This window comes from Arvicanthis niloticus, chromosome 2, assembly GCF_011762505.2.
Source record: "Arvicanthis niloticus isolate mArvNil1 chromosome 2, mArvNil1.pat.X, whole genome shotgun sequence".
In the NCBI taxonomy this organism is placed as follows: Eukaryota; Metazoa; Chordata; class Mammalia; order Rodentia; family Muridae; genus Arvicanthis; species Arvicanthis niloticus.
Genome location: NC_047659.1, coordinates 112,623,124 through 113,199,839, shown reverse-complemented (window position 1 = coordinate 113,199,839; position 576,716 = coordinate 112,623,124). Strand labels below are relative to the sequence as shown.

The following is a 576,716-nucleotide window of genomic DNA, read 5'->3' as shown; positions in this document are numbered from 1 at the left end:
GGCTGGGTAAGACTGGTGATCACGTTTCTTCTCTGGTAGTATACATAGCACCTTCCAACACTATGAAGGCAAGCAAGTAGGGAACTTCCAAATAAGCACCAAATTGATTTAGCCATGTCCTATAATTCAAGAGTGTGGTGTCTTTGGCAATAAGATCTTTACATTAAGTTCTGAAGGGTAAATGAGAACATTAGCAATAGACTGTAGTGTTTGAAGGTCTTTGAGACCTCACTACCCAAATACACCTAAATAAGTAACCCATTATTGAGATTTGTTAGACTGGTGCCTAATAAGGGCACTGTTGCCCATGCCTGACATCTTACTCATATATTTTCTTTCACTATATCAAATTGCCTCTAAATTTACATCTATAAGCTGGGTCTTGTTTCATCCATTTGTGACCAAAAGTATCAGTAACAAAAATGCCATTTATATATTTATTTATTTAGGCAAGGTTCCACTGTCCAGCTCATGTCCAGCTCATGCTAATATTGAACACAAGTTCCTTCTGCTTTCATTTCCCAAATTGCAGAGTTATAGGCACATATCGTCAGGCACACACACAAAAAAAAGTCTCCTAAAAGGTAGACAATTCGTCTAAAAGTCACCATAAAGTCCTATAATATTTTTAGCATTAGAAGTCCCAGTGGACAATAGTCAAGACATGGGAGCCAGTCATCAGCACAACTGGCCACCACTAGTGAACTGATCATTCCTGTGGTAGGGGACATGTTCCCTACTGAAGTTCCTTTTGAGGCATTCATTAATCCCTGATAAATAGCTTGGTTTATACTTCCACAGAAGTGAGGTAGGATAGAAAACCAGAAAGAATTATGGGACATGAAAGGGGAAAGGAGTCCTGTACTTTTATCTGATTGAATCCTCTCACCAAATGAATAATAGGTATTTTAATACAATTAATGACATTTGCTGTCAAGGTTGATAACATAGAAATGATAGTCTTCCCACATATAGATACTTTGTTAAGACAAACAATGAACTAGCATCATGGCCTATCTATATGTGGCCTCAAGTAGGTATTCTTTTCTTTTCCCACACATACCTTGGACATCTCAACCTATTTACATTGATTACAATGAAGACATTCCACCTTCCTACATCCCTGAGCTCTTATGTGTTTTACAATCCTGTCTGGTCCCCAAGAACCACTTTATGATCTCATTTAGGTTCTTAGCAACCCATGGGAACACGGTAGCCATTAAATCACTGAATGGTATACTTGACTCTTGTAAAGGCAATAAAAGGTGACTATAAGACCATACACACACTCTGGTGTGTCTTACTTTCTTCCTTAGTCTTCTTCCTTCTCTTAACTCTCTTCAAATCCATACTAAAATATCTTCATTAAACTCCAGCCCTCCTTCATACTTGCTACTCTGAAATTCTTTTCTGACTGGAAGCCAAGAATTTTGATTTGGCCTGAGGTAAGATTGTTAATGGATTAGATGGCCTTCTCAGGCTACTGTAGAGGACAGAGTAAAGCTATCCCCCTGCCTCCATCACTTTATTGCTGACAGGGGAACACCTTCTGTGCAGTCCATTTTGAAGTCTGCAGCTAAATTAAGAGATTTGGTCTTCCCAGGACGGAGCTGCCACACAAAGTCCCCTTCATGTTCACCATGCTTTGTTACCCAGCATCATTATCCTTGACATCCGATGGCCCAGGCCAGCCTTCCTTTTTGTCTACTTGCCCCTTTGTGGGTGGCTCACAAATTACATGTCCCTCCTGCGGTTCCTCCCTCCTTCACCTTCAGCCTTTTCTCTCAAACCTTTGCTGAGCTGCTTGCCCCTCTCCCTGGCTGGCCTGATCCCAGACTTGCCTTTGTTTCCACTCCTCTCAAAAGGAACAAGTTTCCTCTTCCTCAGTCCCACAAAACATGCATGAAGCTAAAACAAACCTCTGCATAGAAAAGAGGCATTCGCTTTCAGAAGCAGCCAGAGAGACTCTGCTTGATCTTTTATGTTTTGTTTTTTAAATGTACCTACTGGCTCTAGTAGACAGAGAAAGAGATTTCATTGGCTGCTCTGATTCCCTCAGGCAAATGATTGATATTTCTCTCTTCTCTGATGTCTGTGACTAGGATGCTTTAAATATGAATCGAGTGTCATAACACTGGGTCTTTGATATGCTTGCCAAGGGCCGTGTTTTGTGTTTACTTATTTCACACAGAAACCTATTGAAACAAGATTTATTATTCCTGTTTCATAGCTAAAGAAATAACCTGAGTGGGATTAAAGCCACCTGTCTGCAGTGTCTTGTTCCAAGTCTTGTTTTTTTATCAGGTCATGAAAGAATGTCCAAAGTAAATTCATAACAAATTCATAACACCAAGCTGCAGGCCCTGGGCCTTCTCTTCCTGCAGTCACTCTCCAGCCTGGCAGCCTAGTTTGGAAATATCCCAGCGCAAGCATCCTCATTAATGATTCACATTCAGATGGGTCTCAAACTATAACTTCTCTTGCATATTAAAAGGGAAATTTGAATAGTCAAGTGGAATACAAATGAAGAAGACAGCCTTCTAGTGATCAGATGGAAGCTTTTATAATACATTTTCTAAGGTTTTTAATTATGAAAGATTTCAAGCAAGCAGACTTTCTGCTCTGTGAACACACATGCAACACACAAACACACACACATCACTATCATTAGATATAACTATTGTCAGGGAAGTAGTACTTTCCATGCACCTGGTTATATGCTTTCTCACATACATATACATGCAACATGCACATATAAAAGTACAGGTCTTTACACTGATAAGTGTGCACAGTGTATCATATTTATTTATACATGCTTACATTTATTTGTGTAGACATAAACAGAATATCATATTTTTCTTAGTAATATATATTTATAGGTATATATATCTGCATTTGCATATACAACATAAAAATCTGTGTTTTTAAATTTGATTTCTTAGATAATATTTATGCTAGTATAACTGTCCTTTTTGCTTTTTCCATACACTGCCTTTGAGATTTATTACAGATATAGACGTACCTATTCATTCATCTTGTTTTTGCATGGCAACAAAATTGCCATAATGTATTAGGTGCTTTTGGAGTGTTGGACACTATTTCAGCATTCTATGCATATTTTTCATTTAGTCCTCAGTACTGAGTAGGAAGTACTGCTGGCACTTCCTCTTTTCACGCTGCCCATTTTCAAGGCAGGCATCCCCAAACCAATAGAGTCTAGCTTGAAAAGCACCAAGAGAGTAGTGGTTTCATGATCCTTCTGAGGTCATGGAGCTAGTAAATGGTTTCTTGGAAGTCTAACCTCAGAGCCATACTTCTCCTCTCTACAGGTCACCTGTACACCACCCCTCCCTATGCGGATGCCTTGGCTGCTTACATGGGATGTCAGAGGAAGAAGGACGATGTGATTACTGAGCAGTTACCTGTTATCACTGCTGCCTCATACATCCAACACTGACTCCCCCTGGATGAAAAGGCACAAACCCAGCTCAAACTTTAAAGCATGGCCAAAAGATAGCTCCTGCAATCATCTTATTTTTTCTTTTATTTTTCCATTTATTTCTTTATTCGGTGTTTATATGTATGGGGGTACTCGTGCCATGCTATCAATCAGAAGGCATCTTGTGGGAATCCTTTCCTTCTACCATGTGGATCCTGATGATAAACCCAGGTTGTTAGTCTTGGTGGAGGTCCCTTCTCTGCTGTGCCATCTTTTATTCTCTTTAAATCTGGAGTTATGTGCAAGGTGATCTTGGGTCAGGAGATCTGACAATTATTATTACAGATAAGATTCTATGCCTCATCTTGATCTTAGGGTTGCACGAAGAAGAAGGGTTTGCTGGGCACCAGTTGCCTCCCTTCGAAAGGGAAACATGAAGACATGAAAATCAGAGCTTGTTCACTATTCTTCCATGTCAGACTCCACCTCTGCTACCTTGATGACTTTGCTGAAATGCGAGCTGCTTTTGAGGTCTGGAGCTAAGTCTATGTCTATTCATTTTATTTCTTCACATCCTAGCCAGCCATAAAATTAATATATGTGTAGTCAGTAGCATTGTGCTATGAATACAGAAAATACTCAATCTATATTTGCTCTTATGCTTGCCATGATTACTAGCTAAAATTGTAACAATTATTATCATGATTGTTGACTCTTTTCAGGTATTATATATTTTATATTTATATAAATGTCTATCTCTGTTCCCTGGCATCTGCCTAGAGGAGCAATCATCCCGAGAAAAAAAGAGAAAGACTATTTGATTAATCTGTCAAAATAAAAATCATCTCATGGAAATATTTTGATTGTCCAGCCTAGGTGCCTACTTATAGACCAAATCAACTGATGTTTGGGGGACAGAGCCAGTGTTACACAAGATGGCTGCTTCCCACTAGCTGTGATGAAAGAAAGAGGAGACACCCCATTCACACCTGTCCATTCACACCCCATTCACGCCACACAATGCTGTCCACTTCAGTTCATGGGTTACCCCCTCTGTCTTCCATATTAGAACCTGACCATTTATTTGCACTGGCCACCTTAGGATTAGCAATGTTCTCAAAATGCCGATAATACCAACAATAACTAGCAATGACCCTGAGTTAATTGTAAAATTATTATATATGATTTGGCAACAGAAAGGAGTGATGAGAAATAACTAAAAATTTAGACTGTAATAAGATTGCCCCCTGAGAACAGCCCGAAGCTACTTTGCCATCCAGATCTCAGTGAACCTATTCCCTACATCCATCAGCTCTCTAAGCTCTGTCCTATGATAAGATAAGGTGAAAATAAGAGAGGAAGTGAATATGGTTCTACCTAAGAACAGAAAGGTAGGGTGCAGGATACCTTGGTAGTAGGATTGCACTGTCCCTAAGGGACTCCTCCACAGTCCCTATATTGTTTAGCATGCCTTGTCGATTTTCCCACAGGTGAAATCCCTTGGGTTTCTAGATAGAAAATCTTCAAAGAAGATTAACAGAAGTTTTCTGGCTTCTACTTTCTTTAATTATTTGTCCATTGATTTGGAAGTAGGAGAGTGTTGTCTTCAAATGCATCTTGTTTTTCACTGGGAAGTTTTAAATCCTTCCATTTATCCCCATAGTTCAAGGAAAGGGACCTTGGGATCTACATTTCTCAAGAGCTTTCAGGTGGCTCCAATTAGCAGTGGTCGTCAGGCATGCTCCTAGACTAAGACTCTCCCACCTCTTTTTAGTTTCTCCAAACTCTTCTTCTTTAAGTTAGAAATGAGAAACATGTAAGATCTCTCTAGAGCCAGTAAATAATCTGACCCATATGCAGTTCTTTCAGCAGGAGAATCCTACCTTGCCTAATGATCCCAAATGCATTATAACAGAGCTGGATACTAAAATAAGAGTATGGATACTAAATTTAGTGTGATCAAAATGGATATTCAGTGATGAGATCTTCAGAAGCTAGAGTTGACATTAATGCACCAAAATAATATGCTGCCCATCAGTGTCTGAACCCCAGATCTTAACTTCTTAGTGTTAGTCCTGAAGGTACATTAAGACTCGGTATTTATTTTGGGGTTTCCTTTTTTTGACTGTAGTGGGTTGGTCTGATGCTACTTGTATTCAAATGTTAAATTCGTTACCCCAAGATCTGGTTACTCCAAGACGAGCAGATCCTCAAATATATCAGCTTTTGTTGTATAAACCTTGTCCTGCAAGTTATCCACAATTGGATAAAAAAGATGCTTACAGCCTGTAGCATGGCAGAAGAGAGGTAAGCAGAACTTTGGTTCCTGGGCTTGGGGTCTGAGGCAGGGGTCATGAGGAGGGAGAATAAAGAGAACAAAGAGACAAGACATCACCATGGAATAGGTGGATTGTGAAGGTGTGGCCAAAAGGGCCAGCCTGTTGGAGAAGGAGCAGCCCTGGGGGAACCTGACAAGTGATATCTTGGGGTTATTGACAGGGAAGTAGACAAAATAGTATAGAGGACTGATCTCTGTCCAGCTCTAGTGCTTTAAGGCTTGTTATAAATGTAAAGATTTTGTGTCTTTTATTTGAGAACTAAATGATCTAAAATAGGATTAACACTCCCCTAAATGATATTTACCTCAGCACTTGACTAGTTTCTTTTTTCTTACTCTGCTGAGAGGACTTGTTTAGCTTGCGTCAGGTTGTACATTTGTTTGTTGATAGTTAAAAGCCCTTTTCCCATTTTAGCAGGTTCTATTTAGTCTCATTACTGCAGTCTTGTTTCCTGTCGTCCTTCCCCTTAGACATTCTAGGGTCTTGATTTACTCTTCATATATGTTCTTATGAATGTATGTTCTTTTGTCTTTGCATAAGTAGAAATGGAATTGTACTAACACATGTTCTCATGCACCACATTGAAATGTTAAGCTCACCTGGGTTGCTGTGAATCACTTCAGATATTTGCTCCCAGAAATAGCATTTGTCCTGTTTTCATGCATCCCTCAGTGACAGGCACCTGGACTGTATGACCCTCTCTCACCATACAACAGACCATCCCTCTTGTTTCTTGTGTACCATGAGGATAGTTATAACCCATTGCAAAACTGCTGAGTAACAGGATATAACCGTGCTTACATTTTCCCTTAATACTGACAGAGTGTCCTTCCCCAGTCCTGTCTTCATGATATATGCTAAGGTGTCTGTCCTCTCTAAAAATACCCCTCCCACCCCAGTAAAACCATGCCATCCTGCTCATAGCAATCTCTGTAAGTCTCAAAATCTTTAGGCTTTCAAGGGTTCCTCTAGTGAAATGGAAACATTTCTCCGTAAGAAATACAGGACATATTTTTCTTCTCTTTGGGTTTCTATAAAGATCACATATAAATAACTCATCAAAAATGCCAAGCCCAAGTGTCTGGCACATTCATGGCTGATCAATACATTTTGATTTCTTTCTCTGAATTCAGAATCTGTCAAGAAATCACTAATTAACAACACCTGGGAGGTGAGCACAACAACGCAGAGTGGGTGAGAAAACCAGTTACCTTCACAGCTGAGCTGCCTGCTCTAAGTAGGAGCCAGGGAAAGAGAAGTCATCTTCATCCTTAGGTTCTCCATGTTCCCTCAAGTTCAGCTCCTTCCAATTGCTCCTCCAGTGACCACAGTCATCCACCCAGTGTGCTAAGCATCCCTTGGCGTGGTTGACAACAACAGAAGGCTAGCCTATATTGCTCAGAGTTCCTAATTTAGGAACTCTGTGTGGAACCAGAGAATCTGCATTTCCAAAGGAGTCTCCTTTTTCTTCTCCTGCTGCTGCTGCTGCTTAGGGACCACACCACACTGAATGATTCTCCTTCACATAATTCAAAGACCCCGTTTAAGGTCTCTGCATTTTTCTTAGAAATGGCCCACAGATAGGACCAACAGAAGATATCTAAATGAGTAAGAGGCTGGTGGATTCTCAGACCCTGAACAGCACCCCCTGTACTCCAGGATATGGAAATGTAGGTTTGGGGGACTTCATCCTCTCAGACTAATACATGTTTGCTCTTACCATGCTGAGGTTGAACTGAACCACTTTTTTTTTTTCTCCACTGGCATTTTTCACACTCATTTGACAAACTGCTTTGGGCAATCCCTCAGATCTTTGGCTCTTCTGGTATCACCCCCGCAGCAGGTAGATCTGTATAGAACCCCAGGCCTGTTTCCTCTGAGTATGAATATGAATTCTATAGTCCAAGCATTGAAAAAGAATCCAGATGAAAGTCTAAAAAGCTTGTGACTAAAGGGCTAGGAAGACCTGAGTTTGAATACAAATTTCTGCTTTTTTCCCATAGAATACACATCAAGATGCTCAATAGCAATAAAGAAATGAAGTATTATCTTTTGTGACATTTTGGATGAACTTGGAATACATAATTAAATGCAATAAGCCAGACAGAAAATCAACACCTGGTCTCATGTAGGATCTAAGAAAATGATCGAAAGTAGAAAGAGAAACCATGGACAGAGGGACTCAGAAGACAGCAGAAATGAGGTGGAGGGGAAGAAATTAGCTAATGGTACAAGTTACAGCCAGATTGGAAGAATAAGCTCTGGGGTGTTATCACAGATAACAGCAGTGCCTGATAGGATTCAGATGAGCCAGGAGGGAGAATTTTGAGTATTCATACTACAAAGAAAAGCCATAGGTATATGTTTGAGAGGATGAAGTGGTTGAATTTTCTGATTTAATCATTACCCTCTGTATGAATATTTCTAAATATCATGGAGTTCTCTACAAATATGTACAAATACTATGTGCCAAGTAAAAATGACACCCAAACCTAACAAAATACCATTTGAATAAAAAGGAGAGACTTATTTGAGGGGCTAATTCTTAGGGAGAGGGCCTCTTGCAACGGGGAGTTCACATGACTGTGAGTCATGTGTGGCAGGTGTTAGGCAAAGAACGAGTCATTTCTTTTTTGTTGATTATATGGGTTCACTGGGACTCAGAGTGATATTTACATAAAGCTATACAGCAAGGATTGACAAAAACACAGCCTCTACTCCCTACTAACACCACATAACCTCTATTAATTACTGTTCTACATTGAGATCAATGCTTTTTAGCTTCTACCATGACAGATAATTGTAGAAATTGTAGTTTAGTGTTGGGCTCACTGTATTTAACATAATGTCCTCCACTATCATCCCATCAGCAGCAAATGATAGGATTTCATTCTTCATTATGAAAGAATAACTATATAGTATATAGTTATAATATATGTATACATACATGAACAATATATACATTCATACACATATACATTGTCTATACTATGTTAGCTCACTTACAATGCGTATTATTTTTAAAAAGACAAGTGACAGATGTTGGTGAAGATGGGCAGAGCAGGCTTGCTTATGTAGTAGATTCTTGCTCCCCAGCTGATAGTGCTGTTTGGAAAGGCTTTGTCCTTTTCCAGAGGTAGAAATCAGTGCTGTGGGGAGGAAGAGGTCACTAGCGATAGTTACAACCCAGCTTTTAGTTCAGGTCATTGTTGGTCCATGATGGTCCATCCTGGTCAATGGTGATGTGAATAGCCAGTTCCAGGTGCTTCCACAAACCATTAACTGAGCTATTCAACTGTGTCTCCTCATCATGATGAACTCAAACCATGATTCTCAATAAACATCCACTTCTTTAAGTTGTTTCTGCCAGTATTGGAGTCACAGTGACAACAATACAGTGGGAACATGAATTTTCATACATGTACAAGGAAATACCATAGAAGTTCTTCAAGAAACTAAAACTAGATCCACCATATGGCTAGCTGCCCCATTTCTAAGCAGAGATACCTGCAGGTCTGTGCTTATTGAATACACACTGAAACAAATCCACAAAACCACCTGCACACCTACCCCCTTACCCCCCCCCACACACACACACACCAGAGTAGATAACTCAGTGTTGGGAAGTAGGGTGTGGCAAGTTTTAGACTTTATAGACCACAGAGTTTAATCTGACACCAATTTTCTCAGCAGCATTCTTTTTTTTTAATTGGATATTTTATTTATTTACATTTTAGATGTCATTCCCTTTCCCCATCCCCCCATTAGCCCCCATCCCATCCCTCCTCCTCCTCCTTTTTGCCTCTTATACATCTAAATTACATGCAAATATTAAGGTCAGTTCTAGGTTGAGAAACTAGCAATGCAATAGATGCAAATAGTCAAGGAACAAGCAAGGCAATAAATACAAATAGTCAAAGAACAAACAAGGCAATAAACAAAATTCCGTGAACATTCCCACAATCACTGTTTCTAAGGGCTTACCAGGATGACCAAAATACCTGAGCCAACTTCCCTGTCCTATTCCAAAATCATTTTTATGTCTGAAGCTTACTTTCTTGTTTTACCCTAAGATTTAGATTCCTTCCTGAAATTACTTCTTTGTTCTAGCCTAAAGTCAGATTCCTGCCTGAAGCCCTCTTCCCTGTCCTTGGCCAATATCATATTCCTGCCAAGCAGCCCCAAAAGCTCTCTGCCTCTCCCCCTTTTCTATTTCATAAACAAGACTGAGCCTGTCTTGGGTTGTTCTACCAAGAATGCCTTCCTTACCCATCAAAGAATATGCATTATCAAAAGCAATACACTTCTGTCTTAGGTTGGTAAGGCTCTGTGCAGAATCTTACCCATCCTTGGCTTGCCAGCCTATTAAATTAATAACTCTGTCTGGGGGGTCCATTTTCAGTTTTAAGTCATGTACTTTGGCTGCCAACATGTTGATGTTGTTAGAGATAAGCTTTAACATGATGGGCAGGAATAAAAGTATTCCCAGGACAAAAAGGGCTAGCATGATCAAGCTATATATGCCATTACTGAGGTTTAACCAAAATAAAGATACTGACCTCAAGTCATGGATAATTTTATCAGCATTATCTGCAGCATCAAAGCTCAGCAGAGCAGCATTCTTTAAATTCATAATCTCTCTATACAGAGTTAAAGCATCCAGAGAGGTGTTAGAATTATGCCAAATACCTAGCATTCTTAAGGAAGGACTGTGTGCTCCCAACTGAGGCTGAGAATGGGCCAAATCTAAGAGTTTAATGGCACTAACCCCAATTGTCAACTTGATAGAACCTAGAATCATCTGGAAGAGTGGCCTTTTGGCATGCCTAAAAGAGATTATTTTGATTAGGTTAATTGATATGATGAAAAGACATGACCACTGTGGTGATGACATTCCTTGGGGGTGGTGTCCTACAAAGTATAAAAAAGAGAAGCTGAGCTGAACATACTCATCAATCTCCATTTCTAGACTGAAGATAGATGTGACTTTCTTCCAGCTCCTGGTGCCTTGATTTCCCTGCTGAGATGCTACCCTGGAAGTATGAGCCAACATGAACAGTTCTTCCTTAAGCTGCTTTTGCCTAGCATTTTATATTATCACTAACTAGCTAATACAGAAGAAAACAATACCAAGTGGGCCATTGCTTTGATAAACCTGACTGTGTAGTTCTAAAGCCTTTGGTTTGTTGACAGAATATGAAGATTTAGTATTTTTTAGCTACAACATTTCTAGCATGTTGGAAATAGATTTCAGAAGAAAGAATGTCGAGAGAAATATGTATGGTGGTGGCACAATTCATGTTGCTTCTAAGGAGAACAAAAATGGTCAGAAACTGGGCTGTGGATCATTTGTATAATATTTTAGCCACAAATATGGCTTCATTTTGCCTGTATCCTGAGAATTTGAATGAGGTATAATTTAAAGGCAATAAACTAATTTGTTTGGTTAAGGATATTATAAGGCGGAAGTGTTCTGGCTGCATCTTGGGCATTATTACCTGTACACAGTCAGGTCTCCAGCAAGAAAAAGTGCAAAAAGCTGGGCATAAAAATATGTATTTAAAAATGTGCAGTTTGTTAAGGAATAAAGGAGCTCGGGCATACTAAAAGTTGTACCCAAGCACAGGCTCAAGCAGAGGCTTAATTATCAAATAAAAATATTCTGATCTTTTCTGGAAATCAAGGTAAGACCTCCACCCATCAAAGACTCCAATTTATGGGATTGCAGAATTATTTAAGGGGACAGAGCATGAACTGAGAGTGCTTGGAGGGGATTTCCTGCTTCTAAAATCTACCCACCCAGCTAAGTGTTTTCTCAGGATCCACACACAGAAGCTGCTGTACGTGTGGACCAAAGGGTCCAGGAAAAACCACTAGCTGACAGAACTTTGCAGAAACAGCCACATGCTCTTGGTTCTTAGGTATGAAAGATGCAAGGTTAAGTGTGTCATGGGGTCTTGCATCAATATCTTAGAGGGCAGTGGAGGTTCCCGTCACCCACAATGGATGGCTCACAGCCAACTGTAATTCTGGTTCCAGGGAGTCCAAAGCTTTCTTCTGGCCTCCACAGGTACCTGTACATATATGGTGCACATACATATAATCATACACATAAAATTAAAAACAAGAATCTCATACCTGCACCTGTTTCTTCCCAACTATTATGTTCTATGATTGTCTAGTGGAAATCATATAGTAAATTCTGAACCTTGTTCAGGTATGGTTAAAGAATAAATACACAACATCAAATTCCATGTTTTCCAGGTAGATTCTCTGAAATGTTTGTGCTTTACAGGAGTCAGAGCAAGAACAATAGCTTGCAACCCCAATGCAGAGATTGCCTGCCCTATTTAGTTTCAAAGTTCAGAGTCCCCAGCTGTTTCTGAGCCCCACAGCACATGTCCTCATAGCCCACCGAACCCTATACTCTGTCTATATCATTTTTCTTCCAGTTTCTTGTTTTCTCTAACTTCTTCACAAAAATTCTCAATGGAAACTAAAGTATTCTGTCCTCAGTTACTGGTAGCTGAGCAGTAACAAGACTTAACACTAACATAAACAAGTATAGTATATTTATTACATCCCTGCACTTAAAGACTGAGATATATACCTCTCAGGTTTTTGGGTTGAGTCTACTTCTATTTCTTATTAATTCCCCTGGAGTTGTTTCTTTTTTTTCTCTCATAAAATTTTCTCTCATAAAACCTTGAGGCTGTACTTAATGTGTGTTGTCCCTTCCTGCAGTTTTTCTGTGTGAATACCATTCATGTTCACCATAGTGATCATATCCCCAGGTAAGGCAAAAAGAAACAAAAATAAATAAATTAATTAAAACTCACCATTTCATTTCACTCCACGGCCTACTCTTACTGAAATGGGTCCCTGTTGAAATAACATACTTGGACAAGCAAGTGATAGTAAGTGGGGGTATTTTCCTCCTTCCCACCCCCTTAATCAAAAGGAATTTCCTGCAGCATGAACTTGCAACAACACAATGAGACACATCTTAGAGAAGCACTTAATCCAGGTAGCATTGTGGGATGCTCTCAGATTCACATCCTAGGGCCATGTCAACTTCCAGTGGCCCAGCTAGAATTCTTAAGAGTTTGGTAAATGGTCTCAAGATAGCTAGAGCTCCAGGAGGAAAGATAAGATGACCTTCTTTAAAGGTCACAGGTCAAGTCAGAGAGACTGGAGTGTGTAGAGTGTGGGGGCAGTTTGGGGAGCAAGTGAATCCATGCTGTCAGCATATCATACTCTCATTTTGTTTAGCTTTACTTTTGGGGACACACTCTTAGCTTTTAGTTCAGCTAGACTCAAACTTAATTGAACCTCTCTCTGCCTTAGCCTCCAAAGTTCTGGGCTCACAGGCATGAGCCATTATACCTGCTCCCTCAAGTCATTTTTAACAGAGAATAGGAAATGGGTATAACTCTATTGTTTAGCTGGATACTGAAAGTATGGTGTGATGTCTCTTGTCTTAGTTATCAACTTGACTACACCTGGAATTGTAAGAATTTAGTGGAAAATTGGGGAAACACTGCCAAAGTATTACAAAGGGAATGTGGAGACCCCAAACTGGTGTTTAGATTTGGCTCCTCTGCAAAGGAAAGTCAGTTGGTCCTTCATGTCATACCTGATCCAGAGTAGATTCTTAATGGGTCAAAGACCATTACAAAGATACAAATTTCCTAGAAGAGACTTTGGGATAGTTTTTAGAATTGTTTCATTTCAATCCAAAAGCGAAGCCAAAGATTAAGAACAACAATTAGCTGATTTGGCAAAAACATTTTTAGTTGAGTCCCTTTCTTTCAAAATCAAAAGAAATTTAAGGCAAATGGCAACCTGGAAAATATTATAGGAAATTATGCACACCAATAATTGTATAAAGAATATATTTTATTACATAACACATAACCATGCACATTTAATGATAAAAAGCTAACAGATTTATCTTAAGTGAGCAAAATTAGGAACAGGTAATTTTTCAGAAGACATATGTAGCCAAAAGTACATATAAAAATAAACTGTAATTTAGAGAAACAAAAAAAAAACCTCAGCCTAGGCTATTATTATCTACCTATGAACAGTTAAAGATAAAACATAAATTATAGTACAGAACACTGAGGTTTGAAGCATGGGTTCCATTCTCACATGGAAAGAGATGTAAATGAACACAATGTAAATGAATGCTCTCTTCTGTGGAGAGCAATTTGGCACCATGAACCAGAGCTTTAAAATACACATTTCTGTGTAACAAATATTTACCGAACAGCTGCTTCTTGAGAACTTTCAAGGACCCAGGAAAAGAGCACATTTTAAAATATAAAATAAATATTTTATATTAAATTTTTAATATCAAATAAAAGAATATATAAAAATATGTCATATCCTCTGGGCAGATAATGATCAGTACAGAAAAGACTGATGTAAAATTCATTCATCAGTCTAGTATGCATAATATCAAGGCAGTAGTGATAGCTTATGTATCTAATGAGAAGAGAGCTGGTTCAGTGAAACAGTAGCACTACAGAAAGCATGTTTCAGGCTTCAACTGCTATGCTAGCATTTGAAAGTTTGATGGAACAAAGAAATACTTGTGCCACAGCTATGAAGCTAAGAAAAGTACAATGCAAACTACTTAATGGATATCATATCTGGTAGCAATTACCAGATATTTGTATAATTAAAAGTTTTTAATTTGTATTTTTCAGATTGTGTACATTTGTTTTTCAGAACCAGCATTGCTATTCTTAAACATGAAAGCTAAATTTAGGCAACAATTTTCTGAAATGTATATATAAATGTTTGGTATGAATGTATGTGCATGTGTGTTTGTGTGCATGTGTACATGATGTGTATATGGTTTACATAACACAGATGTAACCACTTGTCTAATACATAACCCATGGGAATATTTGTATAGATACTGAAGATAGATTTCAGTCTTGTGCTTCTATCTGTCAACTGAGTTCTAAAGATCAGGACAGATTCTAAAACAAACTACCAAAACTACAGGTTAGACTAAGCCTTAAGTAGGTCTTATCACCTCCATTATAAATGCCTGTAACTATACTACAGTGTATATTTCATCAAACATTACCTGGGGGTACAGGAAACTTCTGTGTGCTATTTAACAGTGACTGGGCATTCTATATACTCAGAAATAAAAGGGTGTATTAAATCAGATATTTTAAATACTGGATCCTCTCTATCACTACATTTTGTGCTATAGGAAGTGAGATTTAAGCATCCCAGGAATGCAAGAGAACAAAAGGTATTCTTGAGTCAATCATCTCCATGTTCAGACAATGGAGTCAAGATTTATTTGTAATTGCATTCTGCATCTATATTCAATGTTGTGCCTCAGTAATGAATTTAACTTTCCGGGCACTTTGTGTTAGTGGTTTATAGGAGTCTTCTTTCAGAAGTGATGGGTGGAATATTTGGAAGCTTCCCTTCCCTTAATCATGGGAAATTGCCAAGGTTGAACAAAGTAAGAAGGTTTCTTGGCAAAATGATTTAGAAGACCTGCCTCACTTTCTGGGTCCTTCTATATATAAAAATAAAAGGCATCAAGTGTCCCCATTGACCTCACATTTGGAAACCCAAGAAATGGCCAGTATGCATTCCAGGAAATATAACAAAATAATTTCTGATTTCCACAGGAGCAATCCCACGATGGTGCTAGGAGTGTGGACAGACAGGTGCTCTCTTTGAGAGATAAAACAATTGTGTCTTAATTAAGGCCTCTATTGCTGTGATAAAACACCATTGTCAAAGCAAATTGTAGAGAAATGGGTTTATTTTACCTACACTTCCAGGTTACAATATGTCACTGAGAGAACTCAGGTCAGGAACTCAAACAGGACAGGGGGGATCTGGAGGCAGGAGCAGATTCAGGGTAATGGAGGAGAGCTGCTTACTGATTTTCTCTCCACAGTGGACTCAGTCTGCTTTCTTATCCAAGACCACTAGCCTAGTCATATCACTACTCACAATAGACTGGAACCTTCCACATCAATCATTAATGAAGAAAGTGCTGCGCAGGCATATCTGCTGCCGAATCTTGTGGAGATATTTTCTCAATTGAGGTTCTTTCTCCTCTGACAATTCTAGCTTGTGTCAAGCGGATATAATACCACTCAGCACAAATTCCTTTGGGTCAAGATTGTCTTTAGCAAGTGTATTACTTAGTCTCTGTTTCTGTGAAAAAAATGCTATGACCAAGACAACTTATGGAAGAATTGGTTTATTTTGCCTTATGGTTCTAGGGAGTTAGAGTGTATGATAGCAGGGAGCCATGGCGACAAGCAGTAAATGGCAGCTGACATAGAAAGTTGAAAGCTTAACTCTTGGGACCACACCAAGAAACTGAAAGCAAGTGACATGCTATCTTTAAACTCTCAAATGCCACCCACCTCCAGAGATATACTTCCTCCAACAAGGCTACACCTCTTAAACCTTCCCAAACAGCTCCACCATCTGGGGCACAGGTGTTCAGATATATGAACCTATGGAGAACATTCTTGTTCAAACCACCACAGCAAGGAATCTGTAGCAGTATATCCCCCCCCCCCTGCTACATTTTACAATAAACTTGGTAATTTGGGAGGAGCTAATGTGAGAGGAGTAAGGAGAAGAAGAGGAGGAGGTAAGAGGAAGAAGAGATTTAGGAGCAATGGAGGACCACACATGTATCGAGAGCAGTCCTGGGTAACAACTTATATCTAGGTTAGTTAATTGGGTAACACTTCCAATTGTGTGAGCATCTTGTTAATTGAGCATTGCCAACTATATAAAGCCTTTGGATAATCTTTAAGATTTAGAGTCTCATTTCTACTGGGTACCACATGAATTGCAAGATGGTCTGGGCTCAACCAAGCATTATGGAGACAACGTGGTAGACTGGCAGAGCCATCTTCCACGCTGGCAGTGGGTGACAGGGCCAGTGCTTTTGGCCAGCATGTGCGGTGGGAGCACACCACTGCTCGTGGCCTCAGGCCTTGCCTAGTCGGGAACATGGTGGCCCTGTAACAACAAGCCAGATTGGGTGCTGCCATTTTTAAAATATAACTGCAACAGGAACCCTTTGTTAATTTGCTTAAATTTTGTAATACTAGACACAGGTGGAGAGGTTCTTTCTATTTGGCTTATCCTATTTGGTTTATGAAAGGGAGAATCAAAATTCTAGTGCATTAGTCAAAAAAGAAGGTCAAAGGAAAATAACCAGAGCTAAGCAGAATGATGGAGCACATCAGTCACCAGAACCACGAATGCAAATGTCCTCATGCTTCAGTGACACAAAGGTGCTTCTACTCCTAACTTCAGGTGGTATGTTCTATTGATACTTGTTTTTTAGCTGCACACTGACACATGAAAATGCAATTGTGCCAAGAGTTAGACCTTATGGCACTGACACATAGTGGAACCAAACCATCAAGTCTCCCTTTGTTCATCTCTTCATTCTCATCTCCTCTCAGAAGACAAATGTTGCCAATATTTTTATAAGCAAACAAATGTAATAATGGAGATAAGCATCTTGTTCCCTTGAAGAGTAGCATGTGATTTTAAATATGGCTTACAGCACAATTTATTTAGCCATTATCCCAGTGATAACTGTTGTTTTCAACATTTTCATCACCGTGAACAACAAAGCAAAGAATATTAGCATACAAAACAAAGAGTTATTTTGTTTTAAATTATACCTATTTTCATTATATAAACAAAAGATGAATGTGATGTTTATGTTTGGTTGTCAACTTGACTACAGATAGAATTAGCTAAAACCCAAGCTGCTGGGTACCTGTGAAAGGGTTTTTTTTTGTTTGTTTTTTTTTTTTTTTTTTTTTTGATCCTTTGTGGTGGGAAGACCCACCTTAAATTGGAGCCACACCTATATAAAGGGCAAGGAAAAAGAAAGCTTTTGCTTTATGCCCACTTGCTTTCACTATTACTGGCAAGTTTATTCCTTCCCTGTAATTAGAGGCTACTTCTTTGGGACTTCAGATTATCCTGAAGACCACCTGAGACATCCAACCTTATGGACCAAACAACTATTGGATTCTTAGGCTTTCCATTAAGAGAGAGCCATTGTTGAAATAGTAAGACCACAGCTTTAAAGCGCTATAATAAAATCTGTTATATAGATGATTGTAGTGGGAGCTATTGGAAAAGCTGCCTGGCTGCCAGCTCTAAGTTCCCGAACCAGCCTCTGGCACAGGCTTTCCACCTCTTTGGCACCAGCATGGGGCCCATGAGACGTTGGCATGGCTGCTGCCTCCACTGTCCAGCCCCAAGGCCTCGACAGCTCTAGGCATTATTTCTGGGCCAACTCTGCCACCCCTACAGACAATAACTGTTATCCTCAAGGTAGATATCACAATACCAAGTACCCAGTAGAAATAAGACTCTTAATGCTTAAAGTTGACTAATGGATTTATATATCAGCAAATACTCAAGTGACAAGGTGCCCACACAATTTAGAAGGTTATCCCAATATTCCTAACCTTTAGATTTCATATCTACCAGTTTACTTGATGCCACTCATGTCCACATCGCAGCCATTTCACCTCCCTCGCTCTCCCTCACTCTCTCTCTGTCTCTTCCTTTCTCTGTCTCCCTTAGCTCTGCCTCCCTTTTTCCTGTCCAATTATAGGCCTCCTGCTGCAAATAAATTGTTTGGGGAAATTTTTGCCACATTTCACCCTTTCTGTTAGAATTTTTTTAAAAAGATAAACAACTTTTTCTCAAAAATATAAGTTGAGCACGGATATTAGCATTTTTATAATTGTAAGGTGGAAGATAGACCTTATACTCAGTCCAATAATATTATTGTCAATAAAAAGACTATTGTCATATATCCTAACTTAAAAGACTATGGTGCTGCACCTGGCTAATGTCCTGGCTTTAGAATGAATATCTGAAAGCCATCCTCTCAAATCTGTTCTCTCAGTAAATAGTCTGGGTTGGCTATGAGACTGTAAGTCTTCAACCCCATCAGAAATCCAGAATGACTTAATTAACTGCAAATATGGGAAGCACAAAGTATAGCTTCCAAAACTTAGTCAATTTATGGAGACCGCTGATCACATGGACAGTCCCTTATATTTCAAAATGTTAGCCAATCTTCAGCCTTCTGGCCCAGGATCATTTGACAGAACTTAGACAAACAGGAATTATTAAGAACAAGCCTATACTGTCTAGGCAGAACTAAGCTGTCCTAACCAGTAATTTGTGTCCTTTTTTCTAAACAGTATTTAGTCTGTAGATGAAATGAGGTAATTCTTGCCTAGTGGCTGTCTCTCCACTACTGGAGTAACTATACATGCTCAGTTTCTTCTTAGAATCCAAGAAAGGGAAGCTGTCAGGAGCAGACAGGTCTCTAGTCAAATGATCCATAATAAAGAAATGTCTATAACATCATATTTTGTGGACTTCTGATGTTGTTGAAAACAATCTATCTATGTAAAGTAATATGGACTGTTGTCATTAATTATTTTCAGCTATTTCTAACTGAAATCTAGAAAACATCCTCACAATAAACTCAGAGTAGTGAATTTTCTATTAGGCCCTTAACTCACAGGCTAAACATCTCAGATCAGTTTAGGAAAAAAGTTAAAAAAGACTGCGTCTAAGCCTTGTACTTACAAAATTTTGTATCAATAGAAGAAATTTATACCAATGAAATTCTTGATTTTGCATCAAAATAAATTCTGTACCAAAATAAGAAATTATGACTTCAGTTTAGTAACAATTATAAAGATTTCTACCAGAAGATTATGGCTATGTAATCAATTCTAACCATTCCTCCATGTTCCAATAAAGACCATTTCTAAATTCCCTAGAAAGACAGTCAGGCAGTGGCCATCCTTTTTTAATATTTCCCCCGCTACTGATGATAGGTGAAAGATTCAACCTTTCAATTCTCATTCTCTAGGGATCCCTGACTAATAGGAAAAAAAAGAAGTATTAGCATTCTTTGTACATGTAAGTGTACAAAGTACACTTTTTTTTTATTTTACACTTACTTATTCATGTTCCAACCCAATATCAGCCCTTCTTCTCTTCATGTAATTCCCCTTAGAAGGGGAAGTGCCCCCTGGGTGTCAACACTTCTATATGATATTCCAATGGGTCCTGTTATGAACAAGAAACATAAGCTATTACTTTTGAACACATGGTTGTTAACACTGGGGCAAAGGTTGTGGGACATAAAGCCAACAGAGAGCCTAGATAGGCATCTAGAAGAGAAATGTGGGAACAGGGATGGACACAGGAACTTATTCTCTTTCTTCCATAACTGGGATGCCCATGTTCTCCAGTCCTTGAAATGAAATCTTTTCCAGCACTTACACAAACAGCCCTTCGACTTCTTAAACAAGTGGACTCGGTCTCGCCAGCCCTCCAGCTTGCCAACAGCCTATCGTGGGGCTTTCAGTCTTTACACTTGCACAAAACTGGTTCTCTAATAAATCTATCTCTATTTATAGATCTATCGTTGAACCTATTGATTTGTTTCTCTGATGAACTCTTAATACAGAAGAAATACCATTTCAAATATATTTGAATACTTATCAGTATAGTTGTCTTTAAGCATTTTCAAAACATCCAGATTTTTTATTTTTGCACAAATTTTGACTGACTCGAGTGTTTGTATTTAGCCTACATAATGTACTGTTCCACATTTTAAATTAGCATTCAAAGGAAGGTTGGCTTACAAAACAATACTTTAGCAGTCATTTCTGAGAGAAGGTAAGTCTTTTGAATATAACGGAGACACTTGATGGGAAGGAAAGCAAATTTTAGTCTGGTGTGTTTCACATCATAAACACCATAAATATAGAATTGTTATAATGATATAAATAGAGACGGAAGGCTGATAAACTGTGTAAACATATTTTGTTTTGCAAAGGACTAACATCTATAACACCTAAAGACTTCACATAAATATGAGACTCCTTCTAGTACATTTGTTAGAAAAATAACAAAAAGGATATAAATGAGCAATCAAGACAAGAGAAATTATAACAACCAATAAACATATTTTAAAATATGTAACATTTCTATACATGGGGAAAAGGCAACATAAAATAAGATATTAATGTCTATCAGCAAAGATGAAAAAGAATAATAATAATAACTAAAGACAAAATATCCATTCTCTTAACAGTTGGCAGTTCACATCAAAACTCTGTCATAATTTTAACAATGTATGCATTTATATAATAATTATAAATTTAATATTTTAATGTCATAATTTATCCAAGAGAAATTGGTGAGGATGATTTATATTTTCAATATAAATTGGATTTATAAATTCCAATATTATTATCAAGAGTAAAGAAGTGACTGAGCAAGCAAGCATAATGGTAGACACCTATCATATCAGCACTATGGGGTGCTGAGGAGGGAGAAGCCAGAGTTCAAGAGTACTCTAGGCCATAACAAGAGTCAGCCTCAACAGCAAGATGGAGGCCTTAGAGAAGTGGTTAGATGGATCATGACATGTCTATGAAAATGGAACCCTGTGGCTACAGCCATGAGAACTTGCAGAAGCATTAAGACGTGCATGGAAATATGCCCTTGTCCCCTGCTCCACCACCACCACTTGGACTCCTTACTCTAGATAAAGCCCTGTTCACTAGACCCTGTCTCAGGTTCTCACCGGGGGAAGCTGCTGTAACATGGGTGTCATTTCCATGCTGAAATATAAGTTCAGCATTTCTCTGTGTTCTCTTGTCAGCCTCAAGTCACAAACTAAAGAACTCCTGATGATAATTTTATAGGTAAAATACTAAGCTTTGAAAGACACTATCTAAACTTTGAGCCTCATTCTGGAGCCTGGTGATGGTGAGTAGCTTTATTTCAGGGTATCATCCCTCCTAAACTGGGTATGATACTTATTTCTAAGCAACTGTTCACATGGTGTTGGTCCATCTTATCCTCACTGCAGACCTCATTGTCATTCCACATGACATCTAGTACTTTCTTAAATGCATAGACACTCAATAACCTCTGTGGCTAATTGGGCCTATTAGCTAAAGCCAGCAGGCAAAGAAACAGAAAGGCTTTTATGTCCTATGCAAGTGGGAAGTCTTTCAGAAAAATAATACACTGTGACCCATGAGAGGAGGAATTTGTCAAGCTCAAGCATAAAACATCTCTTTTCCTATTCATAGAGGAGCAGTGAAGCCCTGAAGGCATTAGAAGTCTCTCTAATGAGGCCATTTTCAGAGTAATATAAAGGGCATGGAGGCAGAATATTGTTTTCCTTAGCTGCTCTCCCAGGAGACTGCAGTTGCTAATCCAATGTCTGCAGAACCTGAGCCCTACTTTCTCTGTTATGGTAATGGCTGGCTGGCTCTCTTGTCAGTAGCACTTAATATTTTATAGCCTATTATTCTTTAATTATTAGTGTTACAGCAATATTTACAAATATATATTGTGCTGGATAGTTTTATGTCAACTTGACACAAGGTAATGAAGTCATTTGAGAGGAAGGAACCGCAATTAAGAAAATGCTTCTGTGGCTGGAGAGACGTCTCAGCAGTTTAGGAGAGCATTGGCTGTTCTTCCAGAGGTCTTGAGTTTAATTCCCAGCACCCACATGCTGGCTCCTAACCATTTATATAGGGATCTGGTGCCCTCTACTGGCATGCAGGTTTAGTACTCATACATTAAATTAATTAATTAGTTAATTAATTAATTAAACTAAAAATGATTTAAAAAAAGAAATAAAGAAGAAAAGTACAGGCTTCCATATGATTGGGCAGCAGGCAAGGCCATAGAGCATTTTCTTAATTAGTGATTGATGGGGAACGGCCCAGACTATCGTGGGTACTGTCATCTCTGGGCTGATGGTACTGGGTTCTATAAGAAAGTTAGGGTTAGGGTTAGGGTTAGGGTTAGGGTTAGGGTTAGGGTTAGGGTTAGTGTTAGGGTTAGGAGCAAACCAGTAAGCAGCACTCCTCCATGACCTCTGAATTGGTTCCTGTCTCCAAGTTCCTATGCTCCTTGAGTTTCTATCCTGACTTCCTTCGATGATGCATAGTGATATGGATGTTAAGCCAAATAAACACCACCTCCCCCTAACTTGCTTTGGTCACAGTGTTTTTTCATGGGAGAACTGGCCCAGATCTTCCCCAGAGCTTGCACTGCTCCCCTCAGTTGATGGCTTCTGGCATGGATGATGGAGAAAATCTCGTCCTCCCTGGGAGTAGGACCTGGCCACTAGCAATTTGATCATGCTTCTCCATAAATGACATGGACTTGCTTTTTCATTTTTGTTCAGGAGGGAAGTCACAGGGGATTGGAAACAGACATGAGAAAACTGGGAGGTGAGTGTCATCAGGGTGCATAATGTGAGTTTTCATAATAACCAGTCAATCAATAAATAATTTTAAAAAGAAAAATAATTGAGCGTTAAGAGCTCAAAGAGCTTTTCTGTAGGAGCTTGAAAAATAAGAGTGTTGGGAGCAACGCAAACGATGGAGGTTTGGCTTCTAAAGTTTCAGAGGAAAGTTTAAAGATTACTGGGGCCATTTGTCAGTTTGAATTAAGATGCTGTGGTTCTGTTAGCTAGAGCTGAAGAATTAGCCATAATTAACAAGAGACCACATTGAAGTAAAACATTTGCTTTACTGAGACATGTGATGCTGATTAGCAGGAGCTGAGGAATCAGTGATGAAAGAAGAGACCCGCGTCGTTGATATGAAATCTGGGCAGTGTTTCCTGGGACTCAGCACACTGTGTTTCAGAGGTGGCCAGAGTTGTACCTCAGGCTGAGATTCAAAGTTGGTAGTCTAAGAGTCACCGAGGTGGAACGGTTTTGAGGGCATGAAGGGGTTATGGAGAGCAACTGAAGCTCGGCACTGTGAGAGGTCAGAAGAGGCCATTGGTGAAGATACTGCTACTCAGTAGCAGCTGAAGTAGAGCAGAACTGAAGGAATCTTGCAGAGAAGTTGAGGCTAGACATCATGAAGCGAGCCTGTGAGAGGCCATTGATGATGCAGAAGAACTCAGCATTTTGGAGATGCCAGTACCATGGGATGACCACCAAGAGCAGCAGCAGCAGTGGTGTGGAGTCTGCTCAAATGTAGACAGGTGGCGTGTATGCTGCAGAAGGAGGATCTGGAGAAGGGACCCCAGGTTGTGAATAGACCCCAGATACTTGAATGAACATTGTGCTACTTATACTGTTAGAGGAGTTTTGTTTTGTTTTGATCAGATTGTGACTTCGTTCTGGTTCTTCCTTCTTAAAATAAAAAAAAAAGTATTTAACTTAATTTTGATTTTTTTGTAGGAGCCCACATTGAAAGATTTTGAATTTCTAAGAGAGATTTCTACATTTCTTTTTGAAAGAGTTTGATATGAACTTTCAATGTGTTTAAATTTGTAAAGACTGTGGGACTTTTAAAGTTAATGTTTTTCATGTAAGATTTGGAGGATGAATTAGAAAAGAATAGTTGTGACTTACTGGTGATGTGCTTGTGTGTCCAGTTGACAAGGGGTCAATTGTGATGGGTAGTTTCATTTCAGCTTGACACAAGCTAATAAAATCATTTAAGAGGAAATAACCTCAATTAAGAAAATACCTCCATGTTGCAGGAAACCCTATAGGGGAATATTATTAATTAGTGACTGATGGAGGAGGACGCAGCCCATTATGGATGGTGAGATCCTTGGGCTGGTGGTCCTGAGTTCTATAAGAAAGCAGACTGAATAAGCCATAGGGGGCAAGCCAGTAAGAAGAACTCCTCCATGGCCTCTGCATCAGCTTTGCCTCCAAGCTCATGCCCTGATTGAGTTCCTGTCTTGACTTGCTTTGATTATAAATAGTGATATGGAAGTATAGGATTTAAAAGAAATGTTTTCTTTTCCAAGTTTCTTTGGCCATGATAATGTTTCATCACAGCAACAGAAAAAAAAAATATATATATATATATATCCCTACACACACACACACATGCACACACGCACGTGCGCACGTAACCACATTGTGGAGATTTTATAGATGCAGATTCCTTATTATATATAGAAAATACTAACTCCCAGAAGACATCCTGACAGCCACCAGGAATTAAGATGTAGTTTATGATCTTTGTATGTTATCCAGACATCACAAAGAGCTCCAAGTTTGTCTCCTTATTTCTACTTTCTTCATTGTGTCTATCATTCTGCTTCTAAATCACTTAATCTGATCCAGAACTTCAATGTCTCCCACATGATTTCAAGAGGAAGCCAAGTTATACCTAAATTAGATGATCTCCTTTCTCAGCTCCTGCCAGGTGACATCCATAAATTCTTCTCCCCACACTTGACAATAAATTAGCCAACATTTCTCAGAAAGATGGAGTGCTTTTGCTGTCTCTCTGAGAATGGTTTTTTTCTAGGAAACAGACTCTGAGGTGACTTGCCACTGGGAGATTCTCCCAAGAGTTTGTTGAAGATAACATTGATAAAAGAATGCATTAACTATCTACTGTTAAGTAAAATTCTGCCTTAAAAGCCTTTATCTTAAAGCAATAAGTATTCGTTATTTCACACAGATTCTGAGGATAAGTGTGTGCAGCTTAGCCATGTGGTTCTGCCTCATAAGGATGCAGCGAAGCTGTCAAACACAGGAGGATCCACATTCAAGATTACTACATGGGTGTCAGCCACACTCAGCCTTCACCACACAGGCCTTTTAATAACACCCACTTGACAAGCGTCTGCCTTTCCTTAGAATGAACGTCAGAAAGAGGGAAGGAGAGGGGGTAGGAAGATTAATGTCGCAGTCTTTCTACAAACCAATTTAAAAGGTGACATCTTCTAGCACTTGCTGTAATCTACTCACAAGAATGAGTCCTAAGTATATCTCACATAAGTAGAAGACATAATCTCTATCTCTGGTGAGACAGAGTGCCAAAGAACTTGTGTATGTGTCTTTAAAGCTACAGCAGAGAGTAAAGAAAATGGCAATAGACAGAGGGAAAAGCTGAAGAGTGGTCCTCTCTCATATCTGACCTAGGGCAGCCCTGGACCTTGGGTGGGGCTTTGGAAACAACCTCAGTTGAGGCAAGAGGACCATGACTACTTCTCTTGCCATGGAAGGAGATGGGTCCCTTAGGGTCAGATGTGACTTTCCAGTGGGCACTCTTCAGCATTTTTAAAGCAGCCCGACTGGGAGGTGGAGCAGCCAGCACCCCCAGCAAACACAGGCGCCTTGACTCCAAAGGGAGATTTGAAGCCACATTTACATCACCCTTAAATTCACTTTCTGGCTTTTTAAAATTGGTTTGCCTTAACGTCTGTATGAAAGAAGAGGCAGAAAGATGGAGGAGCCAAAGACACTGAGTTACCTCAAGGAAATAGTGCTTTCCAGACACAGTGGGGCAGAGGCATGTATATATACTCAGAGACTGACAACACATACATGACCTTCACAAACTCAAGCCAGACAGAAGGCCAGAGTGGGGCTGGGGGAGGAGGCATAAAGTCTCACCCCCAGTCAAGAAGCTATTTGCAATTGATAGCTACTGGGAAAGGGGAAAACTTTTGTCTTCAGTGGAATGACACAGGGTATATCAACCATATTCCAGGGCAGGTCCCATGTTCATGAATAGCTGGTCAGAACAAAACAGACTCCACAGAGATTTCATCATTTTATCATTTTACTTAGTGTGTGTGTGTGTGTGTGTGTGTGTGTGTGTGTGTGTGTGTGTGTGTGTTCATGGTGGGCTTTGTTTTTGGTGTTTTTAGGAGAGAAATTGAGTAGATACAGAGGTGGGGGAGGATCTGGGAGGAGTTGTGGGAATGGAAAGAATTATAATCAAGTATAATGTATAAAATCTCAAAAATTAAATAAAATCATGGAAAAAATTAAAATTAAGCTAGCTTTATCTGGGAATGGCTCCACCAGAATTCTGATTAATTCATTTTCTTGGGAAAAATTACAAAACTTGGCTTAATTCTGCTCTCAGGGCCACAACTCTTTCTCATCATTTTCCTGTATTTTCTTTCAAATTCTTCCTAGCTGCAAGCCAATCAACAGGCAGATGGTCATTTACCTGAAAGAGTTCCCGCAGACTACCATCCCAGGAGAGTATGAGCCCCTCTGCATCATGCTCTTCTGAGGCTAGAATCACTATTTTTCCATTTCTAGTGACAATCAGGCAGAGCAGACATAAAGACATCTCCTGAGTCCCTTGGGTGCCAAACAACTCTCTGTCTCAAGTGACAGAAGCTTTATCTCCTAGAGTGATCAAGTTCACTTCAGCCAATTAGTAACTACTTTCCTTGCCTGTTGTTTGACACACACACACACACACACACACACACACAATCAGAAGTGATCAGACGGAAAGATAAAGGGATTCTTACCGTCTCTTGGTAGAAGCATTACAAGGCTGAAAGCCCGAATCCCAAAACATGCAGAAGTTAGAGTTATAGGACCAGAAAGCACACATTGGTTCCTAACACAGGTCATCCAGAGTGGTAACACGTGAGGAAAGTCCTGTATCTGCCCCACAGTTTGTAACATGTGAACTATACCTGTGATGGACATCCCAGCTGAGGTTGTGTGTTTTATCTTGCTCCATGGAGGCAACTTTCTCCAGTGTCTCCTCCAGAAGTCTAAATGAGGCTACCAGAGTGATGCTCTCCTTGGCAGCACCAGTGGACCCCTGATGCCTGACCCTCCACTCGGTTCTTTCACAGCTAATGAGCTGGCCTGTAGGATTCCGTGCTCTGAGTCCATCTATTTTCTTCTTCCTTGGTGTTTCCACACATGTGCCCATCATGTCAGCAGTGAAATAGTCAATGTCACACAAAGGGCCAAAGTGACCCAAGTCATTCTGTCTGCTTGGTTGTGGGATCAGAGGTTTGAAAACAACAACAATAACAAAAGCAAACAAAAACCAGTCATGCCTATGCGGGGCTAACTAAATTAGAACATCAGAATAATGGGCAGGTGGAATGTTCCAGATCCAAAGACAAATTATTATGGATTTTTTTAGTTTCTTTAATAACCATTCATTATCACTTCTGTGTCTGGTGTAGCATCCTTTCAACTATCAGGTAAACTGTTGAAATATATTAACTTAATAGACTACTACCATCCACAAATCCATAAAGCTATAAATGAATACCCAAAACATATAGCAGAAATTTTGGTACTTTTCTGTAAACCCAGCTACCTGGTCTTTTCACTTGTGTATTTGGCAAATGCTCTGATTAATGGAATTATTTGGCTCTGTGATTGTAAACTTGGAATAGCGGCTTCCCCTTTGAAGCATGTCATTAAGAGCAAGCTGAATCTGTGTTCCAGGCCCAAGGTCACTCATATTTGGCCCTGGATACATGACCCCTTATTCTCTTTGAGGTGTGAGCTGGTCTGCAGTGACACTTGTTTTGTGATTGTGCTATAGAAGGTGGTTTCTCTGCAAGACAGAAAACAACACAGCATGCATATTCTGTCAGTCCATGACACTGGTTGACCCTTCTCATACTTAAGTCCTTGTCATCTCAGACCTCTGACCAATTTAGTAGAACTCCATTTGCTGATGAATAGTGTTTGTGTGTGTGTGTACATGTGTGTACATAGTGTCAGTTTGTATGTGCATGCATGTGTGTGTGTGTGTGGTGTCAGTTTGTATGTGTGTGTAGTGTGCGTATATGTGTGTGTATGGTGTCAGTGTCAATGTGTGCATGTGAATAGTGTCAATCTGTGTGTATGTGTGGTGTGTGTATGGTATGTGTGGTATGTTGTGTCAGTATCAGTATGTATGTGTGTATCATTGTATGTGCTATCAATGTATGTGTATGTGTTTTCAGTGTCAGTATGTATGTGGGGGGAGACAGGAGTGATGTTCATGGGTATGTCTCTTTCTACAAAAAGCAAGTGATCAGAATCACTACCCAAATGTGTGACCATTTGATTTCATTCTGTGGGGCTATTAGATCCATTCTTTTTTCTTTTGTTTGCTAGCCGTGTATGGTCTGCCCATGTGAATGTGCTGTCACCATAGGTGGGAGCTGAAGGAAAGGATTTATTGCCAGGACATCAGTCATGTGCTCAGTTCCTTTTGCCCCTACTTACAATTAGACATATGTCTAATTGCACTTAGGAGGCTTCTGTCCTACAGAAGCTATGCTGGACCTACCTAGCCTGGTCATTTGGGAGTGTAACAAACCCACATCATGATAAGCACATGTGGTCCCATGGTTATGTTAAATTCCATTGTCAGGTCTTATTTCCTTCCAAGAAGGGAGGAGTGTAGAAGATATTGTTTCTCATAGTGTGCACATCTCTGTGTTAATATAGACTATTGAAAATGAAGGCTTTCTGGTGAAGAAGGCAGGCTTTGTTCAGACTTCTATAGGTAGATGTTAATTTTCTTAGTAGAGATGGTAGGGTTCTCCTGGAATAATTTGCCCTTAGATGTTTCTCTAATGCTTAAAGGTTGGAAGGAACATATGGGCCAAGCAGCTGGGTTTTTAGTCTGCATCCTGAATCTGCTGTGGTCCATTAAATTAGAATCCACTTGGAACTGGCATCCTTCCCTGTCATCTAGTATGTGAGGTTGAGAGCTCTGAGGACTGTTGGACAAGCTTGTAGAATTTCACAATGTCCTGCCAGGGACTGGGCTCCTTTCCAAATGAACAAAGGTGAGGACTCTATGCTTAAGAATATCCCACGGGTACACAAATCACAAAGTTCCCCAAATTTTAGATAGGGGAATTTCTGGAATCTTTGTTGAATTTCCCCTTCCTCAGAAACACACAACCCCCTTGTTCTTGTTTTGTTAGCCCAACTAGCATAACATCTTCAAATGGTAGATGGACCTGGTGTTGCTGCATGCTGTCCAGGTAGCTGATAACTCACCCACATCTTGAGATTTATGCTATCCTTTAAGGGAAGACTTGGGCCTGTTCCTGAGATTTCTATTGTTCTTTTACACAATGGCAAAAAAGGGCCCCTGACTTTCACATCTTTCCATACACTGATGACTAATCTCTCTTGACCTTTTATTGAATTTCTCCATGCATCATTTTTATGTAGCAAGTGACATCCAATTCCATAGTCATTATAATTACTACTTCCCCTGTGCCTTTCAAAGGTTTGACATGTTACACCTGCCAGAGTGTTCTGTTCTACAAGAACCATACCCCAGGTCACCAATTGCAAAAACTTAATCATTTCACTGTTACTCTGGAATGCACTGAGGACTCTCATCCCTGTCCCCATATGGAGCAATGGAGTTACTATTGCCAGCCAGGTTATAGATGGCCAAGATCCAAAATCCCATTTGGAGTTCTGCCTCCTTAAGCCACTTCTGGCACTGACTCACTTAGATCAGAAAGCATACTCTTATTTTGACTTTGCCTATCTTAACACAGAGTTCTATGAAACTATTAAAGACTAAGGAATGTGACATGCATTGAAACTCTTTCAAACCACTGATAAAGAAAGTCTAAATTCTATTTACAAATAACAGCTATGTCAAAACTTGATGCCCACATCTAAATAAATCATTACCAAAAATCATCCAGGAATGCTCCAAAGAGCACTGGCGTGTGGCTGAGTTTCACTTAATCTGGGAGTTCAGAGTTGCTTCAATGTTGAAAGCATTGTCAATGTTCAGTTGTCAGATTGGAACATATTAATAGGCAAAAGAATAACATGACTTCTCTGATACTAAAAGGCATTTAATAAAATACACTGATCATCTTTATCAACAAGCAAACACCCTCCTAATTACATAAGAAAACCACATCCTTACTAGTATTAGCTATCTCAGATGAAAGGGTAAGCTTCCTGTATAATGGAGAAATCATAAAAATCATGACAAGACAAGCATGTCTGCAGGTCCTACTGTTATCTGTCACCATTCCGTCAGTCCCAGCCATTGCGTTTAAGCTGAAGAAGAATGAGGGATAATTTTAAATTGGACAAAAATACTGAGATTATGATGGCTCCAATAGAAGATTCTCTGTCTATTTGGAAATCTTAAAATAATACACTGGAAAGTAAATCCAGAACCAGAATTCAGCAAGCATTGTGGGTGTACTAACACAAAAGCCCAGAGTCTGCTTCTAAACAAATAGCACAAACTAAAATAGTGATATATTGAGAGCAGAAAGGAAACCTATATAGGATAGAAAAAATGTCATCTTCAGGTTATATTATATTCACATGCTACACAAGAATATGAAGATATATTTTCTACTTGGAGATAGAGATTTGCAACACATTTTAACTCATGAAAAATAGATAGCTAAAAGAGTTTCTGAAGAATGAATCATGAATTATTTAAAGCTTATTTTAAAATTCAAATAAAAATAAGAAAATAAATACCCAGAATATGAATTATGAGAAGCTATTCCAACCAGATATTAAGGCATATTTCATGGCATCATCCATCCCCCAAACACAAGACACCCTGAGACAGAAGAGCTAGAAAATAAATCCAGATATTGCTGAGAACTGGTATACAAGAAGAATTCTGCATGCAAGCAGGAGAAGATCAATTACCTATTGACTGAAGGATCAATTAAGAAACCTCTGGTTGAATGTGTGTGTGTGTGTGTGTGTGTGTGTGTGTGTGTGTGTGTGTGTGTTGATTTTAACCTATACTAAATAAAAATCACATTGTTTACAAAGCCAAAATCCAAATGATTTATGAACAAAATGGCAGTAATTTCCTTAATCTGAAAGCCAGTGGTTGCAGTTCCCATAATATATAAAGAGACCTGATGAATCAGGTTGATAACGCTGTGATGAAAACCACAGGAAATGACAGAGAGGGGACATGAACAGAAGGTTATGAAACAGTTATATGAAACAATGTTCTGCCTCTTCACAGTAATGGAAATACAAATTAACCTACGATGAAAGTCTGGTTCTTCATATTGCTATTGGTAACAAGTTTAAAGGAAGTCAGGAAAAGCAATCCACCGAGAGACATGAAAGTGGGGTGGCACTAATATAATGGCATGCTGAGTCTAAATTAAAGTTAACAATACCCATGGTCACTGGCTCAGAAAAGCAATGCTAAAATTCATCTTTAATGATGGTAGATACGCAAAATGACATGGATGTAAACACATGAACTGCTTACGATAAACACTATGAATATTGATTGAGTGATGAGGGCTGATTCCATAAATGAGAATTTATCTGCAAACAGAAAACTATACCAGCACTCCAAAGGAACCATTGTTTATGCTGATGCTGTTGAAGAGGAAGCCTGGTACTTCTGGTTTCTGCCTCAAGTTTCAGTCTGAGTTCTTGTACTCCTCTCTCCTGCAAAGGGACGAATTCACATGAGACTGAGTCCTAGGTCAGTCAGTTAGTTAGAGCAAGCAAGAAATACTCTTCAGGAAAAAAGAAAGAAAGAAAGAAAAAGACAAGGCTGAGCAGCAGGGTCAAATTCTAGCACAAGAGGCTTACAGACAGTTCTCCTCTCTCTGTCGATACTCCCTGTTTTTATCCCTAGAATTTGGATACCCTAGATAAGAATGTGTTCTTCTTAGAAGCCCATTTTACCCAGAATTTAGTATGTTACATGGAGATGTGAAAGATGCAAGAAGAAAGAACACGAAGTTGGCTGGGTAGAGAGTTGGGAAGGATCTTGAAGGAGTTGGGAGGGAAAAGAATATGATTAAAATATACTGTCTACAATTTTTAAAATTAAAATAAATAAACAAAAATTCTTCTTAAAACAGAAAAAACAACAGAAAGGAGTATGTATAAGGGTTTAAGCACCTCAAAATTGAAAAGTCTACTTTGAAATTCAGGGAAGTCCCTGAAGCTACTTCGAACTGACCTCCGTACCTCATTAGCTATCACTACTCCAATCTGAATATTGATCACTAGCCAACCAGCACAATTATCTTTATATAGTTTCAGGGCCCAAAGTAGGCCTACCCATTGGTCTTCATGTCCTATTAGGAAAGGGTCTGCTGGTAAAGCCCTCCCAAAGCTAATAATAGGATCTCCAATTTAGTCAAGATGTATGGTGATATATGTCATTTGGATAAAATAGGAATTTAAAACTTAGTTGCAGGTCATTGAGACAGCTCAGAAGGTAAAGAGTCCTTGAGAGCAAGCACAAGGACCTGGGTTCATTGCTCAGAACCCACATGGGAAGGAGTGAACAATCATCTGTAGATTTTCCTCTGACCTCTATGCATGTATAGTGGCACATGTACACACACACAGACACACACACACAGACACACACACACACAGACACACACAGACACACACACACACTAAATATTGGATCTTTTTTTTCCAGTTAACTGAAAGAATACACATGAAGTCAGTAAGAGTGATGATCTCTGGGAAAGGAAGCCTGACCAATGGTAAGTTGGGGGGAATTGGTCTTTATTTTTAAATTTTCTTTCATACAATGTAGTACATTCTTAGAATGTTTTTATTAAAAATAAATATTAAATTGAAGCTGTTGGACTCTGATTTTCTTCTAAGTAGCAAAGCGGGAGGCTGGAGTCAAGTAGAAAGCAGAAGATGAGAGGAAGTTAAGCCTGTTGTTCTCCAGGTTAGATGCGCATTTCCAAAGACAACACACTTTAGGCTGAAAAGCCCCTTTTGTTTGCTTGCTCCCAAATAGAAAATAATGCCTTTGACTATCACTCCAACTGTAAACACCATCAGCTGCTCTCAAAATATTTTCTGAGTAAATGCCACTTGTACCTTGTGGCAGCGAGGCAGGACATTTTCAAAGCAGCTGGGAACCCAGTTAGCACATCTCTGGATTAGTAAATGATGGCAAAGCAAGCGGGGCTTGGGTTCTGGAGACAATGCACAGGAGAAGAGAGCAACTAACAGGAGAAACTGCAAGAAGTCCTTTCCCAAGGCCAGCAAAGCCTTTAGACAGAGGCAAGAGCTCTGCCCTGTTTCAGCAGGCTCAGTGACATACCTGAGGCTTCTTGTCTTCAAGGAATAAGGACAGAAGAAATAAAATATGGAGTAAAAGATAATTGTATAAGAATTTTAAATATAACAACCATTTTGAAGAGCAAAGATTTAAAACAAGTAAGTGAGCCCCGAGAGTAGACCCATCAAAAGTAAGTCTTATACTGAAACTATTTTGTGCAGGAAAAAATATAATACATCAAAACAGAGTAGTTAGCCAAGAGCTAACCAGAATGTCTCCAGGAGAGAAACAGATATTAAGCTGACATTCTCAGTCCTTTCTTTCAACAGAATGAAATAAACAATGTGCACACGTCAACATTATAAACTCCTTCTCACCTTAAATATCAGCCATCCTGAGTCTGGGGAGGCAGAGTTTAATTGTGCTTTTCCTGTAAGAATGAGGACTTGAATTCAAACCTCTAGCACCCATGTAAAGAAAAGTAAATAAACAAACAAAAATCCAAAACAAAGAAACAACAAAGGTGTGCTATCCGAGTACTGGAGGATGGAGGTGAGTCAGTTCGATCCTGAAAGATCACTGATCTTTAAATCACTGAATTGACCATCCAACCAGTCAATCCAAAAAATGGGAGAGCTTCCAAATTCAGTGAGAGCCTGCCTCAAGAGACTAAGGCAGGGTATGATAGAGGAAGGTATCTGAAGTCCCACTCTAGTATTCACGTATATGGACCACACTTGTATACAACACACACACACACACACACACACACACACACACACACCAATTTCAAGTAATGCTTCATTGGATCCAGATGCCAGTTAGATTTTGTTTTACCAATAAACCCTTTTTCTACTGCTCTAAGCTGATTTCTCCTTCTGTTTATATGCACGAAGAGTCACATTCTAGGTTTTTTGTATGAATTATCATCTTTTAGATTATAAAGTGCTAAGTGAAACAGATTAATCTATGCTTCAATTTAGTAGAATGGTGAATGAATAATTAAATTCAACTACAATTTATTAAGAACCTAATAAAAAAACTGAACCTCTGAAGTAGCTGGAATCAATAGAGACATGATTTTTCCAAGTTTTAGTTGACAAACTCATCAATCAGCATTTGATATACATGCGGAACATTTCACATGGGCTCTTCTGATCACTAAAGAGAAATGATATGATCTTGTGTGCCTGAAGCACCAGGCTTTCTGGCATTGAATTGTTTCATTTTCAAGATTCTCTTGAAGATGGTTTTGTAGTTCTACTAATCTGAAGCTTGAGAGTTTTCATTATCATGTAAACATTTGTCTTTTTTTTCCCCCTGTCCATAAGTTTGGAAAAGTCCCTGTAAGAGTGACTTCCAATGGAGGGTTGACTCTACCATCACAGACTGAGAAGACAGTGACCTAGGATGGTCTCTGAAAGAACATAACTTACCTCAATCTAAAAACCATCTGACCAAGCCCAGAGACTCCAATGGAAGAACAAGCGGAAAGACTGAAGGAGCTGAAGGGGATTGCAACACCATAGGAAGAACAATATTAACTAACCAGACCCCGCAGAGCTCCCAGAGACTAAACCACCAGCCAAAAAGTATTCACGGAGGGATCCATGGCTCCAGATACATATTTAGCAGAGGATGGCCTTATCTGGCATCAGTGGGAAGGGAGGCCCTTGATCCTGTGGAGGTTTGATGCCCCAGCATAGGAGGATGTTAGAGTGGTGAGGTGGGAGTGGATGAGTGGGTATAGGAGCACCCTCATAGAGACAAAGGGGAGGGAGAAGGGGTGCAAGGATGAGGTGTTGTGGAGGGGTAACCAGGAAGGGTGCTATCATTTGAAATGTAAACAAATAAAATAATTAATAAAAAAAGAAAAAAGAAAACAATTAAAATTAATTATTATTCTCAATGGCCACAATTACTTCACAATGGCATGGGTGTCTTCTTAGACTGGACACAATGTCTTCACCCCCAGAATCAGACTGGGCAACACCCCTCCCCTTTGCCTTTTGTGTATTGAATTTCATGCAGTGGTCGCTTCTTAGTTTCCAAGATGGAAGATTTTCTTTTTGAAATCTGTACAGCCATCAAAAGTAGTGCTGCTCCATCTAATGTTGAAACTATTAACTGCCTTAAGCTGATAATAATCAACAGTGTTGGCTAACAGTTTGTGATGTGTACAGAGACTGTCCCTGCACTCCCCCATGACTTTTAAAATATCCTTCTGCACTAGGACAAGTTGGATTTGGTACCCCCAGGACACCTAAAATACATCTTGGAAGCCATGGATTTAGGGGATAAGTATCTAGTCAGAGGGACTTGTGGTTCAAATTCCCTGAGGAGAAAGCATTTCCCCTAGATGGGCTGCCTTGTCTGGTCTCAGTGGTCAAGGATGTGTTTAGTCCTGATGGGACCCGAGGTACCAGGTGTGTTGATATGGGGGCTCCCTTTCTCTGGGGAGAAGGGGAAGGGAAAATGGGAAAGGGGGTAGTAGGGTGGGACTGAAAGGAGAGGAGAGAGGGGTTTATATAAGGATGTAAGTGAATAAATAAACAAATTAATGGAAAAGGGAAAAGGAGAAGAAGGAGAAGGAGGAAGAGAAGGAGAAAGAGGAAGAAGAGAAGAGGAGGAGGAAGAAGAGGAGGAAGAGGAAGAGAAAGAAGAAGGAAGGAAGGAAGAAGAAGGAGAAGGAGAAGGAGAAGGAGAAGGAGAAGGAGAAGGAGAAGGAGAAGGAGAAGGAGAAGGAGAAGGAGAAGAAGAAGAAGAAGAAGAAGAAGAAGAAGAAGAAGAAGAAGAAGAAGAAGAAGAAGAAGAAGAAGAAGAAGAAGAAGAAGAAGAAAGGAAGAAGCCTGAGGTACCCAAGTAGTGACAGGTAGAGATGAATCTAGTCACAGCAAAGCCATTGGTCTTAATCTAAGAGGGGGAAAAGGCTGTAGCAGGAACAGTGAGGCTACCTCTATGTAAACAGCCAGCATCTTTTGCAGGGACCTAATTGAGGACTGCCTGAGAGACCAAGGATTGCTGGGGCAGACAATAACAGCCAATCAGGAACTGCTGTTTAGAAGAGATGCTTTCTTGGGACCAGTAGGACATGGGTGGTGGTGGGGTATTAAAAGAGCTTGCAGCAGTATTCAGATGAACATGCTGCATGTTTCTCAGCTGCCACTGGAGTCTGTGTTGTTGACTCTGCACCACCTCACCTCCAACCCCCAAAGGCAGGCAGTGCTAGGCCTTGAGTAGTCCAAGGCATAGGCAGCAAAACACTTTGGGTGTGTTTCACTTATTTTTATTATTTTAACAAATGATGATGTACTTTAGCTATTTTAAAGATGTTATTTTTACAGTTGTAGGTTCATAGCAAACCTGAGAAGGTAAATAAATATCATATAAACTCTTAGCATCCAACTTTGCATAATCTCCCGTTTAGCACCCCCCACCACCACCAAAGTAGTAATGTTATGCTCAGTGAGCCCGTGTGCCAACTCATAGAATGTCCACCACACAAAAGGACGACATGTGGGTGTTCATTCATTAATTGCAATGGGTATTCAACTCAGTTATTTTCACTTAACATATAAAGCCCTTTACTCTTGTGTATAATTTCACAAGTTTTGACATACTGTCTTGCAGCCACTGCCACAATGAAAGCATTCAACAGTTCCACCATTACCCATAACTTTCCTCTCTCTCATTGAAGATAACTCCTTTCCCATGTTTCTAAATCTCTACAATCACTGATGTGTTGTCAGTCTTTTTAGTTTTTCCTTTTTAAAAACAAGAAATAAATGTATGATAACACAAAGCCTTGAGATCCTGACTTCCTTCACTTACTTGACACTTTTAAGAGAGTTTCTACCACTGCATGTAACAACAATAAGGAATGTTTTATGTCTAGTGTATGAATATGCCATAATGTATGTCTCCATTCACCCGAGGAAAGAAATTAAGTTATTTTTATTAATAACCAACAGCAATAAAGATACCTACAAATTACATAACTCACATACTTCAGAAATTTAAATGTAAAGTCACAAACTGTAAAACTTCTAGGAAAAATCTTTATGTGGGTTGGACATTTCCTAGCATAACAAACACACGCACACACACACACACACACACACCACAAAACAAATAGATTTAACTTCATCAAAAAAAAAGCCTTCTATATCATGAACAGCAAGAAGGATTGATCAATACACAGATTGAGACGTTATTTGTAAATAATATAACTGACAAAATCTAAGTCTAGAGATTAAAAATCATTGTAATAACTCAATAACAAATAGTCAAAGAACTTACCTACATACTAGGAAATATACAACAGCAGATAAGCTTGTGGGAAGAGGGCCAAGGCCATTCGATATAAGATATAGAACAGAAAACCACAAGGTCTTCTTGCTCTGCAATCAGCACCCTTACCAGACCGAAAGTTTAAACAAACAAGATGATTCCTGAAAATCCATGAGAAAGCATGAGGAAGAGAATGAAGAGAATGAGACTCTAAGACTCTCAAATAGAAGTTTAACAAATAAAAAAACATATGTCCATCTAGGAAACAATTTTTTCATTTTCTTATAATATTAAACACATGATTATCATGTGACCCAGAGATCTAATTCCCACCTATTTAATCAAGTTAAATATAAATTATGTTCCCACACAAACTTTTGGTTTATACTTTTCATGATCCACTTGGCTGCTGTTTTAGGATCAGGAGGCCCCTGGGTACAATAACCCCGGTGAGAGACGATGGATGGTGGGTGATTCACATCAGAGTGTGAAGAGATGTGGGACTCAGCACTTTTTTAGTGGCAGACCTTTCTGATGGATTAGGAGTGTGACATGAAAGAAAGTGGAGTAAGAGAAGATGGAGTGATCCTTCACTGAAATGAGAATCATCCATTACAGAGCAAGGCTGGATGGAAAAATGGTAATTTCTGGATCCTCTTCCTCCCTCCTCCCTCCTCCCTCCTCTCTCCCTCCTTTCCTCTCTCCTTCCCTCCCTCTCTCCCTCCCTCCCTCCCTCCTCCCTCCTCCCTCCTCTCTCCCTCCTTTCCTCTCTCCTTCCCTCCCTCTCTCCCTCCCTCCCTCCCTCCTTCCTCCCTCCCTCCCTCCTTCCTCCTTCCCTTCCTCCCTCCCTCCCTCCCTCCCTCCTTCCCTTCCTCCCCTCTGAGGCGCTTGGTTCACAGGAAGACATGCACCACTGTAGCCATCACACAGTTTAACTCAGAAGAAAAGGATGCTCTGGCTGAGCTGGTGGAAGCTATTAGGACCAATCACAGTGACAGGATGAGATCCACAGCTACTCGGGAGGCAATGTCCTGGGTCCTAAGTCTGTGGCTTTCATTGCCAAGCTGGAAAAGGGAAAGGCTAAAGAACTTGCCACTAAACTGGGTTAAATGTACACTGCTAAGTTTTCTGTACATAAATATAAGTACAAAAATTAAAAAAAAAAAAGATTGAAGTAAAAAATAATAGAAGGATGAATGCAAGCCAATCTGGTGGAGAGGATGTTTAAAGCAACTAGTCAAAATGAATTTTAAAGGTATTGAATACAGATGATGGCTTTAAGACAACTAGTGGCTGAGCTTGGAATCCTACAGCACCATTGACACAACAGCCATGGCACCTATATTCTTACTTGTAAATGTCTAAATTTAACAGTAAATTTTCTCAAATAAATGTTTGCCATTGCACTAGTGTTTTCGTAACAGGCTAAAGTCACTTTATAAGATTTAGCACAAATGTACTAATTTGCCTCTAATTGTCTTAGAGGTAAAGCTACTGTCTCGAAGATACCATTCGACTTAAAAGAAAGTCACATAAAATATCTGCTTTGGGGCATTTCACTTTGCAGTAATGCTGGGATTTCCAGCTCTGTGGATCTCGTATTTCTCTTCTAATTCTGTAGCCTAATTACTTGCTTATTTTCCAAGTGGTCGAAGATGTGAAGAGGGAAAAGAAAGAAACTCTACTTTGTGGTTAAAATAATTGAAATGTGACTTGGAATGCTGGCTCTCTCTCTCTCTCTCTCTCTCTCTCTCTCTCTGTATAAAGCAGCTCTAGTTCTCATAAAAGTCCTAACAGAAAATCCTGAGAAAGAAAAGGTGGCCCCTGAGCAGGGTTCCCCAACTTCTTCGGGCTATTAAAGATCAGTGACAGTCACTTTTTAAATCTCCATGATAATACACAGAAAAGATACCTCCTTTGTTTGTGTTCCTTTCACATCTAGAGAAAAGAACTAGGCAAGCAACATAGAATCAAGAGAACAAGTACTTTGGGCATAGTTGGCAAATGCAAATGATACATCAAGAGCCTTTGTCTTCTGCTGGCTGTGAGGGTGAAACACAGGTGGGTTTGGCCAGTGCTGATGAGTCTATCCTGCCCACTTTGCCCTGCTTCCGAAGGAAGGAGGACTTTCCACTTAGTAACTTAGATGCTGTTGAAATGTTTGAGATCTTAGGGTGATGAATGGTATTTAGATTTGTTAAACAAAACAAACAAAACCATCCAACCTGGGAAGCACTTCCCTTCCTCTCATGGATAAGAATTTAGTCAGAAAACTACTATAGTTAGAAGCTCATTAAGAAGGGCAGAAATATCTAATCAGCCTTGGGCTGGTGTGTGTGTGTGTGTGTGTATGTGTGTGTGTGTGTGGTGTGTAAAAATAATCCAAAAAATAAAATAAATCATGACACATTTAAATAAAAGTAAGTCTTTTAAATCACACTTTCCAAGTAGGGTCCCACTGCTCCCTCCAGAGGGAATGAACACAGACTGAGACAGGGCCACTGAGCCTGACCTTCATTTTCTTATGTAGAATTTAATTGAACTGAGTATTAGAACAGGCTTGAAGGCCACAACGTATCCTTTTGTAATGTTCACTGCACTTCAGAAGGCTGACCTCTGTAAGGCCTCTTCCACAGCACACAAATATTTTCTGTAAATGTCTGAACTCCACCTGTTAATACCAATTAAACATTTAAATTTGTTTTTTCTTTCTTTGCAGTGATTTATCCAGCAGCACAGTATAAAGCATGAGTAAACAACCAGGATGATGTCAGGACACAGAATCAGACACGTGTACACCAAACAGGCAGAAAAGCGCAGATGATCACATACAAGAACACAAATATTAACTCTGAGGTTGAAGTATGACTAGATACAAGCAAAGGCAACAAAGAGTGGTGCTCAGTGGATTACTCCTCCTGGCTTGCTCAGACATTTTATAACGTCCAGGACCACTAGCCCAGAAACGGCACCAACCACAGTGAGCTAAGCCCCCACACATCAATCAGTATTCAAGAAAACACACACAGGCCAATCTGGTGGAGGTACTTTCTCAACTAAAGGTTTCCTCTTCCAGAATGACTCTAGCTTGTGTCAAGTTGACATAGAATCAGCTGACACAGACCATGTGGGGAATTTTAAGCAATACCAAAGATACAATATTCCTCCATGAAATATACTACTTGTGCTCTAAATTCTAAACAACTGTGGTTATGGTTGTGTTTGGGGTGATATATGTGGTTTTTTTTAATTGGATATTTTATTTACATTTCATATACCATCCCCTTTCCCCATTTCCCCTCCCTAGAAAACCCCTATCCCATTCCCCCTTCTCCTTTTTGCTTTTATACATTTTTTAAATGTTAAGCAAAGGCTTTATAAGGTTGATAATGTTCAATAACAAGATACCCATACAATCAGAAGTGTAACAGACACATGAACATCTGCCCCCTTCTCTGTTTTCTCTCTCTCTCTCTCTCTCTCTCTCTCTCTCTCTCTCTCTCTCTCTCTCTCTCATCACCTAGCTCCTCCTCTCCTTACTCCTCCTCTTTGACTAACCAGAACCTCTGTCATCTGGGGTGATATATGTGAATAACTTTAAAGGGTACATTCTTTGTTACTTATACCTTATTGAACACCAATAACCTATGTGGAAGTCAACCCAAAGGAGCTGCAGTTGTACCTTCTGACATGATCACACAGATTTCTGCTGAATGCTGTAGCTGGAGAGAAAGTTCACAAAGCAGAGATCCTTACTGGGATTCTGGCTGTGCCAGATAAGCATAGTTTAAACAAAAGATCCAGAAGTAAACAAGCAGGGAAGGGAGAGATGGGGTGGAAAGGAGGAAGGACAGAGGAAGGAAGGGAAAGAGAGAGGGAAGGATGGAGGGAGAGAAAGAGGGAGAGAGGGGTGTATGATTGTTTGGACCACAGTCAGGTTATTGCTGTGGACAGCTAGGGTTCTATTGTGCCTGAGACCTCTGAGCAATCCTAACACTACATTTTATAGCTGCCCCTTCTGATGTGCAAAGAGGTAGATATTTATCATCCATCTCTGTCATGATTTTTTTATCAGAAATATATGTGTGTGTACCTTCCTAAAGTATAGTATATTGAATAATAATAAATTCACAGGGTGCATCAGTTTGGCTAACTGAAATTTTCCAAGTACTCCTGATTCCCTTGACAGCAGGAAAATATGATTTCTTCTCCTCCTCCTCCTCCTCCTCCTCTTCTTCCTCCTCCTTCTCTTTCTCCTCTTCCTCCTCCTCCTCCTCCTTCTTCTTCCAGTGTTAACTACTAATATTAACTCTTAGCTCACATATTACATACCATATAGCAAACATCTGTCTTTCGTGTCTGTCCATCTGCCTGCCTGCCTGTCTATCTATCTATCTATCTATCTATCTATCTATCTATCTATCTATCTATCTATCTATCTATCTTAGGAAGTGGCTAGATAGGGTTAGAGATGCACAGCAGAGTTCAAGCCACAGGATCAGACTCTAGCTTCAGAAGGGAGGTAAAAGACTATGGGAAATGTAGAGACAAAGGTCAGGATCCTATCCCAACAGATGAGTGGGGAAACACATGCAGCGGCAATCTGAACAGGATGTGTTAACTCTTGGGACTAGTTGAGCTGGAGCCCTTCAGGACAGCAGGAAGTTCTTTGCCTGTAGGCTTCTTGATAGACACACTGGGTGGTCAGATGGCAGACTGGTAGGGGGTATCATTATAGCAGTGTTAGAACCCCACCTCTTTATGGGGTTTAGGTAAGGGTGCTATACCCTTTCCTAGGTTTGGTGTGTTTTGTACATTCTCTGGCTTGGCTTCCTCATAGGATTTTGATACACCCACATGCTCATAAGGTTCCAACTTACTTTGACAAATGTATATGGTTGTAGGTTTTTTTTTTTCTTTTTAGGAATAAGTTATTAATCAGTCTGTGTCTCATGGGTAGCTTTAGACAGATGTTATTGTTTATGCATCCAATAAAGAACAGGGCCATCCTACCTGAGTTTTCACTCAAAATGAAGTCAAGGATGTTTGTAAGACTGAGTTCCTCAAGGCAAGGCACAGCCTAAAAGCCACCATGTTATATAATACATATAGCATATCATAACCTTAGCGTTCTACCCAGAATTAACTGAGAGCTGCTTAAGCAAGCATAAAGATTTTCTACTTAGCTTCATGTAAATTGAAGCAAACAAACAAAACTATGGCTAAAGAAAGCACAGGTAGAGAATTTGGAGAATTATAGGTATTATCCATGAGCCATCATAGTCTATAGAAACGTGTCTATCTGGAGCTAAATGATAGCATCTTGTAGAAATTGAGTTGTAACTGACTATACCACTTATCACATAGACAAAAGTCTGTATAATAGAAATGTCTATAAATTTTTTATTACTCCTCCGATGATGATATCAAAACTCATTCTTCTCTCTTAATCCAGGATGGCCTTAGTGACAATCTTGATGAGTAGAATTTAGTGGAGCTGATATTCCAAGACTTGCAATATAGTCATAAAAAGCCTTGTGGTATCTTTCATTCATCCTGTCAGAGAGCTTGTTTTCAGAAGCCCAAACTTTGTGGAAAAACCCCAACAACCTAGAATAGGATGGTGTGTGGTTACTTGATCCTATAGCTTAGACCAGGCTCAGTCATCTAGCCACCCCAGTAAAGATGCCAGATGCTTTGATGATGCCATCTTGAGCCCTCCAGGTCAGTTCTTTTGACTAGATAAATACTAGCATGTGACTTCAGCCATCACACACCCTAGGCACCTGATTAATCAATCTTGCCTAAGCTCCTAACCTGAGAATACAGAAGACACTGAAAGTTTGATTTAAGACACCAGGATAAATTGATTCTTACATGGTGGTAAAGAACATCAGAATTAAATCTGATGGGATGCCGGGCTCCACTGTGTGGGATTTCTGAACATTGTTTGACTCATTCAGAGTCAACCAACTTCAGAAAGCTTCCTTTCCAACTCTAGTTCCATTCTTTATTACATAGGAATAAGGTTATGATAATTTACCTCTCTTCTGAAAAGTATCTGTTAGCTTCAACTGGACCATTGAGTCCTCCTTTTGAAAAGTGATGTTTGTGGGGTCTTTTTGTTTGTTTGTTTGTTTGTTTGTTTGTTTGTTTTTCCACGTTACAAAGTTTTTAGGTTGCGTATATATACTTAACAGACTGGACTCTGAGAAACTGGTTCCTATTTCCCTTCTGTGACTCATTTAATTAAAAACTAAGAGGTACCCAGGAAGAAGCAGCCTGTCTCACAGCTGCTCTTCCTACTGGTGGTTGCTTCCTGAGTTGACTCATTTACCTTAACATACAAATAAAATAGGACTTTTTGTTAGCCAGTGCCAGGTGTAAGCAAAAGAACCCTCCCCACTTCCCCAACCATTTAACAGGAATATAGAGATTTATTTTTCCACTTTCTCAGGCTGCTGGTATTTTCAATTTCTAAACAAAGTCCATCCTTGGAAATAGATGATTCTCTTCCAGCTTATCTTCACCCTCTTGCTATAATCTGAAATTGAAGAAACAAACAATAGCAACAAGAACAAAATCAAGAGTGATTAGCTGTGAGAAAGAGACTCATGTCCATCTAAACCCCATATGGAGAATGTTGTTCTACCCACAGGGCAGAGCTGAGTTTTCAGAAGTTTTTTGTTAGTTTGTGTTTTGTTTTGTTTTTAAGTTATTTTATTTATTTACTTTCCAGTTGTTGCCCCATCCCTCCTGAGCCCCTATCCCATAGTTCCTCATGCCATTCCTCCTCCACTGTGCCTCTGAGAGGGTGCTCTCTCTGCCAAGGCCTACTCCTTCCCTGGGTCCTCAAATCTCTGAAGGATTAAGTGCTTCTTCTCCCACTGAGACCAGACCAGGCAGACCTCTGCTATATATGTGCCAGGGCCCTTGACTGGCCAGTAAATGCTCCTGGTTGGTGGCTCAGTCTCTGAGAGCTTCCTGTGGTCCGGGTTAGTTAAGACTGCTGGTCTTCCTATGGGGTCAGCCTCCCCTTCAGCATCTTTAATCCCTCTCCTAATTCAACTGTAAGGGTCTCCGACTTCAGTCCAATGGTTGGGTGTAAGTATCTGTGTCTGTCTCAGTCAACAGCCGGTAGGACCTCTCAGAGGACAGCCATGCCAGGCTCCTCTCTGTAAGCACATCATAGCATCAATAATAGTGTCCAGCTTTGGTGCCCTCACCCCATAAGATGGATCCTAAGTTGAGCCACTCATTGGACTACCTCTCTTTTAGTCTCTTCTCAGTTTTTGTCCCTGCAATTCTTTTAGACAGGAATTCTGGGTCAGGAATTTATACTGTGGGTTAGTAACCCTGTCCCTCCACTTGAGGCCCTGTCTATCCACTGGAAGTGGACTCTTGGAGTTTCCTCTCCCCTGTGTTGGGCATTTGGCTAAGGTCACCCCACTGAGTCCTGAGAGTCTCTTACCTCCTGGGTCTCTGGTACTTTCTAGAGGGCCCCCCACCTCCCACCCCTCGAGGCTGCTTATTTCCATTCATTCTCCTGGCCCTCTGGGCTTCTCTCCTGTGTCCCCCCAATATCTGATCCTTTTCCCCTTTTCCCCTCCTGTTCCCCTCCCCCACACAGGTCCCTCTGCCTCCCATGATTATTTTCTTTTCCCTTCTAAGTGGGATTGAAGTGTCCTCACTTGGGTCTTTCTGCTTGTTCTACTTCTTACTGTCTTTTGAATTGTATGATAGCTATTCTGTACTTTTTGGCTAGCAACCACTTATCAGTGAATATATACCACGCATGTCCTTTTGTGTCTGAGTTACCTCATCCAGGATGATATTTTCTAGTTCCATCCATTTGCCTACAAAATACATGATATCCTCATTTTAATAACCAAATAGTATTCCATTGTGTGAATGAACCACGTATTTTGTACCCATTCTTTATTTGAGGGACGTCTGGGTTGTTTCCAGATTCTGGCTATTACAAATAAGGCTGCTATGAACATAGTGTCCTTGTGGTATGGCGGGGCATCTTTTGGGTATATGCCCAAGAATGTTATAGCTGGGTCCTCAGGTAGAACTATTTCCAAGTTTCAGAGGAACCAGCAGATTTATTTCCAGAGTGGTTGTACCAGTTTGCAATCCCACCAGAAGTTTTAAAAACTCAGCCAGTTAATGACTAACAAAGCACAGATCTCCAGCTAGTATCTGAGATTTTGTCACTACTCTTTGATATATCCCAAACCATTGACAAAAATACTGAGCATTAAGATTTAAGTGTGTGTGTGTGTGTGTGTGTGTGTGTGTGTGTGTGTGTGTTACTAGCCTATGAATAATGGTTTTTACAATGATTTTCAGATGAAGCTCAAAACACATAGCTGTGTCTTCTCTAGATGGATAGTTAAATGAATGCATAGGAGAGAATTCTGCCCACATGTATCCCAGTGGTAAAATTTATTATATTGTGTGGTCAATCTATTCTGCTCCTGTGTCTGTCCCCTTAGGCTTTTAGAAGCATCTCATCAATTTGTTGTTACCTTAAGTATTCTATCAGCAGCACATGACCTTTGAAAGTTAGGAATGTGAATGTAGAAATCCATCAATAAGCCTTTATTCTCCAGGGCCTCAGCTGGTGGAAAAGATACAGGTCATCAGAGCTCAGTATCCTAGAAAAGGGTATCATGTATACCTCTCCATCATGAAAATCATAACTTCTGCAACTCCAGGAAAAAGTTGATCTATTATCATTCAATCTTATGTTTAAATATTGGCACCTGCTCTACACTAGACTTTCATGATTATATAAAGAAGAATATTCAGGGTCGCATCCCTGAGCTGCTAAAGGCTGGCACTCTTCCTGCCCTACCTCTCTAGGGACTTCTAAATGCTTTCTTTCATCTAATCCACAATGTTCTACATGGTCTCAAATATATGTTCCTCATATGGGCCCTTTTCACTCAATTATTGAATTTTATTCAAGTACCTGTTTAGTTTACTCAGGTTACCATAACTGAATACTATAGGCTGGTAACTGACAGACAACAGAAATGTAGTGCTCATAGTTCTAGATCACATTAAAGATCAAGTTGGTGATAGATTTGGTCTCAGGGAACAATCCATTTCCTAGTTCACAGAAGGTACTAATTTCCGTGCTCTTATATGGTAGAACAGGCAAACCTTCTTGGACCTTCCCTAAGGGCACTAGCACCACTTATAAATGCTTCATTCTTATGACCAAAGCATTTCCTAAAGGACTCACCTCCTAATATTGCCACCTCAGAAGTTAAGATTTCTACAAGATGATAGGAGGAGGGTCAAGGCCAAACACTAAGTCTGATGCAGTTGTCATAGGGAATACTTAACAGCTTCAATAGGAGCAGGACAGATTATTTCCTGATTGAAGTGTGTGTGTGTGGGGGGGGGTGAATATAAAAAAGTGATTGCAGAGGAGAAAACAGAATATTGACAGCAACATTATGCAAGGCAGGCAAAGAGAGTAGATAGTGCCCAGGAGCAGAGAATCGCGGGGTTAAATGAAGTAAACTGGGTAGGAACCCGTGAATGCAAAAAAAAAAAAAAAAAAAAAAAAAAAAAAAAAAAAAAAAAGGAAGTTCTGGGGCATGATGGGATATATACCTAAAGAGGGAAGTGGAGACAGAACATTAGGAACAGAGCCCAGAGTTCCTCTTGTAGGCAATCCAAACCCACCATGTATTCTTTATCAAGAAGACAGGGTTGTTATATAGGGTTTGAGTAAGTTACCTCTCCTGTCAGTCCCAACCTTACGAATCCCATCCTCCATTACCCCCTCCCATTTTCCTCAGAGAAAGGGAAGTCCTTCCCCCCTGGGTACCACCTCACCCTGGAACACCCAGTCCCAGAAGGACTAAGCATTTTGCATTGAGGCACAAACAGGCAGTCCAGCAAGGGGAAGGGAATCCAATGGCAGGCAAAAGAGTCAGAGACAGACCCTGCTCTAATTGTTAGGGGATCCACATCAAGACCAAACTGCACATCTGCTATAAACACATAGGGGGCCTAGGTCCAGCCCCTGCATGATCCTTGATTGGTAGTTCAGTCTCTGTGAACTCCATGTGCCCAGATTAGTTGACTCTGTAAGTCTTGTTGTGGTGTTCTTGACCCCTCCAGCTCACTCAACACATATCCCTACTCTTCCACAAGACTACCAGGGCTCTGCCTGATGTTTGGCAGTGGATCTCTGCATCTGTTTTCATTCACTACTGGGTGAAGACTCTCTAGAGAGACAGTTATGCGAGGCTCCTGTCTGAAAGCATAACAGTATCGTTAATAGTGTCAGCTGCTTCTAACTGATGAGCTTTAGTGGCTGGGGCTGCAGCAACACCACTACAAAAGACATCCTAGCAAGGTATCTGCAGAGGCTGTTTTACCTTCTTGCTTTTCCTTCCCTTGGGAATAAAGTTGTCATGTATATCTTAATATAGACTATAGCAGAGAAATCTTAAAATAGAGTCTCTGTTGTGCCCTCACACACATAGTTATAAAATTATAGCATTGCATAACCTTCTAAAATTTCAAATCTTGCTCCCAAGTACGTGATCTACTTCTAGAGCCTAGAGCATGGGCCTCTTTAAAATGAGTTCTGGGTCTGACCCACTGGTCCTATATTTCTTTTGTCTCTTCTAAGTTTGTGTCTGGGTTTGTCCAATCAATCTGGTCCACTTTAACTGATTCCAACCTTGAATTTGTGGAAGCAACTTCTCTTTTGTGAACTCTGCTTGCCTGCCAATCAGGCAAATTTTCTTCAGGTATTTGTTTGTTTGGTTGGTTGGTTGGTTGTTTTGTTAGGAAAAATGCAATCCTTCTACAATAATTAATAAATTCTTTATAAACTTTATTAAAAATAAAAATAGCACATGACTTTTCTAGCTATGTAGTAAGGAATAGCAGGAAAAAAAAGCATGACTGCATTTCAGGGTGCTGACACAGATTGATTTTGAAATCTCAGGAGCTCTCTAAGAAGCAGCGTGACAGGTTTCACTCAGCAGAAAGATGTGAAGTATGCTAGGCTAGGCTTGTATATATCCTACCGGAGTGGTAATGACCTCTGGAAACATCCTTGCCACCATCAGAAGCAACTTTCCTCAGAGCCTTTGCTATCCAACAATGACTTAACTTTGAATATGAATCTTCTAGTCTCCAAGGCATCCTGTGTCATCCACTATCCAATCTTCCTGTGGAAGATACACAAGCATCACTGCATTGTTAGGTGAGGCAGAGCAGGCTGGATACAGCCCTCTAGAGACTTATGGATGCAGTCGGTTCTCAGTACAGGAGGGGATGACTACAAAGCATTGGAAAGAAATAAACTATTCTCATGACCTCTGTTACCATTCAAATGGGTAGGGATGCCAAGAAGTTTTCTTAATCTTATTGCTAATAAATGTCAAAGCCTTTTCTATTTCATCACAGCACATCACAATCCCTATTGTGGTATCTTTGTTTCTGTGGTTTTAGCATCTAACGCTCATCTTATCCCAATGTGAGATTCAGTAAAACCAGAACATCTGAACAAGAAAATGACAGAAAATCTCATGCTCTATTACTTACATACGTCGTCTTGCTGAGTGAATGAAAAGCAAAACAAGAATGAGATCCAAGAACGGTTTTAAGTAAATTCCATCAATTGCACCAAGCATATCTCATAAAACTTTAAATATAATGATGGCATGGGAGGAAGAATAACAGGTGATGTGATAACCTGAGGTCTTAAGTGAATTCCAATGCCCCAAGCTCCCCTGAGCTTCTAGTTCATCACCCAGGTAATCATTACACTTTACAGATTATTAATCTTAAAGGTTGAAGGCATCCATTTCTAGAACTCAAAAACATTCCATGTGCAAATTAATGATGGAACATGTTCTCAAAAAATAAATGAATGAATAAGTAAGTAAATAAATAAATTAAATAAATAAAATTAAATAAATAAATAAATAGACGCAACAGTAACCAGTCCCATTGTGAGGGCATAATAGATTAACTTCACACAAACCTACATGGTACGACTCACTACATACCTGGGCCACACAGCATATACAATCAGTGTCACCCATTGTTCCAAGGGACACAAAGAACAAAACAGCACAAGATTAAGCCAAGTAGAAGAGAAAGTGGTGCTTTCGAGAGACAGTAAGCACAAGACATATGGTTGTTATAAGCATAACACAGCACAGGGTGTGACAGTAGAAAGAGCACATATCAAGGTAATGGTAAAAGTGTGGTACAGTGAATGTGAAGTGAATGCTTAAGCCAGCATTGTCAGCATAAGCGCTACATGCTGGACATGATTGCATACACCATGCTTTTATATAAGCGGACCCCTTGCTATGTTCAGATTCACATCACAAAGCATGCAAGTGATGTGTTGTACTTTGATGTCATAAAAATAGTAGGTTTAATTTTTTTTCATTATAATCTTATAAGGCTACTGTTAAATATGGGGTCACATATTTAACCAAACCATTGTTGTGGAAAGCATGGCTATATTCACATCTGGAATTTTGTTAAGGCCTTCCTGGAACAGGTCCCACAAGTCCCATCTTTCACCACGCTGAGGCCAGTTTCCTTGTGTTTGGGCTACCCTGATTGTCACAGGGCTCAGAATAAATTCAGGTGAGTTGGCAAGGCACATTTCCAAAAGTATGGGCTTCAGTAAGATGGGATCCATGTGACAAAGAGTCTGTGGCCTGTCACGTCTCAATGATACAAATATCTCACGCACGTTGTGGGAAACAAACAGGAAACCAGAATAAATAAAGATCAATATTTTTAAAATCAGCACCAAGATACACGACATAAAATATTTCATAAAACATCCTAACATGCAACTTCTATAATCTAATAATATTAGTAGCAAATATTAGAAAATTCAATGAACTTAAACATTTTCACTTAAGTGTAAGTTAAGACCTTTTTTTAATTTTTAAAGTTGTATTTTTTTAATAGACTTTATGTCTAGAAAGGCACTTAGGGACCAGTGCTTCTATTCTGATTTCTCTGCAATCTAGTTAACAGAAAGCATGTGTTTTAGACACAACAGGCTGATGACATTGTGATCAGAGATAAAGGACCCTAAACACAACTACCTGGCTAGTGGTATCTTCAATAGTCCACTAAGGGGTCTACTAATACTTTGGGAGATTATTAAAATGCAGAGTATATTTTTTCATCAATATCTATAATAGTATGAATACAAAATGACCCAAATTTCAAAAAGAAAAGAATGCACAATGCATCCTATGATGTGCCATTGATCAATACACATCACCATCATCTATGGAAAGGAGGCTATGACACAGGCTAACTGAAGAGGTAGGGTATAAGACATTTGGCAAGCAAAAGAGTTTTACTTCCATTAAATATAAATTCTCCATACACGGTATACATTAGGACTCCATAGAAGCAAAGCAATATAAAAATAATAGATACCTGATACATAATGATAGACAAACAGAAAGACAGACAGATTCTTCCTTTGTTCCTTTGTGTTACCAAACTATCGACATTATTTATATAACTGGAAAAAAAGTAAAGCTAAACGCAGGTGCTCACAGCTACCTCCAGTGTTTGGAGCTGTGATTGGAGTCAGCAAAGGGCAGTTGCAGTTGGGGACTTAGAAATTGCATACCTGTGTAGTCGAAGGGAGGCTAGACATGGATGCTGGCAAAGCATCCTCTCCGTATTTAGCAAAACTTTACTCTGCTCCTTTCCTGCTTACTACAGACAAAAACTGGCTAAGGAAACTACAATGCCAAAAACCCTCACAAAACAGCACCAACAAAAGGACAAAGTAGGCAAACAAATAAATAAAAAAATATGTATTTGTTGAACTTGATTGCATTTTTATGAAAATTTCGCAGAGCACACACAGTCCCTGAGAGGTACCCTTCTGGCTGGCTGAGTCCTGCACAGCAAACTGCCAGCCTCCTCATTATTTTCTGATATGTTTCTCAGACTAACAGAACAGTAAATTCAAAGCCAGCAGCTGCTAATGTCCTTCCAGCCTAACAAATTATCTAAGAAAAACGGGACGTAAGGAAATCTGCCCGGTGTTTTGTATCTTTTCTGCCAGGATGGGGCTATTGGAGCTGCTGTTTCCACAGTGCAAGGGTAGGGCAGTCTGGGAAACAGCGGCCTTATTATTGTCAGGTCCTGTCTGTGGTTGATGCTTTTCTTGCATAGTCTACAGACTGGCTCTTGTTTTTATTTCCATTGCAGGGTGAATGAAGTTATGCCCAGCTCTTCTGTTGTCCACACAAACAGGCACCATGGAGGAGTCTTCGTGTTCCATTTTAAATCTGCTCAGAGTAAGGAAGTCATTACTACTTCAGGTTTCCTCATATCAAAAAAGAACTGGCTCTTCCAAAGCATTTTTTTTTATTTGGCATTTTATTTGCTTTCTAGAAAGGGAGGTTGTCCTTTCTAGGAAAGGCCACTGCCGTGAAGAGGCTGCTGTGGTGACTTGTCCTTAGAATAATGGAGATGGTGACGGAATGGGGATTGCGGTACACTGATCTAGCCTCCACTCAAACCTCAAAATGCTTTTCATGTTGTTCATATGGTGGTGGGGGGCGGAGATTCCTACGTATTAAGAATATTTTAGATTTTAAACTGGTGGAAATCCTTAACACTTTCTTCACTCTATGTGACCAGGAACCCTGGTTTAGTATTCATAATCAGGTTTGGAAAATAGTTTGCTTAGGAAGAATTCCAAGTTAGAAACTGTTAGAACCAAGCTGGGAAGTGGGAGAGTCTTCTCCTCAACAGTAAAACAAATGAAGGGTCTCAGCTGGGGAACACCTGTCAATCAACACTTAACCTCTGCCGATCTGGGTGATGGGAACTTTATTGCCTTTTATGGTCTGCTGGGCCTTTGATCAGCACTGACTGCTGGATATGTTCTTTTTCCCTTTTCACATTATTATCCTTATTACACAAATGCTAAAAAAATCAGATGAGTAAAAAGAAAGGGAAAGTTTTCTTTTTCTGTGTCATCTCGTAGGCTGTCAGCTGTGTCAAGAGCAAGCTATCTCCTTCCCAGCCTCAGGCTGTCAGAAACTCACTGCTGTGAATGATGAACACGAGCTCTGTACGTTCTATGAGAAACACATGGCCACGGATGTAGCTGCTGATGCTTCAGTGAAGAATGGAAGGATCATGTGGTCTGAATCAGTGGTGGGAATCACAAGGTTTTCCCATGAAGCAAACTGTCTTGATGCTTGGCAGAGTGTGCCTGCTGTAAGGGCATTCTTGTTATAACTCTTGTTATGGAGTAAGGGGCATTCTTGTTATAACTCTTGTTATGGACCCAGGAGAAGAAGAGAGAAAGTGCAAGTCTGTTTGGGATGCATTGAGTGTTCTCAACCTGATTGTTATTTTAAAAAAAAAAAAGAAAAAAGGATGTTTCTGGATTACAGATACTGCCATGTTTTGACAGCTGGGGCCCAATGAGCTAGCAGAATCTAAAAGCTCTTCAATCTCTCTACAGATGATGTCCATCAACGTGTCAGAAAACCCTTAAACAATGAGGGTACGAAGCCCAGGATCAAAGCCCCCAAGATCCACTATGTCCTGCAAAACAAACATTGCCTTGCTCTGAAGAAAGAATGCATTAAGAAAATTGGGAGGAGGCTGCAGGATACGTTACATTTTTGGATGAGAGAATGACAGAAGGCAAAGGAAAACTCAAAGAACAAATTGCCAAGAGACAGAGTGGGTCCTTTCTGGGAGCTTCCGAGTCTGAGTCCAGTCACATAGGTCTTTAAGAGGAACAAATACATGATCAGACATTGGTAATAAATAAATAAATAAATAAATAAATAAATAAATAAATAAATAAGGAAAGTGCACCATTGCTGTCTTAAATCTGGCCGTATCAAATTTTCTTATCCATATCCATACTTTTTCCCTTTTTTAAAGAAATAATATTATACTGTAAAGACACAGATGGGCAATGTATATACTTGATATGTTGTGACAAAAACAGCCACATCTGTTTTTAAAACGATGTTTTAAGTCTATCTCTTGTAATAAGTAATTTCCACTTAATAGTTTAAGGTATCTTCTAAATAACAAAATTAACTTGCTTGTTCCCCACCCCTCCCTCCCAATTTTAAGACATTTTCGAGGTTTTTATTTAGGACTTCTGGTACAAGATTCTAAGTGAAGTGTTGCACCACCGGGTGACTGATTAGGTTAAGCATGTATGTCTATACATGTATTTGTTTAGTGTACATACACTTGAATATTTTTTCTTTGTTTCTTAGAGACAGTTATAACTACATAGACTAGGCCTGCCTTAGATTTATGATATTCTCACCTTCCTGAGTGTTGTGATCACCAATGTGTTCTAGTATAATGTTTTTCAATTTTCTTTCTAATGATTAGTTTAGCATTCTATAAGACAAAAGCATATTTTACTTATATTAATTAAGGGCAATGGAATTATTCAATTTATACATATTTGTGTTATGAAAGTGACTTCTCATATTGTACAGAAAATTAACAAACATAGGATGAACTTCAAAGAGCTTTCTCAACTAAAATCATTTGTATGTTGAAAGCCAAAGATTTAAGGTGGCAAAGACAACATCTCAAACATCACAAATATCTGTGCCTTGATTGATTCTATAGGGATATTCAAAACCTGTCAGAAACTATAGAGATGATAAAATATAAGATGTACATCTTGACCTTGCCAAAAGTAAATGAGTGGATGCTAGTTTCAAACTATGGAAGATACACAAAAGGGAAATACCTAGAGAAAAGAATTTCCCATAGAAATAGGCCATGCTTAGATCCGATTCTGTTGCTGTTAGAAACAGGAAGTGGAAAGTATTCTGAAGACCAAGCATGTGGTCAACGGCTCCAGCACAAGCTAAGCCCTGATTATTCCCGCCTTTTAAGTGCTGTGGTGCCCAATCATCCCCACCTTTTAAGTGCTGTGGTGCCCAGGCATGACCATTAATGCTTCATTGGATAAGGTGTGCTGGTTTAGTTACTGCAATTAGTTATTCCCTGGGAATGTACTTCAGGCTCATGCTTGCATTTCTCCCAGCTCTGATGTGTCAAGTCCTATCCAGGCTCACTTTGAACTTCCCTCCCATGAGAGGCACACCAAAAAACAAGGATACTCAATTGTATTCTTCCCAATGGTATGTCAGGCAAGGAGTTATTAAGAATGAGGTTCGAACAACTTATCCTGGAGGCATATATACCTTTAACAAGGGTAACAAATATTTTTCCAGAATATGTCTTCCATTTTCCAGGCTGCCAACAACACAGACAGTGAATTTCCACTGGAAGCAGCAGCCAGTCCGTGAAGCTGAAGATCATAGCAAGGCAAATACAATTACACCAACTCTATAGAATACCTTTGAAAAATCAATTCAATGAAAGTCCAGGGCCTTTATTTCAATCATTATAACGGGTATCTGTGGCTCACAACACTGAGGTGAATGAATTATCCCACTTCTTTGTTTCTTTAAAACAAATTAAACTTGGATCTTGGTTTTCACTCAGTAAGCCCAAGACAGCACCCAAAATTCATCCCCATTCCCCAGTCCTGGTTAGACCATATAATATGAAGGAATTTAAAAAAATATGGCATAAGGAAAATAAAAAAGGCACCTAGGGATTGTTCATCATAAATGTCTTTCCACTGGCCAGAGGATGTGCCACAGTGCCTACACCTCTACCTTCAAAGGCATCTGTGTAGCTATCTCCTCTGTTGGTCAATCCCACTGCCCAAGAAGAGTTTGAGGGGTCAGGTCTTCTGTGTGGTCTAGATTACTGCCTTCCCACCATGGAGGTAAGAAGGCCATCTGTCTGAGAAAAATGAAATGATCTGGGAGGTCTTCTTGTTTCCTGGTCCTCATTGAAAAGGCTTGAACAAGATGCAAAGAAAGATTCAGCATGTGAAATGATTATGATGGAGATAGACAAAAATACAGCACTTAGAAATATGAATATGAATTTTCATGATGTTGATGGCCCCAATTTTGTACAAGCTTTATGCATATAACTAACTGTATTTGCAATAACTTTAAAAATGCAAGGGCTATGTCATGTCCAGAAGAACATTTAGTTGCATAGCTCCTTATCTTTGGTTCTTTCATTCTTTCTGTCCCCTCTTCTGAGATGTCATAGCTGTCCCCGGTGGGACCTAATGGGTGTGAAGCTATCACAAGTGGGGTTGAGAACTCCACTATCACTTAGTCTCAGCATTTTTCTCTCAACTGCTGCCTGCTGCAGTAAGAAGTTTCTCATATGAAGGCTAAATGTAGCACTAATTTACCGATTTAATATTAATATCTAGAAGACAGTTGAACAACATCACTGCTTAGCATGTTCATATGATCTCCCAGATAAGGGGTCTTGACCATAGTTACAGAGCCGGGCACAAATTGTTTCCTGTGACAAGAGCCTCAAATCCAATCGGAAGAGGTTAGTTACTCATATAACATCCATGCCCCTATTACACCAAAGGACATCTTGCCTTCTAGGTCATTATGAACTTAAAGACATGTATGCTTGGGGGGGGGGGGATGAGGTGTCACTTTACTCAGTGTTATAACCAAAGACAAGTTGCTACAGCTCCACTGAGAAACTTCCCACCCAGTTTCACACAAATAACTCTAATTAAGCTCAGTGGGTCACACATAGAAAGAAGACATCAAAGTAGGAAAGGACTCGTTGAAAAGGAAGATGCTAGTGGGATGGATAGGAGGGGGGGTCAGGGGTGAAAATGACCAAAATACACTATGTAAATATATAAAGCCATCAAACAATAAAAACGGAAAATATAAATACAAGAAAACTTCTAAAGAGATTTTTCAGAGTAGAAATTCTTCACAATAGCCAAAAATCTTGTGAATAACTTAAGACATTTAATTTCTTGCATATGTGTGCATTTACAAACACACCATGTATACCAAAACACTGTCCAATGTAAATGTTAACATTAACCTCTTACGTAAGAACTTCCGAGGCCTCTGGAGTATTGTACAAAAATGACGTATCAGATAGGGATGCTGGACACAAATACCCTTAGTCACCAGCATGAAGGAAACATTACCATGATCAATCAAAGGGAAATTAATTCACCAGAGTTTCCAAGCTTTTAATCATCTGCATTTCAAATTCTATTTATTCATTTTAAATGATCTCCCTGATCCGTCGCCATCTCCATGGCTCTGCCAGGAGCCAGGAAGACAAACCCACTGTGCTCTGCAGCCTTGCTCGCTGACACACAGTTGAGTGATGGAATGTCTGACAAAGCTCACATCAGAGCCCACAACCCCAGACTTTAGTTTTCTCAAAAGGATTCTCTTCTTCAAATTAGAATACGTAAGCAAATGTCTTTTTAAATCATGTTGAATTGACAAGACAGTGGTTTCATACTCTAAATGTATCTTTGTTTGGGTTTCTCTGTTGCTTGGTATTTTCTTCACATTCTTTCTAGTTCTCTGTTCTGTGCTCCAGGTGGATCTGCGCACAGCAGCAGTGTGTGGAGATTCTTTCACAGAGACAGCCCATCCAAAGCACACCTGCCATGAATGCAAAGCACAGGGGCAGCCCCTTGTGACTTGCCCTCTTCATCAGCATCTCTTGACTTTTGTTCACAGTCTGTTTCAGCATTTTATTATCTGCCAAAAAAGGCAGGGAGGTAGGCTGGGCACAGAATTCTAAAATTAATTAAATTTCTGTCTTCCTCTTCTGTCAACACATTAATGCTCATCAATGATTTGTGTTCTTGGAGGGAACATCTGGTATCTCACGAATATTTCTTCTTCAAAATTATCCCCAAAATTTTATATATATATATATATATATATATATATATATATATATATATATATGAGAGAGAGAGAGAGAGAGAGAGAGAGAGAGAGAGAGAAGCAAAGAAACGTTGTCAGATAATCGATGAAGTGGCCCTCTCAAACCAAAACAAAGAGCAACATAAAATATGCCCTATCAACAAAATTGTTTCAGATGGACCTTGTTAAAACACAGAAAAGAATCGAGCTCCCCTGGCCATCAGGAATCTCTTGTCCACAATTCCAACTCTCCAAGAGAGAGCAAAGTTCTGGGTGTGGAGGGTGGAGAGAGACATTGATGATTGATGGACCCACTCACGTGTGCCCCACTGCAGTTGCAGCAAATGTCACCTGCATGTGTTACAGAGCAAATTATTCTTTCCTCTGTCATCTTCCTACTTTTTCAAAGAAGGAGGAAGGGATGGAGGAAACAGAACATCATAGTTTAGATCTGTAATGTCTCCTAATAGTACGTATGCTGAAGGTGTGGCCCTTACTTGGTGAAAAACTTTATAGGTGAGGCTTAGTGGGAGGCTTTTATCATTGTTTTGTTGAGAGTATGCTTCTTTAAAAGGTATGGGGCTCTGATTTGTTCCCTGGCTATGAGTTCTTGTCTTAGGGCTTTTATTGCTGTGAAAGGATACATGACCACAGCAATTCTTATAAAAGAAAGCTCCTAATACTGCCACTTCCTAAGGGTCTGCGGGAGCCATTTTCATTCAAACCACCATAGTTGCTCAGCCATGCATGCTCACCATGATATGCTGCCTTGTCCAAAGCAAGAGAGATATCACCCACAATGTACTGATGTCTCTGAAATTGCACCAAAGTAAACCTTTTCTCTTCATAAGCTGATCATGTTAGGTGTTTGTTATAGTAATGGAAAGCTGAAGAAAGTGCCCATGCTGCAACTCAGGCAACATCTTGGGGTCCATCTTCAGTGTTATCTCTTATAACCCCCTGCATCATACCCATCATCCTAATAACCCTTAGGGACAATTGTTTTGTTCTAGTGCACCCATGTGGAAATGGACTTCAGAGGTTCAAACCATGCCAGGGTAACTCAGACAATAAGGAACAGGCTAAGAATAGGACATATATTAAACTTGTTTTCCTGAAGTGGGAATCTCTGAAGAAAGTGGGAAGAGGAGGAGGTTTTATTTAGAGGGTGATTCCAAGAAATGGAGAGAAGGCAGCAAGAATTAAAAAAAAAAAAAAAAAAAAAAAAAAAAAAAAAAAAAAAAAAAAAAAAGGGAGGGGGAGGGCGTGGCACAGGTTTCTAGGTACAGATGAAAGTTCCTGCAATGTGGCACTTGTCAAGACTCCGGGATTTGCCCACTGACAAACTTAGATGACCCACCCCTGTGGTCAAGGGGTAGGCCATTGGACAGGTTGTCATTTCCAGGCTCTGTGTCCACACCCTCTTCCACAAGGGATTACACACTGGGAGCTACACACAGCTCAGCTTGCTACATCAAACTCTTTATCCAAAACATGCACTTGCTGAGTTCAAGTCAGAATGTCAGAGGGTCAAACCAAACTCAAGGAGTGAAGCCCCTGGCCCAGGTTTAAGCTAGCCCTCCAGAGGACTCTAATGGACCTTGGAGGTTGAGAACTAACAGAAGTGGTATTGGAAACGCACACCAACAACAGGAAACCTGGGAACCTGTATGACAATCAAAGATATTTGTAATATGAAGGACAAAAGAAGAAAAACATGGAGGGAAGGAGCTCATTGGACTAAATTAGAGGAAAGTCATTAGCCTGAAAATGTGACCAGCAGATCAATAGTGGGTAGGAGGAGTACAGGCTGCTCTTACAGAGGACCTACGTTCAGCTCCCAGCATCCATGCTGGGCAGCTCCCAATCACCTGTAACTCCTGCTTCAAAGAGAATTTATGCTTTTGGACTTGAAACATCCATGCATATGATAATGTAAAAAAGGGAGGTAAATCTTTAGGACTGTTGCACCCATGAGCTTACAGTTGCTGTGGGTGTCTGCAAAAGATACACAGGATCAAACCACAAGGCCAACATTCTAACACAGAGAAGAGAGGGGCTCATGACCACAACGGAAGGGCTATTGACAGCTGATGGCTGCTGAGGGAAGGCATAGTCAGTTTTCATTAAGGATGTGTCTCCTGGCAGGTTAACCACAGTTCACAAGATAGCTCCACACCCATGAATATTTGGAAAGCATAAATTGTACTCAGTCAGTTATATTTTTAAAAGGCAAAGAGGATATGAAGTTAGAAGAGGGTTGGATCTCCACCAGTCAAAGATAGTTGATATATCTAGGTTGGGTATTGGGTTACACTTCTGATTGAGCATTACCAAACTTATAAAGCCTTTGATTAACATTTTTTTTAAAAAATGTATAAAAGCAAAAAGGAAAAGGGGGCATGGGATAGGGGTTTTCTAGGGAGGGGAAATGGGGAAAGGGGATGGCATCTGAAATGTAAATAAAATATAAATAAATTAATAAATAAATAAATAAAAAAGAAAAGGGTTGGAAAGTATGGGGTGCATATGAAGGAAGAAAGAGGAGTAAGGTTAGTATGATTGAAATATGTTGTATGTATATATGAAATTCAGAAAAACAATTAATTTTTAAAAAGTGTCTCATTTTGATGTATTTTTCTAAAACAGAAGTAGTTCAGTGAGGGCACCTTGTCTTCACCGCCACTGGGACATCTGGACAGAATAAAGAGGAGTCAGTGGGTTGAGGAAGTGTCATAGTTAATAAAGTGCTTGCCACACAAACATGAGAACCTGAATTCAACGTCTGCTACCACACAAAAGCTGGGCATAGCAGTGTGTATCTGTACGCCCAGCACTGTAGAGGTAGAGACAGGAGCATCTCTGGGGCCTGATACCTAGTTTAATAGAACCAGCAAGCCTCAGAGTCAGTGAGATATCCTGCCTCAAAAAATAGAGAGATTGAAAAAGATTTCTGACATAGACTTCTGTCCCCCAAAGGAGTGCACACACATGTCTGCTCATACACATACATGTGTACACAGTCATACACACACATACAAGGGATTCATATATGTATATGGAAATAGATTACTTCTTTATCATCACTAAACTACTGAAGGAAACCTCTTGTTTGGTTATGCTTGTCGGTTGATACATCAAAGTATCAGACTGTGTCTATGGCTTTGTGGCCAATAAGATCCAATGTGTGCAGGTTACTTTGAAGTACTTGCCAAATTACTTTAGTCTTCTCATTTCAGATATATATATATATATACATATACATATATACATATATATGGAAAACAGAGGAGACAAAGTGGGAGGAAAGAAAGGGAAGAGGGCAGAAAGGGGGAGGGAAAGGGTGGAAAGTTAAAGCATGAAAGAGCTAGCTAAGCTGTCCCTTTACATTTAAGGGTTAGAGAGAGCCTAGGGTGGGGTGTGGCAATGCAGGACTGTAATGCCAGCAATCTGGAGGCAGAGAGGACAGTCTTGAGTTCAAGGCTAGTCTAGACAACATAGTAGAAGGGAGGGAGGGAAGGAAGGAGGAAAGAGGAGAGAGAAAAAGAGAGAAGAAAAGGAGGAGGAGGAGGAAAAAGGAGGAGGAGGAAGAGGAGGAGGAGGAGGCATGTAAAGGAAAAAGAATCAGGAAAAAATGAGAGAAGGAGGCGGTGATGAAGTAGAGAGAGGAGTCAAGCCAGTGAAAAGAGTTCATAGAGAATCTGTTCACATTATCACATAGTTTCTCAATAATGTGAACCATTACTGAACACATGCAGAAATGCATTCCCCTCCATCAGCAATTGTATGGTATGCCTGCTTAGGCCCAGACAGGCTGTGGAGCAAAGGCAAGAAAGTGATAAAAATGAACTTTTTCCCAAACTCACTTCCAGTTCATCGAATACACAATTATAAGCCCTTTCTCCACATGCAAGCACTGCCATTAATTATCCAACTAAAGATGGGGTCCTAAGACACAAAGCAGGACACAAAGTGTATCAGTCGGTCTGGCTATCAAACAGTTAAATGATGATGGGGGTGGGGGAGTCTGGAGGGGGGGGGAACATATCAAGTTCCCTTCCAAAGTGGCAGGAACCTATGCTGCAGGGCTCCAGGAGGGAGGCTCTTTCCCTGCCTGGGGAACTGAACCTGTAGCTGCAGTAAGGTGTTAAGCTTGGAACCTTTGTAATGCACACTGACTAAAACAGAGAGTGTGCAGGACATGGAGTGCTCCCTCAGGACATGGAGTGCTCCCTCAGAAGAGTTTAACCCAGATTGGTTTCAACTTTTAAAAAGATGCATATTCCTTCTAAGAGGGAGTATCAATACAGACTCAGAAACCATAAATGTTTCCAATCCTCACTTATGCCAAATACTGGATGGTTTTGCAAGGAAAAAAAAAATGCCAGCAGCTGTCAAGCCCTTCACTCTTCAATCCTTTATGCTCTCTTGTTTTCACCCAGGGCATCTGATTATGTGGGAGGAGGAAAATCGTTTCAGAAAGCCTGCATGATGATCTACTTATATGCAAATATAATTCTTTAGTCAGTGACCAGCCTGGGGTGCCCCCTAGAGTAAAACGTGTTTATTACAAATCCAATGGTTTTCCAATGCAGGCTGCAGAGAAGAATCACCTAAAGAGAGTCAACACCTACTGCAGTCAGAACAAGCATGTGCAGAAGGAGAGTTAATTGGTGTTTAATTGGTGCTCTCCCTCTGTTTATTTGTTCTTCCCTAAATGCTTTTACTGTTCTAAGGCTTTTGTATTCCCATATAATTTTACATACTTTTAAAATCACATTTAATTTGTGTGCGTGTGCATCTGCATGTGGTGTGTGTGTGTGTGTGTGTGTGTGTGTGTGTGCGCGTGCGCGCGCGTGCGTGCGTGTGGTGTGTATGTGGAGCTGAAAAGAAAATCTGCAGGAGTCTAAGATCAATTGGCTAGGCAGAAAATGCATTTTTCCATTTATTCATGCTAGCCTCCCACGTATGATTCTAGAAGCAATTTAGTAACTTATTTTTAAAAAAAAAATTCTGTGATTTTGACTGTAAACCAGTTTGGGGGAGAATTATCAAGTTAACATTATTGATTCTCTGATCCATAAAATGGTACCTGTCTCCTCTGGTTTAGCTCTTCAGTTTCTCCCAGCAATACTTTGCATTTCTCAATGTTTAGACCTTGGAAAAACTAGCCTCCCCTCCCACACAGGCTAATAAACATATTTTCAAAAAAGTATAGCTTTGGGAGAACAAAGCAGCTTCTTAAACAATCAGATATGTATCTGAACATGATCCAGTCACAGGCTCCTAGAGCAATGGTTCTCAACCTGTGGGCCAAGACCCCTTTGGCAAACTTCTATCTCCAAAAATATTTAGATTATGATTCATAGCGAAATTACAGTTATGAAGTAGCAACAAAAAACTTTATGATTAGGAGTCACTACAACGTGAGGAACTGTGTTAAAGGGTCATAATTTTAGGAAGGTTGAGAACCACTGTCCTAGACTGACCTAGAGTATCTTAGTTGGGGTTCCCATTGCTGTGATAGAGCACCATGACCAAAAGCAAGTTGGGGAGGAAAGGGTTTATTTGGCTTACACTTCTACATCACGGGCTATCACAGACAGATGTCAGGGCAGGATCCCAAACAGGGAAGGGTCTTAGAGGCAGGAGTTAATGCAGAGGCTGTGGAAGAGTGCTGTTTAGGGGCTTGTTCTCTCTCCAAGGTTTGCTCAGCCTGCCATCTTATAGAACCCAGGACCACTAACTCAGCCGGTATCCCCACCCATAATGGACTGGGCCCTCCCACATCAATCAAGAATTTAGTAAATACCCTACTGGCCTGCCTGCAGCCCAGCCTTCTGGAGGCATTTTCTCAATTGAGGGTCACTCCTCTCAGCTGACTATAGCTTGTGTCAGGTTGACATAAATCCTGCCAGCACATAGAGAAATAAAAGCCTGTCTGCCGTCAGAGCTGAGAAGCATTCGGGCGATCTCTGGAACCTTTGTTGTCTCTCTGCCCTCTGTCATCACCCCAGGAACACATCAGCCCTGTGAAAATACTTGACTTTGATAGTCAGGAAACCAAATTTAAGAGAAACTGCAATTCTAAAATATAAAGGAAAATCTGGTTTTGCTGTGGGTAGTGGTGACAGCCAGCATGCAAGAGTGTAAGGCTGTACTGTGAGTTTGCGACCAGCCTGCGCTGCATATAAACTCTATGGAGGAGGAGATGGGGAAGGGCTAGTCATTATTTGTTGGGCTAAGAGGTTTTTGTGCAATTTTTTTCTTTTTCTTTTTGAGTAATAGCACAATATCACTGACTGGATGCATGTTCCTTGACTATCTGCATCTGTTGTATTGCTAGTTCCTCAACCTAGAACTGACCTTAATACTTGCACGTAATTAAAATGGTATAAAAGCAAAAAGGAGGAGGGAGGATGGGATAGGGGGTTTCTAGGGAGGGAAATGGGGAAAGGGGATGGCATTTGAAATGTAAATAAATAAAATATTCAATAAAAAAGAAGAAAAAGAGGAAAAAATAAAGAAAAGAGGATTTTAGCTCTCAGTCCTAGGGGTATTGGTGGTGATCTTCCTGTTAGCAAAGTCTCAGGGTGGTACAGCGGCCAGAGAAAGAGAATGTGTGTACATATGTCTCTCCTGGTCTCTGTGTGTGTGTGTGTGTGTGTGTGTGTGTGTGTGCTTTTAAAGCTGCCTGCATTCCATCATGGAAATGCTATTGAGGTCACTGTATCTGGTCATAATCTCCTGCCAAAGACCTCTTCTATACACACCACTGTCAGGTGCTGCTTCCACACTCTTCTTCACTCACAGTGAAGATTAATGGAGACTTGGGTGCACTCAATGCACACAGAGAGATCATAGCATCTTAACTTTAAAAAGCAACTTGGCATGCACTAGGAGAGATGGTGTGGGGGCCTCTGTACTGCAGAAGGGATGGCAGAAAAAAGTTTCTTCTCAAAAAAGAAGGGATGAGGGGTTGGAAGAAGAAGCAACAAGAATCATGGGAAGGTGAAGGCTAGAGAAAGTGTCATGGAAGGTAAACAGGATCAAAGAGAAATGGTATTCCTGTGACTCCGCTGAAGTACCGACTCTACCTCTGTAGACCTCTGGATATCCCCAAAACCTCCCATGGACAAAGCACATTGCTCACCCATGCAGGGGTCAATCAGCTTCTGGTGAAAGTAAAACAAACAAACAAATAAAACAAAACAAAAAAAACCCCAAAACAGAAAAACAAACAAACAAACATACAAAACAAACAAACAAAAAAACAAAACAAAACCAGGTGGGTCTCAGGCTTTCTTGGACAGAGCTGAGAGTAGGAGGATGTCACTGCAGAACCTCAGAGACAATCTGTCGGAGCAAATCTTGGAACCTAAAGCTCTCTGATCAAGTTAGTTTACTGAATGCCTGGAAAGTGGGGTGGGATGGGAGACACTGCAGTGTAGTGGCCATGTTAGGCCATTACATTTCCCTGTCCCTCTGACATTCCACAGAGACAGTTTCACATCTGCCAGTGGGTAGAAAAGGGGTATGAATCATTTGGAGCCAGAGTGAGATACTAAGTCAGCCAGCACGAGACATGGGGATTCCCTCCAGAAAAGCAGAGAAACTAAAATCTGGAGGGAAAAATAGCAAGCTTGAGTCAACACAGCAAAAGGGATTTGTATGCAAAACAGGAACTAATGAAGGTCAGAAGAAGCAGGTCCGCTCCAGAATTAGATCTCCATATGGAAATGACATTACCTTCCACAGTGCACAGAGAGAGGGAATCAAGGTGGACAAGTTACACTGTCATTAATACACAGAAGAGAAAGACACCTTTTAGAGATTGCAAGGCTCATTAGGAAAGAGGACTCTGTAAACTCAGCCTACAGTGATCTGTGATGTGACAGCAGGATAGGCACATGTATATGGAATAATGTGGTTTCTTACAACACATTCCCCATGGAGTAAACTCTTGGTTTCTATCATACAGCTCTCTGTGATGATAGGGAACTGAGATGTCTGGCTGTACAGCATGGCTACCATGCAGTGAAACATTGCTCTGAGATACAGTCTATGGATTTGGCCAAGGAGATAGTTTGTGGGTGGTAGGGTGAGTATGATTAGTGAGGCATCCCTGCCCACTCTCAGAGTAATTTGCAGGCCACTTAAGGCAGTTTCCTTTTCACATAAAGAGCAACCAAAGTCAGGGAAGAATCTCCTTTGGGGAAAGCCAGATCTCATTTGCAGCTGATGTATGCAAATCTCTTACGTTTCCACAGAACTGAAGCCTCAAGTTTAGGTTTTATGTGTTCATGGCGCCATCTGCTGGTAAAATGTAGATTTCATCTTATGAGCTCTCAAATTCTCCAACTCTGCTCTTTTTACACTGAAAAATTATTAAGGACTCTGAATACCTTTTGCATGGAGCATATATATCAATATCAGTGGTACTGTAATTAGTAACTTGGAAAATGTTATTTGTTTATGTGTGAGAGTAACAATAAATTAATTCCATATGAATGTAAATAATTTAAATAAGAATATTATAAAATATATAAATTATAAATTTTAGTATACAAATTATAAAAATTAGTATGTGGCTTGAGGATATATATCATTATATATAACTACATAGTTATATATAGTTATATATAGTTATATACTTAATATATTGAATTAATAATTCCATGAATTGAATAAATACACACACACACACACACACACACACACACACACACACACACATATATATATATATATATATATATATATATATATATATATATATATATATTTCCTGCATTGTGACCTTCACTAAATACAATTTTCTCTCCAGTCCCTTGTTTGTAAACAGAAATAGCACAATGTGTACATGAAAAAGACCTTGGAATCTATAGATAGATAGAGAGTCCACTACATACATTTCTGGTAGCTGTGGAGATCAAAGGTATACATCCAAGCCTCTAGAACTGAAGTTATGGATGACTGTAAACTGCCATGTGGATGCTGGGAACCAAACATTGATTCTTTGCAATAGCAATGAGGGCTCTTGACTCCCAAGCCGTCACTTCAACCATTCAGTTGCCTTAATCAAAATATATGAAGAAAATCTAAGCTTTTCAGGTAACAGGGAGTATTTTTATTGTATTTGAAATCTGACAAGATGAATTTCAGGAGTTTAGGTAAACTATAAATCTGCAAACATACCACTAAACTTCCACTTATCTGTTAGGTTAAAGTCTTTAGGCTTAGAAGGGATTTACATCAGTGTGTGATTTTGTGGCATTGTCTCTCCATGGATATTTTTAAGGGGTGTGGATAGGATGAGAATGAACTTCTCACCCTGTCCTGAATTGCGTAGACCCCCATATTTTAGCATACCAGCTTACATCACACACTGGGAAAATTTCCCACATTGTGACTTTCACTAAATACAGTTTCTTCTTCAGTCCCTTGTTTACAGACAGAAATAGCACAAAATGTACAGGAAGAGAGCCTTGGCATCTCCCTGATGATCCAGTCACACAAACAACACCCTGATTGACAGAATCCAAGTGTCACTAAAAGCTTTTATAGCAAAGAAGCTGAAAATGATGAGTTGGGCTCCTTGACCTCTCAGACAGATTTTTGCTGCTTCTAGGTACTGCAGAATTTTGTTCCTGAAAGATTGCCCTAACAATGGTCAGATTATTTCCTGCCTTTTCTCCAAAACACAGATGATGTTCCTGGGCAACACAGTGAGAGATTCAAGTCAACCATGACAACGGCCTTCTGTAAAGCCAGACAGAATGGCAGGGATGGTGGGAGTCAGGGAGTGTTTACACTCAGCAAACCTGATGGCAATCCGGAAACTTCCTCTGGGGGTCCCTAGCATGGCACAGGAGGGACACCAATTATCCTCCAGCACTGTTCCTAAGACCTCACCTTCTAGCCTTCTTGACAGTGCTTCTGTGAGCCAGTGTCCTAGTTAAAGTTACAATGGCTGTGATGAAACACCATGACCAAAAGCAAACTGGGAAGGAACGGATGTGTTTGGTCTACACTTCCATAGTGTAGTCCATCACTGAAGGAAGCCAGGACAGGAACCCAAACAGGAAAGGAACCTTGAGGCAGGAGCTGATGCAGAGGCCATGGAAGGTGCTGCTTACTGGCTTGCTTTCTATGGCTGTTCAACCTGCTTTCTTAGAGAACCCAGAACAACCATCCTAGGAATCCACCTACAATAAGCTGGGCCCTCCCCCATCAATCACTAATTGAGAAAACACTCTGTGTCCACATCGTATGGAAGCATTTTCTTAATTAAGGTTTCCTCCTCTTAGATGATTTTAGCTTATGTAAAGTTGACATAAAACTATCCAACAGAGCCAATAATTCTCAAGATTACTCTTGCATTAAAAACATGGGTTAAAACATTTAAGTCTGAGATATATTTTGATTTTGCACATCTAACACAGAGATCTTCATTCAGTATGTTTAGGATAAACTCTGTGGTGGTTTTAGATTGTATATTTTGGGGAAATTTGCTCCACTTACTTTACCCTGAGAGATTCTAAAGCAATTGGTCAATTACTAATTCCAGTGTGACAAGTGCTATTTTAAGCCATCAGATTTCAATCCCACAGTTCAGACATGCCTAGAAGGCAATTTCTAAGGTGAACATCTGCTCTCTGTGCCTAATTTATAACTGTCCCCTGGCACGAGCAGACAGAGAGGGATTGTAATGTCTTCCAAAACTTCGAAGCAAAAGGAAACATTGTACTCCTAGTGACAGAAAAATTCATCCCTGCTTCTCTAGTTAGTGGTTAAATTATTACCACTTTGTTGCAACCGGTTCCTTCCTGTTGGCTGGATGCAATTTGCATACATAAAGAGGAGCAAGAATCCCATCTTTCTCTATGATTCTTTTAGGCTGCTGGTGTTACATTTTGAGCATCTGAGTTTTTGAAGGTCTCTGGTGTTATTATTGATCTAGTGTTATCTACTGGTCGCTGCTGTTATATAGGACTCATTCCTGTTATTGATCTGCTTGTTACATTTTCAGCCAGAGCAACTTGATTTTAAGGTTTATCATCCTTCAATGTATTTTTACATTAGTAAAAACATGTTTTATTGCTGTTTATCTTAAGATACTTTCTGGGTATTTCTATTGATTCTGTTTCTTCTAGATGAACTTGAAGATTAAATCAATATTGACTTGTCTTTTTGCTTTAGACTGGGCTATGCAGGTTTTTTTTTTAAAAAATATTTATTCATTTTCACTTTATGGGCCTGGGTGTTTTGCCTCAAAGTATTTCTATGCACCATGTGCATATGCTGTGACCTCAGAAGCCAGAATTCCCTGGAACTGGAGTTCTCTAGTTCCAAGAGAGTTCTGGATTATGAACCTACGTCCTCTGGAAGAGAAGCAGCGTTCTTTAACTTCTGAGATGTCTATCCAGCCCTGCCAAACAGACTTTTCAGTCTGCTGGTTGCTTCTTGTTATTTGGCACCCTTTCCTTCTGTACCCTAATCTTGCTGGAACTATTCATGACAAACTAATAAGTCTACTTCTTTGTCATCCAGACTGCCTGTCAGTCTTTTTTTTTTTTTTTTTTTTTTTTTTTTCTCTCCAAAGGGACAGACTTTCTTGCCTGGTTCTCAGTCCTCTGTTTTCTCTATCATTTAATCTTGGTTGTCAACATGACCAGCTTGAGAAATGCCCAGAAAAGCAGTGAATCACAATTGGAGTATGTTCATGAGGAAGTTTCCATAGTGTTAGTAGTGGGGAAGGGCCAATCACTGAGTGGGAAAAACCCACCCTGGGTGTGGGCAGCACCAGGCAATAGGCTGGGACCCCAGACTGAGCAGAAAGATGGAGTATGTGCAAAGCTTGTGTGTGTACAAGCATGCAATACTTATTGAGTGGATGCCTTTTGGCCAGAAGCTGTTGGTTTGCTGTTGCTGTTGTCTACAGACATCCAATCCAAGATTCTTCAGCTTTGACTATGGTTGGGGATAGCATCTAGCCTGGGCCAGGGACACTGGGTAAGGGGAGCTCCCGCTTGTTCCAGAGGTTATTGTTTTGGCTTGGTGGTGGCTGTGACTGGGAGCACAGAGGGGTCTTCTACTAAGAATTAAGCTGAGGCTCTGTAGTTGAATTCCTTCTCCGTGGCTTCCCACAGCAGATCTTGATGCCATGGTTCTAAACAGTTTATTGATTGTTCATGGCGGAAAACGGATGCATAAAGTACCATACCCACTTCTCAGAGTAGACCTGAGGTTAAATACCTTTTTGTTGAGGCCCAAGCTGGAGTCCCTGTTCGGGTGCCAAAAAAATGTTGGGACCTAGGCTGCCCCACTTTGGGTGGCCAAAAATATTGCGGCCCTCTCCACTCCAAGCTTGGCGGCCACTGTTTCCCGGCCCAAGCTGCCGCTCCAGTTCATGGGACAGGGTTCAGCAAGAGAGAGAGGGAGGACGGACTCGAAGAATGGAGACCAGACAGAGTGTGATTCAATCCCGTTTATTCTTCAGTCTCTCTTCCCAGTCCAAGTCCCAAGTCTAGCTGTACTCTCTAAAGAGTCTCTCTAAAGAGTATATCTAAAGAGTCTGATTCTCTACAATCTGTCTCTGCCTTTTATATGTCTCACTTGTAAGCCATGCCTCTAAGTCACACCTTTAATCATGCCCTTAGGTCTTGTCTCTAAATCTGATCTCTACACTTCTAAATCACACTCTTAAGTTACACACCTTTAATCTCACACACCTTTAATCTCACACACCCAAGGTATCTAAACCAAGATTATTGGAGTGTGCTCAGCTGTTGTAGGCTATTGTAATCCAAGTCTCATGTCACGGTATATGGCTCAAGATGGCTGCAAAGCTGATAGCCGCTTTCTGCTAAAAGTCGGCCCCCAACACCTTTTGCAGGGAGGAATGTCTGGGAAGGAAAGCTTATTGGCTAAGCCCTCTGGGCCTCTAGGTATCTCATTAGCAAAAAGAACTGTTTTGGACCTATGTGACCAAAGCACATTTCCTTTTATGAGGAGCATGGCACACGTTCCAGGTCAGGAATCTATCAGGGAGCAGGGAGCAGGGAGTCACCTAAGTCTCAGGTGTGTGCCCTGCATGTCTCCAGGTCTCTACCTGCTCTACCTTCAGGTCTCAACCTGCTCTACCTTAACAAGTTTCCTGGCATGGTTTTACATCCAACAGTTTCCTCTTGTAATTACATAGATAGATGGATAAATAAATAGATGATAGATAGATAGATAGATAGATAGATAGATAGATAGACCAACAAGAGATAGGTAGGTAGGTAAGTAGATAGATAGATAGATAGATAGATAGATAGATAGATAGATAGATAATATTCTGGTCAACCCTAATTCTCTCTTTAGTCTTTAAATAAGGGCATTGAAAACACTTTAACATTTGCAAGTTTTTTTAAAATCAGTTTTGGAAAACTCTATGCATGACTTTATCCTATAAAACAAGGTATCTAAATTGTTTCAGTACAATCCTATAAGATAATATGGCATTGATAATGCGGTCTAGACTCGGCCTTTCTGAGCCCACATTGACACTTCTTAAGTATTCAAGTAGAACTTTGCATGCTGCCACCATCAATCAGCAGATACTTTTTTAACGCTGTGTCTAGGAAAATAAATATAACTAGAGGTGTCAGGGCAAGGTGTTACCTACCTTCACTATCAGCTTCACATGGTTGTTTAGCAAAACAACAACAGAAGACATCCCATTACTACTCCTAGTGCCTACCATTCCTGTGGAACAGACCACATACACAATCAGAAGCCTGTCGGTTACTTGCATACCTAGCATGTCTTTATTGCACTGGTGGCCACATCTTGCCAGGCACATTACTGTTGTAGCATGGACCAGGACTGAGTGGATCATTAATGACCTTGCTGCATCTAACGTTGAACCTTCTGGCACTGTATAAGGTAGCCTGAAGAACATTTCCTGGTCAGTCAAAGTTTATTTCCATATGTTCTGAATCCAAAGTAAATGGTGTCTTCAGCAGTACGGTCTTACTACCTATCTGTAGTAGAGCAAGAGCAATGTCAGTAGTCTGTGTTGTTGTTCTGGGTGTCCTGGGCCTCCCTACTCAACAACTTGAAGAATACTATCCTGTGCCTGGAACTGAGATTTCCATCTGATACCTGTCTTCTGGGGACAACATTGTCTACCCCTACAGGACTTAGACTTCCTTTTAAATGCATATTTTAATTAGTATTAAATTAAGTAGTTTGTAAAAACTAGTAGACCTCCAAAAAGCTACTTTGCCTATTCTTAGTCTTGGAATAATCCAATTTTTACTCTTTTATGTCTCCAATCTTTAATTTTCTATTTAGTTTTTGTTGTTGTTGTTCTAAATATTTTTCCTACAATTTCTAAAACAATGTTTAACTTTTTTTTTTAACATTTGTAGCATTTATTTGGGTTTGGGGTTGAATTTTGAGTTTAGATTACCTAGTTAATCATCTTTTCAAATGCATTATGAAGACAAAAATAAAATTTTTTGTTTTCAGTTTACAGTATTTCAACTCTGTTAAGAGACCAAATGAATGTATCACTTATTTATTACATGATCATGTGAATTAAGCTTCTTGGTCTTGGATATTTTGAAATTAAAATAAATAAGTTAATAAATAAATAAATAAATACAAATAAATGCCACATCTATCTTTAAATAGTACTTCCTCTTAAAACTACAATAAGTTAATTTTTTTAAAGAAATGAAACTTTTTTATTTGGCATTATAAAATAATCTTCAACTAAAGCAATTTATTTTATATTTTAGTGTGTTTTATAGTATTTTATAGTTACATTAAAAAGTATGAAAGTCAGTACATCTATCTCCCTAGTTACTTCTTGTTTTTAGTCCCTCACTTACTGTTGGACAGCCAGGTTTTCTGCGTTATGGCTATTGTGAACAACGCTACAATGATCACGATCATACAGCTACTTAATAAAGATTCTGATTACCATTCTTTTGGATCTAGATGTCCTGTGCCCAAATCGTATGACAAGTCTGGTTTAAAGTTATAGAGAGTTCCCATACTGTTTTCTATAGTAGTTGGGCCATTTTACATTTCTGCCAACACTGTGATCAAGTTGCACAGCCTTGTCGGTGCTTACTAACTTCTTCTGTTTGATAATGTTCATCTTAATGAGTGCAAAATGACATCTCACTGAAATCTTATTTTTCATTTGCCTGGTGGCTAATGATGGTGAGATTTTATATATCTCATGGTGGTTTGAATAGGTATGGCCCACATAGACTCATGTGTTTGAGTGTTTGTCCATAGGGAGTGACATGATTAGGAGGTGTGGCCTTACTGGAGTAGACGTAGCCTTGTTGGAGGTAGTATGTCACTGTGGAGGCAGGCTTTGAGATCTTACATGTGTTCAAGCTATACCCAATGTGGCACACAGTCTCCTTCTGTTGCCTGTGGATCAAGATGTAAAACTCTCAGTTTCTTCTCCAGCACTATGTCTGCCTACATACCACCATGCTTTTCATCATGATGATACTAAACTAAACCCCATAAACTGTAAGCCAGCCTCAACTAAACATTTTTTTATGAGTTGCCCTGCTCACAGTATCTCTTTACAGCATTAAAACCTTAACTAAGACACACCTGTTCTTTGGTAAAATCTCTATTAATGTTCTTTGACATTTTTTGTCAGGAGCCATAATGGGACAAACTAATAATGAGCAGATGATCATCCTGAAATGCTTGCCTCGGATTATTATATAATCTGCGACAAGTGTGCCCCATTAGCAAGGCTGTGGTGGATGTAATTTTAGGAAAGATTCCTGCTATTAATATGCTTTTCCTATTATTATTATTATTATTATTATTATTATTATTATTATACATATGCAACTATCACTGAGCTATAGCACACCCCTTTGTAGCAGATCTCTGCAGATCCACAAAGATGTACTGTCTTGTAGTGATACTGTATAGGCAAATAGATGACTTCTTAAGTCTTAATGATGACCCTATAAGAATTCCTAAAATTATATCAATGATTATTAAGCTCTTTTATAACAGCACTGCTATTAAGTCCCTCAGGCATAATCAAAACTGCAATGAGAACTCTGCCAGTCTCCTGAGTGTTATCAGTTAATTGCCCCAAGAGAGATAGTAACCAGACCTTCTCCTGCTTAGAGCACATTCCAAGAGGTCATAAAACTATTAACCTAGGTCACTATAGGAAATCCATGTTTTATTATAGGTATCAGGACAGAAGAGAAAATATTGGCTGGGGTTATCTATACAAAACTTTACTAATTTATAGTTTCAAACTTTCTTCGAACCTGTGGAGCTAGACAGGTGGTGAATGTCTAGCTAGATAATTACTCCTAATGGGTATTCATGTAAACATTCTGTGTTGTAAACTTCTATTTCAATTTATGACTTGAATTTTGGTGTGAACTTGTGATGAACTTTGTAACATGTGATCATGTACACTGAATGGTGTATAAATACTGAAGACAAAGACTAAGGGTTGGTTAGAATAGAGTTAGAATAGAGAGTTAGAATAGAAGATAGAAATAGAGATAGAATAAGAAATTTTTCTTTTCCCAAATAGAAAAGAAGTTTTCCTTTTTCCCACTCAGGACCTTTCTGCTTTTCCCCTCAGATAGCCTTCATAGGATACTTTTTACACTTAATAAACTCTATAGCAACTTTTCTAAGTGTCTTTTCTTCCTTCGACCCAGCGGCAAGTTAGAGCCCAGCAGTTCCTGCTGAGATAGAACAAAGGCCACATTGCCTAATCCTCTGCTGTTAGGTTACAGGTTAATCACCCTAGCCTGTAGTCTCTTACCCTCAGAAGTTTTTAGGATAGTACAAGGCTATTTACTTAACTCCTTGCTGGTCTTAGGGCTAGGATGCAAGTGCCAGTTTCTGGTCACAGGATCGCTGACTGCAGGTCAGCTACAGTAGCATAGGGGCTACCTCAAGAAGAACCAGACGGATGGAGGAGGAAAAGAAAAAAGAAGAAGCTGCATTTCTCTCCCTGTCACACCCAAGCCGAGGCTGGCCCCTGGCAATTTTTAACCCTGATATTTGGAGATTTTGTTGCTAATGTGTTCCCTACTTGTTGTCTATACTAACCCTACCCCAGAAATGTAGTTTGTAAATATTTCCTACAGTATTTAGACTTCTTTTAACTCTGACGATTGGTCATTTTTCTGCATAGAAGGTTTTAGTCTGATGTCAACCCACTTGTTTAGGTTTTATTTTGTTGCCTGGACTTTTACTGTCATATCCAAGAAATCATTGGCAAGACTGATGCTACCAAGTGCTGTGAGTTTTATAATTTCAGCATTTAATTAATATACTTATTTCAATTTTGTTCATGATATAAGGCTAGCCCAATTTTATTGTTTTGAGTACAGATATCAATGTTTCCTCATGCCATCTGTTGGAGAAAATCCCTTTCCCAATATTATCTTAGTATCACCTTTATTTGACCATATAGTCATGAGTAGAATTCCAGGCTCTCTGTTCCTTTATGATATGGTTATTGACCTGTAGTCTCTATACCAGGTCTTCTGTCTGCTGACACAGTCCACTTGCCCCACATCTTCCCACATCAATTAATGCAATCAAGACAATTGTCTATAGGCATTCCACATGAGAATCTAGATTCTGACAAATTGACTATTAATACTAACCATCACACAGGTCTTTTAAGATATCCTGGTTTTTCAGTATTTGGCATTAGTAGTTTTTATGTTTTCAAAATATTATCTGCTTTTTCTGGATAGTCCAATTCATTGGTATTGGTTGGTTCAATGTTCTCTTGACATTTTTATTTCCATAATCAGTTGTATATTCTCTCACCTTTGAGTGTATGGACTTGAGTCTTCTCTCTTACTCTCTTAGTCTAGATAAGAATTTAGCATTTTTTCAAAGGAAACTTTATTTTATTGATTTTTCTATTATCTTTTTATTTTCTAGTTTGTATATTTCTGTTACAAACCTGACTTTCCTTCTCTTTTCAACTTGGGGCTTATTTTATTCTTCTTATAACTTCCTGAAGTAAAATTTAGGTTGGTGACTTAAGATTTTTCTTCTCTAACATAGGCAATTACCACTTCGTACCTGCTAACATTTCTCAAATTTCTTCAGATTTATGTTATGACCTAACATGACCCATTCTGAAAAATATCCTGTGTGCACAAAAGAATGTGTATTCTGTTGCTAATGGTTGTTCTGTGTATTTCTGTGATGGACATTTCTGAGTAGTCCAAACTAGAAATAGAAAGTAAGTATTGGCTTTTGTTTCTAAATCCTGACTGGCTTTGTGCAACTTTGTCTGCAGCATTTTAAAATATCTATGTTTTCTTTTTATTTTATTATGGGGAGTGTATGGTATGTGCGTGTAACTGCAGGTGGTGGAACTATCTAGGTCTGAAGTTAAAGTTGGTTGTGAAACTCCCAACATGGGTGCTGGGAATCAAACTCTGAATTTTCGGAAGAGAAGTATGTGCTCTTAACTGCTGAGCCATTTTTATATGCTTTTTTCTTTTTCTTCTCCTTCCTTCCTTTCTCCTTTCTTTTCTTCCTTCCTTCCTTTGTTCCTTCTTTTTAAAATTTTCATGAGCTAGAGAGATTGCTCTGCACTTAAAAGTGATTGCTACCTTTGCAAAGGACCCAGGTTCTGCTCCCAAGATGCTCACTGGGCAGTTATAACAGCATGTAACTCTACTTCTAGGGGATTAGATTCCCTCTTCTGGCCTCCACAAGCATTGTATGCATATCCTGCACATACAGACAAGCAGGCACACACATAAACAAGGGTATAGAAATAAACAACTGCTTAAAGTTTTGCTCTCCAACTTATTTTCAAGAGTGAAAGTTCTACCCAATTACAGTTTCCTGCTGAATTTTATACATGAAGAGGTTAAGGTTTTTCAGTGTCTGACTGACTGGGTATGTAAAAGTGTGAGCCACCAGGCAGGAAAAGAGGAAGCCATCTTTACTTTCTAGGTGTGGCCCTTTACACAGGCATTATTACAATTATGCAAGTTGGTGCAACAAGTAGAGCCCAGCAAGAGGCTTCTGATCCTTTGACTCTTCAAGACCCATACTGATTACATCAGTCTTCTTCCTCCCCAACTTTGGGTCACTACCTGTGTCCACATCACCATAAACCTCATGAGGTTAGACTCAAAAGAACCACTGGACGAACTACACATTATCTATTGTCTCCTCAGCCTTCTCATGTAGCTGCCGTGAGGATATTCTGAGTAGATTCTAGGCAGAATCCCTGCCTTTGTCTTCAAACCATTTATCCTTTATTGTGTCTAGGGGAAGGAGTGCTCTTTCTCCAACTGTTCTTTATTTGTTGCCAAGTTTAAGAAAATATTAATAATACTTAATACTTTATTAAAATACACAAACAGTATGTTTGTGTTTATTGTTATCTATAGTGCTCTTTTCTATCAATTTACATGTATTTCCTCACTTGACAGTCACAGTCATTTCTACCATTGTTATTATCATAATCACCATATTTCCCTTACTAATAAGGAAACTGTACCATATAAAGCTTAAGTCATTATCCTATATGGCTGGTAAGTGGGGATCCAGAATCAATCCTAGGTACTGCGATGCCTGCTGCACTGTGTGTTGAGATTCAGGCTCATAGAGACTCTCTGAGGAACCTTATGGAGCATCGTTCACTATTACTCCACCCAAGGAAGGAACGGTTGAGACATTCATTCATTCAACTGCCAATCATCTGACATAGACTAAGTATTGGCCCCAGGGAAGTTACCTCTGCCTGTCTAGATCATGTTGCCTGTAGCTTGTTTCCTACAGCTTCAAAGAAGACAGAACAGTGGGACTATACACACTTGATGCACGGACACTCTAGATCCTTTACTGTATGGAGCTTTGAGAACAGCCGGGAAGTGGCATAGAGCATCACAGACTTGTGTGACATCTTCAGTGGTCAGTGACCTGCTAAGATGCAGAAACTTACTACCAGCAGAAGATAGAAAACGTCAGAAATAGAATCAGTTGGTGGTCTCTGTAAAATGCTCTTCCATCTTTATCTTTAATTTTTTTCTCAAGGAAGTTGGTAATAGGGGCTCTAAAGTCAGTATGATTTAAAACTTAGGGCCAGGGCTACACACAATATTTCTGCTAGTTGTGTCTACAAGAAAAAGACTTCACACCAGCCAGAAACCTGTTAAACTACAGTTTAGATAAACTGTCACATTAACACTTTGACCAGAGATGCAGTTGATAGACCATGTGTCTCTTCTAGTCCCTTCTAGTTCCTTCTAGTCTATTCTAGTCTATTTTATGAATAAAGTGCTGTTTGTTAAGTGCTGTCCTCAAAAGGGAGAAAGGAAAGTTAGTTTTGCATAAGAAAAAACACTCATAAACTTTTTTTTTTTCTGAAGAGGGAAGAGTTTATTGCAGGTTGGGGATACCTGGAGAAGGCAAAACCTAACAGTGAGAGTAAACTGTGGGGCCCACCCATTTCAAAGACAAGCAAGTTAAACAAATACAGTTATATACAATTATTAAAAAGAGTGGGGTGGTGGAAAACAGGAAAAACTGCCAGCAACCTTCTAGAAGGTTGATCACAGGACATTCAAGGAGCACCATGCACCCCAGTCCCCGCTGGGTCTCAGCAGATCTGCCATGGCTTTCTGCCTGCTCTTGACAAAGAGCAGAGGTGAGAGGAGACCCTGGTGATGACACAGAGCTGACCCTGCTCTGCCAAGAGCTGCTGCACATTCCACTGAAAACCCCGCGGGCCAACTTCATAAGCATTTCCTAAAACACACATAGGGAAAGTTGAGGGAAACCGAGGGTGTCTCTCCTAGATCTGCGAGCCCTGCACCCCAGCCGGAGGGGATCTGCTTCTTGGGTCATCAGAATGCACTTCCCAAAGTCAGACATCCCGGCAGTAGTTTACAGTGATATTTTGCAATGAACTTGCAAATTGGCAGTTGCTGCTGGGACTGATGATCTTTGTTCCACCAAGCATCCATGAACAAGAAAAAGGCAAAGCATTGACTTTTCTATAGTCTCCCTGGATCATGTAGCTGCTGCTGCTGCTGCTGCTGCTGCTGCTGCTGCTGCTGCTGCTGCTGCTGCTCCTGCTGCTGTTCCTGCTGCTGCTGCTGCTCCTGCTGCTGCTCCTGCTGCTGCTCCTGCTCCTGCTGCTCCTGATGCTACTGAAGATATTACTGAAGGTGCTCAAAACTGACAATCAACTGGGAGGTCAATGAGACCAGAAGCCAGAAAACTGATCTTTCTATGTGTCTTGGGACTTTCTATGTGTCCCCAGGTCAGTGGTCCCACAAGATCCAGGTGGGGTTGTGGGACCACTGATGTTATAATGGATAATCCTACCACAATCCACAACTGTGGATCAGAACTTCAAGATCACCCTCAGGCACATAAGAAATTCAAGACCATCCTAGGCTACATGAGAATCTGTCTCAAAAGAAAATAAAGAGAAGCTGGAGAAATGGCTCAGAGGTTAAGAGCACTATGATCTTCCAGAGGTGTGCCCTCCCCCCCGCCGTCCGCCCCAGCCTTGAGCAGGCCTAAGAGACCTTATTTACCACAACAGACCAAGTGATAGGATCTAGGTTGAGTTACCCACCTTGGCTACACAGAACACAGAAGCAGAACTGCCCCTGGGCTTGCCTTGAGACATCTCTGACCATGACCTAGAACGGATTATGGATTATCCCACCCATCTCCGGCTGAAACCAGGAGGGGTTGTGGGTTGGGCCTTCCCCTTTAAATTGAAAGCTGATCATTAAAGCTTTGAGCCTTGATCAGAGAATTTTGTCTTGGCTTCATCTCTTCTCACCCTCTGCCCCCTTTCATTCCCAGCCCCCTTTCAGGTGAACCCAGTTGACTTGTGGCCGTGGGCGGCTACACAGAAGTCCTGAGTTCAATCTCCAGCAACCACATGGTGGGTCACAAGCATCTGTAATGGGATTTGACTCCCTTTTCTGGTACATGGGAGGAGAGAGCATTCATATACATAACATAAATATATAAATATCTTAAAAAGAGACAGTCTTGTTTTTAAAAAAAGACTGTGTACTTTGATGTAACTCTGTTTAGATAATGCAATTTGTCATAGAGACCAAGGGTATGAGATTTATATATTCTTTCTCTTTCTCACTTTCTCCTCCTCCTCCTCCTCCTCCTCCTCCTCCTCCTCCTCCTCCTCCTCCTCCTCCTCCTCCTCCTCCTCCTCTTCTTCTTCTTCTTCTTCTTCTTCTTCTTCTTCTTCTTCTTCTTCTTCTTCTTCTTCTTCTTCTTCTTCCTCCTCCTCCTCTTCTTCTTTCTCTTCTTCCTCTTCTTCCTCTTCTTCTTCTTTTCCTCCTCCTCCTCCTCCTCCTCCTCCTCCTCCTCCTCCTCCTCCTCCTCCTCCTCCTCTTCTTCTTCTTCTTCTTCTTCTTCTTCTTCTTCTTCTTCTTCCTCTTCTTCTTTCTCTTCTTCCTCTTCTTCCTCTTCTTCCTCTTCCTCTTCTTCTTCTTTTCCTCCTTCTCCTCCTCCTCTTCCTCCTCCCCCTCCCCCTCTCTTCTATCATTGATTGTGTTTCTCATTTAACCTACTTGAATCTACACACTCCCTGCTGCCTAAAGTCTGACCTTGACAAAGACCGCTTATCTCTCCATATCCCAAGCCAGCTATGGGACACCTTGGGAGGTGTCTGGCTTTATTTAGTGCTTTTTAATGAAGTCTTCAGAGCTCTGGGAGCTATAAATCATGTACTGAAAGGTTGGGCTTTGCACTTAATGGTCAGGCTAAGACAAAATGCTTTCCTCTTGGGTTCCAGCAAGTTATTAGCTAACACCAGAGATTTCACTACTCAGCAGTTTCCAAAGTTTTCCCTCTAATAACTCTTACATTCTGTTAGTAAACTTTATGACATCTTCCCTGCCCTGCCATGTCTCAAAATAAAGAGATCTACAGTATCCTGCTCTGATTACTTTGAAGTAATCAATTTTTTAAAGAGTGTGCTCATTAAGATGTTTTTCCTTTAATGACAGCAATCTGCACAGTGTCTGTCACTTTAGACCGCCTGTCTTAGGTGTTAATCTGTTCACTGAGTATGAATCTCATATATGATGTGGGCCTAGCAACAGCAGATACTCTAGTTACTTCTCCTATGGGTGTGACAAAAACAACTTAAAGGAGCAGAGATTTTTATTTCAGTTCACAGTTAGAGAAGACGTAATCCACATTTTGGGAGGACAGCATGGTGGTGCTCAGATCCATAATAATGAGAGTGTGTGGCACTGCTTGCTTGAGTTGAAGGTAAATCCAGCTATAATTTTGGAGGCATGCCCTCTAGGGACCCACATGTTTCAACAATGTCCTGCCTTCTAAAAGTTTTACAGCCTTCCAAAAGAATGCTGTCAGTTAATAGCATGTGTTCCACCACAAGTGTATAGGGAACATTTCACTTATAAGCCAAAGCATCCTACTTCTAATCTTTATAGGCTCATGGCCATCTCCTAATGTAAAATGCATTTGTTTCACACATTCTGCCTTCAAAGGCCATCATAGTTTTAGTATTTTTCAACACTATTCAAAAGTCAAAAATGTCCTATGAAACTAGTAAGACTTTTAGCTGTGAGTGCCTGTAAAGTCAGAAAGAAAGTCACAAACTTTAATATCTAATAGCGCAGAACAATCATGCCATATGGTCTCCTGGGGTCTCGGAGGAGGAGAAGGATTCTGCCAGGAATTAAATTAGAATCTGTTCCTGTTATATGCCAGCAAAGGATCTGCGTGCATTCTGTCCATGTCTTGAGATTTAACTAGGGATGGATTTGAAAGTAATAGTCTAAGTTATTTAGTGGAGACAGTGCAGAATACACGCTGTGGCCCAGTTGTAGCCGAGACATAATTGTAGCGAGAGTGCTGAATTGAAATAAAAAGATGTAGAGATGATTTAAGTGAGTTTAAGGTTAGAGTCGGAGGTAGAAAAACAGCAATGAGAACTAGACCAAAACACAAAACATAGCAGGGCAAACAGCAAATACCAAAGGTCCATATGTGACATGTGTGGCTTATGATGATGTCACTGATGGCATCATCTGTACTCCAGCACACTGGAATAGCTTTGCCCTCTAGCATTAGTATCTCCTTGTTGGGCTGGGTTCACTCAGTAGTGTAACTTTCTAAATTCAGCAGGCATCCCACGTTCCTGGCATCTCCAAGATCTTGGCTGTCTTCTACAACTTAGATTTTATCTTCCCAGCTTCACTCAAGGACTCCATCCATGTAAGGAATCTGATGCTGCTATACATTGGTTGCATCACCTGACCTTTGTGCATACTTCCACACTACCTACACTTTTGCACCCTGCATCCCTGCAGAGCACCAATAAAAACGACACCAAGTCCTGCTGCCAGTTTGAATACAACCTGGCCCCCATTCATCACAACTTCTGTACCCTCAGTATTTGTAGGCATTTAAACCTGGGGAAACACATCCCTTGGACGTTGTTCCTAAGCAGGGAATGCTTGCGTTTGCACTCTCTGTTCAAGCTCCTTCCTTTCTTGTTTACTGCCATATGTTTTTCAGTGGATGGGGTCCTCAGGGCACTTTCTTATTGTCCTAGTACAGATTACAAGGTTTCTCTTTAATTTCACTAATCTAATAGTCAACATTCCATTGTCTGTGGCCACTTTGTCCCCAGCTTTAAATTCACCTACATTTCTTTTCTTACCAAACTTCACAGTCCTCACATCTTTCAGACCTACTTTCTACTTTCTTTCACCGTGAATATGGCTGAGAGCAGAAGTAGTAAGCACGTCATAGCCTGAATGCTAGGATGTCTCACAATTCCCTCTGAGAAGCAAACAAGTGTGTTATTTTGTACTATTCCCCACCCAAAATTTCAGGAAGTGGGTAGGATGCAGCGAGATCCACTGAACATCAGTGGCCTCCAATCCAGACCCCAGGGGAATACTTGTCCTCTGAAACCTCACAAGCAGTCTTTACTTTCCTCATTTCCCCCTATTAAAGTCTCTTTACAGCACCCCAGAGCCTCTCTGCCCTAAGCTCTAAATTTGTTTCACATTCCTTCCACAAACCAGTGCCAGATGCTTAGGAACCACAGTCAGATGTATCACAGCAAAGGAAGGATAACAGTAGCGATTTTCTGTATTAATCTCTCTCTCTCTCTCTCTCTCTCTCTCTCTCTCTCTCTCTCTCTCTCTCTCTCTCACACACACACACACACACACACACACACACACACACACACTTCATTTTTGTGTCAAAACACCTGACAGAGAAACTTACAAAATGGAGGATTTATTTCAGCTCATTCCTTAAGGTGACATTGGCATTGAGCTTATAGATGTCCACCATACTGTCTATATGGTAGGGGGAAGAGTCTCGGGTGGTAGTTCCATGGTAGCAAGGGTGTTTTGGCAGCTTGAATGAGAATAGCTCCGTAAGCACATGCATTTGAATGTTTCCCCCGTTGGTGGACTGTTTCAGAAGGATTAGCCTTGTTGGAGGAGGTGTGTCACCAGGGGTAGACTTTGAGGTTTTAATGGCCCATGTCAGGCTCATTCTCACTCCCTCCCTCCTTTCTTCCTTCCCTCCCTCCCACCCTCCCTCCCTCCCTCCCTTCCTCTCTCCTCTCTCCCTCTTTTCCTCTCTCCATCTCTCCTTCTCTCCCTCTCTGCTGTATGCTTGTGGAGCAGATGTAAGCTCAGTTACTAGTCCAGCTCCATATCTTCCTGCCCACTACCCTGCTTCTCACCATGATGGTCATGGACTCACTCACTGAAACTGTAAGCAAACCTCTCCAATTAAATGCTTTCTTTTATAAGTTTGATAGGGTTTATCTTCACAGTCATAAAAGAGCAAGTAATATAAGTATGTAGCACTGCTTGCTTACATCCTGCCAGACCAGTAAACAGAGAGTAAAGCACAGGCTGGAGTCAAAGACATACTGAAATCCCAAAGGTCTGATGCTCACCAAGGACCCACTTCCCCCATTTCTTAATGGTTCCAAAATGTCCTAAAATAGTCCCACCTACTGCAGATTAATGAGCTCTAGGCAACAATCACCCATCCAAACACAGAGCAAGCTTATTAGTTAGAATCAAATGGCTGCAAGTACCAGTGTCTCAGCAACACCTGCCATAAATCTCAGAGAAGAAGGCCATCCATCAAACCTACCTGTCCTTGTGTTATTTTAATGCCACATAGCAAATTCAAACAAGTCCCTGACACAGTTGTATTAAATCAAGTGAGAATGAGAAACAGAGATGGCTCTTGGAGGGTATAACCAAGGGCTTGAGAAACATCAGGCAACATACCCATCTCCTCATTTGTGTGGTCACAGAACAGGTGGGTAATGTCTAGAACCAGCTCAAAGTATGGGTGCCTTCCCATATATGGGACTTTGGGAATAGTGAAAGGCTTTCTCAAATCTGAGTACTGCCCTCACTTCTCCCTGGGCTTTGCAACTCCTTCCTTTGTCAGAAAGGCAGTGTGCAATGGGCACCTCTGAAATGCATTCTCTAGATCAAGAACCACAACTCTAGTGCCCTCCGCTTCTGCTCCTAGAATGGGATCCAAGTGGAAAATCTTAGCAGCTATCACTATATGGATACAGAGCTGCTCAGAGGAAGCTGGTGCCGCTAAAGAGCAGAGCATTTGCTTGAGTCTTGCTGGAGATGAGGAGACTTTTACAGCTGTATAACCTTCTTCATGGTTAAACCAGAGCCTGCACCTAGGGGTAATTTAATGTCTCCCTCAATTGCAAGTATATATTTGTATTTAAGATCAACTGTTTCAAAAAAACAATAAGAAACTTCTTGTTGTTTTTGTTTTGTCTTCAGATCTGTGTACCCCAAGTGTACTCCAAGCTCGCCTTGAATTTGTAAACTTCTTGCTTGCATCTCTAGGGTGCCGGGTGTGCACCACCACATCTGGCCTTCAACTTTGAAGAAAGAAGCAAATATTCACCTGGAACCAGTTTCTCTTAAAAAAAAAAAAAAAATCCCAATTTCAAGTCTGTCTTATCCTTCCTGTTATATTTGGGCTTGACCTTTAAGTAAAGACCCTGCTTAACCTGGATACCATTTTCTTCAGCTTCTTGACTTGAGAAAATGTTCTCTTTCTGTTGAATTCTAAGGCATTAAGCAAATGTTTGCCTAACCTTTACTTCAAGCGTAAGCTTGCCTTTTAATAAAGTACACCCAAAAGGCAGCACTACAAGTCTGCCCTAGCTCTGAGCAGTGTTCCTACCAGGCAGCGGAGGAATTAAAGAACTGTCTTGTTTGAATAGTAAGTCCTGTGTGATGAGCCTGGTAGTGAGAGCAGGCTGAAACTGGCAAAAAGCTATGAATATAAACTAGAGATGAGTCCTGGTCCATCTTGATGTGTCACTGACTTGGCATGCTTGCTACTTCCATGGGAATAGCCTGGGCTAAAGCTGAGTCTCTGGAAAAAAATGTAGAGCTTTGCTTTTATCTTATTTGACAGAGGTAGAATAATACGAAGTGGGAACTTGAGGGGGAATTACCACCTCCTTGCTATTGTACCATCTAGGATCTTTTCCCAGATGAGGAACAATTACAAGAATTATTGATCAGTCTGAAGCACCCATTGACAAGATTCTACAAATAGATGATTCAGAGCCTGGAAGACATCCAGCTGTGTTACCACTTGCACCCCTGAATGTTAAGCTTTCTGCAGGCTCAGACCCCTGTGGTGGGCCTGCTTGTTAGAGGTTGGGAAATCATGCTGTTAGTCTTTGTTTTCTCAATAAATAGGCCCTGACAATTAAAAAATAAACGATCAGAGAACAAAAACTTCCTTTAGTGAGTGAGTGTAGAGAGACCATCAGTAGGAGAGCAGGTAAGCAAGGCAGAGGGGATGGAGGATGGGCCTGACAACAAGATGGCTATCATGTGTTCAGCCTCAATTAAGGACATCTAAGAGACAGTGGGAACTACTACGCAAGCAAGCTAGCTAGCCCCTTCCAGGGTGGGCATGACCCTGTGTTATATGCCCACTCACGCCACTCATCATTGGCTACTTACTTACTCCCTAGTGGTGTTTAATCCCTGGCATTTCCAGGCTGCCTTGAAAAGGTAAACTTGAATGGCCTGGTAGACCACTAGTTACACACACAGTGGTGTGAACTGGGTATCCATAGCAACTACTATTCTCTCTATCCTTTTAAATTTTCCATACAACATCAAGAGGATCAGTCACTGATCTTCATGGCTAGTTGAATTCTGTTCTATAGATCAAGTGACCTAGATTCAGGCCATTAGGACCTGGGAAATCCCATCTCAGACTAAGCCAAGTTCTGTAGCCTACCCTTCTCTACAGAAGCCCTGGATTGAGGGATGAAGGCTTTTGGGTGTTTACCTAATTGCCAAGGTGCTACTTTACAACCCACTTTATTCTTTCACTGGATGGATGTCTTCTTTATCTGCCTCACTCTTCAAGTCTCAGGACAGAAGTCAGTAAATGTAGGACATACAGAGCCCTAACCCAACTTCCAACTTTTAATATGCTCTATAGCCATGCTCCACAGCCCCTATTTCTCAGGGTTCATTCTGGAAAACAATACAATGTTACATGAGGACATGAGGCATTAATTTGTTAAAATTTAAATTCAACAGTGAATTTAAAGTATTATGCAAACTTTATTCAAGCTATGAACAGTAACAACCTAGAGGAAAGCTTGAGTCAGTTATATCCGGCCTTTATCCTATATGCTTTGAGTATAGGATTTCAAAATAGACATTAGGTCTCTCTCCCTCTCCCTCTCCCTCTCCCTCTCCCTCTCCCTCTCCCTCTCCCTCTCCCTCTCCCTCTCCCTCTCCCTCTCCCTCTCCCTCTCCCTCTCCCTCTCCCTCTCCCTCTCCCTCTCCCTCTCCCTCCCCTTCTCCTTCTTCCCTCCTCCCCCTTCCCCTCCCTATCTTTGTCTTTGAAGGTATCTTTCTGTGTAGTCCAGGCTGTCTCGAGTTCAAGCTCCTCCTACCTCACCTCCCTAGTGACAAGACCACAGGTGTACAGCTACAGATCTCTTTTGAATCTGCACTCCTCATATATGAGAACTGGTTGATACATTTCTTCCTTTCCCAGAACTGAAGCCTGTGCTGCAGAGTATATTACATGGTTTATACTAATATTTAAATAATTTCTCTCTCTAAGCAAAAAGCAGTGTCAACATTGAACCGTTGTGCAATGTTTAAATTTTAATCGTGTCCACAAACGCAAAGACCCTCTAAATATAATGGTGTGCATAGGAAGATCTTCAGAGAAAGGTTAGACAGGATGACAATAGCAAAGAAAGGGGTATAAAGGAAAACAGAGATACAAACCTGCAAGAGACAGCTGGTGCTATTGAAGACGACATTGCACACATTACAGAGGGGCAAGGATGTGCTATTTTTATTTGAAAAATAAGAAGACATTGCAATCATTTTCAGGAAGAAGCCGTAAAGCAAAGAGGACATGATAGCTGTTTGAAAGGCAATTAGGCTATCTCCTGGAGGAGATGGGAAACAGATTCCAAAGAAATACAAGGAGCCCTTTTGACCCCATCATGTGTCGGCACTTCACTAGCCAGGAGCCCTTGTGGAGCTGATGTGTTAGGGATGGTGCCGGGAGAGATGTCAAACCGGGAGCAAAGCAGCAAGGGGAAGGTGTTGGGAACAATAGAGAAAAGGGTTTGTGGGTGTTCTTCCATATGCTGCTGATGGCAGGTGGCAGTTCTGCCTGTGTCGCAAGCTGTGTGTATGATAAGCGTGCTACAGTGAATTTGCAGACTCCTGTTTTTCATGTTTCGGCTCTACCTAATGACTCGTTACAAAAGAAGGACTTACAAAACAAATACCTACCTGGGTAATTGGTTGAGCCTGCCTGACATTTGTCATTCTTTCTGAATTCACCCACTGATTATTAATGTCACCTTTTAGCATAGGTTACTTCCACCTCAGTGATGCTCACACAGGGGTTCCGAGTCACCACTGATGGGATGCTCTCTTTAGTACCACCAACTATAGAGATTTAGCAGCGTTCCTGGCTGTTGCTCCTCAGTGCCAGTAGTCCCCTCAAGCCATGCTTGAAAGTTTCCAAATGCTGCTGCAGTGATGAGCCAGAATAACCCTTGATTAAGGACTATGTTGTTCTCTGAAGTAAAAAACAAACAAACAAAAATCCCAAAGGGATGGTTTTCACTAACCATATTCCAGCAGTGTCAAGAGTAAGCTTATAGACAGTCACAAAGCTGGTCATCTGGCTTCAGTTCTCAGCCTCCCACCCCCACTTTATGACTCAAATGACAGGGGACACAATGTTGTCTTGTGGAGCCACCCCACAGTGCCATCCAAGACTCCAGGAGTTGTGTTAATTGTTCTCCAGACAAGCTTCCACTCTGAGCACAAGGTGTTACTGCTGCTTTCTAGAAATGAATTAAACCAGCTAAAACAAATTATAAACTCTGCAGGGCTCCATATCAAAAAGAAACAGGCAAGATGGGTTTGAAAGAGAACCGTTAGCTTTCCCTTAATGTGGATTTTCAAATCTGTCAAATTTATTTTAAGATCAGCAGCAAAGGCATGTTAATTCCCTCTTATCTGTGCCAGGTGTCAAGCAGATTTGAATATCGTGCATTGATAGGAAGAGAAGCAATGGAGGCTCCATGAGTAACTATTCTGGATGCTTCCATGACGACCATACCTGGTCTCCTTTGGAAATGTCGCTCTGTGTGCTGAATCCAAACTAACCACTAGAGGTCACCCTAGCCTTATCACAAAGTTTCGAGGTCTACAGAAATGTATCAAAGAGAGACTCCAAGGCTAGGTCAGAGCTGCTGAAGCTCCAGGGGGCGCAAGAGGACTTTCTGAATATTCTGAAATCCAGATCCCGGGAGGATGAAGATGAAGCAAAGTGAAGCTGGTCCCTCTCGGGCAGCTGCAGCAGATGAGGACAGTGTGGTGGGCAGATGCCTCCACTTATGAGTTTTCCGGGTTCTACTGTTTGTTTCCAATCTCTAGCATCCACAACCTACTGGAACCATCTTTGCCTAACTGCAGAACTGAGCGGTAATGCTGCTTACCGACTACAACCCTTAGCCTATGGCTGCCACCATAACAAAGTACTGGAGACTGGGTTGTTCATGAAGAACGGTTACTTGGCTCACTGCTTCAAAGGTAGAAAGTTTAAGAGCACGTTGCTGGCATCTGGTGAGAACTTTTCTTGCTCTGTGGTGACTTGGTAAAAGGGGATGAGGCAAGACAGAATAAGCATGTGCTACAGAGCTTGCCTTCACAATAGAGCCACTCCTGAGCCGACCCATTAATGAGCAGAGCCCTCACGACTCAATGTTCTCCCAGCGGCAAACATCTTAACTGTCCTTGCCATGAGACAGTGTGCATTATGTTTCCAACACATTAAATCAGGAAATTTGTTCAGATCATACCAAAGAGTGACAGGCAACAAAGACAGCCCAATTTTCTTGCCTGAGAGCTGGGTGGCTCTGTGGTGATTTAGCATACTCGAGCATAAGAGTCCTTTGTGGGGTCAGGCCAAAGCCAGCCACCAAGACTATACCTGAGGTGGCATTCTGGCTGAGTTCCTTCCTTTGCGTGCCCTTCTGCCCCATGCTATCCACTTCCCCTGAAGGCTATTCTTTGATAAATCACTAAGCATAAGTCTCCATCTTTGGGTCTACTTCTGAACAAGCTAACCCAACACATCAGTATATCATCAGTGCTCATACATGTTAATTCTGTTACCCCTGGTCATCACCCTAGCTGCTGTGGCACTGGGTTTGTAAATTTATCCCTTTAGAGTGGTTCCATAATCCCTGTGGCATTTTTCTGCAGAACTGGTAAATGTCTACTCCTGTGTTCCAGCAGGTCCAACTGATGCCTCTTCTGTCTCTTGTCCAAAGAGTATGTGAGGCCATTCTTGTGGTTACCTTGTGGATTCTTCTTTCTTCTACCCTTTCAACCCCCTAACACTAGATAGGAGAGAACAAAGGGACAGAGGGGAAAGCAGGTGACATTATTGTTACACTACTTCCAGCTGACTTCTGAGCATCAAGTTCCTTGGTGCAAGTTTGACCATCATCATCAGTATATATAATTTCTTCTTATTATTATTATTTCTTCTTTGTGCATGACTACTTAACAAATCACAACCAACTAACAACCAACCAACAACCAACAGCAACCTACCCAGCTTCTCAGGCCCTGCCATTCATATGTCCTCTGAAAAGTGCCCAGAATTCTAAACATCACACAATTGGAGATGCTATCTGCCACTGGCAAAATCCTGCCCCTGCTACAGCACAAGGCAAATCAGAGTTAGTTGCTGTGGACAATCTGAAGTATCCCTAAATCCCATACCTAGGATTAAAATGAAAGCATATTCTTATACTTTTTTTTTGTCTGTTCTTTAAAGAAACCTAAATTCTCACTACAAATGCAGGTTGATGCTCCTTCCCAGGAGCCAAAGGCCTGTGTAATGCGTCCACCTGTAGGGGGCGCTAACAGTAAGATTTAAAGACCAGAGATGAATTGGGAGTATAGCTCAGAGGGAGGACACTTGACTACCATCCATGAGACCCTGGCTTGATATTTAGCACAATAATAATACTATCCAGGGAAATATTTAGAAGTTAAGTCTTAAAAAGTCCCTTAAATCATTTTGGAGTGAGGGAAGACAAAGGAGAGAATGTTCAAAGAGAGCAAATCACAAGTGGTCAAAGACCCAATGATGTGGATACCCATGGGCCATAACTTGGATATTTTGCCTTCAGTGGATAAAAATCAAAACACGAGTATTGGCACTGATTTTCCCAGATCAACTTAGCATTGAAAGAAAAAAAAAAAACACACAAAAAAACTTAACATTCCAATCTCGACTGATTCTCTTGGCTGGAATAAATTCACAAGCTGAAGCAAAAGGGAAGGAGGGAGGAAAGGCAAGAAGTGGGAGGTGGCGAGGCACCTAACTGCAACCTCTCACCTCTCCCTCCTCGCTCCTCAAACGTGCTGACTTTAGCATGGCACACACACACTTGAGAAAAATGATTAAAACGATTGCTCGCGTGTGACAGAAAAGTAATTTCCATTTAGAAAAATATTTAAATCAGGAGTTGGGAGCCTTCTCTGTCTTAGTTAATAACGGGCTGGATTACATGGAGAGTAGATTATATAAAGCCTATGGATCAATATACCATTTTCCTGATTAAATTGCTGGTGTACTGTGGGATTTGTAGGGGATGCAGCTGGGGAGGTGTCTGGAGACCTGAAATTGCATTTCAAGGGTAAATAAGGAGTAGTGTGAGCCGGGTAATTTCTTTTTACCTTTCTCCCCCCAGATTTTTAGATAGATGAGGTAGACTGCTGGAGTTTCTTCATGGCGCTCACTCCTTCTCTATCCCCATATAGAGCAGCCATGCTCCCTCCTCCTGAGCTTTGCGTAAATACTACACGAGCACACTTATGTCTCTGTCTCCCTGTGTTGAATTTGGTCCACGAGGGTAAAGCCAGTAAGCATGAGCAGCAGCGACAGGCCACATTCATCTAAGTCAGGAGTGGGTGATGCTTACAGCTATCTTTCTCTTACACTTATGAAATATGCTGGAGCTTAAAACTTAACTGCTCAGAAAGGCCGCTTCTGAGTGTAATCACATTTTTCCTTGTGAACAATGAACTAAGTCAGAAAGAACGTCTTCCTAGCTGCAGTCTGAGTAGTGGGTGGGATGAAGGCACCTGCCGTCACTTCAGCATTTTCAGTAAAAGATTATTTCCAAGGGTGAATTTTAAAAGAAAGAGGGGGGGGGGTGTCACATACTATACTTGAGGGTGGACAAAAACTCACTGTGTAGCTTAGGTTGCTCTTGAACTCATGGCAATCCTCCTGCCTCAGCCTCCCTCTTAAGGTTGCCATGCTCAGCTAAAAGTCAGCATTTGTTGACTCTGATAGTTAATTCAGGTAGTCATTTGCCACACCACACAGGCGGTGTGGTCTCATGAATTCATGATCAGAAAGTTAAGGATAAGCTTCTGATTTTAACATCTGATGGGCATTCTGATCCTTGATTTACTTCAGGCAGGGGTTTTTTATTAATTATTTTATTTATTTACATCCCGATGTTGCTCCCCCACCCTGCAGAATTTTCCCCCTCCTCACTCCCCTTTACCTCTGAGAGACCTGTGCTTCCCTCCTTCCTGGGACATCAAGTCTCTACAGGTTTATGCCCATCCTCTCCCACTGAGGCCAGACAAGGCAGTCCTCTGCTACATGGTGCTGGGGACCTCAGACCAGCCCGTGTATGGTCTTTTGTTGATGGCTTAGTCGAATTTCCAGGGGTCCAGGTTAGTTGACACTGTTCTTCCTATGGGGTTGTCATACTCTTTCAGTTTCTTCAGTTCTTCCCCTAACTCTTCCAGAGGGGTCCTTAACCTCAGTCCAATGCTTGGCTCTGAGTATCTGCATCCATCTCAGACAGTTGCTGGTAGAACATCTCAGAGAATAAGCATGCTAGGATCCTGTCTGTATGCACAACATAACATCAGTAATAGTGTCAGGGTTTGGTGCCTGCCCATGAGATGGATCACTGTTCATCCATTCCATCTGTCTCTGCTCCATTTTTGTTTCTGCTTTTCTTTTAGACAGGAAAGATTCTGGGTTAAAAATTTTGAAGGTAGGTTAGTGACTGCATCTCTCCACTGGGGACCCTGTCTCTTTAAGTTCCATCTCCGTACTGTTGGGCATTTCAGCTAAGGCCATCGCATTAAGTCCTGGGAGCCTTTTACATTCCAGGTCTCTGGGACTTTCTAGAGGTTCCCCCAACCCACACTCCCTGCAGCTGCATATTTCCATTCATTCTCCTGCCCCTCTAGGCTTCTCTCCTGTCTGCTCCCATACCTAATCCTGCCCACCCTTTCCCTTCCCCTTCCCCTTTCCTACCCAGCTCCCTCCTTCCTGCTGCCTCTGGTGATTATTTTGTTCCCCTTCGAAGTGGGATTGAAGTATCCTTACTTGGGCCTTTCCTCTTGTTAAACTTCTTAGGGTCTTTGGTGTGTATCATGGGCATTATGTATTTTTTGGCTAATATCTACTTATCAGTGAGTACATATCATGCATGTCCTTCTGGGACTAGGTCACCTCACTCAGGATGATATTTTCTAGTTCCATTCATTTGCCTGCAAAACCTATGATGTCCTTGTTTTTAATGTCTGAATAGTATTCCATTGTGTAAATTAACCACATTTTCTGGGTCCATTATTCGGTTTGTACCTCAAACAGTTTTACAGGATACAAAGGCAGGCAACCCACCACTGGTCATCAAAGCAGGCAATAATATTTACAGCCAGTTCTCAACCTTGCATGCATGAATGAGGTTCAAACTCTTTTTTTTTTTTTTTTTTTTTTTTTTGGTTGTTTGTTTTTTTTTTTTTTTTTTTTTTTTTTTTTTTTTTTTTGGTTTTTTTGGTTTTTTTGGTTTTTGAGACAGGGTTTCTCCGTGTAGCCCTGGCTGTCCTGGAACTCACTCTGTAGACCAGGCCGGCCTTGAACTCAGAAATCCACCTGCCTCTGCCTCCCAAGTGCTGGGATTAAAGGCGTGCGCCACCACCGCTCAGCGACGTTCAAACTCTTTTCAACCTCTGGCTTCTTGACTTCACATAGATTAGCAGCGTCTGGTGTGTGTGTGTGTGTGTGTGTGTGTGTGTGTGTGCGCGCGCGCACTTCTCACTCAGCTAATTTTGAAATCAAGGCTTTATATAAGCTAAACATGAGCCCTGCAGCACCAAGAAGGATAACATCTACAAAAAAGACACACTATTATAGTGGAAATATGCTGCCAAGTGTATAAGTATGAACCTGGCATGGCATGCTTTTAGAAAAAAAAAAACTATCTTATTTAGGATTTTATCTCTCTGAAGAGACACCATGACCGCAACAACTCTCATAAAGGAAAATATTTATTTGGTGCTGTCTTACATTTCAGAGGTTTAGTCCGTTTTTAGCATGCAGGAAGCATGGCAGCATGCAGGCAGACATGGTGCTGGGGAAGGAGCTGAGTTCTATATCTTGATCTGAAGGCAGCAGGGGGAGACTGGGCGAAGCTTGAGCATAGGAGACCTCAAAGTCTAACTCCACAGTGAGACTTTCTCCAACAAGATCACACCGACGCCAACAAGGCCACACCTCCTAAAACTACCACTGTCTGTGAGCCAAGCATCCAAACACATGAGCCTGTGGGGGCCATTTCTGTTGAAACTACCACACTGTCTTAAATTGAATTTTTAAAAAATTGCTGAATGCTTGTTACCAGGAAGTAGCCGAAGAAGTGTTCGAGAATGAGAATTGGGATTGTTTATCCACAGACTCACTAATTATGTTCATGTTATTACTTTTTTTATTTTTTCTCTGGGATCATACAACTGGTGTTCAGAAGGACCCTTGGCTACTTATTTACACACCACCCTTATGACCAGCACTCAGTGGAAATGCAAAGGTAAAGTGACAGCTCTGATGACTTAGGTATCAGGGAGGGGTAGGAGGGCTTGCTTGCTTGTTTGTTTCTGTTCGCAGCTTTATTTGACAACTCAGGAATAGGCACACTGGCTTTTTACTACATCTTACCTCCCTAATATATTTTCTCTACACACACACACACACAAAACCAAGTTTGTCAGACATTAAGGATAACATTTGTGAAGCTTGAATGTAAGTGTGCACACTGTGCTACGTGTTTGCAACATTCCTGACAGACAACTTCAGAAAAATTTAAACAGCTTGAGTGTCTGGAAAGAAAAGATGTTCACGATTAATTCACTCAAAAAAAAAAAAAAAAAAAAAAAAAAAAAAAACAAGAACACTGGCTCCTCAAATGTTTCACAGATGTTTTAAAACCCTCTAACTTTAAATGTAATTTCACTGCTATTTATTTATATCTATTATGTATCGCATATTACACGGAGTGGTTTTGTACAGAATGTCTCATCTACCTCAATCTTCATAATTAGGCCCAAAGTTAATTATGATTGCCCCCAAAGCATTGCTTTTCCCACTTTGAGGATGAATGAACTGGGAAGCAAGACAATTGTCACGCCAACAATTGAAGCCAAAACACCACCCCTCACTTAAAGGCTCTCCTGTGTCTGTATTATAGACAAGCTATAGTTAGTTCTTGCTACAGCCCAGTCATGGAGACGCTGCTAATCTATGTGAAGTCAAGAAGCCAGAGGTTGAAAAGAGTTTGAACCTCATTCATGCACGCGAGGCGGAGAACTGTCAGCAAATATTATTAACCACTTCTATAGACCACCAAACTTCCTGACAACTTTGTATGCAAGTAGGCACTGGGTGCTTGTGTACATGTAGGCATTTGCATGCAGAGGGTAGAGGTCAACTTCAAATGTCAAGCTTGTTGTTTGAGACAGAGTCTCACTGGGACTTAGGGCTCTTTGATTAGGCTAGGCTAGGTAGCCTGTGAACCTCAAGAATCCGTCTGTCTCTACCTCTCCAGCTCTCAGATTCCAAGTGTGTTCCATCATTCTGTATTTTGTTTTGTCTTGTTTGTTTTACACGTGGGTGCTGGGGATGGAACTCAGGTCCTCAGGAACAATTAAGCTATCCCACTACCCCTCCCCCAGAATTCTGTTAAGAAATTTATTTTATTGCCTATTTACTGTGCTGCGTGTCAATTCCTCTTGCCTTTCATCGGTTTCTGTAACTTCACTGTATCTGTTTTCAGTCAGGATTTAAGATGGATTTTTTTTTCACACTCACAACCATTCTGTGTCCAAGAAGCTTTCACAAAATCTTGATTATCCACATATATAAATCAGATATACAAATCAAACAATAAGAGATAAATCATTAAAAACTTGCATTAAAACAATTCTTTGGTGTTATAAAAGGCTCCCATTTATTAAAGACAAAATTCATATTTATCAAAATATGCTTTGATTGAGGTAGCTGTGTTTATTTTTTTGCATAAGGAAATCCTCTCCTGGGCCGGTGACAAGGCACAGTGTGTAAAGGCATTGGCATGTATGCTTGATGACCTTGATTCTATTCTGAGATCCCACTAGGGAGCAGGAAGAACTGAGTCCCCCGTGTTGTCCTCTGACCTTCACAGATTTACCTTTGCACTCTCCCTTTCTCTCTCACACACAATAAAATAAGTAAGAACATAAATAGTTTAAGGAAAGCTTGCCTGGATATTTGGCAGTATAGGAAGCAAAGCATTGTCGCTATCATTCACAGGTGATCAATATTTCTATTTTACATTGGTTAATGCTGAGAGTTCCACTTCACATAAATATGGAGTGTAAAATGGCACAGGCGTGTTTAGGGCCATTTCAGAAATTGCTTCAAATTCTGTTCTAATCCAAAACCAAAATTAATCAACAAGACTTTATGAAACTTGGGTCAGCAGCTCCAACAGCATTCCTTAAAGTCATATGCTCTAACACAATGCAACCCAGAGAGACACTAATGTGATACATGCCAAGGACTGATGGTAGGCAATACCGAACATCTGCTTCCCAGAATTAAGACACTGCCTTTCTGTAAGAGCAGGCAGCTTCCTGTGCTGCCTGTGTGATATAATTGGCAACCACTTTTTAGTGCCTTTTTTTAATTTGAGAATTACAAACTTCCCACCCTTTCCAATTTCTTTCATGTTCTCTGAAAAAAAATCCCTCTTGTATTTATGACCTCTTTTTCTACATTAATTTATATGTTTGTGTGTGTACATGTCTCTATATACAATGAACTGTCTCATTAATGTTGCCTGTATTTTTGTGTGTTTAGTGCTGACCACTTAGGATTGAGGGTCTCATTTCTTAAAGAAAAAAGATAGGGGAAAGAGAGAGAGAGAGAGAGAGAGAGAGAGAGAGAGAGAGAGAGAGAGAGACTCCCTCTGTCAGTAGTCATTGACTGCCTGTAGCTCTTCACCTACGGGTGGGGTTTTGTGAAATTTTTCTTCATCCCTGTTGCCATGACAATTGGTGTAGTCTTTTCAGGCCTTGTGCAGGCAGCTGTATTGCTGACAGTTCATGGGAACATCATCCCTGTCCTGACAAGAAGCCACCATTACACATCAGAATTTACAACCTGTTAAAGATGCTAAAATACCATTGCTCTTAATGAGGAAAGAATGCACCAACAGGAAGGGGGACCAGAATGACTCATTGCCCACAAGCTCCTGCCCCCATCCATTCTCTAAAGACTGGTGTGGTATGTACAGGAAGGAGTGAGGAGGAAAGCATCAAGGATGTTGAAATCCTTTGAACATTAGGAGAGTCGTGCTGTTACTCATATTCAGTAGCTTTTTGAACAGTGCTTTATAAGATGAGGGGAAGGCACAAAAACAAGACTCTCATTCATGCCCAGAAGCTAGAAATCATGATTCTGATATAGAAGGTTTCCAGGGCTCTGAGATCTGTCCTGTTATCAGAGGGCAGAAAGGATCACCATGCCCTGCATGGTCCCCCAGAAGGTTTAAACCAAACATGATTTTCCCAACTCTTGAATGAGGTCAGTCCTGGGGATAAGAGCTTACTAGCACACAAGGGAATTCTGCTACAAAAGCCGTCAACTTGAGAGCGAAGCTAGAACCCTGACACCAAACAGATGGTATAAGAGGTGTGATAAGGTCTGGGATAAGGAAGCCATAAATCAAGAGGAATCCACGCTGGGAATGATGGCCCACACCTTTAGTCTCAGCAGTCAGGAAGCAGAAGCAGATAGATCTCTGAGTTCAAGGCCAGCTTGATCTACAAAGAGAGTTCTAAGACATTCAGGGCTACACAGAGAAACCTTGTATTGGAAAAACAAAATAAACACAACAGGAAAAAAAAAAAGAAAAAAGAGGAATTACAGAATGGGTAAGTGGAAAAATTATCAAAACCTTTGCAAGCCCTAGATGCTACCTGGATCATTGCCTTTCATGACATATAATGAGCTAGAATAAACCACAGAGTTCTTTTGATACTATTTAACTTATGTGAGTTCTATAAAAATGTGTTAGAATAATATTCATCCAAAGTCACAGTGGTGACAGCAGAATAAAGATCCAAGTCTCTAACTTCCTAAGAATTCTCTCTACTTCCTTAGTCATATTTACAGGATGACCAGACCACAGAAAACTGGATGGGCAATCCCATGCCAAGTCCCCAATACTATCTCTACCCAAAGATCAAGATAAAAGAAAGAAAAGGAGGAAGGCAGGCAGATAGAGAGAAAGAACTTAGAAACTAGGAAAGATTTCCTTTGGCAGGAGTATATCCTAAACATTTTTAAATTATGAATGAACAGATAGAAATTCATGAGAACATAAAAAAGTACATTAGTTATACACAGTCAATGCAGATTTATAATTAAACAGAAAATCTGTGGACAGCTTCCTGCCAGGTAGTGAGGCAGGCATAGCAGATTTGGAAGTCATTGAGTCTTGCACCCACAATCGTTTCAATCCCACTTCCCATTTTCACTGGTAACACTCTAACTTTAAGAAAGGAGAAACATCACAGCATGCATCCTTAGAATTTAAAATACCATGAGAAAGGAGAGAAGTATCACATTTGTTTGGGTGGAGATATTAAGGCAAGGCTACAACTCACTAAGGGAAAACCACTTCTTCCTGGTAAAGTGTGGTTATAGTTTTCTTTAATTCTCTTTAATCTACCTTTACATAATTTTAATATAATATTTTATTTTTAATATAATATTTTACTTATCTTTGAGAATTTCACACTGTATGTTTTGGTCAATTTCACTTTCTAACTCCTTCCAGATATACCTCGACATCCCCCTTTGTACTTCACAACTCTCCTCTTTTAAAATAACCCAATGAATCCAATTAGTACTACCCATACCCTAGTGGGTGTGGAGTTGTGCACTAGAACATGGTCAACCTTTCAGGGACCACATCCATAGAGTAAACTGACTCTCTCCGACCTAGTACCATCAGTTGTTAATAGCTCCTCAGTTATGGATAGCCCCTCCCTGACTCCATGCTGTAATGTTGGCTGGCCTGATCTTGTGCAGGTCTGTGCAGGCAACCACAGCTGCTACGGTCTCATGGGTGCAAAGCTCCAGCTCCAGTTACATGACTTTCTATCAAAAGAAGGATATTTGAAATGCATCTCTGATTCCAGGGAGAAAATGGCATCTAACTGCCCAAAAGATTTTAAGATTACAAAAACAAGACTATAGCTATAGCCTAGTAGGCCTTCCATGCTGCTGCTGCTGCTCCACATACACACAGTTATATATATATACAAATTTATAAGAAAAACATGCTATTCCATTCTCCCTTAAGTGTTAATCTAAATAGAACTGTCAATCAGTTGAAGAGGATACCACCACTCAAGAAAACTGTTTTATGTGAAGACACATTAAAGAGTGTGGAAGGGAAAGTATCCCCCTACTGGGCTATATACCCCAAAGTCCTTCTCTCTGTGCACGTGCTTCTACATGTTCACTGCTAAGCCTGCTATCTAAGTTCTAACTCAAAAAGTATGATTTTTCCTTCCTCTACATTCTGTCTCTTTTTCAACGACTAGTCCAAATCTTAAGCCCACCTGCTTTGGCATGCTGGGCATATCTATTCTCTAACGAGCGAGCACCCTGCTTCTCTGCAGCTGCAGACAAGAGATCTCTACCTAGGAAAGTGTGGCTTCCTTTCTTCCTCTTACCCACCTCCCTCCTTCCAGCAGCTGCCAGGAATTTTCTTCTGGGTCTGTTTCAGGTTGGTTGTTTTTTTGTTTTTTGTTTTCTGTTTTTGTTTTTTTAATCTATGAGACTGAGAACCTGCAACTCTGGTAGGAAAAGATAGAGACATGCTCATATTTCATAGCAACATGTAGGGTACTTCCTGTAAAAAGGATGTGTGTCCAGCCTGGAAATAGCCCGATACACATATGTTCTACCTGAACACATGATCTAGGTGGTGCCTCTGTGCAGGCTCAGTGGCTTGGGGCACAGAAGCACTGCTACTTCTGTACCATAGATGATAATGGGTGGGAATATAGGGGAATCTCTGAGGCAAGGCTGACCACCAAACCAGAGAGGTGAGACTAAATTTACAAAGGCTCACAGTTGGCTAGAGCTGTAGATGGGAAAGGAGGGCAGATTTGGGGACCTTGACTCTGTCTTCCAAGATTTCTGTCTCTGAATAAAATGCAGCTTAGAGTCGGTTCCTGTTTCTGCTCTCTGGATTTTGCTGTGACGGGCATCGGGAATTTCAGTTTGTCACTTGTAAAACGGGACCCCTGACTCCACAGTAGCATTCCAAGGAAACTTTGTAATGCATTACATTTGTTCAGAGGAATTTGTATGGAAAGAAGAAAAACAGAAGCAGAGGAAACAGTCTTCAGACTTGATTTTTGGATGTCCCCTTTGATGACTTAAAACTTGAAAAAGAGCCAGATAGGTAATAGTGTAAAAGAAAACATTTCCAAGGATTGCCCCCCTCCCCAGACTCCACCAGCCACAGCACACACACAGACTTATTTAAATTTGAGGAAACATGAACTGGCTGTTTGTAATGTAAAGTTTTCCCCACTGAAATAACATATGGAATATTTTTAAAAGAAAAAAGAATCCAGAGACATAGTCCAAATGCTTATGAGTACAAAAACTCTTTTTATACCTAACATTTTTATATCCAAGGGTACCAAATATAAAATGTAACAATACTAAACTATCATGACAAATACAATATTAAGACTTCAAATGACCAGAGAGAAAAATAACAGAAAACACATCCAAAAGCCAGACTTCTGACTCATCAAGCTTATGTACATGGAGTCAGGGCTGGGGAGAATGACCATTTAGAAATAACTACAGATAAAACACCTTGTATGTGCATCACTGAGTAAATGAAGATTCTCCTCACTGAAAGCTAAGTATTGGGTTATAAATGACCTATATGATTCACACAGCACATGGTGGCAGTCTGTGGAAGGACCAGGGCAAGAGAAAACAAAACCGAGTTGACAATTTCCATATATTAGCTCCTTCTAGATCCAACCTTCTGTCACCAAATAAAGCCAGAAAGGTACAGATACACAGTTTTGGTTATTTCCACGTCTCTTCTTCATCATTGGTGTTTCTGTTTTGCCTGCGGTTTTAATTAATTTCTTATTCACAGAAGAAGTCAATATCCTGAAAGTGGGGAAAAAGATCAAAATTTCAGGCTGGTTCCCAAAAGGCAGGTGTAGAGTTTTAATTTAAAAATAAGATTTAATTTTGGATTTGGGATAAGTCCAGGTTGAAAACCTAAAGTTTTGAGATAATTATCACTATAAAGTCCAATACTGTTTAAGATGAAGGTCTTTCAATACACCTCTATTTTGTAGTTTTTTCACAGACAGAGCACAATGCCATGCAGCGATGTTAGGTGGGCTGTGGCTGTTGGGCTGGGCTATGTTTGAAGCATAGCTGTCAGCTTGGGAAATGCACTTCAAAATGAACATCTTGCAAAGGAGCTCAGAAAGGATCTTTATTTCTGCCACAGTTTACACGGCCCCAGAACAGTGGGAAGACCTCCATTTTATTTCATGCAAAAGTGGAGTCTATCTGCCACACAGATAAGACTCAAAATTTTTTTCTGGACTATTTTGATCTTCTCAAAAACAGGTGGTAAGTTTCTTCCTTCAATTTACATTTCATCATTTCATAAATAACCATATCTTTCATAAAACTATTGGGGAAAACAGCTTAGTAATTTTTTTTAGTCCCTTTCTGTATGACACAGATGCCTTCCATTAAAATAGAAGGAGTGTTGTTTTATATACTTGAAACATGCTGCCAGTCCCCATTCACACACACACACACACACACACACACACACGCAGTAGAAGGAGAGTTAAGTATATGAGGTAGCAGGTATGAGTTGTGAATCAGCCTAGTGGGGTTATCATTTTGATCACTTTATATATGTGTATACATCAAAATTTCAAGTTGAACATCTTCAATATACAATTTTACTGGTTAATTATATTCCTGATAAAGATAAAATACAGCTTTCAAAAGTTGAGACATTTAAAATAATAAATTCAGAGTGATTGTGGTGTGTGAAGAAAGTGTGCCAGCTCATAAGGCTGATAGCCAATATGTCCATTCTACATGTCACCAATTCATAAAAGTCACTGTTGACCCCTGTTTTGTGCAACATATACTGGAAATTGAAGGACATATTTTTTTCTTAGAATAAGTCTACACTACCCCAAGGCTTGAGTCGTCCTCCCGTCACCACTGAGATGCTTACCGTCGTTGGGATCTCCTTAGTGGCCTCCTGGTATACTCGTTGCTCTTTAACCAAGTTGCTGGGGAAATAACCCACAATTCCCATCTCATCCTGGTGGTCACCATAAACCTGTGTGCCCAAAGCAGCAGCAGTCAGGGAGAAGCTGATGTCAGGGGTTTTGAGAAACTCCTGTCCTCATAATGACAATTACATGAGCCAGTGAGCCAGCGCTTCCCTTTAGCTGCACATTCCAGGGAATTCAGAGCAAATGTGAAATTCACTGGCAGCATCAGGGATTGCCAGTCTGATCTTTTGGAGATCTGACTTGTCTCAGTACCTTAACGTTACTCCTCTTTCTGCACTCCCATTCTTTGCCTGAAATCATCTGGAATCTATAGAAAACTAAGGACAGTAAAAAATTTAAAGCAAACAGACTACCATTTTACAATATATATATATATATATATATATATATATATATATATATATATATATATATCCACTGTTTTAGCATTTAAAAGTGACATATAGTACATCCTGATGACTGCTTCATCAGTTTCAGATGTATTTCTGGGATGACATCAACCATGCTTCATCCCTCACTGGGCTCTGCTTTGGACTGTGGGTACATTTTAGCTCAAGCAAGAAGCTCCTGCAAAATCGAAGAGGGCTCTAAGCTTTCCTAAAAGAATTTTCTCCTTTAGACTGACCAGTCACATACGACCCTTGGCAAATCCTCTGAGACAATTTTTGAAGGAGGTTCAACATCTATGCAATGTGGAAACCTCAGCACGCATGTTTTTTCCCTGATTAAAACATCATTTAGAATTTCATCATTGTGAAATCACCCTTTTTAAAGTGCAATAGCAGAAAATGAATCTGAGTTTTTGTGTTTCCACTTACAGTTCCCACACTGTCTTTACAGCTACTCTTAGACATTAAATGGTTTGAAGCCAGGAAAGCCAGGAAAAGTTAAGAACAACACAATTAAGATATATATATATATATATATATAACATATATATATATATATATATATATATATATATATATATATATATATATAAAACAATCTCATCTTACACTGCCAGCCCAAAATTCTCCAGCTCCATTTTCTGTTACCAGCTTAGAATAAACATAGATCTGCTGCCCTTTCTTGACATTGATGAACCTACAGTCTGGGGCATTGTAATCTTCCTGTGCTCTTGCCAGAGAAATGGTATCTGAAAGGAAATAAAAAGTGAAGTGACTAGATGTCCTATGAGCAAAAAGGCAAAGTTTGTAAGAGAGGTAGGAAAGGAGCGTGCAGCTGGGTTTCAAACAGAAGAGAGAGGAGAGAGACCAAGGACTTAGGCAAGTGAATTCTCCGAAGTTAGACCCCAAACACAGAACTTGAGACAGTGCTGGGAACAATGAGCGCATTTAGGATTCACTACAAAGTACAACCTGGCTTTATGCCAGACAGATTTCCCATTATATGATAGAAAGGTAATGAAAACCAAACCGTTAACAGCGCCTTACAGACACACTCCTCATCTGCACACAGCTTCTTAGAAGAAAGTTTATCCATAAAAATGCCATGCCCGGTACATAGAGACACAAGGCCCCCAAGCAAAAGAATCAGTATTTTTGCCATCTTCCTTCTTGCTGTTTTGACTAGCACTCTTTGCCTGATTCAGTGGTTCTTTTATTTGAAAGCCAACTCTCTGGGTAAATACCCAGCCAATAGGAAGGGGCCACCCCCCTCACCCCTCCACCCCCTCCCCTGTAATTTCATAGTGTGTGCTCGTGGATTCCAGAGGCTTTTTAGCGTTTCATTTTCCAGAGAGAGTCAAACTCCATGTGTCTGTGTTCCACACGAATGGTGTGCCATGCTTAAAGCTGTATCTGCCATGGCTTGTGGTGTCCACCAGCAGACCATTACTGAGAGTCCTGTGAGACTATCAACCATTGTTTATTCTTCTCTTTTGTCCTCCTATCCTTTCAGTTTATGAGAAAACTTGTAGAAATCTATTCAAGATGTAACATGGAGGCTGGGGAGACAGGTCAGTGGATAAGGCACTTGTTATGCAAGTGTGAAGAATAAAACCCCAGAACCCACACAAGAACTAGACAGTCGTTGTGGCAGAGACAGACACAAGGCATCCTGGAGGCAAGCTTGATAACTAGAGAAACTGAAATCAGCAAGCTCTGGGTTCAGCAAGAACATCAATAAATAAAATAAAGAGAAACTGAGGAAGACACCCAATGTTAACATCAGGCTTCTCGGAAACACATAAGGCATGCATCCACACACATGTAAACACAGACACACACAGTGCCTCACACATACACATTTTAAAAAGTCAAAGTGTCTTGGGTGCAAAATTTATTTTACTAAGCCTAATAAAATTCTAGATTTACATAATATATGTAAATATATTTACATAATATAGCTTGTGTTGTTTGTTTATGTAAATATATATTTACATGATGTAAAGAACTCTTCTACAAATATTTTGTGATAGTAATATTTTGTGGCTCATGTTTGGCCTGAGCCACTGGTGGATTATATAACATATTTGCTAACATCACAACCAGACCCTACCAATGTGGAAGCAAGAGATACGTGGGGGAATAATGGGGGCCAATCCTTCTTTATTCCAGTGTACGTAATACATAAGCTTATGACACATGCCTGAGACAATCAGTTTATAAAGAAAAAGTTTATTTGTGTGGGTTACAGGTCTGGAAGTTTCAGTTCATGATCACTGGCCCATTGATCTGGGTCTGTGGCAGATCCTGGTGGAAACCAGTAGCTTAGAACACCACTTAGGGCTGGGAAACAGAAGATATAAAAAGACCAGCCAGCAGGACCCTGCAATCACCTTTGCGTCACTCCCAATGACATATGTACCTCTCAGTAGGCCTCACTCCTCAAAAGTTCTACCTCCTCCCAACTGCACCAATCTGGGGAGTACACGTTTTTACATGAAGTTAGTGTTTTAGAGACATTCAAGATCAAAACTGTAGCACTTGCTCTAAGGATCTATCTATCTATCTATCTATCTATCTATCTATCTATCTATCTATCTATCTATCATCCATCTATCTATCATCCATCTAATCTATCTTTCTTGCTGTGTTCTTTAGGATCTAGCTCCATTGGAGGCCTTCAGGGAGAATTCCCAGGATAAGCCAGCAGTTTGATCTACTGCTAGTATTCTGGCTGCTGCTCATTGCTTATCTGCTCACCCTTAGTGAGACCCTGCCTCAAAAACAGAAACAGAGAACTGGCTGGAATATAACCCAGTGTCTGGTTTTTTACTTAGCATGCACAGAGCCCTGGGATCAGTCTTCATTACAATAAATCAATAGTTAATAAAATGTCAAATCTCAGGGACTGTACCCCAGGCTCAGTCTCATCATAGGGAATAGGGTGGAGTACAAGGTCAATAAATTGAAATATCCTTGATGGAAGGATGCCCCATCCAAAGTACTATGACTCAGGAAAACTAAGGGACACCTTTTACCTCATCTCACACTTTCCATCTTGCTCTCTCAGATGGGGACTCAATCAGTCAGGCTCACCCCTTGTTTACAGCATGTGTCTATATATACACATTGCATTTACAGTGAAAAAATATATATGCAAAAAATATATCCCCACATGTGTGAATGTGTATATGTAGATGTGTGTTTGTGTGTGTGATTTGACCCCCTAAATCCCAAGTTAAGAAAAAAAAAATCTTGGTCTTCCTTGATAATATAGCTTGGCCACAACCCGACCTGGTTTTCTTATTTGAGAATTTGGGTTTAACACCACGTTCCAGTTGGATCTCCCCATGTTCTGAATTCATGGCCTTAAGGTAAAGCACCAGTCTTTGTAAAATCTGTAAATTGGATCCTAATTCAAATGATATAATCCCATGGGTGAGTCTGCTTTACTAACCATATACTAATCATTAACTTAAAATTCAGTGGGACTAAAACTAAAGTACAATCTGTTATTGTAAAAAGGACAGTGTGGCCATTTAAAAAAAGTCCGTGGTGGTCCTTCACAACTAAGCTCCCATTCCCCACAGTTTTTTCTTGTTTCTTTGGGAAGGAACATCACTCAAAGTGGGACTAGGTGCTCTGGGGGACAGTTAGATACTAGGTTTAGGTGCTTCCAGGAAAGGCCTGGTCACTGGGACCACAGATACTGCTGAGTTGATTTTGTGATATCCAGATCCACAGGTTCCTGGGTTCCCAGGTTACTTCTAGGTAGCTCTCCAGCAAAAAAAGACTGTAAGGAATTCTCTGGGTCTGTCGTGCCTTTACTGGACCTAATAGTGAGTCTCCCAGCCATCCTGAGCCATGCGTTCTCTTCATGCCTAGCCCTCCAAGAGAACATAACCATAGGCTATGTCTACCAGTTCTTCGGGGCAGAATAACCTTTTCTATCCTAAGCTACAGTAAGAAGGCAGAATATCCCTTTCTAAGCTGACATGGAATATGTATACAAATTTTAGCTGTGCATTTTTTTTTTCTTACCTTTTAATTGGTTATACTAAGTTTTCTGTTCAGGATCTGTTATCCTACCCAAATCTTGCTGGAATGTTTTGTTATTCACAGACTTTGTTATTCATGCTATTAAAGATGAGAATATACAAAAAAAGGCTTAAAAAATTAAGGTAACAGGAAACATGGAACATATTCTACAGACTTAGAACTGCCAGTTACTGAGCTGTCTGAACTCTGTACAAGAGTTCTATGTACTATTTCTGTAATTTTCACATAAAATGATTAGATTATCATCCTTTTGTTCAAAATCTAACAGACATGTGTGAACATATCTACCTGCATTTTCAGTCGTTTTATTCCTAATACCCAAATTCTTATCCATTGATGTTACAAACTGGTACATACAACACAATATGCTTACAGTAATATCTGCTTATTTTACTGTTCCATCTGTAAGTTTGGGCAATTGTATACACTCATGTAATAATCATAAATGACTTCCATTCCCTCATCCCTAAGCAACCACTTATCTGTCATAATAGTTTTGCTGTTTGGATAAATTTTACTTTATTTGGAAAAAAATAAGTCTTTGATATAGTAGTTTAGGTAACTCTTACCTCCTCTTAATACATTTACGAGTAATAAAGTCTCTATCTAAATCTAAAACTGACCCTTTTTTGTAGGCCCACAAGAAAAACAGTAAATTCTAAGGGAGTTTTAAGAAAATGCTCAAACAAGAGTATCAAGAAATAGCATTTGTCACTATGTGCTATGTGTGAAAATAAAGCCAGTTGCTAAAGACAGTTTCATTAGTAGGGAGAAGTCAAGTCATAAGTATAAGCAAAGCTAAAGAAAGAGTTTTTGGAAATCTGTAGCTGTTTAATAATTACAAAGAACTTGCAGTAGGGCATGTAATCTCAACCCCTGCATGAGTTTGGGGCCAGACTGGAATACATTTGCAAAATCTTGCCTCTAAACAATGGACAGGGGACATCAAGCTCAGTGGTAGACTGCATGCCTAACATCTAACCTGTGTCGACCAGTGTCACAAAGGAAGAGCTAACATCTAACCTGTGTCGACCAGTGTCACAAAGGAAGAGTAGCTGTTTTAGGAAACAGAGATTATGTAATATTCCTCTAGAGGAGATCTGGTACTTTTTTTTTTTTTTAATCTATTTGACAGAGGGTCTCATGAACAGCTAACATTGGTCTTGAACTTGCAGTAATCCTCCTGCCTCTGCCTCCATAATGCTGGAATTATACGCAGGTAGTACCAAGCCTGGGACCCTTCCTTGAAAGTCATCCAGTATTGAAACTAGATAGTAATCTTCTTTAAGAAGGAAAAAAGTAAATGTCACATTGCAGGCAGCAGTCCCATTTCTTGTTTTTTTAGACAACAGTAAGCAGCTGCTATCACATGGCCACTAATGCTGTATGATTCTTACCCCAACAAAGCACTGTACCCTGGCAGAAGGAAGCAAATGCCCTGCTTACTCACAGCAGGATCATTTTACTATTAACGTGCTGCTCACTGGTTGCTGCAATCTGCTCCCTTCAACTTCCGTTTCATTAGCTGCTCCAGAAGAACCTAACCCCATTATGGAGGTTTATACACTTTCAGATGTGCACAAAAATAAGTGTTGGATGGTAGGACAATAGACCAGTAAACAGAATACAAATACAAGTTTATTGTACAAAATTAAGGCTCCATATTTCATAGTTTAACAAAACGAAAAAAAAATTAGGTAACTCTTTCCCCAAAACTTCCTCTTCACTTCCAACCATTTAAAATGCCTTGATCAAATGTGATCAAAACAAACACTATAAATAATAACCAAGTCCTTGAACACTGGCATCCCACGTGTTATTTTTTGGCATAGGTAATCTTCATGGCATGGGACGGTGTGATCTTAAACCCTTGCAGAGCGTCTCTGGCAGCTCCAGCCTGCCCATCATTTTCAAATTCTACAAACGCTATGTCATGTCTCCCCGGTACCAAGCGAACTTCCTTGAAACCAGGGAACCTAGGAAAAACAGAAGCAGTAAATACAGGTAAATGTATACATAAATGTGTTAAGTAACTTCCCACTACTGGTCTAGAAAAAAATAATCACATCCAACCAAGAATCCCAAGTAGGATAAAGGCATTTGACATAAAGTTTACCATGAAGGGACTCCAAGAGTCTAGGCTGCTAATTCCACAAATTCCATTTGTCATTACGTCAGAGGTTGTTTCCTGTTTTATCCATTAGAATAACTCCAGCAGAGGACATCTACATTACATCTTTAGCTTGTAAGCCTGAGCCTGGCTTCAATTCATGATTCATCCCAGACTAAATCAATGACCCTGCAGAAAATGACTGCTGTGGAGTGACAAATGACCTCAGTGGATACAAGTGCTATCTGTCCTGTTAGGAGGCTCCTACAAACAGATCTGTTTAGTTGAAAACAACTTACTGGTTGAACAACATGGATAACATCATCTCATTCGTCTCCTCTGGTAAGTTATTAAGGAACAGAATATAGTTTGGAGGGTAATCAGGGACCTATTAAAACAAAAGACAAAGTTAACTTGTGAATATAAACTGCACTGCAAGATACTTGATTGTAAGAAACATGGAAACCTCATCTGCAGAGAGCTCCACTGCAGCTCACGTGGGCCTGGGAAACCTGACACACCAAAAGAAAGCTGAGAACAATGGCACAGAGACACAGCTAGAAACCCAACAACAGGGAAACCAGCACCCAAGTCAGGACACCTCATATCTAGAAGGTTATGATTCTGGGAAAACAGTATTTATAGATGAAACACCTGTAGGTCAGTCATGACTGCAGAATTCTGTCACCTGGAATACAGAATTGAAAAACTAGAAAAGGCAGCGACATCAGTCTCCTCAGCTGCTCACTCTACTTAGCTTACACCCCAGCAGTGACTCCTGGTGCATCACTGCTTATGATCAGAACAGGAGACATTTACAACTAAAGTGTTACTACTGAGAACCACAACCTGCTGACATTTACCCTTTGTGTGTGTGTATGTATGTGTGTGTGTGAGTTAGTTTGTGCGCACAAATGCATATAGTGAATGGTAAGTGTTGCATCTACTTAACTAAAACAAGCAGAATACTAGATATCAAGTCATGTCCTCAGTACCCTATCCTGAGACTACAGGGAATATCTATCTATCTATCTATCTATCTATCTATCTATCTATCTATCTATCTATCTATCTATATATCTATCTATCTATTTATCTATATATCTATCTATCTAAGAAGACACTCTGGCTACTTACTAGTACATGGAGAGATAAGATCAAGTATAAAAAGCAATTAATAAACAATGTAAGACAGAGAATCAAATGCTGGTATTTGTGAACTGACTAAAAGCTCTGAAAGAGTTCAAAGAATAGAAAGATGGTAAGAAAATGCAAAGGGTCAGGTATAGTGATAGTATCTGTTATCCCAGCACTCGGGAAGTTGAGACACGAGGATTGAGAATTTTGAGAGTATCATCAAGACTATCTCAGTGGGACTGAAGGGTGCTGGGCAGCTCAGTGATACAGCACTTGTCTAGTCAAGGCCCGGGGTTCAATCTCCAGCAACAAAGACGGAAAAGAAAAATCAAAAGCACATAACTCTAATATTCTAACTTTCTTAGTGATACAGAGGTGTGAGTCATGTCAGACTCTATAATTTAGAGTATATTCAAAGCAGGAAATGTAAAAACTGAGGCTGAACCAGGAAAGAAGAAGCAAGGCTAAACTGCAAGCACTGCTGCCCACCATGAATCTGAGAAAGACAGGGCAGTGCGTCAGCCTGGATGGAAACAGGTCTCAGCAGTATTCTGACTGTTTGTCTGAAGCCCTGACATGTGCCTTCGTTCAGCCCTCACACTTTCTGCCTTGTCACCGACTCATGGGAAACAAGTAGTCAGGCCAGGCTTTGTTTTCTTGTCTTAGGGAAAGTTACATGTTTTAAAAAGTGAGTTTCTTTAAATGACAGGCAATTATGTCTTGCAAATGGCATTACTTGTTTTTGAAGACAAGTATACTATTTTATATTGCAATAATTTTTATGATCTTAAAGCAAGCTGTAGCAGCATATTTTCCCCAAAAGTTGGGAGGAGCTGAGGTGGGAGGAGTAAGGAAAGAGGAGGAGGAAAAGAAGAAAAGGAAGAGGAGGAGCTAGGGAGGAGAGATGTAGGAGGATGAAGAACCACGCATGTATCAAGAGCAGTCCTGGGTAATAATTTATACCTACGTTAGTTAATTGGTTTACACTTCCTATTGTTTGGGCATCTTGTTAATTAAGCTTTAGCAAACATATAAAGCCTTTGGCTAATCTTTAAATATTAGAGTCTCATTTCTACAGGGTACCGTGTGTATGGCCGGATGGTCTGGGCTCAGCCCAGCCTTGTGGAGATTGGCAGAGCCATATCCCATGCTAGCGTCTCCTGGGTGGCAGGGCCAGTGTCTATGGCCACTTGAGTCAGTGGCCTGATAGGCCTTGTCTAGTCAGGAAGATGGCGGTTGATTAAGAACAAGCCAGATTGAGTACCGATGATTTACATATCTCCCGCAACACAAGCAGTCCATGGAGGAAAACATTACCTGAGGATTCGGCGCTGCACTTCCTTGGGTATTAGCTGAATTTGGTGTGCCCTACAAAAACAGCAAATAAGCATTAGAGAGTCAAATTGATTTAAATCATTTTTAATCTTTTTTTATAATTTCACTTTTTTTAGAGATTTCAAATGTTTACTCTTTAATTGTTCAAAGAAGCTCTGAGTAGGACACTCATGATGAAGAGATTATGTACAATTTATAGGCAGATTTTAAGAAAAATGTCAGTAGGTATGTCTAGTAGGAAGATGTCATAAAACTGTATGCAAATCAGAATAAAACCATTTACTGCAAATCTCTGATATTCTAATTTGTTGCTTAGATATAAGCACTAGAATTTTACGAATTTAATTATCCCAGGCTCTTAAAACTCCTTTCTAAACACACACATGTGCAATAAATACAATCCCCAAAGACTATGCCTCATGTAAGTGAACACACACACACACACACACACACACGGACACGGACAGGGACAGGGACAGGGACACAGACACACATATCTGCATGTGCACTGCTCTGTCTCACCTGACCAGGCTTCTTGTTTGCAGCTGCTGCAGCCTGTTCCATGGTCTTAGCTTTCTTCTTTTCTTTTTTCTTTTCCTTGTCAGCGAAAGTACCACGCATTTTAGATATTATATCGGAATCTGTTTTTGCATATTGAATTCTCTGTTTTAATTATAGGAAAACAATTTACTTTGTTGAAGGATGTTTACACTAGTTGTTAACCTTTTAAATCCCAGTATATAAATACATTGCAAACCAATTTTAAACACAACTCTAAAGAAATAGCTGAAATAAATTAATAAAAATAAGTTGTGGCCTACGATTCATAATATGGCAAAGTACACCCATCTGTCTTTATTAAAGGACAAGGCTGGCCTGGGTGGCTCTGATCTATAACCTAAGCACTCAAGAGGCCAAGTCAAGAATATCATACATAAGAGGCCAGCCTGGGCTACAGAGCAATTTTGAAGTCAGCCTTAAAAACTCATTAGAATTTATTTCAAAATAAAAGGTAAGGAGATACAGCTGAATAGGAGAGTAAAGTCCTATCATGTATAAAGCCCCAAGTTCAAGTCTTGCCACTATCACAAAAACAAACAACCGAAAGCAACTAGACCAGACTTCATGTGGTAAGAACAAGGCTAAAAAAGCTATATTACGCCGGGCGGTGGTGGCGCACGCCTTTAATCCCAGCACTTGGGAGGCAGAGGCAGGCAGATTTCTGAGTTCGAGGCCAGCCTGGTCTACAGAGTGAGTTCCAGGACAGCCAGGGCTATACAGAGAAACCCTGTCTCGAAAAGCCAAAAAAAAATAAAAAAAGCTATATTACTGCTTCTTCTGTCTTAATAACTATGAAAATGTATCAGTGAGTCACAAAAGGATCAATATGTGTCAATCAGCTGTGGAATGTATCATGGTATTTGTTACTTCCAGTGACTAAAATCCTGAGTCTGTTAATAACTTTCCTTTGAACCTATCATTTTCCAAAAATGAATTCAGTAACTTAAATGTTAAAGTGGCTTGAAAGGAAATAGAGAGATACAGGCTGCTATGACTGGGCTTAGTCTTCCTATACCAGACAGGCAGCAAGATAGTAGGCACCTGAGACCAGCGAGCACTCAAACACACTGGCCTACGCTAATGCTTTATCAAGTATATTGCACAATCCACCAGCTCAGTGAGTATCTAAGCGTGCAGAGTCTGACACAGTAGTGTAGGTAAGGCTGCAGACTCTGCTTTTAGCAAGCACAACGGGAATGATGGCTAGCTTTGAGGAATGGGCCTTAGACAGACTAATAAATTTGCCACATGGCTAAATTCACCACTGATGAAATGGCCAAATATTTCTGACAATAAACTGAAGTTACCTACAGTATAGCTGTCTGCAAGCTGTAATTTCAACTCAATCAAACACATCTCTGGAGCTCAAAGAGTCGACATTTCTCTGATGACATCAAAACACAACAATCCCATAAAGTATTTCTATTCCAACACTACTGATCTTGGTCTGAAGAGAAGGAAAAGCATTTTCATGTAGTGTAAATAGAAGGCAAGGATTTCTTAAAATCAAAAGGGATTCTTTTTTTCCCCTCCTTCAACTAGCAAAGAATATACCAGGGAAAGAAGAGGAAAGCAGGCACTCCTCAGAACTCCTGGTCTTCTACTGCAGCAAACTCCACACAGCTCTGCTAACCTTCCTTTTACTCTAACAGACAAGACTGCTCAGAATTCAGTTCTGTTAGGTCTTCAATCTTGTCCCTGACCTGAACAGATCTTGGGTACCAGATTTGTCTGACTTCATAACACAGTTACCTAAGAAAGTATCTGAGAGCTCTTACCAGGACATAATGCAGCCTGTCCAGAGACAACTGGCACTATCTAAAGACACTGCTAGCTGAGGTGCTTTTAGCTTCTAGTGGGTAGAGGCCATGGATTCTACTAAACACCTTGGTGAATAGCAAAAATTCCCAAAGTGCTATTACTAATAAACTCTGTTCCAAATGTCCATGTAAAATAAAATGTAATTCATCCCTTGAAGATAGCAAAGAACAAGATTTACATTTATCCCAAAAGGCTCATGACAGAAGCCTAAGGACAGTAGTTATACTTCACTGAGGTAATTTTGTTTTGAGTTAGAAATGAAAGCAAATTCTGCTTCCTTCTGATCTAATGTAAAAGTACCTAAATACAAGTAAGGCAGCTCAAAGAATCTTATTCATCCTGTCCAGAAGCTGCAGATCTGGCAGCTCCTGCTAACTTTCCTCAAGGCAGACAGAGAACAGATCTCTAATATACCTTCAATAGAAAATTAGACCAATAGACATTTCCTATTCATTTTAAAAAGTAAGTTGGCAGGGTAAGGCTAGTGCCAAACACAGCAAACATTTCCTCCTTTCTTATATCCAGTTAACCAGGTACATATCAACTTGCTATTCCAATTCAACCAAATTACCTAAAGAAGTCTCATGCTCTAAGCGCATGATCTAAACAATGTAAATTAAGTAGTATTAGCTGATTTCAGGAAGTTCACCTTACTGAAACCCAGGAACAGTATGGTACAGCACAAGGGCTCCAGACTGCTGCTGACAGTCACACTGTAGGGCTGGCTGGAGCACACCACGCCCGTTCTCTCGTGTATGCACTGTTTTTCCTGATTTCCTTGCTACCTAAGAGAAGAGCTACAACAGAAGCGCATCTGGCGATATTACTACCTGACCATATCAGAAAGTATGTTCCCTCCTAGCATATAAAAAACCATGATAGTTCTAGAGGTTTACGATTAGTGTCCAAGTGCTGATGCTGCCACTGGCTACAGGAACACACCCTGAATGAACAAGATTAGCCTCATGCCCAGTCTTTCTCCACGACATGCAAGGGCTACACCAGATCCATATTACGGCCTGTTTTTGTACAATCTGCAAGTTAACCATTATTTTTAACACAATTTTAAAAGGTTAAAAACACACAAACAAAGCAATAAGTAACAGAAACTTTATGTGGTCAACAAAGCTTAGAGTGTCTATTCTAGTCCTTTGGAGTTTCTGTTGATCCCCAGTTTAAGCAAAGATTTAATATACTCATATTGTAGTGGCGGTGGGAGTGGAATAGAGGAACAGAATCTGCCAGTGGCAGAACCAGAATGAGGATTCAAATCCTCTAAACCATGGGCTTGGCTCTCCGAGACCTCATACATAATTTTTCCAATCCCAGCAGAAAGGCAATGTGAAACCATAATCAAGGTACAACGTATGTACTCACACTTACGACATGTTCAACTCATTCTAATCCTCTGTCAGCGAGTCTCACACCCAGTGACCTCATGCTCTCTGACTGCCCCTCCCACTTTATTCTTTGGAACAAAGTCTTATGTACTCTGGGATCTCTTGAACTTCTGATCTTCCTTCCTTTCCTCCCAAGAGCTGAGAATCCATGCATGTGCCACCATGCCTACCTTAATTTCTCTTGTTTTACAATAATTTTGTGTTGTCACCTTATGCTTCAATGATATAAATCATGTTTTAGCTTTGCTCATTTAAACGAGAATAAATTAATAGTCAATTCAGTTCTAGCAGTGTATTTTTATAACAATATTTATATAAGCCTTGTGTGATAGTGCACACCTATCATGCCAGCACTTGGGGTGATAAAAACTTGGGAGTTTTAAGCCCTGGTTATATAACAAGTTAAAGGCTAGCCTAGGATACCAGAGACCCTGTCTCAAAAGAAACAAAATACCTATATAATACCCCCAAAATTTCTCTAAACAAACAAAACCAACCAACCAAACAAAACCAAACAAATCAAAAGAAATAGCTTAGTATTAACTCCTCACTTAAAGAAAAAAATCTACTGTACCACTCAATAATGATTAAAGCAGAAATAACAGGTTTAGCTCACCATTGGTTTACCATAAAATGGAAATCCTTGTAACTGTCTTAAAGCATTTGTGGATGAACCCAGTTCCTTAAATATAACAAAAGCCTGTCCCCTCATCTTCATGGTCTTTAAAGCCACAATATCTACTACGTGTCCAAACTGAGAAAACAGGGCATACAGCGATCTCTTCAATTCTGAATAGAAAAGAAAATATTTTGTGAAGCAAACATTGATTAAATTCTTCATAAAATAAAAAAGTACAACAACTACCTCTACCATTCATTTCTTTACAGTCATTTAGCAAAAACACCACACTACTCCCACTGGCTAACCAATTTAAATAGTTACTTAAAACCATTTGTGAGTTAAAATAATTCAAAGCACTTCAATCCCTGCATGTTCTTATATTTAAAAAATCTTAAAGTTGGGGGCTGGAGAGATGGCTCAGTGGTTAAGAGCACTGACTGCTCTTCCAGAGGTCCTGAGTTCCATTCCCAGCAACCACAAAGTAGCTCACAACCATCTATAATGGGATCCAATGCCCTCTTCTGGTGTGTCTGAAGACATCGATCCTGTATTCACGTACATAAAATAAATAAATAAGTCTTTAAAAAAATCTTAAAGTTGTTTAAAAATGGGATTAACCCACTGTTGAACACTAAGATGACTAGAGGAGACATTGAGACCATTCCTAAGACACAAATGAATAATCACATTTTAGTTGTGAAAAGTGTTTTTAAAAGAACAAACCTTCTTTTTTAATTTTGTCATTCATGTTGTTGATATAAATCGTGTGATTTGGTCTGATATCCATGTTTGGATAAAACCCTTCAAATAGCCTAAAAGAAAAAACAAATAATCTGTTATTAGCAAAGAGGTTATATCATGCAGGTGTATGGCATGCCCGAAACCAGCAACAATTAGCTGTTTTATTATTTTTCCACAGCAGATGTCAGAAAACACTAGCTGGAAGTAAACAACCATCCCTCCCTAGTTCCCACATCCATCTCTTTTAGACAAATGGAAAATAGTTCTCAAGATCAAACTCCAGTAGAACAATACCAAAATTCTACAAATTGGTAGAATCTGTCAATACATCGGCAGATTTAGAAACATATTATTCAAGGATGTAGTTTTTTTTAGCTCCCACTTAAATGATACTGTTCTTTCATCTACATAATGAAGTAAATTTTGTAAGTATATTTACTAATTATTTGAGAATACATGTCATACCATGTACTTTGATCATATACACTAGAAAAGCTTTTTTCCCCAGTAAAATGATTTAAACATTTTGTTAAAAAAAAATCAGTAAACACACACCTAGTTTTTAAAAAAAATCATTGTAATAGAACAATTAAACAAACGTATTTATTTAACCGTTTAATGCTATGTGTTTGTTTACCAGTGCCATCATATAGAGTGAGGTCAGAGAACCACCTTTCAGGGACTTTCAACTCTGTCTCTTCTTCCACTATGTGGGTCTCAAGAGCCGAACTCAAAAGTGGTCAAAGCTAGCAAAAGGTGCTTTTACCTGCTGAACCATCTGGATAACTCTCAAATCTACTTATAAATTCAAGGGTGTGTGTATGTACACATCTGACAGATTTAAGTTGTCTATGCTTTTACAACCTGCTTTACCGTGGGGCAAGTTCCTTAATGTCCCAGGTCCTCAGCTACAAATGGTGGAAAGTAACAGCGCCTATAAATTGGAGCCAGTAAGATTATATGAGACAGATTATGTGGCAGTCTGCGTCAGTAAGCATCTAAAGTTACTATTTTTTTTATCGATGGCTATTACACGTTAAAGGACACAAGTGTCTTAAGGCCACACAAAAAGCTGTACTGTACACTACAGAGTGTTTGTTACAGGAAGGGCCTGTACGATGTAGGTAACGGATAATAGGTAATCAAAGGCTTGCCTCCCCAAATGGGACAAAAGCATTGGCATTAGCTCTTGCGAGCTGAAACGGTGCAAGGGCACCTGGAACCCAAAAGGCTGCCGGGGGCGGAGTGGCGGGAAGAGGCCGAAAATGCACAGTGTATACCCCCCCAACCCCGCCTCAAGCAAGCAGTGGGTCATTATTTTTCCCTGGGCTAATTCCTATATGTCAGCTTGAGCCTCTTTAACACCAGCCAATCTACCCCAACACTAGGGTCCTCGGACGTTAAAACCCCAACCATCCGGCAGAAAACAGAATGTGACGCCGGGCCTCAACCCGCCAGCCCTAAGGTCGCCGTCCCTTCCTCCCATACGTCCGCGGAGCGGGGAATCACGCAACCGACGACACCTTCGCCGTCGCCGGCTCAGTTCCAACGGGGCGGATCCTGCCAAAGGCCAAGACCAGGGACAGCAAGGAAGACACCGACAGACCCACCTGAAACCCGTGAGGTCCGCGGGAAGGCAAAGCCGGAAGAGCCTCCCGGCGCCGGAAGAGAGCGGACAGACTCCTCAATCGAACTCAGATAAGTCGAAGAGCCGAGCACAGATTCAATCGATGTCTCCTCTCCGAGGCCGCGGGAGGCAGAATCTTTCTGCGCACGCGCATCCCCCTTGCCTGGAAAGTTACTGTGGAAAGGGAAGAACTGGAAATCTTGGATCCAGGGGCCAAGCTGTGAAGGCAGAGAAGGGAAGGGTAGGGGATCATTTTCCTTACTGCGACTTTGAAGCTTCCCAATTTTATGATATGATGCGATTTTACAGGAGCCTGTCCCCAGCGGCATGTTAGTCTAGCCTTTCTATGGGTTCTGGCCAACTTGGCTTAACACCAACTTTAGAATGGCTATTGTCAGTCCCTGAAGTCAATCTCTGGGAGTCGGAAAGAACATTCCAGCACTGTACATATTGCAGCCCAATCTTCGACCCAAGAGCAAAGAGAATTCGTGAGTCTTTGCTGGTACTCTCACCAGGCTTCAGGAGTGAGCAAAGTAAAAGATCATATGCCTAAACTCACTTAGAAATCGTTAACTCCCGCCCACTCTCCCACTCTCCCACTCTCTCCTTTCCTCACGAAACGCCTGGATCTTTTTCTAGGCTAAAAATTGGGGCAGGGACCAAATTGGTTGATTTTATCAGCTTGAGATTTCTAATTTTTGAAAGTCACATGAAGTTGCAGGATGGAAATAGTGTTTTGAGAGTAGTAATTTTATCCACTTTGTTGACTGAAATAATTAGGAGGAAGACTTATACTCGGTAAATATGCATCAGATGAATGAATGAAGTTTCATGAAAATTAGGCCATAATAAAACACATGTGATGGCCAATGAAAATCCTGTAAATATAGGAAGTAATGTTAAGCACAGATAAGTGTTCTTTAATTAAGTGGATATAGAAACCAGTCTGGTTTTTATAAAAAGAATATTGAGTACATTCTTAGCAAAATAGCATCAAGTAAATATAAAATAATTTCTAAGCAACAAGATCTGAGCAGTTGATTAACTGTGCTTGGTGATAATGAGAGCTCTGGAATGAGCTATAACCTGCCTGTGTTGTATAGATTGATCTGGCCGAGAGTTCATAGCTATTCTCAAATAGAAAATGTATAAACATGCAAAGACACGACACCTGGGAAGAAAATAAAGAGATTTAAAGAAACTCCACACCTGTTCTACCAAAGCTTGAATCACGGCTACTATACCTCTTACACAGCAAGTAGGGAATTGTCCAATGACAGCTTGGTGTCAGCGGTTTCTGTGCTCTTTTCCAGGTTCACCTATAAAGAATAAGCACATTTTCATATCCATGAGTAATCACTCCAAGCTTTCCTGAATGGGTCTTCAACAGTTTCCTGAATGAATGGGAAACTAAGAATTGAAATAGGGTCTGGTAAGGAATGAAGAGGAAGGGGCTTTCCTGGTTGTTGCAGGATATTTGATCACACAGTGAACCCAGAGATTGTGTTATTTACTGAAAAAAAGCTGTTTCTAGTTTGGCGTGGCTCAGTTGTAGCACACACCTTTAATCCCAAAGTGATGTCTAATTGAGTGGCAGACAAAGTGGCGAAGATTTGGCAGAATAGGATATACCCAACTCTCACGAGAAGAGAGAGGAAAGGAAAGCTATTTAAGAGGGCAGTGCAGGGGGGGGGAGGGAGGAGGAGAGAGAGAGGGAGGAAGGAAGGAAGGAAGGAAGGAAGGAAGGAAGGAAGGAAGGAAGGAGAGAAAGAGGCAGTATTTTACCAGGAGAGTTTTACAGAGACAGGTTGAAGAGAACAAGCTAGACACAGGTAAAGTCAGAATGAGCCAGAGAATGGGAAGGAGCCTGAAGGTTAGAACAGATTGCTAGAGTTAGTTTGTGGTCAAGCAGAGCAATTCAGGAGAGGGAAGAAGGGAGGAAGAGAGGGAAGGAGCAAGGGAGGGAGGTAGAAGCCAGATTGAGGCAATAAGCCTCAGAGACAATTACAACAAGCAAATAAAAGATTCTTTTATACCTGGTTCTTTGGGAAACCTTGTAACCACCCGATTCTGTATCTAAATTATTAGGGGGACAATAGCACACAAACTGTAATCACATATACATGTAGTATAAAGAAAACTGGATGTATTATAAACTAATCTTCTGTACACTTTGACCTCTTGCTGGTCAAACGAGGAATTAGATGTCAAAACTCACATTTTAAAAACTAATAGAAGAGAACATATGTTTCCCTGGAGTTCTGCTTGGTTTAGACTCATATTTTTGTTAGGCAACGAGATTTACTTTCCAGTGAAACAGGTTTTTTATCAAACTAAACCCAGAGGCAGCATTAAAACCATCATATACAAGCTTCACGCATCTACTGACGATAAAATTTGCTTATTTTCAGGGCATCAGAAAAATTACTACAACCAGTTGGGAATAAAACTGTGTCAAGACACGTAAATTACAAAGATGATGACTGCACTGTCTCTTAGTGGCTCTCAATACACATATATTTTCCGTACTTTATCTGCACATGTTTTATGTTTCTCATTAAATGTTTTCCAGTATCTTGCAGCAGTGACTTTGGGAAAGGAACATGCTTAAAGGAAAAGGTACCATAAAACTATACTGGATATATTTTGTCTTATTTATGCTATATTGGGCCAGAAGATGTACAGCAACCTGTTTGCATCTTTTTTTTCTCCCTACAGGTGGTAATTACACTAAAAAATTATATAGAATGAATTATTTTCACAACAAGCATTAAGCAAGTCTAACTATTATTATTGAGCACCACATCAAGTTCACATTTCCTCAGCTAGCCGAAATTACGTTCAGTTAAATTTTTACTAAAAAGCAACCCTCTCTTTCCATTCTGGAAGGAAATAAATTTGTACAATTAATTTCCTTTCATTGCATTTCAGTGTTACTTTTTAAATTCTTTAAATTCTTCATAAGCACACTCTTATTTTTAGAGACAAATGAATAAACAAATGAATGACAGGATAACTATTGTATGTAATGAGTATTACATATATCATGCATGATATTGTATGTAATGCCATGAGCTATACGCTACACTGCAGTGTCATTCACCTGTCTCAGAATGATACCCTCTCCCTGGATTGGGTGGGACCTTAGGTAGGCTATGCATTCCAGGTTCTGTTTTGTTTTAAATTTGGAAATCTGAAAGTCAGCCAGTGAAAGACAAGGAGAAAATCAGGACAATCTTTGCATAGTATACTGTCAGGTAAAGTAACATCACACAGTTCCCTTGGAGACTGCCAGTCCAACAGACCTAGGTGACAATCTAAATAATGTTTGGATACAAACTTTAAGTAGTGGTGCATGCCTTTAAGCCAAGTATTCTGGAAGTAGAAGCAGGAGGAAATCCATAAGTTCAAGGTCAGTCTGGTTTGCATAGCAAGTTCCATGCCAGCCAGGCTAGAGTGAGCCTTGTCTCACATACAGGAAAAAACTTGTAAGTGTAGTTAGTCATGTTTCTCCTATGATTCATCACTGTAAATTATTTGGGGTTCTTAGGTCCTATAACTATTTGAAATCTAAGTTTAAAAAAAATCCATTTTTTAAATGTTGATTGATCCCCAACTGTCTAATTTGAAGCATGATGTATTACTGATATCATGGGCACAGTACAGATGTCCAAATCTATTGCTTCTCAAATGCTAACAAGTACACAGTTTACTCAAAGTTCTGGTAAAAAAAAATCTGATTAGGTGAGATTAGAATAGCCATGAGAAGTTCTCACAATCAGTGGCTAGGTGATGCTGATGTTTCTAGTCCTGTACTACGTTTTAGGTACTGAGATGAGAGTTATCATTTTAAAATACATAGTAGGTTATCAATATATATAATATATATAACACTTTATATTTATAGTTAAGTATAAAGTGTCAGAAATAACGTCAAATACAGAATACTAGTGTCTTACCACGTAGCCTGCTGTTATAACAAAATTACCTAAACGTAGGTAGTTTATAAAAATAGAAATTTACTTAGCTCACTATTCCAGAGGCAGGGAGTCCATAGCGTGACATGAGCATTTGGTTAGTATCTGATGAGGGCTTTCTTGCTACATCACAACATGGCAGAGGGTAACACGCAGTGAAGCAGAACATGTATGCCTGAGAATTCCTGTGATAGCGAAGCCACTCCCAAGAAGGCCTATTTAACCAGTGATTTGAATGAGAAAAGTCCCCATAGGCTCGTGTGTTTGAGTACTTCTTCCCCAGTTGGTAAGATTGTCTGAGAAGGTTTGGGTTGTGTGGTGGTGTCAGAAGAGGTGTCTCACTGAGGGTAGGCTTTGAGGATTCAAAAGACTTATGTTGTAGAGAGAATGGTGCAATGTATGGAGGCATCACCTGTCAATAAAATGCTATTGGCCTATTAGCTTAGGCAGGAAATAGGGAGGTGGGAATTCCAATACAGAGTGAGAATTTCAGGGATAGAGTCGGGTACAGGAAGATTCATCCTGAATTCTGAGAAAGACTGTCTCATGAAACTGAAGGAGAGGTAACTAGCCACTTGATATAACTTAGACTAGTTTAAATGAGATAATTGAGTTATGAGATAGTGAAAACAAGCCAATAGGCATTTATTCATATCTAAGAAGTCTCAGAGTTGTTATTTCAGGGAAAGCTAGCTGTTGTGCTTGTCATTCTCAGCACATTGTCTTTCTGTCTTTCTGTCTCTATCTCTATCATTTTTCTCTCTGCTTCCTACTTATAGATAAAAGTTAAGCTCTTTGCCATTACACCAGCACTATGCCAGCTTGCCTACTGTCATGCTCTCTCTCTACCATGATTGTCATGTACTCCAACCCTGTGAAACCATCAACCCCAAAGAAACTCTTCTATAAATTTACTTGGTCATGGTTTCTTATTACAGCAATAGATAAGTAACTAAGATACCCATTAATTCATTAATAAATTAACCCAAAGCGCCCATGACACAGTCTATTCCCAAAGGCCCTAATTCTCAATACTGCTGCACTGAGAACCAAGTTTCTACATGAGACTGGAGGTGACAAACCATAGCAGCCACCTTCTTACATAAACATATAACAGCTATTCATTTTAAACACTGTGCTAGTTATCTTGTTTCCTCTATTTAAATACCTTCCAGTGGACAATTGAAAATAAATATTAACCAGAAGAAGTCTAGAATTTTTGATCCATTTCAACAAGTGATTGTGGCCAAGAGTTCCTGTTATTTTCCAAATTACAGTGGTTATTGACATCGTCCAAAGAAAAACCGAACCCTTTTCTTACACCAGGGTCATAGAAGGCATGTGCTATACTCTGCACTTTGAAAAGCTGGCACTGCTATGTACTTTCTTCAGATAAATATAAGAATCTGAAGATGCAGTAGTAACAGAGCAGTATATCTGGAACACAGATGGTAAGGGAGAAGGCAGAAGCACCATAAGCCAGTACAGAGTTTGCCAACTGCTCTGTTTTTCATCTTTGTTGTCTTGGAAACATATCCCAAAATGGAACCTTTGTCTATCTTAGGCCTCTGAGTAACTTTAATAATTGGAGATCATCTTCTCCCCTCTACTCTTCCTCACCAGTTCAAACTGACTATGTAACATATGCCAGACATAATTCATTGTCATTTGGGAGATATTTGTTAATGCAGCTGTAGCCTAACTCATCATGATTTGCAATAGTAGAGTCTGTAATAAATAACTTTAACAATATATATTATATAACCCAAAGAAGTTTTTTTTTTTTTACAAGCTATTGTTATAATGGGGACCATTCTCATCCAAACTGCTACAGTGGGTTAATGGCTATCTTGAAAGTGGATTAGCTATAACAAGTACATTTTTTGGCATACATGATATGCTTAACTGTCCTCTGCCATGTTGTGATATAGCAACATCACCAGATTCTTATCAGATGCTCATAGCATGTTCTGGACTCCTTGCCTCGGAAATAGTGAGCTGAAAAAAAATTTATTCTTTCTATTCTACTCAATTTTGGGTATTTTGTTATAGAAAGTGGATATGTGCCAAGACACTAGTATTCTGCATTTGATGTTATTCTTGTGCTATATCAATAGTGCTATTCTTGTATTTGATATTACTGGTGCATCATTAGAGCTAACTATATATTCTTATAGGTACTACACTGCTTTTGAGTACACAACAAATGAAATATATAGATCCAAGATAACTATAAATTTTGGAAGTAGAAATCCAAGTATCTGATAACTAAAAGAGCCAATTTTAGTGTTTTTATTTTGAAATTTGGTCTCTTATTTATTCAATACCTATATTTCTAGTTATGGTGGTGAATGTATTGAAAATTGAAATATTGAGTCAAAAATTAATTTAATGCATATAATCCACTGAACATAATAGATTAGATTAGACTAACTTAAATGGGCTTTAAACACCCTATAGTAAAGCAAGATCACAATGAAATGTTAATTATCACATGTAACTTATTGAATACAACGGTAAGAAGCAGAATAGTTGTATAAAAAATTGAAGCATTGTTGAAAAATGAACTAAATCTGAATCAGTATAAGTGAGGAACCATCAGCATAAGATGCCCTTATATAAAATATTGTCATATTATAATTATATTTTGTTATATTTTGGACAAAGTTAGAAGAGAATTGATGGTGTGTAGAACCTTCAGAGATGGAGTCTAAAGAAATAAATTACTACCATACCATTTTACTATTCTAATTTTAGACTGGCCAGAATCATCTTGCAACAAAAGACCCAGTGTGTGTATAAAACATGCCAGGTATGATTTAACCTCCAGAGACAGGTTGGATTGTGATCACAAAGGAGTTGTGTGAGGACATTCTGAAGCCCCTACTTTGAATTGCAGATTGTGTTCAGACAAGACAACCCTGAAAATTATTTCTATCTGGGGAATCCAAAACAATTATGGAAATGAGGCTGATAGTTCCAGTTCTATTTTGTTTCAGGTGAATGTGAGGGTAGTTTAACTGCTTAAAATGTTTCTAATATTCTCTGTCAGAAATATCATCACATGGGTTAATGAGTTTATTAAAGCTGATGGCAGAAAACAAGAACTGGCCTTGTATCTTACTGAGATTGGACAGCCTTCCTTTAGTCATGGTAGGTTTCTTTTGGCTCTAATATGAAGCTTCTTTCTAACCTTTAATGTTACCAAATTACTTCAGCTCCCAACAGATATTAATAGAACTTATAATACATTTTGTCATCTCAGCAGAGGACTCTGAATAAGAGTGGTCAGCTTGGAAAGCCTGAAAGGAATTTGTTCTAAGTTATTTCATTGTGACTGAAATTGTAAATGACAGATTCTATTATGAGTGGCCACTACTGGAAGAGCTCATCCCTCCCTTCCTTCAGCATAGGGTATCCCAGAAGTCCTTGTGGCTTTTTAAGCTTTAAGTATTTTACCATATCACAACTTTTGGGCCTCTTCTTTTCGTCTTGGTTTTATTGAGAATTGAGCCCAAACCCTCAACTCATGCTGGACAAGTGCTTCTATTAAACAGTGTCTTCAGCCCAGGACATTCTTGGTTTTATTGAGTACCTACAGAATAGTAAATCATACATTATCTGCTGGAAGTGAGCTAGAAAGACAGACAAAATACATGCCTACACAAAACTTAGCCCAGGGATGTCAGGCCAACTCATATATGTTTGTGAGTGTTGGATAACTACTATGGAGATGTTCCAACAGCTAAAGTTTCATGAGTAACTAACCCCAAACTTAACAGTGTGAAACAGCATTGGCTGGATTATCTCCAGTGGACTTGTGGATCAGGAATTCAGTCAGAGAGTGACAGGGTGGGAGTTTTGATTATTGTGGAAAGACTGAAGGCTACCCAATGAAACTCAGCTAAGGAAAAGGCTGGCTTACAAAATATAAACATTTTCACCCACACATTTGGTGATAAGACTAAGAGATAGAGTTCAAAGGTGCTAACTCAAATGGCATCTCTAACCTGTGTCTCAGGCTGATTGAATTAGTTATATAATAGCCAAATTCTCCTAAGAAAATTAAGTGGATATTGCGTATGGATTGAATTTCTGATGTCATACAACAGAACTTTCAGGAAAGTATTTGTTTACAAGTATATGGTGATGTTAGCCTGCATTAGATGGGAGAGAAATTGAATTCCAGTTCTTGAGAAGAGAGTGGCAAATTCACACCATAGACATCTACTAGAGGTACATACTATCAAGATGGAAGGGAAGAATTTATAGAGCCACAGGTATAAATAAACTGGTTGGTATGGAAGTAGTAACTAGGTGGAAAGAAGCAGGACATTCTCTAGGCAGTTAAATCTTCCAAATGATGGGAGATAGAAAGTGTAGTGGTTTGAGTAGGTATGGCCCCCGTAGACCTATGCATTTGTATGCCTGGATGACAGGGAGTGACACTGTTAGGAGGTATGCTCTTGTTAGAATAGGTGTAGCCTTGTTGAAGGAAATGTGTCACTGTGGAGGTGGGCTTCTAGGGCTCCCAGAGCTCAATCTCCACTCAGTCCTGCTGTCTTCCGATCAAGATTCAGAACTCTCAGCTCCTCCAGCAGCACATCTGCCTGAGCGCTGCCATGCTTCCCTCCTGGATGAATAGACTGAGCCTCTGAAACTGCAAACCAGCCTCAATTAAATGTTGTCCTTTATAAGAGTTGTCTTGGTCATGGTATCTCTTCATAGCAATAAAACACTAAGAAATTAATGTGTTGAATTGAGGACCTGGAAGAAGAAGGAATAAAGAGAAGAAAGAAAATGAAGAGACCTGAGACACACAAAGTAGCCCAAGCTTAAAGTGGGGATTGTTTCAGAAGTCAGGCAAGTTCAGACAAGTGATGGCAATTAGCATTGCTATGGATAATAAAAATGAGACTCAAACAGGGAGTAACACAATCTGACGTTTTACATGTATCTTTCTGGATGGACTGGTTAGGTCAGGTGACCTAGATTGATGGCAGCCATGAATTGGATAGAGTACTTTCTTTTTTGAAACCATAATGTCTTTTTTGGAGAGCTGAACATAGGAAGGTATGAGAGTTGTGGAATATGTTAAATTCCAGGATTACTATAACGGAATATCTTAAAACAGAAATTTATTCTATCACAGTTCTAGAGATCAGAGGATGAGACCACTGAGCCAGTTGATGGGCTACAACATCTTTGAAAGCCATAGGGGAGAAAAATCTGAACCAGGCCCTTCTCACTTCTGGTGGTTGGTGGAAAGAAATTCTTAGCACCCCTAACTTATAGACACATGACTCCAGTCTCTGACATTACTGACATTATCTTTTTATGTGTCTCATAATTCTAGTGAATATCCAACTTTATATCTTGATATTTTTCTTTTATCTTCTACTACATTACAGCCTGCTAAAGACTTCTCTACAGGAAAGCTTTTGGCTTTATAACCTTCCTTTTACTCTGGAGAGTAGCTTCATGAAGGAATTATTGACATCTTCCTTGCCAGCAGTAATCAATACTTAGCATTTGGAGAAGCAGAAGTTCACAAGATGATGGCAAGAAAGATGCAGTCTATAGCTGAGAACTTACTTGTAGAGGTGGGAACTGAATTGATTCAAATGGATCTTGAGAGCTGAGTTAAGATCCAAAAGCAGACATCACAGGGGATCCATAGACGTTCTGCTTTAAGGGCTGATTGAAAGAAACATCTAGACTTTATTTTAGTTTGCTTTCTGTGGCTGTTATAAAACATTCCTACCAAAAGCAAATTAGGGGAGAAAGCATTTATTTCAGCCCAGGGTTGGAGAGCCTGCTTATAAGTTACAGGACTACATTGAAAGAAGTAAGGGCAGGAACTCAAGTGAAGACTTGGAGAAGAGATCATGGAAGAAATGCTGCTTGGTGGCTTGACTGTAGCCTCATACTTTGAGAACTTTCTTATACATCCAAGAATAATCTGCCCAAAGAATAGAGTCACCTGCAGTGAGCGGGGCCTGTGTATATGAATTAACAATCAAGAAGCCCTTCACTGACATGCTCACAGGTTAATCTGATCTAGGAAATCCCTCAATTAAGACTCCTTTCTCAGATGAATAGAGGCTGTGTCAAGTTGACAGTTAAAGCAAACTCTGATGACACTGTTTCAGGGGTAATAAGGCCCATCACTGGATGAAATAGGAAGGACCCTTTTCCAGAGACACTTGTGCTTATCTAAACAATGAATGTGGACTATCTTAGAGCTTAGATCTTCAGCCTGTTGGCATGATCATGATCTGTTTGTTTGTTTGTTTGTTTTGTTGTAAGCTGTAGTTTTTTACGAGCTCAGTGCCTTACCTTAAACCCAAACCACAGTCGTTGTATTATTGTGTCCCTGTTGTGAGGTGCTGTCAGGGGTTAGGATAAATGCTGTCTTCATTTCTGTCTGGCGTTTAGACTGGCAGATCTCAAACAGCTATAGGTCTGAGGTGTGTCCATTCTAAAGTATCTCTGGGTCCATGTACTCCTCCAGCATGGTGACCTTGACATAGCAGACTTATAAGATGATAACACAGAGCTGGGCACATACATGTTCCTAGCTGGAGCACCAGGCAAAAGTTGTGTAGCTTTGTATGACCAGGTCTTGAAAATCATGTAGTATATTTTTTTCAGTTATCTTTATTATTGAGACAACCCAGAGGCCTGCCCAGATTTAGAAGGGAGTTTTCATGTTTGGTTAGGGAAGTGCACATTATTTGGAAGCCACCATGAAACCAGGGACAGTGGGAAGTGATTGAGTTAATTTTCCAATGCCCTCTTCTCCCCTGCCGCCATGTGTACATACAACGGCATATGTATCTACATACATATATGCATACACCACACACTCAGACACACAAATATATGCATATGACAATGAAGAGCACAGTCTGAGGCCACTCCTCAAATCACTCAAAGACAAAGTTACTTCGTTTTTTTCTCTTACATCTTCTTGCTCTTCTGCTCTCATTCATAAAGTCAAAGTGGCTGAGATGGTTCCTGGAATTTCAGTCATGTTCCAGACCACAAGAAAGAGGAATGCACTAAACCACTAAAGTACCACCTCTCTTTCTTTCTTTCTCTCTTTCTCTCTTTCTCTCTTTCTTTCTTTCTTTCTTTCTTTCTTTCTTTCTTTCTTCTTCTTTGCCATACCTATGTTGCTTGGGCTCAGCAAGTTTCAATCAAACACTGCCAAGATAATGCAACTCCTAGTACCATAGCCCAGTGTTTTATTTTCTAAAGACAAAAACTCAAAGTCATATTTACAGTCAAGGTCTCCTGTGGCAAGAAGTTTCCACTGAAAAGATTTGTTTTGAAGATAGCCACTGAGATGGCTGATGTCAATTTCCAGCCATTTCTAATCTTCATTTCTAAATCTTGACCTGCTTTAGAATCACTTCAGAGACACACTGGGCAGGTCCATGAGAGTGCTTCCACTTAAAGGGGTAAGATATCCTTAAAGTGGACAACGTGCTACAGCAGGCAACCTGAATACAAAGAGGGACAAGGAAAAGACCTTGTGCACTTGCCTGTTTTAGCTTCTTCTTGATGATACAGAGCATCTGTGGCTGCTGCTACCACGACCACCACTACTGCCTCTGTGCTCAGCAGGTCTCAGCATCTTCAGCTTTCCAACATGGAGTTAACTGCTTCCTAGTGACTCAAGGAAGCCCTACATCTTCAATGCAGATTGGGAATATTAAGGCATCTAGCTCCATGGACTGAGCAGCTTCCTGTTTTCATTCTCTCCATGGTTCAGATGACCAATGTTAGACTACTCAGCCCAGATCATATAAACTAATCTAATACAGCTCCATATGGTTTATAATTGCATGCATGCATATGCACATGTGTAAACACACACACACACACTCACACACACACACATACACACTTTGTTGATTCTGTTCCTCTGTTGAACCTCTCCTGAAATACTCATTATGTTAAATGGGGCATAAAGTCCTTTCTAGTGATATATAACTGTGTATTATATTTTCTTTCCACTTCTCTATAAGAAATGAGAGATTTATTTCAATGATTTGCAGTCGTAGGAAGTAGAGAAATTTTATGTAATTTACTTTCCACTCTCCAAACAACTAATAGACAACAACATTCAAACCAGTCCACAAATTCACATTCTATTCTTTTGGTCGAAACAACCAGAGACACACTGACTGCAAGAGATAAGAAAGTGTGCTGCAAATTCAATCAGTGACGCCCACTCTCCAAAAGACCTGTTCTCTGTACCTTGTGGTTTTGCTCTTTAGTGACACACCTGACAATTATGGTCATTATCAATATCAAAGCATATTCTTAGTGTTGTCTTCTGTAAGTGTGGATGGCATGAAACGCTATAGAATTCACCACCTTCAATTATCTTGCTCTCACAGGCCCAGCTGAAGGACAGTGTCTTTCCTAAAGTGTACTGGTGTTTCCTCTTTGTGCACTCAGGCGACACTGAGTTCATGTTTACACTCAACAGTTAGGACCAACATTTACCAAACATTGAGCCAACATTTAACATTATTTGTAAATGTCTCCGTACCTGTGACCTGCTCAAGTCACATGCAGAATTCTTGCCTTTCTAAACTGAGTGTGGACTCCCTGAGGCTAAGTCATTGCTTTATATTTATTTCTTATCATTTGGCTTTAGACATTCAATATATCTAGACTGATAAAGTCCTAATGAAACAGTCCGACAGCAAGATGAGACACAAGAGGAGCATGTACCAAACTTCTCACTAAATTTTAGGAAAATATTACTCAGCTACCTTTTTTGTCTCAAAAGTAAATTATAGTATGTCTGAAAGACTGGCTAAAATGGTGGAGACAATTGTTGATAAATATATGGATTTGCATAAGAATGTTTAAACTTAATGACTAAAGCTGCAGTTAAAATATCTCATGAATTTTTTTTATATTTTTAAGAAATATCATCCATGAGCATTGCATTTACATCATTTCCACCTTACCCTCCCTGTCCCCCAAATCTTCTCATCTTCCCCAACTCCCTTGCTAATTTTTGGCTTCTTTATTATTGACATATGTATTTTAATAACATTCAATGGACTCAGCAGAAAGAAACCTAAATTTTATACTCAACAAAAAGTGCATGCTCATATTTAAAAAAATATTCCCTAGAATTCTCAAGACACCGTGTATGATCACCTCAAAGTGAGACCTTATGTCTACCAATAGTACAATACATAAAGTTTAGCATATCTATGCAAGTGAATGTCATGTGATGACAGCAACAGAAATGAACAGAACATTTCTACATGCAGACAAAACTAATGTATCTTATATCCGTGGTGCTGAGTGCCAGGGGCACAGCATTCAATACCTCTTGCTGTATGGCTTCACTTACATAAATTTCAAGAGCAGGTGAAATTGGAGTCCAGACAGTGGTTACTCTTGTCTTTTTCATTTGAGCCATTCTTGTAGGTGTGACCTAAGGGTGCACAATGGACAATTTGGGTGGTTAATGGAACATTTTATTTTCAAGCTGAGTTCAATGTATGTACTTTGTACTTTGAAAACTAAGCCACACATTTATGATCAATGTGCATTTGTCTAAGGATGCTGTACTTTAATGAAAATCTTACTCAAACACAAATGCAGAAATGGCAAATTTACATTCCTGTGTACAACTGGGCGCAGTAAAATAGTGAGTTTAGATTTCTAGGAAAATCTCCAAATTACATATCTAATTGCCTATGGATGTTAGACCATTATAAAAAAAAAAAACAAAAAAACAAAAAAACAATTGCTTTTGTCAGAGAGATGGGGTTGGGTGACATAGAAGCTGAAATCACCTGTGTGCTTATTTTGTTCTGGGGCAGTCATGTGACCAAGTATGCTAGTGTTAGTTTCAGAGTAGGAGGTAAAGAAGCTGGGCTTACAGTTGCATCATCCAGATCTCTTCTTTATTTTTTATTCCACCGTTCTCCTTGTCTCTTCCCTTGTCAGTGGTTTTACAAGCAGATGCTCCTTCCTTGCAGGGCTGAGACTTGGCTGGGAAAAGTGCCCATGATTTTCTTCCCTTGCTGACATCTGCCTTTACTCTCTCCCTGTAGGCTGCTGCTGTGTGACACGTTCCTCACTTCCCTTGTACCTGAACCTGTTCCGTTTGCTATTTCTGGTGGTGCATGATGCTTCAAAATTAAAAATTTAAACCAGTTTCACCCTCTGCTCTTCTGAGTGGCACAGGTGTCAATTTTCTGGTCTCAGAATGAAATAATCAAGGGAAGAAAATCAAGAAGAATCACAGATGGGAGGACGGCTGAAAAGTAGAAGTGAACCTGTGACCAGTTTTTGTTCTGAGTGAGTTTTCACTCAGAGGCTACAGGAATCGTGGTAGATATCAGAGAAGCTCTCTACAAGCTTCTGACTTCCAGGGGCTGCAGGGTGTGGGCAAACGGATACAGAATCAACAGTCGGAAAACTCAGTAATCCTGCAGTGAGGAAATGGAAGAGACATCAGGGACACCAAAGGGCCATGGGCCCCTCCGAGAGTGCCAGTTTCATAAACAACGCCTTGAGGAAGGCAGATGGGTTAAAATTGGAAACACTTCCAGCACTGGCTAAATGTGAAGCTGGTTTGAGAGATTAATGGTGCATGCAGCAGACTGACTCCACAGTCATGAAATATAGAATGCACCGAAGTTGGCTCTCGGCCCTGCGCTTGAGGGCTTACAGCATGCAGAATTATTGCTGAAGGATAGGAAATAACTAGTGGTGATCTCATGAAGCTAAGGAAAGTCTTAAACAGAGAAAAGTAAAATCTGACCCATGTTGGCATAATGGTTAAACAAAATTTGCAAATCCTCTCTTGCTCATTGCACGTAAGGCCGTAAGAACTCGGCTTTGTTCCTTCCTACCGCTCAGATAACTGTCCTAGCTAGATTTTTGCATACTTTGATCAATTCATACCTACCATCTTTCATACCCACGCCATTTTAAAACAATGACCAATCATAAAATAATCCAACCCTACGGGTACAGGATTAGCCAGATGTAATGTGTCCATTCCGTCTACTTATAATGCATGTGATTATTCTGATGTGAAAATCATTTAAGTATACTAGCAAAAGAAAACCAGACCAGGTTTTACTGGAACTGTATAAAATAAAATACTGACGGTGTTTGAGAACGTGTCTCACTCGCTAGTTTAAGATCATTGCTATAAAAATTGGGCAAACAATCATGAAGATTCATGGCAGAATCCACAAAGACAAACACTTGAATGATCATTACTACCTGCCACATGCTATGGTTTTTGCTGGCCTCTCAGCTGCAGCTCTGTGATAACTGTACTTATTTTAGGAAATAAGAAAACGGTCACAGAGAACAGGCATTCATTCACTCCACTGAGGTTTTGAACTCCTACTGCAGGAACATAGAAATCTGTTCAGTTCCAGGAGTGTGCTGAACAGCAGGCCGGTTCAAGAGCTGGTGTGTGCATTTAAGGACAGTACAGCCAAACAACAAGGGCTATATGGATGACTTGAAACATAGGAATATATTTGCTTATGGTTCTGGAGTTTAGAAGCTCAACGTCTCCTCTAGGAATTGGCAGGTTGTCTTGCTGAGGTTTCTCTTTGGCTTGCAGGTAGCTCTTTTCTCAATGTGTCCCCACAGGTTTTCCTCTGTGTGCTTGCATCCCTGGTCTCCCTTCCTCTGTGTGTCCTAATTGCCTCTTCTTATAAGTCACTCATCAAATTGGATCAGAGCCTAACAGGCTTCTTTTCATTTCATTGCCGGTTTAAATCTCCTATCTCCAATGAGAGTCACACTGTAGGAGCAGTGCTCCTGCAAATGAATTTGGGGAGAACACAATTCAACTCATTACAGCTGGGAAGACAATTTGACTCTTCCATCAATGTTGTGGGACTTGAACTTCACCTCTCTAAGCCGGTGCTAAAAGCTTTCTTTTCCCAAGCAGCACACGTATTCACAGAAAGGGGAAGCTTTTAAGAATGCACCCCTGAATCTCTGTGCAGAGCCCCGAGGAGCAACACTGAGGCAGGCTGCTCATGTGTCTTCCAGAACACAATACAACAAATGCCTGTGTGGGCCAACTGTAGTTTCTGCGTCCAATCACCCAGAGTCTGTTCAAAGCGGAAATGGAGGCATCCCCTCAGCAGCCATACACATATGCACACATATACTTTTCCTTTCTGTCTTGTGAATGGCTCAAAAGAAAATAACTGGATTTCAGCAACCCTTCTGCACAAAGCTGAATCCATGGCTTAGAGGTTGCTTCTGCACTGGTCACGTTCATCCCTGCTCTGAGGCACTTCAAATGCTGTTGATTTATTCTTCCATGAATTTGAATGAGGATAACTCAGAGGAGCCGTGTTGTTCCTGCTCTTCAGATGGGATTTCACGCTCTAGCTGCTGGCTTTTTTAAGAGCACCTACTCCTTCTACCTTTTGAAATTTATTCTGAATGTATTTTCTCTTAGTCTTCTTAATCTTGGAATAAAGGGCTTTAGGACCCAGTAGTATATTATATTCACCAAAACATTCATTTAGTTTAGTCCCTCAAGACAGTTTAGGAAAAACATTGTAAAACGCTTGAAAAGAGTGCCTTGGAATGTAGCTGTGCACTCACAATGCATTGCCTGGATAATGCTTTGAAATTGTGTTTCCAACCTTGAATTTCCTGATTTCCCGGGAGGCACAGAAATGAATAGTTCAGAAACAGACTATCCTAAGAAGATAAAAATCATTGTATGAATATATATGGTATATATGAAATGAATACACACACAGAGAGAGAATATAGAGAAAGAAAATCTATAGATATTGATGATAGATATATAGAGATGATAGATAGATGGACAGACAGACAGACAGATAATAGATAACCATTGTTCTCCTCTTTTTCCAAAACCTTCCTAAATTTTAAAGATTTGGAAATCAGGGTATTAGGTGGCTATGTAGATGCTCGTCTTTAACATCAGGAGATAATTCAATGCATAGTCAAACTTCTTCCTGTTTTGAGTTGGAAGTTGATGACTTTGAGCACCAAGAGGCAATATTTTTCCCTGTTCTTTGTAGATAGAAGTTAAAATTAACTGCATTGAAGTAGAACAGTGATTACAAGTCTGGGAAGGGAGGTTAGAAGGGACAGAGATAGAACAAAGATGGTTATAGGTTCAAAGGTGCAGTTGAGAAGGAGAAATAACTTTAAAAGTTCCATAACACAGTAGGGTTACTGCTTGGCAATGATTAATAGTATATCAAAACAGTTAGTATTGAGGACTTTAGAGGTAATTCACATGACAATTACTCTGATATGATCATTATACATTGTATACAAGCATTGAAGTGTCACACTGAGCCCCATAAATATTTCCCGAGTGCACTGAAAATGGATAAGCATTAAAAGGCAGACCGTGATAGAAAGCAAAGAACAGGCACCCGGTGGTTTGTGGGAAGCCTCTCTGTGCATGGCAGAGAAAGCTTCACTGCTTTCTGCACTGGGTCTTCAGTTCCAGCATTGATCCCCCTGCAACTCAAGGGGTCATTTCACAGCCTATTGCCTCATGTTCCTTCTCATTAAGATCACAGCAGCTTCACCAGGTCCTTCTGTCACAGGAGCAGTATGTGGAACAATTAAGGGTTAATTAATTAATTGGGGAACAGCCACAAGAGAGAGATAATGAAGATTTTTGTATTTTAATGGCTTTGGGTAAGGGCAATTCTAAATCAATTTTAATCAGAATCTTAGGACTTCAATTTTTCATATCTAGCTACCCTTTGAGGTTTAAAATGAACATGAATCTCCTGAATTTATTTTTTCCTATGTCAGATATTTTTGCCCTGCAAGACTGATTTTTAATACCTATTCCCCTGAGTTGATCAATAAAATATCTTGCATCAAATTTAGTACTTTTACTGTGGATCATTGTAACAAGGACATTTTTCTTGGCTATTTAAATATTATGCTGTTATAGATAGTGCTTATTTACATTAAGTGGAAGAAAAAAATCCCACAGGAGGCTAGTACGGATTTGCTCTTTTCCTCCTCCTCCTCCTCCTCTTCCTCCTCCTCCCCCTTCTTGTCTATCATTTTCTTTTTTTCTTTCTTCTTCTTTTTTTTTTTTTTTTTTTTTTTTTTTTTTTTTTTTTTTTTTTTTTTTGGTTTCTCTGTGTAGCCCTGGCTGTCCTGGAACTCACTCTGTAGACCAGGCTGGCCTCGAACTCAAAAATCCGCCTGCCTCTGCTTCCCAAGTGCTGGGATTAAAGGCGTGCGCCACCACCGCCCGGCTTCTGCGTATGTGTCTTCATCCTTTGTTCCAACTTCTTCTTCTTCCCGATGGCCCTTCAAGTTAATTGTTGAGCAAATTGATTTGGTGTAAGATGGTAAACTACCCAACCCAGTTTCACGTCATTTTGAATAAAAAAAAAAAGTTATATAATCTCTATAATTTACCCATTTCTAGTTTGTGGTTTTTAATGTGCATGCATAGATTACGTTCACAGAATTGATTAAAATACAGCTTGACTGATTGCTGAATGGTCACAAAGTCTTTCTTTCCTTGACTTTTGAATATATTTTTCATTTCATGAATGACTTTGACTCATGAAATAATAGCTGTCATAATGTGTGTGGGCTCTTTCTTGTCTGTGGTCATGCTATGGGCTTTCACCTCCCTTTGTCATCACAGCCCAGTTAAAAAATGAGGAGCCAAAAGTTTGAAACAACAAAGATTCAACTACCAGACGACACGAAGCTCATGAAGAAGAAAGAACAAGTGAGGATGCCTAGGTCTTTCTTAGAAGGAGTAACTAAATAACCAAGGGAGCAAATATGGAGACAAAGTGTGGGTCAGAATCTGAAGGGGGGTTGTAGGGAGACCATTGTGTCTGGGTATTCATTCCATAGGCAGTCACCAAAAATAGACGCTGATAGGGATGTCAGGATGGGAAAGCTGACAGCAGCCTGATAAGGCTGTCTCCTTAGAGGTCTCTCAGAGTCGGACATACCCAGAGACAGATACCCACAGCTATCCATTAATCTGATCAAAGTTCCCAATGGAGGAGTTAGAGAGTAAATTGAAGGAACCGTGAACCATAAGGGCTGGTGGCCCTGTGAGGAGAGCAAGAATACCAACCAGCCAGAGCTCCCCAGGGTCTAAACCACCAGCCCAGGAGCACATAGGGAGAGACACATGACTCCAGCTGTATATGTAGGGGAGGATGGCCCTGTTGGGCATAGGTGGGAGACAAGATCATTGGTACCCTGAAGGCTGAGCACTGAGGGGGGGGAATCTGAGGGTGGGGAGGGAGGCTGGGAGTAGGTGGGTAAACACCTTCATAGAGGCAGGAGGAGGGGGGATGGGATAAGGGTTTCCTGGGTGGTGGGGGAAATATGGTAAGGGGATAAAATTTGAAATGTAAATATTATATCCAATAAAAGAGGGGAAAAATAGAAAAGCGGTTAGAACCAACATTCTTAATAAAATGTCAGCCCTCTTTAAAAAAAAAAAACTATCTTGATACTAAAATTTGTTTTGAGAATTGTATATTGCAGAATGATCAGCCTTGGTGTATCTACTCAACAAGCAAGCTGGGCAGACCTGCTCAAACCTCTGAGGTCCGGGAATTCCATCTGGAGGCAGCGAAGACACAGCATCAGAGGATTGTCAACTTGCTCTCCCCCCCCCCCCCCACTCCTCTTCTAATATCTCAACACCCATAATCAGCTTGAAGAAGCTAATGATGAGTCAGCGCCCCTATTCCCTGGGCATGGGGACTAAGGTGGTAAATGTTGGGCTGTCTCCCTAGGGAAAAGTAGTGGTTTTGTCGGAATAGAGAGGATTAGCTAGGGTTTATTGCATAGCCATAACCTATTAGTAGAAATCTGTATAATTAATATCAAGATGAAGATATAGATTCTTAAATGGCACCAATTTACTTTGTTTACAAATTTTAAGGTTTTCATTGGCATGAGCTTCTTAGTGATATAAGAGTGAGATGAATATTGTTACTCTCATAGGCATTGTACCAGTATAACACACTTAGGAATACAAAGCTTAGACCCAGTCCTTCTTTAACTTTTTTAACTGATTTGAGATGGTCAGCCTGTGAGTTAAGGGACTATAGCAAATTCATGACTTGGAGTTTATTATAAGGGTGTTCTCTATGTTTTATTTAGAAATAGCTGAGTGGAGTTAACAGGCAACAGTCCAGATTACCTTACATGGATAGCTGGTTTTCAAAACATCAGAAATCCTTAGAATTGACATGACAAACATTTCAGTATTAATGTTCATTTTCATTAGAGACCTGTCTGCTCCGGACAGCTTCCTATGTTAAATTCTAAGAAGAAATTGAGCATCCTTGGAGTTACTCCAGTTGTGGTGAGACAGCCACTAGGCAAGAATTGCCACTTTCCTTCTACAGACAAATTACTGTCCAGAAAAGGACACACTTGCAGAATAGTCGACTGATTATATCTGCCTAGACAGAGTAATCAGCCCTTAATAATTCTGCAGCACTAAGGTCTGTCAGATGATCCTGGGCCAGAAGGCAGAAGAACAGATGCTCCAACGTTTTGAAGTAGAGCGAGTGTCCAGGTGTTCAGAGGTCTCTATAAATTGGCTAAGTTTTAGAAGCTATGCTTTGTGCTTCCCACAATTATAGTCAACTCAGTCATTCTGGATTTCTGATGGGGTTGAAAACTTATAGCTATTTACTTTGAGAGAAAAGATCTGAGTGTATGGTCATCAGCTGACATTCATCCTAAAGCCAAGGAAAAAGCCAGGTTCAGAACTAAGTGTTTTAGTTAGGATAGATGACAGAGGTGCTGGTTAGTCAACAAAAGGATGGACTGGGTATTAGGACTATCTTGTACCTCACTGGTACAAATTGGCATAATTATGCTCTAATTGTATTTTGAGAGAAAAGTTTCCTTTTAACAGGAAGGGTGATGTGTAGGAGGAGCTAAGGTGGGAGGAGTACTGAGAGGAAGAAAAGGAGTAAGAAGAGGAGAAGAAGAAGGAGAGGAGAAGCTAGGTGATGAAAGAGAGATAGAGGGGGGAGACAAGGAAGCAGATGTTCATGTATCTCCACCAGTCAAAGATAGATGATATATCTAGGTTGGGTAGTGGGTTACACCTCTGATTGAACAATACCAAACTTAAAAAGCCTATGATTAACATTTCTTAAAAAAATGTATAAATGCAAAAAGGAAAAGGGGGCATGGGATAGGGGTTTTCTAAGGGGGGGGGGAATGGGGAAACGGGATGGTATCTGAAGTGTAAATGAAAGATCTAATAAAAAAAAAAAAGGAAAAAAAAAAAAAGAGGAGCCCAGGAGAATTCAGTGGATGGTGAGAGACACATACCCCAGGTAACCAAACATCCCTCTTACTTGGATCCCCTGAGATTAGACTTAAAGATGGTTATGGGTTGTCATATATGTGGGTGCTAGAAATATAACTCAGGGTCTCTGAAAGAGCAACTAGTGTGTTTAACCAATGAACTATCTCTCTAGCTCCCCATTACACACAGACACACACAGAGACACACACACAATCTATTATCTATCTATCTATTTCTATCTCAGAGTTGAAATTGAATAAAAAAGCTTTCTACTCTTTTTCATAGTGGCTTTTTGGAAACATAAATTCTCTGTGTAGCACAGAACAGCGTCAGTGCTGAATTTGCTCTTTTTTGAAAGGAAAAGCAGAGTTACAGTTTCTACTTCTTACTTTTCTAGGAGAATCTTCCCCACGGGGTAGATAGAGGTTCTTACTGCACTCATTTCCTAATTTTATTTCAAGTCTTAGCCATTTGTTGAGCACATGAAGTTGCACACCGGCACACACAATGTGCCCATCTGAATGCAGGGCTGGACCTCTTCTCGTAGGGGTGTCTGCCCAGAAGGCTACTGCTGTTTAATGTGGGGTTTTGCCAAGATAACCTTTGGCACCCTTCAAAGACTTCTTCTAACAAGACAGTATCTATAATGCAACATGCTTTCAAGGATTGAAATACAACCCCAACAGAATATAAAGATAACCCTTTTTTATAAATAAATGCAACACTATTTCCTGCACTTTGAGGGAAACAAAACTTCAAACATTTTTCAAGTGTATTTGCAAAGTGCCCCTGTAGTTTTTCTTCCTTATTGTAAAATTTTAGAAATTGTGAAACACACACACACACACACACACCACACATAAATGAAACACACATATGCCACAAAAGGGTGTTCTGGTTAGGAATACACTGCACATGTTACAACAGTATCCTAAGACTATTGTAGAGTTACAAATGTCACATCATCCATGGTGTGATAGCTGTTGTAATATTGAAGCACAGCTTGTTACTTTTGTCTTTATGGTTATGCTGGTGTAAAACTGCACATGGCCAGTTATGAAAAAGTACACACATCGCATACCATCCATTTGGTATATGTTATTTGAGGATGAGTATAAATGAATATGTTATCACTTCATAAATCATGCTATACTGTGCTTATCATCATTTTAGGATTATATTCATTCCAGTTACTAAAATTTTTACAATAAAATAATGTGCCTTGTTATACATACAACAAACCCAGCTATTGTTTAATGGATCTCTTGACTGCATCCTTGCTCCTTGTGCTAGAACTGGCCTTGAGTTGCTATGTTCATTCTGGCCCAGGAGCCATAGAGTGTACCATGTATCTACCTACTTGGTATCTGGGAGTGTAATTGGTTTACCTCAGTATATTCTGGGATTTCATTGTGATAAAATCACATAATACTACATTTCCCAGAATATGTTGCTAAGTGACATACAATTGTTAATTTAAAAAGCCATGAAAGTTAAAACAACAAGAAGGGGTGGCTTGAATGTCCCCTCTAGAACTTATATCTAAGTTCCAATTGTCATTGTGATTTATTAGGAAGTAGGACTTGCAGGAAATCATCAAAAGATGGAGACAGAGCACTTGCCTACTGTGTAATGGGTCCTGGTTCCTTTCCCACACAAAGACAAAGGAGGCAGCTACTTCAAGGAGGACTCTTTCCTCATAGATGAGTTGTTACTATTTTCAGAAAAGGAATCTAGTTAATGATGTTTCTGACAAGAAGGATAAACTAAGGTCTGGTCTGTTTTGTCTTTCTCCGGAGTGCTCATACTTGCCTGTCTACTGTGCTATAATGCAACAAGGAATATCTTAACTAGATGCTAAGCCACAGTCTTGAACTTCCCAGCATTTAGAATTAAGGGCCAAATAAACTTCTGTTGTTTCAAACTATCTGCCTCTAAAATGAATCAGAAAAGACAACAACTGAAAGGAAAATGGGATTATGCCAAAGAAGTGAAAAACCTATAATTACTAGATTATCTAGAAGAACAGACCCAATAGAATGAATACATAGACACAGACACACAGACACACACACACACACACACACCACACGCACACAAACATACTCGCCCATACAATATAGGATTTATAAGATTGGCTTACAGAATAAAGGCTAAGTAGGCCAGCAATTGTCTTCTGCACACTAGAATGGGTAATAACATTGGAACACCAAAGAAGCTGGGTTCCAGGATCAGCAAAAGATGGCAGCCCAGCATCAGAGGCAACAATTCCCATAGTGTAGATTCACTCACCAGCAAGAAATGAAACTGAGCAAGCAAGCAGTATTTCTTTAGCTAGAGACTGCTTGATGTCTAGGCCTTCTCTGAAAGATGCTGGCCACACAATAGGAGAGTCTTCTGACCTGTTAAGCCTTTTTTGAAATGCCCTCACAGACCTCCCCAGAAATTTGTCTCTATAGGTTGTCTTACTTAGGATTTTATTGTGGTGAAGGGACACCATGACCATTACAACACTTATTTTAAAAAATTAATTGGGACTGGCTTACAGTTTAAGAAGTTTAGTTCATTATCATTATGATAGGAAGCATGGCAGCATCCGTGGGGAGCTGACAGAAGGCGGCTATCATCCTTGCAGCCATCTTGAGCCATATACCCTGACAAGAGATTTGTTTACAACAGCCTACAACAGCTGAGCACACTCTGATAACATCTTGTTTTAGATATCCAGGATCTTCCCTTGGGTGTGTGAGACTTAAAGGTGTGAGACTTAAAGGCGTGACCTAAAGGTGTGATTTAGAGACAAGATTTAAAGGCATGACTTAAGGGTGTGACTTAAAAGCATGACTTAGAAGTGAGACATATAAAAGGCGAAAGGCAGACAGGAGAGGAACTTGAGACAAGAAACTTGGAAAGAGAAACTTGGAACTGAGACAGAGACTAGCAGCTGGAACAGGATAAGGACTTGAGACTTATTACAGCTGGAACTAGGAACTAGACACTTGGACTAGAGAACTGGGATTAGGACTTGGTGCCGAAACCCAGGACTTGAGACTTGGAGGCACTAAGGACTAGGAACTAGGGACTAGGAACTTGAGACTTGGGACTTGAACTAGGAACGAGATTTGGAGAGAAGAAGAGAGACTGAAGAATAAACAGGATTGAATCACAGTCTGTCTGGTCTCCATTCTTTGTGTCTGTCCTCACTCTCTCTCTCGCTGAACCCTGACCTGCAGACGTGAGCAGGTTGGGGCAGTGTGGGCTCTAACAATTTAACCCCCAAGGCTTTTGGCAGTTCAGGTTCCAACATTGACAGAGCGGTCCACGATGAGCATCCAAGCAGACATAGTGATAGAGAAGAAGCTGAGAGTTCTGCATCTTAATCCACAGGCAGCAGAAGATAATGCTGGGCCACATTAGATGTAAAGCTGGCTACCACGGTGACACACTTCCTCCAATAAGGCCATCTAACAGTGCCTATGGGCTAAGAATTCAAACACATGAGTCTATTGGGGCCATTCCTAGTCAAACTGTCACATTGATTCCAGATTCAATTGAGTTGATAATTGAGTTTAATCATCATACCTATGGAGACATGAGCTGCTTGAAAATGTGCTCAGCTGTTGTAGGCTGTTGTAAACAAGTCTCTTGTCAGGGTATATGGCTCAAGATGGCTGCAAGGATGATAGCCGCCTTCTGTCAGCTCCTCGAGTCCTTCTATCCCTAAGTGGGCAACAGTGGGATTGGGGATGTCTAGACAACAAGTTGGGACACAGCCAATAAGATGATCTTCCTTTCCATCTCTCTAAAGGGCTAGATGGTACCTAAGCTGTTTTAGTCAGATCAGCAGAACTGAATTTGGTATCTGAGTAGAGGAGGCGGGACAATATTTTAGAGGAGATGAGCAAAAGGAGTAGTAGACACTTTTCTTCCAATCAGAAAATAGCGTGTCTTACTATCCAAGAGGACACGGTCATCCTTCTATCTCAGTAATAAATGCCTGAGATAATCAACTTCCCGAGGATAAGGTTTTCTTTGGTCAATTGTTTTTTCAGTCTTCAGTCCTGATCCCTATCATTCAGGGATATGAGACAGCAGGAACATATGGAAGCGCAAAACCTGTTACCTCTTCATGGCCAAGCACCAAAAAAGACAATGAGGGTGGGTCCGGTATCCCATAGTCCCCATCTGGAACACAACCCGGACAACTTAAAAGAAATAACACTAAGCTTGGCGTCTTAAAGGTTCCATACCCTCCTAAGAGTGCCGCTGTGACCAAGCATTTAACTCATAGACTTTGAGAAATCATTTAAGATCCAAACTAGCACCAGATTAAGTCCTGTTTTTTACAATTTAGACATTTTGAAATGTCCAAGCTGGTTAGTCCATAGTCTGGGTTTATCTGTTGTTCTTCCCATGATAAGAGTGATTAAGAGCTATAGCCAGCATACCAAAGAAGTGAGCATTGGTCCCAGAGAAATGGCCTGTCAAATAAGCTGCTACTGGGGTTTAAGCTGTAAAATGCTGAGTCACCTCACACTCCCTCAGAAAAGCAAGGGCTATCTCTGTGTGGGCTGTGTGTTCAGTTGCTTGTACACCCAGTGTAGAATGTAAGTCCCCTGGGCCAGGTGTTGTCACAGTTCCCTCACTATATTTTTCACCATAACCTCATGACAGAATAGCATTAATTTTTCTGAAGAAATCAAAAGAGTATACTTGAAAATTTCCATTATATTTAGCAATAAAAATTTTTAAAAACCTTAATTTTAAAATATAATCAGTTCTCTTTGGAAATACACTCTTTGAAGAATTCCGAGTTTTGAGAATTCTGAGCTTCCATCAAAAGGAAGGCTGTCCATTCCTTACCATTTAAATAGATACAGTAAGGCAAGCATATCACCCTTACCTTGGTGACACCCATCTGAACTGTTCAGCCTGTCTCCACCATGTTAAACCTTTTGTTCATTGAACAGATCTCTTCCCTCACCTCAGGGCCTTTGCACCTGCCAATGACTCTCTCTCTGAATTTTCCTGCTTTTTGTTTTGTTTTGTTTTGTTTGTGTTTGTTTGTTTGTTTGGTTGGTTGGTTGGTTTTGGCTTGATCCATGGTTACTTTTTGTCACTGGGTCTTAACTCCAGTATCACTTCCTTTAAGATACTTTCTGTGGTTACATCCCTAAAATAACTTCCACCCCACTCAGTTACAACCTTTCTTATCTTCTTCTGTTAGAGTTTCCTTCTGGGTTTATCCTGTTGTGTGTGAGTGTTTGTAATTTTGTCATGTGTCTTCACTATACAATAGCTAGAAAGGAACAAGAATCTTTTTGCATTGTTATGTGCAAAACCTTCAAGCCTAGAAGGATTTCCGGCATTAATTATATAATTCTATAATTATGTGTTGGCATGAACAATGATGAATTTCAGGTAACAACTAACCAATGCTCCCCCAAAGTCAATTTACCTGATCTTGGAGCAAATGCCAATACCCCTTGTCACCCAAATTTACCTCTAAAAGTTTTAGCTAATTTCTGGTAAAATTCTAGCAATCAAAGAAATATAATAGAAATAAAGGTTGAAATAAAAACTAATAAATACATAAAAAGAAGAATTCCCCAAAAATGATATAATTTGAGAATACTGTTAATCTACTAGATCTTAGGACAGATTGTAAATAAACTGTAAATGTTGAACTTTAAGAAGTATATAATCTTGAGGACTTGAAATCCCACTCCATAAGACAATACTGTAAACTGGGTCAAAAATTCCTGGAGGTGCTAGAGGATAACCTATTACTGTTATTGGGTCCTGTCGGATCCAACACAACTCAAACAGCACGTCAATTCAGAAAGAACGTTGTTGTAATCAAGCTGCTACTGATCAATCAGGAATGCAGCGCACGCTCAGGAGCTGAACTGAGACCCCTAGTCAGAATGCTATAGAGCTTTTAAACACAAAACCACCAAAGCCACAATCATCTGTGCTAAGTTTCAGTCACATTTCCTACCCAATCAAGATTCAGGGGTGCAGACTTTCCTAGGAACATTTCTTAGTGGTACGCTCATCCTGTTCTCATTGGTTGGTTTGCTCAACTGTGCTAGGACGACTTGCCTAGCATTCATATCTCAACTTGCCAACCAGGATATTGCTCATCCAGGGAGGTTTTGGGAACTTCAATTTTGTTTAACCCCTATTCAAAATGGAAGTTTTATTCTAAATAGCTTCAGTTTGGTTCTGTCTTAGGGTTTTTATTGCTGTGAAGAGAAATCATAGTCAAGACAACTCTTATAAAGGAAAACATTTAATTGGGGCTGGCTTACAGATCAAAGGTTCAGTCTATTATCATCATGGTAGGAAGCATGGCAGCATGCAGGCAGACATGGTGCTGGAGGAGCCAAGAATTCTACTTCTTCATCAAATGGAAGCTAGGAGCAGACTGGTTCTTCTGTCCTGAGCAGAACTTAAGCATAGGACCTCAAGGCCCACCCCAACAGTGACACATTCACCTCCTAATAGTGTCATTCCCTGTGGACCAAGTATTCAAACATATGAGTCTATGGGGGCCAAACTTACTCAAACCACTGCAACTTCCTTTTTATACTACTGTGATTCTGCTCAATGAATATAATATTAAATTTCCCCATAAATTCTTATCTTTATTACCTATGAATTAGTGCATTTCTCAACTGTCATCAGAGAACTTCTTTTGGCAGTAGATGGTGATTAATACAGAGACCCATGACTAGTCAAAGTGCAGAGAATTAAGAGGTTGGGGCATGTTCATTACTGAACGGGACATGTGTATTACATCTCTTCTGCTCAAGTCTCAGGGATCTCAGGGAAAAGGGGTTGGAAAGATTTTGAGAGCCAGAAGGAGTGGGTGTTTGCCTAAGAAAACAGTATTTACCAAACATGACAAGATTACTGTGCACATGAACTCACAGTGACCTTAGCTACTGCCCAAGACCAATGCAAGCCAAACCCCAGCATGGATGGGGGAAGGGCCCATGAAATCCCATCCCTTGCTTGGCAACTATTGGCAACTGGTGCCTGCTGGGGAAGGGAGAATCAGTTATTTCAGGGACTTAACCCCTGAGAGCCTGTCCATATTCCAGTAGGTCCTACAAACCTACTGGCAGCGCTAAGTGAATTTGATGAGTTTTTTAAAAGAGCACATAAAGTTGAAAGGGAAAACTGGTGGGAGGGATGGAGGAGGAACTGAAGTAGGTGAAAGGAAGGTATATTTGATTATATGGTTGATGGAATATTAGTCAGTCAAAACAAGGTAAAGTCCTGTAATTTATTGAGTCATGGATATAATGAGGACATTATATTAACTAACCCAGAAGTTAAAACTTTGGTGTCAAAGAGGTAAAGAGTGGAAAAGAATTCACCAGATCTTAGAAAGGATAGGAGTGGAGTAGAGGTGGGTACCAAAATGCTATTGGGGAGTTAAGGATGTGGTGTCCTCTAGCACACCACAGTGCCATAATCTTTAAAAGTAGCTACGTATTTCAAAATAACTGAGTAAAGATTTGAAGATTCTCATCACATGGAAATGATAACTCTTGAGGACCTAGAACTGCTAGTTACTTGGGCCTCATCATTACATCATGTGCCTACTATTGAATTATCCTCAAAGTGTACCCCACAGTAAATACAACAAAATGGTAAATGCCAACAAAATAAAAAAAAAAAGTTAAGTAAAATATATTCATGCTTTAATAGATGGTACCACTTTGTCCTGGTCTCACATACTACGGTCTGTCTCCTGTTAGGCTCAAACACTGCCTTCCTTCTCCTATCTACAAATGTGGGCATTCTCCAATCTGGGTATATAGGTAGCTTTTTTTCTGCATATGGCTTGTATCTCGGAGTGATCATATACTTCTACAGTCTTCAACACCACTTCTTGTTGGCCTTGAGAAACCCCAGTGTCATCATCTGCATAATGGGGGTGGCAATGGAACCTACTGTATAGCACTTGTCAGTACAAGAAATAACTTTTTGAAACTGTAGATTAAAAAAAAAAGCTGAAAAACCATAAAGGCCTTAAAGAATGTTAAAGAGATTTTTCAAAAAGCACTTGGAGGTGCACAGGTGGGTGATAAAACTCTGAAGTGTTTGTTATGAAAATCAGGATGGACATTTTTATGCTCACATTTTCTCAAATAGTTACTAGATGAAAGCACCCACGTGTCCATGGACAGATAAATGGACAAGCAAAGTGTGAGAATGTGTTTTAGAGGACTATTATTCAGCCTTATTAAGGAAATTCTGGCGTATGTTAGAACATGGATGAACCTTATAGTCATTACTTTAAGTGAATAGGACAGCCACAAAAGGAGAAATGTGAATGATTCCATTTGTAATCGCTACCTAGAGACAGAAAGAGGAATGAAGGCTGTCAGAGGCCGGCGGGAGGACTTTGAGCTTAGAACAATGCACTTCTGGAGATGGGCAGGCGTGATGATTGCTCAGAGTATGGATGAACATAATCTAGTAAACTTTACAATCAGCAGTCGATACTATACACACTTTATGACTATAATAAAAACAAAATAAGCCAGCACGGTGGCAAGTGTCTATACCCCCAGCTATTGTGGGGCCTGAGGCAAGTAGATTGCATGAGCCAAGGCATTTGGAGAAAAACTGAGTAATATAGCAAAAAGCATCCCGTCCCGTCCCTTCCCCCACCCCCACCCCCAAGTCAAAATAATAGTTTGGGAGAAAACAAGGGAAGTAGGAGGCCCAGAAAAGGAACATAAAGAATGTTCTAGAGTGGCTAATGAGGACATATCTCTTGCTAGTGTTTACAAGAGCCTTTGTCTTATGCTAATTCATGATTCAGTATTTTATACCTTTAAAGTAATAACGTTTAAAAGTAAAGAAATATAAAACACATAGAATTGTGCTTAGCATACAGAAAGCCCTCGCCGATAGTTATTGTCAGTATAATTGCATACTGACCTGCAACTACTCACCCATTTCCATCACCTCTGCCAACTAACATAATGCTCACTCACTGGATGTGATGGTGATGATGAACCCAGAAAGGCTGTTGCTGAGACTCTAAGGGCACCTGGTATAAAAGAGGCAAAAACACTAGGTTTGATGTATATGCCTGGAGCTAAATATGATCATTGCTGTACTGGGACTATGTTTTCCTTTCTGGGGAGTCAGGGTGAGCCCAGGCCTATCCTAACAGAGGGCTCAGGTTCATCCTTAGACTATGCCCATCCCTGCTATAGAGACCCTGTGCAGATGACACTTGGTAATCCTATGAGATGTGCAACTGATTATCTGGTGGCTAGAATCATACTTGCTGTAGGCATTCAGGGTAAAAGGACATAGTATTGAGATATGACTATGTTTAGGAGGGCAAAGGGAAGACATAAAGGAAATTTTCTTTGAAAGGCCAGGAGGCAGAGGTTTGGCCTACCTTCCATGACATAGTTGAGACAGACCAGAGCCAATGAGACTCACGGAGTGGAAAATGGCTTGGACAGGATTCTGAAAGCCAGGTGCAAGATGTCCTTGGAGGCAGACAGAGACATGCACATTTGTGATGATGGGGAACAGAGCACAATTGTTGAGCAGAGGCAATGAAAGATTTATTCCTTCAGTCACAGCAAGGACGATGGATAGAGGCTGCTGCAGCAAAACTGCCCTCATCGCAGGAGACTGGCTGACACTCTGAGGCTTAAGGGAGATTTGATTGAAGGGAGAATCCACAGGACTTGTCCCCTGCCTGGCTGTGGGGAATGAGAGACAAAACAGCTTTAGCCTGAAGTAAGGAAGAGGGTGTGATGTCTTTTACAAAGATGGCAGTTTGCATTTCCCCCTGGGTTCCAGGTTGTCTCAACCCTGTCACTGACTTATTATAGTGCAGATAATTCCATCGTGGAGTGGAGGCAATTTTGCATTTTTAACAAGTTCTTATGTGGTCTTAAAGCTGCTGACCCCTGGATTCAAGCCTTTTGAATAAGGAGATTCTGAAATAGAGATTTCCAGCTTGCTCATTGATGAGAGTTTATTAAAAAACAAAATAAAACAAAACAAAAAAAAAACCGACATAACCCTGGCAATATAAATCATATGCTCTGGGATGGGACAGGGGCACTGGGATTTATTAAAACAATGTGGTTGCATATTAGCCTCAAATACTCAGTTCAGAGTTCTGAAACAAGAAAATATATTTCAGTCTTCAAAAGTTTCTAAGGAAAAATGCCTTCCTCAAAATTTATTTATTTTTTTTTATAGCCTTACAAGATTTAGCCTTTCATAAACCTGTGTGTACCCAATTACTAACATCAAAATCAAATTGTTTCTTAAGGTGCAAGGTAACTGAGCAAAACAACGCAGTGGATCCTTTATGCTACTGCAGGGAGGCCATTTTTTTTTTTAAGATGCATAGAGGGAAATGTCTTGCAGCACTGTGAATCCTGTTGATTTATGAGGATGAATGCACTGTGCAGAAGCTGCTGACTTGCCTCAGCTCATCAAAGAAACTTCTCCAGAGTTATTTTGAAGACCTCCTGCTGTGTCTTCAGTTCCTATTTCTGTAAATCTTTCTTTAAACGGGGAGGGCTTCTGCTCCGCCTGCTTTGCACACCCCCTCCAGCACCCCCCTCCCAAGGTGCCTGGATTCAGCCTCCTGCTCCTTGTTAATCTTTGCCATGCTAGAAAAACACACAGGCAAATCCTGCACTGAGTAGCAATTAAAGTATTTTACTGCAGACTGCAAATTGTGGTTGTAAAAAGAGCCATTCCTCCCAGGCTCTTCCCCAGTGCCTACAATTTATAGCCCCCCAGCCTTCATTCTATTGAGTATTAGAATTCCACAATGCCTGGGCTAGGCAGAGAAATTTAGGAGGCAGGGTGTACAACTTTACCCTCTCACCAGCTTTTTCTAATCTGGCTCCTGGGAAGCTTGGCCAATTGATTCACACAGGTGTGGCCTTTCTCTATCTGTCCATGGGAAGGGGTGTTTCTATCATGGAAAGAACCAGGAGTCAAGGGTTCAGTTTACTACGGGAGTCTCCACTGTGGGTTGTGAGTTTCCTGGTTTAGGAACCCATGTGATGGGGATTTGATTACAAATGTTTAGCAAGTAGCTCGGGGAATAACATGACACAGCTAAACAGTATTGTACTGTTTGTCCATTTCCATGGTGTTAGTTCTCATACCATGGACCATTTCAAACTGTCAACCTGACATTACCAGTCCAGGAGCTAGGACAGATCACAGTCCCACATTACCATGAAGCATTTTGACCACAGAATACAGCAAACAGCATCAATCTAAAGAAAGCTGTCATTATTAAAGTAACCAGGAGCCAATGTGCTTGTAGTATTTATTACATTTCTTTTTGGAGATAATTTATTTTTCACAGATATAGCCTAATTTTTAGAACAGTTGTTTGTATAAACCAGCTCACAAGTTTTCTAAAACTAGGAATTGGCTATCATAACTCAGAAGCTGGTTCTCACACACGTCTGCTTGTGATCCTCTGAAGAAATAGCATGATGGCTCAGCTGGTAAAGGCACTTGAGGCCAAGCCTGATGACCTGAGTTTGGTCCTTTGAGAACCTGAATTCAATCCTTGAAACCCATATAGTACAGGGAAAGACCCCCCCCCACCATTTGCTCTCTGACTTTCATATATGCATCCTGGTATTTCATATGTCCCCCATACACAAATGAATAAGTAAATATCATCAAAGCAAAGAAAGAACTGACATCAGTGTGCACAATCACTATACATTTGCATGTTTCCATTATAATAAACTGCCAGACTGGCTAACTTAGAGAAGACTTTTTTCCTTATAATTTTGGAGGACACAAGTTCACAATCAGGGTGTTGGAAAGGCTGTGATCTCTGCAGCTTTTCTCCTTGACATTTAGAGGGCCATCTTCTTGCTGTGTGCATAGGCATCTGGGTAATTCTTGTCTATAGCAGTTGAGCATTAAAAGGTGGAATAGTAATTAAAACAAACAAATTTAGTTGTTGAGTTGTTGGAATGCTTGGTCATTCTTTAGTAGTCAAGAGTCCTTGGTTGTTTTCTTTTTTAATATTTAAATGATCCTCCTGCAGTGTGCCTGTATTACTGTTATTTATAGACTACAAGCATTACTTATCTCAATTGGGGTGATTATAGTCCTTCCTTTCTCATGGATGTCTTAAGAGATCACTTCTCCTCATGACCACTTAGCCATTATAATGATTATTAAACTGGAAGCTACTTAATACATGAGCAAAGACGCACATATATTGGGCCAGTGACATAGCTCAGTGAACAAAAGTGTTTTCCAGGCAGTTCTGGCAACCATGTAAACATGGAGAGAGAGAACCGACTCCATAAAGCTGTTCTCTGGCCTTGATACATGCCACATGACACACACATGCATCTTCCAAAAATATAATAAATAAAAATTACAAAATAAAGAATGTCTGGCAATTCAACTACTTGGTTCTATAGATATTGAAGCTACAGCTTAGCGGGTGAAAATGACCTTCTGGAGATTAAATTGTAAGTCAGTGTCAAAGAAAAAACCATAACTATATTCTTCTCCTTCCTAGGAGTCAGTAGAGAAAAGGGAAAGAGTTAAAAGTAGAGACAAGGGAAAGAGTTAAAAGATCAGAAAATATAGAGGTTGAAATACCAGCATTTGCTGAGATATAATGCTCTCTTAACTGGAACCCCTTAAAACTAAGCTTGAGGTAAGACTTCCTTCTACCATTCTGCCAATTATTCCAACCCCATGCAGCAGGAAGAAGGGAAAAGGAAACTGAAATCAAGGAGAAAGAAAAGTCCTATGGTAACTATATCTCCTCCAAAAATTCATGTTTAAAAATAAAATTGTTGTCATGATAGTATTAATATGTATACCTTGAATGGTAATTATGCCTCAGGGCTCTGGCCTGTTGAATGAACTAATGTGGCTATCACAGAGGTGACTTTTTCATTGCAAGAGCTCCTGGTAGGATAATTTTGGCCCTTATCTTTTTTCTCTCTCCGACATTTGCTTGTCCATCAGTATTCTGCCATGGTATGATGTAGCTCAAGCCTTCAGCAGACACCAAGACTGATAGGTTCCAAAATTGTAAGAACAATTTTTTCTTTACAAGTTACCAAGCAGCAGCAGATAGACTGAAATAGCAAATGCAAGGCAGTGGGTTACTGAGCTGACCACAAGTGAACACAGACAAGTGTTGGATCACAGAGACTATAGAGGAGCAACAAGGAGGCCTCATCACAAGAGTGACAGGGATGCTGTGTCTCGAGTCCACAGCCTGGAATTTATTATCTTCACATCCCTGACTGGGGCATTAATAAATCTGTTAAAAAACATATTTGTGGAATAGCAAGAGATAGGTTAACAACAATGAGGGCAGGAATCTCCATGAAGATGCATTTGAAATACAACTCATTTACATACACATAATTGTCCACCAATCAGAATGTAAATATCTATTTAGTGCCATTGTTGTGAAGATAAGCAATAAGGCATTAAGTATAGAAGCAAATTCCATGCTTGATGGCAGCCACTTCTCCAGCCCCTGGCACTGTCCCTGCTGTGCTGTAGAGTTTGACTTTAAAACTCAGAATGAAGTCTTTTAATGAAGGTTGGTTCTCAGACTCACCCGTACATTTAGAACCACCTGGAAAATTAAACTTTGCTGCTCTCTGGGACTCACCCTAGTGACTATGGTGTGTAGCTAGGGAATAACTGACTTCAAAGAGCAGCTTAAGTCACAATTCCAACTATTTAAATGTCAAAAGTTCATTATCCAGTTCAATGCTACAGTCTTTGCATTCATTTTGTATGAAAATTTCACTTTGACTGCCTTCAGCATGGCCCAGGCCGAGGATGACTCAACTATCTCTTCATCATCCTTCTTATCTTCATATCTATGTTCAGAGACGCCAGTGGTCGGTTAAAAGGACCCAGAAATCAAATTTTGCCTCTCCTAGATCCATGGTGGGCAATGCAGAAAGCTGTTTCTTTCTTTGTTACAGCTATTTATCTTCATGCCCGAGGAACGCAGAGTAATTGTGGTCCTTTGAAAGCATGGCTGTGGGGATAACTCTACATGAGGGCTCATATTTTACAGGACTTTGCTAATTGAAAATTATTCAGGAATAAAATGAAAAATGTCTAAAGTTATTTGTTGGTAAATATACAATGCGCTAAGACCTGAATTTCCAGAATATGAGCTAGTAAACAATAGGAGTCGCGTGGATTGTCTTTCTCTACTTGGCATGATGTCCTTCTACATCCCCCTAGTAGATTTATAGGCATTCGATTTGTGGAAGTTAGGTTAACCCCTGGCTTTTCAAAATAAGCAGCCACTGGGCAACATGTTGTCAACTTGAGGGTGTTGTGATGCTCACCAGGTGATGGTGATGAAGAGCACCGTGAAGCTGCCAGCTGTGTGAGAAATGCTCAAGACATTGCTATTCCAAATACAGATGCAGACAGATTGTTATTCTAGAGGTGTGTAGAAGGCTACCTTATTACTATTCAAAAAGCACTTTCTCATTTGAAGAAGTTGAGAAAATCAATATGCTGTAGTGACTGAAGCATTCAAAGGCTCAAGACGCAATAAAGAATGAGTCTCCCTCCCCTGACCAAATCCACAGATCAAAATCAAAAGCTCCAGCCCCACTTGTAAAAGAAGAAGCTAGAAAATACCTTTGAGAGCTTAGCCACATTCCCCAGAAAGAATAGATACCATGATTGTTTCAGGGAGTGAGGAGTCCATCAGAAAGTTTGAAAACGAGTATTTGGACTTTAGAATACTGTCTAAAGTCCATGGGTGCTTTTGAGAATGGAACAACATTTAAATCTGTGGAGAGGGCCCAGGGGAGTCTACATGTTTATGTGTATGTGATATTAATAGAACCTGCTACACCCAAAATCATAATTGGCTACACATAATTGTAATGGTCTTTTGGCTTTGAAATAACATTTAAACTGTATGTAGAGATATAAAAAGATGTGCTGGTATCAGGCAGTTCCTTAAAAATCTACTTACTTACTTTATTTGGGCAGAAGAATACATATATATATATATTTACTACCCTTTATTTTTAGCATGAAGTTAAGTTTTTTTTTTTTTTTTTTTTAGTGCCTACCATTCTCAGGTTCCTGCATCAAGGGCTGTGAGTGAAGTATATCTTTACTACTTTGATATCCAATTCAGTTCAATCCATGAAGCAGCCATGTGCTAGGTACCTAGGTAACTAATTATAGCAGTTTTTTCCTGGATTGTCCTGGTTAGAGCATTAGACATCTTCAGTTAGAGAAACCTTTCCACTTGGCACTGAAGAAAGTACCAAGGAAAGAAAAGTTCACAAGAAACTTATGATTTAATTGCATCAAAAAGGAAATCTATGCATAAAATTGACAGAGTCATGAAAGAATGCAGTAAATAACTCAAACTTACTCTGTGACGAACTGACATAACACTAAAAGCAAGTGCTATGGAGATCTTATTTAAAAAGATAAGTAATTCTAAGGCAAGAAACATCTGTTTGCTTCAATGTTTGTGGAATTTTCAAGTATTGGTTCAAATTTTTATTAAGAGATAAGCAAAGTTCTGAACAGGGTATATGATGCCTGGAACTTGATTTCTATTTTCCATACCTCTAAACACTTATTCCCAAATAATGTATTACATATATCTAAAATGGATATTGCAGTATGAACTTGTTTGTCTATTCCATGGGGCTATTGGAAGAAACATATGAGACTGGTAGTATGGATAAACTGAATTTGAAAACTATAGAATTCAACACAAGTGTAATGGGATACACGACATCCTTAATGCTGTTGAATAAAGATAAATCCAGTATTACTTCAGTAGTCTTGACCTGTTGGCTAATATGATCGTTATTGCTGACTATTTACATGTAAATGAACTAAGTAAAATTACATTTCTTTAAAGCTCCTTGGTTCTCCTAGCCATATTTTAAGCACTCAGTGACTACCACTGATAGAGACTAGCTGGTGACTACCAGTGAAGAGACTAGCTGGTGGCTAACACAATGGATAATACATAAAACATTCCTATTACTACACCAGGGTTTCTTGAATAGTCCTCACTTTGAACATTTTAACAAAATGTGAGGGCATTTCTATAGAAAAAAAAAAAAGAGGCATAATAAAGATTCCAAGATGCACAGCATTAACCCAGGTTGTGGTAGTTACTATTCCAGCTCATTTTTATATCCTGGTTCTTTTTCTTCTGGGCATGTGCTAACATTACATTCTCTAGCATTTTCCTGGTTGGTGGAGAACACGGGGTCAATACTGGTCCATAAGGTAAGAGCACAAATGATTTATGTCACTTCAAGGCTGAACATTTCATCACTGATGGGAAGCCATCCAAGACTCTCTTCATCTTTCTATAGTTAATGGAAACATACAAGGAAATGGCCATTGATCAACTGAGATCCTGTAGGGAGAAATACACAGACACAGTTTGGTTCCCAGATGACCCTGATGCACACACTGAAGAAGCAAGAAATCAGCCTTTCTTGGTATAAGTAATATAAAATTTGAGCTATTTAGGGTAGTGTTTGTATGTTTGTTTGTTTATTTTTGGCAGTGTCAGGTCAAGCTATTAACATTAAAGTAAAGGCAAAAAAAAATGTGTGACAAGGTAAGTGTGTAATCCTAGTTATTTTCCTACATGGCTCATTCTCCAAAGGCACATATACAAAGCCCCACATGCACACACAGTACATCCAGGAGAGAACAAAATAGATACTGAATCTCCCACTGCAGTGCATTAACCGTGTTCCCCAAATTTCGTGTGTTGGAAGTTCAGCTGACAGACATGTAACCATAGTCTTTGAGAAGTTGGAAGTGATTGGACCAAAGATATCTTTTCTTATGAATGGATTGGTCCATTGGCTATTAGTAGGTTGCTTGGTCATAGAAATGAAGTCTCTTTAGTTAGCTTGCTCTGTGTCCGCATGGGATATCCTGAAGCACTTCAGGACTCTAAAGAGAACACCTATGAGCAAGAAAGTCTTCAGAAGATAAAAACACTTGGCCTTGAATTCCAAACCTCCAGTAAATATTTATCCCTTTGAAAATTATCCAGTTTGCGTCATCTAGGCATTGAAACATAAAACAGACTAAAAACTCTTTCTACCTATTCAGTCTCATTCAAGAGACTCTGACTAGTTTCTTGGCATGAGATTATCCAAAACCATGTGCAACTCACTTAATAGACTCCAGTTTTAAACAAAGTACAACACTTTCTTTCATTAAGGCCTGAACAGTAACATTTCAGAAGGAACAGAGTTAGTGAAACTGGTACCAGGACTTTACCAGAAGGAATTCAGACATTATTTACTATCACGTGCTTCCACTCTTGGTCTCTCCAACTATAACCTGAGAGAAACTAAAAAAGGAAGAAAAGCCATCTCAGACCTGAATGGCATGCTTTCTTCTCCCAAAGGAAAATCTGGAATATATTGAGCTAATAACTGAACATATTTAGGTTTTGAAGAATGCAAGGAGATTGGAGGAAGCAAATTGTTCATATTCTACTTAGTATTCCAAACCCAGCATTTTAATTTAAAACAGCAGGGAGCAACTTTGCTTTTGAAACACACTGAAGTTTTTGGTTGGGGGAGCTTTAGAAATCTTACACTTATATGTGGATATGTCTCAGCAACGTGTAAACAGTACTGCACCTAATGTTTTGTAATCGCTATTAATCAACATTGTTGGTCCTGAGTGTAGAGTCTACCTACTACTCACTGGCCTTTCCCATCACCCAATCCTCTAAACAGAGCGTGTCTGATGAGTGTCTGCTGTCATAACCATAGCATGTCTATATGGATAAAAATATAACACACATACCATGCTGATAAAATTATAAACACACACACAGAGTAGGGTGAAGGTGGGGGGATTGTTGAGACAGACAGACAGACAGAGAGAGAGAGAGAGAGAGAGAGAGAGAGAACTGTATATTGGGAATCTTCCTTTCGCCTTCTTCAGAGCACTGACAAGTAGAAGCTTGCCCTTCTTTTTCTCTGAAGAAAACAAAGCTTGGAGACATCAGCCGACCTGTTTGTGACCGGCTCACCGTTGATGGGCATCCATTTTCTGTAGAGTTGTCATTTATTTACAGGCTGCACTCGCTGCCTCCCCATCTTGGCTAGGCTTCTTACCCTTCCCTGCCTCACTTCGTACTCCCAAGGCAGTGCTTTCTAGAATTGCCTCTGCATAAACTGCTCTGAAAAATTATCTGCACTGGCTTCAGAAAAAAACTCAGCATAAAACCATGTTATTAAGCCCATACTGTAATGTAATTAACAAATCCAGGCGGTCCCCTTAACTAGATTTTAGTTCCCAATGTTTCAGTTGCATGTGGATAATCACAGTTTAAAAACACCAAGATGTCTTGACTCTTCCCAGGGAGAAGCCATAGTCACATATACCTTATCACAGAATATTTATATAACTCTTCTGTTCATTACTAGTGATTGTTATCAAGCTCACATTGTAATTGGTTGTTAATTTTGATTGCCAACTCGGTTAGCTAAGATAGCTTCTGACATTGCTGAAGCACACTGTTGAGTATATCTGTAAGCATGTATCCAAAAAGAATTGACTGTAGGGAAAAAAACCTGCTCTGTAGGTAGACAGTACTGTCCATGGGTTGTAGTCTTGGAATGAATAAAAACAGTTTTGTTGATTTGTTTGTTTGTTTGTTTGTTTGTTTTAAAGGAAGCTAGTTGAATGTCCTTAAGCCCCATCTGCTGCTTCCTGGGTCAAATTTGAGGAGTCGAAAACCAGCTCAGGTTCCCATTTCGATGAACTCTGTCATGTCCTCCACACCACCAAGGCCTTCATCCCCTCCAACCGTAGACTAAAAGAGTTTCTCCTGCAGGTTGGTTCTTGTCATATATTTGGCCACAGTCATGAGAAAAGTTGCTAATGTGCTGGCCTGCTTTACAGATTAGGCTTCTGGCAAGTACATAAAGAAGCATAACAGAGCATGCACGGGGCTGAGGACAGCCTGGGGTTCTAGGCATCCTGGGAGAGTTTGGGAATGTGCTTCCTGAAGACAAAGAGGAGGTACAGGATTAAAATTTGTTGGACTTGGGTTTCTATAGAAGTTTTCAACTGTCTCGTACCCCGACTCAGCACCCCAGAGCTGAGAAGACTGGAGCAGGGAAATGCTGTGCTCCTCTCCGTGTCCTTGTAGCAGCCATCTAGTAACTGTGCTTCAGGATGCACTTCCCTATCATTATCCAAGAGAGTGGGTGCCCTTCAAAGAAGGAGAGGTCCCCTTCAAAGAAGTCCAAAAAGAAGAGTTTGGCGGGGAACTTACCATAAACTCAAATCATGAGGCATCAGAATTCAGCCTGAGATAGCACGTTTATAAATAGCCTGCAATTCTGGGGATGAGATTCTACGTGGCTGTTATCACTTTAGTCATAATTATAACCTGACCAACAAGGCCATGAGTAATCACATCTCCATTTGCCCACTCTGGTCAGGACCCAATTACTGTGTGGGAAACACTCCTTCACAGTTCAAAGTTCCGTATGTATCAGTCACATCAAGCCACTTCCAGGAAACTTTACCCAAACTGTGAAAGACTGATTACCCTCACTATAGCTTTTACTGTTGACACTTTGCCTGGTTTAAGCTGACCTGACACCTCAATTTGAATGCTACAGTTCACTTGAGAACGCCTTTCCCAACACTACCACATCAGAAAATGAGAGTCAGCTGTCTGGCCTCTATAGAGAAGTGAGCTCTGCCCTGCACAGCGTGGGGCTCTGATAAGAACTTCACAAACAAAGATAAGAAAAATTGAGCCATGGATTTTCTTTTATAAAAAAAAGAAAGATCGAAAGAAGGGTGGGTGACACAGTTTTGAAATAAGAGATATTGAAACGAGATGAGAAGAAACAGGCAAAGGAATTTTAGCTCCCCCCAAAATGAAGGAACCTAAGTGCTTGACCTGCTCAGTCTCCTACCTTTTCATCCTTACACTTTCTTTCTATTATCCAATGGGCCCCTGAGTTTAAAGATTCTCTCTTGGGCCAGAGATGGGACAATGTGAGCATTGTCAATAAAGATAATAGCCATAAAGACTAAAAATGCAATAAATAGATTAAATACGTGAGCTCATAATAATTTTAATAAGTTTAATACACAAGTTCATAGTGTTGTTAGAATCCATTGGATGGTGTGTGTGAACAAACCTATCATTTTGAAAAATTTCTAATAAATGGAATAAGCCAATGAAACAGGTATTTAAAAAAAAAAAAAGCCCAGGCCCATTCTCTAGGCTAACAGTGGTTCACACCTTGAGCAGTGATGAGAGGTATTCCTTCCAACAGGGTGTATTTGCTTTTCCTTCCCCAGTGGTGCTCCTCCTGCCTCCCACACCACCCTTTCCTTCCTTATCACTTCAGCGTATGCCAGGTGCAGCCTGTTTCTTCTTTTATCCCCCAAATACCATTTGGAAACATTTAACCAAACTCTTAGGTGTGGCAGAAAGAAGCACAGAAATTAAGTGCACGTTTAATAATAGCTTTCTCTGTTTTGAAAGCTTTCTTTCCCTGACCTACTCTCCTTGGGGAGATGTCCTCATTTCTTCAGAGTCTCCCCACCACCATACATGTAGCCTGGTTCTCCCCTCCTTTTACTTTCCTTCAAAAATTTTTCTCCCATAAAACCCTGCCAGCCTCCCTGAGATTTTCCTATCTTATCCTGAAAGCTTCCTATCATTTTAACAAATAATTGAGCCTCTCCTGGATCAAATCTCTCTATTCTCCAGACCTTTCTGAAAGAACTGATATATCCAATGGAAGATGCCCCTTTAAGTTTCAGTTCTTAAACAAACGAGACATCTTTCATTAATTGGAATTCTGGTTTTATGTTGACTCATCTGACCTAACCTCCAATCAGATTTTTTTTATCTTCCCATAATAATAAAAACCCTTTACAATTTTTTGCAGACTTAATTTCAAGTATTCGTCAGGGCTATTAATCAAAGATGTATTATGTATACATTTCAAACAAACTCTATTAATCAGCTTGCCAATTATTTTTCATTTTGTGGGGTCTGTTTTCCCCACAGGCATTTGTCATAGGCATTTCTCATGAAAGGTTCCGGTTTTTCAGCCTTGGTCACTGTGGTATTAGTCTGTGACCTTCGAAAGCAGACTATTGCTTTGTTTGGGAGTAAAAAAAAAATCTAATTACAGTAGTTAAATGAACTGGAATTAATTAACTTGTGGATACTTGACATTTATAGCTAATTGGTCATATCTATCATAAAAAGAGAACTTGGGCCTTTCATCTCTGTTTTATCAACCATGCTGAAAATCAATAGAGACTCTCAAATAGCAAGGCAGCTGAGGCTCTCAGCGGCATACTTGATCCAGAAGAAATCACAAGATGTCATTAAGTTATAGATAGAAATTTCTCAGCCTTCTGAGATAATTTTATGAAAAAATAAATTCCTAGCCACTGCATTATCAGACAGAGACTGTGGAGATATTCTAACATGAGGGCCTCTAAAGAGAAAACCCACTAAATGAAGAAAAGGGGCTTTCCCAGTGCTGATTTATGGGTCTCCAGTCATTCTTCAACTTTGTCGCACTTGGGATTTACTAACAGTCATGAAGCAAGGGTCTAAGCCTTTAGAGTCTAAGGGCTCGGAGAGAGCTGGTGTGCAAGCTACACGAAGCCCTTGATTCTTCAGCCTCTATGATTCACTCCCAGTGATGGACTGGATCATCCAAGAGGGATGACTTCATACAGCTGTGTTCACGTGACAGAAGGAGAAAGAAATACGGAAAGGATGAGAAATGTTGTCTTTTATTTTTGTGAGCCCATAAATAGCTTCAAGCTGCCTTCTTGGAAGCTGGTTCATGTTGTATTTCTATCAACAATTCATGGGATTTTGCCTTTTCATAAGATTTAGATTGTTGGTATGGCTGCTTTAGTTTTTTTTCTACTAGTTTTCCAATGTGATCGGTACAGTGGCTTATTGTTAGGTTACTTTGCATTTCCCCCAGTGACTAGTGTATTTAATGTCTTTTCATATATCTGCTAATCATTTGATGGCTTCCAGTAAAATATAAAGTGTGTGTGTGTGTGTGTATGAGAGAGAGAGAGAGAGACAGAGACAGAGAGAGACAGAGAGAGAGAGAAAGAGAGAGAAAGGGAAGGAGAGATAAAGAGGGGGAGGGAGAGAGAGAAAGGATAGCTACGTATCAGACTAGTCTTGACCTTGTGTCTCATCTGCCAAAGCATCCTAAGTGTTAGGATTACACCATGCCCAGCTCTAAAATATATTCTAAAACAACTTTGTATTACATTTATTTACTTGTGTGTACATGTGTGAATTCTCACATCCCACAGCATGTGAGTAGAAGTTAGAGAACAATTTATGGGAATGTATTTTCTCTTTTTACCATGCGGGTCCCAGGGATGGAACTCAAGTCATTAGACTTAGCAGCAAACACCTTTACCTGCTGACCTATATTTCCAGCTAATTATATAAGACATACACATACATGCACACACACACACACACACACACATCCCCAAAATATATGCTATATAAATAAGTCCATGACATATAAACTTACAGGTATAACAGGGCTGTTCATAGCTAAAACCTAGATACAAAATCAATTACCATTAACAGAGAAATGGTTTGCTAAATTATGATATACCCCTATTATATTAGATTTTTTCACAGAAATAGGACCAATAGAATAGATGCATAGATTAGATAGATAGATAGATAGTAATAGATAAATTATTAGAAAGATAGGTGCTAGATAGATAGATAGATAGATAGATAGATTATAGGAATTGGCTCATGCAATTATGAAGACAAACAAATCTCTCAACCTGCCATCTGCAAGCTGGAGACCTAGGAACCCAGTAGCATCATCCCAGTTTGAGTATTAAGGCCTGAGTAGCAGAAAACCAATGTATAAAATCCCCAGTCTAAATCTGAAGGCTTGGAAATGAGGAGGGTAGACAATGTAGGACTCAGTCTAAGGTAGGCAAAAATCAGTGTCCCACTCAAGGATACTCCTAAGCTATTAGGGAACAGGAGCAGGGACAGAAGCAAACAAGCAACTACAATAGGGATGGCAATGATAGAAGTATTTTCATATATTTTGTATTTTGTGTTGGACCAGGTGTCAAACCTATCAGTCACTTCTCCAAAGAGAAGGCCAACAGACAGTGCCCAGACTTCCATGTAGACCTTCCTGGAGCCATAGGCACAGCACCACTGTAGACAGAGAAAAACAGAACTGTGACACCAGAACATCCTACAAAATGCCCCAGAAAGTCAGCTAAGCCTGAATGCACCTTTACCAAGACCAGTTATATAAATCAGGACCCATAGAAGGATCATTCCATTAGTGACATGCAAGTCTCCCTGATATAAGGTACAGATTCATCTCTCTAGATAACAAACCCACTTGCCAATGATCTGTGAGATGTAATTATAGGTGGATATATGGACAAAGCAGTTCCTGAATAAAGATAATAGTATAGATTTGGGGCAAGAACAGGGAAATTAAGATTAAAATACTGCTGCCAGATTCAATTGTGATGAGATAATTTTCTGCTTGAATTTATTTTGCACCATAAAGAGTCCATTAAAATTTTATGGGAAAAGATATTTTTATATCCTATATTATGTTCAGATGCTTTCAATGTTTATTTGGGCTTTCAGATGCTTAAGCTACTTCAAATGATCGCATAACAGTAAACTGTTTCCATAGGAATAGACTTTTTATTTGAATTATTTTTTCCAAGCTTCTTTTTTAAGTCCGTATTCAGTGCAGTAGTGAACCAGATAAAAGTTTCCCAGCTTTATCTGAACCTATCTATATTCTTTGGCAGCTCCTGCTACTGTGTGCTGCTATTGTCTATAGTGGTGCTGTGCTTACAGCTCATGTTCCACCATGTAAATAAAAGTCTAGGATGTGGGAGAAGAGAGGGTGCCTTGACTCTTTTGATCCAAGTTTAAATATCACTAGCCAATTCCTTCTTATTTTAAATAGAGAAACAAAGTCTGAAAGAAGGTAAGCCTGCTCGAGATGACAGTGCTAAGCTGTAATCAGAGCCAAGGGCTCCCAACACCGTGTCTGCCACCCAATGCCACACTGTCCTTATCCTTAAGGACCCTAATGCTCTGGAACCGTAAGCCCCGAATAAGCCCTTTCTTCTATAAGTTGCCATTTTTATCACAGTGAAAGAAAAGCAACTAATACATGTTCTAGGTCACCTGATCTGTAGAAGACCCTGTTTAAAAACGTTAAAATCCTAACAAGAGTTAACTCTTAGAAGTAAAGAATGGAGAGTCATTATTTAAAGTATTTAAACCAATAGGGCACAAATATCTTCACAGCACTGACTCTGTTTTATTCACACACAGGAATACTCAACACTATTTGTGGTGGTCACTTGACTTTCTCTCTTGCTATCACAAGGTTCCATACTATCCACACTGTCCGTGCTGTTCATATTATCTATACTTATACTGTCTATATTGCCCATACTGTCTATGCTGTCCATACTGTCCATGTTGTCCATACTGTCCATATTATTCATACTCTCCATTCTGTCTATAGTATCTATAGTGTCCATATATTCATGCTGTCCATATTATCTATACTGCCCATGCTGTCCATATTATCCATATTGTATACCCTGTACATACTATCTATGCTATCCATACTGTCTTTGTTGCCCATGCTGTCCCTGCTGCCCATACTGTCCATATTAATCATATTTTCCATACTGTCTATACTGCACATACTGTCTATACTGTACATACTGTCCTTACTTTCCATACTACTCCATACTGTCCTGTCCATGCTCTCCATACTGTCTATATTATCCATACTGTGTATGCTGTCCATACTGTCCATACTGCCTATGCTGTCCATGATCTCCAAACTGTCCATATTATCCATACTGTCCATACAATCTATGCTGTCCATACTGTCCATGATGTTCATGGTGTCCATATTATTCTACTGTCCATAACTATCCATACTGTCCGTGCTGCCTACACCTGACTTCAGGTTCAATAGGCTGCCCAGACCTCCTGCTTCCATGTCCGACCAACTCTGTTGTTGCATCTGTATCCTAGAGTCCCCAACCCTTAACTAGAACAAAACCCTACCTTTGCTCTTATTTTCCATCTTATTCTGCTCCACTGAATTCTTATATCATAAGAACATTGTGTTCATCAAATCTCCTTCACAGAAAGCCCCACCCCAAACTCTCTTTCAAAGTTCCCTTGAAAGATTATTTGTTTAACACTTACTAAAATCTTAGACCCCAAGAAACCCAGACATGGGCCCAGATTGTTGTCTAACCTCAGCATCCTCTTCCTAACATAGAAGAAGACATGTAGATTAGGAGACTGCTGCATTCTACACTGCTCCTCTGAGATGGGCCAGATTAGAGATCCTGCAACTTCGGTTGTAACGAATGCATCCTGAGCAAACCTACAGTCCTGGGACATTTCATTAGCTCCTAGCCCCAGCCCTTCTGATTTGCTTTTCATGTTTCATTTTCTTCCTCCTTTAGTGGGCCATACTACAGATAAAAAATTATAAATATAGATACTATAGATACAACAATTAAGTTAGAAAAAGACTGTTTCGGGGATTTTTTTTTTTTTTTTTTTTTTTTTTTTTTTTTTTTTGGCTGTATCACCCTGTACTTCCAGTGAATTGTATGTGTGCGTGCACCTGCCCAGGAGTATCTTGGATCTGCAAATGGAGAAACACACACACACACACACACACACACACACACACACACACACACACACGACTATGTCTTCTAGATATGACCAGGAGGCTTCACCTATGGTATGGCTGCCTAAAAAAAGACCTGAACAATAACAATGCCAGTTGACATCCCAATGTGGACAGAGAAAATGCCACGGGTCTCTATTTCTAGATGAAGTGTTAGAGAGAGGGAGACTGAGTCTCCTTAAGCATAAGAACCCTAAGTAGTTATCTAATATTGAGTGGTCATCCTAAAAACTTATATCCTAGCAATGCTAAACAGACTCAGTAGGTTGTATTTATATCTCTCTGTGTGTGTGTGTGTGTGTGTGTGTGTGTGTGTGTAAAAGAGTAATCGTTAAAGAAAAAGAGGTTATGAATTTGAGAGGGAGCTGGTAAGTATGGGTATAAGAGGGATTGAAGGGAGGAAAGGGATGCAAAATATTTTTTTAAATAAAATTTATAAAACAAATAAAGATTAAGCATTATATAGCTCAAGATAGAAAATGGAATTTTAAATATGTCCACTATAAAGAAATGCTAAAACGTTAAGATGGTAGGTATGACAATTATGATTTGCTCACTACTCAACACATACAAGAATCAAAACTTCACACTGTGCCTCGTAAACATTAAAAATATTATGCTTCAATTACACGCCAAAACTAAATGGCAAATAAGTTATATATACATACAAATAAGAACTATTTATGATAGTCTGTTAATGCTCTAGACTTTGTTTTCATCTGCATGTCTCCACTCCTCATTATATGCTAAAGAACCCGAATTGTTTGCCCGTGTAAAGATTGCCATTGCCTGAATTTTATTGATCTTGTTCCTGTATATAACTTACTTTGGTCTGTTGCATTTTGAACTAGAGGCTTGATCAGGTTTTATTTCTGGCAGGAACACTTCGCATTGTGTTGGTTCTTCCGTCAGGAGACACACTACATCTGGTTGACTTTAAACAGCATCAGGATGTACTGCAAGATTTATCCATCCCTTAGCAGCTCAAAACTGATATTCAAGTTATAAATGTTTTCTTGACTTACCGGCTGGAAGTTGCCCTAAAAGAGAAAGTTACTTTCATCTTCAAGTTATAATCAAACAAGGATATCCACCATTGTCACCTGCCCATCAGCAATTGAGATTTAGTGGTGAATAAGCGTCTGGGGGCTGTGTGGCCTGAAAGCCATGTTTCCTGTTAAGGTGGAATGGTACTTGTCACTAGGAGTGTCAGATGTACAGTAGGAATTAAGAACAAACTATGCACAATGCTTGAGTCTTTGTAGAAAGGTGTGTGCATGTAAGACTGAGTGCACTCACCAAATGTGTTCAGTTGAGCTTTATAAGCATAATATAAATATGAGGTACCCAGATATAGGGGGTTGTATTATTAGTCCTTTCTGTATATTATATCCATCTCTCCTTATTTAATAAATACACTAATGTAATCTCAATCAACCTTAAGATCCTCAACATAATTGGGCTGGAGAGATGGCTCAACAGTTAAGAGTACTGACTGCTCTTCCAGAGGTCCTGAGTTCAATTCCCAGCAACCACATGATGGTTCACAACCATCTGTAATGGAGATCTGATGCCCTCTTCTAGTGTGTCTGAAGACTGCGACAGTGTATTCACATACATGAAATAAATAAATAAATCTTAAAAAAAATAAATAAAAAGATTCTCCACATGAAGATTTACAAAGAACCTGTCCAAATTCCCTTTTCTTACCTACCTATCTGTCTAACAGACTTTCAAAACAACAGAGGGAAGAGAGATCTGGCTCCAACTCCCAGAGACTTACTCTCAAATATACAGTATTGTTAGCATATTTGAAGACCAGGACTTTGAAGCCAATAGATCATCAGACAAATGAGAAGGCTCAGAGTTCCCAAGAGGAAGAGACACAGCATGCCATGAGGAGCACACTCAAGAAAACAACAAATTTGAACATGGAGACTTTTATTTAAGACAGCCCACCAAATTTGACCAAGATAATGAATTTGGATGGGTTATTAAGGTCCAGATAATCTACAGTTTTTCCCTTCTAATACATGGAAGAGTTGTCTGATTCTGACCGCTAAACTAAGTAGGGCTGTCAATGAGAGAACTTACTCACAGCCTTGAGCTACAACTTGGGACCAGGACCTGCACGTCACCAACAGCATGGCCACTAAGTTCTGAGAATGAGTGTCCCACAGGCAGATGTATACAGGAAACAGAAAATTCCAATCCTAGAATCCACACAATATCCCTATGTTATACTCTACTGAGTAAGTAGATATTGTACCAGCCCAGAGTCCAAGGAAAGGAGGATATGTTCTCCTCTCAATGATGAGTATAAACACTGCCGTCATCATTAACCTGCCATGCAACATGAAGCCGGATACAAGAGAAGCCGGGTCCTCTTTCAGATCTGGAAAGTATAGGAAACAGAAGCAGGCCTGTGAGCAATACAATGTCACAGCTTGATGCTAATAATATCTTTTTCTCTGTTTGGAAAAGGGATTTTGACTGTTTACTCTTAATCCACGCTTTAATCAGGATGGGCTAATGGGTGTGTTGCTTTTCATTAGTCATGTTGGGAATACTGTGAATGCTTTTATCAGTACACCAAGCCTTTTGTGAAACAAGCCAAGTTTCAGTGATGAGTGTAATTAACTTCCTTCCATCTGTCCCACCTTCTCCCATCTGGAGTGCCTACCTGTCTCACTTAGGCCTCACATCTGGCCTCTGAACCTTTTTTTTTTCTTTGCCATTTCCGTTTCTGTGATATTCTTTCTGTTCTAAAAGAGTTTCACTTTGGACTACATTTCTTCAGCCACTAATTGAGTAGCTGGCAGTGACCCATCTTTATTTATTTAAGTGCAAGTGGAGGAATCACACATAACGTGTTAAATCTTTAAGTTTAAAAGAGACCCTACCTATAATGTATTTGGGTGAGTGCACACTTGTGTATGTATAAACATGTACATAGGCTTCATGACAAGTTAGCAGGTCAGCATCTTTGCTTTTGTGGGTATTAGGTCATATCTTTTAAATCCAATTACAGCTTCTCAACATGCCTTTACTACGATTAACATTTGCGATTGATATTTTCATATAAATTGTGGTGTCTTAAAGATATATCAGGTAAGAACAAAGCTAATATTTTCCCACATAATCAATATTATATGCAATCCTCAAAAGGTAACATTTTAATCGAAATGTAAATATGAAAACAGATATGATTTACAAATTATCCAACATGTGCTGTGGAGATTAACTCCCTGTAGGTTTCTCACACTGAGATTCTACCTGTAATGATTCATCTGAACAAATGGCCTGTCTTATTTCTTGAATTATAGGACTATAAAGAGAAGGAGGGGTTGGCCTAGAAACTGACTTCAAAAGTTTTTATTCTGGTATACTAAGAAGTTTAATTCTGTAAAACTATGTTTAAAATTACCCTTATGGTAGAGAACAGAAAGGAGCCACAGCCTTCTTTGCTTGGTCTTCCACTATCTATCTTTGTCCTCTTCTTCATCTTCCAACCTCCAACTCATGCTTGCCCTTCATCCTTTGATCCCTACTGCAACTCCTACTACCAAAGAAAAGTGAGATGAGGAAGGTGAGTCTTAGAAGGGAGGGGTCTTACTTCCAACATCCTTGTTATCTGTCTTGGTTAGGTTTCCAAGCCACCTCAAACTCTGGAGAGAGCTTCCATGGTTTGTAGGAGGCTTCCCAGTGGACACACCAGATGCCCTCTGTATTTAGAGCAAGCTTCCCACCACCTGGCTTCCCAGGAAGCCCTCCCCAGCTGCTACATCCTAAGACACACCTTAAACTACTTCTATCTGAAGATGCTATATTTCATGGAAGGCTACTGACCCCAAGGCGACTGTTACTCAGGACAGTCATCATTTCTGTGAGTATACTCTGTCCACTGGAAAAGTTGGCTTTAGTTCTGTTTGTTTGTTGGTTTCCTGACATGGCCACTGGAGTAATTTACAACCAAGCCGAAAGCTACAACTTCCGTCTTCAGCCTTTATATTCACACACACACACACACACACACACACACACACACACACACACAAACATGGCTTCTCAGTAACAGCTGTGGGGGTAAAGATCTATAGTACAACTACTGAGCTGTCATAAAGCTATCAGCTTTGACACAGTGAATGGAAACTTGTCAGGAGTAGTGACATTATAGCATTTTCAGTATATTAAAGACTACGTATATTAGTCTACATAGGTTGAGTCTTCCCTATTAACCTATATACATGCATGTCTGCTGAAACCACATTGACCTCATATTTGAGAGGTCTATGGATGCCCATCAGTATCTTGGTAAGTATAGATGCTTGCTTTCTTCTTGGTGCCTCCAAGGCCATCATGATGGGTGATATTTGTAGATGACCCTCATACAAATCATATACACAGCATCTTCTCATTTTTCTCCTGCTTCTTTAACTTATGTGTTCAAAGTCTATTGTTTGCTCATTTTAAATCTAAGACAATGGAAAGATGCCTTAGCAACGAACAGCACTTACTTGCTCCTCTTGTACCTACTTCAGGCAATTCAAAACTACCTGTAATTCTATTCTAGGGGATCTGACACTCTCCTCTGGCCCCCATGGACACCTCAGATGACAGGCAAGCCTCTGCAGGTCTGTCCCTGTTGTCTACAGCCCTCCACCCAGCTTGTGGCAGAGGCTGTAGTTGCAGAGACATTTGAGAGAAGGGGTTGCTCTGATGGTCTAAAGTGTGACAAATAGACAGGAAGAATGGCCCTGAAATGATGCACAGCTTCTCTGCAGCAGCCTAGTGTCTAGCATTAGGAAGTGGGGTGTAAACACACTCAGCCCTGTTGCAAATACAAGTGTCATGGAATTATGAAGACTCATGGATATTATTCTCCACGATGAGAATTTCTTGGCATTTGATTCTTCCAACTGTTTTGTTTCTGACAGGTTTTCTGTGGTTGATTATCCAAATTAGCTTTCCATGACATATGTTGATTCTAGATATGATTGCTACATATATTAACTCCGATGCTCACATTTCAAAACTATTTGTAACTTTTGTGGATTTTATAAACTAGGAAACCCTAAAGGTAAGTGACAATGATGTACAGGGAATATGCTGCTCTCATACATTGTCAGAGAGATGTGCCAGAAGCAGGGCTTAAATTCACAGTTCTTATGTTTATAACCCTTCAAATGTCACATATCAGATCTCGAGTTCTCAGAGAATCTCCTCAGTACTATTCCCGCTAGGCTAAAGATGGAAGAAAGTGGCCCATTCCCTTTTCTGCAAGGTGTTGTTGAAAGATAAAGAAGAAAAATATTGCTAAATCCTCTTTACAGCTCAGAGGTGGACATTTGCTGTATCATCAAGTAGTTGCTTTGCATGGATAATTCAGGAACTCACTATGGAACTGGAAAAAGTACAGTGTCTGTTGTTTTGGTTAGTCTTGTTGGAAATTTGATACAAACTCTTAATTTATAGCTGTTTTGGCCAATTAAGAAGACACAATTTGTGAAAAGAAAATCTATTCATATTACATTTGCAAAATCAATAAATAAAAAACACTAGATATAATCCAAAATTATAGAGAATATCTATAATGTTGAAGACATAGAGGCTCAACTGCACTGTTGTTAACAAGGGTCATGACTAGCATTGTTTTAATAAGCTGGTGTTGCTTGTAGTCATTTGGGAAGAGGTTAAAAAAAAGAAAATTGTCTTTCACTGTCTTTGCTGCCGAAATTACTACAATAACGAGGAAAAATAAAGTTTAGAGTCAAAAAGATTTTTTTAAATTTTAAGTGAAATAGCTCATCTTCTCAAGTAACGTCTTCTCATCTTGCTGAATCTATAGATTTGAATGTCTAACTGGTTCTTGGTACCCGACTTTAAGTATGATTGATAGCAGCAGATTGACCTTGGATGTCTTATTCTCCATTAATTACTGATTGGAGATATGCCACCTGCCTCTGTTGCATCTTTATCACCTAGAGTAGCAGCAGTCAATAATTCCATCACATGCAGTAATTGCTCACAAGTGTGTTTCCTCTACTTCTAATGATATAAGTGATATTTGATTTGGTGATGCTAGACACTTGAAATATTTGTACCTGGAATATTTGCACCTGGAAGGTGGCTTAACTTCAACAATATAGCATAGGGCATTTTACTTATTTTTAGCTCCATTTTGAATTAACATTTAAAAAATTTATCAATAACACAGTAAAAAAAAATCTCAGCATGGATTTTTTTTCTCTCAACGAATCATTTGCTTATTGAAAACCACAGTAATTAAAAGTGTATACATCTGTCTCAGAGCATGGTGAAACAGAAACTCTAATAGAAGTATGATAAAATTAGAATTTCCCATAGACTTGAGAAAGTCAAAATAATTTTAGGACACTTATTAAAATGTAACTTCTTAAACCATTTGACCTGGTCTTACAAAAATAGATTCTGCAGCACAAGAATGTTTTAAGTCAATTTGCCCTATTTTTGTACAGTCACATAAAGAGGCTTTACAAGAGGAGACTGGGCAGTAATATGAGTGTGGGACTGAGAAATTACATGGAACATACTTTGTGGTCTATCAAGTCTCAAGAGAAGTAGCTTTCATCCTAGAAATATTAATGTTGTGTTGTCCAAACCATTTGCTTCCATGGAATGTTATGACTTAAAATAGCCTTTACTCAGTATCATTCTCTATTTATCACATAGGAAGTTTTTTGAGGTAAGTGCCTCTCTCCAGTCTCTGATTATGCCATTTGATTTCCCAGTTATCCCTTCTCAAGGATTCTGGGGAAATGGGTGACATGGAATTTGAAGAAAGAAATGAAAATAAAAAACAAATATCTTTGTGTCATATGAGAACTTTCTTTAAATATGTCTTTGTGTGGATGCATGGCATTTTTGTTAAAACAAGGTGCATAAATAAATGAGTTTTCTATTCTTACTTTTGCTTGCAATTCTAGCAATTTACCACTAGGGGTGAGCTGAAACCTGAGCCACTAAATGGAAAATGGAAAATGCATTTTTTCTGTAATATATATCACACACACACACGTGTGTGTGTGTGTTATTTACATCAGCCTCTGTACGCTTCTCTTTGCCTAATATCTTTTAATAATAAGCTTTAATATATATTATATATATTATATATAATATATATATTATATATACATTATATATTATATATTATATATATATATATATAATATATATATATATTTCCATAGCACACTTTTAGGTGTTGGAGTAGAGAGGAAACCAAAAATAACCACAATGGCGGTCTTGCTCTTAAAAGCAAATTTTACATAAATCATACTTCCCAGAGAAGAAAATCCAAGGGTGAGGAAAATAGTTCAACCTTGGAAGTATCTCAGTGCCATGGATTCAATCTTCAGTACTGAAAAAAAAAAAAACCCTATCAAACAACAGGAAATAAACAGAAAACCAGTCCAACAACAGCAGCAATAACAACGATAACAAACCCCAAAGATTAAGGGCAAATGTCCCTGTATCGAAAGAAATGAAAAGTAGTTGAGAGGCCAAGATAAAAAGGCCAATTGTGAGCCCTCTGAAATATGCCAGTGTAATTTTTGAGCAGAGCCAACTAGAATAGTGTATGAGAGAAAAGTTGTCATCCATCATGCCTATAAGAATGGTCCCTTCCACTGCTGCAGGTCATTACCATATACTGTGGTCTGCACCAAAATGGATCTGCACAGACAAAACTACAAATGCGATTCTTGTTTTGTTTTGTTTTTTGAGACAAGATCTCAAGTAGTTCAAGTGGCCTCAAATTCACTATACAGCCAAGGATGGCCTTGAACTCCCCTTCTTCTTCTTCCCAAGTTCTAGATTTATGGGCATATGCCATAGTGACAAGTTCTCCCATTTCTATTTACTGTCCTACTTGACTTTGTCATTTCCCCACACATTTATCGATGCCCTACTTTTAAGAAGTACATAAGTGTTCAAGCCTAACTACCTCTGTGGGTCTTTATTGGTCTTCTAACATACACACGTGCAGTAATTTTTTATGCTTTACTCTTATTTATCTGTGTTGTCATTTTAATTATCAGGTCCAGTAGTAGAAGCCAGCCAAGGGAAGTTTCTCCTCTCCTACAATGAGAAAAGACTAATGATAGCTGGCCTGTTTGTTCTTGGTCATAACTGGTTCCAGACCTGGTTAAGTCATACCCCCAGCCCCCCTGCAAAATTCCATATAACCCATGAGTCAAGCAAGAGGAAGGTAAACTCAGTCCTCAGGCACTTGCTGGGAAGATTTGTTGGCCTAGGGGAGCCATGTGCTCAGAGCTGGGCTAAGGCCCTAATCCTTGCTGTAGCTGGTTGTATAGCTGTAACAGATTGTGTCTATAGCTTCTGCGTCATTAGAGTGCTCTGGAGTTAGATTTGGAGATTGAGGGCCTTCATTAAAAGAAATTGGCAAGTTCCGATATGTTGGATGAGACCTTTAAGCTTTTGTCTTTTACATTCGCTCTCACTGGCGGTTCCTGTGCCCATGTTTATTAGAGCAACACTGGGATTAACAGAGCCGCGGGCAGACTCTCCAGCCTCTCCACATCCCATCTTATCTCAACAATAAGAATAGAGCTTATGGCCGGGCAGGGTGGTGCACACGTTTAGTCCAAGTACTTGGGAGGCAGAAGCAGGTGGGTCTCTGTGTGTTCGAGGCAAGCCTGGTCTACATAGTGAGTTCCAGGATAGCCAGGGCTACAAAGAGAAATCTTGTCTCAGAAACAAAACAAAACAAAAAAATAGAATAGGGCTAATAAAAAGGAGGAACAATGCTTTTGAACAGAAAGTCATTGGAAAACAAAACTATAAGATGCATTGAAGTAAGAATACACACACACACACACAGAGAGAGAGAGAGAGAGAGAGAGAGAGAGAGAGAGAGACAGAGACAGAGACAGAGACAGAGACAGAGACAGAGACAGAGACAGAGAGTCAGTCTCTGGCAGCTGAGGACAGTGGGTAAATGCAGTCAGTCTCCCAACCCCGCCTCAACAGAGAGCAGGGTGAGAGGAACTCACAAGTTTCCTTTGCCTTTAGCTTTGTGTAGAGCTCACTCTCTGGGCTTGTTTTTCTTCTCCCTCAGCTGTTTCAAAAGGAACTGTGTTTATTTTACATTGAGCAGCACAACCCCTTGGCCTCTTACTTACTTTGAGCAGCAGGCAAAACCAAAAAGGAATAAATCTTGAACACGGAGAAAACAGATTGGAGGAAATACACTGGAGACAGTGTTTGAGGAGAGTTTATTCAAGTGAGTCTCAAGCCTTTATAATCCTGCCAAGGCCAATGGAGCCTGTGGTGTCTCCTTGCAGATCAGCATCGGAGCCACCAGCAAACAGGAGACTTCTCCCTAGTCCAGTCTGTTCAGGAAGTTTCTGCGTCAGTCCTGTCTTGCTGTTCAAAGGCACATTATTCAACTCCCTGGCTTCTACCGCCTGTCTGCTGTTATTGGGCCATTTTGCTGCTGGCTGGCATGCTGTCAGAAGGTGGGCAGCAGAGGAAATTGAAGAAGCTAAACTATGAACCAGCCATTGTTGCTACTGCCAAACAGATTTGACAGGTGATTGTGCAAAGGGAGGTGAAAACCTGTGCCGCGAATGTAGATTAAAGCTATTTTAAGAATTTTCCAATTCATCCCATCGCGGTCAAGCATGAAAATTGAGCCATTGATGATGCTCAGATTGGAAAGGAGGTAAAACTCAGACCTCAAGCAGGAAGAAATACAAGTCCACACAGACCGATTGTTTTGGGGAAGTTGACTTGGGGATTAGAGAAAGGAGAGTGGGTCAGTGCGCTGGGAGACTCCCACTTCTAGAACACTAATTATGGCTTCAACAAGCTGATTTAGCCAAACAAGATCTTGTTACAGGACCCTTATTTACCAGCTCCACGATTGACGAGCCCAAGAGAAGCCACCTGATGTAATGTCTCCTGATTTCAGTGCCAGGGTTTGGTATGAACCTATGAATTATGGTTTAGAATTTACATTAGGAAAACTGGGAGAAGCATTTTCTTTAAACAAAATATCAAAGCCAAGGGAGTCATTTAAAAAATCAGGTTCCAGCCAGAATTACAAAGGAGTGGACAGTCTAAAGAAAATTGGGATTTAAAAAGTAGATTGATCAGCATACATGTTAATTGGCAGTGTGAAGATCTTAGAACTCCTAATATTGGGCCTTTGAAGTGGCCTTAGCAATTTATATTTTCACTTATGCAGTTGTCAGTGGTTCTTACTAGACTAGCATCTATGAGCTGGCCTATTAGGGATTAAGCATGTCTGCTCCAAAGTGGAGGGAGCAGAGCAAGGTGGTTACTGTTTTCTTCTCAGTCAGAAAGTCAATGAACTCTACCTGACTTCAGCCTCTCATGCCCTCATTACAGGCCTTACAGCAAAGCATGGTATAAGGACTTGCCCTTGACAAAGTTAAGAAAAGTGAAGGGGTTTTTTCCCTCTATTTGCAGTGGACTTTTAATTTCTATTTCCATGTACTGATTTACTAAATGAATCGATTCGTCTCCAGTATGTGTTACAGTAACAGACCACTGACGAACACAAGCATAAACTTCTTGGTGTCTGGAGCTTTTCACTCAGTATTTTGACTGCGTGCTTCGTTTGTGTCGTGACTACATTTAGGCATGTCTATTGCTGAGTGGTATTGTATTCTGTAATTTGAGCACGCCACTGTCCATTTCACTGTTGGTGAATATTCAGGTCATTTCAGCACAAGGCTGTTGTGGATAATGCTGCTACGATCTTCTCACACATAACTCTTGCAGAGCACAAATGTGCCTTGTTAGGCATTGGACGGGACTGGATGTGAGTATGCAGAAAGATGAGTTTGGAAGCTGGTGTGGAGGTACCTACCTGTAACCACAGCACTTGTGTGTTTGAAGCAGAAAAATTAGGTGTTCACAGCCCACTAGGTCTGTATGCTGTGACCCTACCCATAAAAACAGATAGACTAATTATTAAAAACAGAGTAGGTGAATGTACAGTTGTCATAGATGCTTTCAAAGCCATTTCCAAAGTTGTTGGGCATTAGCTCTTGCTTAAACACTCCCTTATTCCTACGTTAGCTTTTCTATTTTGTCCCCTCCTGCACCCACCATCAGCACCACATGACTGAACTAGAAGCTTGCTTACTGCCTGTCTGTTTAGGGATTGGTTGAATGTGCACACACATTCATCATGAACTTGAAAACATTAAGTATTCCAGATATTTTCTATGATAAAGGAATGCTTCCAGAGATGCTATCCTATGCCTTCTGCACCCAAGATGCTGGATTGGCTTCATGCATTTAGGGTCAATTCTGCCTTCAATGATAGCCATTTATGGAGTCCCCATGCCTGGGTCTATGTACTCTTTTGTGACTGTCTGACCAGATCCAGTGTCCACTGATCTCTATTAAGGCCAGTTCATTCTATGTCCACTGATGTCTCTACCTCTCCACACTGGCTTGCACTGTCTCTTCTTGAACTGAACTCATCAATACCTTGTGCTACTGCAGTCTCATCATTGTTCTTTCTTCTCCTGGTACCCAGACCCTAAAGATATGGACACCACCAGGCTGCATCAGTCAGCTTAGGTGGTTTGTTTGGGTGAGGAAGATTCTTGAGATCTATGTAACAGCATCTTTGACAGGTGAGACTTCTGGCTCTTACAAAAACTCCAACAGTTGCACACATTTCCAGGACATCGTCCTCTGCTTACACCCACCAGGGGAAATGTTTGGGGACTGTCACTCTCATCTCTTTCTTAGGTCCTGCTGTCTATGCTTCAATGACACTCAGCAAGGCTCTTCGAGTTCCTGTACTTGTCTATGCACTGAGAGTTTATGAAGTTGGGACTTGCTCCAAGATATTCTCGAGACATAATTACAATGATTTTTGTTCATTGAATTTTAAAAAGGAATGAGCTAATAGAGTGCCTGGTTTATTACATTTTATTATAAATTAAGCAACCACATGACTGTACTTTTAAAATGATCACAATATTAATTTTGTTCAATTAACACTATTTCTCTGTCACTTTTTCTGTGGCATGTGGTATTATATACTTATAGATATAATCTATAAGTATATAATATAAACCACAGCACTAGGTTTTCATGCAGGTAATGAATGTTGAACTCAGGTCCTAATGTTTGTGCAACAGACAATTTACCAAAGACTGAACTAGCTCTCCAGTTTCTCATTGGCCTTTTCAATTTATATAAGAAAGATCACAGATAAGTTTAGGCTCCAAATATGACAGAAATCACAGGATTTATTCCTTGAGGGAAAGGTTACCTCAGAGGAATTAGAAATCATCAAGTTAAGGGTTTTACAAGTATCTTCACATTTTATATCAGCATTCTCATAAGTAGAGCTCAAGTCAAGGATACAAGGGCACATTGTTTAGGGTATCAGTAGATACTGGGGCTTTGTCCACCTCACACCCATCTATGTATACCACAGCCAGCAGATGAATAATGTTTCTTACTTATCATCTGATTCTTCTTCAGATCACTAAGACTCTGCTTGGTTTGTGTTCCTGGGACCACTGGCCTGAGATAGGAAGAAATCCAGGAAGCATCCATGGGAAGCTGGTAAGATGAAGCAGAAAGTTTGCCCAGGTAGGCTATAGTATTAGTAGCCCACATGAGCCACACTGGGCACAAGCAAGCCCTTTAGGGTGAGGTTATTAAATTTTGCAAATAAAATTATAAGATGCCTTGTTCAATTTTAATTCCTGCTAAACACCTGTAACAATTTTGCGTGAAAGTGTTCCAGGAGATAGTTAGGGTATACTTATAAAAATCATTCTGTTTGTCTGAAGATATAAAAACATGTAAGATATAAAACTTACAGTTTAACACAACTGGGCTTCAGTGGGTGATGGATAAGAGGGAGATATTAGTTAACTACATAAGCCTCTGGGTGGGACAGCTACTGAGTCCCAGTCGTGTTAAACTGTAAGTTTATGTCTCCATCCAATCATAGGGGGAGAGGAGGCCAGGAGACAACACAGTGACCATGTCAGGATACTTTGATCGCGAGGGGACAGGCAAGTGCAGTAGGAACTAGGCAGGCCACTGATGGAGTTTGCCGCATACCAAAGCTAAAATTGGAGCTTTGAATTCTTGAGAGCAAAGTTAGATGAAAAAGCAACTTGTCTCTACCAATTTCTCTGGATGAGCCCAGATTACCATCCTTGTTATGACAAGGGGAATGAGGATGGAAGGAGCTACCCATTTAGTTACATTATGGTGGACTGAAAAGTATGTGTTTGAGAACACGATGGAGAAGAAAAGACAGGGTTTATTATACTCAAAATGACGTAAGAAAATGAAGATTTCCTGACCTGTCACTTTTGTTAAAAACATCCATGCAATTTCAAGAAGTGTTCCAAATTGTTCCTAAAACTAAGAAATGTGTTTTCCCCTGTGTTTAAAGTAGAATAATGAGGTCAAATGATTGCCTCTTCATCAGAAAGGCCAATTAGACTTTCAGAATTCTCTTTATACAAATAAATGTCAATGCTATGGGTATATATTTTTATCATCTGTTTATTGAGTGTCCATGTGCTACCTGCTCAGTATGTGGGTATGCATATTTCATCTGTTTTCACTAATCCATTGGAAGCATTTAATCCCTAATCAAAGACAAAGAAGATGAGCTACTTATAATTTCAGACCTAAGTCTCCACATGCTTGGCAAATGGTATACTCTCCTTGTCTCTAGAGCTGTGACCCCACTTGGGAATTGTACAACTCACTTAGATCATGGCAAGAAATCATCTCTTCCCTTCTGGCTTCTCTTGGCTGAAATTCCAGCTTTAAATTATTGGGAATAAATGTAATTTGGCCTTGTGACATGTGATATATTCAATTGCTCTGAGGAAAGGGCAAAAGATATTGATAAAATAAAGTGTCTTTTTGCAAAGCCGCACAAGTCAGGAATTGTGTTCTATCATTTTTAAATAACAGCAAAGACTCTTCTCTTTCCTTTCCCCAATTTCCTTTAAAGGTAAGTGCTCCATTTGGCTACTTTTAAAAGGCAAGTAATGGGTCATAGTCCAGCCAGTGGACCATTTCATGTCCAAAGTAGTCTACAATCCTAATTTGATCAAATCCTCATTCAAATTGAGCCATTTGTGTCTTGAAAAGAAAGATGAGCAGCCAGTAACCATGGTGGCCATGTACAGATTGTCTGCAAGAAAACCCAATGAAAACTTAGGTTGGGGCTGAAACATAGCCATGCTCTACTTACCTAATTTGTGTCATGGGCAAGGACTACTTTTCTCTCAGAGGATGAAGCATCATTTTTTTTTTTTTAAATAAAGACAAAGATAGTTGGTGCGTTGAAGTGAAACTTCAGAATAGCCCTCAAACATTTTTGTGCTTTGAGTTTTGAAACCAAGTCATTTAAACATCCCTGGAAATTTTTCACTATTTGTAACACCCCTACAATGCTCACTGAAACATGTCAACTTGTGTATAATATACAAGGCCTTTGTTCACAGTTGAGGTGAGTTAGAAGGTCCTTCTTCTCGTGGTGAGGAATTTTCCAGGTCATGGAACACCTGTCTGTCACCATAGATTTCCTCACCCTCTGAGGTGGTATAAGCGAGTTATGCATTTTAAAACATAATTCAGTCATAGCTGGAAGAGTATCTCTATGATGTACACTTGCCTTGCATGAGAGAAGCAAAAGGTTTAATCCCTAACATCAACAAAGTGAATCAACACATTAATTAATTAATTTAGATGTTTTTCAAAAGCTGATCTGGCTGGCACATAATCTCAGAATTTAGGAGATGAAAGCAGGAGAATTAGAAGTCAAAGTTATCCTTAGCTACACAGTAAGTTCAAGGTTAGCCTGTGCTACATAAGAGCCTGTTTCAATACATATTTTTAATTTATTAAAAAAAAACTATAAAACATTTAAACCTGTGGGCTTTCAAATATTAAGATTTATGAATCTGTAGTACTTTTATATCTAAGTAAACTAACTTACTCAGTTCAAACCACATAAGGAATCTAGGATCCCTGAATGGTCTCATAGGATGACATGAAACTTTCACATGTGATCTCATTTTTTTGTATTTTATTTTTGTTTTGTGGTTTTTGTTTTTAATATAGGATCTCATTCTGTAGCTGGGGTAGCCTGGAACTTACTATCTAGGCCAGCTCAATCTTTCTTTATTAATCTTCCTATCTCAGTCTCTTAAGAACTAAACCTATAAGGTATGAGTGTGACTATGGCCCCACAATCTCACTGAATACACACTGTACTAAAAGGTCAGTGTCTCCATCCTGGTCTGGGTAACTTGGTCTGGAGACCTGTGCCTTTCAACATGGCAGCCATCAGACCCATGTAGCCACTGAAAACCACAAATCCGAGTCAGGATTGGAACATGTAAATTTCATACCACATTTTGAAGATTTTGTGTCAAAAATAAAAAGAATATAAATTAGCTCAATAACATTTTGTTGATTATACATTTAAATTGAATGAGTTTAGAATAGGCTAATTATATTTTAAATGAACTCCTTTTGTTTTTAAACTACATTTAAAGGCATCTACTATAAAATTTAATACTACTTCTATGACTAACATTATATTTATATTGGAAAATCCTTTCCTAAAGCAATCAGTGCTGGCCAATTCCCATATAAATCTGTGGACTAGATATTATTTTTAAATCAGTATGAGATGGATTGATAAACTGTTCTTTTAAGTAAGGATGTGTGAAATTTCTAGACCTTTAGAGTCCATAAAACCTATTTTAAAGAAACATTTCTATAGTAATTGATATTTGGGACTAAATAAGATTGTGGGGTAACCTGCTTCATTGAGGGGCAAAGTCAACCTCAGAAGACACAAAATGAACGAGAGAGCATGTTGGAAACTATCAAACCCGGCATCTGCAGAAGCCTCTATCCCTGTGTTCATCTAGGAACTGGTCCTAGTACACCTGCAGTCACCAGTAGGGGCCAGCAGCATCAGTCTAGAAACTCTCACCATCAGAAGAGAGCTGAGTTGATTGTAAAACTATTTCCTCAGCTTGGAGGTGCTTTCTAACTGTGAAAAAAAAAAACCGAAAAACAAACAAACAAAAAACAAACAGATCTAACAGTGTTAGAGATCTAACAGATTCTATTTAAATTGAAAGAAGTTCTCCCTTAGAAAACCACGTTTACCCTGCCCCAGAGTTATTGCAAGTGTGGCTGCTTTGTCACATGTGCATCAGGAGGTGGCAGAGAGGAGAGAGGCTTTGTTATACTCAGTGTTCTGACCTATGAACGTCTGAATAATTAGGAGTCTAACCTTCCCTGAAAAAAAAAAAATGAGCTTAAGATGACTACCAGTCCCAGGATAGGGATGAAGTTGGGGGAGGGGGTCTAGAAACAACTCCCTAGGACTGCAGACCCTAAGTGAGAGTGAGCCAGAGACAAATAACATTCTCACAAGGGCCACTCAGGTAGGCAGGATGGATGAGAAGCGTGCTTGAGATGACCACCAGACTGGCACCATGGCCAGCAGTCCAACACAGCAAAGATCTTGGGGAGCAGATTATGCCTGACATGACCCTTACCCAGCACCATAATGCACAGATGGGGCAAAGTACTCCTGAGACCACTCTTGCAACAACCCAAGGCACTCAGAGACCCCAGGTCCACTAACAGGAGCAAGTAAGTGGTGGAGAGATGGAGAGAAACAGAAACAGAAGGATGTGGGCACAGTGAAGAGAGGCAGAACAGGAGACACAAGGGTAGTGAGGAACAGACTGATGTGAGTAGCAGTGATGCCACCTGGGGCGTTAGTGGGGTCCCATAGTGCTATTGGAGGGCTATGTCTGGTTTCCTGCCTCTGCAGCAGTACACTTGATCATAATGGGAGATCTGGCCCTAGAAGTAGGAGAGAAGGAGAACTTATCCAGCCCCTCAGCAGCTGGAACAAGTACTTGGGAGCGCTGACCCTCCACATTTCAGGAGTTTGTGGGTGAGCTGGCCCCAAAGATATGAGTGTGAGAGAGCTGACCCTACCACTCATCTCCCATGAGGTGACATGGATGAGGGAGGGATAGCCTCCTTCCCCTCACCCCTCACTACCTGTGGCAGGTGGGTGACCTGGCTCTGGGGTCGTGAGATCAGGAGAACAGGCCCTGCACCTCTCCTGGCTAGCACAGTAGAGCCAATCCTGGTGAGAACGTGCGGGGCAAGCTGGCCCCAAGGGTGTGAGCATGGGAGATTTGTCCCCCACCACTTGTCTATCATGAGGTGACATGGGCAAGAAGAAAATGCCTTTCCTCAACCCTTACCACCAATGACAAACAGGAGAGCTGGCTCTGAGGTCATCAGAGTCGAAGAGCTGTCCCTCCACCTCACCTGCTACAGCACTCAGGAGAGCAGGCCCTGAACCTCACCTGGGCAGCACAGTAGAGCAGGCCTTGGATGTGGGTGTTGCTGGTGAGCCAGCCTCAAGGACAAGACAGTGGGAGACCCTGTAGGCTGACCAGCTCAGATACCTCTCAGGCCCAGATCCAGGGCTTTTGAATTGGTCCATCTCAACACCTAACTCATCAATGAACTACTGGAGTGAATGAAGGAACTTGTACTACAGATCCAAAACTACAGTATCTTCATAAGGACAACAGGATACCTGAGGAGTCCCAGTAGGTTCCAGAAGCCAGAAACCGTGAACCAGATCAGTGATTCATTGCAGTGAACATTTGCAAGCAGAGAAGTGTGGACAAAAGAGCATACTGTGGGACACACTGTGACACACGACCGCTTTCACAATGAGACCTTTTTCTCTGTTGGGAAGATGTCACAGCGGTGGAGGGTGAGTACAAGGGAAGTAGAGATGACTAGAATTGGGGTGTGTGGTGTGAAATTCACAAAGAACCAATAAAAAGTTAAAAAGGAGGAAATTTGTGTTTACACATGCTTTGCCCTTCGGATTTCTCCCTCAGCTATTATTTTAAAGCTCTGAACAATTAACTAAGAAAACAGCTACTGCTACTTGAGCCCCAATGTAAACGATAATGTCACTCTTTTCATAAAATTACTGTGTGATTTAGATAAAATAATACTTACAAAAGTACTGGACCTCGTGTGTGTGTGTGTGTGTGTGTGTGTGTGTGTGTGTGTAATCGGCCATGTAACAAGTGAGTCCAAAGTTGAGTGTCTTAAAAAGTTACTTTTTCTTAAGAGTTTGTGGTTGGCTTTATGTTTTTTTGTTTGTTTTTTATTGCTTATGGGTTTGCCTGGGTATCTGTACTGAGCTTCAGGACTGACTTAGCCCTCTCCATGACATTGTTATTCCCATGGTAGGTGATTGGGATTCCACATATGAAATTGCAACATTCCCAGAGGGAAGGCTCTGAAGCCTTTATCATGCCTCGACCTCTGTCACATTTCCTGATACTCTATTGGTAAAAACAAACCAAGTAGCCAAGTCTAGAACCAATATGAGCCATGGCCACACCAAAGGGCGTATTTCATTGAGGGCATTGATCATAACAATTCATTACATCAGGCCACCATTTAGTCAGCCTTCACTAAGTACAGGTGCCAAGACAAAGACCACTATATACCAGGCCATTTAGTTAGCTGATAAGTGGAAAGCAGTATCTTTTATCTCTATTTTACAGACAAAAAAATTGAGGCCCTGTAAGCTTTCCATCTTGCCCAAGATCTTACTATGTGCAAACAACAAAGCTGGAAGACAGTGAGACTTGTGGAGCAACCCTAAATGTTGAGGAGGCAGGAAAGGGGAGGGAAACGGGCATATTCTGCTATTTATAGTATACTGAGTTACCCTCACAAACAACCTATGGCCAGCAACCAAAAGAATAAACAATTAAAGTAACCAGTCACCACAGCTTAAAGGGTACAGGCTTTTCTTTTTTCCCCTGTGTTAGTGTGAGAGACCGAAAAGCTACATGTCAGTCTTGAGCAAGCCATTTTCAAATGCATTACTCTTTCTCTAAGATTGTTGGGGGCTGATAAGGAATATGAAGCCTGGTGAGATTTTAGTAATATTGGGTTTTCCCTTTTGCTCAATTCCATGTTTATTTCCAAACCCCACACAAGAAGAAGCAAAGATATTAGACAAATCACATATACCAAACAGCAGATAAAGTCAATGAAAGCATTGCAGATGCGCCCCAGCAGAACTGAGAACTGTTATCTTTCTTTGAAAATGGGACATGGCTTGGAAAGTGAGCATCTCCATAGAAAAGCTGGAAACCCTCTCCTTAGATAAAAATCTCATTAATATTTCTTTTCGAGAGCAGGGAGGCAAAGAAAAGATTTGTTGAGGTGGAGACAGTAGAAGCAGATAGCAGCAGTCCCTGGCTGCTGCCTTCACAAAGTGGAGGGAGGAAATAAAGGTTACATGAATGAGGATCGTTAATATTCACAGCAGCATCTGGTGCTGCGTTGCCAGGAGACAGTAATGAGAACGGAGCATCTTCCAGGTCTAATGGCATTGTGGCTGCCACATCAATCCTGCCGTCCCCAGAAATAAGATCTCTATCATTTGCAAACAGCAAAGCATTGGTGACTTGGCTGTCATTCTGGAAGGTCACTAAAAGATATGCAGATGCGTTGCCCATATTTCTTGAGCTGACGCCCTCCAGCTTCCCTAAACAGTTTTGTGGTTTTTGGGACACCAACTGACAAATCAACTTGGAAAAAGGTAGAAGAAGTACAGGTTCTTGGTGCCTGGGATCCCTAACCAACCTTGGGCTTCTGAATACATTTACTCCTTGGAGAGTTCAGTCTCATCAACCCTGTGAGCTCATAACTTGCATAAAGGTTGTAAGTTTTCCAACTGTAAGCACTAGGTGTGACTGTAAGCTGCTTATAGCAGTAACCATACCCTTTATGCCAATGCTTCCATTTGGGTTCTCTCTAGAACAAATTCCTAGACAAAGATTCAACCTGAGCTTGTTGCTTCCCATTGGCTGATAGAATTCTTTAAATAGAAAAGCTGTCCCAAAGTTGCTGGTCTCTGTTCTTCACTGGTGGGCCAAGAATTGTCGCTTTATTTGCATGTAGGCGCATAGCTCCTTTTACATTCCTATCACAATTTCCATTCTTTCTTAGAATTTTTTCTAAACATATTTTAAGATTATGTTCATAACTTGATGCAAAATTTCTTTTACATACTGGTATAAAGAACATTCAGTGAACAAAACTATACAAAGTCATTGCCCTGATGGAAGTGCCAGCCAAGTGTACTGAGCCAATGAACAAATACATAAACTCTTATTGAGACATTTGACAAATAGTTATTGATGATCTATTCTAAATGAAGTATTTATATAAGAATCAAAGATATGACATGGACTAGGATGAAAGGACCCCTACCTTCTTAGAAATTACTACTCAATACTTAAGTAAGACAATGATACCTTAAAAATAGAAATCAAGCACATCTGGAGATAAGAGAAAATGACTGGAGATCAGTTGGATGACTTTATAAGGTGGTCAGAAGCCCCTTCATAGCTCACATAGAGCTGAGACATAAAGATGTCACTCTGACCATGGTACATACAGTTAGGTCACATTGACTCCCAAGAACTTGCATGGGTTAGGGGACATCTCTTCCCAAGCTTGTTTTCAGGGATGTCAGTTGATATGTGTGCATAGTGGCTGGAAATTAGAGAAAGCAGTGCCCTGGAAACTGATAAATGTCATGAATCATAATTTTTTTCCCAGAGTGTTGATGTCATTAAGCCTTTTCCAACACTCAGCCCTGTGCAGATGTCAAGAGAAGGTACAAGAATGTTGAATTTGTTGATAAGGACCAGCATTCACACAACAGTCATTTTAAAGGTACAAATCCCAGGTTAGCATGGAAAATTGTTAGAATAGCAAATTCTTAGCTTTGGCCCAAATTATATAGCCCCCTATAAGGCTCTATAAGGCTCTCTTGGTGATTTTGATGGAGTCCTAATGGTCTGGACCAAGCAGTGCTATTAGTAGTGACAAGAAAGGAAGGTTGGAAAAGTAACTAGCTGAGCAGGAAGGGCCCTGCAGGCTTCAGTGAAGATTTATTAAGGTTACTTGTATGTGTCAGCTTAGCTAGGCTGTGGTCCCCAGATACTCAGTCAAGCATTAGTCTACATGTTTCTGTAAGTGTGGATGAAATTAATATTTAAATCAAAGAAATTTGAATAAAGCAGATTGCCTTCATCCTGAGATAAGCTGAAAAAGTGATCCTATACTAATAAGAGGATAGCCAGACTCAGTTCCACTACTGTCAGTTCTTCCCTGGGCCTCCAACCTGACAGCTTGGCCCCACAGGTTTTAGACTTGTCAACCTCTCTAATTGTGTGAGCCAAATCTGCAAAATAAATTCTGACATGTATGTATGATATTCACACACATTCACAAATACATGCGTCCTGTTGGTTCTGTCGTTGTGCTAGGTTGGGACTGAAGTCATTACTGAGAAAAGTAGAAAGAAAAGTTGTGTGAAGGAGGTTGAAGCAGAGGCCCATGGATCAAATGTATCCTTCAGCCCAACCAAGAGCTTCAAGTTCATTTTGACGTTTAACAGGTACATGTACGCACAAATGCAAATAATAACAGAGACAATGTCTAAAGTCTGAATCCTAAAATATCTGAATGTTCACAGAAATATCTGCTAGCATATTATATACTTGCCAACACTGTATCACTTGTGTGTCATTCTTCTGAACAATGTACAACCTGAAATGTAATCATGAGAAATATTCCAGAATGAAGGAAATTTGGTAGCATTGCTAGTCAGTCCTCAACAGCAGAGTCAAAGCCACAAAAACCAAAGATTGGGGCATGGCTGTGGATTAAGATAGACCTAAAATGCAATATGGGACCCTGAATTGGAACCCAAACCAGGAACAGAACACTAGTGCAAGATGGAGAGGCTTGAATAAGACTTGAAGCTCTTCTTCTATACTGCGCCAACAGTGATTTGTTTACACTAACTCTTCATCTGAATGGAATGGCAAGACATTAATATGGAAAAGATGCATAAAGGATACATATGAATTCTTGGCACTACTTTTTCCCCTTTATTTTCACAAGAAGTTCAAAAATAACTAAATCTCCAAAAACAAAGATCACCAGCTACTCTTTGGGCAGTGTAGCAGAAAGGTCCTCATCTACAACGACAGAGCATTTTACTGACCTGGATTTGATTAGAAATAATATAAAGGGTGCATCGTAGATTTGCTGGGATAAGATCTGAGGCTGATATAAATTAACAGCATTATATTTCTGTATCCACTGAGCACTGTCCATCTCAAACAGACTTTGAAAAGGCAATCTATTAGCTCACACGACAGAAAAGTCAGATGTCTGGATGGTTGAATTCATACCATGACCCCTCTTCCTATTTCCTCAGGACAAATTTCTCTTTCCTTTACAATGACATAATTCTCAGACTGACCACTATCTTTTCAGGCTTTCAGCCTTTTTATATGTAACAATGGAAAAGGTTTTCTTTTATCTAAATGATCTAAAAGAGACAGCAGAATGATGTGCTTACATTTGTTATGGGTCCCATGTTCATGATTCCTTTGGAGATCCATAGTAACTCTGATCTCAAGGTTAAGACTTTCTGTAGCAGGAAAAAAAAAGACTTACTGTAGTTAAAGACAGAGATGCATCAAACCATATTCATCTGAAACACACCAAAATGTAAGCAGAGGTACTTTCCTTAAAAGGGGGCCCTTTCTGGACTGAGAGATACGTGCAGGTAAAATTAACTAAAGTCTGTATGGTGATATAGGACAAATATTTAGGTGTTTATGGAACAGTTGACTTTCTTAGATGTGTAATGGTGAATGAATGACTAAGTGGTTATTCTAATAACTGCCTCATTACTCTTTCTGGTTCCCCACCACTGGTCTTGGAGGTCTTCGCTTGGATGAACCTCTGCCAAGTTCTATAAAGAGAGAGTTGCATAGTCAGAGTTGAGAAATGAAGATGTGTTTTTATCACTGGCCAATTCTCCCCAGAATGTTCAGAAAAACAACTACTTAACTGCCTTGAATTTTAAGTATTGAAGTCTTGAAATTTAACCCTTCCATCTTCTATACTCCTTTTCACCAACTTGCTGAAAGTGAGGCTATGATTCCTTCTCCCCACCTTCCATCTGTTATCCTGACATTCAATTACCACCAAAGGGGAAAGGGGAGTCAAATTGATGTCCTCCTGGAAGCCAGAGCTCTATGGATCTCCCTTTAGCCCAGTGCATTCATCAATCTTTGTGTCTACATAGCCCAGGGGAAAGCTGGGGAACAGCTAGTCTGCAGCCTGGGCAGTGGGATTAGAGCGAGGATACAGCAGGAGAAAAGTTAGAACTAGCCCATAAGTAGCTTCCTCTGTTTTGACATATATCAACTCACAAAGTCCTGCCCAAAGGTGCAGTGATGGTCAAACAATAGGGGAAGGACAGGGAGGAAAGAGAGTTAAGGTCATAGGTTGTCAGGATGCTGACCCAGACAGGGACCAAGGCTTCTGACTTTGCTGTGAAAAACATGAATTTGTGGTCCAACCCTCATCTGAGAACATACAGGATAATATTTGTCTATTTTCCAGTTGTGATCACAGATGAGAAAAAACAAAAACCAAGCTTACTTAACCCATCAAGACTAGTCCATCTGTGAGAATGAGGCCAGCTCATAAATCAGATGTAGAGAAAGTATCTTTTTAGTGTTCAGTTTTAGGGCTCCCTATCCGTGGCAGGTCCTCTCCATGATAAGCACAGTTGGGGCGCCAAAATAATCATTAAAGAACCACTTTTAGGTTTCAGAAAAGCACAGGACCACAGTAAAGCAAGATAGATAGTTTTTTGTGATCAGCCATCCTTTCTATGGTAGATAGACTGGGCTGCAGAAGGTCTCCTTCCTGTGATGAAACTGAATCAGAGAAGGTGGCCTTTCTTCAGAGACGTGAACTGTAAAACAACATCTACCCTTTCATTCATAATTTCTGTTACTATCCCTAAGAATCTCCTACTCCAACAAGACACAAGTTATCTGAAATATTAGGTTGATGTTTTCCTGACTGACAGGCTAGCACAGTCTTTGGCCCTTAATATAAGAAGCGGCTCAGGCTTAGCATATGACACATTTTTGTTTCCAGCTGTTTTTGCTAAACTTATCACTAAATTTGGGGGATAATCTTACATTTGACCCCACAGGTCTTTAGCTACTGGATCTCAGATACATCGTTTTGGTTCTTTTCAGCATTTAGCATTTGTAAGATCATGTATACAGGGAAGACGACTCCCCTTTTCCAGACCAAAAGAGCAGTAAGGATTAGAATGTTGACATCATCCCTGATAATTCATGGAAGGAGTTTGGAGGGACACACCTGGGAAGGTTTCTTACTGATTAAGGAAATAATGACAGGGAGAAGAGGCTTTTTTTTTTTCAATGAACAATTACTTATTTGCAAATAACTCATGCAACTAGGGAATCACAGAGAAATTAACCTGGAGATTTGCTAGAGTCCATCAAGCTGAAAAAGAGTGAGATCTGCTCCTTAATGGGGCCACTAATGAATTGTCCTTGGTGCTAGTACTCAGAAATACTCCTTAAGAGATATCAACCATTCACTGTTTAGTCCTTTTGAGTTGAATAATGAACGTATCTAGCCCTAAAATTAGTTATTCTATGTCTATCTATGTCTGTGGACAAATTCTTTAACTAATCTCAACCCTTATTCCCCCCCTAAAATTCATACAACCTTCACTTTTAACCATGACACTGGCTTCTCATTTCTTTCTCATTGTTTACACAATGAAATATACCCCCAATACAGATCAAGGTTAGTGAGATTTCCCTTTTCTCCTTAATTATAAGGTGGAAATCAGATATCCTCTGTGCCTGCCTGTTGAATAATTAATTAGCTCATTTTGAATCCTCCTAGGTTCTTGAAATTGAAGATTACAATGTATCAATTTCAAATCTGCCACTTTGGTGTAAGGGTTATTTTGAGTGGATGGTAATTGAGAAACAACAGTTAGAGAAAAAGCTCCCTGTCTTCTCCTCATCTACCTATATACGAAGCACATGCTTCTCTTTTTAGACAGGTGCTCCTAAGGCAATGGAGGCTCGCCTTTTCTACCCAGGATGAGCATGCTCACCAATCTGTATGCATCGAGCTGATTAAAACACTTGTCTTCTATTGATCTTCTTCATAGATTCCTAGTCACTCTCACAATATTTCTTTACCCTAGAAGCCTACAGCCCAAGCCTACATCTCTTTGCTTTGTTAAGCTTGCTCTCCATAGTTTATTTTCCTTTGTTAAAATGGTATGTGATTTTTCCAGGTGAAATGGTTTCTTTGGGGTTTCAGTTCTTGCTGTGAAGCTCATGCATGTGAGTATGTCAATAAAAGGTGTGTGCTCTCACTTATCGCTGTCTTTTCTGTTTGGTTCCCAAACTTTGAGTACTGAAACAAAAAGTATAGAGCAAAATCTTTCCTCCTCAACAAGCTCCTGCAGCTCTGCAGTTTCCATATTAGTAAAAATGGGGATTCTTTATGTTCAACCATCCCAGGGGGTTCAAAAAACAATGTCGGGGTTACTGTTTAATAATAATGTCTATTTGGTATCTTTATGAAACAATATACTTGCATTTATAGATATTCAAGAAAAGGATAAGGGTGTAACTCTCACTCCACAGCCTCTTCCAGCACCTGACGTTAGATGACAAAATGTTAATCATTCACCTTTTATCTCCTAACTCTGTCTGTTTCTGCCGTGATAACATGCTTCATTTAGGAAGTAAAACCCAACATGGAATACCCAACGAACGAGGTCCCAGTCAAGGATACGGGGCTAGAAAAATAGTTATTTAAAGGTGGTGGATGTATCAAGCACAGTGACGGTATTGTAATTCTCTAGCCCACACACCTTTTCATGCATCAGCAAACACATGAGCATGCATGTGCACACATGTACACTCCCCTGTCACTCCTAATGGGGGTGAATATTTATGGATCTTAAGGATGTAACCACTTCCCCAAGGAGAAGCCAGTGGCATGAAAACCCAGTTGTGTTAAAACTTATACTTTCCTTGCAGCTGTACAAATGAATGTTTAGCTTTTGCCTAAGGGGGAAAATACTCTGAATATTTTTCTAAAGTAGGACAATAAGTGCTTAAAAACATTAATAATTCTAAAATGTATCTGTTTAAGATAAGGTAATACATTGATATTTATATTTCTCATAAATTTCAGTTCATATTTGAGGGGAAGAACTGCTGGAGATTAAATTTTATCACTGACTTAAACCCCTAACCTTTCCTTTTGATTTTTCATTCTGAGAGGAGATTTTCACTGAATTGCTCAGACTGGCCTTGAACTTTTTCTATAACCCACGTTGATATGAATCTGCAGTGCTCTGGCTTCAGCTTCTCAAATGGCTCGGGTAGCCACCTGGCCTGGCTTTCCAATTTCTTTATTTACATCACTCTATTTCTGTGACAACTGTGCTTTAGTTCATTTAAGCACTTGTAATTTTAAGCATCAAACCATATAATATTAAAGCTCAAAAACATGTCACTAGAAAGTGACATACTGTGATTAAGCTAGAGGACTACTTGAAGCACTGAGATGAAATGTCTGTAGTTAGGTCAGGGTTCTGTAAATGTTCAGAAGGAGGAAAGAATCATGAGTTTCCTGGGAGAATTTTTTTTTACCATTCTAATACTTAACAGTCTGTGTAGGTGGCAACTGGCAAAAAAAAAAAAAAAAAAGTAAGTCCGTGAAGTGATTCCTAATGATATTCTGATGTACTCATAGATCGGTGCCTAGCCCAGTTGTCATCAGGGAGGCTTCATCCAGAAACTGATAGAACCAGATGCAGAGACCCACAGCCAAACATTGGGCAGACCTTGGGGAATTGTGCAGAAGAGAGGAAGGAAGAATTGTAGGAGCCAGAGGGGTAGAAAACACCACAAGAAAACTCACAGAATCAGCTAACCTGGACTCATAGGAGCCCACAGAGACTGAACCACCAACCAGAACACATGCATGGGATGGACCTAGGTTCTCTGCATATATGTTACAGTTGTGTAGCTTGGTCTTCATGTAGGACTCCTAACAGTGGGGGGTAGGTGCTATTGCTGACTCTTTCATTTGTTTTGGGGACCTGTTTCCTCACACTGGGTTGCTTTGTCCCACTTGATAGGAGAGGATATGCCTACTCTTACTGCAACTTGATATGCCATATTTGGTTAATATTCATGGGAGACCTGTCCTTTCCTGGAGAGGAATAGAGGAGAAATGGGGTGGGGGCAGAAGAGAAGTGCAGGGGAGGAACTGAGGAGGGAGGAGGGGGAGAAACTGTGGTCAGGATATAAAAAATAATAAAAATAAAATTAAATAAATGTTCTTCTAAGATTAAAAACAAGAGTCTGCATAAGTGGACCATCTCTGTTCCAAAATGAGAGTATGAAACAAGGCAAATATTGGTGATGGGTTATCATTGTTTAAACTATTTGAAATAATGTAGAGATTGGTTAGCAAGTCCACTGCAATAATTTTTAATACTGAATTCAAATGAGAAGTTGGCAGTGAGTGTGTCTTGTGCATCTATATACATCTCTGCAACTGATGCTATGGGAGGGTCCACAAAACTGTAACCTGGGAACCTGGGATGCTATTAGTTTTGCTTTCTATAAACTAAAAATGCAAAAAGTGAATTAATGGAAGTATAGGTGATTCTAACATTGGTCATCTGGGGCTTGCTTCTCAAATACAACATGAAAGAAAACCCCCAGGGAAAGGTTTGTGTGAACACGGGGTATTTGGGGTAATCAGAGGAAGTGTCAGGGTAGAAGAAAGAAGACAGCAAAAGAAGGAAAAGTAGATGGGTTCGGGAAACTCCAAGAAAAACAGGATATGACATGTAAGAGATTTAAAGGGAGTATGTAAAAGTAGCAATAGGAGACTTCTTTAGATGGAATCTCAAGTTTCAGTCATGTGGAGAAAAAAGGAATATAGATTGAATGGGAAAGTTTTGGATTGCAGTACATTGCTAAGAAAGTTTGCCAAAGTCAATGGGGGAATCTTTGGGCCAAAATCAACAATAATCAAAAAGGATTATTTTATCTCAAGAAACAGACCTGTCTCTGTGCCTCAGTTGTGGTGAGGGAACAGGCCTTTGTCCTGGGGTGGCTTCTGTGAGGTCCCACCCTGTCTTAGTTAAGATTTCTATTGCTGTAATAGAACACCATGACTAACCAACTTGAGAATGAAAAGGGTTTATTTCAGCTTTCAACTCTCAAGTCCTACTCTGTTGATGATTGAAGTCAGGACATGAACTCAAACAGGGAAGGAACCTGGAGGCAGGAGCTGATGCAGAGGCCATTGAGGAGTGCCACCTACTGGCTTGCTCTCATAGCTTGCTTATCCTGTTTTCTTAATGTCATCCAAGACTACCTGAGCAGTGTTGGTAACACCACAGTGATCTGGGCCCTCCTATGCCAATCATTAGTCAAACCAATACCTACAGACTTGCCTACAGGCCAATCTTATAAAGACATTTCCTCAATTAAGAATCCTTCTTCCCAAATATATTTAGGTTTGGGTGAAATTGTCAAAAACCTACCTCTAACACAATATGTGGACTTTTCTTTAATGTTGTATTTAAAGGGAAAGACAAGGGGAGTTGGGTGGATGACTCAGTCATACAGTTCTTCCTTTGGAAGAATGAGTATTTGAGTTTAATCCCCAGAACTCACATAAAAAATGGGGCATGGTGGAGCTCAATTACAGTCCCAGCACTGGAAAGACAGACAGATGTGTCCCTGGAGATCTTTGGCTAAGCCAGTCTAGCCTAATGGGCAAGTAACAGGCCAAGTGAGTAATCCTACCTCAAAACAAAAACAAAGTCAGACAGTTCTTAAGGAACTACACCTGAGGTTGACTTCTAGCATCTACGTGCATTCACATGCACAAGAACACTCTCTCTCTTCCCCGCCCCACACATACTCACACAACACAAAAACACAAATACAGCAAGGCTATGTTGAGCAATAATAATAACTTTTATACTTTCAAAAACAGAAAACCAATTGCTTGCTTTGGTGCTTTGGCTCATGGTTTAGAGGGTATCAGACAGTCTGTCATGGCTGGAAGGATGTAGTAGAGCAAAGCCGTTCACATCATAGCAGCTAGGAAGAAGAGCAACAGAATACAGGAACAGGCTGGGGCAGATATAGCTCCCAAGAACATGCTCCCAGTGGACAATTCTTCTAACTGGCTTCCACTTCCTGCCTTCCTCCATTTTTCAATAATGCCACGATATGAATCCATCAAGTGATTAGTCCATCTGTAGATCAGCTAATCATTTCACAAATGCCATCACATCATGTGTGTGTGTGTGTGTGTGTGTGTGTGTGTGTGTGTGTGTGTGTGCTTCATTTATCTGCTAGGCATTTCTCAAGCCAATCAAATTGACAATTACATTTAACCATCAGACTAATCATTGGTCTTATTCATGCCCAAACAGGGGCTCCATGTTTGTTGACAATGTCCCTATAGCCTTAGAAGCTTAGAGTAAGGGATAAGTTTAATCACTCTTATACAGAAAGAAGTTCAGTGAGGAGGCTTGAAAGAGGGGATGTCACCCATACTAACGGTGGCTTTGTGATTTCTCAGCAGTAATATGAACTCCTGAGGCATTAACCATCACATTAAATTAGAAGTTCAGATTCAATATTAAAATCCAAATAGAAATGTTTTAGGTCACCCTCTGTTGCTTATTATTCATTTCATTATCGATTAATGAATTGAAATGATTCATTTCCATTAATGTACGTGAATAATTCAGAAGTGCTACTCCAGTGTAGAACCTTCTATTTTTTTGTCCTTCTCTGTCCTTCCCCGGCCCCTTTATTTAATAACGATGCCACTGATGATGTGAGAAGCCTCCTGTCTCAGAACGAAATCTACCACAGGGGCAAAGGTGCTGACAGAATCATTTAGGGGAAAGTAGCTAGGTTCACAGGAAGGCCTCAGAATGAGTCTCCCAAAGCAGCCACTTCCCCTGCCCTAGAAAGGACTCAGTTGACCCTTCTGTGAGCTGTCACACCACAAAGGATCTGTTGTGATCTGAGGTCAGTAAGCCACCACCACATTAGCTCTGGAACACATCCCTTTAGCCTTGGTACTTCCTGATAAATGGGCTCTTCCGTAGCCACAGCTATAGGCAAGCCACAACCTGACCCAACCAAGGAGTTGACGGCTCAGAATGTGGATCTGTCTCCTGCAGCCTTCTAAACACAGTGCACCCTACCCCCATGCCAAGATGCAATGGAGCTTGGTAAACATAGACCTTTTCCTTGGTACCCCTAGCAATGAGACTGTGAGTGAGAGGAATAGGGTGGAGAGAGCCTGTGGGCATATGGGCTCCATCTTCTGCCTATTTGGAATCAAATGTGAGTTCTAGTATGTGGGAGACAGGTGCACTAATCCTGATCTACGGCACCAGCCTTCACCTTCTCTTCACACTCAAAGTTGTCTTCATTTGGAAATGTATTTCACACTAAAGTAGAAATTATTGATAGCAGTCAAAGTACTGCTGTTGCCAAGTATATCTAGATAAACAGAAAATAAAAGATGGCAGGACTTTTTATTAGGTTAAATAAATAGCAAGCTCCAGGAAGACATTTATAAAATTATGGCACACTGGAAAAAGTGTTTGTATGAGTGTGTTCTTGTGTGCACACACCCATTTATGCATGTACATAAATGCAAATATCACATCGAAAACAGCTCAAAAGGACACTCTACCTATTAGCAGAGATTGCCTCCTTGTGTAGGATAAAAGGCAGTGTGAGAAATTTTCACCTGATATTGCTGTGTACTTTCTGAATGTCTTATAAAGAACCTATATTGCTTTTCACAGCATTTTAGTGTTAAATGTCTTCAAAGCATGCCACCAGGGATGTGTCACATGTCTATAGTTACATAAAAAATGGCAGTGTTCACTTAAGACCTATGTAGCTTACATATGTGACATTTGTTCATTATACAAAATTAAAACTAGAGATAAAACAGAAAAAAAAAAAAAAAAACATAGAACAGCCTTGGATGGTGTAGTGGTTTGAATAGGTATTGCCCGCAGAGACTCAGGTGTTTGAGTACTTGGCCCATAGGGAGTAGCACTATTAGGGGTATGGCCTTGTTGGAGTAGGTGTGGCCTTGTTGGAGTAGGTGTGGTCTTGTTGGAGAAAGTGCGTCACTGTAAGTGTGGGCTTTGAAATCTCCTGTGCTCAAAGTATGCCCAGTGTGGTACACAGTCCCTTCTGCTGCCTGTGGATCAAGACATAGAACTCTCAGCTCCTTCTCCAACACCATGTCTGCCTGGATGCTGCCATGCTTCCATCCATGATGATAATGGACTAAGCCTCTGAAAGTGTAACCCAGCCCCAATTAAATGTTTGTATTTCTAAGAGTTGCCTTGGTCATGGTGTCTCTTCATAGCAATAACACCCAAACTAAGAGAGGTGGTACCTTAGAATACACGACAAACACACCTAAGAGACAAGCAGCAATCACTCCTTTAAGCAGGTGACTCAATTTTTCTGGAACAACTTTGTTCATCTGTAAAATGGGTATAATAATAGTAACTATCTCAGAGCTGTTGTGGGGACTATGAATAAACGTAAATGAAAAAATTGTAATCATGAGCAGCCATTGTTCTTATGCATTTTTTTCACAGTTCAAGATGCTGGAAGTCTAAACATAAAGGCATTATCTGAGCTGGTTCATTCTGGAACGTGAGAGTATATACCAGACACCTCCCCAGGGCCTGTGCTGCACAGCATCTTTTTGCATGACATTCAGAGACTTGTAAAGGTGTCACCCCAGTCTGTCTCTGTTGTCACAGACTGCCTCCCTAGTCCTGGACACACTACTCATGTGTCCAAGACTCATCTTTAATGGCATAACTCACTATGGGACCAAGGGCCCACTTCTTCCAGTATGGCCTCAACAATTTCAGCTGTAAAGATCCTATATCCAAGTGAGATCACTCTGTGAGGGGCCAGGCAGACAGAGTTCAGGACTCTTCACCTGCTGCATGCAGTTAGCGCCATTCCCACAACTTACAAACATGTAGAGAGCAAGAGAGGAGAGGAGAGGAACTTCCTGCTCCAAGAGGCCATCCAGAGTCAAAATCCATCACTACCAAAACTGTAGACTTTTGTTTATTGTATTTTTAATAAATAATAAAGTGCCAAAAAAAAAAGGTAATTCACAGAAGTCCTACGGCTGTGTTCCAGCCTGTTACTTTGGCAACAGCATCAATTTATATAAGTGAAATGCAAACTCTTTTTCATTCAATCAATAGTAAGCAAATATTATGTCTCTCCCAACTCCTGTGCAAGCTATTTCCCTGGATTTCAGAAGCAAGTGATACTTTGAGGCAGCTTTCTAAATGTGCCACTAGAGGGCGCAGGGGATGTATGTTTGTGCTTGAGATGCACAGCGCAGGATAAATGAGGTATTCTTGTGCGGCTCCGTGTTTGAGCTGTATGTTTGTGATTGCAGGGTAATTTCATCTTAATGTTGACAATGCAGCTCGCACTGCAGATCAAAGCCAGATAGCATAAATCACAAGCTGTGTTCCTATTAAAAGCATATTGTTTGATGGAGATGAGACTCTATTTGATAACAATGCAAAGCTTCCTTTAATCACTGAAGTTCAAATGCTGTCTTTAAAACTGGACTTTGGCACAGTCAGAATGGGCATTGTGTTATATATGGAGTAGCTTCTAAAAATAACTGTGGTGCAATTGTTTGAGGAGACTGAAGATGTAAAGTAGGTTTCAGGGTTTTCAGCCTGGAGTATGCGGGCTGACCTCTGAGTTTTGTTTCCCAGCAAATGCGAGCATCAAGTAGCTCAGAAGAGTGATGGCCCTCAGAAAGATAATGGCAATGGTAACAAACACATAGATACTTGACATATATTAATTCATTTAATTCGTTCAACCATCTTTTCAGTGTGGATAGCCCATTGGCATCTCTACTTTACAGATGATATACTAAAGCCCATGACCACCAAGAGGTACCAAATCACTAAATGCCTTTTGCAGTGACTACACAAAGAAACCAATGATGCTAAATGGGTGAGGAGCAACTAAAATTATCACACACCCCAGGAAGGAATGCACAAAGATTCAGCCCTTTAGAACAGGTTTACCATGTATTATAAAGTTAAATACATAGTTACACCCTGATACCAAGTTCCCACTTCTATGCAATTATCATATATATATATATATATATATATATATATATATATATATACATAAAAACATTGCACAAATGTTTATACCTACTTAGTTCATAGGTGCCTAAAACAAGCAACTCAGAAGTCTCTCATTTGGGGGATAGAAAAGCTACCCTACATGTCTACATGCAACGGAATGTTGGTTAAGATTGGGAAATGAATAGGTTTCTCAGATAAAAGCAGAGATGATTCTCACCTGAAGGATGCTGAAGTAAAAAGATGGAAGACTCGAAGCACTAATTATAAGACTAGAGAATGACAAGGGGTCATCATGATGTAGGAAAGGAAGAAAATTGGCTGGAGTGGAGCGTCAGGGAGCGTGGGCAGGGCAATGACAGTACTCTGAATCTTGATGGTAAAGGTCACATAGCTATGTTCATCTAAACTCACAGAGCCATGCACAAAAGAGTGAACTTTGTTGTATGCAAGTTAAAATGTTTGAGCCAGTATAAACAATAAGGCAGATTTCTAAGACAAGCTGACTAACAACAGTTTTCAGTCTGTCCTCCAAATCAGTAGCTTCAGCCAGCTTTGGGGAAACATGCATCTGACCATGTAAAGAGTGTTCATCATTTTTCCTTGAATAGTACAGTATGACAACTATTTACACAGTATTTTATTGTGTTAAGCGTTAAAATTAACCTAGAATTATTTTGAGTGCATGAGAGGATGAATGTTATAGTCAAATGCTATGCCAGGTAACATAAGTGCCCTTTGATTCTATGAATCAAAAAGACATCCAAAAAGGGTTTGGGAATCAAATTCCATGGATACTAAGGGACCACCATTATCTCTGATAAGGTCGGAACTAAAGTCCAGTGAGAGAAAACAAGGCCACTTAACAAAGAGAGCAGAATTACATAGATCCTGGAGGGAAACAAAAGGAAAATTCTAAAGGAGGAACCCTAGGAAAGAGGTCTTATCCTAATGCTTATGAAGACAAGAAGAGGAAATTGGAGAACCTGGAAACTAGGATGAGCCCAGAAGACTTAAGATGCAAACTTATGAGAAAGATGGATCATCTAGCTGGTGCTGGCCCTTCTGAGACAATGAGAAAAGAGAAAGGGAGAGGAGGAAGAAGAGAAGAGAAGGAGGAGGAAGCTAAAAGCCTCGTTTAGGTGGTGGCACTATTAAAAGGACTCTGCACAGTAGCATGGCAGCAAACAGAGTCTTTACTCACCCCTCCACCCACTTCTAGAGCTCTAATTCCCCTTGTGTTCTCTTGTTGGCAGGAACCCACCTCCAAAAGCAACCAGGGAGGGCTCAGACTTAAACCTTAGAGAAGAAAGTACAGGTAAGTAGTGCTATGGTTTGACTGTATCTCCCAAGTGTATCCGATGCGTTTGATCCCCACTGCCTTCTGCTCTTCCACCAGTGTTATATGACTTGCCATGTTATATAGTTCAGTAGAGTGCCATCAGCTGATATAGCCCCTTGATCTTGGAGTTCCCAGTCTCCCAAATCATAAGCTAACTACATTTCTATTCTGTGTAAGTTGTCCAGTCTTAGCTGCTCTGTTATAGCTGTACAAACATTATCAACACAAGTAAGCTTTGGAGCAGAGAACTTAATAACTCAAGGCTCATTCATTTGACAAATATTTGTTGATGATTGGATATTCATTGAGGTGAGGCTCTTTCCATTTAATGGCTAAAACTTAGTAGAAAAAAAGCAAGCTAAGCAGGAGTCTTACTGAGTGCATTAGGTTGGATATGGGGATCAGATACATGGCTGTTTCTAAAGGAAATCACCTCTTCCTTGTATCAGGTCCTTGGAGCAATAAAGCTAGCACACCATCACTCAGTATGACAAGGAAATACTGGCTGTCTTCCCGGGAGATGAAGCACTCTGTGCAGGCTCCCCATATCCCTGGATCACTTTGACATGAGCAAAATTAGACCACATGAATTGCCTGGAAAGAATCCTTCATAAAGTTGTCAGCCCAACAAACCTCTCCAAAATTCTATGGAGGCCTGAATTATCACCTTACCCCAGGATCTATTGAAGTTACAGAAGAATTAAGTCCACAAAGTTCAAGTTCTTGAGGAGAACAAAGATAAAGACCGAATAGCCTTCTGTGGTCTGTACACATAGTCATGTAGAATCATTATCAGTGTGCATGGTCCGTTTGACTTGCTTGTGTAGCTTCTGCATGACTTTGCGTGCTTTTGCTAACTTTGTAATTTGTAGTCAGCATGCCCTCAGGGTTAGTCACCCCTCTTATATTCATATAGGACATCATTCTCCTACCCCATTTGAAATAAATTACTTTCAAATTGAGGTAGATACTCCTGGGACCCTTTCCAAATGATGACTCCTCTTAAGCATGTACAAACCCAAAACGCAATGCTGTGCCACCTCTTCAAGAAATTGCCTCTGATCATGCATGAGCCCATCACACATGAAGTTCCCCACTTCCTGAAGATGAGACATTGATATAGCATGAGCTACTCGAATCCAGGCCTGTTCCTTAATCTAGCCCAATTTCCTGCAATGTAAGCTTTGGAGCCTTCAACAAGATCTAGCTAATAACCTCCAGACAAGATCACCTTCTTGTTCACCTTTTCTCTTCATACTTTGTTTGTCTCATTCTCATATAATTGGCTCCAGATAGTTACTTCTTACTTTGTAGATTTTATTTCTAAAAGACCTGGCCTACGTCATTAATTGCTATTAAGAGTTTCCAAATTGAATCCTTATAGGTGCCCCTCAAAGTAGTACAATCACCAATTCTGTGCAGTCACCAATTGGTGCTGATGAAGTTTATTCCCTAATGAGAACATTGTCCTCCACACTAGAGATGACATCATTAGATATGATTGATTTCCAGTACTCAGAGCTGGGTTCTATGCAGAGAAATTTGGGGTGCAAGTCACGATGTGTGGACACCATGGAATGGTTAAATGAGCTCTTATTCCTTGAAAAACTGTTTTTGGTCTTTGGTGAATAATTAGTTGATATCAACAGATCAGGCCAAGTTTGCCTGATGATGTTTGTGTCAAAGCCAAAGTCCAGAGTGCTCAGCCAATGTCTAGGCTCCAAGTTTAGTTTTTAAAGTTTTAATTATTATTGCTGATTCTGAGTTATGCAATATTCTGTAAAAGACAGAATGTGGAGTTTGAAAGTTACTTTTGACACAAGTAATGGCTTGCAAATTACAGCTCCTCTGTGCCTTGATGCTGTATTCTAAACACAGAGGAGAACTGGATGTGGGTTTACAGTTAGTCTTCATGAAACAACCAATGTGAGGACCAATACTTATTAACAGAGAGCAAATATTCTCATGGCTTTCTCCTTGACCAATCTTTGTCAGCTCTACATATGTTCTTCCATGTAAATGAGCACAAATGTTGACCATACAATTGATCTATTGTGAATGACATTTTGCTAGCATCATTTACCATAGGTAATTATGGCAACACACATACACTGAAGGGCAGAAAGAAAGAGAGAAAGAGAGAGACTCATACACATTGCACACACACCCCTTTTTTTCTTTGCCCCTTTTCCATCCCTTTTCTGTCTCCTCATATCTTCTTTCCACTCCCTTTCCCTAAAATCTATTCCAACATCAGTGGGAAAAATGAAGTAATCCAACTTTTGGAACCAGAGAAGTCCATATCCTCTATATTCCCTTGGCAGACATCTTTTCTAGGCATACACTACCAGTACCTAGGATCTTCTAAGGATTTGTGTGGCATGCTCAGCCCACTCACAGGACTGCCTCAGTACTAATGATGAGAAGAGTAAGAGGAAGTTATGGTTAATCTTGAGCAGCAACTTGGTGAGATGGAGATTACCCAGGAGAGTAGTACAGTGCATTTCAATGTGTCTATGAGCCATATTCTGGGAAGACCTACCCAGAATGTGGATAGAATTGTAGAATGGTCAGGGCTAGATGGGGTCTGTTGCATAGGAATCCTTTCTCTGCTTCCTAGAGACCATGAAAGGAATTGTTTGGCTCTACCATACCCTTACCTGAGTGACAGACTACAAGCTCTGAAACTGAAATATCTAAAATTGTTTCTCACAGATACTTTGCCATAAGCAAATGAAAAGTGATTAACAGTAAAGATAAATGCATCAGTTTCCCATATATACATTCTGAGTCCACAGCAGGTCAGGGCCTTGGGTTGGCTTCCTTCCTTCCTATTTTGCTCATTGTGGTCCCTGCTGATACCTGCAAGCATGCATCCTTTCCAAGGGATCCAACCAACATAAGACACCACTCGTCCTCTCATCAACTCTCAACATAGTCCCTCACTGTCATGGCTGAAAAGTCAGGAACTAGGAAGCACAGTGTAGAAAGAGAAGAGGATGAAGATCCATGACAAGGCATCTGCCACTTCCTGTCTTTGTTTGGAAACACAGTGATGATCCTGACTCATTGGTACATTACATCTTCTTCACTCCTGCTTTCCCATGCATTTGTCATCCAGGATTATTTCTTTATTACTTACCCATAAGATTTTTCCCATTTCTCAAAAGCTATAACAACAACTCTACAGACAATGGAGACAAAATTGACTGATGAGGAAAACATATTGGCAGTACCAGGAGCTGCCAGCAAGGACTTATTAAAACATCTCCCTGGTATAGTTAAGAAGGAAAATGAGCAAATTGTTCCATTTCAGTTGACGTAAAGTCGGGAGGTGGAAGAAGAAGAGAAAAATTCCTTGTAGACATCTTCATTTTTCTACCTTATAAGTTCTGTTGCAATTAGATGTCAATGCTGAGCCTCTGTTCTTCATCCAGTCCCTTAAGTATATATTTCCAGTCAACGTTCTTGCCTGCAATTGGAAAGAGAGTGATTCATTTTTTTCTTCCAGGAAACCAACACTAATGGTCAAATTTAAGTGACAGACAAACATTTCTCATGATAAAAATAAGACTCAAGGCTCCAGCATAGGAATACTTTTTATTTTGAATTCACTTAAGTCTTTAATATCAGCTGAAACCTAAGGGCATAAGAACTAAGTACTTCCAGTTGTGTTTTCACTGTGAATGTTTAAGATTTATTCACTTTCTTTTGTAAATTTGTGTGCTTGTTGGCTTGGCTTGTTGGATCTCACTACTTAGCCCAGCCCAGGGCTACAACTGCCTATTTAGTTGAGAATGGCCTCAAACTCATGATCTTCCTGCCTCAACATCCAAAGTTCTGCGATTAGAATCTCATACCACCATACCTAAATTAATATTGCTATATATATTTTTTAAAACACAGACAACTCAAAAAAGTTAAACAAACTATTCACATGTAAATGTAACAAATGAAATTAATGCCCTCCCCCTAATAACTTTCCATCTGGGGGTAAAAACATAACCATATTAGACAAGTATCTAGCCTTTTTATAGCATGTTTGTGGAGGTCAAAGGATAACCCCCAGGAGCTGGTTCACTCCTTCTACCACCCCAGCAGCTTTCTCTAGTCTTACTGTAATTATTGTGTGCATGCTCTTTCACGTGTCTTACACACACACACACACACACACACACACATACACCTTTTTGTTTGTACTTATGATGGTCAACATTTTTAGAAAAATCATGTGTTAACCAATTGGTATATTTTAACAGTTATATAGTATTCTAGTGTTTAGACATTCATTCTCCACAGAATATCCAATGGTAAGTGGTTCTGTTCAATGGGCTCTCTATGCTCTTAGATATGTACGCGGTATAAATTATTACAAAATACAGTTTATTTCTTTATAGATTTGCAGTATCAAAGATTCATATAACCTACAATCTTCCCAATACTTATTCTAACACACCAAACCCAAATATACTTCACCATAAAGTCTTCTACAATAAAATGAGTATAATTGTACTAGAAAAAAAAAAAGCCCTCAAAAAGCAAACATAGGAAATGTATTTGAAACCTCCTATGCCACATCTAAAATTAGAGATGTTGCTATTAAGCCATCTACAGCCAGGGAAAGAAGCGTGGAGACTTACTCAGGGCTAAGCCACATAGTTCTGAAAATGGAAGGACAAAATGTAGCTACAAATCTAGACAGACAAGGCCATAAAATGCTGAGCCACCTGCTACCTCCTGAGAGGACTCTCAAGCACCCAGCCACCTAGCTGGCTGAGCGTCACTAACATGGATTTTGAGCCAACTCATATTCAGGACTGAAAAAAAAGAGACACATCACTATCTGTTACTGTAGGTTTTTATATTTTTATAAAAGGAAAAGCAATTAGACAAAACATAGGGGTAGAAGCTAAAAAATGCTTTACCTTTCTTTATCAGCTTTACCGCAAGATTAAGAAAGAAGCACTGCTCACCTGTAAGAGCTAAGGTCTGTTGGGGACGCTGACCTTTGGAGAACATCTTAAGCTTCTAAGAAAGTATGAGGAAGACTCTTGGCAGGGTCTGGTCAAAGCAGATGAACAGAGAGCTGGAGCAGAGTCCTGCATACCAAAATGGGACCCTGTTGATCGTCTCAGCACTGCCTGAGCAGGAAAGGGGGCAAGTACAGTGTTTAAGGTGGGGCAGGAACAGGTTTAACTGGGAGGCAACAAGTTCATTTGCAAATTTTAAGTTGTCAGTCTCTGGGTTAGTCAGGGAACCAGAGTGAACTGAACGAACTGAAATGGGTCTCCTGCAGCAAGGAGTGCTGGCCAGAAGCAGTGTGGTTCAGGTAGTCATGACCAAGCTTTAGTGATCAGTACTGACTGCTGGACTAATGAGCATTGGGAGGGAAAGGTCACATCAAAGCCTACATGACACATCCCCAGGCTGTCTATGAACTCTCTAATGCCCACCTTAAGGAGACTAGACAGGGGCAAGTTAACTTCTAGTGCTCCTTCTTTGATTGCACTAAGTCTTTGAGACTTGATGTCAAGTTAACAGCACATCTCAGTTAGGACTAACCACGATTCAACAAAGCACTGATTGTGGCCTCCTCAGAGAGAACACAGTGTTTGGCTACAAGGGAAAAACCATGATTCAAGCATGGTTGAGCAGCAAAGGACAAGGAGCCCACATCCCTGAGGATTTGGAAATCGATGACCAAGGCTGAATAACATTTCCTGGCTCCATTTATGATACAGAAAGGGGAAAAAAGACTTCTATCTTCTTTTAAACAATTGTCGTATTTGGTTTTCTGCCATTTGTAGAAGAACTGAATTCTAACTTACTTCCTGCACAGTTGTTCCTCTGTATTCTCTGATGATCATTCAGGATTGCAGTGGATACTAAACTCTGCAAATGTGAAAATTCCTTATTCAAAATGCTTAATATTTGCATATATCCTATATATTCATCCATATATTTTAAAACCACTTCTAGATTACCTATATTACCTCTTGCAATGAAGATTCTGTTCGTGCTTGGTGGACTCTTTGATGCAGAGCCCATGGATATAGGGATGAGGCAGCTGGGTTGTGTGCCCACATCCATTTCTCTAGCCCTGGGATGGAGCAAGTACATTAGGGAAAGCTGTTCAGAGCAGTAAGGATTCCAAAGAACTGATATACTGCAGACTTACATGATCTTGTTTGATCTTTCTGGTGTCTACCAACACTTAGAAATCAGAAATTTCACATTCATGTATACTTTTCCAGTTTTTCCTCGGAATATCAGATAAACCAACAAAGCTGAGCCAGCCATAAAGAACAACAGAGTAGTACAAGCTAGTCACATGACATAGGGCCTAAAGCCTCCACTTGTCACCAACCCTCACGTCCATCTTTTTTTTTTTTTTTTTTTTTTTGAAACAGTATTTCTCTGTGTTGCCCTGGCTGTCCTGAAAGATTTCAGGACAGAAATCTCTGTAGACCAGATTGTTGTCATCAAACTCAGAAATCCACCTGTCTCTGTCCCCCAAGTGCTGGGGTTAAAGACACATATCACCACATCCAGCTTTCAGCCCTCACTTTCTAAAGTTTCACTGTTCATACCCTGACACAGGTAAATTGAAGCCATGCTTGCTGTCTGCAGCTTTGCCCAGGACCCCCATCCCTTACCCTTACTATACCCTACGAGTGCATAGGTTCCCAGCTGCCCCATTCTACAGACTGACTCAGGATTAGTCCCACTCAACTGTGAGAGGCCTCCTGATAGATTATGTACCTTTCCTCCTAAGAGGCAGACACTGTGGATGGTTGGCTAGCATACTGAACAAAAGCCTGGAACTGGCTTTCTTGCCTCAAGGTGGTATAATTCATGCTTCTGAGCTCTCCATACTATCGTGCAGAAGTGTGACTCTAGCTGAGGTCATGTCTTATTCTAGGGTCTTCCCTACTGTTTTTATTCTATTTTATTTTATTTTTGCAACATATAATATGTACCAAATTTCCCATATTATATTTAGCTAATCGGCAGCAAGCCCTTTAAAAGGCCTGAGTTTTCAGTCTCAGGGTTAGACAGAGAACAAGCATGAACAGAAACAGTTAAAATAGACTTTCCGCATCAGGCAATGCTGGCCAGAAAAGGTATGCTTCAAACAGTCAATCTTCAGAGATCAATACAGACTGTCAGATTGATGGTACCATGAGGGACCCAGAACCCACTGCTGCACTGGCCTGAGAGAGTTATTATTCTGAGAAAACACATGATTCTTTGTACCAGGCACCATGGGCTTACTTATCTCCTAATTGTTGCTTATGTTGGCTTGGGTGGCCTTCCTTTGTCATCAACAGTGACAAGCAGGTTTCCCACAGTCAGCACTATAAAAACAGGATGAACAACTGACTGCTACCTGAAAGAGCCAATGTATAGGGGTGACCTCTTCAATTTTGTACAGTAGAGAAGCTTAGCTTCTAGACACAAGAGGGCTATTATTTCAGACTGATTCGATTATGCTGTGTTGGCAAACTGTGTTCATATGCATAAGACATCCATGTAGATTCTTGGAAACCTATTTGCAGGAACATCTTTGACCAGAGTGTCTGCTTGGTATAACTTCAGCTCCATAGCAGTGTTCATTCTAAGGGTCCACTCTATCCCGGTAGCTGCCGGCAAGCAAGCATAGTTAGGGGTCCTAGGACAAGGCCTTTCCCACAAGGTCTAACATAGGGGGCAGTTCAGTTCTAAAGTTCCCGATTGGTTTGGCTCTGACTTTCTTAGTTCTACCATCTAAGTCTTGTCCTGCCCAATTCTCCCTCACGTTCTCTTTTCACAGGGACCAGGCTCACCTCTGCCTATTCCTGTTTCTTTGTTCATTATCCATTATGGGCATTCCTCCCATGAAATCTCATGCAGTCTTCATTCCATCTTGACATTTGCTTCACTTAGGACTGAGCCTGACATGTTGGACTGGGCTGACTAAGTACAAATGAGCCTGCAGTGGAATCCCAAGTGGCAGCAGTTAGAGGACAGCAAGCATCCATTCAGTGATTCAGGGGAAAGCAATTGACAGATAAATTAAGAAATTACAAAACATCACATGGGATGTATTCCAAATATGTAGTGAAAATATATGTACAGAAAAAAATTATATCAAAACTGAGACTGGCCTGTTAGATTACAGGAGTCTTACTTTCTGTCGTTGTTGTTGTTGTCGTCATTCTTACCTTTGTATTTTCAAATATTTCTGTGCTAAAAACTGCTTCACTTCAAATACTCCTCTAGAGAAGGGCATTCAAGTATAGAGGAGAAATAGTTTAGAGCTTGGGTAAATAAAGCTGGTGTGACATTTCCATGAAGGGCCAGTAAGCATGGGACATAGAGAGGAGAAAACATGAAAACTTGAGGAAGACCAAACAGGGTAACTGTGGCAAACCTCTCCCTCCCAATGCATTGATCAGTTGGATGTCTCACTCCTCCACTACCTCCTATTCTATTCCAACTTTTCTATACTCTCTGATATTCGAGTGTGTATATCTATTATAGCTCATGCATTTATTCAACCAGCACTTGCTAAGCCCTGCATCTGGCCCTCTGTTAGGTTCTGCAGAGTCTGAGATATGGCGCTCACTAATACTTGTCTCCTGGTATTCACTCTGTCTTCCTTCTGCAGACAGTCCCATATTTTGTTCAGCATGCAATTATGTTTCTTTATAAACCTGTGGTTGATCTTTCCTTACATCTAGGAGAGACTGTGTTGTTGGCTAGAAATACACTGTCAGATAGATATTGGTTCTGTTAGCATGCTCTGCCCTCACCCTCTGCATGTCTGGAAAGTGGACGGGATCATAGAATGAACCCGTAGAGCAAAGACCTCCCTGCTTTGTGTAGGGGATGGGAGAAGATTAGCATAAGGTAATTGTGCTGGTTTATTTTATATCAACTTGATACCAGCTAGAACTATGTAAAAGGAAGGAACCATATTTGAGAAAATGCCTCTATAAGATATGGCTGGATGGCATTTTCTTAATTAGTGATTGATGTGGGTGGCCCTACCCCATTGTGGATGGTACCATCCCTGAGCTGGTGGTCCTGGGTTCTATAAGAAACTAGGATGAGCAAGTGATGATGAGCAAACCATTATACATCATTCCTCCCCTCCATGGCTTCTGTGTCAGCTTCTGCCTCCAGGTTCCTGCCCTGCTTAAGTTCCTGTCCTGACATCCTCAAGGTCGAAATGCCAGCTAAATAATTTCTTTTCTCTCCAAGTTTCTTTTGATTGTGGTGTTTCATCATAGCAATAATAACCCTAATTTAGACCAAAAAATTATAAACCATGATATTTACCATTTATGGGGGAAGTTGGTGAGATGATTCAGTGGGAAGGGCACTTGTTGTCATGCCTGATAACATGAACTCAATCTCCAGGACCTATATGTTAGAAGGAGACAACCGAGTCTCGAAACTTTTTGTCTGATTTCCATGTATACAATGGGGCACTCTTGTCACACACATGCATATATACACACATACACACACACACACACGCATGTGAATAGCATAAATAAATGTAATATATAATGTAACGTATAAAGTATATAATATATGTATAATATAATCATTGTTATATATATTATTAGAATATATATATATATATATATATATATATATATATATATTAGAAGTACATGAACAAATTTCAGTTCTTTCCCAGAAAGTTTGGAGGGCTAGAGAAGATTTCCTATGGGAGAGAATATTGGGTCTGAGGCATGAACAGTAAGTGGAGTTACTTACAGTAAGACTGAGCAGGCGCAGGGAGGCATAGTATGAGTGGTTCTTCAAGAAGCTGTTCAGAGTATCTACAGCATAGACTGGCAACAGCATGAAAAGAACACAGGATTGGCAGGAGAATGGAGGTCTGGGGGCAAATCCCAACAAAGGTAGGGAGATAATTGTCTTTTAGATAATGGAATAGTCCAGCTCAAATCTTAGCATCTCTACTTCAGTGTGAAGAATGGCTGGGCAGGATGGGGTTGGGTGAAGTATCACTAGTGCTGTCATCCTGGAGGAGGAAGGTGTGCTTCAGATGGTCTAAAGGATGTTCTAGAAGGATGGTAAGATAGGAGAGGAAATAGGAGATCACGTACATATCTGTACCTGAAATCCAGGGTCCAACCAGAGGGAGAATCTGTAGTTTGGAAAGGCTTAGATAATAGATACTATGATGCAGAGTCAATGGGCCCAGTGAAGCTCAGGATAAAGGGAAATGATTTGTTTGCAGGAGCAGCGCTTCTCAGACTTTATGAATGGGTATCACTGGATAGCAGCAATGCGCATGTGAGACTGAAGAGGAAGTCAGAGTCAAGTGTACAAGGGAAGGAACGTAAACTGTTAAAGCCACCATATTTTCTCTTAACAGGGATGATAGGCATGAGTTGTTTAGCTGATTTACCACCACCACTAACAACAAACTCCACATATAAACATGCAAAATGCCTATTATATGAACATAATCTGGTGAGCCCAGATTATAGCTAGTATACCCCCACCCAGAATGGATTCCAGGGATGAACTAAACTGATGTGGTGAGGAAAAGAAAAAAAAAAAGACATAGACACAAGCACATGGACACACAGAAGTTTTGGGCTTTCAGCTAGAAAAACCACAGCACCCTACAAACTTAGCGTATTTGTTGTATAGGAGTCAAATGGGTGTGGCATACAGCTGAACAAGAAGGCAGGGTTATTACATGCAGATCAACAAGGAGCCAAGGTGTATGGGATACAGCTGATTAAGGGGACAGATACAGCTGATTCTGGTAGAGCTGTCTCTGGGCTGTAAATATCAGTGGGGATGAAGGCATGGTGGACACTTTCTGTACATACTATCAATATCCACGTGCACTAGAAGAAAGGCTTTTGCCATTCCCCTCTCGACATTGCTGTGGCCATGTCAACAACACACATCCATTCCCTCAGGGCCTCACACATTCATGGTTTCCTCCCTCTACAATGCTCTCCAGGAGTTGGCCCCCAGTATCCTGCAGATTCTTAATTACTCATTTCTCTTTTAGTCCTTTAGGTTCTTCAAAGTCTGTATCCTTCCCACATCTACACATTCACCCTCACATCTCAGTCAACAGACATCTGAAAACATTATCTCTTGCAGACAAAACACATCAAGAGGATGGAAATCAATGTAACTTCTAGGGGTAGCTCTGTTGTGTGACCACCCCCCACCTCCCACAACCTGTGTATCCATTTTCCAGTGGTTTATGGTAGAGGTTATGTATTTAGTGGACAGATTTTCTAGGCTCAAATCTTGCTTTTCTCACCAACAAGGATACTAACTGGCAATGTCCAGTGTCCAGTTCTTGTAAATGGATCTGATAACCCCATCTTCCAGTTGGTATTTTAGAAGTGAGATCCATTGCTCTTTGTCAAACATTTAGGAGATCAGCACATGCAATGCCCAGGATATGCCAGCTGTATTGCCATTATCTGTCACAGAAATGACACAAATCTAAACCAGAGCCAGGACCCACCATGCCACCAGCACCTACTTCAGAGACCAATACCCTTTGCCCCAGCTGCGCCCTACCAAGGCCTAGCATTTTCATTAAATTCATCTTGCATCTGCACTGGTGCTGTTACAATCTCTTTGGTTGCATGGTCACTTCCATACCTAATTAAAATCACAGAAGAAAAGGAGGGAAGAGAAAGGAAAGGAGACAGATATATCCAGAAAATGGAGTAGGGCCCAAAGAGGAAGCCTTTGGGAGGGAGGATTGACATCTGTCTGGTTTATCATTAACCTGGAAAACAAAATGTGAAGGCTTTGAAATGGCTACATTGTGGTCTAGCAGACCTGGAATGGAATTCCAGAAAGTACACAGGAAGAATACTGTCCTTAGTTCGCTATGACTGTCTCAGAGCTGCTGCAGGCACTGGAGAGGAGGTCCCACAGTCCCAGTGGAGGAGAGTTCTCAAACGATGGTTCAAGCCAGTAGTTCTCAAATTGTGACGGCTCAGGACTCTTCTATAGAAAGCTAGACGGGTCTCCCAAGAACTTTTCCTCCTGTGGATTTCACAATCTACATTTACTGCACAGACATACAAATGGAGAGACTTTAAATATACTGATTTTAAGGTAAGAATAAATTCATGAATATTATAACATTTTAATGAAAATAACTATTTTTTCCAACACTAAAAAGAATGACAGGAGTGTCAGGCTTTACATTTCTGCAAACCTTCATGTCTGGCTCAACAGAAGACAGGTCTCTGTTCTTTCAAGTTGCTCTTGCATTCAACCCAGGCCAATCTTTTGGCAGTGTGGGTAGCTCCTGAAAATCTCTATTACACTCTGGGGACAGAGGGTTAAAATAGCATGTAATAGCTTGGCATTGTTGTGAATGACATTTGACTATATGGTCTTTTAAAGGAGCCTAAGGTTCTCCAGGTGTGTTCCTATTGTACCTTATAATTGGTAGCTTGATGCATGCTATTCCAAGCATTCTCCATGAACTGTTTGTCACTACTTGATGTTTAGATTACCATAAAACTGACTAAATGTGTGGAAACTTTTAGTGCTATTTTATAGTACTCTTACGTCTCTTGACTCTAATAGCAATAAATGAAGGATTTGTCTTGTATATTTTTTCCTATATCTCTTCTTAGTAATTTAAGTTTATTATGCTTAAATTTGGTAATTTAAGTTTATTATTATTATGATTAAAGAATCAGCATACAATCAATGGATTGCAAATTAAGAAGGACGAAAGGATCTTTTGTCACAATTTTTACAGTAATTGTCTAGCTTGGTGCTTTGCTGGGCCAGCAGAATATTGGAGCATGTATTCAAGATACAAGTTCCCTGGCTTCATCCCAGGCCAAGTAAATCAGAAACCTGGGGAAAGAGCCCAGTAATAAGGTGTAGCCTTGAATCAATGGAGTAGCAAGTTCTGTACAGTATGATTGAGGAATGACTCAAAAAAGACCAAGATACCATATGGTAGCACTCATCAAAGGATATTGCCTTATTTCTCTTTCCTAAATTAAGATTAATTCAACAGTGAAACAGGTCAGTTTTCAGGAAAGCATACGTTATGGATGAATGGCTTTTCCTTTAGGCTGGGTTATAATCTGGAGCTAAAACCAGAGCCCCAGTTTCTGCCAGTTTGGAATTTCCAGCATAGCAGTTCTCTTTGCACCACCCCACTAGCATAAAATCTGTGTGGCATTGAGTCTGAAGGAGACACACTCCAGAGGGGCAGGAAGGAGCACCTCAGTGGAAAACAGTGAAGCAATTAAACAGGAGCAGCTGTGGCAGCAGCTGACGTCAATAGCTGGGTTTCTCCCAGTTCCGGAGAGAGCCATACTGGGAAAGGGAGCCTGGAGTGGACATCACTAACGTAACTGATGCCATTTCTCTGTCATCAGAATTTGTCAAGTGTAGAAAGAGACTGTGGAGGGAGCCCATGGAACTTTAAAAAAATATCTTCATAAAATAAAAAAGGGGGAGATATATCCCCGTACACCACAAATTTATTTAAATCAGGTTCTTTTTATTTTTTATTTTAATTGTTTTTAAAAGAATTTGGATGCCAAGGAACTTTCTGCTGAGTGTCCATGGCACTCTACAACTAGGCATAAGGCATGATCCCTATCAGGTATTTAATATGGGGAAGAGGGCATGTTTGTGTTTTTCTGCAGGATGCTGAAGGAGCATGGTAGCTTCCAGAGTGATGGGTGAGACATGCTGATGCCAGGGAAAAGAATGATACTGATCTGTGAGTTTGCTGAGTGCCCTGACAATGGGGACTGGGAAGCTGTATTGGACATATGTTCCTGACCCACCATTGCTTACCTATATCCTTGATGGGACAAGCTGCCTTGCCTCAAGTTTTTAGATCTTGTGGAAGAGAGAATCGAAAAGAGAAGTTATAATGACTCTTGTATTGATCTTAAATGTGACCACCTATTCAGACTCAGTCATGTACTGGTCTAGAAATCAGTCCAATATTGGAAATAGACTTCATTTGGAAGTCTAGTTCTGGACACTTTCAGAGACATATATGGAAATTAGCTGCAGTTCTCTATGATGTTATGTTAACAAGAGATAAAGTTTGGGCAGAATCTGGATTTCAAACAGGTGTTTGCATATGTGTTAAGGCTTTGTTAATTGTCAAGTTAAAATTACTTTTGTTTCTTCTACAGTATTTAATGTAAGTTGCATTGATGGTACACCTTCTAATTGTGTTTGTGTTTGAAATCTGGCATGTCAGTTATGGAGTTCTATCAACCAGCTTTTGTTTTATTGCCCTGAGTATCACAGAACCTTGGTATTCTAAAAATAACTCACAAGTACTGGAAGAAATGAGTCAGGCTTCAAGCAGAAGCAAGAGGGTAGTGGGCTTGATTATTGCTGGTATAACAGCTTTATTTACATTAATTGCTAGCACCACTGCTTCTGCAATTGCTGTGACACAAAAGTTAAGACAGCTACTTTTGTTAATTATTTAACAAAAAGTGTTACTAATGTGTTGAATATACAAGAGGATTTAGATAGTTCATTTGGAAGGACAGATTGATGCTCTTTATCCTATTCAAATTATTGGAAGGAGGTTCAGAATTTAAGAGTAAAGAGCCATCTTAAGTGTAATGCCAAATACCATTGGATTCATGTTAGTTCTAAAATTACAGTGGTAGTCATTATAATTAGGAAAGCAAGTTCTTTTTTTGTTTTGTTTTTCGAGACAGGGTTTCTCTGTATAGCCCTGGCTGTCCTGGAACTCACTCTGTAGACCAGGCTGGCCTCGAACTCAGAAATCCGCCTGCCTCCGCATCCTAAGTGCTGGGATTAAAGGCATGTGCCACCACCACCCGGCCTAGGAAAGCAAGTTCTGAATGTCTCCAGGTTTCTTTAGATTATGATAGCTGGAGAAATGGAACAGTTGAGCTGGCTGAGTACTTAAAATCTGTCATCAAGACTCTGCCAGCCATTCCTTTGAAGTAGGAAAGTAAAATGATGCTTGTTTCATACACAAAAGTTATATACAATTATATGTATGTTAAATATATTTACAATACATTTATAATACTATATTATAGACAACATAATTTGGGGCTGGAGAGATGGCTCAGTAGTTAATTTCACTGACTGCTCTACTAGAGGTCCTGAGTTCAATTCTCAGCAACTACATGGTGGGCATACAACCATCTGTAACAGGATCCAATGCCCTCTTCTGGTGTGTCTGAAGACAGCAACAATGTACTCACACATATAACATAAATAAATCTTTTAAAAAGATCACATAATATGTAAAATACAATATATTTATAACAGCATATTTACAAATCTGTTTCCCATGACTGCATATGTGTGTATGCACTTGTGTATATGTGTATAAATGTGTGAATCACATTCCTTTCTTCCCCTCCCCTTCACTTTTTCCTGCAAATGCGATTGTAGACAATATTCATGTATGTCTACAGTCTTTAAAGCTCATTTAGCTTTTTGTATTTGTGTGTGAATGCATAATGGAGGGGGAAGCATGTGTATGGGAGTCTGAAGGCAACTTTCTGGAGTCATTTCTCCCCTTCCACCTTCATGTGGCCTCCAGGAGTGGAACTCAAGTCTTCGGGCACATGAGGCAAATGCCTTTCCCCGCTGAGTCATCTTTCAGTCATCTTTTGCGCTGTCCTTTGTTCAACATGACATGTTCCAGCAGAAGGCAGATAGATGGTCACTGTAGGATTTACATATTTTTTTCTCAAGGAAAATATGAGACATATATGTCTTGTGTATGGTTGTGGAAAGCAGCTCTGTCTTGAGATTAGGGGCTCTTTACCCTTCACCCAGCTTAAGCAGGTGGGGCTTACTGGCTCTATTTTCATATCTCCCCCCTCAAAGCTTCTTGCTTATTTCTCAGTTTGCTTAAGTGTCCTTTAAGTTCAAGTTTCTTATATGTCTATGTGTTTGCATGTGCATGCATGCATGGATGCTTTTGCATGTGTGTGTGTGTGTGTGTGTGTGTGTGTGTGTGTGTATGCTGGCAGAGAGAGAATGGAGAAAGGAACTCCATAGGACTTCTTCCAGCTTATATTTCATTGGGGGAAAATGACAGGTGTTGCTGACAGGCAGTTGCAATGAGATAAGAGCTTGCAATGCATAAGGCTCTGGGAGCCTCCGCAGCCCCCAGCTGTGATGGACAGAGTGGGAAATGGAGAAGTGGTGTGGCAGGGTGTGAATGACGATGGAGCCGCAGCTCAGGCTGGCCCAGTAATGAAGGGACCACCCTCTGAGGAGACCTAAGTCATTACTGTCCTTCTAACTGCCACCCTCTGGAATGCTCGGGGAGCTTGCAAATCCCAGAGCAATCCATTCCCCATTTCTGCTGGAAGAAAAATGAGAAATCATACACCAAGAGGAATAAGTAATTTCTGCCTGTCTTCTTAAAAATACATCAAGACCCCGCAGAGAATATGATTTCAAATCAAGGCCTTTAGATACCAGGCAGCTGGGCAGCATCTGCTGCTGAGTCCATGCTGCCTGGCAGCTTCCCATAAAATTCCTGAAGGAAGAGGGTCTATTACTAATAAAACCTGCCCTCTGGGTCTCTCTTGGCTGATCAGTGCCCTGGGAGCCCTTTATTCCTCCCCTGGCCTCTTCAGAGGTTAACAAGCTACTTTTTTCAAGGGCAGCTCCAAAGTAAAGCACGATTCTTTTTACTCTCCATCAGAAATGAAGATTTGTTCTCTCCCAAACTGACAGTAGAAATGTTTTAAGACCTTGACTGGTATTCAAAAAGATTCGAGTGTGCATTCCCTAGGACTGAGAGCTTTGGGGTAAATGCGTGTATCATAATAGCAGGACCTGTGTGGCAGCCTCTGGCATGGTTAATTCCAGGGGTCAAGTTGACTGGAGTTGATGGATGCCTAGAGGCAGGGAAGCACAGTTTCTATGTGTCTGCCAAGGTTTCCCAAGGAGGCCAGAAAGTGAGTTTGTGGATTGAGAGACTGGCTTTAATATTAAGGGTAACAGGAGCTCAGGCAGAAACTGACCAAGTAAGGAAGTCACAAGGCTTAAATACGGGTACACTGCCTCCCTGCCCTTGCATCATCAGAAGTTCAGTGTCTTAGCCTTTAGACTCCAGGATTTGCATCCATGGCCTGTAAGGTCTACAGGCTTTCAGCCTCTGTGTCTGCCTCATCTACGGTCCATGGTCCTGAAGCTCCCAGGATCCCTCAGGTCTGCATTGCATTGTTTAAAATGATCACCACAACAAGCTCAGATCCCAAGTGTAGAACTTACTTTCCAACTCTCAACTGGTACATGATCAAGGATCTGTGAGCGTGTCTGTCATTTTTGTCTCTTGGATAAAAGAACACTTACATGGGACAGTTACTTCACTTTTTTTTTTTTTAATTTTAGAAATAGTGATTTTGCCGGGCAGTGGTGGCACACGCCTTTAATCCCAGCACTTGGGAGGCAGAGGCAGGCGGATTTCTGAGTTCAAAGCCAGCCTGGTCTACAGAGTGAGTTCCAGGACAGTCAAGGCTATACAGAGAAACCCTGTCTCAAAAAACAAAACAAAACAAAACAAAAAAATCCTAGAAATAGTGATTTTTTTATTTTGACATGTTCATATTTTGATCATACTCTAATGTTATTTGTTTAGTGGTTTAGTCTCTGAAAGTGCCAAGGGTCTAGGTTAGTTGATTCTGTTGGTCTTCCTGTGGAGTTCCTATCTTTTTAGGGGCTGCAATCCTTCCTCCTATTCTTCCATAAGTGTTCCCAAGGTCCATCCACAGTTTGACTGTGTGTGTCTGCATCTGTTTGAGTCAGCTGCTGGGTGGAGCCTCTCAAAGGACAGCCGTGCTAGACTCCTGTCTTCAAGCATAAAAGACTTTTATTACTACCGTGAGATGGGTCTAAAGTTGGGCTGGTTATTGGTTGGCTGTTCCCGCCCTCTCTGCTTCATCTCCAATCTCTGCATTTCTTGTAGACAGGATAAGTTTTGGGTAGAAAGTTTTGTGTGTGGACTGGTGTTTCTATGGCTTCATTGGTGTTCCTGCCTGGCTACAGGAAATGGTGGCCTCTTCAGGTTCCATATCCCCAATGCTGTGAATCACAGCTAAAGACAACCTCATTGATTCTTGGGCACCTCCCCCATCCCAGTCTCTCTCTCTCTCTCTCTCTCTCTCTCTCTCTCTCTCTCTCTCTCTCTCTCTTCAAATCTACTTTCTATGGCTGGGTTTGAAGATGGGCTTCTAAGGAAAATTAAGAACAAGTCACTGGCCAAAGTCTTGTGAAAACATATTTAAAAGAATTTGGTGGGTGAATGTGAGTGTGTTTCTGGGTGCTTATAAATGCACATGCATGTGTGTATATGAGTGTATGTGAAGGCCCTTTCTGAGATCTGCCCATCTCTATCTCTCTCCTTCAGACATTGGGGAAAGTATCAATGATCCAGATTTGGGTCCCACCTTCTTGTGTCAGCCATGTTATTGACTGAACTATTTACCCTGTCCCTAAAAGAGGTTTTTAAAGCTTGTGTCTTTCTTTTTTATTTTCTTTTTTTACTCTTCTTTCCTGGAATTCAGATGACAGTGATGTATCTCCAATGACTGTTTCGAGACTGTGAAGGCAACAGTGAAGATGAAAGTGTACGTTACTGATGATAAATGGGATACTGACAGACGTTGTGGGGCCAATGTGCCAGTCCTGACTAACTTCTTGCTTCAGATTTGAGGTTAGGAGAAAATAAACTAATCGGCAGTTCATTTGATAATTTTTCATCATTATAAATCCCCAAATGACCCAGTGAGAAGAAGCCACAAAAATTAAATGGACCTTATTTTGGTAAATGAGATGATCTCCTGATCAACAAGGAAGGTGGTGGAAGACAGGGTGGTAGATTATGTGGTTAAAGAAACAGCAGGGAAGTGAGGAGGGGTCTGTGGTGAAGAATTTGATAGCAAGATATATATTTTTAAAAGGATCTCTTCCTGGGGGTTACTTGAAAATTACATGTAATGATTCCACAGGAAAAGAGAACAGAAATGGAGGTGAGTGGACAGAGTGGGGTAGCATTTGATATTTCACAGTAATGGGCACTGAGCCATTCGTAAATGGCTGCAGAGACACAAATTACATTTAAGTAAAGAACTACTTGGACACATTCAGCTGATTTCACAAATGTCTATGCCTTGGTCAAGACACAAAGCCATCTTCATCCTGTGAAGATGCTGCTGTTCATTAAGTCTATCATCATCATCATCGTCATCTAATCTTTTTTCACAGTCCAGTCATTATCCCCCTCCAGATTTGCCCTCCTACTGTTCCTCATCCCATTCTTCTTCCCCTCCCCACTCCCTCCCCACCCCACCCCACCCCACCCCACCCCGTCTCCAAGAGGAAGTCCCCATACCCCTACCCCCACTCTACCAGACCTCCCCACTCCCTGGGGCCTCAAGTCTATCGAGGGTTAGGTGCATCTTCTCTCACTGAGGCCAAAGAAGGCAGTCCTCTGCTGTATATGTGTTAGGGTCCTCATATCAACTGGTGTATGCTGTCTGGTTGGTGACTCAGTGTCTGAGAGATCTCGGGGTTCCAAGTTTGTTGAAACTGCTGGTCTTCCTATGGTGTCACCCCCCCTCCTCAACTTCTTCCTGCTTTTCCCCCAATTCACCCATAGGGGTTCCCAGCTTCTGTCCATTGGTTGGGTGTAAATATCTGCATCTGACTCTTTCAACTGCTTGTTAAGCCTCTCAGAAAGCAGCCATGCTAGGCTCCTTCCTGTCTGTAAGCACACCATAGCATCAGTAACAGTGTCAGGCCTTGGGCCCCCCCTTGAGCTGGATCCTAATTTGAACCTGTCACTGGACCTCCTTTCCCTCAGTCTCTTCTATGTTTTTGTCCCTGCAGTTCTTTTAGACAGGAACCATTCTGGGTCAGAGTTTTTTTCTGGATTAGCAACCCCATCCCTCCACTTGATGCCCTGTCTTTCTACTGGAGGTGGACACTACGTGTTCCTTCTCTCTAATGTTGGGCATTCCATCTAAGATTCCTCCTTTGAGTCCTAAGTGTCTTTTACCTCCCAGGTCTCTGGTACATTCTAGAGGGTTGCCCTGCCTCCCACCTCCTGTGGATGCCTGTTTCTATTCTTTCTGCTGACCCTCAGGGCTTCACTCATGTCCTCCACCCCTGATCTTTCAACACCTGATCATGTTCCCCTTTTTCTCATCCTGTCCCCTCTCCCACCCAGGTCTCTCCTTCCCTCCCCCCCCCCCCCCCCATGATTGCTTTCTTCTCCCTCCCAAGTGGAATTGAGGCATCCTCACTTGGGCCCTTTGGCTTGTTAACCTTCTTGTATTCTGTGGATTCTATCCTAGGTGTTCTGTACTTTTTTTTTTTTTTTTTTTTTTTTTTTTGCTAATATCCACTTATTAGTGGTTACATACCATGCATGTACTTTTGGGTATGAGTTACCTCACTCAGGAGAATATTTTCTAGTTCCATTCGTTTGCCTGAAAAACTCATGATGTCTTCATTCTTAATAGCTGAGTAGTATTCCATTTAGTTTTTACAAGATGTTTCAGTAGGATGTAATTCCTTGATGTTGGAAAATGAAACCTACATGGGTCATAGGAGACCAACTTGCACCTGTTCATTATTGATAGAATGAGAAGCAATTAAAACTGAATGGTCTTGGGCCAATGCTTCATTCTGCCTTAAAGTTACCTGAAATGTTTTACTCCTAGGACTCCCAAGGTGACTGTGTCACTTTTAAATGCAAATAGGAAATGGCTTTGATGTATAGGAAATACAAATTCTGAAAAACAGATGAGCCAGGTCAGTACCCTTGACCTCTGACCTTCCTCCAGCTCTTGCCTTCAGCCTTTCTGTGGACAGAGATCATGAGAGACAGCAAGCAGCTGGGCTACTGAGGGATGCCCTCGTCTAGGTATTCCCAGCTAGTAGTTTAGCCTCTCTGAGTCCCATATAAAATTGTAAAGTTGTCCCATATAAAATTATAAAAACTTCTGAGATTTCTTAGGTTTGAAAGTCAACCTTGAAAAGTGATAAGAGCAGTACTCGAAATTTAGAAATCAATAAATATCAACTGGTTCAAATACTAATTTTAGTTTATCAGTTCCTCTTTGGGCATTATAGCTTTTTTGGAGACATACGACTTGCTTTTTTTTTTTCTTTACATTACTAATCTAATGTCATACACATAATAAGGTGTTCAATTAAATAACTTTTACTTTACAAAGTGACTCTTGCAAGGAGTCACTTTGGGGAGAGGGTAGCTTGTCCATCAATGTTTGTTCCCTGTATGGTTGTATGAGAGCCGGTGGGACCTTAGGAGGCAGGGGCTGAGGTTGGATCCTTAGGTAATTGTGGGTATTTCCTCAGAAGGAATAGGTAGTTTTGATGGGACCCTAAGTTATTCCCCCTGCTTTTCTATTCTTTTTTGCTTCCTATGAATGTATTATTTCTTCCAAATACACCTTTTATTATTATGTCATTTTTGTAAGACTCCCACCTGAACTATGTATGTTGACCAGTGCTATCTTCAGAAATGTGAGCTAACTAAACCCTTTTTTAAAAAATTCCCTAGCTTTGAGTATTTCATTATAGTAATAAAAAAATGTCTAAAACACAATGAATTGCTCAAGAATAAACAGGAAGAGAGAAAAGCTGGAGGGAAATTGTTATTTGGGTTCCCTGTTAATATGATATAGTGCATACTCATAAACAAGAAATCCATTTTGATTTACTCATGACTTATTTTATTCATTAAGATTTGGGAGCAAAACTTGACTTAAAAGTCCATTCAGAAATTAGGTTAAGAAAAAAAACTCTAATCTACTTTTCTTTCTACCTAGTTAGTCTTTCTTAGTAGCCAGTGATCTGATGATATTTTCTACTTTATTTTCCAATCCATGCACAAAATCACCACTGAACTCCTATTATGTGCTAGCCAATGAGTGGGCAATGCTGTGTAACCCTCCAGAAGATTGCGATCTAGGGCAAAAGCTAACTTTAAATAATCACACTAAGACATGAAGTAACCCCAGCCAGTTCTCTAAAGAAAAATAGAGTTATGTTTTCCTAAACAACCAAGGCATGTACGTGTACATATGCAGTGAACACTGGGTTTAGTGTGCCCATATCACTATGTGATTACATAAATATGAGTGCCTAAACAAAGATCTGCCCCATATCCCTAAATTGGGAATTTTATGGATCATAATGATAACCTGAAACAAAACTTGCTTTTATGTGACATTGATATGAGAATAATCAATCACCATTTCCTCATACATATCTCACTTCTTGCTTCTTTTCACACATCAGTTACAGTTGACATTAGTAGACATTAGTAGCATATACTGTATCTAATGCTTGGGTACATCCAAAACATGTACAGTAGGAGCTGCTGTCATTAGAGCTATTTCCAGATGAGGAACCAGGACAAGGAAAGCTCAGCCCCTTGTCTGAAGTGAATTATGATGAGCTGTATGTCTATTTCTGCATCAGACACAATAGGGAAATGGATTCTGTGAAAGGCAACCATGTGCAGAATTTGTAAGGAGATACAGGAAGCAAGGATGTGGTGACAGCCCACACAGTCACACAAGAAGTGGGATGGGAGGGGTAGGAGAGTTGGCTGTAGTTACTGTCATTTCAACAGAGACTCCCATCCCATCATCTCTCATCTCAGCCCCTCCCAGCATTTCCAGTCATGAGTTACCAGTTGCCTTTTGGACACATCTACTAGATGGTGGCCAGTATTTTAAATTCATCAGGACCAAGCTTAGCATCCTCTACCCTCACGCCATTTTCTGCTTTATTCCTGTCTTCTCATCCTTACTTATGGTGTGAATTTCAGATCTAACTTCAGCTTTTCCTGTCCCCAACGTGAAGCTGCTCACCAGATGAATTTATTACATCTGGTTCTAGTTTTCTTTTTTGTCACCATGATGAAACACTGTGACAAAAAGAAAATTTGAAGAGGGAAAGGTTTAATTGGGTTATCCTTCCAGGTCACAATATAAATCGAACATTGAACATTGAGAGAGAACAAGGTAGGAACTTAAGCAAAGCTAAAGAAGAAACTGTGAAAATAAAAGGATGCTGTTTACTGGCTGGCTTCCTCTGGTTTATCCTGAGACAGTCTGGCCCAGGGGTGGGAGTACCCACATTGGGACAGGCCTTCCAGCCTCAATCAAATCAAGACATTTCTCAACAGATATGGCCATAGGGCAGTCTGATCTAGATCTCAATTCTTCATTGGAGGCCCTCTCTTCACAGGTAACTCTTGGTTTTTGTCAAATAGGCAATAAAAACTAACCAGGACAATCTTCAAATGTATTGTTTTAACTCCAGGTCATTTTGTTCTAAGGCTCCTCTCAGGGATTGTGTTCTTCCTGTGTCTCTTACGAGATGTGCCTTTCTCCACAAACATTCCTCAAAGCCTGTTATATTTTCCTGCTGCTTCTCAGCCTAGGCATTGAGAATTATTTCTGTTTGACATGTGCGTAGCTCAAGCTACAATGAAGACCTCAAGGGCCTTATGGGGCAGGAAGCTGGGTCAAGTTTATCCTCTGTAGTTGAACACTGTATTCATCTTTAAAAATGAACATGGAAATTCCTCAGGGGTGCTTTGACTCCCCATTTTCATGCTAGCAGACCCTGCAGAGAAGCAGGCATCCAACTGCCTTAAAGTACTTCACGAAGGAAGCCAGCTGCTCTGAGAATCAAAGGCCAACTCTTTCCAGGACTGGTGCCAACTTCTACCTTTGTGGCATATGTGCTAGCCTATGTGGACAGGCTTCGGGAAAGGATGCAAGTATGTGCCCAGGTGTGAGGGCAGGTGGTATCTAGATTTCCCAGAGCAAGAGACTGGAACAGTGTTGTTCATCCTGAGAGTCCTAAAATCTAGTATCTGGAACCTTTTTTTTGTAGGACTGAGTTTAAAATGAAACTCATTTCCACATTTGTATCAAATATTAATGACTACCAACATTCACCAAAAACTTTAATGAGTTTAAATTCATTTCACATATGGAATCTCATTTAGTCCTTATGAAGAGTCCAAACTAAGATATTATCTCACCATGTGTGTACCCTTCAGAGTTCTTGTCACAGTAAGAAATTAGGCATTTCTCTTGAGAGTTTCTTAAATAGCTATCTTTCCTATTAAATTATAAGAGCCAAGAGGGCTAGGCTGGAGAGATGGCTAAGCAGTTAAGAATGATTACTGCTCTAACAGAAGACTAGTTTGAATCCCAGTATTAGGCAGCTAAAAAACATAACTCCAGTTCCAAGGGAGCCAATCCCTCTATCCCCCTCTCTTCTGATCTCTCTGGCCTACACACACACACACACACACACACACACACACACACACACACACACTTTTAATGTAAAAAAAGCTGCTAAGAGAGTAAAAAATCTTGAATACATCCATTCAACATTCTGTGCTTGGCAACTGTATGTCTTGGGGAAGTATTAAAAATGAGCGGCAAGTTCCTGCACTATGCCCAGCTACTCTCAAACCCAGTGGTCTCTCCAGCCTGTTCTTGCCTTGTGGAGACTCAGTGAACCAGAGCTCCAAAATCTCTACACCCTGCTCACTAAGTTTCCACTGGCGGGTCGCTACCACGCCAGCCCCATGTTTTAAACCCCGTCCCCCCCCAGGCCTTTTGTGGTGTACATCAGGCAAACCCATGCTTTGCCGACATACCTTTCTCTCTGGAACCCAGATGAGTCACCACATGAAGGAAAACACAACACAGACTTAGTTCAGAAACAACAGTAACTCAATTGCTGGGTGCAACAACTAAAATTCTAATCTTGTAACCCTTATTAAATCAAAATCCTCCGGTGGAGAATCCTGACAGATCTGCCATTGAAACTGGGAGACACTAGTAGCTACATCTTGTCCTCATGCTATCCCTGTCAAAAAGACCCCTCTCTTCCTCCTGCTTCCTCTCTTCCCCATCTAACCCAGAAGTCCCACTTACTTGCCCAGTGATTGATTCCTTTATTCATTAAGGTATGGTTCACAAGAAATCACCTGATTGTGTGACTCATTCCTTGCTTGGAGCACCTTCCCCCCCCCCCAGGAAAGCAGAATTAGCATCAAAATACAAGCAACCCCAGGGCTATCCACAATACTATAGAAGCCCTAGCATAAACCAAGTATTCTGTGAAGTGTGGGTTCAGTAAGTAAATGAATTACTATATAAATGAGGTGACTTTAAAGGTTAGTTGTAGCAAAACATTATCTATGACTCAGGAGGAAGATCCTATTGCTGAAGACACCATGTATTTGAGTCAGAGAACATGGAGAAATCAAGCTGGTGTGCACCTGACAGCCTCATACTTGTTAGTTTTCATGGTGTTTCAAGTCATTATGCAGATTACTAGAAGAAAGAAGTAACCACCAGTCTTACCCAGCTATGAACCCTACAAACTACTGTTGGACCTAAAGATTCAAAACCAGGGGACATACTCCCCCAGAAACACTCACAGACGGGATTTGCTGCAATAGCATGAGGTTTATTGATAATAAGATGATAACCAGTATACTGGGGTTCTCCTGCATGCAGGCAAGAAGAACCCTGAATTAAAGCTAAGGGCAGCTTATATACCATTTTTACAGAGTTCATAAGGAGAGTTAATTATTTCTTAGACAGTAACCATAAATGATTTCAAACAGCTGTTCCCAGGTTCAGTTCCCATTCCCAGGCCCGATTTCTAAGTAACTCAAATTTGCACCTTATCTTTTACAACAAAGTGGGTCAGTTTAAGTGGCTTCTGTTTACCCAGGTTTACTGTGTTAAGGGCCCATCTCTCTAATAAACTCCTATCTTGGATCTTTCTTCCTGGAATGTTTGTTTGAGTCTTTGAAATGTGCTTCTCCCAGGATGTGTCCCTGGGGGAAGTTAATGTTTGAGTTTAAAACCAAAATCAGAGCTTCTTTTTAATCTTAAGTTTCTACACTACAACTACTGGCCTGATAAGATATGCCCCTTATGCAATAGTGGCAAGAATGATATGGGAGTAACCAACTGCTTTATGATTGGGTCTCAGGCTTATTCCATGAGACAGATTTCACACAGGACACTGTTAAATGAGGCCAAGAACCTGTGACTAGATAGTTCATAGGCCCTAGAAAGAACCCAGTGCTGCTGTTCTGCTAAATAGACATATGATAACACCTAGTGACTTATTGCTATTTTCATAGATCAGAGCATCTCCCATCATTCATCAAAGAAGCTCCTCTTTTTGGTAGCTGGCAATCAACACAAAAGCCTTCAACTGGTCAATACATAGAGAATAAGTGCCTGTGGGGTGCTCATCCTTGAATAAACAGACACATCACACTCCTCTTGCTAAGGCTAAGGGGTATCCTTGGAAGAGGGACAAAGAAATTGTAAAAGCTAGAGGTTGTGTAAAACATCAAGAGAGCTGTGTCTTCCAGACACAACAAAGTGGCTTCACGTATGGACTCATAGCTTATATAAAACCTTGCTTGGGCTAGACAAACATCCCAGCAGAAAATGGAAAACTGGGCATGAAATCCCACTATTAGCTGAGGAGCTATTGGCCTTTGATAGCTGCTGGACTAGAAAGAGTCAGTTTTCTTTAATGATGTGACTCCTGATAAGTTTACCAATATCCCAGGACAGGTCCCACTACCAAGACTAGTTGAACAACATAAACTGGACTCTGGGGAATGGGTTTTAAAAAAGACGATAACTGAAAGTATTCTAGGAAGGGATGTAAGGATGCAAAAGGTGATTATAAGAGGGGTTTGGGATCAGGAATGAATGTTCAAGATACAGTGTATGGAATTCTCAAAGAATTAAAATATTGTTTAAAAAGCAAAGCAAAACAAAACAAAAAATGATTCTAGGTAAACTTGGGCTATATGGCTAGATATTATCCCAAAAAAGAAAGAAAAAAAGAAAGAAACAAACAAACAAACAAAAACTCCAATCAGTATATCTGCCAAGACAGAGTAATCAGCCCTTAATAATTCTGCATCACTAGGTCTGTCAGATGATCCTGGGCCAGAAGGCTGAAGATCAAATGCTCCAACGTTTTGTAGTATAGGGACTGTCCAGGTGCTCAGCAGTCTCTATAATTTGGCTAAGTTTTAGAAGTTATGCTTTATGCTTCCCATAATTTCAGTTAACTCAGTCATTCTGGATTTCTGACGGGTTGAAGACTTATAGTCTTATAGCCAATCTCGGCCATTTACTTTGAGAGAAAAGGTTTGAGAGGATGGTTTTCAGCTGACATTCATTCTAAAGCCAAGAAAAAAAGCCAGGTTCAGAATTATGACTTTTAGTTAGGAGGGATGACAGAGGTTCTGTTTAGTCAACAAAATCATGGACTGGGTATTAGGTCTATCTTGTATCTTACTGACACAAATTGGTATAGTTATGCCCTAATTGTATTTTGAGAGAAAAGTTTTATTTTAACAGGAAAGATGATATGTAGGAGGAGCTAAGGTAGGAGGAGTAAGGAGAGGAGGAGAAGGAGAGGAGGAGCTAGGTGACAAGAGTGTGTGGGACATAGAGGTGGATGTTTGCATGTCCCTGCTAGTCAAAGATAGTTGATATATCTAGGTTGGGTATTGGGTTACACTTCTGATTGATATTGAGCATTACCAAACTTATAAAGTCTTTGATTAACATTAAAAAAATAGTATAAAAACAAAAGTGGGGATGGGATAGAGATTTTCTAGGGAGGAGAAATGGGGAAAGGGGATGGCATCTGAAATGTAAATAAAATATCCAATAAAGATTTTCACATAAAAAAAAAAAAAAAAACCAATCTGCCGGGTGGTGGTGACACACGCCTTTAATCCCAGCACTTGGGAGGCAGAGGCAGGTGGATTTCTGAGTTTGAGGCCAGCCTGGTCTACAGAGTGAGTTCCAGGACAGCCAGGGCTACACGGAGAAACCCTGTCTCAAAAAAACAAAACAAAACAAAACAACCAAAAAAACCAATCAGCCAAGAAAGCAGACAAAAAGTAAAACAAACCCTCATGTATACCATTCAAAACAAAAACCCAAAAAAAACCAATCAGCCAAGAAAGCAAAAAAAAGTAAAAAAAAAAAAAAAAAAAAAAAAAAAAAAAAAAGTAAAAAAAAAAGTAAAAAAAGTAAAAAAAAAAAAAAAAAAGTAAAACAAACCCTCATGTATACCATTTAAGATAAGACAGCCAGACAAGTATTCATCCAAGGCTTATTATTTTATTAAAGTAGGTGGTTTTCTTATAATTATTATTTGCTTATTTTTACTTTATACTCAAAATGCCAGCTTAAAAAAAAAGAATATTGGTGTTTCACCAGCATGTATGCCTTACATTTGCATACATGGTGCCTTCAAAGGCCAGAAGAAATGTATCAAATCTTCTGAAACTGGAGTTACAGATGATTAGTTAGCTGTTCTGTGGGTTCTGGGAATCAAACCTGGGTTGTCTGAAAGAGCAGCAAGTGATTTTAACCATAAAGCTATCTCTTCAGGCTCTCAAAAATTGTATAAAGTATATTCAGAGGAAATTGGAGAGAAATTTTCAGGGAAGACCTATTCCCTTCACCTCTCTTCCCCAATGTTAATACTTTGCATAACAATAGAGTTAAAAGAATAGTTTTAAAAAGTAACTAGGAAATAGAGGGATAAGACAGACCTTCTTTCTTCAGAATGAAGCTGTTATGACTGAAAGATTCCTTTCTCCCTTAGTGAGCATGCAAAGCTATTGACAGGAGACCTGTCTTAGCATTTTATTGCTGTCAAAAGACACCATGACTAACACAACTCTATAAAAGGACAACAATGGGTTACAGTTTCAGAGGTTCAGTCCAGGTACTGATCCAATAGAAGCCAGAAGAAAAGTTTCTCCCACAGGAGGCAGAGCTTGAGGACTAGGATCCCTCAAAGCCCACACCCACAGTGATGCACTTCCTCCAACAAGGCCACACTTCCTAATAGTAGCATTTCCCATAGGCGAAGTGTATTCAAATCACCACAAGGCCCCAAGGCTAATCCAGGAGCACACGGACCTGCTCGTCATCATTGTGTTCCTCGGAATATCCCAGGTCTTTGCACCCTACTCTACAACTGAGCCATTTCTCATACTTGCTTTATTGGTTTTGTTTGCCTGCTTGTGTTTTGTTTTTCTCAGTAACATAGCATGAGACATCCACTCTCAGGGATTGTTAGCAATAAGAGGAATAAAGTTGGCTTTTCTCACCTGTGTGGACAGTATTTACTGCAATTGAAATCTCTGAAGGATGATGCACAGTGCTCTGGAACCCTACTGCTCCCAGCCCAACAGTCTATATTCTGAGCACCGAATAAGCCCTGGAAAACATAGATCACATCAAAGTCCCAGTGTACTATTCTTTTGCAGTGTGCCCAGGGTCCTTTAGTTAGGTCAACAGTCCATCTGCTCCATCTGTCATTCCTCAACATAGTTTTTCCCAGCCAAGTCTGCTACTCTCTCACAGATAAGAATGAAGCTTGTGCAGTGCCCGAAGCACACAGACCTTTCTAGAGAGCTGAAATCTCTCAAAAATGATACCTATAGCTTAGAGGCTATGCCATGTATACAGGACTATTTTAAGCTTGGCTAATCCTTGGGAATGATGTTTAATTATTGTTCTGATCTACCTTGTCATAATTTGACTTGGTTGTTTACATACTGATGCAGCTGACTTGTCCGTCTATTTTGGTCCTGCTGACATAAATACCGTAGACCTCATATTTGAAAGGAAATGGGAAACTTTTTTGTGGATTGACAGCTTCTCCATAATAAAGAAGCAGATGTTTCCCCACTTCTTTTATTTGTGTCTATTGGGGAATTATGGGACACTTCTGAATCGTCACCCCAGGCAGCCTGCTAAGGTTACAAAAGCATGAAGTTGACAAGCTGAGTAATCCAGCTTTGTCTGTGTTTGTGATTAGCTCAGAGACTTCTCAGCCAGATAATAAGGTGCCAAAATATGAAAATTAAAAAATTCTCAGGCTGAGAAAAATCAACTTGTTAGTGTATTTTATGAAACAATGCTAAGATGTATAATTTGGTGTTTTTTAATCCCCCAAATAAACGGTATGCACTTTCCATGTTGACCTTTCTCTAGACAAACACTTGTCTTGTACACAGTGGACCTTGGACTGTAAGACTGCCCCAGAGGCCTGATTGGTTTATATCTCCTAGAAGTGTCTTGTATCATTTCATTTCAGAGTTGCTAGAAGACTCTCCCCCTGCATTCTGTGCATTTTCTCTCCAATTCACTAAGCACATATGGATTGGTTGCCCTCTTCCTATGTTGCATGGAGTCAAGGAAACAAGAGAAAATGAAGTTCACTTATCCCATGGTTTTCAAGTGCCGACGACAAATGTGGTGCCACTCGAAAGGGCGTCCTTCTGTAAAGATCGGCATGTTAATTATGAAATGTGTTGGATAATTACTCTCAGTATCAGCCTGATCATATGGCACTCCACATAGATATCTATTAGACATGAACCAGTGACTATGGCTTATGCAAATGAATGTCACTGATGACAGTTTGGGCTTGAGTGATTTCTTATGAAGCAAGATGACAACAGATTGCTTCCTTTGAGGCCAGAAATGGAACAATGGATTGTTCTGTTACCTTGGTGGTGATGACTCAGTTCTACTGTGGAGAACAGATCTAGTGCTTGGAGATGTGCTGCTACTGCTCAGAGCTGGGGTGACAAGGCTTTAATGTGATGGCGGGTTTCTGCTGCTGCATGTCTCCAACCAGGGGACACCATCTTCTTAAAGCTGCAACGAGACAATTCCCCTTCTCTTTCTATTCTGTGCGTTATGCTCTCACTCTCTGAAGTAACAAACATCAGATTAAACCTAGTCTGGAGAGCCTCTCGGTCTCTCAGTAAGTGTACAGCTCCAAATGCACTGAAAGCATTCCTGGCGCTGCTAAATGTCCTTGTGTGTTCTAATCCCTTCCCCATAGCAGTCAGCGTGCAGTGCCACAGGAGAAAACCATTGTTGTTGTTTTCCTTCTCCCTATTTATCTTGGATATCAAGTCAACCCCAATGAGCCATCATTTAAAGGATGGTATTTGTCACCTCTCCTCAGTGTCCTGACCTCACTGTCTTTGCTCTGACACCACCTCAGCATTGGCAACAGGACAAAGAATGTTGAAAATCAAATCTAAGTAAACATTCTTGTGTTACATTTAACAGTCCTATTGAAATATAATTCACATACCATATTTGAACATTTCAGTAGTTTTTAGTTTTTTTTCACAGCATTGTACAACCTTTGCTGCTACCATGTGATTTTAGGGTATTTTCATGGTTCTCCGTCTTTCTGTACTCTTTAGTAATCACACCCACTCTTGCTTCCTTAAAACTTCAGGGTATCACTAACCTACTTTCTGTCTCTGTGGGTTGACTGACCAGCACTTGCTCAACAAATAGAATAATATATGATATCTCAGCATAATATTTTCAAGGCTCTTTCACATTGTGGCCTGTGCTAGTACTTTATTTGTTTTAATTAGCAAGTGGTAGAGCATTGTGTGAATGTGTCACGTTTGTTTGTCCTTTTGTCACTTAGGATACTTGGGATTGTTTCTACTTTTTAGCTACTATAGAATAATCTGCAGAGAGGGGGAGGGGGAGAAGGAGGGAGCACTTATCTTGTACTTCCACATGTCTTCAAATTCAAGATCACATATAACAATTGGAGGAATTGCCAAATCAGTTTTCAAAATGGTAGACTATATATTCTCACCAGCAACAAATGTAAGTTTCATCTGTTCCACTTGCCATTGTGAATTGTATTTAAAAGTGTTATTCATCCTAATGGATGTGAAACGGTATCTCATTGTGGTTTAATTTATGTTTTTTTAATGATGATAATGTTGAGTGTGTGTGTGTTGCAAATATTTGAAAATATCTTATTTCATTATGTGAGCATTTATTTCACTTAATGGTATCTTTTAAAATACAAACATCTTAAATTTTGATAAAATTATTCAAGTCCTTTTATTTTGTCACTTGAATATTTAGTGCTATATTTTAAAGCATTGTTTAATTCAAAGATCCAAAGATTTACTCCTGTGTTTCCTCCTGAGATTTTAAAAATCATCATTTTCAACATTTAGGTCTTTGGCTCTTTTTGATTTAGTTTTGCATGTGGCTAATAAAAAGAAGGCTTTTATCCTTTTGCAAGTGAATAATCAATCAGCTTTTCTAAGATCATTTATTCCTCACCCCCATGTAACATTCGTAGGACCCTTGTCGAAATCAATTGATCATAAATATAAAGATTCATTTATGACTCAACTCTAGTCCACGATTCTAGACGTCTGTCAAAAGGGTGGTACCACACTGCCTCATGGTTTGAAATCAGAAAGTTTTGTTCCTTTTGTGGTTCTTCTTTTCAAGACTGGTTTGGCTAGTCTCAAATTTCATGTGAATTCCAATATCAGGTAGGCCATCCCTAGCCAGGAGGCTGATAAGGCTTGACACTGTAGATCAAATAATCTGTTGTTCAATCTACTAATGAGAAAGCTTCCTATTAATTAGAGATCATCTTTCATTTGTTTTTTGTGATATTTTGTACTTTTGGAGTATAAATTTGGTATTTTACTGCATTTATCCGTAAGTAATTTTTCTTTTACATAGTTTTGTTTAGATTTATTCTTTTATTCTACATATATGAGTGTTTTGGTGGCTTGCATTTATGTGTACCACATGCATGTCTGATGCCCATGGAGGTCAGAAGTGGGTATTAGATCCCCTAGACTGGGCAGTTGTGAGCCTCTTTGTGGGGCCTGGGTATGAAACTCAAGTGTTCCATAAGAACAACCATTGCTTGTAACTTTTGGATCATCTCTCTAATACACAGTATTTGTTTCTTATTGATATAAGTACAAATGAAACTCTTTTCTTAAAACTTGAATTGTTTATTGGTGATATGTAGAAGAAAAATTGAGCCTGGTCATTAATCTTGTGCTCTTAATGTTTTTACTGAATTCCTTGAGATTTTTGTACATGTAATACAGAGATAGTCTCATCCACACAGAGATAGTTTGCTTTTTAGTCTGTCTTGTCTTTATTTTTCTTGTTTAATTACTCCAGCTTAAATTTCCTGTATTAGTTACTTTTCTGTTGCTGTGATAAAATACCCTGACAACAGGCAAGTTAGTTGGGGCAGGGTGGTGTTTATCTCAGCATATAGGTCCAGAGGGGATGCAGTCTAGCAATATATACATATGTATATATATACTCAAAGCCAGCTCCCAGGGACAAGCTTGCTCCAATGGGGCTCCATGTCCTGGAGGTTCCATAGCCTTCACAAACAGTTTAACCATCTCTCCTGTATAGAACACATTTTTAGTCTGGTGCTCCTTTGTGCACCCACTGGTTTCCCTTGCCCTACTGTGGTAGTAAGTTCTCTGTCTCCTTCCCTCTATTATCTCAGTCTACACCTCCGCCTCTGCCTCTGCCTCTGCCTCTGCCTCCTCTGCCTCCTCTGCCTCCTCTGCCTCCTCTGCCTCCTCTGCCTCCTCTGCCTCCTCTGCCTCCGCCTCCGCCTCCGCCTCCGCCTCCGCCTCCGCCTCCGCCTCCGCCTCCGCCTCCAGCTCCCTCTCCTTCTCCATCCATCTATCCCACTTTTCTCTCTAGATCACCCTGCTGCACAAACAATATCCTGTTGAAGATCCTTACTCTAGAATTCTGTGCAAGAATTTTCCTGGAACAAAAAAGAGAGGTTTTAACTTTTTTCCCCCTTAACCAATTTTAATTTATTGGACTAACATCACTTCATTTTCCAAAGCATTTCTAAGACTGCATGGAGGTTCTTCAAATACCTACACCTTCCTGAAAGCTTGAGTTTAAGAAATTCACCTTCAGGACTGGAGAGATGGTTCACTGGTAAAGAGCATTGACTGCTCTTCCAAAGGTCCTGAGTTCAATTCCCAGCCATTGTATGGTGGCTCACAACCATCTGTAATGGGATCCAATGCCCTCTTCTGGTGTGTCTGAAGACAGCTACAGTGTACTCATATACATAAAATAAATAAATAAATCTTTTTAAAAAAAACCCAAAAACCAGAAAACCTCACCATCAACAACAAAGGTAAACTCAAGTAATAAAAATGATGGAACAATTATTACATCAGTGGCTATAAACCTCAAATATTTAAAAAAAAAAAAAAAGAAAAAGAAAAGAAAAAATAAATTAAAAAATAAAAGAAAGAAAAAAAATCACCTTCTATGAGTTTGCTATCATGGAGGACAATACAGATTTGTTATTTCTCTGAATGCTAGTGAGGTTGAAGGTATTCTCTATATTTCTTTTATGTATTTTAAACTTCCTTTTCTGTAATGCAGATGCCCATATTCTCTGACCCATTTTCTACCAGATTTCTTGGTTGTACTGGATACATTTATAGTGATTAAATATTAGCTTCTTATCAGTTTTAAATATTGCAAATATTTCTCCCAAGAAATCATTGGCCTACTTTTATGCTATAATTATAAGTAAATGTATTTGATGTTTGTGAAGATAGTAGAGTAAATGAATAGCAAATGACTTACAATGTCTGGACATATAAAAAACATTTTAGAAGTTTGGAAGACTAGAACATCCATCCTGGAAGCCAAGGGGCCTGGATTCTGGTGATGGTGGCCATTTCCTAACCTCTTGACTGACTATTCAGTGACCTCATTAACTTTCTTTCCATCCTCCTTTTTCTCCCCTCCTCCACTTTTTGTTTATCTGATGTTTGAGATAGTGTCTCTCTGCTGAGAGACATTAATCCCATTAATCCCATTAATCCCAGCACTTGGGAGGCAGAGGCAAGAAGATTTCTGAGTTTGAGGCCATCCTGCTCTACATAGTGAGTTCCAGGACAGCCAGGGATATACAGAGAAACCCTGCCTTGGGAAAAAAAAAACAGAGATAGTGTCTCTCCACATAGAGTGGCCTCAATATTGCTGGTCTTCCTTCCTCAGCCTCTCAAGTGCTGAGCTGATTGGCATGGGGCCACAATGCGTGGCTCCTCCTTTTCTTTAGTAGCAATTCTGTGAAGCAACAGTGATTGTACTAATAAAAACACCCGTAATAGGGATGATTGTCATTTAAGAAAATAGAGTTAGTCACATATATATCATAGCACTATGGAGACTGAAGTATGAGGAAATTGACTTCAAGATCCCATCTCCCAAAAGCAAAAACTAGGTAGTGACTCAGCTTAAGGGCTAGCTATTTTTTTTCAAGCTCAAGCGTGCAGGTGTGGTTCCTAACACAGGGGGGGAAAGCAGGTAAGCAAGCAAACAAATAAAACTCATCCACATCACAAAACAACAAACCTCTAAAATCCTACTTTTTCTTTTTAAAAAAATTTTTTATTATTTTTTATTGAATATTTTATTTACTTTTTTTTTTTTTTTGTTTTTGTTTTTGTTTTTGTTTTTGTTTTTCGAGACAGGGTTTCTCTGTGTAGTCCTGGCTGTCCTGGAACTCACTCTGTGGACCAGGCTGGCCTCGAACTCAGAAATCCGCCTGCCTCTGCCTCCCAAGTGCTGGGATTAAAGTGTGCCACCACCACCCGGCTGAATATTTTATTTACATTTCAGATGTTATCCCCTTACCCACTACCCTCTCACCCAGGAACACTCTATCCCATCCCCCTCCTCCTGCTTCTATGAGGGTGTGCCTCCACCTACCCCCCCACTCCCACCTCTCCACCCTCGAATTCCTCGGTGTTCAGCCTTCATGGGACCAAGGATCTCCTCTCCCATCTATGCCCGACAAGGCCATCCTCCCTACATAGACAGCTGTAGTCATAGGTCCCTCCCTATGTGCTCCCAGGCTGGTGGTTTAGACTCTGGGAGCTCTGGTTGGTTGGTATTGCTCTCCTCATGGGGCTGCAGACCATTTCAGCTCCTTCAGCAGTTAAGATCATTGACTGTTCTTCCAGAGGTCCTGACTTCAATTCCCAGCAACCACATGGTGGCTCACAACCATCTGTAATGGAAGTTGATTCCCTATTCTGATATGCATGAAGACAGAATGCTCATCTACATAAAATTCTATGTTTTCAATTTTTTATTTACAATTATTTATTTTATTTTCATGTATGTGGGGAGAGAGGGTGTTGCATATATCATGGTACATTTGAGGAGATGAAAGAACACCTTGTGGAGTCTGTTCTCTCCTACCATGCATGTATCAGGGTTCAAAGTCAGATCATCAAGTCTTGGTTACAAATATCTTTATCCACTTGGTTAACTCGTTGTCCTAAGTCTCCATTTTCTGTAACAGAATTCAGTGAATTTATTGATAAAATGGAATATGGAGCCTTAGCTACCAGGGACTCCCCCTGCCCCTCCCCCCCAGTGAACCACATGGGGCCGATGCAAAAGCAAGAGGAGTATATTGTTCCAGTGCGCTGGGGTCTTCCTGCATTCAAAGGAGAGGCAATGACTCCTGGCGGCCCAGGTGGCCAGTTTTTGTACATTTTTCAGGGATAGAATAGAGCAACAGCCACTAGGCACAATGTGATTAGCAGAACAGTGTGACTTTTAAACTGATTGGTACTTAGAGAATGAGGTAACAAGGGCTTTCCCTGTTTAGGGGTGGGGGTCAATGGTCCATCTGCCCTGAGGAATGTGTCTAAGGTCAGTCCTCCCTGTGGTCTTCCTGAGGAATATAATTGGCCTGTCCTTTCCTGAGGGGAGGGTTGCCTACATGCTCTACGACCTTTCTCTTCCAGGGGGTGAGGGATACCTACGTGTTCCAACGACCTCTCCCCTTCCCTTCTGGGAAGGGAAGGGAAGGGGTCTGGTGGAATTTTCCAAAGGCTCTGAGCTGAACTCTTCATTAGCAGGTAGATAACATCATTAGATCAGCACATAGAACATCCAGAAGAAATGACTTGAAGTGGCTACCTGGAGTTCCTGATTGGGAATCCATGACAGAGCAGAGCATTGCCCCTCAGGTGAGTGTGGAGTGCTTTTGGAGCCACTTCTAGAAACTTGGCAAGAATTTGACATTGGGCGAGGATATGGAAGTAGGCTCAGGCAGGAATCTGACTTTGGGCTAGGACAGGGAAGTAGGCTCAGATAAGAATATTTACATTTGAGCTAATACAAAGCTCAAGGTAAACTCAGCGAAGGAATGTGTGACATTCTTTTTATCTTGGACATCCTGATAAGCCTCTAAAAACAGTGATCACAGGACTTTGTTTATTGCCTTGTTTGTTCCTTGACCTAGAATTGACCTTACTATTTACATATACTTAAAATGGTATAAAAGCAGACTTTTTATACAGGTAAAAAATAAACCTGTACAGCCTCAGAACAGGCTGGGGTCATGCTACAGTGTTATCTGCTTGTCCTTTTCTTTGTACTCCTCCATCCCTCCCTGGAGAACCCTTCGACTGACTGAGCTGGCTTGGTCAGATGAGGCTCAAGCAAAAGAACAAAGAGCAAGCAGAAGGGAGACAGTGAAACATCATCAAATTGGGCATTTATAGCATCAGATAGAAATCAACTAGAGAAGCTAGCCTACAACAGTTAGGCTAGAGGTCCTGAAGATAAGTTCCCACCATGGATGATCTGCTGGCATCTTGTTCCCACTGAGAGCAGGTTTATGTCATAAGATAAACAGTAGTAACTTTAGTGGGAAGAAATTTACCTACTATTTTCAAGATCGTAAAATTTTTTTTTAAGATTTATTTTATTTAAAATTTTAATTAGATCTATTTATTTTATATGTGAGTACTTTGTTTGCTTGTATGCATGAGCCCCAATTGTGAGCTCCGTGCCCCTGGAGGTCAGAAGAGAGCATCAGATCCCCTGGAACTAGCATTGTGAATGGTTGTGAATCACCATGTGGGAGCTGAGAACTGAGCTTGGGTGCTCTGAGCCATCTCTCTAGCCCTCTGCTGTGATGTTTTTAACACTCTTAGTCAGTGGCTTCCTTTCTCCCCATTATACAGCCATGGTCCAGCCTGACTGAGAACAAGAGATTTGAAAGAAGACATATGAAATAAACATTGTAGCTACTGAGACAAGGGGACTTATCCTTTTGTTCTCAAAGTCAGCCTCAAAAACAGTGAAAGGTACAAGACAATTAACCAATACAAAGTGCGATTTGTATTGTACAACACAGATGGATACACCTTATATAGTATGTACACATAAGAAAATATCGAGTCAACCTTTAACAAGAATAAGGTTCTGACATATACTACAATACACAACAAACTTGAAGACATTAGGCTTGGGGAGATAAACAGAAAACCAAACAACAACAACACAATTTCTCTTGAATGCATAGTAGAGTAGCTTGGCTGACAGAAGCTGAACACAGAACAGTGGTTTTGGCAGAAGGGATTTAGAATGTGGGAGTACAGACTTGCAGTTTGAGAAGAGGACAAAGTTCAAGAGGTGGATAGTGGGGATATAAAATAGCATGGATTATTTAAAGTCAGTAAACTCTATGCTTAAAATGCTTAAATAGCAATTTTCTATTTGACTGCAAGTAAAATATATTAAGGAGAAGTTAATGGCTGTATATATTTGTCCCCACCTGTTCAAAAAAATTAATGATATTTTGACTCCACGAGGCTGGAGGATTGTGTATTGCTTGTATGGATGTGTAGGAGGCTGGGATTAAAGCAAGATGGTTGCCATGTTCCTGGAATGTAAGAAAGAAAGAAAGAAAGAAAGAAAGAAAGAAAGAAAGAAAGAAAGAGGGCAAGGACAGATGGAGAGAGAGAAGAAGGGAGAAGAAGGGAGGGAGGGAGGAAGGGAGGAAGGAAAATAACAGATACAGCAATAATGCACCTGAATATCAAAAGCTATTTAGTAAAATGGAGCTGGCATGACTGTGTGGGTTCATAAGGATAAAGGTGTCCGAGGAAAAATAGAGACCTTGGCCAGTGGCTTCTCTGGTTTGTCTTTGCAAGCTCATGGACACAGGCAGACCTCGGTGACAGATAACAAAGATGCCAAGGGACCCTAATTTCTTTCACATTAAGGATTTCCATAATTCATAAAGCAAACAATCATTCCTATTGCATTCACGAATCTTTCTCATTTTGTATGACCTAGGATTAATGATGAGTCTTTGGTTTGTATGGGTAGCAGCTGCCTGTAAATCCCTCAGTGCCTGGATCTGTGCAGGCAGATAGCTCTCTCTAGTACAATGGATGGTTGTAGCAACTTCTTTTTGGGAAGGCAACATACCTGGAGATAAGCTAGACCCAGAAAAGTCATTTTCTCTGGAAAGAGTTCAAGGAGATTGTTAGCAGGGCTGGTGATGAACTGATCTATAGCGGTGACAGGATAATATTGTTTCTTGGCACTGCAACAGGCTGCAAGCACGAAGGAGCTCAGAAAACAATCTCCTTTAAAAAAAAAAAAGATGAGGCACAGATAATGGTTTTATTTTGTCTGAACCAAATAGGAAATCACATTCTAACTCCTTTCAATCACTTGGCAATGTCATTACCCCTACTCCATCAGCAAGTGGCTCATAAGCTCTGGCAGCCTCAAGAAGGTCTCCATGATGGCTTTCATTTTAGGAAATGTATGTGTCCACTGTCTGTGTGACCTTGGACAGGGAATATTTGCAAGCTGAGATGTTTCTACTTGCTCCATTCATCTTGGAGGCCATGGGTGGGAGGAGAGTGGACACTTAGTTGCTGGAAGTAGATGTATAGGAGGGAATTCCAGCTCCCTCTCTTTATCCCTCCCGTTTTCCTCCATGTTTTGCATGGGTGCATGATAAAGTCTTTATATAGTGTCAGCAAAGAAAGAAATGGCGCCTAACGTTCACCGTGAGACTTCATTAGTTACTGGCTTTGTTAGGTAGGCTAGAGTCTTGCCACCTAGATATCTAGTTGTTATGTTGTCCCTGTGTTGAACTGTCTAATTCTGAGAAACCCTGAAAAAGTTTGCTCAGTGAACAGATGGTGTCATGGGTGGACTGTTCTTTTGCCTTTTTCATTACTAACAAACATACTCCACTTCCAATATGTGGAATATAATGTCTCCCCCCTCCTTCTATCCATTCAATTTCTGGGATTTGAATCCAGGGCCTCACACACATTTACCCCTTAGACACACCTTAGCCAGAAATTCTATTTATAAAGTTTACAATAATCTCTAAAGAACAAGATTGAGGATAATCAGGCACACTCAGAAAGACACAGAATATTCCTCCTACTCTCAAGGAAGAATAGGAAAGCAGAACAGGTAATGGAAAGTAGGAGCCAGTGAAATGGCTTTTTGGGTAAAAACTCTAGGTGCACAAACACCCCAAGTTCAATTCCTGGAACCCAAGTGAAAAGCTGGAAATGGTGGTGTGCATCTAGATTCCCAGAATTCCTATAGAGAGTGGAGCAGGAGGAAGTAACAGTAAAATAACCCAAAGGTCACAGGTCAGAATAGCTGCAGGGAAAAAACAGACTTTGCTTCAACAGGGTAAAGGGCAAGAACAAACTCCTGAAAGTTGTTCCCTGAACACCAGCAAGTGTGTGCCATGGCATGTATGTATAAACACATACAGAGAGAGAGAGAAAGAGAGAGAGAGAGAGAGAAAGAGAGAGAGAGAGAGAGAGAGAGAGAGAGAGAGAGAGAGAGAGAAAGAGATTTTTTTTTAGAAAAAAATAATTTGATAAATTTGTAGGGATTGTTGACCAAAATCTAGTAAATGGAATTTCTCATTATTTAAGCAGTATATATACATTTATACATGGTACACACATGAATATGTATGCAATTTGTTTTTGACACACACATGAATACACAATGCACAAACACCCAAGAAATGTGTACATAATTTAATTTTGAAAAAAAAAAATCTTCTGAAATAGTCTTACCAGAAAAATCAGGTTTTCTTTCTGGGATGTTGGTTTCCTTAGGAAGATAATTTAGGTATGGACTTAGAAGGAAACTTGAAGACAATTTTATTAGCATCTGGAGGGAAAATAAAGGTATGGTCAAGCTATAAATCTTGATGGCTCCGGGCAGAACGGAGAGTGAGGAGAGGAAGAGCAAAAGCTATGCATTATGATTTTGAGTTAGGGCATGGTAGAAGGAAGGCGGGGCTTCAGAGAAAGAGTAAGAAAACCCAGAGTGCTGGGGAAAAGCATGCTGGGCTTCTGGTCAGAATCTTAAAAAGAAATAGAAAGACAAAAAATGAGTAGTTATGCTTTTGTTGTTGTTGTTGTTAGAACTCAGAAAACCAGGTAGGATTCAGCAGAGAGGCATGGCAGAAGTTTTGTAAGCAGATAGATCCAGAGAAGCGTCTCTGGGAAGCGTAAGTACATTATCTCCTTAATAGGATAACTATTCCTCCCTTCACCTTAACAAGTCTTGAGGTGAATCAGCTTCCCTGGGGAGTGATCTCTTGGCCTAGTGATTGACAGCCAGCTGAGTTAACTCTTGAAGAAGGAGACTGTAGTAGATGATGTTGTAATCTTTGAAGATCATAGTCATGTCTCTGCCAAGGATCAGAGACAGATCTCAGATTCCACTCTTTTGGCCAATAGCAAGTATCTTTCCCTTCATAGGCTTCAACAGAACCCTGCTATTTCTACATTTCTATTTCTACATTTTAAGTCATAAAGAGAGGGGTACTTGTGACCTTTCTGTTTCTAGTATTATCAGTGAAATGAAGTGAAAAATTCAAAACAGACTGTGATGGGGGTGGGGGTCTGTTCTCAACAGCTTCCAAGAAGCTGCTGTAAAGCAAATTTTATGAGTTCACTCTACTTGCTTAGTACATTCAAACCAAGAGGGCTCCACTGTAGGTAAAATTGGCTGAGGAACCCAGGGTTCCTCACACCACACTGTGTGTAGTTGGCTGGGAATGCCCTGGGTTCCTCCAGCTGGAAGTTAGGCCCAGCTGCTCACTAAGGCCTCTCTACGGCTCCTCAAGGCTCCGAGAGAGTCCTTGGGTTTCCAAAACTGTTTTATTGGCATGGCAGATGGTAGCTGGATCTGGATGCACACCACAAAACTCAGGGCAGACCTGAGTTAAATAGGGAAAGAGAGAGGGGGGAGGGACTGGGGAGGAATGCTTATTTGGCTCCACCCTATGGCCTTCAGGTACTTAATTAGTATGTAAATCTCTCTAGGGCCTGGGGCCTGTTTATCATGCCCACCTGTGTACATGACTGAAGGGTGCAGGTTGAATGGAGATCAGACCTCCATGTCCACAGCCCGACACTCCACGGACATGCCACATTTGCCAGCCCAGTATTTATTCCATTTCTTAGGATGACATCTCTACTGGCCTTTCAGAACTGTGCACTATAACATGTTGCATATCCTTGGAGGGACTTCATCCAAAGGGCAAGGAGCTGACCAAGGCCAGGTTGAACAGCCTCTCTCCTAGAAGTTCAAATTGTGAAGACAGTGGCATGATAATGGTTGGAGATGGGTGGCTTCAGTGGTTGCTACTAAGAGAAATTATCAATTGTTTTATGTATGTAAAGTCTCTTTGCCATTCTAGGTCATACCTCTCTAAGAGGTGTTTCTGGAGATTATTGACCAGAGCATGGCTACTGCTGAATTTCAGTCAACACCCTCTCAGCAACTGCCCTTAGATATACAGAGATTCCTCATTTTACTTTAGGCCAAGTTTTTGGCACATCGAGGAGATGAAGGCTCAGCTCTCTTGCTTCAATCTGTATGATCCTGAAGGCCATATCAGCTATATAACCCCCAAATGAGGCCTCCAATGGCATTATATAATAATTTAGTTAGAGTCCAACCTACAGGTTGGGGAGTCTATCTACCTATTATTACTTGTGTGAACATTCCTAGCATACCTGATACAGCAGTTCACCAAAGCAGCAGTCTAGGGGACATGACCTAAGACGGTGGTCTAGACTACATGACTAAGACTTGCAAGGAAAGACTTGCAACTGATTAAGGCCTGTATGTCTGAATTAATTTGCTGCCACTATTATAACAAAGTTCTAGAGACTGAGTAGTCTCAATGCTAAAAATGTATTTATTCACAATCATACAGGCCAAAAGTTAGAGATCAAGGAGTCCTCAGGATTTGTTTCCTCCTAGATTTCTTCTTTGTCTTCAGGTGGCTACCTTTTATGTTTTCTCCTCTTTCTTCTGACTGTGTTTCTCTGACAAGGATATCAGTCACGTGGAATTAGGACCCACTCTCCTAATCTCATGTTCATTTAGTTGCCCCTTTAAAAACTCTCTCAGTAGTTATACTCAGAACTCAGACTGCACCGGTCTCCTAACATTACCTGTGTTCCCTGTTGAGCATGATTCTATGTCTAGGCTGTAGTCAGACAGTCTGATTGCTTGAATCCCCTTGGCAGATGAGCTGCACTGAACTGCAGTCAGTGCTTGAATCACTGGCAGATGGGCTGCAGACAGTACCTATGAAGTATAATAGGTAATAACAGCAGTAGTATAGGATATGTCAGATAGAGATTAGAATAAGACATACCCACTTATACCCACTTTATGTGACAGAATTGCTTCCTTTTTTTTCTATGATGCAGCCAAGATGTCAAATCACATGGGGAGGGGGTACTGGTGCCCAGGCTAAATAAAAGTAAAGGGAAAGTCTGAGGAGTTAAGGAAGATACAGGATGAAATTTATTAATCACTGAGAAAGAAGATAATGTTTTTTTAAACAAATAAACAAACACCAACCAAACTAAACTAAGAACTAAATTTAAAAAAATCTATCTGACTATTTTATTCCTCCTTCCAAGTAAGATTCAAGCTTCCTCTCTTGGGTCTTCCTTCTTGTTTAGCTTCTTTGGGTCTGTGGATTTGTGGGTATCCTGTATTTTATGGCTAATATTCACTTATAAGTGAGAACATACCATGCGTGTCTTTTTATAACTTGGTTACCTCACTCAGGATGATATTCTCAAGTTCCATCCATTTGCTTGTAAAATTTATTATGTCTTTGTTTTTAATAGCTAAATGGTATTCCATTGTGTAGATTCCATTTTCTTTATTCATTCTTCAGTTGAAGCACATCTAAGTTGTTTCCAGTTTCTGGCTATTACAAATAAAGTTATTATGAACATAGTTGAACAAGTGTCCTTGTGGGATGTTGGAGCATCTTTTGGGTATGCTCAGGAATGGGATAGCTAGGTCTTGAGGTAGAACTATTCCCAGTCTTTTGAGAAATCGCCAAATTGATTTCCAAAGTGATTGTACAAGTTGTACTCTCACCAGCTCCACATCCTTGCCAGCATGTGCTGTCTCTTGAGTTTTTGATCTTAGCTTTTCTGATGGGTGTATGATGGAACCTCAAAGTCTTCTTGAACATTTCCCTGATGACTAAGGACTTTGGACATTTCTTTAAGTATTTCTCAGCCATTTGAGATTCCTCTGTTCAGAATTTTTGTTTAGTTCGGTACCCCATTTTTTAAATTGGGCCATTTGGGTTGTGGGTGTCTAACTTCTTGAGTTCTTTGTAAGTTTTGGATATTAGGCCTTGATCCGATGTAGGGTTGATGAAAATCCTTTCCCAATCTGTGGGCTGCTAATTTGTCTTATTGACAGTGTCTGTTGCCTTACAGAAGCATTCAGATGGAGGGAGGGAACTGGGAAGGAGGTAGTAGGGGTAAGGGAATGGGGGGGGGTCATTCAGGATTAGGCGAGGGGAAGGACAGGAGAGATGGATAGATGGCCATGAATATAATGCAAATCCGCAACTGACAGGGAGAGGGCATAGGGGGCATTTCTAGGACAAGACAGAGACCTGGGATAAGTAAAGCACCCAAGAATCAATAGGGGTAGACTTAGCTATGACTCACAGCATTGGGGATATGGAACCTGAAGAGGCCACTTCTTGTAGCCAGGCAGGAATCCCAGTAGAGTGATAGGGACACCAACTCACCCACAAAACTTCCAACCCCAAATTGATCCTGTCTACAAGAAATGCAGGGATGGGGGATGGAATGGAGACTGAAGGAATGGCCAACCAATAACCAGCTTAACTTGAGACCCATCCCATGGGCAAGCACCAATCCCTAACACTATTAATGATAGTCTGTTTTGCTCTCCGACAAGAGCATGTTGTCCTCTGAGAGACTCCACCCAGAAGGTGAGTCAGATAGATACCAACAGTGAATGGGCCTTGGGGACTTTTATGGAAGAATATGAGGAAGTACTGTGGGTCCCAGAGGAGATAAAAACTACATGGGAAGACCAACAGAGTCAATTAACCTGGATCCTAGGGATACTCAGAGTCTGAACCACCAACCAAAGAACATACAGGGGCCGGGCAGTGGTGGCGCACAGCTTTAATCCCAGCACTTGGGAGGCAGAGGCAGGCGGATTTCTGAGTTTGAGGCCAGCCTGGTCTACAGGGTGAGTTCCAGGACAGCCAGGGCTATACAGAGAAACCCTGTCGAAAAACAAACAAACAAACAAACAAACAAACAAACAACATACATGGGCTGAACCTAGGCCTCCCCACTCATATGTAGCAGATGTGCAGCTTGGTCTTTATGTGGGTCCTGAACAACTGGAATGGGGGATATCCCCAAAGCAGTTGCCTATATGTGGGATGCATTCTACTAGCTAGGCTGCCTTGTCTGTCCTCAGTAGGAGAGGAAGTGCCTAGCCTCACAGAGACTTGAAGTATCAGGGTGGAGGAGATACCCAGGGGACCCCCCACCCATTCAAGGAGAAGAGGATAGGGGAAGGATTGCGTGTATGCAATTCACTGGAACCAGCATATGGGTAAGTAGTTAGCAAAGAGCTCCAGAGACAAGTGGCATTAGACCAGGAGGAACTTACGTGACAAATCCAAGAGGACAAGGTTCTCTCTGCATGGGTCCTGATTGAGAGAAAATCGGCAGTGGTTCCTCATAGCGAAGAGCAATGCTCTGAGCCTGTTGTGGGAAAGGCAGGGCAGCTACTGAATTCCCTAGCAAGTCACCCACCCCTAAGTAATACGTTTTTTTAACTGAAATGATGTATTTTTCCCATTTTCTTCTAGTCTCCTAGGAGAGTTTTTGATAAGCATATCCTTGAAAACAGAAGCTGGAAAAATGTTTCATTTTTTGAGTACAGAAAATATACTTCAAATGGTGGTTAGAGGAAGGTTGTTCATTGCTTTCAATATCCCAAAGGTATTGAGGAGTTATAATCACTAGGCAGAACCTTCAGGAAATGCCAAGAAGGGTGTAGACAGGAATTCTGCCTTTAACAAACATGTTATTAGCATTGATACTTGTAGATATATAAACACTGATCAAAGTTGGGATGAATGAATAAAAGTAGCTCCAGATATGATCATTAATGTAAGCTGCCAATTAATGGGGTCCAGGTTGCTCTTATATAAACAGATTTAATTACAATTTCAAGTCTTCTCTGAAGACATCAATCCATTTTATAAGCATGTTCACCTTCCAAAATCTGCACCTTATCTCTAATAAAGTGGCTATAAAAATTAGCATGTCAAGTGCTGGTGAGAATGTGGTACAATTGAACTGTGTGTGGCATATAACCTCAATGCTGGGGAGGCCTAGGCAGGAAGATCATAAATTCGAGACCAGCTAGACCAAATAACAAGTCTCTGAAAAATTGATGACCTGGGGATGTAGCTTGATGGTAGATCACTTACCTAGCATAATCAAAGCACTAGGCCTATGTCTATTACCATAAATGCACATATATGCACACATGTATGTGCATGCACACGCCTGTGCCTGAATGTGTTTTTTGTCTAAAATACTCATACATTGTTGAGAGGGGTACAAAATGGCCAAAACGATTTACTCTAATCTGGAGAATGATTTTGCTTACAAGAAACAGCTAAACATACATTTAGCATAGATTGAGAAATGCTACTTCCTAGAATTTTGTGACAAAGAAATGAATACTTTAGGCTTGCACAAAACCCAGTGTGTGACCATTTATAATGGCTTTATTCATAATTGCTCAGAACTGGAAATAAACCAAATGTCCTCTGACTGGTGAGCTACTAAACAGACTGTGGTATAATTAAATTCAGTAACAGAAGGAGCCACGGGTACATCCAACAATACGGATGCATTTCAAATGCATTATGCAAAGCCAAACTCCAAAAAGGCATGCATTCTATGATTCAATTTACATGTTATTCTAGAAAAAAAAAATAAACCATGGAAACACAGAAAACAGATTGTTGATTGCTAGGGAGTTGGATTAGAGGGAAAGCTCTACAAAGGGCCTGGGGGATTTTGGCGGGTGAAGGTATCTTTATATAGCTTGATCCTTAGGAGCCACGCCGCCATCTGCATTTGTCAAAGTTTGTAGAAGTGTAATTTAAAATATATGCCTATTACTGTCTTAAAATAGTTCTTCTATACCTGAGCTTACAACTAAAATCCTGTACCTCAAGGGAATTATTTTTGTTGTTTTATATTATTATTATTACTATTACTATTATTACTATTATTTGTGGTGCACTGTTTGGAATCTCATCTGAATGGTGATTGCCTGGTTATTACTATGGCTTGGGTAGAGGTTGCACCATAGACATTTATGCTAGTGCTTAGTTTCAAGAGGCCTTGGGAAGTAAAGCCCAATGGGAACTGTTTGGGTAGTGGGTTTACAGAGTGATGATGCTATTATTCAGGAGCTGAGTGTGTTTTCTTTGTCTTTGGAATGTTCCTGAGCTGAAGAGGCTGAGGGTTCCTTGAGAAGCTAAGACAGTACAGACTTTATGCTTTTGAATCCCTGCTCTTCTGTGAGGCAAATAACCCTTTATTCTTCATAGTGTCATGACCTAGTGTCAGATGTTTTTCTATAGCAGAAAAGTATATTCATGTGAAACCATTTATCCATTTGTATTTTATGCTCCCCACTAAATGTATTTTATATCTTCTTTAAAAGTAAGAAGAAAAAAAAGTCTTAGTATGGTTTATACATATATCCAGGGGAGTGGGGGAGGGAGACTGAGACTGAGACGCTGGGAAAGAGTGACTTATATACTCTGCTTATATACTCTGTGACTTATATACTCTGTGACATGACTTATATACTCTGCTGGGACACCTGAGTGTGGTATTTGGTAATGGCAGGGAGGAATGCTTCATATATCCAAGGGGATGGTGACCAATGCCACATGTAACTCTGCTCCTTTGTGTCATTGTGCATTTGTGTGTTATTTTTCTTCTATCTTTATTCTGTTTTGCTTCTGACAGCTACTTTTCTGTTTCTAGAAATTTCTCCAGCTCGTCTCTGCTGAGGAGAAGGCACTGAAGAATGTCTGAGCCTCCAAGATGCAGACATCTGGCTTAGACGAGAGATTCAATACTTTGAAGCTCTATGGCCCTTGGCAAATTTCCACATCTTTCTCACCTGGCAGATTTCTACTTTGTGAGTCACAAAGGTGTCCTCATGGCTTGTGATCTAAGGCATGTTAATGATTCTTAACAGTGACTTGAAGCACCCAGATTATACAGGGACACTCTTTTCCAGAATATGAATGGCATCTATATCATATTTTCGTGGTTCAGAACCCTGAGCTACAAGCATCCCATGACCTCATTATCTAGTCAGCTGATCAGGCTCAATTGATTTGGATGGTGTCAGTTCTGTGAACGCTTCCCTGGAGTGCAGTGGAGCAGAAAGAAGCTCACTGAACTTACTTTACACACAGAACAAACATTGTAGCTTCTGAGCAGCGTGCATTTCTTCCTGGAAACATTCAGAACTCCAAACAAGTGTCTATCCTTTTCTGGCCAAGAGACCTTTTTACATACCAGCATGGTGGACTTTCGTTGAGACATACTGACGGTTATACACGACCTCTGACACAGAAGAAAGAGTACCCAAACACCATCTGGAACATAGGATACTTTTTGGTGGAAGTGTTTTTAGATAGGCAAGGATAATATTTTCTAGGTTGTTCTTTCACTTCAAGTTTTTTTTTTCTTTCTTTTTTTTTTTTTTTTTGAGTCATGTTCTCTGGGGTCCTCATTGTAGTGCATTTCCACCACTTAACCTGTTGCAATCAAACTCTGGACTTGATCCCAGAACTACAAAATGAGATTTCGGCCTCTAGTTGTCTCTCATGCACCCGAGGGGCTGGTTTGCTATGACTGGACCATCTACCACCCATCTGTCAGCTTTGAAACATCTCCCGTATTTGTCCCAGGAATGCAATTAGGCAAGTTCCTTGGCACTGGCAATCTTATCCAAGGTTTAAGCCACCATAGCAAGGATCGGTGGGCAAAGGTCTTATCAGGTGAAATAGATGAGCCGAGTGTTCTCTGTCTTGGCTTCCTTTTACACCACAGCATTCATCTCCTCGTGTAAAGAGAGTACAAATTACTATCCTGCCATCTTCAACACTGTATTGAATTACCAATACAATCAGAATCAGCACTTCTGGAAAGTGCTGATGGCCTATTTTGTACTTGTTTGTGTTAATCAATGTTAATTAAAAAGCAAGCACAGGGGTTAATGAATTATAATGGGCTTAATTAAGCTTGACAGCAACAAATGGCACAACCTTAATGTTATGGGCCACTTAAAAATAAGAAAAAGGGACAAAATAGGCCAGGAAATCATCACGTAGAAAATTTACACATATATACATTGGCCACCTACAGAAACAGAATGGTGTAATGAGCTTATTAGTTTTGCTAATTGTCAAGTTAACTACTTACAAAGGTGGCAGCATAGAGAATTGTAAGACACATACTGTATCCTTAAAGGCCTTGCAACTTATTGGAGGAGAGATACAGAAAGATAAAGGTATAGAAATATTTTAAAAATATACCAATGAAGCTGGGGAGGCTGAGGCAATCAGATCGAAAGTTCCAGGCTAGTCTGGGCTACACCTTGTCTCAGAAAAGAAATTGTGGGTTGGTTCAGCAAGTCACAAATGAGCAAGACCAGTTGTACAGAAGAGCATGTGGAGCAGAGAGTGATCGCTGAGAGCTGACTCAGTGGAGAGGTCCAGGAAGGCAAAGCCCAAGCAAAGGACCATCAGGAGGAGGAGAGAGGGCATTCTGGCTGGGTGACAGATTTGTAGACAGCAACACAGCCTGTGTGCAGTGAGCATGCTTCCAGAAATATGCTTCACTGACTGAGGTTCCAAAGCTGGGTGAGAAAAGAGGTTTCTAAGGTCATTTTGCCTTGGTATCTTCAAGAAGAAAGGAACAAGTGACCATGAAGAGTTTGAAATTTCAGCTCTAATTCTAAAGAAATCTGAGGAGGGGCCCTGCTTGCCTGTTTTTCTATTATTCCTATTTCAACAAGATTACCAATTACTGAACCGACTTTTATACGTCCAGCAACACACGCCTGAAATCCCAGTGGCTTCAACAACGGCTACTGGTCAGTGTGATAACTCTGTTAGTCTAGGTGGGTCAGTCATTCTCATCATCTTTCAGCAACACGTGATCTGTTCCTAATTTACCTGGGACCAGGGTTCTTGGGTAGCAGGCCTCTTCACAAGCCTGGTGCTTGGCTGGTTACTGGCTGCATGGCTAGGTTGGATTGAGTCATGTAATCATCCAGCAGGCTGCCCTGAACTTGCCCACGGAATAGCAGCTGGGGTCATGGAACATGAATTTTGAAGCATGCAAAGCCTCTCGAGGCCAAGGTTTACAAATCACATGAAGTTAACCCAGCTGCACTCTGTGAGCCAAAGAAAGTTGCACAACCAGCTGTGAAGACGTGCAGAGATGGATTCTATATCAGACTGATACCACAAGGCCTGCCTGCTGGGCAAGGAGAAAATTTTGACTATTTTTACATTTTGGTGCAGGAAATAGAACCCAGGATTTTGATATGCTAAGCAATGGCTTTACCATTGAACTACAACTGTAATTTGTGTGATTATTTTTTAACTCTCATGCTCTGTTTCAGGTAACGGGGCTTTCTAAGTGTTTGAGAAGTTAGATGTGTTTTCCCAACTCTGAACATTTATCTGAGTTGAACATTATTATTTCTTTTGTCTCAACATTTCTTTTCTCACTCATCTTGGCAGTTCAAATTCCATCTCTTCTGTAAGGCCTGTCTTTAGAATGCTTTATCCATGAGACTCTTCCCTTACCTTTTGCGGGGGAAATAAATGTGTTTTCTTGCCCTTAAGGAGGTGAGATGCTGCCACCAACTCTGTGAAGTCTATCAATTCTGAACCATTTTTGACCATAGGTATAGTTACATGCAATTGAAAACAATCTTTTTCATCTTAGTATATGAAATGACTATAATTTAGGGTGATCATTTCTATTAAATTGAATCTGCTGCAATTTCTTCATTCACTTTGCTCTAAAAGAAAACTGGTATTCATGGTAACCTGCTTATAGCTTCACTGAAATTACTAACCATGACTTTCTTTTTTTGGGGGGTGGGGGGTTGGTTATCATTACAGTTACCTTATTGCCTAGGTTTTCTTTCAGACTTTACATGTTTCAAATTACCAGTTTTTTTTTTTTTTTTTGATTTAGTATGTTTATAGAGTCTAACCACTTCTTTAAGTTTCATAACTTAGGAAATAAAAATCATGCTGGATTTGCATTTGCATTTGGTGTCTAACATTTCTGTTTGTGAAATTATTGTACAGTTTTTGAAAACCAAGAAAGTACTTTTGTTTATTGGTTAGCTGTCATCTTGGTTTGTTTCCGTGATAAAACAGCATGACAAAAAGCAAGTTAGCGAGGAAAGAGTGTGTTCATCTTAAACTCTCTGGTCACAGTCTATTATTAAGAAAAGTGAAGGTGTTGGGTGGTGGTGGTAGTGACACATGCCTTTAATCCTAGCACTTCAGGCAGAGGCAGGTGGATCTCTGTGAGTTCAAGGCTAGCCTGGAGTACAGTGCAAGTTCCAGGACAGCAAGGGCTACACAGAGAAATCCTGTCTGGAAAGGGGGGAAGGGTAGGAGGGAGGGAGGGAGGAAAAGAAAGAGAGAGAGAGAGAGAGAGAGAGAGAGAGAGAGAGAGAGAGAGAACGAATGAGAGACTATGGAGAAATACTGCTATTGGCTTGCTCCTCAGTTTGCAAAACCTATTTGTTTGCTTATTTGTTTATAGCCTTGGCTGGTTTGGAATTCACTATGTAGACTAGGCTGGCTTTGAATTCATAGAGATCCTCTTACCTCTACCTCCAGAGTTGCTGGGACTGAAGGTATGAGACAGCACACCTGGCCCTCATACTGCTTTCTTATATAACCTAGGACTACCTATCCCCGGTGACACCACATTGGGCTGGGTTTGTCCATGTCAGTTATTAGTCAAGAAAATGCCCCCACAGACTTGCCAATCTGATAGAAGTTATCTTTTTTTCTTCTTCTTCTAAGCTTTTTTTTTTTTTTTTTTTTTTTTTTTTGACAGGGTTTCTCTGTGTAGTCCTGGCTGTCCTGGAACTCACTCTGTAGACCAGGCTGGCCTCGAACTCAGAAATCCACCTGCCTCTGCCTCCCAAGTGCTGGGATTAAAGCCGTGCGCCACCACCGCCAGGCTCTTCTTCTAAGCTTTAAGTTTTTTTTTTTAAGTTTAAAAAAAAAAATCTAACCAGAACAACTCAACTAAATTCATCTGCAGCTTCTCCTGTAAGACACTCCTAAAATGAGATATTAGGCACACTGTGTGGATGATGCTTATAGTCAGTATTTATGTAGCACTTATGAAATAGATGTGTTTATGAGACGTCAGTTACATCTTACATCCCAATTTAAACCTGTTTATCAAAGTTGTAAAAATGTCCTATTTGCGAAAGAGTAAGTCAATTTTATTCTCTAGAATCTAGAAAAAGAATAAAGTATAGCTAATGGGTCTATAGAATCTTCCTTCTGATGATGCTTTTTTCCAGATGGTTTTTTAAATGCTTTGAAGTGGAGTCAACATGGTGTTTTGGGATTTCTCACTTTGAAGCTGCTAAGACTTAGAGACTTTAAATCATCGATACCTATTTGGAAATGATAAGGTTGCTTAAGAACCAGCCAGAAGATCAACAGTAAGTTCAGAACGTTACAGCTAAACAGATAGACCCTCCCCCCCCACACACATACATGTCTTTCTTTACATATATATCCATGCCTGATTGGTGACAGCGCTATTCTCTCTTTTTTTAAAGATTTACTTTTGAATATGTGTGTGTGTGTGTGTGTGTGTGTGTGTGTGTGTGTGTGGTGCACCTGTGCTGGCAGAGGTCAGAAAAGAACATTGGATCATCTAGGTTACAGGTGGTTGTAAACTGCCCAAAGCAAAAGCAGCAAGTGCTCTTAACTGGTGAGTCACCTCTTCAGCCTCAGATTAGCATTTTTAAATCCATAAAAGTAAACGATATGAGATCCAAAACAAAAATCAGTTTTTCTGAACAAGAACCAAAATATAGAAAATAAATATAATGAAGTGGTATGTACTTTTGTTAAATAACAAGTTATAGTATCAGCTTCACAACTGACATAATTTCAAAGTCAAAATAAAAAAGGAAGAACAATTTGAGAGACCTTCAACAGTCTCAAAATATATGTGATTTCTGGTATGACAAAATTAAGATTTTGATGTTACTACAAAATTTTAGATGTTACTACAGATTATTCATGTATATATATATGTATATATATATATAAATAAATTAGGGGCGACTATACAGAGGTAATATTCCCTCCCCCCTCCCCCCCCCTCATTCAAATTCAGGGACTTTAAGGTAGTTTATTTGGTGTTTCTTCTCAGTAACAGTTCTGGCAGGTGTCCTTACCTACTGATGCTGTGCTTAGTGTTTGGTCAAGTGAGTGTCTAGCCTCATACTTGACTTCCGGAGGAAACTTCTGTGCAGATTAAGTCCTGGAAGACTTTAAAAAGTCTAAAATTTCTAAAGACTGAAACAAATGAAAGGGGGAACCAGAGATTCATTGAAATTTGAGAAGATGAGCAAGCCCCTTAAAACCTTCCGGCTCACTCCTTTTTCTAAGTGCAGAGAGTAAATTAATCAAGGGGTGGCTGTTCAGTTTTCTGGCGAGAAACCTCGCCGTTTTTAGTTTAAAATCCGCAGGCCTGCTGTTTGTGTTCCGTGGGCCGAAGCACTTTGTCGGTTTTGTGTCCTATCGCAATGTGTTGGAATCAGAGGATAATGAACACGTGTCGGCTGCTGGAAATTCTGGTTAGAACTGCCCGCATAACCCCAAACTGGACAAACAAAACCTGCAGGGACAGGAAATCACAGTAACAAGTACACTACAGCTTAACACTGTCGTCCTTAAGAGTGGAGTGGATTTTGCAGCAGCTGAGTGCAGAGTTTGCACACCTGTTTTTGGTTGGTGCACACAGCGACTCTACAGCTTGTTGGGTGTTGAAGTTCCGCCCGCCCAAGAGCGCATCTCATACTGTTTGACCCCAAGCAGCTCCCATATACGGCCGGCTCCGCCCATGCCCGTGGCTGCCAGAGCGGGGTGCGGTCTGGATAGCCGCTGTGCCTGGACCCGCCCGGAGCCTCTGCTACTGCGCATGCGCCCCATTTTCAGCTCTCGGCGTTTTCCCGCCCTTGATTGGTTGACTGCGCCCATTTCTGAGCCAGTAAAGCGCTGGAGTTCAGGCATTGTAGCATCCGGAACAAAAGGGACGCTCTGATTCTAACCTAGGCTGTAGGGTTCTAGGAAAGCTGATTTTGAAATGAAGATTCCTGGTGCTAGTGGGCAACGTATTGGCCGACATATTATTTCACTTAATCCATTTCTTAAACCTTTGGAGTTTTTTATTAGCAGGCGAGGCAGAATGGAAGATTCAAAGCTAGTACTGGAGCTGGAGCGGAAAACCAGGAGCCTGCTTCGGCTTCCCTCAGGGACTATGGGACCATCACATCTAAGCTTTCTAGAGGAGTCCATTTGAACACGAGTTATCTGCCCAGGAGTGAAATAATAGTGAGGATATGATGATCTTGAGTGCAGAATGTTCCACTGGGGTCATTAGAGACCTTGAGGGTGAGGAAGAGTACTTCAGTAGACTTGCTTTAAACTGTATCAGCAGGTACAGAGGTTGAAGTTCAGGGTCCTAGAGGAAGGCTGGTCTGTAAGTCTTGAGCCACTCTGACTGGGGCAGGAGGAAGATAAGAGTTGATACTGGAGTTTTTGTGACCAGCAGATGACTTTGAGGCTTACAGGTAGAAACTTAGGTTTGATTGAATGAATTTACAGGAAAAGAGGCCGATAAGAGGTTGTTGATGCCAGAGGCTTTAGCTCTTAAAAAAAGGAAAGCAGGTGTTCTCACTTTTGATTCCCCCAACGACTAAAATTAAATTGCTAAACTGTAGAAAAAATGCAAAAATTCCCTTTAGATATGATTTCAACCAATCTAACGACATTTCTATCTGCCTAAAAATCCTCGATCCTTTGTTTTCCTGGTACCCTAAACTGTGTGGTTCAGAACACATGCTTAGAACTTTTTGAAGAAACAGAGAAGTCCCTCAGAGCTCTCCACGACCCTTTGCTTCTCAACAAGACAGATGAGTTGACTAGCACGGGCTGTATAAAGCCAGATCCATGTTAATGGTCGCAAAGCTCGTTTTTGGTATTCCATTCGTCGGATTCCTTGAGAATTTTCTAAACGCAGTGATCTTCCTGGGCCTGACTGGGTTTGGTTTTCCCAGTTAGTGCGCACAGCTGGTTGCCATTGACTTCAAGGCAGGGCTGCGCTGGGGCGTGGCCACCCAAGAGGCGGCGCCCAGACTTCCGGGCCCCGCCCCTTCGCGCTGTAGGCAGCTGCCAAACCCCGGTACGCGGATCACGCGGGCCGGAGCCGCTCTGGGCATGCTCAGTGGCCTGGCAGGTGTGGCCGCCTAGCAACTCCAGGTCGGCCCCAGCCGAGGGGCGGGTGAGAGGGAAGTAGGCGGGGGCGCGGGCACAGTCGCTGGAGTGGCCGGCGGCCGCGGGGCGCAGGCCTGGTGGAAGCCCCCGCGGGCCCGGCCGGGATGAGCCATGGCATCGGTCAAGGTGGCCGTGAGAGTCCGGCCCATGAATCGCAGGTGAGTGGGGCCTCCTGCCCCCCACCCTCGCCACACCCCAATCCCAAGCAGCTCCGCTCATAGGCCAGTCTGGATTTAAAAGGGACAAACCCCTGACCCATCTAGCCGTACCCGTCGCTTTGGCGGTCCTGAGTGGCAAAAGTCTTCCCGCATTGAAGGGGACTCTGAGGGAAAGTGTTCGCGAGGCCGGGGAGATTTCCATGTCCAGTCCCTATCCCAGAACGTGAGGCTTGCTTGTTTGCCCTTTAAAAACCACCAAGAGACTACGTTGGTGAACTGAAATACTTGGGGGTGGGGTGGGATCATGGAAGTGTGAGGGGTTCCCCGAGCTGTCAGACACACGCTCATTTGTGCCAACTCAAAAGTCTCTTAATCATGCTACCTTTTAATCGGGAGAGATTTTTTCAGGTCCTTGAACCCAACGCCTGAAGAGTAAGTTGGCAGTTCATAAGTTAAGGTTTACATGGGGGATGAGGAAACTTCAACAAAGTTTTGACTCCTTGAAGGAGAGTCACGTGCACGTGTCTGACTAATGTTAAGGGGGGCACAAAGTGAGAACACAGTGTGTAACCTCTTATATTTTCCTACAAAGTAGTGCCTTGCAGCGTGACTCTCTTCATTGGCTGAAAATCATTTTCGGTGACGTCCTCATCAGTTTAGAAAGAAGCTTTGAGAAAATTAACTTCTGAGAAAGTTAAATGGGCTTAACTTCAGGGAATGACATACATATAAGTGAATGCCCTCCAAGTTGACGGGCACAGGGCACACAAAGCTGTTTGTATTTATTGCTGTTTCAGTTCTTGGACATTTGACTTGCCATATGGCTCTTCTCCCTTAGTCATGCTGTCAGTTTCTGGAGGTCAGTGTTTGGTTCTGACAGCCAGTTAGGGTGAGCAGAAGATCATAGAACTCAAAAAGTTTTATTGGACTCTCCTGAATGTATTTTTCTGTCTTCAAGTAGAAGAATCATTATCATTAAATACCAGCGCTTTTGGAAGTCAGTGAGTTTTGCGTGAGTGATTTTCAAGTTACCTTTAAAAATTTTTAGGGTGTGTGTGTGTGTATGTGTCTGTGTCAGGAGAATATTTGTTTCATCACACACCCAGTCATCAAGATAAATACAGTCGAAAAGTCTTTTAAATGGTTTGTTTTTCTTTTTAAGCATTTACATTATAAAGAGTTCTTTTTTTTCCAGAACAATATGAACACATGCTAGAAGATAGTATCAGATAACTTTAGGAAACACTTATTAAATATGGGTAAATGTAAGTGTCTTTTAGGAGCCCGTTCTCTAATGAGGGAAGGATGATGAGGTTCATCAATCTGGACTTTGTGGAAGGGGTGCTATGAGTTGAGTGCCGGCCGTGTCAGCATCGGCCTCAAGTCCAGGCCCATGGAGGCAGGCAGCAATTACAGAAGCCATATGATTTTAGTATGACAGAGATAAGATCTGTGCCCAGCAAGTAATGCTGGTGACATCAGGACTGGGAAAAAAGGTAAGGAAGCAGTGATTTGGACAAGGGGTGGAAATGTGAAGCTGAAGTAGATACACCAAGACAAATTCCCTGGTATCTTGGTAAAATTTGGCAACTTATTGCATGGGAAGGAGAAGGAATTGGGAGACTCCGAGAGTCATTAGCTTAAGTGGTCAAAGAGCTGGAAGGATTTGGGGAGAGCAGGTAAAGAGGTTGAGAGCATTCTTAGCCATTCCACCGTGCATGTGCATGCAGTGCAGTAAGTATGAGTTTCCAACTCAGCATTCAGGCAGGGAGTGCTGCATGCTTGTTTAACTTGAATCTTTGAAGTGTGGGGAAAAGAACATCATGTTTCTGTTCCGGGGCCATTGGTGGGAATCCTGGTTAAGTCTTGATGCTTCCAGGATTATCATGTGAAAGTCTATAGAGGAGAATGGGACTCAGAGATCAGATGGCAGGATATGTCTATCCTTAGGATTCCAAGTAGGCTGGGCAGTGGTGGTGTACACCTTTAATCCTAGCACTTTGGAGGCAGAGTCAGGTGGATTTCTAAGTTCAAGGCCAGCCTGGTCTACAGAGTGAGTTCTAGGACACCCAGGGCTACATAGGAAAATCCTGTCTTGAAAACAAAACAAAACAAAACAAAACAAACAAACAAAAAAACAAAAACAACAAAAAAAGATTTTAAGTAGAAGAAGGGCTTGCTATCATGGAAATGAACCAGCACAACACATTGTCATGGCAGGAGCTACGAGTCCCCTTTAGGCTGTAGTGGCTGTTGGTATCAAAGGTTACTAAAATGAAGGCAGTTCTTGGTCAAAGAGATGAGGATACTGGTAACTTTCCTAAGAGTAGTTTCTGGAGCCAGTGATCCAGAAAATGGCAGTGAAGTAGAGAGACACTAATGGAAATGTAAAGTATTTGACCTAATTCAAAAGTCCTGCAAGGTATCATGGTGATTGGAAATAACTGTTTTTACCCCTGCTCTGGGAACTTCATCTGTCAAAATTTAATATATGCATCAGATTTTTATCTACAAGATGTGTTTATAAGAATGGTGCTGCTTTGTTGTAAGGACAACTATTAAAAAAAAAAAAAAAAACCAAAAACCCATAAGTGACCAGAATATAGAAACACTGGAGATTTGTTAAAACTGTGACTGAAGTTATTCTATGCATATATTGAATAAAAATTGATATATAAAAATTGATGGTTCACTGTAAATGAGCCAACTACAAGTTAGGAGACTGACAAAAGCAAGACACATATATACACACATATAGTAGGCTAGAGTGCATGTACATATGTGTGAGAGAACTACAGAGACCCTGCTCTGCCTTTGTAGAGCAATTTATAAACACCTGACAGTGGTGCCTCTGTGCAGAAAGACGGATGGCAAGGATGCAAAGTTGTTTTTTTTTTCTTCTACTATTTGAATTGTCACATTCATGTATAATTGTAAAATTAATGATTAAAAACTTGGCTGTGTGATTTTTAAAAGCTTCTTAGAGCTACTGTCTCTGGCTGGGAAGAGTTTTGGGTGATTGTTGGAGACAACTTCAGGAAACTGCTATCTCTATCACCTGTCTATAATCTAGAAGTCATCTATCACCTATCTATCAATTATCTATTATCTAATCTATCATCTATCTATCTAATCTATCTCATCTATTTGTAATTTATCAATCATCTATTCATCTATATTTATCTGTCAAGTCTATTTCTTCTCTCTCTCTTTCTCTGTCTGTCTGTCTGTCTCTCTCTCTCTTCTCTCCCGTCTCTCTTGTTTCTAGTTAATATTTCAAGTAAGAAAGCTTCAGGCTATGCCACCAAAGGAAAAAAGAGGCCAGGAATGAAGTGAGGGTGCACTTGGAGTTTTCTGAAGAAGAGGAGTCAATGTAAGTTTGCCTGAGTCCTGAGCCTGCTACGCCCTCTGTCTTCCCTGAGTGAACTTGATCCTAGCCGCGATACAATGTTTACTTTTACTGCCTAGTGGTTTGTATGGCCAGGGTTCTCATTTCCAAATGCAATGATCCTAATTCAGTATCTGCCTTGTCCATTTCCTGTTTTCGATCTTGTCTTTTTCTTTTGCTGCATTAGGACTGGAACTCAGGGATGTGTGCACAATGCAGGTGTTACACCACTAAGCCAGAGCCCCAGTTGTCTTTCTACTTCACATGTTGAGACAGTTTTCTGTTTTGAGTAGGTTGCCTAGTCTGACCTTGAATTCACACTGTAGCTCGGTGGGACATCTTTATGAGAGCATGCTGTATGTCTATCTCTGGTACAAACACCAAATCCTTGCACAACTTTTAGTAGTAGAGGCGTATTTTTATGTTGTTTTTGCAGATTGAGAGGCAATGCCTTAGTCCGTTAATGGTGCCATAACAGAATATAATTCACCTGGTGCCTTGAAAACAACAGACGTTGATTCGTTATGGTTCTGGGTGCTGACAAGTCCAAGATCAAGGTACTGGCCCATAGGGTGTTTGAGGAAGTCAACTTTGCTACGTCCTCACATGGTGCAAGGGGCAAATTTCTTGGGCCTGTTTTTATAAGAATGATAAACCCATTTAGGAGGGTTTTGCCTTCCTGATTTAAAACCATGCCAATGGGGCTTGGTAAGGCTTTAGCATCTGAATGTTAGATGCACAAGTATTGACTATAGCACATAGCTGACTTGCCCAAAGGAAGGGCCATACTTTTTTTTTTTTTGAGAGGACATAGTTTAATTATGGAAGAAACTAAATCACAGAAAAACTAATCCATTACATTTATAATATGATAGCTCTATAATAATTATAAGTAGAGAGTTCAGTGTAATTATTGTGGAATGAAAAATAACCTTCAGTAGAAAAAAAACTGGTGTCCATAATATATCTTTTTTAAAATTTCCCATATTAAAAATTTAGAAAAAGGAGATGTGCAGAGAGGGAACATGATAGATAAATGGCAGACTGCTTGGCAATGCTTTTGAAGGGCCATACTTTTAAAAAAGGAATAAGCCATTAGTAGCCACACAATTTTGCTCATAATTGTTATGGGCAGAATTTTATTATTTTATATATTATATTCCTTTTGTTTAATGCCTTCTGTTTGTTTCACCTTTGTCTGTAATCTTTTTTTTTTTTTTTTTTTTTTTTTTTTTTTTTGTTTCTTTGTTTTTCGAGACAGGGTTTCTCTGTGTAGTCCTGGCTGTCCTGGAACTCACTCTGTAGACCAGGCTGGCCTTGAATTCAGAAATCCGCCTGCCTCTGCCTCCCAAGTTCTGGGATTAAAGGCGTGGGCCACCACCACCCGGCTTGTCTGTAATCTTATAGGTTCTATTTTCTTTTTCCTTTTTTTTTTTTTTTTTTGAAAAAATGACAAACTGGGCATGGTGGCTCACACTTGTAATTCCAGCACTCTGGAAGTTGAGGCAGAAGGATCCCCAGTGTGAGTTCAGCCTAGGCCACAGAGTTAGATCCTGTATTAAAATACCAACTCCTCCCCACCCCTGTCCCACCCCCAAATATAAAAGAGTGAGATAATAGACAAGATAATTTAGTAACTGGGCTTTTCCATTTCTGGTTAGTTTCCCTTCCTAGTGTTTTTTTTTTTTTTTTTTTTTTTTTTTTTACTATTTTGTTTGTAGTACTAGGCCTTGAACCCAGGGCCCCACACATCTGAACAAATAATTCTATCACTGAGCTATATCTCCAGGCCTCTTAATGTTTTTCAATTCTGTGGCAGAGCCTCAGTCTCACTTTATTTTGAGCAGGTTGCCCAGGATGGTTTGAACTCGATGTGTAGTCCATGTAGACCTTGAACTTTCCATCTTTCTTACCCTGGTCCCAAATAGCTGGGATGACTGATTTTTTTTTTTTTTTTGAAAACACTGATGGCCCTTCAGGGCCTTTGACACTTTAGGAGAGTCAGCCTTAGGGCAGAAAGTCTGGAGTTAAACCTTTGGTTGCATTTAGCATAAATTTGAGCATGACCCTTAATTGCCCTAAGTGTCAGTTTTTATAAGATGTGCTAATAATTGTAGATACTTTATCTTGCAAATCTGGGCTTTTTCCTCTGTTGCTATTGATTGGTTCACAAGGAGAGATACATTTTAGATTGTTGGTTTATAGATTTGTAAAAGGACTCCTGAAATATTTACACATACCTTGTACAATTTACTACACTATTTTCTATTCAACATTATTGTGTTATTTCATTCAGATGCTTGTATTGGATGACTAGGTTGATCTTGGGTAGACTGATGAGTTGCAGTTGGCAGTGTGGTAGACAGAATGTGGGGATCTAGTGATGGGGACAAGAAGAAGGCCTTTTTACTTGGTGCCTAGCATAGCAGGGTCTCCATAAAGATGCATTTCGGTAGGGCTGATGGTGTGGCTCATAGGTGAGCACTTGCCTAGCATGTCCAAGGATCTGGGTTGTATCCATAGTAGTATACCACCACAAATTTCTCCTTCCTCTTCTCCACTTTCTTGTCTCCTTATCATTATTATTACAATTTAATTATTTTAACTTAAAAAAATATAAAATGAAGAATTTGCCAAGTGCTGGACATGTGTCTACTTTGTAGCTGTTTCTTGTAACTTGCTGTGTTCCCTAAGGCAGATCAGCCTATGCTTCCACTTCTCTGCAGGTGCTTAGCCTTCCTGATTTACATCTCAGGTACAGTTTATCCTCCTGCCACACTAGTTCAAAAGAGAAGAAAAGAGCACCACTGACTTGACTGGGATCAGTTCCTTTAGGGTCCAGCCAAGTCTTTCCCTTTCAAGATCAAGGCAAGATCTGAGGAAAGGTAGTTCCTGGTCAGCCTGGGTGGTGTGTCTTAGATGGTAGACGGGAAGCAATCTGTCCAGACACTAGCCTTGCCAGACTCCATGTGAGTCTCTTATCTCTACCTTGGCAACCCTCCTTTCATTCTTACACCAAATGATAATGACCCAGCCTTTTAGTCTCTGTCTCTCTGTCTCTGTCTCTCTGTCTCTGTCTCTGTCTGTCTGTCTGTCTGTCTGTCTCTCTCTCTCTCTCTCTCTCTCTGTCTCTCTCTGTGTGTGTGTGTGGTGTGTCTGTCTCTCCCTTTCCCTCCCTCCTTCCATCTTTTTCCTTCCTTCCTTTCTTTCGAGACAGGGTTTCTCTGTGTAGCCCTGGCTGTCCTGGAACTCACTCTGTAGACCAGGCTGGCCTCAAACTCAGAAATCCACCTGCCTCTGCCTCCCAAGTGCTGGGATTAAAGCGTGCGCCACCACCGCCCGGCCCTTCCTTTCTTTTCTTTTTCTTCTTCTTTTTTTTTTTTTTTCCATTTTTTCTTTTGGGACAGGATGTCTTCTATCCCAGACTGACTTTGAACTTGCTCTATAACTGAGGATGACCTTAAATTTCTGATCCTCCTGCCTCTATTGCCTGAGTGCTTTATTGTGGACTTATGCTTTCATGCCTTGTTTGATGAGGTGTTGGGGTACAAACCCAGGTCTTCATGTGTGCTAGGTAAACACTATGGGCCTTTTGTCCTCACTGTATGTAGGGGATACTGAGGCCCTCTCAGAAGGCAGTGCTGGGCTGAGCTAGCTCTGGTTCCTTTCAGAGCCCTGTGTATGGACACTTGTTGCCTGAGGGCTGCCAGACGACAGAGTCTTCGGCCTCTAGGGAGGTCTGGTGATTGTAGAGGCACAGATATCCAGACAGCCAACAACAGTGATGTGGGTGGTGTCCTCTTGCAGTTCAGATGGATCATCTGTGAGACTCCGGGGTCTTGGGGAGAGGTTCCTGGGTCTCAGGCAAGTTCTAGTTTGAATTGAGTGCTGCAGGAATATTTCCAGAGACCAGTTGCCAAGTAATTGGTAAGTGCTTGAGGGTGCTCTTTGGCAGCTGATAGTGTAAGCCCATTCTCCAGTTGAGGGCCAGAGGCTGAGAGAGGGAAACAGTCAGGCCACAGTCACACAGGACATTGGGATTTAAACCTGTCTATCTTATTTAAACTTCCTAATGGTTTTCACACCTTGCTTAAAGTCCTTCCATTGTACAGAGACTTTGCTGAAGGGAGGACATGGGGTGGAAGTGAGGTAGGAATAACTTTAGTGCCACAGGATTTTGACATAGTTTTGAGAATTTGTTGAGAGACAGAAAGCAGAGTGTTGGTTGTTAGGGCTTTTAAGTCCAGAGTTTTGTGCTGTCAGTGGCCTTCTGAACTTTTTTAAAAAGAAAGAAAGAAAGAAAGAAAGAAAATCACTACTCATCTGTTTTAAGCACTTCCTAGGTCTCAGCTTGGCCTGCAAGCAGAGCTGTGGGGCAATTTTTTGATTAATGATTGCTATGGAAGGGCTTTGACCCACTGTGGTGGTGCCATCCCTCTGCAGATAGTCCTGGGTTGTATAAGAAAGCAGGCTGAGTGAGCCATGGAGAGCGAGTCAGTCAGTCAGTAGTACGCTTCCATGGCCTCTGCTTCAGTTCCTGCCTCCAGTTTCCTGCCTTGAATTCCTGCCCTGATTTTCCTCAGTGATGGAGTGTGAACTGGGACTTGTAAGATGAACTCAGTCTTTTCCTCCCTGAGGCTGCTTTTGGTTGTGGTGTTTTATCACAGTAATAGAAACAAAACTAAAAGAGATTTGCCATCCATAAAAGTGTACCAACAGAACTTAAGTTGTAAATCTCTCTAAATTTCATGAATCAGAGATGACTACTTGCAAAGTTTTGATGTGTTTGCATACAGTTTGCTCCTTCTCTTCTTACATATGCATTTTTTTATATCCTGGGTTTTATTGTATGAGAAATTGTGAAGACCAGTCAGTGTACAAAAAGACTGAGGAATCAAAGATAACTGATAGTTTAGGATTTTACTAGGGAGCAGAATGTTTATTCCAAGTGAGTGCTGGGCAAGGAGCTGGCTGGGGGACAGGGAGATGTATAGTGGGGTGCTGATGGGAGATGCAGGGCAGTTGGAGCTGAGGTGAGTTATTGGCTTTTTAGTGTAGGCTTGAAAGTTAGGCACTGGAAGGTGGTGGTTGCTTTGGTGGAAGAAAGCACTGTCACCATAGTGAAGAAAGAAGAGACAGGATGAGGGGCAGCAGAGTGGTGTGACCAAGACCAGAGTTCTTCAGGAGGCTGACTTTGTGACCTGCTATGTCACTTGTACTTTGTAAGGCTCAGTTTTCCTTTTCTTAAATCATGATTTTTTTTTTCGGGGTGTGTTCTAGAGATAGCCATAAATCATTGAATCAGTTTTGGGTGTGTCAGAAATTAAAAATACCATTTTATAATAATGCTGAGTTGCTCTTGGCTCTTTAACCCTTTACTTTCATTGACCAATGGGCATGCATGTTATGGTTTGCAGTAGAAACATCTCCATAGGCTTGTGTTCCGTATACTTCTTCTCTAGCTGGTGGCACTATTTTGGGAGGTTGTGGAACTTTTAGGAGGTGAGACCGAGGTGCTGGAAGTGGGTCACTAGGTTTAGGCCTTTACAGTCATTAACTGAGCTGTTCATCTGCACCCTCCTTGACATGACAGAGTGAGACCGTCTGAAACTGTGACTGGAAATAAACTTTTCTACCTGTGTCAGGTATGTTGATCCCAGAGACTGAAAAGGGGACTAATACAGAATGTATTTGCTGGTGGTCCTCCCATTGTTATTTTAAAAAAATACAGGGGAATTTTCCACAAGCACACAATGTATGATATTGTCCTGGCTTTGTGTGCTGTTCTTTGCATTTTGTTTATATAATTAATAGGAACTCTTACTGGGGACAGGGAAAATGGATCAAATTGGAAAGGTGCTTGCTGCGCCTAGCAACATGAGTGAGCCCCAGCTTCTGTAAGAGACTCCATCTCAAAGATCATGTGGAACAGTCACGGAAGATTCCAGTATTATCCTTCACATGGGCATTCTTTTTTGTTTTTTAAGATTTATTTATCTCATATATGTGAATACACTGTAGCTGTCATCAGACACAGCAGAAAAGGGCTTTGGATCCCTTTACAGATGGTTGTGAGCCAACTTGTGGTTGCTGGGAATTGAACTCAGGACCTCTGGAAGAGCAGTCAGTGCTCTTAACCACTGAGTCATCTCTCCAGCCCTACATGTACATTCTTAATCACATTCACAAGCACCTTTACACAGTACATACATGAACATGTAACACATAACATACAAAAATTCTTAGGACTCCTCAGTAATTTTTAAGATTATAAAAAGGTCCTGAAGTCACACCATTTGAAAGCTGTGACATCATATAGTGTTGTGTAGGTTGTTGGGAGGAAGATGAAGAATCAATAGAGTGTTTGTTTGGCACAGCCCCATATGTGTAGTAAATCCTAGCTGCTGCTGTTCCTCATAATTTCAGTCATCACATAGGGAAACAGCAGTGACCCCATGCTGGCTAGTTTTATGTTAACTCCACACAAGCTTGAGTTATCTGAGAGGAGGGAACCTTGATTGAGAAACTTCCTCCATAAGACTGGGCTGTAGGCAAGCATGTAGAGCATTTTCTTAATTAGTCCAGCCCATTATAGGTGGTGCAGCCAGTAAGCAGAACCTCGCTGGCCTCCATGAGCTCCTGTCTCCAGGTTCCTACCCATTTTGAGTTCCTGTCCTGACTTCCTTCAGTGATAGACTATGGTATGGAAGTGTAATCTAAAGAAACTGTTTTCTCCCTAATTATTTTTGGTTATGGTGTTTCGTCATAGTAATGACAACCCTAACTAAGAGAGACCACCTAGTATAGAAAGGAGAGAGGATAACAGGAGAGTAGTCTGCCCGGCTAAGTCTTGGTTGAGGTCTGGCTTGGAGATTAGGCCTGGTTGGAAGAGAAGGAGTGGGAAGGTGTAACAGTGCTGTGTAGTATCTATCCAGCTTCTACTGGCTACTGAGACTTGGGTTCATTTCTGACTTTGATGCCTCTGTCAAGCTCAAGTGATGAAAAAGTAGGCAGGTGAAGAACCCATCATGGACAGTCAGTCATGGCTAGCTAGGATTCTGCCACCTATTCATGACAGTCCAGCAAGGCAAGGCTTCACTCACTTGCTGGTTTTTGCCCGAGTCACTTGTATTTGTGAGCCTTTGTGTCTTCCATCAGTAAGTACATTTATTATTCATTGTTGCTAGTAGAGGCGAAGGATATTTCTATGATCAGCAATCTATTCTTAGACCCTTGGAGTCCATTTCAGCGAGGCATGTGGAATTTAGAATACTTTGAGAAGCTTTCTAATGGTTTTCAAAGTGGACTATTTCTGTTCCTTCATTGATTTGCTAGGAATTCTAAATTCCACATCATCAGTATTTTATATAATCCTTAACAACAATGCTGTCATTAGCTCAGACTTAGAAAAATGAGGATCAGAGTGGCTTCCTCCAGGAAGCTGTTATCACATGACACATCACACAGGATTTCTGGCTTCATAGCAGTTCTATGTTCGTGCCCATGTGGGATATATTCTTGACGCCTGTCCCTCCTTCATGTGAGTGTCACAAGAACCAAGGTCCATATGGATCTCGTTTGCATTTTGTTAGGGCTTACAAAATGTACAGGCAGACTTGGACACCCAGTAAGTGTTTGTTGCATTACTGTCAGCCCCTCCTACCCTGTGTACATCTTTACTCAATGTGCATGCCTGTAAGAAACCAGAGGGATTCATGGCTTCCACCTTGGTAGATCATCATGCTACTGTCAGTGAGGAGGAAGGGACTCTTTCCATTCTTTGTGGGTGTCAGAAAGAGTGTAAAGAGGTCTGGAGAGGGCCATGGTTAAGGATTATAGCTTTTATATCCTCAAAATTTATCAAATTTATTATGTGAAATTTGCATAGATACTTGTATGCTTTAATTTCCATCTATTAAGGTCTAATGTATACTGTGCTTAAGTGAGACATAGTTTATGGGATAGCATATCCCTGTCTCTTCCTCAGAAAAGTGTTTGTTTTAGTCAGTTTGTTTGAGTATTTTTAGATTAAATAATGTTTTAAGCATGCACTCTTCAACTCTTTACCTACCTTCCCCCTAACACTAATATCTCATATGGTACAGTGATCAAAAGCTGAGAGAGTCATACTGGCACAGTGCCGCTGAGTAGACTTGATGTGCGTTTCACTGGCTTCTTTATATTTTCTGGTCTGCCATTCAGTCTAGGAGCCATGTGTTCTGTAGTTGGCATCTGTCCGTATTGGGGCTTGGGCAGTTTTTCAGGCTTTTCTTAGTTTTCATGGCCTTATACCTGTCTTTAATTTTTCATGAGGATTATTTTTTTTAAAGATTTACTTAATTTTATTTATATGAGTATACTGTAGCTGTCTTCAGACACACTAGAAGAGGTCATCGGATCCCATTACAGATGGTTGTGAGCCACCATGTGGTTGCTGGGAATTGAACTCAGGACCTCTGGAAGAGCAGTCAGTGCTCTTAAGTGCTGAGCCATCTCTCCAGCCCAGGGGATTAAATTTTTTTTTTTCTTCAGAATTTCACACACAAGTTCAATACATTTGATCCTGTCTTTTCCCCTCTCTTCCCATTCCAACTTCTGTGTCTCTCTATACACCGTCTCAAATTCATGTCCTATGTTAATACACATGCGCGCGTGTGCACGCGTGTGTGCGCACACACACACACACACACACACACACACACACACACACGTTTGTACAACTCACTGAGTCCATTGAGACTTGCCAGTATGCACATAGGTGTAGAACTGAACTCTGGGGCATAGGCAACCTGTCAGAGGTCTTGTTCCTGAAGAAAATGGACTCTTCTTCCCTTAGTAGCCTTGGGCTGCCTGGAGCTTCACAGTTAGGGGTGGGACTTTTTGAGCTCTTCTCTTATCCATATTGGACTGGTGATTGGTGTGGTCTAGTACAGGCCTCCTTGTATAGGCAACCATACTGCTGAGCTCTCATGGATGCAACACCCCAGTCACATCCAGAAGACATGTTCACAGACATCCTCTGGCTTTTATAGTCTCTTGGTGCCTTTCTTCTGTGATGTTCCCTGGTCCTTAGAGGTAGGGGTTGTAGGATAGACTCTTAACTCTTGTTTCAGGATGGACACTCCACAGTCACAAATTCTCCATACTTGGACAAGTTGTTGTCTCTAGTAATTTTGTCCACTGTATAAAGAAGCTTCTTTGATGAAAGGTGAGAGCTGTATTGATCTATAGCTATAAGGATAAGTATTTAGAAGGCCATTGAAGATGGTATCAGATTATGAAATGATAGGAAGTTCTACTGTGTGTCTGTGATTTCTTTAGCTACAAGGTCTTAGATGACTTTCATATTTTAATTAAGGGCAATTTATTAGAATGATTCTCAATTTGTGTTTTGGTGATATTTTTAATGATTAACTTCAATTAATATATTTTGGCAAGATCACCACATAAGTGATTTTGTACTTTTCCTGTAATGTTTGGTAAGTCTGCATGCATATCACTGTTTTCTTACTGAGATGCTGACTTTTATTACTAGATGATTACATCACCTAGTTCCTCTCTGCACCAGGAACATTTTATTTTTTTCTGTGTAATTAGTAAATATCTTGAGAGAGATACTTTTGTGTGAAAGGATTCTGACCAGTTAACTTCAGAATTCCACCTACTTCCCAGAAAGATCTCCTAATAAAATTGTTGTGAATATGGTTCATTTCTGGCCGTTCTCTCTTCCAAGTGGAGAAGGATTTTTGTGTTATTTAAAATGAAGGGCTTTTGAGTTTTGGAAGGCTGCCGTTGACTATTGAGAACTGTGTGCTTGTAACTGGTCTCCGGCAAGGCGTTTTCCAGTTCAGTGCATGCTGCTGCTTTCTCCTCACAACTACTTCATTAAAAAAAAAGAAGATGTATGTTACCTACTAAACCAGTTTTATGATCCATATTCTGAAAAACAGAAGTGTAGTGAAATTCTGTCTAGAGACATTGGTAAAGCGTGAACTTTGAATTTGACGAGGGCCACAGTTGGGGGATCGGCAGTTCTCTTTCCCTTTGGAGGCTGAAGCTGAGTTGGGGTACAGGTGAAACCTTCTCTGATGACAGAAACTCAGAAAAATAATTGTAAAGTTTTAGGAGCTCAGGGTGCTGCTCTCCTGAGCTTACTGCCCCCGGCCCTGTGAGATCTCCCAGCAATGTACCTGCTGAGTTTCATTTTCAGAATCTCAGTGATTCTGTTTATCAGTTCTGCCTAGGGCACAGGCAAATGACTCAGGAGCTCCTGTGAAGGGGACATGAAATCCCGCAGGAAACTTCTAAGAGAAAGTGATTTAAGTGACGAAGATTAGCTTAAAAGTAAAAAAATGCTGTTGGGACAAAGACTGGAAAACTAGATTCTGGGCTGTGAGATGGCTCTGCAGTTAAAGGCATTTGGCGCAAGCCTGACTGAGGTGGGTCTCTGGGACCCATATGGCAGAAGGAGAGAAGTGGTTCAGAAGTTCTTCTGTGATCCCCACATACTTAGGGTAGTCCTGCATGCATCCACATACATGAATACATTTGTGCGCACAGGAATAAATGTTAAAAAAAAAAAAGGATGGGTAATTTTCCCCTTTTCTAAAGATTTTGTCTATATTATGACTTGATCAAATAGGACAACTGAGAGAATGTTTAACTGTTAAGTGGGTTGGTTCCCACATAACATGATTTAAATAATATATATTTTTCCTTTTTGAAATATTTTTAGCTCTTCAGTTTGAAATATTGCAAAGAGTTTCAGAATTCTCATGTATGATTCATAGTCCCATAGCATAAGATCAAAACTAGGAAAGTGATACTGTATTCTTGGTGATAGGACCAATCAGTTTAGATTTCTGTTTGTTCAAGTAAGACCTTTATTCTGACCAGGTTCTAGTCCAAGATCCTATAGGGCATTTGGTTGTCAAGTAAAATGTCTCCTTTTATTGTTATTTCTACCAACTTTGCCTTCCCTGGCATACATTAAGACTAAGAATGGATGGCATTTCTCAGAATGGCTTTGTCTGTTCTGTAGATTGGGTACTGCCCTTCCTTTGATGGAATGTAGATATGCTTTGAGCTGTTAACACCTTGGTTAACTAACTGGTTACATGTATCAAGTAAGAAGTAAGGACTGGGGAGGGCTGGAGTTATACCCAGCTGAGGAAAGGCAGTTCTCAGTGATGTGGTCAAGGTTGGCCTTAGGCAGAATTAAATAATTCTAATGAAGAGGACAAACTCAGTGCCTTCAGGGGCCCTGAAAATCTGGAGTAGTTTCCCATGAGAAACACTGTCAGAAGAGAAGCTAAACGGAACAGTTTCTTGCTTTAAAGTTAGAGAAGTTGAGGGCCTTTTGTAACAAATTAGTTTTCACATTTGAATGTCTTGAGAATAAGCACACTCATGTAAGCAGACCATTGCTGTGATTCCTGGTCAGCAGGTGTTTTTGATTTCCACCTCTTGGAACCCTGGCTTTTGGGGCCCTCAGTGTCATATCTGTGTAGCTGGTGGGAGGATGCAAAAGGTAGTAAGGGCTTCTGGGCTGCTGGGGTGTGGAACACACACAGGAGCTTTCACCTTCCATTGGTGAGAGCCAGTCTGATGGCTATATCTGCCTACAGAGTAAGGCAGGCAGCAGTACTTATTGACTGCAGGTCACTTTCCAGTGACAGTTTTATACTGCAAGGAGACATTGTTTGTATTCTCTAAACTTAATGTCTTACAAGGATGATGTTTCTCCACTCCTCTATTTTATCTGCCAGAGGCATACTTTCCCCAGATATGCACTTACAAACACTCCTTTCCTCCTCAAAGTTGTGTTCAGTTATCATTTCCTCAGCGTGAGATCTCTCAGTTACCCATCAAAGGTACATCCCTGGTGTTTTCTATCATTCTCTCTCTCTCTCTCTCTCTCTCTCTCTCTCTCTCTCTCTCTCTCTCTTTCCTTTCCTTTCCTTTCCTTTCCTTGTAGCTCTTGTCACAATCTGGGGCCTTGCCTGTTTTTCTTAATGGTTTATTTTCTGAATCCTCCAAGAGCACTGGGGATGTTTCCATCTTCTTGGATTATAGTTCTTGTACCTGGCTTGTATGCAGATATTCACATTTAGAATGAAATGGGGAGTTTGGGCTATTGAAATCTCTGAAATTTCAGATATTGGCAAGAATCGTGCCTAGCACAAAGAAGCTGACAGACTGCAGTTCAGGCCAAGCAGATCATCTCTCTTTGCTGATGCTATCTGCCAGCTGCTGTCTGGGCCCCATGGGGAGGGCCTGCTGCCACAGTGGAAGCTGGAAGACATGAGTTTGGGTTCTGGCTCGGACAGTTGCTCATTTTACATTAATTCAGTTCTCTGTGCCTCAAGTCAGTCTTCTGAAATTCATGTCTAATAGTCTGTTGCTTTCTTCCTTTTCTTCCAATCTTACTATGGCAATGAAATGAGGCAGATGATACATAAAAACACCGAGTTATGATAAGCTCAGCTAATGGCTGTTTAGTTCATGGATTTATGTGTCAAATTTGCTAACTTCTGTTCTAGGTGTTGGAGACAAATGGCAAGTTGAGCAGTCCCAAAAAAGTTTTTGGAAGGAGGGGAATCTTGACTAGTATGCTGCAAGATAGAAAGGTCCTACCAAGAGAGGGTCTTACAGGCATTGGATCTATGATGAGTGTGTTTGAGTGCAGAGTTCTGTTCTAGGTTTACAGAGTCATTGGTGAATGGGACACATAATGATGCTATTCTCAAGGAACTTACGTGCTAATATCTTGCTGTTAGAAGTGCAGTTTAGCCGGGCAGTGGTGGCGCACGCCTTTAATCCCAGCATTTAGGAGGCAGAGGCAGGCGGATTTCTAAGTTCGAGGCTAGCCTGGTCTACAGAGTGAGTTCCAGGACAGCCAAGGGCTACACAGAGAAACCCTGTCTCAACCCCCCCCCCCCCCAAAAAAAAAAAAAAGAAGTGCAGTTTGAAGCATAGACATGAATTGAAGAGGTTTTGGTGATCACATTAAAAACTAAAGAGGTAGCTGGGGAGGAAGTTCAGTAATAGAGTGTTTGTGCATGTGTGAACCCTGAGTTTGATCCCCAGCACAGAAAAACAAAGTAAAATGAAATGGATAAAATCACTTTAATGATATAGTTAACCTAATATATTCAAAATGTCATCTCAATATGCAGTCAACACAAACACCAACAAAGAAATGTTTGACTTTTTAAAAAGTTTGAAATCTGGTGTGTTACATTTATAGTATAACTTCATTTCAGTAGCACATGTGTCTTGTAGCTGCCATATTGGGCATTAAAGGCCTAGAGGGGAAACATGGGGACACCGTGTAATGACAGGCAGTGAGAGTGCCGGAAAAAAAAGACAAAACATAGAAAAGGGCAAGAGCTATAGATACCCGTGGTTATCTGGGAACTACTCCTGATTGCACTGATGAGGAATGGAAGGTCAGGGTGAGTTGAAAGACTGTCTGAAGAAAATGTTCTATAGGAAGACGTAGAATGTACAGTGGCTTGTAGAAGGAGGGCCTTTGGAATGTGGCAGTGGATAGAGGAGGCCAAAGGGATGAGTGTAGTGAAGTAGGGCATGCACAGATATGCAGGGTTTACTAACCCACAGTTAAGATTTTAGGCTTTGGGGGGCTGGAGAGATAGCTCTGTGGTTAAGAGCACTAACTGCTCTTCCAGAGGTCCTGAGTTCAATTCCTAGCAACCACGTGGTGGTTCACAACCATCTGCAACAGAATTCAGTGCCTTCTTCTGGTGTGTCTGATGACAACAGTGTACTCATATACATAAAATAAATAAATATATCGTAAAAAAAATTTTAGGCTTTGTATTCATTATAGAAGGGTGAACATGGGATAGCCTGATCTAAATGCTGTCTAAAGGTTACTTTGGAGCTCTGCTAGGGAACTGCTAAGAGCCTAGAAAAGATGTGCAAAGACTTGAGGAAGTGAAGGTGTGTGAAAGTCACTCAGCAAGCACCCCTTGGACACCCACAGGGTACAGAGTATTGTGTTAGGCACTGTGAACATAGTGGACCTGGCTCCTGTCCTCAGAGCTCAGGTTAGCAGAATAGCCAGAGAAATTGGGTAGAGGAGCAGAGGGAGAAGGAAGGTGTCATTCTGCACTGTCCTCTGTCTGCTTATTTTAGGCATAATTTTTGCCAATATCTGAAATTTTAGGAGTGTTAATTGTCCCAGTTCCCATTTTTACTCAGAACTTTAATATTTGCTTACATGTTCAAGTACAGATTAAAAATGTTCCCAGTGGCCCCACCATTCCAGTGCCATCCGGCTGAGTTAGTTTTCTGCTTGCCTGATCACAAGGCTAGAGTGTCAGGAAAAGGCTTGAACTTAGGTGAACTCTATGTTCCCTCTAGCACTAAGATTAATAGTTTTTACTCTGCTGCCACTAGGCAGCTGGTGAAGGTGAGCTGCAGAGATGGGCTGATGTTATGACTTCTGGTGAGGTCAGTGGTCCAGTGCTGGAAGGAAGGGGCTTAACAACATTCCAGAGGCAGGCTTTCCCTGAGAGGACCCTAATTTCAGTGTACATTGCTTTGTGCACTGAGCACTAACAAATAACTCTGAGATCGTCTGCCTTTCCTGCTGACTTAGAAAATGAACTGTTCAGTCAGGAAGAAGAGTGTTCACTCCGTTCCTGGAGCACTAAGTGATACTTGGGTGTCTCTGATTGGAACTTAGTTGAATTCCTTGGTCTTGATTTTGAAAAGTCAGAAGATTTTTGTTGTCCTCTGCTTTGCTTTTGTCATCTTCCCACTTCTGCCTTGACTTCTGTGAGGCAGCTGTCAACAATCAGTAACAGATGAAGCTGGGCAGTTTTCTGTACCACATTCCTTAAGCCTCTGAAACATATTTGTAGCTATCGATTTGCTCAGTTGATTGCTTGATTCATTAATCACAAAGTATTTACACATTGTAGGGTGGTGACAGGTGGCTTACTAGACCAGCAGTTCTGTTTGGGTTTGGGAGTCTCTAATGCTAGTAAAATTTATCGAACAGGCTGGAGAGATGGCTCAGCACTTAAGAGCACTGCTTGCTCTTCCAGAGGACCTAGGTTTGAGTCCTAGAACTCATGTGATAGCTCACAGCCCTCTATAACCTTCAATTCAGGGAACCTGATGCCTCTTCTGTGGACACCCATGCATATAAATTACAAGTAAATTAATGAAAAATAATTATTGAAGAATCCAAAGAGCTTTCTCTTTTATGAGCTTTTATAATTTATTGTTACCAAAATTAGAAACTGAAATAAAAATTCTCAATATAGGAAATGTTAATGTATATTAACATTTTGATTAGATACCAGAAATGTGAAAAAGAAAAAAAGGAACATAACATACTGTTATCACTATGAAAATACGTTTAGCATTACAGAGTCTCCGTGGTGTCCAAGCTGGGTATAGCCCCTATGGATGTTGTTCTAGATCCTATGGTACTGTCAAAGCTTTTGGTAAGTGTGAAGACTCACTGAGATTTGGAACATCAGGGAAGGTATATGGAGAGAGCTCAGAGCCCGAGTATGGTTGGCTACTGAGGATAATTATAGTTGAAGGACAGCTGGTGGGAGGCCCAGAGGCCAACCTGAAAGAATTCATCATGGCTATGCCCTACTACTGTGTGCAATAGATGCTACCAGAACCTAGATTTTTCTGTGTGGGTTTGGTGTGATGTAGTTTTATTCCCTTGTTTATTTTTATAAACACATGTGGCTGTTCTCAAGTCTTCTCAGTGACTTGAAGGAAGGTAAGGGCCTCTTTGTATTGGAGAGCTTCCTATTTCAAGTGCTGAGTTGAGTCTGTCAGGCTCTGCAAATGTAAGCAGGGGAACCCTGAACTGTGAAGGAGGCTCAGTAGAAGCTTCACAGTGCAGGAGAAGGCAGGCTGAATTAAAATGAACTGGTAATCATCAAAGACTGGAAAGGTGACACTTGAGAGGTAAGGGCTTGCGTGATCCAGAAGTAGAACTCCTCATCTGATGTCATCCTCGTATCTCAAGATGAGACCTTTTGGCCCCAGGCAATCACTGGCTTTGCTTTGTGCATTGCCTCCTCCTTTGAAATGAGGTCCAATTGGAGGTGTAACTATGTCACTGGATGCAACTCGATACTTCCTTCACCCTCATCCTGCTGGCCTAGGGAGGGCCCTGCTCTGTTGGTTTTATAAACCCTGTTCAGTAGATTCTTTTCTTTTCTTCTGCCCCTAAGCAGTGGCAGTGTATTTACTTTCAGGGGATCTGGGATAAATTGTGGAGCATGAAGAACCTGCTAATATTTTCTGGGATTCACAGCTCTGGGGTATTGGTAGCTTCAAACTGTAGATTTGCCTCTTGAGGGCATCAGAAAGTGAAACTATTGTTAGGGAGTTAGAGGAATGAGCGTTGGGGAATACAGGCACTATGGAGAGCTACAGGAAGGGAGAGAGTGAAGAAGGAGTCTGGGGCCTGAAGGAAGGAAGGAGGGATGAGAGTGAGAAAGAGAGGAATTTATAGTCTGAACGAGAGGAGGTACCTCCCTTTCACATTAGCACAGCTTTAATCAATCTCAAAATGAGAAATTAGAAAACCCGATGCAAACAGATTTTTCTCCAGCCAGTTTACATTACATTTTATTTTGTTGAAAGTATAGTTTATCAGCCCCCATTTTCAATGCTCTTTCTGCCTTCAAGGCATTGTGGGAAAAAAGAAATCTAACAATGTACCCTTGTGGTGGTGTGAGACGTCACCTCCAGAGCCCTTAGAATGGTGCTCCTTCGTGATGAAAGTTTTCTTCCCAGACTGGCATCCTCCATCTCCTGGCCTGTATGTCCTGCCTGAACTCTGCCATGCATCTGGAGTGTGCATCTGGAGTGAGACTGGGAGACTGGAGTGGGTTGAGTTAGATCTTGGGGAGCTAAGCGTCACTTCTGGGGAGATACCTCTAAACTGTACTCCTGTTGTCCTGTGAAACCCCCCTCTGTGTTTCCAAAGAAACCAGGAATCCAGATTCTCCTGTAAAATCATCAGATTTTGAAAGTGCAGACACTGGCAGTAGCAGTCCCTGGCCAGGGAGGACATTTTCAGACTTCTGGTTTAGATCAGCTGCCTAACACTCTTCTCCTTTGTTTGGTTTGTTTAATGTTTCCAGTTTACTTTGACCATTTCCCCTTATACTTTCCTGTCATAATTGGGTTGTCAGTATTCTGGCTGTTCTGAGTGATCTTTGCTCCTTGTCTTCTTGCTCATAAGCAGCCTTGAACTTCATATAGTACTTAGACAAGCCATGAAAACCTACAGAGCTGGAAGGTGGAGTTGGGGCAGTAGCAGCCTGGGTTTCCCTCCAGACCCAGCTCTGAGAGAGCTCCTTTGAACTCTGCTGGAAATCTGGACCTTTTCCCTCAGGGCACTCACATCCTATTAGCCCAATCCAAGGGAGCAGAGTGGTCCAGACCTGTCCCCATCTTACAGCTGAACAGTCCTTTAGGCACTGATTAGAGATCCAGTGCCTGGAGCTGACTCAGGTCTGAGACCCTTGGCCGCACAGCCCTGCACTGCCCATGAGAAATGTACTTTCTGCTGAGGGCTCTGGCTTGGGCTTGGTTCTTTTCCTAGTGTCTCATCTGGCTTGCCGCTCCTAGTGTCTCATCTGGCTTGCCGCTCCTGTCTGGTTTCTTTCAGGCCCATTATAGTTTGTTTTCCTCTCCTGTGTCTATTGGTTAAGGCATAGGTTGTCCTTCTGAGGCTATTAATGGGTGAGTGGAGGAACGAGAAAGTTGGGTCACTGAAGCATAACCTTCCCAGCTAATGTTTCCACCTCAGGGTCAGATTTAATAGGTTTGGGTACAGCCTGTTGGGTATGGAAAGCCCTCTGTGTGTTGCTGTGCATGACGGAGTGGGAGAACTGGGTAGAAATCCATGCTGGTGTTTTATTTACTGGGTGAGCACCACATACGGTTTTCTTTGGCTATGGGTCAGCTTTCGGTTGTGCTCAGTAGTCTCAGGTCTCTCCTTGAGAGAGGCCTTGACATTTGCTAGGTATGTGGCAGCTTCTGCTTTATTCCTTAGTTACTCTGGCCAGTGGTCTACTCAGGACTGGCATTCCCTCATGTGATCCATATAGTCTGGAAGGAATGAGGCCAGTAGAGAACTATTTTTTTTTATCAAGTAGTACCTGTTCAGGCTGAGCAAGGCAACTGGCTCGGTTTGGAGTGCAGCCTGTCCTGGAAAGGAACTTTCTGCTGACATGTTCTTTGGAATAAAATCATGATCACATTTCTGTTTTGGACCAACTTTGCTTTACTGACCAGTGCTACTGCCCTCTCCTATCTCCCCCCCCCCCCCCCCAAAAAAGCCAGGCTCTCTTTAGTTTAGCTTCCTAGACCTGGGGTAAGGTGAGATTCATCCAACTTCTAAGCTGGCTTTGCTTTTATGCACTGTCTGCTAGTGCCCATGCTGAGTCAAGAAGGGTGCACATCTTAATAATATCCTTTGGACTCCATAGGGCCTTGAAAATGGGAAACATGCATTCCTGTCTCTGGCTACTGCTACTTTCTACTAAATGAGCGGGCATTAGGGCTTTGCCCTGGGAAGTAGCTGAGGACAAACCATGGACTACATGCCATGCTCTTCACACCATGAAGACAGAATGATCAGATACAATCTCCAGATTTTTAAAAAGTGAAAGAATCTTGAGGTTGCTGATAATCTTTATGAACTATGACTTCTCAAGTATGTGGATGAATATGGAGCTTTTCATGCCCAGAATTTCTGAAGCTTTTTATAAATCAGCTATATAACTTCACTTTTGTAAGATCTGGGGAAAATGTACAATATGTTTTTTATATAACCTCCATTTTAACACATTTAGGGAAAAGATTGGAAAAGGTTGTGATAAAATAAATCTCCCTTTTGACATGGGAGCTCCCAGTGGGCAGGGCAGGGTGTTGTTGCTGTTTTGTTTTTTGTTGTTGTTGCATTTACTAGAATATCTATAGAACTTCAATTGTTATGGATATAGAGTAGAAAAGAAATATTTGTGGAGTAAATATTTGTGGATTTAATGATCAAAATCAGCATCAGTCAGGAATCTGATGTCTGCTTGGCCTTGTGATACTGACTTTATTGTTAGTAAATGTATTTAGTGTAGCTCACTGGCCACACAGTTGCTGTACAATTAGTATTATTTGCACAAAGGTGTATAATAGGACTCAGTCAAAGCCAACATGCAGATGAAAAATCAAAGCTTCAGCTAAGTTAGGCAGTATGCCCAAAGGCCCAAAGCTGTTGGGAGTCAAGATTTCAACACGGTTCCATTCTCTTGCTTCACCACAGTTAAACTATTTTTGCTTGGCAATGTGAATAGTAGGTGCTTTGCTTGACAGAAAGAATATAAGAAGCCAGGATTTCACCTTGCTCCACTGTGACTGGAAGTGAAAAGTCTTGAGGGGAAAGTCCATCAGTTACGTTTGAACTTCTATCACTGTCTCTCCCCTCAACAGTATGCTTGGTTGATGATGTGAAAGGGATCAGTCTTCTTTCCACAGGCCGCTGTATCCCCAACAAAAAGGAGTTTTAACAGAATGTTTTCTAGAATATGAATTAATCTAGAAGAAAGTTATAGAAGTAGAACAGGTGAAAGTACAGAGCATTCGTTCCTGTGTGTCTCATGCTATTGTATTTAGAACCTTTGGAAATGGAATAGTCAATATCTAGCCACAAGCAAATAGCAAAAGCATTAAAGATGTTTGTAAGCTGCCAGTGGGTAAATGTATACCAACTCTTTTAAATTCTCCCTTTACAAAGGAGTTTGCTGGTTGTGGTTTTTGGGGAAACGTGCTACAGAAGAGTGGGCATATGTACTTCTTTGCCTTACCTCCTCTTTCCCTATTTTATCTCTTTTGAGGCACTGTCTTTCATAGCCCAGGCTAGCTTATAATTGGCTGTGCAGCAGAGGATGTCCTTGAACTCCTGGTTCTCCTCCCTGGATCTCACAAGTGCTGAGATTATAGGCCTGCCTCATTACACTGCTTACACCTCCGTGTTTGTCATGTTTCCTGTGGCTTCAGAGGAGCTGAAAGGTTCCTTGTGCTTAGTTCCAGTGTCAGCTTCACAGTGCTGATCTCTGGGAAGATGAGTTTCATTCCTGCTCTTGGAGTCAGTGTCTGCCATGTTAACTGATACTGGTGGGGAAAATTCATCTGCATGTAACAATTTAAATTGAATTGGATACTGAAGTTAGGAACTTACTGCTCATGCCTGAGTTCACAAATAATGTCTTGTTTTCAGTTAGTTGCTTCATCCATTCTTTTATTCCATCACAACTTCCCTCTGTAGCAGTGGGGATGTTTCCTAGAACCCCCCTAGCTGATTTCTGAGATGGAGGATGGAACCAATCTTATGTATGCTGTGTCTTTTTAATACATACATACATACATACATACATACATACATACATACATATCTGTCATAAAGCTTAACTTACAAAGTAGGCCCAGTAAGAAATTCAAAGCAGCAACTGATACTACAATTAGTACAGTTAAAATGACATACTCCAGTAAAAGTTATGTGAATGTGGTCTTCCTTCTGAAAAAGACAAGACAAACACCACTGTATATTCAGACTGCAGTCTAGTTTAGCTAGAAGATACAGGTAAAGGGCACTCTCATTCATCCAGATGTTTGCACTATATGAAGACATTGCTAGATTATGACGTATATTAAATAATAGACCGCCATGCTTCACCCAAGGAAGCTTCCAGGCAGATGGGGAAAACAAATGTATAGTCACTTCTCGGTCAACAGGTCTAATGTGTAGTGCTGTGGCATGTTCTAAAACATCACATGGAAGATACTGGCTGTGGGAGGCAAGTTCCATCAAGAAATTGTCCTGAGAAGAAACACTTTAATGTTTTGTCTTTCTAGAACTGGCTAGTGGTTTGGGCTACATTAAGATGGTGTGAGACAACTGTGTGGCACACAGAATAGCCAAGAAGTTTCAGTGAAACAAATAGGCTCAGTAAAGTCTCAGGGTCATTGAGGAGGACATGGCAGGTCAGCTAGGGCAGCATGTCTTAAAGCAGGTGGGTCTCGAAATCTCCTAGCTGGCTGGCTAATCAGCTAGCCTCCTCCCAGGTCTCTGAGTAGGACAAACCTGTTTGTTGGTCTGTGTTACGGTTGTGCAGATGACTCTGTTGATTGTTAGGCCCAGGGCACTGCAGGTTGGACTCTGTGACCATAAACACTCTCCAACCCCTCCTGCATGCTCTGACCTTCGGTCACCTATAAGCCATCCCTTTGTGAGCTCTCTATGGCCTTCTTATCTCTCTATACTAAATATTTGTGGAATGAATGACTGTTAATTTCTCCACAGACTCTCAGCTGAAAGCTTATGTGGCTCCTTTCTGTTCCTCTTCAGTAAGGATCCTGTATATCTTAAGAAGATCCACTTTTTACAAGACAACTTCGTTAGGCTGTTCTTTCCACTGAAGATGGGGATGGTGGTTTGACAAACAGAAGCCTATCTGCATCTTGCTCAGTGACCCCAGCTCAGATCTGTCATCTGGGTAGTCTTGGTGCTTACTTTGCCTGCATGTGTGCACCACTTGCTTCTGAGGGTAATTGGGATGGTTGAGACACTGTGCTTGATGGCTACACTCATTCTTCTTTGCCAGGCCTGGCTGCCAGCTGCTTGATTCAGGAAGTAGTCTCCCTGCTGCCTGTGCTCAGTGCCGCTCTGAGGGTCATTCTAGGTCTTCCAAGTATTCAGGGTCAGCCAGAAAGGCGGGTTACAGCCTAAGAAGAGGGGCTGCAGCGAGGCTGGTTCCAGACTAGAAGTCAGGGAGATGGCGTGCACTCCTGGAACCTCTGCTCTTTCTTTGGGTATCCAGGATGTCTGTTCACTTACCTTCCTGGCTTGGATTATAGGTGGGCATTGGGGTCTGTGTGCCTCTCAGTATGGCAAAGCCTGAGGATTATGGTCTCCAGGGTGAGTCCGTACTTTGGGTTGGGGGGGGGTACTTGTTTGTTTATCTGAAATTCAGCATGATCAGACAACATATATTTTATTTGGGACTCTTACTTACAAAGGAAAAGCACAGCTGGGTAGAGACAGGTAACTGAGGGACTGCTTAAGTGTTCTTTGAGAAAAGAAAGGTATTATTTGGGGTAACTTTGATTCTTGGATGTCACTTTGCATGGTGGAAACTATAAGGGTGGAGAAGGGCAGAGGCCAACCTAGACTGCACTAGACAGTGAGCCAGGGCACAGTAACATGTGCATTGCAAGGGCAGCCATTGTCTTCTGTATGGCCGGGTGCCAGGAGAGGAGGCTGAGTCAGACATAAACTTGTCCGGAAGCAGGAGGAAGAACATAGTGTTTCAAAGTAGGGCGGTTGTCTTTTAATTAGCTACATTGATTTTAATTATGAAAGTCATATGAAATCATGCTAAAACAGTTCCAGCAGTGAAATGTTTAAGTTCATTTTCTTGTCCCCCGGGGCCCTGCTTATTATTCTTTGCAAAGGTCCCAGGCAAACAGCTTTCTGCTTAGTCTCTCAGAAACGTGTTGTGCATATGGAAGCATAGCTATACCATGGTGGCCATTGGCAAGCTGTTTCATTGCTTGCTCTTTCTGTCACAGTGTCCCTTGAGCTTTTTTCCATTATACTGTAAATGGGGCTTGTATATTCTTTTTAAAAATACATTTTAAAAAAATTGTTGCTGTTGACTATTCTGCAACTACAATGAAGGCAGTGAAATACTAGTTTGTAGCATGACACTTGGCCAGGTGAAAGAAGAGGGATCCATTTTGTTTGAAAATAAACTAGTAAGGATTGTCTAAGGGAGAGGTTCAGCTCAAAGGATACAGGATCCTTTCGTCTGGCTGTGTTACTGAGTGACCAAGTAATCTTAGCAGAATGGTTGGACTCAGTTTGAATTGCTCAATAATTTAAAAATACTAAGAAAGCATCTGCCATCGGTATTTTTTCTTTAGTAATTTGCAGTTTTCTACCTACCTGTCTGAGAGCTGGCGTCTTTACCTCTTTCTTTGACTGGATATTTTGAACCTTTCTCATTCCTTTCTGGCTCACCCCTCCAGTATTGATCTATAACTCAGCATACTTGTTCCAGCTGGCTCATTTGTAACATCATATGATCTAGTTTCCAGACCTTTCAGATAAATTACTTATTTATATGAAGGGGCTGTAATTGACTTTTCGGTTGAGAAACCCAATTCACCAGAGTGGCCGGGGAGAGACATAGTTCATTTTACTCTATTATCAAATCAATGTTCAAATGATATTTTAGGATTATTTATTTTCCTCAATATAAGAAAAATGTCAAGATTTATTTCCCATGTTTCTTAAATGTCAGAGGAAATTGACCTGAGGCTGGAGAACTCTCAGTGCCTGGTCTTCGGCGATGCTGGGTAGGAATTGAGAAGCCGAGCACTCAGTACATATTGTAAATTATGCTTTTGTGCCTGGTGCACCTGGTGTGCCTGTGCAGGAAGCTGCTTCCTTGCTTCTGTGAACTAGCTGGAGAGATCACTTTAGCAGAGATGAGACCTGTGGGAGTGGGGTGAGCCCATTAGGTACAGAAAGGTTGTTTTTGAAAGTTGAGTAGGAAGAGCTCGTTAGACTAGACCCTAGACAAGCTTTGTGTGAGAAGTGGGAAGGTGTCAGTCCTGTGGGAAGAGAAAACGCAGGAGCAGTGTAGTGTGGGGAGGCCAGAGTAGTCAGAGGATGGGCGTGATTGAATAAGCTGTGGTGAGAGCTGCTTGTGTAGTAATTCAGTCAGCTATCCCAGAAGATAGAACAACTGTTTCTGGTGACATCTGAACTGAAGGCTTCAGAGGAGAGTGAACTCAGGCAGTGGGCTTTACACTTAAGGAGCTCACTGGCTACTGGACAAGATAGCAGAGGGTAGCTGAGGTGAGGGCAGAGCAGAGGGCTCCGGGAAGCTGTATGGAGAGTGTACGCACCTATAGTTGGTCTTATTTTGTAGTCTTTGAGAAACCCCAAGGGTGTTTAAAGCTGGGTGCCTCATGGTGAGATGGTCTTTAAAAGACTTTCTGGGGCTGGAGAGATGGCTCAGCGGTTAAGAGCACTGACTGCTCTTCCAGAGCTCCTGAGTTCAATTCCATGCAACCATATGGTGGCTCACAACCATCTGTAATGAGATCTGATGCCCTCTTCTGGTGTGTCTGCAGACAGGGACAGTGTACTCACATACATGAAATTTAGTAAATCTTAAAACATACAAACAAGAAAACAACAAACAGACAAAACACTCTATGAAGACTTTCTGGCAGCAGAAAATGGAGTGTTCATGGGAAGACTAGATTTGAGGCAAAGAGCAGTAGGAATGGCGTGGCTTCGAATGGTGGCTATGGAATAGGGAGATGAGGGCAAGTCTGTTGGTGGTGGAGTGGGAGGGCTTGGTAAGTAAGTGTTGGGTTGAAGAAGTGGGGTAAGAGATTTTCACATGGACCCTGAGGACTCATGACACTTAAGGATCTGAGGGTAAAGAAAGGACCACGAACAAAGCCACAGTCTGCAGTAGATGATGGGTGTGGAACAGGAATGTCCAGCAAGGTGTGGAGGAACCAGGGCACAGGAGACCTCCTCTTCCTACTTTTCTTCTTTGAAATATTTGTAAGTGTGACAGCCCCAGTCATGTACATTGAACACAGATAGCCATGGGAGTTGTTGAGCATTGGTGGCTCCAGCCAGCATAGAGAATCCACTGGACTTTCTATCAGTATGAGATTTTTCTCTCTGACTAAAGATGTACCTAGTTAGCATCTTTATTGTAAATACTGTATGATTATTTTTGGTGTGAAGATGTTTCTTTTTTTTTCTTAGATTTTCACTCTTGATACTTAAAGAAACAAATTTCGTCTCCTAATCTCAGTGGCCTACAATTATGTTTCAAAATGAGCTCAAACTCTTGACTGCAGCCCTACAGTGACAGTGGGAGACAGTGTAGGTACAGAAAATGCTAGAAGTGCTAGAAGCTGATGGTTTGTCAGGGGCCTGGGAGTGAGGGAACCTGGCTGTCATGATACTCAGATGGCTTCTTAGGTAAGATCTTGCCATTTCAGTGTTCTTGGTTAGAAGAGTCTGTACCACTTAAAGAAAGCACAGAAGGTTAGCTTGCCCATTTCCTTATATTCTACCATGGAGTTTTAGAAATAAAACTTTAAAGTCAAAGAACAAAGTAAAATTCACAGTGCAAAAAGCAGATGGTGGTTTTTTTTTTTTTTTTTTTTGTAAATGTAAGAGCAGTGTAGCAAAATGTCATTTAGACTGATGCCAGCTCTGCCTGTCCCAGGCTTCACTGCTTGACAGAATTGTGTATAGGTTGTGGTGAGTCAACAGGGTCCCATTCCACAAGTCTGACATAGTACTTCACCCTCCTCTTTTCAGGTATATTCCCTCAGGGCTGCCAGGGCTCCTAGTCCTGGGCACATTTTGAACAGTTGGGCAGCAGAGGTTGGGGCAGAGGTGGTGTTCTTGTCTTTTGGGGAGATAAGTTCTTTAAGGTAAGCTTTGGACTATAAGAAGGGCAAAGCAGGACATGTTCCCTATGCCCCTCACACCACCAGTCCCCAGCTAGGATAAATTCTCTTAGAAAGATGCTTGTTTTATGTTACTGTTTCTCAGTGGTACCTATTAGTGCTCTTGTAGAGTACGTGATTATTACAACCGAGAAGTACTGTTGAGACAGATACTTAATGTGTTAGCACTGATCATGTATAGGACCTTTAAGTTTAGCTGCTTCAGAGGTGCTTCTGAGATGGGATCCAGGAACACTGGACTTGAGACAGGTGTGGTAGGCAGGGTGTGAAATGAAATACACTTTCTTTCCAAGGCAAGGATTAACAAGTGGTGTGAGGACAGCCGTGCCATATCTAACATTCCCAGAAAGCGTATCATTTTGTTCACCTGAGGTATGTATTGATAGTAGTTGTTTTAAAATTCAAAATTTAGGTATAGAAGGTTATTGAGTGAGAAAGAGCCACTGTGGAATTGGCAGGCATCAAGACGGTATAGTCTTCAGAGCAGATACATGAAATGTGAGCATCCTATGCTAGACTGGGTGCATTCTTCATGATCAAATGCTCAAAAAGTGCGATTTCAGGAGCCGCCTGTTTTATGGTCATAACAATGTGGAGTGCGCTGAGACCTTGATGGTATATAATGGTAGTCTTCTTCAGACTGGCTGGGAATTCACTACAGGTCCCTCCCTCCCTCCCTCCCTCCCTCCCTCCCTCCCTCCCTCCCTCCCTCCCTCCCTCCCTCTTCTTTTCTTTCTTTTAGATAAAGTTCATGCTATTATTTCTCATTCAGAATCCATACTTCATCTGTCTTTTGGTTTATATTTCTTTTTAATTTTCTAGGTCTACTGGCAGTAATTCTCAGTGATACCAGCATAAGTATTCAAGAATTATTTCACAGTATGCAGATAAAATCTCAGACTGACCACCACAGATAACTAATTCTGTCACATTGCACAGGCAGGCTTCTTATAACTTATGGAAGTGTTCTTCCACTGTGTGGTACAAAGTTTTATTCATTGTTTTAAGCTTCCTTTTGAATCTTAGGTTATTTAATCAAATTTAATTTTGCAGATATTATATTCTAGACATGATTTATAGATGAAGTAATATTCAGAGAACTCTTGTTCCCATCATTGCCCCTTCCCTTCCAGTGTCTTCTTCCATATGTAGCCTTTTGGAGAAGACTAAGGCTGCCTTTTTATTCTCTACACAAAAGCAATGTCATCCTACATACATTCTCTTTGAACTGGAGGTCTCTGTAGACTAAATGTATCCATAGGATTTTGATTTATTATATTCTTAGTTTATAATAGGTTTAGGGACAAAAATCCTCTGGATACGTTTAGCCTACAGAACCTTTCAGTTTTATTAACATAGTACAGACATGTGAAGAGTATACCATAGGCTGTGCTACTTCCCTTGTGATTTCATGGCCAGTCTGAATCTGCTGCTTCTGTGTGGCATCACTAGAGAGGACTAGATTTTATATCACTAGTCTAGGAAGTGGTAGCAATTCAGAATGTAAGTTAGGATTAGTACTGAATGAATTTCACTCCAGTGTGAAATCCTAAAGTCAGACCATGAAAGGCGAGGACTGTCTATGAGCTCTTCTCTGCCTTGCACTCTATTTAAATCATGTGTCCTGATGACTATGCCATAATGTCATATAGATATTGCCATCAGTGCCTTTTGATTGGTATAACATTCTTTTGTATACATAAACAGGGTTGGTTTTTTTTCCCTTGTTGAGACATGATCTCTCTAGCTAGCCTTGAATTCAAAGTCTTCCAGCCTCAGCCTCCCATATTCTGGGATAACAGGCCCTTGCCACCTAAAATACAGACTGTGTTCTACACAATTTCACTGGCTTCCTGTTTACTGCTTCGTAAGAAGCGCAATTCCCAATGGCTCTAACACGATGGTGAGAGGAGGGGCAGAACTCTGGCAGCTCCGGGAGCAGCTCACAGTGGTGAGCATCCATCTTTTGACTTGGTTTTCATCCATGACAGGAGGGCAGGCAGCCTTTTACATGATGCACAGCCCTTTGTGGTGCTTGATGTTTTCTCTGCTGACTTGTTGTTTTAAAGTTAGAATTTTTTTTCTAGATTTTGACAGCATATTTTTTCATTAGTCATATTTTCTGATGATGGCATCTGTGTCATGTGTCTTCATGTTTATAGCCTTAGCAAGGATTTGGGAGCAGTGCTATCTGGAATTAACTTTCCAGTTGTCATTCACAAACAAAGACCCTTATATGAAAATCAAATGAAATAGGCTTATTTCAAAATAATCTTTTGTTTCTTAACACAAATACTGTCTCTTTAAAAAACAATACTGTTGTATTTATGTTGCAGGGAAAAGGACCTGGAGGCCAAGTTCATTATTCAAATGGAGAAAAGCAAAACGACAATCACAAACTTAAAGGTAAGTGATGAGTGAGCCTGCTGCAGTTCTGACCCCACGCTTACCCTCTGTCACTGTGGTGCAGGTGGATGAAGCACTTATCTTACTGCGTTTCTGAGTTAACTGTGCCAACTCAGTGCAGTGAACAGTGTCTGTGTGCTCTCTGCTGAGGCTGAGTCCTGAGCCCAAGCAGGGATATGAGCCCAGTGCCTTTTCCACTCTGCTTTCATCTGACCCAAAAGTCAGACTCAAGCTGTTGAAGATAAGAACCTGACACTTCTACCCTATTTCTCTGGAGCCTGAGAGTTGACTGTATTCTGTGAATAAGTTTTGACCCTAGATTTATTAGTTTTGAGACAAGATTTCAGGTAGCCTGGCTGGCCTCAAGCATGGACGAGCATGAGCTTGAACTTATGATCCTCTTTCTAGGACTGCAAACATGTATCATCTTGCCTGCTTTCTGCTCTGCTAGGAATCAAACCCAGGGCCTCATGCATGCTAGGCAGACACTCTTAACAACTGAGCTACACTCCCAGTTCTGAATGAGAATCCATCATGTATTCTGATCCTTGATTATCTGACAACTATTGTTTTTTATTAACTGAGAGGATGAAAGCTTAAAAAGGGAACAATAAAAACTGCATTACTTTCTGGAGAAAAATTAGATGAAAAACTGCAATTTTTCAAAATTCTTTCGCTTTTAAAATATACTATTTATTCTTTTTGCACACTGGGTAACAACGTTGAATGCTTTTCACTCAAGGAGGAAGCAAGGATATAAAAGTAATGCTAAAGACATCTTGTTCTTTTCTTTTTTTTGGATATTTTATTTATTTACATTTCAGATGTTATTCCCTTTCCACATTTCCCCTCCCCCCAAACCTCCTTTCCCATCCCCCTCCTCCTGTTTCTATGAGGGTGTGCCCCCAACCCATCCACCTACTCCTGCCTCCCCACCCTTGAATTCCCCTAAACTGGGGCATCCAGCCTTCACAGAACCAAGGACCTCCTCTCCCACCAAAGCCAACAAGACCATCCTCCACTACATATACAGCTGGAGCCATGGGCCCTTCCATGTGTGTTCCCAGGCTGGTGGTTTAGTCCCTAGGAGCTCTGGCTGGTTGGTATTGTCACTCTCCCCAGGGGGCTGCAAGACCCTTCAGTTCTTTCAGTGTTCTCTCTAACTCTTCCATTGGGGACCCCATGATCAGTTCAATGGTTAGCTGTGAGCAGCCACCTCTGTAAATGTCAGGCTCTGGCAGAACCTCTCAGGAGACAGCTATATCAGGCTCCTGTCAGCATGCACTTCCTGGCATTCACAGCAGTGTCTGTATTTGGTGACTGCACATAGGATGGATCCCCAGGTGGGGCAGTCTCTAGGTGGCCCTTCCTCCAGTCTCAGCTCCACACTTGTTTTTCATATTTGCTCCTGTGAGTATTGTGTTATTCCTTCTAAGAAGGAATGAAGCACCCACACTTTGGTCTTACTTCTTCTTGAGCTTCATGTGGTCTGTGAGTTGTATCTTGAGTATTGTGAGCTTTTGGGCTAATATCCACTTATCAGTGAGTGCATACCATGTATGTTCTTTTGTGATTGGGTTACCTCACTCAGGAAATTAGAATCCAGACAATCAAATAACCCTATTAAAAATGGGATGCAGAGCTAAACAAAGACTTCTCAGTTGAGGAAACTCGAATGATTGAAAAGCACCTAAAGAAATGTTAGACATCCTTAGTCATCAGGGAAATGCAAAGCAAAACAACCGTGAGATTCCACCTCACACCAGTCAGAATAGCGAAGATCAAAAACTCAGATGATAGCAGATGCTGGCGAGATGTGGAGAAAGAGGAACACTCCTCCATTGTTGGTAGGATTGCAAGCTGGTACAACCACTCTGGAAATTAGTCTGGCTGTTCCTCAGAAAACTGGACATAGCATTACCTGAGGACCCAGTTATACCACTCCTGGGCATATACCCAAAAGATGCTCCAACATGTAACAAGGTCACATGCTCCATTATGTTCATAGCAGCCTTATTTATAATAGCCAGAAGCTGGGAAGAACCCAGATGTCCTTCATCAGAGGAATGGATACAGAAAATGTGGTACATTTACACAGTGGATTATTACTCAGCTATTAAAAACAATGAATTCATGAAATTCTTAGGCAAATGGATGGAGCTAGAAAATATCATCCTGAGTAAGATATCTTGTTTTTTTTTTTCAGGGCTTAGCCCCCTTTAGTTTGGAGATGTGTGTCTCTGAGGCCTGCTGCTCTATGGCCAAGTGTCCAAGGAATAGATTTCTGTTAATTCATGGTCCTGGGCAGTGGATACTCTGAGGTTATTTTCTGAGTAGTACAACTTGATCCTTAGAGATGGGAATGAGGATAGTACTATCTTCCCAGAGGGCATGCTCTGGACTGCCAGTAGCTTGAGGCGTTCCCTACTACAATGCTTTTTTTTTTTTTTTTTTTTTTCCTGTACTTATTACAGTCCTCAGTACAATTTGACTCACTCTGGCCTATCCTGAGTCTTCCTTCTTTGGTCTCTTGCATCTTCTCAGGCTTTTTCAGTTCTGTCTACCTCTTTCTTGTTTATAACAACCTTTCCTTAGCTTCATGCATCTATGTATTCACAATGCTTTGGTTCAGTTGTCTCTTGAATGTATCATGGAATCTGTATCCTGTGATTACTTTCTTGCCTTTTGTTATTCATGAGTGAAGGACCACTGGAACATGGTCAGTCTGCCAGGATCCACTCCATTAAAGAAAACAGACTTCCTCTGATGGTGTGCCACCATCACCGGTTGGTAGCTCCTCATGAGCCATTCCTCCTGGCTGGACTGTTGACTGGCTTGAGTTTTGTGTAGGCAGCCACAGCTGCTGTGAGTTCATGAGTGCAGTCTAGTGAGTTCATGGTCCTGTCTAGACCACATTGTTTACTTTAGTCCTTCCCAACTTCTAGTTCTTAAAATCTTTCTGCACTGATTTTGTAATGGTCACTGAATTTTCTGGAGAGGGCATGTGATATAGGCATCCCATTTGTGACTAAGCACTCTGTAGGTACTTTTTTATCTCGGCTTTGACCAGATGTGAGGTTTTGTGTTAACCATCATTCACTGAACAAAGAAACTTCTCTGATGAGGTTTGAGAACTAAACTAATCTGTGGATATAAAGATATAAATTTAGAAGGTAGTTTGATGCTTTGTATATTTAGCAAAAGTAATAGTTTTACTCTTAGGGCCTGTGAATTCAGCAACTATGGGTTCATGTGCAGGTTACCATAGCAGCCATGCATGCGTTTCTTGTATGCAGTAGACCTCACATCTTATCAGTGCTTGGTTACCTCCATGACATTTGTGTCACCACTATTGTACCCAGGGGAGATGCTCATATTTTTAATATTCTGTTTTTTTCATTGTTAATGCTTTAACAAAATTTTAAAGAAGTAGATTATATTGAAAAGTACACTGTATCATGTGTCCAAGGTATAAGATTTTGGAAACATATGGATTGTTTTGGGATTCAGTATAAGCTTAGAGCATGGAACACAAGATATATGCAAACATCTGTGTTAACCTCACAGTATGAGATTCAGAAAAAGAAGGAAAAATGATTTCTAGGTGGAGTATTAGGGAAGCTTTATGGAAGAGGAGACATCTGACTTGGAGTTTTCAGGATGCCACCAAATCACACAGCTCCAGAGGGTACCACTTTTACCAGAATTACTCTCCAGGATCCCTGAAGTTGTACAATGTCCAGTTCTGGGGGTACCTGGAGGAAGTAGTCAGAGTCATGCAAGATAAGCAGACAGAGTCTGACTGAACATTGTGTTCATGTAAGCTAATTATATTAGTTAAGACCATAGCCACATACACACACACACACACACACACACACACACACACACACACACACGCTGTAGATCCTGAACTTCTTATGTTATATTTATTTATTTTTATTTATTCTTTAGGGAGACTAATAGGAATTAAATGTTGATTAGAGTATACATATTGCAAATGTTATCTATCTTGTGTTTTAGTCACAAATTTTGTTTCCTCATTTGAGTCACTGGTTAAATGACATTACTCTTTATGTTATTATTGTTATTACTACTTAATTTTTCTATTATTTCTGTGAAAACTGTCTTTCTAGATACCAGAAGGAGGAACTGGGGATTCAGGCAGAGAACGGACCAAGACCTTCACCTATGACTTCTCTTTTTATTCTGCTGACACAAAGAGTCCAGATTATGTTTCACAAGAAACGGTACAGTATGACATTCTCAAAATCTGGGTTGTTGATGTTGTTGTTTTCTTTTTAAGAAAAATAGGATTTCCCTAAAACACTTTAAAAGAACTCACTGTTTTTTCGCTGAATTTAATTTATATAAAATTAGCATTTGGCAAGTTAGCCTTTTAATTATCAGATGGGAATATTTAAAAGCTTGTTTTTTTCCCCCCATCATTTTGAGTTTGATGATCATAACTTGAATGATTTGACTGATGGTAGTATTTGTTTAAGAAACAAATGTAGATGTTGTCCACACAGATGAGGACAAGACACCCCGGGTAACCTGAAAGGCACTGATGATGATATTTTATTAGAGCAGAAAGACAAACATAGACTCCTAGGTAGGTAAAAAGCCAGACATTGGAACAGAGCTGGTGTGTACTAACACATGTGGGAGAACATGGCTTCGTTGCTGGTTGAAGTGCATGGGCAACATCACTGAGCTTCTCCCTGTCTTCTCAATAGCTTCTTTAGATATCATAGATAGGCCTTTATATGTTAATGTGGAACTTCTTCACTAGGGTTGTAAAACTGAAAACTAGTGCATTAAAATACTAATATGTTTCTGTATCAGAGTATTGCCTGGGAACTCGTTAGAATATAGAGTCTCAGGATCATCACTACTACCACCCCCTACCTGCATGTTGGGATAGACATGAGCCACCACACCCCACTCAGAATCGTGTGTGTGTGTGTGGGGGGGGGAGGGGCAGGGAGCTAATTGTCTATTTGGATACACACACACACACACACACACACACACATTTGGCAAGATCTGCAGTGATTTGCTTGCATTTTGACATTAAAAAAATGTATCTGGTTTAGAAGTGGTTTGTGGAGGAGAGACTGACCTTTTGAAGCAATGCAGATGTTGATGTTGGAGTACTGCAGTGATTGTATCCAGAAGTTTAGACTCAAACATCAGTAAGGGGGAAGGAAGAATTAAAACTCTAGAGAGAGGAAGTGTTCAGTGTGATAGAGGAGTTGGTAGAGGAAGAGAAACTGATATTTGAGTTTGCCTTGGTATTCTGTTGTGTTAGATCCTTGGAAGAACCTCGGTGAGCTTTAGTAACTTGCTCAGGTTCATAGGCAGATTGCCTTTCAATAGTTCCAGAGCTGAGGCTGTGGTGCTGATGTTAGAGGAGGTGGGAAAACCACCAGAAAGCTTTTGTGTGAGAGAAAAGGAATTATTCCAGCTGCCAGGTATGAAGAGAGTGCAGCCTCCTGTCACACCAGTAAATGAGAGGAGAGGTGAAAGAGTAAAGATGAGTTTGGGTTCGAGTGGCTGGTCTGTCTACACTGCCAGTAGAGAGTCTGGCTTAGAGGCTGTGGATGTAGAGCCCAGACTGATGCTCTGTTACACACATGGGAGGTAAGTGACAGGAGGTAAGGAATTTTAAGGGGAAAAACAATTTATTGTAGTGATCTCCAGAATGTCTCCAAACACAGGATGAATGAAAAGCCCTGGATCTTCATTTTAACCTACTTAATGATCTGTTGGATTTTCTTGTTATTTTTGAATTTGAAGTCTTTTGGGACAGAGGGCTCTGCAGAGGGATGGAGAGTATTGTGTGACCACAGGACCTGGCTGGGAAATGTTTGCTGACCAAATGACCCAATTTACAGTTGGTTACGGGAGCAGGTAATACTTTCTGAGATGCACAGTAATCAAGATGAGGGAAGTAAGAACAAATGTAGCCCTTCTCTCTGGAAGTTAGAAGCCAGTGTCCAGAGTTTCAAGGTAGATGCAGGTTGTGCAAAGCTTTTCGCACACAAGAAAAATGCCATGCTTTAGGTGGTTATGCATCATCTCTTGGTGTTTCAGGGATCCTTACAGAGAGGAACCTGGGATTGTTCTGAGGAATTTCTAAGCTAAATACACTATTCTTAATAAGCCATGTTAAAAAGCCAACATAGATGCAGAGAAACAATTATTATTAAAATATTGAGACACTCTCTTATCCCTCGTTTTAGAAGTTGCTAGAAGGCTTCAGTACCGAGTATCTACTCAGCTTTTCAGGTTGGAGGTAATGAGTGAGAGGGAGCTGAGCACCACGAAGCCAGCACAGCACTAGGTGGCCTTCTTTCTTCCCTCTTGTGCTTTAATCAGTTGCCTGTAAAAGTATAGAGAAAAAGATCATATCTATTACTGTAAAGTTTTCTTTGAGTCTAAAAAGCAAAATTGTTTTAGAATTAGGGAAAAAAAATCAATGAGCAATCTAAACTCACAGTCTTATAAATGAAAGAGCATTAAATAAGTTCTTAATTTTCTTAATGGTTCTTCAACACTCCAAAGGGAGGCTTTGGTTTCATACTACCTACTTCCTTAATTCAGCCTTGGAGAAACTAGAAACCAATAGCCTCTCAGTTGACTAGCTAGATGGTAGTGTCTTTGTTTCAGCAGTGCCCTCTTGTGGTTGATTCCCTGCTAGTGAGGCCCTGGGATATCTTGAATCACTCGTGAAATCAGCTTTAAAGTATTTCCACACATGGCAAAGCATATAGGGCTAACTGTGAGGGGCTTGCTCAGGGTTTGGTGCTAATGGACTCATCAGTCTCTTGAATCTGTTCTCCCATTTGGTACAGTGGCAGATGTTGAGTCAGTCTTGGTGGGAGTGTGACAGGGTAGCCTATGGAGAGGACAGTGCCTGTTTCTGCACCTCTGTATGGCTGTGGGTGGATGGGTTGGTTGGTGCTGAGGCTGCTCTAATTCTAGTGTCACCTCCAGACCCACCTTTTCTAGATCTGTCCTAGCATTGTGCCTACTGGGACTCTTGAGTCTGTCAGAAGGCCACCTCGCTGATCTTTCTATTTGGTAACAAAGTAATAACACAGGAAGCATGGATTTTAACTCTTGGAAGGATTTTAATTGTGGAAATATTTGAGTTTGGTTTAACTGTTTAACATGATTTACTTTCCCTTAGTCTGGGCTATGAGAAATACCCCTTCTTTATTCTCTGGAATTTCTGTGGAAGGTTTTTTGTTTCTGCTCCAACCTGAGAGAACTGGAGAAGTAGGATTTTTACTTATAGTTCATATAGAATGGGGGAGACCCAAGCTTGTCGTCTGGATCCTTAAGTTCTCTGGAGTTTGGGAATGCATCTTCCCAGCTAGCACCAGTTTGTGAAGGTAGAGGATGTCACTACAGCCCTGTGATGAGGGTACAGTTCCAGCTCTGCCACTCATTGCAGAGCCTGAGTCCTGACCTTCCCTCTCAGCTTCCTCATCTGAGGGTTCATGAGGCCCCTCTCTTTTGAATTAATACATGAACCCGTGACAGTGCCCAGCAAATGTGAGCCGTCATGTCTGGGTATTGAATAAGTCATTAGACATTGACAATGAGATTAGAAAATAACAGTGTCTGAAGTTGAAATGGGTAAAAATTAACTGAGAATGAGTGGTGATAGCCTTTTTTTTTTTGGTAGAAATTCAGTTGAAATTACAGTTAGTAAAGTTTCAAGTAGGATCTGAAGGAAATGCAAACCAAGTAAAGGAAGGCATCCGAGTCTATTTGCTATATCTTTGTTACACCATGGATGTCATCGGAATTGACAGCGGATTCTGCTGTGGCCAGGTGTGCAATATTTATTTGGGAAGTTTTGTAATGTACTGATTCCTAGGTTCATATAGAGAATGATATTTCACTGGACTGAGTTGCTGGCCTGGCCACTGGGTCTCTTGAGAACTATCTAGGTATTCTTTTGCCAGTATAGCATAGGATTTGCTGCCTTGGATAGTTTGGGAAAAATAGCTTTCTGGGTCTCCTGACCTTGGCTCAGAGGGCATCATCACTGTAGGAGTTCCCACCTTGTACTGTGGTCATCCCATCCATTCAGTTTTTCCCCAGCTCTGACTATGAACCTGATGGCATTCTTTGTGTGGCATCTCTTGGTGCTGATGCTCCTACTTTCTGTAGTAGACAGACACTTGTGTTAGCCTTGTTATGCTGGGCTTAGAGGACTTAAGACATCAACTGGGCTTAGGCTCATCCCAGCTTGGTATAGTAGGGCCACTTGCCATTTTAATCTGTCTCATTTACATTAGTTGTCCTCCTGGAAATTTGTGCTTCATCCTTTAAGCCCTCTTCTTAAATGGTGGTTATGTGGTACACTGGACAGAAACTTAGCTTGTGGTTGTGACCATCTCCACCCATCTTGTCTCCAAGTATCTGTCTGCAAGTATCTGGATAATTATCCAAACAGGTAAATAAATATATTGGAGGCCTGTTGTGAGGGAGCCCTACCATTCTAGTCTAGTCCTACCCTACCTTCAGCATTCTGCTATCCCAGGTCTTCTGAGATTCATCTTGAGGAGTATTGGCCCAGAGAAATGAAGGCTTTTACTTGGCAGGATTCAGACAATAATTTCTGGCTGCTGTGACCTTTAGGTTTTGAATATTAATTTTCGGAGGCTTTGATAGATGAATAGCTTCACACATTATGCAGTTCTGAATTTTAACATCATGTGTTAAGATCTTTGCTCCCAAACACTATTGCCACTTGGCCTTGTTTCCATTTATATTTCAGAAGTTGTTTGCTAACTTAAGCAGGAAAGAGAATGGTGTTGCTTTTTGCTTGCTTGGAAAGTTTACTTTTGATTAAAAAACTGGCGTGCATACATATTCTGTTGTTATAGCTCGGCAGTGATTTATTTTTATGCTGTAATCCCTAGAGATGAAAGGAACATTCAAGAACTTTGTCAATACAGCAGGGGCTTTTATTAAAATCCATGGTACTTGTATCCTTTGTGTTTATCTTTTTTTTTTTTTTTTTTCCCCTTTTAGGTTTTCAAAACTCTGGGCACAGATGTTGTGAAATCTGCATTTGAAGGTTATAATGCTTGTGTCTTTGCATATGGGCAAACTGGATCCGGAAAGTCCTACACTATGATGGGAAATTCTGTAAGTTATTTAGTTGTTTATGTGTTGTGAGGGAAGGAAGTTTCTTACTATCTTTTCCTGGAGTGATAGAATTATCTTTTATCTACTTGATCTGCACCAACTTTTCCTGTTCAAGATAAACTTAGTAATAAGTTGAACTAATTTTTCTTGGAGAGATTTGAAATTAGAAATAGTTTTATGTTATAAGCACAAATAATGGGTGTAAATCCCAGTTCATTTCTGCTTTTAAAGGCCTTATAATCTTATCACAAAAGTAATTTATTCTTTTTTTCTGCCAGTATAACAGTTTGAATAAAATTACCAAAGTCTATTCTTTTTAAAATTATTCAGAACATTTTTCCTAAGAATAGTGTTAAAAAGAAAACTTAACTTTTTGATGGAAAGGTGCTAGCTAGATAAGTCCAGCAGACATGAAAACGTTGGCCTTATAGAGTGAGCCCTTATAGTTTATGTGCTTATAAGCACAACATCTACAGTTTAGTGTTTTATCAGTACAGATTAACAGGTGCTATTTGCACCAGATATAGATAAGTAAGATGTAGGTATAGGACATGGTGGTATGTATGTAATCCCAACTTCTTGGGAGGCTGATGCAGGATGGTCACAAACTTCAGGTCAGCCTGATGATCAACTCAGGCAAAGACTACACATGGAGGGACCCATGGCTCTGGCCGCATATGTGGCAGAGGATGGCCTTGTTGGACATCAGTGGGAGGAGCAGCCCTTAGTCCTGTGGGGTCTGATGCCCCAGTGTAGGGGAATGCCATGGTGGGAAGGTGGAAGTGGGTGGGTGGGAGGGGAAGCACCCTCATAGAGGCAGGGGGAGGGGGGATGGGCAACGTGGTTTCTGGAGGGGAGTCCTGGCAAGGGGATAACATTTGAAATGTAAATATAGAAAATATCTAATAATAATAATAAAGGACTGGGAATGTAGCTTAGTAGTTTGGTGGTAGAACAGCATATTCAAGGCCCTGATTTTCTCCCTAACAACACAGCAAACAAAGAAAAGAAGCAAACCCAACAACAAACAAAACCACATAGGGATATTTAAGACTTAGACAGTGGCATGTGTGTGTGTGTGTGTGTGTGTGTGTGTGTGTGTGCGTGAGTGTGTGATATATATATATATATTTTCAAACCTGTGGCTTGTTCTTGATATAGACACTGTGAGAGGCTTTAGGGCTTCCTGCCAGCAGGCACAGTAGTGTCTGTAGTGCTCAAGGTTTGGTGGCCCATGGAAGCATGGTATTGCAGAGGAACAAATCTCAGGACATCATATCAGAGCCTGGAGCCTGGCTTCTCAACCCAGATTTTTTGCTTACACGGGAAGCGTGGCAGTGAAATTCACGTTACAGTGCTGGAAGCTAGGAAGAGCCCAGGAGAGAGGTAGCACACCTGGCATGTCCCTTTTAACTTTAGCTATTATTTCTTCTCTATTTGTTTTCCTACTAAACTTTTGAGGAAGAAAAAAAAAAAAAACCCTCTAAAATGAAATTTGCATATCAATTCTCTACTTTATGTAAAACATTTATAAAGCACTTATAAACAGCAGGTGCCATTTCTCTGCCCTACTAGGTAAGTACAGCTTCAGTATTTTACTTACTTAACATAAGAACAAAAACTGGTAGAAAGCTCAATTTTCCTTGGTAACAGTTGGTACCAATTGAATGGAAGATGCAAAGGAGAAAAAGAAAAAAAAAAAAAAAAACCCTTAAAAATGGCAATGATAATTCTTACAGTCTTTGAGAGGGAAGTTAAGTTTCTAGTGAGAGCATTTTGCATGATGCAGAGTGCCTTAATTTGGGTTACTGTTACTATGATGAAACACCATGACCAAAAGAAAGCTGGGGAAGAAAGCGTTTATTTTTAGTTGATTTACACTTCCACATCCATAGTCCATCACCGAAGGAAGTCAGGACAGGAACTCAAACAGTGGACACCTGAAGGCAGGAGCTAATGCAGAGGGCATGGAGAGGGCTGCTTACTGGATTGCTTCCTCTGGTTTGTTCAGCCTCCTTTCTTAAAGATCCTAAGACTACCAGCTCGGGGATGGCACCACCCACAATAGGCTAGTTAAGAAAATGCTATTGTCTGCTTAGAGGCCTATCTTATGGAGGCATTTTCTCAATTGAGATTCCCTCCTCTCAGAAGACTTTAGCTTGTATCAAGTTGATGAAAAACTAGCCAGGCCACAGAGTGTTGCTCACAAGCTTGTTCATACTTACAGAACTATGATTATGTAGCCACACCACTTAATAAGGTGGCTTTTCTCTTCCTAAGAGGACTTATGCAGAGATTGCTATAGCAGAGGAAGGCTGGCTTCCATAGTTTAATGTACTTCTGCCACCTACATTTTTAAGATGGCTATCTGGAGGACTTAATAAGGTTAGCTTTTTCTAGTGTTTCTTTTCCGCCTAGTATTTGTTATCCCTGCTTTGTCATTTAGTCAGATATTTTTAACATTTATTTTACATTATAAACTATCTCCTGTGGTAAAGAATAAGCTTTCTCATCCTTGTAAGTCATTGTTAATTGATTTAACATCTTATTAAAATATATTATACAAGTCGTCCTAGTATTTAGAAATTAGAAGGTGATATTCTTTTATTTCAGAGGATAAGAAATCCTTTAGGGGCCCTTGGTGGAAGGTTTGGGTTTGACACACAGGCTCCTGGAGCCTAAGTCTATTCCCGAAAAATGCAAATTCATGGTCTACCTGAATCTAGTTTGAGTGACGGTACCCTTCTTCTCCATTTCAGGGTGATTCTGGCTTAATACCTCGGATCTGTGAAGCTCTCTTCAGTCGGATCAATGAAACCACTAGATGGGATGAAGCCTCTTTCAGGACAGAAGTCAGGTAGGGCCATGATCTGAGGTGTAAAGTTCTGAGGGGGCCCAGGCTGCTTGATTTGAACGGAGGTCTGGGAGAGAGGAGGGTGAGGGTGGAGATTGTTGAGGAATGAGCCCACCCCTTCCTGACCCGAGCTCAGTTAGTTAGGAATAAAAGTGAGACTATGTGGGTACAATTTGTGTGTGAGGTAGCATAGCTGGGTGGGAAGCTTTAGTATTCTATTTTTGTCTCAAATGGAGTGAGCCCTTGACTGTTGGTGAGCTTATGCAATTAGGTTGACTCTTTTGGCTGAGTAACATCTGTGTTGCTCACTGTGGTAGGATCCTGTAAGTGTACCTTTAACACCAGTCTGGGTGCACAGAGCACCTTTTCCTTTTTGTTGCTGAGTCTGTATCAGGAGCTGGTCCCCAGGGGTCTTGAGCAGAGCTGTGTTGACCTGTACTGCTGAGAGCCACTTGTCCTCTTAGTGACTGTGTCTCTGGGCAAGTTGTTTAAAGCACACCAGACTTCTCTTGTTATATTTTTACAGATGATGAAATGTCCACCATTGAGCCATTGCAAAGATTGAGTGAAATACTTCTTGTAAAGTGCACAACAGAGGTGTATATGGCTGCTGTTGCTGAGCATTGCTTGTTATTATTAAACATTTTTAAAAACATTTTTTATAAAATTAATTCTATTTAAAATTTTTAGCTACTTAGAAATTTATAATGAACGTGTGAGAGACCTACTTAGGCGGAAGTCATCTAAGACCTTCAATTTAAGAGTCCGTGAGCATCCCAAAGAAGGACCGTACGTTGAGGGTAAGAAAGAAGTTTCTTGTCTTTACACATTCATTCCCCTGTTCTCCCTTGGGATTGGTATAAAATAAAAAAATACAAAACTCTGGTGATGGTAAGAATTTAAAAAGTTGTTTACTTTGGAACTTTATTACAGTAAAAGTGACAGGAGCTGGCACTTCCTACGTTCATTTTGTAAATCTGCATTTCACTAGGTATTTACCCATCATTTCCTTGGCTTTAAGAGCTCTCTGGAAGTTTGTTTTCCCAGCTTTTCCAACAAGATGATCAAGTCCTGACTCCCAAGCCTGTGTATCTCAGTGACAATGCATTTTACTAGCATATGTTCATGGACCCTAATGAATGCCAGGTGGAAGGAGACTGTCTCTCACCTCTTGTTTGTAAGAAGAGTTCCCAGGGGTGTCTCCCCTTGGTTCTCGAATCTGTGTTGTGATAAGATACCCATGGTGGACTGAGCACCCACCTCTACATTGTCAGGAAGGGTCTGGCAGACAGTGAATGAATTCACCCTCTAGACTAAAATAGGAGAAGTCGTTTCTTGAGTATCGTACAAAGGAACAGCAGGCTAGGCAATAGCTAGAGCCCCACATTAATGTGTTGTGGAGGTCTTATTTATAGTTAGGGTGGGTTTCTTTGTGTGCAGTTTCCCAGCAGGTAATGCATGCCCCATGTGAAGGAGTACAATCCAGACTGGCTTAAGTACAGTTCTGAGAGGTCAGCTTAAGCCTCTGTCCATATAACTTTCAGTTGTATATCCTATATTGTGCAACTAATAGCTGTGCAAACCAGGGTCATGCAGTTCAGGACAGTCTTGGTCAGAGGATCTTGGCAACGTTTCTGGGCTGCAACTTTGTTGTGTTAAGTTGTAACCTTCTGATATGAGCACTTTGCAGTTCCTGGGTCATGATTGTGAAAATTTGTTAACTTACAGTCTTTCATTAGTGGCCTTCCCCGACCTCCCCATACTGACTGAGGGAGAGGTAGTCATGGACGGTGTTACATGTGATGTTGTATTGTGATTAGCTCTTGCCATGTATTTAGAAATAGGCTGTGATAGTTAACCTTGTTGACTCCATGGGATTTTGAGTTACTGTGGAAACAAATCTCTGGGCACATCTGTGAGGAATTATCTAGATTACTTTAGTTGAGGGTGAGATGACTTCACCCGAAATATGGGTAGTACCATGCCATCCATGGTCTGCAGACACAGACTGAATACAGCTGAACATAAGCATTTATGGTTTTCAGCTTCCTGATTATAGACTCAATGCATCTCGTGACCAAGTGCTTCCTGTTTCTGCCACCATACCTTCCTCATGGTGGTTGACTGGATCCCCTTGGATCATGAGCCAAAATAAACCCTTTCCTCCATTAAGTTGCTTCGTCAGGTATTTTTTATCACAGTGAGGGAAGTACTTCAAACATTGGGTTGTAATGTGGCTAATTTTGCTCTCTCCAAGGGAACTAAGTAACTCCTGTGGAGTAGCCTGTAGGCATTGCTAATGAAACAAACATGGTTTCTTATGGCATTGTCTATGAAGTGTGTTTCCTTGCTATCAAAAATGGACCAGAACATGGGTTTGAAGATTTACTTATTTTAGTTTCCTTTTTATCATGAAGTCATCAGTGTGCCATTAGGACCCATCTATATTTTCTTAAGTATCCATTTGTGTCTGTGCTCTATCTCCCCAGAGAAAGGTGTGCAGTTGTATTTGTGTATGTGTATGTGCTGGGGGAATCGTTATGGAATACCTATTGCTTTCAGTCTAAAATGAGCCTTTATATTTTTCCTTTGTTATGACAGATGTCAAAACAAATAAAACTAATATATGAGGAGACAGAATAATTAATCAGGGTAAAAACATCTGGATATTGACATCTGTAGTTGTGATCCTTATAAATAATACATTATTCAAACATTGGAAAATATGGGCTATAGAGTAGATGAGAAAAATGAAGTATCATCATTCAATTGTTAGAATATTTGAAAATGAGGTCAAGGATTTAATGGGAAATATAAAAGAGTGACATGATCACAAGAACCATGGGTTGTTTTTTTTTTTTTTTTTCCAGAATCTTAGAAGAAGGAGGGCTTTAAAAAAATTTTTGACTGAAGAACCTAGAAGTCATAGAAGAAAAAAATATTTTCTTGCATTGTGATAGGAGTCAGACCCAGGGTTTCCTTTGAGAGTGCCAGGCAAATGCTCTGTAGCACTGGGCTATATCACACCCCAAACTTCTAATGAGTTTTAAGTGGGAAAAAAAGAGCCCAGCTTCTTTCATCATAGTAAAACAGCAGAAGGAGCCTGCATGATGCTTGTCACCCCATGGGTAGATAACGAGGGTGCTGAGGATGGGAATGCCAACAAGCATGCCTCCTATCCCCACTCCTGCTGCTATAAACTGCCCTCTGTGGAGGAGAGCTCTGCAGCCTATGTCAGCATTCCCAATATCCTTTGATTTAGCAGTTCGACTTCCAAAAATTTATTTTATAGTCACATTTCCATACATTTGAAAAGACTGATGCACAAAATATTTTAACAGCCCATTGTATTTGGAAATAAAGTAAAATAACCTCTGTAGTCTCAAGAGAAGGCTGGTTAAATTGGTTGTGGTTCTGATGTACAAGAATTTCTCTGTAGCCTTAAAAATAAAAACCAGGTCACCTTCACATTACAGAGGATCCTTATAAGTATGTAAGTAGAAAGGAAGATGCAAAACAATGTTTATGATCTGCTACTCTAAAAATCATTTTATTTTTGTGGGTGTGATTGATCAAAGGGCCTTGTGTGTGTGTGTCTAGTCTAGTATGTTCCAATGTGCATGGAAGGGGAGGGAAGGCAACTTGATAGTATGTGTAACTGCCTTCGTATGTATGAGTTGTTTCTTGAAGGGTATAGGGGGACCAGTAACATTGGTTACTTGACAGAGGGGAACTAGAGAGTTTGCTGTAGGGAAAAAGCAGAGGACCCCTGTGCACTTTGACTTTTCACCCTATGAGCTGCTCTCCCTTCAAGAAAAAAGAGCCAGTAAAATTTTTTTAGAGTTTAAAATTTTTTAAGTTTTGCATGAGGGTTGGGCTTACACGAGGTTATTCCTGAAGGTGGAACTTTTATATTGTTCTTACTTCTACCATAACTGCTTCGAAGAGATTGCTGTTGAGAGCTCCAGCAGTCACTCTGTAATGGTGTGCAGTGGGCACTCAGATTAGGTTGTTGAAGCCCATTGTGGCCAACCAGCTTGCTCATCTCCCCGTCTGTATTACAGACTACCGCTCTCCAAGATCTCCAACCAAATTGGCAGATGTGTAGTCATGCATGATTCTTAGAGGGAAGCTTCTCATTTACGTCACTACATAACAGAATGATTTCTTTGTCCCTTTCTTTTCTTTCTTTGTTTCTTTGTTTCTTTGTTTCTGTCTTTCTTTCTTTCTTTCTTTTTTTTTTTTTTTTTTTTTTTTTTTGAGATTTATCCAAGCATTTAGTCCAGAACTACAGTGATGTGGAAGAACTTATGGATGCAGGAAATATCAATCGTACCACTGCAGCAACGGGGATGAATGATGTCAGTAGCAGGTCTCATGCCATCTTCACCATCAAGTTCACTCAGGTAAGGGCAACCATGGAGCAGAGTCTCCATCCTCAGGCCTTTCTTTGATGATTAGCATCAGCTGGGCACTGATCATAGTTGAACCAGGAGCAGCAGCAAGCTAAGAGTTGAACATGTGTTATGTGCTCAGCCTTTCTGTATTCACAGTGATTTAAATGTCCAAGATGTATATCCTTAAGAAATATTAGCAGGCTTCCACCTTGTTCTAGGCATGAGAAAAACTTGCTCTGTGCCTAATTAAGCAAAAGTTTTCATTGTTGTAAGTGCTGTGGGAGATAATGGACTTCGAGGCACAGCAGCTGGAGGCCAAGGTGAGGAACGGGTGTACTACGTTATGGCTCCATGGGCCCTGGTGGTGTTGATTATGATTAGAGTCATATTAGCAGTGAACACTTAGAGGCACTAACGCAAGAATTTGTTGTGGTCAGGTGGTGAACAGTGTCTTGAAGGTGGCTGGAAGTGGCTGAGGAGAAGTAGTTTGTTACCAAAGCCAGACCACAGAAATACACAATTGCCAAGTCTTGACTTCAGCAAGGGTTAGGAGTTGGCATTGCCCGTCCACAGTGATAGTGAACACACCAGAAAACAGCCAGGCAGGCCTTTACTAATTTGAAGATTTGAAGATTAGAGACCGGGAAAATGAGTTGAGTCTCCAAGGCCAGTCAGAAGTGCTCTCGGGGCAAGCTTCATGTCCTGCTAGACCTTCAGTTAGAACCTTGCTTTACTGGCTTGTTTCAGCTTTCTGATGGATGCTTAACTAGGATGTAGCAGACTGTAGTTTCTAAGAGGCTTATATGTCCATCAAAATATATGTTTATTATTTTGTTGCATTTGGTTCAAAATATAAAACATAGGTTAAAGTTCTTTGGAAATATAAAGTTCTGGAGGGATTCAGGACTTGTGACAATTTACACTTTAGTATTTCACATCTTTAAAGATGTGGTGTGTTTTATTACATAGTGTCACATGATGTCCTACATAACAGTGTTATCATGTGTGAAGAGCCTTTGTGCCCTGAATGCTGGAGCTTCCAGAAGAGTAAAGCTAATCATTTGTTTATTTATTCTTTCTCAGTTCCCCTTAGGAGTTAGTGTCATATTGTTTTGGTCTCCAATCTTTAGGGGTGTTGTCAAGAGTGACAGTGGTTTGCTAAACAGACTGATTATTTAGAAAGTGTCAGAGTCACTTTCTAAATGTGGTAGAGTTCTATTGCATTTGCCTTAATTTGGGAGGTTGTCATAATCACTATGATAGCCAATAAAATAAAATGAACAAAAGAAGTCTACCTCAGAGACCTCTGCTGGGAGTGGAAAGTGATGGGGATTTGGGCAAGAAGAGCACGGGCACTCTGTCCTCTTTTGTGCTGGATGTATGTCTTTCCATAGGCAAAATTTGACGCTGAAATGCCATGTGAAACTGTGAGCAAGATCCATCTCGTCGATCTTGCTGGAAGTGAGCGGGCAGATGCCACCGGTGCCACTGGGGTCAGACTCAAGGAAGGGGGCAATATAAACAAGTCCCTTGTGACTCTGGGAAATGTCATTTCTGCCTTAGGTATGTTTGCTGCCACTTTGCCCTCTATTTCCTTGGTACTGTTTTAGCATAGAACACATTTGCTGGATGTTTGTCTTACAAATTCAGACAGCATGTTCAAGTCTTTAAGAGCTGAGTTAGAGAAGGCAGAGACTTCTGAATTATCTCCTGTTCTTTTCTTCCCTGCAGCTGATTTATCTCAGGATGCAGCCAACCCTCTTGTGAAGAAGAAGCAAGTTTTTGTGCCTTACAGGGATTCAGTTTTGACTTGGCTGTTGAAAGACAGCCTTGGAGGAAACTCTAAAACCATCATGATTGCCAGTAAGAATTTAAATTATATTCTTGAGCACCAGTGTTTCCTGTGAATTAAATGTAAATATTTAAGTTGAAAGCATCTCACTGGGATGCAGCATCTTTTATATCTTAAAGAAATAAATGTTCCTTCCAGTCTTGAAACTCACCCATTGTGACATACTTGTAGTTTGGAATATGCAGTTCTGTGTAGACTTTGCATCATGGAGGCTATAGTGGCACTCAGACGTGCTCAGCTTCTCTTTGCTTAAAGTACAAGATGCTGGGAACTCAGGACTCATTACCTCTCAGCTTTCCTTCCCTGACTTCTCTCTCCTTTTCCCTTCTCTCTTCTTGCCTCTCTTCACAACCCTTGCCCAACACTGACAGTTGCTATCAAGGGAACACAACCATGTATCCATCTGGTCTTAGAGGTTAGGGGAAAGTGGCAGTAGGCTGCAGTGTAAAATTAACCAAAGAGTATAGACGGAAGGAATTAAGTAATCTATTGACTTTTAAAAAATTGTTAGGCTCTGGACTTTTACAGATGACTGATTTTTATCAGAAATGTAAAAGTGTTTTAATTCCTGCACATGAGAGAAGCACAGTTCTGAAATTTCATGTTAGCAGTTGAGAAAACAAACCCCTTTACTGTGTGGGCTATCTCACACCCTATCTTGAAGTTATTCAAATGGCTGATTATAGATGTGAGGAGCAAAATGACATTTAATTTGGTATAGTGAACATCCTTTTCTATAAGCTTAGATAATTTTTTTTTAATATTCATTATTTGTGGCAATGAATATTTAGTCTTTCTTGTGACCTGGAGTTGATCTGACTTTTAAATTACAAACCAACTTTGTGTTAAATGAAACATGGAGTGCTAGATGAATTATTTTTCATATTCATTCTTCACAGCCATTTCCCCTGCTGATGTCAATTATGGAGAAACCCTAAGTACCCTTCGCTATGCAAATAGAGCCAAAAACATCATCAACAAGCCTACCATTAATGAGGATGCCAACGTCAAACTCATCCGTGAGCTGCGAGCTGAAATAGCCAGGCTGAAAACCCTGCTCGCTCAAGGGAATCAGGTTGAGTTTTTCTGAGATTTATAGATAATTTTCCTTGAGTAATGGCATCTATTTCTAGATCTTAATGAGACAATTATCCTGTGGTATTGATTTGAGTAAATAAGTACTAAGTAAAGCTTCAGGTGAGTTAGCCAGTCTCTATATCAGCTTCCTATCAGCCTTTGCATTCCTTATGCATACTGGGTGTAAGATTTCATCCACTAAGCCTTAAATGATTAAATATCTAATAGTTATTAATTATGGATGGAAATTTAGCATGTGATAGGATTAGCAGCATAATCTCCATTAGTAGAAAGAAATTCAGATGCTTAAAATAATATTTAAAATTCTACCCATGCATTTTATGGTTATAAATGTATTTTAGCAAGGCAGGGGAGTTGTGTTTGAACACCTTTCTGAGTCTTGGTCTCTCTTTAGCCCTGTCATAGGTGGCTATAGCAACTCAGCAGTGCCTCTGATATTATGTCTATAACCTGGCTATGATGCTGTTTTACATAGCCTTGCTTGATTGCTGAAATGGCCTCATTTCAGGATATTTTGAATTCTAGCAAAGAAGCTGTGTCCTTTTGTTTCTCATAGTCTGAGCATGTTCATGTAGTGCTATGCTCTCTGAGGACTGGCGTTAATTAGGTTTCAGATGGCTTAGGAACTACTGTGAAGAAAGGCCACCCTTGAAGGAAAATCAAATAGTCTTTTTAACTCTTGCTGTTAGAAATAAAATGAAGATATATTTATATCATCTCATGTTCTCATGTGTGGAGATCTTAAGTCTATTGTTAAATTATTTCTTTTCTGTAAATGAGAAGTGCTTTCCCCATAAGACTGTACAGTACTTCTCACTCTTGATAGCCCGTAAATGGTTTGAACTATGGAAATATTGTTAAGATGAAACCTCGGTTTCCTGTGCCATGATACAGAAGTCAGCCTGCTAGTCCTTTCCCATAAGATGACAGACAACCATCAAACAGGAGTCCTTCACTACATCTGAAAGTGTCTGCACACTTCCATTTGTGATGTCAGGCTTTTGGTGTGAAAGGCAGTTGTCAGCGGAATATAATATCAGGAACCACAATAGTTGTTTCTAGTTATACACTGCTGTTGGAGTCCCTTCTCTGTGTTTTAGAAACATTATTTTTCTAAAGGAGACCTTTTAAAATGATTAATATGTGAAGAAAAGTATTTGAGAAATACTACATGCGGCTGCTTTTACTTGATCTTTGAAGAGAGTGTGTTGAGGGAGAGTGGATATGCACGTGCCATGCCACACATGGAGTCAGAAGACAGCTTTGAAAATATGTTTCTATTATTCCATCCTGTGAGCTTCTAGGATGGAATTTCTGTCGGCAGGTTTTGTGGCAAGTGCCTTTACCCACCCTTTTAGTTAGGATTATTATTGCTCTGCTGAAATACCATAACCAAAGGCAAGTTGTGAAGCAAGTGTTTATTTCCACATCACTGTTCAACATGGAAGAAAGCCATGGCAGGAAATCAAACAAGGCAGGAACTTAGAGGCAGAAGCTGATGTAGAGGCCACAGAGGAGTGCTGCTTACTGGCTTGCTTCTCATGGCTTGCTCAGCCTGTTTTCTTAGAGAACTGCAGGACCTCCAGCCCAGGGATGGCCCCACTCATAATGGGCTGGTCCCTCCCCTAACAATCACTCATTGAGAAAATGCCCTAGATGCCTACAGCTCAATATTATTGAAGTATTTACTTGAGATGACTTTAGCTGGTGTCAAATTGACATAAAACTACCCAGCACACCTATTGAGCCATCTCAAGAGCCCTGGTGTTTGCTTTGTTTGCGGTTGTGTTTGTTTTTATTTGTTTTTGTTTATTTCTCTTATTTCTTTAGAATTAATACCATTGCTTAAATAAGGGAGTAATTTTATTACTGTTTTAGAAGTGAGGATGGAAAATCTATTTAGAATATATTTTAATAAATTTAACATATACATTATAGTGAACATGGGAGTCTAATTCAAAATAAGGAATATTCTGAAACTATAAATCTTTGAGATATTACAAGCATATCTTATTTAATTAAATTTGTGATAATTAACAAAATAAAGAAATGTTCTTAAACACTCATTTAAAATCAAAATCTCTGAGTAAGGAACTGGAGAGATGGCTTGATTAGTGAAGTACTTGTTTATATAAAGCCAGGGCCGGGGGTAACTGCCTGTAATCCTAGCCATGGTGACACAGTGGATGGAGATAGCCGAATCCTGGGAGCTGTGAACCAGCTAGCTGGATTTACACTGTGGACTTCCAGGCCTATGAGACACAGACTTCAAACAAACAAAAGTGGAAGGTACTTGAGGACCAACACTCACAGTTGTCCTCTGATTTTTCATATGTGTGCACCTGCACACACACACACACACACACACACACACACACACACCCCATACCCCCCCCCCCCATTCAACCTCTCTCCAAAATAATTCTCAGAAAACCTTTCTGAGAATATTCCTCTATTTCTAAAATATTCTACTTCAAATTCTTTCATAGCTCTTTGAGAGTGTTAATTTAACTACCATTTTTTAGAATTTTTTATTTAAGAAAAGCTAAATAAAAATCAGTTCTTATTTTTAGTAATTTGTATATTGCAGTTAGAGAGATAATGCACCAAACTTTTAAAAATACAACTTGATAAAACAAAAGATTCTGATGTGTATTTACTTCTTTTATTATATATAATAATAAACATGGAGAGAATTTTTACTAAAATATTATATAAGTACAGAGAAATTGCATCATGTATATATAGGTGCATGGATTTTAGAAGGTCAAGTCATTCATCTACCTGTACCCATCTTGAGAACAGAGTTTCATCACCATGTTAGGAGCTGCTCTGGTACTCTTGTGAGGACCCACCTTCCTCATCATTTGAGTCAGAGATTTTGGATTTGCCTGCTTTTATTCTTTTTTTTCTTCCGCCCACACTTTTATTCTTTATATACATGGTAGTTTGAAGTATGTATTCTTTGGATCTAGTGTCTTTTATCTAGCACCATGTTTATGAGGTTCATCCATGTTGTTACATGTAGGTAAAGACCTACTTACTCTTATTTATTCTATCACACAAACATTTCCTAGTTCATCTTTCCATCAATTTTTTATTTACTTTGGGGGGGGTTTCCTATCTGATTCACTTTTGGGGAGCTACTATGTTTGTTGTAGAATTTTACATGACTTCTAGTGCACATACAGATATATTTCTGTGACACATATGCCTAAGAAGACTTGGTGTTAGTAGTATACATATCAAATGCATAATTTCCAGCGGTACTTCTAGGTTTTAAAGTAGTTGTGCCATTCCCATTCCTCACCAGCATGTAGCAGTTCTGGTTCAGTCTCTGCAGGTGCTTGCTCAGCCTCCATGCTATCCACTTGTCATTAACTATTTTGATGGCTGTGTGTCACAAAATGGTTTACTTTGTACTTCTCATATGATTAATGAAGTTGGCCTCTGAGTACATTCTTTTATCAAGTGCTTTGTTGTATTTACAAATCTTTTCACTTTTAATTTTATAGAAATAAATGTTTCAATTTTTCACAAATATATTTGAAAAAAGTCAGTTAATAAAAATAGAAGTGAAATCCACAATGAAAATTAAGTAGCAAAGAAAACCCAGGCTAAGAAGACAGAGGCACAATGGATTCCTCATCTTTATATTCAAGCCCAGTGTTAGAATGGAAATACAGAACAACTTTGTAGAGGCTTTTAAGAGAGGTGTTTGAGACAAGGGCACAGAGTCAAGTGCAGGTAGTGATGCTTGTAGGAATAGATAGAGTCCTATCAGTTAACACACAAAGAAGGAGAATGCGGTAGAAAGAGCGATGCACTTAGCTCAAGATTACTTTGTCATGATATAGAGTGCAGTTCTCAGTTAAAATCAGTCAGGATATCAACTTTCAAGAAGGAAAACACAAAACACTTGGAAATAGAAGAGAGAGAGCTACATACATTTGACTCAGAGAATGCTCTCATTCCGTGATAGCAAGGTTGGCAAAATTGAGTGGAGATGCAGCAGGTGCACATAATATCACAGGCATTTGATGTAATCAACACAGTTCAGACTAAGAATGAGGCTGCAGTTCAAGCAACCTAGCATGACTTCCCTTGCTATGGAAGGAATAAATAAAAACATCACAACTTAACAGGAAAGGGAAGAAACAGTATAAGCATAAGTTGTAGAAAAATTATTTCAGATTGCTTCCAGAACATGTGGAAAATGTCCAATACAATGAATACTTTTGAGTATATAGCATCTTGGCAAAGGGGTCAGGCTTTAGTTTAATTTTCATATTTGTAAACTGGATAAAAGTAGATGCCAGCTGTATAGCCAGGCAACATTTATAATGATAAAAATAATCCTCAACATGATGAATTTTATCTATGTTAAGATAGACAGTATAGGGCTGGTGAGATGGCTCAGTAGTTAAGAGCACTGACTGCTCTTCCAGAGGTCATGAGTTCAAATCCCAGCAACCACATGGTGGCTTACAACCATCCATAATGAGATCTGATGCCCTCATATGGGTGTCTGAAGACAGCTACAGTGTACTTACATAAAATAAATAAATAAATTCTAAAAAAAAAAAGATAGACAATATATAAGCTTAAGATGGCAGCTGAGAAGCTATACCTTTGGGCCTTCTGAGACAAGTGACTCCTGTAATGGGGTGTGCCCCTCAAAAGGCCCCAGTATGGTGTGTGCCTGTAAGGTATGTTTCGCTGAACTGCTACTATGGCCTATAGATTTCAAAACCAAGATGGGCTGCATACATGCCCATGTGAATCTCTACCCTGTGTGTGGATAGCCAAAGGAGTACTTTAGAGACTGCCACCAGGCTTTTGCCTTTGGGTTTTATACTTGTACTTCCCCACTGAGTAGCTATGCCTTCTGTTCATCACAGAGACTCATTGTGGCCATAGTCATTCAGTTGAATGGTTAGCTGAACTGAAGAAGACCTAAGAATGGTAGGTAGTAATGAAAGCTATGCTGGCACTGTAGGGATGGATCATATGGTGACCAGGGAGTTCTCCAGGCAATGTGTTCTGTTGATATGGCCATGTATACTGTAGGCAGTTGGTACAGGGATAGTTATTGTGACATTGCTGGTAAAGTAAGTGATTTTAAAACCTGAATTTACATCAGTCAGGAAAGCAACAACAGCTTACCCATGCAGTGAATATCGAACAATGGAAATAAAATTTTTAAAGAAAAAATGAAAGGGTTTTATCCAAATATTCTTAATACATTATCTTAAACTAGCCAATAGTCAGGATAATTGGCTTATGCCATTTTCATTTACAATAAACTGTGAGTAGCCATTTAGGCAAGACTAAGGCTAGCAGGTGGCCTTCTGAGAGGTGGCCCACTATCTTGCATGGCTTACAATGGATGAGCTCTGAAAGGCAGGGTCCCAAGAGACTTTATCTCAGGATTGCTTCCTGCAGCTGATATGCCTTTCCTGTCATTGTTACATAGCCTAAGAGTTCTGGGCTTTAATCCACCCTATTGAGCAGATTTCTTGTGGGTCAACATAAAGATGAACTTTCATGAATTAATGCTGTTTAGGTGAATTAATTATTTCATAGAATTCCTGATTTGAGTCAGATAATTTTAGAAAGCTTTAAGATGGTTTTAGTTGTTTAGCAATAAAAATGTAATAAAGTTAGAGTCAAGAATAGAATGTACCCACTCCTCATAAATAGTAAAGGCTGCATAATAAGAAATATAATGAGCTTTCATAATTACACTAAAAAGAGATAAAGGCTTGGAATAAATTTATGTTCAGGGAAAAACATTCAGTTCCAAGGATGAAGCCACAGGTGTGCACTGTGATAAGTCAAGGCTATGTAAAAACTGTTGCTTTGAACTTATAATGAGCTTACAGGGTGAATTATTGCTTTGAACTTGTTATTGATGCCTTTCTGTAGCTTCCCTTATATGTACCATTTTATCAATGAGGTAATTCTTACATAGAGAACTTTTGGTCTAAAGGCTATAAAAAGGCTGAAAGCAATAAAGAAAAAGGATGTAGCCATTTTCAAAAAGAGTTAACAAGCTACAAGCCTCTCTCCTGGACAGTGAGGAGCTCCTGGCTGACAGAGAAGGAGCTCTAACAATAAATCCTTTTACTTAATTCCCCACTGCTAAACAGCATATGCTAATTCACTAGAAATTAGCACTTATTTAGCACAAATAATGAGTTAAAGAGTTAAGTTCTCAGTGATTATTAAAGCACGTGATTGTAATAGAGTTAAGTTTTTAGAGTTTATTTAGGCACAGAACACTAACAAAGAGTTAAGTTTCCCCATTGCTTATTAAGCACAGAGAGTTAAAGAGACAAGAAGCCAGCAGTTTTCAGCCACAGAATAAGCAAGAGAGTATTAAGTTTCCAGAAGCCATCAGCTTTAGCCCCCAGTACAGTTAGAGTTACAAGGCAGGAGATCATCAGGCTTTGTCTTTCATCCAACTCTGTGTTACATCTCAGCTACAAACCCTAAAAGGCTGGGGCTGGCCCCTGGCAATAACCTAATATAAACATGGTTCTGTTAATTTCTTGCCTGGGTGCTGGATTCTTTCTGTTTGCTCCTGTGTTGTCTTCGGCAGCAAGAGCAGCAGACAGAATAGGGCACTTATGCTTCTGCTCCTCAGGTCCAGCCTTAGTTATTAGACATGCACGTGAGTCCCAGGCTGCTGAATGATTCTAGGTTCCCACTGGATTTTGGTGTTTATCACTTCGGAGTATACCCTTTTGTAGCATGGGTAAAGAAATGAACTTAGATTGTAGCATAGCCAGATCATTTACTGGATGCCATGCGCAGTGAAACAAGTGAAGTTTGTTTGCATCCTTCAATGTGGATGAACTGTTAAGCAAGACTTAGATGTCTTACTTTTAAACTTTGTTCTTTGTGTACATCAGAGAAAGAAAATTTTAAAACCATAGGGATTAAGATGTGTTTGACTTTAGTGAAATATGGTTGTTACGGCATTTGTATTGCAGATGTAGCTTCTACACTGTAATGTCATGGTTTTGGTATTATAGCATATATATTCCATGGATTAGAGACTTAATGATAAATAATACTTTGGAGGATATATGAGAAATTACCTTTTATAACTATTTAATATTTTTTCTGAAACTCTTTGGTAATTTGGGGAAGCCCTTGATGTGCTTCATTTTTGTCTATTAATTGCTGATGTCTTTGTGATTTAAATTGTAGATTGCCCTCTTGGACTCCCCTACAGCTTTAAGTATGGAGGAAAAACTTCACCAGAATGAAGCAAGAGTAAGTTATGGCTTGAGTTATTACTGTGTTTTCATGTCAACTTTGACATTATTTTTTAAGTCCATGTTTGTTGCAACCCGAGACTGTCCATCCCTAAATTCTCACCATTGAGTAGAACACTTGTCTTTCCCACTGGTTGGGACATACTTTTTTCATTATACTGATCTCTAATACCAACCCTATGGCCACAGTCTGGTTCCTGTGTTTGAGACAGAATATCACTGTATAGTGTTGGCTGTACTTGAATTCATGGTGTTTCTGTCTCAGCCTTCAGAATGCTATGTTTACAGTTATATACCACCATATGTGGCCCATGATAATGTTTCAAGATGAGTAATAGTTAGCTTTCTATGTACTGCATGTTTACATGTTAGTACACAGAACATAAAGGGCACATAGTGACTTGCTTCAGTTAAGGTCACAGCAGGTCTCCTTACAAAGAATGGGGCCACAAAACCAGCAGAGCAGGCAGAGACCTTAGACAGTTAACATTCACAGTTATCCCCACAACTTAGAGCTAAGTACTGTTTAGCTTTCTGGAGCCCTTGACTTTGCCATGGAATATTCAGCATTCTGGACTGAAAATATTTCAGGTCAGGGTCCAGTTAAGAGGCAGGAAGGGAACAGAAGTGAGGGACCAGAGCTGAGGATGCTCTGTCAGAGGGGCATGACAGGGCTGGCTTTGACGCTTGCATTTTTAAAAACTAGCTTATGGCTGACATGGTTCTATCATGTTACTTTTTTTTTTTTTTTTTTTTTTTTTTTGCCCTCTGGGAAAAGAGAAAGACAATAAAAGCTGTTTAGGAGTTCACATTTTCTTTTTCCTGGTGCTGAATGATTAAAAGAGCCATAAAGGAAAACACATGGTCTGATGGTAAAAACTCAGAAACCACAGTGTGAGAGGTTCACATTGAGCTGTAGTTAGGAACTTGTTCTTACTTGTTTTGGTTAATTGTTTTGGTTAATATCTAATAACAGTGTCAGCGAAAATATCCATTTCTTAATTCTTATTTTTTTATGAAAGTTTATATTTTACCCCTTCTAATCCTAAGTACAATGGAATATCTGGGTGTGGTTGTTTATCAATTACAGGTTTCAGGAATGCTCTGCAAGTTAATAGAAAGCAATAAACATATTAATTAGAGTGCGCTCACTCTTCATGCTGTGTTGGAAATAGTTGCCCATCTTAATCATAAAGTTCTCTAAGTGCTTGCCTAGCTTTTACTGACCTTTCTAAATACTTGCCACCTGCTTTATTATTCAGTCTCATTGACAGAGATAGAGCACGTATATGGATTTTGTTAATGCCTTTAATAAAGACTATCTGATTTAAACACAGCGATAACTCCAAGGCATACTTAGAACTTTGTAAAAGCTCAGAGAGTTTGATTATATTTGAAATGGATGGATTTTTACTTTTTTTTATTGAAAAAAATATTTTCACACAAGATAATCTGATCATGCTTTCTCAAGCCAGTTCCTCTGTACTTCACCTCCCCCACCTAACTTCACACTCTCTTTTGCTTTAGAAAACAAGCAGGCTGAAACCAAACCAAACCAAACCAAACCAAACCAAACCAACTAGCCAATCAAACAAAAACCCCAAACACACACACACACTATCACTCCTTAGCCCCGGGGCTCCATCTTTGATATAGACATCCCATTTACAACTAAGCATTCCAAAATTTCTCACTCGGCACCTGTCCTGATATGGGTCTCTTTGCTATTGATTGGGTCATCTTTCTTCAATAAGGACATGTATGATGGTACAAGGTATATTCATTTGCTGAATGTTTTCTATTTATGTGTCTACTCATTTGTTAGTATAGATAAAAAAAATTGAGTATTGTCACTCTTTCCTTGACTCTTCAAGGAGAAAAGATATTAGCATATCCTTTTCTGAAAGATTTTTTTAAAAAAAACAAAAAACCAAAATGCCCCAGTGGTCATGTGGCTCACTACTGTCCTTTGAAGGATCCATGGGTATGATTGGTTTCTGACCATCACTACAGCCTTATCAAAGCATTGGAGACAGGCAGGAAATGATATGGATGGGGTTGTGTGTCTCGTCACTCCTGTATTTTTGTTCACAAAGAAGACAGATTTTGACACATATAACAGTGAAAGGAGGAACATCTATAAAGTTTATTTAGAACCCCATAGTTATTTGTGGTAAGCGAATGGCTGCTGCTTGTCAGTCAGGTAGGTTTGTCTCCCTCTATGACCACCACAGATCCCCATTTCCTTGCCAGCATCACACACTGTTAGTGGGGATTGCTGTGCTTCAGTGAGCATGGAGAGTGAGTGCCTTTCCCTTAGGAGGATAGAGCAGGCGCCTCACATGAGGGGTTTTGGGTGGGGAGAGCAGGGGCTTAGGGGAGGTGGTTTCTGCTGTGGATTGGGAGGCAGTCAGGTGACAGAAGGTAAACCCTGAGAGGCCAGCTGTCCCTGTCCTGTAGCCACTCCTTCTGTTCCACACTGCATATTTTTCATTTCAGTTTTTTCTGACCTCTTGATTCGGGTTGACTTTTTTGCTTCTCAGTGAATTAATCATGAGGATCATCTAAAAAATTTTCTGTAACTAGATGAAAACTTGATTACTTTGAGAAACAGTCACCATGTCAAACTCTACTATGGGGCTCTTTCCTTCCCTGAGTTACAGCCCACTGAAAAGGAACTGATTTCTATCAATAGAATTTTGCTGTGTCTGAAAGAATCAAGTAAAGAAGCATCTTTCCCCCCCTTTACCCAAAGGTAGAATGAGATTTATAAACCCCATTAATTAGTTACAAAAGCAAATTATCTCCTAAAAGAAAACTGCAGCATCTAAGGTGATTTAATCACCACATCCAATTAGAAAGGGAAGTAAATGGTTATTTCTTAAAGTACAGCCAGGGAAAAATAAACACACTTAATGTGTTACTGTCATCCTTGGAGTTGTAAGTGATTAATAATCCAAAAAAGTCACTTCTTTAAGTCCACCTGTGTGTGTGTGTGTGTGTGTGTGTGTGTGTGTCTATGTGTGTGTGTGTATACACACACACACATAGACACACACACTTAGTTCATCTTTGCATACTGTGTATACATTTAGAAGCTTTCAAGATAAACATTATGTTAATTTTTAATAAAATCATTATATGTTTATGTTTTTGTTCCTAGGTCCAAGAATTGACCAAGGAATGGACAAACAAGTGGAATGAAACCCAGAATATATTGAAAGTAAGGGCTGTGGAAGTGTCTTACTGTTGTTATGCCACTGTGCCAGCTAAGTGGGTACCTCCCTCTCTCATCTGAAATATGGTTGGTTGGGCTTTGCTTGAAGTAAGATCGATGAAGCTGATTGGGACCTGTAGCAGGTGGCCTTGAGGATAGTTTTAAGGTTGTGGATGATGGTGAGCTGTGACATTCATAAGTTACCGTGATTTTCCTAGGCATACCCTTTTACTTGTTGGAGTTCCTCCATTTTTGGCTCAGTACATTTAAAATTCTATTATTCAAGGAGAATACAGTTTGTTTCTATTTTGTTAAAGTCAACATAAAAGCAATATATTAAGAACAAAATGAATTTATGACATCGTTATAGAACACACTTGCATAGCATGATTAGATTACAGGAATTTCTAGACTACTGCTCTCCTGTCCAATTTCTCCATGTCTCAGTGGCTAGATGATGGTTATATGCATTTCTGCCAACTGTGAAAGGACGTCTTTAATTTTGGTCTCCATTTTTCATGCTCTGTGCTACAAAATGGGAATTTATTTCAGCTTACTTAAGTGGTAAAAAGACTACTACACAGGGTTTAGAGTTGAGTTTGAACTTTGTGCTTTGATGCATGTGGTTGCTTATCTTTAAAAAAGGCCACTCGGAGGCTGTTGATGCTGAGGTTTGCTTCTGAGTTCTAGTGAAGTGCTCTAAGGATAAAAACAAAGCTCCATGTAATGTTGGCTGGCCGAGCTTGACAGGGCCTCAGCTGTATGAGCCACAGTGCATGAAGTTGGGTGTTCTCTATGTGAAGTGCATGCCTGCTGACCGGTCTGTGAGGGCAGACTTGAAGGCCTGGATTAGCCACTGAGCCTCATCTAACAACAGACTCAGAGTCAGGGTCAGCACTGTACCTTATCTCCTTGTATTTGTTTGGAAGGTGGCCTGCACCACTCCAGGCTTATGAAGACTCATGGAGGTGGAGGTGATGCTCAGCTTCTTTCTATTCTGGTGGGAGCGGGTTGATGCTCCTGGGGACAAATGACAGGAGCACAAATGACAATGTTAAGTGAGGGCTTTTATATTCAGGTGTCCCGTTCCTAAGGAGAAAGGCATGCTGTTTTGAGGTGTCATGCTTCAGCACTGTTTCCCTTGTTCAGAATTTATTTATCTGCTTATTATTTCAGTAGTGCTCTGGTTTAAACCCAGAGTTTTAGACATGCAAAGCAAGTGCTCTTCCACCGAGCTACACCGCAGCCTGCCTTTGTTGAGAGACAGTGGTACATGAAGCTGAACAGAGACTGCATTCACCTCTCAGGATAGTTGTGGTAGAATAAGCACTGCCTGGGAGGTAAAAGTATTTGTTCCTGAGGTTGAAAGCACTCCGAGTTGTACAGTAGCAGCCTCTAAAGCCCAGCCAGGCCTTTTGACCTTCCATGACAAGGTGTAACTTCCCTTAAGAAATTTGCAAAGATGCAGCATTAAGTGTTCCCTATTTAAAGAACAAGAGACATCATGGCTAATAGACTCTTTGAAAATTATTAGCAGAAGTTGTACCTGGTAGGACCAGAGGCACAGCAGCAATAAATTGTAAGCCTTAAACTCCATTTCCTCCTCCTCCTCCTCCTCCTCCTCTTCCTCCTCCTCCTCCTCCTCCTCCTCCTCCTGCTGCTGCTGCTGCTGCTGCTGCTGCTGCTGCTGCTGCTGCTGCTGAGGCATCCTTCCCCTGTACTTTGAGTGTAAAGTTGACTTGGAGTGATACTCCTACACTGGAACTACTTTTATGCTGGATTTTCTGACCTTACTGCAAAATCACAACAGTAAAACCTCTGGAATTTTCCAGATAGTTTCTTCTCCCTCTTAAAGTGCTTCTGGGTTTCAAAGTTAAATCTTTTTCTGATTCAAATCCCAGTTCACAGTCATCTCATTATCTTTACTTTTCAAGACTTTGCAGACAAGGAGAATGTATGCTGTTAAAGGTTATGAGAATAGCAGGGACAGTGTCCTGTCCTCCCCTTCTTGTCTGGACGCTAGGTCTGTGCTCATCTTTGGTCTCATTGGGAGCTTTAAGGTTCTCTCCATATCCGTTTGAAATATACTGCCTATGGTTGGGATAGAGAGTGCTACTCAAATGCTTATTTTGAAGATCCTTTATGGCTATTAGTTACTGTTCCTCAGATATATATCTGTGTGCTTTCTACAACCCTCTCCTGCATTTCTTTCTTTTTTAATTAATTATTTTATTTATTTACATTGTAGGCATTGCCCTGCTACCAGTCTCCCCTTCCACACAGTTCCTCATCCCATTCTCCCTCCCCTTTGCCTCTGAGAAAATGCTTCCCCTTCTCCAGGAATCCCCTTTTTCTGGGGCCTCAAGTCTCTACAGGATTAGGTACATCTTCTGCCATTGAGGCCAGATAAGGCAGTCCTCTGCTACATATATGCCAGGGTCCCAGGACTATAGTGTGTTCCATTAAGTTGGCCACTTGTGCATGAAACCAGTCTTGCATCCAGTGCTGCATGCTTCCCTTCCTGTCCAGATGTGAGACTCCAGGTTAATTTATCACCAGACATCATGTTTTCAGTAAGACAGGGCTCTGTCTTCGAATGTAGACATTAGCATTTAAAGTCAGTGCCGGGTGAATGGTGAAGGTCTCTTGAATATTGAGCTTCCCTGCATCTCACCACATTCTGAGCTCTTGAGTGCTCAGAAGCAAGGAACAACTTGGTTCCCTTCTGTCTACACCCAGCCTGTGACTTCCCTTGCTTGGGAATAATGACATTCGAGGTGTGGGTGTCTGGCATCAGGACACTGGCAGACCCTTGGGTACATGCATGCTCTGATCAAAGGTACTGACTTGGTTTTAGCAGCCCTGGTAACAGCATGGCCACCATGGCTGGAGCCCTGGCTTTGGTCTGTGAAACTCAGAACTTGTATCTCAGGCTTCAGTTGCCTTTTCCTTACTGGGTAGTGACACTTATTTTCATATATCCTAGTTGCCAGCTTTGAAATTGTGCTTGATGCCAACTGATTCCCTGGGTCCAAGGTAGCATGATAAGAGATAATGGCGTTACCTTCACTTTGAAAATAATTCATTAGAAAGTTTGTTTTTGTCTTTTTAGAACAGTGGTTCTTGGGTTGGAGAGATGGCTCAGAGCTTAAGAGCATTGACTGTTCTTCGAGAGGTCCTGAGTTCAGTACCCAGCAACCACATAGTGGCTCACAACTATCTGTAATGTGATCCAATGCCCTTTTCCGATGTGTCTGAAGATAGCTACAGTGTACTCATATACATTAAATAAATAAATACATAAATCTGAAAAAATGTTCTTTAAAAGGGTTGGAGAGGGTTCAGTGGTTAAGAGCACTGGCTGCTCTTCCAGAGGTCCTGAGTTCAATTCCCAGCAACCACATGGTGGCTCACAACCATCTGTAATGGGATCTGATGCCCTCTTCTGGTGTGTCTGAAGACAGTGACAATGTACACATACAATAAATAAATAAATAAATAAATAAATAATAATAGTAAAAATTTAAAAAACCCAGTGGTTCTCAACCTTTCTAGCTCTGTGACCCTTTAATGCAGTTCCTCATGATGTGGGAACCCCCCAACCATAAAATTAATTCATTGTTACTTCATAATTGTAATTTTGCTACTGTTACGAATTATAAGTATATAATATACAGGATATCTGATATGTGACTCCTGTAAGGGTTGTAACACACAGGTTAAAAACCTACTTTAGGTACATCATAGGTAGACGCTATGTGGCAGTCCTCTGACTGTCCTCAGTGTCCTTTCTTGCTCCCTAATCTACCTTCTCATTTTCATTATTCTTCATTTTCTAACGGGTTTTGTCCCAAAAGGCTTGGGACCTCTATTTATTTTCACCTGCCCTATAGTGAGTCTGTCCTACTACCCCTGGCATATCTACCCTCCCTGCTGGATGACATGCTGGTCCCAAGTGCCACAAAGAATCTGTTTTCATGGTGACTCCTATCCTTGGCTGGGGTTGCTCCATCATTAGGATAATTCTCTTTCTTAGTCACCCTGTCAGAATCCATCTGAAGTCCTCTGCCCCACCCCTACCTTTTTAGTTAGAATGGATTTTATTTTCCTCTGTGCTTTGCAGCATTTGGTTTTATGTTTGATACAGTTGTCATGACTATCTGCATTAACCTGTGTCCCTGACTGTCTGTTTCTACCTCTGTCTTTGTGCTGACTGACATATGGGCAGTTAAGAGCTGGAGCTGGTGGAGGACTGTATCTGGTCGTCATTCTGTAAGCCAGCTTCTGCAGCTCTGCTTCTCACAGAGCAGTGTGCATGAAAGCTATGGGATTAAGTTAGCAGTAAGAAACAAAATGAAGCCCATTGTGTTAATGTGCCACGAGAGCCATAACTAAACCCCATTAACTGGATGTTTTAAATATCAGATTCTTCTGTCTCCCACAGTCCTGGAACCTGGAGCTCCAGGATGGGGATATGTCAACCTTGGCTTTTCTCCTTGGCACAGGGACAGCACCTCTGCTGTGTCCTCAGGGGACCTTTCCTTTGGTGCCTTTGTCACTGGTTATTCTCTGCTTTCCTCATGATGAAAATAGTCACACAGGGTCAAGATCTACCCTAGTGATTACACTTTAACTTAATAACCTCAGCTAATTAATTTTAACTTAATTAAATGTCCTGTCTATGGATAGTCATATCCTGAGGAACTTGGACCTACAGCCTCAGACATAAACACTGGGGCCACCCACTTTATCTCATTATAACCTTGATCAATACAAATGTGAGGATCTGGTAAGAAACATCACCTCCTGCTCTGCGGACCTCAGTCCCCTGTGCTTTCTACTGCACTTTTCTCCTATTTGAGAGCCTCATGCATGTAGTTTTGTTTTGGGGAGGAGTGTGGCTGGATTTTCTATATCATAGCCCACCTGTAGCTTGGATCAGTTAGAACCTGGCCTGTTTCAGGTGTGACAGTATCAGCAGCATTTGTGAGATGGTCAGGAAACAGAGCCTTGAGTCTGTACACCACTCCATGTATCCTGCTTTTAGAATCTGCATCTTAATCAGATGCCCAGGAGAGTGTTTGTACCTTCATGTTTGAGTGCTGCCCTAGATCTGCCATGCTGGGGAAAGGTGGATACATCCTGGATTCTTTGCTCCATTCTACTCCATCCTGTACTATGGGGGACTGACGTCCACAGAATGCCCCTTTCCAGGCTCCTTTGAGCCACCGGGAGAGTAACAGCATCTCTAGTGGCAGATGCCTTTTTGCCATGACCCCAGGTCCTACCAGTAAGGACTAGCCCCTAATGGTTATGGTTCTGCCTGGTACACTGCCTCCAGAAACATGCTATCATCTCTGCCCCTTGTCTTGTAATAATATTGGCTTCCTGTTGCCTGTGGTGACTCCACCATCCTTGATGGCTTTCCAGCAATTCTTTTACAGCTAATGGTAACCACATCTGAGTGACCAGTGCCTATATTGAAGTTCCTTGGGTTTTAAACACTGAAGTAGCTTCTATTCTGTGGTTAGCCATGACTGATGCAAGTGTGTTTGTACTGCCAGCTTCTCAGGGCAGTATGCCTTTCCTTTTCTTTTTAAGATTTTCTGGTCCCTTTTAGAAAGCCCATCTCCATGTGACTAGCATGTTGGCTGAATTTAACTACAACTGGCTTCCTCTTAGTATGAATCCAGCTTCCTCAAGCTTGACCATTTAAGAGCTTTAGAGTATGCTTGCTTTGGGTCTCCTTTTGCATAGCTATAATACCTTGCCCATTTTGATTGTGTTTAGAGTTATACACGAAACAGCTGCACAAAACCCCTCAGTGCATCTTTTGGTCTGGCACATTACAAATCCCATCTTACAGTGCTGATGTATATTTTGTTTTTTGAGCTTTCCTCTTAAAAGTGGAATTAAGAGAATTCTTTCTTCATTTCAATACCCCATGCCTCCTTCTTACTTTTTGGTTTATTGACTTGCACACATTTGTTTCTCTGTCCCAGAGTCCTATAAGTTAAAGAAAACTGTCCAAGGTATGTTATCCTACTTCCAAGGAGCTCCTTGAGCTCTGTGCTTCAGACTGAATCCCAGACAGCCAGGGCTACAGCACAGAGCTGGTGGCTCTGTGGCACATAGCGTGGTAGGAGAGAGCATGCATGTCTGCAGCCATGCTATAGCCAGGGACTTAGAGCTAGGTAGTGTTCTTGGTTGACTCTCTCCATATTTGGTTATTCTTCTTGATTTTCTACAGACTGCATGCTTTCTTGTTGTAGACATAGTTTCTGATCACTCCAGTGTCTTGCTGGAGTTTGTATTTTCTCTGCGCCACATACCCCACATATAGCTTCTAACTGTGTCAGGGAATAAGCAGGTTGCATTCACACAGGCAGTTTTCTTGAAATGTGTACTAATTGCATAACAGTACCTTGAAGGGATTTTTTTTTGTTTTTTTTTGTTTTTTGTTGTTTTGGGGGGGTTATTAAGGGGAATTATTGTGTATCTTATACCCAGTTGGTGTTTGCTCTGTTGTATGTTGTGGCTGGGCTGTATTTGAACCCATATGATTAAGAGATCAGAATGGAAACAGTTTAATTTTGAATTGTGCTGGTGGCTTACTAGCCCTTCTCTGTGGGATACATGAATTTGGGGAACCAGCATTCATGGCTGGGATGGGGAGCATATTGATGGCAGGGCCTTTACTTTTTCAGAGCTTCTTAAGTAACAGAGAATATAATAAAATGCAAACAGGATATTTTCTTGGCTTAAGGTTTTCTGAGTTTAAATTCTGTGAAGAAGCATGCTACTTATGTTTTATGCCAGAGTGAATCAGCTGAGCTACTTGTCTCTGCAAGATTATGGCAGTCTATAAAAGAGTTTTTTTGTCTGCAGTTTCCTTGCATGAACTGGAGAATTTGGATGAATTTGGAGTAGACCAATAACTGGGCCACCAATTGGTAGGCTTGTAATATGGTAGGTTTGCAAAATGAGTTTCCTGTGGTTCTCGGGATCTCCTTGGTCAGGGCACTGGATCCTCTTGCTTTCTGGAAAACCTACACCAAAACATGGGAAGTCACTTCTACTTTTACTATGATTACAACTATGACCACCACCACCATCATCACCACTACCACCATCATCACCACCATCATCACCACTACCACCACCACTACCACCACCACTACCACCACTTTCTCCTCTTCCTCCTTTGGTGATATCTTCCTTGTTCTTGGCATAAGAACTAATATATGGGTAAGATATTATTTATGGTCATAAACTTTGAGACATTACTTATAGCCATGGAGTATAGGTTTCCTTATCAAAAGTTGTTTTAAGCCATTCCATGAAGAGTTGTTTTAAGCCATTTCATGATTCAAAACTCTAGCCCGAGACATTAAAACATCTGGGGTTTGTAATGTGCCAGATCAGAAAGTGCACTGAGGAGCTCTGAGGAGCTGTTACATGTGTGGCTTGAAACACAATGTGGTCAATGAGCACAGTGTTGTCACTCTGCAGAAGGAGAAAGATCTTGATGGCCAGGCTTATATCAGGTATTGCTTGTTCCTGCAAGTTGAAAACTATACAAAGCAATCATGTATTTATAACAGAGGGAACACATCCAGAGAGGTTCATTATCAGGCAGTTCCATCCTAATGTCAGCACAGTGACACAAAGTAAGATGTCTGTAGCATCACTAGGTGATAGTCAAATGGGACCACTGTACGACCATTGGTTGAAGCACTACTGTAAAGGACATGACCATATTGATCGAATCATTTGCCTGCGTGGAGACAGTATTGTGATCTTCCACAATTATTCAGGATTGGCCATGATGGGCATTTCAGCAGTCATGGTTCTTTCTTTTTTTATTTTCTATTGAGAAAGCATAGTCAACCCAACTTTGTCCCTGCTTATTGGCGCAGGCCCTGTGTAGGTCATGTGTAGGTCGCTCCTTTAGAATCTTGATATATTTCTTTTGAGTTGCATTTTTATAATGCAAAAAAAGCAATATACAGCAAGCCAGTAACCAACATCAAACTAAATGGAGAGAAACTTGCAGCAATCCCACTAAGATCAGGGACTAGACAAGGCTGCCCATTCTCATCCTACCTATTCAATATAATACTGAAAGTCCTAGCCAGAGCAATTAGACAACAAAACAAAGTCAGAGGGATACAAATAGGAAATGAAGAAGTCAAAATATCACTATTTGCAGATGATATGATAGTATACTAAAGTGACCCTAAAACTTCCACCAGAGAACTCCTATACCTGATAAACAATGTCAGCAAAGTGGCTGGATATAAAATCACTCAAACAAATCAGTAGCCTTCCTCTACTCAAAGGATAAACAGGCTGAGAAAGAAATTATGGAAATGACACCCTTCACAATAGTCACAAATAATATAAAATATCTTGGAGTGAATCTAACTAAGCAAGTGAAAGATCTGTATGACAAGAACTTCAAGTCTCTGAAGAAAGAAATCGAAGAAGATCTCAGAAGATGGAAAGATCTCACATGCTCCTGGATTGGCAGGATTAATTTAGTAAAAATGACCATCTTGCCAAAAGCAATCTACAGATTCAACACAATCCCCATCAAAATTCCAAATCAATTCTTCATAGAGATAGAAAGAGCAATTTGCAAATTCATTTGGAATAACAAAAAACCAAGGATAGTGAAAACTATTCTCAACAATAAAAGAACTTCTGGGGGAATCACCATCCCTGACCTCAAACTGGACTACAGAGCAGTAGTGATAAAAACTTCGGTATTGATACAGAGACAGGCAGGAAGATCAATGGAATAGAATTGAAGATCCAAAAGTGAACCCACACACCTATGGTCACTTGATCTTTGACAAAGGAGCTAAAACTGTCCAGTGGAAAAAGGACAGCATTTTCAACAGATGGTGCAGGCTCAAATGGAGGTCAACATGTAAAAGAATGCAAATCAATCCATTCTTATCCCATTGTACAAAGCTCAAGTCCAAGTGGATAAAGGACTGTCACATAAAACCAGATACTCTGAAACTAATAAAAGAGAAGGTGAGAAAGACCCTCAAATACCTAGGCACAGGGGAAAGGTTTCTGAACAGAACACCAATGGCTTATGCTCAAAGAACAAGAATTGACAAATGGGACCTCATCAAATTGCAAAGCTTCTGTAAGGCAAAGGACACTGTCAATAGAACAAAACAGCAACCAACAGATTGGGAAAAGATCATTACCAATCCTACATCTGATAGAGAGCTAATGTCCAGTATATATAAAGAACTCAAGAAATTAGACTCCAGACAACCAAATAATCCTATTAAAAAATGGGGTATAGAGCTAAACAAAGAATTCTCAACTGAGGAAACTCGAATGGCTGAGAAGCACCTAAAGAAATGCTCAACATCCTTAGTCATCAGGGAAATGCAAATCAAAACAACCCTGAGATACCACCTCACACTAGTCAGAATGGCTAAGATCAAAAACTCAGGTGATAGTAGATGCTGGTGAGGATGTGGAGAAAGAGGAATACTCCTCTGTTGTTGGTGGGATTGCAAGCTGGTACAACCACTCTGGAAATCAGTCTGGCGGTTCCTCAGAAAATTGGACATAGCATTACCTGAGGACCCAGCTATACCATTCCTGGGCATATACCCAGAAGATGCTCCAACATATAACAAGGACATATGCTCCACTATGTTCACAGCAGCCTTATTCATAATAGCCAGAAGCTGGAAAGAACCGAGATGTCCTTCAACAGAGGAATGGATAAAAAAAAATGTGGTACATTTATACAATGGAGTATTACTCAGCTATTAAAAATAATGAATTTGAGAAATTCTTAGGTAAATGGATGGAACTAGAAAATATCATCCTGAGTGAGGTAACCCAATCACAAAAGAACACACATGGTATTTACTCACTGGTAAGTGGATATTAGCCCAAAAGCTTGAAATAGCCAAGATTCAACTCACAAACCACATGAAGCTCATGAAGAAGGAAGACCAAGTGTGGATGCCTTGGTCCTACTTAGAAGGAGTAACAAAATACTCAATGGAGCAAATATGGAGACAAAGTGTGGTACAGAAACTGAAGGAGGGGCTGACTGGAGACCATTCCATCTGGGTATTCATCCCTTGTGCAGTCACCAAAGGTAGATGCTGATGTGGATGTCAGGAAGTGCATGCTGACAAGAGCCTGATATAGCTGTCTCCTTAGAGGTCTGCCAGTCTGACATATTCAGAGGCAGATGCTCACAGCTAACCACTGATCTGATCAAGGGTTTCCCAGTGGAGAAGTTAGAGAGAAGACTGAAAGAGCTGAAAGGGTTGGTGTCCCCATGAGGAGAGCAACAATACCAACCAACCAGAGCTCCCCAGGGTCTAAACCACCAGCCTGGGAACACATAGGGAGTGGGACCCATGACTCCATCTTATATGTAGGGGAGGATGGCCTTGTCGGGCATAGGTGGGAGAGTAGATCCTTGGTCCCATGAAGGCTGAACACTGAGTGTGGGTGGGGGGAATTCGAGGGTGGGTAGGTGGGAGTGGGAGAGTTGGTGGGGGCACATTTTCATAGAAGCAGGAGGAGGGAGGGATGGGATAGGAGGTTCCTGGGTGGTGGGGAGAATGGGATAAGGCGATAAAATCTGAAATGTAAATATAATATTCAATAAAAAATAATGCAAAAAAGTTTTTAAAAGTTTTAGGGATAGGTAGATAGGGATAATGAGTGTGCTGGTTTTCTAATAAACTTGAGCCTATGCTGCTATATAACTTCCTTTTTAAAAAAAATCCTCATAATGGATCCTCACCCTTCCTCAGCTTATTTTTTCCATCTGTTCATCAGTCCATGTCTTCTTCCTTCATGTATTCATTGAGCACTCATTTGTTGAGAAAACCCTGCCTTCTAGACATGGTTCTAGGCAGCCAGCACATGCTCAGAGTAGAGAAGCAAGCCTCTGCCTGCATATGGATTACATCTAGAGATGAACATTCTCCTTCCCACTTTTGTCTGTTCCTTTGTACAGTTCCCTTCTTCCTGGATTGTCTTGTCTCATCCACTGATTTCTGGCAGATCCAGCATCAAGTACATTTGTTGATCTAACATCGTGATCCTGTTCCTAAACTCTAGCTAGTTGAGACCTCAGACTGTAATAGCAGCAATCTTACCTTTTGGTTCCAATATAATTTTTAAGGATAGTTTATGTTAAATTAATTTACACAGGCCTGTAAATATCTATTCATTTTGCCTCTTCTCCCCTTCCCTTCTTTGGGGAGCCCTTGAGACATGGAAAATATTTTATGACCATGTATTCACTACCCTATAAACTTCATGAGTACAATTTCTGTTTGGACTACTCAGTTCTAGACAGTGAATGGGTAGGTGACTCTAAGGTCTGCATGGGTATACTGCAATACATTACTACAGAAGCTGATTGGAAGAATGGGTTCATAAATGTGTGAATGATAAGCATTTATGGAGATGCAAGGGAATGATGTCTAGTTGATCGTGGTACATGGTAGCTATCTGTATGTTTTCATTCTCTGTTAGATTACAAATTCTTTGAGCTCTGGAACTGCTACATGGTTATGTTTCTACTATAAATTCTAGTGTCCTGGTACCCTTCTTTTGTAGGAAAGACTCAGTGAACCATTAGTAGGTGTGGTTGCATTCTCTTCCAATATGCTTAAGGACAAACTTGAGGACTTTCACTACATCCTCATGGCTTAAATAAATAGTTGTTATGTCCCAGGATTCCATGGCCCAGGCTTACACCATGGACTTTTAGGGTTCTCTCTCTCTTACAGAGCTGCCAAACAGCTGATCCAAATCTACAGACACAGGTCAGGTGGTATTTTTTGCCACTTCCAGGCCCACAAATCTCTTCTCAACTTTTTTCCAGTCTGTTTTCCTTGTCTCCTTACCTTCCGAGGTAGCCCCACAGGTCTGAAACTGTGTGTATGCCCCTGGTGTTCATAGTAGGGAGAGCTAAAAAGAGGGAGGATTTGGGGGATGGGGTGTAGGGGACATGCAATAAAGATGACTAAAGAGGATTTTTACAAACAATCTGTTCTTCTCTGAACAAAAGTCTCTTTCAGTACTCCCATGGGCAAATCAACTTCATCTTTTAAAGTGTGTTCACACATTTTGTCCTGTTGGTTCTTCCTTGATCTTAAAGCAAGTGAGAAGGATGCTTTTGCCCTTCTGTAGTGTGCACTTGTTAACTTCTTAGCCATTCATTAAGGTTCCACTCCGGGTATTAATTTTCATCAGATTGTGCTCTCCTATTCCAAACTTTTGCTCTTAAAGCTGCTTTTGAAAATGAAAGGCAAAGTATTAAACAAAGTTCCTTGTCCTCTATAACTGGAACTTGATAATTAGTAGGGGGGAGGTGGTGGCAGTGTTGCACGATTGGCAGGGTCAGAGGAAGCTCTGTTGGGGACAAGCTCTGATGTTAAGAATGTCGGGCTGTCAAGTTTTTCTTGGTGGATTTCACTTTACAGGAACTACTCACAATAAAGGTTTTCTGGGTGTATGCTGGTTCTTGCTTTTGAATAACATCTCTGGGGCAAAAGGCCAAGGATAAGTCAAATGAACCTTGTTAAATGTTGGTACTGTGTGATAAATTTTTTTGAATACATAGGGACCTTTTCTTTTGATTTTTGACAGTGAAGCATGCATGCCTATGAGCTTTTACTGAATGTTTATTGCCACAGTAGGGAGGACAAGATTACCTGTTCATATGGAATTGTGGTTTATGTGCATCTGTACTCACTGGGTGCTACATTATGGGACCATGGTTTCATTGGCAAGGAATCTTAAGGCATGCCTGTTCACAGTACAAGTCTATTCCAGTGCACATCTAACTGACCTGTGCTGATTTCTGAGAGCTGTGTGTTTGAAGCAGGGTGGTGGCAGTGGAGTCACACTGGACCTGAGATAGAGAAGTCCTTTATCGTCCTAGACTGATGACTTTTACCCAGGTTCTGCCATTTACCATTTTGCTGACCTTGATTCTTCTGTTTCCCAGAGTGTCATGGTAAGATGCAGGTAGTCGTGGTCCCTGTCACATGAGCTGATTTTGCATGGGAAAACTGCTGAGAAGGGGCCTCACACAGTCAGCATTGGGTTATCTTGCTCAGGTTATTGGATTACTCTAGTGAATTCATCCTCTGATGTACAACTAGGCTGCCAATATTATCTGTCTTCCTAATAAGACATATAAAAAACATATAAAAAATTAGCAAATTATGTAGCTTGATACAGATGCAACATGGAATCTATTACAAGACATTTAATTTTAGGTAGCTTTGTATGTGCTTATTTACATTTAATAACTGAAAACTCTATTCTTATCAGCCTTAAACAGTACAGAGTATTAATAAGCTCACAGAAAAAAGGTGATAAGATGGGATTTAGGAATGGTTTGATCAGTGATCTGTTTGTCTTGGACTATTCTAGATTCTATGTTTTGAGGGGCTTTACTTTACCTTCAGGACTAGTGTTACTGACTGGCCTGAGAAGGGAAAAGTGAAGGTTGGCCATCCCAGCTTTTGTCTACTCACCCCACCATCTGAATTCAAGTCTGAGCTTCTGATACCCTAAAGCCCCAAGATTTTCAGTAACTGGAGGGTTTCTTAGCCAGTTTCTGTGGTCAGGGAGATAGTTCACCTGACTGGTCCAGGCTCTGATTATCTTCACTAATCACCATGAGAAGGAAAGGGTCACCTAACTGATGGTGAGTTGCGTTCATCTTAGGGACTAGGGACGAAGGTGAGGGTAAGCTGTTTACTGTAGCTAATATGTACTGGGCTATCCAGACCAGACCAGCTAAATTTTAGTGACACTGTTGACATTTTCTACCATAGACCCAGAACCTAGGTATCAACTATAGTGTAGATAAAAGTACATCCAAGGCAAACAGGAGGTGTGTGATCATTGACACAGTCTTCTGTTTCTTAAGAGGAAACATCTGTGAGTACTTTTTTTATGAAGTTGGAATTTCATATTCCCCTAGGCAGTTCCAAGCAAAGGTCCCCTGAGCATGAGTGCTGTGGTGTGAACATTGTATAGTTAATGGGAGAGATCTCTCTGTTTTTTGTTAGGGCTGAGGTAGGATACACAGTAAATCCCAAGTGTAGGCATATGGCTTCCTTTGGCAGACTGACTATGACCTTAAATTGAAGCTTCTATTTTTCTGCCTGCCTTTTATATTTCTTTCACTCTTTTGTTTTCTCTTATTTTGAGACAGAGATTCATCCCAGAGTTACCTTAAATTTTCTATGTAGCTCAGGATCACCCAGAGCTTTTGATACTCATTGTTTGCCTCACAAGTGCCAGGTTTACCAGCATGTGGTGATTTTTGCAGTGCTGGAGTTGGAACCAGAGCCTCATGCCTTCCAGGCAAGCATTCTACCATCTCAGTTATGTTCCCAACCCTCCTATATATGTTCAAACTGAATTTACAGTTGACTCTCTTGGTTTATAGTCTTTCATTTGTACCTATTTGGCAACAGTTACTATGTGTGGCAATTTGGTATCTCCCATATTTGTGTGGCAGCAGCAGGTTTTAAGCAGTTGCTTTCTCTGAGCACCCTGGTTGGTTTTGCTTCTGCACTATGTAAGGATGGCAGCAGTTTTGCTTTATTCAGATAGAGAAGCTCTGATGTCTCTTTGCTAAAGCCATGGTTAAAACAGCATGTGTCTGTAAAAAGAATAATTAGCAAGTAGACTTCTACTGAAAAAGGAAATATGGATCTATGGTGCATGTAAATCTTCAGTGCCAGGATATTCTGATGCTGACAGAAATGGAGGTGGTTATAAATCCCTGTCATATTAGCTTGTATTTTGTGCCATCTGCTTTGTAAGGTAAAAGCAGCTTCTCCAGAAAGTTGTCTGTCACAAAGACAAGACAAGTGAGTTCTAAATATCTAGGACTTCTTTGAATTTGAACAAGTGAGATGTCACTAAAGATTGTCACCTTTGATAGCAACAAGCTTTATATTATTTTGTCATATTTTTAGGCCTTTTGTATTTTTATATTCAAGTAAAATGATATCTTACTTATGTAACTAACAGATTTGACTAACATCATGTTACAGAACTGGCTGTAATACTTCTTGAAGTTGATAGGCCCATTTTATCACCCTAATTAACATACATACAAGATATTCTCTACCTCATGAGCAGTTGATTTTCCACAGAGAAGTGGTTTCCATACAGAATCTCTTGGGTATATCATCTTTAGCCTCTGAATGTTTGTATGAGTATGTATGTTTATGTGAAGGGACATGTTGGTGTGGGTACATGAATTTGTGGTGTGTGTGGAGGCTAAAGGTTCACCTTGATGCCATTCCTCAGGAACTATCATCTGTTTTTTTGAGACATAGTCTCTCACTGGCCTAGCACTACTCAAGAGGGCTAGGTTGTCTGGCTGGTGAGCATATGAGGATCTTTTCAAAAGACAGTTTTCTCAGTCCTGCTGCATACATTTGGAAGAGAAGTTTTAGGGGTAATGATTTCAAAAATCATTTTTGAGCAACTGCCTTAAGCCTTGCAAACATTTCAATTCATTTCTCCTAATGCTTGTGGGGGTCACTTACTAAGAGTACCTCTTTCTTGTCCTCTTCCCACTGCCATGCTGCATTCTTACTGTCACTAAGTGACATTGGATGATGCCATTTGAAATGAAAGTTTAGCTGAATTGATTCAAATTATTATTAGTTTATGTGTAGAACCTTCTTACAAAATTATCTTTACCTTTTAATTTAAGTAAGGTGTGTAAATATGCACTAATAGAGATTTTGACTCCTACTTTCTCCATTGTGACTCACAAACAGGTTTTCAGAGACTCCTCCATCTTTGCTTGTATGTTATTTGTGGTGTGTGGCCATTAACTCTAAATCCTGTCTATTTAGGGTTAATGGCCACTGCAGCATTTGTTCCTTGGCCCAGGTTTGCTTGCTGCCGAGCTTCACATGGATGGAACCATGTAGTATGTTTTGTTGTGCTGTTTGGCCACTTTTGTGGAATATGTCATTTGTAATATTCATCGGTATTGTCTAACACTGTTTTTTTTTTTTTCTCATCTAGATTTTTCTTTAGACACAGTTTCATGTAGCTCAGGCTGTCCTTGAATTTTCTGTGTAGCTGAAGACAACATTGTCTGCTCTCTCTCAGTGCTGGCATTTACAGGAGTGTGCTGTCACTCTTGGCTTGTGTTTGTTCTTCAGCCTGAGCTGAATATTACTGTCTTCACAGTAATATCCACTTGGACATAATCTCCAGGATTTTATCACTGTGAGCAGTGCCTCTTTGAACATTCTTGAGCTGCTTTTTCTGGGTATCTGCATTCACAGGGCCTCTTATCCTGACTTCATGAGAATTTCTCCTGCCTTTGTGTATCCTGTCTTTATTGTCTGAGCCCCCAGTACCTATTCTACTTCACATAGTTGGCTGTCAGTATGAGCTAGGTTATGTGATCAAGACAAGATACTTTACCTCAGTGGATAGAGTCTGGTCCAGCAAGGGCAACCTGCATATCCAAAGATATCAGGAGTTTACCTGAAGGCTCTGCTTCTGCTTATTATTAAACTACCTCACCTTAGGAGAAAGTAAATGACATCTACCTTCCTACCACCCACTTCACAGTTCCAATGACAAGCCAAGGTGTGATTCCATGTAAGCCAACTCTGGGGAACCTATAAGAGCAGTGGGTAAAAGGTTCCATACAGGATCCTGGATAACTAGAAGGTTGGCACTTAACATGCATGATGAACTTCCTATGGTTGCATAGATGAGCTTTCCTTCCTTCTGTTCTTCCCCATCTGTATTATATCCTCTCCCAGAGGCCCTTAGGCCATGTGCAGCTAGGCAGAATGGCACACAAGTGGTGAGAAGAGGGGCTGGATATCCAGGTAAGACTTCCATGATCCTCCCTACCTTTCCTTTTCAAACAGGAAGGTCAACAGTTCATGAACCTAGCTGTAATGATTTTCTTGAAAGGCAGTCCTGTGCAATAGTTCTGTAAATATACCCACCCCTTAGCCATAGTATAAGTAGGTAGTTGTCACAAATTTCATTTTTCACTAATGTTTTATTTTTAAGACAGTGGTGCTGCCTGGCTCTTACTGCTTGAAACTGACCTTTCCTTAATTCTGGGATGGGTTTTACTTTTACCTATCTTCATGTTCAAATGCATTGATTTCTGTGTGGTTTCCTTTGCCTTTTCATTTTGTAAAGATTGATGGAGAAAAGCGGTATTAGGAAGTGATCCTTTATTTGTAGTGACTTTGGCTGTCAGTATTTTAAAAACCAAAATGGATGATGGCCGAATGCGTAAGCCCCATCTGCTCAGTTATCTCCGCAAATGTCAGGACAAGATTTGTACTCTGCAGAACCATGGCTCCGATTTCCATCTGTGTTCTGTGACGTTCTTTCCTTAATTGTAACTCTGATTCTTGCTTTGCTCCAAGGCTGGGCTTGATCCTTTCTTTCCCTTGGCTCCTTTCTCATCTGCCTCTTCAGCAGAGTCATGATTGTCTGCTTGGGCCTCCTTCCATTAGCATTTGTTCTTGCAGTAATGATGTCTCTTGGCATCTTTCAGATTTTGTTTTCCTCTGGAAATCATCCATCCAGTTGTGTTCTTACTTACCTTTATCAGTAATTGTTCTTTTACTTTGTGTTATACTTGGTTTTGTGTGATTATTCTGTTGCCCTTTATTGCAGAAGTGGTTGCTTATAAAAGAGACCTTGCATGTGATTTCTCCACAAGGACAAATGGTCCAGATGTGCACTGTCTGTGGAGAATGGAAACTGCAGGGACAGTGATAACTGTGCTCCATTTCATCCTCAGTGTACAGTGAGCCAAAATGTCCTGAGATGATTGCTTTCGCCTTCCTACCTCCTGGGATCCCTGTTCCCTGCTGTGTCAGTGTTGTGGGAAATATGTCTTTTTGCTGCTGATCTCCTTTGAAGAAAATGAACAGAATCTGCCCTGTCTGGAATATCTTTTATATTCCAAAGGGTAGTATAAAAAAGTTAAGAGATAATCTTGATTCCTGTATAGTTACTTAAGTCTTCTTGAAACATGTTTTAATTGAAATAGAATTAAATCACCTTCTCCTTCCCTCTTCCCCTCCAGCCCATCCCTCCCCTTGCTTTTACCTCTCTCGTGCTCTCCACTGTCTAGTTCACAGCCTCTTTTTCTTTGATTATTTGTGTGTGTACAAATTAAATACAACCCAATGAGCCTGTTTTTGTTGTTTGCGTGTATATGGTTTCAGCTCTGACCACTCTGCACACTTCTCACTGGGCAGCAGTAGGGGCTCGTCCCTGGGAGAGGCTAAGTGTAATTATTCTTCTAGCAGTCATTAGTTGCTGGTAGCTCTGTGTCTAGCAGTGGGACCCAGAAAATTTTCCCTTTTCCACATTCACATGTCCATTAATTTTACTACTGTTCTGGTGTTGTTTATCCAGCCATGTCTAGGAGAGGTTGTTTTACAACAGAGTTCCTGGTATTCTGACTCTTAAATCTTTCTGCTCTCCTCTTCACAGTGTTTCCTGATCCACAAATTCAGGAGCTGTGATGTTGATCTGTTGGAGCTGGCTGCTCCATGGACATGTTGATCTCTGCATTGTATTCAGTTGTGGTTTTCTCTGATGGTCTCTATTTGTTATACAGAAAAGCTTCTTTGATTCAGGGTGGTAGCTATACTTACCTTGTATATAATGATAACACTTATAGAATGTAGTAAGGAATTTTGCTGGTCAACAAGAGTGGTCTGAGTAGATTGTTTTCTAAGGTCCATGACCTCACTAGTTTTGGGAAGCTGGCTAGGTTTTCAGTACTAGCATGGCAAGATACATGTAAAGGTGCAGTAAGTGAAATTCACTTGTCAGTGGCAACCAACAATAGTGTAATTGGACTTAATACTCATTCAGCAGGAGGGAAATCATACCCATACTGGAACCCTAACCAGCTTTCCAGGTTTAGTAAGGTCATAGTCCTTAGAAAAGAATCTGTCTAGTATCCAAATTGGCTTGGCTTATACTTGGCTGTGTCAGCGGTTAGTTAGTATGACTTTGATCAAGTTGTGCCCTTTGCTCTTGGTCTCTTGATTTTTTCCAATCATAACTGGAATTGCTGGCTTAGATAGCTCTGGGCATTTTCTTTATCAGAGGAAGACGTGATTTTCTAGGAAACTACAAATAGTTCTTTGGGTGTATGTACAATTATGTGGGGCATAGTCACTTGGCCACTGTTCTTTCTCTTCAGTAGTCTGTGGCAAGGGCTTTGTTTTTGTTTCTCCACTGAGCATTATTTTTTTCCCCAAATCTGCCTTTAGAGCCTTGCCTCAGTCTTGACAGTTATCCAACAATATGCATATCACAAGTGTGCAGTGATGGGTCATCCTAAATACAACACAATCATGTTTAGGAAATAGGTGAAGAAACACAATATGATCAGTGCTCTAGAATCCTCGTCACAGCTCCCTGGTCACTCTTCCTTTCTCTTAAGGAATCATCTAGCCTGACTTCTGAAAGCTGACCATGATTATATTTCTATAGACTGGCTTCCCTTGCTCGTATTATTTTTGTGAGATACCTCAATTGCTGTATAATTAAGTTGTAAGAACTGAACTGGCTTGGCTCATACCTGACTGTGTCATAGCTGTATAGTGTTACATAAGGTGAGCCTATCATAGTAAACTCATTCATTCTTACTGCATTCGGTTACTCCTTGTTGGAGATGTTAGAAAAAGCTCTACTCTGAGGCTTGTAACTCATATATTTCAATGAATGTGTACATATATGTTTGAAAGGAATATTTTTATAAGTATATGCTGGGTCATAGAGTAGATGCATGTTCAGCTTTAGAAGATGCTGGATATGACCTTCCAGAGTATGCATACCATCTCCAGTGTTACCTGCCAGGAGGCCCAGTATCTCCAGCAGGGTTTGCTCAGCTCTAGTGTCAGTCTATCTAGTAACTGTGTGGCTGGTTTGCATTATGATTCTGTTTTGAATTTCTTTTTTTTATTATTAAGATTTATTTATTATATTTATATGAGTATACTATAGCTAATTTTAGACATACCAGATAAGGACATCAGATTCTATTACAGATGGTTCTGACCATGTGGTTGCTGGGAATTGAACTCAGGACCTCTGGAAGAGCAGTCAGTGCTCTTAACTGCTAAGCCTTCTCTCCAGCCCCTGTTTTGAATTTCTTAATGGCATGTAAAAACAACTCTCCATTCTAGTTTTAATTATCATCATTTCTTAAATGATTCCCTCAGACCTTATCAAGTGAGTTGTCCTAACATTTGATGTCCCCAGTCACTGATCACTGAGGGGTCCTATGGTTTTCTAATGTTTGCTTCACTCTATAAAGTGCTCTATTGTCTCAGAGAATGACACTCATCCAGCCACTGGCTCATTTTGCATTGTCACGCGGCCTTTAAGGAGTGCCTGGGCATACTTGGCAGTGCTCTGAAAGTGTCCCAGATGTGGGTCTTTGGGGTCTCCTTCTTTGCTTCATTTCATTCTGTCTCCCTGTTGAGTTAGATGCTTACTTTTTGGCCTATCCATGTCCCTACTTTTGTTTTGTAAGTCATTGCCTCCAAGCCATGGGCATTACTTTCAGCCAGGTGGAATTTATTTCTGTTAAATGAAAGTAATGACCATGACTGTAATAGGAAACTTCAGGTCTGTTTTAATTACTTAGAACTCTTCCTCATTTTAGACGTGCATCTCCTACCACCTAGACAAAGGTCTCAACCTACTCTGTCAGGCAAACCTCACTTACCCACAATGTTCTTTAATATCCTTATCCATAAATAGCACCCTCTTAATGAAATTGTTTCTACTTACCTATTATTATTTATTGTTATTTAGATAGTGCATACTTATTCATAAAGTACAGGGTCATAGATGTACACTTAATGTGCTTTCTTACCAGGTCAGGAGCTTATGCACTTTCAAAGAAAGCTTTTCACGCTCTACCCTGATTTCAGTTCAAACCTGCTTTGGTAGGGAGTGTTGGCTCTTTCTCCTGTCTTCTTCAGGGCATGATAATGCTGTGTGTGGTTTGAATAACTCCAAACTTGCAGGTGCTTAAGGTGATAACTGAGATCTTGCTTATATATACAGACATTACAAGCGAGGCCTATGGAATCCCAAGGAGGCCAAATCCTTCTCCCACACTTCTGTTCCGCTCTTTCTTTCTTATTTTTCTCCTTGTTTTAAAGAAATGTAGAGTTAAGGGAAAGAAGTTACAAGAAAGAAGTGACTTGGTTTCAGTGTTGTAGAGTTAGAAGCAGGGCTGAGACTTACTTCCTCTTCTAACCTGACACTCCTTGTGATAGTTAACCTTTAGCAATGACATCTAAACAATTTTCTGTTTAGAACCTAAGTTCACTTCACTTCACTTTGATGAAGAGAACATGGCTAGCACACATGTTTCAGAGCATAAGTTTTACATGTAGACATCAAAGACAAGATATACTGAAACTAGTAGACACTATATAATGTTTCATTTGCATTTAAATTATTCTTCAGAGTTTTTTGGAAGTTTACTTAGAACAAATGACTTGTATTTATTATTATACTAAGCCAGGGTGAGGGTTTTTTTTTTTTTTTTTTGTTAAATTTAACAGGAATTCTCTGAATGTCTTCAGAATCACAAAGTAACTGTCTGCTGTTAGTAAGTAAAATACAGGTTTTTTTTTTTAAGCAAACAAAAATATCAGAGAACAAAAGTGGTGACAACCAAATGTGCATTTTCCCAGGAAGCTAATCTTTGCATATTGTACAAGGAGGCCTGCCATGTTAACAAGTGGCAGTCCCAAGTATGGGCAAAGCCATTGTGTTTTAAGAGCAACCCACATTTGGAGTAGAAGCTGTGCTGTGGGGATTGTTTTTTTTAACCACTAGATGGCACTGCAGTTAGGGAAAACGAACCCCATGGCTCTTAACTAGGATCTTTGGCAGTGAAACTGAAAGGACAGGATGCTAAAGGGAATTGAAGAGGCCACCGGTGATTTCTGGATACAGAGTCTGTGAGAGACAGATTGTGGAGATTTTAGCATTAGGGATTATTTAGCTGGTTCCTTCTTGAAGCCACATTGAAACCTAATGCAGAGATTTGAACACATCTTCATATTCTGGAGTTTTCATTCTCTCCTTCTGAAATAGTTTTTCTGAAGCTGCTTTAAGGAAAGAATAGCAGATGCTGCTTTACATTTAAATAGTGGCTCTTAATGTATGTCATGGTGGTCATTCTGATTGACTTTTCTTAGAAAGCTGGATTGCTCTCTTCTTTTATTTCTTCCCCCTCCCTCCTTCTCTCCCTTTCTCCCTCTCTCCCTGTCTCCCTCCCTCCCTTTCTCCCTGTCTCCCTGTCTCCCTCCCTCCCTGTCTCCCTCCCTCCCTCCCTCCCTCCCTCCCTCCCTCCCTCCCTCCCTCCCTCCTTTTCTCCCTGCCTTCTTCTTTCCCTCCCTCCCTCCCTCCCTCCCTCCCTACCTCCCTCCCTCCCTCCTTCTCTCCCTCCCTCCCTCCCTCCCTCCTTTTCTCCCTGCCTTCTTCTTTCCCTCCCTCCCTCCCTCCCTCCCTCCCTCCTTCTCTCCCTCCCTCTCTCCCTGTCTTCCTTTCTTCCTCCTTCTCTTTTCCCTCCTTCCTGTCCTTCCCTTTTTATTTATTTGCTTTTCTTCATAAGAATCATCATGCAATGACTGTTTATACCTTTTTTTTTTCATCTTTGGTTCTAAGTAGTTAAGAGAATTAAAACTGCCATTGCTTTGTGTCCTTGTTCTGTATCATTCCTTGTTTCTTTGAGACTGTCCACATTAGTGAATGTGCTCAAAAAGAGAATTCTCTTTTTGGCTTCCTCTGTTGAGAGTCAAGAGTCTTCTTGAAGAATGCTCAGATTAAGATTTTTTTTCCAACTCTTTTGTTGTTTACATGGAAGCAGGCAGAAAGCACTGCCAACAGGCACAGGTGGCAGAAAATAATGGTAAGGCCACCTCACTTAGCCAGTTGGTGGCCATGTGACATGGGGGTGACTTATTTCAACTCTATGTGGTTCAGTTTTGAGATCTGTGAAGTGGGTCCCACAGTATTTGATTGAGTTGCTGTGAGAATGGAGGGAGAGTTGTAAAGCTGCTTTGATGTGAGCTCAGAAGCATCTATGCTCCTAGGAAGCTGAGGTTGTTGGGGAAACTGAGGGAGTGTAGTTTAGTGGCCAGAGGACAGAAGAGCCCAGCTATAGAAAGTGCATGAAGAGCAGACCTTAATTTCCTGGTTAATACTTTTTTTTCTTCATTACTGCTTGAAAAAAATAGTGAGCTAATTTAAATTCTGGTCGTACATTCTGAAGACGCTTTTCTCGTTTAGTTTCATTATCTGAACCATCAGTATTTCTTTTGAAGTGTCTAAGTAGTGTATTGAAATTTCTTTCTCATTTCTCTCATTTCACATTGAATTAATGACAGAGTATTCGAAGTGGATGAAGTCTTAGGGCTGATCTTATCCAACCTTGTCATGATACATTGGGAGCATAGAGCCTGCACACAGGGTTTCTGCTGCAACTTCTCAGGATTACGTAGGGAATGAGTGTTTAAGCTGAGGTCAGAATATGATTCTCTGATTCTCAGTTCAGCGTCCTTCCTAGAAGTGACCACTCTGGTGTGTTCCTGACTCCCTCTCTCCTTCACAGGATGCATTAAACTTTATTATATCAAAAAGTTGCAAACAAATACGCATAAACTTTAGTTTTGACTTTTAGCAAGCGTTTGTTGATGAGCTTTTCCCAGTGTTCTGGAGGAACGAGTAAGCTCCTTCAGTGAGTGGGGGGATACCAGATCAAACCAACTAAAGGGGATTCTGGAGCTGTGTGACAGGGGAGGGAAGAGATGCCTTCAGATATGAGTGTGTGGAACACCTGTGAAATTAAAGTCACCAGGCTTGCTTTAGAACTTTGAGAAATCCTTCAGCATTTCTTTACTTTTTGCTCCCAACTTACTTGTTCTCTGAGACAATTTATATTTGGCCCTAAGAGAAATGTCTTCTTTTAGCTTTGGTGTCTAAAGGTTACAAACCTGTTTTTTGAAGTGATTCTTTACAATGAAAGAGCTCTGAGTTCTTTTTAGTTTTCTTTATTTTCCTTTGTTGCAGTTATTAAAAAGGCGGTATTCTCAAACCATTCAACATTCTAGCATGGAGTGGGAAGGCATTGATGAGTCAAGCCAAGCTATTGGACAGTTAGCAAATTCTGGGAGAAGGGAAGTCAGTTTTCTTTAAGGGTGTGGATCCTGATAGGTGGATCATACGCTAGTGGATGACCCCACAGCCACAAGTGGGTACTTACGGACAGTGCAAACTGGGGTCCATAGGTTATTAAATTATAAGAAAAGGTGCAGTTTTCTGGTTAAAGGAAACTACTTTCTTAGAAGATAATGGCATTCAAATGTTAGTGTTGGCTTTAGTTTCTCAGAGTTTGCATGCTGCCTTTTATCAGCTGAGTATTGATGTGCATTTATTAGGCTCCAAGGTTGGCCCTCCGGTGTCTGTTGAAAACTCTGTTCTGAGGTAATGATGGCTCTTGCTCAGGGAAGTGTACATGGACTAGGCTGGCAAGACTAGGGTAGGATGTCAAGTCAATAGGCAGTACCTGACCTCTATGTACTAACTACAGAGACAAGCTATGGTAAAAAGCAGTGACCATATTGGGAAGAGAGACTGTAGGAGCGGTTCTGTGCCAATCTGTCTCAAATTCATCTTCTAGGCTCTTGACATGGGGTTAGGTTTAAATAGAGTCCTGGAAGAAGTGTGGTCCTGCCTATCATTGACCCATTTTTGTCTCAGATCCAGTCCCTTGCAAGACAATTTGTCAGAACTGTATGGACTCTGGGAAACTAGTTTCTCTTCTGTGTGGTCACCTGCCCCAGCCTCTTTCTCCCAGAATGAAATTACTGGGGATATTCTAATTATTTGGAGACATTGTTTCAACAGTTTTATGGCCAGAAGGAGAGGCACACATGTCTCTTTTTTAAAACTGGATATTTCATTTACATTTCAGATGCCATCCCCTTTCCCCATTTCCCCTACCTAGAAAACCCCTATCTCATTCCCCCTTCTCCTTTTTTTTTTTTTTTTTCGAGACAGGGTTTCTCTGTTAGCCTTGGCTGTCCTGGAACTCACTCTGTAGACCAGGCTGGCCTGGAACTCAGAAATCTGCCTGCCTCTGCCTCCCAAGTGCTGGGATTAAAGGCGTGCGCCACCACTGCCCATCTCCTTTTTGCTTTTATACAATTTTTAAAATATTAACCAATGGCTTTATAATTTTGGTAATGCTCAATATCAATCAGAAGTGTAACTTAATACCCAACCTAGATATATCAACTATCTTTGACTGGTGGAGACATGTGAACATCTGCCTCCATGTCTGGTCCCCCTCTCTCTTTCTCTCTCATCACCTAGCTCCTCCTCTCCTTCTCCTTCTCCTCCTCCTCCTCTCCTTACTCCTCTTCTCCTTACTTCTCCCACCTTAGCTCCTCCTACATATCACTCTTCCTGTTAAAATAAAACTTTTCTCTCAAAATACAGTTAGAGCATAACTATACCAATTTATGTCAGTAAGGTGCAAGATAGACCTAATACCCAGTCCATCATTTTGTTGACTAAGCAGAACCTCTGTCATCTCTCCTAAATAAAAGACTTAGTTCTGAACCTGGCTTTTTTTTTTCTTCTTGGCTTTAGAATGAATGTCAGCTGAAAACCATCCTCTCAAATCTTTTCTCTCAAAGTAAATAACAAGGATTGGCTATGAGATTATAAGTTTTCAACCCCATCAGAAATCCAGAATGACTGAGTTAGCTGAAATTATGGGAAGCAAAAAGCATAGCTTCTAAAACATAACCAATTTATAGAGACCGCTGAACACCTGAACAGTCCCTATACTACAGAACATTGGAGCATCTGATCTTCAGCCTTCTGGCCCAGGATCATCTGACTGACCTAGTGATGCAGAATTATTAAGGGCTGATTACTCTGTCTTGGCAGATATAATCAGTCGACTATTCTGCAAGTGTGTCCTTTTCTGAACAGTGTTTTGTCTGTAGATGGAAAGAGGCAATTCTTGCCTAGTGGCTGACTCACCACAATTGGAATAACTCCAAAGATGCTCAATTTCTTCTTAGATTCCAAGACAGGAAGATGTCAGGAGCAGACAGGTCTCTAATCAATCTGGACTGTTGTCTGTTAATTCCTCTCGGCTATTTCTAAAGAAAATATAGAAAACACCCTAACAATAAACTCAAAGCCATGAATTTGCTATAGGCCCTTAACTCACAGGCTAACCATCTCAAATAAGTTAAAAAAGTTAAGGAAGGACTGGGTCTAAGCCTTGTATTCCTAAATGTGTTGTACAGGTGCAATGCCTATGATTGTAACAATATTCATCTCACTTTTATATTAATAAGAAGCTCATACCAATGAAAACCTTAAATTTGGCTGGAGAGATGGCTCAGTGGTTAAGGGCACTGACTGCTCTTCCAGAGGTCCTGAGTTCAATTCCTGGCAACCACATGGTGGCTCACAACCATCTGTCATGAGAACCGATGCGCTCTTCTGGTGTGTCTGAAGACAGCTACAGTGTACTCATATAAGTAAAATAAATAAATCTTTAAAAAAAAAAAGAAAACCTTAAATTTGAAATCAAAGTAAATTTTGTACCATTTAAGAAATTATAACTTCATCTTAATAACAATTATACATATTTCTACTAGTAGGTTATGGCTATGCAATAAATCCTAGCTAATCCTCCCTGTTCCACCAAAACCACTACTTTTCCCTAGAAAGACAGCCCAATATTAACCACCTCAGTCCCCAAGCCCAGGGAATAGGGGCGCCGACTCTTCATTAACTTCCTCAAGCTGATTATGGGTGTTGAGATATTAGAAGAGGGGTTGGGGGAAGAGTAAATTGATAAGCCTCTGACACTGTGTCTTCACTGCATCCAGCTGGCATTCCAGGACATCAGAGGTTCGAGCAGGTCTGCTCAGCTTGCCTGATGAGTAGATACAACAAGGCTATGTATTCTGCAATATACAATTCTCAAAACAAATTTTAGTATCAGGATAATTGTTTGTTTGAATTCTGGAATCTAGTCTTCTAGGGGCCTGTCGCTGTCATGTCTCATCCATATAATTCTGGGAGTTTCTATGAGGGTGTGCTTTCACCATCCTCCCATTTTTGCCTTCCTGCTCTCAAATTTCCCAACATCAGGGAATCCAAAGTTTTGGGCACCTAGGCCCTCCACTTCCACTGATGCCTAACCCCTTACCCCATTCCCCCGCTCCAATTACTATGAGGGTGTGCTCCCACCATCCTCTCATTCCTGCCTCCCTGCCCTTGCAATTCCCCAACACTAGGGAATCTAAACTTTCAGGTACCAAGGCTGTCCACTTCCACTGCACATGTCTCTTTAGAATAAGGTTAGTAATACCGTGGTGCCACTAACAGCCATGAAGTTTAAAACAGTCCTCAGCCCACATGGGGCTCTTTTCTTCTTGTCTGGTCCTAGGCCCTTTACAGTTGTACTAGTGAAGTTTTAAAGTTCAATTCACACTCTCCCCACTGTTCTACCCTCTAGAGTAGGGCTTGGTTAATGTCCACCATGACCTGTGAGTATGTATGGTGCTGGCCTGACCACTCCTTATCATTGTGAGCTTCAGCTTTTTCCTTACACCTGGATCTAGCAGCCAATACTACCTTAACACCACAGTCCATGTACAAAGGTAGTCTATATAAAGTACTCTACATAATGTCTAAAGAAATCTACAGGCTTCTATTAAGAAACAGATGGTGAGTAATTTAGACTATGTGGGCCACATGTCTGTCTCAATTACTCCAATTTCTAGAGGGAGATAGGGCACAGACATGGTCAGGGAATAAACAAATGGACAGGACTGTGTCAATAATAGTTTGTTTTTTAAAAACAGGTAGAGGAATAAATTTAGCCTTCAGACTATATGTTAGCAAACCCTGGCTTAGAAGATAAAATGATCAGCAGATAATAGCAGAAATGGTTCTAGTTTTAAAAATATATGTTCACATTCATATTTATGTGAGAAGAGACATGGATTTAGAACTTGTGATATTTTTTGACATATTTTACTCTATTTGAAAATAGTAAGCTTGGTTAAATAATGCTCTTACCTCCAAAGCTTCCATAATTGTGAAACACAAAAATCTGTTTTTAAATCTGTTTTTAAAGATTCTTTTTAAATAGAGAGAGAGAGAGAGAGAGAGAGAGAGAGAGAGAGAGAGAGAGAGAGCGCCTCACATGTGTGTGAATGCCCAAAGAAAACAGATGCAGATGAGTTGAGTGTCTTGGAACTACTGGAGCTAGAGTTTTAAGTATATTTTGTGAGCCTCCTGAAATTAGTGTTGGCCACTGGACTTGAGTCTTGAGTCCTCTGGAAGAGCAGCATGTAGTCTTAACTGTGAGCCAACTTTCCATTCCCATGTAGCAAAAATCTAATGAATATACAAGGGTCATATAGAAAGTTCCCAGGGTCAGATATGATGAGCTTATCTCTCAGTGAGGTTAGAATATCTAGCAGTGTCCTCGGGGTGTGGCTTACTTGTGGTTGTTTTTTGATATTAGCAAATAGTTTTTTCTCTCACTTTTTCTCTAGGTATCCTAAATAAATGTTTATCAATTTTTTATTGATCTTCTCAGACTACCAGGTTTTAGATCTTTGGGTTTTTTTTTTTTTTATTGGATTCCTGTTTTTATTTCTATACTATTTTTATTATTTTAATTTTCTGCTTTTGACTTAGATTTTTACTTCTTTAGTTTCCTAAGAATACAACATGACTCATCTTTCTCCTTTTCTAGTGTCATCCTGTGTTACACATGTTTCTGTAGGCACTATTGTTGCTCATTTCAAACATTTTGATAAGTTGTGTTTTCATATTTCTTTAATTCAAAATGCTTAAGAATTCCCATTGTATTTCTGCTTTCATCTGTGTATTTATTTAAAATGTTTTAAGCTATGTGTATTTGAGAGATATTTTTCTTTTTTGTATATCTGATTTAGCATACATTATATGATATCATTCTTTCATGTCCATTGAAGCCTGCTTTATGGAGGATATTGTAGCTGGACTTTGCCTACTTCATGGAGTCTTTTTTCTACTACCGCTTTCCACCCTTTTCCCCCTTTCAGCTGAGAACAAAGGATAGAGGAGAAGGGGTGACAACTGAGAACAAAGGATAGAGGAGAAGGGGTGACAACTGAGAACAAAGGATAGAGGAGAAGGGGTGACAACTGAGAATGAAGGACAGAGGAGAAGGGGGTGACAACTGAGAATGAAGGATAGAGGAGAAGGGGTGACAACTGAGAACAAAGGATAGAGGAGAAGGGGTGACATTATCCTTAGACTGTTTCTTGCTGATTAGGCATAGCAAGTTTCTTGGGGCAAGGTTGACCTTTGCCCATCAGGAGATCTAATTTCTTCTTGTTCTTTCTTCTTTGTGCATGGCTACGTAACAAACTGTAACCAAAACCAACCAACCAACCAACAACCCACCACCACTAACAACAACCCACCTATGGGGCTCTAGCATTTATATGCCCTCTGAAAAGTCCCCAGGATTCCAAATGTCACACAATCACAGAAACTATCTGCAGCTGGCAAAATCACGCCCCTGCTAGAGCAAGAGGCAAATCATAGTCAGCTGCTGAGAACAATCTGAAGCAGCCCTATATTCCACACCTGGGATTAAAATGAGGACATAGTTTCATATTATTTGTGTTTTTCAAATAAACCAAAATGTTCACTGTAGAATATTTCATGTGAGTTTGAGCAGAATGCATAATCTGTCTGAAATAGTCAGTTTCTCTTTCTGTTGATGTCCTTCTACATCTCTCTCTCTCTCTCTCTGATTTCTCTATTAGATGAAGTAGTCTGTAACTAGACCCAGATTCATTTGATTGATGATACTGTAGAATACAACTGTATCCTTACAGATTTCTGGCACCTGGACCTGTCTTTTTCTTATAAAGATATTTTAGAGGTTTCCACCTGTATGTGCGGGTTATATAGTGTTTTCTTGCTATAATAAAATATTTGGTTTTGACTAGTGTACAAAAGAAAGGATCTTATTTCTCAGTTGGGAGGATGAGAGATCAAGGCTAGGCAGGTTCACTTGTTTGACCTCTGGTGAGTGACTCCACCATAATGACATCATGTGAGAATGTGGGCTGGGGTGCAGGACACTCACATGGTGAGACAGAAAGTAAGGCAGAGTTAGGAGCTGGATTGCTCTTCCTAGAATTATTTGCTATTTGTAAAATCGCTGTGGCTCTATGAGAAGTATTGGTTGTGAGCATGCTATGTCAGAAACATAAACAGACCTGGTTGTGTCTTCCTACAATGATGTAATTTATTGATTAACAATAAAATCATAAGATATGGTGGTTTCATTAGCATAATCACTTTGCTTGGCCAAAGCAAATACATTCTTTTATTTCAATATTAATTACTAATACTAACTCTCTGATTACCTATGTCTTATATATATCATCTATATTTATTTACATTTATACATACATGCATGTGTGTGTATATGTGTGTTATCAAATGGCTACAAAGAGTTAAAGAAGCAAGAAGTTTCAGTCAGTGGTAAAGAGTTGGGCTACAGAACAAGGTGAAGTAAGGGTCAAGGCTAAGTGGGATCAAGCCAAGTCAAAAGCTCTGGGACAATTATGAGTTCTCTGCCTTTTGGCCCCTTGATGTATATACCAGGTGGTGAGATTACAGGTGAATTGGGGCCTTCTTCACCTCAGTGCTATGGGGTCAAGGTGAGGAGGACATTTGGTCTGGAGTGTCTTCATACCTTTTTGGACCTGGTTTTTCAGATGTATTTTATGTATTCATTTACCTCTGTGACTTCAATTTTTGCTAATATATTTACAGGGTAGTACCCTTTCTAGTCCTAGTCACTTACTACTTTCTGCTATGTGCTCAATGCTGGACAGATGGTACTGTTCACATGACACCAAAGGGCAGAGTCATATCCATCCTCTTATAAAATGGAGTCTCTCAGGGCAAGTTTTAGTCTGCAACAAACAAACCAATACTGTTTACACAATACAGAGCAATTTAGAGCAGAGTACAACCTTATCTCAGCATTGCCTCAATCCCTTTTGAGGGTGGTGCCCCTGGTGACCTACTCATCTTGTTATAAATCCCACTTCTTAAAGGCTTCCCATCACTTCTCATCAGTGTATGGTCATTGATGTTGAAGGTGATTATTGATGTAGTCAGTGCAATCTCTCTCATACTTACTGTCACTTTGTTGCTTTGTTTTTATTTGTATTTTTGTTTTCCATATTTTTTCTTCTCTGTGTTTCTAATGGAACATTTTATATAATCACTTGTTCCTCTTTGTTCTTACCAAGTCAATTATACTTCTTTTGAAAAGTGCTCTGGAATTTGCAGCTAATCCAAGTTCATTTTGCAGTAACATGACATTCCTGTATATGCGAGTGAATGTCTTTTTCTGAGGATGCAAGCCTTCTTAATTTGCACTCATCCTTGGTGTCAGGTATCTATCATGCACAGGTGCATGCACAGTGCATATGATATGTGCAAGTAGATGTTTTGTTGCTGTTGTTTTGAAAAAAAAAATGTTTCCTGCTTTATCACTTAAGAATTAGCTAAGTGAGATTTCTCTTTATATATTCCTTCTCCTCTGCTTGTCTTTTTTGTAGGTCATTTCTGAATCAATTGTAGTACTTTCTGAAACACTAATAGTCTACAGACAACACATCTCTCCAGTTTTTTTTTAAAATCTGAACATATTTTACAAGTTTTTTGTTTTTCTGCCTTTGGAGGACATTTTCACAGAACACTGCATTCTAGGTTGTTCCTATCTTTCCTTAACACATTGTCCCAGTTGGCTTTTCTATTACTATGGTAAGATGCTGACCAAAACTAACTTCAGGGTGAAATGGTTTATTTTATCCTAGAAATTATAGCCCATCATGGAGGGAAAGTCAGGGCCAGAACTGAAGACAGGGCCATGGAGGTGAGGGAGGAATGAAAGCAGAGGCCATGGACAGACACTGGTTACTGGCTTGCTTTCCATGGCTTGCTAAGCCTGCTTTCTTATACAGGATGATTTACTCAGCAGTCTCTGCTCATAATGGCTTGGCCCTCCAACATCAATCATAACATTAATCATTAATTAAGAAGATGCCCATACAAACTTCCCCATAGGTCAGTCTGATGGAGGCGTTTTCTCATTTCCCTGATGTTCATGGTTGTGTCATGTTGACAGAAAACTAACTAGCATGTATGTTAACTACTCACCCACATTCTCCTAGTGAGGGTGGCATCTGTGTGTGGTTGTCAGATACAGTTGTGACTTTCCTCCTCTACAGGTGCTCACCTTGGGCTTCCAGAAGTGTTTCTCTGTCTTGGATTTTTTTTTTCCCCTAAAGATTGCACATTGTTGCCCATACATTTTTAATGTTGTTTTCTTTTTTACTCTCCCCCCCCCCCCATCTTGAGCTTTCCATTTCTATGGTTTGCTGTCTGACATTAGAATGTTTTCACATCAACATCTCTTATGATCTTTCACTTTCTTTCCTCCTGGTCTACAAATATGTCACACCCTTTGTAGCTCTCATGACTCTCAGATGCTTTGTTCTCAGATATTTTCCACACCATCTGTGGCTTTATCATCTTTGTTTTTCAGGTTGGGAAACCCCTGCTGAAGTATGCTCAAGTTTACAGATTATTTCTTCTGTGTCCAATTTACTAATAAGCTACCCAAGGCAATAAGGCATTTTCCATTGCTGCTACCGCTAGGATTTTGTTGTTGTTGTTTTTATTTGTAACATCATTTCTTATTATTTCTTAGGATCATAGTGTTTCTGCTTTTCATGTAACATGTATTCATATATGGTGTACTTTTTTCATTTGCACATTATTCTTTTACTTTGTCTGATAATCTCAGCCTTCTTGACATATGTGTAGAACCCTGACTCAACATTGTTGACATAGACATTGAAGCCTGGCTCTGATACCTTTTCCATATTTTCAAACTATTTATTTTCTTTCTTTATATGCCTTGTGTGATTACTTTCTGTGTGTTGGGAACTCAGGAGTGAACTATGATAAAAGATAGGCCTATTGTTCTAGGTAAGAGGGCTATGCTAATGTGCCTGAGGTGATGCATACTGTGGGAGAGTGGGAGCATTCTACAGTGTCTGGTCAGGTCTCAGTCTTGTGGTGCTCAGAACCTTACATAGGACCATAATTTTTCCACATTCTGCCTTAGGGAGGCAAGATAGCTAGAGAGAGCTGGAGTTGTTACTCCTTTTCTCCAGGCAGGTTAGGCACTGAGATAACTGTGGCCAGTCATTCTCCAGTAAAATGAGTAAAATTCTTGTTAGCAAGCCCAGAATTCTCTGTGGTATTCCATTTGGTTCTATTTCCCCTGCTCCTGTTGCAAGTATAAGAAAATCTATCCTGTTTTCTGAGACCCCCTTAGTTAATAATCACTAAAGCTTGTATTAACCTCCAAGGCTTCAGGACCCACTCCCTGGAGCTCTCACTCTAGAACCTGGCCAAATTGAGGTTGTACAGTTAGACCATCTTCCACTGTTCTGTCCCACCTGGGTCCCCAAAGTAGCTCTCTACACTGGGAAGTTCCTGCTTTGTGTCCATGGTCTATAACTCCAATTTTGTGGTTGACCTTGAAGGAGGTGTTGAGATTTCAGTTTGCTCCTCTTTGTATGTGTTACTAATTTAGTGCTGGACTGGAAACTTGAATTTGTGGCTCAATTCTTTTGTTCTTTGAAGTATATCTAGTCTAGAGGGAGGTGGGGGAGTCTCATGGAAATCCTTGCCTTAGGTAAGTAAGCTTGTGTCCCTGGAATTGCTGCATTTCATTGGCACCCACACATTTTCTGGCAAATCACACATCCTTTCCTGTGTTTGGTTCCACTTGTCCCCTCTGTTTAATAGGTGATTGCCTCTGCCTATTGTGTGCCAGGTAGGCCCTAAAGCACAAAGACAAATGATGCAGGTAAAAGCTTAACCCTGGGGTATCTTTTTTTTTTTTTTTTAATGTCCCTTAAGTTTAACAGAAAAGGGGGAAAAAAGAGAAGTAAAAATGAAATGGTTTGTCTATTCATTAAAAATAACATTAAGGTTTTTTGATTTGTTTTGTTTTTGTAAGAGCATGGAGAACTCATCTTTGGCCGTGCAAAACTTAATACATAACATGATTAAATGAATGCTGAGAATATATGTAAAGGCAGGTGTTACTTGTCAAATGGCTTAAAAGTGTTTTTTTAAATGCCACCTTTAGTTATTTGAATTATTTAAAATAGTTCTTGTAGAGATTTTGCATATACATTTGTGTTTATAGGAATATGAATAGCTACTGCCACATGTTCTTAAAATAACCTGTTAAAATCAATTAAAATAACGAATAGTGAATAGTACATGGACCTTGAAGCATCTCCACATAGTACTTAAGGGGTACTTTATTTTTGGTCAAGCTGAAGTAATGGAACAGGATGGCTGTGGCCACTTCCCAAAACCCAGAGGGCTGTAGACTTTTGCTGCATTTGTGTAGAGCTGTTTTTAGTTTTTATTATTAGTATTTTCATATTGCATTTATGTTTGTTTGTTTATTTTTGTGGTGCTGGGGATTAAGTTCAGAGGAGTCATTTCTATCAGAGAACCTTTTATCTTTTCATTCATTGCAAATAAACATCAGTACAGCCCTCAGCTGTGTAGAATTTGTTGTGGTTTTATCTAAATGGGGAGAATAGGGTAGAATAAATGATGACTAGAAACCATTTATTGTACAGTGGTAAGCATTCCTTTCTTGTAGGAGCAGGAAATGCTTTTCTGTGCAGCATTAATCCTCTTGAGGCCTTCTTTGCAGTAAGGCCAGAGTCCTTATCTCGTCCACATTTATTTTTCAATAGCTGGGAACCTGCATGAAATACCTGACAGTTCAGTGATTTACCAAAGGTCATTCCCAGAATTCATTGTAGTTAGAAGCTCAGCTCCTGACCTCCCTTCGTAGAGCCCAAAGTTCAACCATCTGCTCTCCTGTGTCTGATAAATATTCAGCTTGAACAGGTTTTCAGAGAGCATGGAATTAATCTCTAACCCTTGGCAAATGACATTTTATTTCATTTTGAGAACCAACATTTTTAGACAGTTAGAAGTATAAGTGTGAAGGAGTAAACAGAGGAATCTGGACTTCAGTTCACTGCAGAAGATCCTCACAGTGTGGGGCTAGGGTACCCTAGGTCAATGATTGACTTGGGGCTTGGAGTACATATCTGGCATAAGGTAAAGCAGTAGGCTATTCTCTCAGACGTCTTGTACATTTGCTAACAGAAATTTGCCTCCTTGAATGTACAGAGTTGGTGTTGAAACTGTTTCCATCATGCATATAGTATTTGCACAAGATGAGATATTTATTGTATGTTAAATGTTGATATTTTAAAATAAAATTCATTTTACTCTCAAATAATGTTAGACTCTAAAATCAGAGAGATTTGGTATTTACTATCAACCTTGAAGAAAACACCAGCAGTCTTTTTAATTCTGGATAATTTTCATTTCTCTATGAATTTGTATATTCAACTTATGCAATTTTTTGTAGTTTAATATGTTTTTGTGCTTGTAAGTTTTTCTTTGATCATTCTATTATAATCATTTGCAATAAAGCAATGCAAATACATTTCAAGGTAATTAAAATATTTCTTGTATCCACGAGGCTCTAATTATTTAAAATTTCTTCCAGAGTGAATTATGATTATAATTATTAGTGGCACACTCTTTATCAAAGCAATATAAGTATGATGCATTTTGATAACTAATGATTAAACATTAGAAATGTTATTGCAAGTGTGACATTTAACTAAATGAAGCTGGTACACCATTCACAGGGACATTGGATGAGAGGCCTGAATAACCCTGGATAGGCCAGTTCAACCCAGTTGATGGTGTGAGAGGGGGTCTGCTCTAGCATGATCCCTAAATTCTAAATGTTTCTAGGGAGTCAGCTGACAGTCACATTGTGATCTTTCATTAGAAGCTGTTTTTATAATTTTATGTACTCTTAGATTGAGATATGGCCCTTCAATTTTGCTGAATGCCAAGGAGTAGAAACCACCTGCCTTCCAAAAAACAAAAGTAAAAACAAAAGCCACATTATGACATCATTAGAATTGTTTGCTTTTATAGTTCCTGGCAAGTCTTCTAAAAAGCTTTAGCTGGAACTAGAGAGATGGTGCAGCAGTTGAGGGCATTTGTTACTCTTGCAGAGGACCTGAGTTTAAACAGAAACTTCTGTAATTCCAGTTTCTGGGGATCCAGGGACCACTTCTGGCCTATAGGAAACCAGGCACCACATGGTACATAGACATGCATGTAGGCACAGCACTTGCACACATAAAATAAAATAAATCTAAAAAAGAAAAAGGAAACTTTAAAAAAGCTTTACATGGACTTACTGGAGTGCTGTCAGGTATACCTGCTGCTGTTTACTCATCTTAATACTGCATACTCTAGAAAGACTGGAAATATTTCTTGTCTTTATAAATATTTTTATGTATTATTATTATTATCTTTTTTTTTATAGTCCAGTTGTTATCTCCCTCCTGGTCTACCCTCTGGCAGTTCCTCATCCCATTGCTTTTCCCCTGTCTCCAAGAGGATGTCCCCACCCCCACCCCACAAGACCTACCCCACTCCCTGGGGCCTCTAGTCTTTAGTGTATTAGGAGCTTCTTCTTTCACTGAGGCCAGACCAAGCAGCTCTCTGCTGGGTATGTGTCAGGGGTCTCATATCAGCTAGTGTATGCTGCCTGGTTGGTGTCTGAGAGATCTCAGGGGCGGGGGGGTGGGGGGGCGTGTTCAGGTTAGTTGAGACTGCTGGTCTTCCTATGGGGTTGTCCTTCTCCTCACTTTGTCCAGCCTTTCTCTAATTCAACCACAGAAGTCCCTGGATTCTGTCCTTTGGTTGGGTGTAAGTATCTGCATCTGGCTCTTTCAGTTGCCTGTTGGGCCTCTCAGAGGGCAGCTGTGCTAGGCTCCTGTCTGGGATCACATCATAGCATCAGTAATAGTGTCAGGATGTGGAGGCTCCCCTTGAACTGGATCCCAATTTGGGCCCCATCACTGGACCCCTTTTCCTTCAATCTCTTCTACATTTTTGTCCTTGCAGTTCTTGTAGACAGGAACCATTCTGGGTCAGAGTTTTTGACTATGGGATTGCAACCCCATTCCTCCACTTGATGCCTGTCTTTCTACTGGAGGTGGATTAGAAGTTCCCTCTCCCCACTGTTGGACATTTCATGCAAGGTTCCTCCTTCTGAGTCCTGAGTTTCTCTCACGTCCCAGGTCTCTGGTACATTCTAGAGGGTTCCTCCACCTCCTACTTCCTGAGGTTGCCTGTTTCCATTCTTTTTGCTGGCCCTCAGGGCTTCACTCCCGATTCCCTCCTCCCAAACACATGATCACGTTTCCCCTTTCCCCTCCCTGTTTCCTCTCCCACCCAGGTTCCTCCCTCCCTCTGGCCCCTATGATTGTTTTCTTTTCCATCCCAAATGGGATTGAGGCATCCTCACTTGGGCCTCACTTGTTAACCTTCTTGAGTTCTGTGGATTGTATCCTTGGAATTCTGTACTTTTTGGGCTAATATCCAGTTATTAGTGAGTACATACCATGTTTGTTCTTTTGGGTCTGAGTTATCTCACTCAGGATGGTATTTTTTAGTTCCATCCATTTGCCTGCAAAACTCATGATATCCTTGTTCTTAGCTGAGTAGTATTCCTTTGTGTAAATGAACCACGTTTTCTGTATCCATTCTTTCTTTGTGAAACATCTGGGATGTTTTCAGCTTCTGGGTATCACAAATAAGGCTACTATGAGCGTAGCGCCCCTGTGGCATGGTGGGGCGTCTTCTGGGTATATGCCCAAGAGTGGTATAGCTGGGTCTTCAGGTTTTGTGAAATTTTCATAAAATGTATTTTGATCATGTCTATCACTTCCACTATTCTCGGAATTACTTCTAACTCTCAACCCACCCAACTTCATTCTCTCTCTCTCTCTCTCTCTCTCTCTCTCTCTCTCTGTTTTTAAACACATTGAGTGCAGTTTGCATTGGTGGATTATACCAGGTATAGGGTCTGCCCCAGAGTGTTGTCAATTTATGAGTTGTGATACCATGAAAGAAACTAAGCTCCCTCTTAGAGCAGCAATCAAATGCTAATACCTACTCTCTGTGGGGGAGATTTTCTGCCCACTTCCTCACCTCTGTCTTAGGCTTTTGTCTGGCTTGGGCCTGTACAAGTCTTTTATTGCTGTTACAGTCTCTGTGAGTTCATATGTGCACCTGCCCTGTATTGTCAGGAAAATACTTTTTTCTTGAAGTTATCTAATACCTCCAACTTTTACACTTTTTCTAGCCCATCTTCCACATAGATTTCTGAGTGTCAACTTTATTTAGGGCTGAGGACTCCACAAGTCTTATCCTCTGTATGTTGACCAGTTGTGGGTCTCTGTGTTAATTTCTATCTACAGCAAGAAGCTTCTCTAATAAGGGTTGAACAATGCACTAACCTCTGGGTGTAACACTAAGACATTAGGATTTATTTTATTATGTTTACCAGTTCATTACTAGTGGGTTAGTTAGATTTATTCCAAGATATTTAATTTTTTTTCAGGCTATTGGGAATTGTATTGTTTCCTTTAATTCTTTCTTGGTATTTTTTTTTTTTTTTGAACTAGGAAGGCTACTGATTTTTGTGTCTTAGTTTTATATCCTACTACTTTGCTGAATGGATTGATCAGCTGTGAAAGTTTCCAGGTCGAGTCTTTAGGGTATTTTTTGTATACAGTCCTGTAATTTGCAAATGAGGATCTTTTGACTTCTTCCATTCCTATTTGTATTTCCTTTGTCTCCTTCATTTGTCTTACTGCTCTAGCTGAGGCTTCAGGCATTATATTATACACATATGGAGACAGTGGACATTCTAATCTCATTTAATGGAAATTCTTTGCATCTCTCTCAGTGTAAAATGAAGTTGTTTTTAGATTGTTATAAATGGCCTTTTGTGCTGTGCTGTGTCTGATGTGTTTTCAATTTTTTCAGTACTTTTTGTCATGAATTGGACTTTGTCAAAGGTCTTTTCTGCAACTCATGAGATCCTGCAGTTTCTGTCCTTTAGTCTGTTTATGTGGTGAATTATATTTTCTGATTTATATATGTTAAACCAACACTGAATCTCTAGGATGAAGCCTACGTGATCATAGTAGATAATCTTTTTTTTTTTTATGTTCTCTTGAATTTAGTTTGCAAGTATTTTATTGAGAACATTTTTTGTATATGTTAATCAGCTTTTTGGCCTGTGATTTTCTTTTTCTTTTGTTGGGTCTCTGTCTGGCCTTCTTATGGTACTGCTACCTTCACACACACAAAAAATTGAAAATATTCAGGTTTCTGAGGAGTATTGGTATTGATTTTTTGTTCTTTTTTTTTAAAGATATGATAGAATTCTTCATTGAATCCACCTGTCACTGTGTTCTTTTTCGTTGGTAGATTTTTATAGTTTGTGCTTCTGTCTCATTGGATGTTAGGAGTCTATTTAAATGTATTATTATTAATAATTATTATTTTAATAGAAAGCCTTGATAACTACTTCAGACTGATCCAGAATTCTTGCTCATCCTACTTTAGCCTCCCAACTGCTGGGATCACATGTGTGAGCCTTCATGCATGTGATGTTATTGGTTATTGAACCCAAGACCCTGAACATGGTAGGTAACTATTTTTGAGATACATTCCTGGCCAGGGATAAATTTGTGTATTTTTGACTTTATTGAAAACATTTATTGTTTACTGATACTAAGCTACTTATATGTGAAGAACTAAGATTATGCCTTCCTGGGCCTTTGCTGGCTTAATGTAAGTTAAGTCATGTCTATGGTTCTGTGTGGTATGCTTACAGGGAACGTGGTATATCTAAATCCAGGGCACTCCCAGATGCTGTCATCAGGTTGGCTCTGAAATATGTGTGAGAGAGGGAAAACATGCTTGTCTCATCCTTTGGTTATGGGAGGTTAGCTTGTTCTATATTAAAGCTCTCTTTGAGTGACACCTTGAATGCTCTGGGAAAACTAAGGTTTGTTCCTTTATTAAGCAGAAGAGAAACAGTAGGAGAACATGAAGAAGAGGAAGGCATGTCCAGGTTGCTGAGGTATTATAGGTGCCTCTCACATACCTGTGAATCTGTAGAAATCAGAGATCTAGAAAATAATCCATAAAGTATCCCATGGTTTGTATTTTCTGTCTGTCTCAGTCCTTAACCAAATTTTAGTTTGAAGAAAACTGCTTTGGAGATATGATTTTCTGGTACCCACATATATTTTAGTAGGCCAAAAGCTTATTAAAGCTTTGTCTTTTCTGTAATTCTTTAGGTTATGCTGCACAATTCTGTGGAGTTTTATTCCTTTACATCACAGTTTTCTGTTTGTTACTTGTGTCACTAGAAGTGGACATTAGTGATGCTAAATTGGGAATTACTGGAAGGTGCCGAGTAATCAGTACTCCATCAGGAAGTTGTTCTGTAATTTCAGATGAACTCTGCTGTCATCATCTGTGTCCTCAGTGTGCTTCTGAGGCATTTGTGGTTTTCAGCCACTGACACTCCTGTTTTAAATGCATGAATTATAAACCACCTTTCAGTTGGCTTCAATAGCAGTGTTTGGTTGTGCCTGATTAACCTGCCAATATATATATAGTGGTAGGAACAATGGTTTGGTTAAGGAGATGTGGCTTGATTTTGTTATTTCCTGATTGTTGATTTCCTTTTGCAGGAAGAAGAATGAGCTATTGGCTTTTTGGAAGCTTTAGTTGTTTGTTCTAAAAGTTGAACTAAAATGATGATGACAATTTTTTAAAAGTAGAGTTGTTGGTTTTATGAAGTCTTGATTTCTTTGTTTTATTAACTTACTTGAAGAGGGAAAAAGTTGGAAAACTGGTCAGTTATGCACAAATGATCCCTTGTTACCATTAAAGTGCATTCTTATTTTTAATTCATATAGTTTTAATTTTCTCTCTTATATTAAATTTATGGAATTTTTCATTTATTCTACCTTTATGTCTTCAAAACTTGGATATATGTTTCATTTTTGAAGCTTTGATTTCTGTTTGTGTCTTGTTTCCTTATTTTTATATGAAAGCATTTTATTTATGTTAGACATTTTGTATAGGAATTAAGTATTTAAGGCTATGAATTTTCCTTTGAATATAACTGTTGAAGCATCCTGGATTTTGATACATAATTGTGAAGTGTTTGCAGAGATAAGAGCAAGAGAGTATGAATGAATTTCTATGAAGTTTGGATTTGTTTTGTGACTTAACTATCAGTGATTACTTTATTATAGTATTATACTTCTAAAGAGTGCCCCCACCCCCTGCCCCAGGCTGTTTTTTAGTGTTTCTTTACCTAAACTGTGTTGCAGAAATAAACCTCACTCTTGGTTTGACTTACTTGAGTGCATTTGGCCTGTGTCCTTGCACCTCTGCATTTTGATGCCTCTGGTGTGTGGAAGTATCATGTCAGATGACCTCTGTTCCTCTTTGAATGGCAGCTTGACTGCTTATGGGGATCATGATGATTATTCTAAGCTTAGACAGGATCCATTTTCCCCCTAGAAATTTTATCTGAGAAGAAATCTGAGAATAATCTGATCTTGGTAAGCATGAATCAACCCTTGTGTAATTTTTATTTACTTGTCTTTGAGACATTTTCTTAAGAGCAAATTACCATGATATGTGTACATTGGTTGTTCCTGTCTCACTCTGTCAGATTCAAAGTAAAATAACCTAAAATTTCCTTTTAATATAATTGACTTTTTGCTCCCTCAGTATTATTTATTTTCCAAATTATTATTTTCTATAATTCCTTTAATTTGTGAGAGTTGAAACACATATATGCCTCTGACAGTTTTCACTCCCTAGACAATAGATAAGTTCTAAAACAGATCTTTTGAGTCCACATTTAAGTCTAAGAATGATGTAAAAACAGCAAGGTTTTTGAAACTTACAGGAAATAACCTTGGTACTCATATAAAATGTTGAGCCTGTAGGAGACGAACAAAAATGAGGCGAGAACTAGAGTAGGAGATTGTGAAAGACAAGCCTGGGACTCTTGCTGTTCTGAAGTGGCAGCATCATTTAAACAAATTCAAAACTAGGTTGCCTTTGTGGCTAGGATGAAGCCCCAGCATGACTTCCCTCTAGGCTTCTGCACACTTCCCTCTAGGCTTCTGTACAACTAAGGTCTCAGGTCTGCTCCCTTACCTCTGCTGTGAAATTCCCTTGAATAAAATTACATTTTAGAGTACAGTTGGGGAATTTATGAAGAAAGGTCCAGGGTTTGGGAAAAGTTATTTTGTAGGGAGCCCTGACCACTATTCCCCAGTCACAGATTGACTGGATGTGACCTAAAAGTAAAGTTGTTTAGTTTTATACATGTGTTGTCTCCCTGTAATCACAAGCTTTTGAAACCAAGGACTGGATTTCTTGCTTCTTTATGTGAGTAAATGTCTGAGGGCGAGTGTCTTGTTGCTGAGGGCATAAATCTCAGAAGTCAGACACATCAGTATAGCTGTAATTAAATTTATATTAAATTAATTTGACAAGAAATCATGACTCCAGGCACTAGTTTAGAAACGATAATCATATCAGCATTAGGGTTGGTGAATAGGGAATTGATGTTTGCTCAATGAAAGTTCTAGGAAGACTTCTGAATTGATTAACTTTCATTGTTGAAAGCAAGCAGACTGTATATTAGTTGTATTATGTTTCATCCTGGAGTGAATAAAATTGCCCTTTAGAATAAGGAAACTAATACCTTCCATTTATATAGCACCTTTCTTCCAAAGAGTTCAAAGCATTTTCTAGAAATCATCTCATTAATCTTTTTGGCTTTCATTCCGGTCAGCTAGCAGGGAGAGGGGTGGGTGTGTATGTGTGTGCACATGTGCAGGCAACTACTCATGGATTCCCTCCCTTTCTTCCCTTTGCTTTTATTCAGTGTAGCTTAAGCTATTTTTACAATCTAATCTTGGTTAGAACTTGGCATTTTGTTAAGCCTCATGTTTTAAACAATTGCATACCATTTTTAGAATATTAAGCCACACTTATTCATGAATACCAAGTTTTCCCAGAAAAAAGTACAGCTTATGCTACACATGAGCAGCAGACTATTAATCAAAGATTGATATCAGAAATGCCATGCATTTATGGGTCGCAGAAGCTTTCTGTTTAGATTTTTAAATTAAAATTTGATTTCTTAATAATTGCCTCTATGTTCATGCCCACCCTTGAGCAAGCATTTGCCTGGATAAAGAAAGCATGAGTTGTGACAAGGAGATTTTTTTTTTTCTAATTTAGCATTTACTTATTTACTTACCTATCTGTCTGTCTGTATGTCTGTCTATCTATCTGTCTATCATCTGTCTGTCTATTTTGAGACAGGGTCCCTCTACAAAGCTTTGACTGTCCTAGACCTCACCATATAGACTAGATTAGCCTGTAACTCTCAGAGCTCTGCCCTTTTCTTTCTCCGAGGGCTAGGATTAAAGGGCGGTCCATCACACCACTTGCAGAAACAAGGGTTTTTTGGTGTTTTGTTTTGATTTTTTAATACAGAGGAGGTATCTGAATTTCCTTGGTTGTTGGTCTTTTTTTCCCCCTTTGGCAGAACTTGTTTGTCTGGGCAGTCGCTGACCTGCGTTTGTCTTTTCCTAATTGATTCTTATTTTGAGCCACCAGCATCTTAGTGGCATGCTCTCACAACAGCTGTATTTGGCAATAAAGTGTCTTACAGTAAAACTACAGTTTTAATCTAGGTTGTAGCAGAATCAATTAAAGTAGAAGGGTCTTCTGAAGCTGTAGAAAAACTATCTCATTCTAAAACACCGATTGTGATTTTTTTCAGCTGTGCAATGGTTGGGTGGTGCAGGTGAGCTCTTCTTTATCTCCAAAGAATAAAAGAGTTTTGCTTCTGTCTTTCCTGCTGCAATTTAAAGCTAGTGTGCAAGCAAGTGAAGCCACAGAGCTGTCTTTGGTTCTTGTGTTGCCCCATTGCAAGTCCTTGTGGATGTTAAGGCTAAACTTCTTAGCTAGGGAAGCCTTACTTTTATTATTTTAAACACACTGAGCAGGGAGCTTCAGGATTCCACTAGACAAAGATGTTCACAATATTATTTCTTAGCAAACTTCATTCTGTACCTGAGATAAGAGCTAGGCAGTGTTCAGTGTGACTTATTCAGGCACTGACTCTGGAATTATAAACCACCCTTAGGTGGAAAATGAAGGTTTTATAAGGCAAGAGCTAAGTCACTACTGCTTGACACTCTGTAACATTGCCTGACTAGAAAATGGACAAAGGCGTATGCTAACATTAACCAAGAGCCTGTAGATCAGTGGTTCTCAACCTGTGGGTCACAACCTCTTTGGAGGTTGAAGGATACTTTTACAGGGGTTGCCTAAGACCATTGGAAAACACAGGTATTTACATTACAATTTATAAGAGTAACAAAATGACAGCTTGAAGTAGCAATGAAAATAATTTTATGGCTGGGGGGGGCACCATACATGAGGAACTATATTAAAGGGTCACAACATTAGGAAAGTAGAGAACGACTTTTGTAGATTTATTTCAGGAACATGAACAATTGAAATTTCTTTTTCTTTTTAAAACTTTTTATTGTTCTTTGTAAATTTCACATCATATACCCTAATCCCACTCATCTCCCTCCCTTCCCTTGCACCATCCTCTACTCTTGCAACTTACCCCCCCCCAACAGAGAACAAAACCCTACCCTTTATGATAGCTGTTGTGTATCTCAGTGTTTCCTACAGAATACCCTGTTGTCCACACTTCTTTATTTGCAAATGTTCATTACAATGAGTCATTGGTCTGTTTTGAGACCCCTATCTTCTGCTACTGTATTAATACTGGAACCTCACTGGGACTCCTCTTGGGTAGCCTGTTATCACCTTGTGCCATGCATATCCTGTAGTTTTGGATCTATAGGACCAGTCCCTTCATGCACTCCAGCAGTTCATCAATGGGGTAGGTGTTGGCGTGAGCCAGTTCAAAGCCCTGGATCTGGACCTGGGAGCTGGTGAGCACACTGTGTTTCCTACTCCCTCACCCTTGGGGCTGGCTAATGAGCAACCCCCTTAAACAGGGCCAGCCCCATCCGGCTACCCAGGAGAGTTGTAGGGCCTGCCCTCCCAATTACTGCAATAGGTAAGGAACACTCCTGTTCTGATGACCTCCAGGCCAGTTCTCCTGCCTGCCATGGCCGGAAAGTGACGGGGTAACATCTCTCTGTCCTCCATTGTCACTGAAGGTCAGACAAGGGTCAGGACCAGCTCTCCCTTGCTCCTGACTCGTGGGGAGGGGTTGTTATTGGCCAGTGCCACTAGGGTCAGCTCTTCTGTGCTGCCCAGGGAAGGTGCAGGGCCTACTCTCCCAAGTACTGGAGCTGGTGAGGGACAAGAAGAGCTCTCTTGCTCTCATGATCCCAGGGCCAGGTCTTCCACTTGTTGCAGAGCCTTAGTTTACCAGAGACTCCCTGAGTGAACCATGCAGAGACGAGAGATTGCTGTAAAATGCAAGAGGGATTTTTAATGTTCCAGCATGCTGGGGCCATCCTGCATCCCAAAAGGAGAGGCAGCCCCACACATCTTGTTCAGGTGACATTTAGACAGTCTCTAGGGGTAGCAGCCATTAGGCACCAAGTGATTGGTGAGACTTTTTAAACTGATTGGTCTTTAGGGAATGAGGAGGCAAGGACCTCCCTTGTCTGTGTGTGGCCAAGGGTCTATTGTCCATGTGCTCTGGGTCCCCTCCCTACCCTCAGGTCAGTTCCCAACCCTGTGGTCTGAGGAATGTTAATTAGCCTCTGCCTTCTGGAGGGGAGGGATGTGTAAAGGGTCTATGACCTTTCTTTTCCAGGAAGGGAGGGGTCTTGTGGAACTTTCTTCTTCAGTATGGGGTGAGGAGGGAGGGAGTCAAAGAAGGGAGTCAAGGAGGGAGAAGGGTATCTCTTTCTTGTCCACACCATCTTATGGAGATGGTAGGGCCAGCTCCCCGTGCTCATATCCCTGGGGATCTTGAGTACTGCAGCTACATAGTGATGAGGTCAGTTCTTCTGCTCTCCTGCCCCCAGGGCCAGCTCATCCATGATGCTCAGGTGAGGGGTGGAGCAGTTCTACATAGCCCTCAGATATCAACATGTCCCTAGATCAAAGCTCATACCAGGGGTATCTGCCTGGCCATTCCATGGACTGAGGTTCCAGACTGCATAAAAAGAAGAAGGCAAGCTGAATACTATCATTCATTGCTTTCTGCTTCCTGATCGAAGGTTTAATGGAGACAACTGCCTCATCATCTTGAGTCTATAACTTCGACAGCCTGACAGACTGCTCTATCACACTGTGAGCCAAATAACCCCCTGATCTTGCCTTCCTTGCATTTTGTTTGTTGGCAAGTTTGTTACAGCACCGAGAAAGGTAATACGTAATGGTATCCATTCCTTTCAGGGTATTTATAATCTGTCACTTCTCAGTGTAGCGCAGGTCTCAGGTAGAAGCAAGTAGCTAATGGCACAGTTTGCTGATTTCGTCATCTTCCACACACTGAGATGTCTTTTTTCTTTGCACTTCTCTAAGGTGGACTTTGACCAGAGATCTCCCAGAACATGTGTCAAAATAAGTACTATTTTCTTTTACGAGAGTAAAGGTAGGTTGTGAATGATGATAGTTGCTGAAAAGGAGGAAGGAAAGGATTTGCAACTTGTTTGGATAAATAGGTGGACTCTTCAGGAATCCCAGAGCTGTTCTTACCCTAAGGTTTTAGATATGCAGTTCTGTGTCCTGAAGCCTTAAGCAGTTGTGGGAAGGTGGACCTGACTATTCTGGATGAGGCTGGACTCTGCAGGATTCAAAGGTCACTGAGTAAGGCAAATAGCCATGGCCCTGTGTTCATGTTGTTCCTTAAGTCAGAAGTGGCAAAACATGGAAGGAAGAGCTATAGTTTAGGTGAGGAATATGTGCTTCTGAGAAGCAGAGTGTGGGTTTGTCATTGGTCACCTTCCAATCTAAATCTACCATTGCTTGTTAGTTACCTAACTTGGACCAGTTACACTTTAGCTGTTAAAGTGTTTGCATTCCCTTGATGTCTGTTTCCCTTTTGGAACATAGGATGATCTTACCTTTGTTGAGGTCATGATTAAGAAAGCACCTAGGTGTATATGTTTGAAAAATAGGAGTTTGTGTGTGCACTTGCTTCTTTTTACAGGCATGTGCTTAATGTATATGAACCTTAATTAGAAGAAGCAGTCCTGTGGTTATTTTTGCAAGGAGGCATAAAAAGCTTTTTCCAATAGCATTTTTGTGGTTATTGTTCAAAGAGAGAAAATTAATCTACTGCAAGGTATCATTGTTATGTTGAATTTTAGAATTGAAGTAGTGAAAAGCTGTGTTCCAAATTAGTCCCTCATTTGGATGTGATTCTGCTAACTCTTGACTTTCATGAGTAAAATGTAGACTTGAATGGTAGATACCCAGAAACTTGTTAGGCCTCACACTTTCAGCATTATATCTGGACTGGCTTCTTCTAACTCCCAGTAGGAATATTTCATTTAAACTATGTTTTGGGAAAAAATGGTATTAACTTTTATTGAAGGACATTGTAAGAAATATCCTGTAAAACAGGATATCATGAATGGTTTGAGGACAGATAGGTCCTGTGGTAACTGGCACTACAGTTTTCTCTTTGTATTGGTAGACCCATTTAGAGTGAAAGTCCCCCCCCCCACTCTAAACAGATACACATTATAATTTCCTTTCCTTTATTTAGCCCTCTGCTACTTTGTTTAATTTCCTCCTTACTTTTTAATGTTCTCCTTTCTGTTTTTATTATATATAGAGCCTTATTTTAAATAGTCTTTTTCTGTAGTTCAAGTTGGCTTTAACGTCATGATGCTCATCTCTCGGCCCCAGAAGAGCTGGAATTTTAGACCTGTACTACCACGCCCAGGTACTCTGTGCCAAACTGGTTGGGTATCACAGCAGAAGTACTAAGGATTGTATGCAGTTTAGCTCCTGTAAACTCTTGGTTCTGAATACAGTTGCTAATTCATGGCCATTTCATTGGCAGTTGCAGAATGATTTCATCCTTTTAGATTGGTTGGCTGTGTTTTCTAAAGTTGTCTCCAGGTCGAATTTTAATCTAGTGAAAAGACATTTATAACAATTAAAGTAAGAAGTTGGATTTATAACTAGTTCAAATGAGGGATATTTTTCCTTCCCTTTGGCTTTTGGGTTTTTATTTGTTTGTTTGTTTGCTTGCTTGCTTTTAGCTTTTATCACAGTTTCATAAAATTCCTAAGATACAGAGTTTTTCACTCAATTTCATAATTCTTCTTTTTTAATGTACAAACTCTAAGAACCATTCAGTGGCTGTTTTTTAACCTTTGCACACATTTATTAGTTTTTAAAAGTTCTTACTCTCTGTCAGAGCAAGTATTTCAAGCAAATGGAATCAGTCTTTTCTTCAAGTTCTGGTTCCTACTATGAGGAATGTCAATATAAGCAAGCCTCTGCTCACCAGGGCCTCATGCTTCTGGGATGGTATTGCTTTTGAATCACTAAAATTCAGTGTTTATGCTTCATTTGACTTCATAATTATAATCGTTTTCTTCACTCTGAGCATCTAGATTTCCTTTGATAGTTTCATTTATTCCATTCACTTCTTTTCTTGGCTACAAATCTTTCTTAACATAAACAATCTAAGGATAGAAGATCTATGAAGATGCTGTAAACCTCATTCAGTAGCTGCATCATTAATACTGGTGATGCTGTTTTGAAACCAACATTAAATAGGCTAGAGAATAATGAGGTTATTCATCAATAGCCTTAGAAATGAAGATCGTGATGGTCATTTATGAAGGTAAGGATAAAAGGCACATTTATTTCCACAGCTTGTCTCTTGACTTAGACTGTATGCTGTGTGTATGTATATAGCATGCTCTCTCTCTCTCTCTCTCTCTCTCTCTCTCTCTCTCTCTCTCACACACACACACACACACACACACACACACACACACACACACACATACATTATGGCTATATTAGCCAGACTTTTCATTTCTTTGACATATACCTGAGAGAAACAGTTTTAAAGTGCAGAAATTCATAACAATTTATTTATTTTGTTTCATAGTCTTAGCTGGCATTTATGTTAGACTTGAAAGCAGACTATCATTGTAGTGGAAATGCGTGACAGAGAAGGCTGATCAACTTCATGGTCATCAAGGATCCCCATAAAGAGAGGAAGGGGCTAGGACAAGCTATATCCCTGAGAGCATACTGCTTGGCTCTATATCCTGAAGTTTCTGGGACCTCCCAGTATAATTTAGTGAGCCTTCAACCTATGAGTTTGTGGGGGGCATTTATATTCAGACTATTATATATACATGCCTCTTAATTTATGCATCAAATCTAATCTGTATATATAGTCTTATATATTATATATTTGATTATGTATTTTAAATTTTAAAATTGAATACTGCAATGTACTAAATGAATAGATACATTTCGTTATCACTTCATTATCTTTTAGGTTTCCTTTTGGAAAACAAGAATATAAATATGCATTTAGAAAGCAAATATGAATGTGCATTTTTATCTTATACTTGCTACATCTGTTCCACATATTGTTGTTCTCATGGAAGTAGAATCCTAGTTCTCCTCTGAGATTTTCTTTTTTTCATTAACATTTTGCACAGTGTATCATTAGGTGGATGTGTGAATAGATAGAGATTACCCTTAAGATTTTTAAATAGTGCTTTTTAAAAGAATGTCATAAAATTTTGATTATATTCATTTGCCTCCTTCTGTTTTTTCAAATTCCTCCCTTATCTCCTTACCCACTCAACTAAGGTTCATTTTTACTCTGTTTCTCCCTTTGTCTCTTCTTCTCTCCTTTCCCGTCCCTCCCTCCCTCCCTCCCTCCCTCCCTCCCTCCCTCCCTCCCTCCCTCCCTCCCTCCCATCTTTCCCTCCCTTCCTCCCATCTTTCCCTATAGAAGCATGGATTCCAGTTTATATAGGGTAGCTGTTCTTCACCATGTGGCTGTCCTGGACTGTGGTTGATATACCAGTTCATGGAAGAAAACTGACTTTCTCTCACCCAGCACTCAGTTGCCCAAAGCTACTTGGCTCAGGTGGGACTTCATGTTCCATGCTGGTATTTTGTCAGGATTGAACTTGTACAAGTCTTATACATGCTATCACAGTCTCTGAGTTCATATCTGCCCTGTATCGCCTGGAAAACATTGTTTCCTTGAAGTCATCTATCATCTCTGGCTCTTAAAATCTTTTTGATACCCCTGTCCACATAACCCCTGAGATCTGAGGGGAGAGGTTTGGTATAGACAACCCATGTAAGGCTGATAACTCCAAAGTCTTTCATTCTCCTTATGTTGTTCAGTTGTGGGCTTCTGTGTTAATTTCTGACTAGTGCAATTTACGTCTGTTGCAAGCCCTGACCAGTGTGGAACTCACTAGATAAACTAGGCTGGCCTCAAATTCACAGGCATCTCTTGCTTCTGCCACCCAAGTTCTGAGATTAAAAGTAAGTGTCACTCCTGGCAGATTTTCTCAATTGTTGGAATTATACCAATTTTGTAAAGTATAACTGAGTAACTTAAATTAACGACCTGTAGAACTGGTGCTGCTGAGTCAGTGATACGGTCATCTAATTACAAGAGCTATCACTGTATTCCTTTCTGACAGTTTGTTTTTTTTTATAGCCTCTCAACAGTTTTGTCAAAGTATAAAATTTGGCTGGAATAATAGGTTAGAAAAAGATTTATATTCATATAACATCAAGAGAACCTTTTATTTATGGACATATTAATTATGTTTTCTTTCTAAGTGAACTACCTGTTCCTATACATTTCATATTTTACCATTTTATTTTTGGTTCTTCTTCTTTTTAGAATATAATCTCCTTAAAGATTTAAAAAATATTATTTTGATTTTAGCTTTTATACAAGTATATATTATATATTATACACTTTACTCCCATCCCATGTCTTCTGTTTCTAGCTCCAACCTAGTCTTGTTACTTCCTTTGTTTCCCTGGACATTTTGACTCCCACTTTGATGTCAAATATATATCATGATTGCTGTATTTGTATAAAATCTTGGGGCCTCAAATGAGAGAAATTGTATAATATTTATCTTTCTGAATGTAATTTAGAATGATTATCACATTTCCTCAGTTTACCTGCAAAAACACCTTATAAATTCATTCTTTCTACCTGAAAAAAGATTCCATTGTGTATATATATACACCACATGTTTTTTTTTTCCTCCCATTTCTTGGTTGTTGGGCATGTAGGCTTATTTCACAGCCCATCTATTGTCAGTAGTTCTGCAGAAAAAATTATATGCAAGGATGTATAGAGTAAATGCTCAGGAACAGGACAGTAGGTCATATGCTGGAGGAACTGACTTGTGTAGTGGTTGGATGTGCACAGCCCGGTAGCACTTTGAGGGCTGCCTTGGTGCACGTCCTTGTCATTGTTGCTGTTCTTTGTTTTCTTGAATGTCATCTTGACTTGGATGAGTGAAATCTCTTGGTAGTTTTAATTTGCATTTCTCTGCTGGCAGTGAGATTGAACATTGTTTTTTATATAATTGTTGGTTGTTCATATTATTTGGGGACCTATCTGTTAATTTTATTAGCTCATTTATTATCTGATTTCTTGTTTAGATTTTTGGTTTGTTTGTGTGTTGTATGTATCAGTCCTTTGTTGGATGAGTAGCTGGCAAATATTTTTTTCATTTTGTAGGCTGTCTTTCCTCTTGATTAACAATTTTTCTTTTGGTGATTAGAACCTTTTCATAACACAAGGTTCCATTTATTTAGCATTTCCATTATTTCCTGATTAGCTGGGGTTCTGATTAGAAAGTCTTTGCCTTGTCTTGTTTTGTCTATGCTTATATCTTTAAGCATTTTTTAGAATTTTTTTTCTTAACAGTTTTAGAGTTTGTGCTTGTTCAGAGTAAATTAGAAGGATCCAGTTTTATTCTCCTACATGTGGCTATCCCCTTTTCCCAGGGCCATTGTTGAATAGGTTGTTTTCTCTCTGTTTTGTATTTTTGACATCTTTCTCAAAATAGCAGATGGTTCATACCCATGTGCATGTGGGCAGTACCAACTGAACTAAGAAGTTTGTTAATAAGAATTTTAAAAGCGCATGGATCTGGAAGGTAAATGATAGGAGGATCCTAGGTCTGGAGGAAGGCAATGATGGTGTGTATGCTCACTAAACAATGTATAACTGTATGAAACTTTCAAAGAATAGTATTCAAAAATTCAGGTGCCCAAACTAAGTATGTCTATATTTGGGCTTTCTGTTTAAAGGACTTACATGTCTTTTTTTATACCTTTATCATGCTGATTCTATGACTGTGGCCTTGTAGTACAGCTTGACAGTCGGCACAGTGATACCTCTAGCTTTATTTACTTATTTTTTGTTTATTTATTTATTTATTTTGCTTAGGATTACTTTGGATATCCTGGGCCTCTTGTGCTTACATATGAATTTTAATATTTTTTTAATACTTTTGTTTAAGAGTGTCTGGACTGTTAATGAAAATAATTGGATCTGTAGGTTGATTTTATAAAAAATTCATTTTTGCATATTAATGCGTCAGGGTGGGCATTTCCATTGTAGTGTTCGTCTGGGTCCCTTCAGTGATCTAAAGCTTTCCATACATAAGTCCTTCAGGTTTCCTAACAGATTATTTCCAGGTTTCCCCAACTCCTGAAGAACTGTGCATGGGATTGTTTTTTTGACTTTTGTCTCAGTATTCTTGCTATTAGTATGTGAGAAAATAGTTAATCTTTTAGCTTTTAATTTTATAACCTGCTGAAATTATTTATCAGATCTCAGAGTTTTCTGGTGGAGTCTTCAGGGTGTTTTATATGGAGAGTGATATTATCTACAAATAAGGACATCTGACTTATCCTATCTATATTCTTTTTATTTCTTTCTCTTGTCTACTTTTCTAGCTAAGACTTCAGCCACTATATTGAATATGAATGAAGAAATTGAATAGCTTTCCTTAGTCTTCATTTAAACACCAATATGTTGAACTTCTTCTCAATTAGTAAAATGTTGGATATATTAGTCATAGCTTTTATTATGTCAGAAACCTGATGTAATAAAAGCTCCTTCTGTTTTCAGTTTCTTCAGGACTTTTGTATTCTGTCAAAAACTTTTTGAGCAACTGTAGAGATGTTCCTGTGATGGTTTGTAGTAGTTTGAATAAGAATACCCTCCACAGGCTCATCTATTTGAACAGTTAGTTATCAGGAAATGTACTGTTGAGAAAGATTAGAAGGATTATGAGGTGTGGCTTTATTGACAGAAATGTGTCACTAGGGGTAGGCTTTGAGGCTTCAAAAGCCCATGATAGGCCTAGTCTCCCTCCCCTCCCCTCCCCTCCCCTCCCCCCTCCCCTCCCCTCCTTTCCCCTTCCCTCCCCTCGTCCTCCCCTCCTTTCCCCTTCCCTCCTCTTCTCTCCCCTCCCCTCCCCTCCTCTCCTCTCCTCTCCCCTCCCCTCCCCTTCTCTCCCTTCCCCTCCCCCTCTTTCCCTCCCTCCCCTCCATCTCCTCCCCTTCCCTCCCCTCCTCTCCCCTCCTTTCCCCTTCCCTCCTCTCCCCTTCTCTCCCCTCCTTTTCCCTTCCCTCCTCTCCCCTCCCCTCCTCTCCCCCCACTTCTCCCCCCTCCTTTCTCCTCCCCTCCTCTCCCCCAACTTCTCCCCCCCTCCTCTCTCCTCCCCTCCCCTCCTCTGTCTTCCCCTCCCCTGGATGTGGATCTTAGCTACTGTTTCAGCACCATGAATTGTGCCATCCTTCCACCATGATGATAATGACCTCTGAAACTGTAAGCAAGCTCCCCTAAATGTTGTTATTTTTAAGTGTTGCCTTGGTCATGGTGTCTCTTCCGAAGATTTCTATGTAATAGTTTGAGAAACATTTCTTTAAATGTCTGAAAAATTGGGCAGTGAATCTGGGCCTAAACATTTTTAGTTGGGAGATATGTGCACATACATGCATATGTGTGTATACTGCAAGGATCTCATTACTTGTTTTATAGGTCTTTAAAAATTGTGCATCTTATCTTGGTTTACTTTTGGTAAGCCATAGGTATCCATTTTCTTAGTTTGTTGAATATTGTGGAGCAAAAAATTTTAAGGTATTTCCCAATTTTAATAGCAATTCTTAATAGCAACTTCTTTGGTATCAGTTGTAAACTCTCACTTTTCAACTATTAATTATACATTTTTTTTACTCTCTTCTTTTTTCTCTCAATATTTTAGCTAAGGTTTTGTTTATATTGTTTATCTTTTCAAAGAATCAACCTTGTTTTTTGAATTTTTGTGTTGTTTCTTTCTCATTTCATCAATCTGCCCAGATATTTCTTTTTATATACTCATTCTGGTTTGGCTTGCTTTTGTTTTTCTGAGGTCCTTGCTATATTGATGTTTATTTGTGATCTATCTATTTTTAGTGTAAATGTTCCTCTTAGGATTGCTTTCATTTTATTACCCTATGTTTTGGTATGCTATCTTTTCATTTTCATTTGATTCCAAGAATTTTTACCAGTAATGTATTGTTTCACCTTATTGTGTTGCGTTGTGAAGGCTGGTTTCACTCCAGCACATTCCTTCATGTTTGCTTGAAAACTCTGGTTCCAAAAGGGTTTCCACCTTGTCTAATACCTCAAGCTTCTGAATCATCAGTCTCTTCTAGGTGAATTCTGCTTGCTTATACTCTGTTTCAGTTTATAATTCTCGGACACTTGCTTTGCGTTTCCCTGGAGGATGCTTCACAGGGGTGTAAAGAAGCACTCTACCCTACAGTACCTCTCCATCACTGCAGTAGGTTTTTGTTTAGATACTTTTTTCTTCATTTTATTTTATATTTTCTATATATGAGTGTTTTGGCTGCATGTATATGTATTATGTTCATGTAGTAGCAGAAGAGGACCTTGGATCTCCTGTGAATGGAGTCACAGAGGATTGTGAGGTGTCATGTGTGTGCTAATTGAACCTGGCTTCCCTGGAAGAGCAGCCAGTGTGCCTCCCACCTGAGCCATCTCTCTAGCTCCATCCCAGCAGTAGTTTTCATAATTAGATTTACTTAAATTTTATTTCATGGCTTCTAGATTTTGTGTTATATTTAGAAACTTTATTTTGTGATTATAAAGAAAAGCATTTTAGTTTTTAATTTTTAATATTTAAATTTTTAATGTACTTAGACTCATTCTGAGCAAAGCCTGGACTTCATTCTATCTCCAAAACCTTTGGAGTTGTTACCTGCTGTCTGTACTCAGTTGTCATAACACATATTTACACATGGGTTTCTCGTGTTGTGATACTCTATGGTGTGTTGTTTATTTAGGTCTAGTTTTTGTTCAGACTTTCTCTGCTGTGTGCTTGTCCAGCTGTGTTGCTTGGTTTTTGTTATTCACCTTGATGCTGTTGAGTGGCAGGATCCAGATACATATACTCTTATGGCTTCAATTTTTCTTATATACTATTGACATTAACTTGATATTGATTCTGTCTCCTTTTTTCTTAGGTCCCTCTTGGGTCTTCATAGGTGTACATAAGGAGGTAACTGAATTAAAACTTGCTACAACTTTTGACAGGGCCAGTATGAATGGCTCACCTCTTTGCTGGTGGCTTAGGTGCTGCTTATGAATCTACCTGTATATCTGTATCTTTTTTTGTACGCACTTTCTGTTTCCAGAATTTATGGAGGTGTATGCTTGTCCTAATAGCCAGTTTTACAATAGTAGGTTAATAGAATACTCTCTGTCCTCTGTCTTTAGCCTGGGCTACATCTATTTGTTCCCAAAGTGCTCCACAATGAAATTATAATTTCTTCTCAAAGCTTTTCTTTCCTTTCCATTTTGAGCACTTGTATTTATTCTTTGACTTTGTATCATTAAATAAGGTATATCAGATTAAAGTACCACCCTTCAGTCTTAAATAAAGTCTATATTAAAGTGGCATCCTTCCTGTCTCAACTGCTGCCTGCAAGGTAGTCTCTGTATGTGTACACCATCCACAGAACATCAGTCCCCTTTGTCCCTCTTCTGGTGAAGACTTCACTTGAGCCGTTTATGATTTGTCAGAAGTGTATGTGTTTCACTAACTTCACATGTGGCTAAAGAGCTTTCTCCACTGCCACCCGCCCCAGCCCTTCACTATTCCATGAGGTGTTTGAGTATCTCCTGGGTCCAGCAGCATCATGTACTTGATGCTATAAATGTTGCCTACCAGATGGGCAGATAACAATGTACAGTGACAGAAATGTCATCCCTAAAGACAATAGCCATGTGTGATCCCAAAATGACTTGTTCTTGGAAAGGCTTCTTTAGATGCACAAGTGCCTGTGAGTCTGTAAGACAGCTTACAGAGATATGCTGACAAGGTTCTTTTCCATAGATTGGAAGAGGCATTGACAGAGAGTCTGAATGACCCAAACCTGCTTGAGAATGTGTAGGAATGGTAAAAGATGATGCTGTCATCTGAGCCGCTCCATATTCAATTCATGTCTACACGTTTCTGTCATTTAAAATAAACTGTGGTAATCTCAGGGTAAGATACATTCTACTCATCATTTTCTGTTCTGTTCTCCAAAGACTGGTGTTTTCAAGCCTCTTCAGTACTGAACTCGTGTCATCAAACCGAGGATCAAAACGTGGATCTGAAATACTATTATATCTGTTTCTAAATGCTCTATTTTTTTTTGTTGTTGTTGTTTTTGTTTGAAGCTTGGTTGATCTCTATATCATCTCTTGAGTGTATACCATGTACCAGATGCTGAAAAGTGCTGGGTTACAAAACTTTGCTTGAGTGAGAAGCTCAGAGAATCATAGCACGGGTGTGAGCTGCCCCACACTTGGGGGCCAGAAATGTTGAGAGCCACTCTACCCCACGTTTGAGGGCCAAAATATCTCGGACCATTCTGTCAATGTTGGGACCCGCACTGCCAAAGCCTTGGGGGCTAAATTGTTAGAGCTTGCACTGCCCCAAGCTGCTCCAGTCTGAGGGTCAGGGTTCAGCAGGAGAGTGAGGACGGATGGGAAGAATGGAGACCAGACAGAGTGTGATTCAATCCCGTTTATTCTTCAGTCTCTCTTCTTCTCTCCAAGTCCCAAGTCTTGAGTTCCTAGTCCCTAGTTTCTAGTCCCTAGTGCCTACAAGTTCCAAGTTACTTCTTCCAAGTTCTAAGTGCCTAATGTCTAATTCCAAGCTCTTCCTCCAAGTGCCAAGACTCAAGTGCCTAATTCCTACTCCAAGTTGTACTATAAGTTGTACTCTCTAACCTAATTCCTAGTTCCAAGTTGTACTCCCAAGTGCCTAATAATCTGTTGCTTTCTTCTGTCTGCCTCTCGCCTTTTATATGTCTCACTTCTAAGCCACGCCTCTAAGTCACACCTTTAAGTCATACCCTTAGGCCTTGTCTCTAAATCTGATCTCTAAGTCACCCCCTTAAGTCACATACCTTTAAGTCTCACACACCCAAGGAAAGATCCCAGGTATCTAAAGCAAGATGTTATCAGAGTGTGCTCAGCTCTTGTAGGCTGATGTAATCAAGTCTCTTATCAGGGTATATGGCTCAAGATGGTTGCAAGGATGATAGCCGCCTTCTGTTGGCTCCCCACACACAGGGAGGGAGATATTACTTAATTATATGATAGCCAGATAGAAAGAACAGTATAATGTGCAATATGGAAAGTCTGAACATGCACAGACCTGGTGGGCAGATAATGATGTGTGTGTGGACTGGGGGTATTTTATCACAGTATGTTGATTTCCATAGCATAAATGCAGCATGAAACTTTTTCTCTGTGGGACACTGTTGGGTAGCTATGCTTCCTTTTGCCTGTTTCTTTTGTCTCTATTGTATGCGAAGACACGGTGAGCCTTAATGCGTTCATCAATAGGAATGCTGGGATCCAAGTCATGAAATAATCTAGACTGTTTTGGGAAGAGGGTTCTCCTTACCAAGTAGCAAGGCTGTGAACTTCAGGGAAAGGTGTTTTTCTGTCTGATGTAGCTGTTTTTCCTCAGATAGTTCCATGATTGTTTTGGTGCAGATATATTTTAGCATTTGGCTCAGTGACATTTTGTTTCTAAATTCCAAAGTATTTGCTAAGTTTTTAGATTGTTCAGCATTTTATTAATATTTCACCAGGAGGCAGATTCGGAATGGAAGAGTTGCTGTTGGTTGTTGGTGTTTGTTTATCTGGTCATCTAACCTGTCCCTTGGGTTCTAGTTATTCGTGGGTATCAAGGGGGATCTCACCTGAAAGGAACATGGGCAAGAGAAAGGACGAGACCAAGGGAATACATACTCGTCAAGGTCTCTTTTAATCTGAAAGCAACTCTCAACTTATACAAGAAAATAGGGAGGGAGTTACAATACGAGGAAGAAGAGCAGTCCATATCAAAGTCAGCCATCTGGGGAGACATCCTGATGGGACATCCTTGTGGTCCTTCTCATATCGAAGTCCATCACAGGAGGGACGTCCTGTGGTTTTATCTCATTCCTGTAAGCTGCTGTTCTGATATCAGGAGCAGACAAGCTGCACTTCCTTGTGGAAGCTGCACTTCCTCAAGCTTAGGCAAATCTTAGGAAGAAGATTTCAACTGGTCTCCAGCAGTCATCCTTGCCTTAAGCCAGTGCCTTCCCTGAAGCTTTACTAGGGTGCTTTTCAATAGACATTTCCTATCTATCACACCTTGTGCTTCCTCACCTCTTATCCCTCCCTCTCTCAATCCTTATCCTCACCTCCCCTCTCTTTCTCATTCTCTCCCTCACACCTACTCCTGCTTTCATCTTTTCTTGTTATAGGGCCTCACCCTTATCATCCTCCTACCTCTGCCTCGATGCTCACTGCTGTGATTTCAGGTTAGGATCCAACCCCCTCACACCTTTCTCTTTATTATGAAACTGTCAGTCACCCCCTTGGAGCACTGGCCTCCTCCTTTGTCCCAAAATCCCTGGAGTTGGAAAGCAGGGCTCTGGTCTCAGTGGAAGGTGGCAGCAAAGGTATCACCCCAAAATTAGTCTCACTTGTTCCTTTGCTGCCACACCTACTGGTTCTGAACTTGGAGTGGAGTCTTGTATAGACATAGTAAGTTTTGTTAAAGCAAAGGGAACTTAAAATGAAAATAAATAAAATTTTAAGTGGCCTGTATCTAAGGCAAATCAAATGAGTCCCCAAAGAGATGTATGAAGCTCTTTCTCTTTTCATGTGTTCAAGCGTGGTCTGTGATTTTAGGGATTAAAAAAATATTCATTTAGTTTCCAAGAGAGTAGGCATTTTGTGTTGGATTGCCTGCCTGGTGTTTTACACTGGGAGATCAATTTAGAAAAGATATGGTTCTTATAAAAGAGGTAGTGTGGGGCTAGACTTGGCGAATGTGGTTGGATTTAATCCAGGGCACAGTCAGGTGTCTTTACATCTAATACTGCTCTGAATTTTCTGTGATTTGATCTGAACAGCCTTCATAGGAGAGCCAGCTCTACTTAGCATGTCTATTATGCTTAACACTAAATTAGTACAGTACCTAGGATTTAAGTGGTGTATACTCTCATATAATTAGATTAGCATTTCCTGTGTTTAGCATCTAGATTCTTAGCCTTTTAGATAAGCAAATCTGGAAGCTATATTCCCACATACTTTTTAAAAATTGAAGATATAGTCTATTTTAAGAAATTGTTCTAATTTTGTAATTTTCTATTCTGTAAAATTTCTGTATTTTAATTAGGTTAATAAAGCACAAATTGACCATATTATCATGGCATATGTGGATGCAGACATAAAATGCCACTATGGGCAAGAGTTAATAGAATCAAGATGGGACAGGAGAGACTTGAAGCCCTGAGGTGTGCAGTGACATTTAAAAAATGCCTTCCAAAGCCAAGCAACTGGTTCATTAGATTAATTACAGTGAAAACTAACCCCAATCTGGTGGGTTGATAATGACCATAGGGCTGTTGTCATTGGAACTGTCTGATGTTTGCCATTGCTCTTATTAACATCACAATGGGGGTCCTTTATGCTTTTACCTAAACTTTTGAGTTTATCTTTTAGCAAAGAATTGATTTTTAGCTATCCTGATTGTTTCCTCATGGTATAGCTGAAGCACAAAGGTAAACTGTGTTTACAGTTTAAAGATGACAAACTGCTTTTCCTGTGAGATGACAGACTTTTTCCTGTGCCTTAACCATCACTCTTTATGGGTATTATAGACACCAGGGTAGCAACAAATTCTGCATTCCTCTGGGCTGTCTCTTTTGGCAGAGTCCCACAAGAAGCAGGCTATCTACAGTATCAATGGTCAGTTTCATTTTTTTCTTTTTCTTTTTCTTTTTTTTTTTTATATATTTTTGAACTTTAACGCATTGCATTCTGACTTTCCGTGAATGTAATAAAGGTGAATTATAAGATAATAAGATGGAACAAGAGGGAGCACAAAAGCACAAACTTTAATGTTTTATTAGATTCAATCTTTACTGTTGAATGGATTTTAAGACTTCTGAATGTTTGAGTTTAATTTCTGTGCTTACTGTAATTGTTTGCAGACCATCCATGAGTTCCCCATACATATGTGAAATGGAACCTCACACATTTTCCCTTTTAGGAGTGCAAACTTCATCACAAAATGTCACAGGAATATAAAAATTGATTTTTTTTTATTTTAGAAAAAAGTCATCTCTGCTACTCAATACATTTGAGAGTACTTAGAAGTCTAAGACATTTGTCACTTTTAAAAAATTGTTCATTTTAAACTACTATTAAATTAGTTTTGTACAGTCCTTTGTGATAGTGACTCTGGGTTTACTGTGTGTGTATGTGTGTTTAAGTTTATATCATAAGAATAAATAAATAAATGTATAGGTTCACACATGTATTTATTTCTGAGGCCTGGTCCTTTCTAAGGTCCTGATTTTTGAGCTCTAGCCACTGTATACACATTTATTATAGACTTGGGGAAGAATGGAGATAAGAATGAATAAGTATGTATATTCAACATAAAGTCAGTTGGACCATATGATAGCTCCACCTACCATTTTCATTTTACAATGGAGTTGAAATAATTTATATTCATCAAAGCCTTTACTTACATTTGAATTTTTAATTTTGATTATGCTAGCTATAATGTGCATTACCATCTCATTGCTCAGAAATAGTAATGAGCTGCAACCTAGAGCCAGGAGGGGTATCAGGAGGAAAAAACACTAATGAGGGTGTGCTGCTAAAGGTGGGTACTTGTTAGTTAGGTGACCAGATGCACTTTTGAGTTATGGTATGTTGAACATAGATGGTTTTATTGAGACATAATTCCATCATTGTTCAAATGTCATCTGTACGTATTCTTTTTTTCCTTGAAAACCTGTAAGTATGTACATGAAAACTAATTCTCCATATATTTTGGCTGCAGAAAAAGATTTTTAACTTCAATTGAGTTAACTGAAAACTAGATTCATTTACTACCCAAACCTAAAGGTTTTGTTATTTATTTTATATAATACTGTAAATAAATTACATATGTGTATTCTTTTGGCCAGATTGTATGGAAGAAGTCTTTCCTAGACTCTACATGTGCCCTATAGAGTACTGAGTGCTTTGTGTGCATTGTCTAAGTTAATGTTACAAGCACAATGGGATAGGTACAATTGGTCCTATAACAACTGAGATGAGTAAGTTTAAGAATATATCCAAAGTTACAGGTCATTAGGATGAGAGAGCCTGCTTTCCTAGGATCCACCTAGCATAAGACTTAAAAGTCCTAGTGTCCTCATCAATACTCAAGCTCAGTAAGAGTCCTAAGGCTCCCTCCCAAACAGTGTGCAAAATAGGACAGGGCCCTAATGTGTGTAGTGAGAGCTGGCCTGTGCTAAGATGACAAGGCTTACTGTCTAAAAGAGTCAGAATAAGAGCAAAACATGTTTCCTTGAAGGAGATGCACAAACCAAGCCCATACTTCCCATCTTCTGATGTTGTTAGACCTTAGGAGCATCCACTTAGGAGTCAACCCCCCCCCCCAAAAAAAAAAAAAAAAAAAAAACAACCAAGTGGCAGAGAAGCACTCTCGTGGTGCAGAGGGCTGTGGGTACTGTGGGTACTGTCTTGACCACAGGAATTGAATAAAGGAATTGAACGTGGTAGCAGGACACCTTTTCTTTCACTGACCAATACTTTGGATTGTTTTTAGATATACAGTCTTGTATTGATACATAAGTTCATGCACAGATTCTACAAAGGAACATAATATTTTCCCTATTGTCAGTCACTAGCCTTGCTAGTGCTCTGTTTGTCTAATATTGACATGAAAGTTGAGAGTAGGAGGGTCTGTGCATGGAGAACGCTGCCTCTTGGGTTATTTCAGGGAGGATCTATAGAGTAGATTTGATAAAAATGTGAGCTTGTAGTTTGTTTACTGTAACTGGATAGATAAATGTGTAGGTAAATGTATATACATTTTTATCAGTGAAATCAAAAACAGGAAAGTATAGTTTAGTTTTAGCTGTTACATGAAACTTAAGATTTAACATGTTAAGGAAAAGATGATAGGTGCTTCAACAATTATAAATACTAAGATTAAAAGCTGCCTCAGTCTAGCAAGTGCTTGTGGCACAAGTATGAGGATCTGACTTCAGTTGCCTGTACCATGTAAAAGCTGGGCATGATGGTGTGCCCCTTTAAGCCCAGCACTGGGTGGCAGAGATATGAGAATCCTGGAGGTTTCCAGTCTATCCAAATAGGCAAGATCCAGGTTCAGTGAGAGACCCTGTCTCAGAGATAATATAAGACAGAGACACCAAATGTTGACCTTAGACTTCTTCATGCATGTACATGTACATACACATACATAAGAAACACCTTAAGTGGATAGATTTATATTCACATTTGGGGTATACAGAATCCTGAGTTGACCTGTTCCTACTCTTGGCTATAAACACTTTGTAGCAGCCCCCATCTTCAAAGTTAATGGGAGTGAAAAGTCAGGGGTCCCAGTCTGTGAACAGGTTACATCATGACAGCTCTATCATGGCATCTGGAGTCTCCTGTTGGATCTGAAGGATGAGGCTGATGTTTGTGAGGACCATTGACTATCACCTGTAGGTGTCCCCTAAAACAGTTTTAGAAGAAGCACTTTGATTCTAGAGCCATCAGAAACTTTAATCAACTTGGAATAGGCCATTGAATCTCAATTGAGACTGCAGGTATGGATCATGCTTTGCTATGGTCTCCTGAGACCCTGCATAGTGTATACAGATAACCCATTTCCAGACTCCTGGCCTGTGAACATGCAACTGGAAACTAATACAATATTTTTTTCTATGTGCTTTGGCTTTTTAACTTTTACAAGCTTGCACAGGATGAGTTATGGATGATAGCTTTGCATCAACAGAGGTAATTGCCCCTGTGACTGTGTGGAGCTTCACTTTCTGATGTTATCCTGAGTGAAGCATATGCTGAAAGTGTGTTTTTTTCTGTTGCTGTTACACAAGTTTACTCCTTAGAGCAAAGAAAATATATATCATCCACTTGGGGTAAAAGCTTTTGAAGAACTGGGTAATGCACAAACCCATGATTTAAATAGCATACTGGTAGAACTGTGTGCATTTGCTGTGGCTGGGTTTGTTCCTCATATTGATGTAAACAGGGAAGGATTTCTGAGAAGGGCAAATCAGTCTTTGGCAGGCCGCAGAAAACACTGCTTCCTAATGTGGGCAGTGTCTGGCTTTCTTAACTGTTTCAGTCTCCTGAGACCAACATCTTAGAAATCCTATGTACATTTCATGCCCATATCCAGTGGTGTTTTGAAGCAATGTTCAGCAATGCTTTCTTCAGTGCCAGATCGCCCGTGCCAACTTCTCTCTTTGTTCTTAAGTCTGTGCGCTTGCAGAAGCAGCAGTAAGTGAGGCTCTAGGACAGATGTGCCAGGTGACACACTGAGCATTCATTCATGTGTCCTCTGTCATCCTACTGTTATCCTACCCCTGCCTTTCTGTTCACTGTCCTTGTTTCTCTTCAGCTGCTTCCACTACTGTAGGTAAAACATCATTTTGAATTATTAACATAAGACAAACCTTTGCAAAATCGTGCTTATTTTAAGTCATTTATAAATACAACTGAATATAACTGGTAGCCCAAATAACAATGAAGAGATGGCATACTCTAGCATGAAATTTGAACACCATGACCACCTAGTGATTATTTCTGGTTATTATCTGGAAGGTAATCATATTTCTGATATCTATATGGCAAGACTATATTGGGTGTTTTAGAAATTTTTGTTAAAATTAAAACATTTTCCTCTCTGTATGATTTATTAAAATTCTATTTGTGATTTCTATAACTGTTCTGTCTCATTATTATGCCATGTACCTTGGTATATGTGAGCGATTGGCTCTAAGGCCCCCTTGTACATAACATCAAACCCAGAGGATGCTAAGTCCTTTGATAAAGATGCACACCATGTGGGCTGTTGTTCTATAGGGGATATTTAGAAAGGAAACTGTCATTTCAGCATAGTCACTGAAAGGCTTCACTGCACAGCATGTCAACAAGCCTTGTGGTAAGCAGTGTCCAGCTAAGAAGCTGCTGGGAGAGACAGGGGTCTCTAGAAAGGCACACTTGGGCCGCTTTATTTTTATTTATTTATTTTTTTTTTTAAGAAAATGAGGAATAGGTGTAGTGCTTGGCATTCTGCAAATTCAGCTTTTTTGAACTTCTCAGTTTTTTTTCCTGGATGCCTTTGCTTTGCAGTTGACTGTACAGGTGTGGAAGAAATGGCTATGGAAGGCCCACCATGTATTATTTCATTAAACAAATTCCAGAAGTTTGCACATTCTAATCTTCTCATGTATATCTGGGTAGTTTACAGGGGGGTTGGGTGGATTTTGCTTTGAGCCTATCTTTCCATGGACTCTTGTATGTACAGCTGCAGCAGTTGGCAAACTTGCTACAAAAAACCATTGAAAAGTAAGCAGTTGCTTGCTGCAACCCCTTTTATGCATGTTGCAGTTGATCAACTCTGTAACAAAAGGCAGCCAGAGAGAGCACACATGTGGAGTGTGGAACACATATTCTAGTAAAACATCATTAAAATTTCAATTTTATACAATCTTGACAAGTCATGAAATACATTCTTTGGATTTTTTTTTCAGCCATCTGATAACATAAAAATTACACTCAGCACTTGAGCCTGATCTAGTCTATGATTGTAGTTGCCCTTTCCCCCGCCATAGGGCTTTGTAGTAGAAATGCTGAATCACATGGCATAGATATTATTTAACGAGATGATACTACCAAAGAGCTTTATACAATGACACAATATTCATTTACTGAACCTTAGAAGCAAATGTTCCATTTGTATGATTGTCTGAGACAGGAGTCTCATCTCAATAAATTGCCCAGCTAAATCTTGAACTCTAGGCTCATATGATCCTCCTGCCTCAGCCTCCTGGGTGCTGTGAGTACACCACACCCAGCTTGTAAATAGTTTTTTAATGACTGGAGGTTTGAGTTTTGTGTTGGTGCAGGAATCGCTTCCTTTTATGGATGAGCTGGGCTAATCATGCTTGTGAGGGTTAGATATTAGGTAAGTAGTGTCTTGCTTGCACTGTTCCTATTAGCAAAAATAAATACAGTGTATGATGGAAACACATTTCAGATAGACTTTGTGTTAGATGTGCTGCTTTCCTGCTAATGCTGAGACCAGCAAACACAATTATGTCTTGTCTTTCATTTCATATACCCTTGGCAAGTTCTATAATGTTAGTCACATGTGCCTTCCTTTTCAAAAGCTTTTAAACATGATTTCTTGTTTTAAAATGGATTATGTTTCTTATTTTAATAAATTTCCAAGGTCTGTGCAGCCAGCACTCTAAATTATATTTGGGCTTTGGAACACCCTTTCCTGCATAATCTGAGTTTGCGTGTCCTTTTGATTCACTGCAGTTTATCTTGCTGACAGTTTATTAATTATGTTTCTGAGTGTAGTGTATCACTTCCAGGAATACTTAGGGAAAATACAATTGGCCATGAGTGTATTTATACTACCAAGATACGTGTTTTTATTCTCAGCTACATAGGGTCTTCTAAGGTTAAGCTGAGCTGCAATGCAGGTGACATGAACTCTCAGAGTGATTGGACTTGGGTGACAGACAATCTAGGAAGTACTGATTTATCCCATTCATAGAGGACAGTATATTTAGTTAGTGCACAGGCTTGGGATTGACTTTCTCTCTCTTTGTGGGGCTTGCCTTCATTTCCCCATATTTTTTGCCTGGATGTAGACTCTCTTCTGTACAGATGTGAGTTTCTGACAGTCTACCACTCCTCAGCTATTTGAACAGTTTGGTTCATGGGACTAATTTTGTTTTGGCATTGAAGTTGAATATTATGCTATTAAAGGAAAGGGGGTTATGCTCTGTCTTTTTCATTAAAAACAAAACAAAACAAATTTTATTTCTGTGGAGGAGAAGCAAGGGGCCCATTCATTAGAGGTGATCTTATGTACCAATATAGGCATGGGCAAACTTTTTAGAAAAAGCCTATGAGAAGCTGGAAGGATTCCTGGGGGAACCAGAGGATGTGATCCTTTGAATAAAAGCTGGGAGGCAGAGATAAGCCTGGCATATACTATGGCTGAAAAACAAGAGCAGGACAGCTTTAGAAGACAAGAGTTTAAGGCCCTTGTCAGATTGAGGCTTTCTGGAATACACCATTCCACTTAAAATAATCCTTGCATTTAGCTGCTCCACCATATGTGAAAGTCTGTACTTTATAGAAAATACCCTTGTAGAGCTGTCTGTGTATCCTCCTGGATATTTTAGGCTCCCATTTAGGTCAAATATACTAAAGTACTTGTGATCATAAGATCCTGCTCCACTTAAAAAGTCTAGTTAAATATTAATGTGAGGAAATTTGCTCTTGCATATTTTCACACATAATTTCTTTAATTGGTATTATGTATTTTGCATAATTTAAATACCAGCATCTGGATGATTTGCTCAGCAGAGAGGACTGTTTCATCAAAAGGACCTATACAGTATCTTCTCCAGCTGCATGCTAGCACTTAGGTCTTGTGCTTAAATGATACTCCTACAGTGGGGAGTATAATGAGAATAGAACTCCCCTGAGAGTTTCTGTTCAGTAAAAGGACACTAGTAGCGATATTTACTGTAGAGAGGCCAACAGCCAGTCCCGCCAGGACAGTTAGATTTTGTAGTTCCACAGAATAGATGATAGCTGGGCCCGCTGAGTCCATCTGTTCAGATGGGCTCCTCCTGAGTATCAGATGGATTGTTTCAAAGTCATGAGAAAATAGTGCTTTTGCATTCCCCTTTCAATTTTTCTGACATCATAGGTGATAATCTTCTCCCAAGTTTGAGTTGATGAGTACAGAGTTATGGAATCATTAAATTGTTTTTTTTTTTATTGTCTATATTAGAATTTTAGCGAGATTCACTTCCCACTTTTGCTTATTCTGGCCATTTTCACTGCAGTGTTGAGATCCATGCACATTCGTGCATGTCAAGGGACACAAATACAATACTAGAAAGGGACAGGCTGGGCCTCTACAGACTGTTCAACAGTTTGCTGTTCATTGACCCCATCCCAAGGAGGTAGCCACTAAGGTGGATATTGGGAACTGTATTGAGAATGGAGGAGAAGAGGCCAGAGTGTTGTATGTTGGACAGATTGAGTGAGATGAAGGCATCATTTCACTTTTAGTGAGTGGAAGGAAGGCTGGGGCATCATTTCACTTTTAGTGAATGAAAGGAAGCTGCTACAGGGTTTAATCTGGTTTCTTCTATGGTTCTAACTTCCATTTGTAAATTTAGTGCATGGTGGTAAGAAAAGGAAGAGGAGGAGGAGGGGGGGGAGATGTAGGAGGAGGTGGGGGAAGGAGAAAGAGCCACTACCTTTATCATGTTTCATCATGGACATGTCAGAGATGGCTAAGACCAGGAGAGGGCTTGTAGAGACTGAAGGCTGTAGGTGTTACAGCCATGTCACACAAGCAAAGCAGATAAGATGATTTGTCCTGTGATTTGAGACATAGATGAAAGGATGAAAGTTGACTCTTAGTACTTTTTCTCTTTTGTTAACATGTGAGCATCTTATTCTTTCTTCCTACCTGAGCCTTCTCTCCCCTGGAGCTTTATTTTGATGATAGAGGCTAATCTGAGTACGTTTCCAGTCTTAAATCTCCCTCCCTCCTTCATCTGATTATGATGTAAATGTTGTCTTCCTTAGGTCCTTCACTTGAGATACAGTCAGCTTGGCATGTACACAGCATATGCCAACAAATGTTCTTATTCATTGTGTTCTTCTCTTTGGAAAGATGAAAACCTAAGTGTGGCTCCTAAAGCCTGTGGCCAGGGCATATTTTTTCCCCCTTTCCTCATGGCTTCTGCAGGTTTTGTATGCACCGAATGTAGCTGAGGCAGCTGACAGATTACTTCTTGATAGTTTTTGCAACCATTTCATTTCTGTTAGTGGGAAAAGTACTCAAGAAATGATAGATTCTGGGTAGTAACCACTTTGGATATATTTTCTGGATCTTAGGTAATTTTCTCTTATGGCAGTGGGTATTTAATATTTGTAGATTATAAAAATATAAATTACTAGAGAACACTTTCACACTAGTCAAAATGGTAACTTTTTTTTAAATAAGAAAGATCTTACTGAGATGCCTGGTACATATTAGAAGGAACTTTAACACACACACAAACACACACACACACACACACACACACACACACACACACAACATACTTATACCCCCCTATGCACACACATATCATCACCACCACATACTCTTAGGCCTTAAGAGTAACAAGGCAGTTCTTTTCTGTTGTTGAAGAGCAATAGAAGTGCTGATGGTGGTGACTGAGATGAAGTGAAAACAACTGATGCTAGTCCTGGTAAAAGGTCAGGAAACTGGACTGTTGCCTTCCTTCAGCTCTTGGAATTGATTCTCCCAAGCAGAAGGAAGGAGCTCCATAGAGGATAATTAATGTAAGACAGAGTGGAGCCCAGAGTGTCTAAGGTATCTTCTACAAGGTTTTCTCTCTCTCTTTGTTGCCTCTAGTTAGAGAAAAATGGTTAATAGTACAGACCACTCAGTCTTCTGACCAGAAGGTTCATAGATATGACACAACAGGAATCGTGTGTTGAGAATATGGAATTTTCTAGTGAAGAAAGAAATAGGACAGTTATGTAAAAAGCGGGGGGAGGGGGGAATGAATATGAATCATAAGGCCTGCTAAAGACAAAACGATCCTTATCTAGATAAAAATATATGTCAGGGCAAGAAGGGAGAGCCTTACAGTTCTTTCATTCCGTGGAACAGGCTAATGAGAAGCAGAAACTCAATAAACAAGGCAAGATGATAATAAAAAGCAGGGGAGATGAAAAAGAGATTGTAGACTAAAGAATGATCTTGAGGTCTAAGACAACATCATCGCAGAACTAATAAATAAAATTAGAAACCTCAAGGAAAATAATAGATGCATTGAAAATCAAGTTACTAGAGTAAATGCTGGATAATGTAAGTGGACACAGATGAAATGATCTGAATAGTTACATGGCTGGAAGCTAGAAGAGGGGGGCTGAGATGGTACAATGTTGGGCTAATTGCTGTTCCCTGAGACAGTCAGTAGATGCAACAAAGGATAGAAAGTAAGACAGGGCAATTTTCATAAAATGGAAAAACTGAGTCTGCAGAATGGGATAATACATCATGTTCCAGGAAAATAGAAATACTCTTCAGCTCCCGTCTGTCCTAATCACACCATCAAATTTCAAGGATAATGGGAATTTCTTTAAACATGTAAGGTGAAAACCAACTTGTCTGTCATGGACTAAAAGTCAAACTATCTCAATAGTTTCAGTAGAGATTCGGTTCCTGGAGACACTGGAGTCCTGTCTTTAGTGTCTCATGGGAAAGGAAGTGGAGTTCATCTTGTTGCCACAAAGTGACACTACTGCTGGCATTTAGTTGTCAGAAAGGAGGAACACAGTTCCAAATAGGAGCTGGTTTTTTCACCAAAACAGATATGAAAACGTGTACATAGAGGACCAGGGACATTAGTCATTTATCTACTTACTGTGATTATTACAAAATACTTGACAAAGGCAACTTAGGGTTTATTTTGTCTCATAGTTTGGGGTGTGGTCTACATGGCAGGAAGTCATGGAGAAGTCACAGTGACAGGAATGTGAGACAGCCAGTCACATTGCACCCATTATGGGACCAGTTGGGTTGGTTCATCTTCACCATTAATTTGACTAGATTCAGAACTGCCATGGAAATGCATCAAGGTGCCTCTATAAAAAGGTTTTCATAAAGGCATAACTGATTGGGGATGACCCATTCTTGAATGTGTAAGGTGCCATCACATGGACTGGGGTCCTGGACAAATACAAAGAAAGCAAACTGAGTACCAGCATCTGCTGCTCTCTGCTTCCTATAATGTCTTTTCTCAACTTAGCAGGGTATTTTATTAAATACTTCTTAGAAAAAAGATGCATTTTGTTGAAAGACAACAAATACTTGAATTTCTTTTCCATCTGTTAGATTAAATCATGTGCAGTTTTTCAAATTGACAGATAACCTCTGTTACAGGCTTTATTTTTATAGAAGTCTTACCGTCTGCTTGATTTTTTCCCCCCTTCCCACCCATTAGGCATGTGCTATAGGTCCCCTCATGTTCCTATCTGGCCATGTTTGTGTTCTGCATTGCAGAAGTAAGCAATACTTTCTTTGAGTCAGAGTATACAGTAGTATCACTAGTTGGTAAAATATATAAGACCAAAAATTCTGGCATTTATTTTTCATTGTTTTTGAAAAAAAAAAAAAAAAACAGCACTTCAAAATCATTTCCTACAATACCAGATAATCAGTACCCACTGCGTGATTTAAGATGAACCTGGCATGGCCTTCTCTTAGTGGACTCAGTGTGAGCCAGGAGCTCATGCCTCCTGAGCGTTTCCTCTGCCATTGATTTAGACTCCTAGTCCAGTATAACTTTCTATTAGTCTTACCTTACTCAATTATTCAAGGAAATGATTGGATTTTACATGACTTGATGTGAGAAACTAAGGATAAAGATATAATTTTAAGAAGCTGAGCCCTCTTCATTGTGATACTGTATGGTGGCTAATAAGCCACTCTTACAAAGCACACAGTCCTTGCCACGATTTAGAAAACCCTGCTTGTAACTTTCTGTCTCACTTCTGAAGTCCCCAGAATGTGGCTGAGGTGTGTCTGTCTCATGTTCAACACTGAACATGTGGTAGTTTACATCATAAATATTTTGCCTGGATAGGTGTTGGAAGTTGAGGCAACACGGTTGAGCTTAGCTTTTATTTTTTTGTAAATGTAAGAAACATATGTTTAAAATGACCGGATACTGTTTTGACATGTCTAATTGCCCTGAGGTTCCCTTTTCATGCAACTACGCTCGGTGAACTGAAAGCTTTTTTTCACTGCATGCTATCTGCAACTCTACATATTTTACTTCTTTCTTTGAGGCCCATTGTGCCAGGAGTTATGGGAGGGAGCCAGCCCCACTATGTTAAGCATTCTGTCTTATCCAAGAGGTGTTTCATAAATTATGTATAACAGTAGATGCCACTCAATAAATATTTTATATGTGATAGATATTTTTGTCTGAAATTACTTTTTCACTTGAGCAATGATTTAAACCCTCATTTTCAGTTTTATGAGGTGACACTTTTATAATATCATGTAGTTGAATGCAGCTTGAATGTCATGGAGCTTTAGGGCAGCATTAATCAAAAATTCATCTGCCCCACTCTTAGTCCTGGAAAACTTTCCTGGGTGCAGGCTCTGTCCATGCCATGCATGCGCATGTGTGTGGTGTGTGTGTGTGTGTGTGTGTGTGTGTGTGTGTGTGTGTGTGTGATGAGTGGGAACAAGTAATGCTTTTGATCTAACAGCTCCAAAGTTGTGAATTTCCAATGTCTTCCAAAGTCTATAAAACTTACTATAAAGAAGAAAAAAGGTGATTTCATTTACTTTTTTTTGTAAAGAACATTACAGTGAACTTGGATGTAATCCAAAATGATTTTCCTAGTTTAAGTCAAAACTCTTACAATTTTTTAAAAGTTCCCTTTCCTTTCCTTTTCATTTCATTTTTCTTTTCTCCTCTACCCCCATACGATTCATGTCCTTGGTTTTTGTAAAACAATATCATATATGTCTCTGGACTTAGAATTAGAAGTCACTTTCCTTTTTCTTTTCCTGTCTGTGACAGACAGAACCAACTCATCCCCTTGGAGCCTTGTCCCTGTGTGCAGCACTATCACCTGGTCCAGAGACCAGGCTTTTCAGTGTGACATTATGTTATAGATGGGACTTAGTGATTAAATTCTCCTCTATAATATATATCTTTAAACAAATCATGTATCTCACTTTGGCTGAAATTCCTTCATCAGAAGGAAAGTCATAGATCCTACCAACACAGGAGGTAGAAACAGGGCTTGTTCTGTGTAGAGCGCTCATTTCAGCCATGATTTGCAGAGCCTTGGCATCATAAATCAAGGTTACTGAATCTCCCGACCTCAAAGTCTGAGGTTCCCAGCCGTGGAATGAGAGCTTGGTTGATAGGAGGAGTAATTGAAGAACAATGGTATGCTTCATTTCTTTTTCTAGAATCTTAACTTATGTGTTGGCCATTTCTCTGCGTATCTATTTAATGGTTGTTAAATTAAATTGTTTTCTTCCAAGTGGTGATTTTTATGTTTTTTTTTTTAATACCCATGTTTCTGGGTCCCTTCATTCTATCACCCTCTTAGATGACTTCAGGTGTGCATTTGAAAACTAAATGTCTACAGAAGGAAGTTCCTAGGGACTCCCCACTCTTCATGCCCTGTCCCTGAACTTATCAGGGATTCCTTTGAGTTCAGTATTTGAGGTTTACCTTGACACTGCTTAAGAGGTCAGAATCTTCTACTTAGAAATGCTGGGTAGTATGTTGTTTGTCAGATTAAATGGCACCATAGTACATAGGTTCTTCCCAGAGATAAAAGGTAGCATGCTTAGGTGTGAGCTCTGAGAAATGTGTTTTGACGGCAGCTGAGAGATATTCCTCAGGAGTATCTCTGTCTGGAAATCATGCACAGTATCTAGGGTCTGTTAACCAGAACATCTATCATGTCTACAGTAGTGTCTCACATATGAGGAGGGTTTCATTCAAACTCAGTTCAGCTTAATTTTATTTGAAATGTTAACCCTAAATCTTTTGGAATCTGTTAGTTTCCCACCTTGAACTTCTCCAGAGCCTTCAATTTAGTTTTGGACCAGTTGTGCATGGAGTGAAGAAGTGAACCCGTTGGTTTCTGGGAGACTGTTCTGAGGCTATGATATACTGCCCTAACTTCTTATGCCTTAACTTCTTATGACTTCTTATGTCTACCCACTCAGGCCCTTGGCACATGTAGGGTTCACAGCTGCTTAAGAGGGAAACAAGTAGGCATGAGGAAGACTGGGCCTTGCTGTTTTGTAATGGGGTAGAGTGAGGGACTTTGAATTAAGACATGAAGGAAGTGATGGGCATGTTTATGCAGCAAGGCTGTTTATGTATACCTGGGGACACATGGGAGTATCCAGGGCCATTTTTGGTTGCTACTACCTTGCATAGATGTAGGCTATTACCAACATTCTATAATAGAGGCTAGGGACACGGTCTTATATCCACCAGTAGGTAAGAATGAGTTATAAGTGTCAGTAGTGGTGAGATGCACAAACTCTGCCTCCAGGGAAGAGACAGAAGAGCAATGGCAGAAGCACCATCCATGATGAAGTCCTACAGTTGAGCTGGCCAGCAAGTTTGGGAACCACAGGAGTCAGTGGCAAGAAATTAGTGTAGGGTGGGAACAGATGAGGCCAAGCTGTACCTGTAAAGCATTATAAAGACTTAAGCTTGTCTCTCAGCAACAGTAGAGGACATTAAAAACCTCTGAGCAGTGTTACCTGCTCTGACATCTCTCTGCCTACTGAAGTATGAATTTAAGTGATGGCTTAGGTCATTGTAGCAATCCAGGTAAAAGGTAATGATGACTTAGGGTTGGCCAAAATAGTGCAGGGGTTTGAATAGTGACTTAGAGTGTATTTTTTTTATTGGATATTTTACTTACATTTCAGATGTTATCCTCTTACCCCATTACCCCCTACCCAGAAACCCCCTATTCCATCCACCATTCTCCTGCTTCTATGAGGATGTGCCCCCACCCACCTACTCCCACCTCTCTTCCCTTGAATTCCCCCACACTGGAGCATCCAGCCTTCACAGGACCAAGGACCTCCTCCCCCACTGATGCCCAATAAGGCCTTCCTCCCCTACATATATGCAGCTGAAGCCATGGGTCCTTCCCTATGTGCTCCCAGGCTGGTGGTTTAGACCCTGGGAGCTCTGGCTGGTTGGTATTTTTGCTCTCCCCATGGGGCTGTAAACCCCTTTAGTTCTTTAAGTCTTCTCTCTAACTCTTTCATTGGGAATCCTGTGATCAGTTCAATGGTTAGCTGTGAGCATCCACCTTTGTGTATGTTAGGCTCTTTCAGTCCTCTAAGGAGACAGCTATATCAGGCTCCTGTCAGCATGCACTTCCTGGCATCCACATCAGTGTCTGCCTTTGGTGGCTGCACATGGGATAGATACCCAGGTGGAACAGTCTCCAAACAGCCCCTCCTTCAGTTTCTGTCCCATATGTTGTCTCCATATTTGCTGACTTAGAGTGTATTTTGACAGTTGAATCAACACTATGAGTGTAGAATTTAGAGAAAGAAAGAGGTCTATTCTATTGTCATGGGTTTTCATCTGAGTAATAAATTATAAGGAAGATTGGTGTTTGCTGATATGTAGTAGATAGTCTACAGGTTTAAAAACCTTTTCTTTTTGTTTGTTTTTTAATGTGTTAAGTTTGACCTAACAGTCCGTTATTTCTCTAAAGATACTGAGCTAGGCAGGTTTAAGTATGTATGTCTGAAATTCAAGAGAGAGGTATGTCCTATTAATTTTAACTGAAAAGTCCTCAGTATGTGAATGGCTGGGAAGTCAAGAGTTAGGGTGAGATTTATCATTCAGGGAGTGAGTGTGAGTAGAGTCAAAGATTGACAGCCTCCATCAGGTGGTTTCAAAAGAGTGGCAGGGAGGATTTGGAAAGTGCAGGGAAATTTGGGGTAGGTATATCTCTCTCAGGGTTCTGCTGGGCTGAGGGAGTTGTGGTTTGTGTAGTTACTTGTCTGTTGCTGGGCATAACACTATGACTAAGATGGCTTGTAGATGGAGAGGTTTATTTTGACTTAGAGTTCAGAGGTATAAGAGTTCATCATGGTGAGGAGATGTGACAGCATAGGGCTTCCATGATGGCTGGAAGCTGAGAGCTTACACCTTCCATGACAACCTGGAAGAAGAGAGCAAATTAGAAGTAATAGGAGCCTGGTCTCAGTGACATACTTCCTCCATCAAGGCTGTAATACTCAAACCTTCCAAAACAGATCAAATATGTAAATACCTAAGACTATGGGGAACATTTCCCATTTGAACCATCCCCGTGGACGGGGGAAGGATTGTTAGAGGTGTGTGTAGGTGGAGCGAGATCTGAATCCCTGTGAAGATGATGGAGGGCATCTCTGATGCGAGATGCAGAACTTATTGACGGAGCTGCTGTATCAAAAGCATGCTCAGTATATCCTGGTGACCAGAGAGAAGGATTGGCAATTAAAGAGACTTCTAGCTATTAAGAAAGTGCAGGATCTGAAGAAAAGAGGAAGGTTACTTTATAAAGGGTAATTGTAAAGTCCTTGTTAAGAAAGATGGGCCTTGAGATTGACTTTGAAAATGTTATCTATATCAAGCTAAGAGTTCAATTCATTTTATGTTGAACATTTTATATGTTCCAAGTTTATTTTGCCTACTGCCTGTGAATTTTTAAAGTCCATTTTTCTTTCTGTTTATTTTTATAGGAAATAAAATATTACTTACTTCAAATATCTAAAGACACCTAATATGAAGTTGTCTTTCCCCAAAATAATCTCTTTCTTATCTCTCCTCCTGATTTCAGGAGCAAACCCTAGCCCTCAGGAAAGAGGGCATTGGTGTGGTTCTGGACTCCGAACTGCCCCACCTGATTGGCATTGATGATGACCTTCTGAGTACCGGAATCATCTTGTATCACTTGAAGGTAGAAACTGCTTATCTGGAACATTCTAATTTTGTTTCCCGATTTCCCCTTAGACTCTAGCAAGGTTTAGTATAATACTTTATGGTCACGAATACAGCTATTAAATTAAAGAATATACAACAAATCCTTGAGCCTTTGGGGATTTTCTACAGTTCATTGGGATTCAGTGGTATTTGAAGTTCCTGTGTATATAGAGTTCTGAAGTTAAATGATGAGTCATCCATTTTGGCTTCTTTTCTGTGGAGTCATAAAAAGGACGATAAGGAAAAAAAAGGTAGAAAAACTGAGGAAGGAATAAGAACCCAGAACTGGGACTTGCTATGTGCACAGTTGCTGGTTCCTCCTGGTAATTATATGGTACCTTCCTCTTAGACAGTCAGCCTTGGGTTTGAACAGTTCCCACTGTTCTAGAGGTCAGAGATTCCTTGTCAGTTATCAAGGGTTGCCTCTGTGACCTCAATTTTAATGGCTTTTCTCTGATCTATGACCCAAAATGACATTATACAGTCTTGAGTTTTGTGGCCTCTCATGTCATGCATCTTTGGACACAAAGAAGCCCTTGTCCACCGATCTGAATCATCCTTGAAATGGCTGCCCTGAGCTGACTGCAAGAGCTTTCACTTTTTTTTTACTTTGCCTTTGCAGTGGTGCTGGTACTTAGCACAGTACAGAGGATTTCACTTCAGTGTTTAGTACCCTGAGGTCACTAAGGCCATTGTGCACCCCATACCTTGCTCATTCTGTTGCCCAGCAGGTGGAATGCATCAAGATGGGATGAGAAGTAGAGCAGCAGGATGCCCTCTTGTGCCCACTAACGAATATTATTGAATTTCCTTCTCAGGAAGGTCAGACTTACGTTGGCAGAGAAGATGCTTCAACAGAGCAAGATATTGGTGAGACTATCAGTGATCTCTTAGCAGTTTTAAAAACCATGAAAATGACCAATCTTTTTTTTTCCTGATTGATGTTGATATAGTTATAAGAGACATCCATTGCTGGAGTTCTGCAGAAAATGAGAGCTACTCATAAGAAACTCGTTTATCTGAGAGGCATTCACATCTGTTATAGACAAGATGGTCATAGATTATCAGATGACCACTGGCTGCTTTCTGAGGTCTCAGAGTCTGCATAGGTTGTGGCAGTGGGTACCCCAGTGAAGCCTCTGGAAGCTCCTGGGACAGTGGTTCTCAACCTTCCTAATCTAGTGACTTTTCATTGTTTCTCACATTGTGGTGAACCCCAACCATAAAATTATTTTTGTTGCTACTTCATAACTAATTTTGCTACTGTTATGAATAACAGTGCAATTATCTATGTTTTCTAAAGGGGTTGCAATCCACATGTTGAGAACTACTCTCTTAGGACTTCCTGGGAGCCATGGCATGCCTGTTTTCTGTTTTGGGGAAACATCTGTAAGTGTGGAGGTGCTCATGGGTCATAAGCCCACAGATGCTTTCATTCTTGTGTCTCCCTGTGCTGGCGCCAGTTTGTCAGTATTGAGCAGAGGTTCTCCATTAAACTAATCAACTATATTGTCCTTTAGGAAGAATAAGCTGCCATGTCGGAGCTTACTTTGTTACAGATAGCCAGACCCTTTGAGGTGACCATCAGTGGTCCTATGTCTCTGCCACTTGATGTTACAGACTCACATATTAGAATTTTCTCACTAAAAAAATATGTTATAGCACTTCTATATAAAATAAAAGGTGTGTTCAAAGTGGAAATTCAATAAGTAGTTGGGAATCATGATAGCATACACCAAAGTGAGCCTAACTTCCTCTTTTGTTTTTCTCTCCTAGTCCTCCATGGCCTTGACTTGGAGAGTGAACATTGTGTCTTTGAGAATGCCGGGGGAACAGTGACTCTGATACCCTTGAGTGGGTCCCAGTGCTCCGTGAATGGTGTTCAGATTGTGGATGCCACACAGCTAAATCAAGGTACCTTATTCTGCTTTTTAGAGATCTTTGTGTATAAGGAGAAAGCAAGCTGGAACTGGGAAGCATGTGCATTTTACTGATTAGGGACCCAGAGGGTAAAGACTGTTTTTTCATTATGTTTCCTCTCCTGTCTTGCTGGAAGGCTGCGTTTTAACGCCCACTGTCTGTTGAATTAAACATGATATATTTATGAATATTTACAATTGTTATGAAGATTAACCATTAGAAGATTTTTAAAGTTAAAGAGTACCTTTTACAAGTAAAAATTTAACACAGTGATTTCCTTTAATACTTTTATTTCTAATGTTTATGTCCTTCTAATGAGTAGTTACAATTATATGTAAAACAGCTATAGTATTATAAAAAAAAAGTATAAAACTTAGTGCAGAACTTAATCATAGGGCCATGTTAAAGTAACTATCCCATGTCAGCCTACTTTTTTCTCTGCAACTAAGTTGTTAAGAGAAGAGAAGGCTTGGTCCCTCTGCTTTGAGCCTGTGGTGAACTAAACTCTTTACCTTGTGGCCAGAAAACAGAAGAGAAGAGGGATACACCAGATCTCTCTGAAGATCTTTTAGAAGACTCCACTTCATAAAGGTCCTCAGGAGATGACGCATGGCCTCTGGGAGACATTGGGGTTCAGATTATGACAATGTCCAATATTATCTGATTACAGCGGTGTCTATGTCCTCCATCAGTGAGATTGTCCAAACATCTTCAGTACAGCTATTCAATTAGAAAATTAATGATTAGCCTCAGACCCAGATCAAGACTGGTTGCCTGCGTCTTATAGGCCCCTGGTTGGCCACATCTCTAGTTTTTCAGTCTGGACCACATCTTTGTTCTTTCTTGGACTCTTACAACATTGAAAAAAGTGTGTCAGATACATTGTATGTCCCTCCACTTAAATTTAGTATTTCTCTGGTCTTTTTCATAGTCAAACTGATATCATGCAGTTTCTTTGTTTGCAGACAGTGCTGGGTTCAGACCTTGTGCACACTAGGCAAGAGCTGTACCGCTGTGACTCACACTCTCAATGTGATGCATTTTTGACAGTGTTGTATTTTTTCCTATTCCACTCCAGATTTCTATCTGTCCACTGCTGATGGTGCTTACTTTGGTTCCTTGGTAAAGGTGGACCTGCCTATGCCTTTACTCTGTGAAGTCACTTCCCCTAGCTTTGGTTTTAGATAAACTTGTAGGGAAGGTACTCTGATTATCAATGTTCTATCGTTTTCACAGCTTGAGTCACTGTTTCAGAACCTATTTTTTTTAAATGTTTTTGAATTATTATTCTGTTGGTTGCAAAAAAGACAATTTTCTTATCATTTCTTTTGTATTTGTCAATTGAATTTTTAGTGTAAGGAAAAGCATTTTCTTCTTGCTATTTGTGTCTTTATGTATTTACTTGAGCAGAGTCACATAGTTCGGCACTGTCTTTAGTACCTGCTCTGTTTGGTCATTATTTATTTATTTTGAACATTCAAATCGTCTGTGAATTTCTTCAAGGTGGCTTCTATGTCTTTTGGCTTGACATTGTTTTGCAAACATTGGCTTACTTTCTGAGGCAAGATACTCTAAACTCACCTTGTGCTTTCCTGGAACTGCCCAGTTCTTAAAAGAACACTATACAATGTGAGCTCTGCCTAGAACTTAATTAACATTTAATTCTGGGTGATCCTTCTTTCTCTACTGCCTATGAGAGAAGGGTTTCTAGTTTATTGAGCTTTCAGAAGTTCTTTAAGTAGGTGCAATTATGTCTCTAATTCTTTTGTGGATTGAATAATAAGTGTTAATAAATGCCTCACATGAAGCTACTTATTCACTCACTCACTCACTTACTTACATATTTGCTTACTTGTCTATTTACTTTGCCTACCTAACTGGATAACTCAGTTTAAAATATGCCTGTTTTGGGTAGTGGTCAAATTGAGAACTAAACTTTTGATTTTCTTGCCTATCTCAGATGTGACTTTTGCTAAGAGAGCCATAGAATTAAATTGACATTGAAGGCTGGTGGCAGGACTTGTCTTTCCTGCAGTGTAAAAGTATATATATTTTAATTCTCCTGTAATAATTGCATTTCTGAAGCTTACTGCCTTTATCTGCTAACCTAGGCCGAGCTTCTAGTCTCCCTAAAATTTTATATAGGCCTTATTTTCATCCTCTGCGACTTACTGCTGAATTAGCACACCCTCTGAACTCTGGCTGGCTTGTTCGACTCAGTTGTTCTTACTCAAACTCCTTTCCAAGCTGACTGACTCAATCTGGCTTCTCTCTTGGTCTCTGACTGAATTGCTCTGCTTGGCCTCATACCAACTTTCATATGTTCAAATATTCTGGCTGCTTTTCATTCTGTCTTCACCTTTGTCTAGCTTGTTTTCTTTCTTCAACCTGTTACTCTATAACTGTGCCAGTAAAATTGCCTCCTCTCTCTCTGTACTGTTCTCTCTTAAGTCACCTCTCCTTCCTGTCTTTTCTCCTGAGTTGGGTTTATCCTGTCTCTGAGTCATTCTGTCAGATCTTTCTCTAATTTGTCATTTTGTCAGCCCCACAATTAGGAGTCACTTTCAAACTTGGGTGCTTCCTTTTATCAATTAACTTTATCTTCATTGTTTGGGATTAAAGGTACATACTAAGGGTGTGTCTGTATTTCAACCAGAGGGATTAAAGGTGTGCTAAGGCTGAGCCATACCACAACTAGAAACAGGTTTTTCCAGTAAACAACACAATCTTGGGGTTCTCAGTGTGATCAAATATCCTGCAGCATTGTGAAGTGTCCTTAATTCTTTTATTATCATGGAAGTCGAACCATGATGTTCAGATCTGGTGGGCTTGGGTTCTTCTGGCATCCTGCTGAGCTGCTGAACTGCTTGTATTAGAGTGCTGTGCACAAAGTAGAAATGCCATTAGCAAATGTCTGTGTAGTGGAGTGCTAGATGGCATCGAGATCAAGGGGACATCAGAGTAACAAGGGGAGAACACCTTGCCTTTCTTTCTTTAGTGTATATCCTATATATCTTATCAAAGGTAAAACAGCTTCAGTCTTTCATAATTAAGGATTAAAATTTTCTTCTTTGGCTTGCTTGATGTTTGAAGATTGTTAAAATGAAAACTGGAACATGTCTTTTAAATTCAAAGTGATGTGATACATTGGAAGTGAATATGTGTAGCGAAAATAAAAGAAAGTGCAGAGGACTGAATCATTTTCCTTCCAGATCATCCTCACTGCTGGAGAGGAAGGAGGCCAGGCTCAGCATTTGTATATGAGGCTCATAAGCTAGCTCAATAAAGGTTTAATTTTTTAAAAGCCTATAGTAAAGAGTAAACTGAAAATGGATTTCATTAAAAACACAGTAAATGGGGAGCAGGACTAAATAAAACACTATTTTTGCACTAGATCCTGTCTTGGCTTTTGCCCACGAGGCAGCTTTTTAAAAGCAGTTCTATAGAGCACTTCTGCATGTCCTGCTTAGGTAATTTTTGCACAGGCAAGTGCTTTGAATTAACGCTTGGCAACCAAACTTCTTGGAGATGGGTCTTGGAATAGCTGGACAGCTGCTGTATTAGCACAGAATATTGAAAAAAAATGATAGCAGACCATTCATTATCCGTCATTATCATTCATGCTTTTACACTCTCAAACCTTGACTTGTATATTGCTGTTGTATCTTTGCAGCTTTCCAAGCTAGGCATAGGTTCTATCCATTGCCCTGAAGACCATGAAGTCCAGGCTATTTTGTTTCCCACATGTGTTGTCCTAAGTTCAGTCTCTGGCTTACTGTAGTGGTTACTAGTTTACCATCCTTCCTGGCCCATTGTTTCTTAGTCCTCAGAATTTCCTGGTGTGTAAACCTAAGAAGTTGGACCCATGAAGGATGTAACAGAAGAAATAGTTTTGTAATCGTTTCCTGCTTTTAGAAAAAAAAAAGATCTAGGACAGGAAACACAGGTGGGTGTCAACCCACATCCCAATGATGTCTGACCACATTCCCCTTCCTTTGCCTGCACCTTAGGCTCATCCTATGCCACTCACTGCACCCTCCCTTATCATCAGTTTCCAGCTTAGTGCTAATATTTGATATTCAGCTATCTCTTCATTGGTAAATTACTTTTGTTTGGAAATGTGCTAGGTTGTACCATTAAAAAAAAGCACAAGTAGTAATTACAACTTCCTTATCTAAATCACCTAACACATTCGAATGCCAACTAATAGATTTGTTTAAAGTTAGCAGGTTGTTGCCATTAGGGGCTCGAGTGTTTTCTTCTTTTCTTCTTATCAACTTGTGTCAGTAAACTGTCTTTTCTCATATAGCATACCCCTCCCCCCCCCACACACACAGGAAAGATTTTCATCAGTTAGCATTGTCATTAACATGAAGAGCATTTGCTAGAACTGTGAACATGAACTGTGTATTATCTAATATGTAGTATATCTTTCCCTTCATCTTCATATCTAAACATACTCTTCTCTTAATGTGTACCCAGAGCTCAGGTCCCTTCTCAGGCTCCCCCAGGAACTCCATAAAATGGATTAATGAAAAGAAGAAATTACAAATGTGACCATCATGTCTTATTCATAGACCACAACTTTTCTTGATCTAAGCCCCGAGTCCTCTGACCCCAGCCATCATATGTTTAATAAGAAATGGTACAATATTCAAGCATGTTGTAATTCAGGAAATATTTTAGCATTTTCTTAGAAGTTCTAGGAACTAGTCATTGAATTATTATTTTTCTGGAATACTATATATTTTTAAAAACTGGTCACTGTTAAATGTAATTAATTTTTACATTCTTATCAGTGGACACCTTTGGTCTTCTTGCTGGTCTGTCAGATCCATTAAACATTCATCTCTCATTTTAGAAGTGCTACAGAAACTGCATCTTGGAAATTTACACTTAGGTGCTTTTGAATGTGATATGCTCGAGTGACAAAATATATTTGCATCTATTCAAGTACCCTGAAAGAGGGAACAGGTGATTGTCTGCAGAGTGGAGCTGAGGAGCCTTTGATAAAATTTTCATCTGCTGGAGGGCTGCTGTGAGTTGCTCAGTGACAAATTAAAGAGGAATTTTAGTGGAGCTGAAAAGGAAAATAGATCTGTGAGGGCTGAGCTATGGTTCCAGCTAAGGTAAAGGACCTGTATATGACACAAAGAGTGTTACGATGCCAGTGTCTGTTCCCTGGACTCTCCTGGACTGACCTGAGTACTCTTCAGATGCCTTCCTCATGTTAGAGACTTGAAAATTGGACACATATCTTATATATGGGCCACTTTAACAGATTTTTGGATGTCAAAGCCTGAGCTATCTTTAAAGAGAGAATGGTTCTCATGTGTGGTTCAGAACAGTACCATCAGCATTACCTGGGAGCTTACTAGATACACAAATTCCTAAACTGTATGCTCTAAAACATCTGGAGTTGAGGTCCCAGTGATAAGGTCTTTACATCTAGAAGTAATTGTGATGCATGCATCTGCGTGAGAGCAGCTGACTAAACTTGTTTTGCTGAAATCAGAATCTTGGCACCCTGACTTTGGTAGAAAAATAACTATCTAACTATCTCTACACCTTTCTTTCCTGTTTCACCGACCACACCTAATTTTTAGTTTTTCTGATCCTTTCAACATCTCCTGCTTCACATTACCTAAGATGGCTTCACAGTGGGTCTTGTCATGGATTTCTTCATGTTTACCAGATTGAAATTTGCAGAACTTCTGAATCTACAAATGTCTGTCTATCATTACAGTTGGAAAGTTTGTTCCTATTGCGCACACTTATTTTTCATTCTGGGTCTCTAGTCCCATAAAAATTAGATATTTTAATTTTTCTCTCAGGATCTTTTGATGCTCTGATTTGCAGTTTTTAGTTTGAATTTTCCTCTTATGTCTGTGTCCTGCTATGGGGCTCCTCCCACAAGGCTTTTGTTTGTGTGATTCTTGGTAGCAATGTTTAATTTTTCCTTTTAGGCTTTGTCTTTTGTTGAATTTTTAATTTTTTGATTGTTTTAAAGTCAAAATACTTGTTCAAATCTGCTTATGATTGCTAACTCAAAGTCTTTATCAACATCTTTGTTGTCTCAGCAATACCTTACATTAATTGTCTTACCTACCCATTGGCATCTTCCTGGTTCTTCCTTTTTAAGTAATAATGATGGTTTGAATCTGGAAACTTTTGAACATTTCGTTACAGGACAGTGAGTTTCATTACAATTCTGAAGGGAAATGGTGATACCATACCTTCGTGCAGCAGGCATGTTCCTCATTGCATTCCTGCCTAAGTAAGGAAGAGCCTAAACTGCATAGGCTGTGGTTGTAGCACCAATGCTGGTTCAGTGTCAAAGCTTCTGCACTGCTATTCCACATAATAGTGGGTCTACCACCACTGGCTATCCTGGGACCTGAGATCTCTGCTCCTTAGTTCATCATTCAGGCTGAACATGCTACTCAGGCTTGGCGCCATGTGTATACCATGTGGTGGTGAATCTTGGAATTCCTACTGTGTCCCAAATACTTTAGTTTTTTTCTTTGATCCTCCTGTTTCTCTCCTCCAACTGGAAATTGGAGCTTTCTTGATTCTACTCTTCTACATTGTGTACCTTTAAGGACTTAAAGGACATGGGGAGGGAAAATAGAGCCAGAGAAACCTGCTCCACCATCCTGGGTCCATTAATTTACAGACCTTCTGCTGCTTCCACTTGTCACTGGAGACCTCCTGGCTTCTTGTTAAGACTAAAAGCAGAGGGTTTCTCCTGGAGTTCTTACTTCATACTGGTAAGCATGTTTGAGTTTCCTTTTAGTCTGAGCCAAGAATAAAAAAGTGGTCATTGTCAGTTTGGTTTCACTTTGACATGCAAACCCGCTCTAATCTTCATAGCAGTGTTAAATGCCAGTGAAGCACTGCTGATATTAGTGATAGGCCTGTACTGTAAACACTCTTTTTAATTTTTTTTTTGCATTGAAATCAGCTAAGATTCTAGAATGATTGACTCCTCAATCACAGATCTTAGAAGGTTCCCTGGTGCCTTGGTACCTTGAGCAAAGTCTGTCAGTTAGGCACCAAGTTTTTAACTTGCAAGTTGCTATACTGCCTTTATGGCAGCCCATCCATCTGTTTTAGACACAGTGGTCATTCTGAGGATACTTCAGCAGCGACAAACGACCTCCTCATTCATGGCAAGGCGTCTATGACATGGGGCACCAGTCATGGAAAGCAGCATCATAAGCCAAACAAGCCTTGGTGAGGTCCAGATAGCCCAGCAGTCTTTCTTCCTGCATCTACTATTTGTATTACTCTTGAATTATTCTATGTCCAATCTACATTTTCTTTGGGAAGGACCAACCTGTCCCATATGGGAAACACTCTGTTTCCCCCATGACATTTTGAAAATAAAGATATTAGCCTGACTCACTCATGCACACTTCTAGGATTTTATGGAGAGGGGTGGACTGGTACATCTTGAAGATTTAAAAGCTCTACACTCAGTTCATACAAAGATCATCAAATAACCCTTGATAATTATTGACTGGGAATATTAATATGAAAATCAATTTCCTTTCTTATCTAGAGGCCTAAAATCTAAGCTTTCAATTTTAATTTTACTGTTAAAGAACTGAAGGGTAAAGTGATTTATCTAAAGTGAAAAGTTATGACTCTATATTTGGAATGTGAACACTTACTTATAAGGGAAGTGTCAAGGCCTGTGTGGCTTTCTGGTAAGGTGTCATACATATTTGTCACAATCACAGAAAACAGTGACCTGATGGCATGCTTTGGTAGTGACATCTGCTACAGTATGACATTGATTCTCAGTGTATATCAGTCATGCCCAAGCTAGTCAAGCCACCCTCAGGTCTTAAGGAAATTTTTAAAGAATCTGCTTATTATAATTGCCTATCCCCTTTAACTTCTCATCTTTCTCATCTCATTTTCCAAAGCCATTTTTGATACAGAATTACTATAATTCCTGTGCCTTAAGTAATTATTAAGTGTGTAAAGCCCTAGAACATACAATTTAATCTGCTCTTATGTATTGGTACATGTTATTGAATATTAGATTCCATCATGACCCCAAAATGGTGCTAACATTGCAATTCATTTCAATGTGAGATTTTTAAGCCATTTTAAATCACAGAGAAAGTACTTATAAGCAGTTTCTTTCTCCTTTAATCAGACAACAAAACGAGAATACCCTTTGTTAGCCAGGCTTCTTGATCAGCAACCTTTCAGGGCAGTATGTGGTACTCTGTGAATCTGGATTCTTTGCCCATCACAGCTCAGTGAAATCTTTTCCACCAAGCATCCTTTAGGAGTGCAGCCTCTGTGTGTGTTAGGTGAGGTGGGGGTATGGGGCAGTTTTTAAATGATTAAAATGTGAAGTGAGGAGGCCTGAAGCAGAATCCTGTTTTTATTGTCTCAAGCCTCTCAGCTCCTGTTACCTTGGACTGTGCATTTGGGGACCACAAATGTCTCATGTGTTTGTATCAGCTATAACTCAGAAAGTCTGTTATACAGTCACCTCCAAAATAATAATCATATGGCAGCATTTAATAGAAGAATAAGTCCATTTATTTGTGCAGTAGCAGAATTAGAAAAATCTCATTAAAATGTAAGGAGAGGGTTAATTAATTGTCATATTAACTATTGCCCCTATCTTCTCTAGGAATCACTAGAAACACATATAAGCTTATTTTTAAGCTTACTTGAAATACTAAAATAAGAAAATCTCTTATGAAACCATCATTTGCATCTCTCATTCACAGAGATTTAAATGAAGGAAGCTCTCTACCTCTTTTAAACAAAAGGCTTTGTCTCCCTTTTGAAAAATGTCATTTTTCTTTCCATTCCCTTTTAAGACTGTCTGGGATTTGTCTGCCTTTGGATATTTAACAGGCTCTGAAGTAATCCCAGAGACGCCATCATATATTTCAGGGAGGTTTAGACATGCTCTCAAAATTACAAATTAAGTGTATCACAGAAAGTCCATCTGTCGCGATTAATCACATTAACCTCAAGCAAGGAGTCATTGACAGTTAAAAAGAACTTACAGTCATGAAGGAACCTTAGGAATTTTCCAGTTGATGAGTACATGGGAACATTGAATTCCAAAGAGATTTTTTCATTACTCCTTGGTCCCACCCACACACATTGTGAGTCAGAGTGTGTGTAGGGTGTGTATGTATTGGGGGTGGGATTCGAATGGGTGTGAAGATCAAAGGTCAGTGTCAGATGTCTTTCTCATATCTTGTCCACCTTATTTTTTGAGACAAGGTCTCTCAATGAACCTGGAGATTAGTGATGTGGTCCCAATCTACCTTCCTCCCACATGTTTGCACTGAGGGATACAGGTGCAGCAGCAGGCTTGGATGTTTACATGGGTGCTCCTGCTCAGGGAAGCTCAGTGTTTCCTCTTTGCACAGCAGGCATTACACATTGACCAGTATTCTCAACCATCATGTGAACATTACATTGATAGCCAGTCTCTATTGTTTGTGCATCCACCCATCATTCCACACTTTTCCTTTAGCTGCCTTATTGCTTTCTAAGTATATTCATGAGTTTCCTCTTACTAAGTCAAAACTATGTCATTGAACCCATTTTTCCCTTTGTTTATTAATATGCTATATGTATGATATAGGTCCAAAGGGCAACCAGTGAGATTTCCAAGTTCCTGTGTCCTGGAATAAAAAGGGATACATGAACAGTGGTAAACATAGAGAGTGTTAAAGACAAAGGCATTTTTAGAGATGGAGGAGGGGGCACAGCTAGAGAACCAGGATTGATCTGACACTCAAAAGCTCCACAGCTTGTCAAGACCCTTCTTAGATCATTTACTTTCTCAGGCAGATCTGGCCATACCCTACCCTAAGCTCTGTTGTGGCACACATAGCCATGGTTGGGCACAGAAAATCCCAAACAGACTTCCACTGGGTTTCATGTTAATCTTGATGCCTCTTTTTGTAGCCTGACTTTCCTGCCACAGAGGTCCATAAGGCCCTGTCTGTATTCAGTAGATAATACATCCTTTATGTCTCCTTGTCTCCCCAGCTCTTCCTTTCTTGCTTTGCCCTCCACTCACACACCTTTCCTTTAGACAGAACCCAGTGGTAATTTCTAGTATCCATTTTAGCCTCTCATGAAGCATTCTCCACTGGAGATTCCCCCTCAGCTCCTGCTCTCTTATCACCTTAAGAGTTCAATTTCCCTTCCCTTCCCTTCCCTTCCCTTCCCTTCCCTTCCCTTCCCTTCCCTTCCCTTCCCTTCCCTTCCCTTCCCTTCCCTTCCCTTCCCTTCCCTTCCCTTCCCTTCCCTTCCCTTCCCTTCCCTTCCCTTCTCCTCCCCTCCCCTCCCCTCCCCTCCCCTCCCCTCCCCTTCCCTTCCCCTTCTTTAAGTGTGTGATGTGTGTGGGGGGGGGCTACAGGGAAAGGCACTAAGTGTACCCAAATATACAATATCTATATTCTATCTATCTATCTAATCTATCTATCTATCTATCTATCTATTAAAAGCCAGCCTTCCTCCAGGTCTCTCCTCCCCTGCCCTTCTTTTCCCTCCTCTTCTTTACTTGACTGGCATTCCCACATAAGTGGCTTGATTTAGTAGAGGAAACTCTAAGATAGTATGATGGTTTGAAAGAAAATGGCTGTTATAGGTTCATAGGGAGTAACACTTTAGGAGGTGTGGCCTTGTTAGAGGAAGTGTCCCTGGGGGCAGGCTTCAAGATAGATAGATAGGTAGGTAGGTAGATAGATAGATAGATAGATAGATAGATAGATAGATAGATAGATAGATAGAATGTAGACTACAGGTAGTATATATTCATGTGCCTAGTCTTTTCCATGTGTTTGTAAACACATGCTCATGCATGTGCGCATGCACACATACACAAACACATGCATGTACATGCACACATGGATGGTATGTGTTCTCATATATTTCTACAAGCATATACATGCATGCACATATTATAAGGTAGCTCCAGGCCTTTTTCTAGAGCATCAGACCTGTGTGTTTTTAGTTTGCTAAAGACATTTTAATTTCATTATTCTAACACAAACTGAACTTATGGTCTCTTCTACCACATCACTATGGTTCCTTGCCCAGTGCCATGGGCCTGTGTGGGTAGCTCTCTATCTATTTAGTCAGTGTACATGCTAGAGCCTTCCTCCTCAGCCTGCCTGCCTGGATGTACCCCTTGTTGAATTCTATTGCTTTTATCTCCTGAATGGCTTCCAGATTCTTTTTTGCTCTTCTCCTACATTGACTCTCCTAGAGGCACCTTCCTCCAGACTCCTGAGGTCCATCTCTGTTGCCTCCTAGCTTTGTCACTCTTCTTTCAGCTGCAAAAGTGATCTTTCTGAAGTACACATCTCTTCATGTTTTGTAGTGCTTTTCTGCCACATCTGTGTAAAACAGATAACCTTCCTACTCTATCCTGAAGGACTGAGGTGCTCTTTTCCTCCACTCTCAAGCTTTATCTTGTACAGTGGTATCCTTATTCTGTCTGTCATATCCACATGCCTGTCTGCCAATCTCTGGCCATCTTCTCTTCTCTCTTTTCCTGCTAAAAGTTGTACTTGACTACTTTTAGGTATGGTGGAGAAGAAGGTTTATTGTAGGTATTAAGGAGAGCGTAGCCAGAGACATCTGAGAGAGTCCAGGATGAACACAGCTGATCCTGGCCATGTAAGGAGAGTGGAGACAGAAGAGGAGAAAGCCAAGAGACCAAGATCTGGGCATACTCAAAATGGCTGGAATTATACAGGGAAGAGCCTCTGGGAGAAGGGCAGCCTAGCCCCTGAGCTGGAGAGCTCCGCCTAGGTGGCAGGTTTGCCAGCTATGCCCTATAACAGGTAGGGACTGAGCAATGCTGGGAGAATCTGGAAGTCAGGTTTGCTTTGCTATGTTAAAAAGTCTCCTTGTTAACCCCTTGTCCTTGGAGACCTAACATCTACTACAGAACCTTTATATATGCTTCTCCCAAACTCAGCTTCAGCACTTTTTTTAATTGATTAAAGTTTTGATACTGGCTATTAAATCTAGGGCCTGGTGCCTGGCAACCAAGCCCTCTAGCAATAAACTATCCCCCCATGCCATCAAAGGTTGTCCTCATCAGCGCTCCCCTCAAGGACCTCTTTTCTTTCTGCAACCTGGTTCTTTCCCTTTATGGGAAACTTTTCACTCCTTTACCCTCTCTGAAAGGCAAGGCATATGTTAGCTCTTCCCAATTCTGTATCTCTAGTGTTTATCATGATTGCTAGCATTCAGGAAGTGTTCACTAAGTATTTGCTGGCTACACAAATTAACAGAACTATCATATAAGCATGGCATATATTTTTGACTCAGTGTTTCTTGAATAAAAGTGAACAGTAGAAGGGAGTGGAGGAAACAGCTGTTAATGGAGTCCATTGTACAAGCCAGGCACTTGACACACATCTAAATGGAAATAATGAATTGTCGTGGATAGGTTTGCTCTCATTCATAAGTCCTGAAAGGGCTTTTAACTGCATGCAAATAACATAGGTAGCTGGATTATTTTTGGTGACTTAATATGAGTTAAAATGATGTCTCTGAGATACTATTCTATTTTTCCATTAGCATATTTTAACAATTTTTAACTTGCTTGCCTAGGCATTTGATTAACAGAAGGAAAAAAAAGAGTTGGGTTAGGTGTAATTAACACCTGGAATTTGATGGCCTTATTAATCTCTAATGTAACTTAAGCATATTAAATGTACGTACTTCCTAGCCATGACTGCTTAGAGTTTGCCTTTCAATAACAGACACAGCTCTGAACTTAGTAGTAGAAGGTCAGAAAACACCGTTCTTAATTGTAGTAGTGGTGCCTTCTTATAAGTGGCAGAGCACAGGTGTCAATTTCTATGAGGAGGAGAGATTGTTTGTGAGGAAAATATCTACTGCCTTTGTGTGTTTCCTAAAACTGTCTTCTCTTCGTGGTGACTCCATTCCCTGTGAAAGAGTGACTTCTACTGACCCCACCTCTTCAGGTTCTCCCAGTGCCTTGTGTCTGAGCCAGCCGGTGGTTACCCGTATGGATTGGGAAGTCCTCTGAGATCTCTAAGACACACCTGAGCAAGTGGCTGCTGTCTGTGCTTAGCCCTCAGCAGCACCAGCACTTGCGCCAAGGGACAGTAAGGATCTGATGAGACTGTCCTCTCAGCACACTGTATCTTCTGAGGTTTCAAGGGACAGTAAGGATCTGATGAGACTGTCCTCTCAGCACGCTGTATCTTCTGAGGTTTCAAGGGACAGTAAGGATCTGCTGAGACTGTCCTCTCAACATGCTGCATCTTCTGAGGTTTCAAGGGAGATTAGAAGGATACCTGAGGGCTGTGTAAAAATTTCTAAGTTTTTAACTATTCACAATTAGTATTTTTGTTTTTGAAATTCCCTGTTGGAAACACAAAAATTGTTTGTTGGCGTTTATCACTGTCCTCTAGATTGTGAACTCTGGTCAGTCTTTCAGTGTTCCAGGTCCACACAGTATGTTTGTTATTTCAAACATCCTTTGTATGGACTGGACTTGAACTATTGTGTTCTGAACAGAGCTAGCTAGTCTCCTTTCTGTAGCTCAAGCTTTCCCAGTGATAGCACATGACCCTGCTTTTTTCTGTCCCCTGGCTATCCAGTGAAACCAGCCTTGGTCTTTGGTGCAGAAGTCTGCTTCTAGCTACCCCAGTCTCTGCTTGGTACTTTGATGCTAGACTGTTGCACAGTCATTACTCTTGATGGCCAACCCCAGAGCATGAGCCTTGTCTTGTTCAGGGCAAAGACTGAACACTATGTTCTGTCATAAGGTAATATAATTGCTCCAGCATGGACAAGATTATGGGATAGCGAGTCTGTGTGTAACATTGCTTCTCTTAATTGCCTTTGAGGCCAGGGAGCTCACTATCTTCCATAACTGATATGGACATGTTTGGAACTGGACAGGTCTGACTTTAGAAACTATTTGCTTATTTGTGCTGACCCCTCCTCCTAGGCTTGGTCATTCATGAGCATTGGCCTTGACTTCTCTTGTCCACTGAACACTAGGTACTGAATGAAGACTCTGGTCCAGGATCCTTTCTTGAGCATCTAATACAGACATTTACATTTCTACAGGGTTTGTGACAGGAAGCAGCATAGTCCCCTGATTCCAGCAGGTTTTAGGAATTTGTTCTTTGCCAGCGCTGCTGTATTTCTTATAAAACTGCTTTGCTTTGAGTGTCTACTTCTGTAAGCATTAATAAATATTTCCTATGTTTATGATCACATGGTTTTATTATGTTACACCTCTTTAGAGATGTGTTGTGGACGGTTTTCTTCCTCCAAACAATCACAAATATAATTATCTGCATATTAAGTTTAAAATCTCATAATAGGTTATAATGCTTAGATGCTTCACTTCTGCCTAAGTTGTTGTGAATATCGTGATGTTCAGCTGTAAAAAGAAAAGTGCATGCAGGTTTAAAATTAGCTTCCATGGGTGGTCCTTTGAGACTGAAGCCTCTCACCTTTTTCTAATGCACTGGAAGGAGAATTCATGCTTTGCCATTGCCAGCTGACCACACTGCCTGCCACTGACGTCACATTTCCTTGCATCCATTGCTACTGTTCTTGTGTGTTCTAGGTGCTGTGATACTCTTGGGAAGAACCAACATGTTCCGCTTTAACCATCCGAAGGAAGCCGCCAAGCTCAGGGAGAAGAGGAAGGTGAGGGCTGGGGAGGCATGCAGGGGGGCCAGGGGATCCTCCTGGGTCTACTACTTTACCTTCTGAGATGAAAGCCTCTAGCGAGCAAGTCCTTTAACAGCTCAGTTTCAGGCACTTTACTTCCTGACCAGTGATGGAATAGAAGAGCCAGCAAGTGGAATCCAGGGCACACAAGAAACAGCTGTTCCTTCTAGAACCTTCTTTCTAGTGTAGACATCCCCAGAGGACCCAGGCTTTGTGTGTCATTAAGTGAGCAATGACTCATCTACCAGAATCTTATTTTAAGTCAACCACAGTAAATTGGGTTTTTCCCCTGTGTAGCAGGCCAAGTCAGAAGCAAGTTGTGGGGAGGGGGGTGTAGAGATAGATGGGCTTGGTTGGATAGGGCCATTCAGAGGTCTCATGGTGCTTGATGGTAGAGGAAGGCTTAAGCCCACAGAAAGAGGGGAAGATTGAATGAGAAGGAAAGAAATCTACACTGTGTTCTTACCTTAGACTCCTGAAAACAATAAGAGCTGCAGTTTCTATTTTCTATACTGAACTATACTGAACTTAAGCAGAGATTCTGCTCTTTTATCTGTACAGCAGCTGTTACCACCCCAACTTACAGGTAACAGACAGAGTAGGAAACTGAACCAAGACAGGCTGTCTATAACAAACTCTGAGGGCAGGTGGGCAATCAGGCCACAGCCCTGACCTGTGAGCCTGAGGCCTATGTTCTAACTTCCAAATGACATGGCACCTTATGCCACTGCTTACTATCAGGGCTTTGACTGCCAAGACCTTTGATGGAAAATGAGAGCAAAGCTACATTCCTCAACCTAATCCAGAGCTAATGATCCAGCCAGTAAACCTTCTTGTCCTTCCTGCCCCGGGCCACTCTAGATAGTGTGTTTTGGACATGGTTCCAGAGAGGTACAGGGGAAGTGAGTCTGCCAAGAGCTTTCACTGGAAGCAAATAGAGCAGTTCTTACCTTTTTGGCCTTTCCTTACCTCTATTGCAGTCACTCAGTAAATGTGAATGTAGATGGCAGCAGAGATGTAATTCTAACTTCTGACCAAACTTTAATGCATTGTGGCTAGGAGGCTTTCTGAGTTATGGGATGCCTGGTGAATTCCCATTGTTAAGTGTTTTCTGGTGTATACAGGCCCATCTGTCCCTCATCTGCCAGATATTAAGCATTCACACAAGTGTGTGCATCTCATTGCCTGTCACTAGCAGAAGGCAATGAATGCTAGCACTGGCTTCCTCATCCCCACTAAGGTAACCATTCTACCCTATGTCTGCTATTAGAGTGGCCTCCTGTCCTCCTTCAGCTTGTCTATGACCGACCTCTCAAAGTCCTGTGAGAACCTGTCCGCAGTCATGTTGTATAACCCAGGGTAAGTGAACAGCAACATCTCGTTCCTGTGATTAGTACTGTGATAGTATTTATGATGCCAACTACATTATAGTCAATTGATGGTAATAAAACTTCGGCAAGGGCACCTCCTCAGCATATCAACCACAGTCATTTCCCAAGCTCCTTTCCAGCCACTGCTATATGTCCATAATTGTATTTAGTTATAATCACAGTATAAATGGGATTATGTTCTCTGATTTTTTTTTTTTGGTTAACAACATAATAAGCATTAGCAAAGATGGTTACAAGCTTCATTATCATTTTCATAACTGTCTAATATTTTAAGTTGGCACTTTGATTACCCAGTGCATGATCTCTTTGGCTTAAATGCTTTTATCTTGTTTTATAAATTATCTGTAATAACAGAGGCAGCCTTGATCTTAGGACATCCTATAGCACAGAGAATTATCTTTACTACATTCAGACATCAGGAGAGAGCTAAAGACACAAATGGGAGTGTTTGAAATGGGTTTAGCAGCTGGGTGACCTTCAGTTGTCAGCCTAAGTGCTCAAGTCATTGGTGACTTCATCAGTAAGATGACAGTGTTAATGAAAACGTCTGGAAATCGGGAGCCAGATGAAATACTTTTGGGTACTCCTCAGTTTTGACATTCTAGAAGTCCATGCTTCCTACCAAGAGAATCTCACATAAAATAATAGAGCTGAACGAGTGAAGTGAAAGGGGCAGATGTCTCTGGAACTGTCTGTCCTTCATTTAGCATGTACTCTGTGACTGGCATTGTGCCAAGTCCCCTCCGTCCTCTCAGTTCTCAGAATTACAGTAGCTTGGTTTGCACATGAGGAACTTGTGTATGTGCTTGGGAGTTAGAGCTGTGGTGGTGGCCAGGTTTGTTTCACTCCCCATCCCTGCTCTCAGCTCATCAGTCCTAATCCTATTCCATCTGGGGCCCTCGTGCCATGGCTATGACTTGCAACTGTTCCTTGAGATCCAGTTAGTACTCTCTATGGCAGAAAGCAGATGTCTACAAGAATTGTTGCTTCACTGTCCTAGGAAGCATCTTAAATCACATCTCTACTTTGTTCCTTGTAGAGACCAGCACACCGAAGCCCAGATCTTGTGTTACATGAGTCAAAGAGGAAAGCTAGTTGGTGTGACACAGGTTCTGTGTCTCCTATCAACCCAAACAGTGTATTTTGTGATATTCAATTTTGTCTTTATCATGAAGCTTTTCAAATTTCATGTTGTATGCTCACTGAGAAAATTTATGATCACTAAATAATTTTGTCTTGAAATAAACCATATGTCAGGGAGACTCTAAAATGTAAGAACCGTTTCAGAGCTACTGAATAGGCAGTCCTGAAGGCATGAGTGCATGTGGGTTCTTAAGAACTTCCAGTGGCTTTCTCGGCTGCTAGAAGAGATCATTCATAGGTTTGTGTCAGCTAATATAATACGCTGGTGCTCAGCACTGATGGCAGCTCAGCAGTGGGATCCTTCTGTAAGTACTGTTTGTCTGTTCAAAGACTTCTTCTCGGATTTGTTCCTGCCTAAGACCCAGTTAATCCTGGAACCCAGCACCACCATCTGCATCTTCTGTGCACCCTTTAGTTTATTGCCATTTGGAAACTTAATGTGGCTATTTATTATCTTTGAAAATGAAAAAAGTAATCTCTGCTCAGGTCACTAGCTCTCATTCATATATATATATATATATATATATATATATATATATATATATATATTTATATATATATGGCATTGAGTTATTTTTCCTCCACAAACTGCATAACACATAGTCCTCTTAAAAAGCAATACTATATTTTGTTTAATTTAAAGTTTAGTTTTTTCCCCAGTATTGATAAAATGTCATCAATGTGTACCAGTTTGCATCCTCAGAACTCTTCTTACTTCTCATGTCTAAAATTTAAATGTTGCTTCAGTGACTCCCTGTGGTCTAAAACCAAGAATTTAGCCAGAACCCACTCAGCACCCCCACTGCCAGTGCCTCTTGTACATCTCAGCACACCTGGTCACAGCCTGGCACACCCATCTCAACACATCTTAGCACTTTCCTGCATATCCCTCTACAGCAGTGGTTCTCAATCTTCCTTATGCTACAACCCTTTAATACAGTTCTTCATGTTGTGGTGACCTCCAGCCATAAAATTATTTTTGTCGCTTTTGCATAACTATAATTTTACTACTATTATGGATCATACTGTAAATGTCAGATATACAGAATATCTGATATACAAACCCCCAAAGAGGTCATGACACACAGGTTAAGAACATGTTTGGCCTTCAGGCTATGGCTGTGATTCAGATATGTATGAAAGAGCCTGTGTGAAAGGAGCTGTTCCAGGGTCTGATACTTGTTTTTCCTGACACCCACTCCTCCAAGGCAGCATGCAGATGATCCCAGTCTGCAGACTATTCCCAGCTTTCATCAACATGGAGTGTCCCTGTTCAGCACACAGGGCTGCCTTTCTGCCATCACTGTTTCATTACTCATTGTGGAGGCAGTCCATCTTTCAGCAAACTCTTTCTGAGAACTTCTATCAGTCAGACATGATTCTAAGATGGGGCCTTTGGTATTGACAGTGTTGATGTCCATGCTAGTTGGAGGAGAGAATCAACCTGTAGATGATTAAAAGATCAGAAAAAGTAAAGGTGAAGTGAAGTGAATGCCTTCGGGGAAGTGTTTGGCGGAGTGGTCAGGGAAGACCTCCAGAGCGGGAGATTCTTGATCTAAGGCTTGAGTAGAGTGATGGTGGCACTCATAAGGGACAGGTTATGGAATGGAAAACAGTTCAGACAAAGGGAAAGGAACTAAAATGCTTCAAAATCACAAGTGGAAAGTAGACCAGAGGAAGTGGAATACAGGAAGAAGGGTGATGCACAGTGAGCTGAGGCCCAGTCCGTGACAGCCTATGTGGGCCCCCCTAGGGACACTGCAGGGAATGGTGGCTTCTAAGAGTACTGGAAAAAATGGGAAGCCTTTTCCTGGGACAGTAACTAGTTTGAAGGGCATTTACTATGTAAAGTGTAACATGGATTGGAATCAGGGTATTGTGGAGGAAGCTGTTTATTTAGACTCTATGAAAGATAATGGTGGTATGGGTCTGGGCTTCAGCCATAGATACATAGCAAAGTATAATTGAGGAACTAAGGGGTACGGGGAGATCCCTAGTGTTGGGTATAAGCATGTGGGGTAGATGTCACACCTTTCCCAAATGGGCCAGACCAGGAAGATGAGTTCATGTGGGCAGGCGATAGAGTACATAAGCTTTGTTAGCTTGGAAGCTTTGTGAGGTAAAAGCCTTGTCTTACTTTATTTCAAAGTGCCATACATATTTCTTGTTTATAAATAATTTAGCAAATTGTTTCAGATTAAAATTTTACTAAGGCAACTGACTCCTCTAGGGTTTTTGTTTAATTAATTTTTCTGGGCATGGACATTAGAATTATTGGGATATGACGTACTGTAAAAGTGGTATGGGTACAACCTGAGAAAAAATGCAGTTACTTAAATAATCTCATGGTCATGTTCTGGTCCTTGACAAAAGGTGGTAGAAGGAGGGGAATGCCTTCTTTTGAAATGAGAAAGTGATAAAAAGCAACAAGGAAGCGCAAAGGAGAATATGTTTTATGCTGAATTCTAGCTGGTGGCTTCTGGATGCTTCTGCTATGAGTATGATGCATGTTCTTCACCTGGCTTCCAGTAACAGACACATTCATGTAGTACTTGTTGCTACAAACTCACATGAAATTATTTAATACTTCATCATACCTTCCTTCTCTCTGCTTCCCAGTCCTCTGCACTTGCTACCTGCTGTAAAGAGTGATTACCCATGAATTAAAATATAATTGAAGAAAAATTGCCTACTCTGACTTATGGGTAGGCAGACACTTCATTATGAAATTGTTGGCTCTAGCAAGTGGGCAAAATGAAGCATAATTAAAGCTATTGCCATGCTGTTTTTACCATTTTTTTTATGGTTCAGATATAAATATAAATACTCTTAGTATAAATTAAACTAGAAGAACTTTGAAAGAAATGCGTTTAATACCTGGCCCTCACTAAAGAGTTGTTTAATTCTCAATAATACGCAGCTTAGAATCAGAGCATGAACATTTCTCAGATGGAAACTTCAGATTGTGATGCTTCACCAAGCAATGGGTATTGTTGAGGGTTTAGTTTGTGCTGACAGCCTTCTGAATACCAGACTTGGAGCTCTCTGTGCAGAGCCTGGGAACATGGGTTTGTCATGCAAATGCATTCATTTCAAATGAGCACAAGCCAGTATGCAGTTCAAAGCAGAGGGCAGCTGTGCCTGTAGCCTTCTCTGGGGAATCTTGTGGGAAAGGACTCATGTGACATGATGTGCCTAGGAAAAGTTTTATTTTGGCACCATGCCCCTTTTGGGTAGGCATGTTCTAATACATTGGGTGATATAGACAACCCGTGGCTTTCAGTAGTAATCTTCAGGTTGATATCACCTGCAGCCTGTCTCTTGGGATCTATATAAGTCTGATTCATGAGAGCCATTTGTCTTCTTTTGGGAGACCTAATAGAATTTTTTTTTCCACTGGCACCAGTTGTTTGTGTAGTTTAGCTCATTCTCAATGATGTAGAAGCACACACCCTGGACTGACTAACTAGAGTTCTTGTCATCCAGAGGACAGCAGGATTACCAGGAGTCTTAAGTAGAACCACTCAGAAGCCTGCAGTTGGAGACTTTCTCCTCTGTAGTTGATGTCTTAAAGATGTTCCCAGACTGTAAGAAGAGTACTTGCCTGGAAAAGAGAGAGGCAAAGAGTACTAACTGAAGATTTAGTCCTCATCATCCACCTTTCCAAGACTCATAATCACTGCTGTGACTTTGCACCAGGAAATTGACTCTGTGATTTCCAATGAGCTGCATCCTTGCTGGTCCCTGACATGTTTACAGAAGGAGACCTGGTGAAGAGGTCCACTGCAGGAAACTTAGAGCATCCCAGAAGAGAGCTGGGTAGAGGGAGTCATGCTGAGGGTATGGAAGAGATAAGGAGTCAGCAGTGAGGCTGCAAGAGAGAGCACTCTCTGGAAGCCAGGCACTAGTCACACTTACAGATTGTTTTGATGATCCCACAGAATTGCTCTTTGGGACTTGCATTTCTGTGTTTGGCAGGATGGATTTAGGCTGCAGCTCATCTTCCTGAGGTAGGAAGATAGTGTTGTATTTGAGATTGCTTTTATAGTGATAAGCCTTTTTAAAAAGCTTCTTCAGAGCCAGGTAGACAATATATGCCTACAATCTCAGCACTGGGAGATGGATGCAGGACTATCAAGAGTTCAGGGCCAGCCTCAGCTATGGAGAAAATTCAAAGCTAGCCTAGGCTATATTATTTCCTGTCTCAAAGCAAAACAACTTATCCAGAATATATGTTTAAAATATATATTCCAGTACACAAACAATAACTACTTTCTTTGTACTAATGTGTGGTAACTACGTACATGTTTAGTAGTAACTTTCATTTGTAGTTGTAGTAAAATAGGCTTACTGTAATGTTTTACCATCATAATCAGTTTAAGTACACAGTATAGTCAAGTGCAATGATGTTACCATGCAGGCGATCTCTAGAACATTCTTCTTACAAGAGGCAGTTCTGTGTTCTTAAAACAATACTTTTGTGGTAATGACTCACTATTATTTTTGTTGTTTGTTTGTTTCCATGAATCTTACTTCTTTAGACATCTCACATATGTGAGGTCAGAGCATATTTCCATCCGTGATTGGTTTATTTCACTTAGCAGATGTCATTCAGGCTTTAATGGTTTTGTCAGAATGCCCCGTTTTCTGGTTGAATAATGTTCCTGTGTGTTTGTATCCACATTTTGTTTGTCCAGTCATCTGTTAATGGGCATCTGCCAATGGTGGTGTCTACTGCTAGCTGTTGAGCAGGAGCATACAGATGTCTGCTTGAATCTTCGATACCAGCTCTTCTGAGTCCAAGCTCAGAGTTGGAGTTCCTGGATCATCTGGCAGTTCTGTTTTTAATGTTTCAGTGAACCTCTAGTCTGTTTTCTATTGTGGCTCTGCCAGCCTCACATTCTTACAACATCGAGGGCGGTTTCCAGAGGCTGCACCCTTACCCATCTGTGAGGATTTTTGCATTTGATAATAGCCATCCTAGTCGATCCAAGAACTGTCTCACTATGGTTCTCCAGCACTCTGTCTTGTTCCCTTCTTCTTTCTGAAGACTATCCAATTGTGAAAAAAAAAAAAGAATGTTTAGAAATAGAGGAGGAAAGTATATACTTTCCCACCCTGTAAGTATTGTAAACAGGTGATGAGTGCACCCCTACTGTGGATGGAATTCCCAGTGATTACAGGCAACTCATTTCACATGTTAACACCCAGCCATTGCTGTGTCTAGAAAGTGTTCATGGCTAAGGAAGAGTGTGCTCATATTTGCACTGGAAGGAGTCACTCTGAAGGGTGAGAAATGATCAGCTTGGAGAACAGTTGTAAGGTTGCTGGAAGTGAGGGCTCAGAATGAGATAGTAGTGGTGAAAGGAACCTAGCAGAAGAGTGGGTTAGAAAACCAAGCCAGACAACCAGCTTTGGGTCCTGGAAGTATGACTGTCTATAGATGTAATGAAGGAAAATATGTTGACTTCTGATCTCAGGCTTAAATCTTTGGTTGAATATTATTTAGCTGAAATACAAACATAGGAGTAGGGTCAGGTAGTTAAGGCAGTGAGGGTAAGAACAACGTTGAGTAACTGGGCTTTGAAATTCTGTAGCTGGCTAGTTCCCAGTTTTCTTTTAGCTCTCAGACTCACTATGGGGAAACCCTGGGTGTGTCTGTGTGGCCTGTAAGAAATGCTCAGCCTTGCCTATGGGATGGAGGCACTTCCCTATTGAAAGAATGGCTTATTCCAGCTGGCCAGCATTTACTCATTGGTGTGCCTGGTGTCTGAGACCGCCTTGCTTGTCCAGCCTTATGCTGGGCACGTATGGTAAGGACGGTATGTCATGTAAAGACAGAGACTTGGTCACTTCAGGATATGTTTTAGTATGTGTGGAAGATGGTTGTAAAGTCTGTCCAGAATCACAGAACTATAGTGTTGTCTTACATATACCATCCTAGTATTACCCTGGAATGACTCTGTAGTTCCTGCTTCCTCAGAGTAAGAGGACTCCAGAGCTCTACCCAACCTGAGCCTGAGGGTACTCTACATTATGTTCCCTGAGCCCTCCTTGGGAACCTCTTCTTCTTCCTAGCCTTGGTCCTGGTCCTTTTGGCTTCCACAGAGTGACCTCCAAGCACCATCACTGTCATCAACACTTTGTTCTCCAGTATGATCTCTCACTTTCCAGCCTGAACTTAATCCTTGGCCAATTGTATAAAGCTTTCCCCCACACTTATGTGAAGCTCTCCATCCATTTCCTCTGTTTAGTTCTCTTCTAAGCTTAGTCCAGGAATCACATTCTCAGGAGGCTTCTTCCTATTTCCAGATTGAGTTGAATTTCTCCTTTTTTCCTTGGGCAGACATTCTGTGCATGCCTTCTCTTTTCAAAGTAATCTTATGCCCAGGCATTTTCTTGATGTGGACTTCTTGAACGCAAGAACCCTCCATTCTTCACTTAGTTTCAAATCTTTCACATAGGCAGTAACTTTCTGCAGATCTACAGATTTGGGGTTGGAATATATAGACAGAGACTTGGTCACTTCAGGGTATGATTTAGTATGTGTGGAAGAGGGTTGTAAAGTCTGTCCAAAATCACAGAACTATAGTGTTGTCTTACACATACCATCCTAGTATTACCCTGGAATGACTCTAGTTCCTGCTTGGCTCCTTCGGCCATAGTGAGTGCTTGCTTCATGGCACAGATCAACATATCCCTTGTTTCCTTTGGTATTGTTTACAAGAGTGGGATAATGAGAGTTAGTTTTATAGCAGTTAAAAAAAATTCTGCTTAGTACTTCTCCCAGAGCCAAAACATTAACAGTTTTGGCTGTTTTGCAAATGATCCTATCTGGTAAGACTCAAGGTGTCTTCAAAGCAGCAGGTTTTCCTCCCTCCCTCCTTCCCTTTCTTCCTTTTTTTTCAGCAGGCAACCTACTAATCTTTCAAGTAGCCCATATCTAAAAACAAATAGCAACAATACTACCATACTGTGAATTTAGTGGGCTCTTGATTTTTTTTTTTAATATCAAGTCTTTATATCATGAACAGTCTCCTTTGTCTGGGTGGGCACATCAAGTTGGACACATTTTCTATTCCAGTTTTGGAACCTGCTGTGGGCCTGCATCTCCAGCTCCTCTGGAAACTGGTTTGTACACACATTGGTTCTTAATGCCAGAGACTTTTTGGATGGGGCAAAGCAGCCTGGTGGCTTCCTTGGGGAGTTAGCTCTAATTTGGAGAAGTGCCCAGCCAGGGTCTTTGCCAGCAGATAATTTTCCTGCAGGGGAAACATTCCTTCTCACTGGCACAGTGTCTTTAAGAAGAAAGCAAGCCGACTGCTCAGCCTCCTCCACCTCGCTGGAGACTGAAAACAGGCAGCTAATTTGGCAGGAGGCGGAAGCGTTCACAGCTTCATGAAAGTGCTTGAAGCAAAATTAGATACCTTCCAAGTTCATTTCAGTATTGAAAATAAAAGAAATTTTTGCTGGCACATTAGCCTCCTCTAAGTACTACGCAGTGGTGAGCCCATTTAAATGGATAAATTTGAATAATTAAATTCTAAAAAGAAGCAAGTTTCAAACCAAGCTAGACCTAAAAATGTCAGAAGTCAGGGTCAGGGCTGAGTTTGGTGAGCCACCTCAGGTGCTTCACCAAGGCCATCACACACCCTGGTAGCTGTGGAAGGCCCTGACTCTGCAATAGCCTGAAGCTATCCATCATCAGGGGGAGGAAGATAGAAGAAAGGTGGTCAACTTTAAGTATTATTCACAGAGGTTCAAATCACAAACAAGTAGAAAGGAAATTGGTGCAGAATTGGCATGTGGCCATGTACTTCGCCTTGCTAGGGTTGCTCATTATCAGTGTGCCTTTCTCTCCTCCCTCACTGTTTCAGTATGAAGTGTTCCCACAAATACAAATGTTAGAGGAGTTGGTTCCACCCAGTAGCCCTATTTGGGATGCTGTATATTCTAGCTGGAGGAAGTATGTCTCTAGTAGATTGGGCTTGAGGCTTTGGACTGGACCCTTTGCCCTGTAACTACTACTCCTAAGGTGTAACCAGCAACCTCTCACTCCTGCTGCCAGAACCCACATGCTGCTGCCTTCCATCTCCCTGCCTTCTAGACATCGATGGACACACCATTTTCCCTCAACTTCTTCTTATCAGATGTCTATCATTTACTACCTTTGCCAAGAAGGACTCATTTCTAGGGTTTTTTTTTTTTTTTAAGAATATTTTTCTTTCAAAGCTCTTTTATACTCTTTTAATAACCACATGATATTCTACTGTAGATATTCCATGTCTTACTGGGCTTATCTTCTATTGATTTATGTTTTTTTCTTTTTTTTATTTTATATTTTATTTACATTTAAGATGTCATCCCCTTTCCACATTTCCCCTCCCTAGAAAACCCCTGTCCCATGCCCCCCTTTACTTTTTGTTTTTATACAATTTTTTAATGTTAATCAAAGGATTCATGAGTTTGGTAATGCTCAATTAGAAGCGTAACCCAATACCCAACCTAGATATAAAAACTATCTTTGACTGGTGGAGACATGTGAACATCTGCCTCCATGCCCCCTCTCTCTTTCTCTCACTCATCACCTAGCTTCTCCTCTTCTTCATCTTCTCTCCTTGTTCCATCTCTTCCTCTCAGTACTCCTTCCCACTTAGCTTCTCCTACATATCAGTCTTCCTGTTAAAGTAAAACTTTTCTCTCAAAATACAATTAGAGCATACTTAGTCCTAACTGTACCAGTGAGGTACAAGATAGTCCTAATACCCAGTCCATCATTCTGTTGACTAACCAGAACCTCTGTCATCTCTTCTAACTAAAACACTTACTTTTGATCCTGGCTTTTTTTGGCTTAGAATGAGTGTCAGCTGAAAACCATCTACTCAGATCTTTTCTCTCAAAGTAAATAGCCAGGATTGGCTATGAGATTATAGGTCTTCAACCCCATCAGAAATCCAGAATGACTGAGTTAACTGAAGTTATGGGAAGCACTAAACATAGCTTCAAAAACTTAGCCAATTTATAGAGACCGCTGAACACCTGAAAAGCCCCTATACTACTGAACGTTGGAGCATCAAATCTTCAGCCTTCTGGCCCAGAGTCATCTGACAGACCTTAGTGATGCAGAATTATTAAGGGCTGTTTACTCTGTCTAGGCAGATATAATCAGTCGACTATTCTGCATGTGTGTCCTTTTCTGGACAGTAATTAGTCTGTAGATGGAAAGAGGCAGTTCTTGCCTAGTGGCTGTCACCACACAACTAGAGTAACTCCAAGGATGCTCAATTTCTTCTTAGAATCCATGACAGGAAGCTGTCAGGAGCACACAGGTCTCTAGTCAAAATGATCATTAAGATATAAATATTTGTAGCATCAGTTCTATGGACTTCTGATGTTTTGAAAACCAACTATCCATGTAAGGTAACCTGGACTGTTGTCTGTTCACTCCTCTCAGCTATTTCTAAATAAAATATGGAAAACACCCTAACAATAAACTCAAAACCATGAATTTGCTATAGTCCCTTAACTCATAGGTTAACTGTCCCAAATCAGTTAAAAAAGTTAAAAAAGGGCTGGGTCTAGGCCTTGTATTCCTAAATGTGTTATACAGGCACAATGCCCATGAGAGTATCAATATTCATCTCATTTTTATATTAAGAGGCTCATATCAATGAAAACCTTAAATTTGAAATCAAAGTAAATTTTGTACCATTTAAGAAATTATAACTTCATCTTGATAATAATTATACAGATTTCTACCAATAGGTTATGGCTATGCAATAAGTCCTAGCTAATCCCCCCTGTTCCAACAAAACCACTACTTTTCCCTAGAAAGACAGACCATTATTAACCACATTAGTCCCCAAGCTCAGGGAATAGGGGCGCTGACTCTTCTTTAACTTCTTCAAGCTGATTAAGGGTGTTGAGATTTTAGAAGAGGGGTAGGGGGAAGAGTAAGTTGATAAGCCTCTGATGCTGTGTCTTCACTGAATCCAGATGGAATTCCAGGACATCAGAGGTTTGGGCAGGTCTGCTCAGTATGCTTGATGAGTAGATACACCAAGGCCCTGTATTCTGCAATATACAATTCTCAGAACAAGTTTTAGTATCAAGAAAAAAAAATTTCCCCCCCTAGGGGGCTGATATTTTTTTTTTTTAAAGATGTTGGTTCTGACAACTTTTTTTTTCTCTTGTTAAAATTGGTTGTAGTATTTACGTTTCAGATTTTATCTCCTTACCCTACTTCCTCCCACCACCCAGAAACCTCCAATCTCATTCCCCTCCTCATGCTTCTATGAGGCAGTGACTGCACCTACCCCCCCCCACACACTATCCTCTCCCCGCCCTCACATTCCCCCCCCCACTCTGTGTTCATTTTTTTTTTTTATGGGACCAAGAAACTCCTCTCCCACCTATGTCCGACAAGGCCATCCTCCCCTACATATACCTCTGGAGTCTTGGGTCCCTCCCTATGTGTTCCCAGGCTGGTGGTTTAGACCCTGGGGGGCTCTGGTTGTTTGGTATTGTTGCTTCCACCTGGGATCACTAACCCTTTCTGCTCCTTCAGTCCTCTCACTAAGTTCTCCATTGGGAAACCCCTGATCATATCAGTGGTTAACTGTGAGCATCATCCTCTGAGTGTGTTAGTCTTTGGCAGACCTCTAAGGAGACAGCTATATCATGTTCCTCACATTATGCACTTCCAGCCATCCACAACAGTGTTTAGATTAGGTGGCTGTACATGGGGTGAATACCCAGGTGGAATGGTCTCCTGATGACCACTCCTTCAGTTTCTGTTCCATGTTTTGCTTCCCTATTTGCTCCCTTGAGCATTTTTGTTTCTCGATCTAAGTAGAACTGAGGCATCCCCTCTTGGTCTTCCTTCTTCATGAGCTTCATGTGGTCTACAGGTTGAGTCTTCGCTAATCCAAGCTTTTGGGCTAACATCCGTGGAGATATGTTTGTGTAACTATCTTCTTTTGGGGTTTTTGGAAGATTACTTTCTTGCTTTTTCTAGGTTGTAGTTTCCCTCCTTGTGTTGGAGTTTTCCACCAATTATTCTTTGAAGTGCTGGATTTGTGTTGAGATACTGTGTAAATTTGGATTTGTCATGGAATATTTTGGTTTCTCCATCAATAATGATTGAGAGTTTTGCTGGGTATAGTAGTCTGGGCTGGCATTTGTGTTCTCTTAGGGTCTGTATGATATCGGTCCAGGATCTTCTGGCTTTTATGGTCTCTGGTGAGAAGTCTGGTGTAATTCTTATAGGTCTGCCTTTATATGTTACTTTGCCTTTTTCCCTTACTGCTTTTAGTATTTTTTCTTTGTTTTGTACATTTGATGTTTTGACTATTATATGGCGGGAAGTATTTCTTTTCTGGTCTAAACTATTTGGAGTTCTGTAGGCTTCTTGTATATTTATGGACATCTCTTTCTTTAGGTTAGGGAAGTTTTCCTCTATAATTTTGTTGAGGATATTTACTGGTCCTTTTAGTTGGGAGTCTTCCCCCTCATCTATACCTATTATCCTTAGGTTTTGCCTTCTCATTGTGTCTTGGATTTCTTGTATATTTTGGGTTAGTAGCTTTTTGTATTTTGCATTTTCTTTGACAGTTGTGTCAATGTTTTCCATGGTATCTTCTGCACATGAGATTCTCTCTTCCATTTCTTGTATTCTGTTGGTGATACTTGTGTCTATGACTCCTGATCTTTTTTTTAGGTTTTCTATCTCCAGGGTATTGTCCCTTTGTGATTTCTTTATTGTTTCTACTTCCATTTTTAGATCCTGCATGGTTCTGTTTAATTCCTTTTCCTGTTTGGTTGCATTTTCTTGAAATTCCTTAAGGGATTTTTGTGTTTCCTCTTTAAGGGTTTCTATCTGTCTACCAGTGCTCTCCTTAAGTTCTTTGAGAGTGTTATTTATGTCTTTCTTAACGCCCTCTATCATCATCATGAGAAGTGATTTTAATTCTGAATCCTGCTTTTCTGGTGTGATGGGGTGTTCAGGGCTTGCTCTGATGGGGGAGCTGGGTTCTGATGATGCCATGTAACTTTGGTTTCTGTTGCTTACATTCTTGCTCTTGCCTTTTGCCATCTGGTTAACTCTAGTGCTGCCTGTACTTGCTGTCTCTGACTGAAGCCTGTCTTTCTAGTTATCCAGCTTGTGTCTGATCTCCTAGGGGTCCAGATGTCTCTGTGATCTTTTCCAGCTGCACTGATTACAGTGGTACCTCTAGGATGCCTCAGGATATGGTGCCTCCAAGGTAGCAGTCCAGCTAGGTGTCTGCTGTTCTGTGTGCAGTGTCTCCTCTAGAATATCTCAGGATATGTTATCTGACTCTCTGAGTTCAGTTGTTCCTCTGTGGCTCTGGGTTGAGTGGACCTTCCAGTATGTCTCAGGTGGAATCCGGGGTCCACACAACAGCAGACCTGGCAGAGGTCTGGTCCTGGCCTCAGATCTGAGAACTAGTTTCTAAGACACTGTCCAAGTTAGAGCGCCTGGGATCCCTGCTCCCTCTGGGTTCTTGGAGGTTGGGGCAGAGCTGCCACCCAAGATCTGCTCAGTGCTCTGGCCCAGACCAGAAGGAACCAGTGTTCCGGGCCTGGAGTGTATTCCTGGGTCTTTGTGGGTCCCAGTTACTCCCTGTTTAGGGCGGGCCCTGCTGTCTGCTTACCTAAGATACTGCCTGAGTTAGAGCACCTGGGATCCCCGCTTCCTCTGGGTTCTTGGAGGTTGGGAGCAGAGCTGCCACCCAAGATCTGCTCAGTGCTCTGGCCTAGACTGGAAGGAACCTGATTTATGTTTTATTGTCTAGTTTCCAGCTATTATATGCCATTATCCTGAAGAGATTTGTAGATAATTCTTGTGTTCTCCATAGTAACTTTTTCAAGGCAGAAAAATGTAGTGCTGGCATTTTTAGATCAGAGAGAAGAATTTAAAGGTTCCTGGTTGCACATTAATAAATTATTTCCTCACCCTTCTGCTAATACTGTATGAGTTTCTTTTTCTTTTAAACAGTTTCAAGAAATGGTATTGAGTTCTTGAATATATTCTTGTGAGTTCAGCTTCTGGGATGCAGTCCTAGGCTGTATTGCCAGTAAGCAGAGTTCAGGGTTCCAGCCCAGAACCATGTTGAAACAGGTGCCTTTCCCAGGTGCCCTGTTTGTTACCTAGGATCCAAGTATCTATGACTGTAGCTGAGTTTCATCCTGAACTGGAATAATGAAATGAGGGCAGTTTCCACATTCTTGCTGTCTTCTGGTTGGTTGTAGGAATGGAATTCTAGAAAATAAATCCAGAAGAAACTCAAATATGGAGGAACAGTTTTAAGATTGGATGCAAGCAGTGAGAGCCACCAAGATAGATGTGAAGAATTCTTACCAGTTCTAACAAGAAAGTGTTTTTGTTTTCCATGTATCTTTGTGGGACCATGAAAGGATAGCTTGGCTTCTGATGGAGCACTAGCTAGAGATGGCCGGAGACTCACCCTGCAAGGGATGACATACGTTTCACCACACTCCCAGGCTCCTGACATGCGGCCAAAGACCTCCATTGGTCCGCGCCTTTCAGTCATAGAGTGCAATGCCCCTATAGCTCCTCCCAAAGAGGTTTGTGTCACCTAGCATAGGTAGAGGGTATGACTACAGGCCTCAGAGCCTCAAGAGAACTTCATATTAATGAGATACCTAAAGGCCAGAGAGATTAGCCAATTAAGCATTTCTCCTCAGACCCTCCTCCTTACAAATGGTATTTAATCAAAGGCCTGTCTTGGGGGTAGGGGGGTACAGCTTCATCCACTTTCGCTATGACAATAAACCATTTAAAACCATGGACTTCCTCTTGTCTTTGGGGCCCTACCGGGAACCATGGAGAAGGCCTTTGCCTACCAAGCCGCTGTTAGAAGACTTCTCTATGTTCCCACCACTAAGGCAGCCAACTCAAGCAAGCTAGCCGACCCAGCCAAGCGAGTGCTGTAACCAAGAGTCTCTCACCCTGCAGTGTACTGCCAGAGCTTCTCCCTCTTGGCCGTGGGCCGGTCCAGCCTGTATGTCCTCCATCTCAGTTCTTCCAAGGACAGAAACCACTAGTCTCCTGGTTAGCTGCTTCAGCCCAGAGATTCCCCACTCAGGAGCTCTGCCCCTGCAGAACTTCAGGCTGAGACCTCTCCACACCCGGGCAGAGCCTTGCAGCTTCTCAGCCTGGCATCTGGCGCCTCATGGAGGGAACTCAGTCAAAATCCCGAGCTTCTGCCTCCCTGAGCCCACCACACAGCCCAACAGGACCCATGCCATGCGTGAGCTACAGCCCTGCATATCTTCCATTCTTTTCCTGGCTCTTGTTAATGGCTGCTTTCTAACACAATGTTAAAAGCTGTGTAAATACAGTATCGAGGCTAGAGTAACAAGAAGACTGTCACACATACTCATTTCAGATACAGTTCCCTCTACCGGCCCCACACTGCATTCTCTACCTCTACCCTCCCACTCCCAGCAGTTCTCCTTCCCTTTTCTGTCGCACTTGTGTGTCCTTTACCTCCTCTTCTTAAGGCCCATTCCTTTTTTCCTGATGACCTCCTCTCACCTTCCCTTTCTTCAATAGCTGGAGAAGATAACAGACATTGTACTAGAAGGTGAGAGGTCTCCAGTATCAGGGTAACAGCTGCCATTGCTCTGAGCCTTAGGTTCACTGTAGGTGACAGACACAGCACACAGTTTGTCAGTTAGTCCTCAGCATTTGTAGAACTTAAGGACACCTGATGAGCTGGAAACTAAAAGACTTCACTTTCCCCTGTAACATGGTGGAGCCTTGTGAAATAGTATCTGCTGGCAGGTGGAGGTCCTCCTGCTGAAATTTTCATCTTCAGATGAGGCTGTGCTCCCTGCTGTGTGTTTTAAGAGAGATCCCTTTCCCTTGGGAGCATTATGCCCTTCTAGCTATAGTTTATTGTGTCTTCCACTTCACTTTCTTCTACTTTAGAAGTTGTTTCTGCTTTTTCTTGCTGACCTTGAGCATGTGAGCTTTATGCATGTTGTTGACAATATTTATGCTACTGTTAATTTGGTAGTTAGCCTATGTATATATAGTTGAGAGTTATTTACAGTGTTTGTGTCTGTTGGTTCTTTTTCTTGAGCCTTGCCATTTTATTTCTAGTTAAGTTTGCTGTAGTGCTAGTTTCTTCTCCAACTTCTGTCTTAGTTGTCTCACTGTTTACGATGGCTATAGATTGTCTTAAATAGCTTTTTAAGATACACAGTCTTTAGGAACTTGTAATGAAGGAAACTAAAGGAAGTGAGTCTTTCCTTCCCTTAGCTGAGATTGGTATTAATTGGTGAATTTGCTGGGTTTTGCTGGTCTTTAAATCTTTGACTATCATTCCACTGTGAGCCACTTTAAGTGATAGGCCTGTAAGCTTTTTGTCTTCAAGGTAGATGGAAAGAAGAACTGCTGATTCCAAGAACAAGTTGACTTTTCCTGTGTTACTGTAGAATGCCTTGTGGTCTGGCTTGTTGCCCCTTATTTTCCAACCTAGATCTACTGTGAAGCCCTGGTGAGCCATTTCTTACTGAGATGGCAAAAGGCTGTTATGGGCAAAGATGAGTTGGGAGAGATCCAGTTATTCCTACATGACAATAACCTGTCCCGTTGAAGTAATATATTGTGTTAATTTATGTTTCACTAGCTCAGCTCCTTGGTAACCCATTTGTTTAGAGCATATTCTGGTTCTGTGAAGGGCTCCTGTTATATGCATCCATCTTTCTCCCAGTCATTGCATGTGTCTCCTGCAAATTTTGACCAAATACCTATCAGCTATTGGGGTGACAGAGTCCCCTGTCACTTGCTCAAATAGGACTTCCAGCTGCAGCCCACAGTTAATCGCTTTAGTTATTCACTTATAGTCTGTTCCATCTTTGCTCGTTAGCAATTTAAACATCTTCAAATTCTGTCTGTTAGTGCAATTGTATATTCTTTATCTCTGTGTATATTCTTTATCTCTGACAGGGATGGTTTCCTCAACACTGTCCCTACTTTGGAGAAGGTGTTTGAGGAGTGATCATTGCCTGAGAATGTGGAGGCATGACTTGCTTCTTGACGTGGCCTTTTCATCTCCTTTGATCATGGACCATAATTCTAATCTTGAATAGCTATTGCCCAGCTCTGTTACATTGAATGTTTAGTCAACATCAGCAACCCCTGCATCTTACATGACATGCTAATGTTAATTGTCATCATTGCCAGAAATCAATGGGAATGAACCAGGGGCTGATAGAACCCAACAGAAGTGAAACAGTTGCTACAATCAGAGATTTAAAAGCTTAGGGTTTTTTTTTTTTCTTATTTCAAAGCAAATGTTTATTGCAAAAAAGCAGAACACCCATAAATGAATAAGGTAATCACAGATGTTTATAATTCTTCTACCAAGATGTAATCACTGGTTTGCATTGGTAATATTTTCTTATCTTTTAAAGTACATTTATTTACTTAGCCATCAGTTATTGCAATAGTACATCATACAGTATGGTTTAAAAGTTGAGACTGTCCTCAATATGTAGTTGTTCTGTCTTCTACTTTTTCTACTTTTACTTCATTATGAGATGTTTCCCCCAAGCCAATGAATGTAATTACTCATTCTTTGTTGATATCATAACTTACTAACTTTTTCCTAATAAATAAGGATACTTTAAACTATTTCATTTTCTCCAACTAAATTCTAGATAACATTGTAATTAATCTTCTAATTTAAATCTTTGCCTAGTTTGGTATTCTGTCAGCTCTATTCTTATCCAGAATTCTTTATTTGATGGTAGCCATTAATTAAATTAAAGCAACAGCGGGAAGAATAAAGAGGAAAAATATCAGGAAATAAGAGAATGGACTTGTTGTGTTGGAGATTTGGAAAAATATGGCAAAGGAAGTCTGGGAGTGGCCATAAGCTGTCTAGGCACAGAGCTCCCAAACTGCAATTAACCCGTCAGAAGCATGGAGGCACATGTCTTTGCATTCTTTGGTTAAATATATGTGGTGGTTTGGATAGGCATGGTCCCCATAGCCTCATATATTTGAATGTTTGATCATTAAGGCATGCCATAGGAAGGGCGTCCTTATTGGTATAGGCATAGCCTTGCTGGTGGAAGTATTTTACCAAGGGTGAGCTTTGAGGTTTCAGAAGCCCAAGCCAGGCCCAGGGGAATTTTCTCGTCCTGCCACTTTCTAATCCAGATATAGAACTCTTGACTCCTCCAGCACGATGACTGCCTGCATGCTCACATGCTTCCCACCTTGAATGAGCTAAACTTCTGAACTTATAGGTTAGCTCCAAATGCTTTACTTTAGAAGAGTTGTGGTGGTCATGGTGCTTTTCATAGCAATAGCACCTCTGACTAAGATAGTGTATTAGTATGATGTATTTTCCTGTACAGTGTCAAGGTGTACAAACTTCTTCAGTCTTATGCTCTCTGCACCTCAAGGGATCTGGTCCACCTGAAGTCTCTTCTGTACCTTCAGGTTCAGCTTCTCTGCTATTTGTTTTCCTTCTGCCTATAAATGTATGCAGCTTTTTAAAAAGCAATTTTATTCATTTTGATTAGAGCATGGTGGCACATGTTTTTAATTTCAGCTCTCAGAAGAAATGACAGATGGATCTCTGTGAGTTTGAAGCCAGTCTGGTTTACATAGTAAGTTCTAAACTATCCAGAGATTAATAATGAGACCCTCTCTATTTTAGGAAAGATTTGATGTAAAGTTTATTCATGTATATTGGGTCAAATATGATCATGCACACACATATATAATTGACCGTGTGTGTGTGTGTGTGTGTGTGTGTGTGTGTATATGAAGGTCAGAAGGTAGCTTTTCGAGAGTCAGTTCTCTCATTACCCCCTGCTTTGGAAGCAGGGTCTCTCATTATTTCTACCTATAAACTATGTAGATAAGTAAGCTCCTAGTTAATCCTAGGAGTGCTAGGATTACAGGCAAGAGTCATCATATCTCAGGTTTTATATAAGGAACTCAGATTGTCAAGTGTGTGTGGAAAGTGCTTTTATCCTCTGAGCCATCTTGCCTACCTTAGCTTTACTTCAAATAAGTTGATCTTGCACTTTGGAGTGTAGATCCCATCAAACATTTTTCAGACTGCTCTGTCCATGTACATTTCTAACAATGAAATTGTTTATATAAGTTATTATTATGAAATGTTATGACATGAAACTGTTAAACCGGACCAGTGTATGGTTTCAGTATGTGTCCCAGGTGCATATGTTTGGGAAATTATTACAAGGCGTATTTACTTTATTATGTGTTCCCAGTTCTTTGTTATATATGGAACTGTGGTTTTTTGGAAAGCTGTGTTTTCCAAATTTGCTGTAATGAGTTACTGTTAATATGAACAAGCAAGGAATATGAGTAACTATTATTTTCCAAGGCAAAGAGAATCCAGCATGGATGGCTTCATCTTCTTACTCATCTCTGCTGGGCCAGTAGTTCATGCCATTAACTCCAGGGCACTACCCAGCATAATCATTGATTGAATGCCCACTGTGTACCTTCAAGGAGGTCCCTGAATATACACTCAGACAAGATGAAAGGATCTGTCTCCTCAAGGAGCCCTGGTGAAAGTAGAGACAGCCATACCCTCTGTGTTATGAAAAGCCCAGCAGCCAATGCTGTTGCTCTAGTAGTTCATGGCCCCTTTCTCTGGCTTCCTCAGTACTCACTATTCTGGTTCTGCCAGGCTCACAATGGGCCGTAAAAGCCATCAGCTCTTTGTCTGGCTTCCCCAGGTGACAGGAGATGTATCTTGGTGATCTTTCCCCCCATTTCCTGTTGTCCTAAAGCTCCTCTTCAATTTCCAAGTTTTATTTTTTCCTAGTCCCCATTATATAATATATAATTATATAATTATATAATTGTTTATTACTCAGTGATCTTCATACTAGATAGAGCAGAGAGTCCTCAGTGTCTCTGACTATTCTGGAACACAGATGACATAACCTGTGAAGCAGGAGAGTTATGGGATAAGAGTATTTCATCCACCAGGACAGATTACTGCTTAGGTGTACAGAGCAGCTGGCTAGTTGGCCTCTAATAGTGGTGCTATGACCTGTGAGCTTCTGTGCAAGCATCTCATACAGTGGTACTGCCAATCTTACCACCCCTTGATTCCCTTCTACAACAGACATGAGGCCAGTTCCTGCTTTCTGGTTGTACCTTACATGCATTTTCCTTCTGTTTTGTCTTCCCTCCCTATTTAGTGCATCTTGGGCATCATCATTCTGTTTCTCAAGGCCAACCTTCAACAGTCCCTCCCCTGGAAGGTTTCACTCTCTCTATGTATCTATAGTGCTCCCTCTCCCTGACCTCACCCCACCCCTTTTATTCTGGCTCATTATTATCCATGTGGTCTGCACATGTTGTTTCCTTATAATTTTAACTATGTAAATGCACTTTGTCATTCTCTCTACTCCCCAGCTCTGCCTTTCACCTATAGAAGCTTGGTAAAGGTTTGATGCTCTCAACATGAGGCTGAGGCTGAAGGAAGTGGTAGGAAGATTGTCTATGATACACTGTTCTAGTGTGTTGAGCATGGAGAGTTTGTTTTGAAATAACAGATCAATTTTAACTTCTGAGGACCCTCAGCTCTTTAACAGGATTTGGCTGAGAAGGTGAGATGGGATTCCAGGGTAGATGTGAGAATGAATGAAGAGCTGGATCAAGCGAGTTCTCCTCCCATCTCCTCCTAAGAGGGGCCTACCCCTCACTATTCTCTCATAAATACTCTGGGCCTCAGTCTCTTGGGCTCTAAAGTAGGAGGGATGGTTAGGTTGTGGGGTGTAGCCATTGGGTCTATATCAAGTTCAACAAGCCTGAGATGCTGGGCTAGATCAGGACTGGCTCTGACATCTGAGTGTTACTTCATGAGGATATAGTTACTGTTTACAGAATTAGACTGGGAAGAAGTGTAGAAAATGCTTATGGCATCAAATTGCACTTTTTTTTAAAAGTTCATTTCTAGATTCCTTTACTTTGCAACAGAAAATATCTAACAATTTGAAAGTCTGTGAAAGTACATTTAGGGAATCATCCCCTGGATGCTTTAGATATTTTTATTACATACTGACTTAACTAGAGGATAACTTTCCAGATTAAACTGTATAGGGGAACTTTGTGTCTTACACTCGTCTTGCCTCACACTGTTGAATTGTATTTGTGTAGTGATCATTGTTGGATGACCTAATGTGAGACATGGGGAGGTTAGAAAATTCTGTCAGTCAGTACATTTTCTTAGCTTTACAATGAATGTTTACATGAGCACTGATACCCAGGGAAAAACTTTTAATGTCCTGTAATGGACCAGATAAAGAACAGTCATCCTCCAATAAATGCTAGGATGTTGTTATGAGGGTTTGCACTGAAGAATGCCACTAACCATCCAGGGACTGGCCAGGGCTTATTCAGATGGTATCTGTGATTGGAGACACAGTACTTTTTTGAGATCCAATATACAATGTAAATGAAATTATATACAATATATAATGTAATAATTCTAGACAAGCCTTGTGTGTTATATGAGGTACACATCCTTTTAGTAGACCTACACTGACTACAACCCAAAGTCACTAACAGAGAGTCCAAGTCTATCCAATGACCAGTAATTTTTTTCTTCCTAACCATATACCTGAGACCCAGGGACAATAGAGTTAGACATCAAGACAGGGGACTTTACCAGTATGTCCATCTCAGCTTATCTCCATTGCCAGCTGGGACGTCCTTTCTACATATGCTATAGTCTGGAGCTCATGGAACCTCACACTCCTTGCCTATACCACTATAGCTGTCAGCTAAAATGCTGGCTGGACATAGGTAGCTGTCTCCTCCTGCCTTTAGACCAGGCTTTGGAGGTACCAAACTAATCAGTATTACAACAGCATAAGGATGCAAATATTTATGTTTTTTGCTAATTTAAATTTTTTCATTTTCTTCTCTCTTTTAAAAATAATCACAGTCTCACTTTCAAAGTAATGGTGTGAACTGAGAAACTCCAACCCTCTCATTTTCTATTGCTGATGATAACAGGAATGTAAATTACAAGATGTGCAGTTATACCTAAAAAAATGCTAGCTGTCTTTTAATGAAAAGAAAAGTTTATTCCTGATAAAAATAGATGGTATGCTGTGCTTTTTTGTTGGACCTAACACAGTATGTGTAGCTCCAAATGTCATTTTAAAATGTTAAAAACAGCTGCAAAAATTACATCCTTTTATAGTTTTCCTTTTAATTATAACATTTGGGAAATTAGCATTTGGGGCCATGATAATCCCAGTAATATAAGAGAGTAAATCATACTTGCTTTAAAATGCAGCCGCATTTACATACAATTATATTTGACACACTGTCTAGATACACTGAAGGGCTCACACTTATATTATGCACTGTTTTGGCTTGCTATATGAAGTAATTATGTATTGTGGAAAGAAATACATTTTAAGTATGATTAGTAAATATGTAATACTTAACAGAAGTTAATATGTTGTCAGCAACAACTCCTGTCTCATGTTTAGAATAGGATCCCTGAATCAGGATGTTCTTCTCATATGTTGGTGGCCTTACTGTAAATTAAGAGTGAGCACCAAATAACTTTCTTTTTTTTTTGTTGCAGTTGAGTTTTAAAGTTTAGTCTTTCCCAGAAATGGGAGTCATCTTTCAATGCATACCTTTCCTTTGAGTAGAATATGGCTAAGACCTAGAAACAAGTCATAGAAAGTCATTTCTTCTCTTAAAAATTAAAATAGGAACCTCTCTATCAATTGATACTGCCCCTCCTGCAGGGCCAAAAGCTGTGGCCTCAAACATCTGAGGTAAACAACTGGTAATGACCAAGTGTCTCCCCTTCAAAACCCTACTTAAACATTTGAAACTGATGATGATTTCATGAGCCCATAGACCCTTACACCCTCCTACCAGCTGCTCCCAGATCCTAGTGGAGCACTGCAAATCCACTCAACTCATGGCCCATCCTCACTCACCATCTCTCCTCATGTCTCTTCTGAAGTCTAAGCATCTGTCTAAGCCTGCTGTTGTCTTGAGTGATTCAGGGGGAACAACTTCCCTTACAAACCTTTGTCAGCATATGGACCTCTGTGATTTTCTGCTTTATTTTGCAGACTCTATTCTAACTTCATTTCTTTCCTGCTCTGTATCTAATTTAGTCCTTAGACTAATACTTGAACTTTTGTCTTCCTGTGTCCTCAGCCTCTTTCTGTGCTCTTACTTGCAATTTCCTGAACTGACTCAGGCATCTGTATTTAAAGCTGTAGATACATAGATAGATAGATAGATAGATAGATAGATAGATAGATAGATAGAAGTATATGTACACAGACACACACACACACACAGCCTATAGACTGGGCCTCTGAAATCAGCAGTCTCAGAGCTTGAGTGATGCCCAGCTAGTTCTCCTCCTCATTTTCTTTGTTAGTTCTCTCTTACTATTTGTTTGTTTTGGGGGTTTTGGATTTGCTGTTGGTTGGGGTTCAGAGATGGGGAATAGGCAAGTCCTACAAGTTGAGTGGATGCAAACTGCTGCACTAGGCATAGAATTTTTTGCTCTGGGAGCTGCTGGAAGAAGGATATAAGGGTGTGTGCCCATGAAACCAATGGTCTGACACCAGATATGTCTTTTTAGAATGTTTGAGTTGAATTGAGAAGGGGAGATACTTGATCATCAACAGCTGTCAACCCCAAACTGCCTTCTAAACCCATGATCCTCTTGCCTCAACCTCTCTATTTTGAGGATGTCGTGCATGTGCCACCATGTACAGTTCCTTTGCCCACTGACCCTTTGTCTTCTCACAGCAAATGTGCCTGAACCTTATGCTTCTTGGTCTTGCTCTTTGCATAAGGTCTTGCTACTGCCCTCAGATAGAATCAGCCAAGCTGAGAACAGCACTCACACCTCCCTTAGGCATTTGTCTCCAGATTTCGTTTCTCTCCTTCCTAGCTAGCCTTCAAAACACCAGGCAGGTGGGTTCATCCAGTTCAAAATTTTTAGTAAACTTAGAATGCTCTTTAGAATCTGGTTTCTGATAGCCTCATGAAACACATGGCCTGCCATGTCACCTACGCAAAGCTAACATCTGGTTTCAATGAGCTATCCTTAAGTTTTATATTATATAAGAGAAAGAAAAACACAGGTAGACCCTAGAATCAGAAAGTTTGCCATACTAGCTTCTCCCAAATTCTGTGACATTTACTCCTCTTGTAGCACAATTTTGCACAACAGATCAGGGGCTAGGATGCTTAGGGTCAGCCCATGTCTTCTTGTGTATATCATTGCCTAACACTGCATTCACTTAACATTGGAAGCTAGTGCTTATGGAGAAGGTAAAGTCAGGTAACATCACTCATTGTGATCTCCTTGTCACCACACAATGCTTAGGAAAAATTGTCACTAGTAATATATTTTGGAACCAAACTTGGTCCAGTGCCACTCAATACACTAAGCCTCAATTTCCTGCTTTGTGGTCTGAAGATAATAAATTTATCAACTTACTGCATTTAAAACAACAGAAAGAGTCTAAATGCCTGGGTGGAGCACAGAACCTGGGTATTGGAAACACATTTTAGAAGATAGATTTTCATACCAATTCCTGACTATAGCTCTCAGAGCAGACTGCTGTTCCACACTTGTAATGTTAAAACAGTAGATGTTAATAAAAATGGATTACTGTACCGCACAGAAAATGAAAACTGAGGTTAAAGGAGATTCTTTTAGGAAAATTTTCTGGTCTCAAAAGCATGTTAAGCAGTCTTACTTTTAAATATGTAAATGTCTCTAAAAGGAATCAGCTATGTATTGAAATCCAAAATCATATACCAGGACCATGGCACGCATGTCTGTAACCCCAGTGTGTCCTGCAGGGAAGTGGGAGGCAGAGACAAGCAGAGACAGAATTCCTAAAGTTCATGGCCCACCTCACTTGACAGAAACAGCAGTGAACAGCAGGAGAGACTCAGTCTCAAACAAAGTTTGAGCACTGGAATCCAAGTTTGGTTCCAAAATATATTACTAGTCACCATTTTTCCTAAAAAGATATGTGGTGACAAGGAGATCATGAAGTATGAGTGATACCTGATTTTACATTCTACCTAAACCTACCCTAAGGTTATACTGACTGACTTCTACTTATGTGCTGTGGCACACATGTTCCTGAATACACACACATACACAGAGGGGGGCTGGGGTATGGAGGGAAGAAACAGTACTAAAAAGTAGTTACTAAGAGTGATCATATTGTACTCACTTAATGCACAGCCATGTGTGCTGGGTTCCATGGTTGGCATGACTGATCTGTCATAGACATTCGTGCCTACACTAAGCTGCAGATTGTTTTCACTTGATAGTAGCACAAATATGAACAGAAGCAACTTTCAATGAAGAGGTTGGTTCTTGTATTTTATATCACAAATCTGAGCAAGGCTTATAAAATGAGTCAACAGAGGGCATTTTGGAAACAGATTGTCATGGGGTCAAATGTTGGCTCCACACATATATCACTGTGGCCTCAGAAAAGTTCTTGAGATGGGCTCCTTGTCTTGTAGATACAGTTTGTAGCATTAATAATCTGGGAGGACAAAGGAGACAGCCTGTGCTAATCAGCATGACTATTCTCATGCCACAGATGCAGAATTCTGCTTACAAAGGCCACCAGATGTCTTTCTTTCAATATTTGCCCAAATAAAAGTTGTAGCGCGCAGCCTCGCCGATAAGGAGCACGCCACACTTCAGGATTCTTCTGACAGCATTTATTAAACAGCTCTCTTAATAGTGAGGTGGAGGAAGGACCCCTAGCTCAGAAAGCCCGCTGCTTAAATAGAGCTTTGTGAGACGTGCAGATCCCTCATTGGCTCAAATCTTTCATCCAATTGTCATACTCTGTTTTCGCGCCACACGCAGGCGCATTCTCAAGTAAAGCTTCCGTGAAGAACCAGGAAGCAGAAGCCTGCGCCATCTTTTAATGGCGAATTCGGCTCCTCACAAAAAGTGAGAAGAGATCTCTTTGAAACATATCTTAGGTCATTTTAAAAGTATCTGTGTTGCCAGTTTGGATTTTCATGTGGACCAAGGAAAACAGTTTATAGTGAATCATTCCTTGGTCAGCTTTGCAACAGTATCGGCCATCTAAAACAGGGAAATGTATATATTCAAGTGTTACAATTTATGGTATTAAATTGAAAAAATGAAACCCATTTTCTAGTATCAGGGAATTTGGCTTGTGTTGTCAGAATTTAAAAACTCCCAATGACCTGCTTTCTTTTATTTTGCTGCAACTGTGTGAATCTGTTCACAGTCTCATAGCCCTGCTGTCACTCAGCACGTGTGAGCATCTGAGTAACTACAGATAAAGCACTAAAAGTTGGGCTTTGCTGTACACAGTAATAATTCTGCTCAGTATTCAGTAGTTCTATGGTTGTTGCTGAAGTGTGCAAAACAAAGCAAATTAACTTTCAAGAGTGTTTGCTTCATGCATGTACTGGGAAATGTGATATTTGTAAAAAGACCTTTTGCTCTGTGCATGACTGTTGTCTTTTAAGTACCTTACTGCTTGTGTCCTGATGTTTCCTCCTGTTGAATTGTTTTCTTAACGGATGTCTGTGCTCTCTCCCCTCTACCCTGGCAGTCTTTTCCCTATAAAAGGACCCATCTGTCTAAGGTAGATTCTCCTTTTTACTTACTCATCAGTGACTAAGCTGCATGGACTAGACATGCTTAGCATTTAGAAGTTGTATTTAATTCTGTCTTTTTTTTTTTTTAACTACAGTGATAGTTTGTTTTCCTTCAAATCAAATCTGTTCTCTTCAGTCTAAGTTCAAACACCTAAAATTATATCTAATTTCTAATCATAGTAATAGAGCAAAGAATGCATTTTAAACTTGCTAATCCATAGTTATTAAGGTTAACAGGCAAATCCATGCTCCAGTGTATGATTCTGTGTGTAGAGAGAAAAACTCCTTCATGGAAGTGACTTATTTTCATTTGACTTCATTAGACTTGAATTTGAGAGACAACAGCGTGAAGAACTTGAAAAACTAGAAAGTAAAAGGTAAGCATGTGAGACCCGTGTTCTCAGCCACTATAGTCTGGGTTCCTCTGTTAGTATCTTCCTGACTTCATCTGTTTCTGTGCTTTCTGCTTGTTCTGGGTCTGCTGTTTCCATGTCTAATGCCTCGAGGTAGTATCTTATAAGGGATTGACTTTACTTCATCTTTATATTTTCACAGCAGTTCATCTTCAAATACTTATGAGAAAGGGAGAATAGTTAGTGATTAAACATCTAAGATGTGTTGAAATTTAACCCCAAATCTTTTCTTAGTGTTCCTTGAGTCGTTAAAAAGTCTTGAGTTTATAAGGATGAAAAATTAACCAGATATGGTTATGCCTGTCTTAAATCCTAGCACTTGGGAGGCAAAGGCAGGCAGATCTCTGAGTTTGAGGCCAGCTTGGTCTACAAAGATAGTTATGAGAAAATTGTCAAACAAAACAGAAAGAAAGGAAGAAAGAAAAAGAAAGGAAGGAAGGGAGGGAGGGAAGGAGGAAGGGAGGGAAGGAGGGAGGGAAGGAGGGAGGGAAGGAGGGAAAAACCAAACCACTTTTCTCTAATAACCCATCTCTACCTTTTTAATTATGGTAGGTATATATGTACACATACTATATGTGTGTCTAGTGCTCACAGAAAAGGGCACTGGAAGCTGTAGACTTGAGAGTCTATACTCAGCCATGTGTGTACTGAGAACTTAACCCCATTCCTCTGCAAGAACAGCCAGTGCTCTCAGTGCTCTCTCCTGCTGAACTCAGCTCTCTCTTAGGGACTAAGATTTAGACCAGTGCTTTCCCACTGAGTTGCCTCCCAGATGTTTTGTTCATTTCTTGCTCTGCTTGCTTTTATACTGTGATCTAGGCTGGGCTGGCTGGCTGCATACACCTGCCAAGTGCTGATATAACAGGCATACACCACCACAGCCAGCACTGCTGTCCTTTACATATCGTTACGTTTTGTACAGTTACTAGTGTTTTCACACCTAAAATTTATTTCTCTTGTTCTTTACTTACTTTCATTTGGGGATCTATCTATCTATCTATCTATCTATCTATCTATCTATCTATCTATCTATGTATCTATGGCTGCTTAATTGAGATATGTTCTAAACTATCCTTTGTATAATTCAATCATATTTTCTCTTTTCTCCTGTTCTATTTAACAGGTCAGGAAGTAGATCATGGGTAGGTAGTGAAGAAGAAGCTAAAGTTGGAGAGGATCTGAAACATAGTTACTAATTTTCTAGAATTTGGGATTAAATATCTCATGGGAATGAGTTTAGTGTCCAGCATCCTTCAAATCAGAAGTTTAGGGGACAGGAGATGTAAAATCCACACCTACTTTTTATTTATTTTGACTTTGTTACTCAACCCCCAGTGAGTTGAAGATGGCAAAACATTTTTTTTACTTAACATCATCTTGTAACTGAATGTCTGTTACCTTTAGTCATTAAGCTAAAAGAACTAGCTACATTCAAATTTAATTTGGACATGATGTTTCTCTATTTGACCTCAGGGGGCACTTTTAATTATACCATACACAACACATTATGGTTCTAGACATCACAAAGAGATGATACTAGAATCTACTTCAGGAGGCTAGGTAGCTGGAACACTGGACAAGAAATAAAACAAAAATTATGTAGAATGCTTCTGAAAATCTGAAAGAGAAGCACTTCCTTTTCATTTGTTTCAATGAAAGATTTGGCTTTATGTTGCCTGTGTGTCTTCAGAACAATCCAGTTAGGGGAAAGTTGTAGTGAAGCTAACCTAAGCATAGTGATCAAATAGTGATCAGTCAGCATTTGCATTGCAGGAAACTCATTGAAGAGATGGAGGAAAAGCAGAAGTTGGACAAGGCAGAGCTAGAGCGAATGCAGCAGGAGGTAGAGACCAGGCGCAAGGAAACAGAGATTGTGCAGCGGCAGATCCGCAAGCAGGAGGAGAGCCTCAAACGCCGAAGCTTCCACATTGAAAACAAGCTCAAGGATCTGCTGGCTGAGAAGGAAAGGTTTGAGGAAGAGAGGCTTCGGGAGCAGCAGGGACTTGAGCAACAGAGGAAGCAGGAGGAAGAAAGCTTCTTCCTCATCAGAGAAGAGCTTCGCAGGCTCCAAGAGCTCAACAGCCATGAGCAAGCTGAGAAGGTCCAGATATTCCAGGAGCTGGACCGGCTGCACAGAGAGCAAGATGCCCAGAGTGCCAAGCTACAGCTGGAGAAAAGGAGGCTGGAGGAGCAAGAGAAGGAGCAGGTGCTGCGGGTGGCACACCTGAAGGAGCAGCTTCAGAAGAGACAGGACACTGTTCTGCTGCTGTGTCCTGGAGAGGCCCAGCGGGCCCAAGAGGAAAAGAGGGAACTGGAAGGCATCCGGGAAGCTCTCTTGCAGGCTAAAGAGATCAGAGCAGGAGGGGAGCACACCTGCAGGGAAGAACTGGAAAGGGCTCAGCAATACTTCTTAGAGTTCAAGAGAAGGCAGCTTGTCAAGCTAGCAACCCTGGAGAAAGACCTGATCCAACAGAAAGACCTCCTAAGCAAAGAAGTCCAAGAAGAGAAAGAAGCTCTGGAGCATGTAAAATGTGAAGCAGGTGAGGAACCGAGCTTGTTGGCAACAGATAATGGCAACATTCTCTGTGGGCCTTGGGATCTAGACAAAATAAAGACTGCAGAGTCCAGGCTACAGAGCAAAGAGCACCAGCTACGGGACCTTCTGCAAAATCATTTGCCAGCTCTGCTGAAGGAAAAACAGAGGGTGCATGACATCCTTGACAGTGGTGTCCTAAGCCTAGACAACACTCTCTACCAAGTAGAGAAAGAAATGGAAGAAAAAGAAGAGCAGATTACACAGTACCAGGCTAACGCTAGCCAGCTGCAACAGCTTCGGGCCACCTTCGAGTTCACAGCTAATGTGGCCAGACAGGAAGAGAAGGTGAGAAGAAAGGAAAAGGAAATACTGGAGTCCCAGGAGAAGCAGCAAAGAGAGGCATTGGAGCAGGCTGTGGCTAAGATAGAACAGAGGCGCTCTGCCCTGCAGAGGCGTTCCACCTTGGACCTGGAGATCCAGGAGCAGAGGCAGAAACTTGGCTGTCTCCACAACAGCGAGTGGTTAGGGCTGCGGGCCAGTCTGGAGGCCGATGGAGAAGCACTTGAGATGGACCCTGCAAGGTAAGATTAAGGTAGAGGAGCAGGCATAGGGTGGACACCAAGTGTTTGCTCATTTTCTGCCTCTGTGGTTTTTTACTGTCTTTGTAGAGGAGTGCTTCTTCTAGGCTTCATCTCTCTAATACACAGGCAAACAACTAAAACACAAAACAAAACACCACTTCAATGTAACAAAAGCACTCTTGCTTTTCTACAATAAAAATTCTCTTGTTTTTCCTTAAGATCCTTGTTTTAGAATCATTGGCCTAAAGTTGAAAAGACATAAACAAAAGAAAAGTCCTGGTCCTTCACTAAAATGACCTGTGAAATGTGTTTTAATTGTTTGACAAGTGCAGTTTATGGGCAGAGCTTCAACCTAGATTCCCACTCTTTATCTCTTGCCACAACCCCCTTCCCCATTCCCTGGCTGTTCCCTGGCTGCTCCTCTGTTTCCTTAGCTTCTCCTTCCATGATTTCTTCCCACTATGTCCTTCTTCACTAGTATTTCATATCTTCTCGGTGAGCAGCAATGTCTATAGTGAGTTCATGTGTTGTGGATTCCAAGATGGTTCCTACAAATTGAAGAGAACTGAAACCAGGTAGATAGCTCGCCCTTAAAGTTAATCATTTTAGAGGTGGCCTCAGAACTGTATACTAAAAACCAACCAACCAAATCAGCAAGCATATCCTCCCAATGATTCCACACTCAATGGGCATTCATTCAAACATGTTTTGTGATATATAGGTACTATTTAGGACATTCTTACAAAGAGAACTAGGAAACAAGCATTCTTTTCATGGTAAAGAAAAAAATATTTAGCTTTCTATTCTATTGACATGATTACAAGAGGTAGGTAGGGTCTGAAAATGAGTAAATATATTAATCTGAGAGCATCTTTTCTGATACCCTGTAGTCACACTAAGATTCCCAGGGAGGTTAAAGGTTACCTTGTGTGTGAACATAACCCAGTTTGCAAAGTGGAGACATACCCTGGTTGACTTGTTTCTTACTACTTAGATGACCTTGGCCACTTAAGTCTGTTTTCTTTTCAACTGTAGGTTATAGATGCTAGCTGACGACATTGCTATCTACTGGATCGGTGAAGGATAGGCGTGTCAAGTCTAGGGACTAATTTCAAGGAGTTTATCTTAAACATCAAAAAATTGGTGGGCCAGATATACACATAACTGATAAATGACTGTTAACAGAAATAAAGATTGCCCCAAATAGCTCTCTATCTGTAAAATACCAACTCTCTATAATCATTAATTGCTAATTAGTCTATTTAGTCTATTAGTCAGCAGAATCTTCAACATAGGTATGGCTTTTTCAGGGAACTTCTGTTTATAGGGTTTTCTTCTTTCTGAAGACTGTCACTCATTGTGTTTACCTGGCTGAACTTGTTACTCATGCCCTCCAACTCATGAAGATCTGCCTGCCTTTGATTTTGGAGTGCTAGGACTAAATGCATGCACTACCATGCCCTGCCTCTGGTCATAATTCTTACCTGGAATCCATGTGGGAAGGCTTGGAACTCCATCATGGTTCACCTGTAGAACAGAAGGGTGCCTATTAGCCTTAAGACCCCAACATGGTATTTGGCAGAGCCATAGGTATAGTCGTAGAGACAAGGAAAGACTTCTCAGAAGTGTTAACTGAATCCTTCACCCATCATCTTCTGAGGAGGTTGTTGGGTTATGGTGTGTTAGTCCTGGACCAGGTTGTTGAGTTAAAGTGTGTCCTGCATCTGTCCTGACACTGCCACTCGTGGAGACAAAGACATGCAGAAAGTTTGACTGTACTCTCCCCATGCCTGACCCAGGTAAGTCGTCAGGGTATGTGAAGCTGCAGAACCCCACTCCAGGTGTGGGAGAGCGCAGTCTTTGGTCCCTAGGGAGCTGGAGCTAGCTCATCTGGTTCTCAGGCACTTGGATACTCACGTTGGGCTATAAGAGCCACAGAAGGGCCAAGAACAAAGTTGGGACATACGGGCTAGATTAGCCCGCAGCCAAAGGGAGAGAAGCTCCAGCTGTGTCCTTCAGGGATGAGAGTCTTGCTTGGCTTGCTTGGGTTGGTGGTCTCCATGGCTGGGAACACAGAGAGGTCTTCTATGGGAGATTAGACAGTGGCTCTGTAGGCGAAGGCCTGCTCCACTGTTTTCCACTGTGGATCCTGAAGAAGAGAAACAGTCCATGGTCTTAAGATGTTTATTGTCATTGGCGGAAAGTCAATGAGAGACTATACCCACCCCTACCCCCGATTCCCTCAGGGCAGGCCTGAGGTTAAATACCTTTTGCAGGGAGGAGGGTCTGGGAAAGAATGTTTAATTGATTATGCCCCTCTGGCCTTTAGGTAACCTGTAGTCACAACTTATACCTGTGGAGGGGTTGGGGGCATTGCCCTACTTGACTAAAAGAACACAAATTTATGGAGGGCTGCGGCCTCCTGTCAGGGGCCTGGAGTCTGAGAACTTGGTGAAATGCCTGCCCTCCCTTGCAGGGGACCCTGTGGGGTCAAGACAGCTTCCTTTTAAGTGATCTGTTTATCCTATGGATTCCATTTACAGTCACTCTTTGGTAATTCCTTCAGGCCAAACAGAAACAAAATAACAATCAAAACTATAATGTTATTATTTCAGAGAAGTGGGTCAGAGGTTTAAGAAAATGATTGCAGGTATGTTATGTAAATGAAATTGCTGGACAAAACTGTAGCCCCAGGAAATTTAAATCAGTAGAGAGCATGCTCTCAATTTGTGTCCTGCAGTGCGCAGTAAGAGACAGCCTGAGCTTTTAGCTTGATGTCCCTGACTTTTGTCAACTAGCCATTTAGTATTAATACTGTGTAATGTACATGGTTTTGAAATCTTCATGGAAGTGATTCTTCAGTATCAGCAGTCCTCCAGAAGCCTTGCAAAGGGTGAGGTTCATGAGTTCTGTTGAAATAGACTTCACTAATATATAATTCAAGCTGAAGAATTCTGGGCACTTTGCTTTGCCTGTAATGGTCCAGCAGCTTTCTGCAGGCGTTTCTGCTGCAAGATATTTTCTTTCTGGCTTCTCACTTTTTTCTGGTTAAGCCAGGACTGTCTGTGCAGCCTGGCCTGGCCCCCTTGTGAGACTGCCCAGGTGTGAAATATTGAAGCCGTGTGGCACCAGATGGGACAAAACAGCAATGAACACATCTTCCCATTGGTTCCTCAGTGTCTTATGAACAGGTTAATCCATGCCTCTGCCTTCCTTTCCATTGCTGCTCATTTCAGCCTACAGTGACATGCGTCAGGCAGCTCTACGAGAAAGCTCTCATGTCACCATAGGAAAGATAAGATGAAAACTGCTAATCTCACATTTGATCAGTTCTATATTAGAGTCCTTAAAAATAATGATGATGGTTTTATAGACATGACCCTCCATGAAGAGCAAGCTTGTATAACTCAAAATATGTTTAAAATCATGTGTGTGTTATCCCTGAATCTTCCTTTGAAAAATTGACATCACACCTATGGAAGTTACATTGTTAGTGGAGACTATTGACACACAGATAGGAAGTGGCAGATTGGGGACTTGATTTAGATATGTTTCTTCCCCAGTTGTCAGTGAACTGGTTATGTGGCGGAAATATAAACAGACCAGTTTTTTACACAGTCCGTGCTTTGTGTATTGTCCTATTTGACAGAAAAGTCTTGTTCATTGCTACCTTCTGCTTACATCCTGCTTGCCATTGCTGTGATCCTGTTGATACCAATTTTTGATTCTTTGCCATATATTTGGCACTTTACACCATTCTTTGTTGTTGGTAGTGGTGGTTTTTTGAGATAGGGTCTCATGTAACCTATGCTGGCCCCAGACTTGCTCTATAGCAAGGATGACTATGACCCCTGATGCACTCCTACCGTCCAGATTCACAGTTGTGGGCCACCCATGCCCAGCTCCTTATACATCTCTTTGATGTTAATTCTCCCTTCTCTTGAAAATACTACATGTTTTGCAAATGAATGCCCAAGAAACCTTTGCTTTCCAGTAAATAAATATGACCTGAGTTGAATGGAACATTTCCCCCTGTGGAATCCACAAGTGCTTCCCCTCCTAACCCCAGAATCACATCTCGAGAATTAAGAATATGGCCTTCATGTTCAGGATAAAGCAGTCAAATTGCTGATGGTGATACCAGAGGGTTGGCAACATCAAGATGTGTTACCATTTGACACAAATATCTCTGATTTTTGGAGATTTAGAAAATGAAAGAGATTAGTTGAGCTTATTTGATCGCCCAAGAAGTAGAAATCCAGATCTAATACCTGTCTGTATTCACAGAGTGAGTGGACTGTAATCTTCAGCTGCTGAGTCTTATGTTCCTGGAGCTAAATCTGCCAGCATGCCTGACCTTTCAAGTTCACCTTGGTCAGCTATTCATGTAGTTCAGATCTTATAAAATGTATAAGTTATTATCTGCAATAATGTTTTGTTTTCACAATTTGTGGCTTATTTTAATTTCTCATGCCACTCGACTCTATTTCTTAGATCTGTCTCCCTTGGTTCTCCTCATCCCCACTGTCTTGTCTGAAGTGTCTTCCTGGGTTTGGTGGCACAGTCTCTTTGCTGTGGTTAGTTTCTGGCCCAGGAGCATTTTCTGTCATTAGATAACAATGCCCACACTGCAATGACCTTTGAAGACTCAGCCCAGAGCTGTTTAGTATAGATCTTGTCAAGCAGAAGTAACAGAATTTTGGTATGTAGTCCACAACCAACTCTTGTTGGCTCATAGTTAAAGGGATTGAAAACCCAGGGTAACTGCCTTTAAGGGCTTGCTTATCCCATAACAGAAGTTCTTTTGGCTGAGCGTCTGAACCTTGGATGCCTGAAACTCTCGTCCTGTGCCCTATCATTACTCAGTTTCACCTTATCCCTTAACTTTGTGTGTGACTTCTTTTCTACTAGAAGGAAAAACTCCTTGCACTAGAATTGTTTCTGGCTGCAAACGGTTCCCCCACAACCCGATTTTTAGAACAGTTCCATATAGAGAATATCCTTGTATAATACTATTAATTAATAGTGTTCTGTGGTTCACATCTTTTTAGGTTAGAACATGAAATCCATCAGCTGAAGCAGAAGATTTGTGAAGTAGATGGTGTTCAGAGACCTCATCATGGGACCTTAGAAGGGAAGGCTGCTCTCTCCAGCTTGCCACCCAGTGCTGAAAACTCTCACCTGGCTCCACTGATGGATGCCAGGTACTCAGCATTCCAGTGATGCCATGCTTGGCTTTGATTCTACGTAATGGCGTATTGTACCCATATTGAGTAGTTTACCTATGGAGTGTTTCATCAAACTCAACAGTAATGCTATGCCTGAGATGTCCTCTGTCTTTGTCAGCTGCTTTCTAGCCTATGGCTGCATGAGTGATTGTATGAAAAGAAGCCAGGACTTAAGAACTGGCCAGCCAAATTCAAGTAATCATGCTTCAAATAGTTTATGTGAAATGGTAGAATAAAATGTGAAGAAACCAGTTCATCCAGAACAAAGTGCTATAGAGGCTAGGTTGGAAGAACCAGGTTGGAGAATTAGTTGAATTGTACCATGGGGGAAATACCTAACTGTGCAGCCTTGTAATCAGGGTTTAGGAGCTGGGTGTTCTGTTAGTAAATGTGTTGAGAATGGCATGAGCTTCCACAGCTTCTTAGTATAGGTCTATGTTTTCCATGGGATCAGTTTAAAAATGTCTTATAAGGTTGAAGAGGTCATCTATAAGTGACCTTGGCTCATCATGGTCAGTTGTACATAATTTTAGTTACAACACTAAAAGATAAATATTGCCTTTTATTTTGGCTACCCTTATTAAAATAGTAATGTATTTGCCCTGCTTCTCTTTTGGTAAGCAGTACAAAACATTGATAAGATTTTGCAAATATTTACAAATACTTATTTATTTTCTTTTTTAATGTGTAAAGGCATAAACATGGGAACAATTTAACTTAAAATAACCCATATAGTGCTAGGGAGATAGTACAGTCAGTAAAATAATTACCTTGCAGGCTTTGTGACCTAAGATCCTGGATTTCATGTTAAAAATAAAAGCCAAAACAAAGCTAGGCATAATAACATGTATGTAATTCCAACACCAAATAGAGAAACACAGGTGGGTCACTGATCAGTGAATGACACTTTCTCAAAAAAAGAAGAATATGGTACCTGAGGAATAACAACACCCAAGGTTGTCCTCTGTCTTGTACCACACATGCACCTAACCACACGTTAACATGCTTAAGCATTCAAATACACATATACACATGCATGAATGAGAGGAAGGAAAGGAAGAAAGGAAAGGAGGGATATAGGGAGTGAGAGAGGGAAAAATGATGGAACCCTCTGTGGAATTAGAGGACACTACCTTATAATTGAGTCATTATTGCTTTGAGCAATCTGAGCTACTGGAAGATATATTATGATTACAACATGTCTCTCTTACTTTTTCTCCTTTCATATCTGACCATATAAACCTCCATGTTCTCCTTCAAAATCATAACCCCCTTTTTACTAACAGTTACTGCATGCATATATATATAAATACATATATATTCCTAAATATAACCTGTTTTGTCTGTATAATGTTACTAGTATATATGTTTTTAGTGCTGACCATTTGGCACTGGATGACAAATTGGTGTGGTCTTTTCTGGAGATGGTTATCTCTCCACACACCCCCCCACTCCCAGCTTTCCTCAGTTTATACATAGCTTATCCATATATATATATATATATGGATGTACATATATGTATATATATATATGTATATTGATATTTTCCTACCTACTTCTTTCTGTAGTTAGCCTTGCTCTACTTCCTTAAAGAGCCCCCCGTTATCCCCTTGACTGTTTGCTGGAATTATTCTAGCTAATGAGAGACTGCACTGAATACCAAGGAGTCTGTCTGAGGGTGGAGCCTGTGAGCACAGACCGTCTGACTTCCATGGTTGTGCCTTGCCTTTGTCTTGCAATATCTTTCTGCTAGGAAGATCCAGGGAGGGTTGATGGAGCAGTTTACTCTCCATTCAGTTATAGTGTCCTCTTCTTTATTTATCTGATTCCATCTCATTTGGGGAAAGCTCAGAACGTGAATGCATAGCACCAGAGTTTTTAGAAAGAAGAAAACAGCTTGGAATCCCATATTTTTTATATGGAATAAATAAAATTCTTATCAGGATTTTCAAGTCCTGGTAGAGCTTTGCTTTTTGTTTTGAGTTCTGAATTGCACATATAAGATTAAAGACACGATACCTCTTTTTATTTGACTCTCTAGTTCCATCATATATGTACATATATGTATGGTATTAGGAATAAAAGGCCTTCTATTGTATGGAGTATTCTGAAGACACAGATAGTGACAAAATGTAGCAGTTAGATATATTCATAGGTGTCCCATTTCCATGGTTTCCAGGATCAGTGCTTACATTGAGGAAGAAGTCCAGAGACGCCTTCATGATTTGCACAGAGCGATCAGTGATGCCAGCAATGCACCTGCTGATGTGATGAAGGTGAGCTAAAGGAGCCAGATTATACAGTCATTACTGCTGCTTAATGAAAACTCAGGTGTAGAATGTTCCAGAAAGAGCACTAAATGTTGATTGGATGGAGCTGAATAGTGAAAGAGAATTCATCGAAGAGTAGCTTATTTTAAAGATTTGTAGTTCTGAGGAAACATTCATCAGATATTTTTTATTTGCTTTGATTCTGTTTTTTCTCCAAATAAAACCAATTTCTGTAGTAAATAATTTACCTTATAAGTCATTCCAAGTAGATATATATGTTTTTACTTGAGAAAATGTATACTTTTATAAGTTAATGTTTATCAAATAATAGTTTATTTCTTTTTTATTAGCATAAGTGAAATTTTACAAAGCAGTGGGTTTTATGATACTTTTGTCCATACATCAAGATAATTTCATCTTGTTACACCATCGCCCTCTTTATTCCCCATCCTCTTTGTCTCCATTTACATCCTTAATTTGCATTTCTTCCTGTTTTTATGCTCTGATACTGCATAGTGTCTGTTTTGATTTGATTTATTTTTTTTCTAAATTGCTCGTTTGAAAAAAAAGACTTAATCCCTCTCTTTTTGAATCAGGATTGTCATGATGATCTATTCCATTCATCTCTTTGTAATTGACACAGTTTTGGTTTTCTTTATGGCTGACTGAAATTCCCTTGTTTGTATGTATAGATAGATAGATAGATAGATAGATAGATAGATAGATAGATAGATAGAGATAGTATAGTATAGTAATCACACTTTCTTTATTCTTTAAGACACTAATGGGCACCTCTCCAGTTTTCTAACTTCTCTGTTATGAGTGGTACTGCATTAAATATGGCCATGTGGGTTTCTGTGGTTCCTGATGATTCTGACTTCTGTGATGTACTCTCAGAAGCAGGAATATAAGGCCTATATGTGTAGTTTTTTTTTTTTTTTTTTTTTGGCATTGTCTTACTGAATTTCATAATTTGCAGGCTAGAAAGTCCTGAGGAAATCTCACTTGTAATTTTACTGTTGAAAATTAACATTAGAAGTTACTGGTTCTGTTCTCTGTGCTGCAGATAAATCAATAAGAGACATGTTTACTTTGGCAATATAAATCCTGTGGAAATGTTGTCATTTTTGAATGACAAGTATGTTTCCTTACCATTTTGTTACCATAAATACTTGTAATAGAATCAAACTTTTCTCCCTTGTATGAGCATGGTATAATTTAATACAGAAGGCTTTTCTTTTCTTCTCAGAGTAATGAGGAACTTCACAATGGCAGCACTCAACGTAAGCTAAAGTATGAGGTAGGTAATGATTTCTCAGATTGATAGGGTTGCTTAAATTATGGCATGCCTGTGTGATTAAATTTTCTTAATGTTTAGTTGCATAATTAGAATTTTGAAGTCACAGTGAGATTAATGCCTAATAGAGAAGGCAAACTATTATATAGACATAAAATTAAAGGGAATCCTGCAGGCCTAACACTGCGCTGGCTTTATTTGAATGGCCTATAGCTATGCCAGGTTTCTCATTAGCAACAGTATCCTTTCTCTTGGTCTGCATTGAAAAGACAGAATTATATAATCAGGATCATATAGGAGGTGGGGATTGGAAATGAAACTTCTCAGTGTTCTTAAAAACCTGTTCATTTTATATCTGAGTTGGTAGTGGTACAAAGGAGCCCCTTGATCAATCAGCTGTCTTGTCTCTCTGGTGGACAGTTGCTATTACAGCATACAATTGGTAAGAAATCACTTGTGTTTTCTTCTACCAAGAAGAATGTCATTCTCATATAGCCCAAGCACTTTTTTTTTTTATTGCTAGGTGATAGAAATCTTGCCATCAATATCTATTGTCCATTACTGAACAGGGAGCAAAAGGAGACTGGGTGTTCATAGTTTCTTGACTCACTTGGACCATACCCACTCTCCTGCTAGTGAGCCAGTAATAATATTGGCCTCCTCTGGACATCTTTTTCATATTGGGTACCTCTGTCAGAGGAAGGGCTGTATTATATTCTTTTGTTTGTCTGTTTCCATGGCACCTGACAAATTATAAGCATGCAGCATGTCTTCCTTACTGTGAAGGTTTGTAGGTATCAGCAATGGTATTCTAATTTAGGAGAACATGATTAAATACTCATAAAGTTAGAGATAGAGAGAGAGAGAGAGAGAGAGAGAGAGAGAGAGAGAGAGAGAAACAGAGAGAGACAGAGAGAGAGACAGAGAGAGAGACAGAGAGAGAGACAGAGAGAGAGACAGAGAGAGAGAAGAGAGAAGAGAGAGAGAGAACAAACAAACAGTATGACCTGGATGGGCATGTTTGCCCATATGGGTCAAACATCTAACTCTGGCCACTTAAATACTGAGGCAAAATTTTGGGGATGTACTTCAGAGAAAATGCAATCATAGACCAAGAAATGGATACTGGGGATTAATCCTACACCATGTGTCTTTATCAAAATACCCAGTGATTTGTTAGACTGTGTAACACGGAAATTGATGCTCCATATATGAATCAGCCCTCTGTTCTTAAATCATATATCAATCAAAACAAATGACTTAGGCCTTCTATCTCACCTCTCAATTAATCTACTCCAATGAAACCGATGGCTATGAGACTTGCCATGTGCAAAAGAATGCCAGAAAAACATAGCACACCCCCATTTCAACCTCTTTTGACATCCTAAACAGAAAGGGCAGCCTTGGTCTGCACGGTGTGTTATCCCACTTCTGCCCAAAGATGCCGCTGACTCTCCCAGTGTCCTTAGAGAAGAGAGTGAGGTGTGTCCGAGCAGCCAGTGGAGCCATCCCACATCGCTGAACACATCACTCTCCACAGCGTTCTCCATGGCCTCCCAAGAGAGAATGGTTCTGTCCTCAGGAACTGAGTTGCTGAAGAGTATTGGTGACAAATTTTGTTACCCTGAGAGTTCTGGCCACCTTGAACCAAACTGTGCTCGTCATCATGAAATTGTTTCCCTTACTGAAAGGAACTCTAGAGATGCACAGAATTCTCAGGGTCGGTCAGAAGATGGCAGTGGGTTGATGACTCATGAAGAGAGACGAAGCTGGGGAATGGAGTCCAGCTGGACATTGTTGCAACACATGTCCCAGCAAGTGCCAGGAAACAGAGGAAGCCAGAATTCTATGCAAAGCAGGGTGCTGTGCTTTGTTCTCTCTGAAAGCATTTCTCAAAGGGAGCATCCCACTGGCAGCTCTCCTCAGAGTTTATCAGCTTCCACATTGAGTTGTGAGCAACAAAATGAGAAAGACTCTGATGCTAAAAACACGAGTGTTCTAGCTCCCATAGTCAATATCAGGACAGAAGCAAAGAAGCGACTTGGATATTTTTACCACAAATTTTCAGACCTGTATAAAGATACTAGTGACCATGTGATACAAGCTGGGACAAAAGTAATGAACCAAGCCAAGCATGTTGGGAGTATGTGTGACCCAGGTGGGCTGGCCTCCCATGTGACAACCTTCATCAGAGGCCTGCCATTACTGGAGCACTTATCCCAGCACCTGCCCTTGAGGTCACTCATGGTGCCATCAGGTCCTCCTCTTCTTCATGAAACTCAGATTGGCAGCTTCAACAGTGAAGATGGAGGAGGCCCAAGGTCAACCAAGAGCACAGCACCTCATAGGAACTTGGCCTTCACATCTACAGACTCACCAGACTCCTGGCCAAATTCAGTTTTCCGTCTTCACTATGAAGATGCTGGGAAGATCAGTGCATTTAAGCAGACCCTTGTATCTTTCCCAGAACAGATGTTGAGGCTTCAAGAGTACCCTCTCACAGACTTCCTTGAGCACATGACTTGTTCTTTGCCAGAGCCAGTGGACATAGTGAAGGCTGTCAAAGGCATTTACTGGCTTGCAGTTGCTAACTGCAACATGCCTGATCCCCAAGCTGCATGCTTGCTCCTGTTGCCTTCAACTCTGTATGCTCTGGTACTGGTAGATAGTTGCCCAAGTTCTATGAGCATCTTTCATGTTCTCTCCCTCACTGCACTGCAGGAGATTCAGGTCGGCTTTGGTGGGCAGAACATTCGATTCCTGGGCTCAACACAGGACCTCTTGCTTACTGTGCTCACTTACAACAAGAGCCTCACTCAGCAGCTCTGCCAGGACCTCCTGGGTGTGCTAATAGCTAGATCTGAAGCTGCTGCCTACACAGATCATCCTTTGCTCCATCAGGATCTGGTTCAGCTTTCTCTTGATTTGAAAGCAGAAATCCCCATTTTAGCTTTGGCAAATGGAGTTCAGTTGTCTTCCAATTTCCAGACAACTTTGGTAGACATGGTCTATTTTCTTCATGGAAATATGGAAGCCAATGTCCCTTCTCTGGCAGAAGTGCAGCTCCTGCTCTATACCACAGTCAGATTGGACAGTGAGGCGGGTTGTGCCCCCTGCCTATCATTCATCCTCCTAAACACCCACATGGCACTCCTGAGGGAGGATCATGTGTTTTACCCCCACACTGGCTCTTTAAACACACTTCCTCCACATGGGCGATTTGATGTGATCACATGCCAAGCTCTGAGTGAATTCAGATGTGTCATAGTTCCAGAGAAGGACAAAGTGTCAAAGGTAGAGCTGGTCTTCCTAAGGAAACATGGGTTTGCCTTGAACAGAGGAAGTGGTCTATCTGAGCAGAGTCAAGTTGCCTTAAACACCCAGACTGTCTCCTCATTGTGTCTTGAGGATGGACATGTTCAGGCACTTGACATCTGGAAACTTACTTTTAATTCTCAGGATGAGGCTCTTTGGCTAATCTCATATTTAACAAGACTCTAGGAAAGAGACTTCTAGAGATACAGGGCAGTTTATTTTAGACCTTCAATAAAATGAACATTATGAAAACAGTCAAGAAAATATGAATATCTCAGTGTACTTAATTGAATGGGAAAAAGCAGGACTCTGAAATTGAAAGTGTAAATATTTTGAATAAAGCAAAGTGAAAATAGCTGATACCAGAGAACTGGAAAAATATCTTTATTGCTACCTGCTTCATTGTCTCAAAACTCAGATTGTAAATTTGCATCTACCCAGTTACCAGTGCAATGATTAAAGCATTCTGATGGCTTGGCATAGTTGTCTGTTTATGATGTGGTGGCTTGGATCTGGTGGTGCCTGCTGGTGTCCAGTGGACTAATTTGTGCAGTGTGGAAAGATGCCCAGTCTGGCAGTGACCTTCACCGACACCCTCCCTCCGTGCTGTCCATGAGTAGCACAACTGTGTGCTAGAGTGCATTGCCACTTTTTTCAGCTTCCCCAGTCCATACCCTACATAGAACTTTTACCACAGTCTTCTTCCTTCTCTGAACTTTTGTGTCTTTATCCTGCAAGTGCTGTTTGTCTTGTTGTAACGTTTTTATGGCTTATTTCTGCTGTCTGGTCAAATATATGGTTGCCTTGGATGACATTCAACACTCTGCTATGTCTTCCATCTTTTCCTGCCCCTTGACTAGCTGTGACTCAGGTCTGTTCAGCCAGGTATCTTGCTGGCCTGAGGTGAGTTTGCAACTATCCAGGCTTGGTTCATTCTTCATTTACTTCTGTGTGGAAATCCTGTGAGCAATCAGGAAACACATTTTGAGTTAATTTCCATATCCAGTTGCTTTGCCATAGTTCTCCTTTCTCTTGGATGCATGTCTGCTAAATCCCAGAGTCTTAGAAGCGGAAAATGCCTCTGTTTCCCATTCCATCATCTTCTCTCAGCTGGGTGCAGGCTCAGCACACTCTGCAGTTTAGTGAGTCTCCATTTCTAATTAAACCAATCATTTCCGCTTTGGCTTGGAAGGTCCTTTCTGTTCTGGTCACATTTTTGGCTAATGTTCAGTATAAGTGTGGGCTCTTTATTTCTGTCACTAGTTGATGATGGGGATGAAGTCAAAAACCTACTCAGAAACTTACCATCTGCTTTTTGTCAGAATTGCCAACAGAGCGGTCAAGCTATTGAAGTGTCTCCATATTTTCATGTTTCCTCTGTTTAGATTCTGGGAAAAATGAATAGCAAAACATAGAATTGGAGAATGTGTTGTGAGCTAGCAAACTTGTCTTCTGTGGACCAATGGCAGGCTTATTGCTTTCAAGGGAATTCTTATCTGGAGATAGAATGTGGTTTTGTTACTCCCAAAACATCCCTCCCCTGATAGACATGTACCTCATTGCTGTACATCCAAAGCCTTTAACTGTATAGAGAACATTGTGAAAATTACTACCACCACTTGACCCTGACTTTAACTATGCGTCTATCTTGGGTGACAAAAGTCCTGAAAATCCCATTACAGTCTTCTAAAAGCTCATCAGTACTGTTTCTATTTTTCATTTTTTTCAGCTAATGTAATTTGTATTACTTTTTGTTAAATAGTGGCATGACTCTTTTTTCAAATATGTTTGATTAAACAAACAAATAAATAAAGAGACTTAAGCCATGAAGAACTGAAAATAAAATTGAAGATGCTGACAGAGGGATGTAATGATTGAGAACAGGCAGCAATGCAAAAGTTATCTGTCATTTTAACAAAGACTGTTTACCTCAAAGAGACAGACTTCCACAATTTAGCATGCTACAAATAATGGTCGTTAGGGTTTGTCTTAGGGTTTCTATTGATGCCATAAAAACACCATGACAAAAAAGCAAATTGGGAAGGAAAGGTTTTATTCAGCTTGTACTTCTTCCACATGATAGTCCACCAAGGTAACAGCTCAGTGGTAGGGAGTTTTTAAGTCAGGTTACTTGGTGCTGTGGCATTTTGAGTTGTTGGAGTAGAGGCATAAACACTTGCATTGTGGAACTCCTGGATATATTTTAGACAATACCTCTTTGAGGACTTGAAAGGGCAATTTCATCTGAATTTGACTAAAACTCATCTTGCTCATAACTGCCTATTTGAGTCTTGTACTTGGCAGAATGAATTTATTTAGACTTTGTTGAAAAAACATCTTAAAATAGTTGTCTCTAAACTCTTAGCTCAGAACATATTCATCTTTCCCTTTGGAAGGGCACACTTAAGCTTTTCAGCAGAATAATTACAGTAAATGTCCCTTACACTTTTTTTTTTGCAGGTGCCATATGTGATAAATAGATCTGAACCCCCTTTATTAATGGTTCACTGATGGCCAGGCTGTTTTACTAGTTTCTAGTGAGGTCATGTTATTAATGTATTGAGTCTACAGTGTTTGTAGCCTAGGCATCTTCATTCTTCAAAATGTGTTTTGTAAAAAATGTCTTATCCATCCATCTTTACTATGTATCAAACAACTCTTAAAGTTTCAGTGGTAGAGGAAAGACAAAAGGATTTTTTGAAGTGGCTCTGCTGAAGTCTACGAACCCATTTGAGCTAGGCTTATGAGACATGCATGCTTCTTTTTGAGGTCTGTACTACATGAATATTCATCATCATGGAGGTGGTAGAAGCACCCAAGAACAGCCATGCCAGCCTCTGTTGCATCATTGCCTACTTACCACTCCCTGGGATATTCTCCATCTTTAGTCTGCCTTGTCAAAGCACTATCTGCAATGGAGCAAAGCAAGTGTAGTCTGCAAGTTTTGTGCCACAGCCTTTGAGTGGATAGCTGTCTTTCTACTACAAATTTTCATCCAACAGTCTTCAGTCCTTCCACTATTCTTGCACAACAGCTTCCAAACCACCGAGGTCCAATCTGCTCAGGATACACCTTTGTCATTTTTGAAAGCTTTTTTGTAAGGAAGGTAACTGAATGCTCTAATTGACTAAAAGGAACCAGTTTCTATTGTTTATCATTACTCTGGCCCTTGTTTGGTTAAAGCTCTCCATTACCCAAGTGGTTTACAGTGTTAACAGCAATTCCAGGTACCCTGTGTATCCTGGCTTTTGGAATGTAGAGCTGTTGCCCATGTTTTTTTATCCTTTATCCTTGAAATGACACTCCTAGAAAGGAGAATCTATTCATCGTTCTTCACTTCACATTTGGGCATTTGAACCAATAACTGATTGCTATAGCATGCAGGTCACACAGATTAGCAAAATCTGAAAGAGCATGTCTCCTAAGCCTTTATAAATAGTATGGCATTAAGACAAGCTCCCTTCCTGGCATCAGGAGGCTTCTGCAGTGAGTGTAAACCTGTGCTGGCCATTTGTCATGCTCTGACTGTCTACCTGCTCACACTCTTTATTTCCATTTTCTTATCACCTGCCTCCTATTCAACCATGTAACACATTGGTCTTTGCCAGGGGTTCCCCCTTTTCAAATTGCTGGGGCATAAGAGGTGACTGTTTTGTAGTAGCTCCAGCTAGAGCTAACACCCTGGCACAGGGTGTTAGAAAAGGAAGAATTAGAGTTATGTGAAATGCTGGGAAGGGAGACAGGAGAATTGGTAATTCTGATTTAAATTAGAATAGGATTTAATCTGATTTAAAAGGAAGGAAAAAAAAAAAAAAAACCAAAAACTCTGATGTGCCTGTATTTTTTAAGCAAAGCTTAGTTATGGTCTCCAGGAGATTAGATGACAGTTCTTAGGTCTGACCTTGTGTTGATCAAGCGTGAACTGAATTTAACCATCTGCTACATAATTGGTAATTAGGAGAATGTTGATGACTCGCTGTGGAATTAGGCCATTTAGTGCCCTTGCATAGCCTGCAGTGAGCTGGATGGATACTAATGCCACTTCCTCTTTACTTCCTCAGTATGCTTCTTTTGAAGAGAGGAAGTAGAAAATTTAAATGGAGCCTGAGTTCTTCCTATGTCTTTTTTAGTCTTTTCCCTGAGGACATGACTACAGTGTTTTAGGCACTTGTTTTTATTCTCTCATATGTTACATCCCTCCCTCCTCCTACATCCACCTCCTTCATCCCTACACCTCCACTCCTCCCCAGTCTCCCTTGAGAAAAGGGCAGGTCTCCCAGGGACATCAACCAAACATGGCATATCAAGTTGCAATACGATTCGGCAACTCCCCAGTGCATCCTACTGACAGGACAAATTGTAGGTCAGAGGTTTTATGGCTGGGTTGTTGTCCAAACCCTTCACTGGAAGTCTTGCCTGGTTATGTTATAGGAGTTGGCTGGTTCAGGCTCTGTGTTTTGTAATGTAAGGATATTAAGGCCGGACAAGGCAACCTAAGAGGAGAAAGGAAGTCCAAAAAGCAGGCAAAAGCATCAGAAACAGCCCCCACCCCTGCTCTCTGTTAGGAGTCCCACAAAAACACCAAGCTACACAACTAAAAATATATAAATGGCCCAGGTTAGACCCATGCAGGCTCCCTGATTGTCCATTCAGTCTCTGTAAGCCCTTTTGAGTCCAGGTTTACTTATTCTGTGGGTTCTCATGTGGTGTCCCTGACCCGTCTGGCCCCTATAAACCTCCCCACCCCACTCTTCTCCTGTATGATTCCCTGAACTCCACCTAATGTTTGGCTGTGTGTCTCTGCATCTGTTTCCATTGGTTACTGGATGAGGTCTCTCTGATGACAGTTGGTTTGGACACCAATCTGAGTATAGTAGAATATCATTGGGCATCATTTCATTGACTTTTTTTTTTTTTTTTTTTTTTTTTTTGGTTGTGCTTGGTTCTATCCTAGGCCTAGGTCTCTGGGCCATCCAGCCTCTGGTTTCTGGTCCAAGCAGTGTCAGGACTGGGGTCCCTCTCTTGGCATGAGTCTCAAGCTGGACCAGTCAGTGGCTAGTCACTTCCATAAGTTCTGTGCCACCTTTTCCTCAGTTCATCATGCTGCCAGAACAAATTGTAGGTCAAAGTTCTTATGGCTGGGTTGATGTCTAAACCCTTCACTGGAAGTCTTGCCTGGTTATAGGAGTTGGCTGGTTCAGGCTCTGTATTCCCCATTACTAGGAGTTCTAGTTAGAGTCATCCTAATAGATTCCTGGGAATTTCCATTGTACTAGGTTTTACCTTGCCCCTGAATGGTGCCCCTCCCCTGGTTCCAGGTGTCTGTCCCAAGACACTTTCCCTCCATCCTTTCTCCACCTGATTCCTCTTGTTCTCCTCCTCCAGTCCACCCACAATATTTATTGTATTCCCTCTACATGCATTCTCCATGGATCCCTCCTTGTTACTTAGCCTTTGTGAACCAGGAACAATTTTTAAAAAAAAAAATACTATGTACACATACAAGATAATATTCATTAAATACAAAAATATTTTTATTTAATTTTAAAATATAATATCTCTTACTTACCGACATATAATACAAGTTACTAATTGCATGGCTGTTTTGACTCTATTTCTAAGTGGAACCATTCCACAGTACATTTTAAGGTTCTTGTAGCATCTTACATGTGTACTCACATTGAATTTGCTGTTTTCCAGTAGAAGGCCTTCGTATCTCTCTACCTCTTGTGCTGATGTGTCACTGGCTTCCCTGTTGAGCCTAAGAGTCTTGGCCACTGCAGAAAAAGTGACCAACTCTAAAGTAAGCAATGCCACAATACTTAAAAGCACTCACAAACTATGTGATGCAGTGTGGTTCAGCACATATTCCCATGTCTAGGGCAAAAGTCGTTATTCAAAATACAGCTACATACATATCAAACATACATTTATGAATATTATATTAATTTCTCATACTGTCTAAGACATATTTTAGGAAAATGTTAAGGACCATTCACAACTGTATCTGAGGACTGTATGGAATTGGCTTCATAAAGTAATTTTAGAAAAAAACTACCCTGCAGCAATGACTAGATAGAAACATGTTCTTTTTTTATTTTTCTCTGAATATTATGTGTTTGCTTAGATATTTCCAGATCCCTGCCTTATCTGTTTTTTGACAAGATCAGGTACATTCAAGATGGTATGGTCATAGACCCTTACTTCTGTTCCAGTTTATTTATCTATCTCATTAGTAGTGCTTCACATGATATCAGTGAGACTGAAACTGTCCAAGTAAACTGTGTTCAAGGATGATAGCAGTACTTCTCACTTTCAGCATGCTGAGAAATGAGGAGAGGAATCTCTTTCTTCCCAGTGAAGAATTTGTTGTGGTTCACTGACTTATCCTGCTTGATCAGTCATTCTAGTATGAGTGTCAGAAACTATCGATCAAGGTGCAGGTGTGGAAAGGGTGATCCATCCTTTCTTTCTCTCTCTCTTTCTTTCTTTCTTTCTTTCTTTCTTTCTTTCTTTCTTTCTTTCTCTCTTTCTTTCTTTTTTTGAAATTTCTTTTTTATTGGATATTTTATGTATTTACATTTCAAATGTTATCCCCTTTCCTGGTTTCCCCTCCAGAAACCCCCTATCCCATTTCCCGTTCCCCTGCTTCTATGAGGGTGTTCCCCCACCCACCCACCCACCTCCGCCCCCTGGCATTCCTCTGCAATGGGGTATCAAGCCTTCATAGGACCAAGAGCCTCTCCTCCCATTGATGCCCGACAAGGCCATCCTCTGCTACATATGTGGCTGGAGCCATGGGTCGGTCCATGAGTACTCGTTGGTTGGTAGTTTAGTCCCTGGGAGCTCTGGGGGGTCTGGTTGGTTGATATTGTTCCTCCTATGGGGTTGCAAACCTCTTCAGCTCCTCCAGTCCTTTCTCTAACTGCCCCATTGGAGACCCTGTGCTTAGTTGCTGTGATAAAGCACCATGATCAAAGGAGTTTATTTCATCTTAAAACTTGTAGTTCATTATTTAAGAAATTTAAGGCAGGAACTCAAATAGTGTCAGAACCTAGAGGCAGAGACCATAGAGGAGTGCTGCTTACTGGCTTGCTTGATGTGGCTCAATCAGTCTGTTTTCCTATAGCACCCAGGACCATCAGTTCAGTGGTGGCACTGCCCACATCAATCATCAATCAAGAAAATATACCAGAGGTTTGCCCACAGGCCAAATATGCTTGGGGCATTTCCTTGATTAAGATTCCTTCTTGTCTGGCTGAAGAGATAGCTCATTGGTTAAGAGCACTGACTGCTCTTCCAGAGGTTCTGAGTTCAATTCCCAGCAACCACATGGTTGCTCACATGGTGTGACTCACAACCATCTGTAATGGGGTCTAGTGCCCTCTTCTGATGTGTACTCTTATGCATTAAATAAATAAATAAATAAATAAATAAATATCTTTTAAAAAAAAAAAAGATTCCTTCATCTCAGATGACCTTAGCCTGTGTCAAGTTGACATTATAACTAGCTAGTCCAGTGTCCTAGGATGACGTGAACTGTTTAGGATCCAGCTGATCCACATAATTGATCACCATTCCACTCATACACCTAGAAACATTGTCAAACATGAAGCAGGTGGTTTGGTTTTGTAGTTTTCTTTTAGTTTCTCTTAGGGAATATGTGACCTGAGCCTCAAGCTACCCTGCTTATATTAGGAATAGATTTCACAACAGCATTCTGAGAAATAGAAAACTTGAGTGGTCATAGGATAGACTGCGTACCAGACTAGAGGTTGCAGTTCTACCTCATTTTGAAACTTGAACTAGAAAAAGAGAAAGCTAAGTGTTACAGTGGAGTAAGGGGCAGCAAACCCCTTGCCAGCAGTATTAGCAGTTGCGAGTTACTGCTTGGAATCCTATCTGTCAAGGTCATGAGCAGCACAGGCATTTCTCAGCCTACACATAGGCACAAAAATGATCTTACATGTGACATAGAAGAGATAAAGGGAAACAAAACAGGAACCTTATGGCTAAAGATGGCACACATACGTGAGAGCTACTGTTTATCAGTAAACATGTTCTTAAAAACAGACAAACCAAATGCCTTTTTCCCCCTTGTTTTCATCTTTAACTGTGTAACATGTCAGGGAAGACATTTGGGCATGGACTGTCAGTGAATTGATGTGATTAGCAGAGCTCATACTGAAAAACATCTCTAAGCATTTCCATGGTGGTTAATGACAGCTAATTAGATATGCCATGTGGCCAACAGTGGTTCTTGCTCTGGGTGACCAACCACTAGGGAACAATCATGGTGCCTGAAAAGGCTTTGATAACATCAAACACTGCCATTGACTCTGTCAGCTAGATTAAAAACTACAGTCAGAAATTGTCCATCTCTGTGACACCCCATGGTCTGACTTGTCACACAAGCAGCCAGGTAGGGCCAAACCTGTAAGTACCTGCCTGAACTCCAGATCCCCTTTTCTTTCTGGGAGGACAGGAATGTATTGCCCAATGGTTTCTTTTTGGTCAACACATTGAATGTTATTGCATATTTATGTAATTTCCAACACCTTAATCTGCACACACCTGAAGTACTTATTAGCTCCATTTATTTTAGATGGATGACCTCACTTTAAAATTTAATACCAGAATAATGTACTAGTATGATGTTTCTACCCTGGACTATCAGCCTCTTGCCATATAGAGCCAGGTTGTGTCATAGTCAGCTTCTCCTTTGATAAATAGGGTTCATAATGATTAGCCTTTCATGGGAACATCATGAAGATTGATAGAATTAATGTATAGAATCTGGTTAGCACACCAAGGTGTATGGTAAAGTATTCTGCAAATGTTAACTATAAGTGGGATTCTAATCATTTTTTTTTATTGCTACTGCTTCAAAACCATACTGTCTTATGTTCTCTAAACCCTGGGGTTACTGTAAATTATAATTGTTCAGAGATTTCTTCCCATTTATATGCAAGAACTCATTTTAAAAATTAATTTTTATACTGTATCTTTCTCTGACCTCTCTGGCTTCCTGCCACCCAGAACATAAATACTTGTCAGCCAAGTCAGTTATCAATCAAATGGAGCCTAGAGGAAATACTTAAGATTTGTCTTAATAGTGGTTTACACAGATTTCCACACTATCGTAACTTCATTATAAAATGACTAAATGTTAATGATGAATTGAATTTGAACAAAATCTCCAGTTTTTTACAGCTCTTTGAACAGCCGTCAGATATGGAAAGGAAGAAATATGCTTAGTTGAGAAAAACTTCACACACACACACACACACACACACACACACACACACACAAAACCCACTGATTTGAAGTTAGAAAGTGTAATCTATCCCCATTTTCACTTGATCTTATAAATTTGAAGGAACTTCAAAACCCAACAACACTTTGGAGTGCTTTTGCCCTAACTTTCTGGACTGGTATGTCTACAGAAATGGTCTTTTGTTATGAGAGCAGCTTAGCATGTCTTTTTCAAAGGAAACCATCATATGTCTAAATAAACTCTATGGGTCTGATGCTCTTTTCTCTACTTGAGATGCATTTTGTCTCTTCTGCGCAAGCAGGATACTCGCCACAGCACAGTGATGTTACATTCTCTTTGTTCTCCTTGTCCGATGTGCCTTTGATAGCGGATGTATTCTCGCTCTTTGGGAGCAAATCCAGACGACCTGAAGGACCCCATTAAGATTAGTATTCCCCGATATGTCCTGTGTGGTCAAGGGAAGGATGAACACTTCGAGTTTGAAGTTAAGGTAAGTTGTTCCTTCATCATCCTTCTAGAAGAACAGCAGTTGAAAACTGTGTGGTGCTTCCTTGGTGTTTTGTGGAAAGAATATGAAATTACTTGTGGATATTATTGTGCAAGGCATTTACTCCTTTACTCTAATATGTGAAACTTTAGACTGTGGCACATGGTAGGGGAGGTCACCTACAAAGATGGGATCATGTTAGGAGGCAGAAAGACATCACTCTGCTGGTAGGGCAGAGGGTATCATCCCAGCCAAGGTCCCAGCACTTTCCTGATTTCAGTTCCAGAAAATCAACCTTCATTCATTGCATGGCACACACATGCAGACGTGTGTGCATTGTGCCTGTGCAAACACACACACACACACACACACACACACACACACACACACACACTCAGACACACACTGGGACAAACGGATCAGTTGATAAACCACCCATGGGCTTAGGCCCAATTTTTCTCATCTATAAGAATAGTAATAATATCTATTAATATCTATGTTGTAGGAATCTTATTTTTTGTAAAGTCTTGTGTCAGATGACTAGTATGTAATAAATAATAAATTATCATAACTGTTGCTGTCATCACTACTGCTGTGTGTGTATATATACAAGCTATTAATTAGATGATTTCTTAATCTGTTTCAGGTATTTTATTTGTATGACTTTTAAGGAAGAGATGAGCTTTCCAAAATAATGACTTCATCTTATTTTTTAAATTTATTTCCATTGACTCATACACTTAGTTAAATATTGCTGGCTGCTATTCCCTCCCCCTCAGTGAATTAACGATTAATCACATTTCTTTATTCAAGGATGGACAAGGATATTAATGTAATAAAGTCCACTGCAGTATTGGTGTGAGGATGCATACAGGTGGCATTGCAAGCAGTTTGGTTCAGATAAACCCTGACTTGGGAATTTGGACCCTGAGATCAATAGATTTTGATTCTGTTGCAGTTTGCTTAATAACTTACTCAGTTTTGGGTCCTTGACAAAATGAGGGGAAACAGCACTCAGTGGTCTCCAAGGGTCACTACATCAGAGAAGTTTGTCTGTCCAGAGAACATCTGATGAGGAGGAGTTCTGTGCAAATCCTGCAAGCCTGAAACTCCTGAGGGAGAAAGCAGATGGGGAAGAGGGGATAGAGAGGCCTTGCCACCTGCCTTGCCACCTTCCTAGCCACTGAGGGACTCGGGGGATCCCTTGTGCTCTGGGAAGTCCCTCCATTCGGGCACACAGAGAATCAAGTTTGTAGATGCTTATTTCAATGTATTGAGTTTCTCTTTACAAAAAATAAAAGTGGGCCATGATTTATATATCTGAGGTTTAGGTGGGAAAGTATTGTATGGTCAGGGAAGTGGATTTTTGTTTTCCTGACTGGCTTTTGTAGTGTTGTTCTACAGTGCTAAAATTTGACTTTGTGCTATTGCTTCTCAGTACCCTGAACCAATAATGCTCAATACCTGCTCAAATCTTCTTCATTTCTTCTGCCATTCCATATTGTATATGTTTGTGAGACTATATAGTATTCTCTTTGGTTAACATGTGTAGTGTCATAAACAAATATAAAAGTAACTTAAAGGCTATTTGTATTATTTCCATATTTTGGGTTCTTTTTGGATTTTTCCTGGCCCAGAATTATAGTTCAAGTCTAAAAGTTACAAAAGTAAAAACATACACTGCTTTTAGTTGGTTCGTGTCTGCACTTTACTGATGAGTACATTAATAGAGTTTATCTATTTATTGATTCCACATATAAAACTTTAATAAGGAAGACTACCTTTTAAATAAGTGGGTTAATTTAGATAAAAGTTACCAGTAGACAGTAGCCCAGTTAATTTTCAGATCTACTCAAAGCTGTGAGGATGGTCCTGCCCGAGAAAGAGAGATCAAGAGCAGAGCACCACATGGGCCTTCCCGGGATCCGTACTTCAATACACAAATTCCAAATCCCAAAGGTCTGTTTTTCTTCTTCTTTCTCCTTCCTTTCTTTTTTCCTTCCTTCCTTCCCTCCTTCCTTCCCTTCTTTCTTCTTTCCTTTCTTTTTTGTTGCATACCAAGGCCAGTGCTTATAGCTAGCACTAGTTCTGCCTTCTCCAGTACTTGTGGTATGCACACCAGGACTGTTCACACTCCTCTGCTTGGAGTATTCCTCTTCTCTGCTTAGGAAGGCCTCCTGACACTTTCACCCACACTTTGGTGAGGACACCGTTGCAAAGGATCTAGTACTAGAAAGAAAGTCTTAATGATTCTGCTGCCCCTCTCCAAATAAAGCAAGCTGCAGGCAAGGGCACTCATATCAAGGTAGCTTTGGTGTGTCATTATCCTAGCTATTCCACATAATCTGGGATTTTGTAACCTCAGGCTCCATTATCTGTATTACATGGACAATTAAAGCCATCTGAGTGGAGTGCTATGAGTAGATGACCTTGTGTTTATAATTTATAACCTCCTTCCATGTCCGATGCTTCCTAAGTGCTATGTGTACTTGTTATTAAAATTAAATTAAAACAGGCAGGCTTAGGGGTTCTGCGTTTGGAGCCTCTCAGTGATTCTTCATGTGCAACTGTGTCTTTGTGAGGGTAGGAGTTTTGATTGTTTTCTTTGTGGTTGGGTGTTCCCTGCAGCATCCTGATACATGAAGAAAATGTACAGAAAATAAATCCACCAGTCACCACTATTTGACCATAACCTCAGCTATTTTATACATATTGCTGAAATCTTTGGACACATCCTTTATTGGAAGCCTCTTAATAATTCTGTGGGTGCCTATGAGAGAAAAATAATGTAACTAGCATTCAAAGTTTTGAAATTTTATTTCGAGTTTTTCTTTATAAAACTGTACATTGAAGGTTTTGTTACTATTTAAAAGTTTTTCAAAATTCCCAACTTTGATAAGTTATTTGAATATGTAATACATATCCCATATTATCTAGTATAGTGCCATATCTGATGATATCATACCACTATTAAATTATTTTGGTGAGCTAAATAGCTTTAAGCAGTCAAAGGTTATTGATTTGATTTAGATAAAAGACAATTCTCTTTAGTTTTAGACTTTTATAAGAAAAAATGGTGTTTGTGTGCATAGATATTTTATAATATTATGGTTTTCACTTCAGAACAACCATTGCTGATTCTTTTCCAAAGTTTGTTTTCATTCCCTTCTCTACTCTGCAGTGGTACTTAAGGCCCCTTGGCCTGCATGTGCATTACAAGCTCTCAGGGGCTTGATCCTTCTGCTGTGGGACCCTGTTTAAAGTATGTCTTGCTGCTGGTCACTGGCTATTTCACTTAGGGACTTCAAAGATGTGCTAATATCCAAGGCCCATCCACTACAAGTCCCAACCTGAATGCCCGAGAAGATGGCAGTTGTTAAAAAAAAAAAAAAAAAAAAGACTCATTATCTTCTGTTCATCAAGTGAGAAGGAAACACATTCTATGCAGCTGGTGAGGACAGCATATGAGCTTAGGTGTGTGGATGAGGACAGCCTATGAGCCGTGCATGGTGTGGCTCCTAGCATCCTCCCCTTTGCCTTCCTCTTCCCTTCCGCCTCTAGTCAGTCTATCCACCCTTTGTTGGGTAGGATTTGATAATCTTTTAAAATTCTGTAGTGAAGTAGTGAATGGCATGCTAGGGTACAGTGAAGGTTAGGGGTGCCCAGGTACTCCTTATCTCAACTCCTGTGTGTCTCAAGGAAGTCTCCACCATTGGTTTTTTAAAATGAGAATAGCGCTTTTCATTAAACTAGAATTGATTTAATTCAAAAGAACTATTTTATACCTGCTTCATTTGGGAGGACCAAACCACACTTATTTGGGGGAAAGGTCTGAGATTCAGTAACTAGCTACATTTGGTTTTGGGGCTCATTTAACTTTTTCAGACCACTTTGTGAAGGCTTCACATACATGTAGCAAGAAGCACAAGCTGCAGGATGGGCTCCATGAGCCTTGTAGGTCTGGCTGCTTTGACAGGACATGCTTTGGAAAGTGTCTCCCTGAGTGAACCTAGCTGGTTTGTATATTCCTTCCCCTCTTATTATTATGCTTGCTTTCCTGGTCTTTCCTGAGAATGAATGACATCATCCTCTCCATGATGTACCCCACACTCATTACTTTACTATTATGGAGGGCACCTGCCTAGCAACCCTGAGTCAATGTGTTAGTTCTGGTTCATTGGAGTTACTCTTCCAAGGAGTCCTAAAATGTGCAGACTCCTGAGACTGGATCCTCAGGTAAATAAAGACAGTCTCTGGCTGGCAGGTGTCACAGAGGCGGGAGGCTGAAGGCTGGCCCATCTGAGTAGACTGTCACTCCTGATCAGGAGGATCAGTGAGATCCTTACTTGCTCCAAATCATAGCTGCTTCAGTAATGCCACTCCCTAGTCTACAGCTGTCACCTCAAAGCTCTTTCAGAGCTTTTTGGTGATTGATAGAGAAAATCAATTACCTTGAATCATGCTTGCATTTTCAGTTAGCTAGGATCAGAGTGAGTGAAATTTAATTTTAAAATTACATTTCAGCATGATACAAAGCAACACTAGGGAAAACTGTGGTTAAGGCTAACAGAAGATGTTATACTTATTTGTGATAAAATAATGATATTTTAAAGTCCTTGTATTTTAATGTACGTGTCAACACAGTAATACAAAGAAATGAGCCAATGCTGGTGTATGTTTTATCATTGTTTGCTGGGTTTCTCTTCTTCTAAAAAGGTAATCCTTTTAGATAGCATCTCACTTCTTTCTGGAACGGCCCTGTGCTGAATTGTCCATTCTCCCTACTGTCCATCCACAACCCAGGGTCCTCTCTGTTGCTGTGTCACATTGCTGTCAGTTTTCCCCCAGATCTAATTATTCTTTCTCTTTCTGGTCTTCTGAAGATTTCAGCTGTCTAGACCTTGTTGGTCTTAGATAGAACTGAGTCTCCAGACCTCAGATGGTACCTAACCAATCACAGTCAGCTAATAGGGATAACTCAGCAGAGTGAAGCCCAGAACAACAGGGGTGGAAAAACAAAACAAAACAAACAAAAAACTTTTGTCCTGTTGTATTTTCAAGTTAGAATCTTGAGTGAATAGCACCCCACAGGTTCCTCAAGCTCCCATGTGCACACACCAGGTCCCTTTGATAGTCCCCACAGTGCAGCTGTCCTGCTCTTAGTCATTCAGAGAGAGTGTGCAAGAATGGAGGTTCTTGTGTTAAGTCTGAGGATGCAGTATCTTACACGTTAACACTTCTTCCTTCTAATGCTTAGACACTGAAGTGTCTTGGTGCTGGGCAATCTACAGCACCTACAGGTTAGCTTGGCTTCATTTTATCTAGGCTCTAGTTCATGTAAAAATGCTAGACTCACTAGGCTCACTGCTCACTCAAGATGAGTGATGATACCAAGACCTGAGTAGTCTCCAGCCTTCTGCTGCTAGAAGCTCTTCTTCTCATCTCCTTTGAGAAGCTTACTGACATCTTGGGCATCCCTTGTCCCATTCTTTCTTGCACAGATGTAGTGCAGCCTTTTTGACCAACTCTTTTTCTGCATATACACTACAATCCCACATTTAAAATAAATGTCTAGACCTTTACAATCAGCTGATTGTTTGTTTGTTTTTTGTTTGTTTACAAAATTACCATAGAAGCAAAGTCCCTTTGTTGCCTTAAAATTCTGTTTCACTTTCTTCTGTCTCCTGATTGCTGGCTTGGAAGGAGATGAGAAGCAGCAATAGGAGCAATGGCCAAGAGAAAGCATGACTTCCAGCACTGCTGTGTAGACATCAGTGGCAGTTTGGCTCTTGTCAAGTGGCTTACGATGCCTGAATCCCACGCATCTCCTGAGCTTCCAGCTAGTTTCATCGCTGTGCTTATTTAACCCTTCTTGTGAGCATCATCCATCATAGTAGCCAAATGTTCTCAATTAATAAAGTTAACTCCATGTTCCCTGTTGTCATTTACATGCTGGGCCTTCCCCAATTTGCTTCTTTGTATGCCACTGAGTTTATACCCCCTCATAAAAAAAAAAAAAAAAGAAAGCTATCATCTATCCCAGAATTTTCTGTGCCCCCCAAGCATTTCTACAAATACAGAGAATGTTCCAAAATGAGGGTATTTGTTGTATTACATAAAGGAAGAGATCATGATTGACTTGCCTAAGGCCGCACAGCTGGTAAGCAGGCCCAGGTCCCACATGCCTCATGGTACCTAAATCCAGTAAATTGTACTGATTCCCTTTCTTGTTTTAATATACCTTCTAAATATCAATAATTTCTGTACTTTTTAAAAGTTGAGAACATCTTTAGTGTTATCTTAAATATAATAGACATTTCTAAATCCCTGTCTCCTTACAGAATTTACTGTTATGTGTGTATGCACATATGTATGCACAAGTCTTGCATGCTTTCTCAAAGTAGGGTTTTTGTCAAAATTCCAACAAATCTTGAGGATTTGGTGGTGGGAAGACCTGACAGGAATCCTGAAGAAATGCCCAGGAAGTGTGCAGTTTAGGGGTTGTAGTAATTATATTTACAGTCAGAGAAATCTCTCTATTTGGCAGAACAAAATGAGAGCTATTCCTGTCTATTACAAAAACCATACACACATACATCTTTTAGAAGTACTTGCTCCCAACTTGATAGAATATAAATATTCAGAAAGAGTAGTGTGTTGGCACCTAGGCCTGTGTTTATTAGTTATGTGATAGATTATCTCCCTCTGTGTGGATTAACAGAGCTGAGACAAATGTAACGCTGCAGTGGCTATCTAGAGCCAAGATCCACTGTGTGTGCTATTTCACTTCATAAATAGCAGCAAAGGAAATTACATCAGATCCTGGACAGTCACATTCACCCCAGGATTCTGCTTTCTTTTGTACTGTCTTGCCTCTTTAAGAATTTTTTTCTTACACTGAAAATAAATAAATAAATGGATAGAGAAATAAACAATCAAATAAATAAGAGGAAAAACCAGGGAAACAGACAAACAAAAACAAAATGGACAAACAAGCAAACAAACAAACAAAACAATGTTTTTTCCCTTTCCAGGCAGGTTTCATTACAAACCAGCTAATGTTTTATGTTGGCTGGCTTGAACCCCTGTGTTTGTTTACACTAAGTAAATATGCAGGGATGGCTGGGAAGAAATGAGACTGAGTCTCTGAGACAGGAGAGATGCGGTCACATCCTCCAGGACCCCTCCTGAATTTCACTCTCACCAAGTGTTTGTTTTAAGAACATGTTAATTTCCATGTTTCTTAATTTTACAGATTCAAGGATTTTTTTTTTCTCTTCCTATATTATTTGTTAAATGATTCAAATATTTTGCAGTTTTTTGCTCATGGAAACCTTCATCTTTCAATAATGAATCAGAGAAGGTGTTTCTTCAGGAGTAGATATTTCTTTTTTTTTTTTTTAATTAAAAATTGTTTCATCTAATACCTTTTGATCTTGATTTTCCCCCTTCCCCAACTCTTCCTAAGCCCTCCCTGCTTCTTTTAACATCCAACTTTGTGTTCTTTCTTTCTTTCAAAACAAACTATTAAAGAAAAACTAGTAAGAGGAAAACAATCAAAATGAGAAGAGTCCACATAAGAACGGTTCCCGGGCATGAGGCCTGCTCTGCAGTACAGCTGGTAGTACAGCTGGTATGCTTGTGGTGCTCCCTTGAGGAAAACAGATTTCCCCTTTACCAGCGAGTACCAATGCCAAGAGCTTGTTGGTCAGGGAGGGAGCCCATGTTCACGTCCCCCACTCAGTGAGTGATGGAACTTCACTAACTTGAATCTGTGCAGATCTTGTGCATTCTGCCACAATCTCTGTGAGTTCATATGTCCATTAGTCCTGTTGTACGTGTGACTACTCTTTCCTTGTAGGTGACCATCGGCTCTGGCTCATTCAGTCTTCCTGCCTCTTCTGTGTAGATCCCTGAGCCTTGAGTGGCGGGGTTTGATGAAGGTATCTCCATCTCATTTAGGACTGAGTAAACAGCACTCATGTCTGATGCCTGAGCACTGTGCACCTAACATCATGTTATTCTCCTTTATTCTTGGGTACCTCAAAAGTCCCAAGTTTTATAGGTGAAACATTGAGGCCTAAAAGAATTCAGGTTTGGAACTTGTTAAGTCATTAGGCTGAAGTCAGGGCTACATCTGTGCTCATCCAGAGCCTTCACTTTCCAGTCTCTAGTGATGGCTGGTAGCTTCTATTGAATCTTCACTGTGCCTCTCAATATCTAGTAAGTTTAAAGAAAATAATATCTGGATTGTCACTTTTGCCTTTTGCTGTAGTTTTAAAGTAGAATAATTGCACCCCGCCCCAATTGTCATCTGTACTTCTCAAGTGCTACAAGAGCCTTTGTTGGGAATGGCCATGGGTTTGAATTCCAGGGCATCCATACATTCTATCAAATTTACCTTCAATCCACCAGATAAGGCAAGTATACTAAAATAAGCAGTATTATTTTATAAGCAGTATCTCCTATTTTGAAGATGCTGAAATTAAACCATGAAACAGTTATTTCTGGTTATTCAAGAAGACTGGGTTTGGGCCAGCTAGAAAGTCCCACTTGCTTTAGGACCACTTTATAGCATATAGTCTATAAAGTCTATATAGTCTAGCATATAGGTAGTAATTCATCACACAGTCCTTGAGTCATTTTCCTCTTACCACAGATTCAAACCAAACTCAAGACTCTGTAACCCTTCTGTATTTGTTCATAGTACATCTTTGAGAAGGGCCTCTTGCCTTTTCCTGGAGAACAAGAAAGACAGAAAGATCTAAAGTTTGCCTGGGACTCTGCTTCACAAATCTCCATTATCCAAGCTCTAATCTACTTCCCACCTGTGTTGTCAACACTGGGATTAGATTTTGGCTACTTTTTGCTTACACGTTGCCTCAGAGTACACTGTCTTGGGACCAGACCCCTTTTGCTGAGGTCTGGCCTCTCCATTCAAGTGTCTTGAGATGGAATTTTAGCTCTTGCCTCAACTGCCAGCTCATAAGACCTATGGCTGTGGGAAAGCTATGCCTGCTCAGTTCAAGGACTCCTTATGCAGTCTGAAATTAGACACATGGCAGCTTGTTTCTTGCCTCCAGAACTTCTGGATGCCCACTGACAAGGCCTCTTGCCCTGTATATCTACCAGGATACAGACATGGTCTCTTTTTTAGGCTCACTAGAAGGAGAAATAAGTGAACAGCCCCTAAGTTTCCATAAGCAAGCCAGAGAAGTGCTGCACAGTATGCCAAGAAAATGGCTATAACACCCCAGCAGACAGTGAGTTATCAGCACAGAACAGCTGTCCACTGTGTCCTAGGTTCCCTTCCAGCTATAACTGCTGCCTTTCACCAAGCAAAGGAATGCAGCCCCTGCCCACTGGCTTGGCTTTTTATCTCCAAGCTGATACTCAGGGGCAAGGACTCTAAAGTCAACTAAATTCACCCTTCAAAGGCCAGTTAAGATTACCTTTGGATTCTTCCTGTGTCATTTTGGAGCCTTATACTCACCTGCTCTTATCCTAATCCCCAAGTCATGTATTCATGTGTCCTTTCTAAATCAGTACAGTGTTGTCTCCAAGTGTCATATGACAAATGACATTTTCTTGCTTTACTTTATAATTCTTTGCCCTCTTCCTTATCTCCCCCAATCCCCCATTTACCAAAAACTCTACACAGTTGAGTTGTTAATAAGTATGCAAAGGACAAAGTTGCAGGTCATTCTTCTGCCTTCAGAGGGATAAGGGACTAGGAAATAGAGTCAAAATGTAATTTATTGGAAAGAACCTCTGTGTATTAACTTTTACAGGAACAATTATATCCATTATTCACTTGCTACTTAAATATCTCTGCGGTTTCTGTAATATACACAAACATGCACGCCCTGCCTAGATGCATTAAGAAACTGATGTACAGAAAAGATGAAAAGCATCCACACAGCAGCAGCTAAGTGAGGGAAAGAAATATGCATAGAAAGTGAACAACGGAAGTACAAGGCTCATGGAAGGTAGTCAGGAAGATGCCAGGTTAGACTCGCATTGCTATTCCTTTGAGAGGGATGAGTGGATGTGATGAATGGAGGGAGAGGAAAGGTGTTTGGGCAGTAGGAACACAGTAAAGCTTGAGGTTCACCTTCGAGAGGGACTCTCAAAGAGAAAGAATGGGAAATAGAGAAGACAGAAGATGTTTTGAAGGCTTAGGACTGAGTATCAGCACTGTGCTCTTAAGAGACAGTGGAAGGATGATGCTGTGAATTGTTCTTGAATGACTTCAGTTGTTCTAGGTCATCATACAGAAGCAATTATGAGGACTGCAGTGCCAGAATATTTGAGATGCTTATCACAGAAAATGTAATTTGAAAAGATTTTTCCAAAGTGGAATCATGGCTCCAAGCTGCATTTCATTCTAGCTATAAACAGAGAAAGGAAATAGCATGGGCTTTCTAATATAGGAAGTGATTCTGATGGGTCCCACTAAGGCTGAGGTGCCCAGAAATTTGGAGGTCTGTGGGGTCAGGAAAACTGACCCAAGTCCAGCTCTGGTCTCCAAGGTGAGTAAAGTGACCCTGTAAAGAAAGGACCAGCGGGAGGCTGCAGTGGAGGTGACCAGCAGATTCAGTGTCTTTGGGCCATTTGTGCCCACTGGAACTCAGTACACATTGGTGGTTTTTTTTTTGGTCCTTTCTGAGAGATGATTTTGGGATGCTGATGGTAGATAAGAATGAAGAAGAATGGAGTAGCAACCGTGTTCAATACAGGATATTTCTGTGCTTAATAGGGTGTTGGCCTCAGTCAACACTCTTAGCCAGTTCTTTATGCAGCAGTTGTCTGAAAAGATTTTGATTAAACTTAATGCACTGATGTGTACTTCTCTACAGAGCCATACTTTCAGAATATATTTCATGTTTTACATAAGACATTGAGTCTAATTAGTGAATTAGATTCTGTCAACTTGGGGATAGTGAGTCTTCATGAATTTATTATTTTCTGCCTTCAGCTTAAAATACTTAATAGCACCTAATATTTATTTATTTATTTAATGCTCTGGGAATGTAACCCAGGATTGTGCACATGCTATGTAAGTGACCCATGAAGCTGCATCTCCAATACATATAAATACTTGTAATTACAAGTACCTAACAGAGGAGAAAAATTACTGAACAAAATAGCCAATATGACTATTTTTATTTCTTCATAAAGCATACCATTCACTAAATATCCTTATTATGTACTATATCACATCAATAAAAGTAGTAATATAAAAAGTATGATATAAAAAAATAAATATAAATTAGGTTCCAGAGTTTTCTTCCCATACTGCATGGGCCATCTGGACTAGGAGCTTAGAAAGTGTTACAGCCTCATGTTCTGTGGTTTGAAATGTTAATGAAGCCCCATACATTAGTGTTTCCTACTCTCCATGTACACATTGGGAATGTTTATGGTCTTCACAGTATGTTTAAGAGTTATGTTTAATATGTGTATTAAGGATTCCTTCAAATAACCATTTAAATGGGGCTAGTTAAAGTATTTGGATGACAAACTCTTTATCTGATCCTCACACAGATGGTTTTACACCAGCAAATGTTACTGATGACATATCTTAAAATTGACAGTCTCTAACCCTGCAAAATATGTATATAAGCTAAATTTGTGGGAAGCGCTCAGTTGAGAATTGTTGATATGTAAGTGCAGTCCATCTCATGGACATGTTTATGGTGTTTAAGCTACACTTAATCATTTTATGGCCCAGGAAAGATGGATCTGTATCAGCAGAACCATTCAGCAAGAGAGAAGTAATGAATCTGCTCCTTGGAAGTGTGTAGTAATGATGCCTTGCCTTCTGAGTGCTAAAGGAAATAATTGAGTGACTTAAGTCTGACTTATCTGTTTTGCTGATCTGCTGTCCCTTCCCCTCATGTTCAAAATCTTGTCCTATGCCCAGTTTTAATTCAGAGTAAATTGGGACTTCAATTTTTATTTTGCATTTCTGCATTTACCCCTAAACTTACATGAGAAAGCTTCTAGCCATCAGCATAGAAGGGCTTTGACTGTGTTTCTGCAGAGATATCACACAATGTCACATGAGCCTTCCTCCTTTCTAAGACATTTGCTGAGTGTCATTCCACATTGTCATCGTGTCCACCTTATTTACATGTCCCAGATGAAGCAAGACTTAACTAGATGAGACAGGACCATTTCCTATCCTTTTTTATAACCTCCATTCAGATAAAAAAGATCAGGGAATTTCTAAAGAATTTTAAAGTCTTTCTATGCCTCCCTATCAATGTGTGTTAGCAATCTACAGAGAATGCACCATATTCTCAGTGTAGTTAAAAATAAAAGGGCCTCCTATTGTGATTATCCAGAGAATCTTTGAGATACACCTCAAGTCACCAGAAAAGGGCAACCACAGTGGTGCTCAAACGGTTGCTGTTCTTCCTCCAACTGGTGTGTAAAGCCTGAGTTCTTGCCTAATTTCAAAAGCAAAATAACTTCATGTAAATTGTACATGCCCAATGTACAAGTTTCTTACAATGCAATTCTCTGTCTCACCCCAAACTCTTCCAAAAGTAGATGTCTTACTGCCTTGGAAGACTTGAAACTTTGAAAACAGAATTATGACATTAATTGCATAAATTAGTGTAACATTAATTATGCAGTTAGTATCTGGAATGTGCACTTTGACCATGATGTGAACTAAATGTTAAAGAACCAGAGGGGAGGTTAAGTGATTTCTCTGGGGAGGAATGACTGAGAGGATGCCTTGGAGGGAGTAATTGTAGTGGAAACCCCAATTGAAACTGAGATGACCATTTCTGGTAGGGCAAGATAAGTGTGGTTTCCATGAGTCCATTCAGAAGATAATATAAATATACCATACTTTGTGTTTACAAGTTTTCTGCAGAGAGAGATTTTTCAGCCCTGGGAGGAAGGGTTAGATGTGTAACATAGGGTTAGCTAGAAGAGGCTCTGGATCCTGGCTGAGAGTGGTGGTGCTAGAAGGGAGGTGAGCATGACTGTGCCTACATCAGAAACCCCTGGTCAGTGGTGTTGAAGCCCAGTGGCTGTGTTCTGAGAAAAGGCATGGGTGAGACTTCTGAATATACATTTCTAACAAGTATCTAAGTGAGGCTTTTACTTCCAGTTCATTCATACTGCTTTAGATAATGAACTTAAATATAGAGAAGAAAAATTACTGACACATGTATGTCAGTTTGTTAAAATTATAAGATATGGGGGGAAATATTATTCATTGCTCAGAATGTGCCAATAATGATGTTCACTGTTCAACCCCTCCCTCTATCACCACCCCTTCTGCTACTGTTCAGTGTGAGGGAACAAAACAAGAGCATTGTGCATGCCAGGCATGCTCTCTACTGCTGCTGCATCTGAGCTCTTTAACATTTCTGCTGTGAGAGTTATTCTGCAGTCACTGGGTAACAAGCACATAGACAGATCCCTCTGGTACTTAGGACCTCAGTCAGCCCAGTATGAATACAAAGACATAAATAAACATAGTCCTCACCTCACTTTCCTTCCACATGTACACCATGAAAACACACTGCCTACATTCTAAGCACTAAGGACTAACCCCAAGAAAACTGAAGAGGGTATAGTTGAATACATACTACTATTAGTTAGGGGTGTAACCTTGGAATGGTCTTACAGCTTTCTCTTGCCATCTCACTGTCCTATGCCCATTGGCACTGTGCCTCTCACAGAATTTATAGTATACAGTTAAAGGAGTTGGAATCCTTTACCAAGGCACTATCCCAGGGCTGCTATGAGAAGGAGGAGTCATACCCAAAGTTGCGATGTAGATGAGGTATGCCATTTCTCTCACCAGAGATAGCAAACAGTGGTTAGTTGAAAGCCACAGAGGAAGAAAGTATAGGTCAAAGGACCCTAGGTTCAGTGCCCAGTTTCCTTCACCCCAGTTTTATTTGATCTTTTTAAAGGCCTTTTCTCCCTGGAAAAATTTTAAAAATATATATTCTGTTTTAAAGTCACTAAAGAACTGGAGGGTATTAAAGACAAGTCAATCTTGGAGCTCACTATTCTAGTTGGTCCTTAGGACACCTCCTGTGTGGTGCGTACTCTTCTAAGGGGCTCCAACCCATAGAGCAAAAGAAAGTTTTTCCTAGAACTCACATTTTAGTGAGGAAGAAAAGCCAAAACTAAAATAATGATGTGCCATTTTTGTTTGGTACTCAGATATTGCTAATTACAAAATTCAAAAAAAAAAAAAGCAGGAGAAAAAAATAGTGTCAAGGTGTGGGTGCAATTTTAGATGGAATATGACAGGAGGGCTTGTGTGCAGACATGAAGAAAGAAACAAAGTGGATGCTTGGAGTGCAAACATTTTTAAAAGAGAACAGAATACAAGGTCCCCTGAGGTCACACTACAGTGTACACTTCTGATAAGTTCTGGGTCCCTGAGGCCACACCTGCAGAGTACATGTCTGATATGTTCCAGGTAAGCCTGGATTCTGGAAAAGTTTTAGTTGAGCCCAAAGGAAAGACCGAGCAAGTCAGGGAAAGAACTCAAGTTTGTACCTCACTAAAGTTGGATGTTGTTGTTGATGTTACACTTGAGCAAAGAAATAGCCTCACCTGACAGTGTTTAACAAGAACCCTTTGACAAAAGAATGAAGAAGAAGAAGAAGAAGAAGAAGAGGAGGAGGAGGAGGAGGAGGAGGAGGAGGAGGAGGAGGAGGAGGAGGAGGAGGAAGAAGAAGAAGAAGAAGAAGAAGAAGAAGAAGAAGAAGAAGAAGAAGAAGAAGAAGAAGAAGAAGAAGAAGAAGAAGAAGAAGAAGAAGAAGAAAAGAGACATGTACAGTCAAGGGACTAATATTAAAATCTGTCAAAAATAATTAGATAGGGATGATGGACCTGGTGAGACATGGCCAGATTCATATTCTGAATAATTAAAGGGTTTGCTGGTGGTTTGCATGTAAGGTAGAAGAGAGGAACATTAACGAGGACAACATGGTTGGGATTGAATGAGAAGAAAGACATTAACTGAAACGAGGAGAGGATGTGGGTTGAGTATGATGAAGTTTAGTAAATGAACCTTGTTGAGCTTGAGGTGCATTTTAGGGGTCCATGTAAGCAGTAGGATATATGAGTCTAAGTTGAGCAGAAGATGCACATGCAGGGAGTCCTAGCATGTAAATTTAAACAATGAGGAGAGAGTACAGGTAGAAAATAAAACATGGTCAAGGATAAGATCCTGGTACATTTAGTATTTAGAGGTCAGGGATATGAGAAGACCCAGCAAAGAAAAGTATAAAGATAAAAAAAGAGCAGCAGCCTGGAAGTCAAGCGAAAAATGTGAGCAGGGAGAGTGAGCCAGATCTTCTTGGGTCCTTCCCAAGGTGAACTGAGAGCATGATGAAGGATTCACCCATTGGCTTAGCAATGGGGAAGTGCTGATGACCTTAGTGGAATTGCTGTTTTAGTGTGGATTCAGGAGAAAACAAGAATAGATTGATGATATCATAATTAAGCCTTTTAATAGAAGTGTATTTCAATGGAAGAGGCAGTGAAGGACTAGCAAATGGAGTTTAGGATGGCATAGTGGTATTCTGTTTAGGTGATTATGAGGATAATGTGACACAGGAAATACATTGGTGTATTAGAGAAGAGAATTAATGTGTTTCTCTGGAAACAGTAGGTTGCAGCTTGTGCTGAAGAGAGTTGAACTGGCAGTCTGGGACTTTTGCTGCCTAGGACAGGTGAGGCTCAGGACACATGGCGCAGATGAGAAGACCCTATCAAGAGTGTTAGTGGGTGTCTGGTGGTTTATACTTGCATGGTCTGTTAGGGCTGTGCTTCAGCATGAGGAGTCACATTCAGTCAGAACAGAGGTGACAGATGTCCCTACAGGAGGCTTAAGTGACAGATAATCCTGCAATATTCTGAAGTGCTGCTAGATCTTGTGGGTGCTCCATTGTGAATCTGAGGGGTCTAGTGAAGGTGTTCCCCATGAAGGAGGCATTGAACTCTGAGTTACAGGCAAAATGTCAACTTCCCTTGGTGATTTTCTCATACCAACAGAGCCATGCCTCACCTCACCTCAAACCTCCTACATCTTCCTACTCACACATCACGGATATAACTCCAGTAGCTCTGCCTTTTCTGGCATCACACACCACCAGGCACATGGAAAGCTGAGAGGCCTCTTCCCTCCTCTGATTCTCCCTTGGATGTTCCTGTCCATCCCAGGCCATGGATTGTCCTGTCCTGCCCTACTTGACCTCAGCCCTGACTGCAAGCTCTAGTGAGAAGGGGTCTGAAAAGAAAGACCTACCGGTCTGCCTGCAAGAAGCAGTGTTCCCCAGCTGGAGTGCCTAGCATACCAGTGTGACATACCACAGCTGCAGAGCACCTGCATTGTAACCGCCTTAACAACTCGCTTGTTCCTTGTGAAATACCTGTTTTCAAAGAACCTAAGGAGACCTGCCATTATTAAATTGTTTAACAGAAAAGCAAATGCAAAAGCATAATAATAAAAGTCTTCATCATTGTACAGCCCACCCACCCCACACACACACACACACAGACCCAAACAGCTCATTTACCAATCTAGAAATGAGTGACTCAGACGATGCTGGGATTCAAGACACTTCTCTGGAAGCTCCCTACCTAGGTAATTTTTCACTGTGGCTTCTCTTCCACTGATGCACCATGGTTCCTGGACATTTGTCTAATGTGCAGGCTGAGATTTCCCACACTTCTACTGGCAGCAGGTACAGAATGAGGTCATTTTCTAAGAGCAGGGTGAAGTCCTGGTGAGTCCCACCAGCTTGTTTAGATGTGGGGATGTTACAAAAAGGACAGCTGAAGATGGCTGCCCACCTCCAGGTGGCTGGGTGTATTGAGTTTGGTATAGTGTCTTTAGATGAGAGAATATCAAGCTGAATTAGACATTCCTGTGGCATATCTAGACTAGGTTGTCTTTAGTCTGGGTTTGTGGTCTGGAACTCAGAACAGTGGCAGGTAGAGCTGAGAAGTGAGGTTGATGGTGGTGTTCACCTATGCCTATGGAGGCTGCTGAGGATGCCAGCGGCTGGTGGTAGTGATGGGCTGCAGTGCTTGCTTTTACCCCAGAGAACTAGGAAAAGTCTACGGCAGAAGTTCTTTCCTGGAGGTATGGAAAACCAACTGTTGTGTATTTAAGATAGTGGTCACAAACACAGTGAAATGTTTTCCTTAATTTTTTTGTCTTTTTCTCTTCTCCTCCTCCTCTTTTTATCTCTGATTCTCCTCTTGTCTTTCCCTTCTGTCTACTGTGGTAACCTCTAGTGACCCACACTAGACATTTTACATAGAACACTTTGCTGAACCCAAAAGAATATCCTCTGGGATTCTATTAGCTAGTTAGAGAGTTAAGGGATACATTTTTCCCCTTGATGTATATATTCATACACATATATACATGTATACATGTATACATATACATACACACATACATACCATAAAATAAATGAATATATATAAAACTAACATATATGTGTATATGTATATATGAATGCATATATATAAATATTTCTGTATGTGTATATTATATATTTATGTGTATATATGCATGTATATGTACATAAATTATTTGTGTGTGTGTGTGACAGAGAAAGAGGAAGAGAGAGAGAATGAGAGAATGGTAGGCACATGTGTTCATTGGCGTACATGTAAAGTTCAAAGAACAACTTTCATGAGTCAGATCTCTTCTTTCACTATATGGGTCTTGATGATAGAACTCTGGTCTTCAGACTTGGAGGCAGGTACCATTCTTGTGATCTGTTAAGAGGTAGTCTTCTGGTCTTAGCTTTACATAGGAACCACTTATAATAAGACATACAAGATATGGCTGCAGAAGATGGATGTTTAATAGGACTCAGTTACTATTTATAAGTTGTATTCATCCAGCTAGATTAATGTTTTCAATTGTAGAGACATTTTACATACTAATCATTTTTAACTTAATTTTAAAATTATGTTTTTAAAAGTTAGTTACTTTCTTGTAATTAATGCTGACTTGTTTTTGCTTTCTTGCTAATAGATTTCTGTCTTAGATGAGACATGGACTGTATTCAGGCGTTACAGTCGTTTTCGAGAAATGCATAAAACATTGAAGCTAAAGTATGCAGAGGTGAGTTGTGAAATCATTCTTGCCAATTAAGAGTGTACATTTTATAAAGTAATTGAGCTGACAGCATTAGCAGCAGCCTCCTTCTCTCAGCTTCTCAACACTGGATCCCACCACCTTATTTTATCTGTCAACATTACTATTCTCATTCTGTTCTTGTTACATTACTGTTGTACAAAACTGAAAGATTTTCTGAGCAAAGATTTGAAAAATAGTAGATAGTAATTGAACCACATCCTGTACATGAATTTATGGTTTACTTGAGATGGTTTAATCAACTTATAACTTTTAAACGTAAGATCTGGAAACATGAGTCAGGCATGGTGGCCAATGCCTTTAATCCCAGTACTCAGAAGGCAGAAGGTATCTCTGTGCGTTCAATACCAACCTGGTCTACATGGGGAATTTCAGGACAGCCAGGGCTATTACACAGAGGAACCCTGTCTCTAAAAACCAAAAATAAAAATAGAAAAAGAGAGAGAGAGAGAGAGAGAGAGAGAGAGAGAGAGAGAGAGAGAGAGAGAGAGAGAGGAAGGGGGAGGGGAGGGGAGGGGAAGGGAGGGGACGGGAGGGGAAAAGAGAAGAGAAGAGAAGAGAAGAGAAGAGAAGAGAAGAGAAGAGAAGAGAAGAGAAGATCTACTAAAATGTAATAGTGTTATATTTGTTTGGGTGGATTTACTGCTTTTTCCTGGGAGAAAAAGTTCATTCCTGCCTAGGCCTCGATTTAATGAGAAATCAAGTCATGAGATTTATTTTACCATCAAACAATAGAGAGAAGTTTAGATAATGACATGAAATTATCTAGAACCAAGAATATATTGCATAGATTAGATACCCAGAGTGTATTGCTACATTAATAATCTCTGTCTTTTGGACAAATACTGGATTTTAAAATAAGTTTAACTAAAAAAAAAAAAATGACGCTAGTCTGAATTTCATTTCCAGATATTCACAACAATTTTGCTTCAGCCAGAAGAAGCTGTGTGGAGCTTCAGCCTTGTAGGAATTTAGGGTTGAACTGACTACAGTCAACAGTCAATTTCCACTCTGTATACTTTCACTTAATGTTTCCCCCCCACTGTCTATAAAATGCAAGTATGTGATGAATCACATTTTAGAAGGAAAATTTACTCCAGTTTGGCTCACATGAATAAACTAATGTTCTTTAACATTGCTATGGCTTTTACCTTTTCTTAATGATGTGAAATGAGAGGGAACATTTGTTTTAAGTAGAATGATTGCTTGATTTGAAGAGTCAAGGTAACTGAGATAAAATTAAGCCATCTTTGAAGTTCTGTTGTTCAGCTGCTATACTAGTCATCTTTAAAAAATTGGAGAAGCTTCTAGTATATATTATACAGTTTATTATTCTCAAAAGCTATTTTTTTATAGTAGTCATATCAATTCAAGTCATGAAGTTTGCTTCTGAAGTTTACCTTCATGTCCCAAATTAATATTGACAATAGAAAGAGGCATTTTTGTACACATACTAAATACACACAGCAGCTTGATTTTAAAGTGAACCTTGTAGCTTACTATCTCCCTGGTTATGAGCTACTACATCAAGTCTTTAGTAATGAGTACATTCTGTACACTGTCTCTAAAGTCCCTGCAGAGCAAATAGAATAAGTACTGTATTTGAAACAAAAGATGTAAATCACATGTACATGTGTGTTTGCACATGCCATTTATTCCATGATTTTTTATTCCAATTCTTTATTTAGTTGAACTCATTCTGTGTATTTACTGTCCTCTAGCTTCCAATAGTACTGTAGTGTACTGGAACAAATGTCTTTTCTCTAACATATCTTAAATTCTTTTTTTTGTTTGTTTGTTTAACTTGTTTTTTTGTTTTTCATTTTTATGGGTTATTTTATTTATTTAAATTTCAAATGTTATCCTTTTTCCTAGTTTGCCCTCGACAGACCCCTATCCCCTCCTCCCTTCCTCCTGCCTGTATGAGGGTACTCTCCCACCCATTCACCCACTTCTGCTTCAGGGTCCTAACATTTTTCTACTCTGGGAACCTCCAGAGGACCAAGGAGCTCTATTCCCAGTGATGCCCAATGAGGCAATCCTTTACTACATATCCAGCTGGAGCCATGGATCCCCCCATGTATGCTCTTTGGTTGGTGGTTTAGTCTCTGGGAGCTTTGGGCTCTGGCTGGTTGATTTGCCCTAACTTCTCCACTGTGGTCCCTGCACTCAGTCAGATGTTTGGCTGCATGCATCTGCATCTGTATTGGTCAGGCTCTGGCAGAGCCTCTCAGGGGACGGCTTTACTAGGCTTATATCAGCAAGCACTTCTTGGCATCAGCAATAGTGACTGGGTTTGATGTCTGCAGATGGGATGGATCCATAGGTGGAGCAGTCTCTGGATGGCCTTTCTTTCCATCTCTGCTCCACTCTTTGTCCCTGCATATCCTTTTGACAGGAAGATTTCTGGATTAATATTTTTGAGATGGGAGAGTGGCCCCATCCCTTAACCAGGGAACTTGCCTATCCACTAGATATAGTTCTGTCTCCCCTTTGTTGGGGGGTTTTGGCTAATGTCCTCCCTGTTAGGTCCTGGAAACCTCTTGGGTTCCTGGCATCTGGGACTTTCTAGTGGCTACCCCCAGTTTACCCTCTCCCACTGCTACACACATCCTTTCAAGTTCCTAACCCTCTGTACTTTTCCCCCATCTCCTCCCTATCTGAACCAACCCTGCTTTTTCCTGCCCCCTCCTCTCTCCTCTCTCCCTCCCAGATCCCTCTCTCCCTCTTTTGTAGGTTACTTCACTCAGAATGCATATCTTAAATTCTTTTTATTTTATTGGATATTTTATTTACATTTCAGATGTTATCCCCTTTCCTCATTTTCTTGTACCAACCAGAAACCCCTTATGCCATCTCCCCTATGAGGATGTGCCCCCACCCACCAACTCCCACCTCCCCACCTTCGAATTCCCACACACTGGAGCATACACCCTTCACAGGAACAAGGACCTCTTCTCGAACCTAAGACCAACAATGCCATCCTCCACTACATATATAGCTAGAGCCATGGGTCCCTCCCTATGTGCTCCCAGGCTGGTGGTTTAGAATGTGGGAACTCTGGTCAGTTGGCATTGTTGCTCTCCACATGGGGCTGCAAAACCTTTCTGCTCCTTCAGTCTTCTTTCTAACGCCTCCATTGGGAACCCATGATTAATTTAATGGTTAGCTGTGAACATCAACCTCTGTATATGTCAGGCTCTGGCAGACCTCTAAGGAGACAGCTATATCAGGCTCCTGTCAGCATGCACTTCCTGGCATCCACATCAGTGTCTGCCTTTGATGACTGTACATAGGATGGATACCCAGGTGGAACAGTCTCTAGACAGCCCATCTTTCAGTTCCTGTCCCACACTTTGTCTCCATATTTGCTCCCATGAGTATTTTGTTACTCCTTCTAATAAAGACCAAAGCACCCACACTTTGGTCTCTTCCATCTTCTTGAGCTTCATGTGGTCTGTGAGTTGTATCTTGGGTATTACGAGCTTCTGGGCTAATATCCACTTATCAGTGAGTATTTACCATATGTGTTCTTTTGTGATTCGGTTACCTCACTCAGGATGATATTTTCTAGTTCCATCCATTTGCCTTAGAATTTCTCAAATTCATTGTTTTTAATAGCTGAGTAATACTCCATTATGTATATGTACCACATTTTCTGTATCCATTCCTCTGTTGAAGGACATCTGGGTTCTTTCTAGCTTCTGGCTATTATGAATTAGGCTACTATGAACATAGTGGAGCATGTGTCCCTGTTGTACATTGGAACATCTTTTGGGTATATGCTAAGGAGAGGTATAGCTGGGTCCTCAGATAATACCATGTTCAATTTTCTGAGGAACAACCAGACTGATTTTTAGAGTGGTTGTATCAGCTTGCAATCTCCCCAACAATGGAGGAGTGCTCTTCTTTCTCCACATCCTTGCCAGCATCTGGTATCACCTGAGTTTTTGATCTTAGCCATTTTTCTCTGTGTAGTCCTGGCTGTCCTAGAACTCACGCTGTAGACCAGACTGGCCTCAAACTCAGAAATCCGCCTGCCTCTGCCTCCCAAGTGCTGGGATTAAAGGCATGTGCCACCACCGCCCCAGCCGAACATTTCTTTAGGTACTTCTCAGCCATTTGAGTTTCCTCAGTTGACAATTCTTTGTTTAGCTCTGTACCCCAGTTTTAAATAGGGTTACTTGGTTGTCTGGAGTCTAATTTCTTGAGTGCTTTGTATATATTGGATATTAGCCCTCTATTGGATGTAGGATTGGTAAAGATCTTTTCCCAATCTGTTGGTTGCTGTTTTGTCCTATTGACAGTGTCCTTTGCTTCACAGAACCTTTGCAATTTGATGAGGTCCCATTTGTCAGTTCCTGATCTTAGAGCATAAGCCATTGGTGTTCTGTTCAGGAAAATTTCCCCTGTGCCTAGGTATTGAGTCTCTTCCCTATCTTCTCTTCTATTAATTTCAGTATATCTGGTTTTATGTGGATGTCTATTATCCACTTGGACTTGAGCTTGTATAAGGAGATAAAAAGGGATCTATTTGCATTCTTCTACATGCTGACCTCCAGTTGAACCAGCACCATTTGTTGAAAGTGCTGTCCTTTTTCCACTGGACAGTTTTAGCTTCTTTGTCAAAGATCAAGTGACCATAGGTATGTGGGTTCATTTCTGGGTCTTCTATTCTATTCCATTGATCTTCCTGCCTGTCTCTGTACCAATACCATGCAGTTTTTATCACTATTGCTCTGTAGTACAGTTTGAGGTGGGGATTCCCCCAGAAGTTCTTTTATTGTTGAGAATAGTTTTCACTATCCTTGTTTTGTTTTTTTTGTTTTGTTTTGTTTTGTTTTGTTTTGTTTTGTTTTTGTTATTCCAAATGAACTTGCAAATTGCTCTTTCTATCTCTATGAAGAATTGAGTTGGAATTTTGATGGGGATTGCATTGAATTTGTAGATTGCTTTCAGCATGATGACCATTTTTACTATATTAATCCTGCCAACCCATGAGCATAGGGGATCTTTCCATCTTCTGAAATCTTCAGAGACTTGAAGTTCTTGTCATACAGATATTTAACTTGCTTGGTTAGATTCACTCCAAGATATTTTATATTATTTGTGACTCTTGTGAAGGGTGTCATTTTCCTAATTTCTTTCTCAGCCTCCTTATCTTTTCAGTAGAGGAAGGCTACTTATTTGTTTGAATTGATTTTCTAACCAGCCACTTTGCTAAAGTTGTTTATCAGGTTTAGGAGTTCTCTGGTGGAAGTTTTGGGGTCACTTAAGTATACTATCATATCATCTGCAAGTAGTTATATTTTGACTTCTTCCTTTCCTATTTGTATCTCTTTGACTTTCTTTTGTTGTCTAATTGTTCTGGCTAGGACTTTGAGTACTATATTGAATAGGTAGGGACAGAGTGGGCAGCCTTGTCTAGTCCCTGATCTTAATGGGATTCCTCCAAGTTTCTCTCCATTTAGTTTGATGTTGGCTACTGGTTTGCTGTATATTGCTTTTACTATGTTTAGTTATGGGCCTTAAATTCATGATCTTTCCAGACTTTTACCATGAAGGGATGTTGAATTTTGTCAAATGCTTTCTCAGCATCTAGTGAGATGATCATGTGGGTTTTTTTTTCTTTGAGTTTGTTTATATAGTGGATTACATTGATGGATTTCCATATATTAAACCTTCCCTGCATTCCTGGGATAAAGTCTACTTGATCATGATGAATGATTGTTTTGATGTGTTCTTGGATTCAGTTTGTGAGAATTTTGAGTATTTTTACATCGATATTCATAAGCGAGATCAGTCTGAAATTCTCTTTTCTTGTTGTGTCTTTGTGTGGTTTAGGTATGAACATAATTGTAATTTCATACAATGAATTGGGTAGGGTTCCTTCTGTTTCTATTTTGTGGAATAGTTTGAAGAGAATTGGTATTAGGTCTTCCTTGAAGGAATTCTGCACTAAAACCATCTGGTCCTGGGCCTTTCGTTGGTGGTTAGACTTTTAATGACTGCTGATATTCTTTAGGAGTTATGGAACTGTTTAGATGGTTTATTTGCTCCTGATTTAACTTTGGTACCTGGTATCTGTCTAGGAAATTGTCCATTTCTTCCAGATTTTCCAGTTTTGTTGAGTATAGGCTTTTGTAGTAGGATCTGATGATTTTTTTAATTTCCTCAATTTCTGTTGTTATGTTTCCCTTTTCAGTTCTGATTTTATTAATTTGGATACTGTCTCTGTGCCCTCTGGTTAGTCTGGCTAAGGGTTTATCTATCTTGTTGATTTTGTCAAAGAACCAGCTCCTGGTTTCATTGATACTTTGTACAGTTCTTTTTGTTTCTACTTGGTTGACCTCAGCCCTGATTTTGATTATTTCCTGCCATTTACTCCCCTTGAGTGTGTTTGATTCTTTTTGTTCTAGAGCTTTCAAGTGTGCTGTCAAGTTGTTAGTGTATGCTCTCTCCATTTTCTTTTTGTAGGCACTTAGAGCTATGAATTTTCCTCTTAGCACTGCTTTCATTGTGTTCCATAAGTTTTGGTATGACAAGCTTTCATTTTCATTAAAATCTGAAAAGTCTTTAATTTCTCCTTATTTCTTCCTTGACCAAGTCATTATTGAGTAGAGTGTTGTTCAGTTTCCACATGTATATGGGATTTCTATTGTTTTTGTTATTATTGAAGACCAGCCTTAGTCCGTGGTGATCTGATAGGATGCAAGGGATTATTTCAGTCTTTTTGTATCTGTTAAGGCCTCAGTTATATGGTCTATTTTGGAGAAGGTACCATGAGGTTCTGAGAAAAAGGCATATTCTTTTGTTTTAGGATGAGATGTTCTATAGATATCTGTTAAACCCATTTGGTTCATAACTTCTGTTAGTTTCACTGTGTCTCTGTTTAGTTTCTGTTTTCATGATCTGCCCATTTCTGAGAGTGTGGTGTTGAAGTCCCCTAATATTATAGTGTGAGGTGCAATTTGTGCTTTAAGGTTTAGTAAGGTTTCTTTTATGTGTGTGGATGCCCTTGCATTTGGAGCATAGATATTCAGAATTGAGAGTTCAGTTCTGGTAGATTTTTCCTTTGACGAGTATGAAGTGTTCTTTCTTATTTTTCTTGATAACTTTTGGTTGAAAGTCAATTTTATTCGATATTAGAATGGCTACTCTAGCTTGTTTCTTGGGACCATTTGAATGGAAAATTGTTTTCCAGCCTTTTCCTCTGAGGTACTGTCTATATTCTTATGGAGAGAGACTGACTGTGAACAAGGAAAGAAAACAACTGATTGTCTTGAGGAAGGCCATGTTGTGAGTGTCATTTTAATTAAGTCTGCTGCCTCATGAAAATACCAGTGAATAGTGGTGGGGACACAGTGTCTTGGCCTGTTGATAAAGTCTATCCTGGTTCTGGGATCTTTGGCCAGATAGAATTCAAGTTCAAGTGAGAAGAGTCAGACACAGAAGAGTTTATAAAGGGTCCCGCACACATCTCTGTTGGTACTATTTTATTTTAAAGCAAATGTCACAACAGAAGCCATCTGCAAAGGTATTATAAAAGAAAGCTTACCTGGACTTGGCATGATAGGAACTTGCAAGTCAAGGTTTCCTAGTACCAGGAAAAGGATCTGACCAGAGACTATTAGGCATAGAAATCTATTTGTGAAGGGGGATATGTGTATGAACAAGTTGACATATATTATCATCTAATGACGAAAACCAAGAAAACCAAATTGGCTTTATTTGTGCATTAGCCTCTTCAGCCACAGATTTGTACTTAGCAACTCAATAGTGACATTCTCACTTCTCTTGAGTTAGAAAGGATTAACAATAAACAGATCTCTTAGGCACTTTCACTAAGGTGAAGTTCCATAGAGTAAGTAAAACAGGACACCTGTACTGTAGCCTAACTAGGCAGTTGGATAGATTTTAACCAGGCAGGCCAGGCAAGACTCAAAGAAATAGAAGCTGAGACCTAAATATTGTAAAGAAGCCGTGCATGAACTTCTAGAACTGAGCACATCTTATGTCAGGAAAGCAGCAGATACAAAGGCCGTGAGATGGGTCCAAATTGCTATCATCCAAGAACAAATGATGTGTGATTACCCATGAGGTAAGGGTGAGGATGGAAGTCAACATCATGATCACTTAGTGTACTAAGTTGTATTCTTAGTTTGTAGAAAGCCATCAGTGATAAAACAAGATAACAGAGTGGCCTAGTGTCACTTTCTAAAGGTTGTTTGAACACTCATTTGGAGAATGGATTGCTAGGATGGCAGGGAGCTCCAATCCAGAATTATATTTTATAGATTAAATTTGAAGATATTCTTAAACACCCAGTTGGAGATGTCATGGAAGATGAAGGGTAAGTCTGCAGTTTGTACAGGAAGATGTATGAACTTCTCCTAAAGCCAATTCCGGTGTCTAGATCAGCAGTTGTGAGGCTGTTTCTTTACTCTTGTTTTAATTCCTAGCACTGGTTCAGCATTCAGACCATTATATTCTTGACTTGTGCTCACAGGGGCCCTTTCCTAAACACAGCCTCAGGACTGAGATGGGAACCGAGAACGGAAATTGCTTTTCTGTGTTGAGTTCAATTTTGTGGCTTATAATTACTTTATCCTGAGGACAAAATACATTAGTTATGAAGGAGGATCCTGAGACGCATGTGTGAATGCATTTCAAAGAGAACAGATGACAGAGCAGTGGTCTGAGACTGGAAAACATGGCATGTGGCAGGGGAGGCCTTGGTGGCACCAGTGTGCTTTTTGGCTGCCACAACTAGACATTATGTACATGCTTATCTACTGTGGGCCTTGCAAACCTACTGTGGGCCTGGTATAGTGCTTTCACTTCCTGTCACTCTCCCTCTGACTGAGCACTCAGTGCTGTTACCAGCTAAGGATGAGGGGAGGGTTGTAGGGAAGTGATGGGAATGACAGCAGTTTGTATGATGAGGTCTCATTGTGTAGCCTCAGTTGATCTGAAGCATCCTACATCAGCCTTCCCAGTTCTCTGATGATGGCCATGTACCACTATATTCGTCTTTATCTTCTGTTTCTTAATGAACACTATTAAAATCTGCAATTTAAAAAAAAAATCACATTACATTTGAAATTCTTATAGCATCTTATTCTAATTCTATATTAATCTTCTCCCACCAAAGTAAAGCAACTGTTTCCATTTAACATTTCAAGGCATAGCTTTCGGATTGAGGTGACTATCTCTCTGTTCTGTATGCTCTAGTAAATTTGAGTTTCTTTTGTGCAGCTTGGCTTCACATCATCTTACTCCTTCATTGTCTGTTGCATCTCAAGATTAGTACTGTTTGCTGGACACTTGTCAGCTATGTCGTTAGTCTGTGTATTGTTTTCATCTATGTCGTTAGTCTGTGTATTGTTTTCATCTCTGTCTGTAACCTTAATCTTAATCTTCTACTTCCAAATATTGTGGCCAAAAACCACCATACCAGGCACTTGACTTTAATAATGCTTCTCTGGTAAGCCACAGGTTTGCTGTTCCAGGACCCGTGAATTCTCTTTGCTCTATACCTGTTTCATAGACATGTGGGAATATATTTTCTTTACCCCACTCCATCACCATATCGGGCTCATTTTTTTCTGTAGAGTTAGAAGATTATTCTTGTCCTCACCAATGTTCAATGATAAGGTTTTGGAATGATAACATGCATTAAGTTTACTCATTACAAGGCTCCAACATTTTGATCAAGTTTGAAGAAAGTTGAAAAGTACAGTGGAATTCAAAATATATGGAATCTGTAATATGCTCACTAAGATAATCTTTTGACACCTTAAAACTTCAGTTTTAGTTACAGTATGTAATCTTTTGAAACTTTGTCTAAAATTACATCCTGTTCTTTCACATTCCCTTCTGGAGTATGTTCTCTTGGGGACAGACTCTAAAATAGCTGGATGTGACAGTTTCTTTTATGGAGATTTTGATGACGTTGTTTCAGTGATTCTTTTTGGTTTCAAATAATAGATCCTAAGTCCATGCTTTAGAGATTGAGGAAGGTATACCAAAGTTTGTCTGGTTTTTGATGGAGGTGAGGATAGAGGGTCTTCTAGCCCTGATTTGAATGAAATTTACTATATAGACAAGACTGGCCTCAAACTCGTGGTAATCTACTTGCCTCTGCCTCCCAAGTGCTGGGATTAAAGGTATGCATCACTATACATGGTAAATATGACCAGTCTCCTCTGAAGATTGTCTTAATCTAAGCCTCTGAGGTATCTATTTGCAGGATCTATCAGGGTTCCTCTGGGTCTATGTACAAATTTAAGCTCAACAGGCTCCCATATACTACACACAGCATCAGGCCCCTGCCTACCCACCTCCCAGTGTTCATCAGGGTAGAAGCTCCAGCACTCTGTAGCAGTTGGTGCAAGAGGCTGTCTGGTAGCCATTCTTTTTGCCCCACATTTTACAGGTGATGGCCCACATACTTGAGAGATGAGGCCCACATGGGCAGACATGAGTATCTCTGGTCTGGGATCCCATGCTAGAGTGGAGTCATTGTTTCCACAGGCAGAACATTCATAGCTTCTACAAAAGACATGTGGGTGAATGCACCTAGTATGAAGGAGAAAGCTTTGTCTTCCTACTGGATAACTGTCATTCCTCTAGTCCAGAAGTATCTTACTGGGGTGAGTATCATTTTTGCTGGAGCAATATTGCCCACTAACTAAATTGGCTTAACAGCTTCACTGATTTCCAGAATACTGTAGGGCATTAGACCAGTTTCCAGACATTTTTTTTTTTGCTGCTTCTCTGGACATTCATAAACATATCTGCATGTCTTCTGATCTACTTGTAAAACTTTTCCTGTGATGAAATTGTATTATTGTTTAAGTGTCCTTAAACAGTTAACTTATACAAATATAAAGTCAAGAAGACTATTCTGAACTCAAGCAGGATGAGAATCCCAAAGACCATCACCTTGGGAGAACATGTTAGAACTCCTTAACTATTATTCATCTCATCTCTCCACATAACCCCATTACTATGATCAATTATTTATTGAAATGTTTCTTTAAGGAGATCTACATGTGCATAGTAAGCCAATGATAACATCACCAACAAAGCAGAAGGAACCAAGGGTTTTGATAAGCAATCCAACTTACCAAATTAAGCCACTTGGTTCCATAAAACAATAAGAAATGGAGGGGTTGGGGGTGAAAAGGTAGAAAACAAAGCTTTAAGCTTTTTCTTACAGGCAGTGACAAATTTTCTGAAGGGAAAAACTGAAACTAAGTTCATTCATTTTCCTTCCTTCTCTTTCTTTTCTTTCTTACTCTCTCCTTCCTCTCTCTCTCTCTCTCTCTCTCTCTCTCTCTCTCTCTCTCTCTCTCTCTCTCTCTCTTTCTTTCTTTCTTTCCTTTGTCAGGTTTTTTGAGACGGGGTTTCTCTGTGTCATACTCTGCCTCAAACTCAGAGATTTGCCTGCCTCTGCCTCCCAAGTTCTGGGATTAAAGGACCCACCAGGCCTGGCTCCTTTCTCCTCTTCATTACTGAAGAGTAACACATTAGCATATGACCATCACCAGGTGGTTCCTACTCCCTTCAGAGAACAAGTGGGCTTTCTTTCCGCTGAAGATGCTACATATTTGGAGATTGTACAGTTGTTATTTTTTATTTATGCATTTTCTTTAATATTAGCAGTTTCTTCCAGATTGCACACAGGCTGACTCCTTTGTTCTCAATTAGTTTGCCCCCATGATGTACTGATATGTATCATGCAGGCCAACAATGCCTTCCGACTTTTTTTTGTTTCTTCTATTGACCTTGTACAGAATCTTAATCAAATTAAACCCCATGTTTTTAGATTCCTCATCTGTGAAATGATAATGCCACAGCTAGTCTGCAATAGATCACAGTAGCCTCCCATAAACTGCAGGCAGCTCTGAAGGATGTTGCAGTATCTGACAGATTGCATTTTTTTTCATATCTCACCACACAGATCATTTATATAGTGCTGTATTTCTATATGTATGAAAACCATGTACTTTTACTTTACTAAAATCACTGTGTCTTTTAAATATCAGCCAAATTGTGTCCTCAGGAACAAAGTTCCTTTATATGTTCACGTGCTCTTCTAAGAAGGTAAAAATACTGTTTATGTCCAGAGTCCAGGATGTACACTCATGGGTCCTGATGCAGTCTTAAGTCTAAGAACCATGTTCACAAAGAAGCTAGAAAGAAAATGAAAAATGTTTAAGGGCACACCAGTTTTCTCACATTATAATGAATAGCAAAGGCCTGGCAGGGCTCCCTTCTGGCTTTGTGGGCAACTGTCCTAGGCTCTACATCTGTTTCATGAACAACTTTTTATAGGCCATAAATCTACACTCCCTAGGGCCATGGAGAGAACTGCTGCATGTAACAGGTTCAAAGGTCATGGCTACCACGCAGCCTTCTGAAGGACTTTGGTTTTGGTCTACTTACCAAACAGCTCTCCATTCAGCATGCCCAGCTTTCTGGGAATTGCCTCAGACTGAATATTTGTGCCTTACAACATTCATGTGTAAAATTTATCCCATATTTGGTGATATTATAGTGGGACCTATGTGGGGCAGGGGTGTTAACTAAGTCTTAAAGTTGAAATCCAATTAAAAGTGATTGGTGCCCTAATAAAGGAATCCCAGGATGCTTAGCCCCTCTCTGCTGCTAGAGGAAGGCAATGAAGGAGGCATTTGTGATGAACAGGCCCTCACCAGGTCTGCTTCATGTTGGTCTTGAATGTCTCCATCTCCAGAAATTAATTTCTTTTGGGCAAACATTGCCTTGACTAAGGTAGTTTCTTACAGCAGCAGGCAGAGACTAAGGTGTGTGCCCTAACCCAGGGGAATCTTCCAATGGAAGCAATTAAGCATTGGAATTGATTGAGGATCATCTTGTAATGCTCTTGGTTAGATGTAATTCTGAAGCCAGTTTGTGTTATGCAGCTTAAGAGGCCAAAAAAAAAAAAAATTTAGCAATGAAAATTGGACATTTTATGTCTTAAAATACATAGTGAAGAAGCTGGCTCAACAGTTAAGAGCACTAGCCACTCTTCCAGAGGACCTAGGTTCAATTCTAGATCCACATGGGCAACCATCTGTAACTCTAGTCCCAGGAGATCTGGTGCTTTCTTTTTGCCTGAGTCAGCACTAGGCATGCACATGGTACACATACATATAGGTAAGCTACCCATATGCAAAAAGTAAATAATTAAAATTATGCGCACGCACACACACACAAAATCAAAGCAAGTACTAAATGAACTTCTAATGTCCATACCTGGTAAAAAATAAGTTACATATAATAGACTAGGCTGCTTATCTATACCATAACTATTTCATCACTTAAAGATCAGTGAGGTACAGAAGTTCTCTGGTGTCAAATGCAATCCTTTTCTATCACATACATCTCTAAAGGAGCTCTTTTCTTTTTATAATGCTGAATGAGAAAAAATATTTTTAGAATCTTCAAGTAAAACTAGTAGGTCACTGTGTTAGAGAAATTGGTTTTTGTGCCTTCTGCTCTTCACTAGGTGCCCAATGGGTATCAGTGGAGGGAAGAAAACAGACACAAGGTTGTTTAATTCGTATGCAGACTTTGACTTGTGCTTATAGAACCATTTCTCACCTTTATTTTCCAAGTAATTTCTACAAAGCAGCCCCAATAAAGATGAGAAAATAAACTAGATATTAGCCTCATATTTGCATTGGAGAGCTAGTTACCATCTATCACTGCAGTGTATTCTAAATAGGTTTATATCCAGCACTCCATGATTAGTATGAAAAATTGCAGATGTACTTGCTTCCAAATTATGCTACCAACCGTAGCCACTGGAACATCCAGTAAGCTTTCAATGAATTCAGTTTTACAATGCTTGCGGCCTCTTTAAATAGCGAATTGCTATGTAGACAAAAATAGAAGCTTTTTGACCTGGTACGTTATCATCCAAGGCACAGGTAGCCAACTGAGTGGTTTACAACCACACCATATTCTCTGCTTGGTGGATAGATGGTGTTAGAGCCACTGTTTTCAAGATAAGTAGAGAAACAAAGACCTGAGTTTAGAGAAACTGAATTACCTTGGAAGGCTTTTCCAAAATATGTGGAAAGAGACTGTAGACTAGGAAATTCTGATTTTGTAAATATTATGTGGGATCCAGGAGTGTGTAGTGATGCAGCCGCCTCCTCTGGATGGACTCTTTAGGTTGCTAATTAAGATACTCCCTGCTTTTCCCTTCACGTCCATCTTCGCAGCACTCTGATTTTTTCAGTTTCATGGGTCTCTAATGGTAAATAGTGAGAACCAGTGGCCAGTGAGAAAACGCCTTGAATAGTCTCAACATTAACAACAGAGACAGGCCAAGGCATGAACAGGAAAAAACTCCTGAGACCCCAGAGATGTGGGCCTGAGTTGTCCCTTCTTCTGTAGCAATGAAAGATAGACTGCAGCTAGAAACTAGTTTCAGAATATGAAATTCACATTCTAAGGGGCCTTCATGACTTACCAGCCCATCTTTTTACTTTAGAAATAAGAAATCAAGACTCAGAGAGAAATCAGTTAAAAGTCATATGAAGAACTTGAAATGAACGTGGTTTGTGTGAGCTGATTTTTGGTCTCATTGTGTCCTCATTTTCTTTTTTTTTTTTCTTTTTTTTTTTTATTAGATATTTTATTTACACTTCAGATGCCATCCCCTTTCCCCATTTCCCCCCCCCTTAGAAAACCCCTATCCCATGCCCCCTTTTCCTTTTTGCATTTATACATTTTTTTAAAATAATGTTAATCATAAGCGTTATAAGTTTGGAATTGTTCAATCAGAGGTGTAACCCACTGACCAACCTAGATATAACAACTATCTTTGACTGGTGGAGATACATGAATATCTGCCTCCCTGTCTCCCCCTTCTTTCTCTCTTTCATCACCTAGCTTCTCCTATCCTTCTCCTCCTCTTCTTACTCCTTTTCTTCCTCTCAGTACTCCTCCTACCTTAGCTCCTCCTACACATCACCCTTCCTGTTAAAATGAAACTTTTCTCTCAAAATACAATTAGAGCATAATTATGCCAATTCGTACCAGTGAGGTACAAGATAGTCCTAATACCCAGTCCATCATTTTGTTGACTAACCAGCACCTCTGTCATCTATCCTAACTAAAACATTTAGTTCTGAACCTGGCTTTAGGATGAATGTCAGCTGACGACCATCCACTCAAATCTTTTCTCTTACGGTAAATAGCTATAAGTTTTCAACCCCGTCAGAAATCCAGAATGACTGAGTTAACTATAATTGTGGGAAGCACAAAGCATAGCTTCTAAAACTTAGCCAATTTATAGAGACCTCTGAACACCTGAAAAGCCCCTATACTACCGAACGTTGGAGCATCAAATCTTCAGCCTTCTGGCCCAGAATCATCTGACAGACCTTGGTGATGCAGGATTATTAAGGACTGATTACTCTGTCTAGGCAGATATAATCAGTCGACTATTCTGCATGTGTGTCCTTTTCTGGACAGTAATTTGTCTGTAGATGGAGAGAGGCAATTCTTGCCTAGTGGCTGTTACCACACAACTGGAGTAACTCCAAGGATGCTCAATTTCTTCTTAGAATCCACGACAGGAAGCTGTCAGGAGCAGACAGGTCTCTAATCAATATGAACATTAATATATAAATATTTGTAGCATCAGTTCTATGGACTTCTGATGTTTTGAAAACCAACTATCCATGTAAGGTAACCTGGACTGTTTTCTGTTAACTCCTCTCAGCTATTTCTATGTAAAATATGGAAAGCACCCTAACAATAAACTCAAAAATATGAATTTGCTATAGTCCCTTAACTCATAGGTTAACCGTCCCAAATCAGTTAAAAAAGTTAAAAAAGGGCTGGGTCTAGGCGTTGTATTCCTAAATGTGTTATACAGGCACAATGCCCATGAGTGTATCAATATTCATCTCATTTTTATATTAATAAGAGGCTCGTACCAATGAAAACCTTAAATTTGAGATCAAAGTAAATTTTGTACCATTTAAGAATTTATAACTTCATCTTGATAATAATTATACCGATTTCTACCAGTAGGTTATGGCTATGCAGTAAGTCCTAGCTAATCCCCCCTGTTCCAACAAAACCACTACTTGTCCCTAGAAAGACAGACCATTATTAACCACATTAGTCCCCAAGCTCAGGGAATAGGGGCGCTGACTCTTCTTTAACTTCTTCAAGCTGATTAAGGGCGTTGAGATTTTAGAAGAGGGGTAGGGGGAAGAGTAAGTTGATAAGCCTCTGATGCTGTGTCTTCACTGAATCCAGATGGAATTCCAGGACATCAGAGGTTTGGGCAGGTCTGCTCAGTATGCTTGATGAGTAGATACACCAAGGCTGTGTATTCTGCAATATACAATTCTCAGAACAAGTTTTAGTATCAAGAAAAAAAAAAATTCCCACCCCCAGGGGGCTGACATTTTTTTTTAAAGATGTTGGTTCTGAAGACTTCCCCCCCCCACACACTTCTTAAAATTGGTTGTAGTACTTATGTTTCAGATTTTATCCCCTTAGCCTACTTCCTCCCACCACCCAGAAACCTATCCCATCCCCCTCCTCATGCTTCTATGAGGCAGTGACCACACCTACCCCCCTCACTATCCCCTCCCCGCCCTCACATCCCCCCCCACTGTGTGTTCATTCATTCATTTTTCATTCATTTTTTTTATGGGACCAAGAAACTCCTCTCCCACCTATGTCTGACAGGGCCATCCTCCCCTACATATACCTCTGGAGTCTTGGGTCCCTCCCTATGTGTTTCCAGGCTGGTGGTTTAGACCCTGGGGGGCTCTGGTTGTTTGGTATTGTTGCTTTCCACCTGGGGTCAATAACCCTTTCTGCGCCTTCAGTCCTCTCACTAAGTTCTCCATTGGGAAACCCCTGATCATATCAGTGGTTAATTGTGAACATTGTCCTCTGAGTGTTTTAGTCTTTGGCTGACCTCTAAGGAGACAGCTATATCATGTTCCTCACATTATGCACTTCCAGCCATCCACAACAGTGTTTAGATTAGGTGGCTGTACATGGGGTGAATACCCAGGTGGAAAGGTCTCCTGATGACCCCTCCTTCAGTTTCTGTTCCATGTTTTGTTTCCCTATTTGCTCCCTTGAGCATTTTTATTTCTCGTTCTAAGTAGAACTGAGGCATCCCCTCTTGGTCTTCCTTCTTCATGAGCTTCATGTGGTCTGTGGGTTGAGTCTTCACTAATCCAAGCTTTTGGGCTAACATCTGTTGAGATATGTTTGTGTAACTATCTTCTTTTGGGGTTTTTGGAAGATTACTTTCTTGCTTTTTCTAGGTTGTAGTTTCCCTCCTTGTGTTGGAGTTTTCCACCAATTATTCTTTGAAGTGCTGGATTTGTGTTGAGATACTGTGTAAATTTGGATTTGTCATGGAATATTTTGGTTTCTCCATCAATAATGATTGAGAGTTTTGCTGGGTATAGTAGTCTGGGCTGGCATTTGTGTTCTCTTAGGGTCTGTATGATATCGGTCCAGGATCTTCTGGCTTTTATGGTCTCTGGTGAGAAGTCTGGTGTAATTCTTATAGGTCTGCCTTTATATGTTACTTTGCCTTTTTCCCTTACTGCTTTTAGTATTTTTTCTTTGTTTTGTACATTTGATGTTTTGACTATTATATGGCGGGAAGTATTTCTTTTCTGGTCTAAACTATTTGGAGTTCTGTAGGCTTCTTGTATATTTATGGACATCTCTTTCTTTAGGTTAGGGAAGTTTTCCTCTATAATTTTGTTGAGGATATTTACTGGTCCTTTAAGTTGGGAGTCTTCCCCCTCATCTATACCTATTATCCTTAGGTTTTGCCTTCTCATTGTGTCTTGGATTTCTTGTATATTTTGGGTTAGTAGCTTTTTGTATTTTGCATTTTCTTTGACAGTTGTGTCAATGTTTTCCATGGTATCTTCTGCACATGAGATTCTCTCTTCCATCTCTTGTATTCTGTTGGTGATACTTGTGTCTATGACTCCTGATCTTTTTTTTAGGTTTTCTATCTCCAGGGTATTGTCCCTTTGTGATTTCTTTATTGTTTCTACTTCCATTTTTAGATCCTGCATGGTTCTGTTTAATTCCTTTTCCCGTTTGGTTGCATTTTCTTGAAATTCCTTAAGGGATTTTTGTGTTTCCTCTTTAAGGGTTTCTATCTGTCTACCAGTGCTCTCCTTAAGTTCTTTGAGAGTGTTATTTATGTCTTTCTTAAAGCCCTCTATCATCATCATGAGAAGTGATTTTAATTCTGAATCCTGCTTTTCTGGTGTGATGGGGTGTTCAGGACTTGCTCTGATGGGGGAGCTGGGTTCTGATGATGCCATGTAACTTTGGTTTCTGTTGCTTACATTCTTGCTCTTGCCTTTTGCCATCTGGTTAACTCTAGTGCTGCCTGTACTTGCTGTCTCTGACTGAAGCCTGTCTTTCTAGTTATCTAGCTTGTGTCTGTTCTCCTAGGGGTCCAGATGTCTCTGTGATCTTTTCCAGCTGCACTGATTACAGTCGTACCTCTAGGATGCCTCAGGATATGGTGCCTCCAAGGTAGCAGTCCAGCTAGGTGTCTGCTGTTCTGGGTGCAGTGTCTCCTCTAGAATATCTCAGGATATGTTGTCTGAAGCTCTGAGTTCATTTATTCCTCTGTGGATCTGGATTGAGTGGAACTTCCAGCATGTCTCAGGTGGAATCCAGGGTCCACACAACAGCAGACCTGGCAGAGGTCTGATCTAGGCCTCAGATCTGAGAACTAGTTTCTAAGACACTGTCCAAGTTAGAGCGCCTGGGATCCCTGCTTCCTCTGGGTTCTTGGAGGTTGGGGACAGAGCTGCCACCCAAGATCTGCTCAGTGCTCTGGCCCAGACAGGAAGGAACCAGTGTTCTGGGCCAGGAGTAACTTCCTGGGTCCTTTTGGTTCCCAGTTACTCCCTGTTTAGGGCGGGCCCTGCTGTCTGCTTACCTAGGATACTGCCTGAGTTCGAGTGCCTGGGATCCCTGCTTCCTCTGGGTTCTTGGATGTTGGGGGCAGAGCTGCCACCCAAGATCTGCTCAGTGCTCTGGCCCAGACAGGAAGGAACCAGTGTTCCAGGCCGGGAGTGACTTTCTGGGTCCTTTTGGTTCCCAGTTACTCCCTGTTTAGGGTGGGCCCTGCTGTCTGCTTACCTAGGATACTGCCTGAGTTCGAGTGCCTGGGATCCCTGCTTCCTCTGGGTTCTTGGATGTTGGGGGCAGAGCTGCCACCCAAGGTCTGCTCAGTGCTCTCGTGTCCTCATTTTCTGTATTTACTAAACAAGAGAACAGTTGTAGAATTCTGTAGATGAGACCAAATGTCACAAAATCCAATTTCTCAAAATTTGCTCATAGGAAGGCCCCATGGATGCTAACTTCGATAACCAGAAATTGTGCCCTTCTTTTGAATGTCATTACAGTGAAAAGTTCTGGCCTGTTTCAGACCCAGAAAGAGACAATTAACATCATAGCAAGAGGTGGGAAATGGAAGCATTGAACTGAATTTAACTTCTTATTTATTCTTGAAAACACAGTATTTAATATTCACAGATCTGAGTGTATTTCTTACTTTCAAACATTACTGCAACATACATGAATGTTATCAGGTCTGTCTTCACTGGTTCACACCTGAACGAAATTGACACCAGCACGGGGAAGAGTGAGACTGTGTGGGAAAATTAATCTCTATACCAAATATAGCTAGAAGCCATGCAGCCCTGTTGACATTTCCAAGTCTGATGCCTCGAAGTTGCAGCATTTTGGTGAGAAGAGGAAAGCAGTTTGTATTAGTGATGTATCCTACTTGTGATTGTTAACTGACACACATCCACATCCACCCACCGCATCGCCATTTGTGCCTGTCCTTGCTCTCCTGCAGCAGGTGGTTCACGAGAGTCAGCATGAGCCAGAGTCTGAGAGGGCCTGGGCTCATAAATCCTGTGTGCAGTGGGTACAAGCCACCCCATCAGAGGTCTGCAGGTGGCTCAGTGCTCCCGAAGGGCTGCTGCTTCATGCCACTAACAAATCAAACCTGGGAGAGAATTGCTTATTTGTTTGTGAGTGTATTTCTCAGTGACAGCTGTTCCTATAAGGCCTTGGGAGCCGCTATTAATTTTGAGTAGTCAAAACTGCTTCCTTCTAGTCATCTGTGAGAATTATGGCAACCTTTTGATGAGTTTTCTTTATTTGCATTTCTCAAAAGCTGGGGTGGCTGAAATTTACAGCCATAAGCCTGCAGGGCGTGGCTGTCTGAAAAGCTGCCAGATATATACAGGTAGGTCTCTTTGCAAATGGCAGGCTAGAGTTGACTTCTAGGAGAGGGCCACATTCCATTTTCCCCTCCAGTCTTTAAAACGTGAATGCTAGGTGGGTAGCTAAGTGTCGCTAACTAGGAAATGAGGAATGGACATACACATGTTCATAGAAGTCACACAATTTCCTTGTACTAGTGAGGACTCCAAAACTTTTTTAGTTTTCAGTTTTTCTTCAGTGATTCACTTTTATCTACTTTATTATTAAAAAATCATGAAACATAAGCAAAGCTTTTCATTACTTATTCTCTATACTTTAAGATTGCCATTATTTCTATCTAAAGTAATAATGATGCCACTCACCAAACCCCACTCTCTCTGATGCCTCCAAGACATCCTGGATTTCTACCTAATAAGTGGACTTGGCCAAGAGGGGGGAACGTTTAATGGAAGCAGACTTTTCTATTACATTTAGCTTGCCTTTCTGATGGCAGCAGGCTGGCTGACTATAACAACTGTTGAAGCCAGAGTAAACTCAGCTAGGTGAGTTCACTGGGAATCAGAAAGAGAAAGTTTAAACCAGCATACAAATGAAATTCTCACTCTGATCAGTAAGAACTACCACAGTTTAACAGAATTCTGGCTTTATTTCTAATATGTATACATATGAATATAGGTATAGCTACTTAATATTTCTAGTCTTTCAAGCTGGAGTTACATACCGCATAAAGTGTCTATGCTAGTTCTGGGTGACTGTTAATCATTTTACTCCCATGAATAGTCTTCAAACAGCACAGCTTTGAACCTGACACACACTGTTGTGCTAGTTGACCATTCAGAGCAAAGCTAATGACTTGATTTGGAGAGTCTTCGTGTACTAAGGGAAAGATAAATTCCATGAGAAGTCAGTAGGCCTCAATATATTGATTTCATTTTCCTAATTTTCATCCTTTTGTCTCTAGAATGTTTTATTTACTGAATTGCAAAGCAAGTTTGTTGTTATTATTTCTCTCAGACCAAAAAAAAAAGTGCTATTTTAATCCTCATCTGTTTGTTTCCAGTGTTTTGCTCTGCATAATCAAATTTCATAATTATGCAAAGTAGGCCATAGAGCTGTTGTTAAAATTTCTTCCAGCACTCTCTAGCCTATCATATCTCCCACAAACACCCAATTTATTTGACCTCAGTCATCATTTTTATCTTTAATATACTATTTTCCCAGAAGAGCTCAAATGCCTCTTCACCATTTCCCACTCCTGCTGGGAGGGCAGTGGCTGCAGCCTGAAAGGATGCCATTTTGAGAGTTTTCTCATGAATACTGAATCGCCATTTGTGCCTGTCCTTTTCTGTTCTATAGCCTCTCAAAAACTAACATGTTCCATTATTATATTGGTCTTCATTCTCCCTCACATCTGAGCCTCACTTTAAATGAGAATGTTGTGAAGGTTTCAAGGGAAGTAATATGCACTCCTTGAGAGCAATACACTGTAGCCAAGATAATAGGTAAACCCCTCCACGTGTCTGAAGTGTTGCTTGTAACTCAGTGTGGAGAGATTTTAGTCACCAGCACCAGAGTTCCAGGGTTTTAGCAGAGTGGAAACATAAATATCTCTGTTCCGTTCCTTCACTGGGACAGATGATGAAACCAGGAACTAGAATGTTCTGCAAGTTGCTCTCCATTATATAACCTGTGATTTGCTGAGCTAGGATTTGCAATCCAATTGCCCCAAATCACAGGTTATTAAAAAAAAAAAAAAAAGAAAAAAAAAAAAAAGACATATGGTGTTCATTTAACCATTCCTTTAAACTTATAAAAAGAGTAATCATTTTTTATTGTTTCCATAAAAGGGATGCATGCTCATTTATAAAAATTTTACATGGTACAAGAAATATAAGAAAACAACAGGTTACCCAGTCATTTTCTAAGTATAATGAATGCTCTTGCCTAATGAGTGCTATTTTAATTTTGGAAATGTATAGGCAGATGCATGGACAGATATAAAAAGGAATTAAAGAGAATACACCAAAAGAAGGAAAGAGCTTTTTTTCCCCCTTTTTTTAATTGGATATTTTATTTCAATTTCAGATGTTATCCCCTTATCCCATTCCCCCCCACCCAGGAACCCCCCCTCCTGCTTCTATGAGGATGTGCCCCCACATATACTCACACTTCCACCTCCCCACCCTCGGATTCCCCCACACTCAACATACAGCCTTCATGGGTCCAAGAATCTCCTTTCCCACCTATGCTCGACAAGGCCATCTTCCCCTACATATATAGCTGGAGCTATGGGTCCCTCCCTATGTGCTCTCAGGCTGGTGTTTTAGACCCTGGGAGCTCTGGTTGGTTGGTATTGTTGCTCTCCTCTTGGGGCCACAGACCCCTTCTGCTCCTTCAGCTCCTTCTCTCTAACTCCTCCATTGGGAACTCTCTGATCAGTTGGGTGGTTGGCTGTGAGCATCTACCTCTGTATATGTCAGACTCTGGCAGACTTCTAAGGAGACAGCTATATCAGGCTCTTGTCAGCCTTCCTGACATCTACATCAGCATCTACCTTTGATGACTGCACATGGGATGAATACCCAGGTGGAATGGTCTCCAGATAACCTATCCTTCAGTTTCTGTCCCACACTTTGTCTCCATATTTGCTCCCTTGAGTATTTTGTTACTCCTTCTAAGTAGGACCGAGGCATCCACACTTGGTCTTCCTTCTTTATGAGCTTCATGTGGTTCGTGAGTTGAATCTTGGCTATTTGAAGCTTTTGGGCTAATATCCACTTATCAGTGAGTAAATACCATGTGTGCTCTTTTGTGATTGGGTTACCTCACTCAGGATGATATTTTCTAGTTCCATCCATTTACCTTAGAATTTCATGAAGTCATTGTTTTTAATGGCTGAGTAATACTCCATTGTGTAAATGTACCACATTTTTTGTATCCATTCCTCTGTTGAAGGACATCTGGGTTCTTTCCAGCTTCTGGCTATTATAAATAAGGCTGCTATGAACCTAGTGGAGCATGTGTCCTTGTTATATATTAGAGCATCTTCTGGGTATATATGCCCAGGAGTGGTATAGCTGGGTCCTCAGGTCCAATTTTCTGAGGACTGATTTCCAGAGTGGTTGTACCATCTTGCAATCCCACCAATAATAGAGGAGTGTTCCTCTTTCTCCACATCCTTGCCAGCATCTGGTATCACCTGAGTTTTTGATCTTAGCCATTCTGACTGGTGTGAGGTGGAATCTCAAGGTTATTTTGATTTGCATTTCTCTGATGACTAAGTATATTGAACATTTCTTTAGGTGCTTGTCAGCCATTTGAGTTTCTTCAGTTGAGAATTCTTTGTTTAGCTCTGTACCCCATTTTCAATAGGGTTATTTGGTTGTCTGGAGTCTAATTTCTTGAGTTCTTTGTATATATTGGATATTAGCCCTCTATCAGATGTGGGATTGGTAAAGATCTTTTCCCAATTTGTTGGTTGCCGGTGTGTCAACCAACAAATTGACAGTGCCCTTGGCCTTACAGAAACTTTGCAATTTTATGAGGTCCCATTTGTCAATTCTTGATTTTAGAGCATAAGCCATTGGTGTTCTGTTCAGTAACTTTCCCCCTGTGCCCAAGTATTCAAGGTTCTTCCCCAAGGAAGAACCCAAGCTTTCAAACATGGTATTCATTCTAGGTCTACTTTTTTAAGTATGAGCATTCAATTGAATTTTACTTGCATTTAACAGAAGTGAAAGAAAAGAAAGCAAAACTGAAGATATTGTTGAACCTTAAAATGTCTCTGCCATGAGATGTAAGTCCTCTAAAACTAGTGTGACTTCAAGAAGAATGATTGTTAAAAAATTAGTGCTAAAGTTTCCAGATATCATGTTTGTATCTGCAAATTATCAATTGACTGTCCAAAAATAAATAGGATTTGTTTACTTCCACTTTCCAGGTTCTCAAGTTATCATTTCTAGATTGTCAGGACATGAAATATTCATATTCTTCTGCAATGAATATGTTTGGTTAAACATAAGTATGAGTTTTAATAGAGCCAAATGGTCCTTATCCTGGTCCCCTGCTTCTGAGTTCTTCTTAGGCTATTTCTTGACTGGCTTTTGTTGTCATTGACTATTCTTGTATAGTTATATGTTGATGTCACCTGCTTTCTTGCATGTTTGAAGATGCCTCTCAATGGCTTTGTGCCTCCTTGCCATATGCTAGGGGGATTTTTTTCCTCCCTCATTGATAGTGAAACGCTAGATGAGATCCTAGAACTTAAACTCATTGAGACTTGACCCCTAAGACTAGCCCCACTCAGACCTTCTAGCAACCATACAAGGCTGTACTGAGTCTAGAGCAGCTCCTGTCATAGAGTTGAAGGCTCGAGCATCATCTGTCCAGTTTGGGGTCAGTGACATGACATGTGACTTTACTTCTCTGCTAGATCTAAGCTGGCTTGTTGATTTCCTGGCTAGCACTTAGCCTGTGTGGATGTAGAAGCATTGCCTTCCAAGTTTCTTACATATAGGATCAGAAACCTAAGCTTCACTGTGGAAGGTTTAGAACACACGAAACAGTGGTAAGGATGGCATAAATGGTTCTTAAATACATTACCAGTTTCTCCATTATAAGATAGCACAGTCTGCACCACTAGCCAACATGGGTGCACTATTGTTGACCACAGGCTGCTCTCTACCTTTCTCTCCTAGGATCTATCTACTTAATTCATTTATTCCTTATTTCTCTAGTGCTTACCTTTGTATTTAATGCCTTTCAACACTGGTCAGAAATTTTACAAAATTTTCTCAACTGAGATTTTTGTCATTTTCTCCTATTGGCTGACAGTTATAGGTTGAGAAGAGGCAGAGGCCAAGAGTGAAGTCTTAAGCATCACTTCCTGTCACTATGACCCATCAGCAATGACAGTGACATGATTACCTGCCTGAGGTTTCTCTACTGTAAAGTTTCTTGCCCTCCAGGTCTTCCCACATACTTCCCTATGGTGTGCTCTTGGATCAAGTCACTGTGCAGTCAGTGTGCACCTTAGGAGTGGGAGAGAGGCTGCGCTTGCCTGAGGGTCCAGCATCTTCACAGATCATCTTGAACTGTGCATATGAGCTTGCTTATCTACCCTTCCCTTTTGATTTAATCAATTAATCATAATTTTTTTGGTTGTAGACTAGTGCACTTATTTCCCGTTTGGTACTCCAGCTGCCTTCCAGCTGCCAGTGTTCCTCAAAGTGACCCTGCTGTGGTTTTGAGTTTGTCAAGCTCATCTGTGTGTTCTCTGCCCCAGACCTAAAACAAGCCACTTCTCTAGGATGGACTTGCTTTTCCAACCTCTGTTCCCCAGTCTGCATGTCATATGCTTCCTTGGGCTTTTTTTTTATTATTATTAAGACTTGATTTGTGTGGCGCATATATGACTAAATACTCACTTGTCTGACTTCTGCTAGTCATTTGTCCATTCATTCTTTCCTATGTGTTCATCATCTGACATTTATTTATGTTTTCTCCAACATTACCCAAAGCCATGACCTCATTTTTTATGGGAAAGTGCCATTATACAGATGTTCTAGGGAGAAGGAAAGCAGTGGGTGAAGGTTTACCCAAAGTAGTTTAGAATTTCTTTGAAAATGTTTTCATCTTCCTTCTTAATTTCCCCCTCCCTCCCTTCATCTCTCCCTCTCCTTCTCCCTCTTCCTCCTTCTCTCCCTCCCTCTTAGCTACAATAGGATCAACACAGTAGGATCACTGTCTGAGTGATAGAGTTTCAGGCCTGCCCTCTGGTGTTGTCTTCATCTAACACCAGAGAGCTAGGTTTCCTTGACTCTTGTTCCTGAGCCTTGCCTGCTTCTGCCTCCCAGAGGTCATTCTGTGTCCAGATATATAATCTTCTATATACACATGTACCTAGATGTATAATCTCGTATTGCTCTGTGGCTGTAATCCCTTAGGGTGTGGATGATTGCATTCATGGGTGGTTTGCCATATCATAAGGTGGCATAAAGGTGAGGTAGAATGAACAAGCTTCTGGGTGACCTTCTCTACACCCTGCCCTCTCCTCAAAGTGGAAACCCTGCTGTTGGCTTGAGCTGTGGCAGCCCCCTGCATTACAGTTTTTTACTTTTTGTTCCTTGTTGTTTGCAGCATTTTTCGAGGAGGTAAGTGGGGGGCACATAAAGCTATATAATTCTCTTCGCCAAACCCGTTCTGCTCACTGTCAAGGATTCTAGAAGTTGGTCTGAGTCGTGTTGTGTTTTCATCATGTGACTCTGTACTGCACAGGGGAAATGCCATGCTTGTTCTTCATGAAACTGTATAGAAAGAAAAGGGACTCTCCCCTGGGTACCAGATGCCATATATCTCCAACATTGTCTATAAATCAGCCATATTTGCCAAGTCTCCATAAAATTCAGTTGTCGTGAGGACAATAGAACTTCAGAGACTTTAATTTTTTGAAAAATGGAACACCGGTGTTCCCTTGTCAGGTACCACAGAGGAAAGAAAGTGGAGTTGGTACACCTGCTGTTTATTCCTGACAAGATTTCTTATGAAAACCAAATCTAGACTGTCTACTAAGTTGCAATAATGAAGCACTAAGAACTGTCCTGTGAAAATACAGAGTGCTTGGTACAAGGCACTGAGAAGATAGGTCCAGTGAGAAGACTGGAAGTAAATTTGGAATTTTCTTCTTAGCATGAGGAACCAGAAAAAGGAAGAAAGTCCAGTGTTTGTGAATGATGAGTGGAGACTGGAAAGATTGCCAGTGCCCTCCCTAACATTTCCATGCATTCCTAGTTTGACAACAGGTCAACCCCTCACCTGATTTTGGAGGGTATCTATTAATTTGAGGCAGAGGAGCCAACTCAAGTAAAAACAGCAGTAAATATAGAAAATGGGTTTAGGAATGTGACTGTAAAAATGACGTGAGGCTTGGGAGACGGTTCCATTCACAAAGTGCTTATGGCAAGCGTGAAGACCTGAGTTCAGATCTTATGCCCACGTAAAAAATCGAGGCTTAGAAGCAAGTGTCTGTAGCAGCATCTCCAAGGAGGCAGACACAGAGAATCCACGGGGCTGGCCTGCCAACTAGTCTAGCTGAATCACTGAGTTCTAGGTTTAGTGAGATTCTCTCTCAACAGCTAAGGTAGAGACTGTATGAGGAAAACATCTGATGCTGACATCCACATGTCTATTCACATGTGCACATGTACCCACACACATTAACACATACAGAGATGTTCTACACACAACCACAATAGTCCCTATTACTTATAGAGGACATGAACTAAACCCCCAGTGGGTACCTTAACACCTCCACCAAGTACAAATGCTGTGTATGCTGTGTTTTTCCTATACAAACATAACTTTGGTAAAATTTAGTTTATTCTCTAGGCAGTGTTACATAGATGTGCACACACACACTCCCCACACTATTCCCCACCTGTCACCTGGCCTTTATCTATCGTTTCCAAATGCTGCTCTGGAGAGCTTCTCAGCCATTCCTGAATACAGTTCTTACTTTCCTTTCCATATTAAGTAAGAGCCTTCACCTTTTCATTAAAAAGCGTTTTTATAGATCTTTATTTAGCATATGCAAATTATCACCATTACTACTCTTTGATATTTCTCCTTGTTTCCTTGAATATAAACACAGTTGGGCTGCAGATAGCTGCTGTGTGCCTACAGGAGAGTAGCTTATCCAGTATGGATCCATGGTTAGGATGAAGTAAGAAGCTGGGAGAAGGGTCTCTAAAGGAGGAGAGCTATAACAGTCTTCTCTCTGCCAGAAGGAAGAGGTTCTTTCACATGGTGGTCAGAGATCTGTTGTAAACATAATTTTCTAGTGAGGACATTTTCCTGTGTATTTGACATTGTGTCTTTGACTTTCAGTATTAGTGTCTTTGGGCCTTAGCCCTGCCACTAGGATTAGAACCAACAACTTGAGTTTCTAAAATAAACTTCCCCTGTGTTTTCCTTCCTGCCTGTTCTAGTTTACATTGCTGTTACTGTGATAAAAACCCTCTGACCAAAAGCAACTTAGGGGAGAAGGGGTTTATTTCAGCTTACTCTTCTGAGTCACGGTTCAGCACCGAAGGAAATCAAGACAGGAACCGAAGCAGAAGCCAGGGAGGAATGCCATTTTCCTGTGTGATCTCTGGCTTATGCTTAGTTGCTTTCTTGTACCACCCAGGTATGCTTGCCTAGAGGCAGCATTGCCCGCAGTGAGCTGGACCCGTCTGCATCAATAATCAAGACAGTCCTTCACAGACATGGCTGATTCCTCAACTGAGATTCCCTCCTCAGATGACTCTAGGTTCAAGTTGACAGCTAAATCTAACCAAGACCTTCTCCTAAGCTATGTGTCTGGATAGCCAGTGTTCTTATCTTCAGGAAGACAGTGTGTATTGATATGGCATGAGGAGTGTACATGACCTGGAGTCTCCCTACAGAAGTCCCATCAGCCTCTCTCCCATTGGTCATTCCCCACACATTGTTCTAGTGCTTTGTTGAGGCATATGTCTCCATCAAGGATCTGTTGAGAGTTCTCATGGGAACTGTGGGAACTGTGGGAACTTGGGTGGCTGCCAGCAGTCAGGTGTACACAGCTTAGTACACTGATGGTGGGGCTATTCACTCTCATCCTTATCCTAGATCATCACTGGCTTCAGAGCAGCATCTTCCTCACTCTAAAGATCTAATCACAGAATTGTATTGAGAAAGCGGGAGTCAGACCTTAGTTATTTCTGACTTGACTTTTTCGTCATAGGAGCTAAGCCTTTCCTGATTCTCTGAATAGGCCTTTGCTCGTTGAATACATGCCTGGAAATCATTGGAAGTTACTATTTTCTTTTCTTTCTAAAATCCAAAGGAAATGTTTTCCTATAAGTTACACATAGTTGTTTCAGAGTCTGAATATTAGCAACACAAATACTAAGCTTCATTTGGGGAAGGGGGCCCACTGAAAAACCTTGAGTATTACTGTTGGCTTAATCCAGCTGCTTGCAGCCTTCTCAGTGTGTCATTTCTGACTGAGGATTTGAGGAGACGACAAATAATTTTTCCTGACAGAAACCACTCCACCTCATAAGAAAATGACAAAACACCCAAGTGTGAAAGCATGCTGGCCAGGCTCTCAGCATTGCTGTCAGGGGGACACATGTGGAAGATGAAGTTGAGGTTGGATGGGTCTCAGAAAACAGATTCTGGGGAGAGGCATGCATGTGCCAACAAAGCCAGATTATAAATAAACAAACTGTGCTCCGTGAAGCCACAAGTTGAGCAGACATAGGGCCTAAAGGCATGTAGGTATACTGTTTGTTTGTAACGAATTACCAGACCTCGGAACAACCAATAATTCATGTGGCTACATTCCATTCAACATTCCTTGCTAAAGCTTCATAGAAGCTTGTCAAGTTCCATACCATTGTCTTTAATGTTTCTCAAGAGAGAATATTTGGGTGGAGAGAGTCCAGCTAGTTAGCTAGTTAAAAGGCAACCAGACTCAAATTGAACCTCTCTCATCTTGGTGCCTCTAGCCCTTCAGTCTGCCTTGAGGCAGTTTCAAAGTTAAATGACAGAAGCAAAATCAGAGCATTTGTGGCAAAGGGGAAAAACAGAGCCTCCACCCCAAGAACTCTCTGCACTGGGACACAGAGCCTGTATGGAGAACTATCCACCCTTCTGACAGTTAACTTTGGAAGGGGACTATAAAGTCATCAGTGGCACCATTATTAAAGGGAAAGAAGAATCTCTAAAGAAAACACAGGGTCTTCATTCTAAAAAGGCAAAATGCGTAAATAATCTTTAGGATTATCCACTTGGTATTGGATAATACCACTTGGTATTAGACTCTCCCCTGGGCAAACCTATTTATACAACTCTCAGCATCCCTTAGTTGCCTGTAGTTCCTTGTTTGGAGCTGAGGTCTCATGAGTCTTCACATTAGCAGGTCTATGGTGGTGTCTTGCTTGGGCCTTTGTTAATGAGACTTTGTGGGCATAGCTTCTCAGACATTTCTAGAAGATAAAATCTCATAGCAAAGTTCCTGTTCCACTGGCTCTTATAATCTTTCCAGTTCCTTTCCAGATATGGTCCTAGATAAGCCTTAGGTTCAGGAGCTATGTTGTAGATTGCACATGCATGTGCACACATGCATGCACACACATGTATGTACATACATAACAATTAAATAGTGGCCACAAGTTTTTTGAGCAAAGGTATTGTGTGGCAAGGGTTGGGGGAAGAAAAGGGAAGGGGAAGTGATATAATTATATGTTAATTTCGAAAAATTTTAAGGGGTAAAATAGTTGAATGGCCACTTAAAATAACCAAGAGGGTTAGTGAAAAAGTGGTCAACATTATTAGATATCAGATAAGTGGACACATGATGCACAGGAGAGATGACTACTTACCTACCAGAATTGTTGATATGGAAATACCCAAAGGCCCAAGTATAAGTGGAGACCTGACACAGCTGAGCCTCAGTAAGAGAGTCAGTTACTAAAAGCACAGCCTGTCTAGTATTTAAAAAAAAAAAAAAAAAAAAATTAGCTGAACACATAGCATACCATGTAACCAAGTATTTCTACTCCTAACAGTAGGACTAACAAAAGTACATGAATTTGTCCATTAGTAGACCTAGGAGAAAAAATTTTATCAGGACAGTTCCCAAAATCTCCAAAGCAGAAACTAACAAAGAACTCAAGAACTGCAACAGAACAACAACAACAAGAAGAAAAAGTTAAGCAAATAAGTTGTAGAAAATTGACTGAACACCAATGGGGTGTGCAAACCATCCCTACATGCACCTATCAATGGATCTTCCAAGCACAGTGCTTAACAAAAAGATGTACACTCAAAAACCTTGTATGGTGCCATTTGCATTAAGTTTGTAAACAGAACTAAACTCTACTAGTGTTGCAAGCATATAGTTTCAGCTGTTCAGAGGGAAGAAGCCAGAGGATTACAAGTTCAAGACTAGCCTCCAAAACTTAATGAGTTCCTATCACAAAATTTTTAAGGTAAAGACAGGACTGAATAAACAACTCAGTAGAAGAACCTTGTCCAGTTGCATGAGAGTCAGTGTCAGGACTGCCCATACAAAGTGAAAAACAGAGCAAAGTTTGCTATTTGAAGGTACTGTTTGTTGAGGTACTGTTTGCCCACCTAGAGTAGGAAGAAGGAACTGCAAAGACCACTTCCTGACAGCAATGTTCATTTCTAGAATCAGGTGCTGGCTGCAGTATGCCCAGTTGGAACATTAGTCAAGTTTTTCTTTTATACATTACACATTCTGATATTTCTAGCATATCTTATGGTGTTTTTAACATCTTAAATACACAGAAGCTAGTTTTTAGTATTTTTAAACTTCAGCTGTAGTAATATAAATTTAAATCAACTTAGTGATTTGCATAGGTATAAATTGGAGTTTTGTGGCCTATTGTGCCCTACTTTGTTGAAGAAATATTCATGTTTTTCTTAAATGCTTCATTGACTTCAATTTGTCCACCAAAGGTGAGAACTAGGGAAACAGTGAATTCTACCCACAGCAGCAATTATTGCAGCTTAGCACCCATTCTGCCAAGGCAAGCGCAGCTTGTCATGGTCTCACCGGATTATACAGCCCTTCCTAGCCTGGGCGCATAATAAAACTTACCTTATTATGATCTGTATGCCTTTAAGAAGAACATTAAAGATGACTGTGGACTCTTAAGACACAGCTAGAGAACTAATTCCAAACTTTCATTTGGGAAGCCCCCTTTCTCTGGGTAATCTTCATGTACACTAACCTAAAAGAAAATCATGTGGACTTTTTAGTGGACCTTAGTAATTGTCTAAGAAATATTTTACAAAATGACCAAGGAGTTTGTAGATACGAGTTTTCAAATTCTCATCTCCACTGAAAAGTAATAATTGTATGGGCTACTGTACAAGCTCAGTGCTTAAGTTACATAGCAGAATCATGCCTCAAAATAAAATAAAAATAAGTAAATAAATATAATGTAAGAGCTCCTGACAATTTTCCCACATGAGGCTGAGTTAGAAGATCACTTGAGTTCAAAACTAGCCTGAACTGTATACTTAATTGTGGCTAGCTTAAGCTTTAGAGTGAGACCCTATTTAAAAAAAAAAACAAAAGAAACACAGAAACAAATTCAATGGTGGGCTAGACCTCACCTGCATCCCATAGGCACCTGGTCTAGTGTCATTTGGGGCTTGTTTTTTTTTGTTTGTTTGGTTTTGGTTTTTGGTTTTTTTTTTTGTTTTTTGTTTTTTAATGAAAAATGTTACATGAGATGGAATCTGGTCTTTAGAATGTATTGTTCAAAATCACACACACACACACACACACACACGTTTTCTCACTTGACTAATCTCCAGTGTTGATGGCAACCTGGGGCAAGACCTACCACCTTTACTCCATAATAGCGACACTAAATAAAAGTTTAATTAAAAATAGACGAAAGTTCATTGGTATGACCTTAATATGTCTCTTGAAATCTGCATTTTAGCTCGCTGCTCTAGAATTTCCCCCAAAGAAGCTGTTTGGAAACAAAGACGAGCGGGTAGTTGCTGAGCGACGGACACACTTAGAGGTAAGAGATCAAGCTTTTCACCTCCCTGTATAGAAAATCCACCATATGGATGATTGGCAAGAGCACCTCCTGTTGGACCCTTTGTCTTTATTGACGATTGTGAAGAGCTGCTTCACAGTTAATGGAGGAGATGGCAGGAGGGCGGTGGTATGACTTGATTTCAAATCAGATCCTTAGCCCCCTCTAGTTTGGCTAGCATTTTTCTGATTTTGAAGAAGACACCCTTGTTCTGAGGGTTAGGAAGCAGTGTGTGAGTGAGAGCTACATATTTTCTTCAGCCAGATGGCATGTGATGCGGGATGAGAGCACAGAGCTTGCTGAAGAAAACTTGTAATTAATTAACCAAACTTACAGTATGTCGTCATTGTTGCTTTTTCAAGAGCGTTGAAAGGGAGAAGATTCAGACCTATTTTAGTCCTAGTTTAGTGTCTTTGAATTTATTTTAACTTTATCTACCAAGCTAGCTACACGTAGAACCCAGTTGAACACAACCTGTTTTTGCAACTGCCTTGCTGCTGATACCCATAGCTGACTACTGTCTCCAGTTTGTGGCTTGAGGAGTATACAGTTGATTAGATTTGGTTAAAATCTGACTACTTTTGCCAGAGCAACTCCAGGATACCCTCAGAGCTCCCTTTGTTGTGTCTTTGTCGGGGGCAATAGTCACATGACTTATTGTAATGAAATCCTGTCAGAACAGACCTTTCTAATGGGTGACTTGCAATGTAAAACTTTGGGAATGGTCTTGCTCCTCTGGACTGCCAAGTTGAATGTAGCTGCCTATGGGCTTCACTTGGTGTCAGTGAACCAAAATGTAGGGAATTGTCTTAAGCTGTTCTATCTAGAAGGGTCCTGTGAGAGCAAAGGGGAGACAGAGAAAATGAAGCAGTGAACTATTATAAGAGAGGGCAAGTTTCAGTGAGGAGCCATGCTTCCAGACTGCAGCTACAAATCTGAAGAAGTCTTAAGACCAGAAAGACTCGGCTCTAGAAGGACTGTGATGGACTCCAAAATTTATCCTGTGAAGCATGGTCCTAAAATTTAGTAGAATTAGTCTTCAATGACAAGGTTATTTTCATGAGTTTGCCTGGTTGAGCTCTCAAAGTTTTACAGTGCTTATGTTAAGTGCTTATAAGATTCAAACAAACACAAACAAACCTAAATAACACTTATGGTAGTGACAAATTTTCTTTCTCTGAACTTTACCTGCTTTGACTAAGTAGTATCATCTTAATGAAAATATGGAGATTGTTTTGAAAATTGATTATTGGCTTTTATAGCTATTGTCATTCCTAGCTTCCTGGCACTCTGATGGTATTCACATGAGGCCAGCACTGCCAAAACAGACTGGTGATTTTTTGGTGACATAGTTCAAGAACAGAACTTGGTGGCCTTTGGTTTTCTATTCCACATGTACAAGACTTGTTCATGCATGGTGTTTTCTGTTGTAGCCTACATTTGTTCCTTCAGTGTTCTTTTATCCAGGGGTGCATAATCTTTTGACATTTTGACATGATTTTGCCATCTCAAAGTTTAAGCTCAAGAAATACACAATTTCAAATTTCAAACAAAAACTAGGGAAAAAAAAAACCCTTCAATGATTTGAGGAAGCTTGCTGTCTTTTGCAATCTTAGCTATTGTTGGCCACATGAAGCTGCATGTGAGCCATGGACTGCTGTGTGGACAAGCCTACCAGACTGGTGTCATTACTCAGCTTCATCACATTATCTACTGTTGCATTCTGTATGCCCATGCCACTCTGTGGCAGCCTAAAAAGATTATTTTGGTTCACAGTTTGGAGGTGTCAGTCCATGGTCATTGTCCCTTTTGGGTTATGGCAAGACAGAACACAAAGCAGAGGAAGCTACCTGACTCATGGCAGCTGGCAGCCAGGAAGCAAAAAGAAAGGCAGGAAGTGGTCAAGATCCCAACATCCACTTCAAGATTATGTTCTCAGTGACCCAACTTTTGCACACTAGGTTCCGCTTTTCACAGACTCTCTACCTACCAGGAATGCCAAAGTAGAAATTAAGTCTTTAGCACATATGCCTTTGGGGACATTTATCCTGACCATAACACTGTATATATACAAGTGTCCCTTTGGTTGCCTGTGACTGTTCAGTACTGGTGCTTTTACAGAATGTGTTTCATTCCTTGGGGAAATAGACTTGTGTTTGAAGATAAATGTGTTTCACCTAAAACTGAGGGGTAAATCTTAGAGCGTTATCTTCTCTTCAAGAAGCAACTATAATTCACCTACACTTTAATAGAAGATTAATCTAAAATCCTTGCATTAATTTCCTGTGGATATTGAGACTTTTCATTTGATCTTCTAGCATTAGAAGTCACTACTTGAATTAGTGTATTTTTATATGAAAAATAAGAATTACTTTCCGTTAACTCCTAATGATTTAACTCAACAAACATTTCTTTAATTTCTCTCCCATACTGGATCCAGTGCTCAGTGCTGTGTACAACACAAAGATCAATGACACATTTCTTTCCCTCTAAGAACGTATGCTTAAGTTTCTCTTTTAAAATTTATCTGGAGATGTCATAGATGCATGATCACATAAAGAAAAGTGAATTTCAGTTAGACCCATATCTATAATATCAGTATTATATCTAATATCTATAATGATTGTTTAAAAGGAGTTAACATTATTAAAATTCAAAGCTACAGTTTTATAATTGCAAATACTTTGATACAGCTGTGTAAATGGTGATTTTTAGTGAGTTTTATTGTGCATAACAATTTTCCAAGTTATAAAATAATATAAATATAAATAATGATTTCTTAAAATGCTGGGTAGGAATGAAAAGCCGTGATGAGAGGCGATGTTTCAGAGGTGAATTTCATACATTGGAAAGAAGATTAGTTGTGTGCCTTGTGCTGGGAGACTAGGACTGTAGGATGTAGCATACTGCATCAGAAAACCCAGGAGTAGGAAAAGACCAAAAGTGATGGAATAGCACCTTGGCTCCAGCACCCGTAGTGATAAAGCTGTAATGCTTCCACCCAAACAACTTTGCCTGGCAACACATTCATAATTAGAGCCTGTTTTGCATAATCTCTCCCTGTAAATGATTCACACATTCACATGCTTCCTGGAACTTTGTTCACAAAGAAACATAGAATCTTAAACTATTTCTAACTTGGGTGAGTCTTCCCATTGCCGTCTTCCTAACCCAGCTGGAACCAGTTTGGTGTGTATAAAGATAGACCTTACCTTTGAACAGTAGAGTTCTGGACATTCCTTCTCCTGTCCTGAAAACAGTGGGGATAGAAGTTGTCAGATAAGATAGTGGAGGGAAAGGGGAAAGAGTTCTGGATTTCCAGCAAGGAAAGAGGGAGAAAGGGATAGAGGGAGGAAGGAAGGGAGAGAGGAAGTGAAGAAGAGAGGGAGGGAAGATGAATGGGTAGATTGTGGTTTTGAAGCTAGACATTGTAACTACTGGGCTGAAAGTCATTAACTGCCACAGTTGACACTCAGGAGTGCTGGGGAATCGACTGCTCTCCCTCAAAGGCCTGCTTTTTAACACTTGCTGTTTACTAAGTGCTGCTCATTGTGTCCTGCCCTTTATTTCTCATGGGAGCTTGGGAAGGGAGATCTTTTGTCCTTATTCACAGGTGAGGAGAGGGTAATTCTCACAGCTAGTGAGGAAGTAGTAGAGCCCGGGCTCCCTCTCCGCATGGCTTCCAGAGCAGGCCTCTCAGTGAGCATCCACTCTTTCCCTATAAAGGAGTGTTACTTTTGGATAAATTCAGGATTATTACAAGGTTAACCAAGCACGGCTGCCTATCTTTTTTCTCTGAAATGTCATTCCATTCATCTAAATTAGGATGACACTCCTTGCCCTGTAGTGTTCTGAGGCTGAAGAAGCTCATTATTGTTCCTGTCTTTGTGACTGTGGTGGCTAGTGTTGTCTACTTGACAAATCTAGAACATCCTGGGAGGCCCTCTAAGCATGCCTTTAATTAAATTATTTGAGGTAGAAAGACCTGCCCACAGTGGGCCACTAGAATCCTAAACACTATCTAAACGGCGGAAAGCAGCAGCATGCCTTCAGCCTTCTCTGCTGTCTCTCTGCCATCTTGATTCTTTGCCATGGAACTGCAAGCCCAAATAAAGCTTTTCTTTCCTGCGTGTCTTTTGTCAGAGTGTTTGATCACAGCAATAAGAAAAGAAACACGTAGACAGTGGCCATGGCAGGGAGATGGCATTTGGTTATGGTCTCACATACATTTCTGTTGGAGGGAAGGTATATATTGTGATTGCTGACTTACTCTGCAGCAAAGAAAGTTTCCAAACCTTCATTCCTTACAGCTTTATTTATTTTTAAAGATGTGGGGTAGCACATTCTTCCCATGTAGACATATTTTTAGTTGTTTTGTGTTTTCACACACCCTTTGTGTTAGCTGCCCCTCTGGACCCCTTCCTTATGGTCTCCTCATCTCCATCCCTGCATAAACCCTCTTAACCCCACTGTTCTCAAAGTAGACTTTTAAGCTACATGCAGGCAGCAGAGTCACAGCTGATTAAATTCTTCGTCTTCACCAATCCTTCACATGTGCCTCACCTCTACTGAATTACCAGAAAACCTGCCCAAATTAGCCTCCAAATTAATGAGATTTTGTTGTTTCCTTTTTGTTAATTGATAAGAGGAGCATTTTAGGTTACACATTTCAGAGAACATTACTTTCTACTTGAAAACATTTCTGCTAATCATTCTAATAGTCTGTCAATTCAAGGCATAACTGTGATGAAATCTGAAATTCTCTAAGACTGTAAAGCCTTCAAGAGGAATAGAACCACCTTGGGAGTAAGAGCCTGAGAAGTTTCTAGAACATTTTCTTCAATGTGCAGGCAGCAGGCATTTTCATTCCCTTAATTAACACACTAAGAAGGTAGGCCAAAGTAGCTAAGAGTGTGGGCCTGAAGCACAGCATCTAGCCCTTGGTCCTCAGTGGCTAGTCACTGCTTCAGTTCCCTCATCTGTAAAGAAGCAAAATGCTGCCGAACCATCTTCTTGCAGTTATGCTGAGGGAAACTGAGCACAGCAGAACATGCAAGCTGGCTCAGAGATAAATAAAATACCCAAAGATGGTGGCTGGTGCAATGGGTGTGAAGATTTTGATGATGCACCATGGGAGTGGAGATGATGAGGAGGAGGAGGAGGAAGAAGAGGAAGAGGAGGACATTGATGACAACGACAACGATGACAACTGAAGTGGTGGGCATTGAAGTGTGTGTTCTTGCTTTTGATGATAAGTTGGAGGCACTAGAAATATCTTGATGTGATGTCACCCTCTCCTTCATTCTACTAGTTTATAGTCTGAGAAGTAGAAGGGCCTGTCTGAAGCTTTGGATCACAGTAGAACTGTTGTTCGTGGAAGAAAGACCAGAGATCCAGGATCCTTGTGAAAGCTGCATTATTACTTACAGTCCCTGTCTTTATTTATAGCTTGTTAGTTCCCTCTGTACATCTTCCATGCAATTGACTACAAGCCTGCCATTACAGAGTCACCAGCTGACCCGATGAGTACTGTGAGCTTGTCATGTAGAGAAAATAGCTAGGTCTCAGTGGTTTTCAGTCAGATCCCTCAGGACTACATCCACTTTTTAAACAAGGTTTGAAGATTTATTGACTCAAGTCAACAAGGGAGTATGTATACCATGGGGCACCACTTTTGGATTTGTAATATTTGGAAGAATGTGAAAAAAAATATTTGCCCTGGACTAGTTTTAAAGTCTGTTCTATGATTAGGTATACTACTAATTCTTATCTAGAAATCCAATACATTATGGTTTAAATTTTGAATGAATTTGAAAAGTAATAACCACATTGTGTTGGGTAAGGGAATATTTATTTTGTCTGTGTTGAGACATGATTACAGAGTGTTCTCAGTGTTCTGTTTTCTGTTTGTCTTGCTTTACCCTTCTGTAGTTACAGGGTAGCCTTATCTGATGTTGGAATTCTATGAACTTACTTATATAGTCCATAGAACAGTGAGGCTTGGCTGTTAACAGCAGGCCAGGTTTGGGGGATCTTTAAACATTCTCTAACATTCTATTGGTATAGGTCTTTCTAACTGGAGCTAAACTAAATGAACTATTTTTTAAAGGCCTTTTCTGCTGAACACACACCTGGGTGATGGCTGTCAATATTGATGCATGCCACTGCCCTAAGCCTCATTCTGAACAATGATCCATCCCTACACCACATACCTTGCTTTTTCTTCCAGTAATGTCTCATTCAGTTTGTTTTTGGTCTTAAACATTGACATTCCAACAAAAAATCTATTACTTGGTTTAGATATTGTATAGTCTGAGTCCTTTCAATTTCAAAGTAAATTTTAAGAAAAAACCCTCCCATTTTCTGTTTCCTCAGACATTTAGCTATCAAAAAGCTCTTTAAAAATCTGTGCTTAACTTAACATTCTTTCCATCTATTTTCTGCTGATTTTACACAACGTCTAATGGTAGAACTATTATAAAACGTAGTCAAAGATTAAAGAGATATCTCCTAGAAAGGACCATTTCTTCCTCATCAGAGAATTGTGTCTTTTCTTCTAGTTTCTGCTTACTCGTATTAGCAAGGGCTATTCTCTGTTATTAGGCCATTAGCATCACTATCCACAGCAAAGCATTCTCAAGAGGGTTAAGTGGCTGTTGAAGTGTGAGAAGAAGGTGAACCAGAGTTTAGAGGCTTTCAGATACTGGGGCCACGGAGATAAAAGGTGTACATGTTGTGATCCTGGGGCTAAGCAATGTCACGAAACCCTTTCTGTACTAAACACCCCATCAGTTTGACTTGAAGCTCTTTGACCTTCACTATCACCCAACAGGGGAAAATCCCACTCTGGTTTCCATGAGCAGTCAGAGTAAAGCAGTACTAAAGCAAATGTTTCTACAGTGAGTCCCTCCGAGAGGCCTTCCAGATGAAGGGAGTATATATATCCCACTGTTTTCAGATGGTAGTACTCTGCCCTACTCTACCTCCTGTGCCAAATAGCATTCTGTCCTGGATGAGAGTGACATGCAGGGGCCATGGACACCCTGCCTCATGTGCAGATTTGTTCTCCACCTCCCAGTGCAAACCACTGGACTAGCAGTGAGGATATCAGCATTTTCTTGGCTTAGATGTTTTTGTTTTTAATATCTGCAAATATATGTTATTTCCAGGGGCAGATGCAGCCTGGCACTGGCTCTCTGAAGCCCAGCTCCAGTCTTTGTTTGCTTGGAGTTTGTTTTCTCTTTGCCTATGAACTTCACAATTTAAGTTCAAATGGAGATTTTCACAACTTTCTGATCCTGTGTGAATTCAAAAGCAAGTATTTGAGTGGCCCTTGGGCAGTGAGATATATACCACTCTAAAGCACTCTATACTGGCCTCAAGGGTTTCTCTTAGGAGCTAAGGATACATTAGAAGCCCTCTCATACCTTGCCCAAAAATCCAGTCTTGCCAGCTGGAAATGCCCATATTCCCATGTGCTAGGACTGATTCCTGGCAAAAACTCTCAACTCTCATCTCTTCAGAGCTGCCGTTGGTTGAGGAAAGCAACTTTACCTGTCCATGGTCTTGGAACAAGTGACTAGTTGGTATGGAGGAAAAAAATCTGGTATCCCTTTCTTCTTCGGGACAGTTCCAAAAGGCAATCTCAGCTTGAGAACTTTATTCTAGCTGATTGATCTTTTATTACAACCCAGAGTCCATTTTCTTCTCTCCAGCTTGCTTTCTTTCAGTCGTCACAGACATCGATTCATGGCACTCCCTAAAACTATATGCAATCTCTCTGGCACCCTTGACACTCCTTGTAAAGCGTTTACTAGAAGATAATGCCAGGCTTCTTTCTGCAGTGTCAGTGTGTTGTACTGTGATTGAAGTAAGGAGATTAGAAAAGAGCCAGACTGCCTTTGGCACAGAAAGTAAGGGAATGACTACAATTTAGCATGTGTCTGATCAATTCCTTTTTTTCATGTTTTTACTTTTTTCTTGAGAATTTTATATATTTTTATCGTGTTCTTTCCCCTCCTCTAACTCCTTCCCCACCCAACTTCATGTTTTCTCTTAAAAGCAAAACAATTCCCACCAAAAATAAACTTCTAAACACACAAAAACAAAACAAAATATGGACTCAAATTTGTATTGGCCAGCTACTCCAGATCATGGGAACTTTCTGGGTTGTGTGACTGACATACTTCAGTGTCATTCATTAAAAATATTGAACCCGCCCTCCCCCCACCAACTCTTCTAAGAGCTATGATTTGCAAATAGGTGCTTGGCTAGGAGCAGGACTTTGTGTTTTCTTCCCCTCCTCTATGCTGGGATTTTGTCTGGCTTGAGCTTGTACTGGTCTTGTATGTGCTATGGCAGTCTCTGAGTTCACATGTGCATCCGCCCTGTTGAGTCTAGAAAATGCTGATCCCTTGAAGTTGTCCACCACCTCTGGCCCTTGGAATATTTCCACCTTTTTTTCCATATAGATCCTTGATTCTTGAGGGAAGGGATATGGTAGAGACATATTATTAGCTATGATTTAAATTAGCTATACATCTGAGAATTTGAAGATCCCCTCAGCTCAGATGTCTCTTCAGACAAGCCTTTTCTGCCATCACTTACAGATTCCCAAATGTTTCTTGGTTACAACAAGCAGTTACTGGATTTTTGTTTTAAATTTATTTGTTGAGTGGGTGTTTTGTTTTCTAAAGTAGCTTATGTTTTACTTAGAAAGTTTCTGAAGACAGTAATTCATTTGCTGGACTAACCATTACTCCTCCATTGCCTGGTGCAGTATCCAGCCCTTTACATTCCTCAGTAAATGTTTTTGAACATTAAGTTTAAAATTTATTTAAAATAGCAAATGGTGCAGTTTTATCCTGATCAAGTTTCAGTCTGAGAGTACATACCCAAACTTCCACTTTGAATTCACTTGATCTATCACATGATATCGTGCCTTTGGGCAAGGCATCTAACTGACCTCAGCTTCACTACTCTCAGTGCAAAGCATGGATTAAAAACAGCCACCTTCCATGGTTGTTGATGGATTAAAATGAGAGCAATACATAAACATCACCAATAATATATCATCATAATATATCATCACTTATATCTGCAACTCATGGAGAATAAAGGTTAAGAATATACTTTAAGAACATATCATTCCTGCCTGTATTCTCCTGCTGTGTTATTGACTAAGTGATTTTAGACAAATTACTTACCCTTTTTGTGAATGATTTTACTCATCATAAAAAGTACTGTAGATAATGAAATAATTGATGTAAAATACTTGGAAGGGTGGCTAATGTATAGGAGACACTGAAAAGGGTGGGGTTTTATTATTATTTAATAACCATCAACTCTGACTATGCTTGTCTGTATACTTCTGAGTATGGAGCCATTTACTCAATCATGGCCAGCCTAACAGGGTCCACACTTTTAAAGAAAACTGACTCTCCCTCCCCAAGATACCATCAACTATTGGTAACTCCTCAGTTAGGAGTGGGAGCTCATGAACCCATTTCACTCCATGCTAGAATGTTCAACTGTCTGGATCCTGTGCTGGTGTTGTGCAGGCTGCCACAGCTGCTGGTAGTTTGTAAGCTCAGTATCCAGTCATGTCCAGAAGATACTGGGTTTTTTTTGCTGATCCTCCCAGTCAAAGATGAAGGAAGCCTTGAACTATAGTTTTTCGCCACCAATTTCAAATGTAGAAAAAAAAAATCTTAAAGATTTGACCAAAGATAGATAGATAGATAGATAGGTAGATAGATAGATAGATAGATCATCCTTTCTGTAGGCCTAAAACTACTAAAAAAAAAAATAGCCTATTAAAAAGATGAACATTTGGAAGTCATATGTTCGCTATATGTTTGTGACCTTATGACCTTCCTTCCCTCATATGATCATTGTGTGTTTATCGTTTTCCTCCTCCTTCCTTTTCCTTTCCCTCCATCTTTCTCGTGATTTTTCACTGCCGCCTTACTGTTTCTAAAAGCAGAAGGGAAGAATAACGGATGAAATGGTGTCAAGCTCACGGACCACTCATGGAGTCATCATATAAGCAAGCCTTACTAGACATGTATGTAACACATGGTTACAAGTCTGAAAATTGCACTTCGTTAGGATTAACTCCCCATTATTCTGAAAGTAAAGTCACTATTTTACCTCTTTTACCATGCATTGTCTTTATTCACTCATTTTTCCTAATGTAAGTTTAATGTCTATGTTAGTTTATGCCATAAGAGTCTCAAACTTAAAGAACTGCACAGACAGTACAACATGTTTCCAAATGAAACATACAAATCTTAGAAGCCAAAAAGGAACTGCTCTGATCATGTGAAACCATTTTGGGTGATCAAAGGCCAGGTGGAGCACTACTATAACTCATCAAATGATTGAAAAGATTCTTTTCTCTCTGTTTCTTTCATGGCTAATAAGCTGTTATTGAAACAAAAGTCCAGAGAAATACCATTCACTTTGTTTTGTGTTGGCCAACTACTGAGCATGGGGTCCACCCTATAGTGTGGTTGATATAAGCTGTCTTAGAGTTTCTACTGCTACAACAAAACACTGTGACCAAAAAGAATGTTGGAGAGGAAAGGGTTTATTCAGTTTATACTTCCAGATCATCGACCATCATTGGAGGGAGTCAGGATAGGAATTCAAGCAGGGCTGGAACCTAGAGATGGGAGCTGATACAAGAGGCCATGGAGGGATGTTACTTACTGGATTGCTTTATAAGCCTTGTACAGCCTGCTTTCATAGAGAACCCAGGACCACCAGCTCAGGGATGGCACCACCCACCATAGGCTGGGCCCTCTCTGATTGATCACTAGTTGAGAAAATGCCTTACAGCTGGATCTCATGGGGGTGTTTACTCAACTGAGGCTTCTTTCTCTCTGACTGTAATTTATGTCAAGTTGACACACAAAACCAGCCAGTACACCCTGTGACACTCCATTGTAGAAAACTGATTTTCTCTTTGCCATTGGGTATCAGTTGCAAATAGCTTCCTGGTTCGGAATGAGACCCCATCTGACTTGAACTTGTGCAGGTCTTATATGTGCTGCCACAATCTCTGTAATTTTGTATGTGTGTCAATTCTATTATGTCTTGAAAATAATGTTTCCTTGGAGTCATCCATCCCGCTGGCTCTTACAATTTTTCCATCCTTTTCTGCATGGATGCCTGTGCTTATATCATTCTGATGAGGGCTTCGCTTAGGTTTGGTGTAAGAGCCACATTTACCCAAGTTCTTATTGTCTGAAGTTTCAGAAGAATTTAGCATTTTTATTACATTTGGTGTGTATGTGTGTGTGTGCATGTGATGGCCAGAAGACAACTTTTGGGTCCTAGCAACAAACTCTGGTTGTCAGACTTGGTGCTGAGCACCTGTACCCACTGAGCCAGCCCATAGGCTGTTACAATTTTAAATCCTTTAACATGTTTGTTTATCCTTTGAGGATAAGGAAGCTCGATTTGCTTCAGAAAGTCTGCATCACAGATTCTTGCACTGCTCCAGCAAGGTGGCTCAGCTGGCAAAGGCACTAGATCCAGGGTAGAAGGAGAGAACTACAAAGTTGCCCTTTGATATTATGTTACATGTATGCACACATGTGCCCGTAATCATACATGTACATAGACACAGAAACACACACACACACACAGCAAATTTTAAAAAAATTAAAAAGGAAGTCTCATGCTTAAGACAAAGTGGTAACACTAGAAAAGAAATGGCAGGTGAAGCACTGTGCTCGCCGTTCATTCGTCCATTGCCCTGCTCGGTCTCCCCTGTGTCTTGTATCAGGTCTACAGAGAACTCCACTCAGCAGTTTGCTTAGTTGTTTAGTTAATGCATAACCTTCACCAAACCCACTTCAAATCTCAGCCGTGTGACTTTCCTACCCTTATATCTCTGTGTATCTTGTGCACATAGCTCCCTAGAAGAGCTCTGTCTGGTGATCCACATTCTCCATCTCCTGTTCTTTCTTGAGTAATTTGTACTACATCTTTCTTTGATTTTCTGCTTGGTTTTAATGGAGCACACCTTTAGAAGCTTCTTCAGAAAAAACGTGCAAAAGGCAAATTGCTAGCAACATGTCTGCACATGTCTCTGAGACACTCGCTGGATTCAGAATGTTCTTTTGGAAATGGTGGTTGTACAGATTTCCAAAGGATGACTCCATCATTTTCTTACTTTGTTTCTGCTACTAACAAGTTCAGACCATGTGGAGTCTTGATTTTTCTGTGTGACATATTTCTTGTCTCTTGGTCTAGAAGATTAGGGAATAGCCTTGTAGGGCTTAGTGTACTAATGAGTGAGGATTTTCCTTTGGTCAGAAGCCCCACCCATACACCCATTCTACTAGACTAGGAGCTCTGTCCATCTCTTCTGTTTCCTTCATTTCTGAGACTTTTCTGCTGGTTCACCTGTTACAGCCGTCTCTGTGGCTCTTTCCTGAAATATGCTGTTTTGTCAATGCTGAGCCTTCTGGTCTAGTCTTCACTTCCCCATCTACTCTGTTAACCACCTTTGTCTCTCTATTAATCTGTCTCTGATCATTATCTTCTCACACCTACCCCAAACCAGTCCATCTCTGTAGACCAGTGGTTCTCAGCCTATGAGTCTTAACCCCATTGGGGCTGTATATCAAAAGTTTACATTAGAATTCATAACCATAGCAAAGTTACAGTTATGAAGTGGCAACAAAAACAGTTTTGTAGTTGAGGGTCACCATGTGAGGAACTACTTTCCTAAAGAGTCACAGCATTAGGAAGGTTGAGAACCACTGCTGTAGATCCTTGCAGAAGCCATGCTGCGTACACTTGTCATTCTTTTATTGCAGGGCATAACATGCCACTTGTTAGCTCTCATCTGCCAGCACCAATATAAACCCCAAGGCCTAACTTCACGCTTCCTGAAATAGTTGGTCTTGTTTATTTCCACTGATGTCAGCACAGTTCCTCCTCATACATCTCTTTTGTTGCAACAGCTCAAAAGACACATTTGGGATTTTCATGCATTCCTATATTTTAAAAGCCGCAGCCTCTGTGCCGTCGCCGTCAAGCCCTCTGCTTACTATTTATATCAACATTTGGGAGTCATCCTTCCTCTTTTATGGAATCCTGTCCAATTTGCATTAGGCTTTCTTGCAGATGCTACCATTCCCTTAACTCCATTTATTTAGATTTGTTTCCCAAATAAACAGTGCTGTCCTTTGAAAAAGGGTGTCAACCATGGCCTCTGCTGCTAAGCCACATCCTGTCCTTTGCAGCCTCTTTGTGCTGCCTCTTTATTTTAGAATTCAGCTAGCTCATCTCCCCTGACAATCCTTTCCGGCTCTATGTGTGTCACTTACGCTTCATAATGTTAATGAATGAGAGCATATGCCACAGCCTTTGAGATAATACTGAGGGAAAAACAAACGGATAAAATTGTAGGTTGTTCCAGTTCTACACAACTCTTTACCCACTCTTGGTCTGTGTAAAGCTCCCATCCACTTTCAAATAGATTTATTTCTGTTCCCAGCAGTTCTCTGTAGTGCATTTATATTTACACATATAATTTTTCTTCTAGGTGACCCAAACTTTTTTTAAAGAGACTTTATGTAATCTCTTTTTAAAATTGAGATCACCTGCTTCATATTATTTATAAAATTAAGAACCTGATGTTGGAATCAAGAAAGCACTTGCTAATCAATGTTGAACACGGGAGAAGTTGAAAACACCCTCATTTCCTCAGTGGGTTTGTGGGCAGCTAAGAAAGCAACCTCTGTGGACACCAGGGCTTGTGCTGCAGAACTCTGATTAAACAGTGAGCAGGAAGATGACTGCTGCTTCTGGAAAGGTCTCCAGAGTCTGGGTCTATGCTTCTCTCTATCTCTTCTCTCTTTCTTACCCGTTAGCCATAGCACTTGTCTTCAGTTCCCCACACTGTGTTTATGTGCAGCTCCTGAAAGAATCTGGTCAGTTTAAGGAATAGCTTACACACATACATACACTAACGTCTCTTGCCTGAATGGAAGCTTCCTAGAGTCAAAAACTAAAATTAAAAGTGAGCATAGAGCTAGAGAGATGGCTCAACATTGTTAAGAATGTGAACAGTGTTTAGTTCCCAGCATCCACATGGAGTGGCTCACAACCACCTGAACCTCTAACTGCAGGTGATTTGACACCCTCACTGACCTCTGAGAGCACCCACACAAATGTGGTCAAATAGACACACACATGTAAATATAAATATATATATATATATATTGTTCTCCATATTTCAGCAGAAGATTGCAAGTGGTGCTGAAGGATGGGATGACAGGAAGAATGACATTCAGCTGCCTAGTGTACCAGTCACTTAGCCTCCAGTGTCTTTTGTGAATATATGACATGTACATCGTGTGTATAGACATACATGTGGCAAATGTATTCATCTACAGATAACTATAGAAAAGGACATTGTATCGGCATTCCCTGTATAAAACACACACCTAATCCCATCCTTTTCAGTTAGAGATGTTGTGTTTGAGAAATTTTGGTCTGGTATTCTCTCTGCCTCTTGTCCCCCTGACAGTTATGCCTCAGTCATTGTCCAAATTTCTGGTTAATCCTCTCTGCTGGGTGGGGTCATAGGCCTACCACTGAGGGCCATGGTCCTTGCACCACCTGGCATTTGACCATAGCTTCCGCCAGGGACAGAGGACTGTGGAGTTCACTGAAATAAGGGCCAAGGCACAAGAGTAATCTACAAGGCAAATAGTCCCACGGAGATTGCTCAGAACCCTTGTCCAGGGAACAAAACAAGGAGCAGCAGGTCTTCCCTCCCAGAGTCTGAGAAGCTTGCCTTCTTGCCCTGAGTATAGGAACTTGGTGTTGAGACAGCCATAGGCATGGAATTTTAGCCAAAGGGAGTCTACCATACCCATAGAAACTATCATAGGCTAAAATCAGAGAACGGCATGTTCTGCTTAGCCACAACCACAGATGGAAGAGAGGGTTCTTCAGTGCTCCTATTCAGGGCTACTTCTATCCCAAATTCCACGAAAAGGGAGGCTTTGGGCTTCTAGTCATGTGCAATAGATTCCTAATCTTTTAGTTGTCTATTCCCCAATTATGTGGCTTTTTGCTTAAGTACATTGTAGGGAAGAGGTACCGCACAGCAAGATATTCACTACAAATTTTAGCAGTCAGTATACTCATTTGGAGCAGCCATTATAGCTCAGATTGTTATGAATCTCTGTGAGTTTCTATAGTGCTAGGAAGAACCTAATCTTGGAAACAAAATAATAATAATAATAATTGCCTTTCTCCCAAATGCATTTGTTAGAATATCAGAATCTGAAATGTGACTGAAATAAGCTCTTACCTGGTATGCATCGGTTTTCAGCTCATATTTAATCATCATTTCCCATTTTGAAATGTTTTCTCTTTATGGCTTGAGAGCAGGTTTTTGAAATGAAGGTCTGCTAATGCCTGACAAGAGGCAGTATGGAAAATACATTCCCATGCATGCTGTCTCCTGCTTTTCTTTGCAAGAGAAAGCACTTATTTTTTCCCCATGTCTTAAGCTCATGTCTTAAATATCTAAAAATGGAGAGAATTAGCATATTTGTCTTCTAGCTCTAGGACAGTATGGTATAGACAATATCGACTCTTTAGTATGGAAATGCTGGGAACTAAATTCTGCCGCAGGCGCTTTACAGACAGCAACTTATAGAATTCTCTCATACTAAGAAGGTATTATAATCAGATGAGGAAACTGGGGTGCATAGCAGTGAGGTACTTTACTCCAGTCTTACCCCAACCCCCAGTCCTTGAAAGTTCCCCTGCTCCATGCGGTGGTTGTAAAGGCCTGAGTGCCTGTGGATATGCCCACAGGACTGGAGGAGAGTCCACATATATCAGTGTTTCCAGGGCTTTCTGATTTCTCCCTGGTGCTGCAGAAGCTGCTTGGGTGTATCTATCCTAAGCTACTGGCCAATCCCTCACCTAGAGCCAAAGGCAAAGACCCACAGAGGTTCTGGGAGTCTCTCACAGCAGCTCCCCTCACAAATCCTGCTCTCCCTGCTTTTATCTGTTAGCCACCATATGAGGTAGAGAATAGAGCCCATCAGAACTTAATGACACATCCTATAAGGTGCCAAGATTCCTTCTACAGGCTGGGCGATAGCACCCTCATCTTCCTCCCCATGAACAGAAAATATGTGATGGTTTTGACTTGTGCTCCAAAGAAAGACTTCATCAGCTGCTCCATCCAGGCAGGTCCTGAGCTCCTGATATAATTTGTCCATTTTGGAGGTTTCATCGTCGCCTGCTCCTGTTCGGTGGGGTCATCATGATCACTGGAGCTGTTTATTACCCTGAGTAGGACTGTCAACCTGTAAAAACTCAGTATCACATGGACTTTAAACACATATCCCTTATCAAATTTTTAAAGCTTGCTGGATTTTATTAGAATGTGTGAACCCAACTGAGTATATTAAATTTATGAATCCAATTGATGCAGTACCATAATAATTCAATACAATATGCTTATGTCATTAAACTCATAAAGCAGATTCTCTGAATAGCTGTAATGAATAGTTCTGATTCTGTAATCACAGACTAACATTTTCACCCTGATGAATTTTAACTAGGAGCTCTCAGACTTCTGTGTAACATCAAAAAATAAATGCCATGTTTCAAGTGATGACTACTTATTTCAAGTATTTACTTTAAAACCTAGGATAGTAAAGGTAGAACAGAAGGACTTGAAAGGACAGAGTTACTCACTAGGACTGCTAAAAGGACTTGAATTTGTTGGTGTGAAGTAGCATAGGATGGTAACTTATATCTAATCATGAATTATAGGTTGAAAGCAAAGAAACCTTCAGTCTACTTGATTAATTTCATTCATCTTCTCATTTCTTACCTTCTAATCCCATGGGTTATCTGGAGCCTGGATAGGGCAAGCCTGAGTGTTTTATCTGTCCTAGGCCATGAGAGGTCTGGCCACTCATGTGTCTGCATTTGCATCCTGGCTTCTTAAGAACTGCGCTCAAACCAAGCCCTGGAATGTGAGCAGCTGCATGCAAGCATTCCCTCCAGTGTATATACTAGTTCAAGTTATAGGCTTTACCTAAATTCAATGGGAGCTAAGAAGCTTCAAAAGCATGACCTGTTGGGATCAATGCTATAGCAAACTATAAGATGCTCCATTTCCCAGTAAACTTACTGTTTGGCTAATTTCACCTCTTCATGAAATTTGGAAGCTTACAGTGATATAAAAATGGATTCTACTTCATACTAAGGCTATTTTTAAGTGATTCTTATTATTTTGGCTACTGCAAAAATGTATTTTGGCATGATTCTGCTAAGAGAGATGAATCAGAAAGGTGCCTGGTGCATGAAGATGTGCAAGTTCACACCCAGTCACTCTCAGTGTAGTGTCTGTCCTTGTTAAGGAATCAAAGCATCTGGCAAATATTTCTCAGCTGTGTTAATGGGGACACAAGAAAGGATTGCCTGAACCTTCTGTAGAATCTTTTAGACCTGAATCCAACAGAAACATTGATCGTCTCCTCTTCAATTTTGCTGAAGAGAGTATAAATTAGTTCAATGTCTGTGAAAAACAATTTGACCATATTTAAAACCCACATACCTTTCTATTAAAAAAGCCCATCTTTGGAATTTCCCCACACATATCATGGCACACACACAAAAGTCTGATTATCTATGGTGTTATTTGTAAGACCTGTGGTTCTTCATCCTCTTCAGGAAGTACTTTCTGTCCTTGACATTGAGCATGTTCTATACCAGATATCAAATTGAGGACTTTGAATAAAGTAGTAAACAGTTTTCCCTTGTGTGGTTTGTATTCACGCAGGACTGCAGCAAAAGACTGGGAACCTGCATGTCACTAACACTCTCCAATAACTGATACCAGAATGAGGAACTCATTATGGGCTCTTAGAAATAATGTGTTATATGAGCAAAATAAAGTGTTAAGGAGCATGTCTCTTATGTACTTGTTTTATAAGTTGAAGTGGGGTAGTGATATTTTGGGTACTACAGAAAGATTTAAAGACAACAGGAGTTGAAAGGCTGTTTAAATAAATTTTAAAAAATCAGAAATACTAAAGTGTACTTGGTGCTCAGAACTCTTTCATTAGAAACACAGTACTTCAGATTCTGTGTGGAGTTCTACTGTCTAAGGTACATACCAATTTTGAAGCCAGCATGAGCTATACAAATCATGCCTCAAAATAAGCAACAAAAAGGAATAAGGTTTAAAAAGGATACCTTAAATTCCATTTCTCAGTTGTACTGGCAACATTTTAAGTGCTCAGTAACCATGTAGGTACTGTGCTGGATGGAACAGTCATCAATGGGGCTCTCATTTTGCAAGTCAGCTCATACAGCACTTTAGACTGTGCACACAGCAAGCCTATGGGTAGGCCCATGGGAGGCCAAAGGGTTCATGCTCACTCTAGGAGCCCTGACTGAGGGTGTTCCACTCAGCATGAGTGAATGGGATCTCAAGGTGAACATATTCTTTCCCAGCTGGCAGCTGTTCTTCCCTGTGACCTCTCCCCTGCCCTGTGTTATATATCCTGGGTTAAAACTCTGAGCAGAGATTGGATGTCTTCTGGGTCTGTACTAGCTAGAGTTCTGAGCAAGGTCTTCCTTCTTCTATGTCCTTCATATAGGCTACCACCAGAAGGTGTGGCCCACACCCCTCAGCTGTACCCAGCTCTACTCAGATGTATACTTTTAAATGCCCAGGCTCTAACAGAGGGAGAAAGGCACCGATGGATGGATGTCACTGATTGGGCAGAGTGAAACTGACTGTGAGAGTTACTTTTAAGCCCACAGATTCAATGAGAAAGATCACTGTCCCAAATCATAGACAACTTAATTAAAGTGAGTGATTAAAGCAAGCTTCTTGATTCATGTACATGGGTTCAAGGTATCAGCACTGGACATAGGTAAGATAAGGGTTTCCTAGTTCAAGAGTAGTAAGATTCCAAATGAGGGATTTAACAGTCAAATAGGGTTATAGAAGCAGAACCTAAGCATAACAAGTTTATCGTTAACAACCTCCTGGAATAAAGACATTATTACAAGATCATTATAACAAAGTAGTCATTTCGAGGTAACAGTTGAATTGCATAACAACAGGTGGTCATAATAACCTTTTACAGCAAAGACATGGTTGCCATTCCTGGAACAGGAAGTACAGAACCACTTGTAGTTAGGGTTACAGGTGGCACATAGCCCAATCCTTGAGAAACAGATTTAATCATTAGCAGGAATGAACCTAGTTTGTCTTTACTATAAGGTGGTTTCCAAGCCCAAGATGAAGGCAAGTTGGTTTATCATTACCTACCCTGTGCAGGATACAGACTGTGCCCACATTATCTATCCAAAAAAATGGGGGTGTAGAGCAGGAAGGCTATTTTTTCTTATATAGACAGAACCTACATCATAGCATTAATATTACTTGGTCTGCAAAGCCCAGCCTAGACGGAGATCAGTGAAGGCTAAGGAAGTATAAATGGACATGCTACGGGGAACCCAAGACAGATCTCAACTGGAGATGCCAGTAAAAGTAGGCCACACAGTATTTGGGGTTAGGAGGTGTTCAGCATCCTCAGGCCTCTTCAGAGTCACTGAACCAACACCTGGGCATGGCAAGTAGCCAAGACATGCTGAAGGCCTTGGTATGGTAGCTCCTTGGTTAAAGCAGAGACTACAGTTCACTATACTATGACCCCAGCATGAAGACTGGTAGAATGCCAACCCCAGGAGCAGAGTGTGTTCCCACATGGAATGAACCATGTCTATTGCTCTGGAACGAAGATCAACAGAAAACTGTAAATGAAAACCCAATAAAACTCCCATTACTTTGTACACTAGTTAAGAAAAAAATAAAAAAAGATAGGTGGGATTTGGTTGATAGGTCAAAGTACCCACAGCAAGAGAGGCATGATTCTGAGCACTGAGAGGTAAACTGTGTGTCTCTCCTAGTCAACACATGGTACCAGGGCCTGGCATAGTGCTACATGAAGAGCAGGTATGTAGAAACTGCTGGATGCATACTTAAGTCACCTGGACCAAACTGTCCTCATTTAATCAGAGTGTGGAGGTCATATTTAGGTCAAGTTTGGAGTCAATCTGGCATATTTAGTGATACATTGCAGCTAAGTTGTAAAATTTCTAACATGCCAGTGAGAAGTGGTCAGAATAAAACTTGTGGGACTTTGGAACTGAGAAGGGTTGGGCAGGTGAATCTCACAGAACCTACTGGATTGATTTATGACAGAGTGAGAACCAGACCTCAGATCTAGAGATATCCCAGGGTATCTCCATCTGGACTTGGAATGTCTTCAGAGCTCATCAATCAATGACAAATTCTCTAAGTTCCTCTGCCAGCTAAATGGATCATGTAGGTCTTATTAGATGGAGCTTGTCTTATGTTCCCACCTAATGACTTCTGGGGATGAGGAATGCCCTTGAACTCTGTTTCCTGCTAAATGTCACAGCAGAAAGGCAATAAGGCCATGTTACATTTCTAAAGAACATTTTATTTCAATTTTGATGATTTTAATAACTTTAAATTAAATTACAGATTTATGTTAACATTTTATAAAAGGAAGAAAGTTCCACAACAATGAGATAGTTGAGAAAATCATTAGAATGACATAGCTCAGTGATGTATTGCACATGAAATAAGGAACAGGCCACAGCTATGGTTGTCTTATTAAAACAGAAACTTCTTAATAGCATAAAATGGTCATGACTTCATCCCGTGCTAATCAAAACAGAGGGGAAGGAACCAACAGATAAGAAGAGTGAGCCCTCTGAATACTTCTGAAGGCCCTAATTATCCCCACCTACACACACACACATACACACACACACACATACACACACACACACACACACACACACACACACACACACACACACACACACACACACTTTGATTGTAAGACTAATGGCATTCCAGCCTACTTTAACAGAGTATTGAAAGTCCTGAAGAAAGGCCACATTTTGTCTGAGGCTTTAGGACATAGCCCTAGAGGGACATAAGAGTACATTTTGGTTTTCACCCAGGTTGGAAGACACAGTTATCCTCTCCTACTTTGGCTGTTGACCTTGGCTAAGTCAGAGCCTCTTGATATCAGTGTCCTCTTCTGTAAACAAAGGATGTCTTAGGAGATCCTATTGCTCATAAACCATGAGATGCTTTTTTACAAAGAATCTTTTGACCTGATTCTCACTTCCAGGTCCTCCACATAGAGACCTGCTACGTGTGCAGCCTAGCTCCCTCACTCACATTGGTTGCTGACTTTAGACTTCATTCCTCCTTTCTAACTCGTAAACCTTCTCTTACTTCAAGATCCCAGACCTGAAAAGGACCAGCTCTACTATAAGAAGAAACAGTATCTGGAAATGTCTTATTGGCCTCAGAAAGTTTTGCTCAGGTGAACAACTGAGGCCCTGAGCTATACTTTAAGTCACCTTCAGATGTCATATGAAAGTCAGGAGTCAGAGAGGAAAACTCAGAAGGCACTGCTACAGATAGGCTAGATTCTACCCTGTTCTTCCAGTAGGTAAAGCCAGTGGTCAGTGGAAAGTACATTATAGGCCAGCATGAATCATGTCAATATTCTGACCTTCATTAAGGTCTATGCATGTAGCTACACATTGTTTCAGAGACATGGTTTGGAAACCATGGTCAGTACACTGCATCCTGAAGAAAAAAAAGAAAATTAATAGATTTCATGCTTGCTTACTACACTGTATTGCTGTAGAATGTGTTTTGCCTTTCAAAACTATTAAGTTAGCCAGTAGACCATACTAGCTTGTTTTGGTATAGACTAATAGTATTTATTTACGTTTCAAAGTGGCATAGGAATCTTGAAGATAGGCCTAGATGTAAATCAAGATTCAGGGAGTGTCCTCCCAGATTAATGCTTGGCTAGGGATGAGCTACTAGCTGCTTGGCCTGATCTGGACTATTATTCTCAAAAGGCCTAGATTCATAGTCTTCTTAAGAGAAAATATCATGGGTGGATGCCTTGATCAAAAAGGCAACAAAATCAAAATATGAGAAACTCAGTCATGATCCACATGGAAAATTTCTCTTGATTTCATGGGTATTTACTACCTGTCAGTGTCCTGGGGACTATTCACAGTAAATGTTATTATGAATCATAGCAGCTGACCATGACCATTGTAGCAAAAAAATAGACTCACTAATTCTCAGCCTTGGCTAGGGACAGGGACCAAAGGCTCCAGTCCTCAGATTTCACTCATTCTTGAAAACTCCATGCTAGTAGTTATGCAATCTGAGGATGCTTTCCTAAGTCCCTAAAGAACCTTTGGTTCCAGCACATTCCAAGTGCTGACTCCAGCAACTCTTTGAATGTGATGTCAATCCCATGATATCCATAGGAGAAATTCTCCAGCCCTTTTTCCTTAGTAAGCCAGATGAGCTATCTCCAAAGACCCAGTCTTTTCAGAAGGGAGATCTGAGTGTTCTCTAGGAAAGGAGGGAGAGACAGGACAGTCAGGAAAATGACCAGAATCTTCAAAGTCACTATATATACATCACCTCTGCAGAAACACAAGGGCTAAGGAGTACAGGGTACAGTGGTCCCCACTAGACCACCAATAAGCCTAGGAAAGGCAGCTTGTGAGGCTCAAACAGCTGAGACATCCCATACCTTATGTAGAGGACTTCACTCTGTGAAGACAAGATGGGCTCAGCAGAGGGAGCTCTGGCTGATCCTACTAGACTGGAACAGCCTCTCTATGGAGCCCTGGTTGAGTCTTGGCTGTCCAGCTTATGTGTGCAGGGACCTCTACAGTGATAGGTAGGCTTCCTGGATCTGCTTCACTGATAATATAGACAACTGATCCTGTCTCATTAAGTTATATAGGAATTTAATAAGAAACACCTTTAAAATTTCTCATTGTACTTAGAACTCTGTAAGTCTTTGACAAATAGAGCTTGGCAGAAAAGTTTTATTTTGTTGGAGAACAGGGTCTGCTTTGAAAAGAAGGCATTTAGAAACCTCATTGCTTCCTGTCTGTGACAATCATACATATACCACTCTTCTTCTGTCATCTGTCCTCTTTAAAAGCTCACAGTCCAAGCCAGGATGTGTGCCTTTAACACCAGAATTTAAAAGACAGAGGGACGAAAATTGTTGTAAAACTGAATTTGACGCTAACCTGAGTTGCATAGAAAGACCCTGACTTACTGACTTAAAAAGAAATAATACCTCTGCAATCATATAAATTACACACACACACACACACACACACAGAGAGAGAGAGAGAGAGAGAGAGAGAGAGAGAGAGAGAGAGAGAGAGAGAGAGAGAGAGAGAGGCCATGAGTTTGAGCAAAAGCAAAGTGAGATGTTCATGAGAAAGGTTGGCACAAGGAAATGGAAGGGAGAAATTATATAAATACATTTAAAATTTATAAATACGTGAATGAGTGAATGAATGAATGAATAATAAAAAACAAAAGTTCACAGTTCCTTACAAGATATAACATTCATCTGTTTGCTGGTTTCTTAAACCACATGGCAGTTATACTTTTCTGGAACAGACACACATTCTGTCTCTCTTAGTGCCTGGCACCGTCTTGCTGTCTCTAAATTGACAAAGAGTAAACTATACTGGAAACCTTTGAAGAAAGTCACTTTACAGTATCAAGGCACTATGAGTCAGTGTTGAAATACTCCTTGAAGATTAGCCATCTAAATTTGATTTTCTGAAAACATTGATAAGAAAATATATTTATGCCTTAGTGTAGTTTCAAGTGGCTAAAGTATATAGCCTAGATAAATGTCTGATATATTTCTTATTATTCTTAAATCCCTTCAACCAGCATGTAAACAAGTAAATCATGGGCATCCGTCCTCTGTGTTGTCATGTTTTCTTCCTCCACTCTGCCTTTTTTACCCCCCCCCCATTCACACTAACCCTTCTTCCCCTGTCTCTCCTGACATCCCCCAGCTCCCTGTCTCCCTACCACACCCCACACGCCCCATGGCCACTCACCTGGACCCTGCCTTGCTCCGTCATCCCTCCTTGTTTACTGCATTGCAGGCTTGCTGAGCACATTTAGACCGGCCCGATGTCTCTTGTCTCCATGGCAGGGTTATAAGGTTGCACATCCCCACACATGCTGGTGCTGTTCCAGGCATCACTGAGCCAGGACATACAACAGGCCACTAATGTGACACCACCTCAGGCAGACGTTGCCAGTTCTCTGTGGATCCTAACAGGCCACAAATATCTAAATATCCCACTTTTGTTTTATTTTACAGAAGGTACAGCAGTTGGGCATTGGATTCTGCAAATCCTTTTTCTGCTTTGCACTTCTGTCCCTGATAAGTTGCTTTAACTCCTAATGTCCATCAATGTTTTTGGTTCTCTTGTTATAGAGTGTGCCACCTTGGGGATACAGCCTGGTTCCTGCTCTTATTTCTCATATGCCAAAGAATGCTAGGCTGTTAGTGAGGCTATAGACAGAAGAAGGATACCTTCTGTAGACAGAAGAGCTTTTTATTTCTCTCGTTAGCTGCAGATGTGGTAGAAAACATTTTGTGCCCAAGTAATAATATAATCATTAATATGAATATGTGTTAAGTACTGTGTATATGTAACCATAATTATATACTTTATAAAGGATATGTGAAAGTGGATTTCATTATTGAAGCAGAACTCAGAAAGAGCAAACAAGTTACCATTGTCAGTTCCTCTTATGGTCACCTGTAAACTACAACAGTGAAGGGTCCTGAAACCTCAGCTACACACTAAGGGCAGATGCACTGCACACACATTAAACAGTGGAACTCCAACAGAGGGTGCATTAAACAGTGAGAATCAGACCCAGAATGTGTGAAGTCTAAAACAGACAACACTATTCTGAACTGGTAGAAATCCAGAGAGTGAATTGTTGTTACCGTCAGGAAGAGGATTGCAGATGGTAGGAGGAACACAAGAAGGGTTGCCTGGATGGAAACTGTGACATTATTTATAACCAGGTACTGATCACATAGCTATGTTCACTTGAGGGAAATTCATTAGATTATATACTTATGTGCAGTTCTCCAGGCATATATTATAACTTAAAGTTAACTCATGAAAAATAATTGTCAATGTTATATCTCAGCACTTTTCTTAAACTAGACAGGGCGCCATGGTTAATTGGGAACTGCTAAGAATGACAATACCACAGCCTTGAAAACTCTGGAACATTCTTCCAGTCTACTTTTAGGCCCATGCACAGCCCTTAGTTTTATCCTTCACTAGAATTTGATGAGCCTATTACAAGCCTAATCAATAAAGGTCATGCCTTGTATGACCCAAGGAGCACCTGGTGGTCACTACACAGAACATTTCCTAGTCACATGCTGTCTCTCACAATAGCTGTCTGGGAAAGAGGCCAGCTGCCACATGCTCCTGTTCTGCAAGGATCTCTTTTACAAAGAGAAAGCTCTGCAATGTGAAGAAGTGGCCAGATCAGACCTTTCTGTCTGGGGTATGCATGAAACCATGGTATTGAGTTTGAGGAAAAGTTATTACCTCTAGCAAATTTATAGTTCTCTTGTAATGTCCATGCTGTGGAGGGGAAGGTGTCCCCAGTACATCCTTCTTTTCTCTTATTTATCCTTTTAACTTTGCTTTTCATTATACATAACGTTATACTTTATTGGCCCTTTAAAAGAACTCTACTTTGTGAACTAATTATGACAAATGTTGATACAACATCTGTTCTTGGGTTTCAGTTGCCTTATAGTCTGTTAGAGTTCATCCGGAAGGCAAGCTTGATGGAAACAGGCTGCTGTTAATGCGGTCTAACGGGGCACCTGAAGAAGAAGCTTCTCAGGTGCTACTGAGCTAATGCCTCTTCTCAGAAGCCCCCTTCTGTCCCTACAGGAAATGATGGAAGCCAGACACAGTCCAGTGCACAACTGGGCAAGCCCCTCATCTTTCCCATTCAAAGTAATTTCCCTGTTTTTCTAATATTTTTTATTAGCACATATTAATTAATTATACATGATAATGGGTTTCTTTATAATCACATTTATCCCCAATAATCCTTTTTTATTTCCCTTCACTCCATCTGATTCCTTTCTTCTTCCCAGCTGCTCTCCCTTCTACATCTGTTATCTATCATCCATCTACTTGTCTATCATCTACCTATCAACCTACCTACCCCCTTCCTTCCTTCCTTCCTTCCTTCCTTCCTTCCTTCCTTCCTTCCTTCCTTCCTACCTACCTACCTATCTACCTACCTACCTATCTACCTACCTACCTATCTACCTACCTACCTATCTACCTACCTACCTATCTACCTACCTACGGACCAATTAGTTGAATTAGGATTGCTTACAGGAATGTGGTTGAGAGATTATTTACCAGGGTATGAATAGCTTCTGGGCCCAGTCTTATTGGAGGTCTTAAGTGAATAATCACAGCTGCTGAGAGGTGAGTGTCCTGACCATATCATGCTGAGAAGACAGTTCTATACACCCCTCTCTTTCCTCAAGCTCTTGCATTCTTAATGCTGCTACACGCATACAGTGTTCCACTATGGTTTCTGCTTGAGTTCCTGCCCTGACTTCCTTCAATGGCATGCATGGGAACTGTACACTAAATAAACCCTCTTTCCCCTAAGTTGCTTGTGGCCATAGTGTTCATCACAGCAATGCAAGCCAACTACAACACTGACCAGAGCTGAGAGTAGCACAGACATAAATATATAGAAGGCAGTTTCATAGCAAATTGTGTCAGTTACCAAAACAACTAAAGTAGTTTCTCAAATAGGGTATACTTCCTCTCCAGCCATGGCTATTAGTTAGGTTTACAATACCAGATACCAGTGTCCTCCAATAGAGCTGGCCTAAAAGCAAGAAGTTGGTTTTTTCCTTATAACACTCATGGCACTATTGCAGCCTTTGGAACATCTTGTCTGGCTGGTCAGTAGTATACGGACTGTGTTGAGTCCACAGCTGAGTGTCATTGTTGACTTTTCTTCTGGAGCATCCTGAATAGCACCCTCTAGCACTGTGAGAGCTAGCAGCAGGGAAGCATTCTTGATTTCTTCTTGATTTCTCTGTGTTCTGTGGCCTAACCTGTGATGTTTCCAGCAATAGAGTCATATTGTGCACTTCTGGAGGGCAACCTACAGCAGTGACAATAACCTGTATTGTTTGAGGGACCTCCAGAGCCCCTTTGACCAGCAACTTGTTGGGAGGTATGCTATCAGATGCTGGCACTCTCTGTTAATAACCTTATGGCATCTGTAAAATACTTTATCTACCAATTCAGGATACCTCTACTTGGCACTTTTGGCACTTACATTATGTAATTTTTAGTATATTACATTACCTTTCCTTTTATCACCCCCTCACATATCCCCTTTGCTCCTTATGAAACATTATTACTACTTCCAAGTCTCTCATACACACATGATTTAATATACTATATAAAACCTCAGAACCAGGGATGAGAGAAAACATACACTTGTCTTTTTCGTTTTGACTTTTTTAGCTTAACATGATTACCTTGACTTGCATAATTTTTCCACAGATGTTACTTCAGTCTTCTTTACAACTTAAAGAAACATTCAGCTGTGTGTATTCCTCACTTTCTGTATCCATCCCTCTGTTGTGGTTCAGTAATTTACCTCATTGGTGCTGCTGTAAGCATTGATGCACAAATGACTTATGATGTGTAGACTTGGCATCCTTTAGGTAAATACCAAAAGGCAAAATGGCTGGGTCATGTAGGTCTACTGTTAGTTTAGAAATCTTCTGATGTACCTGGTACATCAGAAGGTACATTGCCACCAGTAGCATATCAGGGTTAGGTACATATCAGATTAGGTACCTTGCCACCAGTAGCCTATCAGGGTTCCCTTTAGCCCACCTCCGTGTTGGCGTTTGTTGTTTGTTTTCTGAAGGGCTAATGTTCTAACCAGGCTAAGACGGAATCTCGGTTTAGTTTTGATTCAGGGTTCTCTGATGGTTAGCAAAGTTGAGCGCTTTTTTGGTATTAATTAACTGTTGGTATTCCTGCCTTGATATTGGATGTTCATCTCATTAGCCAATTTATTGATTGAGTTTATTTCCTTTGTTTTCTTTCCTGAGTTCATTTTAGGTTTTAGACATTAAATGTCAGATGTATAACTTCCTAACACTTTCTCCCATCTCTTCACTCAACTGTCTGTGCTGCTGTACAAAACCATTGTATGGGGTTCCCATAAGAGAACTGTGGGCTTTGTTTGTTCAGCAACTGGAGTCCTCTAGAGAAAAATCCCTGCCTGTGTCTGTACCTTGAAGAGTTTTTCCCTACTTTTTTCTCTAACCATTTCAGAGTTTCAGGTCTTAAAATAAGGTATTTGAACCATTTGGAGTTGATTCAGAGAATGAAATACAGGGATTGAATTCTATTTTTGTACATGTGGATTCCCAGCTTTCACAAGATAGCTTGTAAAAGAATTTGTGGCATTTTGTCAGGAAGGAAGGAAGGAAGGAAGGAAGGAAGGAAGGAAGGAAAAAGCAGAACTGGGGAAATGACCCAGTGGATACAAGCACTCTATATGTGCTCAAGTGATTAGAACCCACATGAAGCCAGACAGACCACCGCATGGCTATAGCCTCATCAGCCCAAGTGTTGTCTACGAAACCAATACTTCCAGTTTATCCAGCAAATTGATATTTTCACAGTCTCTTCAATAAGGAAAATTGAAGTCAAGTTTCCTTTTGACCTCTGATAATGACTTTTTTTTTGTTCTTCTCACTTGTTTTAAGCTGTGTCTTGCCTTCACCTAATTTTAGATTCAAAATCCTTTGGGGAATAGGGGTGGGGCTCTCCTGAAACTAGTAAGTTAGGAATACAGAGCCAGGAAACCACACTTTAGTGAAAACTCTTTGTTATTGAGACTTTGTGCTTGGTGGCCAGCCTCTTGTGTACCCAACCAGCAGTTTCCTCAATGTGTGTTCCAAGAGAAAAGTATCATTCCAGGGAGAGTGTGAAGACCAAAGATAATCAGGTGACTCCAGCAACTTCTGTGGTGCTGCAGGTGTTTGTTATCTTGGGTTGATGGCAGTGTCACATGTGTAACTCTGGTCAAACACTGTATTTAGAGCATGTATAGTCTTGAGAGTATAGTTCAGTGTGAGAGTGCTGGCATGGACATAGCTGGAGGTTCTACCCTTGGCATAGAGAAAACAATAGAAAAGGAGTGTGCAGTTTACCTCTGCCTGTTCAGCTTTACTTCTCTAAAGGGTACAAAGTCCGAGGTTAATAGCAATGCTATCTGAAGGTTGCCTTAGCCCTTGCCAGTAATTTTAAGCAAAGCTAACAAACTTCTTTGCCCTAAATGACTTCTTTCAAAGGACAGCTGAGGCTCATCTAGCACAGACTCAGCAGGGGCCAAAGGATCCATTACCCTAGGGCCCCAGAGCTTGCCTGGCTTCCACACCTTTCCCATTCCCCAGCACACACAGGACAGTTACGGGTCTACACATGACCAGATGATCTGTGAAGCTACGGGCCCTAGGCGAGAGCCACTGCTCTAGGATTAGGCTTCTTTTTCTGTATGTTATAGTCAAGAATAATAATGCCTAATTTCTGGATATGTGCCAGAATCCTGTATAGTTTTAAATGAATGGAGACAGTTCATTTGCTGTTGTTAACAAGACTTGCCTAACCTGAAATGCAGAGTTATTCTAGTATATCCTCTTCTCCCCTAATACATGCTTCAGGCACCAATGTCTTGAGTTCACCTCCTATAACTCAGAGCCATGTTGCAGGCATCCTTCTCTCTCAGTACCATAAAAGGCAAGTGATGAGCACCTGCCACAGAGGAGAGAAATATAAAAAGCCCAGAGCAGATGACCTTTCACCTTAGGAAGAATACTTTGTTGATGATGATTATAAAGTTTTTAAAAGTTCTATAAACATTAGTGCTTGGAGCTGATGCTTTTTTTATACATAGGATTCAAAGAAGATACAAATGCTAACATTGCTCAGATGGCCACACACACACACACACACACACACACACACACACATACACACCATGGCAAGTGTGAAGCTTGAGAGGAAAGTGACATTTTAAGTTGGGTAATGTTGCCATAGGGAAAATGCCCTGTGTTAGCACCACTGACATTTCTCACAGCACTGTCTACAGATGGACATCAGGTGACATTTCTGTGGATTAGAGACCTAAGCCAAAGAAATTTCTACTGTGGGCCTGGATGTTACAGCCCTGCTTACTATGCACAGGCTGACAGTGGCCAGGGTGGTTAAGGACCTCTGGGTCGTTCTCTCCTCCCTGCTGTTTGTGAAATGAGTATTTATGCAGGTCAGTGATACACTGCCTAGTTTTTCTCCCCTCCTTGACTATAGCACTGTCTTGACCATATTCTTCATTCTTGTCTCTTCTCAGAAATACCTCAGGGAGTTTTTCAGTGTGATGCTCCAATCCGAGACATCTCCCCTTCACATCAACAAAGTGGGGCTGACCCTGTCCAAGCATACCATTTGTGAATTCTCACCATTCTTCAAGAAAGGAGTCTTTGACTACAGCAGCCATGGGACAGGGTAGAGCTGTGATGACCAAGGAACCACCAACACAGTGCCTTCTCATCAAATTGTCTCTGATGCAGAGTGGACTCCTGCACCAGAATCCCAGCCTGCCTCCTCCTGTTCTGGCAACATGCAGCAGCCAGCCCAGACCACCTCACACACCATATCTATAGTGCCTGAGTTTGGGAGTGGGATGCTTGCCTGCCAAGGGCAACCCTGATTGACTGTTGTTACTGTACCTCTGCACTTGAACGTGGCCTTTCCGATAGTACTTTCTTCTCATTGTGCAGCGAGTCAGTCCCCTGTGGCAGGATGGATGTGTGGCTTCTCATCTGGGGGCTCCTAGAGCCAAGCCAACTTGGTACTTCCCATTGTGGATGGCTTACCAGACCACCCTTAAGTGACTTTCATCTGGTTTCCTTTTTCTCCAAAATATGCTTGTTTTTTATCTTCCTTCCATGTGGCTGGCTAGATTTCAAAGATGTTTTAAGTTATGTCATATTGTTTTGTTCATTTGGATTTAATAATATCTAAATATTGATGTTTACATAGAATGTCCTGTTCAGCAAAAAGGATCTGTAGGTCAATCATGAGAAGAGTCTTCCATGCCTGACAATTGGATGTAGGCAACATTACTTAAAAACTTGCAGAAACCCCTACAAATAAGATACTCCTTAACCTTCAATATTTGAGGGCATTTACCCAAACCTCAATGGCTGTTATTCATTTTTTAGCTTTTTCTGCATATAAGAAGTGCAACGCTGGATGCAATCTTTTAAATATCCTTTTGTTCATGTTTTAGTACAGAATCTTCAAGATCATTAACTAAAAAAAGAGAGAGAGAATTTTCAGTAGTTTATTAATAATCCCTCAATTACTCAGGACATAATGTAGCATTTCACATCTGTGTACAGTGAAACTGCTTCCTTTGTGAAAAGAAAAATTGTGAGTGGGTAAAATATGTGGTATATATTGAAATGTACATAATTCTGCATATAGATTTATATGTATACACTTCTGTACAATGGTATATCAAGCTATATGATCATTCACATCAAATTTATTAAAGGTGTTTGCTTTTTCAACTGTCAAACTGAGCAGCTATCAATATTAAATGAAGTCATGTGCTCTACCCTGTAGCTCAGTTTAAGTTTGTAATATGATCATTCCTACTGGCCTGTTTAACAGTTGATCTGATGTGCTTAGAAAGATGCATATTGTATAATTTAGCATTTACGTTGCAGAAAATGCAGTTATGATCAAAGTCACAAATGAATGGATAACAAAACATGCTTGCATTCAGTCTTCTAGAACATGCCTGCACAGCAGATCTCTCCAACCTCACAAGAATGTTGAAAGATGCAGCTATCCTTATAAGGAGGAGACTAATATTCTATTAATTAAATATCATAGCTTAGCATGAAAAAATAAAACGGACTTTTTATTTAATTGCCACAGAAGGATGTGCTTCTCTTTCCAGTCTTGATTACAGGCCTAGGTTTCATAGCAATTGCTATCAAGAATTTAAAACTAAAGATTAAAGGATAAAAACTGGGAGATGATAAATTAACCACGGGCGATTTATTTAAAAGAAGTTCAAGTGCTGAAAACTATCCCTCATTTGCTAGAGTAAAAAATTTTTTTTCAGCTGACCAGATAATCTGTCTCTCACCCTCTGGGACCTATTTTAAAGGACGGGCTCTTGGCAAGCATTTTGTTAAAATTATACCTGCTATTTGGCAAGAGTAAAGAATGTATCTGTGAAGAGCAGTCATGAGAGGATCTTCCTCTAATTAAATGCATGATAGTGCACAGAGCCCTCATACCGAGTAGGTTTGGCTAAAGCCAGCAAAGGCATGGACAAGTCACTCCATCTACACAGACTTCGGCCCCCAGCTGAAAAACGGAAAGCTATTCTCTGAGATGATTCTAGCCTCCACTTGGACCTATGGTTTGAAAGCAAGTGAAGAATCCTGTCCCCAGGAATCATGGAGTTCCCCTTGGGATAGTAATAGGAGAGATGATAGATCTGAGCTGACAAAATGGAAGCCTCGACAATTTGGACTAATTTAAAGAAGTAAGAGAAATTTAGTTAACAAGTATGTATGCATCATTGTGCTTTCAGGCATCCCAGATACCAAGTGGCCACTGTCACAATTCAGACTGGCAAATCATCCTTTTATACTTCGTTGTCACTTGGACAAATCCGGGGAACTTCTTTTTTAAAGTAGGTGGTGTGCCTTCCTAGATATTGTTTATAAATACTCCTCAGTCTTTTTTAAAATCACAGTATAGTAACCTTCCGTCCGTCTCCCACACAGACCTTGCTATCTCAGTGAGCTTCAAATTCAACCTTGAGGTTAATTTAGGCAAGTGATGAGCAGAACGAGTAGTGCTCACTCACCAGTGACTGACATCCTACAAGAGTCTCTGGTCATGATATAGATGCTTGAACAGGATTCCTGAATCTGAGGTCATTTTAGGTCTAAATTTTTGTGTAGAAATTTAAAATTTTTATGTAAAAAAATAGCTATCTGTACTCAGCCTGGCTTTTGATCCGCCCACACAGGCTCTAGATAGGACTCACAGTCTGGGCAGAGAGGTGAGCACATGGATGAACCCAGAGGACGTCTACGACTCCAAGGAGCTGCTTTGAGGCTGCAGCTCCCAGCCTCAGATCAGGGATTGTTAGTTGCTGTTCTGAGTTTAACTTTGTGGGATGTCAATATTGTGTGAACATGGTATGCCAGTAACAGACATATTTATGTCCTTCTATAATGTCAGAATTTATTGAGGAACAGTGACTTGACAAGGCTAATAGTTTCAAAGACAGCAATTTGTCATATAATCCTGCCCTACTGTAGTTGCCTAGCTGAGGCAAATACAGGTTCATTTATTTCTATCTTAATTGCTAATGTTAATTCATAAGCACACAGTAAATATAGCTAGATGTCATTATGCGTGTGTATGGCTTACAGAATGAATTAAAGTTAAACTGTAGCAGCGTTCAAGAGGCTTCAGAAGTGGGCTGAGTCTGTACTGATAAAGAACCAGACCAGTGCCCCAAGGAAACTGCTGCTGAAGTTATGTGAGAACGAGGCTGCACAATTCAGCTCTAAGATTGAAAGCCAGATTAGGTCTGCAGCCAGGAATGGGTCAGAATCAAGTCTAGGTGGGAGGATGGACAGATGGGCAGGCTGTCAGGTGGGCCACATCAACAGCAGAAAACAAAGCCAAGCTAAAGCTCCAAGGATGTGTGGGAAAACCCTCTGCTCAGCAGTCTTTGAGGTACACACCAAGTATCAAAAGATAGTTTGTCATGGACATGCCATGGCAATGTTAGCTGTCCATCATTTTATGGGGGTCACCATGTCTTGGTTTGTCCTGTGTGCCTAATAAGCTGCTGAACCTGGTTTCTAACATCCATCCATGTAGCCTTACAGTGTCTGTTATCCCAATCAACTAAAAGATGGCTCCCTTTCTACTTCCATGAATCAGTCTGTGCTGGATGGGTCATGCCTAAAAGATGATGCAGTTTCTGGGTCTACCCAGGGCCTGTAGTCATCCTTCTTCCTCAAAATAGAGTCAAATGGTGGTTATAAAAATGGAGTCTCCTAGCACTCAAAGTAATCCCAGTACTCAGAAGGCAGAGGCAGGTAGATTTCTATGAATAAAAAAAAACATTTTTCTACATAGCAAGTTTCAAGGCAGTCAGGTCTACATAGGGAGAACTTAAAGAATGAAAGAGAGAGGGAGGAAGGGAAGAAGAGAAGAGAGAGGAGAGGAGGGAAGAGGAGGGGAGAGAAAAGAGAAGAGAGGAGAGAGGAGAGGAGAGGAAAGGAGTCTTCTGGAGCAAGGCACTGCCTGAAACTCCATAGGTTTGTCCAGTATGGAGTAACTTAGGATAAAAGACAGTGAAAGTGTCTGACCATAAGACACACTCTCCCCACTGCTAGACAGGTTACTTCTTTTCCATTTATATGGGAGGATGTGTGTACAAAGAAATGGACCAGCCATCTCTCCCCAAGCATCAAAGTTGGATAGTGTGCCAGGTGCACAGTGGGAAAGGAGAAGAACTTCTGAGTGATGCTGAGTGCTTACATGAAGGCGGGTCACCAGGAAGAAAGAAACCAGTCTCTGGAAGGGAAACCTAGAAGAACAGTACACACAGGAAGCCTGCATTCAAGATCCCCCAATGCTTGAAAGCTGTAACACTGAAAGTGTCACACATTCCTGTGCAGCTGATGATTGTAGCCATGTGTGTCTGGCTCACAGTTGTGCCTGGGAACAGCTAAGGAAAAGAAAGGCCTGAGGCTTTGCTATTCCTGAGAGTCCCGCCTTCCTTCCCAGTCTTGTAGAAATGGAGGAAGGAAGGAAAAGAGGGAGGGAGGGAAGTGAGGAGGGAAGACTGCAGCTGTTCCCCCAAAGCTGCCAGAACTATCTTGAGAGGAAATAATCACGGTGAATATTAACAGTTTGTGAAATTAAGTTTGTTGTTGGTTAATTTACACTAGGGTTGATGTCTAAACTCTTACCAGCTCTTCTCCTAAAAACATAAGCTAGAAGCCGTGAAAAGGGAGAGGGGGATGTGCTGTTTTTCAAAACTTCTTTCGTGTATGTTTTAAGCTTGCTTTCAATGAATATAAAAACAGGATGCAAGCTCCCAGGTGCAAGGTAATTCACATCCTGGACAATTGTATTTTTTCAGGTGGAGAGAGGTCAAATTTCGATTTAGAGACTGTTTTCCTTGTCTTCCAGTGCTAGTCTGGGCTGAGCTTTTGCATAGAGATCTGGTTTTGTTTTATGGAAGAACTTTGGTCAAAGAGTGCAGAGCTCTCTTGAGAGTTGGGGACTTGAATGTACCTGAGGGACACCTTGTGTGAAGAGCTTGCTATGACAAGTATTGCCCACATGTGCATCTCTTATGGGAAACACTGATGCCACCAAGACAGTTTCCTACCAAATACCTCAAGCCAGGTCCTCAGTGTGACATCCTCCTTCTCTGCCTTCCATGCTCCACAGCCCCTCCTATTAGCCCATTTGGAGTGGGAGAGGGTCTTTCCCAGGGAAGAAACGTAATAAACAATTATGCTGGATGGTGGCTATATAAGGAGCTTTTTTTCTGGTTGTTTACAATGCAAGTTGGTTGATAATTTTTAAGGTGTTTTCTATATGAAAGCTCCTATGTAAAACCATGTGATGGCTACCTCCCCAGTTCTCTCCTGAAGTTGGGGGGTGGGGGCAGGATCTGGAATGGGGAAGATGATGATGGGGCAGAACAAAGCACCAATGTGGTTCCATGGCCACTTGCTTAGTCTCAACAGCCAATCTGAACTGGAACACAGGACAGAATGAGACAGAGGCAACAGTCTTCTTCCATCATGGTTCCAGAGCCAAATTCTGGTCACTGGGAGTTGGTTCTCTGTGGCAGACTCCAGGGGCCATCAGGGCTCATCCGTCAAAAGCTTTTGCCAGCTGAGCAAATGCCCTTAAGCCAGTGGCTCTCAACTTGTGGGTCATAACCCCCTTGGAGTTGAAGGACCCTTTCACAGGATATATATCAGACATCCTGCATATCAGATATTTATATACAACTAATAACAGTAGCCAAATTACAGTTGTGAAGTAGCAATGAAAATAATTTTATGGCTGGGGGTCACCCAATAAGATGAGGAACTGTATTAATGAAATGGGCTACATTAGAAAGGTTGAGAACCACTGCCCTACACTATTACGCCTGGGGCAAGCAGGGGGAAAAGAAAAGGTCATTATTGGTCTCTACCAGTGAAAGCATTGCCATTAAGCATTAAATGACAGACATCACTGAATGTGGCTGCAGTGGTGATAGAGATTATGTCACATGGATATGTGGTGGGACATTCTTTAGCATTTTTGTTGCTGTGAAGAGACACCATGACTAAGGCAACTCTTACAAAGGCAAACATTTAATTAGGGCTAGCTTACAGGTTCAGAGGTTCAGTCCATTATCATGGTGGGAAGCATGGCAGTGTGTAGGTAGACATGGTGCTGTAGGAGCTGAGAGTTCACCATCTTGATCCAAAGGCAGCCAGGAGGAGACTGTCTTCTGCAGGCAGCCAGAAGGGTCCTCTCTTCCACACTGGATAGAGTGTGAACATAAAAGAGACCTCAAAGCCCACCCCTACAGTGACACTTTTTCTCCAACAAGGCTACACCTCCTCCAGTAAAGCCACACCTCCTCATAGTGCCACCTTCCATGGGCCAAGCATACTGAAACCACCACATACATTCCCCATAGTGATGACCACAGGTCATAAGCAGTGCAGCTTTGTACTGGCTAGTAATGAGGGGGTGACAAAGAGCCTTAGATACGCTTTAGCTCCAGGCTCCAGTTATGGCCTTAATAGAGTTCAGATGTGACTGAGAAACAGGCTCCAACAGAAGAGACTCACACAGTATTGTGAGAGCTCATATGGAGGACAGGCTACATCTTCCACATTGGTAGGCTGTACTCTGCCGGCAGTCACCAGTCACCATCTCTGAAGTAATGTGTTCTGCTGTTTTAGTAAAGGTTAAACAGCTTGAAGGGGGTTGTGACTCACTCAAGTGAAAGAGCTAATTGGGACCTGAGTCTTGTGTTAACTCCAGGCCCCCTGCTACTGCCTAGATTAGAGGAGAATCCTGAGTATGTCAGTCCTAGGGAGGCAGGATATAGAACTCACACTAGTTATTTTCATAAAAGGAAATTTGAATGATGTATAGCTAGCTGAAAAGAAAGGACGTAGAGACCTCAACTGTTTCAGAGGTGAAAACCGCAGTTAGCAGCTGCCTTCCTGGAACATTAAGACTTAGAATCATGGAGGGAAAGCCCCACAGTGCTGAATGCAAACACCACAGAGGAGAGGCATGTGAACAACTCTCCTCCATGCCACCCAGCTGCCTTCCCTTCCCGGGGCATTCAGCTTTGCCCAGCTTACAAGAGATCATTCCAGATAGGCGTATGAACAATTTCCACCTCTCACTGTCCTCCCTTTCCCACTCCCACAATATCCAGTTATGGGGGAAGTCCTCCTTGCTGTTGCTGCTGAGTAAAGCTTTCCAGATTGGGGAAGGAGTGGCCACACCTCTGTAAGTAACCCCTTACCTATGCTCTGTAAGGAAAGCCAATAAACACATTGGTTCCCTATAGTGTGAAATATAAAAAACAATCCACGCTATCGCCAGCATGGCACCGGCCTATTCTCATCTCATGGAGACTCACTGACCTGAAGCGCCTAAACCTCTCCAGCCAGCTCACTAAGTTCCCACTGGTGGCTTGATGCCACACCAGCCCCATGCTTCCAAATTCCCACAGCCTTTTGAGGTGCACTTCTTGCAAACCCACACTTTGCCTCTGTACCTTTCTGTCTGGAACCCAGTTGAGTTGCCTTGTGAAGGAAAACATCACACAAACTTAGTTCAGAATTAACAAGTAACTCAATCGCTGGGTGCAGCAACTAGCATCCTAATTTTGTAAGCTATACTAAATATAACTCTTCTGATGGCAAGTCCTGGCAGATCCACTATCTAAACGGGGGGGGGGGGGGAGGGGGGGAGGGTTCTTGTTAACTACACATTTTCCTCCAACCTTTCCTCATCCCAAAACAAGACACCCTTTTCTGCCTCTCTTCTTCCCCTCTCCACCTGCTCCTTGCCCAATGATTGTCTCCTAGAAATCTTTATTCATTAGGGGAAGGTTCACAGAAAGTCACCTGAGTATCCTGAGTGGTTCACTCCTTGTCCCAGAAGCCTTTCTTAGGGAAGTGGAATTAGCATCAAAATACAAACAGCACCAGGGCAATCCACCATAATTGCCTAAAATAAACTTGGTTGCATGGTTGTATCCTGTTTCAATTTGTCACTGAGTCCTTAGGAGAAGAGTTACACATTGCTTCTCCCTCTGAGAAAGAATTTTAGCAACAAGGGAACAAGTGGGAATGTAGCACCAGTGCTGTCTTCTAATTTGGAAGAGGGTATTTGCTGTACAGATGCCTCCTGGCCCCCTGAGGAACTGCTGCATCTCCAGGGGTGAAGACAAAATGCAGTTTGTTGATAAATGCAAACTAGCACACAGGGTCCAGATGCTGTCCCTTGCTTGTTCCACCAAGGGGGAAGAAGTGGGGCAGAGGTGATGCTGACAGGAACAGGAAGTCCCTGGGAAAAGGAAGTAGACAGTGAGTGTTGCTGGTATGCTGGGAATAGACAAGAAAGAGGAGCCTGTTCTCTTCTCTGTACTCTGTAGGCCTCCCTCTAGTACCCCGACTTGGCAGAGCTTCACAGGGAGCAGCTGGTAGAGCAGAATTAAGGTTTGCATGTGCCAGCCCCACAGGCCCAGAGCAGAACAGAAGAGGGCAGATTTAAAATCTGGAAGGAAGTTTTACTAATGGGCACGCTGAGTTTCCACTTCACCTGAAGCCAGAACCTAACTCTCACCAGTTGTCATTCAACTGTTCTGAAGTCAGACACTATGAACCAGCACTGTGTGTCCTGAAGTTACTGTCTAACTGCCAGGCCACTATACTATGGCCTGGGAATCTTCTGGTACCCAGGCACAAAGATCTACACAAACACACACACACACACACACACACACACACACACACACACACACACACTTTTTTTTTAAGGGGAAGGGAGGAAGAAAAAGAAAAGGAATCGAAATATCAAGACCAAGACACCCATTCCCGAAGCACAATGATAGTTGAATTTTTTTTCTATTCTTCCTTCAAGAAAGTTGCTTGATGACTCAGAAAATGGATCAGGAGAATGCGCTCCAATTCCTCAGCCATGTGGGGCAGACCAGCAGTTTAGATATGCCCCAGGGGCATGAGATGAGGATATTTCTAGAACATCTGTCAGGGGAGTAAGCTTTATGGGCTGAAGTTTGGAGGGTAGTGTTACTATATTATTGATTAATTCAGTCATTTTTGTGTTCTTTTTTGAGGCTACTGAGTACCCCTGTTACTCTGTACTGAGTCACTGCTAATTCCCATGGACTATCCATTTAAGGTGGGCAGCTTCCTCTCTTCTGCTCAGGTGACTTGAAGTGCTATTCACTTGAGAAATTACTTTTCTGCTTATCTTCATGAGAGGCATGCTCAGCCATGACATCCCTGGCACTGACCTTAAGAGTCCTAGAATGACTGTTTTGAGCCCCAGAACCCAAAAAGAGCTATTTCTCAAAAACCATTAAGGGCTCAGGAGCATGCATGAGAGGGCGAGAGGTGCAGCCCTTTTGCTGTGATAGTTTGTTGACCTGTTGACTCTTTGAGACAGAGTTTCTCTTCGACATGTAGTTTTGGAGGGCCTGGAATTCATTCTGTAGATCAGGCTGATCCCACACTTGCAGTGATCCCTCCTGCCCTTGCCTTCCAAGTGAATGGATTATAGGGGTTCACTTCGACGAACTCCTTTCCTGTTCTCTCCCATATCTTAATCCTGTACCTAAAGTGTTTTCATCTCATGACTTTTCAGAGACAGAGGTGATCCACAAGGATTTCTTTTAGCCTTGCAAGGAAGGAGGAAGGAGATGGGATATTGCAACTCACCTGGAAGTATAAGGATAAACTCACTAAGAAAGTGACAGGGAGGGAGGGGAGCTCATTGTGTTGTTCTAAGAACCAGGAGTGAACCAGAGAGATGACCCAGGTCTGCTGGGATCTGCAAGGGACAATGTGCAGTGGCTGCATGGGAGGCAAAAACAGAACCTGCAAGAGCCAAGTTAAGTAACCCTGGGTTTAAAGGTTGGACCTGACCCTGGACATGGGGAAACAATCTTTACAGGTAACAATTGTCTGGTCATTTTCATTCCCTTGGTGTAAGTTCTTGGACAAAAAGCTCCATGTTTCTTGTCTGCTTAGATTCTGCTGGGCAGTAAGAGCAGGGCCACTGGTTATCTATCTATTGGAATTGCTTGGTGTGTATTAGGGTGGCAGGAGAGACACAGGGATGCTTGACTTATTATTCTAGAATGACTATTAAGTCTTCAAGCTACTTCTTAGCCACAGACTAGAGGAGGCAGAAAGGACAAAGTAGGGAAAGCTAGAGTGGAGGGAGGTGACAGGGTCCTCGGGTATGCAGGCCAGTGGAAGGAAACAAGAATGGACATCCACAGGGGAGAGATCAGCAAGGTTCTATGGTGTGAGCATCTAATGTGAATCCAATGTGAAGAGGGAAAGAAGTATGCTGCCTTCTAACAGTGACTGGCCCAAAGCAGAGCCCGAGGGTGCTGAGGAGGAATGGGGAAGCCAGAATCCGTGGGCCTACCTTCCCAGCTGCAGACTGAGCACTCTAGCCCTCAAGAAGGGAGCTGCTTTCAGCCTCCTAATTGCATTGCTGTGTCTTCCTCTAGCAAAAGACCATACCTGAAAGCTCCCAGATATTCCAGATGTGTGTGTGTGTGTGTGTGTGTGTGTGTGTATGTGTGTGCGTGCGCGAGTGTGCATGTGCGTGTGTGCAGGACATGGAAGAAGAGAGGCAATTCTGTTTCTAGGAAGTCTGGAAACTAGAAACCACAACCAGATGGGCCCAGCCTGGGGGATGGTCATGGCACATTGGAGCGTGAAATCAGACTTTGGAGGGAGATGAGGGTATGGTTTGGCAGAGGATCAGGCAGGGATTCTCAGCCAGACGTTTGTGTGTGATGGGATGGCCTAGGTTTACTAACAATGAAACAGATACAGGATAAGGCAAGCACAAGGATGCTTGAGTATAGCTTCTCCACTGGATGAGTGGAGAAGCTGGAGAGTCCAACTCCTGACTCTCAGCAGCCTTGCCAGGTGACTCACATGGCTGATTCTCAAGTGGGAGTCTCTCAGGCCTTCCCCCACCCTTTCTTTGACCCCTCAGGCTTGCAGTTATTTTTCTACTCACCCCAACATTCCTCTCTCCTTGCTAGTTTTCCTTTATGCTACTCTACCCTGAACCAGAATTAAAACCCAGACTATGAAATCTCTTGAGTAAAGAATTCACTAAGGCATCCCTGCCATGAGAGAGATTTCAGGGGCTAATATCATATCCCAGGGGGGTCAGAGTTGGAAGCTGAATCATAAAGCTTTATTATATTATCAATGTATATATTCTTGCATTAAAGAAGCACTGGACACACACACACACACACACACACACACACACACACACACACACACACACACATTATTGAAGGAAGGAATTGACTTAGCCACAGCTAAGAAAACCTGAACTCCACCAGATAGCATTAAAGAAGAGTTTGAGTTTGGTAAACCAAAGCTGTCACTCAGAGGTGATATTCTCCCCCACCCCCTCTCTCTCTCCTCTCTTCCTCTTCCCCTCTTTCTTCCAACCACCAACTTTAACTTTATACTTCCTATTAAAGTCTAAAGTCTTCCAATAGCTTCAGTTAAGCCTGTTCAGATTCTCCAAGACAATGTTCTTCATTTAGAACCATTCAAAATGCTTTCAGAGCACCAACCTAGGGCAGGTTAATATTTGAATTGCTGCGACCTGGCCTGCAACATCCAAAACACCACATCACTGAAACCTGAATACCAATGCTGGGTTTTCAGGCCTCTTGGGCCAGTAAACCTGCCGTGGGGTCTGCTTCTCCAAAGGCCAGTGAACTGTATCCTGAGTTGCTAGTCTGGGCTTGGACCCTGGAGAGGAAAGATGGAAGCCTCCAAGTTCATCTCTGTGAATGTGGACAGAAGTGGCATCTGGTGATTCTAGAGACTAGAACACAGACTAACGCTTGATCCCTACCAGCTGATAACCTCTCTGAAGATGTTAACTCTGCAAATATATCCTAAGCCTGCGTCCTCCCCGAGCATCGGTCTGAACCATAAGAATAGCTAATGTGATTGGAAGGATGTCTGACCCCAGAAATATAGCCCGTGGTTAGCTGAGTCACCCAGCATGCTCTCTGTAACAAACAAACCTTCTTAATTGAAGCTTTAGATCCCCACAGCAGAGGTGAAATGTGTACCGTCTGAGTACAGCCTCAGGATGACTGATGGCTTCCATTTGGCAATCTTAGAACCCTGAGCCACAGTTTTGGCCATGGTGAAAACGCTATTCCCAGAATTTTCATAATGAATTAAATATGTCACTTTACTAGCCATTCCTATATTCAAGAACAAACTAGGAATGTTTTCCTCTACAGGCCAGGAAACTGCATTCTAAAGGTGCTGATCTGAGGCATACTGTGTCCTGAGGTGCTCATCTGAATTCTGAACACCACTGATAACTTAGTTGTGTTCCTGAAACATTTCTCTACATAATGGGTATCTGTGTTTCTCACAGATAGTTAAAACTGTGAAGTCTGCAGTTGATGATAAGCTCAATGTGCTGATGTGTATTACCTAGAAACGTTGAATAAATCTCTATTTCCTACTATAGTACACATTAGAATTTTTTCTGTCCCTTAAGCCCGGTGACAAATTGCTTATGGAAATGCCATGTGCCAGTTTTTAAAATAATTGAGTCATCTGTGATACACAAAATGTAAAATATAAGTATATAAAAGTCTTTTTTTACTTTAGTATAGAACTTCTATTTTATACTAATTTCTAGAGAACTTCTATTTTATACTAATTTCTAGATTAGAAGTAAAAGATTTGTAAAATATGGAAGATCTTTGAGCAAATTTAAGGATCCACTTTCTACATCACAGCAGAGATACTTAAACCTCTCTGATAATTTCCCCATGATAACGTGGAGCAAGCCAAAAGATGCAGACATAGGGACCTGAGGAAAGCAGAAGACTCACTCTGTGAATAGTTTAGAGAGAAGCACTGTCTTCAGAAGCCCACTAGGTTTGCCTTAGCCAAATGCATAATGCATGTTATTTTTTGAAAATTCACATAGTATGTTAAGACATTGAGACCTTTAATACTGTTATTTTTGAGATTGAGTCTTTTTTTGTGAATGTATGGTTTTCCCATTTTGATGTCTGTTTACCACATGAATGAAATGCCTGCAGAGGCCATTGCATCCCTCAAATTGGAGTTCTAGACTTGCTGGCTGCTAGTGGATGCTGGGAATCAAGCTCCAGTCCTCTAGAAGGGCAGTCAGTGCTCTTAACTGCTGAGCCATCTCTCCAGCCCCAGAAGATGTTTTCCTTCCCAAGTCATGGGATCGTAGACTCTTGTTTATTCAATTCTTTGTGAGAGATGGAAATGGAAGTGGTTGTGGTAGAAACAAGGCCTATTATTACTTCACAGAATGTAGTTCTTTAAAATTATAGGGAGGGGAGGAAGAAAATGGGGGATGGCAAGAAAGAGGAAATGATGATGGAAACGGAAAAAGTAAACTCTGTAATGTCCAGCCCATGATTTCACTTCCAGGGTTGCTCTGCAATCACACCCCCACTTCCCTCTTCTTTCATGGCTGATTATGAAATCAGGGGGAAAGGCTGGACTAGAACTGACATAGGCTCATCCAGACTTCTCCTCTCTACCTCTCAATGCAAAATCCCTATCATTCATTGCAGAATTATCCAGTTAGAAGATAAAGAAGTCTCTCTCTAAACTCCAGTAAACTGACACATAATGCAGGTCACTACATGAGACATGGTACCATTTTCAAAATCAGAATCATTCTGAAGTCACATGGCATGAAAGGATACTAGGGGTTTTCTTTGCTTCTCATACTATTCAGGTTGATGTCCTCATCTGTGCATGAATAAAAGGGAGAGAGAGGCTCCCAGGCTCTGTCAATGGTTAAGTATAACATACAGGAGAAACCAAGAACACTTTTGGACATAACACATTCACCCACACACATTGTCTGTTCTCTTCCCACCTCCTGTTGCCTTGGCATTCCCCATGGATACACTTGGTTTACAACTGTGCTTAGCAGTTCCTACGCCCCCTGTGCCCCCAGGTGTAGATAGCTGGGAGATAAGACTGAAGCTATGAGTGAGTCTCTTTGTTTCTCTCCTGTAGAAACCCTGGCATAATCACCACGTAAGTCTATTCTGCCATGACAAGTTATCCTGGGCTTGTTTTGGTTTGCTTCATACAGTTTTAATGACTTCCTCCATGTAAAAGATACCATTTTAAATTAAAGAATTAAATATTCAGAGTAAGATCTTCCCACAATGGGAGAGCATCCTCCCATTGACAGTTTATATTTGATATAAACTATCACATCAAGAACTATTTTTGCCTACAACTAGTGGAGGCCATCCAAGTGTTACAAAGCTCAGTTCCTACTTATAGGTCATGAAGTTGAAAGTCTTATGAAGAGGACAAGTTTCGATTGAATGCTGCTTAAAAACTCAATCTGGCACAAAGCTGTTGTTTATTGGGATCAAACTATTTGGGAAGAGGAAAGGCAAAGACAATCCTCCCTCCCCCATCACGTGGTCTGGTTGAGCTTGCATTGCATTCTTCTAGAGGGTTAGGTATGAAAGAAGCAGGAATGCAAAAGGAACCATAAAAGGCACACAAGAAGGAATTCTGTGTGTTAGCATTAGAATTGTTGAGCATATCTGCTTTCCAAGAATCATTAGTTCTTGCTCATACTAAAAATCAGAGATGGGGCCTTCAGTAGTAGGGCACACCTTTAATCCCAGGTAAAGCAGCCTGATCTACAGAGTGAATTCCAGGACAGCCAGGGCTACACGAAGAAACCATCCTGTGTAAGTGTGTGTGTGTGTGGGGGGGCGGATTGACAATCCCCACTACCATAAGTATCAAAAATGAAAATGAAATATACCCAGTGGATACTCCACTGTACCACAAAAACCTTGCTCAACATTTTCATAGCAGCCTTATTTGTAACAGTGAGAAACTGGAAATAATCAAAATGTTCCTCAACTGAAGAACGAGTAAAGAAAATGTCGTACATTTACACAATGGTGTATTTACTCAGCTGTTAATAAAATGATATCATGAAATTTGAAGGCAAATGGATGGAACTAGAAAAGATCATCCTGAGTGAGGTAACCCAGACCCAGAAAGACAAATAGTAGCCATAAAGTACAGGCATATGTGCAGGTACGGATGAACCAGCGCGTAGGGCGTGAGAGCAGAATCACTGACCCTGCCTCCTGCAGGTGGCAGTGTTGCGTGTGCTAGTTGGAGCAGTGCTGGAGAGCTTACCCTGGTAGTGCAGAGGAAGGCAACCAGCAGGCTGACCAACTCAGCTATCACTCTGGCCCAGATCTAGGACTCTGAATTGGCTCACCACAAAATCTGCATCATCTGTGACCTGGTGGAGGGTTGGACCTGCTGACCCAAAGCTGCAGGATCGCCACGACACAGGGCAACAACAGGATAACCTGAAGGAGTCCTGGTGAGGATCTAATACTGATGGTGTGACTGCAGCCAGAGACCTGGAACCAGAATATTTTGCAAAGATCATTTGCAAGTCAAGATATGTAGACAGAGAGATAAACTGTGGGACACACTACAGACAGATTCCATGACCAGATGTTTTCTGTTTTGTTTTGTTTATTTAGTTGTTGTTGTTTAATTTTTTGTTTGGGGAGGAGGTTGCAAGGGCAGAGGGTGAATATGAGGGGCTGGGGACAGATGAGTGGGATGTGGTCTATGGTGTGAAACTCACAAAGAATCAATAAAAAGGGTTTTTTTTAATTATTATTTTTATTTTCTTAAATCAGAGATTTTTGAGAGAAATCCTTAGGTAACAATCTGCTTTGAGCTTCCTTGGAGCTACAGAGCCAGAGTTCAGCTGCTGAGAAGTTGAACAAGAGGACCCTAGAGTCAAGCTTAAAGATGGTGGCTTGACCTGTCAGAGCTTTCTTCTGACCCTCACTACAAGGATAACTGTCATTCAGACAGTGTGTCCCCCCACCTCTGACCTCAAATGGTCTCTCTTTGGTGCAAAACTGTGTATTTAGTCACTGTTCAACTGCCCTGTGGTATTCTTCTAGATTCAGGTAACAGGGCTATCAGAGCAATAGCATCAGCTAAGACCATGTGGCCCCTGAAATCTTGGGTTGATAAGTCAGCCCCATTAGGGCTTTTACTTCCTGTATCCTATTTTTTCTATTTCTTTAAGCCTTGGGACCAGATCTAGTCTTTTGTGTCCCTTACTAATCATATTCTAGATGGCTAGTTGTCCATAAAAGTTTGTTTCCTGCTTGCATAATAATAGAGTTGTAGCTGGAGAGTGGCTGCCCCACCAGGCTTTTCACATCTCAAATCCCCATGTGACTAGCTATGCACCGCTGACTACTTCTTAGTAATGGGGTTTAAGTAGAAGCTATGGGCCATTTCAAAGCTAATGCCTTTAAGAAGTGAATAATATACTTACTTGGGTTAGCTTTTTATTGCTGTGACAAATGCGTGAGATAAACAGCTTAAAAGGAGGAGTGTATTTTGATTCCATTTAGAGGTTTTAGTCCATGGTTACCTGGCTCTGTTGCTTCTGGGCCTGTGGTGGAACATCATGATTCATGGTGATGAAGAGGGAAGGGCAGAAAGAAGGGGAAGGGGAGGAAGAAAGGATGGGGTAGGTTGAGGATAAAATAAGCCATTCAGAGCCACATCCCTAGTGTGCTGCTTCAGTCAGCCAGGCCCCACTCCTGACATTCCCATCAACTTCCCCACAGTACCATGGGCTGAGGCTAAGACCAGCAGCACCAGAGCCTTTGGGGGCACAGTCCCGATGCAAACTGCAATGCTATTCCATTCTTTTCTTCCTATCAAAGGTTGCAGACTACAATAAGACCCCAGGGATGGCTATATGCCCTTAAACTCCCTAGATAATTCCTGGGCAAGATGGAAGTTGTTAATATATTTGGTTAGTTGCATTTCTTAATAGTTACTACGGCCATTTGACCATTTAAATTAAGGTTTATTTGTTTTTAATTATGTGTATTATTTAGGAGTCAGTACAAGTGAAGTGGGCACAGGCACGTACAGGGATACCAGAAGAACACATCGGATCCCTTGAAGCTGGAGTTACAGGTGGCTGTGAGTCAGGTAATTTGGGTGTTAAGAACTGGAGTCTTCTGCAAGATAGAAACCATTCTTGACTGCCGATCCATCTCTCCTGCCCCTGTTCAACTCTTCTTAACGACACACCACTCTTCACAGGCCTATAAGCTATCAGTACTACTCTTTTCCGTGTTCCAATGTTTAACTCTCAGAGCCCTTGGGTCTTCCTCCCTGTTAGCTTAGTAATTCTAATCCACTCTTTCTACCTCCTCTCCTTGCTGTTTCCAGTCCTCTTGGAAGATATTTACAGCCACTTCCTTTCCACACATTCTGGGAGCCACTTCCACCTACTCTGGAGCGCATCTCAGTGGAATGATACAGCACATCTGCAGACCTGCAAGGCCACAGAAAATGTGAAACGAGTATAAGGTGTTTGGTTAATGTAAACTACATACAAATTATCCTTATTACAAAAGGTGCCGTTTTCTCAAAACAAGAGAAAGTTGACTATAAAATATTCATTGAGTTATTATTCGTATTGTCATAGCCAGGAGAAGGAGTCCATGAATATACCGCATTGGAAAAATCATAAGAAAACATGCGTCCGTATATATTGACAGAGGGTTTGAATTAGCATAAGCACACATAGGGATTCAACTATATCTGTTAAAATTACAGACACACATACATTTTTGCCCATCAATCCCATTTAGAAGAACTTTTCTTATAGATGCATTTACATGTGCCAGTTCGTGCATGGCTAACTTTCTTTATTGTTGGTGCTGCTATTTGACCTTTTACATTAGGGTTTATTTATTTTTAATGTGTATTATTTAGATAGCCAAGACATTTGTCATTGAGGGACTAGTTAACTGAAATGAGATATCCTCGAGGAAGAATAATATTACATTGAGACTTTTACATTTCACAGAGAGTTTACATTTTCCTAGGGTTATCATCTGGGGTGATACAGATTAACAGGAGGAAAAGCATATGGATTTATCCAAGGTTTGGGTGACATGGAAAGCCTCATAAGGTGAAAACCCAAGGAGCAGACAACCGAGATGTTCCTGTGAAGAATGACTTTGACTGTAGAGAGACATGTGGAGAAACTAATGGTAGGTAATGTATATTTTAGCAAGGCTGTTTGTTTGTTTGTTTGGGTTTTTTTTTTTTTTTTTTTTTTAACAAAACCCTAAACCTTCCCACCGAAGCATGCATCTCTTTCCCTGGCATATGGAGAGCGTCTCTCAGAGAAGAATTTTCAGTTCATGCTTCCTGGGAGGCACAGAGAATGATAATGTCCCTCTTAGAGCCACTGGTTCTTGGGTGCTTTTAATTAAAAATAATCCTCATGCCAGACTAGTATACTTTTATATGACATATCCTACCACCTGCCATTCAATACCATCCCTGAGTAAAAATATATATACATGTATAGCATGTGTTATAAATACACATAGGCCTATATATGATGCATATAGTACATATATATGATATATGGTACTATGTATGTTATATATGGTACATAGTATACACAGTGTATATACAGTACACATGCTTATAGCACTTCTCTGGCTATATATGTCTATAAAGAGAGAATGCATTTGGGGAATTGCAGAAATACTGTGACAGTTTGGTGTGTGTGGGATATCAGGAACATGAGCAAGGGAGGGCACACATCTGAAATCTCCTAATAAAACATTTAAGCGTTTGAACCATAAGAATGAGAATTGTTACAAGTTTTCTTCCCCTTCTGCTCAAACTTTTGCCCACTAAAGTGATTGCTATAACTGAGACTGTGTTTATTGAACGATTAGAGAAATCACTAAACATGATGTATGTAAATAAATTATTCAGTAGTTGAAATCATTCCCATAGCAATGGATTCTTGCAGCACTTGGAGACAACAACGGAACCAGTGATGGGATGACCAGAAACAAGGCTGGGGACAGGTCCATTTGCCATTCAGTGACCTGTAAGGGATCTCTTTGGGTTACAGAAATCATGTTAAGAGCAACAACAACAACAAAAAAAAAAAAAAAAAAAAAAAAAAAAAAAAAAAAAAAAAAAAAAAAAAAAAAGAAAGAAAGAAAGTCATAAAGCAGAGGCGCTCAGTCAGTTTGAAAAAAGTGAGAGGCCTGCAGATGTGAGCTGGGTGACTAGAGTAAACATGAGTCAGGGAAAATCAAGTCCAAGGAAGTCACGGGATTTTAGTTAGGCTTTCTATTTCAGTGAAGAGACACCGTGACAACTCTTATAATGGAAAGTATTTCATTGGTGCTGGTTTACAGTTTCAGAGGTTTAGTCCATTATCATCATGTCAAGAAGCATGGCAGCGTGCAGGCAGACGTGGTGCTGGAGAAGGAGCTGAATGTTCTACATTTTGATCAGCAACCAGCAAAAGGCCACACCTCCTAATAGTGCCACTTTTTATGGGCCAAGCATTCAAATGTATGTGTTTGGGGGGGGGGGGGATTACTATTCAAACCATCGCAGATGGGAACTCCAAGAAAGGGGTTTATTGTTTTTTTGTTTGCCTGTTTGTAAATGTTTAGCTAGTTAGACTCTGGCTCCTGCCACCATGGCTTCTCTGCCTCATCGTGATGGACTGAATCCCTCTCTAAGTCACAACACACCCATTCTTCTTCTGATGCCTTTAACTAGAGTGTTTTATCCCAGCAACAGCATGGTAACTAAGACAACAAATTTTGAACCAAATCCTTAGATTTTCTTATGCCTTAAGTGCATACATACATTTTTGGTATACAGACATTAGATATTGAATGCGGCCGTGTAGATCTGGTCATTTTGTGGAATTTTGTGGGTTTTTTTTTTATTATTGTTATGGTTGTTGTTGTTGTTTTCAATCAAGGACTTTCAAAGAGGTAAGGTGTGATATTCCCCATACAGCTGTAAAAACAGAATTGTTACAAGATGGCCTAAAACACACAATATTGCTTTATTCTAAACATAATATTTCAAATGAACTCACTGCACAAACAATAGTAGCTTTTTAGGGTCAAAAGAATTAGAATGAAGCCAATGACAGTAACAGATCTATGTGTTCACTACAGTCTGGATCCCCAACTCTTTAACTAAAGTATCGTGGGTTATATTAATTAATAACTGTGCATAATCTGTAAGTGACTGTGTCTAGAGATGAAAGTGGTGTATAGTAATAAATCTGATTTCTAAACTTGACTTCGAACTTCTAGGATATTGGAGACATTGGATTCTGTGTCTAGCATGAATGGTAGTCTGAAAACCTATAATTGAGAACAGGTACATTGGTGTACATGGGTACAAATGGAAATTTTTGCTTCTATGTTCCCCTTTCTGTGCAGAGCAAAAAGCAGGTGTAGAAGGAGGAAAACCTTGTCAAGGAGGAAGTCTGAGGGTGCCAGCCACCTAACCAGGTATCCTCAATTAGTATGAAAATAGCATCTATTATTTTTACACAAAAGAGGCTGCTTTGCCAGTCACTTCAGTGCCTCTTTATCACTTTTGAATATGCTTATTTTGACAGTTTTTATTTATTCTTTTTTTTTTCTTGTGGTATATCAGAAATATGGCCCCATCTGGAGACAACGCACAACTTGATGCGTTTCATGGCCCTTCCAATCAGGAGTAACTACAGCTGTCGGGGGAGCACTGAAAAAATGTCAATTAGCTATAAAAGTTCCACAAACAAGCATTATGTCTCTTTCTTACGAGTCCCCCGGCGCTGCTCAAAATTGAGCAATAATGTCCACAGTTAAAAATGGCTGTCGGGGGCCCCAGCACTCTCTTTTCCCATTAATAATTGCTCAGCCCCAGCACTGGAGTCACTATCCACTCACTATCCGTGTATGGTGGAGCACAGGCCACTAATGGGGCTGTGTGTTAAAAATAGCTCTGACTTCCATCACATCTGTGGGTGGGAAAATGCACCGACTGCTTCTCTCCCTACTGCATGGCCAGCAGGAAGACTCCGTGGAGGAAGCAAAAAAATGAAGCCACCTGTGCCATTCCACCTCCTTAAACCTTCCCAGGCCTCTGGCTCTGGGCTTGTTTCCTATTCAGATTTAAAACTCAATCTCATCAGGGTAGTTCTGGATCAGAAGAGGAATTGAAGAGCAATCTGCCACCTATCATTCTTGGTGACCCACCAAAACTTTAATTTGCATGTAGCCTTTATTTACTGATGAGTACTCAGTCCTCTGGGCCAAAAAAAACCCCAAAAAAAACAAAAAAACAAAATAACCGAGGTTTGCGGTTTCATGTCTGCGAGTAAACAGAGTACCTGGGGCCAGTGCCTGTGCCCTTTTGATTCATGATATACAATAAAGCCTTAGGTGTGCACACAGACGCCTGGTCCACTGTAGCTTTCCAATTTATTTATTTTGTCTTTTCAGCTGTATGAAGGCATAACTTTAAAAATAATAATGTATGTGTGTCTATGCTCCTGCACCATGTGCATGCTTTAGAACTGATGGTACAATTTTGATAATTAACACTTTCATCGCCATCACCCTACAGGTAACATGTGTGTGGGGGGGGAGGGAGGTGTTGGGGGGTTTGTAAGGACGCAGTGGTGGGAGAAGATATATGAGTTCATTCTTTCGAGAGTTTCCAGTCTGTATTATTCCTAGCTAGAGAGATTGTGCTGCACACTAGCTTTCCAGAATGTATTCATCTTGTACTCACAGGCTGAGCATGGCTAGAGGAAATGAGGGGATGTAGGGTAGAGAGTACATACGTATCATTTTATTTTTTTTAAACATTTCATTTAAATCTATTTATCTTAACTATTGAGGATTTTAGTACCTGAGGCCTTCTTCTGTTTTCCTTAGTCCCAGCTCTGTCCTCACCCAGAGATGAGGTGGGTTTGTCTTTGTATATTGGCTCAGCCATATTCCTAAGGCAGGGGGACCTACGCTTGACAGAGTTGAGAACTTCAAATGGCTTCCATGCCTCACGGGCAGAAAGGGTAGATCTAGAGTCAGACCTTGACTCCAACTGTTGTTCCATAACTATGTGACCTTAAGCCATCCCTCTAATTGTTCTGGGTCTCAAGTTTCTATGTACAAGGTTGGGATAATAAGATGGAGTCAGGATGTAACCATGAAGATGAAATGGAATGAGTTATGTTGTGTGGCTAGCAGCAGATGTTTGTGGACTGAATAATCAATGCACAAAAGGTGGCTTAAAGCCACTGAGGATTTATGTCCTTAGATTCCTCTCTGCTCTGCTAGACTTGGTTTAGCTATTTTACTTTCTATGTTAAGTCCTGGTGCTATGTCCAAATATGTATGCTTGTGCTATACCCAAACTCATGAGAAATGTGTGAATCTTCTCTATGCACAGAAGAAATAGCTAATGAGAGTTTCCTGCCTGTGTGGAAAGAGATGTCGTTAACAAACTGGTACGGACTCATTAAAACTGGGCAGTATGATTATAAACCCACTAAAGGAATGCCCCAAGCCATTTATACTGTCAGTCACAAGACTGTAGAGGGCCAAGTCTCAAGGCAAGACCAGGAGCCCTTGATTCTATAAAAGAAAAATTAAACTGTATTTTTATCTTTGTGTATGTGTTTGTGTGTCTGTGTTTGGGGTGTGTATATGTCAAATGTGTATAGGGACCTGCAAGAGCCTGAAGAGGGAGCTTGATACTTTGGAGCTGACATGGGTGCAGGAAACTAAACTCGGGTCCAATAGAGAACCTGTAGAGCAGCAAGCCCTCTTAATGACAGCGTTGTCTCTCTAATACCCCAGTAAAGTGAAGAGTCACAGACATAGATGGTTGCCTGAGTCCTGTCTCTAGTTCTCCAGAGAGTTAGGAATTGGAGACAGCAAGGAGAGCTATGTTTCCTTCTGCTGTGTTTCCAGGACTGGCCCGTGGAAAGTAGATTAATTTATAAATGTTAAAATGTCAGAATGCTCCGGACCATCAGGAAAAGCCAGGCTGGGCCCATGAGGGGAAAAAAAAAAATAAGATGCTAAAAGAGAAGCTTATATAATAGGTGACTGCTCACTCTGTGGAACCTGGGTAATTGTAAGAATAGCATGAAATGCTGTGAATATCTACACTGGAATAAAAGATGCCAATTCAGACTGCCCTGGGATCAGAAGGATGAAAATTCACTCTCCTTTAAGGCAGCCCTGCAAAGCCCCCCCCCCCCCCCCCATGCTATAAAGAACAAAGGGCTGTGTATCTCTCTGCCCCATGGACAGAAGCAGCAGCATTCACAGAGTGGTCATCCTCCTGCCCTTTACAGCTAGCACTGTTCTGTTGTTGGCTTTATGACGATTGGACAATTATTCTCCACTTCTGTCTACTGAGCCTTTCTTCAGTCAGAACAGGACTACCTGAGAGTTTGCTGGCTCATCCTCTGCCACCAGCTGCTCCCCAATGCAGCTGAGCTCTTGCTCTGAATGAGCACGGTCTAGTGTACAAGCCTGAAAAAATGGTATCAGAAGTAAAGAGGCCAGCAAAGACAGACAGCCAAAGACTGTGGAGTGCGGGATGCTGAGCTGCCATTTAGATAAATGACTGTGTTTGCAATGACTTGTAGAGAATCCGTTGTTCTAATAGCTCAGCTAATCTTCACCCCCACAATGGTTTACGGTTGGAGAGGTAAAAATCAAGAGAGAGAAATAACATGCTGGGGTTTATTAGTTCTTTCAGCTTTATGTCTCCACCCTACACCTCCTCAAAGGATTCTAGAACCCAGTATCCCACAGTCTCCTTGGCATCTAACAAGGATATCAAACTGAACCTGTATTGTTCTGGACTCTTGCCCACAATGCTCCTCGGATCAGCCAGTAGCAGCTTCCCTCTCTCTCCTTAACTGCTGGCCAGGCTACCTCTGCTTTTGCCAACCATCACATCTGATCTGTCTGATGATGTTGTGCCAAACTCATCTGAAGTCTGACTACTTTCCATCCCCTCCTCTGCCACCTGGGGTCCTGGCCACCATCATTTGTAGGGTGGTTTGACAACTGCTTTTCAGGAGCTTCCCTGAGTTTCTCCCTAAAGTCCTGTCTTCACAGAAAGGAATTATCAGCTAGACTCATAAAAGAATAAGATGGCGTGTACCGCTCCACTGCCCCTCAATCCTGAGAGTAAACGCTTGAAATCCTGCCGTGTCTTCTAAAGCACAACTTTGTGCTCGCACAGTTACAGCCACCTTGGCTTTCTTGCTGACTCCCAAGGAAGCTGACCTTACCCCAACCTCAGGACCTTTGCCCTGGTATTTCCCATGCCTAAAGGACTCTTCTTCCAGATATATTTAGCTAAGTCCTTCCATATCCTCCAATCTTTGCTCAAATCCTAGCTGTTGTTTAAAAAGGCTGCTTCCCACATTATTTCCCGTTCTTCGGTTTTCTGCACAGCTTTGTTCCCCTCCCAGAAGCTCTGTGTTTTACTTAATACTTTCTGTTTATTGTTTGTTTCCTCTGAGTAGAAATTAAAATCTCCAAAGGCAGAAAAATCTATGTGCTTTGTTCCCTGCTGTGACATCAGAACAAGTACCTGGCACAGAGAAGGCACTTGATAAATATTTGCTGAGGAAATGTGTAAGGGAGTGTTTCTTCCACAGTCTCCGTAGGCCAGGTGCACACTAACGGGTGGTGGTAAGAGTCTTACCTTATGTGAACCCAAGTCTGTGCATCACTAGACTGGTGGAGTGTAGAGAACAGCAGGAAGGATGCAGGAAGGATGCAGGAAGGATGCAGGAAGGATGCAGGAAGGATGCAGGAAGGATGCAGGAAGGATGCAGGAAGGATGCAGGAAGGATAGGGGTCGTCCAAAGCTGCTTTTATACCACATGGGAAGGAGGAATTAAAGTAAGCCATGTCCTATCCCAGCAAATGATGCTGAGACGGGGATCTTGGTGAGTGAGTGAGTGGAATTTTACCAGACCACAGAGCAAAGTGACAGAGCTGACTCTTGAGTCTCAGCAGGCTTTTTCTCTGCATACTGATTTAGGAGTCAGGCTTAGTCCCAGGGAAAGGCAGATCAGGATTTATTTGTGGTAGTCATGCTGTTCAGACAGTGTATGCCCCCCTGACACATGTAAGAACAGTCTGATGGCATCCTAGGACAGTGGAGTCATGAGAGAGATTCAGGCTGCTCACCTACTAATGGAGGGAAAGCTGTTTCCCTTGAGAGTAGCTTGGACAAGGTGACTTTAGGACTCCATAGCCACCATCCAGAGCACCATCTGCAGGGACCACATGATCCCGATGTCTCTTGAGTTCCCAAGAAGCCATGGTTTGTTAAAGGACCTCTGGCTTATGAGTTAGGATACTATTCCGTTAAGCCACAAATGTATCTATGAAATCAACTTGGCCTTATCACTGAGCACAGATGCTTGTGAAATAAAAGGACTACTGGGTGCTTGTTAACTACTTATTTCACAGGCAGAAAAGAGCAAGAAAAGGAGGGTGAGAGGGCAGAAAATCCAGAGAGAAAGAAAGGACGAGGGAGGGAGAGAAAGAAAGACACTGAACAGATGTTGCTTTCTGGCTTATAGGCCTCTGGGCCTCAGGAAATCCCACTGTTGCCTGTCTGGGAATGCTTTGATAGTTCTCATCAGCTGGAGAAGGTGTACCAGTTAACCATTTCTGTGATAATGAAGAGCTTTTACCCTTAACAGTTTAAAGCAGAAGTAATCTATCATTTCCTGTATTTTTTTATTTGACTGTGCTGGTTGCTGGTTTTTGTCTTAGACCACCAGTTCAAGAGAGGAATCAGAAAGATTTAGATATTCAAGATAGCCTCTTTTATGTCTTTTCATGCTTTCACTTAGAAGTTGATGTTTGTATCTAAGATACCTGAGTCCAGTCTGCTGATAGAGCAGTTTCCTTAGGGGAGGTGGTGATAGAAGCCACAGATGCTTGTAGACTACACAGAGAGACTTTTAGCTTTGCTTGTTCTCAGTTTCACTGGCAACAGTCAACAAACCCAGCCCAGACTTGAGGGTCAGAGTCCATGCTACCTCCTGATGGGAGGAGCTTCACAGGTTCTGTGGCCTGTGTAACTACCATAGTTTTTCACTCACCATTATTGATATTCTTTGAATACAAATCTCTTTTCCTGATAGGGGCACTTCACAGCCAATGTTATGAGATCATGCTTGTGTTTAATTCTACAGGAAGAAATCTGTAGGTACCTACCTTCATGGCTTGTTTGTTCTGAGTTAATCTTAGTTCTAAGGAACCCATGAGAAAAGAAAAACTCACTGGCCTTGGTGTATGCTAAGAAAAAAAGGAGATGGCAAGGGGAAAGCACAGCGGTGATTTGCTGTATTCCATGGGCCACAAGGATGCTTCTGCTAGCTTTTCCCAGGTCACCCATTCATCTTACAGGCTATCTTGATATTAGGTCTGCTTAGAATGGCTGTGACTTCTCCCCCATCACCTTCTATGCCAATTTCTCTGCAGCAGGAGTCTTTGCAAAGTGATTGTCTGAGAATAACTTTGCCTGAGCCAAAGCCACACTGTATTAGCACTTATGAGGCCTCTTTTCAAATTTCTGACCACTGCCCAGACCCTCCCAGTCCATCTTTGTAATTCCGTCTCTTTTATCTCTTGTGAGTCTCTAGCTGGAATTTCAATACATGCTATTGATACAGATCCAGTGTTTTAGTTAGGGTTTCCATTGCTATGAAGAGACACCATGACCAAAGCAACTCTTAAAAAGACAAATATTTAATTGTGGCTGGCTTACAGTTTCAGAGGTTTAGTCCATTATTATCATAGCAGGAAGCATGGCAGCATGCAGGAGATGTGGTGCTGGAGAAGAAGCTGAGAGTTCTGAATCTTGATTTGAAGGCAACTGAGAGACACTGGCATCCTCAGGCAGTTAGGAGGAAGATCTCTTCTGCAATAGGTAGAGCCTGAACCTCCACAGTGAACCCCGCAACAGTAACACGCTTCCTCCAGCAAGGCCACGCCTCTGAACACTCTAAAACTCACTCTGGGCCAAGCATATTCAAACCACCACATCCAGGTTGTGTGCCCAATAAGAGCTAAGGCCAACATACCCATACTTAGTCTTCTGTTATCAGTAGGTTTAGAGGCAGGGATCCCAGTTTCCAACTCTGATTTTGGCCTTAAGTATTGAAAACACACATTCTTCCTTCCCTGGAGCCATAACAGAAATAAAAGCAGCCCCTAACTTCAGCCTGTTTCAGTTGTATGTATGGAGTCTGCATCTATCAGGACAATGCTTCTCTTTTTCCATGGTCAGAAGATTTCCCCTAGAGGGCAGGTCTCTCATCAGCTATGGTATCTCCAAGATCCTTCTCTAATGGCACTGCCTCCTGCTGTTCACATTCTGCGTAATTTCCTTCCCCTGAGTGTGAACAGGACATAGTGACTTGCTTCTAGCCAGTGAAATCAGAAGTGAGGCAGTGTCACTTCAGATAGTAGGCTATTAAAAACTGTGACTTTCCTCCTGGGTGTTGTCTAATAATGTCTCCTGAGTTTCTTACTGTGGGAGAACCCAACAGCATTAGTTAGCTTTCTTGTTGTTGCAACAAAATGCTTGACTTTTACAACTTAAAGGAATGTGCTGGTTAGTTTTTGTCAGCTTGACACAAATGTAGACATACATAGGAAGAAGGAATCTCAACTGAAGAATTGCCTCTATCACATTGTTCTGTGGACAAGTATGTGGGAAATTTTCTTCATTAATAATTGATGTAGGAAAGGTATCCCAATGATGTGTGGTGGTCCTGTTGTAGGAGAGGAAACTGAGCAGGCCATAGGGAGCAAGCCAATAAGCAGAATCACTTCATTTTCTCTTCTTCAGTTCATACCTCCAGATTTCTGCCCTGAGTCCTTGCTTGGCTTTCCTTCAATTATTGACTGTGAAGGGTAGCTGTAAGATAAAATAACCCCTTTCCTTCTCAAGCTACTTTTGACCTTGCCGTTTATCACAGCAAGAAAAATCAAACTAGGGAAGGAAGAAATATTTGATTTATCATTTCAGAGGTTTCAGTCAATGATCATTTGGTCCCATATAATTGGGTCAACTATCAAGGCAGAAGAAGCTTGTAAAAGAACAGGGATGTTCATTTCATGGTGTCCAGGAATCAACAAGTAGGACATAGGTAGGGGCTAGGGACCAGGAACCCTCAACTGCCCACCCCAGTGGCCATTCTTTTTACAGTGAAGCCCCATCTTCTAAAGTTTCCTTCTTTCTATGCATGTCTATGCTAGTGCCAAGCCGACAAACCTCCCAAAACATTACTATTACCTATGGACCAAGTGTTCAACACAAGCACCTTTGAAAGACATAATAGTAGAGCTATAAGACAGTGTTGTGGAAATGTGAACATCATTCGAGGCCCCACAATATGACAAAATAAGACAAGACAAAACAAGAAAACAAAACCTCAGTAATAATGAAAAAAGCAAGAAGAGAATTTAACCAAGATGATCATTTGGGGAAGATGAAATTTAAACATTTTAGTCCAACTTTGGAATCCTGACATGAGCGTAAATAGATTGTTGGTAGTAGGTGTGCAGAAGTAAGCGGTTTTGGTCCAGTTGTCTCCAGTTGATCTTATCTTAGCTCTGGTTCTGCAAGGTGTCCTTGAAGAGGTCCTCATTGCTGAAGGGTTCAGAGATCTGTCCTTGCTTGAGGGTGATAGCATCATGGGCTGGTGTGTGTGTGTGTGTGTGTGTGTGTGTGTGTGAGAGAGAGAGAGAGAGAGAGGGGGAGACTCTGTTGTTCCTGAAATCCAAGATGTATAAGGGTTGAGAAAACTCACTGGAGACTTTCAGGCACTTTTTTGGAGGTCGGGGACAGGGTGACATAAAGCCAATAGTAAAATGCCTCAGCTGTTCGTATCTTTGTGCATTGAGCCTTGAAGGGGGATGAGATAGGTCAGGTATCACCAGCTTTTAGAAGGACATTTACTGAATGATTAACATGTCTACATGCCGAGGTAAGCAGGAGTCTGTCCCAAAGTAAAAGAGACAGCTATAGACCTGCTTAATGAGGTGTGACTGTGATCCAGAACTTGAAAAAGAAAGATGGGTTCAAGTTCATAGCCTGCCAGGGTTATCTAGTGAGAACCATCTAAAAGAAAAACTGAAAAAAAAAAAAAGAAAAGAAAAAATATAAAAGGAGACATGGTATAAAATGAAAGCAGAAGTGCCAGGCTTTTATCTTTCCTTTAGTTAGTTTGTGGGTCCAAGCAAAGAGTTCTGGTTTTCAGTTAAAGTAGTAACTAATTACTGGTAACAAGAGATGGTGGCAGATTTGGCTGATTCTCTGATCACAGCCTTGAGCCTCCCATGGCTAAAATACTCCTGGGTTCCTGGTCTCAGGCCCCATGAGGTTATATATACTTGCTCTCTCCAGATGCTCAATCTGAGAGAGGCAGGTAATTTGTTACACAAAAATAGGTGACTGCTATGCTATTCCTTCTGCATCTTCAGCTACTTCCTCTGTACAAATGTACATAGTCAAGGGATACCCCTGAACAGGTGTTCTGAATAAAACTAGAAGAGGCAAGAAAGAGAGGGAATGAGACACAGGGATGGAGGAGGGGCATCTGGAAGATGTGTTTGGCTCCTCAGCTATTTGCTCTGTTTCTTCCCTGGATGCCAAGGTCTTTTAGAATGATCAGCCAAGCTGAAAACAGTCTTCTCAGGGTTAAGATGGCATCGACAAGTAATTTAATGCTTTCTTTTGATTGGATTAGTGGCTAAGCCATTGACTAGTCTCTCCAGCTGAGACAAGGAAAGTTTAGCCCAGCTAAATTAAATCTCTTCAGCATCATTGGTTCGAACAGCCTACTCACTTCTGCACCAGATGCTCAGAACATTTTTTGTTGTTGTTGTTGTTGTTGTGGAATGTGAAGAGAAGCAAAAAGAATGAATTCTCTTTGCTTAGGTGGGAGGACTGATCGCCTTACCTACCCAGCATGATTATTGCAGCACATATGGTTTAGAGGCGCTGAGAAAAGTAATGGATCTGCTGGAATTAGCACCTGACTTGGGCGAGCACCGGAGCAGAAACTCTCCCTCCTTTTAACACGCTGGCTCAGTGAGGCAGGCCAAGCCTCATAATCATCATTGATTATCTCATTCGGCATGACTCCTGGGAAATCTTGGGTGAAAGCAAATTGAATCCGATATTTGCTGCCACTGTTGTCAAAGAGACCACTTTCAGATTAATTCCAGGATGACAGCAGCCCAGACAATGGAGCCCTGCAGTAGTTTGACCAAGGGGGCTGCCAGGCACAGAAGATGCAACTCTTGTGAGAGGCTGTATATAGAAGGTGGCATTGGAGCAAAGCATCATCAGAACATAGAGGACTGGTAGTCATAAAGGGTGGCTCCTGCATAGGTGAGCTTGCCCCGTCATGCTGGCACAGGGAAGGAACTGATTGTTAGGAAAGTTTAGTTAAGCTAGACCCAGGCCCCATTGCTCCTGTGGGTGTCCTTGGCTCCCTAAGGAGGAAGCTGGTGCCTGAATGCTCTGGGATGGGACTCCAGGCACAAAGAGAATAAACCCTATCTTGGACCCAGGGTGGGTCATTCCAAGAAGTCCCTTGGCCTTAGGGAAGGAGGGTGAATCAGCAAAACTTGAAAAGGGCAAGCATTTATTTAGAAAGAGACAGAGATTAGGGGCTGGCAAGTCAGTCCTTGTGGAAGCCCAGTGGTCTATCACTGATTGAGGGGCCAGCACTGAAGCCTGAATTCTCTGCTACTAACCTTCCTAGAGAGCAACCCATGGCAAGTGCAGAGTCTCTTCTCATTTATATTATTTATTTAGTTAGTAGCTATTTATTTATTTTGTGTGTCTCTCTGTGTGTGTCCACAGGTGTGCAAGCATGTGCCCATGTGTGTTTTTGTTGTAGTTTGAACCAGGATTTCATACATGCTAGGCAAGTGCTTTACTAAGTGCCAGCTTTTTCATTGTTCTTTTTCAGATGGGGTATTCTGTACTTCCCCAGGCTAGTGTGAACCAACTGTTTATCTCAGAACAGGGCTTGACCTTGAACTCCTACCTCAGTTCCCCAAGGACCAAAGATTAGAGGCCTGTGTCAACAGGCCCAGGCAAGAATCATATATATTTCTCACCCTGAGAGAGGAAACTCTTCCAAAAAGGGATCCATTCTTTTTCTCAGGGGCTCCAGACCATCTGTGTTACAATTCCCCAAAGGGCATTGTTGTCTGTCTATCATGGGCAATAAATACCATACCAGCCAGAAGAAGCAAATAGGGTGAAGTTGGTCTTCAGGAACCAACCTCGCTGGCAAGTTATACC

At 40.6% G+C, this 576,716-nt stretch overlaps 3 protein-coding genes, 2 long non-coding RNA genes and 1 other non-coding gene across 18 annotated transcripts; 3 read left to right on the top strand and 3 right to left on the bottom strand.

The window, feature by feature from the left end:
- Nucleotides 1-100,484: 100,484 nt before the first annotated feature.
- Otor (otoraplin) lies at nucleotides 100,485-103,736 on the bottom strand. The gene is made up of 4 exons (XM_034496696.2): nucleotides 103,611-103,736; nucleotides 103,173-103,312; nucleotides 102,111-102,218; nucleotides 100,485-101,005 (listed from the first exon to the last, which is right to left on the bottom strand). Exons 1-4 carry the CDS (start codon nucleotides 103,723-103,725, stop codon nucleotides 100,982-100,984), a joined length of 387 nt encoding a protein of 128 aa, XP_034352587.1. The 5' UTR covers nucleotides 103,726-103,736; the 3' UTR covers nucleotides 100,485-100,981.
- Nucleotides 103,737-108,242: 4,506 nt separating this feature from the next.
- Snrpb2 (small nuclear ribonucleoprotein polypeptide B2) lies at nucleotides 108,243-118,093 on the bottom strand. Of its 4 annotated transcripts, none has more exons than XM_034493785.2 (7): nucleotides 117,960-118,093; nucleotides 116,332-116,420; nucleotides 115,603-115,775; nucleotides 111,727-111,867; nucleotides 111,187-111,237; nucleotides 109,032-109,120; nucleotides 108,243-108,598 (listed from the first exon to the last, which is right to left on the bottom strand). In XM_034493785.2, the coding sequence occupies exons 2-7, from the start codon at nucleotides 116,393-116,395 to the stop codon at nucleotides 108,439-108,441; spliced, it is 678 nt and encodes a 225-aa protein (XP_034349676.1). In that variant the 5' UTR covers nucleotides 116,396-116,420; nucleotides 117,960-118,093; the 3' UTR covers nucleotides 108,243-108,438. The 4 variants fall into 4 exon arrangements, with proteins under 4 accessions (XP_034349676.1, XP_076785993.1, XP_076785992.1 ...); XM_076929878.1 differs by lacking the exon at nucleotides 117,960-118,093 and adding an exon at nucleotides 117,873-117,896; XM_076929877.1 differs by lacking the exon at nucleotides 117,960-118,093 and adding an exon at nucleotides 117,214-117,469.
- On the top strand, nucleotides 118,089-120,509 carry LOC143441450 (uncharacterized). Its single transcript, XR_013108850.1, has 3 exons — nucleotides 118,089-118,217; nucleotides 119,290-119,408; nucleotides 120,388-120,509. It is a non-coding gene; the product is annotated as an uncharacterized LOC143441450 (long non-coding RNA).
- Nucleotides 120,510-167,106: 46,597 nt separating this feature from the next.
- LOC143441195 (uncharacterized) lies at nucleotides 167,107-174,585 on the bottom strand. 2 transcript variants are annotated; one of them, XR_013108424.1, is made up of 4 exons: nucleotides 174,345-174,585; nucleotides 172,481-172,561; nucleotides 168,590-168,724; nucleotides 167,107-167,557 (listed from the first exon to the last, which is right to left on the bottom strand). It is a non-coding gene; the product is annotated as an uncharacterized LOC143441195 (long non-coding RNA). The 2 variants fall into 2 exon arrangements; XR_013108425.1 differs by lacking the exon at nucleotides 174,345-174,585 and adding an exon at nucleotides 174,216-174,332.
- A 6,795-nt stretch (nucleotides 174,586-181,380) lies between these two features.
- LOC117704774 (small nucleolar RNA SNORA17) lies at nucleotides 181,381-181,510 on the top strand. Its single transcript, XR_004606304.1, has one exon. It is a non-coding gene; the product is annotated as a small nucleolar RNA SNORA17 (small nucleolar RNA).
- Nucleotides 181,511-255,584: 74,074 nt separating this feature from the next.
- On the top strand, nucleotides 255,585-546,670 carry Kif16b (kinesin family member 16B). Of its 9 annotated transcripts, XM_076929868.1 has the most exons (28): nucleotides 255,631-255,808; nucleotides 287,117-287,186; nucleotides 291,323-291,436; nucleotides 296,244-296,360; nucleotides 299,120-299,217; nucleotides 299,905-300,014; nucleotides 303,478-303,620; nucleotides 305,006-305,174; nucleotides 305,343-305,474; nucleotides 306,363-306,538; nucleotides 313,780-313,845; nucleotides 317,011-317,070; nucleotides 393,413-393,532; nucleotides 394,374-394,425; nucleotides 395,332-395,469; nucleotides 410,105-410,187; nucleotides 411,482-411,570; nucleotides 438,423-438,455; nucleotides 438,792-438,845; nucleotides 440,655-441,998; nucleotides 447,050-447,202; nucleotides 449,406-449,502; nucleotides 450,746-450,796; nucleotides 452,186-454,087; nucleotides 463,753-463,875; nucleotides 481,919-482,008; nucleotides 514,852-514,935; nucleotides 545,399-545,704. In XM_076929868.1, exons 1-28 carry the CDS (start codon nucleotides 255,762-255,764, stop codon nucleotides 545,555-545,557), a joined length of 5,874 nt encoding a protein of 1,957 aa, XP_076785983.1. In that variant the 5' UTR covers nucleotides 255,631-255,761; the 3' UTR covers nucleotides 545,558-545,704. The 9 variants fall into 9 exon arrangements, with proteins under 9 accessions (XP_034350885.1, XP_076785985.1, XP_076785986.1 ...); XM_076929870.1 differs by lacking the exons at nucleotides 514,852-514,935; nucleotides 545,399-545,704 and adding an exon at nucleotides 482,951-483,104 and having other exon boundaries at nucleotides 255,630-255,808; XM_076929869.1 differs by lacking the exon at nucleotides 438,423-438,455.
- The last annotated feature ends 30,046 nt before the right edge of the window (nucleotides 546,671-576,716 follow it).

Excerpts from the sequence above, each read along its gene's own strand:
- Kif16b (XM_076929868.1), top strand. The coding sequence starts at position 255,762 with ATGGCATCGGTCAAGGTGGCCGTGAGAGTCCGGCCCATGAATCGCAG. Across the intron at positions 394,426-395,331 it reads TTCAACAGAGCAAGATATTG|TCCTCCATGGCCTTGACTTG; the intron begins GTGAGACTATCA and ends TTTCTCTCCTAG. Across the intron at positions 410,188-411,481 it reads AGCTCAGGGAGAAGAGGAAG|AGTGGCCTCCTGTCCTCCTT; the intron begins GTGAGGGCTGGG and ends GTCTGCTATTAG.
- Otor (XM_034496696.2), bottom strand. The coding sequence starts at position 103,725 with ATGGCAAAAATACTGATTCTTTTGCTTGGGGGCCTTGTGTCTCTATGT. Across the intron at positions 103,313-103,610 it reads TGCAGATGAGGAGTGTGTCT|ATACCATTTCTCTGGCAAGA; the intron begins GTAAGGCGCTGT and ends ATTTCCTTTCAG. Across the intron at positions 102,219-103,172 it reads GAGAATTTTGGGCTGGCAGT|GTTTATGGTGACCACCAGGA; the intron begins GTAAGATGAGAT and ends TTGGGCACACAG.
- Snrpb2 (XM_034493785.2), bottom strand. The coding sequence starts at position 116,395 with ATGGATATCAGACCAAATCACACGATTTATATCAACAACATGAATGAC. Across the intron at positions 115,776-116,331 it reads TGACAAAATTAAAAAAGAAG|AATTGAAGAGATCGCTGTAT; the intron begins GTTTGTTCTTTT and ends TTTTCTATTCAG. Across the intron at positions 108,599-109,031 it reads TTATCCATGTTGTTCAACCA|GTTCCCTGGTTTCAAGGAAG; the intron begins GTAAGTTGTTTT and ends TGTTTTTCCTAG.